General features: G+C 45.5%; 3 protein-coding genes and 3 long non-coding RNA genes across 21 annotated transcripts; 4 read left to right on the top strand and 2 right to left on the bottom strand.

Annotated features, from left to right (window-relative positions):
• Positions 1–1898: 1898 nt before the first annotated feature.
• On the top strand, positions 1899–14372 carry LOC148107162 (uncharacterized). 2 transcript variants are annotated; one of them, XR_015722865.1, is made up of 3 exons: positions 1899–2119; positions 9911–10103; positions 12348–14372. It is a non-coding gene; the product is annotated as an uncharacterized LOC148107162 (long non-coding RNA). The 2 variants fall into 2 exon arrangements; XR_015722864.1 differs by having other exon boundaries at positions 9911–14372.
• Positions 14373–75691: 61319 nt separating this feature from the next.
• Positions 75692–78255, bottom strand: LOC148107161 (uncharacterized). The gene is made up of 3 exons (XR_015722972.1): positions 77847–78255; positions 77321–77384; positions 75692–75909 (listed from the first exon to the last, which is right to left on the bottom strand). It is a non-coding gene; the product is annotated as an uncharacterized LOC148107161 (long non-coding RNA).
• A 65594-nt stretch (positions 78256–143849) lies between these two features.
• On the top strand, positions 143850–154366 carry LOC123776519 (uncharacterized). 2 transcript variants are annotated; one of them, XR_015722914.1, is made up of 3 exons: positions 143850–144068; positions 151100–151210; positions 154058–154366. It is a non-coding gene; the product is annotated as an uncharacterized LOC123776519 (long non-coding RNA). The 2 variants fall into 2 exon arrangements; XR_006775381.2 differs by lacking the exon at positions 154058–154366 and adding an exon at positions 151875–152674.
• A 6537-nt stretch (positions 154367–160903) lies between these two features.
• NFIL3 (nuclear factor, interleukin 3 regulated) lies at positions 160904–174979 on the top strand. Of its 2 annotated transcripts, none has more exons than XM_045772539.2 (2): positions 160904–161030; positions 173138–174979. In XM_045772539.2, the coding sequence occupies exon 2, from the start codon at positions 173290–173292 to the stop codon at positions 174676–174678; it is 1389 nt and encodes a 462-aa protein (XP_045628495.1). In that variant the 5' UTR covers positions 160904–161030; positions 173138–173289; the 3' UTR covers positions 174679–174979. The 2 variants fall into 2 exon arrangements, with proteins under 2 accessions (XP_045628495.1, XP_045628494.1); XM_045772538.2 differs by lacking the exon at positions 160904–161030 and adding an exon at positions 161518–161719.
• Positions 166919–211370, bottom strand: LOC148107160 (uncharacterized). Of its 4 annotated transcripts, none has more exons than XM_087858834.1 (4): positions 210474–210621; positions 207934–207973; positions 195798–195920; positions 166919–168807 (listed from the first exon to the last, which is right to left on the bottom strand). In XM_087858834.1, exons 1-4 carry the CDS (start codon positions 210535–210537, stop codon positions 168657–168659), a joined length of 378 nt encoding a protein of 125 aa, XP_087714960.1. In that variant the 5' UTR covers positions 210538–210621; the 3' UTR covers positions 166919–168656. The 4 variants fall into 4 exon arrangements, 3 of the variants coding, with proteins under 3 accessions (XP_087714960.1, XP_087714959.1, XP_087714961.1); XR_015722936.1 differs by lacking the exons at positions 166919–168807; positions 210474–210621 and adding exons at positions 175068–177834; positions 211261–211370; XM_087858833.1 differs by lacking the exon at positions 166919–168807 and adding an exon at positions 175068–177834.
• Positions 210787–554250, top strand: AUH (AU RNA binding methylglutaconyl-CoA hydratase). 10 transcript variants are annotated; one of them, XM_045772541.2, is made up of 11 exons: positions 210788–211084; positions 218431–218498; positions 218612–218699; positions 250243–250329; positions 272262–272354; positions 273968–274024; positions 362902–363089; positions 366432–366482; positions 367597–367644; positions 375112–375249; positions 549658–554248. In XM_045772541.2, exons 1-11 carry the CDS (start codon positions 210823–210825, stop codon positions 549829–549831), a joined length of 1254 nt encoding a protein of 417 aa, XP_045628497.1. In that variant the 5' UTR covers positions 210788–210822; the 3' UTR covers positions 549832–554248. The 10 variants fall into 10 exon arrangements, 8 of the variants coding, with proteins under 8 accessions (XP_087714957.1, XP_045628497.1, XP_087714956.1 ...); XM_087858830.1 differs by lacking the exon at positions 549658–554248 and adding an exon at positions 439316–439828; XR_015722935.1 differs by lacking the exon at positions 549658–554248 and adding an exon at positions 361347–361413 and having other exon boundaries at positions 210789–211084; positions 375112–375130.
• Positions 554251–576716: the final 22466 nt, after the last annotated feature.

Genomic DNA, 576716 nt, shown 5'->3' with positions numbered 1-576716 from the left:
TGGTTAGAAAACACAGAAACCGTTCTACAGAAACAATGATTGATCCAGCAATTAACAAACACAACTTTAGTTGAGGTTTTTCTGTTTTCCAAATAAATTGTTAACAGATGTAGTAACTTCTAAGGCTGGTCTGCATCAAGGACAATGGTTCAAATTGGGGGTGAGTGATTGATTCTCTGAGCCATTCAGAGAACACACACATTGGCACGAAATCAGTAGATTTGAATATCGTGGCCCAGATGGGGAAACAGCTTTGGGGTCTAGAGCATTCAAAAGCTAATTCTGGGGGATATGGTATAAAAATCTAAATGTGTTGAACAGATGTAGGGAGACTTTTTTCACTGAGCGCGTTTCTCGGACCCGTTCAGTGTTTGTGTGTTTTGCTCCGTGGCCGTCTTTACGGCAGCGGACCAGGGTAAGGTTGATACTGTGCAGGCTTTATCCCACAAGATGGCATAAGAGGTCAGGTCATTCGGTTTGTGGAGGGCCCTCGGTGCGTGCTGAGCCTTGGGCTCGGCCGTCCCATGGCAGCGACAGGTGTGTCCTCGCACGGCTGCTTGGCGCTGACCTGAGCCGCGGAGGCAGGGCCTCGGTGGATATGTGCTAATAGAGCCTACGTCAGCTTGGCACAAGTGCACACCTCTTGCTGTTTGTTGACAAAGAGATATTGCATAGTCTTACAAGAGCCAAACAACGCTCATCTGATACGTATGAATATTCATTGAACGCGCAGGAATTAAATTAGAGAAGCATCTGTCACACCGTGAGGGACTTCACTGCTACGGTGGGCCCTTCTTGCCTATTTGGAGCATTCAGGAAAAGCCTTTTATCTGAGTAAGACAATGAACTTCTTAGCGTGCCTCTGCTAGGCGGAGACAGACCGCTGGGTTCCGCTGGCGTGGGAGTAGGCCTGGCGGGCAGGGCGCAAATCCCCTCGGGACGCAGGATAGCAAGGTGCCGACGCTGGAGACGTTGGTGGTGTTTCCTTGTGGTCCCTGCTCACCGGCTGACCTCCCCCGCCTTCTCTCCTCCCCCTACAACCCTGCTTTTTTTAGGGCCTTCATTCACGGAGGGCTGGCGACGGGCAGCAGTGGCTTTGGCGGCCCGGGGCCTGCGCCCGTGACCGGAGGGGCAGTGCTAGAAAGCTTTCCCCGGAACGATGGCTCGGGCTCCTTCACTTTTCTTGACACAAGCACCTGCAGGAAGAGCTGTGTCCACTCGACCTCCTGTCCCTTAGACGGTGATGCCCGAGCTGCCTCTCCCAGGCTGTTGGCCGCTGGCCCGCTGCACTCGGGGTCGCCGCGAGGTGGGGCACACGGCAGCCCCCCCCCCGCCCCGTAGTACTCCCTGTGAGTCTGTGAACAGCTACTCCTGTATTTTTAATACCTGTGGCACTGATACCCCGGATACTCTCCGGGAAACGGGCACCGGGATCCTCACGAGTCTATGTGAGGGTGGGAAGGGGGCCACGGAAGGAAGTGCCACAGGGAGCCTGGCCATGGACGGAGTGGGCGCTGCGTCGTTTGCGGAGGGCCGTGCCACAGCAGCCAGGGAGGAGGATTCTCTAATTACCTGCAGACTTTTCTCTCGGGTGCTAATTAATTGTGCTCTCGAAGGGGCAGCAGCAGCTCTCGCTGAGAGAAGAGATGAGTATCTGCCCTCCCCACGCTGTGCGCTCTCGCACCGTTGGCCCCGGCATCAGAGAGCTGGCACCGGCCCGGCGCCCGCCTCGCACAGTGGGGCTGGCGCAGCCTGTCTACCTCGTGAAGCTTGTAAAGCCACCGACGTTTCGAAATCCTCTTGAGCTTTGTTGTTCTGCTGTTATCCCGTCATGCCTTGGGGGCAGTGTGTCATCTGCTAATTATTCCCGAACGCTCATTATGCTCATCCCGCTGTGATGTAAGGTGGAAGGGGGGCCCCCCTCTGCCCTGGGGGGGGGGACCCTCTGCCTGGAGGTGGCCCAGGACGGCAGTTCTGTGGAATCCTGAGTGATCCAACCTGTTGGCCACTTTGTTTTCATACCCAGTGGGTGCTGTTTGTTTATTGACTTGGAGGATTTGGAAACTACTCTTCTTTCTACAGGTGCTGACAGTCCCAGCTGCGCAGACGGGAGCAACTTGTGAGTAGAGAATTGAGCTCTGGTTGCCCAAAGCTGGAGCGCGAGGGACCGTTTTTTTTCCAAGACGAGAGGGAGGCTGGGGTTGACAGACAGCCTTTGTTCTGACGGTTCCTACAAGCTGGAGCTGACTCATTCTGGGTTCATCCAGACGGCCCTGGCTCATGCCTGTCAGCCTAGCTATTAACTGACAATACTTCCTTCGGCTCTCAAGGGCGTCCGGGTCTCCACGTCACATCCTAGGGTTATCCTAGCACAGTCTTCCAAGTGGTTTAAGAAGGTGAGTGTCTACATGGTGAGACACAAGGGGGACCAAACACTGTGCCCGTTCCTGACCGTCCCGCGCTAACTGCCCTCCTGGGTGGAGACGCTTTAGATCTTGAAGGTTGTGTGTTTAAAAGGCTGGGAGAAGGGGCTGGGCTGGTGAGCTACTGGCTTCCAGCTGTCTACACCCTACGTTAATTCATCTAGTCCTCCAAGGAACACAGCGGGTAGTGCTGCCCGCAATTTACCTTTGGGAAAAGAGGTTAAGAGGTTCTCCCAAAGGTGCAAAGTAAGTGGTAAGACAGGGGTTAGAACTTGGGTGAGTCTGCTTCAAAGCAGGCCAGTCCGTGACACCACACACACCGGGAAGACAGGGAGCACATGCGAGCCAAGATCAGCTGAAACTTCGAGGATCACAGGAATGGGAGACAACCACATTCAGAGGACAGTCAGGTGACAGAAGTTAAGAACTACACCAGATGCTGTCTGCTTGGGGCATTCGCAAGCCCGTGCCGCGAGGTGGGACATGGAAGTCATGGTGGCATCTGAGTGGGGACTTTGACAAAGGGCCACAGGGACAGGGCTGGAGTGACCCTACATGCAAAGAGTGTCTCAGGATTCCTGGCTTCAGGATCAAATGTGTGGGTTGAGGACGGGACCCTGCTCCCTGCAGAGCGTGAACATGGGAAAGAATTGTGCTCTTGCATAGAATCGAGACAGGGAAGGAAGAAGAGAAAAATTGATCTTGGAAAAGTGGGCGTTGATGTTAGGAAGGGGAAATGATGATGGGAAGGGGAAGCTGATATTGAGATGGGGGAATTAAAGCTAAGAAGGCCAACAGCATCTGCCTTGTGCCAGGGCACCTCAAGGGTTCTCAGCTCCAGGCTTTGGCCCCCTGACAGCCTGTCTGCGTGTGCCCTTCCATCCATGTCATTCATGCCATCTTGGGGTCCTAGATGGCTTGCACTAACAATCACGCCCATGGTCAGGCAAGGGTGGTGAGCCAAGGGCACTATCTCTACATACCTGAGCATTGCACTTAGTAGATGATAAAGTACCGGCGAAACTCCTTGCTTATCCTTCGCTTCACGGTGTCATGAAAGTCCCGTTTCCCTGCAAGTTGCAAGAGGCCTCATGCAGAGGGCAGACGCTGAGGGTCTTTTCTTTTAGATAAAAAAAAAATTAAAAAACAACGAAACCCAGAAAAATTGCACTGACATGATCCTATCAACTAAATTGCAGACCTTATTTGGATTTCCCAAATTTTAAACATGCATTGCTTCTTCTTATTAAAATGTGTCGGAGAACTCAGCAGTGAAACTCTTTGGGCCTGCTGATTTCTTTTCTTTTTTGTTTTTGTAGGTTTTAAACTACTAATTCAATTTATTTAATAGTTATGGGACTATTCTCATTATTTAATCTCAGGTGAGTCTCGGTCTGGGTGGTTTTTGAGGAATCGTCTATTTCATCTAAGTTATTAACGTGTGTAGAGTCCTTCATGGCACTCCTTACCCTTTCAACAGCTGTGAAATTTGTAGTGATTCTTTCTTTCAATCCTGATCTTGTTAATTTTTGTGTCTTCTCTTTTTTAATTTGTCAGCCTTGCCAGAGGTTGAACAATTTTACTAACTGTTTCAAAAATCAGCTTTTGAGTTAATTTTATCTATTATTTTTCTGTTTTCAATTTCATTAAATTCTGCTCTTTCTTTTTATTTACTTCCATCTGCTTGCTTTGGGTTTATTTGGCATTTTTTATGGTTTATTGAAGTGGAAGCCTAGATCGTTAATTTTCATTCTTTTTTTTTTGGTAATAGAAGTATTTATATAATAGAAGTATTTAGTGCTATCAATTTTCCCCATGTGTGCTGCTTAGGCTATACCCCCTGGGTTTTTCATGTTGCAATTTTATTTTCATTCAGTTCAATGCATTTTCCAAAGTCCCATGATACTTTCTCTTTGGGTTATTTAGAAAGACATTATTTAATCTTTAAAGTTTGGAGATTTTCCTTCTTGGAAGTTTGGAGATGATCTTTCTGCTGTTTGTTTCTAGTTTAATTCCATTATGGTCAGAGAACATACATTTGTTGAATTTTGTTTTATGGGTCAGAATACGGTCTATTTAAATGGAGGTTCCAAGTGTGCTTGAAAAGAAGGTGTATTCTGCTAATATTAGGGAAAACATTTTATAAATGTTAATTAGATCCCTTCAGTTAATGGCATTAGTCAGTTCTTCTACGGCCCTGTGGATCGTCTGTCTAGTTATTGTATTTATTATTGAGAGAGGGGTCTTGAAGTCCACAGTTATAACTGTGCATTTGTCTGTTTATGTTTCCAGGTCTGTTGGTTTTTACTTCATGCATATTGAAGCTCTGTTTGGTGCATACACATTTAAGATTGTTACAACTTCTGGGTGAATTAATTCTTTTATCATTATGTAATGTTTCTCTTTATCCTTGGTAATTTTCTTTCCTCTGAAGGCTATTTGGTCTGATACTAATATAGACACTCCTGTTTTCTTTCTATTAGGGTTTGCATGTTCTACATTTTCCATCCTTTTACTTCTAGCATACTATGTAACTATATTTGAAGCGAATTTCTTGAAGATAGCATATACTTAGTTCAAGTCTCTTTTAAAAAATCCATTCTGGGATGGAGCCAGCTTGACTGGCTCAGTAGGTAGTATGTGATGCTTGGTCTCAGGGCTGTGAGTTCAAGCCCCACACTGGGCTTGGAGCCTACTTTAAAAAAAAAAATCTATTCTGATCATTTCTGTCTTCTAATTGAGATGTTTAGAATATTTGCATCTTAAGTAATTATTGCTATGCTAATATTTAGATTGCTCATTTTGTTATTTTTTTTCTGTTTGTTTTGTTTTCCTCTACTCTGTTTATCTTTTTCTGACTTCCTGTGGATCACTTGAGCATTTTTTAGAATTCCATTATTACTCATCAATATTTTTGAGTATTTATTTTTGTATAGTGTGTATGTGTGTTTATGTGTGTGCAGTCTAGAAACTTAATATCCATCTTGATATAATTCCCTAGTACCACTATTTCACCACTTGAAGAGAATGTAGAAAGTTACCATTTATGTTCCTGTACCCACCTCCCTTTTCATAATTTCCTTAAATATTGCCTCCACGCACATTAAGAACAATATTAGATAATGTGACAACTTATTGCTTTCTACCACAAAACAGGATTTTGAAATCTTAAGAGACGAAGAGAGCACCATTTTTAACAAGATGTTTGTCTTTCCATTGGGCTCTATTTGTTCCTAATTTTCCAAGTTTTCTTTTTTTCATTATTTCATTTCTGTCTGAAGAACTTCCTTCGGCAATTCTTTTAAAGCAAGTCTGTTTGCTACTGATTCTCTTAGTTTTCTTTCATCTGGGAGTATGTTTATTTCACTTTCGTTCCTAAGGAACATTTTTGACGAATGTGGATTTTTGAGTTGACATTTCTTTCAGCACTTGAAGTATATTGTATCACTTTCTTTTCGTCTGCATGGTTTTCATGATTCATCCAGACACATTTGAATCATTGTTCTCCTGCAAGTAGTGTTTCATTTTTTTTCTGTTTTCACATTTTTTGTTTTGTGTTTTAAAAAATGATTGAAATATATTTCGGTTCTTTGGATTTTTCCTACTTAGGGTTCTCTGCACTTCTTGAATTTGCAGGTTGATGTTTTATGAATTTTCTGCTCTTATTTCTCCAAATATTTTTTCACCTTATAATCTTTCTCCCTTTCTTCTGGAACCACTATGACATGAATGTTAGCTCTTTTATTATTGTTTCACAACTCTGAGGCTCTATTCATTTGTTCAATCTTCTTTCTGTAGTTTATTTCGATGAGATGATTTACTGCTATAGTCTAGGTTTACTGATGGTTTCCTCTGTCGTCTTTATTCTGTTACTGAGCTCATCCAGCAAGTTTTAACATTTGGGTTATTGTATTTTTCTGTTTTAAAATATTCATTGGTTCTTCCTTAAATTTTGTATCTGTTGAGTTTTTTAACTCCTTTTTCCATGTGTAATGGCTTGTTGGGCATGTTCATGATCAGTGCTTTAAAATCCTTGCCTGATCGTTTCAACATCTGTGTAATCCTGACATTCGTATCTGTTGATTCTCTTATTCAGGTTGAGATATTTCTGGGTTTGGGAATGATAAGTGATTCTGGATAGATTCTGGATGTTTTGAGTATTACGTTATGAGGTTTTATTTCCTATTTAAGTATGTACTTAGTCAGTCAATCTGCTTATATTTAGAACGCACATCTTAACTCAGTTCTGTGGGCTTTGGTTCAAAGATCCGTTTAGTTTCAAGTGTTTGCAGTGGTGTTCTGGATCACCCCATTGCGTGTTACCGAGAGGCAGTCTGGAACATGACGATATTTTATGCTGTAGGTGCAGTTCTCAAAGTCATTTCACGCATTGGCTACTCAGGGGTATGCCCAGGACTTCACATCCAGATTAAACATTCCCTTCCTTACCTCCCTCTTCTCTTTTTCCCCTTCCCCACTGTAGCGCAATGAGGTGGTCTCTGAGGGCAACCACCTCTGCCTACGTGCCCTTAGTATCGAGGGGATCGTCAGCGTGGCTCCTCTCTACTGTCTCTGCAGCTGGTGTGTGACACGTACATGGGGAACACAGCATCTCCTTGCTGCTGTCCACTTACTGCAGGGTGGGAGCAATCAACAGGGCTCCCTTGCCCCATTTCTACTGCAGCTGTGGTAAGGGGGGAGGGATGCAATCATTGCTTGTGTTAGTGCAGGAGGAATGGGAAGTGATGGACGGCAATCTACCCCAGAGTCTTCACAGGCCCAGTGTGGGTGAGAGAGGTGTGACTTCCTTCGTGGTGTTTGCCCAAAACAGAGCGGGTATAGTCTGTGTGGTCCCATCCTGCAGAGCTGACCTATATCTAGCCTTTGGGTGGAGATAGGAGGTCTGTTTGTTTGTTTGTTTATTGGTCTGTACCCGTTAATGATGTGGGTTTCAGGCTGGTGTAGAACCCAGGATATATAAGAAGCCAAAATCCAAGAAACTCATCATCGGGTTGTCCTGGGAGTCCTGAGTTCCCTACGCAGTCTCCTTCTTCCACTTTCAGTCTCCTGGTAGTTCCTTTATGCATTTTATCAAGAGGTGGTTTTTGTTATTGTTGTTATCATTAGCAGGAGGAGTGGGGCGGAATGTGCCTACTCTGTTTTGTCTGGAACCAGAAATTCCTCCCTTTTATCTTTGTTGATAAAATCTTAGTGCCCTTTGACAGCCACCTTGAACCCAAGGATACATGAGCTGTCACTGATGTTCCTCTCTTGGGCTCTTAGGTCCTTTACTAATATCATGTAATTCAGCACATAATTATATACCACCTGCAGTCCTTGTGGGTTCATTCATGTTTCTCAGTCTTGTCTCCATGTGGGACTATGTGGGATGCCTTTCCTAGGAACCCCATGGTGCTCATTACAGTGCAGGGCTCAAGCTTGGGACTTTTTATTTCTTGGATATGTTAACGAGAACTCTAGAATCAATGTGCTTCTGAAGCCAAACTGACATTCAAACCCTGTCTCTAGCTAGTACTGCTTGTAGCATCTTGAATAAGTCACTTCATCTCCTTGAGGTATTGTTGCCTCAACTGCAAAATAGTTCTACTAATAACTTTATCACAGAAGGTAATATAAGCGTTAAAAGTCAAAATACACAAAGGCACCTGAGTGGTTCCTTCAGTTAAGTGTCCAACTCACGATCTCAGCTCAGGTCTTGATCTCAGGGTCTTGATTCAAGCTCCAGGCTGGGCATCAAACTAAAAAAAAAAAAGAAAAAACAAAAAGTGAAAGTATGCTTTAATTACCTACTGCAATGAAATAGACTGTGCAACATTTTTTCCTTTTTCTTCCATTCTCCTTTGTTTTGTGACAACCCATCCTTCACTTCATGAAAGGAAAGTAAGAAGAGTTGAAAGACAAAAGGAGAAGATGGGGGAGTCTGCAAACACATCCTTTTTCTCCTTCTGTTGGGCTACCTTGAATCCAAAAAATTGGTCTCTACTTGGTTTGTGCCCTGGCTGAAACTCTTTTTTCCTTTGTTCCTCATCGGCCTCCCATCCACGGAGAGTCTTCAGGGGACAGTGGCCTCCAGCGGCCACCAACACACCAGCACGATGTACCCGCCTTCCTTTCATCCATCCCTGCCTTTCCCACAAGGACCCCGCAGAAGTGGGCCCTGTTGCTTTGGTAAGCAAAAGGGGCACTTAAAAGCGGCTGTATCGTGTAGATGAGGCAAAGAGTGAGAAAAGGCCAGAACTGTGAGCTAGGAGAGCTGCTCATGTCAGCCGCCTGGAGCGCGGGAGGCCCCCCGCATCTCACCTGGGAGCATGCACTGGGTAAGTGTGGTGTGCTGCCGTCCACGCAGCCTGTGTCCCCAAAAGACAAAGCTTTTCTCACTGCTGGACCTGTACGGCTGAAGGGAAGGGGGTCAGTCCTCACAGGGCATCGACTTCAGGTCACTGATGAGACATTTGGGGCAAAAGCATGTAATTCTGGAAAATAAGGGAGGAAAATTAATATATCTGGTTGATGAATTCTGTTGCGAATAGCACGAAAGGGGTCCCTCGAAGTGATATTAATCTGGAAAGACTTCTAGGAGGCTGAGGGTTTGGGGTGGGCAGCACAGGGATTCTCTTTTAAGGAGAATGCTGTTGAGAAACAACGTTGCTGTTTCTCATCATTTCGTCTCATCAAGTTGTCAATGAGAAAATCAAAGCGTGTATTTGCAGAACGGTGGGGCAGGCAGAGTGGGGCTGCAGTTACTCATGGGTTAAACCTTAGGTGTAAAATGGGAGGAGGGCTGGCTTGGGGGAGTGGAGGCTCTGCCCTCTGCCGATGGAGCGGCCGATGCTGGCTGGGTGTGCAACTTTCTCCGCCGGCTCTCAATCACATGCTTCTACTGAGGCTTCGCCTTGAAATGTGTGGGAGGTGAGGCAAGAGCAAATGTGCTGCCCCTTCCCCTGGGGGTTCCACATGGCTTGGGAGAGACCGAGCAGGTCCTGAAAGTGGGTGTTTCAATTTCCAAAATGGTTCATCGCCAATTCTCACAATTCGTTTTTTTTTTTTTCCTGGAGACAAAGACAGTGCCTTCCCTGGGAATCCTCGCACCCCCACCTCCGATGCGTGCACACATGCACATGCATGCACGCACACACACGTATGCACACGCACACACAAACACACAAGCACACACCACAGAAAACGTAAAGCAATGGATCCCGGAGCTGTTGTAACTGTCACATTTTGTAATCTGCTCACATGTATGTTACAGTTGATGGAGAGCCAACACTCCACATTTTAATACCTAGGCAAGTGTGCCGAGTGTGTGTGGCTTATTGATGACCACTGGGGGGATTCCGGATTTGTTATTTGTAGGCATATATGATTCTCGTAGCCACACTGATGTGATGCAATTTTCTCTCTTAATTTCCCCAGCGTGCTTGTAATTATTGATTTACCAAATGAGTGAATTCTCATTTCGGCAGGCGGTCGTCACTGCAGCTAACGCTGTCTTGGCTCCGAACTCGATGTGCACCTTCAAAGACCCGTGGAGACGTTCAGGGCGGAGGTCCTTCCTCCCAGGCCCCGCCCCCGGGAGCAGCGCGGTTTGCTGATGCGCTGGCGGGCCTGTTACTGCGCGCGCACCACGGGATCTCCTCGCGTGCTTTCTGCAGTATTGTAAGTCATCTCCACTTGCTTGTAAAGCTGCGTGCCCCTTGCAGCGGCGGCGCGCTAGCGTTAAGTCAGACAGTGCTACCGATCCCCGGCCCGGGATGAGCAGCCTTGCCTCCCCCCACCCTGCACTGCGCAGCAGGCAGCATCGTTCACACGCAACTTCTCAAAGCGGGGTCCGCGGCCCAAGAGCTCTAGCCTCACCTGGGGAGATTCTGACGCGCAAATTCCTGAGCCCACCCCAGCCCTTATGAGTTAGAACCGCAGCGGGCCAGTCTTTACTTCTTTGGCGGTGAACTTGGTGGTGGAGCCCTGGGGTCATGTGCTTCTTCAAAGGACCCCTAAGCTCTCAGAGTGTCACCCCTCCCTCCCGGCAGGGTCCCCATGATGCTCAGGGCTGACAAGCACTGGCCTGGCCAACACCTCCCTCTTAACGAATATCACTTCTTCTCTAGTTCCTTCTTGCCAGAGAGAGTCTCTGGGCTCTTGTTTTCAGAAGGGAGTCTGGCCAGTCAGCTATTCAGAGCCCCCCGTGTCCCACCGGCTGCTGGCCACGTGACCCACACATGGAAGTCCATGAGACTATGGCCAGTCTATGTGACAAGCAGGGCTCAGCTCGACATTTGCTTTCTACTGCCTGTCTTCAGTTATTCCCTGGGGGTGACCTTGCCCGGCCCCCGGAAAGCGAGGGCAGGTCTGGTGACTTCTCCGCCCACCCGTGCATTGCATGGAAATCCTCTGAGCTGAGGACGAATGCCCTGGATGTGCCGTCAGACCTTCGGCCAACCCCAGCAGGGGGCCCAGATGGGAGGGTGGAGGCGGCAAGGGAGTGAGCCTTGGGACCTGCTGGGATCCTACCTTGGCTCCTGCTGCCCCGCCCTGGCAGGTGCTGCCACCCACTGCATGATGGGTGACTCACTGCGTGGGTCCTTCTCTTGTGGGGCCCTGTGGAGAACCCGGGGGGCTCAGAGGTCCCTGCCTGGCATCTCTGACTTTCTCTCCTTGCTGTGAGCACTCCCATGTGGCTGCTGCTCGCTCAGCCCTGCTTCTCCTGATCTTGGGGGTCCGTGGCCCCATCCATTAGGCCCTTTTAAGTAGGACGGAGAATGGCCAATATTCTAGCTTCTTCCCTGCCTGAGTATAGGGAATTTTTTCTCAGACATGGTGAGAACTTGCCTTTCCTCCAATCTCACAGCTGCTACACAGCTGTCTCTCCTGTCCCCCTGGGTGGTTTTCATTGTGAGAGCTGAGGAGTATGCGTGATCATGGACGTGTCGGTGTATGTCTGTCTGTCCACCTGTCATCTGTCTGTCATCTCTCTGTGTCTATCATCTACTCTCTGGCTGTCTATTCTCGATCTAATAATCAATCTGTTGTGTATCTCTGTCTCTCTCACTCGCTATCATGGGTCTACTTACCTATGTATGGAAGACCATGGATTTGTCCCGATAGCCCCAAGTCCAATGGAAAACCAGAGGGTTCATTCTAATTTTCTCCCTTTTAACTCCTTTTCTGACAGTGGGAAACTTGGCCACCATTATCCTTACTCACTGACCAGTCTCACTGTAAATAACCAACCTCCCACTGCCACTTCTGCCCCATGTGCTCAGTCTCCTCACCCCACAAAAGCCACCCACTGTATGAGCCAGCGAGGGCCGCTGCACAGAGTGCCACGGGCTGGAGGGCTTGAACAACACACGTTGACTGCCTCACAGTTCTGGAGGCTGGAAGTCTGCAGTCAAGACTTGGCAGGGTTGGTTTCTCCTGAAGCCTCTGTCCTTGGCTTCTGTATGGCCATCTCCCACCTGTGTGTTCACACGGCCTTCCCCCTGGGCATGTCTGTGTCCTAATCTCTTCTAAGGACACGAGTAAGACTGGATTAGGGCCCATCCTCATGACCTCATTTTAGCTTCATTACCTTTTTAAAAACCCTAACGCCAAATACAGTCCCAATCTGAGGTACTAGTGATTAGGGACTTGACCATTTGAATGGGGTGGGGATAGGGGTGGGGGGGACGCATCTCAGCCTGTAGGACCACCCTTCCTCCTAGACACTCTTCCTTGTCTGTGCTCCAACCTCCAGCTCCACACTCACCCCCGATACCAGCCTCTGTGGGCAACCTCCTCACCTTCCTCGGGTTCTGACACCCACTCTGGGTGGGTCCCCTGTTGGGGGCCATCCCACCCTGCTGGGTCTCTGGCTCCTGCACAAGGCTCCCCACCCATACGGATGCTCTTCTGACCCCCTAGAGCGCCAGTACTTGATCCAGCCATTGTGTACGTCCTCCGTCCCCCACCCAGTGTAGAGGGCACCTTCCTGACGGCACCCATTGACTCTAGGACTGGATTGTTCAGGAAGGAAAGTGAAGGAAAGGAACAGGAAGAGGAGGAGCAGTGTTTTGTGGCCCAGGCTGGAAGGTCCAGAAGCAGATGCTGAAACAAGTTTGGGGTGCGAGATGTTTTCGGGGAATCAATGTCTCTGGGACGATGGGCTGAGCACGATGGGACGGGGCAGGTGTTGAACCACAATGGAGCTCCTACAGCTCTGTGGTCAATCCGAGGGGAGCTCTGGAGCCGGTGCTGCCCACCTGCGTCCTCTGTCTGTCTGCATTTTCCTGCCCTGGATGGTCAGGGGATCTGCGCTCCCCGGGAAGGGTGGGGCCGCAGGGGAGCAGTGGAGGCTGACCCTGTAGGAGCTGCTGGCCGCCTCCCCAGTGGATTCTTCCTTGAGGGCGATTCGGGTGGTGCCTCTCCAAGTCTACATGTTGTGTGTATAAATGGTTTCTATTCATGTTCTGTAGCACCTTGCTGGAGACTGAAAAATACAGCACTTCTGTTCAGTGGGGGTGAAAATTAACCCAAAGAATTCCATTTCCAGTCATGGAATTGCATTTCCAGTCGTGCTGATTGCAGTTATAAACCCAGAAACAACACACAAAGTGACTGTTTGAAGGTAGGAGGAAGCTGGAATAGATTCAACCCTGAGACACAGGACCTGCCATGTGTGGGGCGCATCAGGGGCTTTTTCCGAGGGCACTCCGCAGTCCACCTGGCACGGGGTTGCTAGAACGCACGCGGAGACCTGGGGTCTTACTGCCTTGAGGTGTCAGAGAACTGAGTGAGGGCTTTTCAGAGCAGCTTCAATTGGGCAGTCACAGAGCGACAAACCTCCAAATCTGCATGCAAATCCCCCAAATCCTCTACGTACCCCAGAAATGCTGATGCACGGGGGGAACGCCATGAGACCAGCACACGGTAACATCAGGAAGCCTAAAGGAGCAATACGAGCTTTCTCTGCTGAAGCAGAGGCAGAGCTTGGGGTCTTGGTCCTCCTTAGCTTGAGGGGCTTAGTGAACGCCTTAGGTTTTTTTTTATTGAAACCTCCAAAAAAGCCTTAAACTGGGGGCAGAATTAAAACAGATCTGCCCTAACGAAGCATAAAACCAACTTACATAGAGGAACAGACTGGTGTGGCCATGCAGTGAACTACTACTAAACAATTAAATAAAAGAATAAACTACCGGAACACACAACAATATTTATAAATCTCAAAAAGACAAATGAACACAGACACCAAAGAGTACTCACTGTGTGTTTCCCTGGATATGAAGATGGAAGACAGGCCATCTTCATGGATGAGCACAGACGTCGGGACACTGTTGCCCACACAGGGTGAAGCTTGAACTGTGGGGGAGGATGGGAAGGTATATATTTCAATGGGGAGGTGGTTTGTGGGTCTATGCATTTGTCAAAACTCGTCAGATTATGTATAAATATCTGTATATGTCAGTGAAAGATCAAGTCAAACCCAACAAAACAATAAGGAAGCCTTCCTTTGCCTCCCCCTACATGGTTACCGAATAGCGTGGCTTCACATAGAGCATTGAGCAATCGTAATACAGCTGGTACTGCAGAGAATAAAAGAAAATCATCTCTCACTAACCACATTGTAAACGATTGTTTCTCTTTTTATCTCAATCCATTAAGTCAGACACCTAAAAAATGCCGCTTAGGGCATACTTATTTACTTGAAATAGGAAAACATCTCTTCGGTACTTTGTCAAATAAGTAGAACACTAGCAGAAGGAATCTTACAAACCTGCTTCTTAAAAATCACCAAATTTTGGAGCCGTGGTAAAGTGATGGTTAAGAATTAACTGCAAGAGAATTCCTCTCTTCCGTCTACAGATCTTTGTCAATCTACAATGGGCTTGTGTCCCAGCAAGTCCGCCGTCAGGTGGAAATGTCTTAAATAAAATGCACTGATACACCTGACCCGCTGTATGTCATCACTTAGCCTAGCCTACTTTATTATTTTTTTTAAAGATTTTATTTATTTATTCGACAGAGAGAGAGACAGCCAGCGAGAGAGGGAACACAAGCAGGGGGAGTGGGAGAGGAAGAAGCAGGCTCACAGCGGAGGAGCCTGATGTGGGGCTCGATCCCATAAAGCCGGGATCACGCCCTGAGCCGAAGGCAGACGCTTAACCGTTGTGCCACCCAGGCGCCCCTAGCCTACTTTAAATGTGCTCAGAACACTTACAGTAGCCTACAGTTAGGCAAAATCGTCTAACACAAAGCCTCTTTTATAGCAAAGTGTCCACTGTCTTATGTAATTTATTGAATACGGACCTGAAAGTGAAGACTGAATGGGTGTGAGTGTCTGGGTCGTGGACCCCAGGGATAGCGTGGCTGCCTGGGAGCTGTGGCTGGCTCCCAGTGCCCAGCATCATGGGAGGGGACCACACCACATAGCACTAGCCTGGGAAAAGACCAAAATCCAGAATCTGAAATCCAGTTTCTGTTGAATGTGTATCACTTTCGAACCATCGTAAGGTCAAAAAATCATCAAGTCAAAACTTGCGAGTCTCAGATCACCGGCACTTGCTTGCTCCGAGGGCTCCCTGGTCTATGGATTTGTGTCCTACCTTCCTGCTGATTACTCAGATCATATAATTAAGTCACTTTGTGCACAGACATCTATGTCTAACTTGTGAGTGGATAACTTCACTTCAATGTCCAGTAGGCATCCGAAACCCAAATTCAAACCATAACCTTCATCCCTACTCACCAGCTTACACCACCTGTGGGGCAAAACCAAACCACCTCCTCTCCCAGAGAAACTTCTTTCTCTCGTGTTTTGCAAGCCCCAATGGAGGATTTGTCCCTGTGCTGTCCCCTTCCCTCATCCTCCAGAGGAAAACCTCTGGTGGTTCTACCTCCAGCACGCACCTCCGACCCTCTCCATTTGTAGCCGGGTCATTGACATCCCCAGTTCCAACGCACCGTCGTCTGTCCCCTGGGATGTGCATAGCCTTCCCCCAGTCTCCCAGTCCATGTCTGCTCCACGGCAGAGTGATCGTTTAGAGCTAGAAGTTACATGGCGGCACTTTCCTGCTTCGATACCTCAATGGTGTTCCAACTGCACTTAGAATAAAATTAAGTTTCCCTACTATGGCCTGGAAGGCTCCAAATTATGGAGTCCCTCTCTGTCTCCAACTCCATCCCTACACCTCACATCCCGCCCGTCAGGTTTGGGCCACTCTGGCTTTCTCTCTCTCTGTTAGGACATGCCAAGCTTGTCTCTCCCCTGCCTGTCACAGAGCTGGTCCTCACCCTGCGGTCCAGCTTATGTCCATCTTCCGTGCTGCATCTGTTTATTAACTACAAAATGCTTGGCCAATATATACATAGTGAAGATCTAAACTGAATACACAGGGACCTTAAGAAGAGACACACTGTCCCATTCTCTTGTTCTTTTCTGTACCTTGACTACCTACTGTGGTGTCTGACGTGTAGACAGTGATTAATAATCATTTACTGAGAAAGTAAAATGACATGATCTCTGCCATCAAGAAGGCATTCTAGAACACTCCCAAACACATCAACTATGCTCACTTTTGTGTTTTTACTTTCAGATTTGACTTTCTGCGTATATAATGTTTTACCTACATTAAATAATTGAGAAGGTATAATTTTGAGCTTCCACAAGTACGTTATAATGAAATACCTTTCAATGGCTCTACAAAATCGGTCTTCGTAATTGTGCTTTTAAATGTTTGTGTAATGGTTTACTTAATGGATGTACCACAATTTACACTTGGATATTTATAGTGTTTCTAATACAGCAAATGACTTTTCTCTGACACACTATCTCCTCAGCCATAAGGTCAAGGTGATACTGATTCTTACTTTTAAGCATGGTTTTGAGGGTTAAATAAGGTACTGCATGTAAAAGTATTAGTAGTGCTAGATACCAATTTTAAAATGATAATTATTACTATTATCCATAGAGTAATGAGTTGTAATAAAGTGCTCAATACAAATTTAAAAAATGATTATCGTTACTGTTTGTCATGTTGACATTATACCAGATGGTACTAAACTTTGTGCCTGTATTTTTCATTTTAGTCCAGTCTGACCATTGCTGTCTTTTAATTGGAATGTTTAACATTTAATGTAACTCTCGATGTGGTTAGATTTAAGCCTACCATTTTACTATTTGTTTCTGTTCGTGTTTTATGTTTTCTGTTTCTGTATTCTTCCGTTTGTACTTTATTTTGGAGTAATTGACATTTATTTTAATTTTCACTTTCGCCTATGATATTCCTACATGTGGTTTTATTTGCTTTTTTTCCTGCTTGGGCTTCACTGGGTTTCTCAAATCTGAAAATTTATGCCTGTCAACAAATTTTGGAATTTTTCTAACATTTCTTCACATATATTTTATGCCTGGTTGTCTCTTTGCCTTCTGAGATTCCAATTACACATATATAAGAATTTTTTATGCCTTTTTACAGGTAAATAAAGGTCTGTTTACTTTTCCCATCCTTTTATCTTCCTGTCTTCACACTGAAGAATTCCTGTTGCTCAATCTTCAATCATCTTCACCCATTATCAAGCTATAATTTGTATTATCATAACATGTGTATTGTAATTTTTATCTCTGGAATTCCCATTTGGTTCATTCCGTTTCACTGCTGAGGAATATTTTCATTCATTGAACACATTCACGTTCTCAAGCATAGTTACAATAATTGCTTTATATTCCTAGTTTGTTACTTTTGAAAACTGGGTCAATATGAGTGCATCTGCTTAGATTGCCTTGTCCTTTTAAATGAAGGCTGTCAGGTTTTTCTTTTTCTTCTATGTCTAGTAATTTTCGATTTTATGGGCATTGACAGACACTATGAATAATGTATTGTTGAGGTTCTGGATTCTATGTTACCCCGAAGACTACTGATTTTTGTTCATTTTAGTAGGATGAACCTGGATGAACTCAAATTCCACATTAATAAGATAGGGAGAGGTTGAAAAGATCTCTCACAGTGAGGATCCCATAAGTCTGTTTTTTTTGCTATCTATGCTGTGTAATAAATGGTCACAAAGTTAACAGCTTAAAACAACATATATTTATGGGGCGCCTGGGTGGCACAGCGGTTAAGCGTCTGCCTTCGGCTCAGGGCGTGATCCTGGCGTTACGGGATCGAGCCCCACATCAGGCTCCTCTGCTATGAGCCTGCTTCTTCCTCTCCCACTCCCCCTGCTTGTGTTCCCTCTCTCGCTGGCTGTCTCTATCTCTGTTGAATAAATAAATAAAATCTTAAAAAAAAACCATATATTTATGATCTCAAAGTGTCTGTGGGTCAGGAATCTGGGCACAGCTTAGTTGGGTTCTCTGCTCAAGGTCTCCTGACGTTGCAGGCAAGGTGCCAGACCAGGCTGGGTTCTCATCAAAGGCTCAACTGCGGAGGGATCCATTTCTAACTGGGCCACTTCAAAGTCTGTCCACAATCTACCTACCCTAATTCTCACAGCACAATGTCTGATTTCCTTAAATCTGAAAAGTAGGCTCTTGCTCACATGGTGTTCTAACTGAGTGTAAGCAATGAGAACGGGTGTCTGGAAAGGCCCGCGTGGGCCCACGGTTATCAGGAAGGTGAGATCGAACAGCACAAGCCAAAGCTGGAAGGTTATTTCCAAGAAGGCTGAGCTCAGCTGTGAAGCAACAAGAACGTGACCTGTTGGCAGGAAAGCCCGTCAGATGTCAAAGAGCAACTGAGATGCTAGGGCAGCTGACCTGGTTTAGGATCACAAACCAGAAGAATAAACTTTAATGCAGCAATGGCCGGAAGCCGGGCTCTTCACCTTTTCCTTCTTAACACTGGGTAGCAGACGTTTTTTCTTTATTTCTGTGAGACTTTCTGAGGACGCTCCACTCCACTCCACTCCACTTGGAAGGTGTCTGATTTCTCAAAACGCTTAGGGTGAGAACCCTGGGGTCCTTGAAGTTCACTTGGCTACTATAAAGTGAGTGAAGCAGAAAGAAGAGATAAATAATCCATTGTTCTTGAATTATTCTTGGATGTTACAAACAAAGACGGAGAAGAGGCCTTAGAGAAATAACACTTTTCTCATCTAGTTTTTTGGTTTCCTTTCACAGAAAAGAAATTATTCAGAAAATATTGTGAAAATGTCACGTTCTTCTTTTTGGAGCATGTCTTCTAGGCAGAATCTTGTTTTGACAATGTGTTCTCCGTTTAAAGAGGTCCTAACTATTAAGTGTTGTCACGCAAATTCCTTCTTATGTCTTTATTAAAATAGTTTATAAAGTAAGAAATAGCCTATTGTTTACCTTTATGGCCTTTTCCCTACATGCTGTATAATTTCTTTTCCTTCCCTTTTTTCCTTTCCTTTCTTTTTGTGCGATCATTTCCCCACATTCTCCGCTCGTGCGGCTTTACAAAGCACCTTTTCTTGCTCAAACTCAGCCTTTTATCTCACTCAACAGAGTAGCCTGTAAACATTTTACCAAACGCTCTCTGGAATTAGTCACCGAATGATGAAGTGACATAAAAGAGAGTTGCTTCACTGCTGCCTCACGCTTTGTGATTCTGTTGTCCAGAGTTTCCATCTGGGTAAAAAAAAAAAAAAAAAATTTGCAGTGGAGCTGCCTGGCTTTAGAGATTTTCATTCATTTGTTTCTGGTTCGGGAGCCTATTGTAAATTTTATCTCGTATACATTGATGGGGTGAAGTACACATACAGACTTGCAGTTGTAAAATAAGGGGTCACATAGATGAAGGGTACGGCACAGGGAACATAGTCAGTAATATTGTAATAATGTTGTATGGTGACCGATAGTGACTACAGTTACCATTAGCACTGTGTAATGTGCAGAACTGCCAAATCTCTATGTCGTACACCTGAAATGAACACAACACTGTATGTCAACTATATTTCAATTAAAAGAGAAACGTACATGAATATTTCAGAAAGACAAATCCAGAAAGAGACCCCTGGAGGGCACACCTATAGTCACTAGGAAAGAAACAGGTACCTGTGCTTGATAGACCCTACCTATGACTTCTTTGTGAAAAAGACAAGGTAGTTTGGAAACAGATGATTTCATTCTAATGCTTATTAGCCAGTGCTAACCTTGCAAGTGCTGTAACCTACTTGGTACCTCATCACCACTTGAAATGACATTTGAAGGATAAACCTTTAAAACAGCATTGGGTAATACTGTTCAAGAGTCTGCCTAATAAATTCACATGGTGAGGTCACTGTCGCCACTCTTGTTGATGCGTGAGAGAGACTGGGGATCCGTCAGGGGCTCCAGGCCCCGCGTTAAACGAATGCAGCCCTCACATGGTCCAATTGAGTGTAAGCAATGAGAACGGGTGTCTGGAAAGGCCCGCGTGGGCCCACAGTTATCAGGAAGGTGCGATCGAACAGCACAAGGCACAGGTATCCTGGAATAGGAAGTGGACCAGGAAGGAACTAGAGAATCCCCACCCCCCACCTCTGCCTCTATTTTTATTTTAAGCTCTGTGGGGGAGTAAGTGAGCATGCACGGATTATTTGAATTTTAGTACTTGAGAACTCATGAGTACTCTGTGATAGGGTCTAATCCTTCCAGGGAGGTGAACGAATGAGTCAACCTTAATGAAAATCTCTATAGCAGTCTCTACTTGTTACAGGTAACCTGTTCTGTGTATGTAAAACAGATAATAATTAGCATGTATCAGGCTGGAAAAGGTAGCCAGTCCTGAAATGGGAAGGGTGTGCAGGTGTCATGATGAATGTGGGTGAGACATCAGTCCAGGTCTACAATAAGCTCTTTATTCCATCACTCATCCTCTGAAAAGGATGTGAGTTTCAAGCGAATCTCATCGGGAAACCCAGAGGCTCCTTGCCAAGAAGCCTTTTGACTGACCCTCGGATGGACATGTTAGCTCTCACGGCCCAGCACGGCACCCCTCCTCCACCCACTTTCTCCAGAGGCCGGGCTGGCTGCGGTTGACTGTGGGCTGTCAACGCGGAGCACAGAGCACCAAGAGAGGCCCACTGAATGCCCTGCATTGTAGAACTCCTCCCAACCCACTTCGTAGCAGCAACCCCATCTTCTCACGACGCCTAAAGTCAGCAGATCCTTTCATCACCTGCTGGCCCACCTGCTGGCAGAGCCGCCCAGAGTGCCCAGGTGTTTGCATTTGTACCAAGGATTTGTGGCTACCATTGCAACAGACATTTCCATGGTTCCTTGGCGGATGCACAGCCCAGCGGAAGCAGGGTTTCTTCTTAGGCAGAGACTAAGTTTATGGGAGTAAGGGAAGTCTCTCTTTACTTTTTTCTTTTCTTTTCTTTTCTTTTCTTTTCTTTTCTTTTCTTTTCTTTTCTTTTCTTTTCTTTCCCTTCTCCTCTCCTCTCCTCTCTTCTCCTCTCCTCTCCTCTCCTCTCTTCTCTCCCCTCCTCTCCTCTCCTCTTCCCTTCCATTCCCTTTCCTTTCCTTTTTCTTCCTTCTATAATTACATCATGGTAGAATATATCTGCAAGAAACTGCACATACCTTAAATGGACAATTTGATGACTTGACAAATATATATACCTGTGTATCCACCACCCCAGTCAAGATATAGAACATTTACCATAGTCCCTATAAAGTTCTCCTGGCTCTTTTTGTAGGTCCAGGAAATAAAAAAACATTTTTAGGCAGCTCTTTCCCTCAAGTTGTTTGCTACCCAAATGGAACAATGGGCCATATATACTTTTCTTTGTATGTGTTGGCCCAGCGACCCTAGGTTAGATTCTCTTTTTTGCAATCTGGTTTAGTGGAGTGAGCATTTTACTGCCATTCCAAATCAGGTGCACCCAGCTGAAGACTACAGCTTGGGGGCATTATGAACTGAGAGTAAATTATCTTTGGTTTAGTTAAAAAATGGACAAAGGAATCAGAACTCCGTGGCAGGGCGAGGCAAGGAAATTGGTTGGCACCCTCCGCTGCCACCCAGCAAAGACTGGAGTCTGGCCCTGATGAGTGCTGATGCCATTTCTGGAAGACAGAGAATCTTCTACTTGACCCTCAGCTTCTTCGTATTCCTTATTGGTCCTCAAACATGAGATTGGGCTGCATAATTTTGAAAGGGGGAGGGGAAAGCATTGGAGTTTTTTCCCCTAAGTTTGCTTCTTCATCTCCCTGCCTGCCACCTCTTGATTTTGCTAACAGCTTCACTTCTGCTCCCCATCTCTCTCTCTCTCTCTCTCTCTCTCTCTCTCTCTCTCTCTCTCTCTCTCTCTCCACACATCTCTATCTGCCCCTTCCTCTCCTTCCCCAGACAAGGGGCCAACAAGGTGGACCCAAGGAGCTGGGGGCCAGGACTGTCAGGGTGCATGCCCAAGGTAGGACTAGAGTTCAGAGAATCTCGAAGGAAGAGAAGGAAGGACGATCCAGACTGGGGATATGACAGGAACAAAAAGGCAAAGACAGAAATCTGAACAGGATGGCCTGACAGCACAGGTCTGGGGAGTCCAGCAGAAACTTATCACTTGTGGAGAGACTTGGGGCAAGTTACTTTTTTTTAAATTATAATAATATTGTTTTATTATATTATGTTAGTCACCATACTTGGGGCAAGTTACTTAATCTCTCTGACCATCGATTCTCACACCTGCAAAATGGGGAATAATTAATGGCTATGTTGAGGGTAGATGTGAGGATTATTGCTGACACATGTGGAGTGCGTGTGATGGGCACAGTGCTTATGAAATGATGGGAAATGATGGCTATTATCATAATGGGATGTGGGCAGGAGCAATGGGGAGGCCAGTCTGGTGGAGGAAAGTGCAAGCACGTAGAATTTGAAGAATCCAGTAGGACACAAGCCACAGAACACCATTAATGGATATAATTTCTTTTAAAATCAGTCTCTACTTCTCAAAGCTTCTCAGAAATAGAAGCACATGGAGGACGTATGGAACCTGCCACCCACCTTTTGAGATTTTGAGACACAAAATGAGTTAAGGAATTAAATGCTACACAACGTTTCCACGTAATGAATGGGTCAGCACTCTTCATCATTATGACTAAGGCAGTGGCAGGCACATGTGCTGAGTGATCCTGAGCCTGATGCATCCGGCTTCCTGTTGTGATAAGGGGTATTTGTTACCATTGTGTTGGGATAGCACTAATATGACCAAGAAACTGACCCTGGGGTGTGATAGGTATGAAAGTAACTTTCCAGGGACAATGGACTCAACAAATATTCACTCAACAAACATCACGAAGTATGCAGTGAATGTCAAACTCTCTTCCCAGCATTCTGTCCTTATTCTATACTTCTGCATCCCAAGTTCACGACCGAATTCATTTTCATTATGGCGCCTTGTTTCCTCTGTCACTTGATAGGTATGACCTCTTCCACACCAACTCTTTATTATAATGGAAATATTTCCCCTAGTAATTTTTCCCATTTTGAGTTTATTACAGTGTAATCAACCTATAAAAGGCCCGTAGGTTTGTTTCATTTTCATACATATATACAGCCATTAAGTCATTGTCATCAGCATCATGACCATCACGTCCAAAAGTGTTCCCTTGCCCCTTGTAATCTCTTTCTCTTACCCCTGACTGGGTCCTGGGCAAATGCCACTGGGAAGTAGAGCTGCATATAGAAATGTTACGTATGTGCCACGTATTTGCCAATAATAGTGCAGAAGAGGCATGGGGATAAAGGTATATTAGGATAAAGAAATGACTAGGGACGGTAATCATTATAACAATTCTTGTTGGGTTTATAACATTAAGAGAAATAATATGTGTAATAATAATATCACCACAAGAGGAAAAAGGGAACAAAGCTATAGTGTACTAACATTTCTATATATCGCTGGAAAGAAGCTATTTTAAATCTAACGGTGATTCTCATATGTTAAGATGTATATGGTAAACCCTAGAGCAACCACTAAAAAAAAAAAAAACCCTTTAAAATACTATGGGAGGAAATCATTGAAGATGTTAAAATGTAACATTGGAAAATATTCACTTAATTCAAAGAAAGCAGTAAAACAGAAACAGAACGTGATAAAAAAAAAAAAACCCTAACAAGTAACGTGTCAGACCTATATCCAACCATATCAATAATAAATTTAAATGTGACTAAACACATAGTTAAAACCAAAGGTAGAGATTGTCAAACTGGATTTTAAAAAAAAACATGATAGAAGTATATGTTGTCTACAGAAGACATATTTAAAATTCAGAGGTACAAATAGATTAAAAGTAAGGGTGCGAAAAGATGTACCGTGGAAAGGGGAATGACAGGAAAGCTAAAATGGTTATAGTGACGTCAGACAAAATACGACATTATAAGCACAGGTACACCCGGTAACAGAACACCAAACTACACGAAGCAAAACCTGACGGAAATGTGGAGAGCCATGCACAGACGAGGAAAACAGCTGGGGACTGCAGTACCCCGGTTCCAGTAGTGGAAAGAATAACGAGGCAGAATATGAAAAATTATGAGATGCACCTAAAGCAATACTTAGAGGGAGATTTACAGCCGTCAATGCCCACATTAAAAAAGAAGAGACAACACAGGAAACAATCCACAAGATGAAAAGGCAGCCTATGGAATGAGAGGAAAGATTTGCAAATCATATAAATAATAAGGGGTTAATATCCAAAATACGTGTGTGTGTGTGTGTGTGTGTGTATAAACTCGTACAACTTAATATAGCAAAACCCAACAAACAATCCAACTAAAAAATGAGCAAAAGATCTGAATAGACATTCTTCTGAACAAGACACCCAGGTGGCCAACAGACTCATGAAAAGATGTTCAATGTCACTCACCATCAGGGACATGCAGATGAAAACCACAGTGAGGTACCACCTCACACCTGTTCTAGAGGCTAGTATCAAAAGGACAAGAAATAACAAGTGTTGATGAGAATGCGGGGAAAAGGGAACTCCTGTGCACAGTCGGTGGGGATGTAAATTGGTGCGGCGAGTGTGGAAAACACATGGAGTTTCCTCAAAAAATTACCAATAGAAATACCATATGATCCAGCAATTCCACTTCTGTGTATTTATACAGAGAAAATGAAAACACTAATTCAAAGAGATATATGTACTCCTATGTTCATCAAAACATTGTTTATATAGCCAAGAAATTAAACAACCTAAATGTCCATTGATGGATGAATAGATTTTTTAAATGTGGTGTGTGTGTGTGTGTGTGTGTATTGCACTGTGTATATGTGTATATACACATGTATGTATATATATATATACACCCACACACACAATGGAATACTATTCAGCCATAAAAAAGAATGAAATCTTCCCATTTGTGACAACGTGAGTAGACTCTGAAGGCATTATTTGAAGTGAAATAAGACAGGAAAAGATAAATAGCATATGACCTCACTTATATGTGGAATGTAAAAACAACAGAGAGAAGAGCTAAGCTCATGGATATGGAGAACAGATTGGTGGTTGCCTGAGGCCGGGGTGGGTAGTGGGTAAAATGAGTGGAAGGGATCCAAAGGTACAAATCTTAATTTATAAAATGAATAATCCATAGAGATGTAATGTACAGCATAGTGACGATAGGTAATAAGAACTTGTTTCATATTTGAAAGTAGCTAAGAAAGCGGATCTTGAAAATTCTCACAAGAAGAAAAGCTGTAACTATGTATCATGATGTGTGCTCACTAGCTTCACTATGGTGGTCATTTTGCAATATATACAAATATCAAATCATGACATTGTACAGCTGAAACTAATATAATGTTATATCAATTACCCCTCAATGAAAAAAAAGAGAGGAAAATCTCAAATCGCGAACCCTACTTTCCGCCTTAAGACAGTTGAAAAAGAAGAGCAGCCTGATTGTAAAGCAAGAGAAGAAAGAAAATAATAAAGATCAGTGGAGGAGTTAATGAAACAGTGACCAGAAAAACTATAGAGCTCGTTATTTTTTAGAAAACCAACAAATCTTGAGCTGGATTGACAAGGACAAAAAGAGTAAAGACACAAATTATTGACATAAAAGAAAGGACATGACTACTGACCTATCATAAATAAGAAGGATTATAAAGGAATTCTACGGGCAGTTGTACACCAGTACATTAGATAAAGTGGACACATTTCTAGAAAGACATCAACCAGGTGCCTCAGTCAGTCCATCTCCCCAACCTAAGACGGCCTCCACCCCCCTCCTTCCCATCGTACATGCGGCAGCCTGCACACCCTCCCGGGCAGTAAGCTGGGGTGATCAGAAGGCCCCCCTCATTGGTTTCCTGTCTCTCAGACATCACTGGCTTTTGTCCCCTGATGTCCAGTATCTTAAAAACTGTTGTTTTGCATATGTTTGTCTGCTTTTTGTTTTGTTTTGTTTTGTTTTTTGGGTTTGGGTTTTTGGGTTGTTTTTGTTTTTGTTTGGTTTTTGTTTTTGTTTTTGCTTTTTGTTTTGGTTGTTTTGGACAGAGGGTAAGTTTGGTCCTTTTTCCTCCTTCTTGGCTGGTGACAAAAGTTGCAGGGATAGTAATCATGGGTATTTAACCCTTTAATACCACTATATATTTTGATATTCAGATTCTTTCTGATTTAACCGGGGAAGCCCTTCGGTGCTTGCTTCTGCGTCATTTGCCACGTCCTCATCTGCAACAAAACATTCCAGGCTCATCTTATATCTGTCAGGCCCCGGACCCAGATTCAATTCTTTCTCCAGGAAGCCCTAATCCTTTTCAGTGGAGAATGGTATTTGAACCCCAAGAATCTTCTCAGATTAAGTTCAATCAAGTCTCTGGCTTGTTTCTCTGGATGTCAGTGACTGTAGGGTCGTGAGCTCATATTTGATTGAACTTAATCTGAGAAAATTCCCAGGGTTAAGACAGGTTCCTTTGAAGCAAAGAGCATTTTTGTTTGCTTTTGCTGGGAAACCACCAAGCTGGATCTGCATGGCTCCGTCTGGAGCTTGAGTTCCTTCCGTTTTTTAAAATTTAAAGTCAATTAGCCAACGTATAGTACATCATTTGTTTCAGATGTAGTGTTCAGTAATTTATCAGTTGCATATAACACCCAGTGCTCATCACAACATGTTCCCTCCTTAATGCCCGTCACCCAGTTACCCCATCCCCCCACCTCCTCATCTCCAGCAGCCCTCAGTTCGTTTCCCAGAGTTCAGAGTTTCTCATGGTTTTTCTCCTTCTCTAATTTCTTCCCATTCAGTTTTTCCTCTCTTCCCCTACGATCCTGTTCTGTTTCTTAAATTCCACATATGAGTGAAACCATACGATAATTGTTTTCTCCGATTGACTTATTTCGCTCAGCATAATACCCTCTAGTTCCATCCACGTGTAGGTAAATGGTATTCATTCTTTCTGATGGCTGAGTAATAGTCCATTGTATATATGGACCACATCTTCTTTATCCATTCATCTGTTGATGGACATCTCGGCTCCTTCCACAGTTTGGCTATTCCATCCTTAGCCCGGCCTCTGAAAGGCTGGGCTCCTCTGCGGGGCTGTTCCCACAATTTGTCTTTAGATTTTCATGCTTCTTACCTGCTCTGTTCAGGCTTCAGCTCACTCTTCCCCCTCCCCTCCCGCTCTCTCTCTCTGGTGTGGAATTTTCCCTTGCTGCTCCAGGAGCCTAGCCTGGCTGTCCTTGAGAGAGCATCCGTCAGTGACCTAGAACCCTGAAGGCTCAGAAGCCCTTGATGCCCTCATGGAAGTGTTCACAGGTGATCTCCACACCACAGCCAGGCACGTCGTCACAATGTAAATCACGTTATACTCCTTCCTGGCTGCGAAGTCGCAAATGTGCCTCCCAGCACACAGAGAACAGAATGCAAACACCTACTTTCGTGGTCTGGTTTGTGCCTGTTTCTCGGATTATGTCTCTTAACCAACACGTGTTCCATCCCGAAGGGCGTTCTTTCTATTCTTTCCATAGACCACCCTGGCTCCCACTTCAATGTGGCACTGGGGACCCCCATTTGCCATTCTTGCCCTTTCCGCCAGCGCCGGTTCTCTCCTTGGCCGGTCTCGGACCACTGGATCCCTGCGTAGTCAGATTCCAGCGCCGACGTTGCTGGAGCCTAGCTTCGCAGAGCTGGCCCTCCAATACTGTCACTGCCCCCCGCTGGAGACTCCGTGTCACCTGTTAGTGCTCAGCACCGTTTGAAATTCTTGTAATTACATTTAACTCTTGTCTGTTAATGTTTTACTAGGATATAACGCCAGGAGAGCAGACTGATGAACCCCAGTGCTGAGACTTCCAAGCACATGGTAGTCACTAGTTCTAACTGTATTTGTTGAAGAAATAAAGGAAGGAAAAACTACGGCTCAGAAAGATTGTATCAGAATCCTTGCAAAGTACATTCTCTTCTCTTAGGAGAATCCCTGAGGTGGAGGGGAGATGGAGTCTGGGAAGCCAAGGGGAGTGGGGCCGGGCGCTCCCCACCAGTGTTTTCCGCACGGTCTTGTTCTTTAATTCACCAGCCCAGCTTTCAAAGAGTCCATGGAAGGTCGACTCTTGGCTTAATCTCCCAGCCCGAAGTCCATCCTTGTGCTCAGGGACTGAAGCAAGGTGTGCTCTCACTCTACACATTGTTTGCTTGTTTGGTATTCACGAAACTTGCAAGACTGTGAACAAACACACACATCCACACGAAAGCTACAAAGTACTTCACAAACTCTCTCCCTGAGTCAACACAGACGTTCTTCCCGGTGGCAGCAAAGTAAAAGTCCCTCTCTCGGGATCTCATTTGGAACACGCTTGCGCATCGCGGATGTTCAGGAAGTGAAAACTTCATGGTGCTTTTTGCGGTGAAGCAGGAATGAACTCAACTTGTGCTCTGGGTGCAACCACGCCCCTTGCGTGGCGGTGCGCACCCCCGAATCCTGCCGTACGCGGGAGGCAGAGACGACCGCCTGGCCTCCGCGTGCTTAATGAAAAAGTAACATACCTTGTCTCTGGCTTTTTCTTTTCCTCTCAGTCATGCATAAACTGAAAATGGGAAACATATAAACATGTTGCAAAAAATCAAGCGTTTGGAAATGTCATTGCCCTGGCCGATGTGGTTAGGTTTTCAAGTGTGGCCAAATGGTCCCTTCAAACTTCGTTATAACATCACCAGTGTTCATTCTTCCTGGAGGGGGACCTCTGCCAGCTCCTCACCTTCCTCAGGGCTGGAACTTGCTGCGGGTTTTCTAGGACTTCCCTGATTACATTCAGGGTTCCAGGCAACGTACGCCTCTCCTCCCCCTCCAAACTTGTCTCAACATATATGTATGTTTTTATTTTTCAAAGCTTACCGCATACTTTCAGCCAACCAGCTGCATTTTATATTGCAAACTGGTTTTGACTCTGGGGTTTGGAGTTTCGCTCAAGTCTGACACTTAAGGGTTTAGCAAACCTGGCTTTCCAGCTCTTCTTTTTTACCTATGTATCTGATTCATGCCGATGTCTCTGCAGAGACGTATAATGCTTGCTTCTGCTGGAGATCGACTCCAAGAGACGGGCTTTTAAAACGACTTTCCAAAGTCCGATTCTCTTATATGGATGCCTGTACCTTCCTTACTGCTTTTAGGCGGTGTTGAGTATGCACGCACAGAGCAAGAGCCGTGACTGATGTTAGATCGTGGCAGAAGACACCCAGGAACAGTATTATCGTTCTCGAGTCAAAATAGCGTATTCCATTGCCACTTAGCAATTTACATTTTTCTTTTGGGTAGAATTTGGGGAATTCATACAGAGATGGAGAAGGTATTTCGATGTATTCTTGGCGAGTAGGACAAGATCCTCTCATCTCTCTGTGAGTGAGTAAGAGTTTCCTGATGTAACTGTGAAGAAGCTGTCAAGGTGCTAGAATCCAAAATCCGTCGGGTCTTTGTCACGCGCTCCCGGCACAGAGCTTCTAAAAACCCTTGGAACTCCCCGAGAGTTAGAGGACTGCCTGGATCGCTCCTGAGTTTATGCTAACGAGATGAATCTTGGTGGGTCCCCTGACAGCTTCAGGATGCCCGGGGTTATTCTCCAGAAAGAGCCACCATGTGATCAGAAGGCCGGGACTTGGAGCCAACCCAACCTCCAGAGAAGGGAGGGAGAGCCGGAGATGAGTTCAATCGCCAGTCGCTAATGACTGAATTAATCATGTCTATGTAACGAGTCCCCAGTAAAAAGTCTGGACACTGAAACTCAGGGAGCTTCTTCGGCTGGTCAGCATTTTGATGTGACAGCAGAATGATGTATGTGGCTCCCGGAGGAGCGAGCGTGGAGGGTCTGCATTTCGGCCCCCCCCTCCCCAGACCTCACCCTGGGGTCTCCTCATTTGGCTGGTCCTGAGTTGTATCCTTTACAATAAAATGGTAATCGCGCCTATACCACTTTCCTGAGTTCTGGGCACCGTTCTTGTGAATTCTCAAACTGGAAGGGGTCGTGGGAACTCCTGAATTTGTAGCCGGTTGGTCAGAAGTGTGGGTGGCCTGGGACCCCCTGAACTTGTGGCTGGGGTCTGAAGAGGGGGCAGTCCCATGGAGGACAGAACCCTTAACCTGTGGGGTCTATGCTGACTCTGGATGGTCGGTGCCAGAGTGGATTCACAGCGCACCAGCTGACGTCACAATAGAGGCAACGTTAAAAAAAACACTGAAGCTAACTAAAAGGCAGACTTGTGCACATGTCTGGGTAAAGCACGTAATTCTGAGACAGAAAGGGTGATGGGACAGGCTGAATTCACCTACTGATCTTGCAGAAAGCACCCTTTCCCTCCTCACAAGACACTGGTGTCTATCTCCATCCATTAATGCGGGGGCTTGTGTCTATGGAAGGTTTAAGGGTTTTTAGTTAGGACGGTCACCATCAGGAAGACAAAGGGAGGTCAGATGATGGAGGGAATGAATGGTCTGCCTCCCACTCTGCTCCTGGGCCAGTGGGGGCTCAGTGCTAGGAAGGGGGGGCACAGCTGGAGGAGCCACTGAGCAGGAGACTGGGAGCAGGAATGGGTGCCTAGGGGACAGGGAGCAAAGAGGTGGAGAATGGGCCATTCTCCCCGTGTTGTGTGGAGTACATGTTCACTCTGCTTTCTTGGGACTTTGAACCCAAGCAGCTTCAGAGGCATAAAGAATAGAATCCTCATGATGAGTCCTGTAAGCAGTGATGGACGAGACACGTCTAGTGGCTTCAGGACGGTGGAAATATTGACAGATGGGACGTGGAGGTGCAGGGTCAGCTTTTGAGCACTTGAATTAGGGCTACTGCAATGGAGGGATTGCGTTTTTAATGTGACTTAATTTCTCTAATTTTAATTCACCTACAATTAAGCCTAAATAGCCACATAAGGCTAGTAGCTCCCTTACTGCAGGTCCCAGGTCTAGAGGTTTCTGAGGTCCTAGAGAGACAGGGTGGCAGGCTGGGAATCCCAGCTTGGCACAGAGTAAACTGTGAGACCTTAAGGGGCCTTGATTTCCTTTTCTGTGTTCAGTTTCTTCATCTACCAAAAAAAGGGAATAAAGAAAGCCTACCTCATGAAACTGTTTCATATATGAGTGCCTGCACATAATAGGCATTCAATAAATATTAGACGGAAAAGTCTACAGATAATGAGTTGGAAACAACCTCCATCAGTTATGAAAGGTGAGTTTTATTGTCTTCAAAAGCAAATGCCAACTTGCATGTTATTGAATTCGTTTATGCTTTTGTCTCAAAAACCCATCTGCATATTATACGTGGAAAATAAAAATATGTTTCACAATATAGATGCTCTAACTAAAATGACTTTCTTAGGAAGCTTCACAAGGTTAACTGTATTATTCAATAAATACATCTTGGCTCTGTCTTCAAATGAAATTATCTGGGACAAAAAGGTTTATTTTCCTAACACTTGGAGACTTTTTTCTCATTTTTAATAATAAAAAAAGTCAAAGAGCAGTCATCAGCACAAAGAAATAGTGTGGTGTGGTGCATACAAGCTTGGGAAGTCACTTTCATAGAAAGCGTTGGTGCCAAACCGGGTGCCATGTTTACTGTTCTGTGGGGGGGAAGAGACAGTGCTTCTCAGGGCCACCTCCCCCTGCACTGAAAGATCCTGCTTGTGATTGTGATTCAGACTGGTCACCAGGAGACACAGCAGAACGTAGTGTTCAACTGCTTTTTATTACAAGAGAAAAAGATTATCCTGTTATAATTATGGACTTTAGCGGGGCTGCAGCAAAGAAAAGAGCATTTGCTAACCTGCCAGGATCTTGCCAATAAATTTCCATGTGTTACGGTAATGTTCTCTGCACCAGACCATATCATCCCAAATTATAAACAGCATTTCTTACCTTTTAGGAAGGGAGGAGATGCCTGGGGAAGCCATGGGAAAGGACGAATGTGAGGATTTGTGCCACATGCCCGGCCACTTCACCATCATGACAGTAAGAGTTGCCATCTTGCGAGTGCTCTTGGTGGGCCTGGCCACGTGCTGTGAGCTTGACCACCAGCCTCCGGAGAGTACCCTTGTGCTGACTCTTGGGTGTCTGAGAACTGGGGGCTCAGGGCTGGTTGTTGCCAGAATTTCAAGTCACACGCACGTTCTCTATCTCCCAGAGAACTGACAACTGACCCCTTTTCTGATGGATGACATTGAAGAGCAGCGACCCTGCATTTTGAAGGGTGTCTGTCCTAAGAAAACAAAGAGTATACAAGATGAAAAATTCGTTTGTGTCAAAAATGAAAATATCATAAAATACGAGAAAAATCATAAAAAAATGAAATTTATAAATTCTGAAAAAGTTCTTCTAATAAAATAAAGTGCAGCTGTTGCTGTGCTCTGGGCACTGTGCAATGGAGTTTGATAGGAACTCAGTAATGTATATAAGACCATATGAGGGAAGCTCTAGGATCATCCCTGTTCATAGATGAGGGGACAGAGCCCACAGGCACGGTCAGCGACTTGTCCAGAGTCCCACAGCTAGTAATAATGGGGGAGCTGAGACTCAGAGCCAGCATCCCTACTAGCATAACAAGCACAGCTAATAGTCACGCGCAGGCTGCTGGATCTGGTAGGGTCTTCACAGGGCTCTTGCCTTGGACCTTAACGTTCTGTCAAAGTATTATTAAGTAACTTATTTGGAATATTCTTCAAAAGAGTATTTAATTTAAAAAAAAATTAAGAGAGAGAGAGAGATTGAGCATGCATGAATGAGGGTGAGGAGGCAGAGGGGCAGGGCAGGGGGAGAATCTTAAGCAGGTTCCAAGCCCAGTGTGGAGCCCGACACAGGACTTGATTTCACGACCCTGCGATTATGACCTAAACTGAAACCAGGAGTTGGATGCCCAACCTACTGATCCACCCAGACCCTTCAAAAGGGTATTTTATAGAAAGAGGACAGGTCTGTCCAGGTCAAAGCTAAAAAAGACCAAGAGTGCCTCTCTGTACCATGGACCATGTCCCCTTCCAGCAACAGCTGGCCTTGCCATCTTGGACCCTGAGGATACAGAAGCAGCCCATGAACTTCACAGACAGTCATGAACTTGGCCTCTCTAAGAGGCCCCCCAGGAGCTGTCCCTCCTAGGTCAGTCAGGAGGGCTGCCCTCTCCTTCCTCCCTTGGAACCCTGGTTTGTTCTTTTCCTCCAGGGTACTTATTTATGTCGCTGATTGCACCTAGCTCCTAGTGTCAGTTGCTGAGAGCTGAATCAAGCCGTGGCTGCCTTCTGGCATGCAGAAGAAGTCTGTGGGTACTTTCAGGAACTGATCTGGCCCCTGATACCCTGACTTTTTTCTCCCTCCCTATTTACCTTCCAGTCTTTTAAAAATCTTGATGGTGTTTGTCTTTCTGTAAGCAGACTCGAATCATTATTTGAATAAGGCTAGTTATAAATATTTAAAATGTTTTCTTTTTTTGTTTTACATAGGCATGGGTGTCTGATTTTCTTTCTCTTTTCCTGTTACTGGGTTATTTCCGCCTTGGACACAGAGTGTATGGAACACATGATAAGATGTCACCATGCAGTTCTGCTAAGCTTGGCATACTTCCTAGCCTCTGGCTCTAGAAGGAGGCTTGTTCACCTGGCCCTGACCTGTTTCGCACAGGCCAGGACACACCCTGAACACCTGTGAGTCCAGTGTGCTTTTCACACTCTTATATTTTTCAGAGTAATTTGAGGATGGGTATTATCTCTTCTTCACATGTTGGGTTGAACTCACCTGTGAAGCCGTCTGGTCTCACACTTCTGTTGTTGGGAGGTTTCTGATTACTGCTTCCGTTTTGTTCTGAGTAATCAGTCTGTTCAGAGCTCCTGTTTCTTCCTGATTCAGTCTTGAAGGTTGTATGTTGCTAGGATTTATCCGTTTCTTCTAGGTTGTCCATTTGTTGGCATGAAGTTGATGGCCTATATTTCTGTGGTACTGGTTGTAACTTCTTTTTTTTTTTTTATTTCTGATTTTATTTATTTGGGTCCTTTCTTCTTTTTTTCCTGATGAGTCTAACTAAAGGTTTGTTAATTTTGTTTACCTTTTCAAAAAAACCAGCTCTTAGTTTCATTGATCTTTTCCATTGTTTTTTTTAAAATTTTTTATTTAAATTCAATTTAGTTAACATATACTGTACTATTAGTTTCAGGGGTAGAATTTAGTGATTCATCAGTTGCATAGAACATTCAGTGCTCATTACATCATGTGTCCTCCTTAATGACCATCACCCAGTTACCCCATCCCCCACCCACCTCCCCTCCAGTAACCCTCAGGGTGTTTCCTAGAGTTCTATTGTTTTTTTAGTCTCTGTTTCTTTTCTGATCTTTATTATTTCCTTCCCTCTACCAACTTTAGGCTTTGTTTGTCCTTCTTTCACTAGTTCCTTTAAATGTAAAGTTAGATTGTTTATTTGAGATTTTTTTGTTTCTTGAGGTAGGCCTGTATCACTATGAACTTCCCTCTTAGAACAGCTTTTGCTGCAAGCCAAGATTTTGGAACATTGTATTTCCATTTCCATTTGTCTCCAGGTGTTTTTTTGATTTCCTTTTTGATTTCTTTATTGACCCATTGGTTGCTTGATAGCATGTTATTTAGTTTCTGTTTGTGTTTCTTTCCTTGTTTTTTTCTTGTGGTTGATTTCTAATTTCATACCATTGTGGCTGAAAAAGATACTTGATGTGATTTCAGTCTTCTTAAATTTATTGAGACTTGCTTTGTGGCCTAGCATGTGACCTATCCTGAAGAATGTTCCATGTGCACTTGAGAAGAATGTGTATTCTGCTGCTTTTGGATGGAATGTTCTATATGTAGCTGTTAAGTCCGTGTGGTCCAGGGTGTCCTTTGAGGCTGATGTTTCCTTATTGATTTTCTGTCTGAATGATCTGTCCATTGACGTAAGCGGGGTGTTAAAGTCCCCTACTATTATTGTAGCTGTCTACTTCTCCCTTCATTTCTGTTAATGTTTGCCCTATATACTCAGGTGCTGCTATGTTGATTGCACGAATGTTTACAAATGCTGTGTCCTCTTACAGGATTGTAAGAGGACTTTATCATTACGTAGTGCCCTTCTGTATCTTTTGTTACCATCTTTATTTTAAAGAATCTTTTGTCTGATATAAGTATAGCCACCCTAGCTCTACTCCCCACCTCTTACTTGGACCTGGATATCATTTTCCAGGCCTCTTGCCAAGCAACAGTTGAAGAGATCGGTCAAATCCATACCACCACAGAGGTGCCATTTATTGCCACAGGTGCACAAAACAAATAACCCAACGTCACACACAAAAGAAAACAACAACCACAACATCCTTTGTATCTTCTTAGACTGCTCCACAGAAGAGTCACTGAATGCCTGACAAGGCAAACAGGCCAATCTCATGAATATAAATGCAAACTCCTAAAAATATATGTATAATCTACATGCTTCAATGTATAATATGTGACAGGCACAGATTAGAAACAGAGCCTTGAAGTCCAGCGTGCTGCTCTAGTCGGCTTTGTCTTGACGGGCCTGGCCAGCATGAGGCAGGGGAAAGAGGTGTAACAGCCGGAAAGAAGAACAAAACCAAAACCGTTATTTGCAGACGATGCGTCATCGATAAGGAAAATGTAAGAGAAAATAGAGACAGACGTGTAATCACACAAGATTGGTGTTTTCATAATAGATGAGATTTATGCCAATCAGAAAGAGACAACAGCCGTAGTCTACTGTGTCTTCAATAACAGAATACCACAGACGGGGAGGGTCATAAGCAGCAGAAATCTATTTCCCACATTCTGGAGGCTGGAAGTCCAAAGTCAAGGCACCCGCAGATTTGGGGTCTGGTGAGGGCTTGCTTCCTAGCTGATGGACAACGATCTTCTCCTTGCGTCCTCACGTGGTAGAAAGAGCAAGGGAGGGATGCCTGGGGGCTTAGGCAGTTAAGCCTCCAACTCTTGGTTTCGGCTCAGGTCATGATTTCACGGGTTGTGAGATCGAGCCCCACTTCCGGCTCTGTGCTCAGTGGGGAATCTGCTGGAGAATCTCTCTCTCCCTCTGCCTCTGCCCCTCCCCCTACTCTCACTCTATCTCTAAAATAAATAAATAAAAACAATTTTAAAAAAACCCTCCCTCCACTTGTTCAGTTTCTCTCTCAAATAAATAAATAAAATCTTAAAAAAAAAAAACAAAGAAAGAAAGAGCAAGGGAGCCTTCCAGGTCTAATTTTATAAGGACACTGATCCCATCATGAGGGCCCCCTCCTTGTGACATAATCACCATCAAAGACCCCACCTCCTAATATGACCACGTTATGGACTAGGTTTCAACATATGAATAAGGAAGGGAATGGCATACAAACCTTCAGTCTATAGCAACAAATTTTATTTTATTTTACTTTTTTCTTTTCTTTTTTTAAAATAAGTTTTATTATGTCATGTCACCAATTTTATTTTATTTTGTATTTTTTAAAGATTTTATTTATTTGTCAGAGAGAGGGGGAGAGAGAGAGAGCACAATCAGGGGGAGTGGCAGGCAGAGGGAGAAGCAGACTCCTGGCTGAGCAGGGATCCCGATGTGGGACTCGATCCCAGGACCCAGGGATCATGACCTGAGCCAAAGGCAGATGCTTAACTGACTGAGCCACCCAGGTGTCCCACAACAGTGCAATTTGAAAAAATGGGCCAAGAAAGGGATAATTCATGGGAAAGAAACCCTGAAAGATCAATGAATATACAAAGAGGCTCAACTTCCCTAAAAATCCTGACATGTAAATAATAAATGAAATCATTCAGACCCATCAGATTGGAAAAATTACCAGGGGTGATCATTCCAAGTGTCGACAGGTGTGGAATTACAAGGACTGGTACCGTGGAGAGATTTAGCCAGTGACCCACAAATGCAGTACTAGGTGTATTTTAGAGAACTTGGGAAATGATCACACTGAGTCCTAACTAAGGTGCCTAACTAAGGCACTGTTTATAAACAGCAAAAATTGAAAGCCCCCTAGTTGTCCCCCTGTAAGGAATTGGATAAATAAATAGTTATATATTCATATAACGAATAATGTTAATCAGCAAGAATGGATATGCTAAGCAGTAGGTATGAGCACAAACCAATCTTGAAAACGCTTGTTGGATGAGAAAAGGAAATTATTGTGAAATATTGTTAGAATCGTGAGACACATATGCAGTATTATGAATTATGGACACAATTGACAGGTAGAGGTATAAGCACAAGGGTCTGATCAGTCCCCGTGCACTTCAGGAGAGGAAGGAGTGTGGGGTCTACACCCTCCTTCACCTCTTGGGGCAGGGAGGGGTCAGGAGGAGGACAGGGAGGGAGGCGGTGGGGGTGGGAAGAGGGCACACAGATGTGGGGCCGCGGGGCTTCCCGACGCGGTGCCCCCTTGCCAGGCAGGAGGAGGGGAAGCCGGATTGCAGGCTGACACCCTCTTCCGCAGCTTTACCGGCTGGTTCTCGGACGAGACCTCAGAAGCTCAAGTGTGTAAAGTGCACGGCTTTCCTTAAGCCTCACGGTGTTTGCTAGGCTAAGCTCGCCCGTGGCTTCTTTCCCTCTTGCTGCTGAATCTCGGCCAGATTCTGGCTTGGTGCTTTTGCTCAGGAAGGGAAGACATGGTCCCCAGGCTTGGAGGAAGACAGCACCCAAATAAGAAAGGAGGATTAAAAAAAGAAAGACGTAGCTTATCACCCAACCAACTAGCCCCTCATCAAAGTCGCTGGCTATGAGGAAATGTGGGGGTTTTGTTTGTTTTATTTGGTTTGGATTCCGATGGATGGCTGCCGCAGAGATACGCAGAGTTTACGTAGCCAGTTCGATGACACCTCCATCTCCTTTATCCTGACCGAGTTGCATTTCCACACGGCGCCACGGAAAGCACCGAGATCTGCCCTGCGATCCCTGGCTGGGGCACTGGTGCAGGAAATGTTCCCATCTCCCCCCTGACTCCCGTGAATGGCCGTGGGCCTTGCCATGCGTGGCTTGGTTGGGCACTTTGGGCTGCTTGCAAATACCTGACAATAAGTGGAGCTGGTGGCATGCCTTCTGGAAATTAGACCAGTCACTGACTCAGCTGAACCCAGCCCGGGCAATGGCTCACCAGGATGCCTGTCCAGCAGATGGGGGTGTCTGCAGTCCCAGACATGGGTGGACAGGAAAGCAGTGATCAGAGACAATTCATTGCAGCCACCACGTGTGTAGGGCAAAGTGTCCCTTCCATAGCTCTGCTTACCCGTTCCCAGGGCAGGAGATGTCACCGGGGGTCCTACTGGTTCTCCCTCCCTTCTCCACACTGCCGTGGCTGCAGCCCACACCTTCAGGCCACACACCCTTGGGATGATGTGTGGGGCAGGCATGCTGGCCTCCTCGGAGAGCTGCGGTCTCCCCAAGGCACTCATGCTCGAGCACACCTGTGCCCTCACTCACCCACACCAATGCCAGGCACGGCGTCTTGCAGACGGTGCTCCTGGTTCTGTGTGTGCTGAGCCCATGTGATTAGAAGCTGGCCAAGGGGGATATGTTGTCCCTGTGGTGCACTGCTCCAAATCAGGTTGCCAGGGGCCATGTCATGACTACACATGACTGGACATGAAGAAGCCATCCCACTCTCTGACAATGGGAACCCCCCACTTCAGCCAGGGGGCTGTGGGTCCCCACCAGTGCACCTGGAGGCCACACAACTGTGACGCCCAGTGGTGACCCTGTTGTGTTGTTTACAAATTCAAAACACAAACAAAACACAAAAACTCATACCAGCTCTTGAGCTGTTTGCATAAAGATGGCTTCAGTCACATACCAGGAAGCTCTGCCTAAGAGCACTTTCTCTTAGCAGGGCTCCTTGATCACATGGGAGAGACCAGGTAACTAGACAAAGGACATGGTGGCCAAAGGGCAGAAGCCAGGCCGGGGAAAGAAGGCACTGTCAAGGTAGCTTGATCTGCCAGCGACAGATTCTGGGTCACCTGTGATAGTTAATTTTACACGTCAACCTGGCTGGGCCACGGTGCCCAGAGGTGACCAAACATTATCCTGGATGTTTTCTGTGAGGGTGTTTTCAGATGAGATTAACATTTAAATCGGAATTTGTTTAAAGCAGATTTCCCACCATAGTGTGGGTGGGCCTTGCCCAAGCAGTTGATGGCCTAATGAGAACAAAAACTGACCCCCCGCCCCCCGCCAGCAAGAGAGAATTCTGCCAGCAGCCTGCAGTATCGCTCCTTTCCGGGTCCCTAGCCTGCTGGCCAACCTGCAGGTTTCGGATTTGCCAGCCTCCATATTCGTGTCAGCCCATTTCTTAAGTTAAATCTCTTTCCCTCAGTATACACATGTCCTATTGGCTCTGCTCCTCTTGGGAACCCTGACTCATACATCCCTCCCCCTCCCCCGTGGGGCCTGCAGCCCACTCTGCTCCTGGCCGCCTGGGAGCAGAGCCGAGGGGCAGCCAACTAGACAGTCGAGGCTGGAAAGGAGGGAAAACTGTAAGGTAAGGAGCTCTCTGATCCCCACATGTGTTTGTTCGTCTTGCTGAGGAGACACTGGATTTTCAGAAGATTCCTCTGTGACCTAAAGAAGGTTAGCAGCAAAGGTGGAGAACACAGGTGAGGGAAAGCTTATGAGCAGGACAAGCTGTTGGGCTGGTCAAGGAAAGTAAGGAGGCAGGGAGGCCAGGTCAGATATTGGAGAGACCATCCCACATTGAGACAAGTGTGATTCTGCCTCTATTTCTTTTTCTCAACAGATATATGAAGGTATTTTTGCTTGTTTAGAAGCTCAGATCCTTAATCAAGACCACAGCTGCATTTCTAAAAGGTCTTTGGGCATCTCTTCATCTCCCTCCACATCTGCAAGTTGCAGACCTCATGAAGCCAGAAACTACCGTTTCCTAAAACTGAACAGCTGGGTTTAGACTGAGGCATCCAGAAATGAAGAGAAGTCCCTTTTTCTTTCCCCTTTCCACCCGAACAGAACCAAACGTCCCTATTTTGTCAGTATGCCACCGTGGAGCGCATCGGTGATTTGAATTAATGTTTGGTTGATAAGGCAGTACCCACATGAGACAGATTTATCCACCCGCCCGCAACTGTGATCCACGGCTGTTGCACCGACGGTGGGATTCACTTGTTAAGCAATCAGCAGGACTGTGACTTAATTAAAGTCTCCAGTGAGAAAACAGAGTCTAAAGTTTCTTAAAAGTCAGATTTGTACTTTCGTAGAGTCTCGTCTAAAACACCAACGTGTAGGGCGCCTGGTGGCTCGGTCGGTTGAGCGTCCGACTCTCAGCTCAGGTCTCAGTCTCAGGGTGGTGAGTTCAGACCCCACGTTGGATCCATGCTGGGCATGGAGGCTACTTAACACACGCACACAACAGTGTAAAGTCCATGCTGTTCTTGGCTCTCAATAAACATTTTTTTGAACTAATGGCAGCAGTCAGTGTCCTGTTGGGACAGCCCAAGGAGCAGAATGGCAACAGTCATCTCAGAATGTTCACGATCCTCTCCCCAGGGCTGCACTGACCAGAAAGATGGAATGTTTTTCCAGAAGATTCACTGGCTATGTCTAACAACAGCGACAAGTGTTTGCCACGCACTGTGCTACCCATGTTATGTAAATACCGGTTTGCATTCACCTTTCCTATGGAATCTTCCCTGCAATGCCCCAAAGCTAGCACCATGATGGTTCAAAGGAGGGCCTGAGCTCACAGGCAGTGGGCAAATGCCCAGCCCCCAGCTGGGATGGAGCACAGGGAGGACTGGACGTGATCGGTGCATGCCGGATGGAGCACCCCTCGGCCCCGTGTCCACCACCGATCTGAGTGGGAGCACAGGGGAGAAAGGAACCAAGTGTGTGTGCAGGGGCTCCCCGTGGCACTGGGTGAACACGTCGAAATGGACAGCCCTGCCTCAGTTTTTGCCCGGCAATGGCAGACCCAGAGGACCGTCTAGAGGCTGCAGAGTGTGGGCTGAGGAAGTAAGGCATTGCCTGACTGTTGTCAGCTCCCGGGTTAATTCCGTAGGAGAACGGCTCCCGCTAAGACCCCCCTTCTGGTCGATGCCTTCTAGAGCAAAGTTTGGGTGGTGGTTTTTGTTTTTTTTTTTTTAGCTTCTTTCTTGTCTGAAATTGTTCTTTGTTAACAAGGGGGCCCCTTTGTTGAGTTCTAATAGTTAAATTAACATCTTTCGTCACTCTCTGGCAAGGTTTCCAGAATGTTCTGTCAGCTATGGTTTGTTCCCAAGGCGAGAATGACACGTTGGGCTCGGGTGTGTGCAGATGGTATTGTCGATATTCTGTAGGAGAGTCAGCTGGGCAGCTCTGGCTCAAGCAGACCACATCAAAGCCGCCTTTGTGAGCTGCCGCGGCTGGTCCTGCAGGGGCTTGCTCATGCGGCAGCCGCCTCGCCGCCCGTGCAGGCACCACCAGCACTCGGAGACGGAAAACAAGCTGCGAGCATTTCCATGCCGGCCCTGGGGAACGGCATGCACGTGTTTGTCCTGACATACATTGTTGTGAAGAGGCCCCCCCCTCGTGGAGAGCGGGTTTGGGCAGATACTTGGGGGCTTTGTGATCGAGGAGACTGAGTGGCTTCCTGACACAGTTGCTCCACAGCTCCAGAAGCCGTGACCCTGTCACAGTGACACGGCGTTTCTGCACTGTCCCCTGCACCCACAGCCACCGTCGGCATCTGCTCTGGCCCCACGCTCTGCCAGGACACACCCAGATCCCTGTGCAGATCAGGTGTCCGGGGCTGTTTCCTGGGGCTCCTGACCATCAGGGCACCTTCTCACCAATTAAACCATCACTCGCTGCTAACACAGTAACAGCTAACCATTACTCAGCTCTCGTCAAGTGTCAGGCACTGGGTTCCGTCATCGACACATACTGATTCTTCGAAACCACTGTCTAAGGTTTAGATATTGCTGTCATCCCCATTTCATGGATGAGAAACAGAGGCAGCAGAGATTAGTGGCCCTGTATTCATGAAACCAAGCAACGGTAGAACTGAACGTTGGTACTTGTTCTGATAAACCCAAACCCGGACCTGCCTTGCTGGTGCCCGTCCTCTGGCCCGTGTCCCCACGGTGGCGATGGACTTGACTTGAACCCAGGAAGCTCTCGAGAGCACCTTGTGAACTTCCCAGGTGCTGGAGAGCCTGCTGACTCCTTGGTTTGACCTCCAGAGATTGCTGCTGGCGCCATCTTGGACAAGATGGGATATTGGAGACTGCACAGTGGGCACTCTGGACTCAGATAGCCACAGCTTGACCCTGGCTCTGCTGCCCGTGAGCGGTGTGACCGCAGGCAGTGTCTTTACTGGTAAAACAGGGACGATCAACACTTCACCCACAGGGTTAGAAGGAATAATTGAGAAAAAGCCCCAAAGCACCTAGGTGCACAGAAACGGGCCTGCACCTTTAGTAAGTGGCTCTGTCCTAAAAAGTGAATTCATTTTGGGCTTAAAATGTTATTTTAACTAATAACAATTTAACATTCAAGAAAGAGTTTTAAATGGACTATAGAGCTCCTTGCGATGCCACCATACTTGTGTTAACGTTTGCAGCACGTGAACAGCAGGGTATGGGAGGAAACCCACCTCAGCCTCAGTCTGCATTTTGCTTCAATGAACCCACCTGCTCTGATCTGGTTTGGGTGGGTGCCACCAAGGGACACGCTCGGTGCTCCCACCCTCTGAGACAACCATCAGGAGAGAGCTGGGGTCCAAGCAGCTCGCTGTGCCGCTCCTCCTCTGGGAGTGTCCTGCATTCTTACGTCCCCCTTCCATGGCTAATCTAGACGGTTGTCCAAGTCAGCACTAAGAGCCCCTAACTTTGCCAAAGGAGAAAATCAGGTAGGTCAGCAAGCTCGAGGGACACACCCCACTCTGCAGCAATTTTCCTAGTTGATGCCCAGCCTCCTTCCCTCATCTGTGCGACGAAGCATGGAGGAGCCAAGCATAGGAGCCACGACCACCTTTTCCTGCCTCTATCCAAACCCATGGGGGCTGCTATTCTCATGTTTCTGTGATTGTATTCCCCCAAATAGTAACCATATGGTATTTTACAATATCCCAGATGACATAGTCCATGCCTGATGAGACTGTGTCTTACAGCACCTGTCAAGGAGGAATGTAAATAGGCCAGGCCAGGGGAGGGGGACCTTGACGACAGCAGAGCTATGGGTGGGGAGGAGGACCAGAAACTAGGTCATCAACAGAGGGCTTTCAGAAGACCACAGTTAGCATCCAGGCCCCAATGCCATCAATGAAGGACATTTCTAAGATCGCAATTTGTGGCAGCCAGACTCCAGGAGGTAGGTCATTCAGTAGATGGTGGGACCCAGGGCCCAGGGATAGGGAAGATACAGCAATTTGGGCAGGCCACTTGCAACCTTGAGGACAGAGATGGGAGCTGGCAAGGACAGAGCAGAGCTCACAAATTGGTGGATTGTGGTACAAAGGTGGGTGCTTTATTATAGAGACAAGGTTTAAGTCCAGGCCCTAGAGTCAGCCCAAGTTCATAAGAGAATAATAACAATTTCAAGCTCCATGTATTCACTCATCAACCATTCATCCATCGACTCAGCTATCCACTTCTCCATCTATCCATTTATCCACCTACTCACCCATCCATCCATCCGTCCATCCGTCCATCCATCCATCCGTCCATCCGTCCACCCATCCATTCACTCATCCATCCATCACTTTCTTTTTAATCATTTGGCATAGCACTGCGAATGGAAGAAAAAAAGAAAATTTAATTTCTCCTTCTTAGAGCTCATAGCCCAGTAGAAGGACCATGCTGAGTCATCTGAGTCAAGGAAATGTCCCCTCCCACAGTGGCTCCCATCTCTTGGCTCCCCATGTGGGCTCTAAGGGTCTGCTGGAGTCTAAGCCCTGTCCATTATCCTTCAACAATTGCAGAGAGGAAGGCGAGGAGGGTAGGAGTCACGTAAGTCACTGTAACCCTGTTATCTTCTCCCTGGTAGAGTGTGGAATCCATCTGATGAGTGCCTTCACCCTTGCTGTCCATGAAAAAGACAAGCAGCCACAGTGGGGAGTGCATGGGAATGGGAATTGAGACACCCAGTGTATTGGTTTTCTGTCGTGACCAAAAAGAAAATTACTACAAATTTAGCGGCTGAACACAACAGACATTAGCTCACAGTTTCTGTGAGTCAGGACGAAATTTCCTGCCCCATCAAATTCACAGGGCAGATGATAGCATTTCCTATTTATCCCCCTCTAATATATGAGGTATTTACAGGCATTGTCTCCAACTGACCTGAGACACCAAGGTGGGAGCAGGGTTTTTCAGATGAGGGCAGCACGATGCAGAGAAATTCTACCCACTTGCCGATACGCGGTCTTGAAAAGTGAGCCGAGTGGGTAATCCATGGCCCCATGTTGGCCGGGAACGGGCAGCTCGGGCTGTCTGGGGTAACACGGAGCAGAACATGTTGCCGGGACAGTCAGGATTCGGGAGCAGCCAACCTTCTTCCCAACCAGGATGGTTAATGCCAATATTGTCCTTTACCAGCAGTTACAACCAGCCCCCCCCCTTCCTTTTGGTGTATGGATAATTACAAGTGTTGTAAAAAAAAAAAAAGTTATAAGAAGCTGTAAAGAAGTTATAAGAAAAGAAGGTGAGAAAACATGATACAAAAGTGCCATCGGTGGTAAAAACACTGTCCCAAAATCTGTTCTTTCTTAAAGAAAGCAAGGATTTAGAGACCACAGACAATGTTCTGGGACCGTGTCCTTCTTGTCCTCTCCATGTATGTGACCACACGAAACAGGGGTTCGCTTTACCTACAAAACTTCTGGCTCTTCTCTCTGCCAGGCTTTTGAAACTCCTGAAGAACCAAATCCTTTTTTTAAATTACAGGATAACAGACTTTTGAAGAAATGTTAATGCTTGTATGCGCTTTACATGCTTCAGTGTGACCTTGTCCCTCCTCAGCCAGAGCCCTCGTCGCCCACAGACGTTTAGACATTTCTCCATGGACGGAAAGAGAAAGAGGCACCGTGTAGCTTTTGACTTACAAAATAGACTTGTGAAATGCTCCAGGAGAAAATGGTCTTGCAAGCCAAGCTGTGTAGGGAAAGGGGGGGTGGTTTCCAAACTTGAGAGCACAGGTGAGGTGTAATCTGAGTGCCCTCCCAGCCTGCGGAGAGGGACCTAAGACTCTGCACAGGGAGGCCCCCACTAGTGGGTGGCGGAGGGCTCTCCTGTCTAGGGGATGGGCAAGGGCGGTGGGCTGGAGAGCGAAAGAGGGGTTTGTAAGGAGGGACAAGGTCAAGGTGAGGATTTTTTTAAAAAGATTTTATTTATTTATTTGTCAGAGAGAGAGAGGGCCCGTGCAGGGGGAGCAGGAGAGGGAGAAGGAGAAGCAGGCTCCCCGCTGAGCAGAGAGCCTGACGCAAGACTCGATGCCAGGACCCTGGGATCATGACCTGAGCCGAAGGCAGATGCTTCACTGACTGAGCCACCCACGCACCCCAAGGTGAGGATTTTATCAGCCCCCCGTGAGCAGATGCAGAGCCAACACGGAGTGATAAGGAGCAGAAGGCCGAGCAGGCTTGTGCCTGCTTTTATTTGGGACTTTGCAAGAGACTTTCTCCCAAAGGTACTCCCTCTGCCTCCAAGGGGCAGCCACGGCCCACCAGAGTGGCAGAAAGCAAAATTTAAGCTTGGTGCCTGGCCAGGTGCCCCTTCTGTGGAAGCCGGGGGACAGGGGCTGTGGCCGAGGTTCCTGGGTGGACGGGGTTTAGGGGTGACGGGCCCAGCAGAACCCAGTGGCAGTTGCTCACAGACCTGAGGGACCCGCACCCCCACAGGGCTGAGATGGGGACCTCCAGGAGGGACCCTGTGCCTTGTTGGTGCAGCATCAGCAGCAGAGCCAAGAGATCAGGGAGAAACCCCCGGGTGAGCAGGGAGTCCCTGCACCAGCCGCCCTCCAGCGCCATGGGGCCTGGAAGCGCAGGCCTCTCTCCGAGCCAGGTGCCCTGGGTGCACTGAGCGCGCTCCAGGAAGAGCCTGGCCAAGCCCAAAGGAGAGGGTCCAACAGAGCCAACAGTAATTGGTAGGCTTAATGGAGAACTTGAGTTCCCCGTTACCACTGACTGGTCGTGAGATCAATCAGAAAACACAGTCAGTTACATTTGTTTTCTGCACACGTGCACCACACCACGTTATTCATTATTTTTTTTTACGAGGCTACATCCGGATGGAAAAGTCTATTACAACTGATGAGCAGACCAGGCTGAGGACGAGAGTCCTGAGCCTGCTGAAGAGGCCAGCTCCCGAAGCGCCAGTCCAGAGAAGACAGTGCATCTGCACGACACCCTCGAGTGTCTCTGGTGGGGGGGCCAGTGCGGCGTGGGGACGGGTGGGGAGGAGGTGACAGTCCTCGGCAGCGATCCTGGGGCCCCACTGAGGAACAGACCACAGATAGGGTGTCAGAGCCCGCAGGACGGGGACCTGTCCGGCCCAGCACTTGGATCTCAACAATGTCACCAGTAACACATTGCAAATTCAGGGCTGAAGGATTCAAAACCAGAGTCAGGACTTGAACTCAGGTCTCCTGATTTCCCAGCCTCTCCTAAGCAGACTGCCCAGGCTCTGGGCAGGATTAGGACCCCTTACGCTTCATTGTCTGTCTCCCCCACCAGCTTGCTTGCTGAGCGCAGCCCATCCAGCTTCACTTATCTGGATGGATGAAAGCCAGAAAGAAACCTAGCGTCAGACTCACGATTCCGGAGAATTCTCCAGCTCATGGGAGTCCCATCCCTCTGGTCCCTTTTACATGAGAAACCTTGTTTATATGAAAGGAAGCCTCCCAGGACGCAAGTCTGAATCAGCCTTACACCAACAGTGGAGTTCTGGGCCACGGGGAGCCATACCTGGCTCCTCGGACCAGCAGCTCCTGCCAAGCCAGCATGGCCACGAACAACGAGCTCATAAATGATCCTTGTGAGCACCATTAATTACCCAGTGGGCGATTTTGGGCAATGTAGGGATCCGACATGTCCTCAGTGGGAAGCAAGTGTTTGAACTTGCCCCCAAGACCTGGAGCAGCCAGGCAGGGGGAGGACGGTGGTGGATTTTTCCAGCCACACTGCCAAGCGCGGTGTCGGGTGCATCCCTCACGTGGTTGCTGCAGTGCCGGCTCGAGCCCCGTTCCTGCCTGCAGAGGCACAGTGTCCTCCTGCTTGGGGCAGTTTGCCAGGGGCAGCTCTTTAATCCGCTCCTCCCGGTTTGGACTTTCCCAAACCCCCCTTGAAAGGCACAATGCTCAGTTCTGTGTGGCAGTCAGGAGTAGAACTCACTCTGTCTTCTCTTTAAGAGAGTAAACGCAGGGAGAGGAGTCTGCGTGTTTCACGTCATTATTCCCCGCTGCTCGCGGGAACTCTGGCAGCTCTGGTGAGAGGGTCTTTCCTGGGGCCATGCTGTCCCCAGGGAGCTAGAGGCTCATGTCCTTTATCATCGAGACACAGAAGTGCCCTAGGAAGGGGTCCAGAGCCCTCAAACTTTAAAAGGCTATTTTCCCCAAGAATTATTTTCTGGGACTACAATATTTTTAAACACTGCTGAAACATGATTATTTAACCCTGGGCTCAACAGGCTCATACATGGGTGTCGGGCACTAGAAATCGAGTAAGAAGCACCTCCAGGAACGAAGGACGGTGTGTCCCCTGGAAACTTGCATCCAGAGGAAACAGCGCTGATGTTTGAAGAGCCGAACCCAGAATGAGGCCGTTTCGAGCGTTTAGTGAGAAGCACTTGATTTTGCTGACGGTCTCTTCCTCCCCCCACTCTCTTCTCGCGGAGGGAGAGAATGAGGTGGAAGGGCAGGCGGGGTGTCTTCACTATGCCAGCTCGCTGCTTGTCCAGGCAAATGTTCCCGACATCACAGGGTGCTTCATGGAAACATTCGCAGAGGTCCGACACGGAGATCCAGCTTACCCGTGCTTGGAGGACAGTTTTGATGAAACATGAAGAGTAAGGGGGAGCAATGCCCATTATTCCGTCCGCTAGCCCACTGTACACAGCGCGGTCTTGAAAAGTAAGATTCGGAAGTGTTGGTTGCTATGTTGATGCGCTAGTGCTGGCCTAGCAAAGTGCTGCGGGCCGGGGGCTTCAACAACAGCTCTGGAAGCCGGATGGATTTCTGAGGTCAGGCTCCTGGCAGGGGGGTCCTCCTGAGGGAGGGAGGAGGGACAGTGTGTTCCAGGCCTCTCTCCTTGGCTGGTAGATGGCAGTCTTCTCCCTGTGTCTTCATGCCATCTCCCTCTGTAGGTGTCCAAATTTCCTTTTCTAAGGGATGCCGTAGTCATATTGGGGGAGGGTCTCATGACCTCATCTGAGCTCAGTTACCTTTGTTAAGCCCTTATCTCCACAGTGTCACAAACGGCAGGATTTCCTTCACTTTAGGGCCGAGTAGCATGCCACTGCATATGTACATCACATCTGCTTTATCCATTCATCCGTCGACAGGCACTCGGGTTGTTTCCCTATCTTGGCTCCTGCAAATAATGTCGCAGTGCTCATGGGAATGGACGTTCGTGGGCACTGTGCGAAGTGAAATACATCAGACAGAGAAGGACAAATATTGTATGGCATTCCTCACATGTGTAGAATCTAAGAAAGCCCAACTCATGGAAATAGAGGGTAGAATGATGGCTACAAGGGGTCGGGGGTGGGGGAAATGGGAAGACGGGTCCAAGGGCACAAAGTCCGACTTAGCAGGTGAATACGTTCTGGGGATCGAACGCACAGCATTGTGGTTAGAGTTGACAATATGGCATTATAAGGTTCCAAGTTGCTAAGACAGTAGACCTTACGTGTTCTCAGCACAAAAAAGAAACGGTAATGATGTGATATGATGGAGCTGTTAGCGCTTTGGGGGGAATCATATTGCAATTGTAAATGTATCAAATTTGCACGTTGTCGATCTTAAATACTCGCGATATGATGTGTCAATTCTATCTCAATGAAGCTGGAAAAAAAAAAAAAGAAGAAGAACCTCTCTCCAAAGATAGTCACATTCTGCGGTCAGGACTCCTACATACAAATCTGGGGGACACATCTCAGCCCATGACAGTTTTCTTACTGGATGTGGCCAGTCCTCAGGACACATGCCCAGCCATCCACACCTGACAAAATCTGCCAGAGGAACAAGGGAGTCTGGAATTCTATCTTCCATGGGGAGACGGGGACTTAATGGGAAGGATCCAGGTGGAGTTTCTGGCTGTAAGGATACCATAGGCTAAGCAATCTCCTTCGTGTTTATTTCACACATTTCTGCTTAGTAACATTTTTCCGTTCTTTGAAAAAGACCATCACGCACTTCCTTTCAGAGTTAGACACATGTCACCCAACTCAGTGTCCCTTTCAACACCTTCCTCCTTCTTGGAGGTGACCAAGATGCCTCCAGCCTATGGGATTCTTCCTTTCCTTAAGCCTCTGCATTCAGCAGGAACCACACAATTAGGTTTTCCTCTGCTCTTGCGTAATTGCTGTCTTAGTCTGTTCAGGCAGCTCTAATAAAAAAAGCACAGACTGGTAGCTTATAAACAACAGAAATGTGTTTCTTTCAGTGCTGGGGGCTGGGAAGCCCCAGCTCAAGGTTCTAGCATATTCAGTGTGTGGTGAGGTTCAGCTCCCAGGCTCAGAGACAGCCCTCTGCTCCCTGTGTCCTTCCATAGAGGAAGGGGGGAGGGAGCTGTCTGGGGGTCTTTCACGAGGGCACTCATCCCTCACGACTGCCTCGCACAGGCCCCACCTCCTAAGACCTTCACCTTGGAGGTTAGGTTTCAATGTGTGAATTTTGGATGGACATAAATATTCAGTCTAGAACAGGTGTCAGTTTTCTTTCATGTACAAAGTAGGTGTGACTCCTACGTAAACAGTCTAATTTTCACGTGCAGCAGGGAAAGGAGTCCTATCACTTCAAGACTTGGCCTTCGCCCTTCGTGACAACATAAGCAGCTTATATTTATGTCCCCGAATCCAAGGAAACTATTTGTGGTAAACAAATTGCTGGTGTTCAGGAAATATTTGTGACTGTTCTCATTTTTTCAGAATTCACTGGGCACACTCTGTTTTTGCCACTGGAGGGGCAAACGTATCAGCAGACCAGATTAATCTATCCACCTCCCACCTCCCTTTTCTGGCATCTGCTGATGTCGTCCCTGGGCGTGGGTGGGAGATGCCTGCCAGAGACCCCATGTTCCAGAAGGCCCTCAAGGTCACACACACAGTTATCAAACAATACCTGGGCTCCTGTGTCTGCAAACAGTACTTCTGAGTTCTAGTTGTTTTCTGTAAGGTGTTACCAAATCATAATAAATCATACTTACTAAATGATCATTTTATCTCACCTGGCTAGGTGAGGGGTATGGCTCCGAATGCTAATGCCAATGCCCCCTGCCTCCGACACCGTGCCTGTGGGATCGCTCCCCTTCCTTCTACAATACCTTTCCACGATGGGGCCCCCAGCCATCAAACAGGATAACAAATCTAGAATTAAGTGGTGGTTCTACCCCACAAACTTTGACCTCCGCAGCCAAATCCTCTGGGCTTTCCCCCAGGATGTATTTCAGTCCTTTCTACATCTTTCCATCTTGCTGCTGCTCATCAAAGCCATCACCATCTCTGGTCTCCAAGCACTGCACCAGCCTTACCTTCCTGGAGCTCATTCTGTAGCCAGTAGCCGTGGGCAGTGTCTGCAGTGTAGACAGTGTCTGCAGTGTAGATGTTAATGCCCCGCCCTCCCCAGCACTGCCCTCACACCTAGCATGCAACCCAGATTCCTTCCCGTGGCCAGCAAGTGTATCCTCAAGGGGACCCCAGCACCGCCTCCCCGCCCCGGTCCCCAATGCTCCCGTCTCACACTGGGCCACAGCCTCCACTCCCTGAGGCCAGGACAGAGGCCCCCACCCCCTGCCACCTGCCATGCCGGGCTCTCCTTAGCCCCAGGACCCTCTGCGGTGCTCACCCTCTTGCCTAGAATTCACCCCGTCCCCTCTCTACCCCTTCACACTCTGCATGGCCAGCTTGTTCTCGGCCATCAGGTCTCTGATGGAAGGCCATTTTCCCAGAGATGCCCCGACTCCCCCTAGCAACCCCCCTAGTTACTCTCCCTCCTACCCCCCAACAAATGCACCAACTAAAAGGGCCTATTTCCCTTACTTGCTGACTGCCTTTCTTACCACCTCTAGACTGTGAGCTCCTAACACGATTCCTGTTTAAAAGACATTTTTGGAACGAATAAAGGGTCTTTATTTGATCTTTAAGGCCAGTGTAAAGAAAAGTTGCACAGGCCCATGCGAATTCTAACTTATGCTTCTGTGGGTTAAACAAAACACCTCCCCTGTCCAGTCTCTCTCCTCCTCTTAACCTTCATGTCTCCCCTCCCCTTCAAAGAGAAGGATTTAAGAACACTGAAGGTAACCTACTACATCCTCACATCTTTACGGTAGCTCAAGGACCATCCGTTCCTCTCAGGCGTATTTTGTGTGCGGTGGCAGAGGGAACGTTCCCGCCTCCTCCCAGTTTTACTCTGCTCTGCTCATGGAGAAGTTCGCTCTCAGGCTCACTGCTAAGTCTCTGCAATAAAAACAATTCTTTATCCCACAGCAGGCAGCTCTTTTAAACAGAGCTGCTTCGACCTCCGTGAAAAACGCCAGACATCGAACGGTGGTTTCTGGTTCGAGTTCAAGTAACAACGGCTGGCCAGCTCGTGCTTACATTTATCACCGTTTCTGCACTGGGGGAGGCTTTGTCGGTAAACGGGAGCCAAACGAAGACTTCTCACGGTTTCTCGGTCTGGTCTCTCCCGTCTTTCCACTTGGACTGATCAGTGGGCCTGGAGGCTTTCGACCAAATACAATGTGGCAGCAACACACGAGCCCTTATAGGATGTCAGAGGCAAGTTGGTATTTTCTATTTGTTGATGAACTCAGTGTAGGAAAATAATGGATGTTAATACTTGTCACGGATTATAGTAAACACAGGGACCCGGGCTTCTCTCAGGCTGATGGTTTATTCAGGTTCATTCAGTCTTTTCCACAGCTAATCACTAGGCGCCAAATACGTGCACCGTGTCGGTGCGGCTCGCCTGTGACGGCCCAGGGTGTGCACTCAATTGAAGAGCCATGCTTTTTAGGTGCTAAGTTAACTTTTAAAAATTTCTATCATCCTGAGTGTGACAGAGTGAGAGGAGTCCACCAATCTCTGTCCACTTTTTCTTTGGGTGTAGACTCCCAGCTTTTAGTCGGAAACATGAGCGTCTTCAGTGAAGACTGCACTTCCAGCCCCCCAGTGCGCTCGGTGCGCGGTGTCGCCAGGCCCCAGGCAGCAAGAGCAGAGCAGCCTGGTGAGCGGGGCCTCCGCGGAGTGTCTTTAAGGGAGATGCGGTCTATGTATACAATGGAATACCACTCAGCCATCAGAAAGAATGAAATCTGGCCTTTTGCAAGGACGTGGCTGGAACTAGAGGGTATTATGCTAAGCGACATGAGTCAGTCAGAGAAAGACAAATACCATGATTTCACTCTTATGTGGAATTTAGCAAACAAAACAGATGAACATAGGGAAGGAAAAATAAAATCAGATGAAAACAGAGAGGGAGACAGAGACAAACCATAAGAGACTCTTGATTCTGGGAAACAAACTGAGGGCTGCTGAAGGGGAGGTGGGTGGGGGAGATGGGATCACTGGGTGATGGGCATTAAGGAGGGCATGTGATGGAATAAGCACTGGGTGTTGTATGCAACTGATGACTCACTGAATTCTACCTCTGAAACTAATAATACACTACATGTTAATTAAATTAAATTTAAATAAAATTTTTTTTTAAAGTGTGGACCCCTCCCCGTGCTCTTCTCTTCCTCGCTGAATGCAATGCAGATGTGGTGTCCAGAGCCTCACCAGTCATTCTGATCCTGAGGCGGAAGCAATGCGCAGAAGGTGATGGTTAAGCAAGGGAGTTCCACAGAGTTTTGCAAGATGAAATTCAGAGAATATTCTGGGAACTGATTTAGGAGGGGCAACAAATTTTCCACCTATGCTACCTGGACAGGATGATATCAATAGGTAGAAAACCATTTTCTGGGCTGAGTCTGTGAAATGCTCAGGAACATGATGTACCACACGCAGGGGTGGGCTGGGTTCACAGGTGGGAGGGTGGACGTCGTATCTGCGGCATCTAGACTCCAAAGATACCGTCCTCAACCTCCACATCCTCCTACCACTCCCTCCAGGAGTAAGACAGGGCGTTACTCTGGGGAAAGAAGCACTTGGCTACGTGGGGCAGGAAAACATGGAGATTAGGGAAGTGTCTATGTGAGAAGCAACCGGGCCTGAGACCTGTTTCTCTCCCAGAGAGAACTGTAAGAGACGTGTTCTAGGTTCACTAGAAACAAATGAACACATAATAAAAAATGACACCATATGTGTGTGCAGACAGTGGAGGAGAGGACTGAGTTGACTCTCCCAGTAATAGACAACACAGATTTTGAAATAAGAAATACCGCCAGACCGAAAAAAAAAAGGTAATATATCAGAAAGCTATAATAATTATTAAGTGTGAAAGCATCTGACAATGGGGCCCCAAAGTACAAGAAGCAGGAGCTGATAGAATTGAGAGGAGAAATAACCAATTCAACAATTATAGTTGATGCTTCCAATAATATTGGGAAGGACACAGAAAGTTTGAACGCTATCAACCTGTTGACCTGTTGACCACCTTACACCAGCACAATGCATGCCCCTTGCAAGACCACGGGAACATTCTACAGGAAGGATCCCATGCTAGGCCAAAAAGCAAGCTGTGTTGGTGTCCGGTGGCTTTTGTAAAAGGTTACCACAAATGCAAGGGCCTGAAACACCAGAGGGTTATTCTCTCACTGTGCTGGGGCCTGAAAATTCTGAAGTCAGTATCTTGGGCTGAAGTAGAAACATTGGCAGGTCATGCTTCCTCCAGACGCTCGAGGGAAGAATCCATCCCTTACAACTTCCAGCTTCTAGAAGCAGGATGCCTTGGCTGGGTGCTGCGTCCATGGGATGTCGGCATCTACTCCCATCACCCCCTCTTCTTCTATGTGTGGAATCTCCCTCTGCAATCATTTCACAAGGACCCCGTGATTGCATTGTCCAGGAGAACTCAGATCCTGAACTGAACCAAACGTACCAAGACTCTGTCTCCATATAAGGTAACATGTATAGGTTCCAGGGATGAGGGCATGAGTAGCTTTGGGGGGGGGGACAATTTTTAGCATACCATGCAACTATCACTGAATTCAAAAGGATTAAAATTACATAAAGTATGTTATATGACCAAAATAGAATTACATTAGCAATTGGCAAGAAAAATGCAGAAAAGTGCTTACTATTTGAAAGTTACACTGTATCTTCTAAATGATTGATTGATCAAAGAAGAAATCACAGACAAAATTAAAAATATCTTGAACTGAATGAAAAAGAGAGCACAACATGTGGAAATTTATAGGACACAGTGAAGCAGTGCCTACAGAGAAACTTACAGGTTAAGCTCTTACATCTGAAAAGGAGAAAGTTTCTAAAAATAATAATTTAAGCTTCTTCATCAAGAAGCCAGAAAAAGAAGAGTAAATCAAGTGCTAGTAATCAGAAAAAAAGAAATAATATAGATCAGCTCAAATATTAATGGAAACAATAAAAGGTCAATACAGAAAACCAATAAACCAAATATATTCTTGAAAAGATCAGCAAAATGATAAACCATCAGGTAGACTGAATAAGAAGAAAAGAGAGAAGATTCCAATTCCAAAATCAAGAATACTAAAGGAAACGTCATTACAGACTCTAAAGAAATTTAAAAGAATATGGAACTATGCTATGAACACTTGCGTGCAAACAAACCCAACAACCAGAAAGAAATGGACAAATTCCTAAAAAGACATAGTCAAAATTGGTTCAAGAAGAAGGAGACAATTTAAGTTGACCTATATCAAGCAAGGAAATTCAATTGGCAAAGTGGTGTATAAGCCTGTAAGAATATAAGCTTGGTTTAGCATCTGAAAATCAATTAATGTAAACTACCACATTAAGAGATAAAGGGTAAATACCATATGATCATTTCAGTAGACACCAAACATTTAACAAAATCAAAAATTCATTCATGGTAAAATTTTTCAACTAGCTGGAAACCAAAGGGAATTCCCAGGAGCTCATAAAGGGGTCTATTAAAATCCTACAGTTAACACTAGACAGTTATGAAAGGTTAAATTGTGAATGAGTTCAACACCTAACCACTGTAATAAGGTGAGAAAAATATTAACAGTACACGTATTGGGTAGAAAGAAGTAAAACTATCTTTATGGACAGAAAACATTACAGTTTATGTAGGAAGTCCTAAGAAATGTTACTAGGTCTAGAACTAATAAGTAAGTTTACCAAGGTTTGAGGATATAAGATCAATATACAAAATCGGTTGCATTTCTGTGTATTAGCCATGAACAATCCAAAAATAAAGCTAAGGAATCAAGTCTAGCCACAACAGCAACAGAAAGAATAAAATATTTAGGAATAAATTTAACAAAATAAGTACAAGACAGGCACACTGGAAACAACAGAACTTTGCTGAGAGAAAATTAAAGTCCTAAATAAGCAGAGAGATATATCAGTTTCACGGATTGAAAGACTCATGTTAAAAACTCTGTTCTTCTCAAATTGAGCTATTGATTCAACATGATCTCTACCAAAATACAAGCAGGCTCATTTTTTTTTTTTTTACAGAGAAATTGGTATTCTGATTCTCAAATTTATATGAAAATGCCAAGAATCTTGAATGGCCAAAACGATATTTAAAAAGAACAAAGTTGGAGGACTTACATCACTTGATTTCAAAACTTACTTAAAGCTACAGTAATCGAGATAGTGTGGTATTGGCATAACAATAGACATATTATAGATCGATGGAACGAGACAGTGTCCAGAAACAGATCCACATAATATGTGGTCTATTGACTTTCAACACAAGTGATGTGGGAATTCAGTGAGGGAAAGGATGACCCTTTTTTTTTTTTAAGATGTTATTTATTTGAGAGAGATGGAGAGAGGAGAGAGAGCACAAGCATGGGGAGGGGCAGAGGGAGAAGCAGACTCCCCACTGAGCAGAGAGCCCGATGTGGGGCTGGATCCCAGGACCCTACCTCGAGATCATGACTTGAGCTGAAGACCAACTGAGCCACCCAGGTGCCCCAGGATGATTTTTTCTACAAATGTTGCTAAAATAATGAAATGTTCAAACCAAAAGATTTAAACTAGACCCTTACCTCACACCACACACAAAAATTAACTGAATGTAAAGAGCTAGAACTATAACATTTATACAGAAAAGCATAGCAGAACATCTTTGTGATCTCAGGTTAGGCAAACATTTATTAGATATGACATCAATAGCAGAATTCAAAAGAGGGAAAAAATGTCATCGGAATTCATCAAAATTTTAAAAGTTTGCTTTTATAGAGACCCTGTGAAGAAAATGAAAAGACAAGCCATGGATAGGAGGAAAATAGTAGTGATTCATGCATTGGTAAAGGGCTTGTATTCAGAATTCATAAAAGAACTCTTACAACTAGAAAGAAGAGGAAAAGCAACCCAATTAAAAGCATGGGCCCAAGATTTGAATAGATAACATGCTAGTAAGCACATGGAAAATGCCTCACTTCACTAAGCCTTACATATGCGCACATTAAAACCACAGCAAGATGCCCCTACCTATCTACCAGAATGGTTATGGTTGAAGAACTAGAGAGCTTAGAACCTCGCACAGCAATGGTGGGAATGTGACAAGGTGCAGCCACTTTGCAAACCATTTTGTCAGCTTCTTTAGAAGTTCAACAGACTCCCCAATGCACTTGGCCATCGCACTCCTGGACATTGACACGAGAGAAACAAAAGCATACGTCTACACAAACACTTGTACCAGAATTTCAGAGCAGCATTATTCAAATAGCCCCAAATTGGAAAAATCCAAATGCCCAGTAATTGGTCAGTGGATAATGTGGTATTCAGTGAAATTGCATCCAATGGGTAGAATGCACAAAATACTGAAACGTACAATATGGGTGAACCGCAAAAACATGAGGCTAAGATGAAGAAAGCCAGACACAAAAGACTCTGTATTATATGATCCCATTTATATGAAATTTCTAAGAAAGGCAAAATATTGAGGTATAAAAGAGGTCAGTGGTTGCCCAAGGCCGGGGTTTGGAGAAACAACTGCCTGCAAAAAAGCAATAAGGAAAATTTTTGGAGTAATGGAACTTTTCAAAAAATGGATTATGGTGATGGTTGTACACCTGAATAAATATACTAGAAACCATTCAATTTACAGAAGTGTTTTATGGAATGTAAATTACACTTCAACAAAGTTGTTAAAAAACATAAATTGAAAAAGGGGCACCTGGGTGGCTCAGGTGGTTAAGTGTCTACCTTTGGCTCAGGTCATGATCTCAGGGTCCTGGGATCAAGTCCTGCGTCGGGCTCCATGCTCAGCGGGGAGTCTGCTTCTCCCTCTGCCCTTCCGCCCACCTCGTGCTTGTGCGCTCTCTCCCTCTCTCAAATAAATAAATAAAATACTTCCGAAAACCATAAATTGAAAAATCCTACTGCTACTTGTGGCAGTGCTTTGACATGGCGCTCACCACGTTGGACTGACCATGTGTGTATTTGTCCATCTGGGTCAGAGGGACTGTAGACTCCTTGTCTTCCTTGTGCATCCCCACATTGCCTCAGGGCCTATGGGTCTCTGCTGATTCTGGATTTCTTTCTTCATTGGAACCTCCCACCATTCTTCACTACCTTGGTAGCTCTACTGCCTATATATATATTTTTTAAGATTTTATTTATTTATTTGTCAGAGAGCGCACAAGCAGGGGGAGCAGCAGGGAAAGGGAGAAGCAGATTCCCTGCTGAGCAGGGAGCCCGATGTGGGACTCGATCCCAGGACCCTGGGATCATGACCTGAGCCAAAGGCAGACAGTTCACCGACTGAGCCACCCAAGCATCCTGTTCTACTGCCTTTAATTAGAGATAATTAATTATATCAGGTTTACTGAGGGAAAGCATACATATAGTAATATTAATCAACTTAAAGTGTACTATTTAATGATTTTTGACAATCGTACACAATGGTGTGACATGGCCACAATTATGATGTAGCATATCCCTTTACTACCAATCTCCTCTCCCATCCTCTGGTCCCCTAGCACAACCTCTGATCTGCTTTCTATCGCTACAATTTTGCTCTAGAATTCCATATAAACAGACTAAGGCAGTATGTGTTCTCTTGTGTCTGACGTCTTTCACATCAAGTAATTATTCCGAGATTCATTCATGCTGTCGTGTGGAAGCGCACCCATTCTCTACCAGCGCATGGATATACCACCATGTGTTTACCATTCATTGGTTGATGGATACTTGAGTTGTGTCTAGTTTTTGGCTATTATAAATAAAGCTGATATGAACATTTGTGCTTAAGTCTTTGTCTAAACTTATGTTTTCATTTAAAATACCCAGGAATACAATTACTAGGTCATACACAGGTATGGTTAACTTTATAAGGAGCTGCCAAACTATTTTCCAAAGTGGTTGTACCATCCCGTGCTGCCATGAGCACTATATGAGAGTGAGTTGTCCTTGATCTGTACCTTCTCCAATACTCTGTATTGCCAGTCTTTTTACATTTTCAGCCATTTCAGTGGTTGTGTAGTGGTAGCTCATATTTTTAATGTACTTTTCCTAATAACTAATGATATTGAGTATCTTTCGTTTTTTTTTATTTGCCATTTGCCTATCTTTTTTGATGACGTGCCTCTTGGGAAAATGCCTAGCAATGCAATTTATAGGTCATATAAGTGTATGCTTAGCAATAACATTTGCTCACTTTTTGTTTGTCTTCCCATTTACAATTGAAATGCTCTTTATACACTTTGTGTCCAAGTCCTTTTTCAGAGTAACGTGTTGTAAATATTTTCTCCCAGGCTATGGCTTCTTTCATTTACTTAACACTGTCTTTTGAAAAGCAATGGTTTTTAATTTTGGAGTCCAGGTTTTCAATTTCTTAATTTTATGGGTCATTCTTTTGCTACCCTATTTTTTTTTTAAAAGATTTGATTTATTTTTTTGCCAGAGAGAGAGAGAGAGAGAGAGCACAAGCAGGGGGAGTGGCAGCCAGAGGGAGAAGCAGACTCCCCACTGAGCAAGGAACCTGATTCTGGGCTTGATCCCAGGACCTTGGGGTCATGACCTGAGCCAAAGGCAGACTGAGTCACCCGGGCTTCTCGCTACCTTATTTTTAAAGATCATTGTGAAGATCGTGAAGATTTTCTTCTAGTTTTGTAGTTTTAACTATTAAATTTAGGTCTGTGATCCATTTTGAGTTCATTTTTATGTATGGCGTAAGCGTTGAGGTTCATTTCTTTGTTGTGACTATCCACTTGTTTTAACAGCATTTTCTGAAAAAGTTATTATTTTCCAGTGAAATTGCCTTCATAATGTTGAAGAAAGAACCACACACACAGAGACCCCCATGGGTCTATTTCTGGAGTCTCTGCTCCATTCCACACATTTCCGTGTCTATCCTTTATGCCAATCCCCCACTGTCTTGATTACTACAGTAAGTCTTAAAATCAGGTAGTGGAAGTCATCCAACTCCTTCTTTTTCAAAATTGTTTTGGCTATTCTAGACCTTTCCATTTCTACACAAACTTCAGGATCAGTACAACCATTTCTACAAAAGAGCTTTCTGGGATTTCGATAAGGATTGCATTGAATCTGTACATCAATTTGGGAAAAACTGACACCCTAATAATATTGAATCTTCCGACCATCCATTCTGATTTTTAAAAAACCTTTCTCAGCAACGTTTTGTAGCTTTCAGTGTACAGATCTTGCACACTTTTGTTAGATCCATTTTACTTCATATTTTGATGTCATTGCAAATATAATTATTATCCAGTATAATTTCCAATCATTCATTGGTAATAAAATGAAAAACAGTTGTTTTTAAAATTAATTTCTTTGTTTCGAGATAATCGTAGATACACATGCAATTGTAAGAAATAAAACAGCTTCCTTCTACCCTTTGCCCGGTTTTCCCGTATGCTGACATCTTGCAAAACGATACCACACCCAGGATATCAACACTGGTACAACCCACCAATCTTATTGAAATTTCCCCAGTTTTACTTGTATTCACTTGTTCGTGTGTGTGTGCCTGTGTGTGTGTGCACATCTATGTGCATTTAGTCCGATGCCATTTTATCACTTGTGTAGGTTTGTGTAACCATCACGGCACTCACAGAACAATTTTATCACTCCAAGGATTCCTTTGTGTCGCTCTTCTATAACCATAACTACCTCCCTCATCCTTCACCCCAACCACCATGCATCTGTCCTCCATCTCCATAACCTTATTTCAAGAATACTATTTAAATGAAATCATATAGTATCTAACCTTTGGGGATTGGCTTTTTTTTTCCTGATTAATATTTGTGTGTGTGTGTGTGTGTGTGTCTTTGATTCATTTTTCCATCAAAGACACTTAGGTTGTGTCCATATCTTGGCTCCTATAAACAGTGCTGCTATGGACATGGGGGAGCAGATACGTCTTTGACATAATGATTTCATTTCCTTCAGATATATTCTCAGAAGTGGAATGTCTGCATCATATGGTAGTTCTATTTTTAATTTTTCGAGGAATCTCCACACTGTTTTCCATAGTGGCTGTGCCAATTTACATTCCCACCAACAGTGCACAAGATTTCCTTTTTAAAAAATTTTTTATTTAAATTTGATTTAGTTAACATATAGTGTATTATTAGTTTCAGGGTAGAGTTTAGTGATTCATCAGTTGCATACAACACCCAGTGCTCATTACGTCACGTGCCCTCCTTAATGCCCATAATCCAGTTACCCCCCCCACCTCCCCTCCAGCGACCCCCAATTTGTTTCCTGAGTTAAGAGTCTCTTATGGCTTGTCTCCCCTTCTGTTTTCATCTTTTTAAAAATTTTTCCTTCCCGTCCCCTATGTTCATCTGTTTTGTTTCTTAAATTCCACATATGAGTGAAATCATATGGTATTTGTCTTTCTCGGACTGATTTATTTCACTTAGCACAATACCCTCTAGTTCCAACCACGTCGTTGTAAATGGCAAGATTTCATTCTTTCTGACGGCTGAGTGGTATTCTATTTTATATATATATACCACATCTTCTTTATCCATTCATCTGTTGATGGACATCTCGGTTCTTTCCATAGTTTGACTATTGTGGTTATTGCTGCTGTAAACACTGGGGTGCAGGTGCCCCTTTGAATCACTATATTTGTATCCTTCGGCTAAATACCCAGCAGTGCAATTGCTGGGTTGTAGGGTAGCTCTGTCTTCAACTTTGTGAGGAAACTGTTTTCCAGAGTGGAAGCACAGTTTGGCTTTTTAAACTTAGCATAATTCCCTGGAGATTCATCCAAGCTGTGTATATCAATTGTTCATTCCTTTTTATTTCTGAATATTATTTAGTGGTTTGGATAGACCAAAGTTGTTTAACCATGCACCCATTGAAAGACGTATGGGTTTACAGTTTTTGGCTAAAGTGAATAAAGATGCTATAAATATTCACGTAAACATTTTGGTGCGTGATCCTAAGTTACCATTTCTCTAAGATAAATGTACAGGAATGCAGTTGATGGTTATATGGTAATTGCATGTTTAGCGTTCTAAGAAACTGCTAAACTTTTTTCCAGAATGTCTGTGCTATGCTTTACAATGATGTTGAACATTTTCTCATGTGCTAATTTAGCAATTATATTTCCTTTTTAAGGGAAATGTCTGTTTACATATTTTACTAAATTCTAATTGGATTTTTTTTTTTTCTGTTGAGTTTTGAGAGCTCTTTATACCTTCTAGATACCAGTACTTGGATGCGTGGTCTGTAAATATTTCCTCCCAGTCTATAGCTTGTCTTTTCATGCTCTCATTAAGGACTTTTACAGAGGAAAAGTTTTTAATTTTGATGAGGTTAAATGCTATTTTTTTCTTTTACAGATCATGCTTGTGGTTTCAAGTGTGAGATCTATTTGTCTAGCCCTAGATCCTAAAGATTTCCTCTTCTTTTTTTTTCTAGAAGTTTTGCAGTTTTACATTTAGGTCTGCGATCCATTTTGAGTTAATTTTTGTGTAACATGCGAGGTGTAGCCTGAGGCTCAGGCTTTGCCTACGGATGTCCAGTTATCCCAGCACCATTGGCTGAAAAGGCTGTCTTTCCTCCGTTAAGTCGCTTTTGTTTTTTTGTGAAAAATTAATTGAGCACATTTCTGTATATCTGTTTCTGGGTTCTCTATTCTGTTCCACTGATCTCTATGTTTACCCTTTTAGCAATACCACACTATCCTGATTACTGGAGCTATACACTAAGTCTTAACATCGGGAAGAGTGATTCCTGACACTTTGCTCTTCTTTTTCAAGATTGTTTGGGTTATTTTAGAACCTTTTCCTTTCCGTATGAATTTTAGAATAAGGTTCTCAATGCCCTAAAAACAAGTGCTGGGATTTTGATGAAAATCCTATCACACTTATAGATTAATTTGGGGATAAATGACATTTTTTGCTATGGGAGTCCTCTACTTCATAAAGACAGTGTGTCTTTCCATTTATCTATATTGTTTGATTTATTTCATCAGTTTCTTGTAATTGTCAGCGTCTATAACCTTTGTATATACTTTGTTAAATGTATACCCAAGTGTACATTTTCTTTGGATTGATTATAAATTCTATTGCATTTTTGGGTTGGGTTTCCACATGTTTGTTATTAGTATATAGAAGTACGGTTGATTTTTGTGTTCTTGTATCATGCAAACTTTGTCGAACCTACTCATTATCTCTCGTTGGTTTTTCTCTCTTTTTTGGGGGGGGGTTCCTGGGATTTTCTGTGTAGAGCATCATGACATCCACAACTAAGACCGTTTTCTTTCTTTCTGTGTAATCTGTATGCATTTTATTTCCTTTTCTTGCTTTATTGTTCTGCCTACGATGGGAATGGTGCCCTTAGGGAGACCCCAGACTGCCCCCTTGCCCCTTCTGTGAGGGCACAGGAAGAAGACAGCGCTCTGACACTGAATCTCCTGGCACCTTGGTCTGGACTTCTCAGCCTCCAGAATGGTGAGAAATCAGTGTTTGCTGTTTACAAGCCACCCAGGCGATGGTATTTTTGTTATCATATCCCAGACAGACCGAGATAAGGATCTATGGTGAATTTCTCCGTTCCACTTCTGTTATTTCTCATTTGTGTCTTCCCTCTTTCTTCCTTGTCAGTTTTGCTTGAGGTTTGTCAATTTCATTAATCTTTTCAAAGAACCTGGTGTGCTTCTTTGGTCTCATTGACTTTTTCTATTGTTTTCCTATTTTCAATTATTGATTTCTGCCCCTTCTATTATTTCCCCGTGGCTGCTTTGACTTTATTTTGCTTTTCTTTATCGAGTTTCCTGAATTAGGAAACTTGGCCATTGATTTAAAACCTCTCCTCTTTTCTAACATAAGCATTTACTGTAATAAATTTTCCTCTCACAACCACGGAGCTCCATCCCACCATTGTGAAATGTTTTATTTTCACTTTCATTTAGTTTTAATATCCTTTGAGCCTCTTTGACCAATGGATTATGTATAAGTGTGCTGCTTAATTTCCATGTGTTCCAAGATTCTCCTGTTTTCTCTCTGCTATTGATTTCTAGTTTAATTCGATTACATTCAGAGGACATATTCTGTATGATCATAATTATCCTACATTTGTTGAGGCTTGTTTTATGACCCAGACTGGGGTCTTTGTGAATGTTCCATGGGCAACTGAAAAAAAAAATGTGTGTTCTGCTGCCGTTGGATGCAGCATTCTATGTATGTCAACTCCATCCTGTCGGTCACATTATTCTCCTATATCCTTGCTGATTTTTTCTTTGGTAGGTCTATCAGTTGCTGAGGGGGGGGGGGGACACTGAAGTCCCCCAATGTAATTTAAGACTTTCAACTCTGTTGTTTCTGCATAATATATCTGGAGGCTGTATTGTTTGGTGAGTGCACATTTAGGATTGCTATGCCTTCTTAGTGGATTAATCCTTTAATTATTTTGTGATATTCCTCTTCATCTCTAGTCCTTTTCTGCGCCCTGAAGTCTACTTAATCTGATATTTACATAATCACCCATGCCTTTTAAAAAATGCTTCCACGGTATATCATGTTCCATCTTTTTGCTTGCAACCTACCGGTGTTGAATTTGAGATGAGTGTCTTGTGAACAGTTTGTAGTAGGGTTTTTTTTATTATTATTATTCATTCAGTTAATATTTTTTTATTTTATTTTATTATTATTCATTCAGTTAATTTTTTTTGTGGTATGTTTCGCCTATTTATATTAAAGGGGCATTTTTCTATACTCGGGATTATGTCTGCCATTTTATAGTTTCTTTCCTATTTATTTCTTCTCTTTTTTCTTTTTTCATGCCTTCCTATAGATTACTTAAGCATTTTTAGGATTTCACATGGATTTATTTATAGGGTTTTTGAGTGTATTTTTTGTCTCATTCTCTAATTCTCTGTATAGTTTCCTCTGGGTATTAAAATATATGTTTACAACGCATTGCGGTCTGCTGGCTTCACCATTTTGCCATCTCAGGGGAAGTATGGGTACCTTACTTCCGTTTAAGTCTTTTCGGCTCCCCTGTATGTAAGTTGACCGCCTACCATATCAGATGGTGTGATGATTTTTGTTTTGATCAATACCGTTTATTAAACTCATGAGAAGAGCCTATTTCTGTAGCTGTTTTTTCCTCCTGTTTCTGTTTCTTTCTTCCTTTCTGATCTCCCAATATTCCTTCTTTTATCATCTCCTTTCTGTTTCAAGAACATTCCTTAGCCACTTTTAAGGGTGGGCTCCTGATTGATCCCCCTTACTGGTGCTGTTGGACTCACCTGATGTTATAGGTGGGAATCCCATTCAAACCACAGGAAGAATGGGTCTACATGGGCTGCCCTGTGTTACAGGCTGAGAGTTGAGGAATGCCCAGTCTGGGTGAAGAAGGGGGTCATGAGACACTCTGCTGTTGTATTGTTCTTCCAGTCCAAGGGTCCCAAACCAACCTGTCTTCTTTTTACCATATTTCAGAGCTTTCTTGGTCTCACCTTCTGTTATTTGCGGCGTTCTGAGTTGTTCTCAATGGGTAGAAGCAGGGAGAAAGGAGCTTAGCCTATGTTTGGATTAGAGTCCAAACTGGTCAATTAATTTTTGTATGTACTGTCTTTGTGTCCTACCATCTTACTAAACTTACTTACTTATTCTAGATGCTTTTCTCCCCCTATACTTCTTAAGACTCTCTACAAAGACAGTCATGTTCTTTCTAAATAAAGACTGTTTTACTTCTTCTTTTCTAATTGGTATGTGTTTAATTTCTTTTTCTTGCCATATCTCACTGGCTACAATCTTCAGCATAGTGTGGATTTTAGTAGTGGGAACAGACACCCTTCTGTTTGTCAGGATGCATTATCCTGTCTTTTATATTTCTAGATTCATTTTGTTAGGTTTTTTTAAGAGCATTTTTCATCTGTGATCATGAGGGAATTTGGTCTTTAGTTTTCTTTCTTCATAATGTCTTTGCCTGGTTTTGTTATAGGGTAATGCTGACCTCCTAAAATGAGTTGGAAAATTTCCCCATGTCCTCTATTTTCTGAAAGCGTTTATGTAGAATTGATATTGTTATTTCCTCAAATAGTTGGTAGAATTCATGAATGAAGCCATCCAGGGCTGGCACTTTCTTTGTGTGAGATTTGAACTATGAATTCAATTTCCAATTCTTCCCTAGATATAGCATGATTCCAGTTATCTGCTTCTTCTAAAGTGAGTTTCACTAGTTAGTGTCTTTCAGGGATTTTTTTCCATTTAACTTAAATTGTCACATTTATTAGCATTAGTTTTCCATATACTTCTTTATTTTATATTTTGTGTCTGTAGGATCTGTTATGATCTCCTCTCTTTGGTTCCTGAAGTTATTAATTCATGACTTCAGGTTTTGTTTTGTTTTGTCTTTTGGTCAGTCTGGCTAGAGGTTTGTCGATTTTTTTCTATCGTCAAACGCTTTTTCAGCATTTATTGACATGATTGTATTGTTTTTCTTTTTTAATCTGTTAATATCGTGAATTATATGATTTTCAAATGTCAAATCCACTTAACATTTCTATTTTAATGGCTCACTGATGGCAGGCCCTCTGCCTCTGCCCCTCTCCTGGCCTTTGTAAACACCACCGAGGGATTTTGGACATTTCACATCAATAGCAGCTTTAATGTGGGGTCTCCAAATCCCTTCCACAGTTGTGCACACAGACAGAATCTTTCTAATAAGGTGAAAATTAAATGTGACACGATTTCCAAGATTAAGCCAAAAGTATGCCATTGTTCAGCTAAAATGACAGATTTAAATGAAAGGAAGAAATTTTCTCATGATTGCAACTTTCCTCCTGTGACCTGCTATGTATGCTGGTAGCTCAGCAAGCGTAGGAGGCAGGGACACCAACCTGGTGACTGATTCAAGCAGCTCTTATAAGCACAGGGCTTAGGGGCCACCTGGGCGGCTCAGTCGGCTAAGCGTCTGAATTCGGCTCGGGTCATGATCTCAGGGTCCTGGGATGGAGCCCTGCCCACTCAGCAGGGAGTCTGCTTGTCCCTTGGCCCTTCCCCCTCTCCCACATGCTCTTTGTCTCAAATAAATAAATAAAATCTTGGGGGGAAAAAAGCACAGGGCTTATTGAAAGACAATTGCTTTGGATCCCCAACAAGAAGATTCCAGATTAACCTATTTGATTTCTCTAACAGGCAATAAGGATGAGCTCCATCAAACATCAATTATCTACATTTCAAAAATCTGTTTATATCTTGGGAAGAGCTCACACAGGCACATTGAATGGCCTAAGTGCTTTGAATGGTAAACAGAAGAAATGATGTTACAATTCAACAATCTGGAGAAAAACAATCATCTTGGCTGCTGGGCCTTGTATGAAGTATTTCTTTATAGATGAATAGATTCATTGAAATAGAAGAATCTTTTGTGAATCACTTAATCCTGTTTCTAGAAAGAGGCATTGTTTGCATGAATAATTTTAAGCGTCCATGCTAAATGTCTACTCCAGTGCGGAACACACAGCAGTCATGTTCAATAAAGCCTTCCTGAATTGGATGGATCCTGTTCTTCATTCTTCCCGGGAAAAACCAATGAGAAAGAATTACACACTTTCCTTTAGCATTCCTATCTACGCAATTACATGAATTTCCCCCTGTGCTAACCTGCATCCCTCCCCATGTGCTAGTCTGGTAGGCTAGTAAATGCTTAACTAGCTCATCGAGAACAACTCATGCTGTCAACCGACTTCCGTGGTGTAGACACTCCCACCATGGTTTACTGGAGCTGCAAGCCCAATGTCACTGAGCACGGACCTGGGAAGTGATGTGGAGTTGTGCCCCCGTAGGCAGTACCGTCACTGCGCAGCTGAGACAGACATAAATAATCGTGAAAGGTAGTGAAATAATTAGAAATGATGAGCTTTGAGACTTACTGCTATTATTTATAAAGTACTGATTTAATGGTATTTTCACATTTATTTATTGAGAGAGAGAGAGAGTGCAAGCAGGAGGAGGGGCAGGGGGAGAGGGAGAATCCTAACCAGACTCCCCGCTCAGCCTGGAGCCCATGTGGGACTCGATCCCACCAGCCTGAGATCATGACCTGAGCTGAAGTCAAGATTTGGATGCTTAACCGACTGAGCCACCCAGGAGCCCCTGTGGAAGTTTATTTTTAATGGCAGCTATTTCACCACAGGCTCATGAAATTCCTGAAAATGTGACTTTGGCCCTCACGAGTCATGGCAGGTCAGCCCAGGACAGCTCTGTGAGTGGCTCTACGAGGGAGAGGACAACATCCCCCCCACCCCCAGCCACTTTCCTTGCTGTCAGTTTTAAATCTCCAGCTCTGGCAAGGATTCCTGGAGAAAGTGCAGGCACAATTCATAGAGGGGGTATCTCTTTTCCTGGGCCTCACTTTCTTGGCCAGGAACATAGGAGCAAGGTCAGCTGAGGTTCTCTTGAACTGGGGGGCCTGCGGTCCCACCCCAGCTCCGGGAGGGAAGTTGCCTGTCTCGCCTGCTGCCCCCACAGCCCCCCTCAGTGTGTGGGAGGAGCAGGGGCCTCTGAGCTGCGAGGTCTGCCTGGCCTGACATTCTGTGGTGTCCCTGAAGTGGCCGCTGGACGTCAGCAGGCCTTTCTGGCTTCTCGGGCATCTCTGAGCCGGGGAGGCTCCCCCAGTGGTTGTCTGATGTGCTCTCACAGGGCAGGGCGGCTCCCTACCCCTGGCAGCAGGGGTTTGCACAGCCCCCTGTGGGGACGGTTCTCTGGAGGGAAGGGAAGTGAACAGGAGGAGCCGTCTTGGGGGAACCCCCCCCCCCCCCTCGCAGTATCACAGAGAGCTTCCCACATGGCGATTTCCCACCCGAGGCCTAGGCTGCATTGAACAATCGGAATTGCAGAGACCCTGAATATCCCCTGAGAAAACACAATATCTTTAAAATGTGATTTTTTTTTTTTAAATATCTCGCCTTCTTGTAAGTAGCTAACTGCAAGAGTAGCATCCTTTCAGGCCTCATTTTTATTTCAGAAATCGCCAGTTTAGGAAGCAGCCTTAAACTGTTCTGTCTTCCCCCTTGCATGCCCCCACCGGCTCTCTTATACACATAGGATGCTAGGGCGACTTGCTGATCGGTCCTACAAACACACCTGCATGCCCCCTTGGCCCTTCTGTTCAGGACCTTGCTCCTCGTCTCCCAGCCAGCGAGTGGTGGAGCCAAGAATCAATTCAAGCAGGCCGGTTCTAGAACCCACCCTTCACTGTTTGCATGGACTATTATTGTTCTTTGTTATTTCCAAGTTATCTGTCTGTTCTCTCTTGAAAGGGCCTTCATTTCTTTTAAAAAAAATTTTTTTAAAAATTCATTTATATATATTTTTGAGATAGTATTTATTCATTTATTTTGAGAGAGAGAGCAGGGGAAGGAGCAGAGGGAGAAGGAGAGAGTGAATCCCAAGCAGGCTTCATGCCCAGTAAGGAGCCTGATGCAGGGCTCGATCTCATGACCCTGAGACCATGACCTGAGCCCGAATCAAGAGTTGGATGCTTAACCGACTGAGCCACCCAGGTGCCCCCAAAGGGCCTCCATTTCTTAAATACATGCTGACTTTCCTGAGACTCTTCTCTTTGCTTTCTTAAAAAACAGATTTCTTTTCCATTTACTTTTTATCTGCCCCCGATAATCATAGCAACCCTGTCTTACCCACTGCATTTCAACAACGTGTACTTCTGTATACCTGCTGTGGGAGGCTTACCTGCCCAGCGGTGATTTAGTAAGGCCAATAGGCAAGTAACTTCACACTTCCTGCAAGTATAATTTGGAAAAGGACCTTGATCCAGAGGACTTTTGGTGACGAGACGTAGTAAGTCCAGAATGGGAGGTTTTTGGTGCCGTTTGTAAAATCTTCTGGGGCACGTGCTCTTTAAGCCCCAGGGATCACTTTTGTGACTTCGCTAAATTCCCACATGCCTTTTTCATCCTCGTCAGACAGGAACTCTCCCTTTGCCCCTGGAGACCTACCCACATCACCACCCTCCACCTTGCTCTGTGCGCCGAGACTGACAGGTACGAACCGCGTCTCGTGGCTTCCCGGCGGGCTCTGCCACGGGCAGCAGGGCGAGCAGGCCGCGAGGGGGCCTGGATGCCTGCTCCAGGCTTCCCTTAGCTCCCCAGGCCCCCGGCTGCCACACGGAAACGTCATAATCATTTTATGCTCCTATGTTTGCAAATCCCGTGCGGTGATCTGCAGCGAACCCCTCCTAACAGTGTATTTTGGTGAAGAATCACAGGAGGTTAAAGAGGCTGAACTGTAGTTTAAAAGCACTTTCGGGGGGAGGAGAAAGCAGAAATACAAAGAACTAATGGTGGTTTCTGTAATGATGAGGGGAAACAATTCGAATTCCTAGAGAAGGGAAACAGACGACCATCAAATCAGGTACGTGGAGAGGCTTTACTAAAGGGGCCTTTTCAAAAGTGGGCTGGGAGTGGGCGGCTCGAGAAGACCCCAGGGCAGCCCCGAGGGCCATGTCATCCGTAGGCACGAAGGAGCACAACCTCCCTGCAGGGTGGGCTATGGCTCCTCTTGCCTCCTCCAAGGCCTTCGGGTCGCAAAGTCTGCGAAGCTCCAAGACTTCTTCACAGAGCAACAAACCCCCCAAACGAGTCAGCTACGATTCAGTAACATGCACCCAAGATCTCGGGGCACATCCATCAGGTCCCTTACACATTTTCTAGATGTAAAACTGTCATCTCTTTTGTGTATTATTTAGCCATTATTTAAGAACGTCTGTTCATTGTGAAATGTTTGTCATTCCAATATTTAATTAAATTTCGTTTCATGGTTCAAAGCATTCCTTGATTTGACTTGTCTTTATGCAAAAATGATCAACCCCATCTTTGCTTTCTAACTCAGTGGAACTATGCAAATGTTTTGATTAAATGATAAACCAAACAGTTTTGCCAGAAGCAGCTATTTCCACAGGAGGCGACGCTACTGAATTATCACAGCACAATGGAAGGGTGCCAATCGCTGGCAGATGCAGGGAAACTAATAGAAGCTTCCAAATGTGGCCATTATCTAGCAATCCAGAAAGAAGAAGAAAAAGAACACGCCCTCCCCAAAACAAACAAACAACCCAACAACTAAGAAAAAATTGGTAGAAGTGGTCCCAGGAAATCCTGGCCCATTTGTTACATCGCTCGTTTCCCACTGAAACTGTCTGGAACAGAGGCAGCCTCAGTTTACACATTCCAAAGCCTGGCTTCAAGCATGTTCCTTTCCCTGTGGAATTTATGTTCTTGTAAAAACAGTGTTAAATTTGGCTGTTGGTGTCTCGGGCCAGCCCATAAGAAATTTTGCAATCCGTACGTAATTAAAACACTTTGCATTTGGATCAAAAAGTATAGAAAACAGAAAAGCAGTGATATTGGCAACTCAGACAGAACATGATAAAAATGAGGAAAACAATAAAAATGGAAAACATCCACAACGCCACCAGTAAATTACACCTGTAATGCTTGAACAGGGAAGTTAATTCCATTTTTTGACGGTAAACAGTGCTTACAATTGATATGACCCTCTATCTACTTTTATACTCTTTTCAAACTATTTTCCTTTTGATTTCGTAATTAAACATTTTTGTGAACAACACAAGAAATACTGATGACACGTTTATGGCAAGAAAACATCACGGACAAAGTCAAAGGACAAATGACCAACAAGGAAATATACTTGACAAATAAGAGTGAATATCCACAGTACCCAAAAACTTTTAAAAATTAATAAGAAAAGTATTTTTCAATCTCAGTGTGAAACAGTCAAAGACCATGGACAGTTTTGAGAAGAGGAAATATTAATAATCCATAAGCATATGAGAATATGACTAATTTGACTAATACCCAGAGAAAGGAAACCTCAAGCAATAGTAAGATATTACCTTCACCCAATGTATTGGATTGAGAATCAGAGAAAGCAATGGCACCCCAGTGCTGGCGAGGGTTAGGGGAAGGGCACTCGCATACTGTGTCCTTGGGAGTAGGAATACGTGCGCCATTTTGCAAAACAATCTGGTAGTATCAGTAAAATACTAAAGTATATTTTATAAAGATTTTATTTACTTACTTATTTGAGAGAGAGGCACGCGTGAGAGAAAGAGAGAGCACAAGCAGGGGGAGGAACAGAGCGAGAGAGAGAAGCAGGCTTCCCACTGAGCAGGGAGACCGATGCAGGGCTCGATCCCAGGACCCTGAGATCATGACCTAAGCTGAAGGCAGACATTTAACCCACTGAGCCACCCAGGAGCCCCAATAAAATACTAAGGTATTAATATCCATTTTTAATATCAGTATCTATGAAAGTATCCCAATATACGCACTGTTTGACTCAGCAATCTCCCTTTTCAGAATCTATCCTATAAAAAGGAGAGCGGCTATGGCCATATTTTTTGGCAAATAACTATGAGAAGTGTGAAAGGCAATTTGCAGAGAAACGTATGCAGTATGAGTCCAGCTTTGTAACGCATAAAATTTTGTAAAAAACGTTACCTCTATTATACACGAACATTGTGAAAAGTGTGGCCCAGGGCATCCCTGGCCCTTGCCCTTGGGGGATGGGAGCTTAATTCAAAGAACCCGAGCCTCGAGGATGATGATGATGACTTTACTGTGCAGGAAGATTACTTTATGACTGAATTCTTTTAAGGAGCTGAGTGAGCTTGGATCTAGAGCTCAGTGAAGAACTCGTGCACCCTTCAGGGCCTGGAGGCTTCGTGGTCACCCCGAAGGGCCTCAGGTGGACTGATGTGCAGGTAAGACCACTGACTGCCTCTCTGCAGGAGGGCCGTGGGGCACGGGCCGGCACAGTCTCCCTGGCTGGAAGACTGAGTGTCCTACGTCCAGGTCCCTGTCCTCATCCCTCTGCCTCTTCTCCCAAAGAGTCCCCGGAGTCCCCACCCGCTGGGTCCTCTAGGGGGCTATGGCTCTGGCAGAGCCCTCCCCGGGTACTATGGGCAGACCCGGTGGGAAGCTGCAGCCTCCCTGTCTCTCCTCCTTGCCTCCTGTCCATCATCTGTTTTCCTGACCAGCCCATGACCACTCTATTGGGATGTGCTGTCATATCCAGTGCTGGATCCAGCATCCACAGGATGAAAATAGACTGTGGGCACCAAAAGCCTCACCCTCCTCCAAATCTAAAATCCTGGAGATGAGAGGGGAAGGCCCACATTCCTCCATCACGCAGCGAACTCCTATAGTCACAGGAAGCAGCCAGAATAGGGGTGCCAGCAGCACACAGTCCTTGCAGTGAAGACATGAAGAGTTTGCTGTCGCTTTCCTTCTGGTCTCCCCCCTTTGAGACGGAGCCCTGACCTCCCACTTTACTCGGCCATCTGCAGAAGCAATGCCTGGGTGGCCATCACTGGAACCACCACATTCTGGGGTGACATTGGCAACTGAAATTAATTCCCCAGGCTGAGCACTTAAAACTCATGATGCATATCTAAGGAAGAGACTCCTGCACGCTCTGACCTTGGAATGAGAGCCCCAGGAGCTAGAATGAAAGACCCTGACGGTGTCTTTCAATAAAAGTGCCTCCTTCTGTACGGGTGAGCTGTTTGGCCCATCAGGGATTTTTCCTGGAGCAGGTGGGGCAGCAGGCAGGGAGAAGCCGCCCCACATTGGGGTGTGGCGGTGCAGGGAGAACACAGTCAAGGTGATGACCACGGAAGAGGTGGCATACCCCCTCAGGAGATATCATAAAGATACGCTTTTGTCCTTTTGCAAACACTCCTAAAACCACAAATGGTCCATCTCCAGACGAAAATTGTATTCTGTTAGCCTGACTCCCCAGCCCTGCTGTCTCCTCCTCCTCCCCTCCCCGCTCCAGTATCACTTCCGCCCCCATCATCGGTGTCCCCACGCCTCTGCCACCAAGCCTCAGTCTATGACTCTGATTTCCTTCCTGCAATAGTGTGTGACACAATCGGGTGAATGTCGCTTGTAAGTACGAAATCAACAGGTTCTTGTAGGTTAAACAAAAACCATACAAAGGTCTGCACCTGCGTGGGCTCTATTTTCAGGCACTTCTCTCAATAAGTAATTAATGAGATGAATGAAAATCGAGAGAAAATACATAATTGATGGAATCAATATCGGTTTTACCATACCCAGGTTACTTGATTAAGAACAAGACAAAAACTGTAGAACAATGTTCAAAAGTGAAATATTCGTAAATGCGACGCATGACAGCTGGATGCCAGATTTTAAAAAAGCAAAACCAAACCAAAACGCACAAAAAACAACAACAGCAAAACCCAAACGCTGAAGGATATTATCAGGACAAACAGGAAAACTTGGATAGGGACCACGTGTTTAGATAACTGCATTATTTCAATGTTCACTTTCCTGAGTGTGACAATTATCTGATAATTTTTAGGGGACAAATGCTGAAAGTATTCAAAGGTGAAGTGTCTTGATGTCTGCAATGAACTCTCGGATGGTTCATCCAGAAAACTATCTATGTGACCATGCGTGTGATTGTGTCTGTGCCTAAAATAATTTTTGCCTGATGACATAGGCATGTGTGTGTCATATCCATATGGACATAGTCAACACAGCAAAACATTAACAACTGGTTAATCTCGGTAAAGGGTACGTAGACATTCATCTGGTTATTATTGCAACTTTTCTGTAGGTTGGATATTTCATAAGAAAAGGCTGCAGAGAGGCTAAAGAACTGTTGAAATGGAATAAGAAGACTGTATTTCCACTAAAAAATGACCACGTCTATAACCTCTTAAAATCAACCAGTGGATAAATATTATTTTGTATACTTGAATTCATTTGTTTCCAATGCAGTAGTTTCTCCTCCTTTTCAAAATTTTGGTCCCAATTTACTAAACTGGATATATTTTGTGCTTGAATTTAAAATGTCATTTCCCCAGGGCGCGTGGGTGGTGCAGTCAGTTGAGCGTAGGACTGTTGGTTTTGGCTCAGGTCATGACCTCGGGGCTATGAGATCGAGCCCCTGCATTGGGCTCTGTGCTCAGTGGGGAGTCTGCGTCTCTCCCTCTCCCTCAGCCCCTCCCCTCCATGCTCTCTCTCTCTCTCTCTAATAAATCTTTTAAAAATTAAATAAATGAAGTGTAATTCCCCACACGCTTTTGGATAAACTTACTTGTGAATGAGATTTTCACTTTGGGGCTAAAACTCCAGCATGTCAGAATCAGACCCTTGGGTGTCTCAAAGGCAAATTCCGGTAAGTTTTGTCACCCCCTTCTGAGGAGTAAGTGCCCAAGAGGGGGGCCCTTAACAGCTCAAGAGGATTTCAAACGTTCTATGCACAACTGGGGGATACCCAGCAGCCACATGCTTTGGCCAGAAGAATCTCTGATCCTGACCAAACCAAGCTAAGAAACCTTCTCCCTCCCACTTGCATCATTTAGGATTCTTTGCTGCAAGTGACAGAAAACTTGGTTAAAATCGGAGTAAGCAAGCAAAGGAATTAAATGTCTCACCTACTGCAAGGTCCCGAGGAGGGCAGGCAGATCCCATTGCTAACATCACAAGGACTCTGCCTCCCCTGGGGCCCCATCCCCAGATGCTTCTCCAAGGATACCAACATGGCGGCCCAGGCCATTGGGCATCCCCTGGGGATCCACTGAGGAATGGGGGAGACCTGTATCCCAGAGTCTCCCTGGGTCCCAGGTGTCACGTACCTCTGAGCCAGTCACCGTTAGGCAGAAAGTTGTTGAAATAAAAAACACACGGAGACCAGCCTTAAAAATTCCCTGAGCAGATGAAACAAGTTTAGTCATACAAATAAAGCTTAATTTAGCTTATTTTGCAAGACTGACTGGACCTGGGTCATTCCTCACGTGTGCCTCTGAAAATCACAAGCAAAACTTGAACTGCTTCCCAAGGTTGATATGAGGTAACCATTGACCAGTTCCATATAACTTGAGAACATTCTAGCATTATGACCAATCCCAGGGAAGAATACAGTCACCAACTTCTCCCCATAGGAGCTGCTTTATAACCATCTACCCCTGAGCCTCATTCCATGCTCTGGTTTGAGTGCTCCTGGTTTACAAACTGCCTTTTTCGTGTGTGCATGGTAAACTTTTACTAATTGCTACCGCAGTGATTCACTGGTTTTACTTCTGTTATTTCTGAACCTTTGACAAAGTGAACGCTCTCCCTCCCAGATGCCGTGCTGATTGGAGGAAACGGACACACGCACTCACCCACTCCTCCACGCTGGGTGCTGAGGTCAGAGCCTGGCGATTCCCGAGTGTCAGCTGGCCGAAGTGGGGTGCATGATGCTGGAGCCTCATGCCACCCCAGAAATCATGACTTAATGGAGACTGAGACCTGGGATAGGGAAGGAAGCAAGTTCAAGGAGGAAAAAGAAACATCTTACTCTTCTTTCTCTTCTGAAATATTGTCAATCTGCAAAAGACAAGGCCCTCCCCTCCCTGTGGATAGAGCTTCCTTTTTTGCTGATGAGCTTCATCCTGCTTCGAGTTGGAATAGGAGAGGCCCGTCTTTCAGTGTAGGCATGTCGGAACAAAAACTCTCTAACGTTGCTGGTGTCCCACCCTAAGCCCTAGCTCCCCTCTCCTCCAGGAACTCCTTCCTGATGGATGCCATCTGGCTGGAACCACAGGTTTCTAGCGTGGAAAAGCCTAAGTGTGGGGCCTGGGGACAACCGTCCTCACCTCTGTCAGCAACATTCCCTGGGAGGGCTCACAGTGTGCCGATCACACTAAGGAGGCAGAGAAGGAGGCCTGAGGGATGTCCAAGGCCAGTTCCTCTCAAGCCCACCTAAGACCAGGGTCTGAGTGCAAGGAATATCCTAGAAGCTGCTCCCAGGAAGCACTCATCAGGAGTAGAAGTGAGACAGAAGAGAAGCAAGCCAACATGGGGTGCCTTACTGAGGTTATTGTTGTGGACAGTGGTGGCTTGAGATGGGAGGAAAGTGGACAACACTGCAGACTTGTCCCACCCGAGGGTCAAAGGGTCCGGGACCTTGATTTACCAACTTCTGTGGGTTCGTGAGTTCAAGGTTATGCCTAGGGTCTTCAGCTCCCTGCCGTTTTGCACCAGTCCTGTGTGGGGGTCAGGCACACAGGGTCCTCAGACAGACAGGTGTGGATGCTTCTGTGAGAACCCAGCAGTGCATGTGGCTTTGGTGAGTGCCCTGGGAGTATGATGGGACACTGAGTCACCTACGAGACATGTCTTCCTGGGTGCTGGTTGGAAGCAGTCTAATGGGCCTACCATGAAGGGGTGGTGTACCCAGCACGGACTTTCAGGTCCCCAGGGGAGGAGGGATATCTGCTGTCATAATCTCAGATGTCACATAATTCACAAGAAGCCAAGTGGGGTTAGAAACTGTGGCAGAGGGCAGGACGCAGGGCTACCAGCTACCACAGCCCACCCGGCTGGCTCTGCGGGGAGATGGGGATCCCTCCCAGCTTTGGTCCTGAAGACGTCCAGCTCACACGTAGCGGAGAAATCTCAATGATCAAGCTGAGCGAAATCTTGAATATATTCTCTTTCCTGCTCACCAGGGTTACCGAGGTGGCACCCACAAGTGGACGAGATGCCAAAGGTAATGCATTCTTATGCAATCTAGGCACCAAACCCAATTTGCTGGAAGAATTTGGGGCCTTTGAGAAGCAGACGAAGAAGGAGATCTGAGCATCTTTCTACTCACTGTTGAAGTACACGGAGTGGAAAACTAGAGCCCTCTAGACAAACAACAGAGTTTAAACCTCACCTCTTGGACTTGCCACGGACCTTCGGGCATGATATTCATCTTCTCTGAGCATCTATTTTCTCATCTGAAAAAAGGAGGATGGAATAACTTTTCTTGCAGATTTGTCCAGAGGGTGACGCAGGGCGGCGCACAGCCTGGGCAAAGCACCCGCGTTACGGGGCTGCAGTGACTGAGGTGTCTGCTGGCTCAGTGCTGCTGTCCCTAGCTGGGCTCCTGGTCACTCGTTTTATAACCTGCAGTACCTGCAAATGACCTACCATTTCTGTAATAAGGCCAGGGCAAAGGAAGAACAAAGAAAGAAAAAAAATGGACATTCAGAAGGGGAGAAACTAAGATCCCCCAGGGAGATAGCTGACTTCTGACAAGCTATTAATACAGTGAAGCTATTAATGTCTGTGGAGTGTGTCCATTTTCTTGGCACGTATTCAATTGTGTGTTCTCTCTAGCGGAATGCTAAGTGGACAGGGTGGGAAAAGGATAGAAAGGCCAAGGAAAAGCTTTTATGGGTGAACCCCTTCCCACTCACCCAGAAGGACTCCAGGAATCGTCGCGGCCTGAATCAGCAAGCCAGCTCAGCAGCTCTCCACGTGAACGTCTTTGGCTGAGGCCACAGAAATCTTGACTTTGTGCTCAGAATAGAGCACTGATTCAGAAGGCTTCCTGATAAGAGACCAAAATGAAACAGTAAATTGTGCTGTCACACAAGACAAGGGAGTGTTTTAAAGATCTATTTTGGGGGCCACTTCTCTCTTCCCTCTGTAGGCTGAAGTCATTATCGGCAGCGTGGGCTGTGGGCTTGCGGCCTGCGTTCCGGCGGTGCTATGGGGACAGGAGCTTATTCACGTGGTGAGAAAGACTGATTACTCGGTGTGCTTGTCCTTCATCGGAGGGCTCCGAGGCTGAAGACCTTTATTGTTACCATGTAAGACCTTCAGTCAGAGGCAAGCTGCAGCCTCTGGAATCATCTATTTCTGGACTCTTGATACAGAATGGACTTATGTGACAGCAGCGATGTCATGCCCAGAAATTGGAATTCGGAGGCAAAAGCAATGGGCTATTAGTAAGTTTTCTTGAAAACTAGCCTTTGTTGATATGACTCAAATGTTTTGCCTTCCCAGACAGCACAATAGAGAAAGCTGCTTGTTGCCACATATCCCTGTGGGTCTGCATTTGGTGGGGTGGTATGGACTACATGGTCCTCCAGCCTTAGAATGTCCCCAGAGACAAGATCACCCAGCCACCTTCCCCATGGGGCTGTGATCCCATCCACTCCCCCTCAAATTCAGCCATGCCCGCCTACTCAGTTCATTTCCAATGCCCGGTACATTTTTAAAAACTTTCTCGTTTTGAAATCATTTCATGTGTGCAGAAAAGTTGCAAGAGTATTACAAATGGCTCCCATGCACCCTTTCCCCCATCCCCCAAATGTTAACATTTCACCACAGGTGCCTTATTATTTGCTGTAGACACATAGTATTTTTTTCTGAGCATTTGAGAGAAAGTTGTAGCCACAATTCCCTTCATTGTGAAATCCTCCAAGGAACGTGAGCTTCCCAGAAGCATTCTTTTACATAAGGCAATCACAATGAGAAAATCAGAAAATTAACATTGACGTAATAATATTACGGAATATCCAGGCCTTACTCAAATTTCACAAGTTGCCGCAACAATGTCCTTTAGAGAAAAGGACGACATGATCCTGGTCTGGGATCGCACACTGCATCTAATTGTTGGGTCTTTTCAGGCTCCTTTAATCTGGAACAGGTCCTCAGGTTGTCCTGAGGTTAGTATTTTTAAGAAATACAAGCCAGTTACTTTGTAAAATGTCTCTCGATTTGGATTTAAGGAATGAATTAACCAGAAAATCGCCTTTTGGCAATGATCATAGTAATGGGGGATTCAGCTTCTCTTCCGTGGATGCCGAAACGTGCTGGGGAGAGTCCGGCAGACACAGCGCTTCACACTGTCCGGGCACACATCCCCGCAGCGCGCTGCTCAGCTCGGAGGGGAACAAGAGCAGCCTCACCGCGGGGAAGCCCGGCAGACCCGCCTGAACTTGGCCACGGGAGCCGACACTGGGACACACTGACTGCAGACGCCTCCTGATCTGACCGACTGAGAAAAACACAGCATTTTACTTCTGTTGGGCTCCTGCCCAAAATGCGTAACCTGGCTCCATTCGTGACCACCCAACAGAACACATCAGAATGTGGACTCAAGGGAAGGCAGTGAAGGAGTGCGGGCTCTTTACAGACGAGGGGCGCTCCGAGCGGCCCCACTCCTGCACCCACTGGAGCTCTGGGCTCCGCAGGGACGTCTCCAGCTCTCCCTGCCTGCCGGAGGCCCTTCCTCTGCCGGCAGGGGGAACTTGCTAGCCCACCCCTTTCCCAATAATCATCGGCTGCAGCTCCTTGTTTCACATCCTCCTTTTCCCACGGAGGCTTGAAGACCACGAAACACTTAAAGCTTAATTAACGCTGCGTCAGGGGCAGTGTCATCATCCTTGACCTCGACTCGGCTTCCCCCGCAGATCTGCACGCCTGGGGCGGTGTCCACCCCCACCCCCACCCCCACCCCACCCCCACCCCGTGTCCTTCCTTCTGTTTCCTCCACAGTGGTAAGAAAGAGGGCTCTGGGCTGTGCTCACGGGGCTCCTTAGGCGGGACTTCGGGGTTTTTAGGCTTTTCCCTTAGACGTTCAGGATCGTGATTTCAGCTCTTAGTTTGAAGTGCTTCTCCCAAGCATGCTGTCATTCTGGTAATGACTGCTCTCCCCACTGCACCTCCAATCCCCTGCGCAGCCTTGTGGGGACGCTCACAGTTCCCAGGGGTGACCTGCAGCCCGGGGCACAGCCATGGGGTCAGGGGGGCTCATGTCACAGAGCAGTGGAGACTGCTTGACTCTGGAGAGAGTAGGCAACAGTCGCAGTCCTTCTGGAACATCTCGGGGAGGGCACTGAGCTGGAGGTTAGCAGGCAGGAGGACACAAAGAGAGTTATTTTGGAAATGGGCATGATGGGTGCTGAGGAGCACCCTGTGGAGATAGAAGAGCCCCCCAGGGAAAACACGGTCTTGCCAAAAATGGACATTTAAGGATGTACAACACCTCATTCCCTTTCTGTGCTGCTTTTCACGGGGCTTCCCCAACCATTACCCAAATCTGCTTTTTCAGAGAGCTATGCAAGTACAATTTGCTCGTCTGCTGAGGTTATGGGTCTTGAACTGAGCTGAGAGCTCATAACATGACCTCCTGACTGCAGTTCCTAAGGTCAAGAGCCCACACTTGGCTGTGAAAGTTCCACCCCCTGTTTCAGACTGCCTCTGGCTCCTCACTCAGTGTCAGAGCATCTGGGGTGGGCATTTTTGTCACGTGGAATTTTGGAGAATGAAACAGGGCTCTCTGGGTCCCCCTCCTGCTTCTCTCCATGTCCTGTCCTCTCTGGGCCCACATCTTGTCCAACCACCGGGCACAAGCAACAAAGAAATACACAGAGATGGGGGTTGGCGTGCTTCACGCCAGGGGCTTGGGGGTGGGCCTGGTACTTGGACAGTGAAGCCAGATGGCTCTACTTCCGCCCCAGCCTTATTCTCCAGAGGTTATGCCTTCTCTTCCCCTTCCTTTTCCACGTTAGCTAACTGGCCATTTTAGGATGGCTCTGCAGGAATATAAATAGTTAGAGAATTTTTTGCAACGACAAGAAGAGATAATGTGTTTGAAGCCAGTAAGCTAGTTGTGTTTAGGAAAATCACCATGGGATTTAAGATGAGGCATTGATGTAATGCAATTGGTGGTTTATGAAAATTCCTTTAGACGAACCTCGGCCTTATAAGCACAACCGCATTCCTTGCTCGTGAATAACAGGCAGGGCCCAGTGGGATCATTTTTAAGTGTTCCATTTCTAGCCTTTCACTTTCTACCTCTTGCTCGGGGAGGGGGTACGGGGAGGAGGGGGAGGACTTCCCAGCGCAAGTTTGCTGTTGAAGCTGTTTAAGGCTATAAGTAATAAAAAGGAAAATCCAGAAATAATTTAGGAAATTAGTCATCTGTCTTCAAACTGTTCAGTTATAGTGCTGTGTTCCACGTAACCTCTTTATGGATCTTAAAAAAAAGTGGGAGTCTGGAGAGATTAATGATCACTTGTGTAAAGGTCAAAAAGGTCCAGTTTCATGTCCAGAAATGAGGGGGGGAAAAGTTCCCATTTGCTGCAACTGTCAAAATAATTCCCATGATGGAAAATTATGTTCTGGGAACTGGGAAAACATCCTGACTTTCTCTACAGTTACTAGCTTTACGATGCTAAATGCCAATAATTATGTTGTACCAGGTGAAGTTTAGCATGGCCTATTTAGAAACAGAGGAATACACGATCTATTAAAAGCATTTTTCCAGTGCGCACCTATACAAACACGGCTAGCATCCACTCATAAATGCCCATCTGATTTTTTTAAAGGGTGCTAAGGGAGAGTTAAAGTGGGAAAAAAAGTACTATCCAAATATTTCGTTTCTTAGTACTTGGCCAACTCCTGTCATGATTATTTTAAGACAGTGATTTTTCTCTTTGATGTTCTATTAAAATGGACCTCTTAAAAGAATAGGGGCTCTGGGAGGATGGAATGAAAGACCTGATTCAGAAAAGACAAACAGTCTTTGGAGTCCTAACGCATCGGCCAGGTCAGCCCTGGAGAAACCTCGTGCTTAGTTAAGAGGCCGCATCCGACTCTCCTGTGAACCTCCCAGCCTCCTGACACTGTGGGCTTCAGACAATCAAATACGATTTGGTATGGATGGAAAGTTCTTTCCATCTGAGGGCAGGGCTTCAGAGAGCGCCGAGCGGTGAGACTGAAGAAGCTCCCAAGAACGTAAGGAGTAACCGCGCCTGCCTGCTGAAACACATCTGCGTCCGTTGGCTGCTCCTGGTCGCGAGGTAGGGAACGCTGCAAGGTAGTTCAAAGCAGTCGAAGACGCTCACACTTGCAGGTTGCTCGTAAGTCACCAGGGCATTTGGTTAAAAGGCAGGTGCTCACCCAGCGGGTCGGAGTGGGCCCCAGCAGACTGCCCTGTGGCCGCTAGCTTCTAGAGAAGCTGGAAAGGCAGCTCGCGGGCATTTCCGCCTTGGCGTGGAAGGCAGCCTCTCTCAGCAGAGCCGTGAGCACCAGAGAGGGATCGCGGGGACGGCACCAACAGTGCTCCCCCATCCCAGACACCAGCCACAAGAGGAGTGATGCCTCCATCAAGCCCAGACATGCAATCAGGAAAATTAAAGTCCAGCAAAGCATAGTTGAGATTTTTAAGAACAGGTCTGCTTTTACCGAGACGACTGTATTTTATTTAATGTTACCTAGCAATTGGAGATGCATTGCTAATACCTGCTCTCTGATGACCATCAGCACGTTGTTCAGTCTCCTGAGATCTACCACTCTCTCTACCCTCCTCTCTAGATGAGATTAGATGAAGGACATTTGATGTGAAATTATCTGGCTAAGGTTTTACAGTAGGCCTTCAACAAAAATAGAGTGTATAATAATATAAACAATCTCTTGATTTGTGCGTGTGTGTCGTCAGTGTAAAAGATGGATTATATATCGTACTTCTACTTTCAGTTTATCTATACAGATTGCAATGGATTCAGGATACTACCTGGAACAGCTCAATTAGTCCACGTGGCTACAGATGGGACATCTGCTGACAGACTCTCGGGGAATATGCCGCTGTTGAAGTGCTGGACTTGCAAATGAAGCCTGGCAAAGTGACAGCAAATATCCGAGCCACCTGCACGCCTAATAGATTTCTCCTAGTTGCCAGTGATAGAAATGTCATTACCCAGATATCTTCACATCTTTTAGTTAACTCAGCCACCTTCTAATGGATACTTTTATGCATGTTCAAAGTAACTTATGATTTGGGTTAGACTAAACCAAATGTTTAGGGTTCATTTCTTTAAATCATTAACTAAATTATCACCAATTTGAAATGTACTGAAACTATTTGCTAACCAGGGTATGGAAATATCTTACCAACTTTTATTTACTTCTCTGACTTCTTTCTTTTTAAAATTATTCAAGTATAATTAACGTACAGTATTATATTAGCTTCAGGTGGATAGTACCACGATTCAACAATTCTATACATTACGCAGTGCTCGTCACGGTAAGTGTGCTCTCGTGCCCATCACCTAGTTCCCCCAATCTCTCACCAACCTCCCTTCTGGGAACAACCAGTTTATTCTCTGTAGTTAAGAGTGTGCTGCTCTATTTGTCTCTCTTTCTCTCTGTCAATTCGTTTCGTTTCTTAAATTCCACGTATGAGTGAAATCATGGTATTTGTCTTTATCTGATTCATGTATTTTGCTTAGCATTATAATATTCCATTGGGTACATATACCACATCTTGTTTCTCCATTCATCTGTCCATGGACACTTGGGTCCTTCCATATCTTGGCTACTGTAAACAATGCTTCAGGGAACACTGGGGTACTTACCAACTTTTAATAGGTGAATAAGCATTGGACATTATTACCCAATAACTTAAACACTTACTCAGTGTGAAGGGTTTCTTTTTCTTGTTTTGCATATAACTCAGGATGAAATATTTTAGCCAGCGAATATATTTTAGTTAATATACAACTAAATTTGTTTTTTCAAAGTAAAATATTTTATCTTATTTTTTCTTATGGTAGACTTTGATAATTATTCCTGTCAGAAGCAAACAAAAGCTAGAGTGACTATAAAATATTATTTCCTAAAGAAAAACAATTACATGATGATGTTTTTATAGTTGAAAGCATGGTATCTTTTAAGATATTACTTTGGGGGACCATATATTATTCAAATGATACTAAAATTGCTGAAAATAGTTTGAGTTTCTCATTGGCAATGGACTTTAAAAATGTAAAATTGATATCACTTTGTGGCTAATCTTTAGAACTGCAGTAACAAAGCCAAAATGATTTCATTTGGTTTGTAAATGCTGTAAAAAATAAAATTACATTTGTTCTAACTTTTGAAAGTTTCCAAGAAATCAAATAACAGCATGTATTATTTTTCCAGTATTACTGAAGTACGACCAATAAACAAAATTGTATATATTGAAAATGTACAATGTGATGATTTGACATACACATACATTGTGAAATATTGACCAATTAAGTTAGTTAACACACCCATCACTTCACATAGTTACCTGTTGTGTGTGTGTGGTGAAACACTTAACACTCTCAGCAAATTTAGTCTTAAGAGGGATATTATCATACTGTCCATGATAGCCCCAGAACATATTCATCTTAAAACTGAAAATTTGTACCTTTTGAACAACATCTCCCCATTTCTTCTACCCTCAATGTTTGGCAGAACTCACCATTGAGGCCATCTGCTCCTGAGTTTTCCCTTTATTGTGAAATTTTTGATTACTGATTCAATCTCTGTATTCAGATTTTCTATTTCTTCCTGACTCAGTCTTGGAAGGTTGTATGTTTCTAGGAATTCAGCCATTTCTTCCGGGTTACCCAATTTAGTTGGTGTATGATCGCTCATAGTAATCTGTCATGATCCTTTTGTATTTTTGTGGTATCAGTTGTAAAGTCTCATCTTATTTTATTTTATTTATTTGAGTATTCCCTCTTTTTTTTCTTAATTAGTCTAGTAAAGATGTGTCAGTTTGGCTTATCTTCTGAAAAAACTAGCTCTTTATCTTGCTGGTTTTTCCTATTGCTTATCTGGTTGCTATTTATTTCCTTCCTTCTGTTAGTTTTGGACTTACTTTGCTCTTTCTCTAGTTCCTTGAGGTGTAAAATTAGGTCTTTTATCTGAGATCTTATTTTTTTAAATGTAGGTATTTAGGGGCTCCTGGCTGGCTTGGTTGGTGCAGCATGCAACTCTTGATCTCAGGGCTGTAGTTTCGAGCCCCATATTGGGTGTAGACATTATTTAAACATAAAATCTTTTAAAAAATAAAAATAAAAAACCAAAATGTAGACATTTATCATTACAAACATCACTCTTAGCACTGTTTTTGCTGATTTGCATAATTTTTGGCATGTTTTTTCTGAAAATATTTTTTTTCCTTTTGATTTCTTCTCTGAGCCATTGGTTATTCAGAAGTGTGTTGTTTGGTTTGTGAATTCTTCAATTTTCTCTTTTCATTGATATCTAGTTTCATGTGATTGTGCTCAGAAAAGATACTTGAAATAATTTTAATGTTCTTAAATATGGTGAGACTATTTTGTGACCTGACATGTGAGCTACCCTGGAGAACATTCCGTCTGTGCTTGAGAAGAATGTATACTCTGCTGATGTTGGATAGAATGTTCCGTATTCACATATGTTAGGTTCATTTGGTCTAAAGTGCAGTCAAGTGCATCATTTCCTCACTGATTTTCCTTCATTTCTGAAGAACAATTTTGCTCAGTAAAGTATTCTTGATTGACAATTTTTGTCTCTGTACATCGAATGGATCCTCCCACTCTCTACTGCCCTGCAAGGTTTCTGCTGAGAAATCTACGGATATCCTCATGGGGATTCCCTTGTATGAAATGAGTGTCTCTTCTCTTGCTGCTTTCAAAGTTTTCTCTTTGTCTTTGATTTTTGAGTTTTATTATAACGTGTCTTGATGAAGTCCTGTTTGGATTAAATCCATATGGGACTTAAACTTGATGTAGCTGGGTGTCCATATCTTTGCCCAGATTTGGGAAATTTTCAGCCACTTTTTTTTTTAAAGATTTTATTTATTTATTTGACAGAGATAGAGACAGCCAGCGAGAGAGGGAACACAAGCAGGGGGAGTGGGAGAGGAAGAAGCAGGCTCATAGTGCAAGAGCCTGATGTGGGGCTGGATCCCATAATGCCAGGATCACGCCCTGAGCCGAAGGCAGACGCTTAACCGCTGTGCCACCCAGGCGCCCCTCAGCCACTTTTTCTATACTTTTTTGAAAGATGAAAAAGCTAGTATGTTCATCGATTACTCTTTTTTAAAAATTTTTATTTAAATTCCAGTTAGCTAACATACAGTGTAATATTAGCCACTACTTCCTTAAATAAGCTTTCTGCCTCTTTCTGTCCCTCTCCTTCTGGGACTCCCATATTGCAAATATGATTTCTTTTAGTAAACCTCACAATTCATGTGGGCTTAATTCACTCCTTTTTTCATTCTTTTTTTCTCCCCTGACTGGATAATTTCAAATGACCAGTCTTCAAGTTCAAAGACTCCTTTTGTCTCCTATATGAAGTCTGTTTCTGATGCTCTCTATTGCATTTCCCCCACCATTTATTCATTGTATTCTTCAGCTCCAGAATTTCTGTTTGGTTTTTACTTATAATTTCCATCTCTCTGTTGAACTTCTCATTTTCTTCATGTATTGTTTTCTTGATTTCACTATGTTATCTATTTGTATTTTCTTGTAGCTTGCTGACCTTCCTTAAAATAATTATTTTAAATTCTTTGTCAGACCATTTGAAGATCTCCATTTCTTTGAGGTCAGTTCTTTGGTGGTGTTATGTTTCTTTTATTTTTTTGTGTTCCTTGAGGTGTTGCATTCCTGTCTTTGCAATTGAAGCAGGAGTCACCTCCTCTAGTCTAATTCACATCAAGTGAGAGATATTTTCACCTGTCAGTCTGGAAAGGGATTCTGAGGCTTTCTTAGATCTTTTCTATGAATGCATTCATTCACACTTCTTCTTCCCTCTTGAAGGGGATTCTTAATTGTATGCCTTCTCTCAATTCCAAAAAGCCAGGCTGCTTGCTGACAGCTTGCCATATGTTTCCTCTAGGGCAATGTCCTGAAATGCTTGTTTGTGAGTCTTTTCCCAATCCTGAAGAGTCAGGTGGGCTCTCTGCTCTTTGATCCCTAGCAAAGATTTGCTCTCCCCATCCATGAGACTGTGTGGCAGGAGCCAGCCTTGGGCACGGGGCATAGGAAAGAAAGAAGGAGTGTGCAGAGTGTTGGGGGTGGCTGTGGGCTGGTTGGGGTGTTCACAGGTGTGGCATCGTTAGCAATTTGTGAGCAGACTTCCTGATGGAGATGACAAATCCGTTAGTAGGATGCTCTGAAAAGTGGTTATTAGTGTCCGTCTGATGAATTCCAGGCCCTGGCTGCTGTGCTTTCAGGCTCTCCTCCACCCTCAGCCTGCAGATCATGTGGTATTCTGAGTGGAGCAAGAAAAAAGTGAGCCCCCTGGGTAGCATCCCACATGGCTGGAGAAGCTGCGTGCTCACTCATTCGCTCTCCTTCAGGGGAGGAATTGTTGGCCGCAGGCTCTCTGGGAATTGAGCCCTGCCACTTTGGGGTAGGGATGACCCAGGCAAGGTGAAATTGTTCCTCTTACCTTTTACAATGCATCTGTTTTTGGATTTTCTTTTTCTTATAGTGGTGTGCTGGAACTTCTCTGAGGGACTCCCACAAAGGCATTGTCATCCATGGGCAATTGCCAAAATCAGTGTTCCATGGAGGATGATGATAGAAAATTAGAGTGCCATCTCACTGATGTCACTCCAATTGTTTTTGTATTAAGTAAAATAAAATAAAAGTTAGGATGAAAAAATCCCCAATTATAATCACATATGACAAAGATTTGCTAAGAATGAAACAATTTAAGATTGTCATGAAGTACTGAAAATAATTATAAAAATGGAATGATAGAAATACTGACTTCTTTGAAGGAGAAACTCATGTCGAAGTGTAAGTATGAAAAATCAGGCTGACACTACTATGTTTTGCGAATAAGTGTGCAGAATGTTACAACTCCTGTGGGGGAGGATTTGGAAAGTTCTAGAAAAATTATATAGTCATTTCTTTTAATCCAGCCACCTTATTTCTCAGAATTTTCCCTTGGGATATTATGATGCTGTGATATAATAAGCAATATATATTTTGGTCTCCATCCACAGTTCCTGGCAAACAGCTCATGAAACCCTTGTAATTTCCTAGGTGGTTAGAGCAATAGGACTATCTTATATTTGTCTCTTGCCTCAGGCTTTTGAAACAGTTCTGGAGAAATAAAGGTGAAAGGAGTATCTCTCGTTCATAAGAAGCCCCTTTTAACCACACCTAAGTTTGCATTAATAAGGTGGCTTTTGGAAAGAACCTAAAGATGAGGGACTGGTTGCCAGGGGAACCAGCCATGTAATGAGATGGCTGGAACTTTCAGACCTCCCGGGAGGGAAGAGGGGTTGGAGCTTGACTTAATCACCAAGTGTCAATGATTCAATCAATCATGCTTATGTAATGATGTCTTCATAAAAAACCCCTAACTGAGGGGGTTTGGAGAGCTTCTAGGTTGGTGAACTTGGAGATGCTGAGAGGGTCATGTGTTTGAAGCGGGCAGTAGCTCCACACCCCTTCCCCCATACATTGCCCTATGCGTCACTTCCTGAGTTGTATCTTTTTATAATAAATTGATAATCTAGTAGAACCTGTTTTGAGCTTGTGAGCCATTTTAACGTTAAACTGAGGAGGGGGTTTGGGGAACCTCTATCAGATCCGTAAGTGGCAACCTGGGCTTGTGATTGGCATCTGAAGGAGGGATGGTCTTATGGGACTGAGCCCTTAGCTTTTAGGATCTGATGCTAATTCCAGGTAGAATTGAAGTGATTGAAGAATAGTTGTCTGCCAAGAATTGGAGAATACTTGGTGTGGGAAAACCCCACACATGTGGTGTTAGCAGTGTTCTGAGAATAGAGTAGAGGAAAAATGGTAATGTGTCTTCCTTCCGGATACGACAGCACGACTACAAATCAACTCATGCACAGCTATTCACTATGCCATGATTGGTAAGCGCTAATGATGGAAACAATGTAAATGCTTAATCAAGGAAACAAATGAAAGGTGAGCTGAGAACGACTTCCTGTACCAGAAAGCAAGAAAAGTGCTTAAAAAACCAGTGGGGGCATGTGAAAAGGACACAAGTACTCATTTATAGGGACTTCCAATGACCATATTTGAAATCATTGGAGCAATGAAAAAGGATGGAATTGGTTATAACACATTGACTAAAAGAATCTCCAAGGCCTTAGTAATATCTTTAAAATGGGAGAAGGAAGCTCTTTTTTTTTTTTTTAAAGATTTTATTTATTTATGTGACAGAGAGACAGCCAGCGAGAGAGAGAACACAGCAGGAGAGTGAGAGAGGAAGAAGCAGGCTCCCAGCAGAGGAGCCCGATGTGGGACTCGATCCCGGAACACCGGGATCACGCCCTGAGCTGAAGGCAGACGCTTTAACGACTGCGCTACCCAGGCGCCCCGGAAGCTCTTTTTTAATAAAATAATGCTTATTAATAAATGTAGAAGAAATGAAGGTTTGCAACACTGAAATTTTCCTACCACCAAGGTAATTACTTCTTTAGGAAAGAATTTAGCAACGAATCCTAAAATAATGAAGGGAAGAGTTGTCAGGCACAGAACCTCAAAGCATCACTGTGCAGGTCATTTCTTAATTACAAAGAGGGAGAGGATCCCCTTGAGGAAGAGATCAAAGCCAGCATCACCCAATCACTGGGTGTAAGGAAGTGCACCACACCAAGTAGCTTTCCTGTTAAAGATAATCAATATTAATTCTAATCAATAGGAACAATTTACAAATCCAAATAGTGGAGCCTTTTACGGGACACTGGGCCAGACTCCTCAAATGACTGAGGCCATACAAATCAACTTAAAGTAGAAGGACTGTTCCAGACTGCAGAAGACTAGAGAGGTATGGTAGCCAATGGAATGCATGACCTCTGATAGCATCCTGAATTAAAAAAAAAAAAAAAAGCAATGAAGATCATTTTTTGTGACAATTGGGAAAATTTTAATGCTAAATTAATTTTCATGTTAAATATTGATTTGGGGGGTTGATAAAAATACTGTGTCCAGTAAGAGACTATCCTTGTTCTTAGGAGATGCATGTTGAAGTAGGTGATAGCTGTAGCTTATTTTCAAATGGCTTAGCAAAAAGTATGTGTGAGGGAGAGACAGAAAGAGAGAGACAGAGAGAGAAGGAGAGACAGAGAATGAGAGAGAGAAAGAGAGAGAGAAAGCAAATGTAGCAAAATATTAACAATTCATGAATTAATCTGTAAAGGAGATTAATGGGTGTTCATTGTATCATTATTTCAACTTTTTTGTAAGTTTGAGATGTTTTAAAAGAAATTGGGGGAAATCCTGGGTGGCTCAGTCAGCTAGGCATCTGCCTTTGGCTCAAGTCATGATCCCAGGGTCCTGGGATCCAGCCCCACATTGGGCTCCCTGCTCAGGAGGCGAGTCTGTTTGTCACTTTCCCTCTGCCCCTGCTTATGCCCTCTCCCTTGCGCACTCCCTCTCTCAGATAAGTAAATAAAATCTTTTTTTAAAACAAACAAATAAATAAAAGAAATTGGGGGAAATCCAGCTGATGACTACACAGCTACACTCAGCATATTTATTCTTTAGAATGTGGTTGGTTATGTGTGAATTACATGATCTTTATCATTGAAGGTACACCATAATGTCACTGGCAGGAGGATGTTAGTAAGAATGAGATGTTACTAAAAGGGCTTGAGGCTCTCATGAAGGGCCTTGTACACAATAAGTACAATATTCTCCTTTTTAGTGAATTAATAAGGTCTACATTTTCACATCCACTTGGATTAAAAAAACCGAAAGACTCCTGACTACAGTTGTCTTTTCCATGTGTAGATGCCAAATGTGAAGCCTGCAATTAAAGAGTTGTTAACACCTTTCAGAAGACCTCATTCAGCCCACAGCCACCATGACCACATTGCCCAAACCTCATGGAGAACTGATCTGGCTCTGTGACCCAAGCTTTGATCTACAGTTGACCCTTAAATAACATGGGGCATTAAGGGTGCAGACCCCTCATGCAGTCAAAAATCCACATATAACTTTTGACTCCCCTAAAGCTTAATTACTAATAATCTATTGTTGACTGGAAACCTTATTGATAACATAAATAGTTGATTGACACATATTGTGCATGTTATGTGTATTATATATTGTATTCTTACAATAAAGTGAGCTGGAGAAAAGAAAATGTTACTGAGAAAATCATAAGGAAGACAAAATACATTCACAGTACTGTAAAGACACATGAAAAAATGTTCAAAATCATTAGCCATCAGGGAAATTCAAATCAAAACCACATTGAGATACCACCTTACACCAGTTAGAATGGCAAAAATTGACAAGGCAGGAAACAACAAATGTTGGAGAGGATGTGGAGAAAGGGGATCCCTCTTAACACTGTTGGTGGGAATGCAAGTTGGTACAGTCACTTTGGAAAACAGTGTGGAGGTCCCTTAAAAAGTTAAAAATTGAGCTACCCTATGAACCAGCAATTGCACTACTCGGTATTGACTCTAAAGATACAGACGCAGTGAAGAGAAGGGCCATATGCACCCCAATGTTCATAGCAGCATTGTCCACAATAGCTAAATTGTGGGATGTGGTCCATATATACAATGGAATATTATTACTCAGCCATCGAAAAGAACGATTTCACAACATTTGCAGCAACACGGACAGGACTGGAGGAGATAATGCTAAGTGAAATAAGTCAAGGAGAGAAAGACAATTATCATATGGTTTCACTCATTTATGGAACATAAGAAGTAGGAAGATCGGTAGGAGAAGAAGAAAGGAAAGAAGAAAGGGGGGTAAACAGAAGGGGGAATGAAGCATGAGAGACTATGGACTCTGGGAAACAAACTGAGGGCTTCAGAGGGGAGAGGGGTGGGGGAATGGGATAGGCCAGTGATGGGTATTAAGGAGGGCATGTACTGCATGGAGCACTGGGTGTTATACGCAAGTAATGAATCATGGAACTTTACATCAAAATCTAGGGATGTACTGTATGGTGACTAACATAATATAATAAAAAATTATTATAAAAAACATCTATATAAGCACTGTGCCCAGTGGTCCTGCAGATCTGTCTCTTGCTTCAACAGTGTTTGGATGGAAAAGACCCAGGGATGCCCTTCCTCCAGCCTCTGACCACCCTCCAACCTCTTTTCCAGTTGAAACCTTTGGAACCATCTTCTCAGCCATACCTCTGTTTCTAGGACCACCTGGTCACCATGCATCGGTGGGCCTCCTGCACCTCTTTCTAGGCTTCTATTTTGACTTCAGTGATGTGGCTCAAGAGCACATGGACCACTTCTTCCTCCAGTTGGCCAAGGAAAAGCTCAGGGCACCCAGCATTTCTCGAAGATGTAAAACCAGCATGGCAGCCATGCCTTCTTCCAGGATGTGCAGAAGTGGTCCTAAGACGAATGGAGTAAAACTCTGGATGTCATGAAATCCACCATGGTTCTGGAAGAGACCAAACCAGGCCCCTTTGGATCTGCACACCCTGGGATCTGCCATGCAGACCCCCATGTCTGTGACTTCCTGGAAAGCCACTGCTTAGATAAGGAGGTGAAACTCATCAAGAACATGGGCAACCACCTGACTCACTTCCACAGGCTGGCGGCCCCCAGACTGGACAGGGCGAGTAACTCTTAGAAAGGTTCACCCTTGAGCATGAGTAGGAGCCTCTAGAGCCCAGTGGCCCTTGAAGGGCCCTTCTGGTGTCCCCTTGATGTCAAGGCTTCTGCCTGAACGTCTTCTGTAGCCACTAGGCACCTTTTTAACCACCCTGGAGCCCTCTCCCAAGCTATGAACCAAATGGAAACAAGAAAGCTTTTTGCAATAAAAAGCAAACAAGCAAACAAACAAACAAACAAACAAAACCCATATATAAGTGAACCTGTACCATTCAAACCCATGTTATTTGAGGATCAGCTGTACTTATTTCTAATGGGCCAACTGCATATTGGTAGAGAAATAAAGGAAGGATCTCAAAATTTGTTTTATGAAACAATTAAGCTATTAAATCCTGATGATGACATATAGAGAATAACAGTTTTCATAGTGATGTTACCTTCAAAATTGAGGGCGGAAAATATCCAGAGGATTCCAAGTGAGGCTCAAAGGATGGCCCACGGAAGATGCCATTTCCATCAGTATGTTGCCATGTAGGACCTTCCATCAGAGCATAATTATGTAGACTAATAAACCAGTAAGTATGTTCTAATGAAAACTTTCCCAAAGATAGAAAGAGATCATGAAGGTAAAGAAAGCCCTCGAGCTTCTAACTGTACAAAATTATACCTAATCATTTACTGAGGACTTCATAGAATTCATGCCTAAGCATTTTGTTTACTATTCTTAACTGTACATTAGCTGAAATAAATTTCATTAGCTGGTCTTTTCTCGTCTAGCTTATCACGTTCAGTAGCCAGGGTGCAGGTGTTCAATAGCTTGTTCATAACATTTTGCTGTTTACTAGGAGCACTTAATGTCTAAATGAGTCTTTTTAAGGCTCTTCTTTATGCTCTTTCCCCACTTGCGTCAACACCCGTGATTAATGTCTCCACTGTGCCGCTTGTGCTCACCTGTTTCCCTCTGTCAAACCCAATTACCAGCTCCCCTGAAGGCTCAAAGGGCCCTTGTATAGTGACAGCACCTCTCCCTCAGTGAGAAATGGCAGCTGACCTCCTAATAAAGCCAGAAGAGAAAAGCCACAAGGAGCAAATCACAAGAACTTCCTCACACTATCCTCTGAACTTCCCAGCACTCTCTCCCGGGTCGGCACAATTCCAGCTCAACAGCCATGATCCTGATAGGCCATGTTTCTGTTATCCACTGTTGTATCCAGCGACTTGAAGATCAACAACCACTGATTTGTTCTTGATTCTGAAATCTGAGCAGGGCTAGTTGGGGACAGCTTTTCTCTCCTCCACATTACATGAGGGGCAGCTTGAATGGGGGCTGGAAGATCTGCTTCAGGATGGCCTGTTGGTGTTGGCTGTCAATCTCAGTTCTCCTCTGGTGGCTTCCCCCTGTGGCCAGGGTGGGCTTCTCATAGCACGGTGGTCTCAGGGTATATGGCTGAAGACTTCCCTCAGAGCCCAAAGTACAAGCTGCCAGGACTTCCTATGGCTCAGGCCTGACAGAGTGTCACCTCACTCTCTCGGTTAAGGTGAGTCACAGGGGCATCAGACTGCCAGGGAGGAAACGACATAATGGTCTGAATACCAGGAGGTGTGAAGGTTTCAGACCATTTGAATCAGGAAGAAAAGGTTAAGTTCAGGCCCACCAGTGATCTGAAAATGCAAGTAATTGTGTATGATAATTGCAGATTTTTTCATCCAAAATGCTTATATTTTTTAAATAAAATTTACTGTTGTGGGGGCCACATTTTTCAGGTCCTATGTGGATAAATGGGATAACTCATTTCTTACTGATTCTGGAAATGAGACATTGCTGTACATACTTCACCCTATATGTGCAGTCTTAGATTTGTAACTGTTGAGTTGGTTGGTGATTGAACACAAGTTTCGGTGGAGAGGACCTCCAGCTCAGCCCCACCCAGGCTCAGGGCCAGACAAAGCCTTGGTAGACAGTCAACTAGGAGACCAATTCTTGGAAGGAAGGAGGCTTTGGCACTTACTTCTTGTGCAAAGCTCAGTGATGCAGGCATTGTTGGGAAAAACCAAAAAGACCACATTCGGGGCTGCAAGGGAATAAACGAGGAAGGAGGTAGGGTGGGCAGCTGAGTAGAAACGGTTGGCTCTTGTTCTGCAGGCTTCCATGTTCTCTTCCAGGAAAAAGAGAAAGTTATGGATCTTCTTCTCAAATCAAAGGAACTACATTCATTTTCTTTGAAGGAAGGGTTTGAGGCTCATGCCAGAAGGTTAAGAATTTCTGTGTAAGGGTGCTGAAAGGAAAAATCTGGGTATATTATTGGCTTACGTACCCACAGGGAACGCTCCCACCCCTCACTGAATGACGGGCTGAGAAATAAGATGGCCATGCCTTTCAGCTGTGAGAATCTTGGGCTTCTGAGCACCACATGAGGGAATTTGTACCCCGATTTGCTTTCCAAACTTTAGGGTCTTTTTTCCCCTAGGATTCTCAGTGAACATTACATTACGGCACCAGATTTTTGCCTCTTCTTGCTCCACGAATTCAGTAGGCCTAACCGGGTAAATAGAGTCCGACAAAGATTTCGTATTGCTTCCAGGTTTGAAACCCTAAGTGACAAAGCCTTATTGTATATATGTTACAATGTTGGGTCACCAAGGACAGTTCCCTTGCTAACAGGGACAGTGAGCTAGAACGGTAGAATGTCTGAAATACAGACTCTCACTAGGAAGTCCATGCTGGGGGGGGAGCACCTCTGAGGAGTGTGCAACAACTCAATCAGTGATGCATATAAAGAAACAAATCATGGAAAAAACATGGGGGTGAATGAATTTGGGGGGATGTGCGGATGTGGAGAGACAGCATCTCTAGGTTAGGCATATCCTCCTCAGTAGGGGCAGGAGCAGTGCTCTCCCTCTCCTGATGTAGCCACCAGTTTCCTGGGGATGAGGACCAGTAAGGAGAGAAGCTTTCAAAAGAACTGGCTCCATTTCTCCAGCTAAATGCTAACTGATATGCCCTTCAAAAAGAAAAATGACATCTTATTTTTTTATTTATTTTTTATAATATTTTTTATTATATTATGTTAGTCACCATACAGTACATCCCTAGTTTTTGATGTAAAGTTCCATGATTCGTTACTTGCGTATAACACCCAGTGCCCCATGCAATACGAAAAATGACATTTTAGAGAGAGACAATTCATCTTCAGCAGAACTGCATTACGAAAAACACTAAAGAAGTTCTCCTCCAACCCAAAGAGAAATGGCACTGCTAGAATCCAAAAATTATTTCCTCCAGAAAATAGAGCAGAGGGAATACTTCTGGAAGAGAGAATGACTTCATTTTATGAGGTCAAATACCCTTGATACAAAACTAAACAAAGACATTGCAAGAAAATTACCAACATCAACATCCCTCATGAGCACAGACATAAAAATTCTTGACAAGAATATTAGCAAACCAAACCCAGACATTTATAAAAAGGATGTTCCATCTTGACTAAATACGGGTTATCTCAGAAACTTAAGGTTGGTTTAATATTTTAAACATCAGTCCGCATATTCCCACCAATAGTGCGAGAGGACTCCCCTTTCTCCACATCCTTACCAACATCGGTTTTCTCCTGTGTTGTTAATTTTAGCCATTCTGACAGGTGTGAGGTGGTATCTCATCGTGGTTTTGATCTGCATTTCCCTGATGATGAGTGATGCTGAGCATCTTTTCATGTGTCTGTTGGCCATCTGGGGGTCTTCTTGGGAAAAATCTCTCTCCATGTCTTCTGCCCATTTCTTAACTGGATTATTTATTTTTGGGGTGTTAAGTTTGATAAGTTCTTTATAGATTTTGGATATTAACCCTTTATCAGATATGTTATTTGCAAATATCTTCTCCCATTCTGTAGGCTGCCTTTTAGTTTTGCTGATTGTTTCCTTCACTGTGCAGAAGCTTTTTTTTTAATAAAGTCTACCTTCAACCCAGCAATTGCATTATTAGGTATTTATCCAAACAATACAAAAATACAGATTTGAAGGGGCACATGCACCCCAATGTTTATAGCAGCGTTATCACCAATAGCTGAATGATGGAAAGAGCCCAAATGTCCATCAACTGATGAAAGGATAAAGAAGATGTGGTGTATATTATATGTACATATAATGTAATAGCATATACATATACACATATAATGTAACAGCATGTATATATATATGTAACAGCATATATATAATAGCATATATATATATGAAATATTACTCAACCATCAAAAACAATGTACTCTTGACTTTTGCAACAACATGGATGAAACTAAAGGGTATTATGCTAAGCGACGTAAGTCAGAGAAAGACAAATGCCATATGATTTCACTCATACTTGGGATTTAAGAAAAAAAAACAGATGAGCATAGGGGAAGGGGAAGGGGAAAAAAAGAGAGAAGGAAACAAACCATAAGAGACTCTTAACTATAGACAACAAACTCAGGGTTAATGGACGGAGGTTGGTGGCAGATGGGATAATGGGTGATGGGTATTAAGGAGTGCACTCGTTATGACGCGCCCTAGGTATTGTATGGAAGTGACGAATCACTAAATTCTACTCCTGAAACCAACTTTAGCATAGATGTTAATGAACTAGAATTTAAATAAAAACTTGAAAAGAAAAAAAAAATCAATCTGTAATTTACCATATGAACAGGAAAAAAGTGCAAAACAATATAATCATCTCAGTAGCTGCAGAAAGAGCATTTGACAAAATTCAATAGTCATTCATGGTAAAAACTCTCAGCAAACAGAGATGCTATTGTATTTCAGTTGTAGAAGGAGGGAAACTAAACCTATATGACACCAGACAGAACGTTACTGTTACGTGCAATTTACCAAAGTGCTAAGGGGAATAATAGGAGGGAGGCTTGAAAGTCCCGTAGCCCGTGACCCGAGGACACCTGACTTCCCCAGCAATCTTGAGGCAAACCATTGCTTCCATGTTTAAGTTCACAGGCCCACGATCCCTAAAGAGGGATTTCCAATCCCTGGACTGTGTTCGGCGAATGTTCATAGAAGTCACGAATGCTCAGTGTGATAAGGATGATAGAGATTAGAAACTGGGACCTTCGAAGGTGATAAAGCAGTGTGATTGAACTCAGGGGCGACACTGAGAAGTGTTGTTATAAGGCTTTTCACCATGGGAGAGGAGAATAAAGTGGACATTATGAAGCCAAATGGGCTGAAACAGCACAAGGGGTTGGGACAGTGTTTCTGCAAATGGTAAGACGCGCCTGGAGCCCTGGTTTTAGGCCCACACGCCCAGGTCCCACTCCCAGGGGTGGGATGGTGGTTCCTGTTGAATTGTCCTTATCAGCTAAGTCTGAGAAACACCCAAGTTAAGACATACCAAAAACCCAAAAAACAAAAAACTATGGCTGCAAGGGTCCTGTAAAGTCCTTAAAATAGCACAGGCATGTTTAGTTGTTTTATCATGAAGTACACTGTTTGTCTTTGATTTTGATAAATACTCTTTATTAAGGACATTTCCATTCATTCTTAGTGTACTAAAATGTTCCCTAAAAAAAAAGTCAGGATGTTGAATTTTGCAAAATTCTTGGTTTCCATAGATATGATCATATTTTTTTCAAAAAAATTTTGCGATAACTTAATAAGATAGATTATATTTGTAGAAATTACCAAGATTGGGGTGCCTGGGTGGCTCAGTCAGTTAAGAGTCTGCCTTTGGCTCAGGTCATGATTCTGGGGTCCTGGGATTGAGCCCCACGTCCAGCTCCCCACTCAGCAGAGAGTCTGCTTCTCCTCTCCCTCTGCCCCTCCCCCGACCCATTCTCTCTCTCTCTCTTTCTCAAATAAATAAAGTCTTAAAAAAAAATTTACCAAGGTTGAACCATCCTAGAATAAACTTACTTGATTGTGGTTTGTTATATTTTTAATAAATGTGCTGGATTTAATAAGATATATTTAAGATCTTTGCACCACTGGCCCTAAAGTTGGATCATCTGATGATTAATTTTCTGTGTTATCTTTCTTAGGTTCTGTAATCAGAGTTATGAAGGCCACAGTGAAAAAAAAAATTCCCCAACTGTTTTTATGTACAAACATAAGAAAAACACGTGTAATAGTCTGTTTGTGCAATTTCACTAGAACACATGCTTCTCCTGTGTGGAAGCACGTGTGTGACTCGTGGCACCTTCTCCGCGTCCTGGTCTGATCGGGTTCTTCTCCGGGTTTAGGAACCATGACAGCCAATGGCCAGAGAAGGGCAGTGGCTTGGCCAGCAGCTCCATCTTCCCACCAAGGAGCCCTGTAATAATATTTCTACCTACGGACTTCAGGAGCTAAAAGACTGCCTCTACCAGCCAGATCGCTTTCATTAAGGAAAAACAAATAAATTCTTCTCTTTTATTAATCATAGCTGAGTATACAAAAATCAGTAGCAGCAAAAAATGATAACTCACAGCAGTAAACCAAGATAAAAATAGCATTAAGCTGGCGAGATCCCAGGCTCATGAAAAGAAACAGGCCATTTCAGTTAGCCTCTGTGGCCTTATTATTTGTAAATGTTTGGTTTCTATTAAGCTGTAGGAAGTATTGAAAATAACTCACAGAAGTGCTCAAATTACCATTGTAGCACTCTCAAAGGTTGAAAGACCCCATCTTGGGGAATTTTGCAACTCCATTCTTTTAAAAACATAAACTAAATGTGAAAGAGCAAGCCAGCTTCTCAGGAGAACCCCCTCCAGTCCCAGCAGGACGGGAGCTGCTTTGGACACAGCGTCTCCTCAAAGTGACGACTCTGCAGGCTAAGCTGAAGGTTCACGACGGGTCCCCTCATCCCACAGGGCCCCACGATCACACAGTCATTGCCTGGTCGCGCTGTGGTCTCCATCATTCCCACGGACTCTACGAGGCGGCCCTACCCCTGGTGACCCTGGTGACGGTGATGACCCATACGAGGGTCAACGTTTCTGTTTGGAGACTTACAGATGTTTGGATTTGAAACTGGGAGGAGCTTGAGGGGAAAATGTACATCTTTACTCCCTCCTCCTCCGAAGCCGAACCTTCCCAAGTGCCGGCGATCTACCCGATGACGTTGTTGGAAGAGCTTAACTGCATTGTTTATAAGGACATTTCCAAAGACGGGAAACACAAGTTTACGTGAATCTTTTTACAACTATGATTTTGGAGGAGAACTGTAGCCTCCGATCGTGAACGGTCCATCAACTACTGTACAGCCAGACACTGCCATGGAGGCTTACCTCAGAAAGAGAGCATTTTGGCAGAAGTGACCTTGAATGTGACCTCTTCTAGGTGGGCTGCGTGGGCGCGCTGAGCACGCCATGGTGGATGGCATCTCTGGTGTGTGGAGCCCCTAATGGAAACTGCAGGACTCCCTCAGGCCACCAGGAAGAAGATGCACCCATTCCTCCTCCATCCAGCACTTCACTGTCTGCCCGGATGGAGCTCGGCCACTTTCCTGATGGGCAGTGACCCTTACCCTAAGGTCGGGGAAGGAGGTGTTCTTATGAAATCAGGTTCTTCCAGAACCACACAGATCCACCCACGGAGGGGGCCAGGATGCCGGGACTGAACTTGCAAAGGAATGGATGGGTTTTAAAAGGGAGCCGTACTTTATCCCATGCTGAGGGGGACGCTCAGACAGGCGTTCTGGTGAGTTTGCCCAGGACGATGGGAACAGCAGCTGACAAGCAGAGCTGCTAGCTTGTCCCACTTGTGAGGTGCGATTGACAAACTTGCCTGGAAGGTGTGTGACCTGGTTTCTCTCTTCCCCTTTTGACTTCCTTTTAACGTTTTGGTTTGTTCACCCCAGAGCTGGATGTGGTCCCCCTGCCTTCTGGGAGGACGCAGTCGGTGTTCAGGGTTATCTCCGTGCAGTATGAGGGTATCTATGCTAGAGGCTCGAGTACCGCTAAGCGAAGATACAGGACAGCATGGCAGAAACCAGCAGGGGCTGGCCAGCCCGCGTGTAAAAAGAGAACAAGGAAATATGGAAACACCCCCATCTTCCAGCCCTGTAAGGAGATGCGCAGAGCCCAAGGGGAGGCAGAAGCAAGGCCCAGAAAATCTCAGGGAGAACAAGGTTGCTCTGCTGAGTTAAAAGTCATGTGAAAGAGACTACATGGGATTGACCTCTCCCCCTGGAGACAGAAATCTCAGCAACAAATTCTCCAGGAGGCCTTTCTCATCGATCCCTCCCATCCGGGCTTTACCCATCTCGAAGGACCAGAATCGAATCGTTCATCTTTTTGGGGTATTTGTTTTCTGTTTCGTTAATATGTGTTCTTACCTTTCTTCTACCTTTCTTCTACTGGGTTTATTTTTGTGTTAATTTCTTAATACCCTTTTCTCTTCTTTCCTAATATAGCATGAGGGGGGGGTTAGGGGTACCCACTCCCCTTCGTAGTTGAAAATCCACATATCACTTCTGACTCCCTGGAACCTGGCCACTAATAGTCTACTACGGACTGGAAGCCTTCCCGATCACAGAAACCCTCGATTAACACATATTTGATAGATTATGTGTATTATACGCTTTCTTCTTACAATTAAGTAAGCTAGAGGGAAAAATGTTATTAAGGAAATCATAAGGAAGAGAAAATACATTTACAGTACCATACTATATTTCTCGAAAAAAATCTGTGTGCAAGGGGACCCACACAATTCAAACCATGTTGTTTGAGGATTAATCGTATACCCATTTGAGACTAACATTTTTTTCTATTAAGTTGATTAAAAAATATTTTTAACTGCTGTTATAATTTCTTATTGGACCTATTGGTTATTTAGAAGTATAATTCTTATTTCAAACATACAGGAGGTTTTTAGGTTTTCCTTGTTATAGATTTCTACCCTGATGGGACTGTGAACGGAGAACCCACTCTGTAATTACACAAGTCTTTAAAATGTATTGAGACTTATTTTAAGGTTATTATGGGGGAAATTCTTATAAATGTTCCACACGTGTTTGAAAATATTGTATGTTCTGGTGCCATCGGATACAGTGTTTTACAGTATTTCAAGGATTTTAAGATGCACATTATCCACAATTTAATATCTTGAAAATTAAGATGCATTTTATAAGCAGTCTGTGATGGGGCTGTCATTGCATGAGTTCTAGCAGACAGACCGCTGCAGGGCCGTTTAGGGATGAAATGTGCATCCCCATTTTGCTTGGAAAGGCTCCATTGTCACCTTCACTCAGGTAGGATCAAGCAGCAGGGTCTCAGAGGCAGCATCACAGGGTGGACAGTGACGGGGCTCTCTCTCGGAGATGCTGTAACCCCAGCACCCGCAATGTCACCAAGGACTAGAATGTGTGAAGAAACACGCATATCGATGGCTCCTAGTCTTAAATAGATCCCAAAGAAAAGACTTCTCAAAGATGTTTTAGAAATACCTTCTGAAATTTATTTCTCTTATATTTCCCATTTTCCACGTGCCTAAGAACAACGTAAATAAATATGAAAGAGCTTTCTCAGTAAGTCTGGAATAGCGATTCTGAGTAATGAGAAATCATTGTTGCAGTTGACAAGATTTTCTTTTTTCTTAGTGGCCCATCAAATAACGGTGTGTGTGACAGCCAGCGACTGCTTAGATTCGAGGAAATATGGCCTATGGGCCTGTTTAGTCAAGGTCATGTTTGAATCTTTCCGGAACTGCTGGATTTTGGGGTTGTTATTATTTGGTTAATTGCTGAGAGGTATGTAATAAACCTCCCCATGTGACCATGGATTGTAGTTCTATCCGTTTTTGCTTTACATATTTGAGGCTAAGTTGTGCAGGTGAATTCAGTGTTGTTATCCCATAGTGTCTTTCACTGCCTGTAACAGAGCCTGTTTCCTCCAAGTACACCTTGCCTGGTGGTAGGATAGCTAGACCAACCGGATTCTGTTGAGCACTGGTTAGTACTTCTTTTTTTCATTCTTCATTGCAACACTTCTGTATCCGTATGTTTGTAATATGTTTTTCTACTGTTCCACCTGTTCTATGTTATTTTTCATTCTTTTCATATCTTATTTGTGCTGCCTGAGAACTTTTTTATTCTATTTTTCCCTCTATTAGTTGCAAAGTTATACACTCATTTTCTATTCTTTTAATGGCTTAATGGTTACTTTACAAAATGACGTGATGCCTTGCTGACTTACCTGCTCCCAATATGAACTGATACTGTGACTCTTCTCCCAGCCAGCCGCAAACCTGAGAACACTGACCCCACCTGTTCCTACCTGCTGTTTTTGTTTCACTCTTGAGTTTTTCATGAAGCGCCTTGTGAAGTCAGTGTTAGTTTAGATTTAACAATGTACTCGGCACTTGTGTTGTTCTTCACTCTTCCCTGCATTTTTGACCTTCCATCTGGCTTGTTTTCCTTCACCTAAAAAGCACCATATAGAGTGCAGACCTCTTGGCAACCAATTCTCTCGATGGGCCATGTCTTTATTCACATTCATTCCAGAAGGACCTCGTCACTGGGTGTAGGATTACCTGTTGGCACCTGTGTTTTCTCATCCCAGTAAAGCAGTCTTTCCAATGTATTCTGTCTCCATGTTTGCTGTCGACATGTCAGCTGTCAGAAAAACCGGATCCCCTGGCTGTGCGGAGTGCTATGGGAAGACAGCTCTCAGCTGCCGGCACTCTTTGGGGACTAACGTGGTTGAAGACACTTCCAGGCCCAAGGTCGGGCCTCTTTGGGAAGGCAGGCCACATTCGCTGACCAATCAGTGAGGAGGAATAAAGACCCAGCCTGCTCGCTCCTGCTCAGGCAGCTCCGAAGGGCCGTCCTGATCCAGAGATCACTATGCGTGTAGCTCCCGCCTTTGCTGGGACTGCACACCAGCTCAGTTCCACACACACACCCCCAACACACCCCTCCCAGTCCTGCCTCCCGAACTCCCTCCCACAGGGGCTGATCTCAAGAGCTCCCTGCATGCTACTCTCTCATTGCCTGCAGGGTAAGGGGCCGGGGTTCCCTGTGACAGAAACAGCGCCCAGGAGGACCCTGGTGTGTAGGATGGGGACACGGGGGGGTGGGGGGCATGCCTCCCACAGAGTGACTCTCCAGACGCTCCCGAAGCTCTGAGCCTGGGCAGGTGGCTCTTCCCTGCCTGTCGAGGGCTAGCATTTGCCTCTTGTTAAAGACAGTTCAGGGTCCCTTTCACCACGAAACCCACGTGCCTCCCCCAGGAGCTGCCCCCACGTCCCCCACAGGCTTCCAGGCCAGTAACCCAGGCTGAGTCTCAGCACCAACCAGTCTGGCATTGCTGGACCCGAGTGGGAGGAAGGCTGCTGTACCCACAGAGCTGCAGGACTTGGTCAGCGGTACCAGCAAGAGCTGAGAAGTCCACGTGGGCTTGGAGGGCGCTTTCAAGGGAGCCAGGGTGTAAAGCTGAATAAAGGGCTATTTGAGTTATTTGGAGTATTACAGCTATTTTCCCCAATACATCTCTTGCACATCCCATCCCTTCTTGGACATTACCTCTTGGAGGACCCAAACAGACAGAGTGCATCGCGGCTCAGCCTCACCCCTGCCAACCCTGCTCCCCCCCCTTTCCTTCTAAGGTGTGGATCCTGCAGTGCCTTGCGGATCCCCACCTCATTGTCTGTCCCCGGGGAGCCCGCTGCGACAGTTTCTGTACTGTCTCAATATTTCTTTCCCACGGTGTCCTGTCACTACCCTCTGTTGTGTTACTGTCTCTTCTGCGACATCTTGTATCTCTCCCTCGAGTCCTTATTTCAGGGAGATTAACCTTCTGTTTCAACTTCTCCAGCTTGTAGACAAAAGTTCATTCACATTTTTCTTCTACTCCTGATGGATATTCTTTACCTGGCCTATCACTTGTGGCCGTCCTCTTCTTGGAGCATTACTCAGTGAAGGAGAGCGGTTCTCTCTGGACGAGCTGTTTGCTGAGAACTGAGCAGGGGAATGGCAGATCGAGGGGGAGAGCACAGCTTAACTCAGGTGTCCTTCGGAAGGATTTTCCCACCCATCCACATCCTCCGAGCAAGGATGGGCTCTGCCTACCAGTCTTCGCGGGCCTGTGTGGTTGGCAGCCAAGGCGTGATGAACCGGGGCATTTGGGGCATTAGAGCAGCTAATACTGAGCCGACTGCCATGAAGGTTCCTCCTCCGACCCCTGCGCTTTGAGGAAAGACTGGGCATCTTGATGGTTTCCTTCCGACCCTGGCTCCCCTGCAGGACCAGGTGTGGATGCTTCAGGCCAGGACCCTTGCTTGAACACATAGGGTTGTAACCCTTTTATGGAAAACTGTAGGCTGGGAAAGAGCCGTGCGGGGTTGCATATGCTTTCTCGGTGTCACGTCTCCAGCTGACCCCATGCTTGTTATATTTGGCAGCTACCCTTTGTAACTTTAGTTTTTGCACGTATTTTCAGCAAAAATCGTATTTTCTTCTCTAATGCTCATTCTTTTTGTTGCTCTAAGTTGACCACGGGGGAGGGAAGTGAACTTGAACCAGAATCCTGAAACAGGTTTTTACAAGCTATTTACATTTTATTAAAAAAAAAACAACAACAAATTTTAGCACTTCACACAGTTGTCGATTTGTTCTATTTTAATTAGCATAAAATTAACGACCCACATTACAAGGGACAAAGAACAAAGGGAGAGGTACTTAAAACATGAATTAAAATGTACACGTAGACATCATTCTTTTACTCTTGCATTGGAATGTGGATTCAGAAAACAAAAACAGCATCGATTTGGGATTGCCTTAGAGCAACAAAACTGTTTAAAAACACCAGCGGTCCCGGCTGTGTTCACAGCGTTCCACACTGCTCATAAAAACTGCCCTCCAGAGGTGGTGATGATGTCGTGGCGGAGGGAGGAAGGCCCGTGGTGAGCAGACTCCCCCCACGTATGAAGTCATCCGCATTGCGTGGCAGGATGAACATCTGCCATATAAACTCTGTGCTGACTGCATGTGTCACAAAAACATTCTTTGTTTCTCTCTGACCCTTGCCCTCATTTTGTTACATGCAGATTGGTTCACAAGATGAGACTTTTCCAAAGCAACTTCACGGAGGACACTGAATGTGATTCCTTTGCAGGCGATGCTAATATAATTCAGCGTCTTTGTCTCGAATGTGTTGTTAATCCAGCGTGATTCATAGTGGATTGTGGGGGAGAGGTGCAGGCGGGGAGAGTAATCAAGCACACTGTCTCCGTGCTTTCTTCTGCTGGTCTTATCAAGCATCTAAATGCCAGCTTGGGATCAGCCCACGCGCCCGGAGGTTTTCTGGACGTTCGCTAGCAAAATGGCCAGTTACAATGAAAGAACAATGACAGTGACTCAAAGTAGACTCAGTGCCTCAGTTATTCTGTCGACAAAGAAGAGAGAAGTAGCTTATACTGCAGCCACGAAACCTATGCATTTTATAAAAACGACAGTTGTGTTTTATGAAAAGATAGTTAATTCCACCGAGTATTTCAGACCCATTAGCAAAACATATAAAAAGAAGAGAGGTTACAGTGGAGGAATCTTGCATCCCTGGATTCCGAAGTAGCCACAGATCAATACCGTACAAACTAGAAGACCAGCCCCAAGTTCTTTTCTCTTTCGGACTTAATTTACGGTTAAGCTAAAGCAAAAGCGTGTTCCCAGGACAAACCCCACAGAGCCATAGGTGACAAAACCTTTTCTCATTTGATTCCTGAATCTACCTTACGTGGCAGGCTGAATCGTGGCTCCCAAAGATACATGGTCCTAATCTCTGGAAGCTGTAAATGTGCCCTTATAGAGAAAAAGGGTCTTTGCCGCAGGGATTAAGTTCTGGATTTTACATGATGAGATTATCCCAGATTCCCTGAGTGGGCTCTGGTTGCCAACACATCCCTGTGTCCTTAGAAGAGAAAGGCAGAAGGAGAAGAAGAATTCACAGAAAAGGCCATGTGACGAGGGAGGCACAGGTGAGGGGCTGTGCCCACAACAAAGACGTGTGGGCAGCACCCGAAGTTAGAAGGGAACAGATTCTCTCTAGAAGCTCCCAAGGAAGCGCGGCCACGTAGACACCTTCATCCCAGCCCAGACAGACTGATGCTGAACGCACGGCCTCCAGAGCTCTGTGCGAATAACTCTCTGTTGTTTTAGGCTTCCCAGTTTGTGGTGACTTGTCATGACAGCAACAGGAAACAAATACTCTTATTTCTATATAAATATGCTATGGTTTTATTTTGTCCTCTCTTATCACTTAATTAGATCACAGACGTCACAGAAAGTAAAGCGTAAAACCTAAAGCCAATATTTTCTGGAAATCGACTATCTTATCATTTAGAGCTTTTCTTTAGATGAGTGCATGTCAAAGCTGGCCTGGTTTTTTCCAGTTGTATTGATATAAGCGACATGCCTTACTGTATGAGTTTCAGGTGTAGGGCGGGAAGGTTTGACTTCCATATACTGTGAACTGATCACCCCTGTAAGTTTAGTTAACATCCATCATCTCATAGAAACAATAAAAAGAGATGTAAAAAAAAAGCAAACAATCTCCCCTCCTGACGACAACACTTAGGATCTACTCTCCTGCGGCAGCTTTCCCAATACCACGCGGCCGTGTTAGCTGTCGTCATGGTGCCGTCCATCACATCCCCAGCTCTTATTTACCTTACAACTGCAGGTCTGTACCTTTGGCCACCGTCCTCCAGTGTCCCCTCCCCCCACCATTTGTGCTTCTGGGAACCACAAATCCGATCTCTTTACTATGAGTTTGGTTTTTTGGTTTTAGTTTGATTTTTTTTTTTTTTAGATTCCAAATGTAAGTAAAATCATACAGTATTTGTCTTTGTCTGACTTATTTCATTTCATGTAATGCCCTCAAGGTCCATCCACATTGTTGCAAATGACAGCATTTCTTTTTCTTTTTTTTTTTTTTTTTTTAAAGATTTTATTTATTTATTCGACAGAGAGAGACAGCCAGCGAGAGAGGGAACACAAGCAGGGGGAGTGGGAGAGGAAGAAGCAGGCTCATAGCAGAAGAGCCTGATGTGGGACTCGATCCCGTAACGCCGGGATCACGCCCTGAGCCGAAGGCAGACGCTTAACGACTGTGCCACCCAGGCGCCCCAGCATTTCTTTTTCTTATGGCTGAATTATGTTCTATTTTATATATATCACATTTTCTTTATCCATTCATCCACTGATGGACAGTTAGGTTGTTTCCTCCGTCTTGACTATTGTGAATAATGCTGCAATGAACACGGGGGTGTGTATGTCTTTTTGAGTTAGTGTTTTTGTTTCCTGTGGATATATTCCCAGGAGTGGAATTGCTGGATCATGTGGTAGCTCTATTTTTAATTTTTTGAGGATCTTCTATGCTGTTTTCCAGAGTGGCTGCACCAGTTTGCATTCCTACCAAGAGCGCACGAGAGTTCTCCTTTCTCCACATCCTTGCCGGCACCTGTTGTCTCTTGTCTTTTGTGATGATGGCTATTCTAACAGGTGTGATTTTGTGGTTTTGACTTGCATTTCCCTAATGACTAGTGATATCTAGCATCATTTCATGTACATGTTGGCCATGTGTATATCTTATTTGGAAAAATGTCTATTCAGATCCTTTGTCTCTTTTTAATTGGATTATTTGTTTTTTGTGGGTTTTTTTTATTTTTTTATTTCTGTTTTTTAGTGGTTTTTTGTTTTTGTTTTGTTTTTGTTTGTTTTTGTCTTTTTGCTATTGATTTGTATGAATTCTTTATATATTTTGGATATTATCCCCTTGCCAGATATATGGTTTGTAAATATTTTTTCCCGTCCTATAGGTTTTCTTTTCACTTTGTTGATGGTTTCTATTGTTACACAGAAGCTTTTTAGTGATGTAGTCCCACTTGTTTATTTTTTATTTTGTTGCTTGCGTTTTAAAATCATTGCCAAGACCCATGTACAAGGAGGTTTTTTCCTATATTTTCTTCTAGGAATTTTATGGTTTCAGGTCTTACATTTAAGTCTTTAATTCATTTTGAGTTAATTTTTGTGAATGGTATAAGATAGGGGTCTAAACTCATTCTTTTACTTGTGAATATCCAATTCCCCCAGCACCATTTATTTAAAAAACTGTCTTTTCTCCATTAAGTATTCTTGGCTACTTTGTAAAATACTAGTTGACCATATATATTTAGGTTTATTTCTGAGCTTTCAGTTCTGTGCCATTGGTCTAGTTGTCTGTTTTCATGCCAATACCATAATTTTGATTACTATAGCTTTATAGTATTGCTTAAAAACAGAAAGTGTGATGCCTCCTGTTTTGTTCTTCTTTCTCAGGATTTCTTTGGCTTTTGGGGTCTTTTGTGGGCACATGTAAATTTTAGGATTGTTTTTTCTACCTCTGTAAAAAATGCCATTGCAATATGGATCAAGATTGTACTGAATCCATAGATGGGTTTTGATGGCACTGACCGTTAAATAATATCAATTTTTCCAATCCATGAACATGGGATACCGTTTCATTTATTTGTCTTCTTCAATTTCTTTCATCAATGTCTTATAGTTTTCAGAATAGAGAAATTTCACCTCCTTAGTTAAATTTACTCGTAAGTATTTTATTATTATATTGTATCAGTGTCAATTTCCTGGGTCTGACCATGTAGTGTAGTTAAGTATTCTGTTACCATGAGGAGAAGGAAAGAGCAGTGACAACCCTGCTCTTGAGCATGTGAGAGGAGATAGGACAATCTGTTGCACAATTGGAAAACTGGTTTTAGGCAGCAACAGGGTAGCTAGCTCATCTCTGGAACTAGCTCATAAACCTTAGGGAACATCAGAAAAATATGAGGGGCTTGTTCAAACAGATTACTGGGGGCAATACTTGTATAATGGTGCAGTGAGAAGAGCTTGGCAAATCTCACCCCCTTTGCACCCCAAAAAGAAGAAAACTAGAAAAAATTGTCAAAAATCACCATTTCAAGACACTATACATCAACGAAAGGCATTCAACAAATTGTGGAAGATTATTCAGTACAACCACTCAACTCTGTAAAAACAGTCAGAGTTTGTGGCCCTTTCACCAGAGGCAGGTCCTGTCCCCAACTCTCAGGTCTGTCAGTGCAGGACTGGTATCGGGCATGAAAACTATGCTTTGCCACCAAAGGGTGATGACCTGAGTTGGAGTGGTGCGTGAGGCAAACCCCACCTTGCTGGTCAATGCTGGAAACAACAGTAAGCCCAAGGCAAAGGAATAAGGTGACCAGCACCCCAGTGAGCCTGAGGCTGTGATTCTGGTTGGGGCCAGCTGATTGGCAGACTTACCAGAAATGTAACTGGGAAATACAGAGAATGAGACCGCTATAGTGTACCTTGATAAGCTCCCACACGTTTCTCTCAGCCCAGAAGTCTACATGTGCACAGGCCTGTGTGAACACTCACAAGACAACAGAGTCATCCCTGGCGATCCTCCCATCACTGGCTGAACTTGACACGGTGTACACACACAGAGGAGATGAGAAGCCTGGATAGAAAGTAAGAGATGGGACAAATTTGTCAATGACTTGAACCCTAAATTGGGTTTCCCAGCCACAGACAGATCTACTGGCCAACGAGAAGAAGCCTTACTCATTCAGGGCGTTTAAACATAATCCCTGAGCAAACCCTGGATGAGTGCGAACGTCTATGGGTGCAGAGTGACTCATAAGAAGTCAAGCATATAAATGAAATAAATAATAATAGAAAGGCTTGGCGGTACCGGTGAGCATATAGATATGCAGATCAATGGAAGAGAAAGGAAAGTTGAGACATAACGTTTACATTTATGGGCAAGCGATTTACAACAAAAAATTCAAAGGCATTCCAATGGGGGAAAGAGTTTTCTAATCGGTGTGGGTGCAATTGAAAAGCTATATGACACATTTACACAAAGAGTCAACAAGCTTTGTCAGTAAACAGATGGACAGTAAGATTTTGGGCTTTGTGTTACCACATTAGCTGCCATTGCTCAAGTGAGGGGGCAGTTGAGGTCTCTTTCTCTGTTCCTGGGTGATGGCAGGAAGGACGACATTGGACTATGCATGCAGACTTGGGGCACTTGAATCACAGATCAGAACTGGACAAAGAAAACGAAGGCCTTCTAAAAGCGGGGGGATCGTTGTGATTTGAAGATATGACTTGAAATAATGTGCAGTGGTGCATGAAAGCTAGCAAGGAAAGGAACAGACAGGACTAATACACTTTTATAGGAAAGAAGGTAAAAAAAATCAAATTAGAAATATCAGCTTATACTTTTGACCATTTGCGAAGAAGTAATCTGTCTGCTCTGGCACTCTACAGTCTGGGAGTCCCTACATCGCCCACTCTACCTGGGAGTGCTCCCGTAAGCTGAACCGTGAGCCCCTAGTGCTCAGCCCTCTTCCCGACCCGGCATAAGCAGGCCTTGGCAGGCCGCTGTCTGAGGTAAGTGAGCCGGAGATGAGTCTGAACCCATTGTTGCTGTCAGAAAGAAGAAATGCCACCAGGTTGGACCTGGACAGTGTGAAAACGGTAAAAAACAGCAAGTGGTCTTGGCCAGAAGGTCCTAGAGGGGATGACTTGAACATCACACAGAAAGAAAGGCTCAGGTCGGCTGGGATGGATTGAGTGTGCCAGGGGACACGTGCTCCTGCTAACACGCAAAGGGGGCGAACCCCATTCAGTGTGCTGGAGAAACGGTGACCTCCAGCGCAAGTCTGTGTATTCATGCCTCAGGGCTGGAGGCTCCTCCAGCATCAGAAGGGGGTCCCAAAGGGACAAATTATGCCCACTCACTGTTTTATATGAAGTGAAACACTTGATTTAACTCAGTACTTCTCGAAGCCGGCCTCGCAGACCCCTGGTGCAGCCTGAGGTCGAACCTTCCCCTGATGATGCCAGCAGTGCCTGCTTTTTTGACCTCTGCCGCTCATGACCATGCACTCAAGGCTCCCAGAGGCCACAGCCCTTGTGCTATCCCCATAGCTTCAGCACAGAAGTGGTGACAAGACCCCGCCACCTGTCTGTCTGCTTGGCTGTCGTGGAAAAGAAGGAAAAATTGTACCACACAGGCACTCTGCTCATAATTTGGTTTGTTTGGGCAATTTTTACTTTTGCTGATAATATGCCATTTGTGTAAACATGTAATGAGTGTATTACTGTTATTTTAAAGGAACTAGCACCTATTTTACTAATATTTATTACTAATTAGTACTTATGAATAGATATTTTTAAACTCAGGTTTAATTTCTAGTACAGGGAACGCCAGGAAACGAACGCTCAGCAAAAGCTCTCTGGGGTCCTCAGTTTCTTTTCAAGCTCATAAAGGGATCCTGGGACCACAAAGTGCTCGACTACTGGTTTAATCGATACATTTTCTTCTTATGTTCCTTCAAGTCATTACTGTAGTAGGAGGGATGAGCATCTGTTTTGTCCTGTCTCAGATGCAAGAAACGTTTGAAAGAGAAAGAAAGAAAACCAGTTCTGCCCAGTTGACTCTGCCAGAATATTTAGGCTTCGTTAGAGATGACCGAAGGAGGGATTTGGGGGGGCGGGGGGGGGGGGCGCTGGAGATGGGCGGATGGTGCATCGGGAATCTCCTGTAGCCAGGGACCAGGCAAGCTCCTAGCCCGTCTCTGGAAAGGCAGGGAGGGTCCAGGGGATGCCACAGGGAGCTTCCTGAAACACCTGGTGGAATCCTTCTGAGCCGCTGGTGTCATCCAGCTCGGTGCCCCGAGGGGCACTTGCGGGCAGACTGTGGGCTCCGTGCACTAGGTAGCATCTGTGGGTCCTTGGCATCCATTCGAAGGAACTTGCCTTCCTTGCGGGTGGGTGTTAAGTCTTTCTGTCAATCATAACACCTTGTGATAACCACAGACGTTGATAAGCTTTATCGCAGAGCAATGACAAGCCACAACAGAACGTTTAGGGCAAAGTGGAGAACTGACCCGGCTGATGACCTCATCCTACAGACGACCTCTTCAAACCTCCGGGTTCCTCCGTCCGGAAAGTGAAAGAAGCCGGCTGGGATAAGGTAATTTTCAGGAATGCCTTATTTAAACAACAGCTCCACTGACAGGAAGCGTTACACAACAGCGAACAATAGATGGTATTTCAACAGAAAAAGGGCTCCAGAGAAGCTCTTGGCGGGCGGTAAACATGGGCAGGAAGTGAGGTCTCCTCCTTGCCGTGGACCCTCATCAGGCCGTCGGGGAAGACACAGATACGATGGGGCAGAGTCCAATAAGGGCGGATATCGGGGTCCAGAATTGTAAGCTCAAACGACTCCAGGTTCCGAGAGCAAGAGAGTACTCCACATAGTTAAAGTTTTGAAATGCTAAGGGACCAAAAGAGAGCCATCGATCCTTACTGAGCACACACCATCAACCCACAAAACTAAAATGTACCCCAGACGCACACACAAGCGAGAGCTCTCAGCCAACAGCCCTTCTGCTCCACGGCACAGGCGCTCTCACAGTGACAGCATATTAGGTCACTTGTAATGTGTCGCTGGTTTTCCACTACACTATGGCGATGTGTGTTACTGGGCATTTACTGGGAATCACCTCCCCTCCGAGGAAGCCCTCAAGGGGGAACGGGAAAATGGGCAGATAGACCATGGGAGCAAGATCTATGTTCTGAGGACAAAGGCTGGAAGGGGAGACCCGGGAACCATTCCTCCCTGCTCTGTGCCCTGTATCTAGCATGCTGCCTGGTACACAGTGGGTGTTCAATAAATGTTTCATGAATGACTGGGGATGGTGTAATTGAATTGGATTTGACCCTAAAAAGGGAGAAATGGAACAGTTGTGAGGAGATGGGAGAGGAAGGATATGTTTAGCAATATTTTGCGATTTTTTCCCCCAGGATTGAAGAGCCTACAGTTGCTTTCTCAGTGTCTGGAATATTCTACTCAGTGGGAATATAGTCCCTGTGGCCACTTCCTCAGTCTTCCCTTGTGCTCTTAGAAAGTTTTTTAAAGAAATTACTTTTATCTCTCTCCTGTAGATTGTTCTCTTTAAATGTGTTTAAAAGTTCCTAGACGTGATGTGAAAGGAGCTTCACGCCAGTGAATGGAGAACTCAGCGAAATTAGATGAATTCTGTGTTTCACAGTTGAGAAGTGGTCCGAGGAAGAAAACCATCTCCTCCTGATTGGGGAAAAAAAATTAGAGTACGCTCACAATGTGTCCATCTTCTGGTTTCTGCTTAATGACCATCCTACATACTTCATTATTGCTGGGGATTCAGTGAGATAAGCAAGAAAGAGCTGGGCCTGCCGTGCACACTGCGTGGGTGTGAATGTCTACCGTGTTTTCTCCGATTGGGAGATGGGTTGGAGTGCTCATATGTCTTTTCAAATTTTATCTCCATAAATTATTTTGGAGCAGTTTTAGGTTTATGGAAAAATTTTACAGCAAATCCAGAAGGCTCCCCGAGTACCCTCTGTCCCTCAGCCACACCTCCTGCTGCCAACATCTGGCGTTAGTGCGGTACATTTATGGGAATTGATGAGCTGATATTGACACATTAGTATGAACAAAAGTCAACAGTTTACATTAGGGTTGACACTTGGTGTTTTTTAGGTCTGTGGGTTTTGCCAAATGCATAATATCACATGTCCACCACGATAGTATCAGACAGAAGAGCTTCACTGCCCTAAAAATCCCCTGTGCCCTGCCTGTTCATCCTTCCCTCCTCCCTAGTCCTTGGCCATCACGGATCTCTGTACTGTCACCATAGTTTCGTCTTTTCCTGAATGTTGTAGAGATGCAGACTGACTTCTTTCACTTAGTGATATGTACTTAAGGTTTTTCCATGTATTTCATGGTTTGATGGCTCCTTCCCTTTTTTTTTTTTTTTTTTTTTTGGTGAATAACATTCCATATGCATTTTGAATATCAATCCTCTGCTGTCGTTTTAAGCCTTGGAGTTAGGGAAATGTTGTCATTTGAAGCATTATGGTTAGGGAAACTTTGACATTTCAGAGAAACAGTGTCAGTACAGTGGCTAAAAACATAGCTTTTGCTATGAAACCTACCTGAGGACAGTAACATTCAACCTTTAAAGCTATTTATTGAACACAGACTGTAGCAGGTGTCGTGTTTGACACTCTTGACGCGGGGGATAAAGTGGCATACGTAGACACTCGGTCCCTGTCGTGTTGCCTCGCTGCCCCTCCCTGAACATGCACATAGCCGATTTCACACCCAGCTGGTCGTACTCGGCACCACGACCCGGTTTCAGTGCCTTCCAAATGTCTGCTCATTGAATCCCCACCATGACTCTATGAGCCGGTACCACTGTTGGTCCCATTTTACGGATGAGGAACCGGAGGCACAGAGAAGGTAAGCAATGTGCTCTATGTCCCGTGATACCCAGCGGCAGAGCAGGGGCTCAGACCCGGGCGGTCTGGCTTTAGGTCTAAATTCTTTTCAGTCAGGCAGTGCTGCCTTTCGTCCAGTGGAAGAGCAGAGAATAAGTGAGCGGGGCAACACAGTGCGTGAAGCCTGGTGATGGGGCAGCCGTGTGGTTCCCAGGGAGCACTGGGCCCACCTCACTACTTCTAATGGCAGGGGGCAGGGGGGCAGGGGAGGTGGTCAGCAAGGGCTCGCTGGAGGAGGCGGCAATTGCCATGCTGCCTGATGTGCGAGAAAGCCGTGACTGCCACTTCCTGCAGCGGGAATGTGGCTGTTTGTAACTTCTCTGTGCCTCCATGTCCCACTTGATGACAAAAGTAGCCACCTTAGCCAGTTCGGAGGGGGTCTGAGTAGGGCATGCACGGTGCCAGGGAGGAGCCACTTCTCAGCTGCAAAGAGGGGAGGGTAGTGACAGCTTCCTCGCTTCCTGCGGGGTTCTCACCTGGCCCTGGCCTGGGGTCCCCACCAGCACCCTTCTGCCCTCACTTCCACCCCGCCGCTCCAATCTCTGAGTGCTGGGGGCAGACCCACGACCTTCTCCTGGGAATCGTGGGCTTTATCCCACCTGTTGAGGAAGAAGGACGAGATGGGGAGAAAGAGAAGTTGAGAGACCAGACACAGGTCTGGGGACTGTTCTCAGACTGCATTTAACAGCACCAATAAACTGGCTCTGAGGTCAGTGTCAGTGGAGTTCCAAAATGGCTTGGAGCAGCGGCGTTCACACGATAACAAGAACACAGACTTGCCGACACGGTTTGGTGCAGAGCTCTGTGGCGATGTATTAAAAAAAAAAACACCAAACCTCTTTTTGCTTTGTAGTAGATTGCATACTAGGTTTAAGACATCATGCATAAAGGGAAATATGCCTTCAGCAGTGGCTGTCATTCACCGTAAAAACATGAAGCGATCCACTTGTGGACTGACTTCGCGTGTCCAGGAGCAATCTCAGCTTGTGTGCCTCCGAGCGGGGCCACCTGCGAAGACAAGCTGATTGCCCTGCGCCCCATGCCCAGGAGTCTTCAGACACCGAGCTGCCCCGAACATCCCCTCAAACCTGCATGTGAAAATGCATCCCTAACGTAAAGGTGTCACTGGTTCCTGTGTGATCTTCTGTATTTTATTTGCATAAAATAAACCCAGAGTTGTCAAAAGGGATGTAAAATATCTGAATAGCACTTGATAATGCTGTTGATATTGTTCAGTCTTTGTGTCATTGTGTATTGTGTTGCATTCTGCAATCAATCCAAACTCTGGAAAGCTTGATACCTAAGGGCCACACCATTCCGAGTTAAATCAATGGGGTAGCTTGCGTCAGTTGTAGAAAGTCAAGCATTGGGTCCTCAACTAAAAACACACAGATGTTTCCATTGGAAACCCAAATTTGGTGTGTATTATTTTGACTTGAAGCAGCTTTTCTGACTGTGGAACCACGTGAGAGGTTGCTTATAATCCATGCTGTGTGTGGGGTTGGGTCCCGGGACAGCCTCACTCCGCAGCACGTAGGGTCAATGTGGGTTTTCTCACTAGCCAGGACGAAAGCCATCTGTCAGACAAGGGGTCTCCTTTCACAGGCTGGCCGTGTGTACAGACCAAGGAGTTCACTGTCTCTGGGGTGCGAGTTTAGTGGCTCCAAGAAAAAGCCTGCTTCTCTTATGGGGTCTGTGATCCAGAAAAAGTCTACAATTAGAGGCTCATTCCATGGCCCTGGGCTAAGGGAGAGCAAGGCCACCTCTTAAAGTGGAAAGACATTGAAAGCAAAGCTCCAGAGGGGCCACCACTGTGACAGGAAGGACGTGGCATCAACTTGGAAATCTTGGAGCCCACCCTGCTCAGCAGTGTCACCAGGATATGCTCTGCTGTCACCAAGAGGATCTGGGGCCTCTGGGGCTAGTCATCGAGTTCAACACAGAGGTGGAGGCTGTGGCTGTCACTAATGTGGGTGACATTCTCAGCACGTGGCTGCATCTCACGGGCCATGCCAACCCTATGTGAGGTGGTCATCCTTAAAAACCACCTTTGCAGACTCAAGTCCCCTTAGGAAGCCACAATCGTGCTGTTACTTCTTGTTATTTTCTGAGACAGGGCCCGATGGGGGAGTGCTGGGCGGCCCCTGGGCAGCACGGACTTGGCCATCACAGAAGGGTCTGCACTGACCTGGCTACACTCTCTCCATGGCAAGGGCAGTCCTCACGTGGACACACAGGGCCAGACGGCCACGTTGGGTGGCCAAGTCCATGCCCTCTCTTGTCCCAGCCCTGACACCACTCTCATTTCTCCTAAAGAAGGGCTCAGTATTTCGGAGGGTTGCACAGATGCATCTGGCCCGGGAAACATGGCCATTTCACTGCATGTGATAGACACAGCAACAGGAGTACAAGGATCGTTGCAACAAGGGCTGAGGCTGATTTGTCACAAGGAGTGAAGCAGCTACATTCCTCGCAATTGTGGAAGTGCACACTGAAGAGAGAGCGAAGACAGCCTTTCAGGTCACTGCTGTTGACTGTCAAGGCCCGTCAGTGGGAAGGACTCTGATGACACCCTTTGTGAATAACCCTGAGACAGCCCGTCATGGGTGGCCCTTGATGGGTGGTAAGAAACTTGAGGTGTTCGGCCTCCCCTAAGTGAAAATGCACAGGGGATAGGAAACGCTGGGGACCACCGGAGCCCCGAAGCCTGGGTATTAAAGGGTGGGCTTGTTCGGAGTGTCACGGTCTCAAATTGCTGTGATCCTACTGAGTCAAAGGGGGTCGCCCCGATGTTAGCAAGGCCACGTGGACGTGAGCACACTCACACACCCGAGGTCGGGGTGCAGGCTGGCGTGGCTCTCCTGGGGCCAGTTTGGCAGTTTGTCTCAGAAGTCACAAGCACTTACCCTGCGACAGCCATTCACACTCAAGAATGTATAGCACGCGTGTACAGAATTGCGTTCACTACTGCGTGATTTATAAGGCAGAAAAGTTTGAAACAATGCAAATGTCCAATAACACAGATACAGTGAAGATGGATTATGTACCTCTATCCAATGGAATACTCTACAGGCCTAAAACATCACATCTACAACATTTGATGAGAGAAAAAGCATTTCCATTAAGTGAAAAGCTTACAAAAGAGTACCAGTCTCATTCTATTTTTAAATTATATAAAATGCCAGATTAAAGTATAAAAGATTGGGGCGCCTGGATGGTTCATTCGGTTAAGCATCTGCCTTCAGCTCAGGTCATGATCCCAGGGTCCTGGGATCGAGTCCTGTGTTGGGCTCCCTGCTCAGCGGGGAGACTGCTTCTCCCTCTGCCTGCTGCTCCCCCTGCTTATGCTCTCTCTCTCTCTGTCAAATAAATAAATAAAATCTTTAAAAAAAATAGAGTGTAAAAGATAAGGTACTTAAAAATATCCAGACATGGGGTCAGCAAGATTCTAAGCATGTCCCCCCAGATTCCACCTGCTACTGCTTGGAACTTGTGAGCCAGTTGACGACTGTCATGCCATCAGCTCAGGTGCCCTGAATATGGAAAGAGTATCCTTGCAGGCCTAACCCATCACACCAGCCCCTTTAAAAGGGGCATCTTTCTGCTGCCCACAGAGTGGAAGTCAGAGAGATTCACAGAGATGGGCGTGACCAACCATGTGACACCACTGGTCTGAGGATGGAGGGGGCCGGTGAGGAGGAAAGCAGACAGTATAAAGGACCAAAGAGAGGCCGTTGCTGCCAGCAGCAAGGAAATGGGGCCCTCGGCCCCACGTATGCAAGCAACTGAATTTGGCCAAGAACCTGAATGTGTTTGCAAGTAGATTCTTGCGCAGGGCCTCCAGAGAAGACCCCTACCTGAGGACAGATGGGCGTGGGCCCGTGAGCTCCTGGGGCAGAGACCCCGTCCACCCTGGGGACTTCAGACCTACAGAACTGTGAGCTGGTAGAGCTGCTCACTTCAAGCCGCCACCTCTGTGATGTGCAACGTGCTACATGGAGGAATTCCCATACAAAAAATGCACAGAAGAAAGGACCAGAAGAAGAAAACCTCAAATATTACCAGCAGGTGATATCAGCATTAGAAGGCTCCTTCCACTGTGTACTCATACAACAAGAATGGGTTCCCTTTGAGTTCAGGACAAAAGATGTCTTTAAAGAACAAAACAAAATGAAAGTGTAATCACATATTTCCAAAAGAGGAAGATAAAATTATGTGTGTGGTGTTCATTCCAAAAAGATAGACTTAAAAGGAGAAAGCTTCCTTCTTTAATTTAGTAATTACACCCAGGGGATTCTAATACAAAGGTTATTGTAATTGAGGAAAAGCGATGCCCTTTATATGTGATGGCACATCATGTGTGATCTCTTTCATTGTCCTAAACAGGGGCACAGAGATTATTTCGGCAAACATAAGGAAAAATTATTTACCTGTTGACAAAATGATCTGATCAACAGTTTGGTGCAAAAAGCATTATTTTCAAACATGGCATGGGCCAATACTCTGGGGTTACCCACCAAAGGTCCCTTGTTCCTGTAAGTGCACAAGGGCTCATGGGGGAGACCTTTAAAGAGCTGCCTCTTGGGGTGCCTGGGTGGCTCAGTGGGTTAAGTATCTGTGTTTGGCTCAGGTCATGATCCCGGGGTCCTGGTATCGAGCCCAGTGTGGGGCTCCTTGCTTAGCAGGGAGTCTGTTTCTTCCTCTCCCTCTGCCCTCTGCCTGCTCATGCTCCCTCTCTCTCAAATAAATAAATAAATAAAATATATTTTTTAAGATTTTATTTATTTATTTCTTGGAGAGAGGGAGAAAGAGCACAAGGGGGGGGGAACAGCAGGCAGAGGGAGAAAGAGAAGCAGACTCCCCGCTGAGCAAGAAGCCCGACACTGGGTTCGATCCAGGGACCCTGGGGATCAAGACCTGAGCCGAAGGCAGATGCCTAACCGACTGAGCCACCCAGGCACCCTAATAAATAAAATCTTTAAAAAAAAAAAAAAAGAGTTTCCTCTTGCCACTCTTTTGGTGGCTGACCCAGCCCAGGCTGCACCAGGATTTGCTTCCATCCACATGTGAAGCCATCAGCAGTGACCACCTGGACATGCTTTGTCACTGACATGTGATGTCACGCTGTCGTGACTCCCCAGTGATCAGGACACTGAGCTTCACTGGATCCACAGGGGTCCGTTATCCCACACAAGGAGCACACGGGTTGCACACTCCCAGCCATCTCTCGGCCGGGGCCCACCTGGGCTTTACCAAGCATTCCTCTGCTCAGGGGTGGGCACCAGCCATTTGTTAGGGGGGGCCTGTGGACAGGAGGTAGTTTTTTGAGGATGTAGGATGTACTTGACCATTGTCTAGATGCTTCATAGACACAAAGGAAACACAGCATGATGTTTGTTGTCAGGGTCCTGACAGTTCTGCCTTGTAGACAGGATATTCACCCATAAAAAATGTCATGAAAGGATGTGAGCTGGGAATGAAAGGGCAGGGGTGGGGCAGGGAATGGGGGGGATGCAGCAGGTGGGAGGGGTGTGGGCAGCAAGAGGCCAGCAATGGTAGGAGTCCAAGGGTTCACAGGTGGTGGAAGCGGCGTTCATTTAAAGGTGGGACTAAGAATCACAAGGCATGCGGACTGTGGGATCGCGTGGAAGGGAAATATTATAAAGTACAGGGAAACGCAAATGAGAGCAGAACTGAGAAAATCATGGAGATGGAACAGATGGAGAAAGTGTAAAGTGAGCAAATTTCTCAACTTCCGTTGGGAACTGTTACATACCGCCTGGATCTGATAAGTTTAAAAAAAAGTCAATTAAATATATTCATTCATTCATTCAATAAATTTTTTTTTGAGTACACTCTGTGAACCAGGTCCAGCTTCTGGTCTGGGGCAGACAGTCGTGAAGCAGGCAGAGAGGGCTGGCATCCCTGCGGGGTCAGCGCAGGGCACATAAGGGAGGTCACTGAGAAAGACAACGATGAACACATGCATGAGGAACAATGGAGAGCAGAGGTTAACTTCCCTAAGGAGGTAACATTTGCCCTGGACCTGAGGGGGAGATGAGGCAGCCTTCTGTGGATGTGGGGGAAGAACGTTCCAGAACAGGTTGGGGGGGGGGGGAAGGACTGGCAAGCCTGACCAAAAGAACAGACACAAATATGGCAAGAGCAGAATGAGAGGGAGGGACAGAGGTGTGAGGCTGTGGTAAAGATAGGCAGGAGCGAAGACCACTATATGATATGTTGTTCGGAGAGGCTTTCAGAAGGAATGGGGCACTGTTCATAATTGTGCAGAGTACACAGATAAATGGGGGCTGCCCTGGAGTCTGGGTCTGGGTCTGGCCACGTGGCAGAAGGCTGTTTCCTAGGCAGTGGGGAGGAGACAGAGTTTCATTCTGAGAATAACAGGATCCACGAAGGGGCTACCTAACACAGGACAGCGATGCCCCCTTAGTGTGTTTGGAATGGATGGACCGTGGAGGGTAACCACGCCCTGTGGGAGGTGGGCAGAAGGGTTGGGAGGTGCAGGCATCATGAGCTGGGGTGTCTGGTGAAATGAGGGATAGAAACAAAAGGATTCAACTATGTTTTGGAGAAGGAATGTTGGATTCAATTTTCTGGATGAGGACAAAGGAGGAACCAGGGATGACCCCATGGTTTTTGACTTGGCCAAGAGGTCGAGAGTGATCTGTTTACTGAAATGTGGAAGAATGTGCAAGGAGAGTTTGGGAGGCAGGAATCCCAATTTGGGTCTGGCATATCAAGCTGAAGATGCTTATTCAGACACCCGATAGTGATATTAAGGAGACAGCTGGTTGGCCAAATCTGGAGCCTCGTGAAGAAAGCTTGAATGGAACACATACTTTCCAAGATAACACAGCAACCACTTGAAGAATATAATATTATAACATAAAAATGAGGAAGGGGAAGTGCTTGTTCCCTTACAGGGAATCAATAGATATTATTAAAGTTGGTTAGTGGGGGAAAAAAAGGTTTAAGTAAGTTATTAAAAGTTGTAAGGCTAATCCTAGAAGAAATGAAGTTGACTGTAAATCTTCCAAATTATCAAAAGGAAAATACTGACACATTCAAAAAGAGAAGCCATATGCCAAGCGATAAGGAGAGCAAAAGAAGCGCAGAAGGCACGAAGAATAATGAGGTGAAGAGTTAAAGGCAAATATATCTGTAATATCCAGTCATGGATAAGCCACTTTATTACAAGGAAAAATGATTTTCAGATTGAATCAAAACCCATCTGGAAGCTGCATATAAAAACAAATGACAAAGACAGAACAGCCCAGAGCACTTGAAATTACAAAAGATGGCGAAGATGTATTTGGCAAACACAACTAGAAGGAAAGCAAGGTAGCAATAACAGTAACAGAGGAGATTTAACTTGAGGCAAATAAGTGAGCAGCCCTACTTTGTAACGACAAAGCTGCCACACACGTGCAGAGCCCTCATCAACTTTTACACCCCAAGTAATTTAGGATCAAAAGTCATAAAGCAAAAAAGGAGGAAAGCACAGGGAGACATAGAAACACAACAGCAACAGGAGAAAACCCACCTGCCAGCTACTGAGAAAATGTTTTCCTTTTTTAAAAAAATCATCTCAGTTTTTATTTTCCACATCTAAACATCAAAATAAGTAACTTATTTCACATGTTTAAGGTTTTAAATTTAATTCACTTGGTAATAAATAATTTTAGTTGCCATGCTAAAAGGTCTTGTCCCTTATAGCTTCTATTTGTTGGGTGCTCATGGAGTCCCAGACCCTGTGCTGTTTACATTTACCCCATTTAGCAGATGAGAAACTTGAGGCCCAGAGATATTATTAAAGTTTTGTCATTCCTGCAGTCAGTAAATGGTAGAGCTGAGATTCAACCACAACACAGGTCTATAGGACTCCAAAGTCAGAGTTCTCCATCACACACGCTTCCTCCATCCCGGGTCACAGATCAGGAGCAGAAATCACTGGAACTATGACGCGTACTTAGAAGAAGATCTCAGAGGACTGCCAAAGCTAGAAATCACAGAGTTCACAAAAACAATGGTCTAGATGTAAGTTGAGCATCAAAAGTTAAAGATATGGGGGGCGCCTGGGTAGCGCAGTCGTTAAGCGTCTGCCTTCGGCTCAGGGCGTGATCCCGGCGTTTCGGGATCGAGTCCCACATCGGGCTCCTCCGCTGGGAGCCTGCTTCTTCCTTTCCCACTCCACTGCTGTGTTCCCTCTTTCACTGGCTGTCTCTCTGTCACATAAATAATAAATAAAATCTTTAAAAAAAAAAAGTTAAAGATATGAAGATACAGTGTGATTCACCTAAGTCTGTGTTGAGAGTTTCCTGTGCAAATGTAATGTGTGTGTGGATGAGAACATGTAAGTCTGTGTGGATGAGGGAAAGTGGATGAACGTGGGTGAGTGGGTAAGTGTGTGTAAGTGTATGTTTTCAAGTAGAGAAAAATGAAGACTATAGCAAATGATTTTTGAAGTGCCACGTGCACCAGAATAATCTTGATGTTTCTAAAAATGCCATTCAGAAGATTCTAGTCCTGTAGGTCTGGAGGAAGGCTCAGGAATCTGAACTTAATATGCTCTCCAGGCAATTTGAATGCACAGACAACACTTAAAAAGAAAAATGATGGAGAAAATCTAAATGACACATTGAATAAGGTAAATGTGATAGATTGATATTGAACACTATGCCGGGGGTGGGGTGTGGAAGAATATAGATTATCTTGAATTACTCATGAAATATTTACTCATCATATAGAGAGCCCTACATACTTCAAAAAAAAATTCTGTGAAGTAGAATCATTCAGATAACATTTTTAGATCAAAAGACACTGAGGAGAGGGGCGCCTGGGTGGCACAGCGGTTAAGCGTCTGCCTTCGGCTCAGGGCGTGATCCCGGCGTTCCGGGATCGAGCCCCACATCAGGCTCCTCCGCTATGAGCCTGCTTCTTCCTCTCCCACTCCCCCTGCTTGTGTTCCCTCTCTCGCTGGCTGTCTCTATCTCTGTCAAATAAATAAATAAAATCTTTAAAAAAAAAAAAAAAGACACTGAGGAGAAATAAAATTAACAACCAGAAAAACTCAAAACACCAAAAATGCTTAATTTTCTCTCACATAAGGAAAAAATTCTGTATCCAAGAGGTACTCAAGATCAAAATTGCATGACACCTAAAAAGTAATGAATTTTTTTAAACATACGTAACAAAACTCATGGCATTTGGCTAAGTTGCGCTCAGTGGAAAATTCTATGCCCCAAACACTTCCATTACCGAGGAATAAAAATAATTGAAAGGTGAGAAATCGCATCTCATGTCTTACTCTGATTTCATTCTGCCCCCCTCACTGCTAGTGAGATTGGTTCATGATTTACTCCCGTGTTAGCTCACCATTTGCTTTTCTTCTCTAGTTTTCTTCTTTTCCTCTGTTTGACCTATTTATACTCAGGCTGTTAGTCTCCTGGCTTGTACAAGTTATTTATAGCTTTCACTACCTCAAGGTCATGAACACATTTTCTTGTATTATAAGACATGTTGTCGTAAGATACTTTAAAATTTTTAAAAGTGTAGAGAATAATATAATAAATACTCATATGTAATAAGTACTCAATTCTAACGCACTTTAATGTTTTGCCTTTTTTCTTCCTTCGTTTTTCTTAGGTGTTAAAGGATTCCGTGTGGGAATCATGGTGGATAATGGTGGCAGTGGCTCAAGTCTGCATCTCCCCATATCGTCTCCATCAGGGGAGACGGAGCAGACAGAAGACTGTGGCCTCTGCTGAGCAGCTCTGAACTTCTGGCCGTGATATAGCTGTAAAGGGCAACTTCCTGCCCACTGCCAGGGGCTGAGTCTCTCTTTATAGAAATATGCCAGCCAGCAAATGAAGAGGGTTTGGGAATGAGAAAACTGCACTGTGCAGTCCCTATTGGAGTCATGGGTTAAGGCCACAGACATCACAGAGTTAGGAAGGAATCTTGCCAAAAAAAGAAAAAAAAATGGAATGTGAATCTGATCAAACCTTGTGCTCCAACTACTTATTTATAGGAATACAAGGAACAGAGGAATAATTAGTGAAAACCTGACCATGAGGAGCACTGGAAGGCAAATTACTCGCTTTTCTCCACAAAAAGGTATGGGGGGAGGGGACAATTGGAGGACTCTGATATGGAAATGTCCTTCTTTGGGCCCTGATGCAGACGAGCTGTTACAAAATGATTCTAAGATGATGGGACATGTGGATACTGCCTGGATGTGGGAGCAGGTGTGATGATGGAATCATCTACACGTGTGTGCTAAAATGTTCATGGATAAAAAAAATTTTTAAATAAAATGTTCATGGATGAAATTTTAATATGTCCAGCTTATTTCAAAATGATCTCGGGGGATTGGGTGGGCCATGAATATTGATAATGGTTGAAGCTGTGTTTTTTTCACAGCGATGTACATCTGACATGAGGTTGATATCTGGGATGTTGCCATCACAAGCTTCAGTGCACGCACATGTGCTGTGGGCTATGGGATGGGCTGCAGCAGAAGGGCCGGGAGGGGACTGTTGGAGGACACAGGACATGCCTTGAAGAGGGGCACCTGAAGGGTCATTATGCTTTTTTTCTTTAAAGATTTATTTATTTATTTCAGGGAGAGAGCATGAGCAAGAGCGGCAGAAGGAGAAGGAGAGAGGATCTCAAGACTCTCTACTGAGCATAGAGCCCCACGTGGGACTCAGTCCTACAACCCTGAGACCATGACCTGAGCTGAAACCAAGAGTCAGATGCTCAACTGAATGACCCACCCAGGCATTCCAAAGGGTCACTATGCTTGTCTCTCTACTTTAAGAAGTGTTTTCAAATTTCCATGATGAAATAATGGTAAGATAATAAAAATAATAATGCATGTACGTTTATTATGGGAGGCTTCCAGATTCAGCTCTGACGTTAAAGGGCTTAGAGGTCAATGCACTCATCCTCAGGACAAACAAAAGCTGGACACACTGAAAACAGTTGCCTTTCTTTGCCCACCAGAGATTTGAGATTGCAGGGTGACCTCGCCCCCAGTCTGGAAAGAGGCAGGTCTGAAGAATCACAGCCAAGATCTGCTTCCCAGCAGCAGGAGCTGCTTGCCCATATGCTGGTGAGAAAAGCCACATGGTAACTGTGATGAATTTCCGGGGGCTGAGTGTGGGCTGGCGTGAGTGAGAAATGCTGGGGGCGGCAGTCTCGGGGGCCCACTTCCAGACGCTTTCCCCACAGGAAACCCAGCAGATTCTCATCTTTCTCATCTGAGAAAGATCTCCTTGTGACTAAGGCCGGGGAAAGGAACAACAGTCACCATGAAATACACCCAGAGTCCGTTCTGGGGAGAAAGACCTTGCCAGAGCCTCTGCCAGGTGAAGGAAAGGCATTTCTTCCTTCCCTCTGGCCCCCTCCAGACTTCCTGTTACCTGACAGCAAGGATCAGGTGACACTGCAGTCAAAAGGAGTCAGGGTTTCAAGGAAACAGGCTAGGAATGTGGCAGCCAGGGGACAGGAAGGAGGGGACAGGAAGAGAAAAACAGCTGGTCTATGGGAGAAAGACTTGTGAGGGGCACAGCACAGAGACTGAGGTTCAAACACATTATTAGAGTACTCACATACATACCCTGCACACACATAGCACACATATACATACACACACACGCACACCCCCATACACGCCCATACACACATATACCCACACACCACACACATGCACACACACATACACCCACACACACACACATACATATACCCACACACCACACTCACTTATACACATACACACATACCACAGGCATATACACATACACACACATATACACACACATATACACACACCTATACACAAGCACACATACACACACATCTACACACATACAACGGATATATACACATACACACACATACATACACATACATATATACACTACACATACACACAAACATACCACCACACACACACACACATATACATATACACCACACACATATACATACACCATACACACATACACATATATATATACACATACACACATATTATAGACATATACACACATGCACATACCCCCCCACACATACACATACACCAGCACCACACCCACTGCACCAACAGGCCTCCAGTATGGTAACAGTGGGCTCCAACTAGAAGAGCTGTGAGATGTGGATTCTCTCTGAGGAGGAACATTTAGGGAACCCAAAGTGAGGAGGGAGATAAAAATGAGGACACTAGAGGAATCTCAAGCCTCTAGCACCCACAGCCACAGCAAACAGTACACACTGCTCAACTTCGGCCCAGATTAATGTAAATCCTCATGCTGGAGCTGACTTCCCTCCACCCTTATTGCACAATACAGCATACTATGCTTCCAACAGAAAGGCAAACCAAGAGGAATTAAAAACACACTATGAGGAGACAAAGCGATCACCAGGACCAGAATCAGATATGGCATAGAAGTTGAAATCATCACATAGGGATTTAAAGAAATATGATTAATATGTTAAGGGCTGTGATGGAAAAATAGGCACCATGGAAAAGCAAGTGGATAATGCAAGCAGAGAGATGGAACTGTAAGAAAGAATCAAAATGAAGTGATAGAAATTTAAAAAAAAATACAATGGCAGAAATGAAGCATACCTTTGAAGGGCTCAGTGTGGCAAGGACAGGGTCATACACACTGAAGATAGGTCGGTTGAAACTTCACAAACTGATAAGCAAAGGGAAGAAAGAATTTAAAAAAAATAAAAACAATATCCATTGGGAGCCTGGGTGGCTCAGTTGGTTAGGCATCTGACTTTTGATCTCAGCTCAGGTCTTGATCTCAGGGCTATGAGTTCGGGCTCTGCATTGGGCTCCACACAGCACATGGAGCCTACTTAAAAAAAGAAAAAAGAAAAAAAGAAAACAATATCCAAGAACTTCAGGATAATATCAAAAGTTGTAATGTATGTGTACTTGGAATACCAAAATAAAAAAGAAACCACAGAGCAGAAGAAATGTTTCAAGTAATAATTGCCCAGAACTTTCCAAAATTAATGACAGACACCAAACCACAGATGCAAAAGTTCAGAGAATGCCAAGCATCATAAATACCAATAAAACCACACCTGGACATATCCTATTCAAACCTAGAAAACCAAAGACGAAGAGGAAATTGTGGAAGAATCCCAAGGAAAATTATGTCTTACCACAGAGAAGCAAGGATAAGAATTGCCTTATGGAAGATAAAACCCTTCTCTTCAGAATCCATGCAAGCCAGAGTTGGAGTAGTTGCAAGAGGTCACAAGAAAACACCCACCAACCCAGAATTTTATACCCAGTGAAACTAGCCTTCAAACGGAAGCAGAGACAAAGACCTTGTAGAGAAAGATCATGAGAATTTTCATCACTACTCAACTGCCTCTGCCAGAAATATTATAGGAAGTTCTTGAGGCAGCAGGAAATGATAGAGGTCAGAAACCTGAATGTACATAAAGCATGGAAGTGCATCAGAAGAGCATGAATGGTAGTAAAATAAAGTTTATATTTATTATTCCTAATTGATCTAAAAGAGAACTGTGTAGAGTAGTAGCAGTAGCAATATAATGGGTTGTTCCCAGCACATGTATAAGTGAAGGGAATGGCAGCAGCGTCATGGCGAAGGGAGGAAATACTCTGTGAGGTCCCTGTGTTACCCATGAAGTGGTACAGCGTTATCTGAAGCTGGACTTAGGTTAGTTTTAAATGTATATCGTTAACTGTAGGGCCACCACTAAAAAAAATTTCTTTGAGAGGTACAATTGATATGCTAAGAGAGGAGAGAAAATGGGATTATAGAAGATACTCCATTAAAACCAGACAGGGAAGAAAACTGGATGCAGGGGGTAACAACAAATGCAGCACATGTAGCACAATGAAGTGGTGGATATTAATCCAACTATGAAACAACCGTCTTAAATGTGAATGGTGTAAGTACACCAGTTAGACCACAGAAAGTGTCAGGGATGACTTTAAAAACAAAAAACACCAGGGAAACTCTGTGCTATTTACATAGAGAGGTCAGAAGTAAAGAAGGCAAAGTTATACCACACAATGCTTATCAAAGGGAAGCCAGAGTACACGTGAATGTCAGACTGATCCGACAGAGTTATCAGGGTGAAAGAGGGACATTACAGAGTTAGAAAGGAGTCAACTCTCCAAAGTAACATAACAGTCCTAGATGTGCGTGCTCCTAACACCAGAGCATGAGAACACGTGGGGAAGAACCGACAGAACTGAGGGAAGGAATGTTCTACTGTCAGAGTGGTAGATGCCAACACTCTTTCCTCAGCGGTTGATAGATGGAGCAGAAAATCACTAAGTCCGTAGATTATCTGAGCAGCACTAGTCATCGGTCGGGTCTAATTTACCTTCATAAACACTCCACCCCACCACAGACTCACATGGACAGTCACCAGATAGAACACACCCCTTCTCAGACCACACTGGAATTACACAGGTAAATGATAGCAAAAGGATACCTGGACACTCCCCTGATACTTGGACATGAAACAACACACTTCTACAGAATGCACTTGGCAAAGGAGAAGCCTCGAGAGAAATTCTATTGTGGTGGTCTGGACCCAAACCTGCAAGATCTCTGGGGTATGCTTGTAATTCCCATCGTGTTTTCATTTTGCCTCGCCATATCTTTCAACTGTTTGAAGATATTACTTCGTTATTTTCTGACATTTAGCTTGTCAGTTGTGTTTCCCTTATAAGTGGCCTCTTTTTTTTCTGATAGTTTTAGACATTTGTCTTTAGGTCTTCGAAGCTTTAGATATCACTCTGTATCGAGGTGGCATTTACTTCATTTATCCTCCTCCACACTCAGTGCACTTCCAATCTCAGCAGCTGCGTCTTTCCTCAATTTCTGGGACATTCTTAGAGTTTAAGTTTTCAAATACTGACTCCTTTCCTTTCCCTTTGACTCACCCCCTCTGGAACTCTTTCTTAGTGGTGTAGGCTGGACCTTTTGATCTAGCATCAATGTTCCTTAACTTTCTTTCTGTACATTTAGAATACTTGTCTTTCTGTCAGGTATACAGAATTAATTCTTTATTGTTACCCCTCTAATGTACCTCTTCCTTGCTTTTAAAGTGTTCAGTATAGAATGTTTCCTATTTAAGTTCTTCTTGTATTTCAAAATTATAGATTTGATTTTTAGGGCAGTGAAACTAGTCTGAAATGTATTGTAATGGTAGATCTATGACATTATACATTTGTCAAAACCCACAAACTGTACAACACAGATATAAAGAACCTAATATAAAGCACAGACTTGAGCTCATATGTGTGAGTATTGGTTCAATTGTAGCTAATGTCCCACACTGATGCCAGATGTTAATAACAGGGGAACTGGGTGTGGGTAGACAGAAGGTGACAGGTATGTGAGATCTCTGTGTACTTTCTGCTCCATTTTCCTGTAAACTTAAATCCACTCTAAATTTTTAAGTTTTAATTTTTAAAAAGATTATATATTGTGTTTCTCAGATTTCTAATTGATAATTTATAGACTCAACACTTAACTGTTTGATTTTTGGTTTTTCATTTTACAATGTCTTGTTTCTTTTTAATAGATACCATTATCTCATTTGTATCTTTAAGGATCCTGACATACTTTTTAAAATTATTAAAAGGTTCTACTGAAAATATAGTTTCATGTGGATTAAATTACTTTCGAAATTTTTATCTGGTCAATTATTTGATTTCCTAATGTGCTTTAGAATTTTGGCTTGGAAGTTCATTTTGATTCTGTATTTTTCCAAAATCTCCTTTGTGCTCACTCAGGCTCCCAGGGCCCGACATCTAGAAGCAGATGTGAGATTAATGATTCTAACCTCTCTCCCTACAGAGGTAGTGGGGATATTCAGGCCCTTCTCCATGTCAGCAAGAGGCTTATTTTCGTAAGTAGTCACGAGCCATATTTGGGTTTATATGCTGGGTACCACAGGTTCCTACAAGCCCAGGAGCAGGCAGTGCTCAGTGGCAGCTTTGCCAATCTCCTTTCACAACTGATGGTGGCCACACAATTCACTTTTGAGCCTCAAAAAGAGTGCCGTTGATACTTACACCTCAACAACAGAAGTAAGATGGGACTGCCCTGGGCCAGCCAGGATGTCAGGTCATCCTACCACTCATAAACTTCTTTTCCCCTTGTATCTGGTAAATATCTCTATTTTTTCTCAAAAGGGTAGCCAATTACAATTTATTCATTAGCCTGTTCTTTTTCCATTAATTCCTTTATGCAAAATCCCATACTCCCATGGGTCTGATGTAGGATTTTGTACATTCTTCAGTAGCTGGATTTGTCTATAACTCCATCAGTATCAATAGCTCCCTGTTTTTGTATCAGTTAGGGCTGCATTTGGCTGCATGGTACAAAATTCTGATAATAGCAGCTTAATTGGAGTTAATTATTCCCGTGTAACGAAAATGCCAGAGCTGGATGGTCCAGATCAGGCATGGCAAATCCAAGATGGCATCTGTGACCCAGAATCATTCTTGCTCTCAGTGGGGCCACTTGTCACCTGAGGTTTTGGCCCTTGTGGTTGCCAGATGGCTGATGAACCTCTAGGCATCATCTCAGAGGCAGAATAAAGGAGGAAGGAGCAAAGCAAAGGAAAAAGTATACACTATCTAATCTGAATGTGTCCCTCTTTGTCAGGAAAACTATACTTCTCCCAAAAGTCTCACACGGCCAACTTTACTTAAATCTGATTGACCAAAACTATGTCACTGGGCCACTTCAGGAGCAAAGGAGACTGGGAGGTTGAAAATTTTACCATCCAAATAAATTTAGGAAATAGGAAGAGAGAATGGATATCAGATAGACCACCAACCATGTCTGGCACAACAAATTTGTAATATTTTTATATGAGTATGGAAGTCCTAGCTCTCTTTTTAACAGTATTTGGGTATTCATGCACATTTATGGCTCCATATGAATTTTAAAATCAGGGAGTTAATTTCCATGAAAAAAATAGTTGAGATTTTGATTGTTACTCATTGAATTTAGAAATGAACTACGGGAATTTTTTCTCACTTATTAAATTTTCTTCTAACTTATCCAGTAATGTTTTACAGATTCCTCTGTGTAGATCTTCCATTTATTGTGTTAGACTTATTCTTGCAGATATTAAAATTTGACTGCTATGGCTTATAATTTGTTTCAGTTATTCCTCTGTAATTGATTATTACCATCGAGGCAATAACACTATTGAATTGTTTATATTCATCTTGTGTCTGGCAATCTGATTGAAGTAACTTATTGAAACTAATCATTTATCAGTTGATGCCCCTTTTTTAGATAGAAATCATGTCATCTGAAAAATCATGTTCTGTCTTCCTTGCTGATGTTCATACCTCTTTTTGTGATTGCATTGGCTCAAATCTCCAGGGTAATGTTGAATAGGGGTAGGAACCGGCCAGTGTTGGTTCTGACTTTAGCCCGAGCACCGTTGATGTTTGCTGGCAGCTCTTAGCATTCAGTGCAAATTTAGGCTGTTTCCTGCTATGACTAATTTTTCCAAATCACGCTTATTCTTTTGTCATTAGTGTCAAATTGAAGATAATATGGATTTTGACTTTGAATAGTGTCTGTATTGAAAACATTGGCGTTTTTCTATTTTTGAAGCATTCCCCATTCCTTGCATAAACTTATTTTAACATTCTAAGGGCTTCCATCTATACTCACAGGCAAGCAACACTGACTTATAAGTTTCTATTTCTGATGCTCTTTTCCTCTTTTGATATCAGATTTAAACTGTTGTCATAAACTCAGTTATTTAATTTTTTACCTTTGTTAAAAACTGGCTTGTGTCCTATCCCCAGATTTGTATGTTGAAGGTCTGACCCCTCCCCCATGTGACTCTATCTGGAGATACTACCTTTAAGGAGGTACTTAGGCTTAAGTGAGGTGTAAAGGGGAGGTTCAGGTCAGGCATGGCAGGTGTGATAGGACTGGTGTCCTTGTAAGAAGAGGGAGAGACATCAGAGCTTTCTCCTCAGTTTCTGCAGCACCATAGAGAAAGAGCCAAGTGAGGACACCCCAAGAAAGGAGCTGTCTGCAAGCTAGGTCTCACCAGAAACTGAACTTTTTTGGAGCTTTGGTTTTGAACTTCTGGTCACTAGGATGACAAGAAAGTAATTTTCTATGTTTTCAGTAAGGAGTCTGTGATATTTTGTGATGGCTGCTCAAGAAAACGAACATAATCTTTTTTTTTTTTTTTGGAATATAGGATACAATTTTTCTGTTCTTTGAAGGTTTGGTAGAATTCATCTATAAAACCATTTGAATAATATCTATTTTAGAAGATATTTGACTACCATTTCCAACCCTCTTTCAATTCATGATCTATTTAGTTATTCTATGCCTTTTAGAGCCAAGTTTGGCAAACTTGAGCATTTTAGAAAATTGTCAGTTTTCTCTAAGTTTTTAAATGTATTGGTATAAAGCTGTACATTTTGTTATTTTTGTTATCCTGTAATTTTAAATCTCCTCTGTATCTATAATGTATAATTACATCCTTTTTCCTATCCTGTTGTTATTTCCTTATGTTCTTTCTTCTTCTTCTTTTTTTTTCCCCTGATCAGACTTGTCCAGGATTTGTTTATTGTATTACTTTTTTCAAACAATTACTGTACTGGGTTGAATGGTGACCCCAGAAAGATATGTTTATATCTTAATCCCCAGAATCTGGGAGTGTTACTTTATTTGGAAAAAGAGTCTTTGCAGATGCAATGAAGCATGTTGAGGTGAGAAGCTTATCCTGGATTATCTGGGTGGACCCAAAACCCAATCAGAAGTATCATAAGAGAAAGGATGATGTAGTTTAAGACAGAAGAGGGGAAGACTCAGACACAGAAGAGAAGGCAAAGTGAAGCGGGCAAAGATGAAGGTAGACTATTGCAGGGATGTGGCCACAAGCCCGGGATGCAGAGGACTGCCTACAGCCACCAGCAGCTGAAGGAGGCAGGAGGGATCCTCCCCGGAGCCTCCAGAGGGAGCACAGCCCTGCCCGCACCTTGATTTCAGACTTCTGGCCTCCAAAATTGCGGGAGGATAAATTCCTGTTGTCTGAACCACTATGTCTATGGTGATGTGTTATGGGAGCCCTAGGAAACCAACATAATTATCTTTTGATTTTTAATTATCAACTCAGTTTTATTACTTTCTGTGTCTTGTTTCATGATCTTTTGGATTTTTACCTGTATTTCATTTTTAGTTTAAAAAACCTAGAAGGTCAAACTTAACCTCATTTCCCCCAAGGGTCTGATTTCGTTTTTCTGTATATCAACTGGAAAATGTAACACTGTAGAGCTGAATGGTAATTGAATTCCTTCATCGCTCTAAATACGACGGACCTTAACACGTTCTCCATCAGCATCATTGGCTGAGCAAATCTTCCACAAGTCAATGACCAGGAGTAAGTTTTCACCCAGGATACACGAGAAACCACAAACATAGATTACAGGCTTGGAGGGCACAGAATGTAGATGTTCCCAGGCGGGAAAACGATGAAATCAGTTTACTCATTGCTCTTCAAGTTACACAGGAGGAACTGAATCGCAATGGAACATTTCGTTTCCATTCTAAATCTTTCTATATTGCCCATATGCTTAGGATGGATGAGGTATTTTTGCAGTTTTCAGGATATAAGTAAAATAGTACTTTTGGATTTATGATGCTTTTCAGAGGGTGCCCAATGTACTCACACCATATGCCATGCATAATGAGCCAGATGCTCATTTTTTTACTTATTTCATAACCACAGAGTTGAGCAGTGTTTGCTAGGCTCTGGCACATGCACAGCTCAGAAGAATGGAGTAATTCCTCCAGGGAAAACCCTTGAACAAGAAGGAGTAAGATCTGGTGGAGAGACTTTGCATCTCCTGTCCTGCAGGTTGATAATTCTGGTTTCTGGTTTCATGAGGTGTCTGTTAATGACCAAGCTTCCTTGTGCTCACTCTGGCAGCACATACACTAAAGAATCAAGCTTCCTTGCTTAAAATGGCAACCCCAATAAAACACGTTGTATTGACTTTACCTTCTTTCCCACACAACTCACCCAGGCCCCTCACTCTTGCTCTGGGGATTACTTCTCAAACTCTTGGCATGTAAGTGCATGCCTCAGTCTCCACTGAGGGTGCCCCTGGCTCAGCATTCTCTTTTTAAAATGTTTTGTGAACAAAGGAACATATAAAACCCCAATCTCTACCTTCCCCATCACCCTTACCAACATCTTCCCATCCACACAAAAGCCTGCATAAGAATGTTCATATCAGCCTGTCGGTAATAACCCAAACCAGGAAACACCCACATATCCATCAGCAGGTGAATGGTTTAACACACAGTGGTATATCCATGCCCTGGTATACTACTCAGCAGTGAAAAGGAATGAACTATTGATACACACAACAGCACGGATAGATCTCAGCGTCATTATGCTGATGAAAGAAGACAGAAAGAAAGTCGACTGAGCCAACCAGGAGCCCCTTCTTAAGGAAGATTTTTATTTTTTATTTTTTTCTTAAGGAAGTTTTTTAAAAGTAAAATTTGATGATCATTTTTGGGGTAATTCAATTATGGCCCAATCTATAAGAAAATTATGATCTTACACATAATCAAGACTGTGGTTCTACTGTAGTAGTTCTTCAGAGACAAAAACCGATTTTTTGGTAAGCAAACAAACAAAAAAGTAAATGCTTTTGAGATTAAAAGCCTTTCTGAAAGATTATTTCCATGGAATAGAAATATTTTCTCTATTCCAACTGTCTTGTTTGTTTGTACTGAGGGAACATAAATTATGAGTTATTTTAGCTGTTTCATTCTTTAATTGTATTCCTCAAGGCTCATTCACTTGAAATCTCTTTTCCACATCAAAAGCTAATGTTGAATTTCACATAATAAACAAGACAAGAAATGAGATATTATAAGCTAAAAGCATGAATCCCAAGTCAATATAGACTGTCCTCATGTTGAGACTACTTGTAATGTTTTAATTCTATCGTTTCTCTTAGTTAGATAATATCTATCAATAAAAAAATGTTCTTTATTCCTGTGTTTTAATTTCAGAGAACATTTTAAATTAATATGTGTAATATGATTGCTTTAGTGTAATGCCAGAAATATCTCTGCTCTGAAACACAGTTTCAGATGGTCAAAAAGATCTATTAGTGTAACCACTTGAGGAAAATACCAAGTTTCAAGGATTTAAGAACAATTTTTGAAATACCTAGGAAAAAATCAATTTTATATCTTTCCAAAATAACTTTGACATCTTGAGTTTCAGTTTTTTATTATTTTTTATTGATAATTCATTACATATAATAAAAAAGGGGGAGATTATGCTATAAAACCTGATGAATACTTGTATTTTGATTTTCTTTATGGTGCTGTTATAGGCAGAATTGTGGTCCTCCCAAATTCATATGTCAGTGTCCTAACCCCCAGTACCTCAGAATGTGACCATATTTGGAGATAGCGTCTTTATAGAGGTAATTAAGTTATAATGAGGACATTAAGGTGGGCCTTATTCCAATACAACTGTTTTCCTTATAAGAAGAAGAAATCTGGACACAGACATGTAACAGAGGGAGGATGATGTGAAGACATAGAGAGAAGATCGCCCCCTGCAAGCCAAGAAGAGAAGCCTGGAACATATCCTCCCTCAAAGCCTCAGAAGAAATCAAAGCTTCCAACACCTTGATCTCAGATGTCTAGCCTACAGAACTGCAGGAATATAAATTTCTGTTGTATAACCACCCAGTCTATAATGCTTTGTTAGGCAGCCCTAGCAAAATAAATCAGGTGCCAATTTCAGTTCTTGTTCCTAGAGATAATAACTATATCTTGATTTTGTCAAAGACAGTGAAGAGTCTAGGATTGTATTCTACTTGCAAGCTAACAAGTTAGCCTCTTGGCATTTTTTGCATGCTAACAGAAGATGTGAAATTCCTGGGTCAGAGACAAAGAACTTTGATTATTGATGGCAAAAAGCAGATGGTTTCCTATGCCACCCACCCCCAATCCCACAGGGCCAACACAAAGGGTCCATAGTGGATGCCTGTATGTGCAGTGAGTTGTGTTACAAAACAGGAACACACAGAGCTTAGGAGACTCACCACTATCACAGAAAGCGACCTGCTCTTCATCTGGGAGGAGATGCTACCTCATCCTTCAGGACTACTCATTGTAAGTGGCCCAGATAAAGAGCGGTCAAGGCCTTGTATTCTTGACATAACCAATAAGAACATGCGAAGATATTTATGGCCAGTTGTGGCTTGGCTCTTCCAACAAAGCTGTTATGTGCCAGGCACAATGCTAAAGGTTCCAGTGGTGTAGAACAATAAGCCAAAGAAAAAGTAATTCCCATATGAGGTATTAAGTGTTATGATAAATGTCAAAGCACATGGAAGGGTGGAATTTAAAACAAAACAAAACAAAACAAAAGAGCACCTTATGTTGTATAAGGAAGTCAGAGTGTGCTTCCTGGAGGATTTGATAGCTTAACTGACACTTAAATGGTCAACAGGAATTCTCTATGTGGATTGTGGACTCTGGGAAACAAACTGAGGGCTTCAGAGGGGAGGGAGATGGGGGATTGGGATAGGCTGGTGATGGGTATTAAGGAGGGCACATATTGCATGGTGCACTGGGTGTTATACGCAAATCATGAATCAAGGAACACTACATCAGAAACTAAGGATATACTGTGTGGTGACTAACATAACATAATAAAAAATTATTATAAAAAAAGGAATTCTCTACGTGAAGAGGTGGAGGTGCAGAATGAGAGGCAGTTCAAGGCAGCATAAAAAAAATTAAAGCAAAGTTCAGATGGTTAGAGAAGGATTTGTGCAAACAAAAACATGAAGCATTCAATATATCTGGAACTGGAATTAAGAAGGCAGGTGGTAAAAAGACAAAATTAGAGATAGGAGTCAAACCAAGTCATGTTGGGCTTTAAAATGACACTAAAGAATTTGAAATTTTTTCTTGAGTACTATGGAGATCTAGGGAAAGTGGTTTTAGTGTGGAAAGTGTTGGGATGAGTTTTTGATTTCAGAAAGACCACTTTGGGTGGCACCTGGGTGCTCATTGGTTTAGCATCCAACTCTTAATTTTGGCTCAGGTCATGATCTCAGGGTTGTGAGATGGAGCCCAGAGTTGGGCTCCACACTCAGTGGGGAGTCTGCTTGAGATTCTGTTCTTCTGCCCCTCCCTCACCCTCTCTCTCTCTCTCCCCCTCTTTCTCTCAAATAAACAAATAAATCTAGAAAGAAAGAAGAAAGAAAGAAAGAAAGAAAGAAAGAAAGAAAGAAAGAAAGAAAGGCCACTTTGGCTGCTGTGTGGAGAAGAGATTTAATCAGAGTAAGGCTGAGGTCAGTTAAATGCCATTACAGTGGAAAGGGGAAATGTTTGGTGGCAAGGATGGAGTCAAGAGATCTTTGGTATTGACAGAATTGAAAGGATAAATAGAGAGTTCTAAAATAATATTTGGAGACTTCCATATTCTACTTTCGATAATGGATAGAATATTAGACAAAAGATCAATAAGGATACAGAGACTTGAACAACACAATAAACCAGCTAGGCCCAACCTCTATAAACTAGCAAGTACACAGAACACTCCACCTAACAACAAAAGGATACACATTCTTCTCAAATGCACATGGGATCTTCTCTAAGATAGACTATATGACACTAACAAGTGTCAATAAATTTTAAAATGTTGAAATCATATATAAAGTATCTTTAACAGCAATGAAATGAAGCTAGAAATCAATGAGAAGAAAAATTGGAAAATTCACAAATATGTGGAAAGTAAATGACACATTCTGACCACAACCAATGGGTCAAAGAAAAAATTACAAAGGAAATTAGATAATTAGAGGCAAATGAAATGAAAATACAACATACCCAAACTTATGGAATGCATCAAATACAGAGCTCAGAGGGAAATTTATAGCTGTCAAAAAATTTAAGAATAAGAAATATTTGGGCAACTGGCTGGCTCAATCAGTAAAGCATGCAAACTTGAGCTCTGGGTTGTGAGTTCAAGCAACACACTGGGTATGGAGTTTACTTAAAAATAAAATCTTAAAAAAATAAGAAAGATCTCAAAACAATAGCCTAATTTTTACCTTGAAAAAATGGGAGGGTGTAGAAAAGAGTGAATTAAGCTCAAAGGTAACAGAAGGAAGGAAATAATAACATTATAGCAGAGATAAATAGAATAGAAAATACGAAAACAACAGAGAAAATCAATGAACCCAAAAGTTGGTTCTTTGAAAAGACCAACAAAATTGACAAACTTTAGCTAGACTTACAAAGGGAAAAAGAGAGACCATGCCAGTAATTAAAATCAGAAATGAAAGTGGGAACATTACTACTGACCATAGAAAAATAAAAAGGATCATAAAGAATTCTATGAGCAATTGTATAACAACAAATTAGATAATATAGATAAAATGGACAAATACCCAGAAACACAAATTACTTAAACTGATTTAAAAGGAAATAGAAAATCTAGGGTTGACTGGGTGGCTCAGTTGGCTAAGCACCTGACTCTTGATTTCAGCTCAGGTCATGATCTTAGGGTCTTGGAATCAAGCCTCCCATCAGGCTCCGTGCTCAGCATGGAGTCTGCCTGTCCCTATCTCTCTCTGCTCTTTCCCCTGCTCTCTCTCTCTCTCAAATAAATAAATAACTAAAATCTTTTTTTTAAAAAAGGAAATATAAATCTCAACTGACCTACAATAACTGGAGACTGAATCAAAGAAAAGTCTCAGACAAGATGGTGTCACTGGTGAAATCCATTAATACTTAAAGAAGAATTAATACCGATACTTCTCAACCTTTTCAAATAGATGAGAGAGCACTTCTTAACTCATTCTATGAGGTCAGCATTACTCTGATTCCAAAGTCAGATAAAAGATAGACTAATATCCTTTATGAACAGAAATGCAAAAATCCTTAACAAAACATTAGCAAACTGAGTCCAACAGCACATTGAAAGGATTGTATTCTGTGACCAGTGGAATTTATACCAGGAATGCAAGGACGGTACGACATAAGAAAATCAATAAATGTAATATATCACATTAATGCAATGAAAGAAAAACCCATATGATCATCTCAATTGATTCAGAAAAGGCATATGACAATATCCAACATACTTCCATGATTAAAAAAAAAAAACGACTCAGAAAACTAGGAATAAAGAGAATTTCCTCAATATGCTAAAGGGCATTAATGAAAAGCACACAGCTAACACCATACTTAATGATGAAAGACTTAAAACTGCCCCCTAAGATCAGGAATGAGGCAAGGATGCCCACTTTCACAACTGTTACTCAACATCATACTACCCAGAGCAATTAGACAAGAAAAACAAATAAAAGGCATCCAAATTGGAAAAGAGGAGGTGAAATATCTCTATTTGTAGATGGCATTATTCTACTTATAGAAAATCCCAAAGAATCCACAAAAAAAGCTACTGGAGTGATAAATGAATTCAACAAAGTTGCAGGAAGCAAGATCAACACATAAAAATCCATTGTATTTTTATACACCCACAATAAATAATCAGAAAAGGACATTGAAAAATTACGAAGCAATAGTGTCTGAAAAAATAAAATACCTAAAAATAAATATAACCTAAGATGTGAGATACTCGAACACTGAAAATTATAGAACGTTGGTGAAATAAATTAAGACAAATGTAAACAGAAAGTCATCCCATGCTCATGGATAGAAAGACTTAATAGTGTAAAGATGTTAATACTAACCAAAGAGATCTACAGATTCAGTGCAAGTGCTATCAAAATTCCAATGGCCCTTTTTTGCCAAAATAAAAAATCTAATCTTCAAATTCATATAGAATTAAAAGGGACCTTGGATAGCCAAAACAATTTTGAAAACAGAAGAACAAAGTTAGAGCACTCACATTTCCTGATTTTAAAACTTAATACAAAAGCCATAGTAATTAAAACAATGTGGTACTCATGAGAATAGACATAAGACCAGTAGGATAGAATTGACAGTTTAGAAATAAGCTCATGCATCTCTGACTGATTGGTTTTTGCAAGGGGAACAAGTGCATTTAATGGGGAAAAACAGTTTTTCAACAGATGGTAGAAAAGAATGAAGTTAGACCACTTAATTCACACAATATACAAAATTAAACAAAAATTAACTCAAAATGGATCAGTGCGCTAAATATAAGAGCTAAAATCACAAAACTCTTAGAGAAAGCTTAGGAGCAAATCTTCAAGACCTTGGATTTGGCAATGAATTCCTAGATATAACACTAGAAGCACAAGTAACAGCAATGAAAAAATTGACAACTTGCCCTTCATCATATTTAAAAATTTCTGTGCATCAAAGGATACTATCAATAGAGTGAAAAAGCAACCCACATAATGGAGAAGATTATTTGAAAACTGTATATCTGGTAAGGGTCCAGTATTCACAAAATATAAAGAACTCTTACAAACTCAACATCGAAAAGACAAACAACTCAATTTTTAAAATGGCCAAAGGACTTGAATAAAATATTTCTTCAAAGAAGATATACACATGCATCTGTACATGAAAAGATCCTGAACATCACTAATCATCACCGAATAGCTAATCAAAACCACAGTGAGATACCACTTCACACCTGGCTATAATAAAAAATGGAAAATAACAAGTGTTGGCAAGAATGTGGAGAGATTGGAACCTTTGCCCATTGCTGGTCGGAATATAAAATGATACAGTCTCTATGGAAAACAACTTTCTGGGTTTCTCATATTTTAGCTAGATTTAAAAGCTATACATTGAATTACCCTATGAACCAGCAATTCCACTCCTAGTTATATACCCAAAGGAATTGAGAGCAGGGATCCCAACAAATATATGTATGCCAATGTTCAGAATGACCAAAAGGTGGGACAACCCAAGTGTCCATCAACAGACAAATGAATAAACAAAATAGGGTCTATACATGTCATGGAATATTATTCAGCCATAAATGAATGAAGATCTGATATGTCCTACACCATGGGTGAGCCTATGCTAAGTGAGACACAAAAGGACAAATATTGTATGATTCTATTTTTATGAAATCTGGGATACGGAAATTCATAGAGACAGAAAGTAGATTAGAGGTTATCGGGCACTAAGGGGTGGGGAACAGAGCATTATTGGATATGATTATAGAGATTCTGTTTGGCATGATGAAAAGAGTTTTGGAAATAGTGGTGATGGCTGCACAACATTATGAATGTGATTAATGCTACTGAACCGTACACTTAAAATGGTTAAAACAGCAAATTTTATATGTTATGTATTTTACCCCAATTTACAAACATTTATAATGTTTGTAAAGACCATTGAATTATATACTTTAAATGGGTAAATTTTATGGCATGTGAATTGCATTTCAACAAAGCTGTTAGAGAAATTTAGGAGGTAGAGTTGGTAGGAAATGGATTTAGATACTCTACTATAGGTAGAAAGAGTAATTGAGTATATATGGGGAACATAGTGAATATTTGTCATTCTTTACAGCCACACAGCAGCTGAACCTCTTCCTGTGTCTGGGAACAGAGTCTGCCTCCTATCACAGTAGTTGAAAAACCATGCATTCATTTTCGAGCCTCCTAGGAGCCAGGACATAAAGAGCATAGGATCTAGACCCTGCCAATCACACCCACCCTCTTTATGGCTCTTCATCCCCAGTGTTTAATCAGAAGATGGTGACACGAAGCAGTGAAGTCACACAGATTCCTTCCCTGTGGGGCAGAGCCTGAGAAGGTGGCTGCACCCCTCTGCAGGGACATTAATTCTGGTGACAACACCGAAGGTGTCAGACACGCAAGCTGTGGTTTCTCTGTCCAACATTGTAGACGGCGGTGCTTTCATGAGACCATTCCTGCAGTCTGATTTGGGGGATGACCACTGGTTCTGTGGCCTCCAACCCTGGTTTGCCAACCCTCCCACGGATTGTGTGAATTGCCTGGTAATTTTGAAATAAGTAATTGTTCTGTTTACATTAGCCAGATTTGGTCTCTGTTGCTTGCAGCAAAGTACCCTACACAATATAAAAATTGGTCCCAGATCCTTGGGAACTTGAGTGGAATATGGAATGGATTTTTCCGGACAACATGTAATTGAAGGAAGGAAAACTCCAGCTAGTACTAAGGAGAGGAGTTCTGATGGCCCCTGGTATGTGTAAGTGAGACGTGACCTAGGTGGTCAGCTCTGGACATGTGGAATAAAGGACTCGCTGAAGACGTACTGAGGAGCCTAACGGACCACTGTCAGGGAACAGGATAACAAACATGAAGACATGGCGAAGTCCTAGTCCTCACCCCACCAAGGCAGACCTCGTTCCTGACACTGCAGAGTCTCCAGTTCACCAGTGACCAAACAGAGTGGTCCAAACAGAGTAGCCATCCAGCCCCCGGGCAACAGATGGATTAGGCTGTGTCTTGAAGGTGCCATGGAGAATGGCACTCAGGTGCCATTCCAACCCCCTTTGAGTGGCCCTTCATGTAACACAGAGGCTAAACGCCACATTTGCTAGTCTCCTGCAACTGGGGTTTTGGATGAAAATTGAGAGAAAAATGTGATGGTGCAAGAGGGGTGAGGCACATCTTCCTGCTGATTGAGCAATTGCTGCAGGAGAGAAGGTCACAGAGATGTTGGGTATCTCTTCAGCAGCATTTTCAGGGGCCAGACAGTTTTGTTCTCTCAATCAACTGTGTCAAAGTCTTCCATTCAATCCTCAGGACTCCGTGTTCCGATCACTTAGAGGACTTAATACCCAAGAGGAAGAGGCTTCCACCAGCTGATATAGTAATTCTGTCTTTAAACTGGAAGTCTAAGCCTGCCAGCTGGCCACATTAGGGTTCTTACGACCTCCAGTGAGCAGGTAATACAGGAGGGGCCGTGCAGTCGGATGGAGGGGCTGAACTGATTGTCAAGAGGAAATAAGGACCGTGTTACACATGGGAGTCAGGTGGAGAGTGTGCTCGGACCCGGGGGGGGGGGTTCCCCGGGGGATACCCTGATGCGCCTGACTTCTCTTTTCCAGTGATAAATATTACTGGAAGTCTGTAAAGGCAGGGCCACCAAAGGCTCCTATCTTTCAGGGATGACTGTTTGCATCAACCCCCAGCACCAAGGATTAACTGAGGGATGGTAGGAGACAAGGGGAATAAGAATTTAAGGAACTGCTTGCTCGATTTGCTTAGTAGAGCTACAGGGTGGTTACAAAACTATGCCACAAAAGTTCTCTGTGCTTTCTTCCTCACTGCTTCAAGTAGAAGGAAAATTGTTTGAAATCATCCCTCTCTTTTTTCTTCTACACCATTAAGAGGCATTTTTTTCTTTGAGTTTTATTGAGATATAATCGACATGTAGCCCTTACATGACAAAATATGGAGATGTGATCATTTTAGAAATAAGGCAGACATGGTCATTATATAAGATCCTGGATTTGAAGCTGCATGCAGAAGAAGAGAAAGTTCTGGACAGATAACAAAATGGGGCTTTGTTGTATGAGGGAGAGTTGCATTATGTCAGGTAGGAGCATTTTCTTTTTTTAAGAAGTGTAAGTGTGTGAGGAGCACCTGGGTGGCTCAGTCGGTTAAGCTTCTGACTTTGGCTCAGGTCATGATCTCAGGGTCCTGGGATTGAGCCCTGAGTTGGGCTCCTCACTCAGCGGGGAGTCTGCTTCTCCTTCTCCCTCTGCTCCTCCCCCTGCTCATGCTCTCTCTCTTAAATAAGTAAATAAAATCTTAAAAAAAAGGAAGAAGTGTAAGTGTGTAAAGAGCATATGTTGAGCAGTCAGTGGGGTGGACGGTAGATACTGTCCATTCTTTGTGGCCACCTGACATCAGAACCTCATTCCTATGCTTAAGGAATTGACCATCTTGTGATGCAGAACCGCTATGCCCATTCCTGAAGCAAAAAAGGCTGGATACTCACCTCCTAATATTCGTTGCATGAAGCCACTTACATGAAGCCATTATACTTTGTCAGCCAAATGCAGTGCTTTCCCTCCCCCCAATCCCCATCCTCTTTGTTGGTTGTAAGCCAGTCATAAAAGTAAGCCGATACTACATAGACTCCATCCTGGTGAAGTTGGTAATTGCGGCATCAGTTGTGATTTTTGCAGTAGCCTCCGAGGTCCGGGATGAGAATTTTTAGTGATGCAAACAGCAGTGTCTGTGCCCAGAGGCAGTGCCAGTTCTGTGATTGACCAGGCTTCGATTTTGGCCCTGCTAAGATGAACTGTGGCTCAGCAGTCTTGCTGTAGCATCTGTGAGCTACTGAATATCCTTCCAGTAAAATCCTTCCGACTTAGATTAATCAGGCTTGCAACTAAGAATCCTCACTGACATAGTAGGTGTGGTGAGGGAAGAATCAAGGATGACAGTTAGCTACCCAGTGGCTTGTACAACTGGGTAGCAACTGGCCCGACTATCTGAGATGGATAACGATGATGAGATTGATATTGGATGAGTTGAGCATGAGTTGCCTTGGAGACATGCAAATGGGTATGTCCATTGGATATGCCAGTCTTGTCCCCAGGAGAGATGTGAACTGGACATAGACTTGTATTTACCAGCACAGAAAGGACAAATGGAGCCTTCCAAGTGGATGAGCCCCCCAGGGTGAGTGTGTAAAACGAGAAGAGGGCCTAGGAATTTCATGATTAGAAGGATGAAGCCTGCAAGCAAGCTGCAAAGGTTGATGGGAGCTAAGAGCACAGAAGCCAAGGCTCACCTGTGTTGAGCGTCATTGACTGAATATCTAAGTGGGATGATGATGGGATGTGTGTCTGGACGTGAACCACTGACCCTGCCAAGAACACTCTCAGGGAAATGGTGGGGCTGGTGGCAGCATGCAGTGGAATGGAGGGAAAGGGGTCTTGCCCCCAGCCCTGCAGAACCGGGAGCGCCCTACAGCAGGGATGGCAGTCAGATGCCCAAAGCTGCTCCTGCAGTCACCAGACTCTGTTCCTTTTCTACTGAAGTGACTGGGGAGGGCGGTGAGCAACCCCCCAGAGTACAAACACCTGCTTTAAGAAGCTGGGGTGTGAAAGGTAGGAGAGATTTAGGGAAGGAGATGAAGAAACAGTGTGGGGTTGAAGGAGGATTAGTTCAGAACATAGGAGAAAAATTGGGTGACAAATTCATTCTGACTTTTGTGCTGAAAGTTCCCTGAGTCCAGGGAACCCCCTAATTCCCCAGTAAACTGGGGTGGTTGGTCACCATAAGTCCCGATGCTGACGACATCGAGTTAATATCAAATGCTGGACTGAGGGGTGCCCAGCTACAGAGCAAGGTCCCGGGGGGAGAGAACGGCACCAGAGCTTCATAAAAGGACAATTATCAGGCTCAGACAGGAGAGGGCACCTCTTCCATGGTGATGGAGAAACAGAAAAGAGGTGTGTGCACTGGGGGAACCCTGCAGTGATGACAGACAGTGGAGGGAGTTGGTCTTTTCTCTGTGAGACTGTAGCACAGGAGGTCATTTCCTGGGTCTGAGCAGCGAGGTGATGAGGTAGGTGGTGTGAGGAAAGCAGGACAAGGTTGCAGTCCTCTCCTGAGACGAGAGGGCTACGCTTTCTAGGGACCCGCTTGAAGCTGGATTTGGTGATAGATAGTCATTGTCCTTAAGGAGTCTCCTCTCCTCACTCAAACTCCACGGAAGCAGCAAGAGGGGGCTGGGCTTCTGAGGGTGTCAGTCCAGTGGGACACAGGAAGGGAGAAGACCCACCCACAAGGATGAGCGATGTCCGCACACTGCATGGGGAGAGGAGCTGGCCTTGTAGGGCAGAGGCGGCTGCCCCGCAGATGCCTGCAGGGGCCGAATCGGTGCAAAGGGGCTCAGTATCCATGTGCAGATGTCACGAGGCTCGGGATCAATAATAGGAAGGTGGGGGTGAAGTGAGAAGTCTGGGTACAAGGTCACTTAATTCTTCAGTGCTCTGTCCATGCGGCCACCATGTCACTATTGCCATGCCATCGCTGGGATGCCTGAAAGATTCTTCTCTGGGGAAACGAAGAGAAAGACTCCATAGCTCATATTTGCTGGGCCTGGTGTGGCTTCCCTGCGTCAACCCCACGCAGTGTGGGAGGGACACTTCCAGAGAGGAAATTTGGGGCACTACCCCACCCCAAGAAATAGACATAGGAATGGGTGATGGGTGGACACACACCCCGCTCTTACTGGGGATCCCATGGAAGCTGGACCTAAGGAAAGAAAAGGAGGCCAGCCAAAACATTGGGGAGAATGTTCCAGGCACAGGAATCAGCACAGGCAAAGGCCGGGAGGCGGGAAAGGGAGTAACATAGTAAAAACACCGAAGGAAGAGTCGTGTGTCTGGCGCCTCGGGAGCAAGAAGAGAGGTGTGAGATGAACTGAAGAGGTGGAAGGGAGTGGGCTTTGCAGACCCTCGCGGATCACGGGTGGAGTGATGGGAAGCAGAGAAGTTCTGCTGAGCAGCAGGCAGCCTGGCTATGTTCTGTCCCACGTGCCGAACCAGCAGTCTGTCACAGGGTCACGTGGAGGGGAAGATGCCTGGGGCCCAGGTGGTGACAGTGAAGGTGGAAAGACGTGGCTAGTGTGGGACGGGTGCTGGAGGCCTCCCTGCTCTACCTGGGTTCCTCTACCGTCCAGCCGCCACCCGACAGCCAGCAGGCTCTCTGCAGCCCGCTAATGAGGTCAGGGTTGTTGAATGAATGAAGCTCTGGTGCCTCAGCGATCAGACAATCGAGCACAAATTACCATAGTATTATTTAATTCAAGGTAACAAGCACTCATATAGCACTTATATATGCAGTGACGGACCCAGAGAGGTTAAGCGGTTTGCCCAAAGCCACACAGCAGGCAAATGGCACAGAGGGTATGGATGCATGCTCTCAGTCACATACTCTTGGCTCTTTCCACAAATTTAAAATAAATGATTTTTTTTTAACTGAAGCATATTGGGGGCTGGATCATTTGTAAGAAAGAACCAAAGAATAGATTTACAAAAGAGGCTGGGTTGAAAACAAAGGTTCAAGTACAACATTTCAAAGGAAATTTTTAAGCAATGTAACACATATGATTGTACTCAGGAAATTACAGCAATAGGCCAATTACGACAGCTTGCACAGGCAAGCAGCAAGCCAAGATAAGGTGACTCAGTTTAAGCAAAAAATAAATAAATAAATAATAATTCGCAGATTGGGCAGGCAAGCGGCAGATAATAAGTACTGGGGGCAGCAACTGCAGGTGCTAATCAGGAGAGAAATTCTGCGCACAGCCCACCTCAAGGGTGCCTGGAAGATGCTGGCAGGAAAGTTAACCACCACTAGCCAGAAGCGGCAGCTTCTCTAGAGGAAGATGTAATGCAACTTTAAAACGCCAAAGCATTCTTTGCTTCTGGTTTTAGAATTCGGAAATAATGGCCTCAGGAAATAATGCAATTCCTTCCATCTAGACTCTGGACCAATGAGGCGTGAGCCCTAATTTCCCTATCTATCAAATGAGCTCTAAGCAACTTTTGACTGTAAAGGGGGTTTATTCACCTCGGTGGCCATGCTTCTATGTTAAATGGCTGAATTGGGGGTTTAGTTCTTTCGCATCTTCATTTTTTTGAATACCAGTCCTTTAGAGATGTGGAAACTTGAAGAAGTACACTGTAAAAATGGGATTTCTGCCCACATTGAGCGCTACTCCTCCAGCCCCGGGGTAAACACCAGGAGCAATTGTGTGCACCCCTCCAGAGTTGCTGTGTACATAATACACATTTTTGTCTTTAGAAACAAGTGGAAACGCCTGGGTGGCTCAGTCCGTGAAGCGTCTGCCTTCGGTTCAGGTCATGATCCCGGGGTCCTGGGATCGAGCCCCCTGTGGAGCTCCCTGCTCAGCAGGCAGCCTGCCTCTCCTTCTCCCTCTGCCGCTCCCCCTGCTCGTGCTCTCTCTCTCTCAAATAAGTAAATAAAATCTTACAAAAAAAAAAAAAAAGAAACAAGTGGAATCACGTTACCTACGTACATCTACTCTCGACGTACCATGTTATTGCCATCTTTCAAAGTCAATAGAAATAGAGCTACTTCTTTGTCATTGCCATTCAGAATGCCACTGTATGGATGTATCATCATTTATTTAACTAATGGCCCCTTGGTGGGCACTAAGAGTTGTTCCAGTTTTTCCTCCTCCAGATAACTCTGTAGTCAAAATCCTGGTGGCGTGAGTCTTTGCTCACTTAGGTGCTTATTTCTGTGGGACACATTCTGAGAAGTGTATTGCGAGTTCTGAGACAGATTCTAGGAAGTGTATTGCAGGTTAAAAGGTGGGCACATTTTAACATGAGACGCATACCGCCACACTCACTTTTAAAGTGTGCATCCATTTGCACTTGATTTCCATACCGCTCCTGCCAACAGTGGATATTATCGCTCACTGGGGTTGCCAGTTGGATAAGTAAAAAATTCTCATTGTAATTTCATGTATTCATTATTAATGAAGTTACTCATGTTTCCATATGCTTCAAAGTCATCCGCAATTGAGTTTTTGCAAAAATTAGCTATTCTTGTCCTTCGCCTATCTTACTATTGGCTGTTGATCCTTTTCTGTGGATTTGTAAGAACTCTTACATATTAAAAATATTAACCTTTTATCTAGAATAAAAATTATAGTTATTTCCCCCAACTTTCTGACTTTGGTTTTTTGTTTGTTTGTTTGTTTAAAGATCTATTTATTTTATTTTAAGAGAGAGAGCACGAGCAGGACGGGTAGAGGGAGAGGGAGAGAGAGAATCTCAAGCAGACTCCACACTGAGCGCAGAGCCCAACTCGGGGCTCGATATCACAACGCCGAGGTCACGACCTGAGCTGAAACCAAGAGTAAGATGCTTAACCTAGTGCACCACCCAGGCACCCCTAACTTCTTGTCTTTGAACTTGGTTCAGTGTGTCTGTTATCAAACCAAAGCTGCTTGATTTTTACTCAATTAAATATGCTTATCTTTTCTTTTATAGCCTCTGGGTTTCATGTTACGCCTTAGCCCCAAGATTATAGATTTGTTCCCCCATATGTTTTTGGGTAATTTTATGTGTAATTTCAACACTTAAATCTTTAATTACATGGGAATATTTTTATGTTTGGCATGAGGTGAGGATCTGACCAGTGATCCCAATATGATGCTCTTTTCTGTTACGAGTAGGTAGTTTGGACCAATTCTCTCAAGCTCCATTTTATCTGGTTTCTACTTGGCAAAAGCGCAAAGTGAGAGAAAACATTTTCTAGACTCCCCAAAGCTGAGGTTCTGGAAGCAAATTACCTTCTGTCATTTAGATGCACTTGTGAGTGATTTTGGAAGGCAGGAGTGAGCCATCTTCCCATGTCTCTTGAGTGTTGCCACTGGCAAGGACCTCAGCAACGCGGAGCTTCCTTGCATGGTGTCCCCAGTGTCCATCCTCCAGTGTCCTGGAGATCCAGGAGCAGCGGTGAGAGGGGCAGCTGCTTAATGTGACTTCCGGTTCCCAGACCACTGCTTTGGGCACCACGGTCTGGTATCCTGAACGTGAGAAGCAGCTGTTCTTGTTTCTCAAGTGGTTGCTTGTTTCTGGCATGGCTTCAGCGACAATGCCCGAGTTAGCTCCAAAGGCCCCCGTTGAATAAGCTCTATGTGCACTGAGTCATCCGAGGAGATCCAGCCTGGAATATGCTCCTGTCGAACTTCCAATGCTGTTGTAAACATCTCAAGCGCCCAGCGCGACTTCTATTCCCTGCACTCACCTCGACTGATACAGTCTTCGGTTTAAATGCTCCCAGTGATCATACACAGTTTCACGTTTATAGGTGAATCTATTTCTAGAATTTCAATTCCATTCCATTGATCAATTCAGTGACGTCACATTGTTTTAATTAATAAATTCATCGTGTTTGTGTTTTTTTTTCAAAGCCAACTCAGTCATTTTGGAATATTTATTCTTCCAACTGAAAACGAGAATCAACTTTTCAAGTTCCTCAAACTACTCACTGGACTTTTGACTGAGTGGAATTATCCTTATTGGTGAGTTTAGGGGTAACTGTTATCGTTACGATATTGACTCTTTTTTTAAAAAGATTTTTATTTATTTACTTGAGAGAGAGTGAGTGAGAAGGGGGAGAAAGAGGGAGAGAGAATGTGAAGCAAACTCTGCACTGAGCACAGAGCCTAACGTGGGGCTCAATCCCACAGCCGTGAGATCGTGACCTGAGCCGAAACCAAGAGTCGGACGCTTGATCGACTGAGCCACCCAGGCCCCAATACTGACTCTTAAGCCAGAAATGTGTTCAATCTTGTCACTTACATGTCTCCTTTTATGCCATTATTCGGTGTTTAATAGTTTTCTTTACCCAGGTCAGCTTGTACTTTGTTGCTCGGTATAGTATGAATTATTTACCAGTTTTTTATTATGAATCTCACACTTTCCCCAATTGTACTTTAAATATATTTAAGTATAATATGTTAAAATATAATAACAAGAGCTGGCATTTATTAAGCATTCTTTAGGTGCACCAAATGTTTTTTATGTTATGCGTTACATATTATTCAGACACAAATGAAAATCTGTAGGTCGCCAAATACTCACCCAACAATAGCTTAAACAAATCCGGATTTGTTTCTCACACATTACAGAAGCTCGGAGATGTGATAACAGGTTGCTGACATTGGCCCTTTTCGTCCTTATCAGGCAGGTGTCACAGTTCCAGCATTAACTCCATTTTTAAGGTGGAAGCAAAGGAAAACAGGAGACATCTGTGACTTCATCCATCTCTCTGGCCAGAATTGTGTCAAACAGCCACCCCAGCTCCAAGGAAGTCTCTGAAAGTGTGTGACGGTTGCAAAAACCCCAAAGAACAGGGAGGCTAGAAGAGTGAGCCTGGGATTAGGTGTTGAGGGAGTCAAACTACAGTGACTTCCCAGAACCTCTGAGGGCAGCAAGGTTCAGCACCCCAAGTTCACACTTGAGGAGACAGGAGCCCCAGGAGTTTGGGCATGAGCCGTGGTCACGCAGCAGCAGGGGTGAGCGCAAGCTGGCCGCCACTCCGTGACACCTGTCTCCAGTAGGCAGGAAAGCCACTGTTTTTAAATGTTGACATTTTGTCCAGCTACACTGCTAAATTCTCGCATTTTCCTGCCTACTATTTAGGCAAATGAATGTATTGGGTCACATCTTCCCTGTCATAATGATAATTCTTTTTCCTTCCTCATTTCTCAGTTTTGATGTCAAAAATAATGGGTATTGTTTGTTTTCCTATTTAAATAGGAAGGCTTTATTGTGTTGCTGTTAAGTAAATGATTAAATTTGTCTTGGAAAAGAATGCTCTCCAGGGGCACCTGGGTGGCTCAGTCGTTAAGCATCTGCCTTCGGCTCAGGGCGTGATCCTGGCATTCTGGGATCGAGCCCCACATCAGGCTCCTCTGCTGGAAGCCTGCTTCTTCCTCTCCCACTCCCCCTGCTTGTGTTCCTTCTCTCGCTGGCTGTCTCTATCTCTGTCAAATAAATAAATAAAATCTTAAAAAAAAAAAAAAGAATGCTCTCCAAATAGTTAATGGTAAAAACATGTATTTTCCGTAACAACAAAGTCTCCTAGTTTACCCTTCAAAATGTTTCCCTTTATCACGACAAATTTCCACGCTCTGATGCATCTCCAGTAAAGTTAACGAACGCATATCATACCCAAAAAGAGTGCTCCAGAGGGCTTCCCAGATGCTTTCCCAGCAAACTTCAGTTTCACTTAGAAATTAAACAATTTTGCTGGAATGTATAAAAGGTTGGTCCCCCGGTCAGGAGTGGTTTGGGTGGCTCTGCTGGAGACAAAGGAAAACAGGCACCAATTTCTCTACAAGGCTCCACCATTTGCCAATCTTACTAAGGTATCTAGTGCCAGGAACGTATTTTGGGGGAATATAGCTGCATTTTACGTCTTCTACAGATTCTAGGAGAAAGAAAAAGCTGGCTGTCTGGGATTCTAGAAATCGAAGCCCGAGGCAAAGCTCGTGTGCTGAGGCTTTCTTGGGAGGGACAATTCCAGAGCTGCAAGATGAGGAGAAGGGATTGGCTAGGAGGTGGTGTGTTACCAGCCTGACTACAGCTCTCCCAGCAAACGAGCCCTGCTCAGTGACGGCGAGCACCGTGCAGCTAAGCACGGTTTGCCCAGCTCCCACCTCGACCTGCTCAGGGTCCACCTTGTGGGCTCTGCACCAACTCTCCTGCACTTGAGTTCCATGTTACCCACCCCACGGCAGTCTCAGGGAAGGACAGGCCCCCACCTTCTGTGCCAGTCTGAGTTTCTCAGTGATGGAGGCATCGGGGTGTCTGTCCAATCTGCTGGGTCTGACCTGGTACAGGGAGGAAGCGGGGATGAAGCCACCCACACAAGAAATCACTTGAGATGGCTGGTGGGGTGGGAGAGGGGAAGATGCCCTGGACAGGGCCTTCCCTCCCCACCTCCCCCGGAAAGCAGCGGGCAGGGACCCTGGGGTAGCTGAGGCCCAGGCAATTCCAGAGGAGCGGACACTGGGTCTCGGGGCAGCGGCTGCTTTCATTATGGAAGAGGTCACCTTCTTGTATATTAGGAGAAAGGTCCAGAGTGGCACGGGTCAGGGCGCATCACGAGTCCTGTGTTGGGAACCACCACACAGATGGCTACGAGCAAAGGGGTCAATGCCTGGAGGCTGGAGGCATGTGGGTCTCAGCTGGGGTCGCACCTGTCAAGCTCCGTTCCTGCCTCGCAGTCCGGCTGGGCTGTCTGCACGTGGGGTGAGCCACATAGGAGGACACGGCCGGGAGGCACTGAGTGCCCCGGCTCACTTGCAGCCTGGTCAGCTGGGGTCTGACTCCTGGTCCCAACACCTCTCATCTCTTGACAGGGTGGCATGAGGGTGCAACGCCGTGAAAGTACACAGGCAGGTCCAAGTGCCCTGGAGGTACCTGTGACTGTAGCCCCGAGTGGAACCGAAGCCTGCGTGCGGCACACGGAGAGCCCACTGCTGAATCCTCCGTGCATACAGCTTCCTTCCTCCCTTAGGTGTTTGGGCCTGTTTCAGGAATTTTCAGCCCTGGGCAAGTAAACCAACTTTGTACACCAAGATTTCCCCCTCACGTGTCTTGATGAGCTCAGGAAGCTCTGGGGAGGCGCTAATCCCAGGTGCCCCTCCCTGGGGAGCGAGTGGCACCAGTGCTCACCATTCAGGAGTCACAGGGCTTCCTCCCCTAGAGCAAAGCAGGAACATCTGGGGACCTGGGGGGGTGGGGGGTGGGCCGGAGCCACATGGCACAAAATCCCAGAACATGTGACATCTGTCACCACCTTGTCATTGGATGTGACCATGCTCACCTGGCCTCACTCTGTGTGTTTCTGCCACCTTCCTGTCTGCTGGCAATGACTTGGGGAGGCCTGCCTCCTCTGGGACCAGCGTGTGATCCTCCATGTCTCCACCTTTCCATGCTTTGCTACCTTAGCTCTTCACCCCTGTATGAATAACCAGTGTCCAGTTCCCCCCCCTTCTGGGCTCATCCGGCTCACCACTCCCAGCTTGCTCCTTCTGGCGCACGGCTCTGAGCAAAATGTCCATTGAATGGGGCACAACCCAGGCCATCAAGCAGCGGAGTCCCGGCCCTCAACCGCTTCCCCACACTGACGCTTCATGTGTGACATTTTGCACAGAAACCTGTTTGAAACAGGGTATCACTTCTGTAGACCACGTCCTCCAAGCCAGCTGTACCCCTGCCTGCCTGAATCACGCACAAGCCTTGCTGGTGTGGCCGGGCCGGCCTTCCCACCTGTTCCCCGGCTGCAGAATCTTGCATACTCCGGGCTTGGAAGCCCCTTGGGCCACCCTAGATCATTGACTTCCCACCTTCATGTCTTTGGTAGCGGGTCCTTCCATCAGGTATCGTCTCCACCAGTGGTCTTATCTGCAGAATGCCCACACATCTTTAAAATTCTGGTAAGTTCTACCTCTTTCAGGAAGGATTCCCATCTCCCTTCAGTGGAGATTTCATCTGGTGGCACATGGTCTGGCATTCGGCGTGACAGTTCCACATCGTGATTGCACGGGGCACGGCTTAGTCCGTGGCCCCTGGTCAGTAAACTCGCATCAGGGGAAGGAGTGAAGGAATGAGCTCATGGTCTAGGGCAAGAACGGGGCTTCGATCAACCTTTCCGTGAACGTTTCAGTACCTGAGGTTCAAAAACTGGAAGAATCAGTGAGCTCTTATCCCCAGCGTCGTCCGGCGTGCTCTCTGGTAGACGTGAGCTCTCACTGGTTCAGCTGCATTGAATGAGGGATGGACTCTGTAACGGAATCCATTGTCCACATCACTGAATAGGGACACACGCTGTGCACATACACCATGACGCACACGTACACCCGCTCTTCTGGTGAATGATAGGGTTTCCCTGATGCAGGCTGGTTTTGTGTTGGGTTAATAATAATACGTACGCGTGTCACCATTCCCGGTCAGGTACTTTCCGAAGCACTTAGTAGATCCTAGCTCATTTTCACCTTGGAACAACTTGTTGGCATTGACATTATTATTATCAATGGTTGCAGGAGGGGGAAACCAAGGGAGAGAGAAGTTAGGGAAGGTAACTTGCCCTGTCCACACAGCTCGTGGGCAACAGGCTGGGATGCGGACCCACCAACGGCCGCTCCTCCCTGCTGGGCTCTCTGTCCATTTGCTGGGTGACGACCACCTGAAGGCCTGCTGTGCTGTCATCCAGACAACATACCCACATGGCAACCCTCTACGGACGTGTGTTCCCTGCTTGGGGAGATCATCACAAGCAGGAGCTGCCCAAAAGGCTTAAGCACTTCTGCTCAGTTGCTCAGAGTGTATTATTAAACTGGAAGTTTCTCAGAAGACCAGAAATGTGGTCAAGCACCCAATTTCCGGGCTCCTAAGTGCCTTTACCAAACTGATAGCATTCATTTGAATCTCTTGCTGAAACAAACCACACCTACAGAAGACGCTTTTTGTCTCTAAGTCCGTCAGTGTGCATTTCACGGTGTAATTTCCTCTTGTGCATGTTGTAATTAGGCAAAGAGAAGGTTACGGGGTGAGCCAGCATTAACCAAGATCTTCTTCGTAGGTGCCCAATGTGCAGCTTTCCCCTTCTGCAGTGTGCGCTCGTGGCTCATTCTGGAGAATCACCCCCTGCAAGGCCAGAGGGAGGCTGCAGAGTCCGCTTCAACTCCATCAGCCCTCAGAGGAAGAAACGAGGGTCAGAGAGATGAAATGATTCCCTTTGTGCGCCTGGGGTCTAGAATGCATGAGAACCCCGGCCTCCTGAGTTGTAGCCCTGGATCTTTCCAGTGAATCCCCTGGGCATGACTTCACAGAAATGTTTAGACAAGGTTTGCCTCGGTGACTGGAGCTGCATTGCGGGTGGATGTGTCACCTCTTATTCTTAGTAAGATGTTTTTTGTTAGAGCACATTTCACAATTTTATATTTCGCACTCTTGTGACCCTGCTGTGTCCCCGTTGCCGGCTAACTGCTACCCCAGTGCTTGCCCCATCACTGGGGATTTTGCAATGAATGCAATTAGCCGCTTCCCAAGCCTTGACCATTTTTGGCGTATTCCCCTGCTCCTCACCTGCCGTCTCTGTGACTTTCCTTTATTTTGACACGTTTACTCACATATGCCATTTAATCTGAAGGAACACAAGAGCTAACTGAACAATGGGTTCCATCTGCGTGGCCGAGTTTAAAGACACGTTTCAGTGTTTGTAATGCTGTACTTGCAACATCTTCTCCTCTTTTGCAAAACTACCTCTTTCTGGTCTTTTCCTGGGTCTTTTGGAAATGCTTTGAAATGTATTCAGGCCATCGGCTGCTTTTGTCTGGGGAAATCATGTAGTCGGTGTAGAGATCTAATTTCTTTCTTAGCTTGAGCAAGAGCCATTTAATACGAAACATTTCAACTTCTCATACTTTAAAGCCTGTGCTTCTATGGGGAGTTTATTTGACCATCTTCTATTACCCAATTTCCCACAAAAACTAGTTTTTGAATAATAAGGCCGAGCATGATAATGGAACTGTGGATGGAACCAGGTGGCAGAGGCTAGGAAAGGCAGAGAGGAAATTCTAAACCCTCACAATGTCTGGGTTGTGGCTGGGATAGGCAGGGGGCAAGACAGTGAGGTAGAAGCTTGGTAGAGGAAGGAACCCAGAGGACCAGTGAGGATTTGGTGACTGGGGAAAGGCCAAAGGAAAAACTAAGAATTCATCGAATAAGGCGTGCCTGGGTGGCTCAGTTGGTTAAGGGTCTGACTCTTGATGGGCTCAGGTCATGATCTCAGGGTCGTGGGATTGAGCCCCGTGACAGGCTCTGTGCTTAGTGTGGAGCCTGCTTAAGATTCTCTCCCTCTCTTTCTCCTTCTCTGCCCCACTCCCTGAGACCCCCCCACATTTCCCCTACACCTCCTTGCATGCTGGGAAAAAACAAACAACAAACAAAACAGATCAAATAAATCAGGAGAAGAAAACACAAAAGAATAAAGGTCAACACAAGCAGAAGGTGGAAAGAGAAGGCCCAGGGAAGGACAGGAGCAAGCCTAATGACTGGAAATGGCATAAAGTGTACAAATAAAACAGAGAGCAAGCATGAAAGAAAGAAATACCCATTCCAGGAAGTTTCTGCCTAAACATTCAATGACTCATTAGGTCACAGCAAAATACCAGCATAAATCGCATACTGACGGGTGTGGGCAGGCCTTCTGTGGGTGACAAGCAGCTGCGATCGCTGCCACACTGGCTCCCTGTTGAAAGCCTAACCCAAACACAAAACAAAACGAGAACCCCTGAATTCCTAGAAACTGTGCAGCCCCTGTTCATGAAGTTTACAGGATGGACACCAGACCGTCCGTAAGCACAGTGCAGCGGGAAGACTGTGGTCCTGGCCTCAGGAGCCCCGAGCCTGGCTCTGGGGCCCCAGTGGTGGATAAAGGGTTTCTAATGATGGATAGTTTCTGGAAGAAATCCAGAAGCCACGATGTGGAACAGGTAAGGTGGAGCTGTCCAAGCTGGGTCACCAGGCTGGGAGCCTGACTTCCTTCTGCCCTGCAATGGCCCCTCCCCTGGGCATCTCTGTAGCATTCTCAGTCAGGGGGCACAGCCTGCCCAGCGTCCAGCTTGCCAAGCTGCGGGGTCTTTTCTTTTTTTGACCAATTGCTTGCCAACCCTGAAAAATCAGGATATTTTACCAAAAAAAATATTATTTTTTTGATGTCTACTGTCTTTTGAAAAACTGGAGCCTGGAGCCCCTGGAAATCTGTCCTGTGCAGCAACGACCCACGAGGGCTGAAGCATGGTGTGTGGCTCTCCTGCAGCCACAGGCACGTGCAGCTAACCTCAAGTCTCCATACGTATCCAAGATTGTTGCTACCTCTGCCTGATGAGGCCCCGAAGAAAGAGCTCTGGAGACACGGCCCCTCGGGGATCTTCTAACTTGAAATGTTCTGCAGTTGTAAGGCACTCTCCAGCTCAGGAAGGAGAAGCCACACTTGTAGTCATTCCGCTCTCCTTATATTTGCTTAACCAGAAAGTATAGTGGGAATGTAATCAGAAGTAGCTGATTGTGACGGACTGTCTTTTGCCCGTAGTCCCAATCAGAGCCCGTGCCTCCTCCTCCCGGGCATCCTCCACCCCACGCACTGACAGGGGCTGAGAGTAAGGAAGTTCTGACTTCATGCTTCAACCAGAACCCCCTTCCACCTCCTCCTATCAGGGACCTGGTCACAGCCCTGCTCTACCGTCAGGCTGACGTCTTCCTAGAAGCCTCCCCACCCTGAGTAATTTGTTTCCAGTGTCTCGGGTTTATGCTCCATTGACTTGTACTTACTCTGCAAGTGCTTGCCTATTCTGTGAATGTTCTGCATACACTATCAGACACACTACCTCTTGGGTAATGGGGACAGATCCGTCATTGTATTGCTCAGTGGTTTCCCAATCACCAGGAGGAGCTAAAGAGTTACTTTCTAAGTTGGTATCACAGACATCTCTTGTACTTCATCTGATTTCCAAGTAGGATGGCAACAAGATATGCACAGATACGATACAGGCACACTTTAGAGCCCGCCCTCCAGTAATCAGGTTTCAAAATTCAGCATAAAGTAACAGTTTCCGAGTTCAGAGAACCCCCCCCCCCCACTACCACCATCATTGTCTGGGGTGACTCCAATCACGTTACCTACTTTTCTTCCATTTCAAGTTGTCCTTCTATGAAATCATTCACTACTTATTCTGCAACAACCTCGGAATTCCATGCAATTAATTAAAAAATCAGAACAATGTGGAGAACATGTTGTAGGTGTGGGGTAGGGGAGCTCTGCGGCTCTGGATTTCTAGGAATTAGCTGCATTTCTAACCCTGAAAAGGTAACTGACTTATGGATATCATTTTCATTTCATCTAAGTGAGGTTTTCAAACTCTAATGGGCATTGTGAGAGTTTGGAAAAAGGAAACATGATAGTAAAAAATGAGAGAAGTGGAAATTATAAGCCAAAATCAAGACTTATTTTCAACAGAGTCAACTCTGTTGGAATAAATGCCTAATAGAAGGGGCAGACTCAAAAGCCATAGACAGATGTGCTGCTTGAATAGGTGAGCGCCGGGACAGTGGATTTGGCAAAGATATTAAAACCCATATTACATGCCCAAATTGTCAGGGCCTTGTTGGGAAACCTACACTTTACCAGATGAATTGTGAATAGTGTGTGTTCTGAACCACAGTATTGTCCCTGAAGAACGGTTTGAAGTGTGAGGCTTTCCAAAAACCAGGTGATAAGTCATAAACATTTTTAAACATCACTCTTTGTGTTCTTATTACTACTGTGTCATGTGAGAACGGGGAAGACGGAAAGACACACGTAGCAGATTTTCTACTGATGACTGGCATAGGCGATAGTAGCTGGGGGTTCAGTCTACTCTTCCCTTTACTTCGGGGTTTGGTTCAAATTTGTCTTAAAAAAATGTGTCATGGGGAAAAGAATGGAAAGTCACAGACGGCATTCAGTCCAGCTCCTGCATAGTCTAAGCAGAGCAAGAGGTCCATCCCCACCTGCCACATCCCCTATTTGGGCAAGTCTGTGCGTCACTGTAAGGAATATGGCTCCCTTCGCAAAGGCAGACTCGCTGGCTCTCTCTTTCATTCTGTAAACGCGCTATGTGTGTGCCACGTGCCTTTACAGCCTGCAGCGCGCGATGCCTGAAGAACACGCCGCGAGGTGCCATTTCTCCCGTTTCTTTACGTCTCTTACGTAGCCCGGGAATTTAGGGGAGAAGACAACCGCATCCAATTAGGGGCAGAAATGACACTAAGGAGCCGCTAGCGCCGAGATCACCGGAAGAGACCCCGCGCGGCCGCGTCCAGCCCCAGCAGCGCGCGCCAGCGGGCGTACTGGCCGGGCGCACCCGCGGCGGCCACCTCTGCGCGTGGCCGGGGGCAGATGGACCTCAGCGAGCCTCATTTCCCAGTCCTATTACGCAACAACTTTGCATCCGTCATCTTCGCCCTAATTGTGCAGGGGGCGGTGTTTGTGTGTTGCGCTTTCTCTCCCCGCTCCGGGCCGTCGCGCTCCCCGGAGAGACGCGCGGGGGCATTGTAATAGCTGCCTACGCAGCACCGCGGGGCTCCAACCGGCAGCCAGTCCTCCTCCCCACGGCCGCCCGCCCCGAGCGCTGGCAGCTCGCCAGCGCCCCCCTCACATTTCCCCCCTTCGCCCACCAAGGAGGAGGGGTCCTCCCGCGAGGGTGCGGGGAGGGGCAGGCGGAGGTCCGTGCCACGCCCGGGTCGCCGCAGCCCGGGGCCCTCGGCCGGGTACTCGGTTGGCAACAGGTAGTCCCGCCGCTGCTTGCTCGGGGAGACAAAAAGCGCCTGTGAGTGAGCGCGGATTGCCGGGCTCCCGGAGGCACCGCGGCGACGGGAGGGCGAAGGCATTGGTGGGAGAGCTGGACGGCAAGGGGGTGGGGGCTAGGGCCCCTCCCCAGCTCACCGCGGTAGCGGCGGCGGCGCCGGCCGTTGCGCAACCCTAGAGCTGGGCGCAGGGCGCGGGGCGCGGATCCTCGCCGCGCTCGGGCGGCGGCGCTGGCCGCAGCCGGGGAGGGACGCCGGCGGCCGGCGGCGCAGCGGGGAGGGGGGAAGCAGAGCGGGCGGGGGGGAGGGGGGGCGGGCCGGGGGGCGGGGCCGCGGAGAGCCCGCCCCCGCCGGCCGCGGCCATTGGCGGCGGGCCGGAGGCGGGTGCGGGCGCGGCGATTGGGGCCGCGGCCGCCCGTCACCGCGAGGCTGGCGGGCGGCGACGTAGCGCGGCGCTCGGAACTGACCTACTAACACACATCTCCCGGCGCGGCCACGGCGCCCGCGGACCCGGCGCGCCGCCCGCCTCCCGCGCCGCGCCCTCGCCGCCACCCGCCGCCGCCGCCGCCCCGGAGGCCCGGCCCGAGCCCCGCGCGCAGCGGGGCCCCGCTCCCGGCCGCCCGCGCTCTCTCCCCGCCGCCCGGGCTCGCCGTCCCGAGAGCAGGAACACGGTAAGCGCTCCGCCCACCGCCAGCCCGGCCCGGCGCCCCGCTCCCCGCCCGCTCCCGGGGCGCGCGGCCGGCGGGCGCGGGGCGCGGGGCGCGGGCCGGACTGTGCGCGGGGCTGGCCGGCGGCGGCGAGTGTGCGCGGGGCATTCATTACATAAACTTTTGCTGCCTTGTCAGGAGGGGACTCGCCACCTTAAGGTGGCTGCTTTGATTGCAGCGCCCTCGCGCCGGCACGTAGTCCGGGCTGGCTTGCGCTCCCCCCCCGCTGCTGTTGCATAATGTCTCCTGATTTCAGGAAAATTGATGTTTTGGTGGAGGAGAGCGCCGGGGAGGCTGAGCCATCTCGAGCGGGAAGGGCAGCGCTCCCTCCTTTCTCGTCCCTTCTGCGGGGCTGGCGGCGGGGGAGGAGAAGGGAGCGGAGGGGGCTGAGTAAATGGGACTAGTCTTGATTTTCTTGTTGAGAAAGAGCGTTGGTAGCGTGAACCGTGACGGCATTCCGAGAATGCGTGCGCGGCGTTTGTTTGTGTCAGGGGCTGTGTCTGCACAGACGTCTTCCACCCTGTTTGTCGTCAGCGTGTGTTACCAGCGCCCGGGAAGGTTGTGGGATTTGTCCTTGCGCAGATTGCATAATCTGTCCACCGTGAAATATTGGCTAGGGTTACGGGCAGATGTGGGAATGTGCGCGGACGGGTGCAATGATTTGGAAATTTTAGCGCAGCGTTAGATATTAGAGCGTTATTTACATCTGTACTACGTCCCAAATAAAAAGATCTATTTCTCAAGAGTCCTACAAAACATGAATTCCTCGGGTTGTATTCGGATCTTGGATACTCCCGGGGTTTGCCCCTTAGGTGTCCTGAGCTATTATTTTTAAATCTGGGACGAACCATTGTGGCGTTTACCTCCCTACCTTCTTGATTTTCACGCATTCCATTCCATCAGCCCTTTTTCTCACCTTATTGTCATTGCTTTTTCAGACACAAGACAGATCACATAATAGTTTCCTGGAAATGTTGCATTATGTAACTGCCGAATTTGCTGGCAGTCAGCATAGGAAGCGGGAGCTAATTACGTGATTTTATAATCTTGCTACAAAGAAAGTAGGACAATCTCAGCCTTTAAAATGTCACCGTAACAGTTTTTTTTTTTTTAAAGAATATTTTAAACAGGAAAGTAGACAACCGGGTAAAGCATTGAGTTAGCTCACGCTGCCGAATGTGTGTCTTTTGCCCTAAATGAAATGTGCGTTCTTCTAAATTTAGCCCTATCACATTTTAACAATTGTGGCCTCGCAGCGCTATTTCTGGTGTTTTCTCCAGGGCTGTGTGCAAATACAAGTTCAAGGCCATTTGCTGTAGTTTTAACTCCACGCCTTCGGAGACCTTTGATAAGATTGTATTTTTAGGAAGGCATTTCGCAGAGCCCGGTGATTTGCTGGATGCTGACTCCCATTTATCTTTATAAAAGACACTTTAGGAAAGTGCTGTGTTCCCTGAGAACAGCAGGGGATGGCCAAGTGTCATCTTCTGGTCTTGGCTTTTGTAAATAACAACAGGGAATGAGGTCACAAGTATTTATTTCACATCGTGGGTATTTATTTTTTTCTCCAGACCAGATATGATTTATGGGAAACAGATATAGGTTAGTGGATTGCATTTTTGTGTAGATACCCTAGTTTTATTCCTGTGAGTATATATGAATATATAATGTACCCAGATTTTAAATTTCTTCCGGCACTCTTAGGTAGTGTAATTATGTGTGAATATATGTATATGACGGTTTGTATATGCCAGATTTTTTTTTCCTGACGTAACATTTAAATTACTAAAGAGCAGGGTTTGGGTTTTTTGGGGGGGGAGGTATTATAGACATTCAGCCCTGGAAAAAATTGTATTACCCCAAGTAATTGCAGTTGCTTTCCAACAAGCTAATATTGCTCCAGCCCCCCACCCCCCCACCCCGGTGTCAGACCCCGATCTACTTTGGAGCTTGGTCAGGGAGCTCCAGGCCTGCTGGGGAACACGTAGCGTCCCCTTCCGATCGCGACCTCCAGGGGCCCGCCCCTCCCGCCGGCGGGGCCTTGGGGGACGGAGGCAGGGGGCTGGGAGGTGGGGGCGGCGCGTGGGGGCCTAGGGTCAGGACCCGGGAGCGCCCTGGGCGGTGCTTGGGCAGGAGCCGCACGGCGGCCTGCGCGCCTCCTCGCCCCCTCCCCACATTCCTTTGTTCTGGCGAGGGGGTCCTGGCAGCGCCGAGGCCCCGCTGCGCCGCCCACCCGGCGGGGGCGGGTCCCGGTGAGGCGCCGCGCCAGGGGCGCGGAGGGACCTGGGCCGGGGAGTGCGGGTGCGCTCTGGGTTCGCCCGGCCGAGGGAGGGGAGAGGAGCGGAGCCGGGGAGGATGGGAGGGGAGATGGGGAGGAGCGAGAGGCGCCCAGGGCGAGGCGCAAGGAGAGGGCAGCCGGGCGGCTCGGCAGCTCTAGCGGCCTGCCTCCTGCCTTTTGCCCGGTGAGCTTCTGAGCACCGCGGACACCTTTGTTCCTGGAGTCCTCATTGTATTTCGGAGCCAAGCGCTTCTTGATTCGTGAAGTGAGAAAGACTAAGAAAACCTCCAAATGTCAACAGACCACAGACATTGGGGGTGGGGGCGCTCCAGCATTGGTGGTGATGGAAAGGAGCTCCCCGGCTTGACTGTGGCTAGTCGAGTTGATGTATTTTTTTTTTTTGTTTGAACCTTTACTTCATGCGGTCAAAGGCTAGAGTAGAAAGAACTTGAATCCCCCGAGTTCAAAATAAAACAAAAATCAAAACGCCCACGTAGACGCCGCTGTCTTACTGTAAGACTACAGTACTTTTATCCTGGCATAAAGACTTCTGAGAGTGTGCTCAGCAACTGGTCTGCAGTGAATTCAGGGCGACATCACAGGTGTTCTCCGGCAGTCTGCTTTGTTGAAAAGTTGATTTCTGTGGGATCACATCCTACATCCGTGCCCCTAAATCAGTTTCTCTCTTGAGCTCCAGGCCACTGTCAGTAGTTAGGGACCAGCTCTGGCGGAGTCCTAAGAGTTCAGGCTAAGAGCTGGGTCCTAAGCCCCAGCCTGTGATTTTTGGGAGCAGCTGTGATCTCCGCTGGTGTCCAGGGTAAACTGAGGGAATATGACCCTTCGAGGTGGGTAGTTGTGAGGAGCTCAGTAAACCGTTTCCATACAATTCATCAGGAACCAATTTTTTTTAAATAAAAGTATTCACCTTCATTTTTCTCTGCCTAAATCTCTGTCCAATAATAATAAGGACTGAAGTTTGAGTTAAGACTATAATTAAAAATCATTCTTCGGATACATTTTTCTAATAATGATTATTTTTCTTTTCTTCTCAAAACTGTGTGCCATTGCGTCCAGTGGTAATGTAAGTTTGAAGTGAATTCGTGACAGTGTTCTAGAGCCTCCCTAATCACTGGGTTAATGTTTTGGGGAAGTGTTGGTAGGAACACAGTTGGTGGTGGCCGGAATGATGTAACAAGTGCCACACAGCCCTGGCTTTTTCCAGTTCCTTTGACCTCTCTGTGACGGTTTTCCTTGGCCCGATCATCCCCATCTACACTTCTATGGCCTGAGACCAGCCAAGGCTGGTTAGACCGCACCGATGAGCCCTCTGCAAGGAGCGTGTGCAGCCTGTGTGGTTGACAGCGAAGGCCGTGCCCCGTGAAACTGCTGATGTGTTTTGGCCCGTTGATTAATACACAACATTTCATCTGGTTGAGCTTTCTACCTGCCGCACCTCCCTAAGAATCGGAGAGGCTCGAAAGCCCTGGCACTCACCATCCTCGTTGCCTTGATGCGGCTCAGTCTTCAGAAATGAAATGAAGAGCTCGTACTTCCTAGCCTCTTAGCCTGCGTGTGCCTGGCACTGTGTTGCGTTCTAGCCCCATCCCCAATTTACAGGTGAGGGAGTGGAGGCACAGAGAGACGGATTAGCAGCCCAGACCACCAGCCTGAAAACGGGAAGGGGGGGGATGGGCTGTGCTAGTAACACCCCCCCAGTCTCTCTCCCTCCCCAGAGTGTGAATGCTAGCTTACTGTCGTCTTTGAAACAATTTCCTTTTCTGTGTTAAAGGCTTATCTTTGCGAAGTGCAATTATAACATCAGTGTGATGCAACAACCTGAAAATTAAAAACCCTTTGTTAGAGCGCTTTCCCGTGTTGAGCAACTGCCTGACTCACCCACGGAGTGGATATTTCTAGTTGACCTTGCCTTGGTCCGTAGTCAGCTCCCAGCTCCACGAAATGAATGTGATTGCCGCATGGAATGGAAAAGGTGCGGTCATATTGCCTCGGCTTTATTTTCACCCGAGCTAAACTCACACATACTTCATTATTTCCATTGTAATCCAGGTGGCACTGATGCTGTGAGGAGTTGTTTATTTTTAATTTGTATTGAGGGAATGAGAGCACACTTGGGATTCGATTCAAAATATGACAGAAACAATGCAATTGAAGCTCCTTTAATATGCATTTCTGGGTTTTGTGAGGTGTGCCAGTATTTCACAGCATTAACACATTGTTTGATATCCTGTTATTTTCCTAAATTGTATTTGAGTTGATTTTTATCCAGATCAGACTCATTGAGAATGTCGAAAGATGTTGACCTTTGATCACAGACATTACATAAGAGTTTTTCGGTTTCAAAATGAATTTGTATTACCACTACCCCCAATTACCTCTCAAATTTCTTCGCAAATAACTTTCCTGTAGTTAAAAAAAAATACTCTTTAAAAAAAAATACCATTTCTCATAGGGTTTTAATTAGAGAGCTTAAGCTTGTTTTTATGATAAGAAAGTTTAGTGGGGATTTTCTAGATGCCATTCATAATAATCTGTGCTTTGAGGACTCAATTTCATTGGAATCAGAACAATCTTTGTATTATAAGCCTTTAGTTATCAGAACATGGTGTCTTTTATCAATTTAAATCTCCAATGGTCTTAATGGGCAATTCAGTAGCCTTCAAGTAAACATGAAAACATTTTTTAAAAAACCCATCTTATTCATAAGGCATGTAGTAAAGCAAATGACATTTGTAATCATCTGCTCACTGGGCAAGAAAGTGAAATTAAAAAGAAGAAATCAAAAAGTCAAGCTGAGGAGAACTGGAGTGTTTCTTCAGTGTACCTAAAAACATTCGAGAACTTTCCGTGCCCCCCCCAGCCCTACACCCACACCATTTCTGCCACCATTCTGCGTGCTGCACATGCTCTGCTGGTGTGAACCCATGGCAGAATTTCCTGCGACAGTTACTTCGCGATTGTTGGCGTCCCTTAGGATCTCAGATTAGTTGTCAGACTCATACGTTATCTTTGGAAGTAGCAAGGAAACGAGTGGTCCCCATTTGGAAGTGACTGCAGCTTTTAAAAAATGCTTTACCCCCCATTCCTCTCCCTGTTCAGTGAGGGTGTGTTTGGTCTTTGGTTCTCCAGCCGTGCAGCTGTATGTGTGAACATCTCTGCGCTTCCCGCACACAGTCTTCCGAATATTTCCATCCTGCGCTGTAGGTTACAAACACTGGCCTCTTTTATACAAGAGTGTCAAGTTATACCGTTCATACTTCAGTTCCTGAAGTTATAGCAGTGCTGTCACCAAATGCAATGTCGTATTTGTTAAGATTGAATCTAATTTTTAAGTGGTCCTTTGTTGAGGATGAGAGAACAAGAAACTTGAAATATTTTCACATAGCATAAACTTGATCAGATTCTGACACATTTATTTACAAATGCGCCCAATTAGAAAAAGTAGGTTAATTTGTTGCTATGATAGGACAGATTTGGCAAAGCATGAGAATCACTGTGTGTGTGTGTGTGTGTGTGTGTGTGTGTGTGTGTTCGTATAGGGCTCATGTACACATTTCTCTCTAACATTAGGGTTAACGTCTTTGTTTCTAGAGATAGACTTATATTCTTTTTTTTTTTTTAAAGATTATTTATTTATTTATTTGACAGAGAGAGAGACAGCCAGCGAGAGAGGGAACACAAGCAGGGGGAGTGGGAGAGGAAGAAGCAGGCTCATAGCGGAGGAGCCTGATGTGGGGCTTGATCGCACAACGCCGGGATCACGCACTGAGCCGAAGGCAGACGCTTAACCGCTGTGCCACCCAGGCGCCCCGATAGGCTTATATTCTTGAACGGGAGGCACTTCATTGGCAATTAGAGAAGTTTAACATAGTTTTGGGGCCCCTGGCTGGCTCAGTCGGTAGAGTTTGTCTGTGATCAAGTCATGTGTCTTGATCTTGGGTTTGTGAGTTCCAGCCCCACGCTGGGCATAGAGATTACTTAAAAAAAAAATAGAAGTCTTTAATTTTTCAGCCTGATTAGAAAATCCCCTTGCGGCTTCAGTGCCCTCTGAGGTTTCTCACCCCCCACGGCCCCCTTGCCTGCGCGTGTGTACTCCTTTTCTGTTCTAGCTCTGCTTTTAAGTACTGGGTTTTATTCGTATCCGTGAAAAGAAGTAAAGCTTTTCACTGAAACGATCATGTCATTGATTGTTAACCCTACCGCGAGAAATGTAGGTTGACATTTTGCTAGTTTTAATAGTTTAAAGAGTTGTGGATTGATTAACTTTATTTATTTTTCACCGAAATGACAAGTGTCTCAAAAACAAGCATCCGTCTGCTTAGTGGAGAGAGAGTTTACAATTTAACATAAAATGATTTTTTTTTCTTTAATGGTATCTCTGCTGTGCCTCTGAGAGGAAATGAACGACACATCCAGAGAGTGGAGGACAGTGAGAGAGTTCTACTTAAAAAATGCTTCCAAAACATGGCGCCCATCAAATAGTATCTCATCTTGTGTAGACAGAATTTTTAAATCAAGATATGTGATAGAAGCTATTTGCAAGAAGACTTCCCCTTTAAAGAGAGCATTAATAACAAAATTTTCTTATGGTAGACTATTTAACGTCTAAACTGTTGGTAGGATTTTAGATGCTTGAGACAAAGTGTTCCTTCTTGTTTGGGAAAGTTCAGTTTGCCAGCCGTGGTTCTTCTGAGAGGTGTGCTGAGGCCGGGCAGGCACAGGTCTGTGTCCGTGAGCACAAGTAACCACGTCACTCCTTGAGGAAGAATTTGGTGGAGAATTCATGTTGTGAACTTTTATTCGTTTTTAGACTTTTTTAAACCAAATTTTAATCTTAATTAAAGATCATGTTTAGGTCATCTGACTTGAATACACATTACAGCCCAGCGTTTACAAAACCTAACTCCCGCCTGTGGAAGTAGCATAATGTACTATGAAAAAGCATGTATTAGAGACAGCGCACCCACGTTAGGGACGGGAAGACACATCGGCTGGAATGCGGTGTCTCCTGCTCTTCGATTTCTCTTTTATTCATGTTCTTATGAAGCAGCCCTATTGTCTAATGGGGGTGATGAGGCTGAGCACACTGAACATGCCAGCGTCACAGAACTGGCAGTAAGGCTCAGTTACTCGAGAACGGAAATCGAAGGGGTGGCTGCAGCCCAGCGCTGGTGGCGGCCCGAGAGCGTGACGCTGAGGTGCTGTGGGTGTTAAATCAATCCAGAGGGAGATCACTGGCGTTTGTATTAAAGTCATTAGTTGAGCATAAACTCCGATGTGTTAGAAGGCCGTGTAAGCCACCTTAGCACTTCCGGTAAGTTCACTGTCAGGGGACACGACTAGCTTCTAAGGCCCATCTCTGCCCTCAGCGCTGTGTAATCTGGGGAAAGTCACTCAGTCTCTCTGTGTTTCAACTGCCCACCTCCCCTCCATGTTGGAAATGGATACATTTTGGTTTTGTACCAAAAAAATCATAGGCGATAGTGTCTCCAGCTCTAGTTTTTCTTTTCCCCTATTTTAGCATGTAGGATTGCCAGGAGATTAAAATTTTAGCAGAGACGAGAGTTTTGAATGTTTTTGCAGTTCATTAAATACTTTCGGGATATAAAACAGCTGCCGAAGAGGCTGGAGAAAGTTCCCGGTGGTACCTTTGTTGCTTTAGGGAAGTTCTGGCCGCATCTAATGGTGCCTTCCTGCCCCCAAGGTAGCTTAGCAAGTGGGTGCGTATTACTCAGAAATGGGAGTGATCCAGAAGAGGAACTGGGTGCGCACCAGAACAACCCCTGCAAGCGTTGGGGAGGGTGCTGGTAGGGGAACTGCCCTGGGGTCTGGGCGGGAGTCTGAGCTCTGCTGCGTAGCCGGCTGGGGGCACTGGGCAAGTCACTGAACTCCGAGCCTTTTCTGTTTTGAAAACCGTTATCGTGAGGGTAACGAACACAGGAGATGCCAGGATCGTGGTTTCTACTGTGTAGTAAGTGTCCAGTAAGTGGCACCTGTTGGGATTGCTTGTGGTGTTGTCACCAGACCAAGAAACAAGCTGTGTGACCCGGTCCCCACGTCACGGCGCCGTCACGCATGCCTCCCCTAGCGCTGGGTTCTGCAGTCTGGCTCCTGCAGGAGACTACGAGTTCCTTGACTCTTGAGTGGGGTTTTCCCTCCCTCTGTATGTGCCCCCAGTCTGGCTCAGTGCCTGGTCCACAGTAGGCGCTCCGTATTGTGTTGAATAAATCAATTAACGAATAAGAGAAGCTCTCTGTTAACAAGTAAAATGTCTTTTTTTTAGAATTTACATAATAACAGTGTGTTAAAAAAAAAAACTATCAGAAAGTGTTTCATTTACAAAACTCTCTTAGATAAGGCAAATGAGTGACTACCAATCAACTGCTGGGCACCTCTATGTTCAGTGTGTTGCCAGGACACAAAGACAATACTTTGCACCCTGAAGAAAATTGCAGACTAGCTGGATATACAAAACAAACCTGCAGAAAGATAGCATACGAATCAACACCTCTCTCTGCATCATCTCACACACCATAAACTTTTTTCCAACACTGCAAGATTATTTGATAAAAAATATTACAGAAGATGCTCTTAAGATAGTAGGTGGTGATTTGCCAGTGAGTCAGAGAGACAATATTTACAGATGAGGGAAGATTCCCAGATTCTAATACATGTAGTAAAATTCACACCGGAAGAAGATGAAAAAGGAAAGAGACTTCCTGTAGGTTTTGAAAGTACCGAGGAAGTTCTAGAGATGACAGAGTGGACACGTAGTACGTCGACGGTGAGAAGAGAGGATTCAAAGAGATGCTAAGACAAGAAGGGTATTTTCATCAGATGGAGTGGGACAGTGTCCTTGACGCAGCGTGGGTGAGGGCTGCCCGCCTCACTCGGCCAGACTCCTGGCATATGCAGCCTTCAGACCAGGAGGCTGAAAAGTCCCAACCCCCTGGTAGATTTGAAATGATGAAAATGGGTAAGAAATGATGAAATAAGGAAAAGTTTAGTAAGAGTCACTAAGGCAGAATGGTGGGGCATTTGAAAAGCGTAACTGTGAAAACTCAGTGGGGAGGCAAAGGTAAAAGGAATGTGACTTTTTTTTAAAAGGAGGGGACACATTTTAAAATGCAGGGGAGAGAGTGAGTCTCTGGTGGAAAATGTATCCGAAAGAATAGTGTTCAAGAAACTATATGATGTTTACAAGAGCAGTAGTACTTGAGGAGCTGGTGGAGGTTTGAAGGGCACCCCCCAAAAAGATCAGTGCCATTGTTCTCCTGCTGCTGAAGTTTGACTCTTTGCTTCAACACTCAGTTGATTTTAGTGGTGGGGACGTGACCGAGCTGGGGAACAGAAATATTTACTAGCAGCGAAGAGTCCATTGATATGTAGAGGAAAAGTGGGTTTTCGTGTCAGAAGACGAAACCTGAGTGGGAATATAGAAAGCGTTGTTGTTGTACTATAGAAAGATGCCCTTTTTATACGGTCACTGCCTGCCGCTGCAGACTCCTCGCCTTCACGTCGCGTTATCAAAAACAAACAGAAACCTGGTATTATTAATCACGGGTTTCGCTAAGTCGCAACTGACTGTTTCCATGTTGGCTCAGCTTTATGGACAAAAATGTGGCATTAAACCTTATTCTTTATGATCCTGAAATTACTACATCATTTCTTCTGTTCCTTCTGGAAAAGGCACAAGAAGCCAGCAGGCTTTTCCAGCTGATAAAATTAAACTTCCCTTCATTAGTCATTACAAAACTATGCACAAGAAAGGGAGAGTGACGTAAAACAAAAACATTCAATCTTTTTAATGTGGCAGGAGAGAGTGCCGTATGCAGAAAGCACTGAAAGAACGGTGGTCTCCCTTACGAAAGTAGTACCTACTGGGAAATCAGGCGGAGAAGCCCAGCGAGAAACACAGTTGGATCCAAAAACCACCACAAAAAGGTTGTTATTGGAATCTAATATGGGTTTATTACCTCATGTCAAGCCAAATTCAGATTATAAATATCTCATCAGTGGAAAAGGAAGCTAGCTGATGGTTCTATTTTTGAGGGTTTTTTTTTAATATTCTGTTTGAAACTAATTAGTAAAATGGAAAGAAATGCTTTCCATAATTACATTCTCTGGGTTTAAAATAATTTTAAGTTTCAAGAATGTACTGTACTTAAAAAGAAAGAGTCCCTTTGAATAGTAACTGTTTATTTTAGTCCCAAACCACTGCATAAATGAAATCTATTGGGGCAGACTTTTCAGGACCAAAAAAGAAAGCCAGCACCTGGGGTGCTTCAATCTTAAGTGGATATTTGGTAAATCAATTTGAAGGAACCAGAGAAAAGAAGGAACATATCTAATGTCATAGCACAGACGCATCAGAAGAGATGGCTCATTGAGAGGACTGCTGTGCGCACAGGTGTGCTGAGCCACCTGGCAGAATGCGGCCAGGGCTGTGACGGACAGGTGTGTGTCCACATTAGAGTCCGATCCAAACAATGACGACTCAGTCATTTGTGTGGCTTTTATTTTCATTTCTGTGAAACTACAGATTTAGCTTTAGAGTGTATTTTATTCCACGTAATTGCAGAATTTGTATACGGGTATGAGAGTTTACCTGGCAAAGTGCCTTTGAAGGTGTGAGCTTGTTTGCTCCGTAGTGATACAAACGTCATCTAAAATTATTCAGAGGCACCACGATATGCAAGGACTGTTTAAAACTTAACCAACCAGAGGCGATCTTTCATTTCCTTCCTGGGACGTCTTGTCTCCATGTGCCCCCCACCCCCACCCCCACATTCACGGCGTATATTCCTGCTCCTGAAACCACCTTCTCCCCGGGCACACGTGTGGTTTTGCTCCCAGTGTCCAGGACCACGTGGCACTCCGCTGAGAGGTCTCGCCAGGGATTTGTCCTCTACAACTTACAGCATAGGCATTTGGGCCCCTATCTCCTTTTCCAGATGGCAGCCTCTTTGAAGGGAAGGGCTACGTCTCGTTCAGACCTGTATACTGTACGTGCTTAGCGCGGCTCCTCGTGCATAACTGGCAAAAAATATTTACCAAATGGATAACGTTCTTTTCCTGTATTGCAGGGAACCTAGGAGGAAGACCCCTACTCCATTCAGTAAGAGGACCGGAGAGATTCGTTCCGGACAGCAGAACGGAAGAGAGAATATTGATGGCTCTTACACTGCAGTTTTTAAAGCATTTGTGAATACTGGGGAAGGCATCTGTCCTGATTCTGATGCAGCTGAGAAAAATGCAGACCATCAAGAAGGAGCAGGCGTCCCTGGATGCTGGCAGCGGTGTGGACAGGATGATGGTGCTGAACTCCGCGCTGACCGAGGTCTCGGAAGACATGACGGCGGGTGAGGAGCTGCTTCTGAATGAAGGCAGCGTGGGGAAGAGCAAGTCTTCCGCATGTCGGAGGAAACGGGAATTCATTCCCGATGAAAAGAAGGATGCCATGTATTGGGAAAAGAGGCGGAAAAATAACGAAGCCGCGAAGAGGTCTCGGGAGAAGCGTCGACTGAATGACCTGGTTTTGGAGAACAAACTGATTGCCCTGGGAGAAGAAAATGCCACTTTAAAAGCTGAGCTGCTCTCCCTAAAATTAAAGTTTGGTTTAATTAGCTCCACAGCCTATGCCCAGGAGATTCAGAAACTCAGTCACTCTACCGCTGTGTACTTCCAAGACTACCAGGCGTCCAAGTCCAGCGCCAGCGGCTTTGTGGATGAGCACGAGCCCTCGATGGTGACGAGCGGCTGCATTTCTGTCATCAAGCATTCCCCGCAGGCCTCCCTGTCCGACGTTTCCGAAGTGTCCTCGCTGGAACATTCGCAGGACGGGGCTGCGCGGGGTGGCTGCGGGAGCCCCGAGAGCAAGTTCCAGGCCATCAAGCAAGAGCCGGTGGAACTGGAGAGCTACGCGAGGGAGCCCGGCGACGAGCGGGGCGCCTACCGGGCCTCCGTGTATCAGAAGCTCATGGGGACCGCGTTCCCCGGCTGCTCCCACTCTCCCCCGCTGCTGCAGGCCGCCCGGTCCTCCAGCAACTCCCCCAGGACGTCGGAGACGGACGAGGGCGCGGTGGGGAAGTCATCCGACGGGGAGGATGAGCAACAGGTTCCCAAGGGCCCCATGCACTCTCCCGTGGGGCTCCCACGCGTCCACGCCGCTGTGGTGAAGGTTCCAGAAGTCAGCTCCTCCGCCTTGCCGCACAAGCTCCGCATTAAAGCCAAAGCCATGCAGATCAAAGTGGAAGCGTTCGATCACGAGTTTGACGCCACGCCCAAACCGTCCTCGCCTGTCGAGGGGACGCCCAAGAGACATTTCGAACTCGAGAGGCATACTGCCCCAAGTATGGTCCATTCTGCCCTCACCCCTTTTTCAGTGCAGGTGACTAACATTCAAGATTGGTCTCTCAAATCGGAACACTGGCATCAAAAAGAACTTAATGGCAAAACTCAGAATAGCTTCAAAACTGGAGTTGTGGAAATGCAAGACAGTGGCTACAAAGTGTCTGACCCAGAGAATTTGTTTCTGAAGCAGGGGATAGCAAACTTATCTGCAGAGGTGGTTTCACTGAAGAGACTCATAGCCACGCACCAAATCTCTGCTTCGGACTCTGGGTGAATTACTACTGAAAAGCTCTGGGTGTTTAGAAAGCCGTCATTTGCAATAGATGAGTACGTTTTGTATTAGGCTGAATTTTCACTGGACCCGTGATGTCATTCCACTGTAATGTTCACACATTGTCTGCTGGGTGTCTTTTCGTGCACAAATTATTATGGAAATTAGATCGTGTTATCACTCTGCCTTGTGTATAGTCAGATAGTCCATGCAAAGACTGTATATATTGAACATTATTTTTGTTGTTCTATTATAAAGCGTGTCAGTTACCAGTTTCAATAAAGGATTGGTGACAAACACAGAACTTCTGCTCCATTGCACTTGATTTTATGGAGAAGAAAAAGCAATTTAAGTTCCAAAAGTGGATATTAAAATATTCCGTGTTTTACTCTTTTGGGGGTTTTCTCCCCTGCATTAGGGAAAGCCGAAATGTAAGTTCAGCACATAATTTGTTTTTCTTCTAGTTTGGCCCGGGCTATATAGTAAGTTTGGAAACTGTCCAAAGAGAGGGCAAAAAAATAACAATGACTTTTCTTGCATTTGAGACTAATTTACTGAATTACTCCCCATTATCTATTTTTCTTTAAGCTTAAGTTTTCTGTGTTTGTTTGGTTTTGGTTTTTGGGGTTTTTTTAAGTAGAAAAATCCAAGTTGTCTGGCATCAGCCTCTCTTGGGTCATCTCTTTTTTGAGTATGACACATTCATGTGGACAGTTGAGTCACTGACCCACTTTATTAATTAGAGGTTCTTTAAAAGAGTGTCTAAAGACTAAGGATGAAGTCACTCTTACGTTATTCTAAATCTTAACAGTTCTTGACTAGAACAGTCTAGGGAATTAAGCTAGTGAAATTCCATTTTTATTTAGTTTCCAAAATTTCAAAGAACACATCAGCTATCCCATTCCAGTATGTATAGTCTGAGTATACATAATGACTTGTTATTTTCCACTTTGCCAGTGAGGAATATAAATAGTAGCTCTGTAGTAGAAATTGTAATGCAGAAACCCAGAAGAAAGCGTCATTCTAAGTCAGTTGATGCTAAGATGTTACTGATGATTTGTCCAGCGTCCACAGTGGCTTGTAGAAGTAGGTGTGGTGGGACCAAATGTCTTCTGTTGCAGGATGGGACTGGCCTCCAGGTGGGGCGGGAGGGACAGACGGATGCTGGTCAAGCCCGGCCTTCTCCAAAGCTGCTGTCCTCACGAAGGCCCTCTCCAGATCCAGCTCTTTCCACACTGATGTCCTTCCTGTTCTGCAGAGAGTGGAGGGGCTCGAGGCTCACAGGACGTGTGCAGAGTGACTTAATCCTCACTCTGCTGGCTGCCCGTATGTCATGGTGTCCCCCGAGAAGGGGCCCGATTGTAACATCCCATTTACAGGGCTGTGGTTTTTTTGGCTGACCAGTTGGAGCAAAAGCTTACTCCTTTTTATTTTTAAAAGTGGCCCTTTGAATTAAAGGCAATGCTGATAATGCACGTACATGCTCTCCACTCTGTCCTTTTGGTCACAGTGACTAGTTTTCTCTCTAAAATCTCCCGGCTCGTAGAGAAATGTGTTTTCTTTTCAGCCCTTGGCCTTCTCTCTTCATATTTTATCAGTGACGGGGTGAGACCCAGAGGCAAACCCATCTCATTTCAAATGTTACAAAGCACAGGAGGACTAAAATATTGCATGGGGGTCAGGATCCCAAAGCATTTGACAGCCTAGAGTGGGTGAAATGAACCCAACCTGGATACAGTAGGGATACACTGTAAAGTCAGATTCCTATGTTAAACGGAAAAAAAAAATGCTGTCTAAGTTCACAGTGGGGAGAAAAACAATACCATAAGTACATGGTTTGTGTGTGGGGGTTAGCCTCCTCCAGCCTGCCATGAGTCAACTCCCAGTACATGACGGTTGCGTCCATACAAACAGTGTCCGAACACGAAGACAACGGCCCTGTTGCACAGGGTGGACACGTTGACGTACAAAAGGAAACGCTCCAAAGGAACCTAGCCGACGTGTCAGGTGTCACAGCATGAACTAGAAGGTACTAAGAAAACCTGACAAATCGCCTCGGAAAGAGGTGGACCATCTATACTGTGTGGCACTGGAAGGGAGAGTAAGAACAGGTAGGTGAGAGCAGGAAAGGTAAACCTGGGGCGCCTGGCTGGCTCAGTCAGAAGAGCGTGCAGTTCTTGGTCTCCGGGTCGTGAGTTCGAGCCCCATGATGAGCACAGAGAGCACTTACATGAATAAACTTACAAAATTTATCTTTAAAAAAGAAAGGTAAATCTGAGTTATTTTCAGGAGGAACCGGCATCTGTCAGCAGTGTAGACGCAGAGTGGCCTGACGGGCCACAGCACCTTCCACGTTAACTGCTAATGGGAGGTGGCAGGGTGAATACTTGGATTTAAACACAATTGGATGCCTTTTTCCTCTATCGTTTTGCCTTATAATTTCAGGGACCTGAGATATAGTTGGAATGATGTACAGAATGTTACTCCTTAAAAATAAAAGAACAGCATAAACAAGCAATTCCACACTCACGAGGAACGAAAGAAACACCGTGTAAGTACACTGACACTGTTGGTGTAAGTACACCGTCATCGTGTGCGGGGAAATGCGGCCACCCTTCCCTCCCACTCACAGAGTCCCATAAAATCATATAAAATGCCCGAACACCGAATAAATCTGTACTCTAAGAATGAGAAGGCTCAGAACACCCCAGTTTGAAGCATTCCCAGGAACATGGCTGTCAGGTAGGGCTTGATGGGGAGGAAGCTGTGAAAGCACAGAGGCCGCACCCCAGCCATGGGGCACCGCAGAGGGAGGGGAGCCCGCTGACCGGCAGTGGGGTCCATGGGGACATGGCAGCAGGAGCCACTGCATTTCCCCTCCACCTGCCCAGGAGGAGGGTCCTAGGACGGGCATCGCCTGGCAGAGGAGGCAGGCATATGTGTCCCTGACGGGGCCCACCTAGCAGCAATCCCCTTCCCCTGCCCTGTGCAACAGTATCTCATTGGTCCTATGCCCATTTTAGGAAGCAGAATACCGAGACTCTCAGCGGCCCCCGCCAGGCCGCCCGCCCCCAGGCAGAGGCGGGCCAGCAAGCCCCGTGTGGCACTTCAGTCCGTGTCCAGGTGGAGCCCCGAGAGCGGAGCGGGAGCATCTCCGACCTACAGGAGCAAAACGGGGGAATCTGAGAATGGTGCAGCTTGTAAGTGGCTTTTGTCGGGATTAGGAAGGCTGCTGTGGAAACAACTACCTTTCTGCTATGTAATGGTCGAGTGAGAACTATTCTGCTTATCTTCAAAGGCCAACTATTCCCACAGAAAAGCAGCTAACATCTGTGTAGCTCTTCCTCACACATGTCCACACACCTGTCCACACACACATCCACACGCATGACCTCTTCCAAAGTCCAGTCACTTTCTTGTCACGGTTATTATTCATTAAAAACTGCTTTTAAAAATCATGTTAGGTTAAAAAAAACAACAACACTGGTAGCTATTAAATTTTTTTTGAAAACCCTAGAAATTATCCCTCAGGAGTGAGAATCATTGGCAGCACCCTCTTGGTCTTTATTTTCGGATGATTTGGGGCAGGGATTGGGGGTTGTTTAGGAAGTAGTGCAATTGTTAGAGTGATTTGAACACGGTCCCCCAAGCTACGTGCACCAGGAACACTTAAGTAGGAAAAACTTGCCGAGGATGTGAGATGTGGGGACTCGGTATGCGTAGGAGGCCAGAGAAATAAGAGAAAAGTCACGATTATGCACTGTAGTGAATGGGCATGTCTTACAGGCAGGTGAGGTAAGCTACAACTGGTTGAAAGATGTTGGCCGTATTTTCCATGGAGCTAACTTGTACTGATCTGAACGGACACGAGGAAAAGGTAAATGGAGAACTAACGGAGCTAAGTGGTAGAAGTCCAGGCAAGGGAGAGCAGGTGACGTCAGGTGACGAAGAGCACTGCGCAGGGAGTCAGGACAGCAAGCAGTTCCCGCCGCTGTGTCGTCCTGCTAGGGGCCCCCAAGGAACGACTGTGGTGTTGAGCTGATTCCCTAAGTAAGCAAAGTAGCCCACTGCCTTGTCTGCTATCTCCCATTGGCAGTCTTCCTGCCTTGAGAAGGAAAAGGTTACTGTGCAAAAGTGCTTGACTAAAGTCCAAGGTTCTGGGGGTTCCAGAGCAAGGCCCCTTTGGAAATGCACATGGACGAAACCCTGAGGATGGGAAGAGAGGGGACAGCAGGTCCTATGGCCAGGGGGCACAGCAAGGGAGACAAGGAAGGAGGAGGCCCAGAATGGACCCCCCCCCAAAGTAAGAGATAGTTCATAGTAACAAGATTAAAACTCTAACAGCAGTGCCCGATTTCCCATGAGACTGGGAACTTTCTCTTTGAGAAAATAACTTCTGGTTTGCTGCTGGGGTCACAGGAGGGCTGTAAAAACAGTGGCACAGGTCCAGGTCACCAAGAGAAAGAGGTAGGTGCTTTGCAGAGAAAGTGTGAGGACATGGGGGTGGGAGCTTGGGGCTCTGCTTTTGATGGGGAGGGGCTAGGGAATAAAGAGAAGGGAAGGAGGGGACGGAGGCCCAGGAAGGCCACTGAGGAATATGTGGTGGAAACACTTCTCCATGGCCTCCTCAGATCGTCAGTGAGTCCTACAGGCTCTCCAGTGCTTTGTGCGAGTGGATTTTTGTTTGTTTGCTGGCTTTGCCTCTGGGTCAGCGTTGTGCACGGCAAGGCCGCTCACCTGGGGGCAGGCACCGAAGGGGATGGTGAAGGTGGACGCCCTCAGGAACCTGCAGAATCTGGAAGGGGCTGTGGACCTTGACCACCCCGGCAGCGGAGGCTCGGAGGCCACCTTCCCCGGGCCTGGGGGTTAGGGAGGCCCGGGTAATCCTCAGTAAATATGAATTGCCTGTGGTGATCCAGTTTTGTGCTGCATGCTGTGGGGGAACATAACATGAAGATACAATATCTCCTTTTGAGTTTTGAATTTGCTTGGGAAGGAAAGACGAAAACTCTGAGGGTGGTAAGAGCCCATAGGCACCACGGAGAGGTGGAATGCGTGGGAAAGAGCAGGCTAAGAAAGAAGCTCAGAACACACGTGGCAGTGCGGCAGTGACGCTGTCACCCGAGGGGCATCTTCTACCACTTAGCTCATCTTCAGCAAGAGGAGGAGTGGGCTGGAGGCGGGGTAGAGGGGGCCGACAACAAGAGCAGAGAGCAGCGATCTTCCTTCCCACCATGCTGTATCCCTGGAGAAGTGAATCCCTTTAGAGGACTGCTAAGACAAAATTCAAAAGTAAATGTAGACCCAGCTGCCAAAGAACCTCAAATCCCAGGCTGCAGAAATTGTCCGGAATCACTTGGGGAGTGGTTGTAGGAAATGCTGTCTCATGACCTGCTGCCGAGATGGGGAAGGGCAGGAGAGGGGAGGGCGGGGTGAATCTGGGAAGCGGGTGTGGCCGGTGTGTGACGGTGGGAAGGGTACTGTGCATAGGCACAAGCAGAAGGTGCCTGTAGGGACCCCTGATCCGGAAGCTGCATTCAGAGTTTTCTGCCTGAACGGATGGGAGTTGTTTTGCCTTGGGAGTGCAGCTGCACACAGTTGGACTCTCGAGTGAGCACACATGCATGAGGCTATGTGGTGCTCTGGGATTGTGCACAATGCCACTAATTGTATATATACTTTGGGGAGCTCTTCCTATGTCCATCACAGAAATGTGAAGTTACTGTGCTGTATTATTAGTCAGGGTTCTGCAGAGGAACAGAAACAATAGGATATGAGGATATCTGTAGATATAGATATAGAGAGAGACTGAGATTGATTATGAGTAATTGTCTCATGCAATTATGGGGGCTGAGAAGTCCCATGATGTCTGTCTGTAAGCTGGAGGCCCAGGTCTAGCTTTTAAAAAATGGGTCCATCCATCCATCTATCTACCTATCCATCCATCAACCCAGAGAAAGAGAGAAAGAACACATGCACTAAAGTCATTTAAAACATTAGATATTTGTAAAGGTTAATGTATCACATTTTTGGACACATAAATGTCAAAAGAATTACCAGTATTTTCTTCACATCTTGTAAACATCCTGGGCATCAAGACCCCACTTAGCGACCACAGCTCTGTGTCGGGGGCCAGAGGCAGAGGGCTAATAGCTCTTCGTCCACCTGATGAACTAATTGGGAATCTTTTTTTAAATCTTTTTCAAAGGTGTATTTGAGGATCTCCACTCAAAGGTCTTAGATGTTTCTGAATTTTAAAGATATATACACATTCCTAGTTATTCTCCCCCCCTATTTCTTTTCACCAGCCTGGATTTTAGTAGGTAATAGAGCATTATTGATATTTTCCAGTTTTGAACTATTTTGACACCTATACACTCTTGGCATGGAGGCTGGGTTTTATAAGGTGTCTAAAGACTCGCCTGTTACAAGAGGGGGCAGAGAAGTCATGGGTCTGCCTGCGTGTCTTCCTGTGGCCAGGGAAAGGCTGCCCCGCACATCAGCAAGCAAAGTCTAATGACGCAGAAAACTACAGGAAGCTGGGCTTGGAATTCATCACTAGTTGTGTTTACTCCAGGTTCTAGACACGGGCCTATGGAATAGAAGGCCAAAGAATATAAGAGCCCCTTCTAACAGTGGTAAGTCCAGGGTGCCTGGGTGGCTCAGTTTGCTAAGCGTCTGCCTTCACCTTAGGTCATGATCCCAGAGTCCTGAGATCAAGTCCCGCATCGGGCTCCCTGCTCAGCAGAGAGCCTGCTTCTCCCTCTCCCTCCCCCTGACTCGTGCTCTCACTCTCTCACACAAATAAGTAAAATCTTAAAAAAAACAAAGTGGTAAGTCCTCTGAGGATTGGTGTTCAAATAGGCTTCATGGAAACAATCACCTATTAAAGTTTTTGTGGGGAACATCTCTGGATTAATCGTTTAAGGAATACCATCTGGCCTCCGAACTTAGAGCTTCTTTAAAATTACTACTGACCCCACAGTCATTCTATTTTGTTATTTTCTGCCTTGGGTTCCAGCAGCCTGTCCAATATTTGTAAGACATTTGGAAGATTCACCATCTGCTATTGCTCACTATGTCCCGGGCTTCTGATGTAATAAAAATATTATTTTAAAAAGTACATTTTTAAACTTCTTATCCCCTTTTTATGAATGTTTCCTAATGAATCCTTGTGAAACCATTAAGGTAAGTACAATAATTTATTATTACGTATTTGTTTTTCTATAAAATGAACACAGCTTGTCTGTAATGGTAACAGAAGCTTCCAGAACATCTGCTTTGAAGTTAACTTCCAAAGGCCTCGCATGGAACAATCTGTTCTCTGCGTACAGGACTCAATCATCGCTCAAGTCCCTGAGAAGCGATGGCACCAAACCAACCACTGCTGGTTTGATTTGCACTATTTTTAAGTCATTTTATTTTTGGCAGTCGATATTCTGTTCCTGACACACACTACTTACTTACATGACACCAATATTCCATCTCTATAATAAGACTAAAGATTAAGTCAGGAAGAGATACATATAGTCAATTCAGGGAATGCATTTATTGTGAATCCTTGAGGTGTTCTTGCCATTTGAGGAACTCCTACAGTGAGTCAGAGGATGGGAGAGCTGGGCTGAAGTAATCTTGCACAACCCATGGGATAGGTATCTGCAGAGCTTTTGTTGTGTGACCAACTAACTGCAGGAACATTTCACTCACAACCAATTTTACACGTGGCTTCCTGGTTAACTTTCAAATATAAATACGATCAAAACCAGTCTTCTGGTTTCTTGCCACAGAGACTCAGTTTTGCTAGTCAAGGTGTGGTCTGAGCTCCAGCAGTGAGAACCTGACACAGAAGCTTCTAGAAACACAGAATCTCGGGCCCCACCCGGAATTAGAATAGCATTCCAATAAGATCCTTAGGTGATTCACATATCCTTGTTGAAGTTCGAGAAGTGTGATCCACAGGAGTGGTTCCCAAAACTCTGTCTTGGTGAAATTAGCGGGAAATGGCGAGTATAGTGAGTTTTTCATAAAGCTAAATAAATGTATTCAACTTATTGTTTTTTTCGTAGAAAGTTAGGACTGTCCTACATTCTTGGTGGTGGTCCTCATATGAAGTGATGTTGAATTACAGATGATAGTAGTTTGGTTTTCTACTTAGTAAAATAAAAATCCAGCAATTGTATATCAGCTTTCTACTAATTTTTATTTACCCGATAAGAGACATGAAAATGCCTGGGAACGTCTGGAATATGGAGCAAAGGCCCAGGTCCCTCACGCTCATGGAAGGCTCTCTGGAACCATCACCCACTCCGCCTGCCATCACCCTCCAGTCTGTTCTTCTGCCACCACACTGGTCTCCAGCTTGCATAGCTCTGGACTTCACATGGGAAGCTTCTTCTGCCACAAATCCCAGTCTCTGCTGACAAGCTCCGTCAACTTGCTGACAAGCCCTGCTCAACTTCCACCACACCTCTGAGGTTCTGAATGGTGTTGCCACGTGTTTTTTCACACTGCATGAAATACTGTGTGTTTAGGTGTCCATCAATCCATCTGGACTGCATGCTCCTTCGAAGCAGATGCCATGTCTCCATTGCTGTCTCCTCAACTGCTTAAAGACTAACACACACACACACACCCTCAGCAAGTAGTTGCAGGATGTATTGGACATATTTGGAAAGAAGCATCATCCGAGGCTGCTATCCTTAAATGTTCCATTTGCTAGGATAAAGATGGCAACACAAAGTCTCCTGATCCAGGAGAGCAAATATGCTCTTGGTTAGAGAGGAAAAAATTATGGAAGAGCTTCTAAAAGTTAAAATTGAAACACTGAACAAATGCTTAGGGGTAAAGATGAGTGCCATGAGCGTGAAGACATACCCATGCTGAACGCACAGAAATGAAGAGCAGAATGGCCGCTGTCAGGGGCCAGGGGCCCGGGAAGTGGGGAAAGTCTGGTAAAGAGACACACACACTTCCAGCTGTAAGATGGATGAGGTCTGAGGGTCTGATATAAAACACGATGACTACAGTCGATGGCACTGTATCGCAGAATTGAAATTTGCTGAGACAGGAGAACTTAAATGTTCTCACCCCCAAAAAAGTATGGAAGGTGAAGGATGTGATAAGTAATTCGAGGGGGGATTCCTCTCACAATGTGTATGTATTTCACATCATCACATCGCACACTTTATTTACTGTTTTGCCAGTTATACCTCAATAAAACTGGAGGGGGAAAAGAATGAAGGTATACCACATACAAATGTTAGGCGACTGTTAGCGTGCTAAGGCTGTCACAGCAAAGCACCACAGCCGGGGTGGCTTAGACTGTAGATATTCATTTCTCTCGGTTCTAGATGCTGGAGGTTTGAGGTCAAGGTTGGTTTCTCCTGAAGCCTCTCTTCCGGGCTTGTAGATGGCCGCCTTCTCTCTGAGCCCCACATGGTCCTCTCTCTGTGTATGTCTGCATCCGAATCTCCTTTTCACATTGAGGCCCCAGTTCTATTGGATTAGTGCCCACCCTAATGACCTCATTTTAACTCTGTTACCTCTGTAGAGAACTTGCCTCCATTCTGTAGTCCGGGGCTGAGGGGAGATAGGGCTTCAACATATGCATTTGGAGAGGACACAGTTCAGCCCATAATTGACTTCCTTAATTTAGTGTAGTAAGTATTCAGTGGAGTTTTTATAAAGATAGGGTTTATAAAACCTCCTATTTGGTTTATCCACTCCACAGATGCAGCCAATTGTTACGGGTTCCAACGCTTTCCAACAGTAAGTCACGTCAGAAATGCAGGCACCGTTAAATCAGCAATGGTGATCCAAAGCAGTTGACCCCTGTAAGTCGGATTTTACTCCAATGTGACTCAAATAGATAAAGACGTGTCTACAGTGTTTTTCAAGTTATGAAGATATAAAAGAAATATAATACAGAAGTATAGAGAGAAAATGTTAAGGCTTCCACTTCTCCGATCTGATCCTTGTCAGATGACCAGTGTTAAGCAGGTCAGTAGTGTGTATTTTTCCATATTAAAAATGCCTGCATGTGGAAATGGACACAGACATATGCACATATGGGACTCCATATGGAGGTATTTTCATACCCATTTCACTTTTATCAGTAATCCATCATAATATCTCAGTTTCATGATGTAATTTCAGTGGAAGTATATTTTTAACAGCTCAAGTTACATCTCATCAACACGTCTCAGTGGGAGGAGGGGCGTGTAATGCACCTTCCACTTGCTGGCCACAGGAAGTCCTGGTACATTTCTTTCTAGTGCAGGCTTCACTGGTTGGCCACCTGACCGCCATGTCCAGTGCCCTGTTCATGAGAGACAGGCAGGAACAAAAGAGATGTCCACTTCCCTAGACTCCCTTGCACTGAGGGATGGAGATGTGACCCGATTTGTCAGTGAAACGTAAGGGAAGTCGGCTGTGGCTTCTGAGAAAGATCTGTCTCTTCTGATAGAAGGGAAGGTGTCCACAACGCTCTTCTCTGCCTTGAGATAAAGCTGCTTGAGGCCACCAGGCCCATGGGGGAGGGCCAAGAAAACAGCAGGGATGCTCCGACTTCCAGAAGAAGAAGAGCTCCCCAGGAACTGGACCATGTTGAAATTAGGGACTTTTATTCGTCAGCATACACCATTACATGAATGAATTGTCAGTCCATAGACTGGAAGATCTCTACCAGTGTCTATAACCAACAAGACAGTCACAATGAGATTCTACTAAAAACTCCCACCAATCTATAAGAAAAGGGGAACACTTCACCTTAGAGGATATCCAACTGGCTAATAAAAATATGAACAAGTGCCCAGCATTCTTAGTTATCAGAGAAATGCAAATTAAAGCCACACTGAGATCCACCACTCACCCACCACAATGCCTAAAATTAAAGGGCTGAAAATATCAAGTGTTGACAAAGATATGGAGCAAGTGGAACTTTCATACCTTGTTGGTAGGAATGTAAGTTGGTATAAAAAATTCAAAAACTATTTGTCAGCATCTACTAAGGATGGGCATATATGCAAATCTCATAACCCAGCAATTTTGCAGACACATGCCCACACAAAAACCTGTATGAGTGTTGACAGCAACATTATTCACAGCTAAAAACTGGAAATGACCCAAGTATCCAACAACAGTGAAAGAGATCAATTAATCCTGGTATTCTCACACAGGGAAGTATTGTACGACACATGAGCGGTCTGAAGAGGCATGAGCAATCTCAGTAAGTCTTATAAACATAACATTGCAAAAAAAAAGCCAGACTTAAGAGAATATATGCTATGTAATTCCATTTATATAATTTTTTTTTTAAAGGGTAAAACTCCTGTATGGTGTTAGAAGTCAGAAAAGTGGTGGTTTTTTCAGGAAAAGGGAGATATAGCAATGAGGAGAAGGGATGCTGGCAATGATTTGTTTCCTGAATGGGGTGGATTCACTTTGTGAGGACCAATCCAGCTGTACAATTATTATTCTGTATTTTCTGTGCCTGTGTTATACTTCAACCAACACAGTTTTTGCATAAAGAAACTGCACTTAAAAATGGAGGAGGGGAAGTCTGTGTCCCAGGCCAAGTGTTTGAACTTTCTCCATAAGAAATGGGAAGCAAGGGGCGTCTGGGTGGCTCAGTCGGTGAAGTGTCTGCCTTGAGCTCAGGTCGTGATCTCAGGATCCTGGGATCAAGTCCCGTGTCGAGCTCCCTGCTCAGCATGGAGTCTGATTCTCCCTCCACCTCTCTCCCCCAGCTCTTTCTTGCTCTCTCTCTTAAATGAATGAATAAAATATTAAAAAAACAAAAAAGAGATGGGGAGCTGGTCAAGATTTTTAAGCAGGAGAGTGGATTCCCTGGGCAGCGGGGAGGGGAAGAGGTCGGTCGGAAGAGCAGTCAGGGGGAGGAAAGAGAAAAAGAGGACTCTGTCCAGGGCCGCTGCAGCGCGGGTAGGAGCATCAACAGGAGGACGAGTGAGAGCCTGCAGGGTCTCAGTGAGCAGCTGGGATGGGGAATGAAGGGCAGACAAGAGCTGAGAATGGAACCGGGGTTTCTGGTCGAATATGGCAAGACCGACAGGATGCAGTCAGGAAGAAGATGTGTCCCCACTGCTCCAATCACTGCCGCCCCAAAGAGGCATCACAGAGGTGACCCTCGCATGCTCATGTCCCCTGTCATCATTTTCTTCGTGTTCCCCAGGCCTGGTGGGAGGCAGCAAACACAGCCTCTGGTTAGATGACCCTGGCCCAGAACCTAAGTCTCATGGCCAAGCCAGACTTGCTGTGTCTCTGTCCCTGCAGGACATCCACTGTTTTGTTGTCTTTACACCCTTGTGTTTGTAACAACCATCAAAGGAATGCCAATCTAGCAGCAAGGAGATGCGAGCAAATATAAAGCCCACACAATCCAGTGATCCAACAGCAGCACCCACAGTGGGGCAGACTGAGATGACCCTTCATGAAGTGAAAGCAGCCCCCAGATGGCCATCCCTTTGGAGTAAGTGTTCATGCCTCAATATGCAGCCTCAGCCTAACTATAAGGAAATAACCCGAGAAACCTGGAATCCAAATATTCTACACGACAAATGGACTTTTCAAAAAGAGAATGTTTTTAGAAGGAAAAAAAAAAAAAGAGTAGGGGCTGCTCTAGATTAAAACCAGCCTAACCAAGTGCCTAACCAAGTTCAGTGTGTGAATTTTAAGTGGAAAAAAGGCTGTAGAAGACCTACCAGGAAATTCGCAGTATAGGTGATTTTATGGAACACTTATCAGGTGTTTAGTGTGATAATGGTATCACACAGGGCAATTTCCTCATTCTTAAGAAAGACATATGTAAACACGTGGGGGGGAAATGTCATGATGTCTGCAACTTCCTTACAAAAACAAATGTTACAACTGGTCAGTATACCTTTTACCAGTTACAAATATATACCTTTTACCAGTTAACAAGTTGATAAAAGGTATGCAGTGTTGGTTGTACTCTTCTTTCAAATTTCCTATAGATTTAACATTTTTCAAAAGAATTTTAGGAGCAAGAATCTCAAAGTACTGCATAATAAAAAATAAAACGTATTTTTAAAAATAAATTTCAGGGGCGCCTGGGTGGCTCAGTCGGTTAAGTGTCTGCCTTCAGCTCAGGTCGTGATCGTGGGGTCCTGGGATCAAGTCCCATGTTGGGTTCCCTGCTCACTGGGGAGTCTGCTTCTCCCTCCGCCTCTGCTGTTTTCCCTGCTCATGTTCACTCTCATTCGCTCTCTCTCTCTCTCAAATAAATAAAATATTTAAAAAAATAAATAAATAAAAATAAATTTCATTTTGAAACAATAGGGACCATAACGCCCTGCTCCACAAATATGTCACATGATGAAATCTATGGCTTCGTACTACACTCTCAACAGTGAGTGCAGTGAAATGCAGAGAAATGGGATAGAAAGCTGCAAAATCCAAAGAAATAAAGACATGGCAAGCAGCTTTGATAAAGGGCCAGGGAGAGAGTGAGAACAAATCCCAGATGCACAGAGACACAGAGACTCTCCCACGAAGTGAGAACACAGGGGTCAACAGAACACCCCTTGAACAGAACAGCACCCTCTTGGAAAACGGCCACGAAGGACGTTTACAAATTGGGAGCAGGATAGGTCAGAGCTCAAGCTCTAGCCCCGGCCCCCACTAGCTATAGGATGCTGGACATGTTTTTCCTTGTAACTGTCCACATTTCCATTTCTTTATCACACATGACGGTTAAGATACACATTCACGCTGGCTGCAGAGAGAGTTGTGTTCAATACTTAGCGAAGCTACAATGATCACAGGTGTACTTTACAAGTTTTCTTGGGTGCCAAGAAGTCAAAAGAATGATTGCGTTGAATGACCAGTAGCCGTTCTTGTTAAAATCTGAGTGGATACTCGTAAAGCGTTCTACATGGGGTCATATTATTTAAGAAGAGGTGTGCTGAACTGAATGAGAATTTTTACCTTCGTATGTGAATCGCAAAGATGTCTTCTTTGTGGGGGGAACAGGGCACGGATCAATAGAGAACCTCTGCCTCAACTGTGTTTTCTTTAAAACAAAAACTGGTCAACTCTCTACTAGATCTTAGGTGGGAAAGATACTGAGAAGACCTGACAGTACATCAGGCGTGTTACCGCATCCCTTTGCATCCCTATTACCTTGCTCTTCAGGTTTTGGATTTGGGTTTTGTTTTTGGTTTTTTTTTCAGTCGTTTTCTCTTCAATTTCATTATATTTTAGAGGAGGTGGTGTAGCCCAAAACCTTGTAGAATCGTCCGGCTGTGGCTGCTCCCTGGCATGATTACATTCTGTTTTGTGTCCAATGCCATCTTTTCCCCCAAAAAGGAACTTAGGAGGTCGGCGAGGGCACCCGGACAGAGCGTGGCAGTAGCCACAGGTGCGCGGAGAGCCTGCTCCCAGTGCTGGAAGAGACTGGGACAGCCACGGCCACCCTCCTGCTTTCTTCTGCCATGACTTCTGGATATTTGTTCCCGGGCTGGGACGCCAGGGGTGGAGGAAGGAGGACAAGGTCATCTAAGAGGCTGGGAAGGGCTGTTCAGGTGATCAGATCAGGCCAAGTTTAACAGGCAGTAGATGGTTTTTGTTCATGTTTTTCCTAACAGCAGAAAGAAGCTTGGGAGAAACACCTGAGTAGTTATATACAATTTAAAGCAGCTATTCTTGGAAAGAGCTGAGTTGCAGAATGAGCTCGGTGTTGCAATGCGACGTTGTCTTCAACATGCCGTGGGTGGAGGAGCTGCCACTGTCGCCGAGGGGTCAGTTACGTAGAGTGTCGTGCTTAACTTTCTGGGTCAGCTGGACTGGATCACAGGGCGCCCCAGCATCTGGCTAAATATGATTTCTGAGCATGTATGTGAGGGTGTTTCCACATAGGTTAACATTTGAATAAGTGGACTGAATGAAGCAGATTGCCCTCCCCATGGTGGGTGGGCCTCAGCCAATTCACCGAAGGCCTGGGATATGGTCTCCTGTCCTTGGGCTGGGAATTATACCATCAGCTCCCCCGACTCTCAGCGCTGTGGACTTGGACTGGAATGTACACCACAGACTCTGGGTCTCCAGCTTGCATACAGCAGCTGTTAGGACTTCGCAGGCTCCATAATTGCACAAACCAATCCTTATAATAAATCTCTCTCTTTCTCTCAATCTCTCTCTCGTACGTGAGATACGTATATGTCATGCATATATATGCATCTGTATGTGTCTCTAAATACATATATATATCCTACAGGTTCTGTTTCTGTTTGTCTGGAAAACCCTAATACACCGAGATTTAGACTCACAGCGTAGAGTGCAGTTGAAGCCATGTTTGTGGGTGATACCATCCCAAGAAGGAACATCAGGCGCAGAGAAGACAGCAGCTGGGATGGCACCCCAACATCCACACTGGGGAGCAGGAAGGGTCCGTAAATAATACTCAGAAGGAAAAGACAGAGGGGCAGGAGCAGAACCCCAAGCACTACCACAGGAGAAAACTGGGAGGAGACGCATTTTAACCAGGATTTGGACCTTCCCCTTGCTAACTTCAGACATTCAAACTGCCAATTTTCTACACTGACTTGCTTAATTTTCGTAGCTTCTCCATATTTATCTGAAATGTCACTGCCTGGGAGAGTTGCAAATGGAAATGGAATATTGCTTCTTAAAATGTTTCCCTTTGAGGCTTCGTGAGGAGCTGGCACAGTGCCAAAATATCACTGGTCAGTGCACTTGTTGCTGGCCGGGCAAACGCAGCCCGCGATGGGAGGGCCGGTGTGATCGGTGTTAGCAGTGCTGAGAGCAGAGGCCATCAGACCACGGCTCCTCCTTCCTGGAACAATGTGAACTTCATGCTAGCACTTAGGAAGTGTCCTTGTTCAAGGGGGTGAGCCCACCTTGAACGAGGCCTTTCCAGCTGCCTTCTGGGTTACAGATAAATCCAGGAAAAAGGGGCAAGGGAAGCAGTTCCACAAACAGAAAAAATCGGGAGGTGGGACATCCACACTACCACGCACTCACTAGACAGTGTAAGGCCACTGAGGTTATTTGTTACTGAGGTAGAAACATAGCCTTTCCTGACTGCTACAGTTAACAAGTATTAAAGCTAGGTGTCAGGTTGATTTTATTTTTCTACTTTCCTGAAATTTTTTACAATACAAGTTCAAGTAATGATTTTCCTTGAAAATGAGTTTCTACTATTAATGTCTTTTTTGTGATGCTGGAGCCTAACTCCATACGGTCAGAGCAAATATTCTGGTACAGTGGAAAGAGTCAGGACCTGGTACTATTTTTTTTTTTTTAAGATTTTATCCATTCATTTGAGTGGAGGGGGAGAGGCAGAGTCAGAGGGAGAAGGAGACTCCCCGTTGAGCAGGGAGCCCGATGTGGGGCTTGATCCCAGGACCCTGAGATCATGACCTGAGCCCAAGGCAGCCACTTAACCAACTGAGCCACCCATGTGGCCCTGGACCTGGTACTATTTCTGAGTGACAAGAATCACGTTCTTTGGATTTCAGTTTCTTTTCCTGTGAAATGAAGAGTTTAGATAACACAGCCTCTGAGCTGCTTTCCATTTCTAAACGGTAATGATTAAGCAATTTAGGCACCTATCCAATTACGTTTAAATGGATATTAACATATATATGTATTATGTGCAGTTGATTTTAAATCTATTTGCTTTTTCTTGGAACTTAAATGTCTTTCTTGATCATATTAACTTTGTTTCTTGTGTAGATACACTGCCGAGGAACAAATCTTGAAGAAGATGATGATTTTGAGGGTGAAAGCAAATAAATTTTATCTTCCCATCTCAAAGCATTAGCCACATAATAGCACGTATAAGAACTAAGTACATATGAAGCACTTCGGAGAGGCATGGGGCCAAAAGTATATGGTATACGTGTGTTTACAGGGATAAGGCTGTTTACAGCTCTTACTCTTAACAAGAAAGCTGGAGCTATTTTAAGTGTTAAAAATAAGGATTTTAGTGCTATTTTAAACAGAAATAGCAATCAACAAGATCCGACATGGGACTAATACACTTTGATAAGACTCCGTGGTGACCAGAGGTTGGAAGCTGACACCTTGTAATGTCACTCCTCTGGTTTCCACGTGGAGGGAGCTGGCTGGAGTGACACTCTGGGCTGCCTCCACTCTTTCCTTGTCCCAGGGAGGAGAAATGCTCATCTGACTGATCAACATCAAAGTCAGGATAGTGTTTCTGTTATTGCTAAGGTTACTTGCAGTGGGAGGGGATGCATGGAAGCCACTTCTAGGCTGGATGGCACAGCTGTGTTTCTTGACTTGGGTAGTGATTTCAAGTAGATACCTTACAATAAATCATTAGGCCATATATTTGTGTTTTTTTTAGTTTTCTGAATCTTCACTTTATTTTTTTTTTAAGATTTATTTATTTATCTGAGACAGAGTGAGCACAAGCAGGAGGAGCCGCAGACAGAGGGAGAGGGAGAAGCAGACTCCCCGCTGAGCAAGGACCCTGATGCGGAACTCGATCCTGGGATTCTGGGATCATGACCTGAGCCGCGGGTAGATGCCTGACTGACTGAGCCACCCAGGTGCCCCTGAATCTTCACTTTATAGTAAAAAGATTTTGATTGGTCATATGGGGAGAGGGAACTAAGGTCGGTGGTTTAGCCCCTTCCTCTTCTGTTTTTTCTCTCTTTGGGTTGTACCAATCTAGAGAAATGGGCTTTCTCTGCTCCTCCATGCCTGGGGTCTTAGGGGACCAGGTCCCCCAAAGATGGGAAGGGAAACAGTTATGACAGTTCCAGGGCTGTTCAGTTTTGTTAGTGACTGAGGAAGAGGGTCTGGTTCTAGAGCCTGGTACTAGTGAGCTCATTTGGCTGCAGAAGGAAAACCGCATTTGCCAAAAGCCCTAATAGTGATCAGAGTAAGAGAGGAGACCCCTTGATAACACAAACATGGGTGCTTCCCAAAGATGAGAAAATAAAAAAAGGGGAAGATGTAAGTTGGGTGAGTATCAGTATATAGAATGAAAGCCGTCGGCAGCATCCCTAGATAACGTCCAGTAGAGAGAGGCTCATAAGCGTAGCAAGTGTGTGTGTTAAACACAGACAGAGAGGGAATGGAAAGACGAAGCGGTAACTCTAAATATTCATGAGATTTTCCCTTCAACCACCCTTGGTGGCCCTCTGTGCTCTCAGCCTGAGAAATGCAAATATAACCCTGGGCCACTCCGCAGGCTCACTGGCAGTAGTGATGGGACAGGGATGCCTGGCTGCGGGCGCCTCGTCCGATGGGGTCTCCTTCCTCAAAGGTCAACCTGGTCCTCTTAACAACAGGGCTGGGATACTTCGTGTTGCAGAGACAGACAGACAGACAGCTGACATTAACACGGTGTAACCAGGATTCAGGGAGTGAATCCCACCGCCCTGCTTGCACCCTTCCCTGAGTCCATTAATGAACCCTATTTTAACTGACTTCACAATCGAAGGGCTTGGAGCAGCTTAATTTGGCCAATGAGACCTTCTGTGCTGGGACATGTGGGATCACTTGACTGCTGGCATGCCGTTGGTGATGAAGACGGGATAAATCTCAACTAGGTGCACAGGAAGAACTGGGTCCCACTGTAGAAATGCTCTGTGAAGTTAAAGCAGTATTTAGGAGGAAAACTGTCAACCTAGGACACTGTGAAAAACTGACTAGTCTATTATAAAAAAGGCATTAAAGCAGGTTAGGAAATAAATCCAGGTCAAAACTCAAAGGAGGCCTGATCAAATCTATAGAGAAAAATCCCCCAGAAAACCTGAAGCCAAAGGCGATGTCCTCGGGGTCGGTGAGCTATGAGGAGCGTGGGCACAGGTGTGCGGCAGGTGTCCAACCGGAGCAGAGCCTGCCCCTCCGGGAGCTGACCCCAGAGGGTGCTCCGCCACCCCTGCTCCGCACTCCGCCTGGGGGCAGAGAGAGGACCCTATGGCCCATGGTGGAGAAGGTGGTCTGCAAACCCGAAAATACTGCCCGTGGCACCATCACCTGTCACAAAAACGAGGAACTTACACCAGGTGGACTTAAAAGACTTTGACCAAGTCTTGGGAAACACGTGAGTTAACAGTGAGGGAAAGAAGACTCTGCCATCAGTCTTTCTGGCACTGTACGTTTGTCTTTCCAAGACTGTCCTACAAACAGAATCACGCTGTACTTGGCGCCCCGGGCCAGGCTTCTTTCTGTCCACACCATGCCCCCAAGACGGACCCCACGTGCTGTGTGTGTCAGTTGTATGTCCCTTCTCGTTGCTGAGCAGAATCCAGTGGTGTGGCTGTCCCACCGTCTGTCCATCCTCTCACTCACGGGACGACATCTGGGTCGTGTCCAGTTTTTGATGATTACGGGTAGAGCTTGTACAAGTTTCTGTGTGAAAAGGACGTTTTGTTTCTCGAGGGTAAGCTCCCAGGAGCAGGACTGCCGCACCATCTAGTAAGTGTCTGTTGAACTCTAGGAGACATTGCTGAGCCCTCCCTGGGCGTGTGCCCAGCCTGCCCTCCCCCAGCCACGTGCGGGGTTCCACGTGCTCCGGATCCTTGCCGGCATTTGGTGTCATTGGGGCTTTTCACTTTAATCATCCTAACAGGTGTGCTGTGGTTCCTTCTTCTTTCTTCTTTCTTACTTGGGAAACTTTGGGGATTCACTGATATCAAAACAAACAAAAACCCAAAACTCTATCACTTATTACACACCTGGAAGAAAAAGTTATGGAAAGTGGCTGAGGGGAAAAACTCTGATCCGCTGAACGGCAACAGAACTTTCAGACGCCATCAGAAGAAGGGGTTTAGGACCAGATGTTATGGGGAAATATAAAAATAATGGCTCTCTGTCTTTGGCAAGAAGACCGCACAGAGCCAACGGCGCACGCAGCTGTTGGAGATACATACGGTCACCTCCAGCAACCCCTCTGTGAGGTTGGGAGAAGACCCAGGAGCCTAGACAAGGACCTCACGATAGCAGATCATCCCGTGAGCGAGCTACGCAAGCCCTCACTCTCTCCTACCGTCCATCCCTTCAGCTAGAAGCCGCTGTTTTAGATAACCACGCTTTCGTATCTCTGTTTCATGCTGGCAAGTAGGTTTTGGGGCTAAAAATCTGTCCCAGTCTGAATCTACATAGACACCAATTTCACATACTCTCTCTCTCACACACACACACCCGTTTGTGCTCGGACAGTATGTTGGCTGTTACAACAAATTGAGATACTCACTGGAAAACAGTGAGAAACACTGACAACCCCCAGTGCAGTGAGCCACACGTTCCCCTGGCCAGACTTGGGGGGACCCGGACTCTCGAATGCTCTGCAATGAAGAGGGACAGCGCAGCGTGGCCTGAACCTGGACGTGCGGCAGGCCATTCCTACGTGAGGCTACCACCTCCCTGCGAGGGGACTTGCTGGCATTGACAAACCTGAGGGGAAGCCCCCAGGCCTCGGTCCCTCCCTGGCCTGGTGCCATGCTGCTACCCGGGTTGCCTGGAAGGCCTCCATCTATCACCCACTGCTGCAAGACCGCAGCCGACCAGAGGTTGGGGAAATGACCAAGTCAGCTCGATTACAAGCTACAGCTGAAGGCATCATCGCAACAATGCATAATCGTATTTGGCACTGAGTCCTAAACAATACCAAGCGGTCTAATGTTTGGTCTGCAAATTGACAGCCTATACACTGAGATGTTGTTGGCAATAGGGTAGAGCAATACAACTAAAAGTCACAAGTCGAAGGGATGGGTGGAATGTGGCCCAACACACCGTAAAGGAAATATCCAGAGCCATAACACGGGAGGCAATGGAGAAGTAGCTCAGAAAGGAAATAAATACACTGCTTGGACAAGACACATTATCTCACAGAAGACAGCAAATTGTTGCTCCTGAAACCTTAGAACACCAAGGAAAACATTCTTTGATAATAAGGGCTGAACAAAGACACAGTCCCTGACCAAAAAAGCCATTTTAACAGACATCGGAGCGAGTAAGCCTTCCATCCATCAAGGGAGAAAAGGAATCATGAGATAAAGCGAGCCGGAGATGCGGGACGGGTTACAGGCAGATTCCACACGGAGCGAAGGAACCCCATCTCACTATCAAGGGTACAAACTCACGGTTTGCAGTGGCCGTCCCTCCTGCCGCTGTCCAGACGCCTCTCCCCAGTGACAGCACTGACGAGCTCGTGTGCGTGCGGAGGCTTCCACTTCTCCTCTCCAGGTGGGAAGCATGCCTTTGGCCTACAGAGAGTTAAGAAGCTCCAATAAAAATAGGTGGGAATGTAAACCAGTGCAAACACTGCAAAACAGTATGGAGGTTCCTTAAAAAAATTAAAAATAGAATTACCATATGATCCAGTAATTCTACTACTGGGCATTTACTCAAAGTAAATGAAAACATTAATTCAAGATACATGCATCCTTATTCTTGTTGCAACCTCATTTATGATAGTCAGGATACGGAAGTGACCAAATGTCCACCGGTAGATGGATGGACAAAGAAGAGGTGGGATGTGTGTCCACACACACACACACACACACACACACACACACACACACCAGAGTATTACTCGGCCATAGAAAACAATGAGATCTTCACATTTGTGACAACACGGATGGACCTAGAGGGTGTTATACTAAGTGAAATAAGTCAGACAGAGAAAGACAAATACCACATGCTTTCACTTGAATGTGGAATCTAAAAATGAAAATAAACAAAGCAGAAAGAGACCCATAAATACAGAGAACAAACTGGTGTTTGCTAGAGGGGGAGGAGGTAGGGGTAAAGGGCAAAATAAAGGGGATTAAGAACAAACTTCCAGTTATAAAATAAATAAGTCGAGGAGATGAAAAGTACAGTATAGGGAATACACTCAATAATATTGTAATAACCTTGTATGGCGACAGATGGGGACTGAACTTACCTCGGTGAGCACTGAGTAATGAATGGAATTGTCCAACCTCTACGTTGTACACTTGAAGCTAACATAACATGTATGTCAACTATACGTCAATTGTAAATAAAAATTTTTAAAAAGCTTAGAAAGTAAATTTAAAAATAGGTCAGTGCTCAAAAACGAAAAACAGGGTACACAACAAAATAAACGTCTGAGTTTTTTTTTTTTAAGATTTTATTTATTTATTTGAGAGAGAGAGGAGATTATGAGCAGGGGGGAAGGGTAGAGGGAGAAGCAGGCTCTCTGCTGAGCAGGGAGCCCGATGTGGGGCTCGATCCCAGGACCGCGGGATCATGACCTGAGCCGAAGGCAGACGCTTCACCGACTGAGCCACCCAGGCGCCCAGCTTCTGAGGTTCTAAGGGTGCTGGTGTTTCAACCCCTCTCTCACCGAAGTGGCCAAGAGGAGTGACGATAACTAAACCTCTGCATACCTGGACTGACCAAAATGCAGAAAAAATACTCTAGACAGCCAATACTATTAGACATAAGTTAAACAAGCTCTAAAATTTAGTTGGTAAGTACAAAGGTGTATATAAATTGTATTAAAAACGGCAGGAGGAATATTGCTGTCTTACACGAATCCTTGGCCAATTTTATCAGTTTGGCGATTCTGAGTTAAAAAGTAGCTGTATATCTTCTCTCTAACCCCATTATTTTAAATCTTCTGAATTTCCTCTATTGGTTTTATGGGTTAGATAAATTATTCTTTACACAAAATATTTTAGGGCATGAAAATATAAACATGTTTATTTAAAGAATAACAGCCATTTTATAAAAGAACTGCTTTTTGTAAACTCCAAAAACTAGTGCAAATCACTTTAACTTGATTATTTCACTTCTGCCATCTGCATGTGATTTTTAAATGTCATCCCTTTGTTTTTAAAATTGATGACTTTATTATACTTCAGATGTAATTTTTGAGATCTTTTGATTTTAACACCTGGGACTAACATTAACTTAAGTTAGTGAATAATATTGTCACCTAAAATCTTTGGGGATTAAAGTGCATAAATACAGATTATAGAAATGACCCGTCACTCTATTAATACACACTTGCTTTTTGTGACGTTCCAATTAAGACAGTAAACGTATGTGGGATATATATTACCTGTTACGCTACCTTCAGATGGTTAACTTGTTTTAAAAGGCTGAAATTAAGGTTTAAGTTTTTATCCAACTACCACAGGCACGTGTGTGTATTTAAACAAATAAACATGCTTGTGAAAATGTGTTTAACTGAAAAGGCTTATGAATGATAAAGAAGAGAACGAATAGTTCAGATAAATGTTATTTTGATCTTTGAATATACAGTGTTCTCTAAAAAAACCCAGGAAATAACAAAAAAGTTCTTTGCCTCCTGTGGAGGCCAGAACAGCACAGTTAAGCAGTTAACTCTTATCTCCTGAAGACTAGAACTTCCGGAGCCTAGTCCCTGTTTGTAGCTTCGCACTGATTTCTGGAATCCTTTTATTTAATTAATTAATTAATTTATTTATTTATTTATTTTTAAATATTTTATTTATTTGTCAGAGAGAGAGAGAGAGAATGAGCAGGGGTGGGGGAGGAGCAGAGAGAGAAACAGATTCCTCACTGAGCAGGGAGCCCGATGCAGGACTCGATCCCAGGACCCTGAGATCATGACCTGAACTAAAGGCAGATGTTTAACCAACTGAGCTACCCAGGCGCCCCTTATTTATTTATTTATTTATTTATTTATTTATTTATTTATTTGAGAGAGAAAGAATGCGCATGAACCTAGCAGAGGGGCAGAGGCAGAGGGAGAAGCAGACTCCCTCAACCAGAGGCTTGATCCCAGGACCCTGGGATCATGACCTGAGCCGAAGGCAGATGCTTAATCGATGGAGCCACGCAGGCACCCTTTTTGAATAATTTTAAACAAAGGTTCCTCATTTCTAAAAAGCTAAATCTACTTACCAGTATGCTTAATTTAAACCTTACTTTTCTGGCTTTAATAATTTCTTTTCTTTAGAAAACTAGGACATATGCTCATATCTTGTGCTTAAATGTTTGATGACACTCTTTTGATATTTCCCTTCCCTGATCTAGGTCCACAATGAAAACAAAACTGACAGATCAAAAAAGAGAAAATGATTAATTACATCGTGTTAAAATGTCATCAATATGAGTGTTTCAGTAACTGTTTGCTTTTCAGGTTGAGCAGAACATACATGGGCTCGTGCATAATAATTAAGGCAAAACTGTTCAAGAACTGATGTTTATTCTCAGACGTAAAACCCTTATAATTTTCTGGCAACTATATTACATACTTAACAAAAGAAACCAAAGGTTCTGGGCACTTGTCAATATCCTTACTGAGCATAAGCTCCTCCCCTCTGGATCATCATTGACTAAATATACCCAGATAGGGGATTCCACTCTCCTCCCTTCTGATTAAATACCATGGACGATTCAGAGCTATTCAGTCTTATCACTTACAGGTGGTTTCATAAACTACACATCAGAAACAGGGTTTTCTAGAAGTGGGAAGAAAAGAACCTCAATACAAAATGGTACCAGATACCAAACAGACTTCCCAAGAGACAAAATTAGGATTTCCAGTACTCTATTTATGAAGAGATGACTCTGTAGACATGTGTATTATTATTATTATTATTATTATTATTATTTGTTAAGCTTCCTGGGTAATTCTATTGTTCAGCTAGGGACTGAGAACCACTGGCATAAGGTGTGAATTGCCCATCAGTCTTGCAACCTCACCCAATATTTGAGAGTGGAAAACCATTCTTAATATTGATGATATATAAGTGGTGTTCTAAACTGCTGGAGCTCCCAAATGTGGGGTCCATCTGCACCTGGGCACAAGAGCCCTGTGTTCTGTTTGCACACATACTGTCAAAATGATTAGTTGTTGCATTTTCTAGCAACAGAGCTCTAGCAGAACTTTCTGGGCAACTCAGTCTTATGAAAGTTCACATTATTAAATCAACACTACATTGCTTGCAGAAAAATATACTGATCATAGAATCTAACTTTGTGAGATACAACAATCTGTGATATTTAAAGCAAAAAGTTAAAATAATCTTTTAACTAAAAAACAGCTTAAAATGTGTAGATATCTTACCATCTAAAAATATCTTTAAATATCGTCATTCAATTCATGGACCCCATTGAAGAATGAAGTGTTTAAAATGTTACAATTAAAGAAATGACGATTTAATTATTTACTGTGAGAATTAGTACCATAGAACCAGACTGATACTGCCTACTTTACAATTCTAGTTTAAAAGCCACATGTTGGGTCTTGAGATACATCTAAAATTAAGAAGTAATTTTGGGGGTTTTTAGTCCTAATTTTGACTTCATGGAAAGCCACAGGTCTTATTTTCATTTGTTCAACAAGAAGAACAAATATTTTCTTTTTTTTTTCAAGATTTATTTATTTGAGAGAGAGAGAGAGACAGAGAGAGCACCAGTTGAGGGGGGGAAAGGTAGAGGGATAAGCCAACTCCCTGCTGAGTGGGGAGCCCAATGCGACGCGGGGCTTGATCTTGGGGACTCGGTCCCGGACCCTGAGATCATGACTTGAGCTGAAGTCAGACGCTTAACCAACTGAGCCACCCGGGCACCCTAAGAAAAAACATTTTCAAGCATCTAATTTATCTCAGGCATTGGAGAGGTCCCTGGGATGCTACGGCTAGTATGATGTACAAGGGGCTGTTCTCCAGGATCTTATAATCTAGTAGGAATTAGGCGTTGATCCTGAGAATATACATAAGAGCCACAGACATTCTTCAACATAATTTAGAAATCAGTCCTGGCCTTGAGAAAGAAGAGTGTTCAACCCCAAACAGCAAAACTTGACATGTGGCTCTGGATCACATTTTCCTTAATTAACCTATGCACCAGCAGCATTACAGGGATGTGCCTGTGAAAAATACACGTTCTCACTCTCGTATTTAATGGGAAATAGAGTTGGCTTTCTCTTTGGGGCTGAAAATGACTTTTGACTCGAAAGGCCAGAAGATTCCAGGGCATTTGTGGGGTTATGACAGACTGTCCCGAAGTGGACATCAATCACAAAAGCTTCCAGACTGCATTGTCTCTCCCTTGGGCTCTGCATCTCAACACCTCGCATATTGAAGGAGACATCTCAGTTGTTCAAAAAATGATGTTTCATAAGTATGGCATTCTTGGGCTTCCTCCTCTTTCTCTTTGATAATGTGACTATTATCTCCAGCAAAACTTTCACATTGTCTCTCTTTCTTCCTGAATTACTACCACTACCTGTTTTGAGAAAAAAGGCAGAGACCACACTGTGACATGTACTCTGTGCCAACCTCCTGACTGGTAGCCGCTCGCGAATGTAACACATGGCAAACGTGTGGGGAAACACAGAGGGTCTGCGCCATTGCTGATTAACGAGGATTAAAAGTCAAGAGTTCTTCCTTCCACGGCTCCCAAGCCCCAATTTTCTAATTTGGCGATGTGTAACTATCAAGTGACTTTAGATGAGATGACATACATAGTTTTGCTATTGGATACATCTATAGGAATGCTGCTGATTAAAACAAGGTCTGTCTCATTTCCTGAATTATTTATAAATTCAGTTGCTTAATATAAACTAAGTATCCAAGGCAACACACTGCTCTTGATCTGGGGGTTTGACAAAGGAACTTTCATTGACTGCTTGGGGTTGCAGATAAATGTAACACACTGGCTTTTTGGACCAGAGTCCAAAGTGGGAATATTCCCATCCCCTAGTACGGGTTGGCAAACTTTAAATAATTAATTAATGATTTGAAAATATTTTGTGGTCTGCATAAAAGAAGCTTCATTTTGAGAATGAAAATGCTTCTGGGAGAATATAAATACGTTTCTGAATCTCTGAGCCAATAGTCTCCGATTTTTTAAAAAAAATCATAGAATAGGGTAAAAAATGGTAAGCATATAATTTCATGTGTGTGCATATAAGCATGCACGAGTAACAGCTATACGAAGGGGTAAAATGTAAGCAGAAGTCCTAGATTTTTTGTCCTACCCTAGTGTATATTGTCTTGGAGATCATTGCTCAATGCTAAAATAGCTGTCTCTTAAAAATAATAGTAATAACAGCGAACATTTATAGGATGTTTATAATATGTGGTACAGTATAAGTGCTTTACATATATTATCTCACTTAATTCTCAAACAACTCTAGAGAGCAAATAATGCTATTTTTTTCCATCTTATAGATGAAAGTCCATTGCTCAAGCTCATGCTGCTAATAAGAGGCATCACTTTCACTAAAATTTATGTAGTTTGAATCCCAAGGCCATGCTCTTGCCATGCTGTTATCTGAAAAAGTGACCTTAGGTTCTGCAATGTATTTTTAACTTCTCTTCCTTTATATTTTTAAATTTTTCAAATAATACATGAATATGGTATAAAAAATGTAAATGGTTAAAAAATGCACAGCAGGAATGGGAAAAGTCTTCCTTCCCTTCTGACTCTATTTTCTAAGTAACTTGCTAAAAGATCCTGGGTATTGTGACATCAAACCCAGTAAACATTTTATTCCTCAAAAAGTACAACTGAGTTATTTTTGCTTTTGTTTGGAGTTCTGTTCTGGTAATGGCAGAGTAACTCTTAGGGACAAAATTTTAAAAACAACTAGCTGAAGGCACTGCAGAGGGAAAAGCAGGAAGAAACTGGAGGGGAGTTGACACTTGGAAGAAAAGTACAGTACTGGTGAGTCTCCCGCTTTTACAGCTTTTTGCCTGGGGACAAGCCTCAGTTTGTGCCATTCCTGTGGCAAAAACTCCAAAACCTGCAGATATAATGGTAGAGATATCAGAGGAGAAACTTTGGGGCAACCACAAAAGCTGGAAAATAAAGCGAGAAATCTCAGAAAGGATGGAGCTACAGAGCAGATGCCCCAAATTATGTGTGTAAATGCAGCCCAAATCTCTGACTGGTTCCTGAACAATGCATGACCACAGCAGATTCCAAGCAACACAGCTAACTAAGGCTAAAAGAACTAGCAAGAGATCTCTGCTACCGCCCACTGTAAGAGAGGCAGAGTTTGTGTTCAGATAAGTTAGCCACCTGCTAAAACAAAATAATCAGTACTATTAGATGAACAATAGAATCCAGAGTCTATAATCTATCACACAATGTCCAAAATAAAACTCAAAATTATTAGACAACATGAATAAACAGAAAAATACAACGCATATTAAAAGCAGTATCTCTCAAACTTTTTGAACTGAGGACCCCTTTACACTCAAAAATTACTAAGGATCCTACCAGGATTTTGTTATGCATCTTATATCTATCGATATTTACCTTATTAGAAATTAAAACTGACCAAATCTAAAAATATTTGCTAATTAAAAAAATAAACCTCATACATCAATAACCCGTTTATGAAAAATAACTATATTTTCCAAAACAGAAACAATTAATGAGAAGAGTGGCATTGTTTACATTTTTTCAAATCTCTTTGATGTCTGCTTTAATGGAAGGTGAGCAAGATTCTCATATTTGCTTCTGCATTCAATCTATTGCAATATTTTGGTTTTGTTTACGTTGTGAAGATAATGTGTTCTCCCATAGATCAAAAGATAGGAATATTTTAATAGCCATTCCAGATAATTGTGGATATTCTTCTTTCATTCTATACTAAAATTTGACAAGTGCTAGTTCCTTAAAGGTCTGTTGCAATGTGGAATTTGAAACTATATGATAGTTTGTTGTGTTTCACATCCTATTATATTAGAATCCATTATTTTATATTGTGCTTTGAGTGGATCTTTTATTCATGCACAATGTGCAACATGAGCTTTGGTCATTTATAAAATACTGACTCACTGAGTTATGTAGATCTTTTAAATGTTGGCGCACTTCACTGTTCAATATTTTAAAAAAACCAGTCACTAATATCATAACTGAACTCATCAGGTAAATCTTTAAATATCAAGAAACTCTTATGCTCATGATAGTGGATAGAAGTTTTTCAAAATTTCAATTTTCACTAGAAACTTCAAATTTCATTGTGGGCCCAAAATAGTCCTTTCTTTGAAGTTACACATTCACATGATTCTTTTTTTTCTTTTTTTAGAAAATATCTATCAAATATTAAATTCTGAGAAACCAGTGTGACTACCTATTGTTCTTTCAATTAGAAATGGTGTTTCATGAAAGAATCAGCTAGTTCTGCTGAATCAACCTCATAAGTGCTTTTTCTATCTGCTTCATTATGCAGCAAAAGTGACTTATGCATGAATCACATCTTGTTGCATGGAATATTAAAAAGATGTGCACTCAGAGGTTGAGATTTAAAGAAACTAATAGCTTATCTGGCTTTATCAAAGAAATTCTTAACTAATTAGCCAGTAGTACAGAGTACAGTACAGCTACTGCCTTGATTCATGCCCACATGCCAGCAGTTTAATTGACAACTGCTTTTATACCATCACTGCAAATGTCAACATACTGAAACAGGCAAATAACATCTTAGTATTATCACGAAAATAGTTTTGACCTTGCAGTTCCCCAGAAAGCATATTGGAGAACCTCAGGAGTCTGCAAACCATACTTTCAGAGCTTCTGCACAAGAGAAAATGTAAACAATGGAGACAGACCTCAAGATGACCCAGATGTTCGAATTAGCAGACAAACAGCTATTATAAATATGCTTAAAATTTTAAATGGAAATGTGCTCCAAATAAATGAACAAATAAGAAATCTCAGCAATCTCCAGCTCTGAAGTTTAAAAAAAATTCACCAGACGGGCTTAACAGCAGAATGGAGAGAAGGTGTGCAGCCCACACTTAAATAGCGGTTATGCTTTTCCTCCTTGAGGGCAATGTCTACATAAGTTATTTGGAATTCTGCTCCTTGGGATATTTGTCTCTTCTCTCCTATTTATTTATTCAATCATTTATTTTATATCAGTGGGATTTGTGGATACTTATTTTCTGCTTTGGGTTATAATCTTAGACTACTTTATTTATTTTTGTTCAACTCGTTCCAGATCTGGCCATTAGGGAGGTCTTTCACTTGGTTTCTGAGCCTCTTTGACACACTCCCATGATTGTGGGTTTCTATATTTTGTTTTGTTTTTTAGCACTTTCTTACTTTCTGACTCTACAACATCCTTCTGGCTCATCCTGTATATTTTCTATAATGCCCCAGTCCTAAAATCAGCTATTTCTCCAAGGAGCACTTTTACTGAAGAATGGTATTAGAAACCAAGATCTGGGCAATCAGTGTGCTCGTTGCTACTGGGCTACCATTGCTTCTGGGTCATTGCAGCTGAGAGCAAGGACATATATGTCTCCATACTAGCCAATGTATATGCACATATCTAAATATTTCTATATGTAATCATCTGTATCCATACTAAACTAAACGTGAGTTTATATGGATGTCTCCAGTGCTATTCCCTTATCACACAGGTAATCCTAGCACCTTCCCTGGCTGGTGTATCTGTATTCTCCCACTCCAACAGGGAGAAACTGGCCTCCACATCTGCCAGACATTCACTTAATTGTTCACTGACTTAAAAAAAATTCTAAATGTTTGGATCCATTACTGGTGTTATTCCTATTGATGCTCCCCTTGTCCCAGATTTGGCCAGAGAGATCTCTTTCAGTCCATGTCTTTCTCACCTCTGCCAGTGTTTGAGCACCTCACTGTGTTCTGGCACAAGATATTCTGGACTTGCCTTGTGTTTTCTCTGTCTCAGATATAGAATTGACCCTACCCTCTAGAAGCCCTAATCCACCTCCTCTTTTTACTGAAATATAATTCCACACACCATACAATTCATCCATTTAAAATACAATTCAATGGCTTTTATCCATTTAAAATGTACAATTCAATGGCTTTTAGTATATTCTCAGAGGTGTGCAAACATCAGTAGTCAATTTTAGGACGTCTCCATCACCCCAAATGAAGCTACATATTCTCTACCTATCATCCCCAATGGTGCCCGTCCCTCCCACCCCTCCCATCCCCCTAGACAATGGGGGCATGTATCTTCAGAGCCTAGTGTACGTGTGCATGTATGTGTGTGTGCATGAGTGCATAAACAATTGGCAACTATGGGGTTGGCAGGAGGAAGAGGCAGTATCTGGGAAATCATGACCACAGAGGATCTAATGCAGAAGGCGAAATTTCCAAATGAGAGGATAACAAAGGAGACTGGTCAAGCTCCCCACAGCTGGGAGTGGGGGTGTCAATGGTAGAGCAGAGCCCTGATGATCACCTGAGAAAAGTAGACAATACAAGGCAATAATTAGTAACTCAGATTCTAGAGTCGAGTGTTTGAGTCTTTGCTCTGCAACATATAGCTATGTAACTCTCAGCAATTTAAAGCCTCGGTTTCCCTATTTGTGCAACACCTATCTTTTGCCTTGTAGGGAGGGAGCTCATAGGCACATGTGGTCATGGTTGGTACTTATAAATGGAACCTACAGAATCTCGGCAGGGGGTGGAGTACTGTGTCCAGTCAAGAGGCCTCTTCAGAGGGGATCCTCTGCCATACATTCTCTGTGGGGACAATGTCCTTGGGTGAGGCTTACTGGAACCCTCCAAGACTCTGGACATGGGGTTTTCTGGGTTTGCCATTCAATCCCTCCCATGCTGAAGTGAGTATTCAGGTTAGGTGGGAAGGGAGAGCTTTTGGAGAGAAAATCCACTCTGGAGACTTAGAGAACACTTGAAAAAGAAGACTATTTAAAAGCATTAAAAAGGGACCCAAAGAAATTCAGAGGGGTTGTTGTTTTGATTTTTATTTTGGGACTAAGGTATGAGTTAAACTTTGCACCCCTCTTGGAATGTACTGTGACCATTTTTGTCCCTTAAAGCAATAGATACTCAAAATGCCGATGTAATACTTAAAGGGCTTTGTATTAAAATTACACAAATATCTCACATTGAAGACAATTATATATATATTTTTTCTATCACTTTCTTATCATTATCTATGAGACACATCATTTCGAAACAGTTTCTCGGGGCGCCTGGGTGGCTCAGCTGTTAAGCGTCTGCTTTCGGCTCAGGTCATGATCCCAGAGTCCTGGGATCGAGCCCCGCATCGGGCTCCTTGCTCGACGGGAAGCCTGCTTCTCCCTCTGACACTCCCCCTGCTCATGTTCCCTCTCTCGCTGTCTCTCTCTGTCAAATAAATAAATAAAATCTTAAAAAAAAAAGGAGTTTCTCATAGTTCTGTATTGTAGAACACGTAGATGACAAGCATCTGTGTGTCACTGTCCGCGTGGAGCCTCACAGATTTCACACGGTGTGACTGTATGTACACCATGTCTTCTGCTTACCTTTTATATTGTCTCCTCAATTCCAAAGATGTAACAGCCATTGTTACCAGGTAGCTGGTACTGACAAACGTCTCTAGTGTGCAGTTCCAGCTCTTTCTTGTGAAACCTATCACATTTTAGGGCTGTGAATCTTTCTCTCAGGATTCACGAAAATTTTGGTTTAAAGGTAAAAAAATCAAAAGAGTCTGTGGCAGAGTGTGTTCCTGACTGACTGTAATTACTACCTTTGCACGTAGTAATAGAATTGTAGCTGGGTATATGGTTGCCCGGCACAAGGATACATTTTGAGGCCCACTTTGCTGCCTGGTGTAGCCTGAGGGAAGCAGAAGGGACGCATGCCATTTCTAGAGCTGGGTATCCCCCTCCTCTGTCCTGCTGCTGGCAGGGAGCAGCCACTTTAGACCCAGAGATGGACGCTGCAGGTTGAAGATGGCCGAGCCATCTCATAGGCCTGGACTGTTAACATTCTCTCTCGTCCCACCCATCATGTTCATGGGTGTCTCAGATACAGGGGCCCAGCCTTTATGCTAATATACTACTTTCTTGTTGATTGTTTCAGGCAAGATAGTTTTAAGAATATACTCCCATTTTCAGAAAAGTCCAGACAGAGTTCTGCTTGATTCTTCACACAGCATTTGCAGTTTTGTCTTTCCACTTGTGGTTGGTAACGTGTGGCAAGTGTCTTAATTTGCCCGGGACACCTACGTTCTCCTGCATGTTTTGTGCAGCAGAGCTGTGGTCTCGGAGGGATGGCTTCTGCCATTCAGGGCTGCCTGTATTCCGGCAGCTCAGGGTTGGCCATCCTGTATCGCACACACGTAATATTATATAGAAGTAAGCATTAGACAAATGTCAGGGGTGTGGCAAATCAAAAAGAGTGTTAGCTGAGAGCTGGCTGGAGGCAAAGGTCCCTATCCTATAGTCAGATGGTAGTAACAGTAATAGAATACCCCCAAACATCAGCCCTACCTTCCTCTCCCAAGCTGATACTCACTGTTCCCGGCTCTCACTCTGCTCCTGGCGTACATCTTCTACTGAAAAGTAGAAAGGAACAAAAGGGAATTAAATTTATGGGACAACTTAACATTATGGAGAGGCTGTGCTCAACAGTGATGAAGAACACGGGCACTGGAGTCATATATACCAAGGTTCAAATTCCAGCTTCGTGACGTCCTAGCTGCAGGGTTTGAAAGTAACTTAATCTCAGTGCCCTCATCTGCACAATGGGGATAATAATACCAACTTCAAAGTTGTCTGGACATTAAGTAAAATAATGTATCTAAATTTCTGAAATGGGCTAAGAAGGAAGTTGATAAGTCATAGCTAATATGATCTATTCTGTTCTCATTTCCTGGTGCATGCTTATTTCATTGACCTTATACAATGGGCATAATCCCTCCCATTTATTAGATGAAGAAACTAAGGCCAGAGAACTTGTGAGGTGAAATAGATATCATACTAGCTCTCTTGCAAATGGAGAAATGGAAGCATGGAGTATTTATATAACTCATGGCTGGCCCAAAGTGAAGCAATTACCGAGCTGGGATCCAAAGCCACATCTGTCTCACCTTACATGTAATGGTCATGGTGATATTTGTTACCTGCATTAGCTTTTAAAAATCAATTTCACAGACTGGGATATCCTTATGACTGTCTTTCAATAAGAACCAGAGTTAAAATTATTAAGGAAGGAGCTAGCGTCTCCGTGTTGCGTTTTCCCATCAGGCTCTGTCCCATCAAAACCATGGGCTGTCCTTCTTAATCTGATTTCTAATGTAACCAAACAATCTGTGATTGTGTTTTTTGCAGTTTTCCTAATCAATCACAAGTATTTCCTGAAGTTGTATTCTTTTTTTGCTTACCTTTTTCATTTTGTTAAAGTATGAAACTTTGGCACTTTACAAATAATTTGTATTTTTCTGACATTCTTTGTTTTTTTTGACAGCTCCTGAACAAATTTCTGAACATCTCTTTTCTGACCCTATGAAAAACTTAGTATAGAATGTGTACTATCAGTAATTTAGAAATTTTCATGAACAGTTGAATGTATTTTCAAACTTACATTGTGTCCATTTTATTTTTTATTTAAAAAAATTTTTGAGTATAGTTGACACAGAATGTTACATTAGTTTCAGGTGTGCAACATAATGATTCACCTTCTCTATACCTTAAGCCCTGCCCACAAGTGTAGCTACTCTCTGTCACCATACAACTATACAGTACCATTGACTATATTCCCTCTGCTATGTGGTTGTGGCCACTTAGTTGTATAACATTTCTGGCTCTACAATAAAATCTAGATTATTACTATAATTGGATTCAATTATTGTGGCAAAAGATGGGTTAGATAGCTCTTTAAAGCAACCAAACAGTATTTCTTATCTACTTGCTTCCTTCTTTAATAATATTTTACTAAGGGTCACAACACTCAATTAAAAATATTTATTTTTTTAAAAATGTTATACTGTTTCAGGTACAAAACATAGTTATTTGGCAATTATGACTCAGGAAAGCTCACCACAATAAGTGTAGTTACCATCTGTAGCTATACAATGTTGCTACATTATTGACTATCTTCCCTATGCTGTACTTTTTGTGACTTATCTATTTTACAACTGAAAGTTTGTATAAGGTTATATTATTTTAAATAGCACTGTGTTAGGTGTGCTGGAACTCCAGTATTTGAATTTATAATCTGTTGATGAGCCAACATAAAGATAGCAAAATAATTAGCAACTAATAAAAGTGAACAATAATTAGTGGTAATAATTGCAACAGTTGAGCTATGAGCAAAATTCTTGAGTTTCCTAGCATCAAAGTGAACATGAAGGTCAGAATAGGGGAAAAGATACAAGAGGAAGCAAAGTTTTTCCTTGTCCTAAACTTCAAGAGAAATCTCACAAGTGGTTCTTTACAGAAGATAGAATAAAAGTGTCCTCAACAACATTTCCACAGCAGATGCATTCACGGGACCCAACTGGCTTTTTCTTTCCACTTTGGACAGAGCTGAGGGTATAATATTGAAGAAAGTTTTGCTGAGGATCCAAAAATGTGGTGGATGTACAGCTGAAATTTGCGTGGCAGTGGGAGTATGCTCAAAGCAGCATACTTTTCAAACAGGATTCCTAAGCACACCTTTTGTCGGCTAAGATTTGATAAAAACTAGATAGAAAATTTCAAGTTGCTTTGATGAACACCTACCCTCCAAATTGATACTCTGCGTTTGTGGCTGAGGGAAGAGCCATATGCTCTCAATGCCACCTCAGCATATGGTTGCGCCCACTTTGTCAAGACGAGGGTGCCTTACCGGGACTCTGGACTCGGGGAAGGCCATTGCACCTGCTTGAGGTGGTGGGCTGAGGTCCGCTGCTGCAATGGCTGTTCTCACCCCCTTCCTGAACTCTGCACAGCAAGCACTGCGCATGTTCACAGGCACGTTTAAGAGCTGTGGCTCTTAGATGCATGGATAAATGGGAGTCCCGCTCAGAGCTGCTACCCAGCCACACAAACCTGAGACCAAACATTTCAGCTCACCTTTGCAGCTAACATAGGACCCCAGGGCGTATCCTAAGGAGAGCGGGGAGTTCTTATAGAACATAGTCTCCTAATTCCACAGCCTCGGAAAGCTACTTCCTCCTGCTTCTGCTGGAGGAGCCTTTATCCCGCGCGCCAGCCAGGGGAGGCTGAGGCAAGTGGCCGCGGGAACACTCCGTCACCGAGACTGGGCGGGGCGAGGCGGCGAGGGGCGGGGTTTGGGGCGGGGCCTGGTGCCAGAGGGAGGCTCCGGGGGCGGGGAGTAGGCGTGCCCGGCGGCGTGCGCGCGGCTGCGTGCGCGCGACGGGGGCGGGGCAGTAGCCGCAGGCCCACGCCGTAAACAGACAAGATGGCGGCGGCGGCGGTGGCGGCGCCTGGGGCCTTGGGCACCTTGCAGGCCGGCCGCGCTCGCTTGGTGGCAGCTTGCTGTGCGAGGCTTGGCCCCGGGTGGAGGCTGCCCGGCTCCTTAATGGGCCCGCGGGTCGCCTCGGCGATATGGGCCCGGGGCTGGGCGGCCGCGGCCGGGGGCTCGGCCCCGCGGAGGGGCTACAGCTCTGAGGTGAAGACGGAGGACGAGCTGCGGGTGCGGTACCTGGAGGAGGAAAATCGAGGTGAGGGGCGCGGCGCTGGCAGCCGCCGGTCCTGGGAAGGGGTCGCAAGGTCAAGTGTCCGGGCTGAAGTCAGTGACCGCTGAGCTGCCCGGGTCGAGACCCCTCCCCTCCCCCACCCCAGCCTTGCACCTTTGTAGTGCTTTCGGTGCCTAAAGGTGTCTTCCGGAGCAGCTTACCTGTAAAAGTGGCCCCACTCAGCGCCGAAGACAGAAATGCATCTTACGCCCTCATCTCTAGACGAGCCAAGGTCAATAAACCGGGTGTGTGATATTTGCTTCCAGGTTTTGTGCTTGCTCTGAATTGTTTTCTGTCAACTCAGATATCTGGGTTTGGGGGGGTGGGTGGAGTTTCAGAAGCTGCAGTGAGAGTGCACTTCATTCTGAAGAATCTCACATTTAAAGCTGTGCAGCCGCAACAATTTCTCCCCTTGTTTATTTTAGAAAGTTAAAGTTAGTTTGAGGGACTGAATTCCAATTCACTGAAATCATTTTTGAGCATGTTTTTGTCTTCCGGGTACCGCGCTAAGCTCTGGGGACCCTTGTGGGTGATAGGGATCTTGCCCTTGAGCTACCTGCGGTGGAGGAGACAGAATCCTTGACAATACAATACCGCGGGGAGGGAGAGCTGTGGAGGAGGGAACTGCCTACCGGAGGGGTTAGTGTTGGAGCCCAGTTCCTTTCACTTGCCCCCTTGGGTCAGGAAGGGTAGAATAGCAGTTTGCCAGAGGACCGATTATTTAATTTGGACACTTAGTTATTGAGCACTTGTCATCCGTTAAGCAGAAGTGCAAAAGGAGTTAAGTCATGATTGCTATCTTTAAGCATCTTCTAACAGAGTGAGGAAGATACTGCTGGCAAAAAGGCTCTGCTAACTTTGAAGGCTTGGTGAGATCGAAGGGCTGTAATACTCCCAAGAGACCTACCATCAATTATATTTGGGGAGATTGGAGGACTTGATAGGGATGTTCTGAGGGTCGAGTTAGGGTTTGGCCAGATAAAATATGTTCCCAGGCATTCCTTACTAAGGCAGTAGAAATCTGGAGTAGTGACGGTTCTTAGGCTAACTGCCTCTGTGCCTCAACTTTAGTGTGTGTGTAATAGGAAAAATAATACCAACATTGTAGGGCTCCTGTGAAGATTAGATGAGAATGTCAATACAAATTGCTGACTGTGTAGCTCATAGTGGATGCACATAGTGGAGTATGAGGAGTTATTTCATTTGTTATTTATTACCCCAGACAGAGCAGAGCATGGTGAAAGGCGTGGAATCTGAAGGTGTTGTGTTTTTGGGAAATACTGTAGGGCGTGTGTGCTGTAGTGTGACATGGCAGGCAGAATACCGAGAAATTCACCTGGAAAGTAGATTTGGGCCTGGAGTGATTAGAGCCTTTTTGGGTAAGCTTAGTCTTACTGGGATTTCAGATACGTTAGGTGTCCCTGCAGTACATTAGATACAGAAATTTCAGGTGCAGTGAGTGATATGCTCCATATTCTGTATTTTTTGTCTTTATGACTTAGATGAACGCAAGTTGCAAGTAGAATTTTCACAGAACGTCTGGATAGTCCTCAGGTTAAGATCCACATGGATCAAAGAGGAGAAATTAAAGCATACAAGACAATTCAATAAATTCAGATGTTTACAATTACCTTGAAATAAAATAGTGGGTAAAAACCCACTATTAGGAAGTCATGGTTTCTTAAGAAAGTTGATTCAGCTTCCTTTGAATGACAGCTTAGGCTTGGCTAACGTTACATATGCTTTGTTTTACTAGCGAACCAGCAATAGGCAGTGCAAAGAAAAACATGAGGTTAAGGAATCTGCAGGTAAAGGAGTCTCCCTGATGCCTTTGCTTCTCATAGAGGCCAGTCCAAAATTTGAGGGTCTCAGCAGCCTGCAAGGGATAAGAGAGTGAGAGTTCTCTCAGAGGTGGGGTCAGAGGAGCCCCAAACTGCTGTTTACCCTGTGGGCCTCTTCAGGCTGGTGGAGGTGAGTGAGTGCAGAATACATTAGCAGTCATCTGTTTTTTGGGTTCCGTATTTGTAATTTGTTGAGGAGGCGCAGTTATGTGACCAGCTTTCTTTAGCAGTTATTTCTTGCTTTGTTGTCTGACCTACTCGGGGTTTTAGAGCCGTAGTCCTCGCCGTGGTTCACCAAGGTCTCTCCTTCATAGGTTGGCTGCTCACCAGTCATTCTCCTTTCCAGTTTATTGTTCACACTTGTCCTGGGGTTACCTTTTTTCAAGGCCAAGAAAGACTGCTCTGCTCAGTTAGAAACTTCTAGTGGCTCCCAGTTGCCTGCAGGCATAGTGTCCAATCTCCCCTCCTCTGGGTCTAAGCTTTGCTTTTGCTGCTCTTTGTTTGTGCTTTTAAAAGCATGCACCTCCCAGAATGGAATGACTTCTCTCTTCCCCTTACCAAACCTCTCCCAGTCTGGCAAGCTTCTACTTATAATTGTGACCCATTTCAAAGATCATCTTTGTGAACCATGCTGGAAAAACTGCTGGCAGAAATGGAGAGCAAATAAACAAGTGCATCATGCAAGTCATTCTTGATACCTGCTCCTTGCTTACAGTTTACATCCAGATTATCAGGACTTCCTGAGTGTCTCTGAAATCTTTCCACTTTCCACTGTGTTCTTTACCAACACAGCTCTTGTCCAAGCCAGCACCGTCTCCCAAGGGGACTGTTGCTGGGGTCTGCCAGCTGGTCTTCCGACATCTGCTTGCTTTTCATTTTCAGTAGATTGATTTCTTTCATATATTTTTCTCATGTTTTTATTTTTATTTATTTATTCTTTATTTACCTTTCTCATGTTTTTAACAACATATTTGCATACATTTTATGACATGGAATTATATTTATAAAAATATAAAAGGGTGTGTGTGTGTGTATATATATATATTTAAGATTTTATTTGTTTATATGGGAGAAAGAGAGAGGGAGAGAGTGCACTAGAGAGAGCACTAGCAGGGGAGAGGGAGTAGGAGGGGGACAAGCAGACTCCCAGCTGAGGACCCTGGGATCAGGATGGAGCTAAAGTCAGATGCTTAACTGGCTGAGCCACCCAGGTGCCCAAGATGTATATATTTTTAAACCTTTATTGATGTATAATTCACATTCCTTAAAATTCAAAATGTACAACTGATTTTACTATATATAGGGTTGTGCCCCCATGACCAGAATCCAACTTCGGAACGTTTTTATCAATCCAAAAAGAAACCCTGTTTTCTTTATTCATGAGACTCCCCATTCTCACAGTCCCCTCCCCGCAAAATAGGGCCCAGGTATCTATTTTCTGTCTCAGTAGCTTTGTCTGTGTTGGACATTGCGTATGAAGAAATCGTAGATGTGGTCTTCTGTGGCTTTTTTCACTGAGCATTATGTTTGCAAGGTCCGTCCATGCTGTGGTGTGTGTCAGTACTTCATTCCTTTTTATCGTTGGATAACAGTCCCATGTTTGGATAGATCAAGCCACATTTTGTTTGTTCATCATTTATACACATTTAGATTGTTTCCACTTTTTGGATATTGTGAACAGTGTTGCTTAGAGCATTCATATAAATTTTTGTGCACGTTTCTTTTCACTTCCATTTAGTGGAATTGTTGGGTCACATGATAATTCTATGCTTAACATTTTGAGGAACTACCGAACTTTTCCAAAGTGTCTGCAGCTTTTTACATTCCCTCCAGCGAGGTATGAGGGCTCCAGTTTCTGTACATCCTGACCAATACTTGTTATTGTTTGTTTGTGATTATAGCCATCCTGGTGCCTGTGAGGTGATACCTCCTTGTGGCTTTGTTTTGGAGTTTCCTAATGGTTATTGGTGTAGCTCTTTTCATGTGTTTATTGGCCATGTGTGTATCTTCTTTAGAGAAATGTCTTCTCAAAGCCTTTGCCCATTTTTAAACTGGGTTTGTCTTTTTATTGTTGAATTGTAAGAGTTTTTTAAATATATTCTGTATACAAGTCCCTTATCAGATACATGATTTGCAAAAAAATTTCCCATTGTTTTGTGGGTTATGTTTTCAGTTTTTTAATGGTGTATTTTGAAGAACCTAGGTCTGAATGTGGTTTATTGGAGATACTCTGTTACTGGTTTTCAGTACTTTGTGTATTACATGTTATTTTTTAGTAATAATAATTAAATTATTCAAGTTTACAGAATTTCTAAAGTAAAAATATTATATATGCATATAGTAAGATTAAACAAAAAAAGCACTGTGGAAGGGTGTCACCTTTTCATTTTCAGGCCCTGCCATCGAAGGTCAACACTTTAAACATCTCTTGAATTCTGGCTGTGAATGATAATTTTATTCACTGTTCTTATTTTTTATTCCACTGTATGGATACACCACATTTTGTTTCTACTTTTTGAATATTATGAATAATGCTGCTGAACACTGTGTACAATTATTTGTTTGAACATATGTGTTCATTTCTCTTGGGTAGATACTTAGGAGTAGAATCAGTGGGTCATGTGGTGATTTTATGTTTAGTTTTTGGAAAAACCACCAAACTGGTTTCCACAGCAGCTGCCCCATTTTAACATCTTCACCAGCGGTGTGCAAGGGTTCCTGTTTCCCCCACTGCTCGCCAGTGCTTGTTTCCATTTGTTGTTCATTATAGCTGTCCTATAATGCTGTGAGGTGATGCCTCATGGTGGTGTTGATTTGGGTTTTCCGAACAAATGATGTTGAGCATCGTTTCATGTGCTTATTGTCCATTTGTATATCTCCTTTGGAGCAATATCTGTTTAAACCTTTTGCCCACTTTTCAGTGTGGTATTTGTCTTTTTGTTGTAGGTAGTAAAAATTCTTTTTTATCTGGATATTAACCCTGTGTCAGATGTATGGTTTGCAAATATTTTCTATTCTGTAAATTTTTTTGTTTTTTTTTTACATTTTCTTGATCATGTTGATGAATTATGGTTTGTTTTTTCTTTTGTTGCTTGTGCTTTTGTTATATTTAAGACACTGTTGCCTAATCCAAGGTCGTGAAGGTTTATACCTGTTTTCCTTCTGAGAGAGTTATAGTTTTAGGTCTCATAATGTGTCTAAGATCCATTTTGAGATAATTTTTATACATGGTGTGAGGAGAGCGTCCAATTTCATTCTTTGATGGTTAATCTCTAGTTGTCCCACCACTATTTGTTGAAAAGACTGTTCTTTTAGCACTGAATGGTCTCAGTATCTTTTTTGAAAACCAGTTGGCCATAAGTGTAGGTGTTTATTTCTGGACTCTCATTTCAGTTCTGTTGATCTGTATGTCTGTCTTTATGCCAGTACCACACTGTTTGTTTTTACTGTAGCTTTGTAGTAAGTTTTGAAATCAGGAAGTGTCTTGGTTAAGTCCTTCAACTAAGACTTCCAATTTTCTTTTTCAAGATTGTTTTGACTACTTGGGATTCCTTACAATTCCATTTGATTGGTTTTGTATATTTTTTCAGAATTATAGGTAAATATAAAAATTCAAAGATGTAGGAAAGGAAGTGTAGGTCATATACATAATTGGAAAGAAAATGTAGTAGTTCTCAAGGTTTTAACATTCTGAAGGTTTTAATATTTATATCTGTCCCCAATTCAGTGTGTGTAATTTTGTATTCTTTTACTTACAAGGGCTCCCTAGATTTATAAACTTTAGGCCTGCAAACCCTGGATTCCACCTGGTGACAGTTCCAAGATGTTTCTTTACATTTTCCAGATGTCTTCTAAGACGTTTTTCATCCCATTGATGTCTACTATTGTGAACAAATAGGTATTAGTGTTTTGGCTGGGTGGTTAATAGAGACAGTATTTTTTAGGTTAAAATTAAGAATGCACATTCTAGGGGCACCTGTTCAATAGGATAAAAATACCCTTTCTCTTGGGTTGCTGTGAGGGTCTCTTGGCTTAATGAACGCAAAGCCCTGGAAATGGTGCCCAGCACATACTATAGCGCTCAGTTAGTGACAGCACTGTCCTTAGTCGGGGGTTTAATGCAGAGCCTGTCCTAGATACCAGTTCTTTTTTATTTTTTTTGTAATATTTATTTATTTGTTTATTTTAAAGATTTTATTTATTTGAGATAGAGCGAAAGCGAGTGAGAGAGCACAAGCAGGGGGAGCTGCAGAGGAAGAGGGAGAAGTAGGCTCTCTACTGAGCAGGGAGCCCTACGCGGGCCGATCCCAGGAAACTGGGATCACCACCTGAGCCAAAGGCAGACGCTTAACTGACTGAGCCACCCAGGTGTCCCTAGAAACCAGTTCTTCATGATTTTCTTCATGCTGAGATCATTTGGAATTCTTGAAAATTTATTTTGTGAGCTGAAGTTTATCTTTGTACTTTCTTTGAAAAACAGGTTTGCAGTTTCTTGCATAGAGAAGGCATGTGTGTATTTTGTTGTCTTCAGTTTAACTCAATTACAGTAAGGATTGTACCCACCCCCTCACCCCCACCCCCAAGGAAGTGGACAGCATTTCCCTACACTGGGAAAAGTTGTGCTTACTCAAGGGACAAGCAAGGTCAAATACAGGTCGTATAGGGCTTTGAATATCACACTAAGGTCTTTGAATGCAAATGTTTTGGAGACAGATGAAGGATTTTAAGGAGGGGTGGATTCTGTGCATAATTGTTTTCGGAAAATTGATCATTGGACTGAAGTACTTGGAATGGGGTGGTGGGTTCCTGATAGAATTAGGGAAATTAGGAGGGAGAGCTGGGCTTCATGGGAGAAAGAATGAACTTTGCTTTTATTTACTCGTTGGATTCTGTCTAAATGGAAGTGCCTTCAGGTTAAGTATGTGGAACAGAGTCAGCAGAGAAACTTGGGATGGAAGTACTGAGAAGTATGTAGTATGACAAAAAGAGTAAATGGGATGCTAACTCTTGGTACATTAGCAAAAAAGCTGGTCCCACGAGGCTTGCCTGTGACAAGGATTTGCTAGCTATTACTTCTGTATGTACTTGAAGGTGATGAAACCACATTTTAAATAGTATTCTATAATTGAGAATTTTCACTAGTAAGTACATTTAGTAAAATGTGCCAGATTACTTTCGTGTTGCTTAAGAAGAGATAAAGTGAAAGGGACAGGATGTTAATAAAATTCTTTTATAACAGGCAGAAGAAAAGAGGGGCATATTTAGTACTAGAGTGATCTTATAGATATATTACGTATACCACATTGTTTAAAAATACGCTTATCTTGAAAAGGAGGGTAAACACGAAAATAAGAACAAAGCTCTTGAAGTGAACCTCAAGGAAGGGGCAGATTTCCTAAGTCCCAAGTTAACTAGTTGTGCACGTGGGAGTCATACCTTCAATACTCACTAACTCAGATGCTTGTGCTGTTTTGTTTTTTTTTCCACTAGGAATTGTGGTGCTTGGAATAAACAGAGCTTATGCCAAAAATTCATTCAGTAAAAATCTGATAAAAATGGTGAGTGTAAAGATTAAGCTGTTTGTTTCTAATATTAAGATACAGTATTGACATCAATCTAAAAGTGAGTTTTACTTGTTTTTTTCCTCCTTACCCTTCTTGTATCTGTTTAGCTCTCAAAAGCTGTGGATGCTTTAAAATCTGATAAGAAAGTGAGGACCATAATAGTCAGGAGTGAAGTCCCAGGGATATTCTGTGCTGGTATGTAAATAAATTTTATTATGACATTGAACTGTAGTCCAAGTTTTCCTAAGCGATAGCCTATTTTCCATTATAAAGTGTTCTGTGATTTGAATTCCATTACCAACATTTTCTTTGTCTGTTTTTTACTGTTTTACAAGAGAAAAAATGCTTTGTCTGTATTAGTTAAGGAACTTTCTGTTGATTGTTTCGGAAGTTGAAAAAATAATTTGAGCCATGAAAATATTTGTAATGCATGTATAGTATTTATGAAAGATCAGCTGGAAAGGAAAAGCTGAGTCTCCTACCTACAGTATTGTGCTCTGTATTTATTTGTGCTCAAAAAATACTTTCATCGACTAGCAGTAGCTACCCCAGTGAAAAGTGTGAAGTGCAGACATTTGCTTTGGAGATTGTCGTAGCACCTGCTGAGGTGGTGTCCACAGATTGTATTTTTAAATTGGCATCTACAGCAGAGAAAATTAGGATCCCCCCCGCCCCGATTGTACCGTATTACCAAAAGCTGAAGATTAAGTTGTCTTGCATTTTCCGTATTTGTAATTGTTTTGATGCCATGAGATTGAATAAATCTGTTTCAACTAGTAAAATAGTAAAACAGGTAAAAAATGTAGATGAGGACGGTAAAAATGCTGATAATGTGCAGTATCATTGTCATTTATAAATGGAAGTAGAAGTTGGCTGAAGCATAAACAATTTTTTTTCAGTAAAAATATAAATGAGATAATCCCCTTCAGGTAATTAAATATTTGCGGGGATGACTTACAGTATTTTATTCATTAAACTAGTATCTGTTAAACCTTTAGAGTAACACTGAGCAATGCCGAGAATGACGGACAGTTTGTAGAGTGCCTTTGTTGTGGTGCATAGACTTCAGTTTCGTTCTCAACAGTCCTCGGTCAGTCGGGGCTCAGCTTCTGTGGCTTCCACCTTAAAATACTGCAGAATTTTGTGGTATTTAGGAAACGTTCAGTGTAAGTTCCATTTTGGCGTTCGGTGTACTGTAGCACGCCTAAAAAGATTAGTGTTCACTCCAGTTGGGTCATCGGAGAGAGGAGGACTATTATCCTCAGCTGTGGGGGGGAAGGCCTTTTGCAGTAGGGCCTCTGCTTCTCCCCGAGTCCCAGGCAGGGAACGCTGTCCGCCTGGTAGGGCTGTTGGAGGCTTGGAGTGCCGGCGGAGTCGTCTAGGACGGCACGCTGAGTCAGTCCGTGATGGCCATTAACAATTTTAATATGGGCTTTAATATTTTCATTTTTTCTTAAACAGTATGGAGAACTTACACTGAGAGAATTAGGATTCTTGTATCTGTGACTTTAGGACCAGGTGAATATGTCTCCAGGTGACTGAGTCTAGCATATGACGGATGGCTGTCACTGCACTTAGGGCCTTGGAGGGCTGCTCAAGGGCTTGTTGAGAAGAAAGACTGTAGAGCAGTTCGGGGGCCTTTAAGGAAGGCCCAGGGACATGAATCTTTGAGGGTGACAGTGATACCATGATGGCAGAACACGCTTCAGAATTCAGTGTTTATGAGGCTACAAGTATTACTGTCTTCTTTGGTCCCAGGCTTGCTGACTGTAACACTGTAATTACTGGTAGGGTTGTATTTTACCTGTTCCTTTGCTGCCCATTTGTTTTGCGTCTCCACCTTATTAGTACTCTGAAAAAGCCTTTAATGCGTTAGAGCAGTTTACAACTCTTTTTTTATAGGTTGCCTTTTTAGGGACATATTAAGTAATATACCAGATGCTTTTTACCAGATGAACGTGTTGGCCTCGAGTACTGTTTTTCCGACGGTACATCAAATTTATTTCCTTTGCTGTGTGTGCTTTGTGACTTCTGCACGATCAGGATAATCTTCTGCTATATGTTTTAACTCATGAGATTTGTTATTGTATTTTGTTAAAAAAAATCAGTGTTTGAATTGTAGAAAAATTGGGGCAAATCATTTATGGTAGTAACTCAGTGTATATAATAGAACCATTCTTTAGAATTTCTCTGAAAGGTTTTTTTTTTTTTTCTTACGTATATTTGAAAGAGGCAGTTTGGTAGGTCTGTCATTATTAGTATGTACACATTAATTATAAGTCCAGTTAATAAAATCTCTGCAGAAATAAATTAACACTTAAATTTTTCATAGTTTTACCATTATAGAAATCTGAATTAATCAGGCCTCATTTGTTATTGTTGAAGGATAAAGACTTTCACATAATTAGAGCTTTAATTTCTTTCTTTCTCGTTTTTTTTTTTTAAAGATTTTTTTTTTTTTTTTTTAAGATTTTATTTATTTATTTGACAGAGATAGAGACAGCCAGTGAGAGAGGGAACACAGGCAGGGGGAGTGGGAGAGGAAGAAGCAGGCTCATAGCGGAAGAGCCTGATGTGGGGCTCGATCTTGTAACGCCGGGATCATGCCCTGAGCCGAAGGCAGACGCTTAACCGCTGTGCCACCCAGGCGCCCCTTTTTTAAAGATTTTATTTATTTATTTGACAGAGAGAGAGACAGCCAGCGAGAGAGGGAACACAGGCAGGGGGAGTGGGAGAGGAAGAAGCAGGCTCCCAGCAGAGCAGGGAGCCCAATGCGGGGCTCAATCCCAGGACCCTGGGATCACGCGCTGAGCCGAAGGCAGACGTTTAACGACTGAGCCACCCAGGCGCCCCTAGAGCTTTAATTTCTATTCTGAAGTAGTAATATTCAAAAACAGTGTCCTCATTTAGTGGTTATTCTCTTAGTTCCCCCAACCCCTCAAGTTACTCCTTTTCCCTCTTCCCTTTCTGCCCCACAAAGGTTCTTCTTCTCTATCCATCTGTATTCCAGTGGCACCTTGTTTCCGGAAACTTAAAGCTCATCAAGTGGGCTTGCCTCAGATTTCTTGAGGATGGGAACTTCTTTTTTTTCTTCTTTAAAAGTCATCTTTTGTATTCTGGGAACACAGCCCAGATAGGGACTCAGCATGTAGTTGCTGAAATTAATCAGCCTTGAAGCCGCTGTGACTCAGGAACTAGGATGTGTTCCGCAGCTTCTCTCAGTTGTTGCAGATCGCAGTCCTGTTCCCTGATAGCGTCTCTGGCTCCTGACTTTGGTTCATTTTTCTTACGTCCGTTTTCTACTATGGCAGAAAGCAGATGGTGAAGCACTGTTAAAGTGATCCTAGCGCGTTGACCGTTGGACTGAGTGATTTCCGACTTCCCCTTTTAAGTATACTATTTAAAATCGATAACCATATTTCACTTACATTTAAATTTTTTTTTTTTTAAGATTTTATTTGTTTATTTGACAGAGATAGAGCCAGCCAGCGAGAGAGGAAACGCAAGCAGGGGAAGTGGGAGAGGAAGAAGCAGGCTCATAGCAGAAGAGCCTGATGTGGGGCTCGATCCCATAACTCCGGGATCACGCCCTGAGCCTAAGGCAGACGCTTAACCGCTGTGCCACCCAGGCGCCCCAACATTTAAATTTTTTAAATCAAAATTTATTTTTTAAGAAATCGGTGATAGATCAAAATGTATACAAAATGTGTACAGAGAAGTCCCACTCTTACCCTTCTGCTCATTCTTCTCCTAATAAAAGTAGAAATTTTTATTAGATTCTTTTTCATCCTTCTAGTATTTCATTATACAGGTACATACAAATATGCATACTGATACGCAGAGGCACCTGGTCAGACGTTGAGGGACTATGCAGAGTGGTAAGATGGAGAGGGCAGCGTGTGCTGGTGCGGTTGTGTGGGAAGCAGGTGCTGTGAGAGGGCTGTGTGTACAGTGTTAGGCCCCTAGACCAGGGCTGTGCGCTCCCCAGTAAGATCAGGGATTCCGAGTGTTACTCTCTTGTCTCCTCCACACTTTCTGTGAGATAATTATCTTATAGTAATAAATTATAGTAACCAATTATATACAAAGTAAATAATCTTGAAAAAAAAATCACCAGGTACCTAAAATTGTGATATTGACCGAGTTTCTGAATTATTGTTACATCTGAGAGGAAAAACTTTAAAATAAAAAGACCTCAGAACCATTCAGATGCTTTCATTTTACAGAATCCTTGTGAGGTGACTAAAGGAGGTGACTTAGCTGGAACTACTTCTCTTGGCTCCTACAGCAGGGTGGTTTTGTTTTGTTTCTTAAGCGTACCGTGATTTCTAATCTTTTGGAGGATGGGCTCTCCTTTTTGAATTCTGAAAATTTCATGTACTTGGACATCATAGTTGATTGAGAAGATATGTAATGTCACAATGCCGCTCTGGGTATAGCATTGTATTGAAGTGAATTTTCTGTTAATTAACAATGATATCTAGATACAGAAAAAAATCATAATTATCATGTGTGTACATAGTGTTTCTTGTACATAGATGTTTTCTGATACCAGGCCATACCCTAGACATGACTCCGAGTTGGGAATCACTAAAGTGTACTCTTTCTTGTAGGTTAGACACTGCGTCTAGGTTCATGGCCTGCCTGTATTTCTCTTAGAAAACTAAGACATGTCATTTTCATAGTCACAGCTCATCGTGAGGCACTGGCCAAAATGTGTCTTCTCTGCATAGATGTTATTTATTCATTTAAAATTTTTATCCTGTTTCTTACGCACAGACATAACTCACATCCACACACAAAGGAAAGCTGAAGTAATTCTACTTCACAATTTTAATATATTGCCTGTAATGAAATTATGAAAAAGTTCTTTTGGCTGGGTTATGTAAATGTGTAATCCTAGTCTTTTTTTATTTGTTCTTCTAGTGTTCCAACAGTAAGTAGCAAAGGACATATGTATTGTTTTTACCATCAAATTTTTGAAATTAAGGTTTTTGAGAAATTACTGAGAATAAGGATTTTTTTCCTTTGAAATTACTAAAATAGATTATAAACAATTCTTGGTAATTGATTCTTGTATGTAGAACTCTAAATTGAGTGTTTCACCGAATTATACATAATAGTGTGGGGTTTTTTTTGAAAGTAAATGTAGTTTTGCTTCTGCTTTTGAATTCTAGTAAATTATGATTTCACTAAAAACTTCTCACTAAAATTGTCAGCATGTTTTATTGAATGTTGTGTGTAGTGTTCAAATGGAGACATCTGTCATGACATAGATACATGGGGGCTGCTGACCGATGAAGTTTTCTGTTCAGTCTTATTTCAGAATCTCAGGTTAAGTTGTATTTATGTATTTAAATGTTAGTCCCTTAGGAAGTTTGATAAGTAAAGTGAAAGGATAGATACCCAGAGATTTGTGATAGTTTAGCATAGGGCTCTTCTGTTGTATATCATTTTTTTAAAAATTAAAATAATCTATTTTATTGACGTATGCATTACTTGTAATAAAATGTGCGAATTCTAGGGGTGTCCGACTGGCTCAGAATGAGGAGCTTACGACTCATGAGCTCAGCGTTGTGAATTTGAGCCCCATGTTAGATGTAGAGATTACTTAGTAAAATAACACCTTAAAAAAATGTACCAATTCTAAGTATGTAATTGCTGAGTGTTGACATTTAGACCAGGATCACAGTAGTGATCTCTAGAATGTGTTCATCACTTCAAAAGCTTTCTTGTGCTCATTTGTAGTCAATCCCTCCCCCTACTCTGACCCCTTAGACAGCTCATTCCCCTGCTCTTACTATAGTTTTTCCTCTTCTAAAATGTCTTCTGGGATGCCTGGCTGGCTCAGTCAGAAGAGCATGTGACTCTTGCGCTCACAGTCGTGAGTTCGAGCCCCATGTTGGGTGTAGAGATTACTTAAATAAAACTTAAAAAAGAAAGTGTCTTCTAAATGGAATCCTACTGTAGGTGGTCTGTTGTATTCAGCTTCCTTCACTTAGCATAATGCTTCGAGGTTCACCGTGTTACATGGTTCAGTAGTGTTGTTTGATTGCTGAGTATTCATTTTACATGCTCAGTGGCTTTGCATTTGTCTAATGCCTAGTGGTTTTCAGCATCTTTCCTGGTGCTTTTTTGTCACTTTTTTTTTTTTTTTTTTGTGGTGAAGTGTTTGTTTAGGTCTTTCCCCCATATTTTTATCAGATGTCTTCTTACTGAGTTATAGACTTCTTTACATATTCCTGGTACAAGGCCTTTCATCTGATAAGTGTTGTATAAGTATTTTCTCCCATTCTATGACTAGCCTTTTTCTTAACAGTTCATTTTGAAGAACGAAAGTTTTTATTTTGAAGTTTTATTTATCCATTTGCATTCTTTTGTGGGTTTGTACTTTGTGAATTAAGAACTATTGTCTTACTCCAGAGCACAAAGACTTTCTCAAACAATGTTGTCTTATAGAAATTTTTTAGTTGTAATGTTTTACATTTAGACCTTTGATGCATTCTGACTTAATTTTTGTATATGTTGCAAGATGTGGATTTAGGTATTGTGGTGTAATAAAATATGTATTTGGTCTTTGCCCCAGATTCCTGGCGCAGAACTCCTAAAACCCAGGGAATTTCCTGAGTGACATGAGTGCCTTTTGTATACTAAAGAGTTGACTCAACTCAACTCAAGGCTGGGGTTCCAGGGGTCCCTAGATAGCTTTAGGGTGGGGACTGGTTGCCAGAAGAATCAGTTATGGGATTAAAGGTTTAGAACTTTTCAGTCCCACTCCCCCAGTCTCTGAGGAGGGGAGAAGCTGGAGATTGAGTTCAGTCACCAAAGGTTTTGGTGCCTTTGAAATGAAAACTCTATAAAAACCCAGAAACAATGGGGAGTTTCTAGATTTTGGGAAGGTGCTGTGTCCAGAGAGGGCATGGAAGCTCCGTGTACCCCTCCCTCTTACCTTGCTCTGTATCGCTCTTCAATTTGGCTGTTCCTGCCTGAGTCTTATCCTTTTAATAAACTGGTAAATGTTAGTAAAGTGCTTTCCTAAGTGTTTTGAGTCATTCTAATGAATTATTGAAGCCTTGAATTTATAGCTGGTCAGTTAAAACTTTGGGTGCCCCCTGGAACTAGTGACTGGCATCTGAAGTGAAAGCAGGCTCATGGGCCTGAGCCTTTAACTTGTAGGTTCTGTGCTAACTTTGGGAGTTAGCATCAGGATTGAATTAAATTGTTGGACACCCTTTTGGCGTGGATAATTGGAGAATTGGTGTGAAACACTGTGTCCCCCACCCCTCCATTTGGTATCAGGAGTAGGATTTGCTAGATTGACTCACAGACTCAGTAAAGTGCTTTACTTACTATTACTGGTTTACTATAAAGGATAGAATCCAGAAATAGCCAAATGGTTAGAATGCATAGGGCAAGAGTAGGGTGGAGGGTGAACACATGTGTTCAACAACCTGAAAGCTCCCTTGAACCCCATTGTTTATGGGTTTTTATGGAGGTTCTGTTACATAGCTGTGATGGATGAAAACATTGAGTTCAATCTCTGGCCCCATCCTGCCCCCAGAGGTTGAGCGGTGGGGCTGAAAATTCCAGCCCTCTATCTGTGGCTTGGTGTTTCTGGTGAGGAGCCTATGTCCTGAACCTATCCGGAGGCCCTCCAACAGTCATGTCATTAGCATAAACTTAGGGATGGTTGAGAGGGACTCCTTATGAATAAAAATAGAAAACACTTCTATCACTCAGGATAGTTCAAGGATTTTTAAAGCTCTGTGCCAGGATCCTGTGAAAAGGACCACATATATTTTGTTTTATACCACAGGTTTTTAAAAAATTGTTTTGCGTATGCATATTCAATTTTTCTAGCTCCCTTTACTGAAAAGATTAACTTTTCCTCCATTGAATTATCTTAGGACTTTCTAAAAAATCAGTTGACCATATATGTGTGAATCATACCCAGGCTGTCTATGCTGTTCAGTCTTAATTACTGTGTGTACATCTTGGACATATTTAGTTAAATTTATTCCTAAGTATTTCATAGTGTTTTGATGCTACTTTAAGTGGCACTTTCTAATTTAGACTTCCGATTTTTTATTGCTAGCATGTGGAAATACGATTGATTTTCATATATTGACCTGGAACCTTATTAAATTCACTTTTTAGTTCTGGGATTTTTTTTTTTTTTTTTTTTTTTTTTGTAGATTCCTTGGGATTTTTCTCTGTAGGTAGTCATCTGTAGCCAGTTTTACTTCTTCCTTTTTAGTATGTTGGCCTTTTATTGTTTCTTATTATATCAGTTGGGATCTTCATTACAGTGCTTAATAAAGCTGATGAGAATGTCCGTCCTAGCCTTCTCTCAGCCGAAGAGGGAAGGCATTCAGTCTTTCACCAATTAAGTGTACTGTTTGCTGTGGTTTTCTCAGAAGTGTGCCTTTATTAGGTTGAAAAGGTTCTAGTCCTAGTTTGTTGAGGATTTTTTTTTTTTATCACGAATAGGTGTTGAATTTTGTCAGATCTTTCTTTTGTGTCTCTTAAGATGATCATATCTTTTTTCTCCCAGTCTCTTAAAAATGGTAATTGTCAATTGATTTTCAGCTATTAAACAGCCTTGTATTCCTGTAATGAACCCTTCCTGGTCATGATGTGTTACTTTTTTTACATATTGCTAGATTTGATGTGTTAACATTTGGTGGAGGAGTTTTACAGCTGTGTTCATGAGGGAAATTGAGGTGTAGTTGTCTTGTAACGTCTGTGTCTGGTTTTGGTGTCAGGGCGTTGCTGGTATGAAATGAATCCGAAGCTGTTCCAATTTTGTTTCTTCTGTTTTACTGAAGAGAGTGTATAGAATTGGTATTATTTCTTGTGTATTTGGTAAAATTTACTAACAAAGCCGTCTGGTCCAGTTTTCTCTGTGGAAAGATTTTTTTTTTTCTGTTTTAATAATGATTTTTTATTATATTATGTTAGTCACCATACAGTACATCCCCGGTTTTCGATGTAAGGCTCGATGATTCATTAGTTGTGTATATCACCCAGTGCACCATGCAATATGTGCCCTCCTTACTACCCATCACCGGTCTATCCCATTCCCCCACCCCCCTCCCCTCTGTAGCCCTCAGTTTGTTTCTCATAGTCCGTAGTCTCTCATGTTTCATTCCCCCTTCTGATTACCCCCCCTTTCTTTATCCCTTTCTTCCCCTACTGATCATTCTAGTTCTTATGTTCCATAGATGAGAGAAATCATATGATAGTTGTCTTTCTCTGCTTGACTTATTTCACTAAGGATTATCTCCTTCAGTGCCGTCCATGTTGTAGCAAATGTTGAGAACTCATTCTTTCTGATTGCTGAGTAATATTCCATTGTATATATGGACCACAACTTCTTAATCCAGTCATCTGTTGCAGGGCATCTCCGCTCCTTCCACGATTTAGCTATTGTGGACATTGCTGCTATGAACATTGGGGTGCATATGGCCCTTCTCTTCACTACGTCTGTATCTTTGGGGTAAACACCCAGTAGTGCAATGGCTGGATCATAGGGTAGCTCAATTTTTAACTTTTTAAGGGACCTCCACACGGTTTTCCAGAGTGGCTGTACCAACTTGCATTCCCACCAACAATGTAGGAGGGATCCCCTTTCTCCACATCCTCTCCAACAATTGTTGTTTCTTGCCTTGTCTATTTTTGCCATTCTAACTGGCGTAAGGTGGTATCTCAGTGTGGTTTTGATTTGGATTTCCTTGATGGCTAATGATTTTGAACATTTTTTCATGTGTCTGTTAGCCATTTGTATGTCTTCATTGGAAAAGTGTCTGTTCATATCTTCTGCCCATTTTTTGATTTGTTTATTTGTTTCTCGTGTATTGAGTTTGAGAAGTTCTTTGTAGATCTTGGATACCAGTCCTTTATCTGTAGTGTCATTTGCAAATATATTCTCCCATTCCGTGGGCTGCCTCTTAGTTTTTCTGACTGTTTCCTTGGATGTGCAGAAACTTTTAATCTTGATGAAGTCCCATAAATTCATTTTATCTTTTGTTTCTTTTGCCTTTGGGGATGTGTCATGAAAAAGGTTGCTTTGGCCGATGTCGTAGAGGTTGCTGCCTATGTTCTCCTCTAGAATTTTGATGGATTCCTGTCTCACATCGAGGTCTTTCATCCATTTGGAGTTTATTTTTGTGTATGGTGTGAGATAGTGGTCAAGTTTCATTCTTTTGCATGTAGCTGTCCAATTTTCCCAGCACCATTTATTGAAGAGACTGTCTTTTTCCCACTGGATGTTTTTTCCTGCTTTATCAAATATTAGTTGCCTCTGTGGAAAGATTTTTAACTGTGAATTTAATCTCTTTAGTAGATAATAGGACTATTCAAGTTACCCATTTCTTCTTAAGTTTGGGTAATTTGTGTCTCTTAAAGAAATTATCTCTTTGATCTAAGTTTTCAAATTTATTGGCATAAAGTTCATCCTATTCCCTTATCTTTTTAATATCGACTGAATTTTTAGAGATATCTTTCATTTTTGATATTGATAATTTGTGTCTTTTTCTTAAATTCTGGTAAAACATTTATTTCTTTTCTTTATCTTCTCAAAGAACTGGCTTTTGTTTCACTGGTTCATTTTTTCTTTCCTCTGTTTGCTTTGGTATTAATTTATTCCTTTTTTTCTAGCTTCTTAAGCTTAGATCATTGATTTTAAGCCTTTTTTCTTTCCTAATAGAGGCTTTTAATATTATAATTAATTTTAATTTTTTAAATTTAATTTTTTCATTTGAACATGTCAGAGATACCATTAAAAAGAACTCAGAGTACTCATGGCCTTTCTGAGGAAGTAATAATTATTGGCTGTTGCTAATTCATTTCTAACCCTATTTCCATTAAAAATTTTTCTTAAGAGGTGCCTGGGTGGCTCAGTTGGTTGAATGTCTGACTGTTGATTTTGGCTAGGGTAGTGTTCTCAGCGCCCAGGGATCAAGCCCTGTGTTGGGCTCTGCCCTCAGTGGGGAGTCTGCTGGAGATTCTGTCTCTCTCTCTCCCCCTCCCCTTGTTCTCTGTCTCGCTCTCTTTAAAATAAATCTTTAAAAAAATATTTCCTAAGTAATATTTTATGCTCTATAGATACTATTTTCTTTTTAAGAAGTAGGAAGTACATATTAGTAGTAATTTGCTGATTTATCCCTGTGTCACCCTGGCCCCACTATAGAATGTTCCCCTGCAAAGCAGCCCAGTTGATCAACATGAAGGATCACCTCATTCCCCTGTTTCAGCTAATCCTCAGAAATAAAGTGTGTGGTGGATGAATAATGGCCCCCGAAACTTGTCCATATCCTAATCCAGGAATCTATTAACTATGTGACCTTATATGGCACAAGGGATGTCATATGTATGAATAAGGTAAAGTTCTAGAGCTGGGGAGATTATCCTGGATTATTTGGTGGGCCCAGCATAAAGACAAGGGTGTGTATGAAAGGAAGGCAGGAGCACTGGAATCTAGGAGGCGAGAGGAAGATGGGAAGGTCCTACTGGTGCAGAGAAGCGGCGAGCCAGGGTGTCTGGACAGCCTCCAGGAGTTGGGAAAGGCATGGCATCTCAGCCTCTCAGGAGCCTCCAGAGGATAATCGCACTAAGCTGGCAGTCCTTGTAGGAGACTGATACCAAGTAAGGTCTTGCCGCTCTGGCCACCTCCCCTCTCCTGCCCTGTCTCCCATGTTGTCCTCTTGTCCTCTCCACCTTGGTCTCTGCTAGACAGAGCTCATTCTCCTCTCAGACTCACTGTTCCCTTAGCTTGGAAAGACCTCTGCACAAATGTCATCTCCTTAGAGAGCTGTTCCCTTGTCATTTTAGGCCTGCTCCCCCCACCCTCTGTCACAGTTTCCTATTTTAGCTTCTTCTTGGCACTTTTCAGTTCCGGAATTTATGTTGTACTTGTGATTTTGTGATCAGTCTGCTTCTCCTGCAGATCTGCCGATCCCCTGGAATTAGGGCAGGGGCCCATTATCAGAACAGTGCCTGGACAGTCGAAGGTACTGAACAAATAGTTCAGGGGAGGAAGAATTGAAAGGTTTGGTTGTTGAGGAAGTAACTTTGGCAGAGTGTTGTGGTTACGTGAAGTAAGCTTATACTTTGATACATTGCACGTGTAGGTGGCTTGTGGGTGAAGAAGAGTGACTTGTTCAAGTTCTGTCTCCTCAGTCTCCCTTATTAAATGGACCCTTCTAAACTGCAGGCATGTCTCAGGAGCAGAGCTGCTTCTTTTGGGGAGAGGAGAGAATGGCCCCCTCCAGAGGTGGGCAGCTCAGCCAGAGGTGACTGGCCTCGGCTCTTGTGTCTCAAGGCCCATCACCTGGCCTTCCCAGTGAAGTCATGCTGCCTTCAGCGGGGAGGAGGGCACTGGAGGCCAGAAGAGCTCCTGCGTGTGGAAAGCCCCTGTTACATTATTACAGGAGGCCAGGGGGTGTCATTCAGCCTGTGAGCCTGGGTGAGGTTCCGCGGAGCTCCAAGGGCTAGAGAGGCAGAGCCTAAAAACTTCGGAACAGAGTTGAGTGTTATCAGCCTGCTCCTGCCAGTTGAGATTTGCAGCACCGCTTGCTTTCCCAGGGGTTCCCTGGGAACCAGAGTTAGTCTAGACTAGGGTTCAGCAAACTTTTTCAGTAAAGGGCCAGATATTTTAGGCTTTCTGGGCCTCTTACAGTCTTTGTCATTATCTCTCTATCTGTGTCTCTCTCTCTCTCTCTCTATCTCATTTATTTTTATAAAACTCTAGAAAACAAGAATGACCAATTTTAGCTGAGTGCGACCAGCCTGCAGGCTGTAATACGCTGACTCCGGTCCAGACTGGGTTTCTTTTTCCCTTTGCTGGTCCACATCTGTTCCCTGGGACCTGGCCCCTCAGCCTGCAGCCAGAGAAGCCAGGCTGAGTTCCGTTGAGCTCCACAGGAAGACGCTAGATGCCTGGCCCATGGAGACTATGTCTCTACACATACAGTGAAAGTGCCCTTTGTTCTTGCATGACTGCCATGCAGCTCGGAGTCGTACAAGTGTCCTGTGTAGTGGTGGCAGCGTTTGGAGCCGCTGTCAGTTAGGATCGTCTTGAGGGTTATGTTCCTGGAAACCCCCTCATTAGAATTTCCATTTGAATAACTTAGGACTTTCAGGGCAAAATAAAGTTTGAGAGATGGAGATAGTATTTTCACGTTCTCTAAAATAAAAGTGAAGGCCACATGATTAATAAATACCAGTATGATGTATTCATTAAAACATTTGTAAAAATATCATATACTTTGACTTGTTATCTCTTTCTCACTATAAACTTTTGGTGATTTTCTTCTCTTGAATTGTGTGAAATACCTGTGATTGGTTATTGATGTAGGAAAGATGTTAAGGTTTGAAGCCAACGGCCAGTAAAGAATTCTTGAGATGTCTTTGGTGCAAAAAGGTGATTTCTTTTAAGGCACGGGGACAGGACCCTGGGGGCAGAAGGAGCTGCGCCAGGCTCATGAGGAGTGGCCCATTATATACTTTCAAGTTGGGAGGGGGTTAGGGATCCTATAAATCTCTATGGAATTTGGAAGCAAGGTTTCCAGGACCTTGAGGTGGCTAGCTAGTGTGGGGAAAAGGTCATTTATTACCGTCTCATAAAACCTTAGTTATGAGTCCTTTCAGATAGATGTGTATCGGTGGGCCATATGCCGGGGGATGATTGCCATCATGTATCTTGGCAGGGGGTAGAGATAAAGGAAGTTTCTAAAAGAACTTTTGTATGTTAAAGTAGACTTAACAGGATCCTGGGGAGAGGGTTGGGCTAGGATTGCCTGTTGCCCTTTAGCAAAGTGTCAACATGGAGGCAGTTGAGTCCCTGGAGGAATGTCACTCTGCCTGTTTCAAGGACTTGTCAGTGGGCTATAGGGAGTAAGGAAACTTAATAATTTCTCTTCTGCCTTTATTTCCCGCATCAGTTATGTTTGTGACAGATAGACCACCCCTACTTGGTGTTTTTCTTAAAGTGTTGCTTTGTGCCAGCAGGTGATCACGCTCCTGGAGGATCTGCCTGACCCTTTTGAGGCTTATTTTTAAAGCTTCTGGTATGTTAACTGAGTGCCCAGGGTGTACTGTACATTTTCTCAGTTCCTGCTGGTCATAAGGTGAACACCAGAATTGTTCACACCGTAGCTTCCTGTCGATGTTCTTTCTTTGGTAACTGCCTATGAATGGGCATTTCAGGTTAAAGCTTAAGGGAACCTGGTGCAGATTATGGGAGCGCTTTCTCTGAGTGACTCTTCTCTGGTTTCCTGTTCTGCAAATTCCAGCCTCCCAGCCTCCCTGCTTGCTCTGTTTAGGCCCCCCTCCCTGCCTTGCACCCCATCCTGGGAAGCGCCCTTAGAAAGAAAGCTGGAACAGTCAGTGGGCTCCCATTCAGTCTGTCACTACCTGTTGATCAGCATCTGAAAGAAGTTTCTGTATTTGAAGGAAAAAGGCTAGTCCAGTATCACTCCATCATAGAGCTGGAAGTTTTCAGTTCCCTTTGGTGGGGAATGGTGTTTAAGAACCAAGATCTGGATGCTCATTGTCCCTTGGTGTCTTTGTCTCTAGGCCCTTTTACTGGGTAGAGCTAAGAGCTGCTTGGATAATGAATTACATTGCATTACATATATATACAGTCGTATCAGTGTCTGTATTTATATGTCAGAAGCCATGAGTTCATGTTGACAGCTCCATTTCCAGTTCCTCACCATAGGATTCACTCTCCTAGCCCATTCTTTTTTTTTTTTTTTAAAGATTGTATTTTTTTGTGAGAGCGAGCGAGAGAGCACAGGCAGGGGGAGTGGCAGGCAGAGGAGAAGCAGACTCCGTGCACAGCAAGGAACACAATGTGGGGCTCAGTCCCAGGACCCTGGGATCATGACCTGAGCCAAAGGCAGATGCTTAACCAACTGAGCCACCCAGGTGCCCCTCCTCTCCCATTCTTACACTTGTATTATCTGAAATACCTTTCATTTGCTCAGTTCTATAATATGCAGAAAATAGTTGCAGAATTGCTGAATTGATACCGCTGTGATAAACACACTTTCTAACTAGGGTCCGAGATTTACTTGGAGTATATGTCCTTAGACTGAGGGTATAGAGTAAAAGCACAGTATTGAAAGTTATTTATGTTATTTCTTGTTCAGTGTAATTATGTTTAGTCAGATGAAACAAAGTTAGGTTTCCTCACTTTTGTTTCTTTTACTTTGAATATATGAAATACCAATATGTTTTCAAAAGTCAAAACTATACACAGAAGTGTCACTACCCACCTCCTCCCTCTAGTCCCTTCCATCTGATTCCCACTCTTGAGGGTGTTAATGAATCTCATTAGTTCCTAGTTTATCCATCATGTTTCTTTCTTGCAAAATTAAGGATATGCTTGTCTACCTATTTCCATTCTTTCTTATGCAAGTAGCATTCTGTATATATTCTTTGTACTTTTTTCAGTTAATAGTATATCCTAGAAATTAGTTCATAGAAATGCGATGGTAGCTGGAAGTAGATGAGGGGTTAATGAGCCTTTCTGAAGAAGGAGATCTTACCGCAGTGGGCATGCTGTGAGGGGACTGAAGGTGACTCTGCAGGGGAGAGGAAAATGGCACAACCTTAGGAGAGAAGGCTTAGGAGAGAAGGCTTCCAGTAAGCCGGAGAGCCTGGGATGCTGCAGAGAAGGGAAGTTTTGGGTTTGGGATGGTAAAAGGACACTTCACGCTGAGGAAAAATGAAGCTCCTTTTATTAGAGCCTTGAATTCTGATAAAATCCTATGGCAGAGCAGTCCTTTTTATTAAATGGAGAGTTACTATAAATGACCTTGAGGAAAATTTACTGTATAATAAAAAAAATTAAATACTTAGTGTATTTAGAGCTGTTTTAGGTTCACAGCTAAATTGAGGGTGGGGTACAGAGATTTCCCGTACACCCCCTGCCTTCATACACACATAGCCTCCCTCATTAGAAACATCTTCCACCAGAGTTCTACCTGTGTTACGTCTGATGAACCTACACTGACATGTCCTACTCACCCAAAGTCTGTAATTTGCATTATTGTTCTCTCTTGATGTTATGAGTTCTCTGGGTTTGGACAAATGTATAATGACATGTATCTACCATTACAGTATCACGCAGAGTTGTTTTGTTACCCTAAAAATCCTCTGTACCTCACCTGTCTTCCCTTCCTCACAAACCCCTGGCAACCACTGATCTGTCTCTGTGTCCATAGTTTTACCTTTTCCAGAATGTTACACCAGAATCATACACTGTGTAGCCTTTTCAGATTGGCTTCTTTTATTTGATAATATGATTTCTCCATGTCTTTCCATGGCATGATAGCTCATTTTTTTTAATTGCTGAATAATATTCTACTTTATAGATATACCACAGTTCATTCATTCACCTACTGAAAGACCTCTGGGTAGCTTCCTAGTGTTGGCAGTTATGAATAAAGCTGCTATAAACGTCTGTAACCAGATTTTTTTTTTTTAAAGATTTTATTTATTTGACAGAGATAGAGACAGGCAGCGAGAGAGGGAACACAAGCAGGGGGAGTGGGAGAGGAAGAAGCAGGCTCATAGCAGAAGAGCCTGATGTGGGGCTCGATCCCAGAACGCGGGGATCACGCCCTGAGCCGAAGGCAGACGCTTAACCGCTGTGCCACCCAGGCGCCCCTGTAACCAGATTTTTAAGCAGACCTAAGTTTTCATCTCCTTTGGGTAAATACCAACGATTGCTGGATTGTGTGTTAAGAGTATGTTTAGTTTTATATGCCACACTGTCTTCTAGAGAGGGTATATCATTTTGCATTCCTACCAGCAACGTATGAGAGATTCTGTTGCTCTGTGTATTTTTGCCAGCATTTGGTAGTGTCAGTGTTTCAGATTTTGGGCATTCTAATAGGTGTATAGTGGTATTTCCTTGTTTTAATTTTGCATCATATGTTTATCTCCAATCTATATATCTTTGTCTATTAAGTGTCTACTAAGGTCTTTGGCCCAGTTTTTTTTTTTTTTTTCTTTAAAGTAGGCTCCACACCCACACGGAGCCCAACGTGGGGCTTGAACTCATGACCCTGATGAGATCAAGACCTGAGCTGGGATCAGAATTTGGATGCTTAACTGACTGAACCACTCAGGCGCCCCGTTTGGTCCAGTTTTTATTTTTATTTTTTTATTTTTTTTTAAAAAGATTTTATTTATTTATTTGACAGGGATAGAGATAGCCAGCGAGAGAGGGAACACAAGCAGGGGGAGTGGGAGAGGAAGAAGCAGGCTCAAAGCAGAGGAGCCTGATGTGGGGCTCGATCCCATAACGCCAGGATCACGCCCTGAGCCGAAGGCAGATGCTTAACCGCTGTGCCACCCAGGCGCCCCTGGCCCAGTTTTTAATTGAGTTGCTTGTTTACCTGTTGAGTTTTAAGAGTTTTTTGTGTAACAGTTCTTTATCAGATATGTCTTTTGCAAATATTTTTTCCCATTCTGTGGCTTGCCTTTTCATTGTCTTGACATTATCTTTTGCAGAACAGAGGTTCTTCATTTTAATGAAGTCCAGCTTATCCATTGTGTCTTTCATGGATCATGACTTTGATGTTAGAGGTGTACCTTGGATTTATAGACTAAGTTGGGAAGAACTGACATCTTGACAATACTGAGTCTTCCTATCCATGAACATGGACTGTCTCTCCACCTATGTAGTTCTTTGATTTTGTTCATCAGTTTTGTAGTGTTCCTCTTACAGATCTTATACATATTTTGTTAGATTTATACCTAAGTATTTCATTTTTGGGAGTGCTATTGTAAGTGACATTGTGTTTTTATTTTCAAATCCCACTTGTTCCTTGTTGGTATATTGAAAAGTGATTGACCTCTATATTAACTAATATCCTGCAATCTTGGTATAATTGCTAATTCCAGGAATTTTTTTTATTGACTCTTTTTTTTATTGACTCTTTTTATAGGTTGTCGACAATCTACTATGTATTGTCTACTATGTAGACAGCCAATCATGTCTTCTGTAAAAAAAAAAAAAAAGACAGTTTTATATCTTCCTTCCCAATCTGTATTACTTTTTACTTCCTTTTCTTGCCTTATTGCATTCATAAGGACTTCTAGTATGAGATCAGAAAGGTGTGGTGAGAGGGACTTGATCATAGTGGGAAAACTTTGAATTTCTCACCATGATTTATATTAGCTGTAGACATTTTATAGATACTCTTTATCAAGTTGAGAAAGTATCCCTCTATTCCTAGTTTATCAAGAATGTATGTCATGAATTGAATTTTGTTATATGCTTTATCCGCATCTATTAATATGGTCATGTGATATTTTTTCTTTTTTAGCTGCTGATGTGGTGGATTACTTTGATTCATGTTTGAATGCTGAACAGCCTCACATACCTAGGATAAATCCCACTTAGTTGTAGCATATAATTTACTTTAAAAAGATGAAATCTCGTGTTCTCTTGCAGTTACTCTGTGGGTTCATTGAACCCTTTTTCTGAATCTAAGATGCATTGTGGGTTCTTGTTTCATATCACTATTTATATTAGTAATTTCATCATCTAGAAATGGATTTATTATTATTTACCACTTGTTCCTGGCTATACTAAAGACTACAGTACGAAAATGAAGAATGATGGAACTGCCCAGAAAGATGATGCAGTGCTCAGATCATTGCTTTTTTATTGCATTGCCTCAAGAATTGCATCGTCTTTTAAAAATTTTAATGAAATCTGGAGGCACCATCTTTGTAGTCTTTCTTTTAGTTTTTATTGAACACATTTAAGAATTTAGAATTTTTAATTTTCTACGTCTGATGACCAGGAGTAGAAAGTTGACAGAGGAATATATTTCATAATTATCAGGTGAATAAAATAATCATCAAAAGAGACAGCAGGACTCCAGGCTGTAATCATGAAGGTGAAATTTATCATGGAGGTGAAATCATAGACTATGAGTTGGCAGACGACAGTATCCTGGATGAATTTTCTCGAAATCAAGAATTGATGAGTGAATAGTTTATTTCTGTGATTTATGTGAAGGAAATGTGGACTTTGCATTCAGTTAGTCACTTGGTGGGAAGGGCTTCTTGTGCAGCGGTTTGTGACAAGCACTTGGACATCCCATTTTGCTGAAAGGATGTGTGTCAGTATTCTTGTATCTCATGTAACGTCTGTGCATGATCATTTACTTGATACAGCTTGTAAGGGTAAAGTGTTGAAAGTTAGTATATATACAGAGGTGATAGGAAGGGAATAGATGGTGCGGAAATGAAAACAAATTGGGTTTATTATTCTAAGGTTTGTACATCTGAAAATGAACGTATTTTACAATCAGGGTACAAAGAATATGACTGTCCTAACAAAATTGTGAGCTGTCAAAATTTTCAAAAGCTCTGCATTTCTACAATGCAAGTTCAAGAAGAACTACAAGTAATGATCATCTATTAGAGATATATTTGAAATCTGGTATCAGTTTTTATAGAACTGTGTGTTCCAGGTTAATATGTGTCAGCTGATGGACGGTTTTGTTCAAATGATGTATGCCTTTTCATGTGTGTTTGTGTCTGTGTACGTGAGTATATACCTGTATATACGTATGTCTTTGTAGTGTGTGTGTGTCCACATATGTGCAGGTACTAGGAAAATTTAAAAATATGGGTTTGATATATTTACATTTTGACTAAAATGTGAAATTTGCTTTTTCATTTTTCTTTTTTCTGTAAGTTATTCATGAAATGACCTAAATATTAAATAAAATGCAAAGGGTTTATTGGCCTCAGCTGATAAAGGGTGTTGATTATTTCTCTTGGTCTACTGAGGGTTAAGGTCATATACCTGAGTGAGTCATTGCCCTCAGCAGTTGACAGTTATGCATTCCTTTCAAGAACACGTGGAATATTCATGAAAATTAACCATCTGCTCGGCTGTAAAACCTCTACAGATTCTAAAGGCTGTGTTCTGTGACTGCAGGCTGTTAAGATAGAAGTCATTTACAAAAAATTAGAAGAAGTCTCCATACATTGGGAAATTTAAAATAACTTCTAAATAACTTATAGCTCAACAAAGAAATCTTAATGTAAGTTAGAGCATGTTCAGCATTACATTCTGACAAAATACTTTAAATATTGTGTAATATAGTTAAGAGTGTACTTGAAAGAATAAAGGCTTGAAATGAATAAACTGAGAATCTGGCTTAGGGAATGACACAGAGAGCTACAGGCTAGACATAAATAGGCCAGAAGGAAGGGGATGAAGGTGAGCATACACTTAGGACACAGAAAGCACACAGTAAGTAGGGAGGAGAGTAAAGCCCAGAGCTGGTTCTCTGAAAATTCAAATGGTTGAACTGGCAAGATTAAATCAAGGGTGAAAAAACAAACAATATTCAGATTGAAAAAAAGAGTCCATAGGTATCAATTTCATAGACATTAAACTAGTAAGATAATGTTTGCCAATAATTGATGCCAATAAATTGAAATTTTAGGTGAAGTAGGTAAATTATTGCAAAACAAAACTTAACCAAAACTGACTTAAGAAATAGAAAATTGACTAATCCCAGAACAGTGAATATACCTGGCCAGATGATTGCAGAAAGGCATTCTACACAGAAATGTATGGAGCAGATCATTCCAATCTCATATATGTTCTTTGAGAAAATAACAAAAGAAAGAGCCTTGCCCAGCTTCTTTTGTGAAGCTAGGCTAACCTGGATACACACACACCACGCTAGGGCTGTGCAGGAAAGGAAAAGAAGACTAGTTTCTGGTTCTAGACAGACACCTCCCCAGGACACTGGGAACATCTGCTCCCTCTGGTGCTACAGACGGAGCTGCCTGGAAATCCTTGGTTATCTTGAGCTGGTTTGGGTTGAATGGGAGGAATAAAAGCCCGTTTTGGGTGGGAGCGAGAAAGACCAAGGTGTTTGGATTGACAGCACATGTACAGACACTGGAATGATTCAGAAATGTCGACTTTAATAGCTACACAGTCATGGTCTACAAATCATGGGCATTTCATCTTTTACTGTGGAGCAAAAGGCAGGTAAGGCTCCCATTTCTTATGCATCAGATGGGCAACACTTAGCAAGTGTGGCAGTGCCAGGCACAGGTGCAGTGCACTGCTGCTGGCCACGTGTGGAGGTGGAAATACTTTGGAAAACAATTTGGTATTAACTTTTAAAGACTGCTGTCTTCATCTGTATGATCCGGCCACTACGCTGCAAGGAAAATGACTTAACACAACGATCTGCCAGACTGAGGTGGGGGTAGTTGTAGGCATTCGGGAGGAATAGCTAGTTTCCAAAGCTTGATACACAGCTTACATAAGTAGGTGCTCTTTCATGAGACTTCTCCCACTGGTCTGTGCGTTCCAGTTACTCCCACTGTCTTCCCTGTCACAGCTGTCCTTGCATTTCATAAGCCAGTCCTGATCTTACTTGCTTCCTTGCCCCAGGGAGGGAAAAAAGCTTCTGAACTGCCAAAAAGGGGTTTTTAAAAATATGAATGTTGAGAATTTCAACTGGAATCCTCTTCTTATTCTGGCAGTTTCCAATTCTTTGCTCAATAAAGTTCATACGGAATTGTTAAATGCTTCTTGATTACTCTATGATTTTTCAAGAGTTGGCTCCAAAAGAGCTGAAAAAATTGGGTGACGTTGCTGAAGTAGAACTCCTTTGTTTATGTGAGCAAGTTTTCTCCACATGACTAAAATTGATAATGAACCCTGCCTCATTCTAGCAACAAATGATTTGCATACATAGATACATGAGATCATTAATGGAAGGAGGGGAGATGGTCCCAGGGATCTCATTGAGATACATTTCCAATATAGGTTTGCTTTTAATATCTAATAGTTATCAGATGAGCATTCCATTTATGCTTCAATCAGTTGTACGCCAGTTAATACTTGTAATGAAGTCAGTCCAGAGGAAACCTTCCAGAGTTAGTGCTTTATCGTAGTTACAGGAAATTTAATAAAAATTAATTCAATCCATATACACGTTTCGTTGCAAAGAAATGTGACAGGAATCAATACAAGTTTTCTATGCACAAATACTGAGTACATCAGAAAAAAATAGAGGAAAGTGAAGTAGAAATACCGGTTCATACAGAACAGAAATGATGTAATATTTCTTATTGTTAAGCAAGGATTTGTTTGTATGTTTTAGAGGTGGATGATTTTGTGAATCAGATCACTGTGGTACGTAGGTTGCACTGGATACATTGACAATGATCTAAGTCAGTTGTTTTGTAAGATGCCAGGGTGTATGAGCGCGCTGCAATCTTGGCAACTATTTAAACTTCAGTGACGAAAATTTTTCAATGTCATATAAAAATTTTAAAGACAGCCTATTTTTCAAAATTCTTTTTAGCAGTGTTGGGAACAAAAAAGGTTGAAGACCATTGGCTTAAAGCAATAGATCTCAAGAGGGATGGTAACACTCATTGAGTAGCGTATTGGAATTTTGGGGGAGTTCTTTGGTTGGCACAGTGATTGAAGGCCTTATGGTCCTTTGGTTATTGGGGGCCAAGGAAGCTAGATAACCTGCAGTGTATAACAAAGAATATTACTGTTTCTCATAACTTTTCTAAAGTCCTGCTGGACTAGTCCACTGCAAATATGAATGAGCAGAAATTTAACACATAGTAATCTTAAGGCATATTTAAAAGAAGGAATTTATATAAAACAGTAAGTCCAGGAATTTTAGGAGAAGGCCATTTTTGTGGGCAATATTTAAGTGAAATAGATATTTTCTCAAAATTGTTAAATAATATATTAACTCCATGAATCATCTATTTGGTGTATTAAATATTGAACTATATATTTAGATGGAAAGAGTTTGCAGTAGGGCAGGAACTGCAAAAACAATATAAGTGATGAAAAATATGTAACTTAGAACCAAATACTAAATTTCCAGTAACATGAAATGCAGATCTTACTGAATTTCATTCTACTTTCTCAGTAACACCAGTATGATTGCACTGTTTAATACTGTAACGTGGTCCACACCCTTACCACCTCCCTACCGCCCTAGCACTTTCCTGTTCTTTTTTTTACCTCAAACATTTACCGCTCCCTTCGTTGGTTATTAATTTTTTTTATTGTCTTTTTGTCTCCCTTGCTTAAAAGACACAGTGTGAGAGGAGAGGGTAGGAGACAGAAAGAGCAGCCCTTTGGAGGAGTTTGGCTTTAACAAAGGGGAGAGAAATAGGTCGTAGCTGGACGGGGTGGAGCATATGGAGTCAAGAATTTTTTTTTAATCAAACTTTTTCATTGAATTATAATATATAGAAAATTGTACAAATCTGAAGTGTATAATACATTTCTATGACATGAACTAACCTGTGCAGTCAGCACCCAATTGAAGAACTGAATGTTACCACTACCAGCACAGCACAGTCCATCCCTCATGCCTCTTTCTGTCATTAACCATCTCTCACCCAAAGCTATTGGGGGTTATTCTGATTTTGATCACCAAATACTAATTTTGCTTGTTTTCAAACTTTACGTAACTGGAATTATCCAGCATGTACTTTTTTAAGGTTGACTCTGCTCAGCCGTGTCTGTGGGATTTGGTTCATCCTGTTCACCTAGGAGTAGTATAACCATATTCCTTGTGACAGTTTATCCATTCTGTTGTTGATGGATGTTGGGGGTGTTGCCAGGTTTTAGCTGTTCTGAATCATGCTTCTGTGAATATGTTTTTATTCTACATATCATGTGTTTCAGATATGGGTGTTTGAGCTTGAGGTGGAATTACTTTCCTAAGTGATTTTTTTTTAAAGATTTTATTTGATCCCAGAATGCTGGGATCATGACCTGAGCCAAAGGCAGATGCTTAATGACTGAGCCACCCAGGTGCCCCCCAAAGTGATTTTTACCAATATTTACTCCCAACAGCATTAAATCAGAGTTCCTATTGCCCTCTACCTTCACCAACACTTTGGCTGTGTAATGCTTTTAAAGCTGTGTTTTTAATTTGTGTTTGCTTGAGGATTAATTATGTTGTGTTCCTTTTCATGTCTATTAGCCAATTGGATGTCCTCTTTCTAGAAGTATCTGAATCTTTTGCCTGCTTTTTGTACTTGGGTCACTTACCTTTTTCTTCTGCCATTTTGTGCTTTATACATGCAGGACTTCTATTTCAGGCATTTTTCTCCCACTCTTTCACGTGCATATTCATTCTCTTAATGATGTCTTTTGATGAATGGAAGTTTTTAATTTTAATGAAGTCTGGTGTTTTCCTAAGTCTTTGGAGAAATCTTTTAAAAATTTTGTGTATACCAAAGTCCTGAAGATATTTTTGGTTTTCATTTAGAAGTTTGATTGTCTTTTCACATTTAGGTTATAATTTATCATGAAGTGTGTGTGTGTGTGTGTGTGTGTCTGTCTGTCTGTCTGGTATGAAGGGTCAAGAGTTGTTTTTTCTCACATGAACATTCAGTGATCTCAGCCCCATTTATCAGAATGTCCATCTGGTCTCACTCCTGCAGTGCCATCATTGTCATAAATCAAGTGGGTCTTTTTTGGACTTTCTATTTTGTTCCATTGGTCTTTTTCTCTATCTTTGAGGTTGTATTACATTTTCTTAATTATAGTAGCTTTATAATAACATCTTCCTATTTTAGTATAAATTCTCCAGCTCTTCCTTCTGCAAGAGGCATTGAAAATGCCCTTTGCATTCTCAGCTTGTCATTTTCCAAAAGCACTGGGATTTTGATTGGAACCATATTGACTATTAATTTGGAGAGAGTTTACATCTTTCCATATGAAGTCTTCTAACACACGAGCATGGTGCATCCCTCCATTTATTTAGTTCTTTAATTTATCTCAGAAGATTTTGTAGGTGGGGCACCTGGGTGGCTCAGTCGTTAAGCATCTGCCTTCGGCTCAGGGCGTGATCCCAGCGTTATGGGATCGAGCACCACACCAGGCTTCTCCTCTAGGAGCCTGCTTCTTCCTCTCCCACTCCCCCTGCTTGTGTTCCCTCTCTCGCTGGCTGTCTCTCTGTCAAATGAATAAATAAAATCTTTAAAAAAAAAAAAAAGAAGATTTTGTAGGTTTTTGTGTCAAGACCTTATTTATCTTTTGTTAGAATTATTTCTTGGCTCCTTGATTTTTGAATGTTATTGGAAGTGGTATCTTTTTAAAATTTCACAAGTTTCTTTTGCTAGTATATATGAAGACAGTTGATTTTTGTTTATTGAACTTGTATTCATCAGTGTTATTAAATCCACTTGTTTTCATGATTTCTAAATTCTTTTGGCTATTCCTCTTGTATATAATTAAGTCATCTGCTAAATATGACAGTTTTATTTTTTCCCTTCTGATCCGTGTAATTTAAATTTCTTTTCTTATTATACCGACTAGTATATGTTACTGTCTTTAGTAATTGACCTGTAAAGGTGATGTTAGTTACAGTTATTTTATAATTACTCTTTATCAGATTCAAAAATACTGTCTTTCTTCCTAGTTTGCTATGAACTTTTAATTAAGAAAGACTGTTGATTAGATAGGACACCAAAAGCACATGTGATTAAAAGATTGATAAATTGAACTTCACTGAAGTTAAAACTCAAAAAAAAAAAAATCAAGAAAGTGAAAAGATAAGCCACAGATACAGATGGGGAGAAAATATTTGTAAATCATATTTCTGAGAAAAGACTTGTATCTAAGATATTACTCTTACGACTCAATAAGATGACAAATTGTCCAGTAAAAAAAAATGAGCAAAAAGATTTGAAATGACATTTCACCTAGGACCTGTACGAATGGCTAATGAGCACATGAAGATCCTTAACCTCATTAGTCATTATGGAAACGCACATTTAAAACTCTAATAGATACCATTTCACTCCCATAAGATGCTATTAAAAAATGGCAGACTGGTGTTGGTGGCCATGCAAGGGCGACAGGGACCCTTAGGTGTTGCTGATAGGAACATAAAGTGGTGCAGCCAATATGGAAAAACAGTGACAGTAGGTTTTTTGTTGTGGTTGTTGTTAAATAGAAATTTACAGTATGACCCAGCTGTTGCGCTCCTGTGTGTCTACTCAAGACAAATAAAAACACTTGTCCATACAAAAACTTGCGTGTGAATGTTCGTAGTAGTATTTTTCATAATAGTCAAAAAATGGAAACAGGCCAGATGTCTATCAGTGGATGAATGGATGAGCAAAATGTGTCTCTGTCCCTACAGTGGAATACTATTTGATAATAAAAAGAAGAAAGTACTGATTCATTCTTATGACATGGGTAAACCTGAAAAACACTGTGTTTGCTATGTGGAAGGACACAGAAGACTCTGTTGTATGAGCTTATTTATACAAAATGTCCAGAGAAGGCACAGTTTTACGAAAAAAAGGGGTTACCTGGGGATGAAGGTGGGAGCAGGGAGTGACTGCAGGTGAGTGTGAGGGATCTTTTTATGATAATGGAAATGTTCTAAAATTGTGTGGTGTGGTGGTGGTTGTACAACTCTGTAAGTTTACTTAAAGTTACTGAGTTGTATACTTAAAATGACTGAATTTTACTTTAGTTAAATTCTACCTCACGATGTTAAAGGATGAGTTGAATTTTAACTACTTTTTCTATGCCTACTGAAAATTTATATGATTTTCACTTCTGTGCCGTTAATTTTATAAATTTAAATACTTAATATTATTATTTTTTTTAAGATTATTTATTTATTTATTTATTTATTTATTTATTTATTTATTTATTTGTTTGACAGAGATAGCCAGCGAGAGAGGGGACACAAGCAGGGGGAGTGGGAGAGGAAGAAGCAGGCTCCTAGCGGAGGAGCCTGATGTGGGGCTTGATCCCAGAATGCTAGGATAACGCCCTGAGCTGAAGGCAGACGCTTAACGACTGCGCCACCCAGGCGCCCCCAAATACTTAATATTAAACCAGTCTTGAATCTTAGACTAATGTAACTTGGTCTTGATATATTGTATTTTATTTATGTTACCGCTCTGTATGATTTACGAATATTTTGTTTAGGATTTTTTGAGACTGTGTTTATGAGAAAGATTAGCCTGTCATGTGTTTTTTCCTTAAAATGTTCTTAATCAAGTTTTTGTTTTGCAATTCTCCATGTAAGTGTAAGATTGATGTTAAATTTTATTTTTAAGATTTTATTTTTTAAAGTAATCTCTGTACTCAATATGGGACTCGAACTGACAACCCTGAGAGCAAGAGTTGCATGCTCTATCCACTGAGCCAACCAGGCGCCCCCAATTTTTTTTTTTTTTTTTGGTTAAGATTTTGTTTATTTACTTGTCAGAGAGAGAGAGCGAGCACAGGCAGGGGGAGGGGCAGAGGGAGAAGCAGCGTCCCTGGAGCCCTATGCGGGACTCCATCCCAGGACCCTGGGATCATAAACTGAGCTAAAGGTAGACCTCAACCAACTGAGCCACCCAGGTGTCCCTCCCCCCCCCCCAGGTTTTTTTCATTATATGTTTGGAAGAATTACTGTTGGAGCCACATGGGCATATAGTTTCCTTTGTAGGAAAGTTTTAAATTAACATATTCAGTTTCTTTCATATGTATTTGTGTTTTCAGATTTTCTCTTTGTCAGTTTTAATAAGTTGCATTTTTCTTGAAATGTGTCCATTTCATGTCCTTTTCAAATGTATAGGGCCACGGTTGTTAATAATATTCTTTTCTTGTTTTAATCTATAGTATTATCCTCCTTTTCATTCTTGCTATTGGGATTTGTGCTGCCTTTGGTTTTTCTGTGATTAGTCTTGCTAAAGCCTATCATTTGTTTGAATATTTTTTCAAATAAGCAATTTTTGTGATGTTTTCTATTTTTTTAAAAAAATTTGCTCCGGGTTTTACTCTTTCTTCTACTTTGGGAGTTAATTTTTTTCTATCTCTTCTTTCTTGGTAGGAATACTTAATAAGGATATTTGCTTGCTTGCTTTGTTGGTTACTGTCAGAGTTTTGTTAGACTCCACTGTGATTGTAGATCTGTCAGTTTTTCTTTTTGGTTCATCAGTTTTATATATTTTGGGGCTGTCTTATTTTATATATGCCAGTTTAGAATACCTTGACTTTTAGTGGAACATCATATTTATTATTATAAAATGACCCTCTAGCTTGGGTGATTATTGTTTGCCTGAGATCTCCTTTGTCAGATATGGGATAACTTCACAAGTTTCTTTTTGTTTAGTGTTTGTGTGGTTTTTACCCTTTTACTGTAGCTGTTCTGTGCCCTTATCTTTACAGCAGCTCTCATAAGCAGTATTTTAAACTCTGCTCTCATAGTCTGCTGCCTAAGGAATTCCCTGTGATGTCTCTTTTGGTGTGGGCCTGTTGGTGACAAGCCATGTGTGTACGTGTGTAGAAAGTCTTCATTTCACCATCATTTTAGAAGGATGGGTTTGCTTAATTTTAAATTCTAGATGGGTAGTTGCTTTCTTTCCCCAGTTTAGCTGTCATCCACTTTCTGTTGAGAAGTCGGCTGTCAGTCTTACTCTTTTTGGCAGCTTCTGATTTTTCTTTTTTTTTTTTTTTTTTGTCCTTTCTTTTTAGCACTTGGTCTTCATATGGTTTTCTTTGTGTTTACCCTGTTTTATATTTAACCTTTAGAGGTCCCAAACAAAAGCCTGTCGTGTTCCTCTTTGGCAAGCCCTGAGCTCCAATTTTTTTCCCACTTCTGTGAGACTGTTTAGAAACTTCCATTTGCCTTGATGTTCTCATATATTTGACTATCATAGTTGTCCTCCGTTATCCCCAAACTAGCTGTCTTATGTTTTGTTATCTAGGGTTTCGTGAAAGAATTGGTCTGATAATAAGCACTTCCATTAGAGTGGGCAGTGAAAGTCCACATAATTTTCTTTTCTTTTTTAAGGTAAGCGGTATCACAGTGTTACTGTAGCTGATGGGAATGGTTCTCTAAAGAGGAATACTACTGATGATACCAGCCAGGAAAGGGATAATTGCTAGAGTGGTGGCCCTGAAGAGAGAAGAAGGAGTGGAACTTAGTGCACGAATTGGCTTTGGTTGTGAGTTAGTTTATCCGTAGTAGTAGGAGGGGGGCAGAGTGTAAGAGTTTAATCCTCGTAGGTAGGTAGATTTGGTGGTTGGTGTCGGTGAAATTTTTCTTATGAATGCATCTGTTTTCTTAGTAAGTCGGTGTCAGGTTTGGGTAGGAGGTTTGAGGTTTAAGGAGAGAGAGGAGTTAGGAAATGGTCTGTAGATGAATTTGAGGGTGAACGGAGTAGGATTGCCTGGCATCACAAAGGCTCGCTCACCTGAAGTGAGTGGTTATGGACGTGGGGGATTTAAAAAGTAAAAGAAGCATGCCAGACCTCCAATTGAACTGTAATATTATCAAATAAATTTATAATCTGGAGGGATAGAGGTGAAACTCTACTTTTAGATTCTGAATGTTCAAGATAGCAGGGTATGTTTCTAAAAAAACAAAAAGGGTATTAAATTTTTTGAAGTGTAGTCTCAAGGTCACAAATGTTTAACATCCCATGAAAAAAGGTAATTATTTCTAAAATAAACCATGAATCCCATGAAAGTCTCACATAGTTGTGTGGGTTAGGACCACACTTAGGGCCAGACCCCATCTTCCACCTCTGCTGGGCCTGGTGTGCATGAATGGGCTGCACACGTCCAGAGCAAACCTGGATTCCCCTGAGCTCCAGCATGGCTTCTAGCACCTAGTCTCTTGAACCTGGGTGTGGACTGTGGCTGTCAGTGGATGTCAGTGAAAGCCCGCTTTGGAGCACTAGTTGATGTGGCAGAGGGCACCCTCATGCTGTGGCCCACGCTGAGGTTGGAGGCGGTGAGGGATCCCATGATGCAGTTACCCGGGGCTCCTTCAGGACCACCTCATGCAGAGGCTCTGTGTGTCCCATCTGCTTTCTTATCTGTGTTGCTGTGGCTCCTCTTTCATCTGTTCGCCTCCCCAACATGGCACCGCATTTAGCTGCTTTTATAAATCAGCATGTATTAGCCATCATGCACTAAGCAATATTTTATATTTTCAGTTTAAATTGCATTCTCAGGGTTGAACAGTTTTTCTTTTAACAAGTATATCCAAGTGACTTAGAATTTTTTTGGCCCTAAAAATATTTTTTATGGAAAAAATTAATTATGAAGACATATATCAGGCATTCAGAAATGTTCAAAGATTAATATATTGAGTACCCATCACTTAACTTAAGCAATGCTGTGTCACAAATAAGATTGAAGTTCTCTGTGACCATTGCCAGTCACATCTCTTTCCCTTCCCGCACAGGTCACCGCCAGTTGAATTTGGTATTTATCATTTCCGTGCATTTTTTATATCCCTAAATAGCTTTCTTTTACTATTTATTTATTTATTTATTTATTTATTTATTTATTTATTTATTTATTTAGTAAGCTGTATGCTCAGTGTGGGGCTTGAACTCACAACCCTGAGATCAAAAGTCACATTCTCTACTGACTGAGCCAGCCAGCTGCCCCCTAAATATCATTCTTTTAAAAAAAAGTTATGTAAATGGTTATTATCCTGTGTATGTTTCTGTAAATAGAATAATATACTGTTATTAAATATATAATACATATTAATATGTTATATTGGGGTATAATAAATGTACATAGTTATATGTTCTTCAACATTTAGATTTTTCCATATTTATACTTTGATTCCTTTATTTTCATGAACATGTAATAGTCTGTTGTATAAATATATCTTTATTATATTAAAAATTCTTCTGTTGGATATTTAGGTTATTTCTGATTTTTTTGCATTTTATATATGTTGCATTGAATGCTACTGCACCTAGTCCTTGGGCATGTGTTGGAGGTTTTCTAGGGTATATAGAGCTCAGAACTGATGGATTGCAGGGTATGTGCTCTGTCAGTTGGAGTTCTCAGTGCCCACAGGAAGCGTGTGGGCTCAGATGCCCCAGCCTTGGCTGGCACTTGCTACCGTGTCTAGTCCCGATTACTTTATCATGGACTCGTAAGAGAGTAAGTAGCTGAGTGTGTACCTTCTACGCTGTAAATTTACTTTGTTTTGTATGTGTTCGTTTAAACGGGAGCCTTTTCTCATACAGTTTAATTTTATTAAGAAGAATGCCTTTGTTGAGCCTCAGAGTAGGTGATCCCTTAAGAATTTTTTTCTGCTCCAAATTGATGATTCTGTGATAAGCTCATAATGACGAAATTGTCAGTTTGCTCGTATGTTAAATCTGCAGCCCCCAAGGCGGGTGTCCGTGGAGTCCGACTGATTTTCAGTGATTTGCCCTTTTCACTGGGTTGACATTTGCACTGATGGGCGAAAGCAGTGTTGGTCCAACTGCCAGCATCTCTGCAGGAGCCAAGGAAGTGGCGTCAGTCTGTGGTCATTTATGTTAATATGAATGGGTTCATTTGTATTATTACATTGATGAATAAATATTTTAAAAATTTAATAGTTTTAGTTTTTAATAGAGTAACTATTGGTAGATATAGTTTAGAGTAAATCTCTTCCTCGAAGAGTGTAAAGGGGTCCAGAGACAGCAGAGTTAGAGAACCACTGCTTTAGGCACATGGTAGCTGTATGAGCAGACGTTTTATTCTTCCTCCTGCTGGTCTTTGAGAAGGAAAACTTAAGTAATATAATTCCTTTAATGGATAAATTCAGTTGATATTCAAGGTACATATGAATCTTAAGTAAAATTTTAATTCATTGCCTTAAAATCTTGTTTATAACTAGATTATATTTGTAAATAAAATACTTTGCAGGTGCTGACCTTAAGGAGAGAGTGAAAATGAATCCCAGTGAAGTTGGTCCTTTTGTCTCCAAAATAAGAGCAGTGATTAATGAGATCGGTAAGCTCGTTTAAACTCCTTTTGGCATGCTGAAGCTGACCTTAAATGTCAGATTTAGAAAGTTGCACACTGTCCTTATATATAAGCTTTGGCTAAAGGACTTATGTAATTAGGTAATCAGGATCTGTAACTGGTTGCTGTGGAGTGAAATGTAATACATTTAATTTGAAAAACTGTGAAAAATATTTTATAATTAAAGATGGCCTTTATGTGGCCACTCCTTTATGTAATGACATGGCATATGAAGGTAGTTATTAGCAAACAAGGAGAATATCTCCCAGATAATTGCATACACACATACTTATAGATTTGGCATTGTTTTGTTGTCTGTATAAATAGGATCATACTATTTCCTTAGAGTTACAGACTTCTGGGTAATATTTATGTCTCAGGACATATCAGCTTACTTTATTATTAATACTTTTTAACATGTTGCGGTGTAGTCATCCACAGCATTGTCTTATCCAAAATTTTAAATTACTTCATTAATGTGCAGGGATTTTTTTTTCCATTTTTGTTATTTATAATAAAACAATGAGTATCTTTGTATCAAGTCTTTCAGAGCATTAGTACGTGTACTTACAGGATAGATTCCTGAGCATGGAATTGCAGTTCTAGGTATCGTGTGTTCATTTTACATTTTAATCATTTTTACCAGGTTATATTCCAAGAAGATTGTAATAATTACAGTTCCCATCAATTACGTGACAGTACTTGTTTCCTCATATTTTTGCCAGCATTGAATGTTCCTGCTTTTTAAGTTTGCCAAAGTTAAAAAAAAAAGACAACTTAGCATTTTATTTTATTTTAATTAATTTATTTATTTTTTGACATCTTAGCATTTACATTTGCTTTTCCCCAGATGCTGTGTGATGTTTTCACATTAGACTTGAATCTCCCCTTCTGCAGATTGCATTTTTCACATCCTTCCTCCTCTTCTCTGTAGCATTATTTAATTAACAACTGCTTATTTATTAAAAAGCCACTTTGTAGTAGTCTTTCGTTGTTAAATGTAGGGCAGATACTGTCTCCTAATGTGCCACCCTAATTCAGTTCCAGTATTTAGATTGAAAACTTGTAGTATCTTGAGGGTATGAGGTTCCCTTCATTATTCTTTTTTTCTCCTTGAAGATTTTCTTTGGTAATTCCGACACATCAGTTCTTCCAAATGAATTTGCAATTACTAGTTTTTAAAGCAAGGAGGAAAAATACTGTCACGGGACTGTGACTGGAATTTCTCTAAATCTTATTTAGAAAGAATTCACATTTTTGTGATATTGGATCTTTCCATCCGTGATGTGTATGGGTTTCATTCCGTCTGCGCGCGCGCACAGGGGTGGGGGGCGTCATCCCTTTTTTAATGTCCTTCAAGAAAGTTTTCTTCCCATTTGCCTTGCTTGGTCTTCCATCTTTTTTCCCAGCTCAGTTTATGCTTGTTATTTATTCCTTTGAATGGGATCTTTTTCTCCTATTTCTGTTGAAGTCTGGTTATTGTATTTCTGTAGGAAAGTTACTAAGTTTTAAGTGCTTATTTTGTATAACACCAACTTGATAATTACTTTTATTAGCTGTTGTTATATCTCAGTTAATTTTCTTGTGTTTTCCAGGTGAAAATTCATTATCTATAAATGATGCTATTTTTATTTTTGCTTTTCCCAGCATTTTAGTCTTACACATTTTTCATCTTTTATATTGGCTAAGCCCTTCGATACAATATTCTGTTGTTGGAGTGTGTTCATCCCTATCTTCCTTATCTTTATTTGACTTTGATGAATGCTTTTAATATTTTGCCAGTAATTATCAAGTTCAGGGAGTTTTCTTCTGTTTCAGCTTATTAGGAATTTGTTACTGTTTTTTATTCAGGAATACGTGTTAAAGTTTGTCAAATGCTTTTTTGATGTATGTCAGTATTTATACAGTTGACCCTTGAACAACGTGGGGGTTAGGGCTGCTGACCCCCACACGGTTGAAAATCTGTGTATTACTTTTAACTCCCCCAAGACTTAACTACAGAAACCTGTTGACCAGAAGCCTTACTGATAATAGAAGCAGTTGATTAACACGTATCTTATATGTCATATGTATTATATAGTATATTCTTTCAATAAAGTAGTAATATTTTAATAATATTTCTAATATTAACATAATAATCTTAGAATAAAGTAAGCTAGAGAAAATAAAATGTTATCGAGGAAATCATAAGGAAAATACATTACAGTACTGTCCTATATGTATTGAAAAAAATCTATATATAAAATGGACCTGCACAGTTCAAACCTATGTTGTTCAAGGGCCAACTGTAATTGGTATATATTAGAATTTATCTCATTTATCTTTTAGTATACTAAATTGTATTAATGGAATTATTAATGCTGTGCTGGTTTTGTGTTACTGCAATAAACCATACCTGGTCATTGTGGTTAGTGGTTATAGTGGTTTTTAATATAAACTGCTGAATTCAATTTTTATGTTTTGCTATAATCATAAATGAATTAATCTTCTTGTTCTTTTTTTGTGTGTTACCCTTTTCTGGTTTTGTATCAAGGTTGTACAACTTCATAGAATGAGGTGAAAAGCTTTCTGTTTTGTTTCCTGTGCTATACAGGGAAGTCATCTGTTATTTCAAAGTTTAGTAGAATTTGACCATGTAACATTTTTGGGGGTCTTGTGTGGTTTTGTTATTGTTTACTTGTTTTTTGTTTGTTTTTTAGAGTTAAGTTTTAGAATATATTTGTTTTGATTTCTGGAATGGTCATTGTCACCTTTCTACCTTTTTTAAATCCCGTGCTGCTATTTCTAGTGGCTCTCCTTTGCTTCTCTCTTCAGCTTCCGCCTCATGGTCAGCTCGGATGTCCCCTGAGGCAGAGCATGGACTTGGTTTCCATATTGGTTAGAGAGCATGATCTTGGAAGTAGAAGTTGATGTTGTCTTTAACTTTATATGTATGGTGGGAGGAGTGGCTGAGACTGGTCCAGTTGTAAACATCACCTTGACGTTTCTTCCAAGCCTCTTTTCATTTTATTGATTTTGAAATTAGAATTTTTCTGGGACTTCTAAAATGAAGAACTGTTTCTATTTTTGCAGTGGCATTTTGTTTTCAGTGTTTGTAGCTGTAACAGTTCTGTCTGGATCCTAATCCAGTCTACTTTTTTCTGTCCCACAGGTTCCCCAATTTTAGTTAATGATACTTTTTATTACAACATTACAGTGGACATAGAATTTTTAAGTTGTGTTTTGTGGTGACTTACTGAGATTATGAGGGGTGAATAGAATCTAAGTGTCTTGATCTAATCTATTCATTTACTATATTAAACCAGGGCAGGCAAACTTTTTCTTGAAGAGACAGATAATATCTTAGGCTACTCAACTTTTTTTTTTTTTTTTAAAGACTATTTTCCTAGAGCACTTTTAGGGTCACATCAAAATTGAGGGGACGGTATAAAGGTTTCTCTTACACTCCCTGTCACCACATACGCACAGCCTCCCCTGTTAGCAACATCCTCCACTAGAGTGGGGGATTTATTACAGCTGATGAATCTCCATTGATAAATCACAATCATCCAGGGCTCATGGTGTACATTAGGGTTCACTCTTGGTGGCGTACATTCTGTGGATTTGGATAAATATATAATGACATTTACCCATCATTATAGTGTCATACAGAGTGTTTTCGGTGCCCTAAAAATGATCTGTGCTCAGCCTGTTCTCCCCTCTCTCCTCTCTGGCAGCCTGTTTTTACTGTCTCTCTAGTTTTCCATTTCCTGAGTGTCGTATAGTTAGAATCAGATAGTCCGTAGCCTTTTCAGATTGGCTTCTTTCACTTAGTAAGACACATGAAAGTTTTCTCCCTTTTTATGCCTCGATATCTTATGTGTTTCTAGAGTTGTTATGTGTTTCTGGTGCTGAATAATGCTGCATTGTTTGGGTGGACCACAGTTTATTTATCTATTTACCCACTGAAGGATATCCGGGTTGCTTCCAAGTTTTGACAATTATGAATAAAGCTGCTAGAAAATCTATGTGTAGGTTTTTGTGTGGACGCAGGTTTTCAACGCTTTTGGGAAAATACCAAGGAGCATAATTGCTGGATCATATGGCAAGAGTGTTTAGTTATGTAAAAAACCCTGCCTAACTCTCTTCCAGAGTAACTGTGCTATTTTGCATTCTCACCAGCAGTTAATGAGAGTTTCTGTAGCCGCACATCTTTGTCAGCATTCGATATCAGTGTTCCAGATTTTAGCTGTTCTAATAGGTGTGTAGTGGTATCTTGTTTTAATTTGTTCATTTTTGTGATGACATATGATGTGGAGCATCTTCTCATATGCTTATTTCCTATCTGTATACCCATGCTAAGGTGTCTGTTGAGACTTGGCCCAGTTTTTAATTGAGTTGTTTGTATTTCTTGTTGAGTTTAAGAATTCTTTGTATATGTTAGATAACAGTTCTTTATCAAATATCAGAAAATTCTGTGAATATTTTCTCTCAGTTTGTAGCTTTCTTCGTAATCTTCTCATTCTCTTGATGTTATCTTTTGTAATACGTTTTTCATTTTAGTAAAGTCCAGTCTGTTGTTTCTTTCATGGGTACGTTCTTGGTGTTGTACGTACAAACTTGTTGGTCGTCTAGGTCATCGCCTAGGTCATCGAGGTTTCCTCTGTTGTCTTCTAGGAGTTTTATGGTTTTGTGCTTCCAGTTAGATCTGTGATCCATTTTGAGTTAATTTTTGTGAAGGGAGTAATGTTGTGTGTAGGTTCCTGGTTTTGCTTGAGAATGTTACTGTTTCAGTACCATTTGTTGAAAAGACTATCTGTGCTCCATTGTATTGCCTTTTTCTCTTCGTCAGAGATCAGTTGATTTATGGGAGTCTGTTTCTAGGCTCTCTGTTTTATTCCTTGGTCCATTTGTCTGTTCTTTTGCCAGTAACCATGCTGTCTTGATTACTGCAGCTTTATAGTGAGTCTAGACATTGGGTAGTGTCAGTGCCACAACTTTGTTCTTCTCCTTTAGTATTGTATTGGCTATTCTGGGTCTTTTGTCTCTAGTTTGGTGATAGCCACAAAATAACTTGCAGGGATTTTGATTAGGATTGCATTGAATCTATACATCAAATTAGGAAGAACTCACATCTTGACAATACTGAGTCTTCCTATCCACGAACATGGACTGTCTCTCCATTTATTCAGTTCTTTGATTTCATGCATTAGTTTTATAGCTTTTCTCATATAGATCTTGTACATATTTTGTTGGGTTTATACCTAAGTATTTTATTTTGAGGGATGTTAATGTAAGTGGTATTGTGTTTCTAATTTATGGAACATAAGAAATAGGGAGATCGGTAGGAGAAGGAAGGGAAGAATGAAGGGGGGCTAAACAGAAGGGGGAATGATCCATGAGAGACTGTGGACTCTGGGCAACAAACTGAGGGCTTCAGAGGGGAGGGGGGTGGGGGATTGGGATAGGTTGGTGATGGGTATTAAGGAGGGCACATATTGCATGGTGCTCTGGGTGTTATATGCAAAAAATGAATCATGGAACACTACGTCAGAAACTAAGGATATACCATATGGTGACTAACATAACATAATAAAAATGAGTATTCAAAAAAACAAAATTCCATTTGTTCATTGTTGGTATGTGGAAAAATGATTGACTTTTGTATATTTATCCTGTGTCTTGCAACCTTGGTATAATTGTGTATTTGTTCCAGAAGGCTTTTTGTTAATTCTTTCATGAATCTTCTGCATTGTAGACACTCATGTCATTTGCAAGCAAAGACAATTTGATGTCTTCTTTCTCAATCTGTATTACCTTTTATTTCCTTTTTTCTTTAATTACATTTGCAAAGATTTTTTCGTATGATGTTGAAAAGAACTAGTGAGAGGAGACATCCTTGCCTCGTACTAGGTGCTCAACTTTGACAGATAGTGCTGAAGCAGCTACAGACAAAATGTCAACAAATATGTGTTTCTCTGTTCCAGTAGAACTGTATGCACTGTGAAATTTAAATTTTAAATAGTTTCCATGTGTTATGAAACAGTATATTTAATTTGTTTCCTTATTTTCAGCTGTTTAAAAATATAGAAAACATATTAGCTGACAGGTTTTGCTAAAAACAAGCACTGTGTCTGACAGACACCTTGTGTTTCAGAGTCCATAAGGGGGTACTGATGTCTCCTCCCTCCCTCCCTTCTTTCCGTCCATCCATTCATCCACCTCAGATGTCGCCTATCTTCTTTATTTTTCCTGTTTTTTGGAATTCTAGTCTTCCACTCTTTTTCTTTTCTTTCTTTTTTTTTTTATCTTAAGGAATCTACTGACTTCCAGTTCTGATTTGGACAGCTTGCTTCATGTTTGGCTCAGGCCTTTTTGCATTTTGGAGATTTAAAGGTTTTAAGGTCTTTGTATCCTTTGCTAGGGAGTTTAAAATATTCACGGAGCAGGAATGGAGCATAAGTCTTACAAATGAGTTGGAGGGTGGAGAGTGGAGACCAGAGTAAGAAAAACAAACAAAACAAAAAAGTAAAGTTCATCAAACCCTAACAAAATGTTAAGAAGATAAAAGGGGTACCCCCTTATGGACTCTGAGAAACAAACTGAGGGCCTCAGAGGGGAGGGGGGTGGGGGAATGGGATAGGCTGGTGATGGATAGTAAGGAGGGCACGTATTGCAGGTGCACTGGGTGTTATACGCAACTAATGAATCATCGAACTTTACATCAGAAACCGGGGATGTACTGTATGGTGACTAACATAATATAATAAAAAACATAAAAAAAAAGGGGGTACCCCTTAGGACAAATTAAATAATAAGATGATGAAATAAGTCTAGTAATTACCATTAATGTCAGATGACTAAACTTGTTAAAGACATGGATGTTCAGATTTGATTAAGAAATGTAAATCAACTGTGTATTGTTAATAGTAGCACCTCTGTTAAAGCCTTTTTCATACCAGGAGATTACTAATCATACTCTTTAAGGCAAAAACCGTTATTAGTAAGAGAAGGACACTGTATGGATTAAAAGTTTAAATTTTACATAAGACTAAACTTGTGTGTTTCTGAAAACAGAGATCTTAAAGTATACAAATAAAGTTATATTAAATATATACAGAATAAATCGGCAAATCCTTCATCACTGTGAATGATTTCAATTCATCTCTCCCAATTTATCATGATATTGAAAGGCAAAAGTTAAAAGTAAGGATTTGAACAGTGTGCATATCGAAGTTGACTTAATAGACTCTTAACCCCACTGGAGAGTATGTGTACTTCTTATGAACATACAAAACATTTACAAAAACGAATCATGTGCTGGACCCCAAAATCTCTGTTAAGTTTCAGAAGATTAATGCATACAGACCATGTTCTCTGTTCACAATGCAACTAAATTAGAAATAAAAATACACATAATACAGAGATTTAAAAACCATATATTTGTCAATTAAAAAAGAACTGTTAAGTTACTAATGGGTGAAAGAAGGAACGGTTACGGGAAAAAGTACTAAGATTCAATGAATATAAAATTACTGTATACCCAGATTTTTGAGATTTGACTAAAGTGATCGTTTGAGGGGAAGTCATAACCTTAAATACCTATGTTAGCAAGGGAAAACCACTGGCAATAAGTAGCTAAGCATTGCCTTAAAAAGTTATGAATCCAAAGAAAGTTGAGGAAGGCAGTAACACAAGGCTCAGAAATTAATGAGATGGAAGTTGGAGTTGCAGTGGGGAGTATCGGCATGAGGCCAAGCCTCCGAACAAAGGAGTAAAGGGTGTTGAACAGTAGATGTTATAGAGGAAGAGAGGGATGTGATTGTAGATAGAGCAGAGATTATAAAGCTTATACGAAATACTGGGAAGATCTTTGTGCCAATAAATAAGAAACTTCTGTCTCAAGAAGAAACCATGTTCTGGATAATCCTGTTACCACTGGAGGGATTGAGTAGTAGTTGAAAGTTTTTTCACAGAGAATGTGCCAGGCCTAGTTTTTAAATATTAAATGATTGCCTTTGGTTGCTTTATCGCCTGTAAGGAACAGATCGTTGCAAGCTTCCTTCTACAAACTCTTCCTTCTACAAACTCCTCCACAGAACTGTGCAGTGAGAGTTTATTCCTAAACTCAGTATTTCTGATTAGTAGGACTGTCCCATGTACCTTTGACAAAAACAATAGAACAGTGAGTGAGAGGAACCAGTCTTGCTTAGGAACATGGATGAAATAAAATAGGTTTTATTATTTTATTTTATTTTATTTTATTTTATTTTATTTTATTTTATTTTATTTTATTTATTTATTTATTTTTTAAGATTTTATTTATTTATTTGCCAGAGAGAGAGACAGCCAGCGAGAGAGGGAACACAGGCAGGGGGAGTGGGAGAGGAAGAAGCAGGCTCCCAGCAGAGGAGCCTGATGTGGGGCTCGATCCCAGTACTCTGGGATCGCGCCCTGAGCCGAAGGCAGACACTTAACGACTGAGCCACCCAGGCGCCCCTAAAATAGGTTTAAAAAAAAAAAAAAGACCAAGTTGGATTTTCTCAGGCATACAAGGGGGAGTTGGAGGATCCCGTTTGAAAATCTTGAATTTAATTTGTGACAGTCATTTAAAATAAAATCATGTTTTTCCTTAATAGATTGATGAAAAGAATTTGAGAGATGTCAAATCTATTCATAGAAAAAGGTCAAGGCAGACTAGAAATAGAAGGGAACTTCCTTAGCCCAATGAGAGGTATGTGTTTCTTAGCAGTAAAACGTGAGAGTAGTCTCCTAAAATGAGGAAAAAACAAAAGGCCCACTGTGACCACCTCTGTTCAACAGTGTCCTGAAAATCCTGGCCTGTGTGGAAAGGCAGGAAATAGAAATAAAATAGTGACACAAAGAAGAAATATAACACTGCCTGTCTCAAGTGGTATGATTGTCTCCATTGAAATCTAAAAGGATCAACAAATTATTCAGAATAATGAGTGTCTCAAGAGAGCCAAATAGAAGATCCATATTTAAAAGTAATTAATTGTTCTTCTTTATACTAGCAACAGCCAAGAAATGTCAGTCAAGAAAAGATACTACTGACAGCAGGAACAAAAATGAATCTAGAAATATACGTAAGCTATTTTGAAATTATGAAACTTTTTAAAAAAATTAAGTGGAGACACATTATCTTCTTGAATAGAAGGATTCAGTATCAAGAAGATGATTCTCACAGATGATTCAACTTACAGATTCAATGTAATTACACTTACGTTCTCAGCATGAATTTTGTGAGGAATTTGATGAGCATAATGAAGCCCCAAAACAGCCAGACATTCGTAAAGAAGAAAATAAGGGGCCTTGCCTTATCAGCACTCAAGACTTATTTTAAAGATTTGTAAATTAAGATAGTATGTTGTGGGCTTTGGGATAGACAAATGGACCATGGAGTAGAATACAGAAGCCTGGCAGACACATGTAAACGGGGGCACTGCCACAGGAGGGAGGACATTTGCTGGGGACGGCAAGACTTGGCTGCAAATTTTATGATCTTGACGGAGTAAAATTGTTAAACACAAAATGCAGCCCATAAAAGGAGAGGTTTATAAATTCTACCAAATTAAACTTAAGAACATTTGTTCATTAAAAGGTGCTATAAAGAAAGTAGAAAGAAAAGCCACAAACTGGGAAGAAATACAGTAGCTGCCAAAGCATACAGATATATCTACATATCTATATATCTATATATCTATGCATGCAGACACGAATCAGGACACACATGCGTGCATGCTGCCTAGGAGTGTGTAAGACAGAACAAGAGAGTCATGTTTCACACCTCTGTCAGATAAGCCACATATTCTTATGCCTGAAACTACACAGAGTTAGTGAAGAAGCGGGTCACCAGGCAGACGGACTCCCTTCTGATGAGAGTACAGACTGATGAACTGTTGAGGAAAACAGTTTGGTGTTGTCTTACAAAGTTGAACGTTCACATTCCATAAGACTCGAAAGTTCACTTCTTCAGGAGACATTTACTAGAGGGTAAACCCTGTAACACTGTTTTCATTGGACCCATAGTAAAGTTTATCCCAGTAGGCACATAGGGTGGGCATCAAAGGTCCATGAAATAATAACCTTTCTTTGTGCACTGTGTATGGATACTATGCTCTTTATTTTTAAAAATATCTGATTTTGACCCAATGAATGTATTGCTACTTGGAATTTGAAACTACACTATTCTATAGGCATTTTGTGCATGTGTCCTAGGGAAGCTTATACCAGCATATAAGAAAAAGATTTTATAGTAGCAGTATTGTTAATAATAAAAAACTGAAGACAACCAAATTTCAGTGACAGGAGAGTAGATGAATGTTTTTGTATATATGTACAGTTGTACCGTAGATAGCATTGCACATAAATGAGTACACGTGTAAGAACATGGATAAATCTTGGAAACACTGAATTAAAACGATGTATTTTTTATAAAACTAAAAGCATATACAAAACAGTATATAGTGTAGAAATGTGTGTATACTGAAATCACAGACACACACACACACAGGAAATATAGAGTGATAGGCAGAGAAGTCACAGTAGTCATTACTGTTGGGTTTGGGAAGGCAGATGGAAGAGGAGGTGAGGAGCACGTGGGTGGACGGGGTGTTCTGATACAGCTCTTACGCTGGTAATCTTAAGGAAGTCTGTGACTGTTATATGCTTCCTTACCTGTGTATGCTACATACATTTTTTATATTTGCCAAAATACATCAGTTTTTAAAATGTTCATCTATCTTGAATTCTGCAAGCATTTCTAACGTTATTTCTTGAATAATTTTCTTCATTTTCCACCTTGATTCTTATTTTCAAGAGAAGCCAGAATTCTAGATTTTCTAGAAAAAAATCTCCTAATTTTAAGGTTTTCAAGGGAGGGGAAAAAAACCCTTTGAATGTCAAACAAAATTGGTTTATGGACCAGATTCTGCACATAGGCCTCCAGCCCCTCCAGTTCTTCTGACACGGTCAGTTCGTTTTCTGTCGAACAGGGCTTCCGGAGGTCATTGTGTCCACAGGAGAGGTGTTGTCTGGAGGATGTGAGTGGATGCGGCGGGTGTGGGCCCTGCATTGCACTCAGGGGGCTCTTTCATACCCAGATGTGCCGATGCCTGTTCAGAGAGGCTCAGGATGATTGTTAGGTTTCTCAAGGATTTTGTGAGCCTGGTTGTCAACCATTGTGGCACTGTCAGTAATGGCATGAGTCAGAGTATATCCTGCCTGTCTGATACCACTTTTTCCTCTTGCCCCATGTTATCTTCGCATTTTCCACACCTGGAAGATCTTTCTCTGGGGTCTCAAGGGCCATGGACTTTCTTCTTGTTTTTCATGAAAGAGTCTGTAAGGAACTTAGAGGTATGGGACTCATTTGAAAGCTGTTCTGTGTTATTAAAATAGAGATCAGAAAGAAGTTCTATATTTTATTCAGAGTCACTAAATTCCTTACTTCACTGTTTCTAGCTTCTTAGAAAGGCTTTTCTTAAAAAGGAACTCCAACATCCTAGAACAAAATTTAGTTCTGTTGCTCTTTTCAAAGAAAAAAGTCTCTTTTTGAGATGTTTCATTCTAAAGAAATGGTGAATTCTCAGATATCTAAAAGGGTAATCATTGTTTCAAGTCCCTCCCCCTTTCAGGAGTGGGATGCCTAGGTCAGAAGCAGCAACGGGTTATTTTGGAATCTGAGGCCTGCTCAGGGCATCGCAGATGCAGAGACATGGAATGATCTGGGTCTACTAAAAGCTGCCGATCCTTAACTTATCACCTTGCTCCAGCTGCAAGTGGTGCACCTTCCTTCCTGTTTTCACTTGTGCCATGGGCATGCCACTGTTGGGATCCCCACTGTGCCAGTGAATGATCCAGAATGTGGGGAGCACAAGTGTTGCTTCCCTCCGGATGGTCAGTCTTGTCTCATTAGATGGTATTTCATGAGGAGCTAGAAAACATTTCAAAATTCTCTCTCAAATAGAAACTCTGAGGGGGCAAGTCTATTTCCTTCTCAAGTTGAGGCCTCAAAGAATTGTCATCTAATGATAAAGAGATATTTTAAATGGGTTTTCACCAGAATTTTCAGTTGTAGAATCTAGTGTGAGGTGGATGATTTTTTTGTAAAGGATATTCCATAGCAATCCTTTTAAAATGCCAGGCATTTTCAGCTGAGGCGTTTTGATGTTTCAAGACGGGGATGAAAAGAACCAGAAAGGAGACTCAGAAAGATCCTCCAGGGTAGAGGCATAGGAAGAAAACAACAGTTCTCTGAGAGCCAAGTGAAGAAAGTCTTCCATTCGGGAGGCCTCAGTCACACGCTGCTGACATGTCCAGGAGGGTGCATGGGGAGAGCGGACGGCCGAATCTGGCAGCACGGTCATCAGTGGTGCCTCTGACAAGCGTCCTCCTGGAGATGAGCACTGGGGGTGTGGGCAGCTGCCTTCTGGGCTGGCCATGATGGAAGAGCTCCATTCCTTGGACGATTTTGCATGGCCCCTTAGTCTGACTGTTGGGCTTTCTGGTGTAGGTCCATGTAGAAAAAACTAGTTATCTGAAACTTATCCTGGTTATGGATGAAAACTTCCCATAATTTGATTTCTTATAAATAAACTGTAGGTGAAAGTATTCAGAAGGTTTTTTTTCTCAAAGATTTGTATATCCCTTTCTTTGAAGCATAAAGTCTGATTTACCATGGCTTAATAATAGTCTCTGAGGTAAGATGCAGAGCTTTTAAATATGACTAAGGTATGATAACATTTTACCAAAGGTTTTGTATTTGTCACTTCATGCATTTAGTCATTGCATTCTTTTTAATTACATAACACATTACATTGAGGTCTGTGCTTTGTAAAGGTATAAATCCACTTCAAACTCCCTAGCATCCCGTTTTGATATTGAGAGATTCTTGAGTAATGAATGCAAAAGGGCTTGCATAAATTCCAGATATATCCCTTTTAAGCTTTCCACTTGACTTAGAGACATCTGATACTCACAAAAAAACCAGACATCGGCTCAACTTACCGTTTTCCTAAAGAAGTTGCCATAAGGTGTTTATTTTGCTGCAGAAAAGTTAAGTTTATGCATTAGCAGAATGTGGTGAGCGTCTATGAATTGTGATTGATTTTTTTAGAGTTTGATAGTTTATCGTCGTTACACCATTCAGAGCTATTTCAGATACTTCCTTTGTGTTTTACTTGATCTGAAGCAAAGCTTATTGTGAAAATACTTAATTAGTGCCACAGTGACTACTATCACATACAGTTTGAAGGGTTGTGTGCTTGTTACATTTTCTTGGCTATCCTGTGGTTATTTGACTTTGATTTTAGATGTATTAAGAATTGTTTAGTAAATAACATTTTTAAGGTTTGCAGAATTGTCAGTCCGCCAGGTTGACCCGAAATGGTTATGTTCACTGTGCCTTTTTTGTTTGTTTGAAGGTCAAGGAGATTTTTTAAATAAGTAGTTTTGTTAAATTGGATGCATTCCAGCATGTATTTTACATTTTCCCCCCTAATTTGAGGTAATAAGTAGAAATTGAAGAACTCAATTACGGTATGTGAGGATTGACTGATGAAACACTCAAGTTAACTATACTTACTAGTTTTCCAAGTGGTAACTTCCAGATCCTGCTTTCTGTTTTCTTTATCCTTTGGTCATCCTGACAGAAAATTGACACAAGTATTTAGGAGTCCGTTGTTTTCCCTTAGAAGTGTTAACATCCCCAGCCTACTGTACTGAATCATAGTTTCGAATAGAGCTACACTTCGCTTTGCAACATAGGATCTCTCTCCTCTTTTTGGAATTCTCTTGCTTTTGCTGACTTCCTCTGGGTATTAATCACATTATGATTTTGGATGGTGCTGTGGAAATTATACTGTTTTGCTAAATATAGCCAAAGAAGCGGGCTTATCAGCCAAGCTCTGTCTCTTACTCTAAAATATTACCCTGGAATATTCTAGAATTTGACAGGACCAAAAAGGAAAATCACTTTCATTCTTTTTTGGCTTTTTTATGTTTGTTAGCTTTTAATTCCGTAAGGAATATCTGAATGTATGTTTAATGTAAAAAATTAGAACTTCTTTTAGCAGCTTTCTCCCATTCCCTTTCTGTCCACATAACTTAATTACTGCTAGTGCCATGATTTAATACTTTAATATTTAATGATTTTAGTATATTTAGGCCTTTTCTTGGTTTTTACATGAATATATGTTTGTATACATACATCGATTTAGATGATATGCAAACACATATATGAAAATGACCACATCAATAAGTTGTCTGTTTTTAAGTTTTATTTCTGGAAATTAAGACTTTTCTAGGAATTTATCCATTTCATCTAGATTTTCAAATGCATTGGTATGAAGTATTGATAATGTTCTCTTAGTTTCTCTGAGGAGTCAACAGTGGGTTGTCTCTTCTCACTCCGGAGACTGCTTGCTCGGGTCCTCATTCTGTTTTCTTCTTGGATCTGTCTCTCCGTAGATTTATCACTTTTAGTACACATTTCAGAGATCTGTTTTGGGCTTTGTTAATCCCCTCTCCTGTTTCTGTGTTATTAATTTCCATCCTGATTTTCATTAATTTTTTTTTTCTTCAGGTTACATTTGCTGCTTTCTTTTAAACCCATGACAAGGGATGTTTGTTTCACTATTTTCTGCCAATTTGGCTTATGTCAGACCTTTTTACTATATGTCTGTGTCTCCTCTTCCATCGTTTCCATGTTTGTTCCTCCTTACCTCTCTCTGAATGGTTTACAGCTCCACTGATTTTCTCATAAGCTGCACCCGATTCGTTACAAACATTGAGTTTTTTAATTTCATTTTAAAATACTTTTTGGTTCTTTTAAAAAACTATTGTGTCACTTTTATTGTTTACAGTTTCATGCTTGGCTTCATGTCTTTATTTGAGAGTCAGCATTTGAAGATTATGGATCTCAGTTTTTGTATGGATATTTTCTTAATTTTTTTTTTCTACTGGTTCTTACTAGATCTTGTTTTCTTGGTTATCCTTTGGCTGTGTGATAGACATTGTATTTGAAAAATTATTTCTGGGAATAGTTTGGAGTCTAGTTTTTTACAGTGTGGAATGTTTTACCACTGCATTAAAAAAAATTGTTTCCTGGTGTTATTTGCTATAGACATACCATAATGTATGTAATTATTCCTTCATTGATGGATGTTTAGATAATTTTTGGTTTTTTACTACGACAGCAGTGCAGAAAACATCATACATATTGTATGGTATCTAAGGGAGCCTTAATAAATAGAAATCCTCTTTCTATCTAAGGTTTGGAATAAATTGAGAAATAAAGTGTAGAAACGGGCAAAATATTCTCAATCACTGATACTAGCTAAGTGGAAGGTTGTGGCTTTAGATTGTTGATGAGGAGATTGGCTCATTTGACTGTCCCACCTTAGGCCAGTCTCCCCAGTCACAGCTACCCCAGGTTGGCACTGGCTGCCTCCTGCAGCAGTTGGCGCGGCACCAGCATTGCGTGACTCACAGGGCACTTCTCACGTAGGCGTGGAGGAGAACCTGTGTTCTGGGAAAGGTGGAGCAAAGGATAAGCCCATTTATTATTTGTTATATTATCCACTTAAATAAGTAACTTGTTGGGGTGGAAGAAATTTAGGGGCCGTAGTTGTAGGAGCGTGGGACCCATTTCTGTAGTGCTCTATATATTTAGCATCGGGGAGGAAGGGAACCTCTGTACAGCCATGGGCACAGGACACTGTCCCTGTTTATTGCAACATTATTTACAATAGTCAAGATATGGGAACAACCTAATTGTCCATTGATAGATGGATGGATAAAGAAGATGTAGTATTTGTGTGTGTACACACACACACACACACACACACACACACACACACGCACACGGAGTGGAATATTACTCAGCCATAGAAAACAATGAGATCTTCCCGTTTGCAACAACATGGGTGGAGGTGGAGGGTATTATGCAGTGAAATAAGTCAGACAGAGAAAGACAAATTTCATATGATTCCCCTTATATGTGCAATCTAAAAAAACAAATGAACAAACAAGCAAACAAAAAACAAGATGCTTAAATACAGAGAGCAAACTAGGATTATCAGAGGGTGGGGAGGATGGGTAAAATAGATACAGGGGATTAAGAGGTCAAACTTGTAGTTATAAAATCAGTAAGTCATGGAGATGAAAAGTACAGCATAGGGAAGAGACAATAATGTAATAACATTGTATGGTGACTGATAGTAACCAGACTTACCTTGGTGAGCGAGCACTGAGTTATGTGTAGAATTGTCGAATCACTATGTTACACACCTGATGCTAATAAAATATCGTCAGTTATATTTCAATTAAAAAGACCAAATTGTTCCCTTTTACTTTTCTCATTTTTTCTCATTTTTTCTTAATGCTATTTCTTTATAATTTTAAATTGATTAATACCTGTGTTACTTGATTTTAAATTGTATCTATAAAAATAAATATAAATTATATATTTAATTGACCCCTGTTTATAAAAGATCAGGAAACTAGTATACTTTATTCTCTTGGATTGATCATTTTCATATTATTCCGGTCATAGAAGTTTTAGGAAGAGATCTATTGAGGTATAGCTGACATGTAATAAGTTGCATGTATTAGTGTGTGCTGTGTGTTGACTTTGACTTTTGGAAACATCACCATAACCAAGATGGTGAATATGTCCATCACTCCCAGAAATTTCTTCATGGCCCTCAGTGATCCCTTTCCCTGCACCTTCCCATTGCCTTCCTGTCCTCAGATAACTACTGAACTGCTTGCCATCAGCGGAGACTAGTTTCCATTTTTAGAATTTTTAATAAATGGAGTACAGTGTGTATTAATTTGCATGTTATCTCTCACATATTTTTTTGAGGTTCACTGATGCGTAGCATGGATCGGGCAGTAGTTGGTTCCTTTTTAATGCTGAGCATGTTCCATCATGTGGATGTAGCACATAAAGCTGCTGTAAACATCTGTGTGAAGTCTTTACTACCTTTACAGTTGAGTCTTACCGAAAGAGTTGGGGCTCTTACCACTTCCTCTGTCTGTGTAGTGGGTCAGCGTATTATCCTGCAGGATGGTGAGGTGGTCAGGTTCCCTGTGGATTAGCTGGGTATCCAGAGCTTCACCTGCGGTCTTGTTCAAATGCAGCTCCCGGTGGGATAGTTCTGGCGTGGGACCTGGGGTTGTATGTTTCAACAAGCTTCCAAGTGATGCCAGTGCTGCTGGTCCACAAACTGTGCTTTGCAAAGCAAGGATATAGAGCCTGAGAGTTCGTGAAGCAAGGCAGGAATGGTGTATTTTTTTCTACCAGGTAAAAGTAAACTACTTCTTGTTATGTTTTCATCAGAAATGAAAATAACTACATGTGTCATGTCAGGCAACATTTGATGTGCCAAGAGCTCGCTCTGTTTCATTCATTCATTCATTCATTCATTCATTCATTCATTCATTCATTGTAGTGAACACCTGGAGCAGCAGTTGACAGTGGAAGCTACCTCAGTTCTGTTTATTAAAATCTTCCAGACAAGGCTGTGGAGTGAGAGTGTGTGGGGGCTTAACCTTGCCTAACCTTTCTCTGTGTTTCCCCAGGGAGGCTTATTTGTTTTGGAATTTTGGTAGGAAAGAGATGCTCTGGTGTTGGCCCTTGTCTAATAACCTGTAGTCATGCACTGGGGACAGTCTGGGTTGGAGGTTTGCAGGGAAGTCTCAAGTCAGAATTCTGTTACAGTCAACTGACAGCAGAGCTCAGAGCCAGTGTGCTTGTCAGACTTCTCAAAGGGTCTCAGCATTTCCCTTTCTTCACACTCGTGGTCACAGGTCCTTGAGGAAGGATGGAACGTTGTCTTGCAGAGCTGCGTCCTGGCTCACGGTCTCTGAGTCCAGGCTGTGAGAGCTGGTGATGGGCAGTCATGGTTATGAGCAAGTCCCTGGAGTCGGGCCACCTGAACTCGAATTGTGGGTGCACCAGGCAGTGACAGGAACTCCCCTGCCCTGTGTCCCCATCAGTTGTGAAGGTCATAGTAGTTCTGATGTCATGAGGCGGGTCAGAGGTTTAAGTAATATTCGTAAGGTGCTTAGGGCAGTGAACCCATATAGTAAGCACTTTCTTGTATGTGCTCGATCCATAGGCAGCTATATGGAGAATTAAGAAGACAGGTACATAAGACGTAGGTTTAGAAAAGGCAAGCATCTTTTCTCAGATTGCAGAGCGGTCACCCCCTGACTCCTGGGAACAGTGGCTCCCATTTACAGGCTTCGAACCCCGCCATGTGATGTCGTGCGCGTGTGTGTTGGCGTCCAGGCCGGCTTCTTGTTCAGAGGCCCCGGCTGGGCTTCCAGAGGCGCACGCAGCTGCACGCGTTGGGCAGGATGGTTGTGTCTTGTTGCTGTGGTTCCTTTGAGACTTGATGATGAGAATGGGAAAGGATACATGAAGGTGAAAGTTTGAGTTGGAATTCGTGATAGTTAGGAGTTTATTATAATTTTCAATTAACCTTGATTTTATTTCTGTTCTTTTTGAATGATTTCAATAAAGTCAGACTTCCAGTATGCTATATGAGCATTTCTTTCGAAATATTTCTGTTTTGTATAAGAACACGGTTCTTCAGTCAAAGCCATGTTTAAACATCACAACTGACACTAGCATTTTCCCTTAATAACTGAATTTATGTTTTTCTGGAAACATCTGAAAACCTCTGTTACATGTGGTATCTCTCTCAGAGCTGACAGTAGGCCTGCTCCCCCTTCTGCCTCATTCCTGGTCTCCCGACTCTGGTGCGCCTCTGCCATTGGGGGTCCTCCTGCAGACTCCGAGGTGGACGGGAGCCTTCCCAGGCAGCTCCTTTATTTTTCTCTTGAAATAGCAAAACTTTAATTGTTTGCTTTTAATTATATTTTTAGGAGCATTTCAAAGGATTATTATCTTCTTTGTCATACCTGGCCCATTTCCTGGTACTAAACTCAAAATAGTATCTGATCCTGTTCGTTGCGTAACACGCCGAGTCATAATTTCTTCCTCTTGCTGTTGGTAATAGCCTCTGCTCCTGGCAGCTCCGACGTCATCCAGCCGTGCTCTTACACAACCGCCATTGTGATATTTCTCAGTTCTCTGAGATGGTTACTCTGCCCTTCCGAAGCGTGTTGTATTAGGTCCACTAAGATTATTAAGTGCTACCAAGCAGAAAAAGTGCTGGATGTAAAAACAAGCGTGTGAGGTAACCGTGAAACTAGCATGTGCTTTGGGATGACTCATCTTTTCCTGAAGAAAATTTGCTAAGAGAGACGTCTTTCAGAAGGGGAGGATTACGATTACATAAAATTTAGGATTAAAAAACAAATTTAATTAAAAAAATTTTAATTGAAGTATACAGTTGACACCCTAAAATTTCAGAATTTACAATACTGTAAAATAGTTGAAATTTAATTATTCATCGAATGCTAATTGAGCTGTTCTGCTTAAATAATTTTTTAGTAGGAAAAATTTTATAGACTGCTTTATATAATGCTAATTTATGTTAATTAGTATTTGAAAGGAGCACGTAATTTACCTTTTTAATGATTTGAGAGTGTTAATATCCTATTTTCCTTGTTTTGTATAAGGACCCTACATTTCTTGTCATTTTATTTTATATATTTCACATAAAATGTAATGTTAAAAAACTTTTAGCCCCTTGAGAAAATTTCTTAAGTTTTTAACTATCACATTAAAAATAATTGTCATTATTTCCAAAGAATATAAGCATATAGGGGAAAAATGTTGATTCTTTAACTTCAGGATTAAGAAAACTTGAGGATGAGACAATTCATCCCTCCCCTCCCCCGCCCTGCCCCAATCTCCCAGATCAGTATGTTTGGATTTGTTTATTTCTCCTTAGTTCCTACCTTGTTACTCCAGGTCAGGCAGAACCTGAAACTTGCCTGGCGTGCATGCCCTCTCCCCCATCATTTTATTTTATCGGCATAATGTTTGTTTATAGCACCTCTTAAAATGAAAGGGAGGGTATATTTACTAATGAATTTTATTTGTGTTTTTAATGTGCATTCCCTCTTTTTTTCCTTTTAATGACATTTTATACTTCTAAAAAATAATAGCTTTTAAACTTTCTATTGGGTAGTGTGATTTTTAAGTATGATATTTATTTGAAAATATTAACTAATAAAATCGTCAAGCAAAGCCTTGCCAGGTCTTTTTGAGTCATCCGTCCCCTGATGTAGTATTACGAACATTATAGATGACCACAGATCGTGATCTTGCTTTATGCTTACTGGAATGCTTAAGGACTTATGAACTTGTGGAATATTACTTTTGTAATTTATACTCAACTTATTCCTTCGACCCCTCTACTTAGTCTACATTTTCAGTTCACAATTTGATGCAAAGAAAAATTCCTCTTTGCATACGAATTTGTTCCTATTTTGGGGGGATTCTAAAGAATATGAGACAACCCTATTAGCTAGGAGTTGGAATTTTCAGAAACTGGAACTCAGTAGTACATATATTTCAGGCCTGGGTTTGATTATAGAAGTTCTTTAAACTCACCTTTGTGGTTCCTCTCTCTGAGGAGCCAGCTTCCCCCAGGTGGCTGGTGAGTGCCTTTGGCATTTTCACACGGCAAGGAGAGAACACTCACTCCCATCCTCTTCCTGGTCTCTCTCCCCCGTTCAGGAACCCTTTACACTTCATCTTTTCTGTACCTCCATTGGGCTACATATATTCATGTTATTCCTCTTAAAGTATTAAGTGAAAGAAGTTCATAATAAAAAGAAAAGCAGGAAGAATACAAGGTTTAATGTCCTAGGAACAGGAGAAGCAGTCCCAGAGTAGGAAGAACAGTGTTACTGATCAGCACTCATGTGATGTGATTCTGTTTCAGAATGGGTGGCATGATGGTAAATGCTCCGCTGGAAAAGCGTGTACAGAGTGCCACGGAGGTGCAAAGGAAGGGGCTTTTGAGCAGGGCCTTGAAAGATCATTAGGTGCTAGCTAGGCATGCCAGGCAGAGGGCAGCTTGTCCACAGGCATGGATGGGAGGAACTTCTGGAACATAGAGTATGTGCCTGAGGTTGGAGAAGAGGTTGGGCAGCTGGACAGAACCTAGTTCTGTTTATACTGTAGTAAGTTTGGCCAGCCTCACTTTACATTCCCATTGTCAAAAATAAAATTCATAAGGAGGAATCTGCTTCACAGAATAATTAACCAGTCTGTTTTTGAACCAGTTATAAAAATGAAATCTGTATGTTCTAATTTACAAAATCTCATTAAAATAATATTCTGGGACCAAGAAAGTCTGGTTTGAGGTCTGTGGTTGGCTGACCCCTTCCTGGACCCTCGGGGCCTTCTCAGAGCCTCTTCCATGTGAAGTGTGCTATTTGATAGAGCCTGGTCATTTTCTAGCTAGGCCTACAGTGCTCCTTCCTCAGTGATAGAACTAGTGGGTGGGGCCCCAGGAGCCCAGGAGTGGGCTTTTGTCTGATATGAGAAGATGTATTACTTCCTGGGATGAGACTGTCATTCTGAGTACCATGGTGAATCGTAAAGGATCTTGAATTTCGCAGTTATACCTGAGTCATTTCAAATAGAAATTTGTATGAACCAAACATCTCATAAAAGATGCTAGGCTCTAAGATTACGAAGTCGGAACTGTGATTGTGCTAATTCAAAAAACATATTTATGGAGGTATTTCATGATATGGGAAGATTTAAAGACATTATTGCATGTTTATTTGATGGCACTGTACACAATCATCACATGTTTTTGAAGAATAATAAAGGAAATGACTATTTTGTTGAAGGGAAAAGGGGCACAAAATTCTGTATAAGGTATCCCATTTAAAAATAAATTCACAAAAAAGAGTCTAAAATAAATTACATAGTAAGGTAACTATATTCCTGAGGAAACATAAACTCTTCCTTTCTGTTTCAGCTAATCTTCCAGTGCCAACAATTGCAGCAATAGATGGACTTGCTTTGGGTGGTGGCCTTGAGCTGGCTCTAGCATGTGATATACGCGTAGCAGGTGAGAATTAATGCTGTTAGAAATGAGGTTTGTGCTTACTCTTGAGATCATTCCAAATATTTTATTCTTTTCTTGTTGTTGAGTAGAATGTTTAGAAGAAGTCACCCATTGGGTTTGATGAAGTATTGAAGATTCCCAGTTAAGCAGACAGTCTGATAGAGTCTCTTATTAGCCTTAGCAGTAGGGGAGGAGAACAGGAATTGGATCAGACAGAACTGAATTTGAATCGTAGGCCCTGTCCTTTTCAGATCAGTTTCCTCCTCTAAAATGGGGGAAATGACAGGAGCTGTTGTGAAGATCCAGTGAGCTAATCTGTGGCATGTGCCCAGTCCAAGTACTTCATTCGTGTCAGCTACAGGAATGATAACTTAATCTCTTTGAGGTTCACTTTCTTGCTTGGTTTCCTGTGGGTTGGATGAGGCAATTATGAAAATAATAATGAGAACAATTAGTGCTGGCCGTGTGCTGACCGCTGACTGGGTACTCAGCCTTGCTCTAAGCCCCCAACGTGTATGACATCCCACAGTCGGCCTAGTAGCCCTCTGTGAGAGGCTGTCTGTGGTGCTTGAGGAAGCTGGGGTATGGAGAGGAGACGTAACAGGCCCAGAATCACTGGCTGAGCTGGGATTTGAACCCAGGCAGACTGGCACCATGGCCATCACTCTCCTTATTCTGTCAGAGCCCCACAGACTGCCACTGTATGGTCACACTGGGGTGACATAAAGGGGCCCTGGGATCAAGGACTGGGAGAAGCAGGAACAGCTATTTGTCACCGTTCTTCCACTGGCTCCCATTGTCACTCCTGAAGCAGCTGCCTGTTAAAAATAGAGTCAGTACAATTACGTTTTCAATAATTTTTGACTGTTTCTTGGGATTTGTAGCTGCTAGTCCGTGTGGACTCTTTCCCCCTTTCCACTTTATTTTAGATCTCTCCTTACTTGTCTGAAATCATGAGTTTTAAATGGAAGAGCTAAGGTACATGTAGGCCATTTCTGAAAGAGTGCAGATTCTGGGGATTAGGATATGGGAGGTGGTCCAAGTACGTTTGGATATGCAAATAAAGAAATAATTAAGATGTTTTAAAGTAGCCATGAAAACAAAACGTGGAAAGAGGAGCCTTGTCCAGCTGTCAGAACAGTAAAACCATTTGTCAAAAGTAACTAGAGATTCGGCCCTGAAAAGCTGCCATATCTGATATGCTATATTAAGCCGTTTGATTTGGAGGGTTCTTCAGGCAGCTCAAGATTCCTGCTTGTCAGACATAGCCGCGCTCCTCATCCTGAGTAATTAATGGGGTCTAAGCCTTCAAACATGACTTGGCAGTACCAGGTCAAATTATGTAGTTATAACTCTGGTCTTTCTGCGTCGAAAATCAGTTCACTGCCGAGCAGTTTTTAACAGGAAATGTTATGTGAATCTCTTAATGTGTATCATTTACAGTGTTTACTTATTTCCATAAATAAATGCCTTTTGAAGTGACTTTTAAAAAAGATTTGTTACACAGGTTTAATTAGTAAACAGAATATTTGTAGCTGATTTTACTAACTTTTTCAAGTCATAATATTTGAATCTGATGATATGGATTTTACTTAATTTTCTTCCTTCCTTTTTAGCTTCCTCTGCAAAAATGGGCTTGGTTGAAACAAAGTTGGCAATTATTCCTGGTGGAGGTATGAATTGTTCACACCCATTGATTTATTCCCAACAACAGGGCATAAGGCAAAAGGGTGTTATTGAAAAGGAAGCATTTTGGGTAAGGAGGCTAATACTGTATTGTTTGCTTCTGTAGCAAAGTCCTTGTTCAAAATGTGCTGTTTTAGCGTAGGTAGTTGAGAAGATGCTGGGTATGTTGGATGTTCTCTTTTTGTGGTGTCTCCTGTGCTTTTCTGTATAATTTTTAATTATTAAATTATTTTATCAGTCACATTTTTTTCTTGAAGGATTGCACTGATAATTTGAAACTTTTGTGTGGGTATAGAAATGTGCATACCCTCAGAGAGCAGCCCGCACTGGTCAGACCCCACTGGAGGAGCGGGCAGGGCTTCCCAGGCTTCGTGCCAGCTTTTTTGTGTTTCTGGGCAGCAGGACAAAGGTTGGGGTTAGTGGGTAGCCTGTATTTGGAACTGAGGTGTTTCTTCTGTCACTACAAAAAAAGATAGGTGAGCAGCTTTTTGAGAAGACTCATTTAAGAAAGCACTTTTCCAACATTGATATTGAAATCTTGTATCACCCAATAAATCTGAAATTTTGGTTCTTTGATGAGAGAATTTAGAGCTATTCCTATTTCGTGAAGTCGTTCTTTCAGAAAGTAGGGTTCATTTGAGATGTGCACGTTGATAATTTATTAGTATATGAACTAAATAACAGTAACAGTGTAAAAATTAAAAGTAGTGTTTGAACACTTTAGGCATGTTTGTACCTGCACAGGTTAAAATGGTATGTTTAACTTATCATTATAAGAGTGTTTATTCTGATTAGGGTGGATAAGGAGAAATTAAAACACAGTTCAGTGAAACTGGTGACCACCCTAGTCAATGTGTAAGACTCACTGAAAGGTTTCTACTTTGGTCATCCGCAAAAATGCTATTCTTGTGGGTAGAGCACTTGGTATCTGCCCGTTTGACCATGCCAGTCTTGTTAATAGTGACTAATGAAAACATTCAGAGAAGGATTTCTGTGGAAATGGATCCAACTGAAAAGAATTATCAGATAACTGATACTGGAAATAAAACAAGATTTAGAAAAGGGATGGTATGATATGTTTGTGAAATTCTTTTAAGAAGCAAGCATTTATTGGTAATTAGGATATAGCTAACCCTAGAAAGACAGTGACTGCAGTGGAATGGTGACACCCCTACCCCCCCCCCCCAAGATAGGTCAGCCTGGAACCTGTGAGTGTAACCTATATTTGGAAAAAGGGTCTTTGCAGATGAAGTGTTAAGGATCTTGAGATGACCTCATTCTGGATTATCTGAATGAGTCTTAAATCTGATAACAAGTGTCCTTAAGAGAAGAGGAGATGCAGGAGAAGGTCCTGTGAAGACAGAGATTGGAGAGAGGCGTTTGCAAGTCCAGGAGGGCCAAGGATTACTGGCGGCCACCAGAAGCTAGGAGCCTCCAGAAGGAACCACCCCTGCCAGCATCTCAAGTTTGGACTTCCGTCCTCCAGAACTGTGTGAGAAGACTTCTGTGGTCTCGAGTTTGGACTTCCGTCCTCCAGAACTGTGTGAGAAGACTTCTGTGGTCTTAGGCCAGCAAGTTCGTGATAAGGTGTTATAGCGGCCCTCGGAGACTAATACAGTGGGGTCTAACCTTTCAGTAATTTTTTCTGGACAGGGAATTAGTGAGTGGCAGAGATAAGGGGTAGGAGGAAGATGAACTTGGGAATTTGGATATTTATCATATCTTGCAGATGAAATGTTTTGTATTAAAACCACGAGAAGGTAGAACGGTTGCATGAGCATACTGTTGGGATTGGTTAGAGGAAAGAAGCCTAATTGCCTGCACTACAGAAACACGAGTGGTAGAGTTAGCTCCTTCCCTCTTTGCTCATGAGCCGGCCGTACCTTTTGAGGTCTAGAAATTAGCATTTTCTTTCCAGAGAACTGAAGTTCTTAGGGTCCTCCTCAATCAAGGACCTATTAATTAGAATCCACTTGTAAATTTGATTCATTTTGGATTGTGTATTCTCATGATTACAGTTATTTCTAAAATTTTTATTAAATGAATTTTTCATGAAATTCAGAATGCTTTAACATTTTCCCATCTACTTGTAAAGGATCATCTTCTGTCTTCGCCTTTTTTCCTGAGTGAGTCTGAGGGAATGTATTTCAGTTGCTTCTTTAATTAATGAAGCTTTCAAGTTCATCGCTCATACACGGGTAGCTCTGATGCGTCGCACTTTCTATCGGGAGTGAGTCGAATTCTCTCTGAGGCCACATTCACATTTCGATGAAGAAAGTTGCACGCAGACATTTTGGTTCACTTGCACGTTCATGTGATGGTTACTCACGAACCCTAAGTCAGGCCTAATTTTGTTTTGTTTTGTTTTTAAACGACAAGGCAGTTTCTTAAAAGAAAGATTTGTTTAATGTATTATCTAAAGGAGCGGTTCCTGAAATTTTGGTGGAGAAAAATCCTCTTCTGGATGTTTTGATCCACAGATATTTTGACCATATCCCTTTCTCCTCTTCACTTTCTCATAGATGTTCCTTGTGAAAATACCTTGTTTTTTTTTTTTTTTTTCCTTAAAGTTGGTTTTAAATTGACGGATTTGTCATGGCTCATGTGATCCCTGAGATGTCTCTTTTGGGCTGTGAACTGCTCTATAAGAGCTTCTTATAATAGACAAAGTAGACTGTACTTAGTTTCTTTCTCCCTTGTTGGTGGACCTCTTAGCTAAAAGAAGATGCTGAACTTGCTTCCTGTTGTAGATGCTGCTTGAGCAGCGTGGCCCTTGTCCCTGAGCCCTTGTCACTCATCTGCTTCACACAGGACCAGCTGTGGATGGCCACACAGGAGTAGAAAATGGGGGGCTGGGTGGGGAGAATACTGTGGAAACAGTAAATGGTTTGCTTTCTAGTAATATGAACACTGCAGTCAGTTCCTCAGGGTGGAGGGTGTGAGTTGCATGCAGACTAGAAACTGTCGTGCTGTACGTGTGGTAAGGTTGTGCCCCTCCCAGCTCGTGCAGGCCGCGGCTCCACGCCAGGTGGTCCTGGGGGGCTCGTCCAGAGGGAGCTGTACCCCTGGCTGTCCTGATTAGCGTCACTTCTGCCGTTTTGTGATGACACTTCACGGGGAAACAGTTGATCAAAACCTAGCATTTAGCTTTCTTTAGGTTTTTTTTGTTTGTTTGTTTCTTTTTTACTTGAACTTGAGCCTGAGTGACAATTATGATTCTTTTTAAGATGTATACATTTTTTAAAAGCAAGTTAAATCAAAAAGGATTGTTTTGGGGAGAGTAATATTCCTAGTGAACATGAGTATTAGTGGACAATTAGTATAGTGTGATTCTTAGATGAATATTTTAAATTTTAGTGTTTATGAGAAAAGAGATTGTTCAGTGATGACTACTGGAAGTATATAGTTAATGCAAAAGAATGTGGAAACATATTGGATCTGAATTGAACTTCTTTAAATAGTATTGTGTCAGTTGTAATTAGAAAAATTAAATGTAACTGTCATATGCTCAAACTAGTACTTTTACTTGTAATATGTATGTTTGATTATAGACAAATACTATAATATACAAAATACAGTGTTAATGATCGAAAGCGCTAGCCAATTTAAAAATAATGAAGATTGTTCCCAAGGACCTCCCTGCAATATCCTCAATTATATTGGGGGTCTTTGTACGCTCTGCAGCTCTGCTTTATCCTCCAGTATCTTCACCGTAAAGAAAGCAGCTACGCTTCCTGTGTTCTTCCCAACAGGGAGAATGCTCCAGTAGCACCAAACAAAGTTCCCTTTTGGAAAAAGCTCCTCAGATGATACCACCCTTCAACACGTTTATAAGAACCAAGTAAAACAAGTTCAGAGGATTAGGATTCTTTTGACAGTTTAGGAAATTTCTTTCAAGTGTGTGCAGAAAATGGTCGCAGACTGCCTCATTCCTGGTCTTTGTTTCTTGCCTCTTCTCCTGGAGGGTTTGGGGTTTGTGTCAAGAAACCTTACTCTAACTAAGATAGCTGTTAGGGCTTCTTATTTGGGCACACATCACTATGGCAGGATGTGTAGTACTTTCACTGCTCCGTGGTTCTCTTTTAGTTCCTCCAGCTTTTTATTTTGGAAATATTCAAACTTCAGGAAATTTGAAAGGCAGAAAAATGAACCTCTTTATACGCCTCACCGAGATCTGCCCGTCGCCATGTGCCTCTCCTCTCGCCACCCTCCTCCCCGTCTCGTTCGCACTCCACGTGCTCTTGCTGAGCCGTTTCAGAATGACCAGGTGAATCATCGGCTGTACCAGCGTGCCTTTCCTAGGAGGAAGGACAGAGCCTTACATAGCCACAAAACCAGTACCACACCTAACAATATTAGCATTAATTTCATATTCCCCACGTGTCTCAGGATGTTGTTTGTGGTGGTTTTTGGCTTTGCTTTTTCAATTCAGGATCCATTTGAATGTCATGTTGCATTTGCTTAGATCTATGGGATTTTGTTTTGTTTTGTTTTTTAAATCTAGATAAATCTTCCATCTCTCTGTCTTTTATACCCCCCCCTTTTTTTTTTTAAGAATTCAGGCAAATTATCTTACTGAGGTTTACACATTCTGAATATGACTGAGTCATTTCCTCAAATTTAGATGTAGGTTAAAATATTTAGCCAAGAATACTCAATGGGCCATGCTGTTTTTCATTTTCATTTTATGCAGTGGCACTTGATACCAGGTTGTCCCACTTTGGGTGACAGTAATTTTGATCCCTTAGTTCATGTGGCGACTAACACGAGTACCCTTTTAACATTTCTTTTTTTAGAAACTTTTCAGGAAAAGAATCTTTAATAACTCTTATTGGCATTGGCCATTCCCCAAATTAAAGACGAGAGGAAGGAAATGAGAGCACTCAGGTGTCATGGGAACGGGGCGAGGGATGGGAGGCATCCCTTTTTATCTGACTGCAGGCTGTGCTTTGCAGTAAGGCAGTTTTTTGGCACGATGACCAGGAACTTTATTTAAGGTGTGTCCATGAAGTAATGTGGATTTTTAGATCCTGCGTGCATGTTGTCCTGAACACCGTAGTCATTTTGGAAAGTTTTGTTTATAACCTTTGTTGAAATCTTCTTAGAATTTACATCAGAATTTGAGCTTAGCTTATTCTTTTGAATATCCTTAGTAGTGACTCATCTTTATCCTGTGAGGGTGAATTTCATTTTCATAAATAGCAAAAGACCTTTCTGTGCCAAATCTGATTAATAAGGTCAGACTATTTCAGGAGGAAGAAAAGTGTAACAACAAAAATAAGACTGCTTTTCTTAAGAGGCTCATGTAATGTCAGACATTTACCTGTGTTGTGAGCAGTGGGCGGCACTGCTGGGCTTAGTGGCCTGCTTCCCAGCTGACCTCTGCAAAGACCCGCACTCTTTTGTTCTCTGAAGTTAGGTGCATTTACTTATTTATTTATTTTAAAGATTTTATTTCTTTTATTTTGAGAGAGAGAGAGAAAAGGCACACAGAGGAGAGGGAGAGGCGCACAGCTGAGCAGGGAGCCCTACATGGGGCTCGATCCCAGGACCCCCAAGATCATGACCTGAGCTGAAGGCAGACGCTTCACCGACTGAGCCACCCAGGTGCCCCAGTTAGGTGCATTTAAAAACACACTTCTTATACTGCAGACTCTCATTTCTTTGTACCTTAAAATGTAATTCAGTGACCACTTCTAATTACAGTGTTTGGAAAGGTATTTGTTGACTTTACACTGTTGACAGACCATTTTGTTATTTGCTGTGGAGGAAACATACATATATGTATGACTCAGCAGTGTTCCCTTTGAATTGCACGTGTCAAATCTGGTAGGAGAGGTAAAATATACAAGTATCATAACTGCCCTATTATAAAATTGTTGGAATGGAACAGGAATAAGACAATTTACAGCTGGGAGTTGTGAGTTTGAGAAACAGTGTGGATTCTGTCAGCTCTCAGTCTCAGTTTACAAGGCCTACAAGGTGGGTTCGCAGCACTTGTCCCAACCTCCTGTCCTACTGCTGTGTGCTTTGCTCACACACTGTGTTCTAAGGATATTTATTCTCTTAACACAGTAAATATTTGTTGAGCCGTGCACTGGTTAGACACTGGGCATACAGCTGTGAACGAATAAGGAGAGATCTCTGCTGCCATGCAGCTGATACTCCAGCAGTGGGGCAGGAGGCATGGCAAGTAATATGTTGTGAATTATGGCAGAAGTGCAGAGTGCTGTAGAAAAAGAAATCGGGGAAGGGGCCTGAGGAGGGGGACGGGTTTGCACTTTAAAACAGGGGGTCAGAAGAAGCCTCATTGAGAAGGTAACATTGAAGTTAAGACTGATAGGAATTGAGGAAATTAATTGTACAGATAAGAGGAGGAGCATTTGTGCCTGCAACGTTCCCCTGACACTGCCACCCTACTGGACAGGAGGAGACTGATAGGAGGTCCTGTCAGAGAAGCAGTAGGGGGGTCCACATCGGGCTGTTAACTGCTTTCCCCCTGAATGAGAGGGGCCCACAATGGGTTCTCAGCAGAGGGCAATGCAGTCTTAGGCTTTTAAAGATTTGTCTGGTCTCTATGTCGAGAGCCCACATCAGTGGGGCCAGGTGAGAGGCAGGAGCCCATTCCTGAGGGGAGCCTGTGGCTGTGGTTCAGGTGGGGGGTGACGGGGCCTGGACTGGGATATGGTGGTGGAAGTTGGGGGTGTGCTTTGATTTGGAGAATCTCTTGACAGATTGGAGGAGTATAAAGGAGGACTCCAAGGGTTCTGGCTGGAGTAACTGAGAAGAAAAGGTTCCCTTCAATAGAGATGTGGAAAGAGCAGGTTTGAAGAGAGAGTGAAGAATGTTGTTTGGTTAAAAATAATTGTTAAACGTCCAAGTGCTGTATTAATTAAGCCATTGGTTGTGCAAATATGGAGTTTAGGAGGGTGATCTGTGCTGAAGATAAAAGTATGAATTCAGTTTTTTCCTGGCATCCACTGGCCTGGTCTAAAAAACAAAAAATCCCAGAAATGGACATTGGCACAGCCTGAGAGAACGTCAGGAGAATCTTTCTCGTTAAGGTTTGGGAAATGGGAGACAAATCTCTTGGTGGTGAGCACTGTGGCAGCCAGAACCCAGAACGTCAAGAATTCTGAGGGAGCCTTCCTCAGTCACACGAGCTCTTTTCTCAAGGGGGTGGGGGCAAGTTCCTGCTGCTTTTCTTTTCTCTGTCTGTCTGCATTTCGCCTTGGACATACATGTAGTTGTTGGAAGTGCAAGATAGAGTAAGGTGCATACAACCCCAGTGTTCTGGATGGAGGTCTGAAAAGGGGGAGCCCCAGGGTATCGGAAAGTACCAAGAGATGGTAAAGAGGGGAGAACACAGGAAGGAGATCCCATCAAGTCGTTTATGAACTCCTGACTCACTCTTGGGTTGTGCATATGTGTCTCAGATGCTAAACAGCAGATCAGACACTGAGAATTTGAACTAAGAGATGGACCACTGCCCAGATCTGAAACTGGCCAAAGTCCTCATAAACATAGCAATGCTGAAACCACAATCCACAGAAGGCTGGTTGGAATGTGTAGCCTGAATACATTTAGCATTGACTGAATGCTGAGACAAAAATGTCCAGGCCAAAATTACTCAGCATATGAAGAACCCAAAAATCTCAGCTTGCATGGGAGAAGACAAGACATTCAACAGATGCTATCTAAGATGATAGATGTTAGAATTATCTGAGAAAGATTTTAAAGCAGTTACTGTAAAAATGCTCCAAGAAGTAAGGGTGAACTGTTTCAATTTCCTGCTCTTCACTTGGTTAATGCAGGAAGTATTCCTGTTCTAGGTTTCTGGGAATGACTAGACACTTAACACCTGACCCCAGAGAGATGTGATTGATAGCAGTTTCTTAGTCACGTATACTCCCATTCCAGAGTAGGAGGACACTGCAAACACCCCACCGGGCCACAAAGAGCGTGTGATCTGGAGCAGAGTGATCTGTCATGGTTGTGAGAGGCAGGCTTTGTAGTGACTGGAGGGTGGGCTGCCCCCTGGATTTCATGGGAGGTTATGGTAGGCTTGTTTTGTTTTGTTTATTCTCTTTAATTTTTTTGAACTCAGGAACCTGAGATCAATAGTTGCATGCTCCACTGACTGAGCCAGCCAGGTGCCCTAATGGGCTTGTTTGAATGATTCCATGGTCTGATGCTGGAAACCACTCCCCAGAGATAAGTAGGAACCCTGTCTGGTCTCTTAGTGAGGAGGGTTGTTTGTCTAGACTTTTCCATGGGAGCGGAGTGGGGAAGGGAGCTTATGGTCAGGCCATTTGTGGTTCATGTGGTTTCCCTAGATATTAGGAAGCACATGATATTGGGCCTTAATTTTAGGCCTTACACAACATGAACAAATGGAAATATAGCAAGTTTCAGAAAAGAAATAAAAGATGTAGAGTACCCTACTTTAGGGCTGAAAAATACATTAGCCGAACTAAGGAGGAGGGTAGATGGACTGAATACAGAATAGAGATGACAGAAGAAAGAGAGAGTGAACTTGAAGAATGTCCGCATGATGCTACCTGGCAGGTTGATGATACTGACACTCATTCTATTATGATTTGTGTTGTTCCTGAGTGGTGGTTTGCTTTAATTTTTCTTATTTTTAAGATATCTTTAACAGCTCTACTGATACAATTGATATGCAATAAACTGCATGTATTTTTAGCAGAAAAATTTGGTGAGTTTTGACATGTGTACACCCATGAAACCATAAACAGCCAAGATAATGAATATATCACCCCCAAAAGCTTTTTCACACAACCACTGAACCATTCTCTGTCACTGTAGATTAGTTTTCATTTTCTAGAATTCTACGTAAATGTTATATTCTCTGTAATCTTTCCTTTGCCTGGCTTTTTTATTCAGCGTAATTATTTTGATACTCATCTATTTTGTAGTGAATTTCAATACTTAATTCCTTTTTATGGCTGAATGATATTGCTTTGTATGGTATACCACAGTTTGATAATCTCTTCACATTTGGATAGATACTTGGCTTATTTCCAGTTTTGGGGGTCTTATGAGTGAAGCTGCTGTACATATTTGTGTAGAAGCCTTGGTGTAGACATACATTTTCAGTTATCTTGGGTAAATGCTTCAGACTGGAATGGCTTCATATGATAAGTACATATTTATGTTTTTAATAAATGGCCAAACTGGTGTCCCACTTGGCTGGACCAGCATTTGTGAGAGTTCCCACCAGAAGTAATGAGAATTCCCTTTTCTTTTTTGCAAGCTCACCAAGGCTTGGCGTGATCTTGTTGTGGTTGCAATTTGCAGTTCCTTAATGTCTAATGATGTTGAGCATCTTTTCATGTGCTTACTTGACATCTCTATTTCTTCTTTTATGATGTATCTCTTCAGATCTTTTACCCATTTTTTAAAAAATATGTTTATTTATTTGAAAGAGAGACAAAGTGCAAGCGTGGGGAGGGAGAGAGACAAGTAGACTCTGCACTGAGTGTGGAGCCTGACATAGGGCTTGATCTCAGGACCCTGAGATCATGATCTGAGCTGAAATCAAGAGTCAGACACTTAACCGACTGAGCCACCCAGGCACCCCTCTTTTACCCATTTTTAACTGGTTTGTTTGATTACTGAGTTTTGAATTCTTATTACTGTGTTTTCTTCTTATTATTATAGATATAAGTCCTTTTTCCGGTATATGCTTTGCAAATATTTTTTTTCCATCTGTGAGTTGACTTTTTATTCTTAGCAGTTCTTTGAAAGAACAAAATTTTAATTTTGAGTTAATCAACTTGTTCTTTCATGGATTGTGATTTGGTCTTGTGTGTACAGAATCTTCCCCTAAACCACAGTCATAAATGGTTTTCTTCTATGTTTTGTTCTAGAACTTCTGTAGCTTTGGTTTACACTTAGATCTATGATCCATTTTGAGTCCATTTTTGTTTATAGTGTGCTGTATGGACTGATAAACATTTACATATAGACATCTGATTGTTCCAGCACCATTTGTTGAAAAGAATGTCCTATTCCTCTTATTTGCCTTCGCACCTTTGTCAAAAATGAGATGTCCATATATATGTAGGTTATATCTGGACTCTTTTCTGTTCCATTAATCTGTTTGTCTGTCTTGATACCAGTACTGTACTGTCTTGATTACTGTAGCATTAAAATGAATCTTGAGAATAGGTATTGTTAGTCCTCTTATTTGTTTTGTCCAAGTTGTTTTGTCTAATCTATATTCTTTGCATTGCCATATGAATCAACATGTTAATTTCTACAAAAAAAATCCTCCTGGGAGTTTGATTGAGATTGTATTCAGTTTGTAGATCAATTTGTAGAGATGTGATCTTGGCGTTATTGATTCTTTAGACCCATGAACACCATATAACTCTTTGTTAGATTGTTAATCTTTCTTTTCTTTCTTTCTTTCTTTCTTTCTTTCTTTCTTTCTTTCTTTCTTTCTTTCTTCTTCTCTTTCTTCTTCTTTCTTTCTTTCTTTCTTTCTTTCTTTCTTTCTTTCTTTCTTTCTTTCTTTCTTTCTTTCAAAGATTTTATTTATTTGAGAGAGAAAGAGAACATAGAAGGACAGTGAGAGGGAGAAGCAGACTTCCTGCTGAGCAGAGAGCCTGATGCAGGACTTGATCCCAGGACCCTGAGATCATGACCTGAGCCAAAGGCAGATGCTCAACCGACTGAGCCACCCAGATGTCCCATAATCATTAATTTTTCTTATCAAATTTTATGTTCTGTTGTTTGGCAGAACATTCTGTAAATGTGAATTAACTATAGTTGTGAATTTTTCCATTTTTCTTTTCAGTTCTATTAGTATTTGCTTTAAGTATTTTGAAGCCCTGTTGTTAAGTGTAGAAATATTTAGTTTTGTCATGTCTTATGATGGATTGCTCTCATTATCTTAAAATAATCTTTTTATCCCTAGTAAGTATTCTTTGCTATGAATTCTGCTATGCCTGGTATTTATGTAACTACTCCAGTTTACTTTGGGTGGTATTAGCCTAATCTATTCTTTCCTGTCTTTTTATTCTTAAGCTATTTGTGTCTTTTTATTTAAAACGTGTTGCTGGTAGGCAGCATATTGGTGGGTCTTGCTTTGTCATCCTGTCTCACAATGGCTGCCTTCATTTGGAATATTCAGACTGTTTAACTTTAATATGATTATTGATATTTAAAAATCTCTCATTTTCTTATTTATTTGCTATTTCTTGTTTTTGTCCCCCCCCCCTTTTTTGCCATTGTTTGGCATAATTGAATATTTTTTATGATTCTATTTTATTTCCATGGTTGACTTATTCACTATTATTCTTTATTTTATTTTATTGATTGCTTTAGGGCAGGAACTGTACATCTTTCTTTGTGACAGACTGCCATCACATGAATAAAACATTTCATGTACAAGAATGTTATAGTAACTACTTTTGTTTTTCTCTGATCTTTGTGCTATCATTGTTATGCACTTTAAACTGTTATGTATGCTTTAAGCCCATACTTCATGATTAATTTTGTTAAAAAAAAATCCGTTATTCTTTTTTAAAAAATTTTAAGTAGGTTCCATGCCCAGTGTGTGGAGCCCAACTCCAGGCTTGAACTCATGACCTTGAGATCAAGACCTGAGCTGAGATCAAGAGTCAGATGCTTAACCGACTGAGCCACCCAGGCACCCCCTAAAATCTTAATTATTCTTAATAGAGATTTAAGTAATTAGGAAAATGTCATATATTTACTTCTGTAGTTTTTTCCACTTCATTTATTCCTTTGTGTAGACACATACTTCTATTTGTTACCAATATCCATCTGCCTTTAACATTTCTATAGTGCACGTTCCCTGCTGATGAGCTCCTTTAGCTTTGGGATATCTAGAAGAGTCTTTAACTCTGTATTGGAAAATATTTTTGCTGGCTATAGAATTCTAGGTTTGCATTCTTTATCTTTCAGTACATTAAAGATGTTTCAACACCATCGTCTTAGCTGAATATTTTTTTCTTGTGAGGAATCTGCTGTCATCCTTATCTTTGCTCTTTGGGTACAGCATGTTTTTTTCTAGAGCTGCCTTATGACTTTCTCCTTATCACTGATTGTGAGCAGCTTGAATTATGTTGTGCCTTGGCGTAGTCTTCATTGTCCTTTTGCTCGGCGTTTATTGGACTCCTTGACTCTCTGCTCCTCTTAGGTGGTTCTTCACGTGTGCAGTGCTCAGTACTCTGATGAATACTCAGGAGGGTCTCTCTTCAGATTTCTGGAGTCTTACTGCTGTCTCGCACACTAGTTACCTGCATCTCTCAGGGCTCCCAGCTCCTCTTTTACTGAAGGTGCACTGGGCTTGGCCTCCTTCCACCTCTCTCTACTGTGTCCTGGCAGCTCTTTCTGTATGATAAGCTTGTGCAGAAGTAGGGCTCAGCTTGCTTGTTTTTCCTGTCATCACTGTCCCATGTTGCCTTGTGTCCAGTGTCATGAAAACTGAGTTTTGGCTGTGTCAGGCAGACGGTAAATCCAGTCTTTGCTACCTTATTGTGGCTGGAAGAGGAAGAGCTCTGATTTCTTAAATGAATATGTGTTCATGCATCCATTAATTGCATAGTTTATTATTTATTTAATTTTCTATTGAGATAGAGTTGACATGTAACATTGTGTTAGTTTCAGGTGTATGATATAATGATTCTCTACATGTGTATGTTGCAGGATGGTCACCACAATAAATTCGGTTAGCATCCATTATCACACACAGTTATAAAACGTTGTTTCTTTTGATGGGAACTTTTATGATTTACTTTTAGCAACTTTTGAATATGCAGTACAGTATTATTAAGTGTAGTCACTGTGATGTTCATTACATCCTCAGAGTTTATTTTATAATTGGAAGTTTGGGCCTTTTGACTATCTTTACCATTGCACCCGGCCCCCACCTCTCACAACTGCCAGTCTGTTTTCTTATTTATGATTTTGTAGGGTTTTTTTCTTTTTTTAAGTTTCTGCATATAAATGAGAACATCTATTTGTCTTTGTCTGACATATTTTACTTATTTAGCATAATGCCCTCAAGGTTCATTCATGTTGTGGCAAGTGGCAGGATTTCCTTCTTTTTATAGTTAAATAATATTCCGTTGTAGTGTATACGCCACAGTTGCATTATCAGTTCATCTGTTAGTGGACACTTAGGTTGCTGCCATGTCTTGGCTATTGTAACTAACGCTGCAGTGGACATGGGAGTGCATTTTTCTTTTTGAGTTGGTGTTTTCATTTCCTTCAGATAAGTACCCAGAGTGAAGTTGCTAGGTCATATGGTAGTTCTATTTTTGTTCCATAGAGTCTGCACCAGTTTACATTCTCACCAGCAGTACACAAGGGTTCTCTTTTCTCTCTTTCCTCACAAAGACTTGTTATCTATTGTCTTTTTGGTAATAGCCATTCTAACAGGGGTGAGGTGATACCTCATTTTGGTTTTCATTTGCACTCCCCTCATGTTTAGTGATGTTGAGCACCTTTTTGTGACCTATTGGCTATCTGTATGTCTCCCTTGGAAAAATGTCTATTCAGATTCTGTGCCTGTTTTGTAATCCGTTTGTTTTTTCAATGTGGAGTTGTAGGAATTCCATATATATTTTTGGATATCAGTTCCTTATCAGATACACGATTTTCAAAATTTTTCTTCTATTCTGTAGGTAGCCTTTTCATTTTGTTGATGGTTTCCTTTGTCATGCAGAAGAGTTAGTTTGATATAGTTCCACTGTTTAGTTTTGCTTTTGTTGCCTTTGCTTTTAGTGTTAAATCCAAAAAGTCATCACCGAGATCAGTGTGAAAGAGCTTACTGCCTGAGTTTTTCCTTGCGAAAATTTATGTTTATAGGTATTAAAAGTCTTTAATCCATTTTGACTTGATTTGTGTGTGGTATAAGAAGCTGGTATGGTTCATTCTTTTGCATACGACTGTTCAGCTTTCCCAGCACCATTTATTGAAAAGACTTCCCTTTCCCATTGTATATTCGTGGCTCCTTTGTCACATTGATTGACCATATATGCATGGGTTTATTTCTGGGCTTTCTGTTCTGTTCCACTGGTATATATGTCTGTTTTTATGCTCAAACCATACTGTCTTGATTACTGAAGCTTTGTAAAAAATGTGAAAACAGGAAGCATGATGCCTCCAGCTTTGTTCTTCTTTCTCAGCATTTGTTGGACTATTTGGTGGTCTTCAGTGGTGTCATCAAATTTTAGGAGTCTGTACTACTTCTGTGAAAAATGCCTTTGGAATTTTGATAGGGATTGTATTAAATCTTTAGATTGCTTTGGGTAGTATGGATATCTTAATAATATTACTTCTTTCAGTCCATGAGCAGGGAATATCTTTCTCTTTGTTCAGTCTTCAGTCTCTTTTACCAATGTCATATACTTTTTAAATGTACAGGTCTTTCATTTCTTTGGTTAAATTTATTCCTAGGTATTTTATTCTTTTTGATGCAATTATAAATGGGATTGTTTTATTTCTCTTTCTGATAGTTTATTATTATTGTATGGAAAAACAACTGATTTTTTATATTGATTTTATATCCTGCACTTCTGCTGAATTCATTTATTCTAACATTTCTGTGGTGGATGATTTGGGGTATTTTATATGCAGTATATCATGTGCAAAATTCACTCCTTTTTTTTTTTTTCTTTTAGAATTGGATGCATTTTATTTTTCTTGCTTAATTGCTCTGGTTAGGACTTCCAGTACTTTATAGCAAGAGTTGATGTTCCTGTCTTATTGATGAACATGGAGGAAAAATTTTCAGTGGTTCACTGAAAGGGGGATTATCTCTTTACAGGTTTGGTATAGTTCATCTGTAAAGCCATCTGGTCATGGATTTTTTTTTTTTTTTTTTATTGATTCAATTTCATTCACTTTCATTAGTACTTGGTCTCTTCAGATTTTCTATTTCTTTCTAATTCAGCCTTGGAAGATTGTATTTCTAAGTATTTACCCATTTTTTTCTAAGTTCCTTGATTTGTTGACATAGTTTTCCATAGTAGTCTCTTATAATTTTTTGTATTTTGTGGTATTGGGTTTAACTTTTATTTCATTTCTGATTTTCTTTATTTGAATCCTTTCTTTTTTTCTTGGTTAGTCCAACTAGTGGTTTACCAATTTTGTTTGCGTTTTCAAAGAATCAGCTATTGGTTTCATTCACATTTTCTATTTTTTATTTTTTAGTTCTTAATTAATTTTTTTCCACTCAGATTTCTATTATTTCCTTCTTTCTGTTAACCTTAGACTTTGTTCTTCTTTTTTCATTTCCTTTAGGTGTAATGTTAGATTGTTGATTTGAAATTTTCTTTTTTGTTTTATGAGTAGGCCCATATTGCTATAAATACTCCCTCTTAGAACTGCTTTTTCTGTGCCCCAAAGATTTTGAACTGTCATCCTTTCATTTTCATTTTTCCTCAGATATTTCTTGATTTCCCCTTTGATTTCTGTGGTTACCCTGAGGTTCATACATGACATCTTACATGCATAATAGCAGTTTATATTAAATTGATGTTCACTTATGTTTGAACGCATTCCAAAAGCACATTTTTATTCCTACCTAACATTTATGTATATGAAGTAATACTGTAATTCTTTTTTATCCCTTAGTTTTTGTAGCTGTAATTAATTTTACTCTTTTTGTCATTTAACATTCATACTATCCATATAAGGGATTGATTTACTACCTTTACTATGTGTTTGCTTTGCTTTTATCAATGACATTTTTTCCTGTCATAATTTTCTGACTTCTAGTTATGGCCTCCCTCCCCCCCACCTTCTTAAAGAAGTCCCTTTAATATTACTGGTAAGACCAGTTTAGTGGTGATGAACTCCTTTAACTGATGTTTGTGTGGGAAGCTCTTTAACTCTTCTTGAATTCTGAAGAACCTTGCCAGATAGAGCATATTTTGGTTGTCGGGTTTTTTTCTTTCTGCAATTTGAATATATGTCATGTCACTCCCTTATGACTTGCAATGGTTCTGCTAAAAAATCAGCTTATAGCCTTCTGGGTTTTTCCATGTACATAACTCTTTGCTTTTCTCTTGCTGCTTTTAAGATTCTTTGTCTTTAATTTTTGTGATTTTAATTATCATATGTCTCGGTGTGGATCTACCAGGGTTCATCTTGTTTGGGCTCTTTGTGTTTCCTGGACATGGATCTTTCTTTCCTCAGATTTGGGAAGTTTTCAGCTACTATTTCTTCAAATAAATGTTCTGCTTCTTTCTCTCTTTTCTTTCTGGGACCCTTATAATGTGAATTTAGTATGTTTGATTTCTGTCTCATAGGTCCCTTAACCAATCCTCATTTTTAAAATTCTTTTTTCTTTTTATCATTCGGCTCAGCTGCTTCCCACTCCCCCGTCTTCCGCATAGCTGCTCTGTTCTACATCATCTACTCTGCTGTATCCCCTCTGGTGTGTTTTTCATTTTAGTTACTGTATTCTTTAGCTTTGGTTGTTTTTTTCTTTACATTTTCTATATCTTTTTTGAAGTACTTAGTTCATCAGCTTTTCTCTCAAATCCCATGAACATCTTTAAGTCCATTACTTTGAATTCTTTATCAGGTAGATTTATTATTTCCATTTTGCTTCGTTCTTTTTCTGAAGTTTCGTCTTGTTCTTTCATCTGGATCATATTCCTCTGTCTTACTGTATTTGGGTCTCTGTGTTTTCTTCTGTGCATCAGGTAGGTCAGCTAGGTCTTTTGTTCTTCAATGTAATGGCCTCGCGTAGCAAAGCTTTCTTTGGGTCTGAGTAGCACAATCCCTCTTGGTCACAGATCCAGGTTCTCTGTGGATCTGCCCTCATGGAGCTGCATGTGCCCCCTTGTGACTGGGCAGTGACTGCCGTGGCATGCTGGTGAGTAGGGCTGACCCCTGGAGGTGCTGGTTGAGAAGTCAGGTTGTGTGTGCTGTCAGTGTGCTGCCGGGCAGGGCTGGCTCTCTGCCCAGCTTGTTGCAGTGATTGGCCTCGACCACTGTGGGCACACTGGTGAGAAGGGTAGGTCCCCCCAGTTGGTTTGCCTGACTGTAGCTATGGTGGGCTTGCTGGTAGGTGGGGCTAGCTCTTGGCACAGTTGGCTGACAGGGCCTAGTAACAACTGGTGTGGGCATGCTGGGGGGGGGGGGGCGCTGACCTCACTTCCCAGTGCAGGAGTGGCTTTGGGGTACTGTTCCTAGCCAGGCTGCTATGCCACCCCTTCCCACCCTTGTGGCAGGTTACTAATTACTCTGGGTGGATGGTGGTCCTGTCCAAGGTTGCCCACCATGTGTGGTGGTGAGGTGCAGCTGCTTTGGGGTGCCTGTCTGTCGCAGGTGTGTTCTCAGGGGAATGCCCAGGTAGGGCAAGGGGTGCTAGGAAAGTAGACTGAAAGTGTCAGAAGTGGCTCCCTCAAGCATCTGGTGAGGTAAACCGAAGGAGGGAATAAAAGCATGGCACCACCAACTCTTCTGTTCCTGACAGAGCGTTTATACCTTACTGCCCCTGTGGCACATGCCCTAAAATTAGTCAGTGAATCTCCTTCATATAGAGCCCAGGCCGTTTTCAAACTGCTGCTTCTCTGTTGGGTCTGAGCCCAAACGGTGAAGCGCCATGGCCCTTTGAGAGCAGTCTTGGTTCCTGTAGTCATCAGGCTCATCAGGCTTTCCTGGAGTTAAGCTCTGCTAATTATTAGAGCCAGACACTGTTGGGACTCTTCTTGACGCAAGTTCACAGGGCCGGGGGTGCCCAGGATGGGGCTTGATCCCCTCGCTCCCTAGCGATGATCTCCATGCCTGTGACATCCCTCCTGCTTGTGGGTCATCATGCTGGAGGTTTGGTTCCCAGCTCTATCTATGTCCTTCCTACCCTTCTGGATGTGGCTTCTTTTTCTTTTTTTTAATGTATTTAGTTGTGAATGATCTGCTCTGCTAATATGCAGAAGAACAAGTTGCTTTATATGTAGTTGTTATCTTGGTGTGTCCCTGGCAGGAGGTAAGCTCAGGATCCTCCTGCTTCACCATCTTACCCCACTCTATGTCTCAAGATACCTTTTTATTTCTGTTTGCGTTCTTCTTTGATCCATTAGTTGTTCAAGAGTGTGTTGTTTAAGCTCTGCATACTTAACGAATTTTCGAGTTTTCTTCTTTGATTGCTGACTTCATAGCATTGTGGTTGGAAGATGCTTGATCTGATTTCAGTGTTCTTCAGCTTAATGACCTTTTTTTGTGACCTAACATATGATTTATCTTTGAGAATATTTCATATGCACTTGAGAAGAAAGTTCTTGCTTTAGGATGGAATGTTCTGTAAACGACTAGTAAGTCCATCTAATCTAATGTGTCATTTAAGACAGTGTTTCGTTATTGATTTTTTTATCTTCATTGTCTATCCATTGATGTAATTGGGTGTTAGAGTCCCCACTACTGTTGTACTGGTGTCTGTTTTTCCCTTTAAGTTTGTTAATGTTTGCTTTATATATTTAGGTGCTCCTCTACAGGAATATTTATAAATGTGCTGTTCTCTTGTTGGATTGAATACTCTCATTATATAGCAACCTTCTTTGTCTTTTTTTTTTTTTTTTTTTAAGATTTTGTTTGAGAGAGAGGCAGAGAGAGTGAGCAGGGGAGGAGCAGAGGGAGAGGGACAAGCAGACTCCTCACTGAGCAGGGAACCTAATGTGGGGCTCGATCCCATAACCCTGGGATCATGACCAGAGCCAAAGGCAGACGCTTAACTGACTGAGCCAACCAGGTGCCCCTCCCTTTGCTTTTCATTACAATCTTTGTCCTAAAGTTTATTTCATCTGATACAAGTGTAGCTAGCCCATCTTTTGGTTTCCATTTGTGTGAAAGACCTTTCCCCACCTCTTCACGTTCAGTCTGCGTGGTCCTTTGATCTGAAGTGCATTTTTCTTAGGCCGCATTTATTTTGTCTTGTTTTAATCCATTCAGCTGTTCTGTGTCATTTGACTGGACATCAGGTTGTTTTACATTCGAGTAATTATTGACGAGTATGTATTTACTGCCATTTTGCTAATTGTTTTCTTGCTATTTTGTAATTCCTTTTTTTCCCTTTCCTTTGTGGTTTGATGGCTTTCTGTGTGGTGAGCTTAGCTCCCTTGCTCTTTCTCTTTGGTGTATCTACTGTAGGTTTGTACATGTGGTTACATGAAGCTTACATCACAGAACTTAATTTATAAATGTAGAGTGAAGTTCACATGCATTCTACATTTTTATTCCCCCCTCCACGTTTAGTGTTTTTGATGCCACATTTTAGTTCCATCCTTTTGTGCTGCATTAACAAATTATAGTAACAGTCACTTGGACTACTTTTTTCCTTGTTGCCTTCGTGTTAGCTGTGTGAGTGATTAACCCACCACCTTCACGGCATTAAGTTACTCTGGACTTTATTTACTTTTGCCAGGAGATTTATACTTTCATATGTTTTCCTGTTACTAATTAGCAGTCTTTCATTTCAGCTTAAAGCCATTTCTTTAGTATTTTTCTGGAAGTCGAGTCTAGTGGTGATTTTAGGAAACTCTCTCCAGTTCTGAAGGACAGTTTGCCTGGCATGCTCGGCTGGACGAATCATTCTTTGAGCACTTTGACCATCCTGTGCTCCTCCGTCCTAGCCTGGAGTTTCTGCTGAAAAATCTCTTCATAGTCTTGGGCAAGTCTCCTTGTTTATAACAAGTTGTATTTGTCTTACTGCTTTTCAGAGTCTCTCCTTACCTTTAACTTTTGGCATTTTAATTATATGTCTTGATGTGGGTTTCTTAGGGTTTTTCTTGCGTGGAACTCTGGACTTCCTGGAACCTCATGTCCTTAATCCCCCAGTTTAGGGACATTTTCAGCCATTATTTCCTCAAAAAGTGTTCTACCCTTTCTCGTTTCTCCTCCTGGGGCCTCTATAATGTGGGTGCTGGCTTTCTTCATGGTGTCTGATTAAACTGTCTTCATTCTTTTTTATCCTCCCCCTCCTTTTTTTTTTTTTTAATTTTCGCTTCGCTTGTAAGAGTCCCACTGGTCTTCGAGCTGTTTCTTCCTTCTGCTTCATCTAGTCTGTCTTGAACCCCATGTTGTGTTTTACAGGTCAGCTGTCCTATTTTTCGAGGCCGTGACTTCTGTTTGCTACCTTCTTGTATCTTCTCTGTTGAAATTGCCACTTTGTTCATAGATTCTTCTCCTTTCTTTAGTGAGCCTTTTTATGGTCCTCATTTTGATATCTGTTTCATTAAGGCCTTTTTGTGAGGTGTCGTCTTGGTTTTTGTTTGGAATGTATCCTGTGTTCCTCATTTTCCCTGAGTCTGTGTTGGCGCTTTATGCGTTAGGTGGAACAGCGCCTCTCCCAGTCTTGGAAATGAACCTTGTCATTCACCTCTGCCCCAGCTCTTAGTTGTCTCTCAACACTTTGTTTTTGTCCTAGCAGCTTGCTTCATTCTTAGTGACTCCCAGTCATGGAGGGGGTGGGCAGACCTGTCAGTGCCCCAGAGGGCAGGATCTCGGTCAGCATCCGGGTTCAGGCTGACCGCGAGCCACACCGTGAGGCAGTGGCTTTTAACGTCTGCCAACAGACCCCGGGGGACGACCGGGGGGGCATGGGTGTTTCTGTCTGCTGCCTGTATGTTCTGACCCTTGACACAATAGCAGGTTAAGAGCCGTGGCTTCGTCTGCTGCTGTCCTCCTGTACCTGTTCACACGGCCCAGCTGGCCACCAGATCCAGGCTCTGGATGGCAGCCACAAAAGCTAGGGTGCCAGATGTGCAAAAGGTTCTTCGTCAGCTCCCTGAGGCAGGGCAGATGGAGCGCTCGCATGTGGCGCCTGCTGGTTTCTCTGCCTCTAGTGGGGATTGTAGTGGGCTCCCTGATGTGTGGTCCCTTGGGCCACAGCCGTGAAGATAAGCGGATGGGCGCTGTCACCAGTGTCCTGGGCCTTTTCAGCAGCTGCCTCTCCGCTGTCAGAGTTGTGTGGAACCCACGACGTAACTTGCCATTGTGTGTCACGGGTTCCACGTCATGGACAAGACTTGGCAGACTTGCCACCAGAGCTGGGTGATTGAGGGATGGCAGTCACAACAGTCAGGATGCCATACCCGTACATAGGCTCATTTCTGGAAGGCACTGGTGACCTGCAGCGAGGCAGGGGGAGAGCACATGGATGGTGCCCACCAGCCTTTGAAGTCTTGGAGGAGTATTTCAGTAGGCCCCTAGATGTGTATTGTTTCAGACGCCTGCCCCTCAGGATGAAGCTTCAAAATAGACAAAATAGGCCTCTTTCGCAGGAAGACTGGGCGCTTTCAGTGGTCTGCTTCTGTGCTGGGTCCTGGGGGCAGCCAGGTGAAGTCTGTGTCTCAGTTCACTAGCCCTGTGGGTCTTCTGTCATGAATCCTGATGACTTTCAAAACTAGACAGTTTGCATTTTCGTCTGTCAGGTGCAGGGCTTAAAATGTGGGTGCCCAGTGTGAGGGTCAAACCCTTTGTTTCTCAGGGAGAATCTTGGAGTTGTGAGTTCACTCCCGCTTGTGTGCTGCCCTGCTGGGATGGGGGTTATGGCAGGTTTGTCTCTCAGCCTCTCCTACTGTTTCTCATTCACCCAATGTGTAGGAATTGCTCAGCTAGCTTCTGCGTGTTTTTCACAGGAAATTGTTCTATGTTTAGGTGTAGATTTGATGTGTCCATGGGAGGAGCTCAGTTCAGGGTCCTTGTATTTCACTATCTTGACCTGGAATCCTGTTGCACTATTTTTATTAAATGACTGATTGTTTAATCAGAAGAGTTCTCATAATATGTGCATCCAGACTGACCGTATTTTTTCCATTCACTGAGATCTCACCAGACTACTTCCAAGGTCTGTTTTCTACAATGTTGAAATCTTAAGAGCACCAATCTTTTTTAAAAGGTATTTGGCAGGAGTGTTTAAAGAGTCTGCGTTTCCTTTGAAACAGATTCAGTAATGGCAAAACCGTTGTTAAGGTGGTTACTCAGGTGAGTGCCATGTGTCCTGATGGTGGTGGAACTGAAGAGCATCTGGTTAATATTCACATTTCTTTTCTTTGTAAAATTGGCTTTTTACTAGATTTTTGGTGCATACGGATGACACTGCTAAGCCAGAATGTGATTTTATAGTCAAGTGTCCCACCTTTCCATTTTGTTTGTTTTTTCATTTTAAGGTGGCACTTTGTGAATGTATATTTGGACCCCTGTGAACCACCAGTCGTGGCAACCTTTTGTGTGACCCTGTTGTGTAGCCAGTTAGCAGCAGCCAGTTCTGTTCTCTTCCTACACTTCCTTCCCCTTATCTTCTACCTTCTGTTGTGTTTTTTCCTGATAATCTCACCATTAGGAGATCACCTGCTTTCTCCACCATGACTCTTCCAGTGGGGAAAGCAGGAGCACTCTACCCTTGGAGCCCTATCACCTTGGGGAAGTCTTCTGTAATCTCAGCTAATAACAACGTGGTGGTATTACTTGAAAATTTACCTTCTAGAACATTTGGATACAAATGTTAATATTGCTGGTACTTTTTTAAAGGAAAACATAAACACTAAAAATGTCTAATTATAAGTACAAAATAAAAATGGGGGACGGTTTTGGGGAATTTCAGATTTAATCTTTTATTGATTGAATTTCTTAAAAGCAGTTTTTTATGCTTGATTTTGTTTCAGTCAATAATCATCCCCATAATGGTTTGAAGCCTATCATCTCAGATTCTAAACTGCGTCTACCAGTGTATTAATACAAGCGTACATAAGTTTGTTTTCTCTAAAAATGTGATCACACTATACATTTTCTTCTGAGACTTGCTGTTTTTGATTTAATGGTAAATTTTAGATATTCCTGCTTGTCTTCTTTATAACTCTAGGAGAAAAACTTCGGTGTTTCAACATAAAGCATTCTCCTAGTGTTTACTTTGAGATTATATGTCCATAATCTTACGGAAGAAATATTATGACATATGAATAATGTTGAATTTTTTTGGTACTTGAAATATTTAGGTAGATTTTCTATTGGTGAAAGATTCTAGCTTTCTTGGAATGAATTGGTCTGACAATGGTATGTTATGCTTTCATTCTTAATGAAACCTCTGGATTCTAGATGCCTATATGGGAATGGTATTTTTTTGTATCTGTTTTTATAGGTGAGATTAGTTTGGAGTTTCGTTTCATATGTTGTCTTGTGAGATTTTGGTAGCAGTTCAATATTAGCATCTTAAAAATTATTTAGAAGCTTTATTATTTGTCTTGTTTCTGGAATGCTTGAAATAATGGCATTAACATGTCTTTGAAATTTTGTACTAATTTTACTTGTGTATCCTGATATATTTTGACATTTTAAAATTCCCTTTTAATAAATGACATTACTGGAGAAATATAGTTACCCAGATTTTCACATGTATGAACATAGACTTTTACATTATGTTTTCTTATAATTGTTTTAATTTTCTGTCATTTGGGTATTTCTCGTTATTCTTTAATTTGTGTTTTTATTTCCTTTCCTTTTCTCCTGATTTGGTGTTTCACAGAATCAGCTTTTAGATTTATTGTTTCTGTTTTCTTTTACTGTTTTTCTCTTTTCTAATTTATGATTTCTTGCCTTTATGATCATTAATTCTACCTTTTCTTTGCCCCAGTGCTTTCATTGATCCTTTTTTTTTTTTTTAAAGATGTTTATTTATTTATTTGAGAGAGCGCGCGTGCTCACGCGGGTTGGGGGGGGAAGGGCACAGGGAGAGGGAGAGGGAGAGAGATAATCCCAGGCAGACTCCCCACTGAACGTGGAGCCAGATGCAAGGACTTGACCTCAGGACCCTGAGATCATGACCTGAGCCAAAACCAAGAGTTGGAGGCTTAACCCAGTGAGCCACTCAGGTGCCTCTCATAGCTCTTTTGAAATTTAACAATTCAGAAATTTAATTAGTTCATCTACATTCTGAGCCATGAAAGAATTAGGCTATATTTTTAAGCTAATTTGAGCTGTTTACCATTGTCTTTCATATAGCAGTTTTATTATTTTCTAGATTTGCATTTATATTCTTATTTAATTTGAACTGAAGAATTGCTTAGAAGAATGGTTTTTGTTTTTTTGTTTGTTTTTTTAGTTTCCAAGTTATTTTTAGTGTTTTCTGTGAATAATTTCTAATTTTATTTTAACATGTTTAGATAATGTTTTCTGTAGCATTAGTTTTAGGAAGTGATTGCAGTTTGATTTTGCGTAATAATTGCATTGGCCACTTTTTGTAAATATATTTCTGGGCCTTTGAAAAGAAAGTATTTCTTTTTGTTTGTAAAGTATAGACATAGTTTTATAGGCTTTTATTAATTACATATATATTTTAGTTTTTGTATATTTGATCTGTGAAATTGGAAAGATGTATGTTAAAATATCCACTACTATTATATTTCTGTCAGTGTCTTGTTTTTCTAGCAGATTTTTAAAAAATTATTTATTTGACAGAGGCAGAGAGAGCCTGCAGAACTGGGGGAGAAGAGGGGGAGTGGCAGAGAGAGGGGGACAGGGCAAGGGAGAAGCAGACTCCTTGCTGAGCAGGGAGCCCCATGCAGGGTTCAGTCCCAGCACCCTGGGATCATGACCTGAGCCAAAGGCAGATTCTTAACTGACTGAGCCGCCCAGGCGCCCCTCTAGCAGATTTTCTTGAGTATATTTCAGTTCTGTGCGTTTTGGGGGCCTAGAGAGATCGTACATGTCTTCGTTATGGTTTATACCACTCCGTCGGTGTGATGTGCCCCTGGTTTCCCAGGAAGTGTCTTCACCTTGAATTCTTTCTTACCCATCTGTGATGGTTCTGGACCCTTAATTCATTTGAGCATCACTCTCCTGGTACGTCTTACCCAGCCTTTTATTTTCTACGTTTAAGCCGCTTTGTTATAAGTGTGGTCATGTAGACATTATACAGCTTGTAGATGTTACAAAATGAGTTCTTAGAGGTGATTTTATCCCATGTTTCACATTCTTTATTTCAGAGAGAAGACCTCGTAGTAAATGTTTGTAGTCCTGGGGTCTTCAGCTGGCTTCTTGCCGTTCTTGGCTCCTGCCAGTGTGTGTGGTGCCAGGCTTTGTTTCTGCGGTGCTGTCTGCAGGTTCAGTAGCTCGTGATATTTTTATGTACATGTCATATACTTTAAAAAAAAAAAAAGTTTTGTTTCGTACTGGCATTTTTCTTTGAAATTGTCAAAGTTAGCTAATTATCTTTGTGGAGTTTCTCAAAAATAATCTTGTGTCTGCTGGTGTGGCAATTGTTAGATGTTGAAAATACTTTCTTATTTAATTCTACTCATCCTTCACTTTTCTCAAAATTTGAAAATAGAGATAACATTATGAGGTTACATGGAGGAAATTCAGACTTGATACTGACTCTGGATATTATTTTTGCTCTTGCATGGAAAAATTATTTAAAACTTTTTAGAAGCATGAAGCTATGCTTTAGGAAGCTATTTTGGTACTAGTCTCAAAGGACAGATTGCTCTTCCTTTCCCACCCTAATGAAACTAGGTCACTAGCTTTTGGCACATCTCCATGATGCGAGATTTATTTGATGTTCAAGTGCGCTGTCTAGAAATAGTGATGCAATGTCAGCAAGGCCACTTTTCATATCGTGAACATAATTTCCAATGCCCTGGAATTAATTTATTCTTTGACCTGTTAATAATTACACTTGGTCATGAGCATTTCAGAGGCAGAAGCGTCTGGAAGTGGTCATCGTCAGTTACCCTGTTGGATGTTACACCATGGGGTTTCTGTTCAGCTTGGAGGTTTGCCTGTTGGAATAGTTGATATCTTATGAACACCAAGGAGCTATTTATTAAGCAAACTTTTGCCTGATGCCACGATAGGATCCACTGGCTCAAGTGGTTGAGAGTATCATCTAATGTAGATATATATTTGAATTCCATCTTACTGTGGCCGACTTTAAACACGATTGGGGAAGTTCCCTGTTCATTCACAGCCAGAATCAAGTACTTGAAAAAATAGGAAATAACCATAGCACTCCTCTAAAGCTAATGATCTGTAGATACTAAAATACCTAATAGTTAAAAGGAGCTCCTTTGAAATCAGCCGCATCGTAATTCAGGGTTTCAGAAAGAAATGGAGAAAATACGATCTATTGCAAAACCCCTAACCTCGCCAAGTGTGGCCCTGGAGTGGGCTGAATCCTTGCTCTGTGGCCTTGGGAGAGTGACTTGCTGCCCCGTACTTCTGTCTCCTAATTTATCAAGTGTGATGACAGTCATGAGTGTTTGATGCTGGCATTGTGACAATGGAAGGAATAAGTGGTACCACTTTGGGAGCATTCTGGGGGTACCTGGTTGGCTCAGTCGGTGGAGCATGAGACTCTTGATCTTGGGGTCATGGGTTCAAGCCCCACATTGAGGGTAGAGTTTACTTTAAAAAAAAAAAATCAATGAAATTGAAAACAGAAAAATAGAGAAAACCAACAAAACCAAAAGCAGGATTTTTTTTTTTTTTTTAATGGTTCTGATAGATCATAGGCACCGTTACGTGTAGCGGCATATTCGTCCTCGGCAGGGATTGCGTAGTGTGTTTGTCTTCATAAATGTTCTTTTTTCTCAGTGACCCCTGGCCTTTCCTTACCTACTCCGTTGTCGCTGTCTTCTGGGTGCTGAGAGGTTCCCGTTTGTGCTCAGTTCCCCGAGGGGGGCACGTCTGGGGAATAGCTCAGGAAGCACCTTCTGCTAGGATGGGCGAACGGCCTGGCTTCATGGGACTGTTCTTCCAAGCTGGAGAATCACAGCTCGGCAGGGGTATCTTCTGTGCTTCAGTTGTGGGTGTTTGTTTGTTGACCGGTTTTTCTCTGCATCATCGAAGTCCACTTCCATCTTACGTAGAGATTTATTTAATATAAATTATGTTCCTTATTTTTCAGAAACATGAATTATATTGAGTTGCCAGTCTAATATTTACTCCTTCTCCCTTAGTTTTCATACATTCAGTGTTGCAATTATAAAATTTTTGTTAATTTTTTATTCATAAGTTTCACAACTATTGAGAATTCAGTGGAAAATAAGTATTGTAAAATCTGAAAGGATTTGGATTTTTTAAAAATTTAAACATATTAAGATCACGTCATTAGATATTGATATAAGAACTTTATAATGTTCTGCCATCTTCCAAGTTGTAATTTGTTAAGAGATAAACTGAGGCATATTAAAGACTTTAAGAGTTTATTTGAACAAAAATCATTTTGCATCAGGCAGCGCCAAGCAGCAAGTGGGTAGGAGCACTCCACCAACAGGAGCCTGGGGGAGACTTTTGTAGAGAAAAAGCCAGGAACAAAGTTAGGAAATTGTTGATTGGCTATAGCTGAAACCTAGGGGGCTGTTTTGCCCTTAGTGTTTTGATTCTGTAATCTTGAGGCTTTGACCGGCTCAGAGTTTGGTTTGCTTCCGTAGGCCACCAGGGCACGAGAGCCACGTCAGTCTGGCTTATTTAGTTCATTTACTGCATGGCGTCTCTGCTGGTGTGATTTTGTCCTCCACGTGCCCTCCGCACTCTGTGTGCAGCCAGCAAAGGAACTGGTCTGTGTGGTTGGCTCATGGCAGCATCCAGTCCAGGGTTTGTTAAATGATAGGTGTTGAGTAAGTGTTCCTTGAATGAAGCCAGTCGTTTTTTTTTGTTTTTTTTTTTTCTTTTTTTGTTTTTTTTTTAATGTTCCGTTTCCTAGGAGTTTTGGGAAGCATACCTAGAAATTATGTTTATGTGTTCTTTGGATTAGCTTTAGCACATTTGTATTCTGTTTCTGTTGCTTTCCTTGGTATAGTTCGTTTTTAACTAGGCATATTTCAGTACCCTTGGGGACACAGTCTTGAGATTCCAGGGAACTTGTAAAAACTGTTTCCCTGCTCTGCCGATGGCGGACCTGGAGAGGGCTTTGTGTGCACATCATTTGAGCCTAAGAAGGCTGAAGAAGAAAGGAACAGATCGTCTCTTTAAACCCAAGCGTAGCTGGCCAGCCCGTTCATACTTCTGAGAAGAGAGAAAAGAAAGTGATTTAGATTCAGGAGTTATTTGTATTTTGTGGCTGCACAAGATTAAAGCAGCAAAAAGAGCATTCGTCAAAGAGCCCAGGCTCTGTTAAATGCAGACAACTGAATTTTCATGAGTCAGTGATTGCTCTGTAACTGGAGCAGCCACCCCTCCCAACCCGTGTTATTTGGGTCACTGCGTAATTATTTTTTGCTGATTTGCTTCATGAATGTACACATATTCATGTTATTTCTGATGCCTTGAAAAACATTTCTGTTGAGTTAAAAGACGATTTAAAATATTTCAGTGGTACCTTTATTTTGTACAACCTTTAATGAGTGTTCCCTCCCTGCCTCCCTTCCTTACTTTTAGAGAGGGAGAAGGTGGAGAGGGAGAGGGAGAAAGAGAGAGAATCTCAAGCAGGCTCCACACCCAGCCAGAGCCCGAAGACAGAGCTCAATCTCAGAACCCTGAGATCATGACCTGAGCTGAAATCAAGAGTCCGACGGACACGCAACCCACTGAGCCACCCAGGGGCCCCTGTGTAACATTCCTAATGCCAGTTGAGATTGCAGAAATCTAAATTGCCGTTCAAATATGTGAAGTTCAGCATATTATTTTTAAACTGTTCTCACAGTGCTAATGAACAGCCATTTCACTAATACATTACTAGTCAAGTATAGTAGAGTCCTTTGTAATGCAGATATTAGGGGATATATGCATTCCAGGGAAGAGCTTTCTCTTTGCTATTTATACCAAGGGAAGTGTGTTTTACACCTCTGTCCTGATGAACCCTTTTTGTAGTTTTTTGACTTTCCCAGCATCTGAGCCCCTTCTTCCAAGGCTGTGGGTCCCTGTTGTATAGGTCTAATTGGATGGCTGCTAACTGAGATTTCTGCTGAGGATTTTGTGTTGAAACTTGACCCCAGAAGTAGGGACAGTGGATGGAAGGTTCCTTCTGGTGCTGGGGGCTTTGTCCACGTCCTAGGCGGCAGGGTTCTTAACGAGATGTGGCCTCTCTGGTGTGGGGGCCTGTGACCTTCATTTAGGGTGAGTCTTGGTTCCTACCTGTTTTTTCAACATAGTTCTTCAGCATTCCTGGTAACTCTTGGAGTCAGCCAGAAAGAAACCTTTTAGTAAATTTCTTTTTTTGTGTGTAAATCAGCCAGAGTTGATTTCCATTGCCACAGCCACAGAGCCTAATACAACTGACCATTTGTTCTGTCCATCAACCTCCACATCAATGAAGCATAGTCAGTGTTCAGGCACAGTTGTTATATACGTACAATTTTGTTCCGCTTTTCCTTTAGAGCATTTTCTATTGCCTAGGATGACTGACCTGATTTTCCCATAAAGCATTCTTTTGGTTTATAAGTCTGTGAGATGTATTCATCTGTTTTTCAAGTATTTTACTGAGTCCTTATTGTGTATCAGGCCCTTGTGGTGACCGGAAAAATACAGCAGTAAACAAGAGACCAAACCCCTGCCTTCGTGGAGTCTACATCTGAGGAGGCAGATTGACAAATCGGTAAAATACGGAGTCACATTTGATGGTGGTAAATGTGATGACAGGATGAATGCAGTGCTGAGCGGAAGGCCCTCGGAGCTGGCAGTGAGGGATGACCCGGGAGGATGGCTGGGATGTCCTGATGGCCTCACGACAGAGTGGGGACAGTCTGGAGGCCCAGGAAGGAGCATGGTTCCCCAGAGCGCTCACAGCTTCCAGATCCTGTGGTTCTGGAGATATGCTGGGAGCTGCGGGACAGTGACGGGGATGTGTAGAGGCAGCAGATTAAAGAGCAGCCTAAATTCACTTGAGCAAGTATAAGTGCGAGGAGATGCAAAACAGGTGCGCCTGTACCTTTTACATGAGGGTGTGAGTTACCATTCGAATACTTCAAGAATGGAAGCACGTGGTTTGTTCAGTGTGGACCATATGCTCGCTGCCCTCCAGTCCGCTTCGGTTGTCCCGCCACACACAAAGCATGTGTATAGCAGCACCAGATTTTGGAAGAGCAGAGCCTCCGGGGAGCTGCTGCTCTGAGCTCTCCTCACTGAGCGCACAAAAGCATCTCACACTGAACCACATACTCTGGTACGATCTGTGTCAGAAAGTCTAGGGACTGTAGAGAATGAGAAGCCTAGTGAAGATTTTGTGTTTTGCTGTGAACGGACGAATAGATGTCATTTTCAGAAAGCGGCAAAGACCTCAATTGTTGGAATGGTGGTCGGGGAAGATCCTCCCAGCCATCAGGCCTTCTCTCCTCACCTGCACTGTTCACTCAGTGCCTGGTGATTGAATATTTATTTTTGTCGGTGTGAAGATTAAAGGAAAGCTAAGCAGACGCAATCTTAATATCTTGTTGATTACATTCCAGAAAGAAAAGGAATAGCAGAACATTAAGCCTAACTGCCATTTGCTATAATTACCCTGTGTGAAATAGAGCCGGGAGCTGTCAGGCTTTGATTGAAACGTCGGGAAGGTTAGCGCCAGCTGCGCGCTCTCACGGCTCTGAGCAAACGCACATACCGCAGCCACCACGTGGGAGCACGTTCTTTTCTGTGTAATTTGTTGTAAAGTATTTTATGATAGGGTTTGGATGGGTGCTGCTGTTGGGTCACATGCACTTTTTGCATCATTTCCAGCAATTGAAAGTCCTTTCAGTTAAATCCTAAGTATCTTCTGTGTAAGTGGTGTTTCCAGATTTTTTAATACTGAGTATTTGGAGGTAGGGAACTTAGAAATGTTACTGTTTTAAAGATATTTGAAACATCTTTCTAATAAAGATTTATATATCTCTTCTTTTTGAACTATTACTATTCAACTTTTTCTAAATATATGAATTCTAATTTATACATTAGTATTTTTTCATAAGGTAGTTTGATCATATTAGAATGTTTACTTTTACTTTCTTTTTCATCCTTTTTAGTTGGAAGGATTGAGTTTTGTATGATAATATTTAATCATCATAAAATGTAGATCTTTTGAAAAGCGTGGAGATAAACCTGTATATCAGAGCGACGACTGTCAGTTTGCAGGTATATCTGGATCGTGTAGAAGTTTATTTTCGGGGTGACAGTGACTACATCTGGCACCAGGTAGGCCACACCAGAGTGTGTCACAGACTGCTGCTCCGTTCAGATGGATCACAGTCTGAATTGAGCAAAAATTCTCGGTAGAGCCCAAACAGAAGGTGTTTATTCCTTTACTGCCCTGCAGGGAGCATCTGGCTTGAGTCCTTTGAGAGCCATGGCCATGTGAATCCGCTTGAATGTGTCGGTTTACTCAGACTGAGCAGTATTTCAGTATTGCTAGACTGTTGATCATCTGTAGTAGACACTTGTTGCTTTTTGGTTGCCTAGTGTCCATTCCCCTTCCTGAAAATACCCAGTTTCCATGAGGAGAACCCTGAGCATGTTTGCACTGGGGAGGGAGCCAAGCCCCCCCCCCCCCCCCGAGGAACCTTGAGCACCCAGGCGGGGCTCTTCCTCAGGACTCTGCAGGGGCCCCCAGAGCTCCCGCAGCGTCACCCTGACTGTGTCATCGCTGGATGCGGGTGCCTGGTGTCTGCCTGTTCTCTGTCAGAGTCCCCTTTGATTCTCTGAGAGTCTTCCAGAAATCCCCCTTGTCCTTGTGCTTAAGCAAAGTCAATTTTAGTTGCTTATCACGTTCACAAGGACTTTAATTGGCTAAAGTGAAATTGTGATTTTAATAGAAGTGTCCTGGTGGCTCATATACAGTGTGGCTCAGACTCCTTCCACCTGCCCTGGGGACCCTGCCAGGCAGTCACGTTGTGTCTCTTTGTAGTTGGTGTTACAGACATGGCTTGTACTGCTGTGGATAGCAGACCATAAGGGGTCTTGGCAGTGTTTTTCTGTTTGCTGAATTGTATGTAAAATTTTAGGAACATTTCCCAGTGCCCTGGAATTTAAAGCCAGTTAGTTATTGGACGGTGTGTGCTGTAAAGGGGCAGCTGGAATAAAATATTGCTTCCACTGAATTTCTGTATAATGTAATTTTTAAAAAATTGGCAAGGAAGTACTTCACGTTCCCTCTTGTAAGTGAAAGATTTATATCAGAGTGACGGGTTAGACATGAAGTGACTGAACCTGAAGTGTGCTGTTTTAAAGTTCACTCACAGAATAAAATACACTTTTGTCATTAAAGGCATTTGTGCTTTACTAAAATTAATGGAATAGTTTTTCAATCATTACAAACTAGTGGAACGGAAACTTGGAGTATTTCCATTTCGCTGTGTCGCTGCGTGCTTTAGTGTTAGCTCGCTGTGGGGCTCCGTCACATCTTTCTGCACGTGGCCTTCTGGGCAGAGAAGCGTTCCTGTGCGAATCCGTCTCTCACGAGGGAGTTCAGAAGCACGGTTTCTCAGACATTTAGGAAGAGTTTATTGTCTGAATCCTGTTACCTCTAAGATAAACCTGCTGGAAGCGTAGCCAGAAAAGCATCTTGTTTCACATTCTTGTTTGTTAAATCCATGCTTCTGTTTCCTTCTCTGCGCTTAGATGTTGTATTATGCACAGTAACTCTCTGGGTATAGTTAGACTCCTCTCCATGAAGTGTGTGTGGATTTTTTCAGGAGAGCGAGATTGAGCAGAGCACGTCCCGGAGAGGCATCCCGCCTTTCCACAGAGGACCGGGGCACAGTGGCACCTGGTATGTTAGCACAAACATAGAAGCTTGCAGTTTTCCCAGTGTATGTGTGTGTGTGTGTGCTCTCTGCACACCCTTCGAGTTTGCAGAGACTACACTCTACACCCGTTCCAGCACAGGAGTGAGTGATGCTGGAAGGAGTTTACTCTAGCCCAGAGGACGTTCTCATTACAGAAATGTTCCATAGGATGAAGAGGCCTGTGGGATAGTGCTAAGGTCTAACTGTTTCAAACTTGGGGTGAAGTACTTTCTGCTTTCTGGTATAACAGAAAAGAAAACCGTGTTCTGCGTGAGTCAACTTTCAGTGGTAATGTGGAGAGGAGGTTGACTCCAGTCTTCATTTTACCTTCCTGGAGGGCATCCTCAGAGTCATCTGCAGTTGCTGTTTGAAGACCAGGACTGTGTAGCTGAAGCCGGGGGATAGTGGGACCCATCTGTGAGTCCGGGGATAAGGCTTCCGGGGATAAGTGTGATATTTGGGTGGAGGGGCCCGAACCAGCCAAACCACACTATTGTGCTTCTTATTTTCTACTGTATGGAAAAGGTGGTGATAGCCTTAGGAGAAGGAAGACAGCATTCACAGAGTAGGGAAAGGAAAGGAGGAAAAGGGGGATGGTTTCCAGTGAGGAGGTGACTGAATGTCACCGATGTGGGACATGGGCTTGTTTGAACCACTGACAGCAAGGACGGGACTTAGCAGTTGAATGTGCTGATCTCTGTAGTTATAGTCACCACCAAGGAGGGAAGGCAGACATTCCCAGTAGTAACTTCTCGTCTACTTGCCACATGAGGAGGACTGATGACCATAGGGGGCAAGTACGTGAGGTCCAAAGGAATTGGAGAATGCAGGCAGCTGAAAACACACATCTGAAAACCGTGGATTATTCTAGTTGGCTATTAGAGCCATCAAACAAGAACTAGGCACCATGTGAAGGGAGCAGGTGAAATGGTCAAGGGGAAAGACAGGCTGAGTCCTACGTTGTGAAGGTTTGGGGTTAAGTCATTTACTAATTGTGTGGCAGGTTACTAATTATGGCTGCTTTCTTAGGTCTCTGAGCTTTTCTTTCTTTGTAAAATGAGAGTGATGATAATATCTACATTGCAAAGCTGTGGTAAAGCCTGTTATCTTTGCCACCTTTTAAAAACTGTAAACTGTACAATACCACATAAATGCCAGTTTTTCCAGGGAGTTTACATTTGCAAGCTGACATATACCTTTCTAGTGCATGCATTGCTAAATCTGGGTCTTAGTGATGGATCGGTGGGCTCGGCTGACACTTCCTTTTCTGCTATCTGGACTGACAGTGAAGAGACCCACGTTATCATGCTGGAAAATTTAGCTTTGCTCCTAACTAGCGTTGTGCTTCTCATACTTCCCACCAAAGCACACCTAAAACAGAACACATGCACATAGGCTGTGTAAGCAGTCTGCCACATGCTCGTGGGTTTTCTAAAATCACATTTTGTTTCACAAATGTGTACAGTTGGCAGTCTAGCCTAAACAATATTTATATTAAATTACATACACCTTTTAAGTTACCATGAACAAGATGTTAAAAAGAGGGGAGGCGTCCTGGCTATTCTGTTATCTGGTGGACAGGATGGGGGTTGCCCCAGCCTGTGACATCATGTGCCCCTAGTCATAGGAGCATATGCCCCCAGTTCCTGGGCTGCTCTTACTTGTTAAAGAAGAGGATTGACTGTGTCCTATGTCCCCTTCTGGGCAGCTATTCTGTGAAAGCCCATGTAATAGACACTGCGAGGAACTCTTGACCTGATTACATAATCAAATTATCCAACACACTCATTCTTACAAAGTGGTTTCTAGATATCGTGTAATTCTTACCCATATAGGCTGGTCACAGAGGACTTTGCTCAGTAAAGTTTATTATTGTCAAGGCCACAAATTACCAAATTTTATTTGCTTAAAATATTCGTGAAAGTTAGTCATCAGTACATGACATTTCATTAGGCTGTTCTCTCTATTTTTGTGTGTCATTGTAACTTTCCACTATAAGCTTAAAAATCATTAAGTCTTCTGGTCAAGAGGATAAACTAGGTACTGAGCACTGTTATTTGGTATCTGCCTATTTTAAAGCTTCATCAAAATGAAACCACGGAATGTTGGGGAGGGGGAGAAAAAGGTACAACCATTCACCAATAAATGGCAAACCAAAGGGAGAGATTCATCAACAAATGAGATGTCAGCAAATTTGTTTGGAATATAGGAGATGAGACAGCTCTAGCCTATGAGTATTGCCACGGGGCCTCTGAAGATGGGGAAGGCATTATTGTCTCCAGGGGGCTCATGGAGGGGCTCAGAGCCAGCAGCTGTTTCAGAGGTTATAACTTAGAGATGAGGATTCCCAAAACAGGATACGGTTGAAGAGCTGGGTGTAAAATTGTCTTAGGTACCAGTCCCCCACACCTCACCCTCTCAGCGCATGTGTGCACACAAGCTTGAAGCAGAGGCAGCTCTGGTGTGTGTTATCAGGCAAAACGGGCAAAAACTGATTCTTCTGTAGACATGAAACTAACTTTGGAAAACTGGGACTTCTGATGTGGATTTTGGTTCCACAATAAAGCCCTCCTCATTCTTTGGGGTCTACTGCTCAACAATTAGGTTCTTTTCTGTTTACGTCAAGTAAAGCCTGCCTGACTTGATCATACAGAGAGCTCAGAATTTCCACTCAGAGAAGAGGCCTTCCTAAAATACCAGCTGACACAAGAGCACAGGAGAGCAACTCCCATTCTCCTGTATGTCCGTCTTTAATAACAGACAGGTCAGCGGGTCAGCGGGTGTATGACAGTTGACAGCATGAACGAAAAAAAAAATGGACCTTAAGGAAGACAGCTAATGCAGAAGCAATGATGTTACATAGAATGGCTGTTAGATTTATTTTTAAAGAGGATTGATGAAATGAAAATATAAATAAAAATATGAGAAATTAAAGTAATCTTCCAAAATGGAAAACCAAGACCAGGGAATGCAAGAATAGGTGCATGAGAAATCGATCTGTGAGGTTTGATATTTGGCTTAATAGAAGTTAGGAGAGGAAAGAGGAGAAGAAATTATCAAAAAAGCAAAGGAAGATAATTTCCAGAGGCAGGAAAGAGATGTGTCTTTTATATTAAAAGGACCCACTGAGACCCAGCATGATTAATGAAAACAAGTCATGCATGGGTATGTATTTGTGAACTTTCAGTGCATTAAGGATGGAGATAAGATTGCAAAAATTTTCAGAGAGGAAGAAAACCAAGTTTTCCATGTGTGAAGAAATGTCAAATTGGCATCAAAGTTTTCATCATTAATACTGGATGCTATATGTATTGCCAACAAACTCCAAAGGTAAACATACTTTCTTTTTTACTCAGAATTCCATATTTGGTGAACTATTATTCAGTTGTAACAGCAGAAAAAAGACATTGAGATGTATGAGGACTAGAAAATTTAGCTTCCCAAGTATCCTTATTAAGAATATAGTTGAATAAGAACTAGGATGATCAGAAGGGGAAGAAAGGGGGGTAATCAGAAGGGGGAATGAAACATGAGAGACTATGGACTATGAGAAACAAACTGAGGGCCTCAGAGGGGAGGGGGGTGGGGGAATGGGATAGACCGGTGATGGGTAGTAAGGAGGGCACGTATTGCATGGTGCACTGGGTGTTATACGCAACTAATGAATCTTCAAGCCTTACGTCGGAAACCGGGGATTTACTGTATGGTGACTAACATAATATAATAAAAAATAATTAAAAAAAAAAAAAGAATATAGTTGAGTGTGTACACCAGCAAAACAGGAGAATACCCAAGAAGAAAGACTTGGCCCAGGAAACAGAGTCGCCAGCCTGATTGGGCAGCCAAAGCATATGCAGGGAGAATATTGGCTATAAAACAGGTCCAGACAACAGCCATTCCAAACTGGAGCAGGAGCACAGGGTTTGACAGTTTGGGAATAACCTCTGTCCCCCTTCAACCCTACCTTTCCTGAAAGAAACAATTAGAAACCTTAGGAAAAATTCCTGTTGTGGCCTAAATGTAGGAGGAAAGGTAGACCACTAGAGTGGTCAGGAGATTATGACATTGGATTTGTAAAGAGTTAAATGTAACTTTAGCATGCCTCATGACTTGGCATTAAATCATCTTTATATGTCATACTGTAGATGCTAGTTGTTGTTTTTAGAACAAGACTGTGATAAAGAAGGTTTGGCTGCTGTTTACTTCAAAGTGTGAATGGTAACAGTCCTGACATTGTTAAAGGAAAAGTATGGCTGACCCAAGGTGTGTTGTGGAAGTTGAAAAAGTCTGTTATGACTCCAGTATCAGTGAGGAATTGAGATGTGTGCCACTTTAGTGGAACAGGGAATTGATTATACTCTATATACTTAAAATCACAATTAGTAGAAGGGCTGAAAATTGAGAGAGAGTTGAAGATTGATAAGCTAAATTCTGATTTTTAAATCTAGGAAAACCTATAGGCATTATGTAAGCTTATTAAATCTGGAGGCCTGAATGTGTTTATTATTTTGGAGTGTGGAGGTAATTATCAGAGGAACAAAAAACAACAGTCAGAAATATTTTTCTGGAGAATGGGACTCAGGGTAGGCAGGAAGGGTGGAAACACATAAATTCTTCTGTATTAGATTTGTTCTACATACACATATTTTGAGAAAATAAAACATTTAAAAATATTTCCTAATCTAGTGTTTCACTAATCCAGACCTATAGTGAAGTTTTACCAGAGTTAACAGTTTTAATAATTGCTTGAATTAGTGTGATAATGACCTTAGGAAATAAAGTAACATGAAAACTTTCTCTTTGCTCTTGGCTTTTTATACTGAATCATCACTTTGGTCAACAATAGCAATAACAAATTGAATGAGTAACTCTTTTTCCCATTATTAAACCTAACAGTTTTCCCCCGAAAATATTTGTGCTTCTATACTATCAGTTGTGTGGATAGAGTATAAATCAATGAAGCTCACTTTTATTTTAATAGATTTGAATTTCAGCCCTGAATCTGGTAGAGTAAGTGCATTGATGAAACAGATAATGTCCTGTGTAGTAAACCATGTTACTGGTGTAAGGATGGACCACAAGGTCCTTTCCAACAGTGTATTCCATTTGGTCTTTTCAAGTTGACTCAACAGGGAAGATCTGTTTGCAGTCCTGGTGCTATTCGTTTTTCTATTCTGAAGATAAACCTACATAGAATTAACTAGAAAGAACATGTGGATTACTTCGAAACACAGACATATTGTGCAGCAATATCAGCACAACCAAATGGCCTCCAGCATTCAAGGAAGACACCTTTTGCCATGGCTGTTTATGTCTTATGTTCCTTTTTTTTTTTTTTTTAAGATTTTATTTATTTATTTGACAGAGAGAGACAGCCAGCGAGAGAGGGAACACAAGCAGGGGAAGTGGGAGAGGAAGAAGCAGGCTCCTAGTGGAGGAGCCTGATGTGGGGCTCGATCCCAGAATGCCGGGATCACGCTCTGAGCCGAAGGCAGACGCTTAACAACTGTGCCACCCAGGCGCCCCCTCTTATGTTCCTTTTAAGTGGGTTTGATGATTCCCATTTATCCTTCCCCAGGCAAACTTCTCACTGGGGCCTTTTTACTTTGTCACTGTTTCCAAAAGTTGTATTCCCTCATCCTGGCAAAAACAGCTTCTTTACAAAATAGGCAGCTGGCCCACAGGCCATAGTTTGGACTCTGGACTCTGGAATTAGACTGACTACCTAGATTTGAATCTTAGCTTGCCCACTAATTGTGTACTCAGTTTTCTCGTCTTTAGCTGAAGGTAATGGAAGTACCAATGCCACATTGTTTTGTGAGAATTAAATGAGGTAACATACGTTAGGTAGTTGAGAACAGTGCCTGGGCCTTGCAGCTGCTCCTCAAGTTTAGCTAGTATTTGAGATAGGGCACAAGTGGCCATTAACTTTACTCTCATGTGCTGACTTACCATGGTGAGAGTATGAGAGGCCATGTTTATGTTCACTGGAAATAATACTGTCTAATTAACTGTGTTTGAGGGAAGAAGGGAGACCATGGCAGCTGACCCACGTCTTTGCTACCTCTTATAAATGATCCTCCTATCCTCAAGTAGTATCTCTGGGATTAGGAATATAATGCTACATTAAAATGTTGCTGTTGGAAAATAGATTCAACCCAGATTGTCTCAGGTTACACTAAATTTTACAGGAATATAACTAATGTAAATTTGAGATTAGCAGGCAATAAATACACAAACCACCCTTTAAAGATGTTTCTGATAACTCTAATGTATTTTGATAACATTTTGCAAAAGATATGTTTAGAGAACTAAGTAGTTTGTTGAAAAGTATGAACTAAATGGAATATAAACTTGGTATGCTTTTATTTTTCTTTATTTAACTGCCTTCAGTTGAACTCTTTAAAATCTTCTTTTCCATCTGTTAATGAGTTCTTGATTGATTCAATAACTTTTTAGTCACTTTTTGTTACTTATAAAAGAAACGCTCCCCTCTGTTTAGCCCAGTTCAAAGCTTCAGTCTTATGGCCAATTCAGAAGTGTATCTTTGTTCTGTTTCCAGCCATGTTGGAGTAACAGAGACCTGATTTACCCTCTACCTTAAATAACTAGAAAATTGGGCAAATATATGAAACAACTGGGTACTGATAGTACAGATCCATGGTCCTGAGACAAAACAGTCAATCAAGAAGGCCCTAAAATCACCACAGCTTTCTTCCTAGAGGAATTTTCTAGACTACAGGACAAGAAAGTAGAACCCAAGCTGTCTGGGATTGTCTCATGGGAAGTTGAAATGGATTAAATATGTGGGAAATAGTATAAGAGAGGAAATAGTTATACCAAAGAATAGTTCCAGAAACTTGCACAGGGGTGACCTTGAGTTTGTTGCTGAATACTGTGATATGCTTCCATTGTCCAGTCAGAGAGTGACCTGGTTACTGTAAGAAGAATAACTCCCAGACTTCCACAAAGAGAGACTGGAAGAGTTCCACATTCTGAGTAGAGAGGCTTTGTAGGACACACTGTGAATTAAGTATATACCCAGAAGGATTATTCTGTAGGAGGGCTACATTAGTCTTCAAGTAACACATTTTCGAAACCTGCCCTAACAAAGCTTAGAAACAAGCCTCACAAAGACCACCTGCTCTGCAAAGAACTTAATCACCTCTGGTGCAAAGCCCAGTATGCTTAAAGGAAAGCAACAAAATGTAGCACAGGACAGAGTCACATAATGTCTAGCATACAATCAAAAATTAGTAGACGCAGTGAAACAAAAATGTAACATAGAAGAATAAGCAATGAACAGGAAGAAACAGATACAACAAAGATGATGCAATTTGCAGAAAAGGACTCAAGATACCTGTTTATATTTGTGCTTACAGATATAAAAGGAAAATGAGCATAATGAGAGAATTGCAAAGTTTCTTATAAAACAGAACCATGGAGATCTTCAAGGGCTAAGAATTAGTTTCTGAAATGAAAAAAAAAATGGTGAAATTAACAATAGACTAGATATTGCAGAAGGTAAGTTTAGTGAATTTGAAGACACAGAGGTAGAAAATCAAAACCAAAGCACACAAAGTTGGGGAAAAAAGTTTAGGGATGCCCAGCTGGCTCAGTAGGTAGAACCTGTGATTTCTGATCTCGGGGTTGTGAGTTTGAGCCCCACATTGGGTGTAGAAATTACTAAAATAAATAAAACTTCTAAAAAGTTTTAAAAAGTGAATAGAGCCTCAGTGACCTGTGAGGCAGTATCAGGTGGGTACTTGGGGTGTCAATGGTAGCAGTAGAGGTGGTGAAAGAAAAATGGCCAAAGTGTTTTCAAATTTGGTGCAAACTAAAGCACGTAGGAGCTACATACTGTCATTGGGAGATTTATTAATACTATTCATATCATTTCCTGTTAGCTTCATTCTCACAAAACTATTTGAGAAGGGCTACTTTACTTTAGATCAACCACTAAAAAATTTTTAAGTAAGACTAATGAGCCAATAGTGAAGATAAAATGGAACACTTAGAAATGATCAGTCCTGAAGACGAGAAAAGAAGAAGTAATAAAAGTCAGATGAGAAAAATGGAAAACAAAAATCAGGATGGTAAATTTAAAACTAACCATATTGGTAAGTATATTTAATGTAAATTTTTCTGTAAGGTGCATTAATTAAAAAGCAGAGACTGTCAGACTGGTTGGCAAAGTAAGACTAAGTTATGTGCTGTTTATAAGAGACACACTTTAACTGTAAAGATACAGATAGTTTAATAAAACTATCTAGGTGGAAGAAGATATGCCATGCTAACAATAGATAAGAGAGCTTAATAGCTATATTAATGCCAGAAAAGTAGATTTCAGGACACAGAATCTGACTAGTCAGAGAGAGACATTTCATAATACCACGAGAATGCATTCACCAACAAGGTGTTAGAATCCCAAGCATGCATGCAAGTATAATAACAGAACTTCAAAATATGTGAAGCAAAATTTTCTCAGAAATAAAAGGAAAAATAAAGAAATCCACTCTTTTGCCAGAGATTACATAGTTGACGGAGCAAATGGAAAGAAAGTCAGTGGGGATATAGAAAACTTGAACTTCACTGTGAAATAACTTTGACCTAATTGATCTTTTCAGAGAACCGTACCCAACAACAATAGAACACACATTCTGTTGAAGTTGTACATGGAATATTCATCAGAATAGAAAGATGGGAGTTAAATACATAAAATAAATCTCAATAAATGTTAATAAATTTAAAAGATTGAAATAAGACAGACTATGTTCTCTGACCCCAACAGAATCGAATTAATTAAAAATGAGTAACTGAAAAATATATGAAAGTTTCCAGATTCTTGGAAGTAAAAGAATACACTTCAAAGTACACCCATGGGTCAGTGAAGAAATCACAAGAGAAATAGGAAATCTTTGAACTTAGTGAAAATGAAAACAACATTAAATTTTGTGGGATGTAGTTAAAGCAGTGCTTAGAGAGAACTTACAGTTTTAAAAGCTTACATCAGAAAAAAAGAAAGATCTGGGATCCGTGAACTAAACCTCTACTTTTAAGAGCAGGGAATTAGAAAAAAAAAAAAAAAAAAAAGGACTCTGCATGAGCAATAAGGATAGGCCATCACTACAAATCCTTTAGATATTACAGGATAATAAGAGGAAATTCACCAGCTGGAAAGACCTGTGAGAACCAAAACTGATACTAGAAGAAATAGAAAGTCTGAATACTAATGTATTTTGTTTAAGAGTTGAATTTATAATTATTATTTTTTTTTTCAAACAAAACCACGGGCCCAGATGGCTTCACTGGTGGAATCTATCAGACTTTCAAGGAAGAAATATTAGCAATCTTACCTAAGTCCTTTCAGAGAGCACAGGAGGAGAGAATAGGTCCTGACTTCTTTTATGACGTCCTCATTACTTTCCTGCCAAATCAAACAAAGTTATTAAAAGGAAATAAACCTACAGACTAGTCTCCTTCATGAAAATAGATGTAATGATTCTTAACAATTTAGGACATCAAACCCAATAATACATAAAAAGGTAAGTTGGGTGTGGGAGATAAACGGTTGACCTGTTACGGAAGCCCCCGATAGATGCTCCATTCGTGAACATTACTGTGAATGCTGGAAAGAGGAACTCTGGTGTTGAGCTCTTTGCTTCTCTGAGTCGGAACTCTATGGCTGTATTTCTCCTTCTGTCTTTTGCCAAGAGGCTGGGGGTGGAGGTGGCAAGCGGGGGATTAGGACTCTGACTCTGGGGCTGTGCTGATGCAGTGCTACATGCTAGGAGCTTGAAGAACTCCTGTCTGTCCTGCTCTGCCACTTTCTTGTTCAATGAACTCTGGCTCCATCACTTACCCACCCTGATTAAATTGCGTAACAGTATATTGAATTAAGTGACAGGGGCTGTTCTGAATGCCATGGATCCTGTCCTCGGTCAGTCAGCAATCAATAAACATCTGTAGAAAATAAAAAGAAATTTAAAGAAAGATAATATGTCACAACTAAGTGGGATTCATCTCATTTATAAATCAATCAATCATATTAACCGAATAAAAGAAAAATTATATGATCGTCCCAGTGTTGGCAGATGAAGCATTTGACAGAATTAATATTGATTCATGATTTTTTAAAAAAAAAAAAACTCTCAGTAAATTAGATTAGCAGGGTACTTCCTCAGTCCGACCAAATGCCTTTATAAAATACCTATGGCTAACGTAGTCAGTGATGAAAAGCTAAATCCTTTCCCGCTAATAATGGAAACAAGGCAAGAATGTCTACTCTGATCACTTCTGCTTAACACTGGACTGTAAACTGTAGCCAGTGCAGTAAGACAAGAGCATGCAGATTGGAAAGAAGAATTACAATTCTGTATTCACAGGTGCCATGATCATGTTCAGAGGCATCTCACCAAAAACTGTTAGAATTAGTCAGTGAATCCAGCAGAGTCTCTGGATACAAGATCATACATAAAAATCAACTGTATTTCTGTATATTAGCAAGGTCCAATTGCAAAATGAAATTTTAAATACTACTCTTATATAATAGCATTAAAAATATGAAATATTTTGTTAGTATATGCCAGATCTGTGCACTGAAAACTATCAAACATGGCAGAGAGAAATGAAAGACCAAAATAAATGGAGTCACGTAACTTGCTCATGTATCAGAAGATGAAATACTATGTCGTCTATTCTCCCCAAATTGATCAATAGATTCAGTGCAATCTTAGTTAAAATCCTAGCAGCCTTTTTTTTGGATGAAGTGGCAAAGTGATTCTAAAATTTATATGGAGATTCAGAGAACAAAGTTGGCTGAATTACACAGCCTGATTTCAAGACTTAGTCTAAAGGTAAAGATACCAAGACATCCTGATGCTGGTGTGAGAACAGAGCCAGGAAATAGACTCAGGCACGAAGGGTCAGGGACCGGGCAGCAAAGGAAGTCCCTCTTGTCTTCTTGCAAGAAGTGTCAGAATTTCATGTAATCTAGGCCATAGTTTTATTAGCAAATGTTATTTTAGGGTAAGTTATATGAAGTGTTAGTTTATGCCACTAAAAAAAGCATAAGCTTACTTGGTGTAGTCTGGGTAGATGTGTATTTGTTTTACAGTTTAGCCTCACTAAATAGTTTTAATAGACTAGCCAAAAGCAATTTCAAATACTTCCATACATTACATACAATCAGTCTGTTGTTTCTAAAATAAGATGAAACTGAAATAAAATGTCTTTATGACATTATTTAAATTTAATTGTGTTTAACTCCTGTAAATAGAGGATAACATGCCAGAACTTAGAACTTGTTCTTTATCTGTGTTTAAAATAGAGCCACATAACTTACAGTGCCTCACTTCATGAGCAATTAGCTTGTTTTTGAAAATTAAAATAAGACATTTTCTAAGTTAATTCACATTATACTTTTGACTTTAAGCAGTAAAGGTCATTTGTAAACAATTACTGTGTACCAAGTTAGCATTTGAGAGTTTAAAGTAAAATATGCAGTTTTAAGATTCTGTGAAGCTGTAAGGGGGCATTATAAATAGTTTTTCTATGAAACCATGCATATACATGCATAGGCACATTTAATTATTAAAAATTGCTTGTCAGGACAGTCATGGAAATGTCCTCTGTGACAGTTTTTCTCAGATCTATTTCAGACTTATGCATGCGTTACTATATTTATCTTTATCTAATCAGCCTTTGCTGTGAGGTTTGGTTATTTTATTACAAGCAGCTGTGCAAAGCTTTTTCTTTTAAAAACTACATTCTTTTGTAGTGCTGCCATCACTCACATCTTACACATTTGGGCAGCAAATTAAAAGCAAGTAAACAGTAGAACCAGATAAAATAGATGATGTCACTCTATTTCATGATACCTTCCTGGAAAAGCTACTCTTTGAGACCATTTAAAATGGAAATATTAAAATTTTTTCAACCGTAACAAAAGTAATCAGTAGTATGGATTATCATTCTTAGGTTTTTGAATATGAAACTTTGTATGCTGAGTTTAGCTATGACTATACTTAACTATCCTGAGAGTTAATACACCATGCCAGCATTTAATCCATTTGCTCTAATGCTGAGAAATGTATACACGTTGGCGTATACATTTAGTGAATTTATAAGACTGTCAGAGGTCTAAAATTCCAAACCCGTGACCCAAATGGGAACTTATAGAATATATAAACTGTTACATAAACCTAAACTTAAATCTCACTGCCACTTTTTTGTGACAGGTTGAAACATTTTCAGTTCCAGGCTATAAATTGATTCCGTTGACCTTTGAGTTTGTTCTGTATGCGACTTACTATGATGGGCATTACCTCATTGTCTCGTATTTCTCCGTAAGCTAAAGAAGTAGATTACTCCCGTATCGCAGAAGCGGGAGCTGAGTCTTTGGACCTTCTCCAGGGTTCCATCGCTAACTGAGGATATTTGATCCTACTAGATGTTTGGGTTGCCCCACTCTACCATTCAGGATTGTTGTTGGTTCATAGAAGTGCTCTAATCTTCACTTGTAAACGCAGTGCACTGACAGCCCATACCTGGTTGCTAACATAGCTAGTTGTTTACTTTTCCTGTTAACGGAGGAGGTGCTTGGACGATTGCTGTTTTAGATTAGCCGTCTCTTACGTTAGGATTCATTCTTGTTTCTTCTTCCACTCTGTTAATCCAGACTTCTGTTACTTGCCACCTGAGCTCATCTAGCTCTGGGCTCTGGGATTCTCTCCTCTTCCTGGTACATTTATGTCCCTATGATGATTGCCAAATTAATTTTACTCCAGAACCTTCCATAGCTTACATTGCTCACCAAAGAAAGCATAAACTCGTCCTGGCATTGAAGACTTTAGTTTTGCTTCCCAGTGTTGCCCTTCGCATCTCAATATCCATGCCCCATCTCAGCCTTTGGAGACCTTTCCTGTTACTGCAGGGCCTTGAGCTGAGTTGCAGATGGAAGACTGCTGCCTTCCCTCCCCACCTCCATGCTGCCCCTTGCCCTTCCTCCCGGAAGACTCTCCCGGGTCCCAGCCATGGCACTTGGTTACACCACTTAGAGTACCTTGCAGTTGTAGCCCCAAATCACAAAATCTAGGAAATTGAGGTGCACAAAGTAAGTTTGTGCACACCATCCAGAAATTACTGTCTTGACACTTTTCTCAGGTTTTCTTCTGCCTGGTCTCTGAAATTAGCCTCTACGTTCAAGACAGTCCACGGAACTTTAAGATGCGGATCTTTAAGTTTGCCAAAACGGGCAGTAGGGCAGTAGTTTTCTTTCCATTTTAATTAGTTTGAAATGTAATTCTTTTCACTCTTATCTTATTCAACTTTGTTATGCTAATTTCTTACCTAATTTTAGTTTGTTTCCTTGAATCGTCCTCTATTTAGTGCCATTAAAATATGGTTTATATGCAGGAGAATTACTTGTCTTAACACTTTAAGGAATACAGAGATTATCTACTGCAAAGAGACATGGTTCCATAACCTTGACGGACTGGCCTGGAAAAAGGTTCTGGAGCGTTAGTTCGCAAGGAGCCACGTGGGGTTAAGGAAACGACTTCAGGGAGCAGCCTGCAGAGCTGTGGCTGCTGTCAGTGCTTGCAGCTGCACAGACCCTGAGGTCTGGAATCACAGAAGAGCCACAAAGCCACGCGTGCTGGCGACTCCCTCACTGCCCTTGACAAGCCTCTTGTTCAGTGGAAGCGGAGAGATGGCTCTTCTGGGTGACGCAGGCCCCCCTCTGTTCCCATTAGCAGTCTTTCCTGGGTCTCTCGAGTCTTAGATCACTCAAGTCTTAGATCATAGGCCGTAATCTAGTTTCTGTTCTCACAGAGGGTCTGGGGAATGTGTTTATGAACTTAGCATAATATGAAGGAGGATACTATGTACAGACTCAGTGTTCAGGATATGTCAGAATCTATCGAGAAGTATGGAAATCTGAAATCAGAATATCTGCTAAACCCTGAGAGCTGTAGTTCCTTCACTTCTGATTATACCATGTAGAGAGCCCTAGCCTGTGCATTTTATTAAACGTGAGAACAGTAACCGCAAAACTAATTTTTCCCAATTTCTCTTGGGTAAGAAAGAAGTCATTTATGTATAGTCTGAGGTTGGAAAGTCCAACAATAACTTTGTTCCAGTTTAGTCCAAACGTGTTTTGTCCACATCCAGTAGTGTTGACTTCAGGTATTCTTCTGCTTTTTATTTCTAACCTGTGACGCCCTTGCTAGCCCAAGTGTCCCCTACCCTCTGTGCTTCTGCAGCCCATGGGGAGTTCGGGTTTCTGTGAGGTCAACCACACAGTCTTGCAAAGTAGTGCCGCCTGTGTATGGACACCCAGCGCTGCTCACGGTCACCTCTGGCGCCTAAGGTGGGGCCGAGGGCACCACCCCACACAGCTGGTGTGAGGATGCAGTGAGTTTGTAGAGCACCTAGAACAGTGCCTGGCACCTAATAAGCACTACATAAATGTCCCAGCTGTTGTTTTCTCTATGATTTTTTAGAAGGACCTCTGTTGTCATGTAGCTGTCCCTTGATCCTGTGTGAAAGTTTTCAGAAATGGCCCCTGCTTCTTTCCCCCATCCCTACCCCTCAAGAACATAGAAAGAAAAACAAGACAGTGGGCTGGTAGATTGGTCGATTTCCTCAAGAGCTTTGGTGTTCAGCCTGACACAGAGAACCACAGAAGGGCCAGGGGGACTTTAAGGTGCTGGGGTGGTGCCTGTGTGGATGTGAGCCCGTGCCGCAGTCCGGTCAGACGTCTGGTCAGAGCCCTGTGGGGCACTGTGCGGTAGTGTGTGCCCGCTGAACCGAGTGCTTGCCGGCTGCCCAGGGAAGGAGCTGTGTGCAGCAGGAACAGGAGTGCAGGGGACGCCCCCTCTGTCCTGGCCTGTGGCCACACTCGGCTCCCTTCTCCTTTTTCTCTTACAGGCTCACTGGGAGCTTATATCAGTGGAAACCACAGCTTCTGGCTTTTGTAGTGAATACACGCTCAGCCAGTGACTGACTTGCATTTCCCTCTGTCCAGTGACTCCTCCCAGAAACCCAGCTACTTTGTAAGTAGTAAAGACCCGACAGGAGTGCGCGTCTGAGTGCTCACACTCCACACTACGCGCACCTGCACTGTGGAAGGCCCTGTGAGTGGAGAAAGCTCTGTCCTGGGGGTGGAGCTGAAGAGAAGAGCTCGCTGTCATGTTTTGGCTGAGAGCCCAGCGCTTGGACGGACGTGCATTGATGCACCCTGAACTTTGGGGGCCCTTTGCTGCTTCACTCAGAGGGACTGGCCGGGAGCTGGCGTGCTTGATCTCGCCCAAGAGTAACAGTGGCAAGGTCATCCGTCTTCCTCCCACTAAAAGATGACGAGATTGATTCACAAAGGTGAAGTGTCATCCCTTGGGTGACCCTGCAGCCCCAGGCCCCCAGACTCCTGGGGCAGCACCCTTTCTCTGAGGCCACAGCAGAGATGTGGATGGGCTCACGGCTTCTCTGTGCACTGAGGGAAGTTGCTAGTTTGTCACAAGTAATTCTTGTTGTTATCAGGCCCTTGTGTGCCTTCACAGCTCCCGGAAGGGTGTATTGATTAATGTAGGAGTCCTTCAGAGAGGAAATGGGGATTCCTTTCTGAGTTGCAGGACACATAGCTCCTGGGTAGCAAGGCAGCACATCTCAGCAGCCCACAGTCTGATAGGAGGCTGAATGGGGATGACACCGTGAGTCATTAGATACTGGAGATTTGATGTTCTCTTGTATTTAATGAGATTCAAATTATGGGTACTGTTTTCTGGAGAGAAGAAAACATAATATGCCCTCAACATTTTGTTTAAGGTTTTTAATTACTGATTTAGAATTAAATACTCGCTAAACTTGTGATCTCAGCTCGTCGGTCACGTGTCTTGGAGCTCCCTGGGGTGCGGGAGACTATGCTGCGTCCATGTGTGGAAACACCAAGGGGGAGGTTTTCTTGTTTCTTCTGAACCTTACACTAGACCCGGCAGAGAATGAGAATTTTGAAAACATAGTAAATGTTTGCTGAGTGATACAGTGACCTTTATGGCCCTTTGCAGAATGGTGTGATACGACTGTGGTATGACAGTAACTTTAGGGGCCAGCAGGGTGGTTGACCTTCACATGACGCCCTGGGGCCCCTGTGGCTGCCTGTCTTCTCAGGGGCAGACCAGCCCCGTTAAAGCTTCTCCGCCCTTCAGCCTGGACCTGGACACGGTTCTTTCATTTCTCCGTTTTTTTCTGTTTCCCAAAACAAAGGGTTAGTGGAGACTACAGTTTCCAAGGAACCTCTGAGTTTTTTAATTTAAAAATTTTAAATTTAAAGTTAAGAAAAAGCATGGTTGATAATCATATTTTGAACAGGGTCTTTATACTTTTATCTGTCACATTCATAATTATGAGCAAAGGTATAAAACATTTGATCAAGGAGTATATATTAGTGTATCCGTTATGTTGTTGACTTTATGTTACTGCTACAAAAAAAATCTGAACAAATAGCTTTTGTGTAATCAGCTAAAAGAACAGCTGCAGGGGTGAGGTAACAGGAAAAGGGGGTTGACACGGTGGTTTGTGAGATATTGTTTCCTTAGTGTGTCACAGAGCAATGTGGCCTTCGTATTCCCGGAGCCACCAGAGCTTTTACAGAACTCTAGGCCAGTGTTCAGAAATACTGTTTTCTTTCCTTATTTCTGTTTTTCTCTCTTTTGTCGTTTACCTGGAGCTCTCCCCTGAAGACATAGATGCTCTGTTATACTATCGACCATGAGCAGAAAATGCCGTTAGGCTAGCCTGCTAATTACAGCAGTGCTATAATGTGTGTGTGTGTGTGTGTGTGTAACTGCATTTTAGTGGGAAACAGTAAGGACAGACATTAGTATTCTCTAAGTGAGAGGTGGTCAGACTGTAAGGTTCACCTGCCAACTCTTGAAATTGCCGTGTCCCAACCCGTAGCCCTGACCGTGTCCTAGACCACGTGTCCACTAATGCTTCAGCCACTCTCCCCTCCCTGGGGCTTTCTTACAGCCTTTAGGCTACGGTGTCCTTTGTCAAAAATCCAACATTGTTAAGAATTTATGCCTTTAGTATTTCTTTGCTGTATTTCTAATACTTTTAGACATTTTTTGAAAGATTTTATGTATTTATTTGAGAGAGAGAGCAGGGGAAGAGCAGAGGTAGAAGGACAAGTAGACTCTGCACTGAGTGCAGGGCCCAATACAGGACTCGATCCCACAACCCTGAAATCATGACCTGAGCCAAAATCAAGAGTCAGAAGCTTAACCGACTGAGCCACGCAGGTGCCCCTACTTTTAGATATTTTTAGGAAGAAGGAATATATTTTGAGACATGCTCAGTAGGCCCCTTAGAGACAAAAATAATGGTAATACAAACGTAAGCATTTAAAAATAAAGCTTGACATAAAGGCAGAAAATTGGGGGAAAGAATAGTCTTTTCAACAATTGGTTGTCCGATGAAATTAACATTGATCTGTATCTCTCACCGTATATAGAAATGAGCTCAAAATGGATCTTAGACATAAACATGACACCTAAAAATATAAAACTTACCATCTTTTTGCTCTTCAGGTAGAAAGTTGCGATTTCTTATGTATCAAAAGTACAATCCATATGAGAAGGAAATGTAAATATTGGACTTGATCAAAATAAAGACTGTTTCTTGTCAAAAGACACTGTTGAGAGAATACAGAGAGAGTCCCAGATGGGGGGAAATATGTGCAGATCATTGATCTGATGAAGGACCTGCATCCTTTGTATGTAAAGAACTGTCAGCACTCAATAGTAAGAGGAAAAATGTGCCTTAATTAAAAACTAATCAAAAGATGGAGAAGACATTTTACCAAAGATGAATGACTAGAAAGTAAGTTCGTGAAAAGATGTCCAGCATCACAAGGGAAATTCATAACTCAACCCACAGTGAGTATGAAAATTCATACTCATTCCACACTGCTTAAACACCTAGTAGAGTGGCTAAAATTAAGAAGATGGACTGTCCCAAATGCTGACAGGGATGTGCCTTCCGGAACCCACCCACAGCGTACGCAGGAATGTAAAACGGTACACCGATTTTAGAACACATTTTGGCATTGTTGAAAAAGTTAAGCATACACCCAGCATATGACCCATATGGCAGGCACATGGGAAGACGTGACAGTGGGGTGCAGAGATGAACACACCTACCTGCGCAGCTCCAGAGATGTCTTCCTGACTCCTTCTTTTCTGTCGTGTAGATGTGCTCTAGTCCACTCAGCCTGTCTGCTTCCGGCACGCACTCGAATCGCTTTGTTCTTCTGTAATGACAAAGTCACGAGGAGAAACTGTGTGTGTGCGTTGTGTCACTTCACATTCTTACTAGTCTGTCTTTGAGTAGAGTCCCGAGGAGTGAGATGGCTGAGGCTTGTGGTGCTCTTCCCAGGTACTGCTTGCCTTCCCGCACAGGGGTTACAACCCCGTGCACCCTGTGCACCCCGTGCGCCCATTAACACAGTCGCTGGTCTTTGGGACGTTTGCCAGTGTGACAGGTGAGGAAGGGCATTTTTGAGTTCATAGAACTTTCATTTTTCTTTATAAGCGATGTTCATAGTTTCTGTATTTTCAAGGGCCTATAGGGGAGCCTCTGCCCTCTGAGGGCCTCCGCCTGGGGCCCTGGAAGGCACACTGACAAAGGACAGATCAGCGAGAAAAACAGTGTATTAATACATGTAGCATGCATTTACCTGGGAGAGTAACTCCAGGAGGTGGTTGGAATTCAGGAGCTTACATGCCATCTTAGGTTAAACACAAGGAAAGGGGTTTGGGTTTCTATTGGGAGGTAGGTGATGGAAAGGTGTGGTAAACAGATTGTTTAGTAATGTTCACAATACAGATTTAAGTTACCACCTTCTCCACTGACAGGAATGTTAGAGTTGTACTCCTCTTCTTGGTGCTGGAGAGGGAGACACCTTTACAAATGGAAATTTCCTCTATAAATGTACCTTTTACAAAAGGAAAACTTACGCTCTATTTTTAGAGCTTTTCCTATGTCTGCTGTTTCTCAGTTGCCTTCAGCTCAAAATAGTCGTCATGCCAAAGTGGCATTTTTTGGAGTAGCATATTCTGGTCTCCTGAAACACCATTTGAATTTTCCATTGTCTGTTCATAGCTTTTGCTTTCTCCATTATTATTAAATTGCTCTATCAGTCTCAAGTTTCAGTAGTTTGTTACATATTAATAATTAGTTCTTTGTGCCTTTTTTTTTCAGTTGCCCATTTTTCCCCTCTTTACCAGTTTCCCTCTTTACTAATTTGTCTTTAAAGTTTGCTTAACACTCTCTCTCACTTTCTCTCTCTCTGTTTATGAGCTTTTTAAAAAATGCATTAATCTTTTTTATTACTATTGATTTTAAGCTATAGGCCCAGGCGATTAAGAATTCATCTCTTTTTTGTATGTTTGTGTGTTTGTTTTTGAATGGCTTTGGTTTTTTCTCATTTTTTTTTTAAGATTTTATTTATTTATTTGACAGAGAGAGCCAGTGAGAGAGGGAACACAAGCAGGGGGAGTGGGAGAGGAAGAAGCAGGGTTCCCAGTGGAGCAGGGAGCCCGATGCAGGGGCTTGATCCCAGGACCCTGGGATCATGCCCTGAGCTGAAGGCAGACGCTTAATGACTGAGCCACTCAGGCACCCCTGAATGGCTTTGGTTTTTTTTACTTTTAGACCCCAGTCTCTTTGGAACTTTAACCTGATATGTGCTATGAGAAATGGAGTTTTATCTTTCTTATTTTTTTGCCTTCATTCTTGAAGAATATGTTCATTGGGTGTAGACTCTGTTGAAAAAAAGAAAATTCAGCTGAGTAAATTTGAAGATTTAATTGGCTTTACTTAATGATTCATGAATCGGGCAGCATCCCATTTTAGCAAATAGAACAGAGATCCAAGGAGCTGTACAAAATGGAAGGCTTTACAGGCAGAAGGGGACAGAGAAAGGAAGTTTCTGGCAAAGAGTGGGTTGTTTTAGACAAAGTCACATTCCTTTGGGGGGAAGAAGGGGTCTGTCAGGCAGATGGCTTCACTAGTGCCAACCAGGCAATTCCAAATTGATTGGTTAACAAGGTGACATATTTGCGAGAAGCCAAAGCTTCAGTTAGGTTAGGTATTAAGTCTTGGTTGGTTGATATGGGGCTTGGCACAAGTGACTCCCATTTTGGGCCAGTTGTTTCTTTTTTAAACAATTCTTCCCTTTTGATTAAATTCTCAGCGTAACTGAAAAATGGTTTTTTTTTTGTTTTGTTTTGTTTTGTTTTTTTAAAGGCACTAGGGAGGACTGCTCTTGACTACTACTGCTCTGTACTTGGAGCTTTTAGTGGTCCTCCATGTGACGTTCACAAGTCATGATGGTTTTGTTTTTTTTGCTGAATCTCTCTGGTATTCATAGGTCACAACTTCAGGTTCACAATTTCTTAGGTGGTTATTGTTTTCATTCCTCTCCTGGTATTCTAGCCTTAAGGAGATCATTTGCTTGGTGGTTAGTGGCTGCAAACGTGCATTTAAAGTTTTTGAGGAAATACAGGGTCCCAAGGAGAGTGCTACAGTTATTTTAAGCAGGACAATTCCCAGTATCTGGAGTATACTTAAGAACCATGGTGCCCAAGGTTCTAGGCACATTTGCTGTACGCATGTTTGCTGTAGACATCTTTGCTGCAAGCATTTGTGCCACAAACATCTTTGCCACATTAACTAATTGCTTGTAAGGCATTGTTGCCATAAAACATAAAAAAATTACTGGTTGACAGTTAAGTTTCATTTCTCCATCAACTCGGTACTCCCATTTTTATGTTATAAATCTTAAACCTCATAGTGGTCTATACAACGACAAGTCGATGTGGTGGTCCCAGAATAGTGGGTGACAACCAGCCACATCTGTCCGCTTGAACACAGAGTGGTGAACCTTCCTGGGAGCTCAGCCAGACTGCACGCTGCACTAGGGAGTGATAGCACGTTAGTGTGCTGAGCGTTGGTGAGCGGTCGTTTCCTCCCACTCGTCAAAACCAAAAGCTTACTAAGGTATGGCAAATAGAAAAAGTGACTGGTAGGTCATAGCAGTTTTAGAGAGCATTAATTATGGAGTTAAAATGGCTTGTTCTCTAATGCTGTTTTTACCAGTTTACCCGTCTTTACTGTCTTTACCAGTTTATATTTATAGTTGGAGCAAAAGAAGAATCAAGTCCCTCTCTTCCCCTAGAAAGAAACTGTTGCATGATTCCTGATGACTCTGTTTCTTAAAAATGTTGAAAACTTTTTGCTGTTTGAAAGTGGAGAAGATGATACGGACAGAACTAAGGGATTCACACAAAATCTGGCGGAGGTGATTTGGTGAAATACAAGGACTGGTTCTGGGTGGAGTGCACATACCAGTCTAGTCCAGAAGTGTATTGCCAGTCACATGGGTTATATATCGTGGTAACTAGTAGCAGCACTCTAATCTGTTCATTTTACCTCCAGGGAAATTGGAAGAGACTTACAGCAGATTTTTTTTTTTTTTAATATCATAAAGCACTTACACCCAACATTAGATCCTGAATCCCTAATGATTGACTTTGAGGAAAGAAGTATTGTCTCTTTCCTGAACATACATCTGGATAAAACTATAACCTGCTGTTCGTTTCACATGGCAAAAAACACTGGCTAAAGAATAACTGGTACTGGATAGAACTTGTGCTATCAGACAGATGCTAAATTCAACAGAAAAATTAACTGCGTTACACTGTTAACATTTCCTCCACTTAGCAACACTGGATGACTTCATTGAGCTAACAGATGACAGTGAGCTTGCCACAAATTTGGTTTCTTATTCTGAAACACTGCATTGGAGGAGAAAGGCTGAGGGACTCGACGGTGCTGAGTTGAACCCACGTTTCCCACAGAACTCTGGAACGTTTGTCAGTGGACATGTGACAGGATGCCAAGAACAAACAACGGTATAGAATGCTTTCATAATGCAATACAAAGCTCGGTTACAAATATGCATGCTGGCATTTGGAAACGGATACCTCTCTTAAGACAGGAGAAATTTTATCAAGAAAAGAAGTACAATGCAGAACAAGGTGACAAATCAACAAGAAAAAAAAATATATATATATACACACATGCACTACTGTGAACAAAGGAGTTTAAAGACAAGCGCTTAGGTACAGTCTACAAAACAAAATCAGTCATTTGTGCAGTCTTGCCATAAATCTAGACACATTTTAAATGTAATAAATAAATATTTTGTATTTCATGATAAAATCTTTTTAATTTTGTTATTTTTCATGCTTCATTATGTCCTTTTTAATGAATGCCCCCCCCCCTTTTTTTTTAAAGATTTTATTTATTTATTTGACAGAAAGAGACACAGCCAGTGAGGGAGGGAACACAAGCAAGGGGAGTGGGAGAGGAAGAAGCAGCCTCCCAGCAGAGCAGGGAGCCCGATGTGGGGCTCGATCCCAGGACCCTGGGATCACGCCCTGGGCCGAAGGCAGATGCTTAACGACTGAGCCACCCAGGTGCCCCCGAATGCCCCTCTTTTATGTCATTTTATCTTTTATGGCAGATTTCTTTACAGTCATTAGTTATGTGGCAAAAATGTTTGTGGCGCAAATGTGGCAAAGATGTCTACGGCAAAGGAACTTCTGGTAAAAATACCAGACACAGGTCCCTAAGACCAAAATCACTCAAGATCAAGTAAGTCAAAGAAAGACCCCTTTAAAGGAGTCACTTTCTTAAGCCAGATGGCTCTCTCAGTGACCTTATGTAGCTGAGTTTCAACTTCCCCAAAAGTGTTAATAGGGGTATAGTAGGTAGTGTTGGCCACAGCACAGACACCTCCTTGCTGGGCTGAAAGAAAACCCAGGGCCCTCCTGGTCTCAAGAACAACCTTGGCCAGAGAGTCTCAGGGTTTTTGTTGGGCAGCAGTCTTAGCAGTGGATTCTGCGGTATTTCCAAGGGTTAAGGAGAGGTTCCCAATCACAGCCTTGTTTACACGTACTCCTCACCAGGGAAGTAGGGGCCTGCCAAAGGGTTATGAAAGGGACTGGGAGATCCTTTTTAACTCTATGATAGAAATCCTGGAGAGTTGACCCGTCAGGTGTCTCAGTTTGTTTGTGGTCAGGGGTGCAGTTAGGTAAGAGGCATTGCCCAGTTAGGTGCCAGCCTTCTAGGCACTCACAGGTCCGAGGAGAATGATGAGTGCCACAGACAAAGGTGAATCATGTCAGGGCGCACACCATGCCCACCATGGTGGCACGGTTAAGGGGTAGAGCATCATGGTCAGATCAGAGGTTTTCATTCCAAATCCAGCACTCTGAAAGGTATCTCAGTTAGCAGTGGCTTGGGAGATATGGCTGATGGTGTGATCTTTACAGGCCAAATGTCAGAGTAAGGAGAGAAAGAGAAGAAAGTGTCGGATGTTTTATGTGATGTCTTAGGAGAAAGCAGTCTCCCTCAACGTCAGTTACTTCTCTTCCTAGTCAATTTCTTGGGGGGGGGGGGGCGGTCTCCAGCATGTATATAGGACCAGATGTCAGATGGATCCTTCTTCAGCTATGAGATGTGTAGCTAAGGTTCAAGCAGCTGAAGGTGAACTGTCGTCTGAGTGGTGAAGAGGACCTGGAATAGTGCACCTCACAAGGAGATTCAAGGGTGGTCTTTGAAAACCAAAGTCATTCCAATGAACATAGGAAACACTAGTGTGTTTGGAAAGTCATTTGAGGGAATCAGAAGAATTCAGGATCCAATCCAGTTTAAAGGTATATAATAAAACCTCAAAGACAGTTAACGGGACGAGAATCCGATCTTTACAAAGGTACAAACATAATTTTTCTTTCTACAATCACCCCCACTTTTTACTAAAGATAGTCACAGTGAAACTTAATTTATTTGCATTCAACTTGGCCAGCCTATTTACTTAAGTATAAGAATAGGTTTTGACCATGTAGTCTTTTTAGAGACTGCATCGCTGAAAACTTTTATAAGGAGTCTCAGATTGGACCTTTCAGAGGCCCTGAGGCCAGGAAGCCATGCCAAGGACTCGCCATCAGATTTTACCTGCAAATATCATTCCAGTCAAAGCCTTGGTAATATAGCCAGTGTTTCCAAATGTGTCTTGTTACAGGGAGAACAGATTACTGTTGAACTGAGGCAAGTAACTGAATATATTGTCATGAAAAGAATACTCAAGATTTTTGAAATCTGGGTGGATCAGAGAGGGAGGAAAAAAATAAATGTTTTATCTTTGTTTATAAAGATACACTTTATTAAATTGCTGCATTAAAAAAGAATTATATTCCTCCTCCTAATAAGTTCATGCAGTCCCATGTAGCTAATCTTTCTTTTCTTGAATGTGGTTTTTCCATTAGTTCTAGAAATTCTTACCCAGTAGTTTTGTCATCTTAAAGTTACCGGAAACCTGTTATTGTCAAAGTCCTTTCTGTGAATCTCCTTGAAAAGATGAAGCACGTTTGCAGGAACACTTTTATAAAAGCATCTAAGTACTCTTTGTAAATGACAAAAACTTAAAATGCCCATTGTTACAGATCTGATGAGAGTTCATTTGATAAGGAAATATAGTTCTCTCTGTAATATACAATATTTTAAGATAATAGAACATAAAGAGGCTCTGTATTACTTCTTATTCGACCGTGCTTCCCATGTCATTCAACATGGTAAATAAACCTAATTAGTTTAACATCTCCGTTCTTATAAGGAGAGAGAACAAATCTCTTGAGGTGTTTGGCCCTTTGGAAAATCCCAAAGCTAGTTCAAGGTCAAAAAGACTTGATAGTTTGATTTGGGGAAGTTTGTCAAACATATCTAAAGGCTTTATCATACATGGTCAGATAGGATCACAGGTGGCTATGAAACAATTGTTATGTATTTAATCATAGTGACAAAGAGTTTGTCGGCAAAGACAAAGTTGTGGTAAAAAATAAACCTTGGCTCTTTTAATTGAGAAGACTCAGTTTTTTAGAAGTAATCAAAGAAATGATTGTAACAACATGAAGTACAGGAAATTATTTTGATGAAACACAGGCTTTTGTTTTCTAGGAGGACTACTTTAAAAGATAAAACCCTGCACAATCTCTTATCAGGAGCAGACCAATAATCTAAGAAAACTTTGTCCTTTTGACAGAAAGGAAACTGATTATTATTTTGTACTGGTGTAGGTTTGATAATAAAATTTTTTTTAACTTAATTAGATCCATTTCGAACCTAGCCAGCTTGATCATAGATAAAATTTCTTTCTCAAGATTACTTTTCTACAAATCTGCCACTTTTTCTTTGAATTCAGATTTCGTGCTGTGTGTGTTTGCTTTTTCCCATTCTGAAATAACTAGCTTCCTTTTACAACAAAATGACTTTCTTTTCCCTCAATAAAAAATGTATCTCCTTTCTTCATACCTTCTCTTATGGAAACATACATCTTACTCTCCTTATATACAGAGATATTTCCCTTATTATTTCTAATAGCTTTAAGTAATTATGAACAGCTTGTTAACTGACAAATTTATGAATACATTTCGTAATTCCTAAATGTATATTTTCCTTATACCAAGTTTTCCAGTGTGACACGAAACATGTTTACTGTTAGACCAGAATGTCTTTAGTTCGTCTGTAAGGAAAGCCAAAAGTGGATAAACCTAGTTTTAGTATGTTTAAGTATTTTATTCTATTTGGAGATGACCTAGATACTCAGTGAATTTCACTTAATTCGTCATTTAACTTACCAAAACTTGAAGGTTTCAAGTAACCAAAAGATTTTGGAAACTGCTTGCTGAAAAGTCACCCTAGAAACTGTTATCCCGTTTCTATTTAAATCATTTGTTCCCTTTTTTAAAGTTTTTATTCAAATTCCAGACTTCAGAGGCACAGGGAAAGAATGCAAGTTTTGTTCCCTAAAGCCAGAATTTTCACAGTACTTAAAAAGCTTTTTGGTTTGATAAAAAGAATAGGTGGACCTTGAACTGTTTTCCGGTCTCATGAAGATGTAGTGTGTAAGGGTAGCTGCTTCTGATTGGGCTGTGGTCTGGGCAGTGTCACAGGATTCATGCCCATTCACCTGGGCTACAGTGTTTCTTTCCCTCTGGTACATTTAGCTTAGCGGAGAAGGCCAATGAAAACCTCGTTCGAGGCTCTGAATATTATCAGCTTCCGGTTTGGCCAAATTTCTGATCATAGTGTTATTAAATGCTTTTCCATGTCTTAACCAGTTTTCAGCTGGACGAACTAAATATTTCTGTCAGTAGTAAAGTTCCCAAGGATCGATAGTCAGAGGCCTGGATTTGGAAAGGAACGGACAGTACGGCGTTTTGTTTTCCTCTGTCTTTTGGGTACTGCAGAGATCTGGGGATGCTGACTCTGGGAGGAATTCTCAACTTCAGCCAGCCTCTTCGTTTTTCCAGGATCGCATCTGCAGGCTGCAAGTGAGGTTTGAGGTACAGAGTGTCGCTCCAGTATCTACCAGAGTTTGGCCAGTTTTTTCCACTAATTTTAATTTTAGTTTCCCCTTTGCTGTTTTCAGGGAATTACTGATAGCAGTTTATTGGAGAATCCCATAGAGTCTGTCAACTCCAGGAGGCACCCACATGGCGGTCCTTCTTTGGGGGTAGCTACGAGGGCATTTCAGTTGGTGTTGACAGGTTTGCACAGGCCCTTTGAGGACAGTGTTTCGCCACGGCTCAGTTGATTGCAGTGGGAATGCTGACCCCTGGGCCAGTGTATCAGTGGTGCACCCTAGGAAGGGACGAGGCAGGAGGTCCAGTTAGAATCCAGGTCTCTGGCCTTGTAGCTATAAGGTTAACAGTCTGGTAGACTTTTGTTTATGATCTTGCTTTTCAAAATTCTCAGTAGCCTCTTGCAAGGAGTTTTTTAATGTAGCTATGTTGGAATTTTGAAGCTTTTTAAAAGTTCCAGTATACCAATAAAAAATAGGTATCCCATTCAGTTTGTCTGTTTTGGGAGCTCTTGCTTTCAAGGGCATGTTTTAAATGAGTGACTTCGTCTAACTGCAATGGTCCCCATAATGGCTGTTGTAATTTTAGGTGGTTTTTAGTGCTGCAGAGTGACTCGCTCAACTCTTTAGAACTTACGGATCCATTCTTCTTATTATTAATTAGTTTAGTTTAGTTATTTTTAGCTAAACCAGACTAGTACCTAAAAGGGATGTGCCGCTGGGTGGGGAATTACGTGATATTTTACAGTTTACCTTGTTACAAAAGTTTTCTTGAGGTTGACAGGTAACTATTGTCAATCTAACCTCTTCCATGTACAGCTTATCCTAACACATGAGTCTTTAGGTTGGGTGGTGAGTACTATAACAGCTTTTCAATGTTCATCCTGGGCCTACCAGTGTTTGTGGCTTTTTAGCCTCTGAGATTCTCACTAGCAATAGCCCTTACGTGCACAACGTACGACAAATACACATGTGTCCTGTAGCACACCAGCAGTTACTAAGAGAGGCTGTGGCGGCCTGGCCAAGGGAAGGCCCTGTGTGCACTACCACCAGTTCCTGCAGAACCTTGGTTGGGGAAAGGTCAGAACCAGCAGACCTCCAAGGCAGGGATTGCAGACCGATTCCAGACAATTGGAGAATGGCAGCTGTTAGCTGTTCCCAAAGTGGAATCTGGGGAAGGATTTCAAACAAATAGGTGCTGCAGACCAAACCGCCAGTAGTTCCCATTGTGGGATCAGGGACAGAACCAGGGCCTGGGGTTTTCCAGTCATGTGGGGCATTGTGGTCTGAACCAGTCGTTAGTGGCTTGGGTTCTGGGTGGAGCTGCCCGGTATCTCAAGCTGACCTGGCCAGACCGTAAAGCTGGTTAGATTGAGAGCTTGATGCAGAAAGAAAGCAGAGGTCAGATGGAGAGGAATGTTCCCTGGCCCTCAGAAAAGACAAGAAACATAGAGAATTGGAAAAGGTTCTTGGGAGCCATGCTTGTGTTTCTCATTGTCTTCAAAGCTGATGGAAGTCTCCTTGGATCCCGCCACTACCTCCAACTCTGTTAAACGAAATTCAGCAGAGTTAAGTTGAAGATATAATTGGCTTAGTTAAACAGTTCGTGACAGCATCCCATCCTGGCAGACAAAGAAGTTCTGAGGAGGCGCTGTCCAAAACGGAAGCCTTTTGCTGGTAGAAGGAGTGGGAAAGGATCCATTCAAGCAAGGTCTCCTTCCTTTGAGAGATGGTGGGGGTCTGTCAGACAGCTCACTAGTGCCAGCTGGGTAATTGCAGATGAACTGGGGGAAGGTCACATTCCTGGGAGAGGTCGAAAGTGAAGTTATGTTAGGGATTAAGTCTTGGTCTGCTCAGCTTGGGTTTAGCACAACTGACTCTATTTGCTGCCTGTCTTTTCCTTAATTCACAGCTTCTAGGTTGGCTTGTATGTCCTTTCATCCCTGTGACGAGATCTCCTTCTCTCTCCTGGCTTCTGTTACACCAGGGAAGTTGGCTCTAGTGTAGCTTTTGTTTCTTTGAAGATAATCTGTTGAGTCTTTGCTTTTCTTCTCTTTTTTGTTTCTTTTTGTTTGCCTACTTCCTTTAAATATTCTTTTCTTCCTCTCTGGCTTCTTGGATTACCATTTTATTTATTAAAGTATGGATTTCACTTTTTTATCTTGCTAATTCACTGGCACTCTTCATAGGTGAATCGGTGCCCTTCAGTGTTTTGGAAATATTCAGCCAGTACCTCTTCAGATATTGTCTCTGTCTGTTCCTCTTTCCTTTCTTTTCAGATTCTGATCAGTTTTATGCAAGACCTCATCACTGGTTTTCCCTTCTCTCTATGCTGGATTTGGGATAACTCTAGTTTACCTATGCTGTGTCAGCCTGCTGCTGAATATATTTGCGAAGTGTTTCATTTTAGTTACCATGTTCTCCATTTATAGAAATTCTGCTTAGTTCATTTTAAAATCTCTGTATCACTTCTTCTAGTTCTATGTTTCCTGCAAGTAAATATTTAAATCTGTCTTTCATTTACATATGGTAAACGTGTTTGTTTTAAAACCTGCATCTGATCATTTCACCTTTGGTGTGTGTCAGTCTTTTTCCCCCTTCATTGTTTCTGTTGGTTCTTGTTCTTGTCTTTTCTCTTAGTGTCTGAGTATCTTCTCCTGCTTGCTGGCATTCCCGTGAAGATTTACTCGTGCGCTCTCGGATTAGGGTTGAAGGTGCCCTGCCCCAGAAAGGTTTATATCTGTTCTGCTGGTGGCCCCAGGGGCAGTGCCCATTGGATTTCTCATCACATTCAGTTCTTCAGGGTCCACGGGTGCCCAGGTTCTGGGATGCTGGTGGGGGGAACTGCATGGGTCCAGGTCTGTGGCCATAACTCCCCTGGCAGCTTCCCTCTTTTTTAAAAGCCCCCCCACCCTTGCTCTCTTCAGCGTGAGCGTGATGGCAGCTTTTTATGCAATCCTTTGTGGTGATGAGGTTGGAGATCTAGTTTACTTTCCTAGAACAGAGTCTCTGTAGTCCCACCTGGACAGTGGGCAGGTCTCCTCTGGCCTCCCCATCCTGGATCTGGCTGTAGCTCTTGACTTTTGTCCTGCAGCCCTGGGCCCTGGGACCTGGGTTCATAGCCAGAGTTAGAGTACCTTTAAGTCACGTTGGAACATTCATGACTGAGGGACCTCCTATATTCTGTTTACTTACGTGATTTCTGGTTTCATCCCTAAAATGGCTCAGGTGTTCCTTGCTGTTCTTTCAGATCGCCAGTTCTTTTAAGTTGATATATATTTAAATCTTGAAACCCAGCATTCTTTTTGTTTGCTTTCAAAGGGAAAATTGATTCAAATATCTTAGTCCCAAGACTGTATTCGACCTGTTAGACTTCTCTGTTTTTCCTTAAACATGTAGATAAATTTTAGGATTGAGACATTTACCATATTAGGTACTTTCTCATAAATCACTTATTTAGAAATTTCATCTTGTTTTTAACTATCTTATTTATCATATTTACCTGTCATTTAAATTATTTGTATGTTTTTAATGTGGAAGCTAGGTAGCCGTGGGGACTGTTTTGGTTTGACATTTGATCTTCATGACCTTGTAGACGACAGACTGTCTGGTGTAAGTCACTTTGTCATTGCTAAGAGTTTCTCTCTGACCTAGGGTACAGTTAGTTTTCATACACATTACCTACGTATTTGAAAGTAAGATGGGGTGCAGGTTCTTTAGTTCGAACTTGGTATTTATATCTGTATCGGGTGGGGAGACTTTCTGTAAAGGACCAGATCATAAATTTGTCAGGCCATGGGGGCCAAGCAGCTCCCGTTGCATGGGTCAGCTGTAGACCGACACCAAGATGGGTGTGGCCGCATCCCAGTCAGACATCACGTTCAGCCCAGGCAGCAGATGGATCGGCCTCCGTGTGTGTCCTTGCAGTGTCCATGTCATATACTGGATTCTCATCGGGCAGATCAGAATTTCCCTTGCTTATTGTGTATGTGCCGTCCGTGTTCTCGGGACATGTTTCAGTACATTTGTGTCTGTTTCTAGTCATTGTTCCCTGTGAGGGATTTTTGTCTATGTTCCAGCTGTTTTTTGCCTCAATATCCCTGTTTAACAGTCCACTCCTGGAGTTAGTGGCTTGAAACAATAACCATCTATTTAGCTCTGGTGTTTATTCAGAAGTGATTTAGGCTGGGCCCATCAAGCAGGCCTAGTCCTGCTCGGCGGCCCGCTCACATGCCTGGTAGCTGGCCCATGTGGCTGGTCTGAGACGGACCCCCTAGGACAACTAGCATGACTCAGTCTTTCCCCATCCTTCTTCCTCCTGCGTGCTGGCTGGTTATGGCATGTTCTGAGTGTAGGTGGAGGAGACTGTGGGTGTTGCTGAAGCCCCTGCCATTTGCACCACTGGCTGATGTACATTTCAGGACCGTCGCTGCCTGGGGGTCAGGGCAGGGAGCGGTGCAGCCCTTGCACTCAGCGCCAGCAAGGACAGCAGCTGCAGTCTGTTCTTTTTCTTGGATACCCCATATCAAAAAATGTTTATATCATTCTTGGTTTTAATCCAAAATTGATGTATTACTTTGTTTTGAGGGAAACTTCAGAATTATTTGAGAAATGTAAGTTAAGAAGAAAAAAAATCTATTTTATAGCAAATTTTTTTCCTTCCTTTTTTTAGCCTTTACTGACCGCTTACTAAAATAAGAATGATAAAATGCATAAACGTAGTTTCTCTGAAATCAGCTTACATACATTAAAGTGTGTGAGATTTCCAGTCGAAATGGCATGGGAGGATCCTGAGTTTACCTCCTCCCGTGGACACACCAGGACTGCAACAACATGTAGAATGTCTCTCTTTGAGAAGGATCTGAAGCCTAGCAGAAGAGCTCTTCCATGGCTAAAGCTATAAAGAAAAAGCCACACTGAGAAGGATAGGAGAGGCAGAGATGCTGTCTGATCGGGACCCATGTCCAGGCGTGGCACCCCACAAGAAGGAAGACTGTCACAGACCTGGCATGAAACTGTAGTGCATTTGAAGTGTATGCGAGCTGAAGCCACATCAACTTAAAATAGACTCTACACAGGGTGTTATATGAACCTCATGTTAATCACAAACCAGAAACCAATCGTAGATACACGGAGAGAGAGGAGTCTAAGCATAACACTAAAGAGTGTCGTTAAATCATAAGGGAAGAGAGCAAGAGAAGAAGAAAGGAATGGAGTACTATAAGACAACCAGAAAGCAACCAGTAAGTATACCTGATCAGTAATTACTTTAAGGAGATTAAAGGTTACAATAGAAAGATATAGGGAGGAAAAAAAACAAGATGTAGGGTGACTGAATGGTTAAAAAAATAAGATCCATCATTTGTTGCCTGCAAGGTACTCACTTCAGATATAAAGACAGACTGGAAGTGAGGGGTAGAAAAGATATTCCATGCAAATGGAAATGAAAAGCTTGGGTAGTAACACGTATATCAGACGAAATAGACTTTACAACAAAAACTGTAACAAGAGTCAAAAAAGAGCATTACATAAAGCTAAAGGGATCAATCTAACAAGTGGATATTATAGTTGTAAATATCTGTGGATCCAACACAGGACCACCTAAATATATAAAGCAAATGTTATAGACATAAAGGGAGAAAATGACAGGAATATAGTAATAGTAAGAGTCTTTCATAGCCCACTTACATCAGTGGATCAATCATCCAGATAGAAAATAGGGGAAGAGTGGCTTTGAACAACACATTTTACTAGATGGACTTCTTAGGTATATACAGAACACCCCGTCTAGAATCATCAGAGTACATAATATTTCAGGGCACGCGGAACAGTCTCCAGGAAAGATCACGTGTTAGGCCACAAAACAAGTCTCAATAAATTCAAGATTGAAATCCTGTCGAGCACAGATCCTTTTCAGAGTACAGCAGTATGAAATGAGAAATCAATTACAGGAAAAATGAGGAAAGAACACAAACACATGACGGCTAAACAACATCAAATCAGCAAATCAAAGAGGAGTTTAAAAAGTACCTTGAGGGACGCCTGGGTGGCACAGCAGTTAAGCGTCTGCCTTCGGCTCAGGGCGTGATCCCGGCGTTATGGGATCGAGCCCCACATCAGGCTCCTCCGCTATGAGCCTGCTTCTCCCTCTCCCACTCCCCCTGCTTGTGTTCCCTCTCTCGCTGGCTGTCTCTATCTCTGTCAAATAAATAAATAAAATCTTTTTTAAAAAAAAAAAGTACCTTGAGACAAATGAAAATGAAAACACAATGTTCCAGAATGTCTGGGATGCAGCAAAAGCAGTTCTAAGAGAGCAGTTTATAGCAAGACAGGCCTACCTCAAGGAATAAGAAAAACCTCACATAATCTAACCTTACACCAAAAGGAAATGGAAAAAGAACAAACAAAGCCCAATGTTAGCAGAAGGGGGAAAGGAAATAATAAAGATCAGAGTGCAAAAAAATGAAACAGAGACAAAAAAATAGAGAAGATCGATGGTACTAAGAGCTGGTTCTTTGAAAAGATAAGCAACATTGATAAACTTTCAGCCAGACTCATCCAGAAAAAAATGAGAGACAACTCAGATCAGAAGTGAAAGAGGAAAAGTTATATAACTGACGCCACAGAAACACAAAGGATCATAAGAGACTACAACAAACAATTGTATGCCAACACACTGGACAACCTAGAAGAAAGAGATACATTCCTGGAAACATAGTCTTTCCAAGACTGAATCAGGAAGAAATAGAAAATCGGTAGAGGTGAATTACTGTTAGTGAAATTGAGTCACTAATTAAAAAAAAAAACTCTCAACAAACAGAAGTTCAGGATCAGTCAGCTTCACAATTGAATTCTTCATAAACATTTAAAGAAGAGCTAAAACCTATTTTTCTCAAACTATTCCAACAAATTGAAGAGGAAGGAATACTTCCAGATTCATTCTATGAGTCTAGCATTACCCTGACACCAGAACCAAACACACACTACTAAAACCAAACATCACAGGCCAATATCTTTGATGATGGCAAAACAAATGCAGCAACCCATTAAAAGGACCATGTGCCACCGTCAAGTGGGATGTACCCCAGAGACGTAAGGATGGTTGAATATATGCAGAGTAATCAGCGTGATACACTCCATTAACAAGATGAAGGCTACAAGCCGTATGGTCACCTCAATAGATGCAGAAAAGCATTTGAGCAAGTCAGCATCCATTTATGGTAAACACACAGCAAACCGAATATAAATATACTTCAGCATAATAAAGGCCATGCGTGGCAGGCCCACAGCTAACATACTCAGTGTTAAAAAGCTGAAAGGTTTTTCTCTAAGATTAGAAACCACACAAGAATGCCTACTCTTGCCACTTTTATTCAACACAGTACTAGAAGTCCAAGCCACAGCAGTCAGACAAGAAAAATAAAAAGCATCCAAATTGGTAAGAAGAGGTCAAACTGTGACTATTTACAGGTGACGTGATAGTATATATAGAAAACCCTAAAGACTCCACCAAGATGCTAAAGATGCTATTGCACCTAGTAGATGAATTCAGTAATGTTGTAGCGTACAGAACTAATACATAGACATCCGCTGCAAATATATAAACCAGTATAAAGAAAAATCAAGAAAACAATTCCAGTTACAATTGCATCAAAAAGAATAAAATACCTGGGAATAAATTTATACAAGTGAAAGACCTGTACTCTGAAAACTCTAATAAGACATTGATGAAAGAAATTGAAAATGATACAAATAAATGGAAAAATATACCATGTTTGTGGATTGGAAGAATTGATACTGTTAAGATCTCCGTACTGCCCAGTGCAGTCTACAGATTTAATGCAATCCCTATTAAAATACCAACAGCATTTTTCACAGAACTAGAATAAATAGTCCTAACATTTGTATGAAACCAGAAAAGACCCTGAATTGCCAAAGCAATTTTGAGAAAGAAGAACAGAGCTGGGGACATCACACCCCCTGATTTCAAGATACATGACAAAGCTACAGTAATCAAAACAGAATGGTACAGGCACAAAACCAGATGCATAGTCAGTGGAACTTAATAAAGACCTCAGAACAAACCCACACTTATATAGTCAATTAGTCTATGACAAAGAGGACAGTTAATCTATGACAATATACAATGGGGAGAAGACAGTCTTTTCAACAAACGATGTTGGGAAAACTAGACAGCTACACGCAAAAGAATGAAACTGGACCTCTTTTTTACACCATACACAAAAATAAGCTCAAAGCGGAGTAACTTAAATGTACAACCTGAAACTCTAAAACTCATGAAAGGAAACGCAGGCTCTAAGCTCTTGGATATCAGTCTTGGCAATATGTTTTTGGATCTTTCTCCTCAGACACGGGGGACAAAAGCAAAAATAAACTATTGGCACTACATCAAAATAAAAAGCTTTTGCATAGTGAAGGAAACCATCAACAAAAGGAAAAGGCAACCAACCTACCGAATGGAAGAAGATATTTACAAATGATACATCCTCTAAGGGGTGAATAGCCGAAATACGTAAAGAACTCATACAACTCAACAGGAAAACAACAAGCAATCCAGTTAAAAAATGGGCAGCAGGGGCGCCTGGGTGGCGCAGTCGTTAAAGCGTCTGCCTTCGGCTCAGGGCGTGATCCTGGCGATCTGGGATCGAGTCCCACATCAGGCTCTTCCGCTGTGAGCCTGCTTCTTCCTCTCCCACTCCCCCTGCTGTGTTCCCTCTCTCGCTGGCTGTCTCTCTGTCACATAAATAAATAAAATCTTTAAAAAAAAAAAAAATGGGCAGCAGACTTGAGTAGACATTTTTCCCCCAAAGATTTTATGTATGTATGTATGTATGTATGTATTTGGAGGGGGGAGTGCCTGAGCGGAGGGAGGCAGAGGGTGAAGGATAGAAACTCAGGCTGACTCCGAGCTGAGCGTGGAGCCATTAGCCGTTATGGGGCTCGATCTCATGACCCTGAGATCATGACCTGAGCCGAAATCAAGAGTTGGGTGTGCCACCCAGGCACCCCAAGTAGATATTTTTTTTAAGTAGACATACATACAGATAGGCAGTCTACACATGAAAAGGTGCTCAACATCACTCACCATCAGGGAAATGCACAATGAGATATCACCTCACACCTGTCACAATGGTTAAGTATCAAAAAGACAGGATATAACAAGTGTTGGCAAGGATGTGGAGAAAAGCAAACCCTCCTGCAGTGCTGGTGGGAATGTAAGTTAGTACGGCCAGGATAGAAAACGGTATGGAGATTCCTCAAAAAATTAAAAACAAAAATACCATATGATCTAGCAATCCCACTCCCGGGTATTCAGAGAAAATGAAAACACTAATTTGAAAAGACATCTGCACCCCCATGTTTATTGTAGCAGTATTTACAGTAGCTGGGATAGGGAAGCAACTCAAGTGTCTCATCAGGAGATCAGTGGATAAAGATGTCACACACACACACACACACACATATGTGCGTGCACACACACAGGAATATTACTTAGCCATAAAAAGGAATGAGATCTTGTCATCTGTGGCAACACAAGAGGACCTGGAGAGTATTGTTCTACTAAGTGATAAAAGAGAGGGACACATGCCTTTTATTTAGATGTCAAATCTAAGACACAAAACAAATGAACAAACAAAACAGAAACAGACTCCTAATGACAGAGAACAAACCAGTGTTCCCGGAGTGGGGAGGTGGGAGGAGGGGTGAAATAGGTGAAGGGGATTTAGATGTATAAACTTCCAGTTATAAAATAAGTAAGTCGTGGGATGTTACGTGCAGCACAGAGAAAACAGTCGATAATATTATAATAATTACGTATGGTAATGAATGGTTGCTAGACCTGTCGTGACTATTTCATAATGTGTATAAATGTTGAGTCATGATGTTGTATACCTGAAAGTTACATAATATTGCCTGTCAGCGACTTCAGTAAAGAAAAAATAATAAAGGGGGAAAAAGGAAAAAAGCAGCTGTGTGATACTGCGGCTGCAGACAAGCAAGCTTATTTCTGAAATGCTGCTCTGGGCCATTGTAGCATAGGTGTCCGCCAGGGGCCCTGCAACTGAAGGCCAGTGTGTTAGTGAAGACCTACCCGTGGGAATGGAGGGAGCAGGCTTACAGTCAGAAGTAGTAGACCCAGGAAGCAGGAGGTCTCGGTGATACAGAGAGGATAAAAACAGTATGGTGACCCAAGGTCTCGGATCCTGGTAGAAATAGAGGGATTCCTTTTAAACTGGAGAGGGGGTGCTCCCTGTTTCTGAGACCAGCAGTGTGGGCGGATGAGGAAGGGCGCAGGAAGTAGACAGCACCTGTGCAGATGGAGAAGCTGGGAAGGGAGGTGCTGCCTGAGTGCAGATGTCTGCGAGGGAGGGAGGGGACGAGACAGACTCTGCAGAGCCTTTGTGAGTGGAGAGGAGAGAGATGCCTTTTAGAGACAGTGCAGGCGTGGTGCCACATGGGTCCACCCGTGGGCATTGCAGGAGAGTTCTCTTGACCAGGGTTGTGCCCTGGCACCTGGGCTGAACTCTGGGTGGCATCATTCCATAGACCTCGAGATTGCCTGCAGCCATGTGGTGCTGTCCCGCTGCAGAATCCGAGAGGGGACAAGGGCGGTTTTGTGCATGGTTGAGGGTTGCCAGTTGCATGCCATGAACAGTGAAGGGAATGGCAAGATTAAGGAGGGGATTTAAGATTACTCCGAGCCTGAACGCAGCTGACTTCCAGTAACAGGAAGACTAGGGTGCAGAGGAGGGAAGCAGAGAATGAGGGGCTGAGGGTTGGGGAGGGGCGGGCAGGAGGAGCCAGGGGGTGGAGATTTGGGCCAACCCAGCCAGAGCAGGGCCTGGGCGTCTCCTCTGAGGATTCGGGGAGGCAGTTGCTGGTGTGGACAGTGAGGGACCCAGACTCCTCCCAGCCTTCAGTTTGGCCGTCCTCATGGTGAGGCTTTCCATCCACAGCCTGTGGGCTTACGTTCCATAAGGAGCAGCCGTTCTCATTGCTAAGTGGTAGTCCTCTGTTTGCTTAGCTTCTCACCTACTCATGTGCACGGAGTACCTTCTTTTGCAAGTATTTTGCCTTTAGCATGATGTCTTCGCCTTATTTCTTTTATGAGATGCTGTTTCTACTTCATTTATTACTTCTGTGGTAGTGTTATTTTGGTCCTTAGTGGTTTCTTAGCTTTGCAGTCTTCTTCATGTTTCAGTTTTGATTTATCATCGCCTCTTTGCATCTCATGTATTGATTTCATGTCCTCTCTGAATTATGGGAACTTTCCATTAGTTCTTGCGCTGGGCTTTCCTTCAGTGAAGAACGGTGTGTCTGGCACGCGTGTGCCTTTGCTCTCCTCTGCGGGTGGCTGCTGTGGTCACCTGGAGGAGCGGGGAGGCTGGTGGGGTTTTCTAGAGCTCCCATGCCGGGTCTCTTTCATTGCCCACGTGCTTTTTTAACACGAGCCTCATTCGGGATTGTTGTTCTGCTATACAGTTGGATAAGTGTCTGCCTTCGGCTCAGGTCATGATGAACTTTGGGTTGAGGGCTGAGTGCTGCTGTGTTCCTGTCACCTGAGAGACTGGGAGGAGGGGAGCAGGGCAGCAGTATTCACCCCCCAGGCGCTGGAGGCAGACCTTTGTGCAGCTGTGTGGAAGCCCTGCCCCCGGCTGCCTCTGCCTAATCTGGGCCATACCTGTTACACAGGATACACCTGTTCATCACTGTGTTTATCACTGTGTTCCCCAGCTAGGGACAGGGGCCAGGACTCTGAGGACAGCAGGGCTCTGCACCCATCCCCATCTCCAGCCCCTGTATCACTGTTGGCAGCATGAGAAGGAAAGGCTCAGTGAAATCCAGGTGTGCAGGCGCGCACGTGTGTGTGTGTGTGTGTGTGTGTGTGTTTATGTGTGTGTATGTGTTTGAGGGGGCAGGGCTGGGGATCCCTGGAGGAATGAGAGGATGGCAGGAGGAGCAGCCAGCCGGGTTTGCGTGCTGTCCCTGTGCCTGGTTGGCCCTGACTTGGGACCTCTGTTGGCCTGTCTGCATGAAGAGCACTGATGGTCCTGCCTTATAAGGGGGTTGGGAGGAGTAGATGGGCTCATACCTGTAAGTCTTGTGGGGCCCATTTGGTGCTCTCAGCAGGTGTTTGCTCCCCGCAGTTGCTCATTTGGGTGCTTCTCCCACTCACCTTATCCTTGACCTCTCTGATCTTGCTTTCTTTATGTTCACTTTTGCCTTCCCTTTTACTAAATCTTGCGATCGTTGACGGTCATTAGTGGTTAGGTAATCATGATCATTTCTGCCTTCTTCGTCCAGATTTGCTCTCATCAGATAAAAGCCAGAATGGCATCTGATCACTCTGTGGGACAGCTGTGAGAAGACAGGTCTTTCTCTCAGAAAGTGTTTTGATTCTTAGATTTGTCATGGGGCTGCCTTTACACCCTTTGTCCTCACCTAGGAGACGGGTCGCAGTGGCACCGACAGAGGTCTTGCCCGCGTACTGGCTTTGCCGCCTGTGACCCATCCTTGAAATCTGTCGTGTGTGTTCCTGGCCTGCTTTTCAGTGATTATGCCATAAGATTGTGGCACTTCTTGCCTTTTATTTCCTCCCCCCACATCGAGTTTTCAACTAATTTTTGTTGCTTTTTTTAAAGAAAGAGTCTAGGAATTAGCGGTGAGCTGAGTATCTGTTCTAGGAAAATCTGCAGTATATATTTTAAATTTGTAATCAATGCATATTATGTTTCCAGTGTTTAAAGAGTTTTCCATTTCAAATACTGACAGTATGGCTAAATTTTAATATTTTCATCTCAAACTTAATTTTTCAAAGGAACATCTTTGTCAATCCATTATTGTCATAAGCCATATTTTTTTTTAAAGATTTTATTTATTTATTTGACAGAGAGACAGCCAGCAAGAGAGGGAACACAGGCAGGGGGAGTGGGAGAGGAAGAAGCAGGCTCCCAGCGGAGGAGCCTGATGTGGGGCTCGATCCTAGAACGCCGGGATCACGCCCTGAGCCGAAGGCAGACGCTTAACCACTGAGCCACCCAGGTGCCCCTTGACATAAGCCGTATCTTTGCACAACAATGGTAAAAGAACTGTCACTGTTTTCACTAGGATGGCAGTAATTAATAGCTGTCGTGTCTAAAAGTTCCTTTCAGATGTTCTCCTAGAACAGGGAGAAGACAGGGATTGTCTCTCTGGAGCCTCCCGTGTGTGGTGTGTAGTCAGCAGGACTCTGGGAGAGGGTAAACGGGAGCAGCTAGCCTGTCTTCTCCGGGGCCTTTGCCCACATCCTCAGCACCATACACCAGAAGCTAGCTGTGAGATTTGGGGAAAAAGGGAAAGAGTGTCAGCATTTAGCCAAGTTAATGTCACATATATTTTATGTCCATCTGTGCCTTAATGTAGTTTGAAATAGAAACTCTAATAAATAAAAACATCTTTTGGGGCACCTGGGTGGCTCAGTTGGTTAAGCGCCTGCCTTCAGCTCAGGTCATGATCCCAGGGCCCTGGGATTAAGTCTTAGATCAGACTCCGTGCTCAGTGGTACGTCTGCTTCTCCCTCTGCTGCCCCCGCCCTCGCGCATGCTCTCTTTCTCTCTCAAATAAAATCTTGCAAAAAATTAAAACCATCTTTATTAAACTTGCATCTGAAGTTTCCTTGCATTTATGAGCAAGCTGAGTAACTAGAGCAAAATGAGTAACTAGGAAGTCTGCAGGTACAGTGTTTGGGGTTTTCTGCAAACATTTTATTGTGACAGCTTTGTCATTTTAAGTGATACCCTGTTAATACTATACAATGAACATTTGAAGAATACATATCAGATAATTATTCTAAATTAGGCAGGTGAACATGAAAAGGTAAAAGCTGTGGGAGAACCCGTGTGTTGTTATGATGAGTTGTGGGAGTTGCTGGTTCAGGAAGGGATTTTAGTTGATGCATAGTTATGGGTTTGTTTTATTTTGTTTTGGGTGTAGGGAGAAGGTCACTTGTTTTCCACAGGTTTTCTGTCTTGCAGCAGGAGTTAGAGTTGTGAAAAACTGGGTGTTGGATGTCTCTTACAGAAGTAATTTGTTTCCAGTAAGTTAGAGTTGCTTCATCTTGCTCGGATATGCTCTGAAGTATGGCTCATTCCCCTCTGTTAATGTGAAACAGTTGTTGACTGTTCCCCTAAATAACAAAATCTTATACTGTTATTTCACAGGCTGGTTGGCCCTTCTCCCAATAAGGAGTGATGCTGATTAATTCATCTTTATAGTTTCAGCCACTGTGAAATACCAGGCTTGGTGTATTTTGCTCATTTTGCTGTTTGTTTTCTGTTCACAATTTTTAAAAAAGTAAATAAAAACATGGGCTGTTCCACACAGGAGACCTCAGAAAGTGCCAGAGTGAAGAGCCGGCCGCACTGGCCCTGCACCCTGCTCGCAGGATTTGTGCCTGGTGCTCAGCCTCAGCACTTCTGTGCCTCTGGCCTTTCCCTGCAGTACGGGCCCTAAGAACCATAGGATGCAGGACGAGTTAGAGGTGGGCCTGCATCTGGATCACAGACTTGGAGGGGGAAGATGCGCGGTCAGAATGGGAGGCGCGCACGAGCGCCCCCAGTCTGGTGGGCCTTGCGCTGAAGTACATTTCTCCGCAGCAGCACGTTGCTGGGGGGGATTGACCACTGTGTGCTCTTGTTTTGAAGCCCTACTACTGATAATTCACTTTTCCTTTGTTCCAATTACCCAGTTACATTCCTGCGTCAGCTCCTACGAAGACTTTGCTCTATCAAAGGGTAACCGTTTGGGGAGCCGTGCCTCTTTTGTCTTCTATTGGGAGGTGGTTTGCCATTAGGAGAGGGGGTGGGCCGCAGAGTTAGACTCCCCTCGTTCACCCACTGCTTTACCTGCTGGGCATGGGGGATGTCTCTGAGCCTTCGATCCTCTGATTTGTTTAATGATGATGGTAGTAGCAGCCCCATAGGATTCTTAGAAAAATTAGAAGAAATAAGGTGTTAAATGACATAGTACGTAATAAGTTCTCAGTAAATGGTGGTTATTTATTAATAATGGTTCTGCCGTGCCAGAATCTTCAGATTTTTATTATGTGACCTGCTTTTGATAAAGAAAACCAAAGTATTCAGATTTTCATGTCCACTCCATCATTTAGTCATTTTGTCAAATATTTGTGTATATTGTTCCATTTATCAGTAATATCCTCTAGTGTCTGTGCTTACCCAGATGTTTTATGATATCCAGGGAGAAAACATGTGCATATTAAGGATTTTATGCCTATGTCTTTAGCCCCTTCTTGGACCCCTCATTTAATGAAGGGGTCAGGTCCAGTTTTTATGAAACACCAGTAGGAGGTCCACTCTTTGTCGATAACAGTTAAATTAGTACATTTTAGAAAGGCTGGAAGCATCGCTGAAGTGTGGGTGTCACTTACTCTACTTCTGATTATAATTGACAAAGACTGTGTTTGTTACGGGATGAGCTTTGTAGAAGGAACGTCTTCCGTATTATACTCTCCCCATCTTCCCTCCTCTGTTACTTTTTAAAGATAATGGTTAACATGTTCTATTTGTCACCTCCTTCATTTTGCAAGACTGGTGGATGATTTTGAAGTTTTGGAAAATACTGTGTGAATGTGCCCTGGAAAAACTGCTTTTGGCAAAGGACAGATGGGCAGAAGAGATGGCTTTTACAGCGGGGCTGTCCACTCAGACCTCGCCCTGTGCTTGGCAACCTCTAAATGTCCACACCACGTGGGGCTCCTTCCCTCGTGAGGCCTGGGCCTATAGAGACTGCCAAAAGAATGTGGCAGGTGACATGGGAAAGCACCTCCCAGGTCCATCTTGCGCATCTCCTCTCTTGACTCGCTCACCCTGGGGGAGCCATGTGCCTGGTCAAGATGCAGCCCTGTGGAGTGGCTGCTGGAGGGGATGCAGAGGCAAGCAGGCGAGAGGCAGCCTGGGCGCACAGGGCCGTGGCTTCCACGTGGTGCCTGGATTCCTGACCCGCAGAAACTGTGAAAGAGTAACTGTTTTAAGCCACTGAGTTTTGAGGTAACTTGCAGCACACACTAAATGACTGCTGTGGTCCTTACTGAAATCCTCGGAGCTGATGAAACCGTTTCTTCCTGACGCACAGACTGTGCTTTATGCTCTGCCATGCTTGCCGTTCATTTGGCTTAGGGAGTAGTGTTCTCTAAGTGTTTGTTTCCAGTGTTTCTGAGATTTTTTTAAGTATAAAATCTCAAAAAGAGGTGGAATTTACTGGTATCTATAGATATCAAACTATTAAATTATTTCAGGAATTATATGACTTACGGGGGGTAAACATGAAATATTTTTAGTAAATATCACTATATTAAAGAAAATTAATCAAGAACTTTCTTTAAGGCTGTCATGTATATACATACGTGCATTCATACCCACTTGACAACCATAATTGTGTATGTATAAGTCATCTCAAAAAGGAGGGGAAATGCAGCCTAGTCATAGACTTTAAACCAGTTACATTTATCACATATATAAAATATATTATCCATATAATTAATTAGGGGTCAAAATGGAAAAGAGGTAACATATATACAGCAGTTATAGTGTCATATTATGGCATAAAATTGTCACTGTAGGTAGGAAATTTCTCCTACTGCAGCAGTAGTAATTTGTTTGATAAATGTGTACCACTAGACGGACGTCAGGTTACAGAAGGGCCCATTGGATCACTTCTTTCCAGGAGCTTTATTTTCTCTGAACAATTACTGTGTTTGACTCCAAGCAGACTTGGGACAGGGTTATGCTGTCGGCTGTTAGCAGGGTCTTCATTTCAGTCCGGTTTGCTGACACCCACTTCTCTTGCACATGGCTCAGCTCTTGTGTAAGAGCAGGTGAATCATGTAGCTTCTGGTGTCTCCCTTCTCCGCGTGCGGGCGTGCCAGAGGTTAGCGGGACCGGAGAACACACGTCTGTCGCTGGGCGTGTGCTGCCTCCTCTCTCTCCCTTTGTGTGAGGCCCTGTCCTCCCGGCAGATGGGTGAGCCGTGGGGAGGTCGTGCAGACCTTGCACCTCAGCCGCATTACTAAGATGCCGTACATGGTAAAATGAACTGTAGATCTTATCAGAGTTTCTTTGGTTTTGCAACAGAAACACACATTGCGACTGAAAAGGAGCTCACGGGAGGCGGAAGGGACAGGAGACTCAGACCTGCACGGTCCAGTGCTGTGGCTGCAGACCACATGTCTATTTAGATTGATTAAGATGAACTGAAGTTAAAACTTGAGCTCACTCATCACGTCTCAAGTGCAGAGGAGTGTCGTGTGGCTAGTGACTCCCAAACTGGATGGTCCAGACACACAGTTTCCACCATCACAGAAAATTCTGTCTGGCAGCACAGCGTTAGCCGGGCTTGCCTAAAATCCGGTGCTTGAGTTGGTGAACCCAACCGCTTCCTTCCTTCTTCCCTTGCTCCATGCACGATTCAGGTTGTGAGAGAGATCACTTGCCTGCTGCTCGTCTGTGCTGGGGTGGGAGAGAGGATCCGGGGGAAGTCTCCAGCAACCCCTTGGAGCTACCTACCCCTTGCCTCAGGGCAACACCTGAGTTCAGAGCCCCCACAGCTGCAGAGAGTAGCAGGGGACAGTGCAGTGCAGAATGGTGGTGGACACGGGGCGATCAGAAATGGGCAGATGTCCACCATGGCAGTCTTCACAATGGTTTTAAAAAGTAAGATTTTATCTTTCATCTGGTATATAACAGTATCTTTTTTCAAAATTAAAATAAATGTAACAATGCTTCAAATATTTGTTGTAAAAAGAAACACATAAACATTTAAAAGAAATTTTTTTTCTTAATGAATAAAACCTTGGCATGTCTTTTTCTCTAACAGTGAATGGGAGAATAGTCAAGAAAGCTTTCTAGAATGCATATTAATGAAAACTATATCACAGAGGTTTTGATTTGTTGCCAGTCAGCTTAATTTGCTCTGGAAAAATATTTTTGATATCCAACCTTATTTCCTCTGCCCCAATTTTGAAAAGTTTTTAGCTTTTGCTAACAACGCTTCTTTAGAATAAAACATAGCGAGCACAAACTGTTGTATTTCTGTTAGGTTCTGCTGGGGGTTAGCTAGTTAGGTTTTTCTTCCCACTTACCCCTGTGTTATTTCTTTCTCTGTGTGTGTGTGTGTGTGTGTGTGTTTTCTCTCACTACTTTACAACATGCTAAAAATCCTCAGGGAACAGAAAGTATTACAACACTTCAAACATTGGTCACAAATTGAAGGATAAATATTTTTATGGTTTTTGTATGATTGTGACATGATCTATCACGAGACCAGTAAACATGCCATGTTTGTTCACATAGTGCATTCCTCTTTGACCTTGCTGTTTCATTATAAAAGCAAAGAGGAAGTCGGTTTTATAAACATCTAGGCCAGATCAATCAAGAAAGCTTTTGCCTAAAGCCCTCTGACAGAGTTACATAGCGATCAGTTGCAACAGGCATTATAATCCAAAACTAACATTTTCCTGCAATATTTCTTCCACTGTTCAAGGAAAAAGTAATCTTAATTGGCTTTCTATTTATGAGAGGGGATTTAGACATATTCAAAGGTGATACTTCTAGAAGTCAGAGATCCTTTCTCTTATAGCAGCAAATACCCTTAATGTGGTAGCTACATAACTTCCAACTTGGCGGGTGTTAGAAGCATCCCCCTCTATTACTTTAGCTTCTTTTTTCATGAAGTTGTAAGAGAAGGGGACAGATAAAGGCTAAGAAAGAAACTTAAAAAACAAAAACAGAAAAGCTTGGCATTTTCTACTTTGTAAATATTACTAAAACATAATTTGTAATCCATGAGCTATGGTAGTTATTTACATATTACGTTATAATTGATTGTGAAATGTCAAATAAAGCTTGCTTTAAACTGTTTAAATAATGTAAATGTAACAAAAGGAAGGTAGCATCTGTGTTTGGTTTATTTTATTTTATTTTTTTTAAGATTTTATTTATTTATTCGACAGAGATAGAGACAGTCAGCGAGAGAGGGAACACAAGCAGGGGGAGTGGGAGAGGAAGAAGCAGGCTCATAGCGGAGGAGCCTGATGTGGGGCTCGATCCCGTAATGCCAGGATCACGCCCTGAGCCGAAGGCAGACGCTTAACCGCTGTGCCACTCAGGCGCCCCTGTGTTTGGTTTATTTTAGACTTTCAGTTTAGGACTTTGGTTTGGGGTAACAAGGGTGGCAGTCCCAGGTTGGGGCCAGCATCTCCCCACGGCATTGGAAGCCAGCATGCCCACGAGGCCTCAGTGAATACAGAGCAGTGGGGGAGATCATTAGATAACGTGAAAATGTTCACCTCTTGCCTTTGCTGGCAAAAACAGGCTTGCTGTGTTTAAGCCATTGCTTAGCTAGAAGTTGCTACTTTAAGTGGTATAGTCCCAGAAGAGATTATACAGGGGGAGAAAATTCTTGACGCCTTCTTAAAATAATAGATGTTAAATGGTGGAAAATTTTGAATAGGAATATAACATTTCAAATATATTTTCATTCTATCCAAATAATAGGTAAACATGAAAACATTTTGTTATGTGGTTAATACAGTTTTGCCACTTGGGGTGGCAACTGCTAATTGCTTACCTGTTTTCATTTTCCCCTTAGTAATAAGAGCCCCGGTTTTATTCCCTATGCTGGTGGCAAAACACTTGAGCAAGGAGGTGACCTTTCGCGCCTCCCGCCACTGCATGGGACCCAGTTCCGGCCAGTGAGATGAAAGTAGAGTTGTCAGCAAGGGCTGAGCCAGTGCCTCTGCAAACACAGTGGTCCCCTGCCCTGCCTTCCGCCTGGTTTGCAAACATGATGACGAGGCTTCAGCAGCCTTTTTGGACCAGGAAATAACTTGGAGGACAGAGTGTGCAGGTCGAGAACAGCAAAGGAGGAACACAAGGAACTTGGGCTCCGACTTTTGAGGGCAGCCATTTGTGATCTTTAGACAACCTTGAGAAAACTGCCCCAAGTTTTGTGGTTGACTTCTAAGGTTTCAAGGAAGTGGTTAAATCAGAGTAATAAAATTATAGGTCCTGCGAAAGAGGCTGTATTTACTAGGATGGACAGCGGAAAGGTTCAAGATGTGGTAGCATCACATAGCGAAGTCCTGACTGCCGAAGGACTCGCTCCCCACGCACACTTGTTGGCGGTTGTCCTCCGTGCTCATCATCTGTTGGGAGAAAGGAGCCCTGAAACTCAGCACAAAATCATGGAGAGAATATACGGAATATGCATTTGAAGTCATGGCTGTTGTAAGTATGCTGGGTCACAATACCAGCAGAAGTGTCAGATTTTTATTTTTTTTTAATTTTTTTTTAAGATTTTATTCGTTTATTTGACAGAGAGACAGCCAGTGAGAGAGGGAACACAAGCAGGGGGAGTGGGAGAGGAGGAAGCAGGCTCCCAGCGGAGGAGCCCGATGTGGGACTCGATCCCGGAACGCCGGGATCACGCCCTGAGCCGAAGGCAGACACTTAACGACTGTGCTACCCAGGCGCCCCAAGAAGTGTCAGATTTTTAAATGCAGCCCACGGAAAGGAACCAGGGCTCTGGGAAAATGGCTGATTCAGGGTCTGGGGAGGAGATATACAAGATGAGCTTGGAACATTTTGTGACCCTAGGCCACAAGAAGTCATCAAAGAGTACTGAGGTCATATCAGAAGGACTCTAGAGCCAATCCAAGTTCCTTCCCACTGGCCAAGGATGGGCTAGTTCCATCATCAGCACAGATGAAACCTGCTGTGGATTCGAATGCATCAGATACGTTAAAGTCTCAGAGACTAGAAACTTACTTATCACCTTTGGAGGATGCTAGGAACCGCCTTGTTATTTTGAAAATCAGTAAATGAAGGAAAAGAATCAACCATGTAAAAACTGCAGTGTGGAACTCATTTTTGTGTTATTGATAGATCACAAGCAAAAGCAATAAGACGGACATCCATTGTGAGTGTTTGCCTCCTGTTACTTTTGTCTGTGGCTTTTGACAGTGGTTCAGAGCTACCTGCTTCCAGGACGTGAGTGCTAAGAGCATGCTAGATTCAGATGTCCGCAAGCCCTGGGAACTTGCAGTTCCCTCGCCTTTCCCAGCGCCTGGTCGCTGACCTCCACCCTTCATCGGGTGGCAGCAGGCGCTCACTGCTCTCGCTCCGCTCACCACTGGACTTTGCATTGACTGTTTTACTAGCAGTTTTAAAATTCTTTATTTGTTTATTTTCATTATATGTTTAATGTCTTGAAGAGGAAATATAATTCATACCTGATAGATCTGCTTTCTGCAACCAAACATACTCCCCCAGTGAATTCATTATGTGTTAAATAATTAGGTGATTGGTATTTAGAAATGTTAAATATTATGCAGAAATCAGGTAAACTGTTACCTGGCAGCTTAAGAGGTTTTTTTAAGCCATTTTATTGATATTTGGGGAAATTAGTTGGAGCTTTTGGATGGACCAAGAAAATATTACTGTTTTTCCCATTTAGAATGGTGGATTTCCAATATCCCAATATTTGCTATTCCACAGGTTTTAAAACACAGCCTGTTTGAGGAGCTGTGATAATTGGCGTCTTAGGTACATAATCCCCTCCCATCCCCAGCACGCATGTGAGTTCTGTGTCTGTGATTGCGCCACGTGCGTCTTGTCCTCTTTCCCATCCCGCACCGCCAGGGTTGTGCCCGCGACTTGCACGCCGTCACCGACCACTGCATTCTGAATTGAGATTTCCTGTGTGTCAGTCTGTCCAGTCCTTCTTGGACCTCACTGAATCATCAGGTCCGTGGACACTTTCCCGCTCAGCACGTCCCTGCTCTGTCACCCAGCTTCAGTCTCATGGTCCTTCATCACAATGACTTCCTTATAAGTAACCTTACCTCCCTTCACACCAGCCTCCCAAGGGAGTCAGGAGTTAGTTGTCAACTAGGTTGACAGTTGACAACTGTGAGTTAGTTGTCAGACAGGAAGTGCTCAGGACCACTTACCTGGTATCATTACACGGTCTACTCAGTCACTGTCACCTCTTGCTGGTCCTAATCTGCATCTCTCTTCGTGTACTTGTCTAGCTTACCTGTCTTCCTGAGTCTGCGCCCAGACGGCCACCAGTTGCTGGGAAGGAGCAGAAGACCATGCTAACTGGTCTCGTGACCACAGATCTCGAATGTGTAATCCACTTTGCATGGCAGTCCCACCACACTTCCTTCACATGTTTGCTTCCCACTCCCCAGACCATGTTCGGGTCACCCTCCTTGGTCTGTCTATACTCACAGGCATTCTTGGTACTAATAACAGGAAACCCTACTTCAGGGAGCTGAAACACTAAGAAAGTGCCAAGTAATCATCACAGGAAGTTGCAAAGTAAGGCATGTGGGCATTGCTAAGTTCGGCAGCCCAGTGATGTCTTTGTGGTGTGCCATCTTTAGTTGGGAGACTGCCCTTGCCGGCTTCCATCATGGTCAGGTGTGGCTATCGTTGCTCTGGGTGTCACACATGGACATGACTGTATCTTGGGAGAATACCTGTTTATTCCTGGATGCCTTGATTCCCAAGAGGACAGACTTTCCCAGAAGACCCCTGCCGGTGCATTGGAAAAGGCTGGGGTCAGCCTTGGGGGGTAGACGTCCAAAAGTGGTTGGCTGCAGCTGAGCCCCACCTTCCTCCTGCATTTCTGCTACTTCACTCATGGCACTGGGCATCTCCCAGGTCTTGCCGACGCTCTCTATTCCTTTCTATTCTAACCAGTCTCCCGAGGTGATCTCATGCAGGCCCTGGCTCTAAATGCCATCGGTGTGATAGCGATTGTTAATAAGCATTAGACAGCATATCCGGTCACATTCTTGACTGCTCCACTTGTGTACGTAAAAGACTTACACTTAACAGGGCCTGAGCATACCCCACCGCTTCCTGTCTCCCTGGTGTCACTGAGTGCTTCTCTTGTGCTCCAGTCAGACAACCAGGTTATAGATTGATTTCCCTTTCTCCCCATGTCTTTTTCATTAGTGTTGGACGCTTGCACCAAATTCCCCTGCCCCACCCCTCTATGCTGTCCTTGTTCCATCCAAGCTGCCATCATATGGCACTTGGAGGACACCAATAGCCTCCTCCCGGGCACCCTGCTTTGGTCATGCCCCTGTAATCTGTTCTCTGCCAAGCTTAAAAAACATCTCTTAAAATGCAAATCAGATTATGTCACCTTCTGCTCAGAGCCCTCCAGCATGTTTGCATCATCCATAGAGTAAGATGTAAACCTGTACTGCGTGTGTATGATCCGAACGCTGCCTATCCAACCCCGTTCCTTGCACTCCCGTCACATTCCTCCTCTTGTGTTCCTACAGTGGCCTCGTACCTCTTCCTCGAATGTGCTGAGCCTGGCTCTACCGTAGGGCCTTCACATGGCTGGTGTCGTCACTGGGTGTCCTCCCTGATCTTCGTGTGGCTGCCTTGTTAGCATTCAGACACGGGTTTCACTTTTATCCAACAGGCGCTCCCTAGCCACTCAATCTAAATTAGACATCTTGTGCTTATCTCACAAGCTGCTCCCCTGCCCTCATTAAATTCTCTCCATGACACTTGTTCTGTCTTGTCCCTGCGCTTGTTTATTGCCCCTTTTCTTTCCTCTCTGCTTCTAAGATGTAAGTTTTTTAAGGTTGGCAATCTGTCTGGTTCACCACTGTTTGTTCAGCACCTGGGACAGCAGCTGGCACGTAGTAGGTCACTAAAGCAATACATTTGAGATTGAACAATGGATCTTATTTGCAAAAACTACAACAGATAAACTCCCATTTGGCTTCCCCTATTATTGAGAAAGAGGAAAACAAAACTACTAGTTACGTTATTGTGTCCTTCATGACTTGGGAAACATATGATAGAAATTGACTCTGGCTATCCTAAAAGAAAAGGACATTTATTTTAAGGTTCCCAGAATCAGTAGATGGCTAGAGAACAAGGCTTAGAACACAAGCCAGAACGTAAAAGCCCTGGAATCATGTAGCCCACACTGATTGGCAGAGTGTGGCAGGGATCAGAGTATAAGCACAAGGATTATCAGGTCTGCACCTCACTGCCCCTGCGTTGCCTATAAGTCCACGAAGTCTTCATATCACAAGGCCACTCATTCAGAACGCCTGGTGCTGAGAAATCACATCCTCTGGACCAGACCTCACTTGGATGCCTGCCCAGCTGTGCTAGGACAGAGAGAAGGAGGATCTGGCCCCCTACCCTCCATTGGAGGGATTTTCTACTGTCCCAGGCTGCATACCAGTAGGGGGTCTCCAAAAGCAAGGATTTGAATGGGGCAGCCAAAACATGACAGATATTGAAAGCATTTGGGAACTTGTTTTGAAATTCCTTTCCAAGCCTGTTGGAGCCCTACTACAAATAGTGTGAAACATACCTACCTTCTTCGTCTTAGCTCATCATGACTATACCTTGTCCTCAAACCCATATCTTCACTATAGAAGGATGATCCCACACCACTCTTTTCAGAGGATGCTCTCAGATGCTCAGTGGTTTCCTGTCACCCTCAGAGTAAACCCTGGGGCCCTCCAGGGGACTGGGTCTGGCTCTTCTCCTCTTGGGCTGTCTTTGCTGCCACTTGCATATCCTGACTCTGTGCTCTAGCTGTCTGGTCTCCTTGTGCTCCTCTGTGGATCAGACATGGTCTCCAGAAGACCCGTGTGCTGGTGCACTCCCCACTTCCTCCTGGTCTTGGCTCCAGGGTCCCCTCCTCAGGGCCCCTCCCTGGCCATGCTGTCTAAGCTGTGCATCCCACACCCCAACACTCTGCCGTTCTACCGTTTGACAGGATGGATTTGTTTGCTTGCTGTGGGCTTCCCAACAATAGTGTAAGATCCAGGAGGCAGGGGCTTTGTTTATTTCACAGCTGTTATCTATGTGCCTAGGGCAGGAAGCTACAATAAGTACTTATTGAATGAGTGAACACATGTGTTGTCATCTTGGAAATTACACTATTACGGTGTCATATTACCTATGCATTGCAGAATATTTTAGAAATACAGCAAGGCTGTATGAATGAAAAAAAAGAAAAAGAGCTATCATCTGACTCACAGAGACAGCTTTCTGGGCACGTTTGGTATGTGTATATGCCTACGTACGGTATTACGTACTGATAATAGTACACAACACCTTTTATTTTCTAAAATAAGCCATCAGTTCATTTCATAAGTTGCTCTTTGTACTTTGTTACCACATAGTAGATAAGAATCAGGCAGAAGTAAGTTTGAATCCTATTTCTACAACCTAGCTTTAAGTGATTAAAGCTCTCCGAGCCTTAGAGCAGGATGTGAGCAGGAGTCAGGGGTCCATGTTGGGACGGACGGTGCTGGAGGTTGTGAGTAGAGGCTCGTAGAGCTCCGTGAGCTTGAATGTGTCACGGCTGCTGTCAGGGTGGGGCAGTTGTAGTTCCACTGGGGACAACCTTCTGTTTAGTCCCATGTTTAATCATGTCAGTTCCCGAGACTGGATCTAGAGGTGCATTTTATGATCCTAAACTCAAATCCTATGGGAAGTAAGCCGGTTGTGGGATCTAGTCGATGAACCTGGTGTAAGAAAAGCAGCTGACCACTGCGACATGGCGTCTTTGTTTTGACCTAACGCTAAACTGGTATTGGAATTTAATATTCAGAAATTAATGAAAGGTGAATTGAAATAAATTCTCTCTAGTACTTCTCTTTGCACTTGGAACTGAAAATCTGATGCCTTTGCCCTCATGGCAGGTCTCTGCCGCACATCTTGTCTCTCTGGTTGTGGGGTGCGGTGCTGTGCTGAGCCTTGACTCCCCTAAGGGGCACTCATGTTTTGCTTAATTTTGTAATTAGAAAGTAGTTCACAAACAGAAGCACTTCTAAACTGGAGTAGAATGTTGACATAAAAATATTTTCTATTTAGGGTGACCATGTGCTACTGGTAGAAATCTGAGATGGCTCATTGATCGTGTGTGGTTTTTGTATCATAATGCCCCATGGTTCAGTAACTTCCATTCTGATGGCTCTTGCTCACACTATCAGTGTTAACTGAGCCAGGCAAACCAAACAGGGCACATCCTTTTCATAAAGTTGGAAATGACAAAGTTTATTAGCCGAGGGAGTAGTGGGCAATTACCTCTAATTCTGCCATCGGTCTTTGATTTCTGCAGACTGATTGCAGCAGAGGAAAATGGGCCAGATAATTTCTCAACAAACAGGTTTCCTAAAGATAAGATTTCAGTAGGAAAGAGCGAATTAAATAATATATTTGTGTGACTATTTAAGAGTGCCCCTTTCAACAAACGGTGTTGGGAAAACTGACTTCCACATGCAGGAGAATGAAATTGGATCCTTACCTTACACCATATATAAAAATTAGCTCAAAATGGATCAAAGACCTTAATGTAAGAGTTGAAACTACAAAAACTTAGAAGAAAACAGTAGAAAAACTTTATGACATTGGATTTGGCAATGATTTCTTGGATATGACACCAAAAGCACAGGCAACGTAAGAAAAAAAATGGAATTCATCAAAATGAAAAACTTTCATGCTTCAAAGGACAGTCAGCAGAGTGAAAAGGCAGTCCACAGAATGGGAGGAAATATTTGCAAATCGTGTATCTGATAAGCGATTATTATCTGGAATATATGCAGAATCCCTGCAACTCAGTGCCAAAAAGCAACCCAATTAAAAAATGGGCAAAGGACTTAAATAGATGTTTCTCTGGAGAAGATACACAAATGGCCAATAAGCAAATGAAAAGAAGTTCAGCATGACTAGTTGTCAGGGAAATCAAAAACCACAGTGAGATACCACTTCACACCCATTAGGATGGTTGCCATCAAATCTTCCTCCCCCACCCCACCAAAATAAAACACCCCTGAGAAGAGCACATGTTCGTGAGAATGTGGAGAAACTGGAATCCTTGTGCCCTGTTGATAAGAATGTAAAATGGTGCAGCTAGTGGAAAAAGTATGGCTATTCCTAAAAAAAAAAAACAGATTTTCTTTATGAGCTAATAACTGCACCTCTGGGTATCTACCCAAAAGAACAGAAAGCAGGGTCTCAAAGAGATACTTGTACACACATGTGCATGGCAGCATTCCTAATAGCCGAAAGGTGGGAGCCACCCAAGGGACCATCCCCGGGTCAGTGACTAGATGAAACTCTGTCTTCCTACGGTGGAAGGAAGGAGATGCTGACGCCCTACAGTAGGACGAACCTGGAGGATAAGATGCCTCGTGCAGTAAGCCACACACAAAAGCACGAGTACCATATGGCCCACTTATGTGACGTTCCTAGGGTGGATGGCTTGTGATGTCAGTCTTCAGTGTTAGCTGGTGAGCCAAGGTGAGAATTTTCCTAGATCCTCTGATGCATTGTTTTCCAGCAAAAACAGAAAGCTCTCTTCAGCAGCCCTCACTTCGGTCCTGTCCTCCAGTGGACCACTCTGGTACGCATCCATTTCACCAAGCAGGGCTTGACTTAGATGCTCATGAGCTCAGGGAGTGGATGTGTTTCATGGTCTTTGTTTCATCGCTGTTGCTTTCTGTAATTTCTACAAAATCCTCATTCCTGGAGGATGATGCTGTGGATGAAATGATGGGATGAATGGGCGTGAGCTGTACGGACCTGCAATACTCCATGGTTCCAGTTGAGTAGAAAGTCTGACGCTAACAAGGATCGTTGAGGGTCACATTTGCTAATTTGGCCAATCTACATCAAACTTTTCACGGAACACAAAAGAAAATCATTTCCTAATGTTGTGCTAATCATGAATACTATCTCCATGAGTTCTTCCGTCTCATGAAAATTCTCATCAGCTCCAGGAGGAAATAGAGCTCTCTGGGTTGTATTTATATCTCTGTCCTAATCAGCTGCCATTGGGAACACCATAAATAACTTGTCTTTTCCCCTGTATCTCGTTCCATAGGTTCTCAGACCTGTCTTTACTACGCTGAGCAATATCACTGTTTATAGTTCGATTTAAATTTGTCAGTGCTTCATTTTTTCAGACACACGTTTTCTGCCGTATCAAGTAAAACACTTGCAAATTCACCATCTCTCACTGCTTGGGCACTTAATAAACTGTATTTTGCAGAAGCAGTGCTCATTGATGTTCAAACCCAGGCCCTATTGAAAATAGCAGTCCTTTCCAGTTCATTGAGGTTTGCGTGTGTCTGTTTGTTTTTCCAAATCACCCCCATTTCCTAAATAACTGCTCGTGGTTCTTAATGTAGTTGCTTAATAATAGCATCTTAAGCTGTGTTCCTCCAATGCAGGCGTGCTTCGTGTGTTGAAAATGTAGGGATATACTTCATTACTGAAGGGAAATATGCTTTCTGGAACTTGTGATCTTTATTTTTCACTTTGCCACTTTGGATTGAGACGTGGATAAGAGAAGATTTTGCTTTCCTTTTTGAGTTGTTGAACAGAAAGCAGAGCTTGTCCATCTCAAGCCCTGCAGGAAGCGGGGGGCTGCAGGTGCGGCCAGCTAGAGCCCTTGCATCTGCAGGGGCCTTCCAGGTGGAAATGAGGTTTGGGCAGAAATCGTCCACCCGCTTTTTAAATGTTGGTAACTCATACAGAAAAAAAAAAAAAATCTAAACTTTGTGGGCCAAACAAAACATGGTGAGTGTTTGGATGGCAGGCTGTCCGTGTGCTCTCTCTGCAGCCTACCAGTCGCTGCTCCCCTGCTTCCTGGCCCAGCAGCCATCCCTGAGGATGAGATTTAGATGAACCCTAACGTTGCAGCCACTTGCATGTTCTTGTTGGTAGAAATGGAGGCTTCCAAATAAGAATATTACCTGCTTTTGTCTAGCTTTCTTTTTAAGGAGATCCTGGCCTTGTTGCTAGAACGTAATGAGGGGAGGGGAGGTGGGTGATTCGTGCTGGTGTTGAAAGCATACGCGCCACCAGGACAGAGCCTGTTTTCACCAGTAATTACCTGATTTCCTTTTTATTAAATTAAAATTAGTGTGCAGTTCATTTACCATCAGTGATTTCTTTAAAAAGCACATGGTGAGTTGAATGTCTCAGTCTCTGACAAGTTTTATCTAAACTGAAAGTGAGGTGCCCAGCCATAAGGACCGGTCATCCCTCTAGTGAACGGGCTGAGGGACGGTGCTACTTGCCCACCGCTGTGCATTGTGTGGCCCTTGATGTGGTCATGATTGTGGATTCGATTCAAGAACACGCCAGCTGTGTTGCAAGGAGTAAGCAGTGCCAGAATCTCTTTTAACAGTTACAGAAGATACGCACGTTCTTTTTTGGGTAGTATTAATTTTTTTAAAAAGATTTTATGTATTTATTTGATAGCATGAGAGAGAGAGAGAAAGCAGGAGCAAGGGTGCAGGCACAGGGAGAGGGAGGAGCAGACTCTGACTCAGACTCCCTGAGCAGGGAGTCCGACATGGGGGCTCCATCCCAAGACCCTGGGATCATAACCCGACCTGAAGGCAGACATTTAACTGACTGGGCCACCCAGACGCCCTGGGTAGTGTTAATTTGATAAACTAATTAGATTCTGCTTTGAAGTAGTTTTCCAGTTACTAATCTTGACATAAAAACTTCTGGCCCCCAAGAAGTGAAACATTGAAATGTTAAGACTGAAAGGTATGAAATCATTGCCTGCTTTCCCCCCATTCTCTCTGCAGGGGGAACACAGCGCCTGCCACGTGCAATCGGCATGTCCCTGGCCAAAGAGCTCATCTTCTCTGCACGTGTGCTCGATGGCCAAGAAGCCAAAGCCGTGGGCTTGATCAGCCATGTTCTAGAGCAGAACCAGGAGGGGGATGCTGCCTACTGCAAGGCCTTGGACCTCGCAAGAGAGTTTTTACCTCAGGTATTGCTAATTACATTTTCTTTTTTTCTCTGTTTAAATAGTTTTGTAGCAAATTGACAGAACAGTCTCACATACCTATGATGTGCTTGTCTTGTTTTCCAAGCAGAAAAGTCCATGGTAGCCCTACAGCCGCAAACAGTAAATTAGATTAACATGAAGGGCCTTCAGAATTAGAATTGAAGATTGAAAGATGGTCAGGGGCCCATGCTGTAGCCAGGCTCTGATAATACATGACGCCCACATTGGCACGTGAGGCAGTTGCCTGGGGACGAACATCGTTAGCCGTCTGAGCCTCCTGATCTGAGCTGTGCACGTGGAGAGAAACAGCCATGGATGGGCTGTCACGTTGAGTCAGCCCCAAGCTGAAGCCCACGGAGACATGGTGCTGGGGAGGCCAGAGGCGGTTACCCCAGCATGGGCTCTCGTGCCACAGCTGGGTTTCAGGTGACCTGCCTGCGCAGCAGCCATGGTGTGTCTCCTTGTGCTCGTCTCTTGCTTTTTGTTTTTTTTATTTGAGAGAGAGAGCACAAGCAGGGAGAGGGGAGAGAAGGAGGGAGTGAGAGAGGAAGAAGCAGACGCTCTGCAGAGCAGGAAGCTTGGTGCAGGACTCGATCCCAGGACCCTGTGATCATGACCTGAGCCAAAGGCAGACTGAGCCCCCCAGGCTCCCCTCCTTGTGTTCGTTTTTATGGTGGTGTCAGCACTTTTTAACTCCTTTGTGCACAGTATTCTTCCCCACATTGAAACTTTCAAGTCTGGAATACGCTGTGCACTTACTCACAAATGACAGTTATGAGCAACGTTAGCAGTGGTGCGTCATGGGGCCTGTTCCAGGGGCTTCTTTGTTCTCTCTTTTTGGTGTATTTTCCAGATATTCCTTTCTTCTGAATTCACAGGTTAGAAGACTTTTGCTATGCAAGTAACGAGTGATTTGTCTTTATCCCTAGTGGAGTTTTAGGTTTTGTTACTCCCTCACCAGTACTGGAATCAGAGTTACTTCCTCTCGAAATCCACCGTTTGATGCTAACAGGACTCGTAACCTGTTCGGGGGCTACGGATCCTTCTGGGAATCTCATGAAACCTCTTTCTAGAAAAATGCATATGCTCTCCACATTTGTTTGGAGCTTTGCATGCAGTTTCAGAAGGTGGTGTTGGAGTTCCCAGTGTCCAGACAAGAGCCCGGGTCGCTGGGACTCACCTGTCCCCTGATTGCTGACAGGCGGGGCCTCACGGTGGAGTCAGTTTCTAGGACTACCCTGCCTGCTGTTGATACTTCAGTCCTTCTCACTTAGCTAGCTATATGCTCTTAGGACACAGCTCTTACATGCTCCCCATGTAAATAACACAGAGCCCTATGCTCTGAATTGATGGAGAGAGCAAATAGAAAAGATTTTTAGCGTTTTAAGGAAAAACAAAGAGGCTCTCACTGAAACTTTGGTGTTTATATTTCCCCAAAATGTTACAGTAACATCTCCCTAAAGAGAGGTGAAAGGTAAAAGTATCAGGAGAAGCAGTAGTTTAACTAAATATTGGCTTAATGACTTCCTTTGACTTAGAACTCTAAGACCAGTGCAGGTCTGCATTGAAACAAGGGGTGTGTTTAAGAAAAGTCGTGGCACCCTTCCAGTTCTGACAACCACAGCCTCTTCTGGTTTTTGAACAGGAGTGCTCAGCTCCCTGCTACAGAGCTGCACCCCTGGGCGCCTCTGTGCTTCAGCGCTCTTTCTCCTGTGGCCCTCAGTGCCCACACCTCCCCACCTGCCACCTGACAGCCAGCGGCACTCCACCAATGGGCGAGCCAGGTGTCCCTACTGCCCGTCCCTTTTGTCTGGAAGACATGCCTCTGAGAACATTAACCCCTAAACCTTTCCCCCAGGGCAAGGGAGATGCTGAATGGTTCAGAAGATGTGTGACTGTACAATATGCAACTTACAGAACAGAATTCGAGGGGCGGTAGTCTTTATTTCTAGTTTCTGTCACGGAATGATTACTCTTCCAGGTATTAGAAAACGTCCAGAAAATTCGTATCTCCATCTGATTTCTGTGTTGGATGTTACTTCCATTTTCCTGTTCGACAAGAAAATGTTGGTCCAGAAGAAGAGGTGTTGGTTTTATATTTTGAAAGAGGCCAGTTAAATAAGCATTGCTTGTACTAGCATTTCCATTTTCCTGTTTTTCCAGTTTTGTAAGCCTTGCTGCCCAGTGCAGCCCAGGCATCCCTCAGGAGCAGGTCTCAGACTGCTACATTTTCACGAGGGGCTGGGGATTTGTGCGCACACGGAAGTTGGACAAGCACCATGTCTGGGTCCGCTGGTGGATACAAGGGAATAGAGGAGACTCTCACTGAGAGGAGCACTCTGTTTAAAAAAAACAAAACAAAAAAAGCCTGATGATCTTGAAAACACGGTTCTAGTGTGTGTTCCACACCTGTGGATCCTATTTCAAGAATTCTAACAAAGATATTTGTCTGAGCCTCGAAAACCTGTGGCCTTGAAAAAGATTTCTAATAAGCTCTGACTTAGGAAGACAATGTAGATGGATTAAAGCTGATAATTGAAGCCCCTGCATGGGAAAAATGGCATTTTTCATGCCATCAGGCATTTATTCATTCATTCATTGGAGTCCTCTGTTGTTTTTGTTATTGAGAGCCTGTTTTCATTTTAATCCAAAAGACACTTAGAAAGATACCATTGAATTCTAACTCATGACCCATAAAGAGTTTTTAGGAATTTAAAATGGGACTAAACAATTAAATTCTATCTGGAGCATTGTGGTTTTCAAAGACGACAGAAGTCATGTTCTCCTTCTCCCAGAGGACACCCAGTTCCTTCCTCTGTGACCCTCGCACATCCTGAAGGACTTCCCTGGGCTGTGAGCTTTTGTGTGGTGTGGGAGCACTGGCTGGAGGGCACATCTTTACCCATACATCATCATTGTGCTTCGTTCTGGAAGCCCACGGAGGACAGGTACAGAGCCAGTGTCTGTAACAGATGCTGACAGGAGCGTTCGCCTTATGGTCAGCCCGGGCTCCTGTTGGGCCACTCACCGGTGTGGTATCACGCCAAGCACGTCATCTCCTTTTCTCTACTTCACTTCTAGGGAGATTTGCTGGAGAATGGTCAGCCCTCTCCTGGGCACATGCTGACCTGCAAGCATGCAGAGTTGCCAGTGCAGTAGAGTTTTAGACCTTGCAAGGCCTGAAGAAGTTCCCGTTAACTGTCTTACAGCTTTTGTTGCTACTTTGCCATAGTTCCAGCAATGGGAATTTCTGAATTTTACTGAGATGTACAACTTAATTTGCATAAATGGTAATTAAAATCTATTTCTTTAATTGAATTTTAGGGACCTGTTGCAATGAGAGTGGCAAAATTAGCAATTAATCAAGGGATGGAGGTGAGTGCCTTAATACTTGAGTTTGTTGTTGGAGGAGGTAGTGGGGATTTAATTTAATTTTAATATATTTTTTAATGTTCTAAAATCCAGCTGTTTCAATACTACTATTACTGCAAGCTACTGAGGGTTATTTTTCGGTTTGTTTTTTGTTTTTAGCTACATTACTGATTTCATTCTGCTTAAGCTGTTGTTGATTCAGTATCTTAATCACAGAACTCGGGAATTTCACTGATGTCCTGCAGCTTATGACGTGCTCACTGTTTTTGCCATTCAACTAATAGTTTTTTTGGCTAGTAGTTTATAGAAAAGCAAAAGAAAAGGTCATTCTGTGTATTCCCAACACCAGTTTTGCATTATAAAAAAACATTCTCAGGAGAACTTCCAGGCTCAAAGCTGAGCCAGGCTCTCTCCACCTTTACTTCTCAGTGTGCTTTGTGCAGGGAGCCCACATTAACGAGGCAAGTTTTTAGGGTGTCCTGGGGTTACCCTGGGGAGTTGACTTCGAAGCAGTGGGGGCCCCAGGCCAGGAGGGAAGTAGGCAGGGCAAGGGAGCAATGCAGGCGCCTGTGTACATTGGGCTTTCATTACCCCAGTTATGTTTTGGTTAAATTATGGAATTTTGAAGAAAGATACTTCTTCCTTTCAGACTCAGAGGCCACCATATCTTCATGGGCTTTGTAGCAATAAAAAGAGATTGAATTTGTTAGCAATAAACATAGTTTTAAAAATTTACAAAGTAGTTGAATAGTTTTTAAAAATTCTTGCATAATTATAACAATACTAACAGCAAACGCCTTATATGATCCCTACTACATGCCAGGCCATATATAGGGGCTTTATAAAGGCTTCGTCTAGATTACCCCCATTTGGTAGATAATACAGCTAGTCTCTCGTTCGGATGAGCCTCTCTGAGGCACAAAGAGTGTAACTACCTTAGCCAAGGTTACACAGCTCCCACATGGTAGAGGCAGAATTTGAACCCAGGCAGCCTGGTTCCAGACTTCTCTTGCTTCCGATTTGCTTTTGGAGAAGCGTTACTAGTTTAAATTTTATTGAGTGTTCCATATTTTAAAAAGTAATTCCTGCTGAAATTTAATTATGTTTTTATCCCCAGGTTGATTTAGTAACAGGATTAGCCATAGAAGAAGCTTGTTATGCTCAGGTATGTAATGCAACTACAAATTCAGCGAGGATACTTCTTAGAAATTACATGAACTTTCTATATAAGTCAAATGAATTACATATCTCTGAGCAAGATTACACTCATACCTCTTCTAAAATCATTCAAATGGGTTGGAATTAGTTGTTTTTGCTATTTGACTATTACCAGCTCTTATCACTGATTCTCTTCCATATATTAATGTCTCTTGTCTAAATAATTTTAAAAAGTCCTTATTAAGTTAGTACCATTCATGCTGTAGCTGTCTCTCTGGCTCATGTTGTATGTTATGGGTGTCGATTTGAACCCTCTCTCCAGTGTAGACGGGTGGGAGGAAAACAGTGGGGTGAATGTGGGCCTGCTGGGGAATATCAGTATTTGAGACTCATTGGTTCTGAGCCTTCCCTCCTGCCCAGTGAAAGTTCCCTAATTCAGTGTATACAGCTTTCTGTTTTGTACACAAATTAGTAGGACTTTGTATAGAGGAATAAGTCTCCCTTTTTTCTTTCCTTCCTTGTTCTCTGAAAGATGTAACTTCATTTAGGGCATCCAAAGTAGCAAAAGAATTTTGTTCTACCTTTTGTGAGAATTGGAAAATACTTGAGCTCCCATTTAAGCATGGCCGTGTCATGAATTAGGAGGGACAGCTAGAGTGTTCCTCTGTGCCTGGTCTGTGTGTTTAAATTGCCACCTGTTGTTGATGAGCACATGCCATGAATGAAGTAAATTACACACTTCTTACAAATGGACAGCCTTAGAGTCCAAAGAAAAATTTTAAAAGTATGTTTGGCCATAAATCACACCTTATGAAATGTGAAGGAACAGTAATCATAAGAAGCATTTTGTCAGACCCCAGGGGACTTAAACTAGAAATCATAACAGAAAGATAGCTGGGAAATCCCACCTATTAATGGTGGGATTAATCTTTTTAATGAAGATTAAACAACGTACTTTTAAATAACACGTGTCAAAGAACAAGTCTTAATAGGAATCAAATATTTTGAATTAAATCAAAATGAAAATACAACTATCAAAATTTGTAGGAATTTATTGAAGGCACTGCTTAGAGAGAGCAGCATTTTAGCATTGAATGCATATATGAGAGAAGAAAGATCTAAAATCAGTAATGAGTTTCCACTTCAGGAAAGTAGAAAAAGGAGAGCAAATAGAATTCAAAGTCAGCAGAAGAAAAGGAAAAATAAGCTTTAGAACAGAAACCAATGAAACTGGAAATAGAAAAACAAAAGAAAAAAACCCAACAAAACAAAACAAAAAAATTGGCTCTTTGTAAAGATCAATGAAGTTGACAGACTTTGAGGCATGCTAACCATGGAAAAGAAAAGATAAAAATCACCAATATCCAAAATGCAAGAAAGGCCATCCCTAATGATCCCATGGACATTGAGAGAATGATAAAGGGATACTGTGAACAACTCTACCTATAGATTTGATAACCTAGATGACATGGACCAATTCCTAGAAGACACAGCATACCAAAACTCATATAAGGACAAATAGATAATCTGAATAACCCCACATTTATTAAAGAAGTTAAATAAATAATTAATAAACTTCCAAAATAGGAAGCTCCAGGCTCAAATGGTTTCTCTGGTGAATTCTACCAAACATTTAAGGAAGAAAACATATCAACTTTTAGTGATCTTTTCCAGAAAGCAGAAGCAGAAGGAACCCTTCCTAACTCATTCTGGGTCGGTATTATCCTGCTACCAAAACCCAACATTATAAGAAAGGAAAACCACAGACCATTATCTATCATAAATGTGGATGTAAAAATTCTCATTAAAATATTATCAAATCAGATCCAACAATGTATAAAAAGAATGTGTAGAAACAATTTCAGATTGTCTGATGTGTATAAAATGTATGTATACAATGTATAAAAAGAACCAAATGGATTTTTTTTGGTAGATAGGCAAGCCAGGTTTGACACTCAGAAAGCACTGTAATCCATCACACCAACAGATTAAACAGGGAAATCAGATGATCCTATCAGTAGATCCCAGAAAAAGCATTTGATAAAATCCAACACCCATTCGTAATAAAAACTCAGCAAACTGTGATGGGAGATTCCTTACCTGATAAGAACTTCTATAAAAGAACCTACAGCTAGCATCATACTTAATGGCCAAGAACAGAGCAAGGACATCCTCTCTCACTTCTCCTTTTCAACATCTACTAGAAATCTTAGCTAATGTAATAAGACAAGAAAAAGAGATAAAAGGTATACAGATTGGGAAGGAAGAAATAAAACTTCATAGAAGATGTGATTGTCCATGTAGAAAATCTCAAAGAATAAACAACAAAAAAACACTGAGAAGCAGTTAGAACAAGGTTGCATGATACAAGGTTAATAAAGAAAAGTCAGTTGCTTCCCTGTATGCAGCAATGAAGAATTGGAATTTGAAATTAAAGGCATAACATGATTTTCATTAGTACAAAAAATACAGAACGCTTAAGTATAAATCTACCAAAAAAATGTACAAGATTTATAGGAGGAAAACTACAGTTTTGGTGAAAGAAATGGAGATCTAAGTAAATGGACAGATAAACCATGTTCATGGATAACTCAGTATTACTAAGAAGTCATTTCTTCTCAGTTTTATTTAGAGAGTCAATACAATCCCAGTAAAAATCTCAGCATGTTACTTGATCTGTATCGACAAACCAATTCTGAAGTTCATATGGAAAGTCTAAAGACTTAGATTAGCCAATCCGGTAATGCAGAAGAACAAAGTTGGAGGATTGACACTACCCAACTCCAAGACTTACTATGAAGCTACAGTAATCAAGACAGTGTGGGGTTGACAAAGGAACAGACAACTGGATCAGTGGAATAGAATAGGGAGCCCAGAAGTAGATTCATATAAAATAGTCATATAAGTAGACTCACAGAAAATAAACTGGCCTTTGACAAAGGAGCAGAGGCAATTCAGTGGGGAAAAGATAGTCCTCAAAACAAGTAGTACTGAAACCTCTGGGCATTCAGCAACAAATAAGTGAACTTAAACACTGATGTTATACCCCACACAAAAATGAACTCAAACTGTGCCACAGACCTAATGTAAAACTTCTTGAAGATCACCTGGAAAACGTAGACGTCCTTGGGTTTGGCAATGACTTCTTTAAGATATAACACCAAAAGTATAATCTATGAAAGAAAAAAACTGATGTTTTACTTCATTAAAATTAACAACTTCCACTCTGCGAAAGACATTGTGAACAGGATGAAAAGAGAAGGCACAGGCAGGGAAGGGATCTTTGCGGTATACATCTGATAAAGGACCTGTATCTAAAACAGACAGGGGACTTGCAAACTCAACAATAAGAAAACACCCATTAGGGGCGCCTGGGTAGCGCAGTCATTAAGCATCTGCCTTTGGCTCAGGGCGTGATCCTGGCGTTCCAGGATCAGGTCCCACATCGGGCTCCTCCACTGGGAGCCTGCTTCTTCCTCTCCCACTCCCCCTGCTGTGTTCCCTCTCTCGCTGGCTGTCTCTCTGTCACATAAATAAATAAAATCTTAAAAAAAAAAAAAAAGAAAACACCCATTAAAAAGTGGGTGTAAGATCTGAACAGACACCTCACCAAAGTAGACACACAGATGGCAAGTAAGCAAAGGAAATGTGCTCCACATCATACGTCGTTAAGAAATGCAAATACAAACAAGATACGAATTTGCCCATTTCCTGCAAAGCTAAGCATAATCTTAGCACGTGATCCAGCAATTGTACCTCTGTGTATTTACCCAAGTGTGTTAAAAACTTATGTCTACACAAAAGTCTGCATGTGGTGTTTTAGGAGCTTTATTCATAACTGCCAAACTTTGAAGCAACCAAGATGTATAGTGAATGGAGAAACTAAGGCACATCCATACCGTGGAGTTTTGTTCAGCGATAAAAGGAAATAAGCTATCCTGCCACAAAAAGACACGAAAGAACCTCAGATGCATACGGCTAAGTGAAGGATTTCTATCTGAAAAGGTTGTGTACTATAGGATTCCAAGTATCTGACATTCTGGAAAAGGCAGCAAGGGGCAGGGATGAGTAGATGGAACATAAAGGATGCTTAGGGCAGGGAAGCTATTCTGTAGGACACTCTGGTGGTGGATACATGACATTATGCATTTGTCAAAATCCATGATACATACAACACAGTGAACCCTGTGTGGACTATGGGCTTTACTTAATAACAATGTATCGATATTGGTTCATCAGTTGTAACAAATGTACTGCACTGATGCAGATGTTAATAATGGGGAGAGCCTTGGGAGCTTGAGGGAATCAATGGGAACTCTGAACTTGCTGCTCAGTTTTTTGTAAACCTAAAATTGTCTAAAAAATAAAGTCTGTTTGTTTTTTAAGTACATTTGAAATGGAGGGAAAATTGTATTTGGAATTAGAATGTAAATTTGGTAACATAATTAGAATTGTTCAAATGATGAGTAGATTTCAAAATTTAGATTGCCTTCTAGTTGTTTTTTTTTAATAAAGCTTGTTAAACTTCTATAGTTGTTTTTACTTTTTGGTATAGGTAACATAATGTTTTGTTTCTCTAGACTATTCCAACAAAAGACAGGCTTGAAGGTCTTCTTGCTTTTAAAGAGAAAAGGTCCCCTCGCTATAAAGGAGAATAGAAGACACAGAAATCTTTCAAATGCCAGTGTAATAAATGTACTTCTGGAAGTATCTTTCAGATCCACATATGCCTCAGCGCCTGGAATCCCAATGACCAAAGTGAAGAGCAAGTTCTCTGTATAGTGAATTAAGCATCTGGAGTGGACCCATCTCTGTACTTTGTTCATATGTGCATCTTGTCATATTCATTCAGATTTATAAAGCTCGTAGTGTATACTGTCAAAAACAGATTCAAAATTAGGTACACATTTTTAAATATTTCCTGCATATGAGCTTTCTGTTCTTAATTTTTTTAATGTGAATAATTTATATATTGCACATTCTAGGAAATAATATTGACTGTATGTCTACTGTGCTGCAATACAAAATAAAATTATTTCTATATACCAAAAATGTGAAGTCATACCAAATAAAGTTTCTAAGGGATTATACATTACATCCACACATACGTACATCTCAGATTGAACAAGGAATTGATAGATTCTCTGAAAATTACCAAATATAAATAAAATTGGTGAAAAGAAAACTTGGAAATTTTTCTCTTACCCCGTTCTCTTTGAACTGAATAAATCATTGCATGTTGATTTTAGAAGCCAACTTTCCATGCCAATTCTGTCAGCTGACCGCTGTAGTCTTAGAATACAGTGTAGACGTTGGGAAATGAGCCCACTCAGTGACTGGGGCCGAAGGCCTCCTGAGGCCAGCAGGAGGCCTGGAGCGGGTGTGCTTGTAAGATGTCCAGCACGTGGCCTGGCCTGTTGACCTAACTCCCGAAGAAGGTGGTGCTGCCGGGGTTGGGCCGTCAAAACGGCTTGGGCCCCGTGGATTCGGAGCGAAGTGCAGCCTGCTGTTTCCTGCCCCCAGCGTTTGCGCCTGGTTTTGGTAAAGAAGGGAGGTGAACACAGCCCCCCGTCTTGCTCTTCTAACCCCTGGCCAGGAAAAGTGACTAGAAGGGGCTCGGGGGCACGTCTGAGTTGATAGCCTCGCCTGGGGAGGGGACAGATAGGAAGTGTGCGGGACATAGCTGTGGGATTCAGTGTGGTGTGCGGAGACCTTTACAGCTCTCTGAACAGATTTGAACTGACTTTATTTTGTATATTATCAAATCAGACTGCTCTCTGAGGCTGTGTCCAGGGCTGAGTCTGGCAGCGCTGGAGAAGCCCTGCTTTTCTGGGACCTGTACCTCCTTCCTTGTGGGCTGTGGGGGTGCCCGCTAACCTCCGAACAGTACAGCAGCTGTGCTTTGTTGCAGGAAAGCAACATTTGGCATGTTGGGTGACTGCCTGTTCTGTGCATTCCCACACTCAGCACTGTGGCCTCCTTGCTCTTGGAAAGCACACAGACTTTAAATTTTTAAAATCACTGAAATTTTCATTTTTTTGCTTTGGGAAATTGAGCTCTCAGTCTCCCTTTGAAACACCTTGAAAGAGGCAAGCGTGGACTCGCCGTCTGTGGATGCCCACCGTGCCGGGGGGTGGCCGTCGTCATCACCTTTGTGGCAGACGCTGCAGATTTATGGCCAGGGCTCAGCAGAGTGGCCTCCTGTGGAAGGGTCTTATTAAAGTCCACGTTCGGCTCTGCTGATTTGATCTTGGTGAGGCTCACGCTCTGTTTTCTGACAAACTTGTGCCGTTCATTTCATGCAGGACGATTTGCAAGTAAAGTGCTGGCCCCTGTTTTCATAGTCCTGTAAAGATTTCAGGGCCGTTTTGTTCTGTCTGGACACATTCAAATGTCACTTCATTTTCACCGCGTGGGAAATAATTATGTTAATGAGGAAAATATTAACCGTGTGCTGAATGACTTGTCTTTCCTCACGGACGCATAATCTGTTGCTGATTGAGCGCCATTGAATTTCCTGCAAGTTCTGATTAAGTCACTGGAGTGTATCCAAAAGCAAAGACATCTTCCCGTTGTGACTTCTGAGATTACGGACTTCTGCATGAGAGCGAGGGGAAAGTGCCCAGCGATCTGGGACCAGAAGGGCTGTGATAGTGGTCCAAGGAAGGCTCAGATTTTCTTGACTCATTTCTGTGATTTAGAACATCATTTCAAGTTCATGTTGTGTTCAATAAAAAGTAGATGGTTTTCCTTAGTCCTTTTTTTTTTTCTCCTCTCGTCTGGCTGTCAAAAACCTGGCTTGTCACTGAGTGTCACTTTCCTGGCCACACCTTGCAGAGAGCTCTGTCGGTGGACCGGAACAGTGGGGTGTCACTCGCGGGTGATGTGCTCAGCAGCAGATGGTTATGTGTGATGTGGGCTTGTCCCTAGCTGGCCTGGCCATTGACCCTTTCCCTGCCTTGACCACAACTCTCTCTCTGGTGATAGGTCCTGTAATCGCTCTGATCTGGGGTCCAGAAATCCTGGCAGGCAGACGCTCTTTAATATTTAATCATGCCGCTATTTCTCCGTCTACCCACTGAGTTAAATATTAACGTCTGTCCGTCAGCATTATTGGGCTTTATCAAAACAGCAACGGCATTGTTTACTTATATTAAAGAATAATTGTACATTTGTCACAAAAGGAAAAACTACAGCATTTTATAGTTACTGGGTAATATTTTGGCAAAACGAGAGCCGCTTTTCTGCGTAGGTGACCCGGGCTCCAGATTGTATTTGGGGGTGTTTGGGGTGTTAGGGATTGAACCCTCTGCTCAAAATACCTATGGGTCTCAAGCCCTAAAACCCACCGTCTCCAATACCGTCCTTTGGGCTTCCAGAGTCCTACTCTTCGGGAGCCTTCCAGAATCCAGCTGCCCCTTAGAGGGATGGCTCCCAGTCCTCAAGCCCTTGGTGTGCGGCCTTTGTTTTTCAGATGAATCCTCAAGGCAGTGTGAGAGCAGGGCGCCTGACGGGGAGAATCGAGGACGCCGAGGACAGCCCAACACACATCAGGTGGTCGGGGCCGGGCCTTGTGGCCCCCGTGCACGCAGCGCGAGCCTCGGGAGGCAAGGTAGGAGGACGGCCGTCCTCAGTGAGAGCGGACTGTTCCCTGGGGGCAGCAGAGTGAGCTCAGGGCCACCAGCGTGTCAGTCCCTTTGGAAACACTGTGCCCTGCAGTCTGTTTCAGTTCAAGGGGACATGTACAAGATCACAGAAGGTAGGAATATGGGTAAGAGGAGAGAACTCGGGCTGGTTGTCGGGAGAATGGCGCCTTTTGGGAGGCCCCGATCATCTCCAGCTGTTCCCGTGCTGTTGCATGCGGTCTTGGGAGCACCCCAAGGGGAGAGGCCCTGGCGACTCAGGGCGGAATCTGGAGTGCAGAGTGGTTGCAGGAGGGCAGTGGGGCCGGAAGCCACGCCTGGGGCCGTTGACCTGGCCATACCGGTCAGCCCACAGACAGCTGGTAGGTGCATGTGCGTGCGTGTGCGTGCGTGTGTGTGTGTGAGCCTCTTCCTTGATTGGTTTGGTTTTTCTTCATGACTTGGGAGATACTAAAACTGTGCACATCAAACAGTCTGAGGACAGCAGGCTGTCTGCCCGCTCCGTGCTGCGTCCACATCCAGTACTCAGAGACCTTAGCGAGTGGGTTTGTCAGCTGATCAGCTAAGAAACTGGAAGGCTGCACTGGGGCAGGCGTTCTGTTCAGAGCCCCGAGGTTTCATCTCTGCACCCTGGGTACACAGGGCCAGCCTTGGCAGCTGTGAGCAAGGCGTCACCTCCCTCTAACCAGCTCCCGGAGTGTGAGTTTGAGGTTGGTGGTGATACTCATCAGAAAAGGAAGCCTGTGTGGGTCAAGAGCACCCTGTACTTTGGGGGCAGTGTCGTGAGTGTCTTGGTCTCTTCTGTGCTGGTCAGACTCACCCAGAGTCTTGCATTCAGTTCCAATTTGGTCAGGGAGTCACTCTGCTTTTCTGGAAAGCACATGGGAGTTCTTTGACCAGATTTCTTCTGAAATCAGTGATGAGACCAACCTCAGGCAAAGCATCTCATGCCTCTGAGCCTGTTCGTTCATCTGTAGAGGAATCCAGTCGCTGCTCCTATCAGTTGCAAGGACAGATTGAACATGTCTGTGCAGAAAGGCTTTGCGGGCAGGAGAACCGTCTTCCACAGATGTGGTGGTGTTTTGTTTGCTTCACTTTTCAGAAGAGAAGGGCTGGGACAGGGGAGGAGGTTCAGGGGTGCGTTCAGAAACCTGGCTTTTACCCAGGGCAAGAAGAGTGGGGGAGAGCAGGTAGCTAGCTGCCTTAAGTTAGAACCGCAGCGTGATACTGGGGCCTCACAGGCTGCCACGGGCCAGAGCAGCCACGCCTGCCCCCGGCCCCAGTAACATTCCGCTGGCTGCCCTGTGCTGTCCACACACTGACCTGAGGACTGTCCTCAGTAGGGGAAGCTGCTAGGCCCTCCCAGCTCCAGCCGCTGAAGCCAAAGCAGAAGCAGGGCCGTGGGCACACAAGGTGGGGCAGAGGACAGCTCTCCTAACTCGGCCGTGCTCTGTCCCCGGAGTCCCCCAGATGGTGCCCCTTCCGCTCTGGCGTGGGCTGGGGGGATGTGAGATACCCAGCTACCAGGGCTGCTCGCTGGCGGGCCGGGTCAGAGGAGGCACAGAGAGCTTATCTGCTCAGGTGGGTGTGTAGCTGAGAACCGCTCAGACCCTCAAGCACTAGTTCCTCTAGTAGTTCAAGAAAAGGGACCATCATGCCCAAATGCTCTGTTCGCAGTGCCAGCTTTCAGGGCTGGGGAGGGACAGAGCCCTGAGAAAGGCAGCCCCCTTCTCATGTCCTGTTGGCTCTGCCCTGGCTGCCACAGAGGAGATGCTGGAGGCTCTGGCCGCCGCTACGGGCATGCGTGGCCAGCCCAGGAGCAGGGCAGGCTTCCTGCACGGCCACGCAGTGCACCCGTTTCACAGAGTGGGGTTGGACGCTACCAGTGAGAGAAGCAGTGGAATCACCGTGGCATCTGGCAACGGCTTGGGGCTGGACTCCCGTCGCGGTGATGTCTACAGGCAGAGGGTTCAGAGGAATTTGAAGATGGGCAAGTGCCCTCTCCTGACCTTTTCAAAAATAGTCAGATCACTTTCACTTCCAGCCTCCAAGCCCAGCTGAATGAAACCTTTGTGCCGTTTACAGAAAGTGAAGCATGGATTGGCCAGAGAAGTTCAGACTCCTCACAGCCTCTCTTGGATTGAGTCACATTTCTTTTGAGCTGTCTTTTAACACTTCCGGAAACACACACTTTTTATGAAGCTTAGAACTTGCTCACAAGTGGCCCAAACTTGAGCGCTTTAAAAATACAAGGAATGTGCGATGTGCCACACAAGACAGGAAGTGACAGCCCTCAGCTGACTTGGTGGACAGGTATTCGGATGACTGGAGAGCTGTGGTTGGTGTAGTTCTCGGGGGTTCTCTTGGACGCTGGCACACAGCATGAAAAGGCACTTTCGCTCTGGTCCTCGTGGGAGTGTGTGCGTGGTGTGCGACAGTCAAACCACTCTTCTCAAAAGACGACAGTTTTATCCCGCCTGTCCACGGTGCTGTATTCCTGAGTTCAGGTAGAGCATGTGACCCCTCACACACTCTGCGCGTATTCGAACGTGTTTGCACATGTAGATGGGAACATTGGGGTTGAATTGCCCGTAAAACTCAACAGAGCTGACAGTTTTAATTGCATCCAGTGTCCCCCAGGGATAAGCTAGTCTTGGAAAGTGAACATGAGGAGGAGTGTCATGGTGAAAGGAGCCAGGGAAAGGAGCTCAGTCCTGGCCTGGGACAGGTCCTCCCTCTCTTGCCCCATGACCTCCAGCAGATGCAGAAGAAAGCCCACATCTATAAGAAAAAGACCTCATCTTGAATGTTTGTCACACATGAGAACAGAGTTCCCCAAAGCTGCTGGCACCTGGAGAAGTTATGTTTAGAATGCATTTTGGGGCTCTATTTCATAACGTTTGAATTGATTCTGGGTTTGGAGCCAAATCAGAATTGAAGAAAAGGACACCCTTGTGACTTTGGTGGGTTTTTTGTCTTACTTTTTTTTTTTTTAATACATAATTTATGTACCATAGAAGTCACCCTTTAAACTGTACAATTCAGTGGTCTTGGTATATTCACAGCGTTGTATAGCCCTGGCCACTATTTAATTCTAGAATATTTTCACCAGCCCCAAAAGAAGCCCCAAACTCAATAGCAGTCTCTCCGATTGCCCTTCCCGCCAACCTCTGGTGACCACTGATCTACCTTCTGTCTCTGGATTTGCCTATTTTAGACATTTCGTATAAATAGGTTTATACAGTAGGTGACCTTTTGTGTCTGGCTTTTTTCATTCACTGTAATGTTTTCAGGGTTCATCCCTGTGTAGTATGCATCAATACTTCATCCTTTTTTATGGCTGAAAATACTCCACTGTGTGTACACACCACATTGCGTTTATCCATTCATCAGTTGGCGAACTTTTAGCTTGTTCCCAGTGTTGGGCTGTTAGAAATGACGCCGCTATGAACGTGCATGCACAGTATTTCTGGGGGTTTATATTACCGTTTCTCTCAGGCTTTCACCCAGGAGTGGAATTACTGGGCTATACGACCACTTTATGTTTAACTTTTGAAGGAACTGCGAAACTGGTTTCCAAAGTGGCTGCACCATATTAAAGTCCCATCAGCACCATACGAAGGTTCTACTTTCCCAGCACCCTCACCAGCGCTTGTCATGGACTCTTATTTTGATCATAGCCATCCGGTAGGTGTGAAGTGGCACCTCACTGTGCTCTCAGTTTGCATTTCCGTAATGGCTAATGATGTTGAAGATCTTCGTGTGTGCTTTTTGGTCATTTGTATATCTTTTTTGGAGAAAATATCCATTCAAACCCTTTGCCCATTTTTAATTGGGTTGCCATTTTATTATTAAGTTGTCACTGCTCCTTATTTATCCTGGCTACAAGTCGATCTGGATACAAGTGTCTTACTGGATATGTGATTTATAAATCTTTACTCTTGTGGGTTGTCTTTTCGGTCCTTTGATGGTGTCCTTTGAAATGCTGAAGTTTTAGATTTTGATGAAGTTAAGTTTATTTTTTCCTTTATTTACTGTGCTTTTGGTGTCATATCTAAGAAACCATTGCCTAACCCAAAGTGATAAAGGTGTATTTTTGTCTAAGTGTTCTATAGTTTAGCTCTTACATTTAGATTTTTTATCTGTTTTGGTTAATTTTTGTATATGGTGTGAGGTAGGATCCAACTTTTTTCTTTTGCATGTTGATATCCAGTTGTCCCAGCACTCTTTATTGAAAAGACTGTTCTTTCTTCTATTGTATTTTCCTGGTAACCTTGTCAAAAAGGTTACTTTTTAAATTCTTCTTTCTACTCCATTGTCCATCTTTATGCCAGCATCTGTTGATTTGAAGATGCAGTAGTTATTTTTTATTATACCAATATGTTATTACACTAATTGATTTTCAGATATTAGACCAACCTTGCATTCCTGGGATAAATTGCTTGGTCATGGTGTATCCTCCTTTTTGCTGGATGTGGCTTGCTAATGTTATGTTCAGGATTTATGCGTTTATGTTTAGAATAAATATTAATGTGTAGTTTTTCTTTCTTGTGATGTCTTTCTTTGGTTTGGGTATCAGGATAATACTGGTTTCATGGAATGATTTAGGAAGTGTTCGCTTCTTTTTTTGAGAAAAAAGTTTGTGTATGGGGCACCTGGGTGGTGCAGTCGTTAAGTGTCTGCCTTCAGCTCAGGACGTGATCCCAGCATTCTGGGATCAAGCCCCACATCGGGCTCCTCTGCTGGGAACCTGTTTCTTCCTCTCCCACTCCCTCTGCTTGTGTTCCCTCTCGCTGGCTGTCTCTCTCTCTCTGTCAAATAAATAAAATCTTAAAAAAAAAAAAAAAGAAAAAAGTTTGTGTAGGATTGTTGCTAATTCTACATAATCATTTGGTAAAGTTTATTAGTGAAACCATCTGGACCTGGGCTTTTCTATGTTGGAAATGCTTTGATTGTTAATTCACCCTCTTGTTTTACCTCTATACAGATCTTCTATTTCTTTTTCCGTCAGCTTTAATACTTTGTTTCTTTTTAGAAATTGTAAATTTCATCCAGGGTCTGTAATTTCACATACAGGTGTTCATAGTCCTTATTTCTATAAGGTCAGTAGTAGTTTTCCCCTCTTTCATTCCTGATTTTAGTATTTCAGGCTTCTCTTTTTTCCATTGCCCATCCAGCTTAGTTTCGCCTGTTTTGCTGCTTTTCAAAGCGTCAACTTTTCATTTTGTTATTTTTTTCTCTATTATTTTTCTGTCCTCTTTTTCATTTATTTCTATTCTAATATTTATTATCTTCTTTCCTCTACTTACTTTGGCTGTAGTTTGCTCTTATTTTTCTAATTTTTCAAGGTAGAATGTTAGGTTATTTGATTTGAGATCTTTTTAAGATGGACATTTACAACTATACATGTCTCTCTAAGCATGCTTTATTTGCATCCCATAAGTTTTGATATGTTTGTGGAAAAGAGTTAACGGGTCTGAACTACTATCCTTGGGAAGGGCTGGCTGCAAAATTGGCCCCTGGCCTTCATTTGGAAACTTAGATTTGGGGAAGTTCCCACCATTTCCAGAACTGATAAGAGTTATGCCTGCACTGTACAAACAATATGGTTTATGCTTTCCTTTTATGGAATTTGGATATCCGCCAAGCAGAGCATGCCTGCATGTCTAGCCCCAGCAGAAACCCTGGGCTCTGAGTCTCTAGTGAGGTGTTGGCAACACTTCACACGTCTGGTTATACTTTATTGCTGGCGGAATTAAACTCGTCCTGTGTGACTCCACTGGGAGAGGACCTTTGGAAGCTTGCAACTGGTGTCCCCTGATATTCACCCCTACACCTTTTCCTTTGCTGCTTTTGCTTGGTATCCTTTTGATTATAAAATATGTCACTAGACTGTATGCTAAGTGCAGTGAGTCTTCCTAGTAAATGACCAAACCTGAAGGTGGTTTGGAGACCCTGACATGTGTGGTTTTGTTTTCATTCATCTCAAAGTATTTTTTAATTTCTCTTGTTTTTTTCTTTGTCCTTTTGGTGTTTTAGGATTGTGTTCCTTAATTTACATATACTTGTGACTATTCCAAATTTCCTTATATTATTGATTTCAAATTTAATCCCATTGTGGTTGGCAAATGTACTTCAATCTCATCATCGTAAAATTTCAGTCCTTGGGCAAATTTTAATAAGACTTTATGGCCTAAAATATGATCTGTCCTGGAGAAATCCTATGTGCATATGAGAGGAATGTTATTCCTCTGTTGCTGGGTGGAGTTTTCTATTAGGTCCAATTCATTTGTAGTCTTGTTTCATTCTTTTATTTTTTAATGTTTTTTTAAATTTTTAAAACACTTTTATTTATCCATTAGAGAGAGAGAGAGCAACAGAGAGAGAGAGAACATGAGTAGGGGAGGGGGGAGGCGCAGAGAGAGAAGCAGACTCCCTGCTGAGCAGGGAGCCCAACATGGGGCTTGATCCTGGGACTCTCCTGGGACTCCAGGATCATGACCTGAGCTGAAGGCAGACGTTTAACAGACTGAGGCACCCAGGCACCCCATGTTTCTTTCTTTTATTTCCTTGTTGGTCTTCTACTTGTTCTCTCCATTATTTAAAGTGAGATAGTGAAGTCTGCGACCACTGTTGTTGAATTGTCTATTTCTCCCTTCAGTTCTGTCAGGTTTTGTTTCATTTATTTTGGGACTTTGTTGTTATGCATATGTATTCATTATTATTATGTCTTCTTGATGAATTAATCCTTTTATCTTAAAAAATTTTGCTTCTTTGTCCATAGTAACTATTATTATCTTAAAGTCTGTTTTGTCTGATATTAGTATAGCCACTCTAGTTCTCTTGGTTGCTTTTTCATGACACATTTTGTCTATCCTTTTGCTTCCAACGTATTTACGTCTTTGAATCTAAAGTGTATTTCTTGTAGACAGCATAAAGTTGGATCATATTTTTAAACTCTGCCCATTCTGCCTTTTGATTAGAGTGTTTGACCATTTATATTTAATGTAATTATTGATAATGTAAGATTTACATCTGCCACTTTGCTATTTGTTTTCTGTATGGCATGTCTTTTTCTCCCTCTCTTCCTGCATTACTGGTTTTCTATGTTTAATAGGTATTTTCTAGTGTACTCCTTATCATTTCATTTGCTTTATATTTTTTGACTTGCTTTCTTGGGAATTACAGTTACCATCTTACAAAATCTATTTTGGATCAATACCAACTAATTTCACAGACTTTGCTCCTATGTAGGTTTGTGCCCTTCTGCTTGTGTGCTTCTGGGCTATTATTGTCATAGAAGTTAAATCTCTATGCACTGTAAGTCTGAGAGAACAACTCTGTAACCATTGTTTTACATACTTGTCTTTTAGTTCTGATTGGAGGCAAAAAAGGTCAAGATGAAAAATACATTTATACTGTTTTTTTTTCTTTAATGTGTTGTTACCTTTACCAGTACACTTAATTTTTTTCAGTGGATTTGAATTACTTTCTAGTTAGCATCCCTTCATTTCAACCCAAAGGACTCCCTTTATAGGATTTATTGTAGGGAAGTTCTGCTAGTGACAAATTCTCTGTTTTTGTTTATCTTGAAATGTCTTAATTTTTTCTTAATTTTTGAAGGAAAATTTTGTTATATATCTGCTTCTTGGTTGACAGTCGCTTTATTTCAGTACTGTGAATATGTCATCTCACTGCCTTCTGGTCTTTGTGGTTTCTGATGAGAAATAGGCTGTTAATCTTTTGGGAGGCCCTTTGTGAATGACAAGTCTTTTCTCTCTTGCTGGTTTCAAGATGCTTTGGCTTTTGTCAGTTTATTATGTGTCTTGGTGTGGATCTCTTTGAGTTCATCCTGCTTGGATTTCACAGAGGTTTTTGGATGTGTAGGTCATGTCTTTTTCCAAATTTGGGGAGTCTTCAGCCATTATCTCTTTAGATACTCTTCCTACCTCTTTCCTCTCTCTCCGGAACTCCCATAATGCATAGGTTAATACACTTGGTAGTATCCCACAGGCCTCTGAGGTGCTGTTCATTTTCCTTTGAACTTTTTTCTCTCTGCTCTTCAGATTTGCTGATTTCTATTGATATGTGTTCAAGTTTATTGGTTCCTGACATGTCAAATCTGCTCTTGAGACTACTAGTGAATTTTTTTGTTCTAGTTATATTTTTTGACTTTAGAATTGGTCTTTGGTTCTTTTTTGCAATTTTCTTTTTTAACTAATAGTCCTTGTTTGGTGAGCTATTGTTCTTATTCTTTTCTTTGGTTCTTTGAAGGTATTTAAAATAAGTGATTTTAAAACCAATTTCCAGTACATTCAATGTCTTGGTTTTTTCAAGAACAGTTTCTGTTCATTGCTTCTTTTCTTTGTATAGGGTCACACTTTCTTGTTTCTTTGCATGTCTTATAATATGTTGTTGAATAATGGGTATTTAAAATAATAATAATGAAAAATGACCAAAAAAAGATAATATAATATGGCATCTCTGGAAATCAGGTCCTTGCCTCTCCTCCCCCAGGTTTGTGGTTGCTGTTTGTTAATGTAGCAATTTGTTTATATATTGTTATGTACTGACATAATTCTGTGTTCTTTGTTGTTTGTGGTCCCTGAAGTCTCTACTTGGTTAGTTTAGTGATCAGCTAATGATCGGAGTGAGATTCCTATGAATGCCTTGAAGCTGTAAGTCTCCAGGTCTTGCAGAGGGACACTGTGTGCATGTTGGGGCATACCTTCAGTGCTTTGCTGGGCAATTGGCAACCTTGCCTGAGCCTTCACTTCCTTTCTGTGCAGACCCTCAGGGTCGGCCAGAGATGAGAGTTAGGGGCTTCTCAGGTCTTTCCTGAGTGTGCATACAGCCCTGTACATGTACACTGCCTTCTAGATTCCTAGAAACGTGTCAGAGCCTTTTGTAGCCCTGTATGGGCATCTTATTCCCCAGTTTCTCCTTTGAAGTTTTTTGGCCTGTTTCTTACTTGCAGCTGCTGCTGTCACTGTCTTCGGTGGCTGCATTGCAAAACAGTTGCCTCTGATTGTTTTCTACAAATACCCTGTGGAAAAAGCTGTTTACAGGGAGGGGGCTCCGAGTCATGTCTAATAAAGACAAGGCCCTTGATCAATCACTGATCCTCCAAGTTGCTGCCAGACAGGTCAGATAATGACAGATTTCTAAGAAAAGAGCTTTGGGTAGGTAACGGACACAATAGTGGTCAGGTCATGGCTACCCTGACTTTGAGGGTGTTGGGAGACGTGGACTGGATATACGGCAATTTAAAATATGCCCCAGAGCTTGATGTTCTTTTTGAGATGCAGCTATTTTCCCAGAATAAACGTTCATCAGATTATTGCAAGCTTTTGGTTAATTTCCAAGTTTTGTAAAAGTTGATCTTGAAAATTACTGCTTATATGGAGAAGCAGATTTTTGGAGATTCTCACTGCACCGTTCGCACTGACATTATACCCATACAGATGGTCCTAATGCAACCATGTGTATAGTAGATGTTATTGATAAATAAGGTGTGTAGCCATCTGACTTCCAGTACATCAAAACTGATGTTTATGAATAATAATAATATAATGATAATAGTATACCAATCATTAATACCAATACTAAAAATATTATTTATATTATAGTATTGATTGTTGTTGTTATTATAGCCCTAAATATTAAATATACCTTACTTCCCAAATGTTAAGTTTATTTGCAGTCAAAGAAGTATAGGGTTTACTGCTGTGTTGTCTTTTAAATGTGTGCTCTGTGGATAGGCCTAGGAAACAGAAATTTGCTCTTCAAGCTGCGGCTGCCCCTCCTAGTCATGAGGTTGGCTTGGTTTGTGGAGGATTTGTGTTCACTCCACCACCAGTGGCGAAGCTAATAGCCATAAATCAAAGGAAATCAATGCAAAAATGCAGAATTCAAGTAGTAAAAATCAAGAGTTAATTATTGAAATCCTGGCATTTGTGTGTTTTGTGTTTTAGGGGGAGTATAAACTTTCCTTCCGTGCTATTAAATTCATGTTCCACTGTTGGACTTGAAAGCTATGATGACAAAACAGTTTATTAATTTGAACTTGTCAGATCTTGGACAGGATTTCAAGTACAGTAAGAGTTCGCTAGTGATGGAATCCAAGAAAGAGTCCTTTTCTTTTTTAATTTTTATTTTTAAAAGAAAGAGACCTTTTCTAAAACAAAACAAAACAAAACAAAAATGAAAATGAAAATGACCAGGATGTGACTTAATGATTTATCATTTCTAATATATGCCAAAGAACCAGATATATTCTAACCAACTACTAGAATGTATAATGGGCCCTTGGCTAAGTTTCTGAAGAATTTTCTGGTCAAGCTGTCCTTGAAGCAGCAGGTTGGCATTGTGCACTCCCAGAGCTGCTCAGACACAGTGGGCATTGTTGTTGCTGTTGCTCATTACTGGTCTGCTCCGCTCGGGTCAGTGTCTGCCACACAGGCTCTTTATTCATGTCATAATTACAGCATATTTGTCTTGAGTATTTCGCAAGTGTTCTCTTTGGATAATACTGGCAAGATTAAGTAATAGTTTCTCGCTAACATTATTGCTCAAGAACATCAAACACGATGGGCTTAGATTTGATGTATGACGCGTACGTCTTTGGCTCCTAGTGTCTTTGATTTTTTGCTTTTCTTTTCTTACGTATAAAATAATCTTATTGTGGGGCTATGGCTATTGTTTCTAACACAAATGCCAGGAAGCACTTAGCAGAATATTTTATTTCAATTTTAATGGGCGGTCCTCATAATGATCAAGAGTAACACACTCAAGTCGGCCACAGCACTGGGCCAGAAACCAGGGACTTCAAAGAGGGTTCTTTTTAGAACTCTGAAGGAACTGAAATTTCTATTTCTATTTCTCCACGTTATCCAACTTAATTATTGGCAATAAGTGACTGTTGGCAGGAAGCACCCATCACGTGTTTCCAGTTCAGCTTTGGAAAAGGTCGACAAGAGGCGGGAGCGCTGGGCTCTGTTCCCCTGACACGTGCTCCAGAGCACGTTATGCAATGTTGCACTCACTGATTCATGGCCGCTTGCACAAGAGGTTTTTCATGACCCCAAATGCAGGCATCCTGGGAATGATTAACTTTGTGACATAACTCTCAACACACAGATATGAAGGATTCAAACAAAGCTTCAAAATAATGTGCTTCAGAAATAACCAAATGTGTTTTGGCGTCTTAATGTGCACGTGATGAACAACTGTTTTAAAGCCACTCAGTGAAATGGAGAAACCTACGTGAGAGGGTTTTTTTGTTTTATTTTCATTTTTTATTTATTTATTATCTTTTTAGGAGTAGGAGTTTCGTAAGATTGGTTCGTGCGTGAACACTCTTCTACTATATTTTAGTTTTACCTTTATGTACTCTAATCTGTTATGAAAAAATGTAGATCTATTTTACAGTGCTCCGTCTTGTGACCTAAACACTGACGATACTGTTGCTTCTATTAAACATTTTTTGGGGCCACAGAGATGGAACTCTCCTATGCCCATGCATGATGGACAGGTAGTATGACAGTTGTTACTGATTTCATGACTAAAAAGGTAAATTAAAATTCTGCCTCCTGTTAAATGTTTTCAAGATCTTACCAGTCGAGTGCAGTCTGAAATGCTTGGTGTAACAGGACTTTGGTTGTGAGTGGCAAGAAATCAACCAGCGTACCTTCGGCAAGAGGTATTGTGACTCTCAGCGTGGCACACTGGTGGGACTGGGGAGTGGCATCCTCGGATGCCCCTGGAGTCAGGGTCTCAGGGCTGCAGGGACACACTCCATTTCTTGTCACATGTTCTCTGGCATGCAGCTTCATCCTCTGGGACTGGTCCTGTTGACTGGCTTCCCCCCAAAGGCAGCTCCCAGCTGTCCGGGTCACCACTGGGGTAGAAGGGGGATTCTTTTCACTCAGTTCCAACTCAGAACTTCCCCCGGAGAGGCTTCTGCTGGGTTGAAGTAGATCACACGTCTTCCCTGTGGCTGTGGGAGTAGGCTCTATGATTGGAGTGTGACTTTCCCAACAGAAGGGGGGGCTGCTGTTCTGGCGCTAAAAATCATGGCAGCCATGATGGCCAACCTTGACCCAACCAGTTCTCCTTGCCCCCAGATGGCCCTCAACTGTGGCATCCACAGATGCAAATGTCTGCTTGGAGCCACTGCAGGGTTCTGCCGAGCCATCGTGCCCCGCTCTAACCCAGCGTTCTAGGGCTCATGCACTGATCTCGAGTCTGGGTGTTGCCCTGCAGAGTCAGGTAGGCTGTGGCCTCCATGCTGTTCATCCAGCTCAGCATACCGTGCCAACAAGGGAAGGGACCTGTTTATAAACGGGGATGAGGCGCAGTGAGCTCTCTGGCTCCCAAATACTCCATGTCAGAGGAAGGGACATGACAGGACCAGTGGGTGTCAGACATCCATGCTTGACCCACCTTGCTTAGCCAGTCTCGCTGCCCAGGCTCCAGCTGATGGGTTTTTCCTCTGAAGGGTCGCTGGACAGAATTTCTTTGTGGAGGTCTTCATACCCCTCATTGGTTCACTTTTGTTTGTGCCATTGTAGAGGGTCCTGGAGCTTGTCTTGGGCTAAGGATCCCCTTAAAACCGTATTTGGCTCTTCAGGGGTTTAGTGCAGGGGTGGCACTAACAACCACCAACAACGGGATTCTTATCAAATCCTTATCAAATCGGTATCTGGATTGTGAGGAGTCTTAAAGGCTTCCCCTCTTAGCGGCGCTTTGTGATTCGGCTCTCTTTAGATCTCGGCTTAGTGGCGTCTGCCTTCAAGCAACAGGACGTAGAGGGCTTGGAGAAGTTCCTAATGCACCCCAGCATGTGGCCCTGTAGCAAGGATGACATCAGCCAGAGAAGTATGGAATGCAACCCACTGGCGGGGACGGGGGTCAGCCGATGGAGGGGTGTGGCCAGGGCAAGACTCCAAGGCCTGTGTCGGGTCCTTTTATGTGGCAAGTAACACACACCCAACTTGAAGTAAACGAGACCAGAAAAGGGAATCCACTGAGCAGCCGGCTTCTGGGACAACTAGACCTGTGATCCCATCCTTTCCCAGGTTCCCTCTCCCCCACCAGCTTGCCATCTTCCAGCCTTGCCACCAAGCAGCAGGTGATCTTACCTCCACTCCACCTGGAGGTTATTCAGGGGCAGACTCGGGCCCTGTGGCTGGGGGAGAGGATGTCACACTTGGAGTGGAGACACAAAGCAGGTCACATCCGCCACACTTGGCTTGTAAGGACAACAGACAGCCACGTGGAGTGCCACGGGCAGGTCTCTGCCTGTGTCTCTTGGTTATTTGTGCATTTTCTCGTTCATCTCTGCTTGCTCTATGGCTAGAACACCCAGGAAACTGCATGGTGATTGCAGGGTTCTTCAAATCCACGTTGCCACCAACTGAGTACCTGTGCGTGGCACAGATTTTCCCGGTTTTGTGGGAGTTGTGTTTCATAGTGCTGGTTGCCTCAAGTCATCACCTAAGCCATGTTTGTTATTTATCGTTGTATTTGTTTTCACAGACGATAAGAAATGTCCGTTTACTTTCAGTCAGGGCCACTCAGAATAGCTGGGTGTTCACTGAGAACCACAAGAGTCACTGTGTCTCTTGCACGTGCGGCAGTTCTAGAATCTTCTATTGCTAGATGGCCACGTAACACCAGTGGACTTCTCCTGAGTAATACATCCCGTTCCCTCAGCAACACCCCTGAAGAAGGGGGGGCACTTGTTTGTCGTTTTTCTGAACGACATGCATGAGGGTGATCAGTTAGCCTACGGCACTGCCGCTTGTGGCCGTGAACAGCAGAAGGAGCAAGAAGAGGAGGGGGAGTGGGGCTGCTCCCCCCTCAGACACACACACACCCTCTTCCAAAGACCCTTCTGAGGTCTGGCTCTCTCTGAAGAATAGACCTTCTAGTGACCTGGCCCCTTGGTACTTTAGCTTGCTTTCTGTGACAGCGCTTTCGGGAAGGTGTGAGATTCGGCGACCCCCGTGCTCTGATGGGACCTTCTCTGGCAACGGCCAGAAAGCCTGGCCCATTCTGTCCTGGCTTCACTGTTCAGTGTTCGGAATCCTGTCAGCACTCACCTCCCACACTCTGGCTTCCCCGAAGGCCAGTGTGGTGGGTAAACATTGACTTTGGAGTTGTCCCGAAGTCCGCGCAGAGGCCCAGGAAGCAGGTCCCCAGGCCGGCTGAGGCTGCCTACGTGCCACGGCTCTGGAAAGGGCAGGGACCAAGTGCAGAGCTCCTTCCTGGGATGGGGCGCTGATAAGGGGTGGCTGTTGGCTCCAGATTTCAAATGAACTCTGCCACGAGCTGCAAAGCCGTGTGTCCTAGCTTCACTTAGGATTCTCTTAGTACTCGTTTCCCCGAGAAGGACTGTGTATTCAGGGAGGAGAGACAGAAGCTGTGTGTGTATGTATGAGTGAGCCTGATTTCCTTTTGGGAATTCTTTAAGAAAACATTCAGAGAGACCAGAAATAGTGACCATCAGGGGACTCCCTTGCCATGCCCTGCGTGGATCACATGGTCTCCATAGACGACACCACCCCCGAGATGGGCACATGGGCAGTTTGGCCAGTGCCTGGTGGCCACCATCCCTGAATCCTGCCTGGCCCTTCCCCGAGGCCGAGGGGCTCCCTGGGACAGGCTTATTATCTTGGACGTAGCATCTTAAATGCGTGTCACTGACCACTTACCTCTACGGTTCCCCTTGCAAAGGTTCTTTGGACCCAGAGGAGAAAAGTGGTATTTAGATCTAGGTTATTCAAGAGGGTGGAGGGAGCTAAGTTTAGTGGAGGCTAAAAATAGCGGAGCACCGGGGCGGGTCAGGCCTGCCTGTGGGCTCGGGGCCTCCTGCCCGGCACCCCGGCCCTCCCAGGACACCACATGCTAGTGCTGGTTCCAGAAGGTGCTGGGCAGCCTGTTACTCATATGTCAGATCCCCTCTGCATTTCCATAGAAGAGTGTGAGTCACCAGCCAGTGGGGCCTCTCTCTGAGCTTCGAGAAGGAACGGGCTGCAGAGGGAGGGAGCAGCTGTCAGACACCGGAAGGCAGGGGAAGAGGCCTCTTAGAGCTCTCTGCGGTGGCTTTCTGTTTCCATGGGTTAATTTTTATCTCAACAACCGAGATAAGGTTGGATGGCCTTTTTATAAGAAATCTATTTAAATACAAGGGATTATTTGAGCTCCCTTTTTAAAAGCCAAGGGCATTTTTTGGTGGTGCTCAGTTTATAAATAAAATGTATGAGAATTGCTGTTTGATGGACACTCACGGAGCTCACTGCCTGTGCCGCTGTTGGAGCTCCCCCTCCACACGCTGCGGAGGTGCAAACTGCCCCTTTGTTCTTGTCCGTGGGGACAGGCGTGAGCGGTCAGGCGTGCCCGCCCCGGACCCCGCGAGCTGGGGCTCGCTGCTCGGAACAGATGGTGATTCTCAAACCGAGTGCTATTCTGGTGCACTTACTTAGGAAAAGGATCTAAAAATAGACTTGAATGAGCATAACCTGCAAAAATAAGTTGTCAGCTTCTTTTTACTCCTGCTGGGCTGAAAACAAAGCTGTCAGCAATTTCTGGGAGTTGAGGAATCTGTGTGCTTTCTTATTTTAGAGAAAGCTTTTTCAGTACGACTGTAACTGAGTCCCCTTAAATCTCTCAGTGTCAACACATTCCCATCTGTTGTTCTAGAGACTTTTAAGTGCAGAGACCGCTCCTTGCCTTGGGGCGGTCAGGCCAGAGGGTGGGGCCTGCTGCCCAGGGACCAGGTGCACGGCAGTGGGCAGTGGTCCATCCTGTGAAGACAAGGCTCTGCAAGGGCGAGAGGGTGGGGGATCCGGCTGGCGGGCCTCCCCCACTCTGACACCTGTTGTGACTTGGGTTGGGCTTTGGGGAGCACACAGCCTCCGTCTCAAGGCACCTGGTGCCGTCAGGACATCTGTAAAATGACCCGCATGCCAACAGCGGGTGGACTCTGGACCGGTCAGGGTGGCTAGACTTCTTGCTTGGGGGAACGGTATCTCCCTGGGCATTCCCCAGGCTCAGCCCCTCTGAAGGCTCCCTGTTGGACCAGGACCATCTAAGTTCCATGCAAGTGCAGGGTCCCTGCCAGGTGCTGGCACTGAGCAGGACAGGCTCCAGCCAGCACAACAGAAAGGGGCCCTCCCAGAGCCACCGCCTGTTTATTAAGCATGCCCCCAACACAAGCACCCCAAACTTCGGCTGCTCACCGACGGGGTTTGGCTCTGCTCAGAAACAGTCCACTCGGGTTCCACTGTGCCTAACCTGCACATGCCTTCTTGGAATAATGGAAGCCTCCAGGGCCCACCTCGGACAAGCACACGCCACAAATACACACATATACCACACACACCCCACATACATACACACACAGTGTGCTGGGAAGCGTGATTTCTCCTGGGACGGGGCTGGTCATTTACCTGAGGACACGAAGGAACTAAGGTGATGCCCAGGGCAGGGGCACAGCGAGGCTGGGCGAAGTCCATGAGACCATCAAAGCAGACCCAGGCACTGGGCCCCAGCTCATGGCCAGGCCCAAATGGAGAGTGTTGGAGGCTCTGGGAAACTGCCCAGCATCACAGGGTCTCATTAGCTGGTGAATTAACTTAATTTAACCTGTTTGTGCCAAGGGGGTGTGAAGTTCACCACTCAGACTTTTCCCAAAGGCTGAGCTGGGACAGAAACCTGCATGCCTGCCCGATGCCACCCCTGGGCACACACTCACCAGATGCTGTCAGCCAGGAGCTCCAGGCTCCTGAGGGCACAAGGTTGTGCCCCCAGCTTCCAGCGGGCAACACGAAGACAGACCACAATGAGCTTCTGCTTCTGTTTCTGACCCCATATAGCAATGCTCCCGGCCAAAGGCACATCAAAGAATCAAAGCTTTATATTTCAAAATAATTTAAAAGAATGCCAGCCACAAATCTAGGTCTCAAATGCATCATCCTTAAAGGAAATGAAGTTTTGGAAGGAATAGAAAGGACACAGTACTTCAAAAATGAAATGGAATAGATCGGTGAAGCCCTGATGGTCTCTGAGGCCTCGGAAGGGTGACAGAGCTGGTGAGGGCCGGCTCTCCCCGGGTCGGTGGGCCAGACAGTCCCACAGCCCAGCTCACCCAGCTGTGCCCCAGCGATGCAACCCCCAAGACAGTGTCCAGCTTGGAGGAAGAGGACTTCTCAGAAGAAACCGCCCTCCCTAATCGGTCATGATTATAGTGTCACCCCCCAGGCCGGTGAGGGTCCAGGGCCACAGGCAGGGCTGTGTGGTGGTGCTGTTAGAGATCAGAAACCACCCATGAGGAGAGGAAGCTTCTGTCCTTTGGCAAAGCACCCTCAGTTGTAGGAATTCGTTCTGAGACGCTAACGCAGTTCGTGCAGCAGAATGTCGGTCTCTGAAACAGACGAACGGCCTCCGTCAGTAGGCAGACGGGAGGAGCATGTAGTGGTGGTCCTTGCGCTCCGGCTGGACCCCCAGCCCCCAGCAGCTGGAAGTGCTGTCATAGCAGCAGGCACATGACTGGCAGGGAAGTGTTTGCCGTGTGCTTGGGAAAGCAGGGTACAACTCAGCAGGTACAAGCTCACCCTGTTGTCATGTGATATGCCTATGATACGTATGCCGTTCCGGGTTTTCCTCCAGCTGTGACTGTTCTCTCCTGAGGCTCTAACGACCCATTGCAGCGCCGGGGCCTCCCACAGCAAACACCTGTAATCGCACAGTTCTGGAGGGCAGGAGGCTAAGCCAGGGCTCCGGGGCTCAGTCTGGGTGTAGCAGGGGTGTTTCTTTCGGAGGCTCTAGGAGAGGATCCCTTCGATGGCTTTCCAGCTGCTGGAGGCCTCCCGTGTCCCCTCATCCCTGTGTCCCCATGTTCCCGCGTCCCCGTGTACCCTGCGTCCCTGGGCCTGGGTCCCCATCTCCACCCACAGAGCAGCAACCACAGTCCCTTCCCCCCAGCTGGGACCTGTGGCCACAGTGCATGCGCTCTGCTAAGCCGATTAGCAACCTTCACTTCCTCCTAATTACCTTCCTCTGCTACCCTAATCCCCCCGGGTCAGAAACCCAGCGTATTTACAGGTTCCAAGGATAAGGATGGGGACCTCTTTGAAGGGCCAATATCCTGCTCAGAACAGGATGCATATGCTTGACTGTAATCAGCCAAGAAGAAGCGGAAAACCAGAGCTCTGGGTGCTCTGTGTTAATTTTCCTTGCAGCTTTACCGACTCCCTTTCATTTCTGTAACCAGTTGTCTGGTTCTCGGCTTTAGTGCTAAATGTGCAGTAATTCACTCATTCTCCTTCATTTCATTCCATGGTTTCCATTTCTGTGTTCTTGATCAACCAGGCAGTACAGAAGAGCCCGTGTGGTTCAGTTACTGCCGTGTAACAAGCCATCCCAAAATTTGGTGATTAAAACAACACAACCTTCTTTTTCTTGCCATCCTGTGGATCAGAACTTGGGCAGTGCTCAGCGGGGCAGCTGGGCTTTCTCCTGTCCCCAAGGCCTCTCCATGGGGCCTCTGATCCATCACACATCCACCCGGCTCTCTGGGCAGTGTGGGATAAACTAGATGCCCGGACTTTCATGAGGACTGGGCAGGAGAGTCTCAGAAGAGCACTGTACAGCCCATGCTCAAAGCAAGAGCCAGACCGTCCAGTTTAAGCACAGAGGAAGAAGGCGGTAGGCCTGTGAGCCAGACCAGGGATTCAACGAGACCACATCCGGATGATGCGTGCCGACGGTCAGTATTCCTTGCACAGTGGCTGTGTCCATTGTTGGGACCCCCTTTGGTCATCCACCAGTATTCCTGGTGGCCCCCCCTTGTGTGTGCCTGCCCAGAAAGCTTGCACGTGGGACGCTGACAAATGCACAGGCAGGGCGCACAGTTTGTGCAATGGGGGCAAGGCCAGACTCCTGGAGCACCCCTTGCTCACTCGTAACCTAGAAACAATGACCTACAGCCCACACCCCACACTCTGAAGAAGGCAGATCCTGCCTCTAAGCTCTGCAAATCCCCAGAGTTGTTCAGGGCCCCTGATGCCCCCAGAGAGGTTCAGTCTGTATGGACTGCCATACTGGTTCAGTCTATATGGACCACCCTCTGCCCCACCCCCTGCAGATGTGCCCAGGTGACCTTGCACCTCGAGGCTGATGCAGGGCTGCCTTGTCATTGCATAGTTGCAAAAGGTACAACTCATGCCACGTCCCTGGTCTGCCAGGACTTAGGGGTGCCACCCACGAAACCCAAGTGCCTCAGAGTGCCTGGAGTGGTGGGTGATGTCATAGAACCGTGGGCCCGTCAACCTGCTCATTCTTAAAGGTTCTGAGGCCACATGGCCGCCAGGGCTCCCCATAGGGGATCCAACCTCTGTTCTCTTTTCTCCGGCCCCCACAGGCCCCTCATTTTCTGAGCAGGGCAGTTTGTCCTTCTGTTTATTGCCTAAAGATGTGCCACCCACCACCCCGTTCCCCAGCACTGCCCTCTGTTTCTTGGGGCTGCATCCAGCGGCTCCCCTGGATAGAGGCAGCCCATCTCCCGGGGTCTCCAGTGGCTGGTGGTAACGCTAGAGCTGTCCACTCTGGAACCAGCACTACCGGAGGGCGTCCCCAGGTCTGCTCCCCCAGGACAGACAGTTGATGTGTGTTCAGACATGAGATGAACCGGCGTGCACTTCTCGAATGGGTTATGTAAGGCAGAGTCCGAGCCTGGGTCAGTGGGCCGGCAGATGTGCGAGGCTGGACTTCAGACCCCGTTGGCTGGCTGGGCAGTGAGGCCGAGCAGCTGTCCACACACCTGTGCTTCCGTTCGCGGCTGTGACACAGTAGTAGCACTTGCACACTCAGTGTAGCTTATGAATTATGCAGAACCCACTTGCATGCCCATTTTGGTAGCAGCACCGAAAATAGGAGTCAAAAAATCCTGAAAGTTAGAGCATGAAGAGGGGAGCGGAAGAGGCTGCTGGAGAGAAGCCAAGTAGTATTCTTGGAACTTCATGCTCCAGGTGGACAGTTGAAGTTGTGAAACCAGACAGATCTCTCTTTTTCCTGATTAATTATAGGTCGCACAGTCAGGGTATGGGCCGGGTGTATTCCTTCTGTTTTTGAAACCCTCGTTTGACAGCTCCCAGCCCGAGGATTTCATCAGTGTCTCCACGGCCGCTGTCATTGGTGTGACACAAAGCCTGGTTGCATAACTCCGCGCTCTTCCCGCGGTGTCTCCGTCGGGCACGCTGATGTCATCCCGCCGGGGGAGGCCGAGGGCCAGGGGACATCCCACAGCACCCGGCTACCCTTAAGGAAGAGGTGTCACTTCTTTCAGTTGTTGAAGTAGTAACTTGAAATACCAAAATACTTCTGAAAAGACAAAAAAAAAGTAAAATCATCCATACTCCCGCCACTTGAAATGTTAGGACAGTCTGCCTCCTCTTTGACGACCACATTGATGGCGGTCTGGGTTTTGGAAGCAGGTCTCCTGGATTCGGATTTGCTGCCTACTGACTGTGGGACATTGGCGGTGGGGGGATCACTTGGCTACTCGCTGCCTCAGTTTCTTGATCTGTGAAGTGGAGATAATAGTCGGAAGCCCCTTGCAGGATTGTTAGAGGATTGAGTGCGTGCGTGTATGTGAAGTGCTTAGAACGGTGCCCAGCACAGGGCACAGCTCAGCACTTTCAGCAGCGCTGTTATCATACCTGTGTCATCGTCGTCATTATTCCTGACTGCTTCCCATGCTTCCCAAAGCAGACACGTGCACACCCACGTGCAACAGATTCATGCACGTGCACACTCGCACACACACACAGTCTCATGCGGCAATGCACGGACACTCGTACGCATACCTGTGAACACACACATACCTCCTTCCCCAGAAACAATAGCGTCATCCTCCCTGGACGGGCCTGTGGCCGGCTCTCTTGCACCTCAGAATCATCATGAACGTTTTCTCCAGTCAGCAACGTAGCCTTCCTCACGGGGCTGCCCTTCCTCAAAGCTGCTGCTCTCCTGCGGGACGTTGTGGCTGTTCTGAGGTTTCGCCGTCACAGACTGGCTGCTGCAGGGCTGACGCTGGGTTGAGGACGCACCGTTTTAATTTTCCCAGATACTGACGAATTGCTCGCCCTGATTCCTGCCAGTCTGCCTTCCTCCTGGCTGTGGGAGGTCGATTTCTCCACCTCTCAGCAGGAGGGGACGCGGCCCCAATAGCCGCCAGCCCAGTCGTTGAGAAACGTGCGGTCGTGGTTTTATTTTGCGTTTCTGCAATTATTATTCGTGTGACGGCTCCTCCTTTATCTTGTGCAATGTGTGGGCACCGTTGTGAGCGCTGTCAGTATATCCTCCGGCCTTCGCCGTTTGGTTTACAGCTGATCCCCTTTTCTACAAACAACAACAACAACAACAAACCATGTACAGCTGATCTACAGCCTGCTCAAACCTGTAATTTGCCACATTAGCACATTTAGGTAGAGAAGCTGTCTAAAGTGGGAAGCTTAATATTGTTGCCAGTGGGAGTATTTGTGAAGCGCTCACTCTGCAGATGATCAAGTGTTAAGTCATTCATCCACAAGTGGCCCCCGAACACCTATCACAGGAGGGCCAAGGTTTCTCAGCTTTGCAGTTACATCAGAAAACAAATGTTTAAAAACCCGCAGTGTGGTATTTAAGATCTGTCCTGAATCACATGGGAGCTGAGATCAGGGCCATGGGGCAGAAGGTGGCCACTCTGGGCTGGAGCTGGGGATGGCCCTTGGGGTGGGGCCACCGACTGGCCTCATGTGCCCCTCGCCTGGGGCCGGAATGGAGGCCACGAGGGGCTGGGGCGCAGACCTGGCCCAGGACCCGGCCCCCCGATGCCCCTGGGGCTAGGGGGCAGGATGGGCCGATGTTGTCTCAAGGCACCTGAGCTGTTCTCCACGCAGGTGGGAAAATAAAGCCCAAAGGGGCTTCCCAGCCCTGGTGCACACCCACCCTCCCTGCCTTGCTCTGAGGGACGCTCCAAGGAATGAGGTCTGCCTACCCAGGTGCCCGCTCGTCACACGCTTGTTTGAATCCATACACACGCAGCCAGTGTCCTTTGCCTTGCCGCGTCCGACCAAGCTGGAAGAGGAATCAGGCCGCAGTGGGGGGCCCTGGGCCTCCTGCGCCTGCCTCCCTCACAAGGTAGCAAGATAGCGAGTTACCCAGGGCTGGCCCTGTGCTCTCGGCTCTCAGTGGAAAGGACTGTGCCGGCTCATTCTTGACCAAGTGCATACCTCTGTCCCAGCAGCTGTGGTCAGGAGGGTGGCCCTTGTCACTGGGCCATCTGGTCACTGGTGAGGCCATCTCAACCTGTGGAGCTGTTGCTGCACAGTGTGGCTAGGGAAGGGACGCAGTGCTCCGCATCCTCAGGGCGTCCCCCTGAACATGGAAGCAAGGCATAGGTGGCCGCAGTGCCCAGGACAGCCGTGGCCACTGTGGCTTGAGGCGAGCTGTGGGGCCACCAACTCCTGGGCATGGCGAGGCCCAGTCCTTCTGTGTCAGAGCCTGTGCTGTTGGGGCTCCACATGTGCTCCACACAGGTGCTGGGGGTCCCGGGGAGATGCCTAGCTGGCAGAGCCAGGCAGGCCTCTGAGGGAGCTGATGGGCGCTGTGTTAGTAGTCCCGCCGACTCCTGGACCGACCTGCCATCTGTCCCCACCCCCACTGCCACTCCTGAAATGCCAGCACAGCATGGCCCTGTGCCTCCCACAGATCCCCTGCAGTCCGAGAGGCCCATTGGGGGAGGAAGGGTTAAAGGGCAAGTGTCAGGCGGGGCACGTTGTAGGTGCCGGTCCCCACAGACACAGGCCAGTGTCACTGCCCTCCTGTCTGGTCCTGCCCACTTTGCACCCTGAAGAGCCTGGTTCTCCCTTGTTTTGGGGGTGTTCAACCAGGGCTGATGGAGTAGGGGATGCCTGAGGGCACAGCCATGCAGCCAGGGCCTTGGCCAAGGAGCCGTGTGGGTGGGGGCCACAGTCTTTTCTGGCCAGGACTCAGGGGCTGCCGATCCCGCTGCTGGCCTGTCTGAGCCCAGAACTGCCCTCAGCATCCTTTCTTATTCAGCCAGAACTTCTCACGGCCTGACTTTGGTTCGCTGCTTCCCAAATCCCCCCAGAAATGATACACGGCTCGCTTCCTGGCAAACACACCTGCAGCCAGCCTTGATGAGCCCCAAGGTGCGCTTATCAGGAAATCAAATACCACACCGACGTTCACTGGGTATTTGATTGTCCTTGGAAATGAGAGGGGAAGAGGGGTTGGCGTGTTTCAGAGCAGAGTAAGCAGGTTGCAGTCTGCTTACTTTGTGAAAGAAAACCTTGGGGACGTGGAAAATTGAAGCGCTGGCCAGCGGGTCTGTGAGCCTGCCCCCCCCAGGGGCTCGCACATGCTCACTGTGGAGATGGCGCCAGAAGAGCGAGCCGTGGCATTTCCAGTCTGTGTGTGTGATAACCACATTTAAGTGAAGCTTGGGGTTGACTCGGAAAAGCAAACTCGTTTCAGGCACTCTTGTAAGATTTGAGGTGAGCTGGGCCTCTGTGCTCCTGCCTCCCACCAAGGACCCCACTGCCAGTGCAGCAACTGCCCAGGAGTGGCCCATGAGGGGCCCCCGACCCCGCACACGACCCCCAGCCTGGGGGCCGTGCCAGCTCCCCTGCCCCTTGTCACCGGCAGAACCCTTGTGCTGCTTTGCCATTGCTGCAGGGACGGCGTGACGGCGGGTCACCTGCCCAGGTGCACCTGGACTGAGACTGCAGCCCGTCTGTATCCTAAGAGAACACGGGGGAAGGCGGGGGCGTGAACAGGCAGGAATGTGGGGGGGCGACTCTGCATTCATGCAGGTCTGTTTTTTTTTTTTTTTTAAAGATTTTATTTATTTATTTGACAGAGATAGACAGCCAGCGAGAAAGGGAACACAAGCAGGGTGAGTGGGAGAGGAAGAAGCAGGCTCATAGCAGAGGAGCCTGATGTGGGGCTCGATCCCATAACACCGGGATCACGCCCTGAGCCGAAGGCAGACGCTTAACCGCTGTGCCACCCAGGCGCCCCCATGCAGGTCTGTTTTAAACCCCCGTCGTGTCCCCAGGAACTACCTTCATCAGTAGCCCACTACCTGTTGCTCCCCCCAGAACCCACAGCCAGAAAACCACACTTCGGAGCTGCTATCCCACAACACAGCATCACACTCGGTCTGTGTTGAAGGACCCATTTCTTTGTTGGACTAGTACTTGTGTAAAATATAATAAACCTGAATTCCTAAACACTGTGCCCACACCTGGTGGCTGCAGTGACGTGGGAGTGCCGTGACGTTTTAAACCCTAAACACTGCTTTCGGGGGTCTCGTCCCAGAGTGGGATGTGTGGCTGGCGCCCGGGCCTCGGACCCTGGACCCCACGGTGATGGCGCTCACAGCCCCACAACCAGCTTCTGCGTGGGGTTCCTCTTCCAACCGTGAACCAACCTGGTAAGGTGCTTATAAACCACCGGTATACTGCCAGCCACAAACTCCTTTGTCAGAGCCAGTGTCCCGAATTTTCAAACAGAAACATGGCTGCTATTGGTTTTTTGCAGCTGTCGTGTGTCCCTGTCTCTGGGGACTGACTCCTAAAGGAGTGATTCTGGGGAGGCTCGGCACTGCTGACTCCCACACGTCCTGTGGCCCCCAAGGATGTTCACGTGGTGGGAGTCAACTGGGGAACTGGGCGTCGGGTTCCAGGTAATAGGCTGGCTCTGAATAAGAAAGTTCTCGTGTGTTACCGTCGCAGATCCTCTGAGCCGGAAGGTCACTCAGCTCACAGCAGAAACCACACTGAGAACATCTGTCAAAGTAGAAGTTAAAATGCTTTCTTCAAAGAATTCACCTCTACACATTTAGAAAATTCTGCGCTACACGCCAGTGAAAAGGAGCACGGACCCATTTCCCTCTTGGACTTTTCTGTGTCATTTTCCTACAGTTCCCTTCCTGACACACAGTTTTTCTGGGGTCCTACTTACTATATTTGGATTTCTGCTAAGCCAATAATGCGGTTTTCTGTGTTTCTTTTCTCAGAGTTAGTTTTTTTTTTCTCTTAAAAAGATGATTTATTACCAAACATGGCAAACTCCGAAGAGACATCATGGAATGAAGTTTAATATTATGATGTCGAGAGTTGAAGTTTATGCTCATTGACTTAAATTAGTCATTTCTATTGCCACGGAGCCGGCAGACTCTGAGACTCTTGAGAGCGCTACCTTGTTGATTTTAGTGCTTTAAAAATAATCCTTTTCTTTGTAATGTTTTGGTGTTGATGTTATTATGCTTGTCTCAGAAACACATTGCGATGCGCTTCCTCGTCTCAATTTCTTGAAAGGGTTTGCGTATGCGATTGGTGTTATTTACTTCTGTGAATATTTGACGGGGTTCACCGGTGAAACTGACTGGGCCTGGAGTTTCCCCGGTGGGAGGCTTTATGATGACAAAGCCAGGGTCTTTAATGAGTACAGGACTCCTTCCATTTTCTCTTTAAGCTTGTCCAAATTTTGTAAGTTTTATTTTTCATGGAATTTGTGTAGTTCATGAAGTTACCAAGCTGATTGGCATAAAGTTATTCACAAAAGTGGCTTGTGATCCTTTTACTATCTCTTATATCCAGAGTGATAACCAGTCTTTCATGTTCAATATCAATGGTTTATGTTCTGTTAATGATTTTTTTCTTGACTAGTCCAGGTATGTGTTTACCTGCTTTGTTGCTTTGAAAATGCTGGGATTTCACTTTGTAATTTCTTGGTAATGATTGTTTTCCATGTTTTTGCTCTCTGCTCTTTATTATTTCTTTCCTTCTACTTCCTCTGGGCCTACTTTGTTTACTTTCTTTTTTAGGCTCTTGAGATTGACTCTTAGATCATTGACCTCAGACCGCTCCTCTTTTCTAACATAGGCATTGAAAGCTATGGCTATCCCTCCAGCCACTGCCTTGGCTGCACCCCACACATTTGGATATGATGTATTTTCACTCCCACTTAGGTTTGAAATACTTTCTAAATTATTTGCAACTTCCTTTTTTGAAACATATGCTATTAAGAAGTGCATCATTTAGTTTCCAAATATTGGAGTCTTTCCTGGATATCATTTGGCTATTGATTCCTAATTTCATTCTGTTGCAGTCAGTGAATCTGCTTCATATGTTTTCAGATCTCTTACCTTTTTTTGAGACTTGTGGTATGTGTAATTTTTTCTGTGTACTTGAAAAGAACATGTAATGATGTATTGATAACAGTTAGGTTAAAGTAAATGGTGACGTTTGGCTCCTCTATGTGTCTACTAACACTTTTTTCTAACTGATAAATTGCCAAGAGAGGAAGGTTAACATCTCTTACTATGATTGTGCAATTGTTTTTTTCTCTAGAAAACTAAGCAAAAAAAGGGACTTCTTTCATCTGATAAAGGGCATCTGTGAAAAACCTAGAGGTAACACAATACTGTAGTTACTATTGAAATATTGAACCCTTTCTCTCTAAGATCAGGAATATGATAAGGAAGCATGCTCAGTCTTATCACTTTTTTGTCATCTCACTGAGAACCTATGGCTGTAAAACAAGAAAAAGATTTAAAAGACATAAATTAGTAGGGGAAAGGTAAACTGTCTGTATTTAAATGTGGCATTATGACATGGAAAATCTCCAGTAATCTACTAGCATAAAACCACTAGTATAAGTTGCAGGATGAAGGTTAATATACAAAAATTAATTGTTCATGTATATACCGGCAGCAAACAATTGAAAGATGACATTTTAAAAAATTCCATTTATAACACCAAATGAAATAGTTAAAAACACATTTAACAAGAGATGTGCAAGTCCTGTTCACAGAAGACTGCAGAACGTTGTTGAAAGAGACATATAAAAGGCTGTGAGTACGTGGAGAGATGTGCCCCGTTACTGGACTGAGAGACTCAATGTCACTGAGACACCAGCTCTCCGCAAATTCTTCTCTAGATTCAGTGCAATCCCAATCAAGATTCCAGCAGGGTTTTGTGTAGAAATCGAGAAGCTAATTCCAAAATGTACTTTGAAAATACAGTCAAGCCTTGAACAAGACAGGTTTGAACTGCACGGGTCCACCTGGATGCAGGTGATTTTCCAAGAAATACAGGACAGTCCTGTAAATGTATTTTATCTTCCTTACGATTTCCTTAACAACATTTTCCTTTCTTTCGCTTGCTTGATTGTGAGAATATAGTATGTAACGCATATAACATATAAAGTATTGTGTTAGTCAACTGTTTATGTTATTGGTAAGGCTTCTGGTCAGTAGTTGGTTATTAGTAGTTAAGTTTTGGGGGAGTCAAAAGTTCTATGTGGATTTCCGAACAGGGGGTTGGCACCCCTAACCCTTACATTGTTTGGAGGTAAACCGTACAAAGACCTAGAATAGTCAAAGCAATTTTTAAAAAGTTGGAGGACAGACACCCCTTGAGTTCCAGAATCCCTGCAAAGCTCCGGTGATCAAATAGTGTGGATACCGATCAAATGGACGTAACTGAGAAGCACACGGGGGTCGTCAGCTGATTTTTAACAAAGATGCCCAGTCGATTCAATAGGGAAATGAAAGTTTTTCAAACAATTGAATGTCTGTGTGAATTGAATGTTTGTGTGCTCTATACACAAAATTAACTTGAAATAATCATAGGCATAAAACTCCTAGAAGAAAGTCTTTGTGATTTGTCTGTTTTTGCCTAAGGCCACATTTCCAGCTTCTAGTGCAGAAATCTAAGGTGGGGGCCAACGCCCAGTAGCTTAGTCGGTTAAGCATGTCTGCCTTTGGCTTGGGTCATGATCCCAAGGTGCTGGGATCGAGCCCCACGTTGGGCTCCCTGCTTAGCTGGGAGCCTGCTTCTGCCACTCCCTCTGGCTGCCGCTCCCCCTGCTTGTGTTTTCTCTCTCTCTCTCATAAATGAATAAAATCTTAAAAAAAAAAAAAAAAAAGGAATTTCTAAGAGAGTCCCATGACCCGGTCCCCCACGCTCCCAGCCTGGCGTTATTTCCAGGACTATGGCACTTTGCACAGCAAAGGGATTTCCATCAGTTGACCTGAAAATAGGAGATTATCTGGGTGGGCCTAAACTCATCACAGTCTTTTAAGAGCAGAGGGTTTTCCCTGGCTGATCACAGAAGGGGGCATTAGAAATGTGTGATGTGAGGGAGGTATCTGTTGTTGGCTTTGGGACAAGGACCTGAGAGTGGCTTCTAGTCCCTGAGAGCAGTTCCCCTCCCTATCTCCCACAGCTGGCAAGAAAGCGGGGAGTCCAGTCTAGACCTGCAAGGTAGGGCTGAGCCTGGAAACGGTTCTTCCCAGTGCCTCCCGACAAGAGCCTTAACTTCGCCTCATGAGGCACTAAGCAGAACAGCTGGCCCACCTGCCTGGACTGTGGCCTGCAGAGCCGGGAGTTAGTGAACAGGTGTCTGAAACCCCTGCGTCTCTGACTGTCATGAGTAGAAGAACACTAACGCACAGTGGTGATCCTGTGATCATGGCAGTAAACCATTTAATTTGTTCCTGTTTCATAGCTGTTTCCTGGAACAATAAGTATCATTCTATTTGTTTTTTCTCCTTTTTTAGTGTGAAAAGCCTCCAGCTTCCAAGCTGTTGCTGGCGTTCGGGTAAACGACGGCCCATCTTCTTGGAGACGTCCTCTAAATCCCGGCTGCTCCAGGTGTAGCCCCTGGGCCAGCAGCAGCATTGATGTACCTGGGAGCTTGTTAGGGACTCGAAATCCCGGGCCCCATGTCAGGTCCCCCAAAGCGGAAGCATGTTTCAGGTAGACCCCCAGGCACTGAAGTTTCTGAAGCGGTACCTCACCTTGCCCCGAACTGTGGCTCTTACGGGTTCTAAGCCTAACACATCACAGGGTGGCCGGGTCGGCCATCTAGACCTTCCGCCACTGTGGTGGCACTGCTCCTGCTGCAGGGTCTGGGTCTCTGGTCTCAGACGTGGGAACTTCCATTCCAGTTAGCTTTCTTCTTGGCCTGGGAACTGCCTCCAGAACTTGTGCCTCTGACATGACACTGAACGGCACCTGTGCCTTGACATGCCCAGTCTTCTCTGCTGCAGTGGGACCTGCATGCTCCAGCTACCCGCACCACTCCTTCTCAGGGGAGTCCAGGGTCACCCGCTCGCAGACATGAGCCTCTCAGGAGCACCTCAGAGAGAGTGGTGTGTGCACTAGTCACCAGCTGCTGGTGTAGACCTCCACTGTCTCTGTGAGTCACAGACAGCAGAGCTGCTGTGACTTCTCCGAGGCCATGGAGGGTGCTTCTGCTTCCCCCCTAGAGGCCCCAGATGATGGTTGGGTGCTCCTTCACCTCTGCACTGTGGTCAGCCCAGTGGGGATTCCGGAGTGTCTCTGGTAGAAGCTCATCTCTGCCAACATCTTCACCATCTTCCCTCTCTCCTCCCACAGACTGCAAGTCCCCAGGAAAATGGAAATCCCTCTCACCACTGGCCCTGCCCTTGGGCTGTTTTCTCTCTCTGAGAAATCACAGCCCCCTGTCTCACCCCGAGGTACTACTTCTTCCAGGAAGCCTTCCTAGAATTTCCCATCAGTACTCCTAGTGAAGTGTCCCTGAGATTCACATCCTCAGTACTTTGATCATCCATTGCAGCACAAAAGCACTCTGAATGCAATGGCTTGAAGCAACCATTTAGTTTTGCTCCCAATTCCACAGGTCAGGAATTTGGAAAGGCTTGTAGGGTGCTTTCCCTTGGGGTATGTCCTGCATGTGCAGTCATCTGAAGGCTCGGCTGAGCCGGCCATCCAAGATGGCACCCACATGCTGCTGGCTAGTGCTGCTGGCAGATGGCTTGAAGCTCCGGTGGGGCTCTGGCTGGAGTACCTACACCTGGCCTCTGTCCATGGCTGGGGCTTCCTCATGGCATGGCGCCTAGAGTCTTGAGGGCAAGAGTTCTAGGAGATAAAGGCAGGAGCCTCAAAGCTGTTGTCACCCAGTGCAGTGCTCCCATAAGCCACCGATCTTGTGTTTCCACTGGTCACACAGGCCAACTCAGATTCAAGGAAGCGATTTGGACCCGCCTCTTAGTGGCAGGAGCCACAAAGAACGTGAAGGGTGTTTCCTCCCTCACACGTGGCCCCGCGTCCTCCCCACCATGGTTCTCTACCGGGCACAGATGGAATGAGTCAAAATACAATTCAGCAAAAGTGGGAGAGAAGCGGGATTGGAGACGGAGTAACCCTGTCCATGTGATATATGTGTGTGTTGTGTGTGCAAGACGGCTTAAAGTTCAGGCAGAGTCATTCATTGGTCAGTCCCAGTGTAGGGTCAGCAGGCCACTGAAGCTCTCAGTTTAAAGAATTGTGAGCCCCATTCATGGAACCGTGTGGAGAGGCAACCTGTTACAGAAAGACTTCAGCCTGGGTGCCAGGGTCCAGGGGGGCCAGTGGGGCCACAGCACACAGGCGTGAGGAGGAGGAAGGTCAGTTTGCTGGTCTACCCAGGGAGAAGCTTCTCCAAGCTTCTTAGGCTCTGGCCCTAGCCCCTGACAACACCCCTTACCACAAAGGCACCCGAGCCCTCAGCAAGAAGGGCATCTTTGAAACAAGGGTCATACGGAGCTCGTTTTAGGAAAATAGCCCTCTTGTCAACATGTAGGCAAAAGAAGTTTCTGCAATCCTCAGCTCAAAATTTTATTTACAGCAAAATGTTGATTTACCCACAAACATCCTGCTTTGCTAAATATACCCCCCAGCTCCTAGAACAGGGCTGTGGTTTTCGAGCGTGGGTTCTGCCCTCCCTTCTCAAGGCTGGCATGTTCTGTTACGTACCCTCTTCTGTGGTCACCATGCACTGTGGGAGGCACGTGGTCACCAGAGCTGCAGGACAGGCCTCGGTCTGATGTGTCTCTGATGGAGGACTGGGCTAGGGGCAGAGGACTAGGCAGCAAGTCTGGTGCCCACTGCTGGGCATGGCCTGCTTGCCGGGCATCTCCCTCCTCCTACAGGCTGGCGTGGTTGATGGTCACCCAGCGTGTACTCGCACTGCCAGGTCTCTGTGGCCAAAGAAAGGGCTTGGAGCTGATCCAGGCAGAGGGGAAAAGCCTGCCCTCCCATGACTGAGTTCCAGAAGCAGAGGCCCAGAGCCCTGGGGGGTGGGGAGGCTGTGCAGGTGAGCCTGAGCTCCAGGAAGTGGCCATCGAGGCCCCTGTCCTTGTCACCCTTGTAGAGAGAGACGCTGGGCTGGCTGCAGAGCAAGATGGGCAAATGAGAAGGAGGACAGGGATCAAATCACAAGGTTGTTTCTGCTCACACAGCAGGAAGGCGGGAGGGGAGGAAGGTCTGAAAAAACAATAGCTCGCTCCCAGGGCTGCGGGTGAGCTTGGGCAGCCCGGGGGCTGAACTCCAGGGATCTTGCAGGAGAGAGGATTCGGGGGTGGGCGGACACCGAGCGCAGAGGAGTCATGGCACCCCAGCACGTGTCCCCATGTGGCTGTGCAGCAGCCGCAGCAGAAGCAGTGGGCCTACTCCGCGCCTCCTCCCTGGAGCTGCAGGTGACATCCGCTGAACTTGGAATGTCTCCTTTGCGTTGATAAATGCCGAATGGTTGCAGGCATCGGAGGTGGGAGGGAGGCCTGTGCCTGTCCCCTACCGCTCCCCAGTCCCCCATCCCAGGCTGCACTCTGGTAAGCTGAGGCCCACAGCCCAGCAGCACGTAGGGAAGGAGGAGACCCAAGGGCAGGAAAACAGTGAGCATACTTAACGGTGAGGGCCGTGACAGGCTGCCTGGCAGAGCTGGGGTGCGGGATATTGGGCCCAGGTGCAGCACTGGCCACCTGTGGGGACAGCTGGGCCCTCCAAGCCCTGGGAAGACGGCGGCTTTTCCTCCTGATTCAGCCCCGTGTGGAAGGAGAGCCGTGCAGAGGCAGCCCAGCCACGTCGTCTGGGTGACGTCACAAAACCCCTCTGCTGTTTTCTGTGGAGCTGTCTGCCAGAAAGAGAGTTTTATTCTTCTCCGCTGAGGTCAAGAGATGTCTGATGATGAGAAGCCGAGTTCCCTTGAAGGGGCACAGCGCTGGTGTGTGCATTGGTGCCCCAGGAAGTGACATTCACAGAGGTGAATGAGCCACAGCTCTTGGGATCTGAGCGAAGGTCAGAGGAGTGCAGGGACCTTATGCGTAATGAAACCCAGAGAAGCTTCAACCGGTGCCCGTCCTCCCCACCCCCCCCCCGGCCCGTGCAACCAACTGGTCCCCAAATGGTGGAGTCCTGCTGTGCCGAGGGTCTCGGGAGAGTCTTGACTGTGGCTGCTCTGGCCAGGCCAAGGACAGGCAAACTACAGCCTGTGGGCCAAATCTGGCCCACCAATATTTTTTGTGAATAAAGCTTTATTGGGTCACAGCCACACCCATGTGTTACACATAGTCTGTGCTTCAGCGGTGGAGTTGACTCTTGTGATGGAGAGCGTAAGGCCCACGAGGCCTGAATACTTATCGTCTGGCCCTTTGCAGCAGAGTTCTTGACTCCTGGTCTGGGCCACTGATCTTTCTGGAATTCTGTGGCATGGTCTCTGATGCTGACCTGCCCATCCCCGCCCTTGTCAGACAAGTGCCCTGGCTTGGGTGCCCAAGGTGCAAAGTACCTCCAGAGGCCTGCCCCTTCCGTGCAAGTCACAGAGGCAGCCAGAGACCCTCTGCTGATGTGATAAAGAAAGCTCAAAGCTGAGTTAAGATACAAAGTCCCAGTCACATAGCAAAGGCCCTTCGAAGTCACCTGGCTGCTCTCTGATTTGGTGGCAGGGGGATGGAGGCCGCATGAGGGGCATGGGCTGCTGGGTGCCAGAGGGAGCAGGGACCTGTTTTCCCAGACCCTGGGCGTGGGTGTGGACGCCCGCCGCTGGCAGGCCACAGAACACGGTGTGAAAGCAGGGCAGGGCCTTGTCCTCGTGGCCCAACACTTGATTTCAGAGTCATTTTTAATTTCCTGGTACGGTTTTCAGGCATCATTGAAGGAAGACGTGTGATTTTTATGTGAAGCAGTGAGGGGGCTAGAGTCAAACATAAATAAATACAGCCTGGAAAACACAGCTCTGTGTCCCGGCTACTCCGAGTGTGGAGCGTGGGCCGGGAGTGAGTCAGAACCGCGGACGCCTGGCAGCCCCCCACCCCGGACGCCCTGGCTCTGAATGTGCAGTTAACCCCAGGGTCTGAAAGCCCTCCCTCCCTCCCACTGAAAGCAGACACAGTGTCTGAAAGCTGCCCCTCGGCAGGTGCTCTTCAGCTCTGTGTGTCTTGAAACCCCCTGGGCAGTTTTTAAAATTCTGGGAAGTGCCTCAGAGCTTCTGAGGTCACAGTCCGGGTGAGGCCGGGGCGTGGAGGGTTTGGAGGGTCCCCGTGTAGCGCAAGTGTACCGTGGGGGATGAGGACCTCAGGCTACACTGGCCTACTTTTGCTCTGAATTTCACAGCCAGGAACCCATGCCGAACGCCCCTGCGGAGCCAGCAAGGACTCTGCCCGCAGCCCCACACTCGCGCTGCCTGCAGCCCACTGTGTGTCCCCCTGCCCTGGAGGGTGGGAGGCCCCGTCCTCTTTGGGTCCCTGCACTGCTGGCAGAGCTTCCGGGAGATGTGGTGAGGAAGCTGGCTGACCTACCCAGTGACGGGAGGGGAAGTCATGGGCCTCCCACAGGCTCCCACTGTCAGGGCCGGTCTGACGTCTCCCCTCTTCCCTCCAGCGCAGATGGTGGGAGCCCTTGGCCCCCACAGTTCCTGGGTGGTGGTGATAGGCCAGTCCCTGAGCCTGGGGACCACTTGCCTTCTTGCAGACCTGGCCTGGCCTGATGATGGGCCTTGATGGGCATGGGGGCCCGGGGGCATCCACACATAACTAGTGTCATTCAAGGCCTGTCTGACTGTGGCCCTTCAAGTCAGGACAGACCCTGCTCCGTTCTCTCCGAGCTCCCATTCAGACAACACTCTAACACCCACCCTTGGGGGGGGGGCAGAAACCCTTCTGGTGTCCAGGCTTCCGTCCTACAACGGTCCTGCTGAGCACCTCTCCCTGCCGTGCCTCAGGCTGCTACAGCTTCCGCCGGCCCTTCCCATGCTCCTGCAGCAAGAAGGGCAGGGCCAGGTGCCCTGACCTGGGGGTGGGGGTCAGGCAGAGAGCTGAGGTTCGTTGGTAGGAACACAGCCCTACAGGGCATCTGCCAGACACCTTCTGTGACAGCCACCGTGCGGCCGAACAGTCCTTCAGGACCCAAGATGCATCCCAGAGGAAACCCCGGGCATCCACAGCACCCGCGGTGGCCGCCTGAGGCTCAGGAGAGCAGCCCTGGGCCAGGGCCGCTGGGATTGGGACACTCCTGCCCCTCTGCCCCCCGGCTGTCCTTGGCTGGAGCCCCTGCAGCTCTGCAGCCAGGAAGCAGGGGTCAGCAGTGCTAAGAGAGTTTGAGACAAACTGCATTCGAGCCATCTGAACCCTTGGTTTCACACAAGGACTGCGTGCGTTTTCCGGTACTCTGATTTTAGGTGGTTAATGGTTCTTTCGTGCAGGTACTTTATTGCATGGATTGATTCTTTTCTTTGAGCGTGTAGTATTAAGTAAAACAGTAAAATCCAGTGTTACCCGTCCTGTGGCCCCACTTCCCTCCTGCCTCGGCTTCCCCTTGCTGGGCCTTTGCAAGGATGAGAAGTAGCACACACAGTGGAGCTCTTGGTTGCCCAGGCAACAACACGCCCGGACCACGGAAAGGGGCCCGTGCCTTCCAGTGGTGGGGCGGCCTCCACCCCGATGAGTAAACACTGAAATTTTACACTAGGTGTAGGATGGAAACTTCTAGCATAGAGCACACCTTGGTGAGCAGGTGAACGCAGACAGGCAAGAGTTCAGTGAGTGGTTGCATAGTGAAAGGGGGGCCTGGCGCTGTCTTTTTCCCTAAAAGAGCTAATTCCTCCTTAGAGCCAGCTTCGTCATTACGAGGAGTCAGGGTGACGTGCTGGGTTTCCTCGGGAGGAGATGAAAACATGACAAGCAGCCGAGCTTCTCTTCAGCCTGACCCAGGGGTGGGGAGACTGCACTTCCCAGCCAAGGAGCTGACCAGGCTGTGCTCGGGGGACAGTGCTCCCGGAGGCCCCAGCCGGCCCAGGCACTGCTGGTCCACGGGGCCTGCCTGGCAGATGAGGGCCTTCTCCCGCTTCACACTGCCCTGGGCTCTCCAAACCCAGTCCCTCTCACGCTTGCGATTTGCAAAGCCACCTCCTGTCACTCTTAGTGCCTCCAGCCAGAAAGAGTTTTCTGGTCCTATGGGTGCGTGTGATGCGTGTGATCAGGGTGGACCCACCCGAAGGCCAGGACGACCGCTATGTAAAAGTCTATCACTTTGGGCCCACCTGCAGAGTCCCGTTGGCCACGCAGCACGGTGCCTGTGGCTCCAGCCTGAGGGGGCACGCGTCTGGGGGGCCTCCTGCCTGACCCGCCCACGCACCCCCCCACCCGGTCTCTCCTACACCATCCCACCACCCTGCCATTCGTCTTCCGTGAGCAGCAGCCTCCACCACGAGAGGGAAAGGGCGCCGAGCCTTCTGTCAGGTTGCGGTGGACCAAATGTGACAAGTAGAATATGTTCTGATTTTCACTTAAGTACAGAACAGATGTAGCTGATGGATTTACGAGCTAACCACGGAAACGTGGCTGGACTCACAGCGCTCCTCGTCTCTGTAAAGCTCGAGATATCGTAAATGACAGGCTCATCTCTTTAAAAGCCATTCTAGAGTTCAGTGCCTCTACAGGAACCCACAAGTGGATGTTCTGTGGCAGAGGGAGGAGTTCCCGTCCTGGGGGACCCTTTGGGTACTCAGTGCCTTCGTAACAATAAGATTCATTTAAAAGGCAAAAACCCACAAACTACAATGTGGTCAAACTGTTGCTGAGAGTAGGGGTGACGTACGAGGTGAGGGAAACAGAAGCGTGTGGTTGTGTGGCTGGTTTCACGATGACTTGTGCCACTTCTCCAGAAAAGCTCTGCCCTCAGTTACGTCTTGCTATTGGGCAGTGTCAGGAGCAGATTCAGCCACGGTCGCATGTCTCATCTTTGGTGGCGCCCGGGCTTCTCATTCCATCTTCACAGCCGCAGCCCCATCACTTTGCGGGGACAGGAGGAGGACACTCCAGGTATCTGTGGTAGTGTGATAACTGACCCAACACAGTGACTTAAAGCTGCTGTTCGTCACCCCTGCTCAGTGGGTTGCCGGGGGTCCACGGGTCACTTCTGCCCGTCTTCCTTGGGACCACCGACCTGGCGGTTAAATGGTCAGTCCCCTGGCGCCGTGACTGCGACGTGGAACATTGGGGCTTCTCTTTCTCTCTGTGGCCGGACATGTGATAGATGGACTCCTCCGTGTGGTAGCTGCACTCCTTAAATCAGGGTTTGGAAAACTTGTCTGTAAAGGGCCAGAGAGCAAATATCCTCCACTTTGTGAACATGACCTCTGTCACTCAGCTCTTCTGTTGTAGTGCAGAAGCAGCCACGGAGCCTATGTAGATGAATCGGCCTGAGCATGTTACAATAAAACTTTATTTACACAAACAGGCATCGGGGGCCACATTTGTCTGAAGGCCATAATGCCCTGTCTTACACGGTCGCTCAGGACTCCCAAAAGCACAAAAGCAGACCTTGCTTCTAAGTCTTAGTCCCGGAGCAGGCAGAACGCTGCTTCTCAAGTGGGTCATGGGGCGAGCCCCGACGTGATGTTGGAGTGGCCGCAGAGGGCAGCTGGGGGCACGGACCCTGGGCCTCTCTGGAGGTACAGTCCTCCCCCGGGGCTGGTGGGGAGGGAGAGGCTGGTTTTAAGGAGACATTAGGGTATACAACCCGCGTATTTAAAGCAAGGCCTGGAATTCTGCCCTAGGCCTACCGTGTATGTACCTTGCTGTGAGTTAGCAGGTGAAATCTCCAGGCCTTGATTCATGCCTGGTAAGTGCGATGTACCCAAGATGAGCGAAAGGACCTGCGCTCACAGGAGTTCTCGGTGAGGACGCGGTCTCCTCCACCTGCCTCCTCTCGTGGGCTGTTTTTGTACTTGGATACAGGAAACAGAGACACAATGTGACAGTGACTCTCTGAGGTAGTGGCCATTGGGGCTGCTGTGACATCCCATCTTGTTGGGGTCCAGGTGGACCCTGCCTGGTATTCTGCCTTCTCCCCGTTCACCTGTTCCTCAGGTGCCCCGGGGTGTCATATTGACAAAGGGGTGTCCATGGGTAGCTTCTAGAGGGCTGAGGCTCTCTGGACACGTGGGGGCACTCAAGCCCCCTAACTCTTGCCCACAGAAATCCGTGAGCCTGCCCCGTCCCGCCTCCATCTGTCCCTGCTCCATAGCACCGTCAACGTGCATGTTCTGTGGTGTATTGGGTCGTGCTGCTCCCTTTGGATCATCTCCTGACTGTCCCCACTGCCTCAGACTGTGGCTTCATCTGGGCTTGGAGCTCCAGCCTTCCTGTGTCCTGGCTTCGCCCGCCTTCCCGCCCTCCCGTGCACACTGCCGTGACCCGCGACCCTGCTGTATTCCTAAAGGAACTGCCCTAAATCCTCCGGCCTTCCCATGTTTCCTCTGAGCCTGAGACACTCCGTCTTTGAAGGTGATTCTTCCAATCCCAACCTAAATGCCACTTCCTCCAAGACGTTCTTCCTCCTTCCCCTGAGTTGTAGCAAATGCTCCTCCCTGGGGGCGCCCCGGCGGCTCAGTGGGTTAAGGGTCTGCCTTCCCTCAGGTCATAACCCCAAGGTCCTGGGATCCAGCCCCACATCGGGCTCCCTGCTCAGTGGGGAGCCTGCTTCTCCCTCTCCCTCTGCTCCCTACTCGTGCTCTCTCTCTCTCAATAAATAAAGTCTTAAAAAACAAAAACAAATGCTCCTTCCTGAAAGAACCCAAGCACAAAAGAGAGGGAGGAAGGGAGGGAGAGAGAGAAAAAGAGAGAGAGGCAGATCCTAAGCATTTTACTGAAACATGTCCCAGATGTCCCCTGAGTGCATTCCCATATAAACCCATTAGAACACTTACCTCCACAGGATGCAAGATAGGTTAACTGAAAATCCTAAGTGATCATTTCTGATCCTTAATGATTCATCTCTTGCCCAGTGAGCAATCCTGTGCCCTACAGAAGAGTTTCTGAAGTGGTTCCCAAGCTGCTTGCTGGTGTTTCCAGGTAGGGCGTGGGGGGGCCGCATTAACCACCAGGCCAGCATCTGAGTCCTGCCCCTCCGTTTCCCCAAAACTATCTTGTGGTTCAATGCGGAGCTTAAAAGAAAAACAAAAACACGAAGATAGCAGGGCAGCTGGATCTCCTTTGTCTCGCAGAAGGGTAGGTCTGCCTTGGTGGCAGCCGTGAAAGGTGTGGTAAGAAGGCCCCTCTGCCTGGGGTTAGGGAGGACACAGGCTCCTGTTCCAGGTTGGTTTGTTTCTTCTGTATAGGGAGGTTTGGGCAAACTGCTGCCCCTCCTGCTCTGAGCCAGGCTGAGGCAGGAGAAGGGAGTCGGGCTCTGGCAGGTGGGCAGGTCCCTGGTCCCTGTGGTGCTGGATTTGGAGTGAGGACAGGCTCTCACAGTGATGAGGGCAAGGGCCTGGCGCCACTTGGGTCGCACTGATGAATGTGAAATAGTACAACCTGGTGATCGCAGCTGGAATAACAGCACCAAGGGGTCCCTGGACCTGGGGTTAGTCCAGACACACAGACCCTTTCCGGGTCTCCCTCCCCCCATCCTGCCCTGTGCACACCAGACCCAGCCAAGTGACCCGCCCATTTCTGCGGATTTGTCTGCGGGAGGGCAGTGCTCACAGGAGACCTTCAGGTCGGGGGCAGCCTTCACCGGTGGTCTGGGGACATTTCACAGTGGTGGTATTCAAAATGTAGATTGGGATCCATTAACAGGCCATGAAAGTGATCTATGGGCTGTGACTTACATTTTTTTAAAAAGGAGGCAAAAGGTCTGAGTAGACATTCTTCCAAAGAAGATATGTATGAGTGGCCCTGAAAAGATGCTCAGCATTACTAGTCATTTGGGAAGTGCAGATCAAAACCACAGTGGGCTCTCACCTTGTGCCTGTTAACGGCATCGCCAGAAGGACAACAGTTCCTGGCGAGGGTGTGGTGGGGGACAGAGCCCTCGTGCACTGTTGGTGGGAATGCAAACTGGTGCAGCCGCTGTGGAAAACAGTGTGGAGGTTCCTCGGAAAGTTAAAAATAGAGCTACCCTATGACCCAGCAGTCCCAGTTCTGGGAATCTCTCTAAGAGAAACGAAAACAGGATTTTGAAGAGATCCCTACACCCCCATGTTCATAGCAGCATTATCTCCAATAGCCAAGACGTGGAAACAGTCTTGTCCACTAATGGATGACTGGATAAAGAAGTTGTATTGTATGTACATCATGGAAGATTATCCAGCCATGGACAAATGAGGAATTTCTGGCATATGCGACACCAGGGATGGACCTTGAGGAAATTATGCTAAGTGCAGTAAGTCAGACAGAGAAAGACAAATACTGTGTGATCTCTTGTACGTGGAACCAAAAAAAAAAAACAAAACAAACACCCTAAAACAAAAAACAACCAAAATCATAGAAAAGAGATCAGATTTGTGGATCCCAGGAGATCAGATTTGTGGCAGGAGGGGACATTGGAGGACAGTGGCCAATGGTACAGGCCTGCAGTTGTAAAGTAAACAAGAGCTGGGGATGTGATGGACGGCACCACGACGACAGCTAACACGGCCGCGTGGTACCCAGGAAAGCTGCCGCACGGGAGTAGATCCTAAGTGTTTTCATCACGAGGGGAGATTTTCTGCTTTTTTCTTTTCTCTGTGTCTATGAGGTGATGAACGTTCTCCACATTTACCGTGATGACCACTCCACAGTCTATGTGAGTGAAGCCATTGCACACTGCGCCCGGAACCCATGTAGTGACGCACGTCAATTACATCTCAATTTGGAAGAAAAAAAATGAAGCAGAATAAAAAAATAAATAGTACTTTTTTTTGGTCTGAAAATGTTTCCACTTTCTCTGTCTTCAGACCCATCATACGCATCAAAAAGCCTGCTTCAGAAGGGCTAGTCTCCACGTTTTGTGTACCTGACCTGCTCTTCCCTCTCGCTTTCTCTGACGTCTCACCCTCTCTCGGGTGTCCTTCTCCTAGTTGCTAAAATGAGCATGTTTGGAGTTCTTAGCCCTTCCATGCGGGCTCCCTGGGTGCCTTCTGGAGCCATCTTCCCCTTCCTGGCTTTGCTGATTCTGGCCAGCAGCTGCGTCCCAGAGCCCCCAGTACCATCCCCTCTGTGCACAGCCTCCACATGCCCCATGGATGCGCCCTGGGACCGCACCTGAGTGCCACCTGCTTCCCTCCTGCTTCCCTCCTGCACTCTCCAGCTCGGCGGGGAGAGGCCTGCGCCATCCGTCAGGTTGCCCACACCCAAACCTAGACTCCTCATTTCCACAAAACCCTCGCCAGATACTGTCATTTCTGCCTCTGTGCCATCCCTCTTCTCTTTTCCACCCTGGCTTGGACTAATGTCCCACCTCAGGTGGAAGACCCCGAAGCTGCCACACCGGCCCCCTTGCCACCTGTCTCACCACCCGGCCACACTGCAGAACACTCGTCCTCCTCGATGCAGATCCAGCCATTCATGAAAGGGACGTGGATCCCTGGGCATGCAGAGCCCAGAATCACAACCACCATTGTTGTAATGTGCAAGGGTGTGCCCTGCTCTGGCGCAAGGGACTTGGGGCCCCACCTTGTCCATGGGATCAACTTAGCACCCCTGAGAGCTGCCCCAGCACCAAGTGCCCCTGGGAAGAAGATACACAAAGCCGGTGTGTGACGTGGTCTCAACAAAAATGTTTCACCTGAATTCCAGGGAGGCTCCAGATTACCTTTCAGTTTATAGGAAATACGGGGAATAAAGAAACAAACCGAATGGTGCCAAAGAAAACAGACAGTCCAGCCTGTGGACAGACCACGGGCATTCTTCAGCCTCCCAAAGGCCTGGACTCTTCAGGAAGTCAATGTCCCAGGAAGAAAGCATGGTTCTGGATTCTGAGGGACACAGGGACCTGGCCCCAGATGCTGTGGGGAGCTGAGGTGGCATCCTGGAAACACTCTCCGCCGACTCTAAAGGACGTTCTGGGGACAGCTGGGGGCATTTGGATGTGGACTGGGCCCAGCATGTTAGTAGGGGGTTAGTGTCCGGGTTTTTTGTTTTTTTTTTTTTGGTGTGAAATGCTGGGAGAAGGTCCTCACTCTTCGGTGCTGCGTGTTTGGGGGGTCAGCGGCCCTGATGTCTGCTACTTGCTTCCAAATGACTCAGTGAACAAGCAAACGCGAAGCACCCACAAAAGCAGATGCAGGAAAACGTAAGCAGTCAGTGAATCTCCTGCACGTGGTCTTCCGGTATTTACTATTTTTCCAAATTTTCTGTATGTTTGAAATTTTATAGCAATAAAATGTTGGGGGGAAATAAAATGTAAAACTAGCCTGCTGCTCCTAGGCCTCAGAGTAAGTCCGTGGGCCTTCCCTTGGACTGATGGGCCCCGATAACCGCCCTGCTGACTGCCTGCATCCCTCCACCCCTCACCCTGGGCCCGCAAGCTGGCTGCCGCTGTTTCTCCCAGACCTTTGCTGTGTTGCACTTTGCTGTGGGCGAGGGAGATATGTCACTCAAGATTCGGCCTTCCCTGGCTACTCTGAAAAGCAGGGCCAGCTGTGACAGCAGTTAGGCGTTGCCAAAGCTGCTGGAACAGCTGTGCAGTCAGTGTCTTCTGGAAGTGATTTTGGGCCCCGGTCTTCCTTTGAGTTGGTCAGAACAAGTCTGTACTGGGGAGAATGACAGAAGGCTTTGTGATACCTTTAGTCATTCTAAATTAGAGGGTGGCTTGATGTAGCTGCAGGCTTTTATTTGCATGCTGAGTAGAAGACAATTCCAATTTACCTGGTATGTAAGCAAAGTAGAAAATCAAGAACTTATTCTTATTGGCAAGCAAGGAAGACAACACTGTAGCAGAAGGACATGTTTGTGCATAGATAGGTGGATGGACAGATGATGGATAGATGGAGGGATAGGGAGTGGAGGAGTGCTTGGTTGGATGGATGGATAGATGGATGGATGGATGAATGGATTGAAAGATGGGTTAGTATATGAGTGGTTGATGATAGATGGATAGAAGGATGGATGGATGAGTGCATGGATGGATGGATGGATGGTTATGTAGATGGATAGAAGGATGGATGATAATGGATGGGTGGGTAGATGATAGTTGGATAGAAGGATGGATGGATGAGTGCATGGATGGATGGATGGATGGTTATGTAGATGGATAGAAGGATGGATGATAATGGATGGGTGGGTAGATGATAGTTGGATAGAAGGATGGATGGATGAGTGCATGGATGGATGGATGGATGGATGGTTATGTAGATGGATAGATGGATGGATGAACAGAATGATGGGTGAGTACATGGATAGATAATGATAGATGGATAGAAGGATGAATAATAATGGATGGATGGATGGATGGATGGATGGATGGATGGATGGATGAATGGATTGAAAGATGGGTTTGTATATGAGTGGTTGATGATAGATGGATAGGAGGATGAATAATAATGGATGGATGGATGGATGGATGGATGGATGGATGGATGGATGGATGAATAGGTGACTGCCTGGATGGATACATAGAGGGAGGAGGGGGTATAGATGCAGATATAGATCCAGATCTGTGTATATTAATCCTGGATATGTTAGTTTCTATATAATGAAAGGATTTCTTAACTTCAGACTTAGGTCTCAGCCCTCTAAATGTCGGTCTGAAAATCACCTAGTTTTCTAAAGTTAATTATTTTGCTCAGGTTCCACTTCATAATGGCTTAAGCTCAAGCATACCCCTGAGTTCCCCTTTTGGGGTTTTTGTTGCTCAAGAATGAAGTAATTGCATTTGGGATTATTGTTGCTTTAGCTTCAGAATCTTTGCTTCTGAAGTGTGAGAAATTTGGCTTGTGGGAGTCATCAAGTTAGCAATCCTGGGATGTCCTAGCTCACCACCTGAGGGTCATACATGTGCACCAATGAATATCTGATGGTAAGTGTCCACTTGTAGGTCCGGGAGCAGGAAGGTGAGGCTGATTCCACAGTCTCCCTCATGGTGGGGACAGAGCCAGGTCACAGGGGACTAAGGATTGGACAGCTGACTCAGTCGGCACCACTGTGGCCCATCCAAGGATACTGGCAGGAGCAGGGATGGAGAGGAGGGTGGGAGGGCTGGGAGCAGTCTTTCCAGAAATGGGGGAGAGGCGTTGGTCAAGGGTGGGAAGAGGGGGCTTCACCAGGGAAGGCCTGAACCTCCAAGGAGTTGGGGTTTAAGGGAGGACGTGAGAGAAGTGGTTTGGAGGCTGTGATGGGGAGTTTCCTGTGTCACCTTGGCTCTAGTATCAGCTCTTCAGTCAAATACCAATCTAGGTGCTGCTGTGGGGGTATTTAGCAGATGTGGTTAGCCTCTGCAATCAGCTGACTCTAAGTAAAGGACATTACTCTCGATAGTGAGGGTGGGACGCATTCAGTCCATTGAAGGATTAAGAGCAAAAAAAAAATTAAGAGGTTTTCTGAAGAAGAAATTCTGTCCCAAGATGATAGCGTCATCGGCTGCCCGAGTTCCTAGCCCTCACTCAGACTTCAGGCTTGCCAGCCTCACAAGCACGTGAGCCCATTCCTTGAAGTACAGCTCTTCATCTCTTTGTCTCTATCTTTATGTCTTATCTGCATCCATGTTTATATCATATATCTCCTGTTGGTTCTGTTTCTCCGGAGAGCCCTGACCAAATCAAAAAGGGGCCTTGTGCCTGACGGCAGGGTGGCCCACAGAACACCGCAGAGAACAGACTGAACTTGGGAGGTGTGCCGCCCTGAGCAGCCCCAGGCTTTCTAGGCCTCAACCCTTTCTTACGCGGCTTGCTTCTTTCTGGAATTTGCCCATCACTCCATCCGTGCATTCAGCCAGCAGGCCTGTAGCAGGCACTTCCTATGGGATGGGAGCTTTGCTAGACAGTGGAGATAGTTCAGTGAAACGATGCAGTGCACTGTCCTTCCTCCTTTGTCTCGCTTCTTGGCTTGCTGGTTGAGACCCTGTTCAAATGCTGGTCCCCAGGAGACTTCCCAGCCACCCGGCCTGTCTCTGGCACAACAACGCCCAGCCCATCTGGTGTCCATGGCCCTGTGTTCTAGGTGTTCTAGGTGCTGGTTTGTGTGTTTGCCTCATTGGCTCCACTTAGTGGGACTTCGCTCTAGAAGTTTCCTGATAGATCCTGCAATGCTATCTCGTTCTTGCCCCCAGACTTCCACGCTAGTAACTGCATGTTTATGAACTCCCTTTGTTTACATGTACCTTTCCTTTATGTAACCATAAGCAGCCGAGAAGCAGATACTGGGTCTCTCTTATTGGGCCACTCAAGATGCGCTGGTTATGCTACAGTAACAAGAGCCCCTTCAGTTGGTAGATTTCTTCTCTTGCTTATGCTGTGTGTCCACAATGGGCTGACGGGGGTGGCGGAGGAAGGCTCTATTCCTTGTGACAGTCACTCAGTCACCTAGGCTGATGAGATAGTTACTGCCTCCATGTGGCCATCACCAAGGAGAGGGAAGGAGGCTATGGAGGAGGAAAACCTCACTCTGGCAATGATTCTCTATGGCCTCAAGGGAGACACACCACTGTGCTCGCAGCCCAGGGGCCAGAGGCAGTCACGGGCCCACCCGTCTGGATGTGTCATCCTACATGTGCTCTGGGTAGACAGTTGGGGATATTTGGTGAACAGCATTAATCCCTACCCACTTGGATTGATCCTAGGGACTAGCATAGTAGCTACCTTAATCCACGAGCATCTCAGAAGCAGAAACTGAGACAATGCATCTGTGTGGCCCAAACATCTAGCAAAACGTCACCTAATAAATGCTTCGTCGGTTGTTGACTCACTGAATGATAGGAAGCGCATGCTAGCCTCTTAGCTACACCCAGGGTTTCTGGGGCATCAGTGACCACTGTGTACCGTGCAGGGGAGCCCCTTTTTCTCTGGGGGTGCTTAGCAAGTGCTTAGCTATTTATATGTCAGTTTTGAGCTCTAAGGAGGGGTGTCCCCATGATCCAGATGCCACGACTGCCCTGGTGGCCGGGGTGCTGGAGGCCGCTGCTGCTCAGGGCCCCGGAGCAGTCACTCCTCGGGGTTCCTTGGTGCTCTCCCACTGGCTGGCTCTGTTGCAGCCACATGGCGTTGCCCCATGTGTTTCTACGTCCAAATTTCCCTCTTCCTGTAGGGACAGCAGTCCCATAGGATTTAGGGCCCACGAGCAGAACAAAGGGCCTTTTTCCTTCCCCTTTCGTCCAGTCTCCCAGCAGTGGCTCACCAGGAAGCTGGCAGGGTGTCCAGGGCATGCTGTCTGTGGACTTTTACCCCCTTGGTTGCAGAGGAGAGCACGGAAGGGTAGAAGTGGACAGAGGGTCAGTGGAGGAACTCCCAGCCATGGAACAGTAGGAATGGAAACCGTGTCGTCAGCCCAGGACTGAGGGCAGGAGGAGAAACCCCACTTCCAGTCTGAGAGCATCTTTCAAGACAGCTACACTATGCATCTGGTCAGAGGCTCAGTGTCACCGTTATAAGGGCATCGAATTGTTCCAGACACACTTTGTATATGTTTTCTCATTTGCCTTTCCAGCACGTCAGTGCGTGCAGATCCAACCAACATCTCAAAACGGTTGGTCCGCGTTAGCTCCGTGCATGTGCTTGTGTCTGAGTGAGCATGCAACACACTGTGGAGCCTGCCCCCCCCTTACCTGCTGGCTTCTGGTCTCCCGGGAGGCCTGCAGGGTCACATGTCCTACTGTCTGCTCAGCTCTGCTTCATTACTCCAGCAGCGAGTAAATTCAGATCTAAAAATTGTAGAGGCATCATGCAGAAGCCAAGTCTGAATAGTTACATGGTACAGGGACCAAAATTAAAGTAGACCCCGGGAGCCATGACTATAATGTTGTTTTCGTTACTTTTCCATTATGGAAACAGTCAATGTTCATGAAAAGTTTTAAATCTCAAAAATTTCAGAAATGAAAATTTAAAATCATAGTTAACATACTGATATTTTACTCCTACCTCTCAGTGATTTTTCCAGGGCTTGGTAATTTTAAAATTTAAAAAAGTAAGTAAATGCATGAAAAAGGTATACTACCCTTTGGGGGGGGGGGAGCTGAAATCTGCTGACAGTTAATTGAGAGCAACAAGAGATCCAGCTGGAAAAGTGCTAGAAGGCCCAGAGGTGGTATACTTAAAAAAAGGAGTAAACAGAAACTGAAACTGCAAAGTTACGGCCACTAACCACAACTGTTTAAGCAAAAGGTAAACGACTTACTCACCCAGGATTTACTTAGGAATAGAATTAATCCCAAAATGAGTAGGAATCTCAAAAGGCCTTTGAGACACCAAGTCAATGTCACTAAGATCCATGTTCTGAAGTCTGTGCATTTTTTTTTCAATCAGGGAAGATGCCCTGCTGATCCTCGTTCTGAGAGCTGGTTTTAGCTCATTTCCCACACATTTCTGACAAGACACATGTTAGGGTCCTACAGTCAGAAGTCACAAACTGGAGCACAGAAACCCCACTCCGCCATAGGCTCGTTGACCATACTCAGAACACAACCGTAAGAGAGCCCAGGGAAAGACGACAAAAGAAAAGAAAACTCATAAATAACACAAACAGCAAAGAATAAATAGCACGGGGGCGAGAAGACGTGCCCCCGTTTCTGAGCACATGTTCCCGGAAAGGGAAAGCAAAAGAGGCATCCGGGAGAGGTCCTTCCTTCCCCAGGGGGGAGCAGGACACTCAAAACATTCTGAAGAATTTGCTTCTCAAAGTTTGGTCTTGTGTGATTTGTTTTCTTTTATTATTTGTTCAATCATTTTTAACATTTGTACTGAACTTTGTTATTAGACCATACAATTTACCTGTTGAAAGTGTATAGTTCATTGTTTCTGGCATATTCACGGGCTTGAGGAGCCATCTGATCTTACGACGTTTTTGTCCCCTCACAAAAGAAACCCTGTATCCTTCCCCCCAGCAGACACTTCCCATCCCTCCCACCAAGCCCCAGGTGACCAGTAATCTAGTTTCTGTCTCTATAGTTTTGCCTGTTCCAGATGTTTCATATAAATGGAATCATACAATAGTCATTTGTGATTGGTTGCTTCCATTTAACATCCTGCCCTCAAAGTTCATCCATGTTTTTTGTCTTTTGTCTTGTGCTTCATTTCTTTTTATTGCCAAATAAATACAGATTATACATAGAATATATCCTACTGAATGGGTATATCACATCTTATTTATCCATTCATCAGTTGATGGAGATCCGAATTGTGCCTGCTCTGGCTATTATCAATCATGCTGCTATGAACAGTTTTCATGTCTGTTTCATTTCTCTTGAGTAGATTTGGAGGAGTGGATTGCTGGGTCATATGGCAACCCTGTATTTAACATTTTGAGGAACTGCCAAGTCACTTTAAAAAGTGGCTACACTACTTCACATTCTTTTGAGCAATAAATATGTGCATATTCCAACTTCTCCAGGTCCTTACAACTTTTGCTGTTGTATTGATTCTAGCCACCCTAGCCGTGTGGGTTTGATGTGTATTTTCCTAATGACTGATGACATCGAGCACCTTTTCATGTGCTTACTGGCTGTTTGTATGTTTTTTTTTTTTTTTTAGAGAGTGTATAATTAAATCCTTTTCTTTTTTTTTTCAATTAGATTGCTTTTTTTTTTATTCTTGAAAGAGTTCAAGTTTTATTCTTGAAAGAACTCTTGTAAGAGTTCTTTATATATTCTGGATAGAAGTCATGTATCATGCCCCATTCTGTGGGTCATCTTTTCACTTTCTCGATAGTCTTCTTTGCAGAACAGAAATGTTTAATTGGATGAAGTCCAATTTTTTTGTGTGTTTTCTTTTGTCACTTGTGCTTTTGTTATCATATTTAACAAACTATGCATAACCCAAGGTCACAAAGATTTTACTCCTGTATTTCTCTGGAGAGTTTTATGGTTTTAGCTGTTACATTTGTATCCATGATCCATTTTGAGTTAACTTTGTATATGATGTGAGGTAGGGATCCAACTTCATTCTTTTGCATGTGGATATCCAGTGGGGAAAAGGGTATTCTTTCCACCACTGAGTTGTCTTGGCACCCTTGTCAAAAACTAATTGATCCATAAATGTACAGGTTTATTTCTAGACTCAATTCAGTTTCATTAAACTGTATGTCTATACTATGCCAATACCTTGCTCTCTTGGTTGCAGTAGCTTTGTAGGACGTTATGAAACAGAGAAATGTGAATCCTCCAAGATTGTTTTGGACATTGCATCCAAAAATCTAAAGAAGATTAGTCATTGAACAATCAAATGGGTGAGTTTTTCCCATCTAGAGAATTAAGTGGCAGTAATCCCCCAAAGACTTGAGGTTCCAGTGGTTATCATATATGTCTTCGTAGCTGCAACCGTGGGCATTTATTACCAGATGGTTACGTGATAGGCATAGTGCTAGGAACTCCACATGAAGCTTGGTTTATAAATTCCACACAACCATCCTAAGATTCAGAGGGTGAAGTAACTTTCCTAAGATCCGTGACATACTTTGAAATATATGTTTGGTTTCTGCCCCCAGTTCCTGATACAGAGTTCCTACATCCCTTGAAATTTCATGGGTGATAAGAGTATCTTTTATTCTAATGAGGTGACTCTTGGTGGATAATTTCAGGATGGGGTCTGGTCACCAGAATGACCAAGTCATGATTAGAAACTTGGAATTGTCAGCCCCACCCCAACCTCTGGGGAGAAGAGAGAGGCTGGAGATTGAGTTAATGATCTATCATGACTACATGATAAAGCCTCCATAAAAATGTCTGAACTGTGGGGTTCTGGGAGCTTCTGGGTTGGTAAACACATCCCCATGCCAGGAGGGTGATGCATCCAGCTCCAAGGGGAGCAGAAGTTCCTGTGCTTAGGACCCTTCAGATCTTGCCTATGTACCTCTTTATCTGGCCATTCTTTTGTGTTCTTTACAATATTATTTAAAATAAATTGGTAAACATAAGTGTTTCCCTGAGTTCTGTCAGCTATTATGGCAAATTATTAACCTGAGGAGGGAGTCATGGTAACCCCCAATTTGTAGCCAAGTTGGACAGAAGTGTGGGTGAACCAGGGACCCACTATTTACAAGTGGCATCTGAGGTGGGGTCAGTTCTGTGGCTCTGAGCTCTTCACCTGTGGGGTCAACATTCACTCTGGGTAGTTAGTGTCAGAACCAAATTAAATTGGAGGATGCCCAGTTGGTGTCCATGGAAAACTAGAGGGTTTCTTGGTGGGGAAAACCTACCCATTTGGTGGTCAGAGTGCTGAGTAAAAGACAGTTTCTTTTTGGTCACACAGCTGAGCAAAAACAGGGCCAGAATTGGAAGCCTGTCTGTCCGTCTGCCTCTAGAAACTGTACTTTTATGGTACTGCTTTCCCATGGATGGGTGCTGACCTTCAGCTGCCATTGGGAGAGGCAAGACAACACACTGCTGTGAAAAAAGTTAAAATGTCATAAAATTTACATAACATAATTTACTACTTTAATCATTTTTAAGTGTACAGTTCAGTGACATAAGGACCTTCACACCGTCGTGTACCTGCTGCCACCATCCATCTGTGAAACTTTCCATCTTCCCAAACTGAAACCATTAAACACTAACTCCCCATTGCCCCTCCCACCATTCCAGGCAACTCTCCTCTGCTTTCTGTCTCTAGGAATTTGATGACTCTGGGTGGCTCATAGAAGTGGAATAATATAGTATTTGTTCGTTTGTTTCTGGCTTACTTCATTTAGGAGAGTGTCCTCGTGGCCATCCTTGTAGCAGAAGCCAGCGGTTCCTTCCTTTTGAGGGCTGAGTAATATTCCATTGTATGGATAGACCTCATTTTGTTTATCCATTCGTCCAAGGGTGGACACTTAGGGTGTTTCCCCCTTTTGGCTGTTGTGAATAATGCTGCTATGAACATGGGTGTGCAAATATCTATTCAAGTCCCAGCTTTAAATTCTTTAGGGTGTTCACCCAGAAGTGGAATTGCTGGACCGATGGTAATTCCATGTTTAATTTTTGAGGAGAACGTTCAAACAGTTTTAAAATGCTACTTTTGAAAATACTTTCAGCGCTGACAATATTTTGTTTCGACTGTGCTCAAGAAGAGAAATTTTTGTCATCTTGAGATGGATTTTTTTTTCTTTTTAAAATAATAAAGTCATCATTTGAAAGCAAATCTGGAGAATAAAATGAAGGGTAACTTTGAGGGTATGATTTGTGGAACAAAATTTAGGTGTGAGATTTCTTTTCTGTGTGTGCTTCGCAGGGAAGTGAGCGATATTTACTTGTTAGGGATCGTTACTTCCAGTAAATATGGTCACCAGAGGCAAGTAAGAAAGAAATACCTACAAACCTGGACATCTACCTCACGGGTTTGTGGGAGACTTGAATGGACAATTCAGGAAATTCACCTAGCTCAGTGCCAGGCACAGAGCGGGGGCTCCGTTGATGCTGGCTGCCCTCCTGTCTTATCCCAGTGGAGGGGAGATGGAGGCTGGGAGTCTGGGGGCAGAAGCCAGTTCTGTTAGAGGAAACAGCCCCAGGTGACAGAGGTGTCATGTGTGCAGCTGTCTCATCCAGGTTAGAAGCCACAGGTCACACACTGGAGATAGCTCAGTGATAAACTGTCTATATCCTGTTAAGACAACTTGTGAAAACTGAACAGCAGGCGTCACATCTGGCAATGAAATGCTAAACCCCCTTTTCCCCTCCCTTCCTCGCTACTGCCTTCCATCCTTGTGAATAATACTTACTGAGAGTTTACTGTGTGCCAAGCTTGGGATGTACTATAAACATAAAAACACAAATTCCTGCCCTTATGGAGCTTATATCTACTTAAATAAATGTAAAAAAAATCACAGGAAATTTGAACCTTTAATTACAGATGATGAGATTGTATATTCAGAAAACCTAAGGGCTTTTGCTAAATGGTAGAATATTTAAAGAGGTGGCTGGAAGCAAAGTTAACTTACAAAGATCAACAAAATCTTCTCTTTTTAAGTAGCGACTGGTTTTCTCCTGGGAGTGAGGTAAAACATTGCCCAGAACATAAAATCCCTTGGAAAAAAGGAATTTTATAAAAAAAAGATTCAAGGTACACCTGTAGAAAATTATAAAATCTTTTTGTAAAATGTAAATTCATTCTCAGATAAAGGGAGACATTCAGCACATGTTTCTGGAGAGGAATGTCTAAATCTTAAAAGTACAAATCTTAACAAATATATGTATATATCTCTCTCTATTTTAATACAAAGCTAGAGTCTGTATACATTATTTATAGGCTTAATCTACTGCAAACATTAACGCATTTTATGTATTTATTTTATAGATGTGATGCAGTTCCAAATATAATCCTAATGAGTTATATTTGAATTAGCAGAGGTTATTTTAAATCTCCTAAAGAAAAATGAATGTGCAGGACTTGCCAGGAGAAATTTAGGGAGAAGTACGGCATTAACGGCTTGCTCTCCCTACACGCAGAGCTTTGTAGAAAGCTACTGGACCCAAACAGAATAGAAGTGATGGGGGGAAAAGTGAAACAAATCTGTAGACCAGAAATAGACCCAAATATATATATTACACCTAATATAAAATAAAAGAAACATTTTAATGGAGTAGGTCATATTGGCCTTGCAGTAAACACCTGCTGAATGAGGATTTGAGGGTTTGAGACACAGGGTCTCCATCTGTGGCTGGTGGGGACGGGACTGCTAAACACACTATGAAAAGCCATCAAAGGGTATTTATTAAACTAAAAATGCTTATGTCCTTTGTCTTAGCCATTACTCTTAGGGGCTTTTCTTCAGAAACGAGAGTGCCAACAGATAAGGAGGTAGTTATGTTTATGTGGCCAAACCCTGGAAGTGACATGAATTCATCCATAGAAAGAATGATTAACCCCAGTACAATCAGAAGATAGGATGTTGGAATAGTACGCAGCTCTTTGTACACTGGGAAGAGTGACACATCTATATATCTAAGAAATACCCACAAGGAATTGTGAAGCGAGGAAAGCCAGTCTCAGGATAGCACTTTTGAGATGACCCTGTTTCTTTGTAAAGGTAGGAAAGAAAACCACATGAATCTGTGCACCTGTGTTTGTGGAGCTCGGAGAAGTGCGGGGGAGCTCGGGGGAGTGCAGGGAAGCTGCCGCCCCATGGGTACGTGGTCGCCTCTGGGGTGGGATGGAATTGTGTGGAGGTGAACTGTTTACTGCTATTTCTCTCATTCATGTGCTTTCTTTGACTTTTTACAATGAGCACTCATACTTTTGTCATTTAGTAAAGGCCAGTAACGACCCCTCTACATGCCCCTCAAAAAACAAGCAGTCTCAGTTCTCCAGACAGTGGGACAGAGGTGGCTGGGTACTCCTGACTCTGGCTGGCATCAGGCAGGAGGCTAGGGGCGAGCAGGGGGGATGCACCGAGTAGATGAGGACAGGCTCTGTGCAGGTGACCAGAGAGCTGGCCTGAATGCGTCTGGCCTGGGTCTCTGTATTTGTATCAACTTCGATTTTTTAAATTTACTTAAATTAATTAAAATATAGCATATTACTAGGTTCAGAGGTAGAGTTCAGTGATTCATCAGTCTTATGTAGTACCCAGCACTCATTCCATCACCTGCCGTCCTTAATGCCCATCACCCAGTTACTCTTCACCCCCCCTCCCCTCCAGTAACCCCGTTTGTTTCCTATAATTAAGAGTCTCTTATGGTTTGTCTCCCTTTCTGATTTCATCTTGTTTTACTTTTCCCTCTTTTACCCTATGGTCCTCTGTTTTGTTCCTTAAATTCCAAAATGAGTGAGATCATATGATAATTGTCTTTCTCTGGTTGACTTATTTTACTGAGCATAATACCCTCTACTTCCATCCACATTGGTGCAAATGACAAGATTTCGTTCTTTTTGATGGCTAAGTAGTATTCCATTATATATATATATATATATATATATATATATATATATACACACCACATCTTCTTTATCCATTCATCAGTTGATGGACAACTGGGCTCTTTCCATAGTTTGGCTATTGCGGACATTGCTGCTATAAACATTGGGGTGCAGGTGCCCCTTCAGATCACTACATCTGTATCTTTGGGGTAAATACCTAGTAGTGCAATTGCTGGGTCATAGGGTAGCTCTATTCTTAACTTTTCAAGGAACCTACATACTGTTTTCCAGAGTGGCTTTACCAGCTTGCGTTCCCACCAGCAGTGTAAGAGGGTTCCCCTTTCTCATGCAGGAATTCAGCAAAGTAGCGGGGTATAAATCAATGCACAGAAATCAGTTGTATTTCTATACACTAAGAGTGAGACAGAAGAAAGAGAAATTAAGGAACTGATCCCATTTATAATTGCACCCAAACCCATAAGATACCTAGGAAAAAACTCAATTTTAAATGTTGATATAATTTGAGACTTGCAGAAATGTTGCAAAAATAGATGAGGGTGACTATGTATAGCCTTCACACAGTTCCCTCCAGTGGCAGCATCTCACATAACATGGCACATTTGTCAGGAGTAAGAAATAACACTGGCCCCGAGCTATTCACTGAACTTCCCCTCAGATCTCCCCACTTCCCCACATGGCATTTTGCTTTTTCTCCTTAATTCCCTCGAAGCTGTGATAATTCCTCAGTCTTTCCTTGTCCTTCAGAGCTTAACGCTTTGAATAGCCCTGGTCCAGTATTTTGTAGAATGTCCCGGGATCTGGGTCTGCCTGCTGTGATGATTAGATTGGGAGGTGATCATACATGCAGCATGGTAGGGGCACGTGATGTTAGTACGTGTGATTATTGGTGGTGTTAACCCTGGCATTTGGCTAAGGTAATGTCCGCTGGATTTCCTAGTTAAAAAAAAAAAAAAGAAGGAGAAGAATAAGAAGAAGTATTATAAATTAACTGTTATAAGGTAAATAAATATTCTTAAGAAATATTAGAAATTGTAAGGGAAAAATATATAAGAAACAGTACAATTACTCTTTTTGCCTTTGTAATTAATAAAGACCTTAGGGGAGATCCTTTAGGACCGTGCAAATATCCTTGTTCCCTGCAAAGATTTGGCTGATCTTGCCTGCAAAGCTGATTACTTTGGTGTTTGATAAAACTTTTGTATTTTTTCCTCATTCTTTCTGTATTTATTACTAGATATCTTCTGTCGGGCTACCTATCTCTTCTCCTCTATTTACTTATCTATTCTATTATTTATTTTAGTTAGTATGGACTTGTGTATATGGATTTCATCCTGTGCAACCTAAACCTCTTATGACAGGTTGAAACAAGGGGTTCCTGAGCTGTCTCACGTGTGTATGAGAGAGAGAGAGAGAATACAGAAGTGATACGTCATGTGAGGTTGATAGTAACACGTCTCATTGTGATGAAAATACGGAACTTGCTTTAAAAGTAATAATTATAATTACGAGAAACTCCTTATCCTAAAAGAGGGTACATCACGTATACCATCCTATCCTGTCTGAGGGTATCTGTTCGAGGTCATAGGCCAAGAAACATCTGACGGGGCTCCCTGCTGGAGGCCTTGAGAAAGCCTTGGAAGTGAGATGTATTCTTGTCCTTCTGAGCAGAAGAGCACCAGGAAAACAGAAAGGAAACGAAGGACATGCTCGCCTCCTGGGAGCTGCCCTGCTGGGTCGGTTGGGCATGAGTTCTGGGTGACCATCCTCGCAGGGCCCCAAGCCCTGCCTGTGAGGCGGGGAGCATAGTGGTGTCTGGCTTGTGGCATTGGGACACTGGGTGAGTCTTACGGCCGAGGAGGCACCTGCAGGGATGCCCAATACACAGGGAGTGCCTGACCAGGGGCCCGATGAATTCAGCTACAGTCATTATTCCTGCCTAGGCTGGTGGCATCTGCTACCTGCCCCCCCCCCCCCGGTTAACGGGGCCCCTGCACCTGTGCCGCTCCTGTGCCCACTCCACACGCAGGTGCTGAGCACCGTGCTGGGCTAGCGGGGCCTCAGGGCAGGAGGCGGGTCTCGTCTCTCAAACGACAGGCGGCTTTGCCATTGGATACTCTGTTTCGTGAACTCGGATCTGTCCGTGTACATTCGATACACACCGTTGCCCGAGCACACGCACACGCGGGTCCCCCTGTCTGACCGTAAGTCCTTGGAGCTATGCTACGGTGTACCTTATGTTTACTTTTCAACATGCTGGAAGCTGTCCCCGTGACTGGTCACTACATGTTTATCGATTTAAATGACCTGTTCCCTCTGGCCCGGTGCTGTCCAAAGACCTGAGCTGCCACATCAGTCACTGTAACTGTCTCGTGGAAAATCGATAAACTCCTAAATAAACTTAAACGTGTAAATATTCTAGTAGAAAAAAATATTCAAGTAAAAAAAACAGGTGAAATTGATTTTAAAAATTTTCTTGCGGTAAAATATTCATAACATAAAATGTACTGTTTGAGCCATTTTAAGTATGTAGTTTAGTGGCATTAAGTGGTTTCCCACTGCTGTGCAGCCATCACCACCGTCCACCCCCAGAACTTTCCATCTTCCCAAAGCGGAACTCTGTCCCTACTGAATGATAAGTCCCCCATCTCCCCACTGTCACTACTAACCTCTGTCCTGCCTCTTGCCTCTGAGGCTGAGGACTCTCGGTCCCTCTCGTAAGAGGACTCACACGATCCTCATCCTTTTGTGACCGGCTTATCTCACTGGACGTATTGTCAAGGCTCATCCCTGTTGCACCACGTGGCAGGGTCTCCTTCCTTCGTGTGAATACACCCTATTTTCCCCAACCTCTCATTTGTCAATTTAAAATTGATTTTAATAATATATATCTTATTTAGCCCCATGTTGGCCACATACGATCATTCCAGCGTGTAACCAGGGTCAGCAGTATTCACGAGATGTTACGTGTCCTTTGTTTCGTGCTGTCTTTGGGGTCTGGTGCCTTTGCACCTAGAGCACAGCCCATTCAGGTGCTCATAGCGGTGCGTGGCTCTCAGCTACTTCCTGGGGCTGTGAGCCCAGGTTCCCTCGACGGAGCACTACCCCCTGGAAGTTTCACTAGCATCCATGTGGGAATGTGCGGCCTGCTGCTGGGCAGCCCCTCTGCGTGGCTTCCAGAGTGCCGCCCGAGGGGGCAAGATGGATCTGCGTGAACCTGCACTTTGTCTTCCCCGGGAGGGCAGAGGTGGGAGGCCAACCCCCACATGGCCGAGGTGCCCATACACCTGGGCTTCCGGAGGCTCCCTCGCAGCGTTGGAGGCAGACGTGAAATCGGCCGTTGTTTTTGCTGGCCAGCAGAGAAGCGTTTGGTCTTCACAGCAGTTTCAGTGCAGGTCGGCTTCTCAGGGTCATGGGCAGAGTGTCTGCCTGGCGGCTGCACACAGTGACATATGCGGTGTGTCCTGGAGCCATCGGGGCTTCCAGAGAAGACAGCGTTCTCCGGCTCCTCCTGTAGAGGGGGCAGCAGCTCTCCTGCAGGCGGCGGGAGGTAGCTTGCTTCTGGAAAGCTATTTAGTACCCTGCCTTACAGTCATGCCTACTTGAGGGGACTCGAGTGAAGTCTGTTCTTTGTAACACGGACAGACATCACGACAGGCTTGGAAACTATTACGGGCTGAATGTTGGTGTCCCCAAAAATTCATGTATTGAAATCCTACCCCCACGTGTGATGGTAGCGGGAGGGGGGCCTTGGGAGGTAATTAGGTTAGATGAGGTCATGGGGGTGGGACCCTATGATGGGATTGTGCCCTCTAGGAGGGTGCCTACTTCCCCTGTCTGAGCGTGGACCTACAGCTTCCAGCACGGGGAGGAAGAAGCCACCCAGTCTGAAGCACCTCATTGTAACAGCTCCAAATGACTAAGCCAGAACCTTCTATCAGCATGAAGGCCTAGGTCTGATACCAGGTACACAGTTTCATTAAAATATGGACGAGACAGCAACATCTCCGATAAGCCTGCCTGCCTTGTGTGGCGCTCTGGGCTGCACTGGGAATGAATGTGTGTCCGCTCGGCTGAGCAAGTCTGTGCCACGAAGTACATGGTAAACACAATACTCAGATTTTTGTCCGACTTCCTGTGGGCAGCTTCTCTAGTGACAGAAAGTAGTGAATATTAGATCATAATTCAATTTTACAATAATTTCAGGAGAGAGGAGACCTGAGGGGACAGTCCATAAGTCATGCCAACTTGAAAAATTGATGGAAGATTAATGGAAAGAAGGTTGATCGTGGCTTCAGAAGGACACTAATATTATGGGAGATGGCTAAAGGACGATTTCCTCTGTAGGCAATAAAGCGATTCAGAAAACTGATCCATAAATATTTTAGGAATATATTTTTTATTTAAGAAGAAATGTTAGTCTGTGCCTCCCATCCCCCTGCTGTCAGTCACATGACTGGGTTGTCTCGGGTTTTATTTAAATGTGGTACACGTATGTCGGACTTAAGTGTTTCAAGATTGTGTTGTAGCGTCTCTTGAGAGACAAGCATGCTGTAACCAGTCCCACTAATGTAATATTTATGCTAATGCAGACCCTGTAAAGACAGCTGGGGCATCCATTTGGACACTGGGTGAGGGAGCGCCAGCAAAGCTGCCCTTGACGAAGGGTGTTAGTCGTTTCCGTAAGCCGAGAAACTCCGTGAGGCTGAGCTCGGGCTGGAGGAACGAGATGCTCCATGCTGTCTGTGCACCATCCCCCAAACGTGCGCACGCACACACACACACACACACACACACACACACACACGTGCAATCACGTGCCCAGGCATACACCCTTCCACACACCCGCGGACGCGCACACCCCTGTACACACACAGATACGCGAGCACATAAATTCAGAAGATGAACTGCACACACACATTTACACACACATTCATGTACACGCAAGAACACACATATGTAAGCACAGATCCTTGAAGACACGAACACACACACGCACACCATTGTGTAGTTTGCAAGTGTTTGCCTGTATTTTGTGTATCTGCCGACGGCTGCTTTTAAACTGATGTTCACACAGGTGCTCAGGTGGTTGGTTTGTGAATGCTGACCATAGAAGCTTCTAGGCTTTCGTTTGGACTGTGAGGCTGGTCACGAGGACAGGCAGTGAGCGTGGCCACAGCTCTGAGCACTGTGCATACAGGCGTCACAGTGGCTCCATGAAGTGGACACCACTACTTGGTCACCTCACTGCTGAAGGACACGAGGCTTGGAGAGGCCCCGTGTCATGCTCAGGCCACCACAGGAAGGGTGGACTCAAGCTCCTGACCTTTCCAGTGAGGCTTCTTCAGAGTCCTGACCCTCGGAGTCTGGGGCTGTCTGCCTTAGAGCCACGGCAGGGCCAGAGCCATGGGTACGGGCCTCTGTGGCTCTGTCATTTGCTTTCCTCACATTCTGAACTTGAAACAAGAGCTGCCTGGGGTGTAGCTGTGAGACCAGAGCTTTGCTTCAGGAAAATACTGCCTGAGAATCGAGACAGGTGTGCAATGGGCTGCAGTCGAATCTGCACCCGAGAGCTGCCGATGCCAGGCTGCCCTGCTGTCCAGCGTGAACTGTATTCGAGCTTCACTCCTTTGTTTAGGCTGGACATCTGCTTGGAAGTAAGCATGTATTTTAAATGGTACAGGAGAGAGTTGGCAGCATAAGGGATGTAAAACATAGCCCAGGGGAGGAAAAACACAGAACTGCAATCAGTATATCCCTGAGCCCAAATGGAATCATTTGAAGACCAGTATTTCCCTATAAACTTGTAAAGAAAGATTATTGATGTCTGTGTTCAAAGTTTTTGATATTGAATTATGACGATTGATTGAGCTCACACATCTACCTTTATTTCAGCCTTAATTCCCACAAAATGACAAAACAAGAAATTTTTAGAAGAATAGGTCCTTGGTAATACAGGAATGCAAGAGTGCCACAAGCATAGGAGAACTTTTGAACAGTTTGTGGAAGACAGAATGTGGGCAGGCAGATCAGATCCTATGGAAAAACAAAATTGGAGCAAAATAAATGCAGAAGTTGCTGTAAAGGCAGGAGAGCGTGGGGAGCTCAGGTCCAAGGTCAGCATGAAGCAGTGGGCAAACAATAGACATTGCATGGGCCCCAGGGACTCAGAAAATGTCCCATCTGTGGACCAACTATGAGGGATTCTTTAAAAAATAACCACACACCAGCAAAATAGAAATAAATACAAGAGAACCACAAAGATGACACAAAGTTTGTGAGCAAACAAACTATAAAATGAATAAAGTTGCCTAATGGTCATAAGGTGGCTGCCATGGCTCCAGACCTTATGTCCTTACACCAACATCCCAAGCAGAAGCAAAGATGTCAGCAATGCCTCTGTTGACCAATGCTGGTCTAAACTTAATCATGACTCATCTGCTAGCCTGGCCATATTGCTGCCCCTAAAAAACTCAGGGTGTGTGGGCAAGTATCAGCGGAAGGCAGTGGCTGGGTGATCCTGTTTGTGCCAGGGTAGACAAAAATAAGAAAGGGCAGAGAAGATTGGAGTAGTGTAATTAACAGGCTTGATTATATATGTACAGAAGTTTGTGCACTCAAGACACATTTCTTTTATGCCAACAGAGACCACACCCTCTTTTCAAACACAAATGGAGCATTCACAAGAATTGTTGTTACAGAACACAAATAATATCTTAATAAATTCCAAGATGCAGAAGTTACATTGGCCACATCCTCTGAATGGGTTAAAAATGAAAATTAGCTTTGAAAGTTTTGGTGAAATGGTTCTTTCAGGATTGAAGAATACCCTTTAAAATAAAAAGAAAATAAAAACTAAATGTATGTTTGATGGATTTAAGAATGAGTGTCGGTGAGAGTACCGTATCAAACAGTTGTCAGGGAAAGTATGTAGCTCTCAGTGCCAGTGCTAGAAAACAGGAGAGACAGAGCAAGAGTAAAAAGCCCAAAGACAGTGGAAGAAAGAAAATAATGCAAATAGAACCAAATATTAGTGAAAGAAGAAAAGATTAAAAAAAAAAAAAACGAAAGATAGTGCTTGAAAATGAAAAATAATTTAAATAGATCTCTGACTATTCTGAATAAACAAACAGAACAAAAACAAAACAGTAAAAGCAATGCACAAATGAAAATGAAAGCATTCGAAGTCTAAAACGTCCATCACTGTAGTTTTGAAAGCAGTCATAACTGAATAACACTCTGTGTCTTAAGACTCTGGATGAAATATGATGGTAATCTGGGAAAACATAAATTATAGCAGAATCCCTCGTACCCGATACCGTCCAAAGTGTAGGCAGTCGGTTTGGTGAAGTGCGTCAAAGCTGGAATCATCAAAAAATGTCATTACACACCTCAAACGTTTTACTTTAATCGAAAACATATATTCACTCCCTAGTCTTTTAATGTAGGTCAAAGCCTTTTCTTTGAAAGTAGGTCTGCTGAGTGGATTCCTGCATGTTTCTTACATAAACCACACCTATAATTCCGTTGACAACTTCCAGTTTCGATTTTTAAAGTACAGAGTGAGAATGTTCACAGCTCATGTAATCTGATTGTGGAACCTTCTCCGTCTGAGCTCCTCAGACTTCAGTGTGTCTGAGCATCCGTGGAGGATCTTGTTCAAATGCAGAGTGTGACTCAGTGGGTCTGAGTGGGCCTGATACTCAGCATTTCTAATGGGTGTGCGGGTGACGCTGGTGTTACTGGTCCGTGGACCACACTCTGAGTAGTGAGGATCTGACTATGTGTGAATTCTGCCCCCACCCGTCATCTCCCATTGTATAAGCACATTTAAATCTAAACCATTTCTTATATTCCACATATGAGTGAAACCATATGATAATTGTCTTTCTCTGACTTACTTCACTTAGCATAATACCCTCCAGTAGCAGAGGGTCATAGGGGAAGAGAGGGAAAACTGAATGGGAAGAAATCAGAGAGGGAGACAAACCATGAGAAACTCTTGACTCCGGGGAAAAAAACAGGGTTGAGGAAGGGAAGCTGGGGGTGGGGGAATGGGGTAATTGGGTGACGGGCATTAAGGAGGGTATGTGATGTGATGAGCACTGGGTGTTATACACAACTGGTAAATTACTGAACACTACATCTGAAACTAATGATGTATATATGTTGGCTAATTGAATTTAAATTTTAAAAAAAACGAAAGAAAAGAAATCTAAACCATAATCTTAGTGACTCCACCATGTCTGGTCCTTCTAAAGCTGCAACTTTACTTTAAATCAAAGGAGAGGAGAAAGTATAAGAGTCAGTAGCCTCTTAGAGCCCCCAGCTTATTGTGAGAAGCCTCCTTTCAAAAGCACCCCCTGCTATGGTCTGAATGTTTGTGTCCCCACACAGTTCCCATGTTGGAATCCTACCCTCCGAAGTGATGGTATCAGGAGGTGGGGCTTTGGGAGGTGATCAGGTCACAAGGATGGAGCCCTCCTGAGGGATTAGTATCCGTGTGAAAGAGAACCCAAAGAATTCTATCACCCCTTCCTCCATGTGAGGATACGATGAGTCTGTAACCCAGAAGAAAATTCTCATCCGACCACGATGGTAAGCTGATCTCCCACCTCTAGCCCTCTGAACTGCGAGCGATAAATTGTTATTGTTTCTAAGCTATACATTGGTGCTATTCTGTTACAGCTGCCCAAATGGACCAAGACACAAAAGCCTAGATGGTACATATGGGTTTTACCCAACTTGTGAGGAATCAGTAATTCCTTCCTTATGTATCTCCAGTAAACAGAGAATGAGACATACATCCCAACTCCATGTAGCTAGTATAATCTTTATCCAAAACTAGATAGAGACAGGACAAGAAAAAAAAATCACAGATTCATTTGACTTATGAACCTAAATGTGAAAATTCTAAATAAATTGCTTCTAATTGTGTATTAAAGAAGTAAAATATCATGAACAATTAGGGTTTATACCTGGAAAGTAAGGGTGTTTCAGTATGAGAAAATCTAATACAATTTCCTCCCTTAGTGGAGAAAAGCCATATATTCTCTCAATGGATATGAAAAATATTTTAAAATATTCAGCACTCTCAGGACGCCTGGGTGGTGCAGTGGTTGAGCGTCTGACTCTTGGTTTCAGCACAGGTTGTGATTTCAGGGTCCTGAGATCAAGCCTGGAATCAGGCTCCATGCTCAGTGCAGCGTCTGCTTGGGACTCTGTCTCTCCCTCTGCCCCTCCCCATCGAGCACGCGTGGGCTCTCTCTCTCAAATACATAAATTAAAAAAAAAAAAAAATTCAACACTCTCTTCTAAATAAGTGAGCAATTGAATTAACAGAAAATATTTCCTTAACTTGGTGGAGGCCATCTATCAGATATCTACACGTAAGCCTTAAAGAAAAATATAAACAATTTGAATAAATAGTGAGACATACCATTCTTCTGAAGGGACATCTCAGTATCATAAATATTTCAGTTCTTCCCAAACAACAAAATTTGTTTCAGTCAGAATCCAAATAAGATTTTTTTTTTTTGAGTTGGCAAGCTGAATATCAAGTCTACATGCAAAAGAAAAGTGCAGAAGAAGCATTCTGAAAAATTTGGAGAAGACAAGTAACAGATAGGAAGAAAATATTTAGCAACCAAAGGAATAGTATCCAGAATATCTAAAGAGTGATTACAAAATGATCAGAACAATGCAAGGAGTGAAATTTAAAAAAAAAAAAATGGGCGAGATAAGTAGGTGATTCACAGACAATGAAATGCAGGTAGATAATAAACACATATGAAAATGCCCAGGTCTCCGGGAATTGCAAATTCAAATGAGAGTTTGGGTTTGGGGGCCATTGGATTAGAAAGAACCTAAATATTTGTCAAAAGGAGAAAATTGTTAAATCGATTATATTTCATTCCCATGAGGAAAAACATACATGCACATACATGGAGTGAGCTCCAAGATGCATGGCGAAGAAAGCATGAGGAGCATTACGTATAAACTCTGTGCGTCTATACAGGCCAGCCCAGGCCAGCCCAGACGTGCCCAGCTGTTGACTGTGGCCCAGAGGCCAGCAGGGTGGGCCAGGAACTGCACCTTTTAAATTTGCTCAGGACACTAGTATATTACCTGAATCTTGGGCATGAGGGTCTATTAATAGTTTTTTTTTTTTTTAAGTGCCCTTCAATGCCTTCTAGAAAATGAAAAATATTCTGCTTTTGCTGTTCCCTTAGAGAGCTGTTCAGCGTCCGATGTTTCTTCCCAAAGCATATCCTAGAGCTGTTCAGCTATCAACTTTAGCATTCTGGCTCCATAGAAAAATAACAATGCTATGTTAAGTTCCCAGTGCCAAGTAGGTGGCCAAACCGTATATGTGACATTCTTAGTTTTTCAACAAACTAAATACGCCTGCAGCACATTTCCTGAATGCTTCTTCCAACAGCAAAAGCATGAAATTATCAGCCACGCAGCAACTGACATTCCCAGAATGGCAATTTGCATTCCGATGGGGGAAGAGGCTTGGAGGCCCAGGCCCCTTCCCTCTGTGGTGAGCAGTATTCTGGGAAAGTTGTCCCACCTCTGGGACCTGCTTTATGACCTGTGCTCCAGTGGGAGGCGAGGGCTTATCAAGAATCAATAAAACGAATTTGAAAGGAACACACGCCAAGACTTGATGCAACGTTAATCCTCATTGTAACAACTTGTTTTGATTCTCTTGACTTTCTCCACCTCTAATTTTAGAATGGAATGAAATTATTTTTGAATGTGAGCTTATGAGTTTCCTGGCCACTTTAAGCCTTTAAATATTTAGCACTTTCTCAAGAAAGAAGAAACTCTAGTAACATGGGAATTCATAGCTCTGAATAGACACAAGTTGGTGACTTTTTATATACACAGGGTGCCAGACTCCAATTTGAAAATCTCCGGCAGCTTATCTTCAAGCAAGTTGAATCCAATCGCTTCCTGACTCATTGTCTCATCAACATGCGAAGTTTTTGAAGAGAAACCCTCTTAACTACTTGCCCAAGGGAGTCCTGGCAGCAGCGTGGCCAGTCTGTCGTCCCGGACACGGGGGAGGCCGAGGTGAGGGGGACACTGGAGGCCAGGCTGGCCGTGCATGGCAGCGGAGCGTGGATAGGACTCCGATTTACGCCTCTCTTTGGTTGCTGTCTGACCCAGGGAAACTGGAACGTTGTCAGCATTATCAAGTCAGACTTGATTGTTTGTCTTTAAACCAAGAAAGCACAAAATGCCCTTCTCCTTGTTGCTCCATCCAGTTTTAATTTGATAATCCGCCCCCACCCCAATAAATCTAATGCCAGAGGAATGCCAGGCAGGGTCCCTAGAGGTTGAAATGCCCTTTCTACAAGCTAAGAGGTTAAAGAAGAACCAGAAACATACTATAAAGCCTCATGGCGGGGGGGGGGGGGTAGAAAAATAGGCAAAACGTCTTTAAATGTGTGAAAAATCTGTAGAGGTGGGGTACATGGAGTTCAGACCATTTTCCTATTGAGACCTGCCACGCTCCGCCGCTCGAGGTCAGGCTGGGTCAGTCCTGGGGCTGGCACCGGACACCATGAAATCTCAGGGCGGCTCCCCTGGCCACCCTAATGCATCACCCTCCTCTCCTTTCCGAGTCCAGGGGCCTCTTCAGCTGGGCTTGAGCCGGCCTTCCCACATGGAATCTGCTTCTCCGAGCTAGGCTGTGTTTTGTAGCTCATGGCGACACCAAACACTTGATTTCCATTTGCAGGGTTGCTTGTCCTATTTACTGTCACTCCTGGGAGCTTAATTTCATTTCCAGGCCGGCTTTCCTCTGCGTGATGGAGTCACCCAAAGCCTCCTGGCTAGCCCCGCATCCAGCCGTCTGGTGAACCAGCGCGTCGTCCTCTCTCCCGGGCCTTGCAGCATCAAGCCCAAGACCCAGAGGCCAAGCCTGACGAGTGGTTAGTTTCCCCCCTCGAGCGCCTGCCTCCAGCCAGTGTGACCGGTCTGTACTCAGCATTTTACAACCAGCACGTCTCTGCATTCCTGAAATCCCAGGGAGAATCTCAAAATAGAATAAGAAATGAGAATTTAAATTAGAAACAACAGCCCCTGCACAGGCTGCCAGCTTTGGGGGCAGAGGGAGTCTTGCCTCCTCCTCCCCAGGATGGTCCTGGTTTTCTACAGAGTGTTGCAATGTGGGAGCCACCCTCGGGCATGCGGGACTCGGACGGGCCTATTGGAAAGGGAAGCGGGTGTCTATTGGCTGAGGTTGGAGTCAGGATCGCCATGCCTTGTGAAGCAGGAGAAAGCCACCCAGGTCCCTCAGCGTCGTTCAGCGCAATGGCTAAACCACGTTCCTTCCAGCCGCCGAATGAGAGGAAAGGGAGCCATGGGGGTAGGAAATTCAGATTGGCTGGTTTGCCTCGTCCTGGGTCTGTGGTGTTTTACTGTGAACTGAGCCCTTAGAGGAATTCGAGATGGGTTACACTGCAGAAGATAGTCTCCTTTGCTGCTGGGAAGGGAATACAGAGCTCTATCTCTGACCGTGGTCGGTGTTACCCACTGGCTAGTGGCAGGGTAAGGCCCCAATCAGGGCTGCCTGTGGGAAGGCATCCACTGGAAGGTGGCTCCTCCCTAGCCCTGCCCTCCCGGCCCCGGAGGATTCTGGAGTTGGCTCTGCCTGGACCTGTGTCTGGCCCAGGCACGTGAGGCTCCAGGTAAAAACTCTCCTGGAGAGAGGGCACCCCACTCCTGTGCACTCAAGTTCTCACTGCAGAGCTCTGGCTTCTTTCCTTGACACACTTTGGAAAGGGCTGGCCAACTCAGTGTGCACCCATGAGCTCACTGGGCCTCCCTGCTCTTCCTCACCTCCTCTGTTTTCTGAGAGGAGACACCAAACTGGGGTAAAGCACAGAAAGAGAACTCAGGATGCATGGATCAAACTAACTGGAAAAATCAGACTCTCATTCTCTACTGTGGTTTTAGCTGCATTTGCAAAATCTGCTGCTGGCAGGGAAGGCAGTCCTGGGCCCTGTGCGGTCCTTCCACCCCTAGGTTCCCTCCGGAGCACCTCCCACAAAGCCCTAAAGGATCTCTGAAGGCAAGAGTTTACACTGGGCTGCCCGGCTCGGAGCAGAGATGTCCTGGGTCCCTTCCCAGCTGGCAGTCCAGCCTCGGGGTGAGTGCTGGAGCAAAGTCCCCACAGGATCGGGGCGTCCATGATGTGCGCCCGCGGACCCCCACGCCCCTTGCACCTGCTCCCAGGGCCCAGTCTCGGAGTGCTTCCCTCTGCTCAGCCTCTGTCCTCAAAGCCTGTGGACACCGCCTTCTTTCCTGGGCAGGAGTTCCTCTTGACTCACACACGTTGTTAAGAAGAAACAAGCGCAAATGGAGTCATTTGCTCCCCGTGACAGCAAACCAAGACTTAATTACAGTTTCGACCTCTCCCAGGAATGTGACCTTTTAACAATCTGACATTTCCCGAGCGGTGCTGGTGAGGTCATCTGAATGGTAAAAGCCGTGCATCATGGCCCCCATCCACCCCCCAAAGCTGTCCTGCCCTCAAACAATGCTTTCTCTTCTCTTGCTCACAACTTCTTGCCCCACCCTCCTGCCTATAAAAACCTTCGTTTCCTGCAACTCCTTACACCATCGCTCCGCTTGCTGGATGGGATGCTGCCCGGTTCATGAATCGTTTGATCAAGCCAATTAGATTTTCAAACTTACTGGGTTGAATTTTGTCTTTTAATGGTGTTCATGCTGCACAAGCAGTAAGGTGCGTCCGCCAGCACCCGTCTCCCCCCAGATCGGGGGCGTCTCCCGCAGCCGATGTTCTGAAATTCAGTCTGTCCTGGCAGGACCTCAGGCTCTACCGCCACCTGAGTCCCCGCCCCCGCCTCCAACAGCCTGGAAGTGACTTTCAGTTTTCTGGAGTGGGGCAAGGGCTGAAGTGTCCACTCCCTGCCCTTCCTCGGCCGCACCCTTTGCTAGGGCGCCCTGGAGAGCCGCAGGGGCCGGAAATGCACGGTCCTCACTGCCCCCACAACGTGCCTGGGTTTGGGGGTGCTACTCTGGGGCTGGCAATGTGAAGATAACTGGATAGGTACTTTTCTTTGTGCTAATAATGCAGGCATTGAATTGCATCGAAATAAGTGGGTCATTGGCTGTGTGTTTGCGCTGACGGTGCCGCCGCGAGATCCGCGTTGCATGGGGACACCGCTGTCCCTTCGCCTCCGTGTGGCATGCGTGCAGTCTTGAGAAAGATGTGCAGCTCAGATGCGAGTGCGCTCCGGTCTGAAAGACTTAGTTGGTAAAGTCCATAAACCCTCATTTCCTTAGCAGAACACAGGGGCAAAGGTAGGCCCCATGGTGTCGAGTTCTGTGACAGTGCACAGCCCGGAGTCTGACGAAGAGTGAACCTTTCACAAATGTCATTTTTGTCTCAGGTCCTTACTACTGATGCTTAACGTCCTTGCTGAATGATTCGGGGCTTTGGTCTCTGTAGGAACAGTTGGCCACGCGCTCTATCAAAACCCGGCCCTGTGGCCTCGATGCCCTTTAGCTGTCCACAGAGTGAGCAGTTTTCCTCTGGAGCAGACAGCCCATCAGTTCTAGAACGAGGAGAAGGAGGCGAGAGGGTTCTATGCATCTGCAGGAGGCGGGGCCGCTGCTCGTCTGCCGGGAGCCTTCCTCCACTAACCTTGTCTTCCGAGGAGGCCGCCAAGGCTCCACGGCTAATGGTTTTTCTATCAGGAGCCAATGGGGAGTCTCCTCCAGCGTGTGTCAGTGCATATTTACAAAGAGCACCAAGGAGTGAGTGATTTCCTTCTGTTTCACTGGTCAGAGCTGGGTGCTGCCTGGTCTAGATGCCGGGCCTGCTGCCGACCTTGGGTTAATCACGTGGCCCGTCTGTGTCTTCCCAACCCCACTTACCTGACTGTTATAACTCCCACCTCCCAGGAGCGGCAGGTGCAGAGAGAGAATCCAAGTCACTTAGCACAGGTGTGAGTGTCCTTCCTAATGCCACCCGCAGCCTCCCAGCGTCCGGCAAGGTCCCCCCCGGCTCACGTCCCGGGGCCCCAGTGGCCTAGTGGGTGTGAACGGTGGGTGACGCAGGGCCAGCCGAGTCCCATTTTGAGTTTCTAACAGCGGTGGCACGAATTCTGCATAAATTTGTTGGCTAGCTGTGTTCGAGCAGAGTACTCTTTGGGCTTACGTGTGTACTCAAGGATCTGCATGTGTGTCCCGTCCGGCCTCTCGGCCCCTCTGTGGACGTGTGCCTACCACGTTCCTCACCAGTGAGCATCTTCCGTGCCTGGCCGACGTGGCTTAAATTCCTGAAGTTTTTGAGTGAGCCAAGGGCATCCAGTTGTCTTTCTCTTGCGTCGTGTTCCTGATGTGTGTGGGGCGGGGGAAGGCTGAATGAGATCTTTTTGAGTGTCGTGAAGATAAGTCATTTCTAAGCTGAGAGCTAGCGGGAGAAATGGTGGCATGAACGTTAATTAGGGGGCTAAGTCACATTGGGGACCAAGAAAAGGATCCGAAAACTAGCCTTCTCTCCCAGCACTAGAAGTACGTCCCCATCCCTTCACTCCCTCTCCCCCCGCACCCCACTAAAACCAGTCCAAGAAAAGAATTGTGGCTCGAAATGCCGGGTACGTTTGCAGAGTCCCGGGCAGAATGTCTCACGGGGGTTGGAACTGCAGGCTGTAGGTGCGACAGAAACGGTCTGTGTTTCTGCTGCGGGCTGCAGTGCAGCTCTTCCTCAACACCTCTTGTGTCGTCTGGGGCTCGGAGATGGGAGCTGCATGGTGTGAGAGGCTGTGACACCGCCCGGGACCTGAGTGACCAACGTAGAGCCCCCGTGCTTACCTGCTGCAAGGGGCACTCGTCCTCGTGGATTCCAGGTTCTTCTGAGAAAAAGGCCCGTGGAACCCATTCTTAATTCATTTTAGCCAATCATACAGTGTTCTTAGTATAAACCTGAGGCAGGGATCACATGGACCCTCTCTAACCCAAACCCTCACCGCTGACCCCTCAACGCCAACCCCTCACTGCTGACCCCTCACTGCTGACCCCCTCTTTCTTTGGGGCTTCCAGGCATCATCCCCTTGGCTTTCCCTTTGGTGTCGCTGGCTGCTCCTTGGCCTCCTTCCCATTTCCTTTCCACAGAGTGCTGTTCTTACAACATCTGATTCTGGCTTTCCTCACAAGGGGACCTTGACATGAGGATGGGAGAGCAAGGTGTTCATGGGAGAGATGGTTCCAGTGGCGCCCCCTGGTTTGAGGGGTGTGAGGCAGCGAGGGAACGAGATGGGGGCTGGAGTCCCCTACACTCACTGTGGGCATCTGGAGCCCAGTGCCGTCGGAGCCTTGAACTCAGTGGAGAACAGGCACCGCAGGGCTGTCCTTCCCGAGGGCTGAGGGAGCTGGGACGTGTAGCCAGGCAGACTCAGGGCCTGGGGCACGTGCTGAGATACAGGGGCAGGGCTCGCAGGGGGACCACACTGGCTCAAACATCCAGGTCATCCTACAGCCAGGGGATGCCTGCAGGGGTTAACCTCTTCAAAATCAAATGAAAGCAGTGACAACAGCAACACTGAGAGAGCACAGGAATCATGAAATTGCTGGAAGGTCCTGGTGCCGGCTCCTCGTGCCCGGCACGCTCCAGCCACCTGGGCCCCCGTTGTCCCTGCACTGAGCATGGTGACTTGTGGTTATCAGACTGGTGTCTTTCCTTGTCTGTCAGCTTCCATGGGAGACTCTGCTTCTTCTCACTGTCGCCGCAGAACCTAGAAGCATCCTTGGTGCTCAGTAGATACGTGTTGGGGACACAAATCAACCATTCATCAGACTTCATATGAAAAATAAGCTTTCTGTGGAGCCGGTGACTTAATTAGGAAAAATAGACGTGTTCCTGGAGACTTTAGTGGGGATATGTGATTATTTTGGACCAGACAATTGATTTCAAAAACAACAACGTTGATGTGCCCTGTGTGACTGGCTCAGTGGCTGGTAGGTCCCATAACACACACCATCGGGGCTGGCTTGGCAGCCAGGGCTGGTTTTCATGCTCTGCTCTTACCATTCAGAAATTCTTAATAATTTTTGAAGAGTAGGCCACATATTTCCATTTTGCTCCTGGCCCTGCAAATGAGACCGCTGACCCTTAGGGTCACGCAGGGTAGCATTCCTGAATACAGACCCAAACCAGCATTTTCCCTCTTTGTTCATCCTTTCTGGTGGGTCAGCCACAGGGTCTGGGTGAGGGGCCTGAGCATTGCCTGGATGTTTCCTGGGGCCACCCCGTCGGGCTCATAGGCTAGCCCCCCACCCCCCACCATGTTGCATCCTAGTGAGGGGTGACTTGTTTACCTGCCTCTCTGGGCTGTTGTCATCAATCTCTGATACAGGTTTCTTTTTGGTAGGCAAATATTCATTTGCCACAAGTAACTCCAATTTATATGGAAGTAAATATAAAGAGAAGTAAACCCCGAAACCACAGACATACTGGAAAACAGCCTCAGTGCTCTTGAGAGCCCTTTGCCTCATTCTCTGCACTGCCAGTCTTCTCAGTGCAGCGTCTCGGAGGTGCAATGGCGTCGATCTGGTCCAGGCTTGGGCAGCGTGGACACGCCCCTCGACCAGCCGTGGGTGATTTTGGAGCTGTCACATCTGCAGAGGGCTGCACCAGCCACCCAGTCTGCCTGGAGGTGCTGAGCTCTTTGCCCAATGACACTTCAGAAATGCAGGAAGAATGTAGGTCACCTGAGAATTTGAGGGCAACGTGAGGCTTGACAATCCAGTGCTCGGAGCCCTCCAAAAGCTCTCGTGGGAATGTGGCGTAATTTAATTGAGCTAAGAAAGCTCATTACCAGAAAGGTTTGTGGAAGGACTGCCCAAGGGCAGGTAAGATGCAGCCCCACTGGAAAGAGAAGCAGGGAAATCTTAACAGAACTCTAAACACAAGATGAGTACGAGTTTCTGCATTTTTCTTGGCGATCTCGTGGTCCCGTCAGCAGAGAAGGGGGGCACGGCTGGTTCCTGACCTGCCGCCCTGCCCGGAGCCCGGATCTGTGCTCTCCTGGTGTCAGCCTGTGAGCTGGGATCACGCGTGTGCCGCCTCTGGTTCCAACTGCAGCACCCCTGTACAAACATGGAAATCGATCTGCCTGCTAGCCCAGGAGCTCGAAGTCTGGCTCTGTCCTCACGGTCAAAGGAAGACAGAACTCACAGCAGAATTTAATATTTGATAAATAACATCCTTAAAAAGCAACTCTCAAACCCTGCATTCAAGCTATGGAAAGCTAGACACAGACACATGTACACACCTGTGTCTATTCAGGTCAGTGGAGATGGAATTGTTGCACGTATATTAAAGTTCCAGGTAGCATTAAATGCCTTTAAATATTGAGCATTTTAGGAACAAATATTTATAAGCCATATTATACCTTTCCTTCCCTTCTTTTTTTTGAAGATTTGTTTATTTGAGAGAGAGAGAGAGTGGGGTGGGGGCAGAGGCAGAGGGAGAGAGAGAATCCTGAAGCAGACTCCCCACTGAACGTGGATCCTGATGCGGGGCTCGATCCCATGACCCTGAGACCATGACCTGAACCGAAATCAAGAGTCACCTGAGCCTGCCTGAGTCACCCAGGTGCCCCCTTTTCCTTTCCTTCTTAAAAAGAGTTTTCAGGGGCCCTTGGGTGGCTCAGATGGTTACACAATGACTCTTGATTTCAGCTCAGGTCATGATCTCAGGGCCCTGGGATCAAGCCCCTTGTCCAGCTCCAGACATGGGGTCTGCTTGTTCCCCTCCCTCTACTTCTCCCCCTCCTTGCATGCGCACTCTTTCTCTCTAAAATAAATAAATATATAAAATCTTAAGAAAAAAAGAGTTTTTGAAAACAACTTGACCTTTTCCCAGTGACTTAAATCACTTCCTAGGAGAGGTGCCAGGTGAACTCCAAACCCCGTCGCTCAGGGGCCTCAACAGAGAATTCATAAAGGCTGGCTCTGCTCTCCCCCAACCTTCACCCCAGCCCCCCCCCCACTCAAAAACAAAGCGATCAGAGAGGAAACCCAGAGTCCCGTGGACACCATGGGCAGCAAAACCAGGTGACGGTGTGTCCCCATAAACCACCCCTCACACAAGTGGGAAGTGATAAGCCACCACCAACCAGAGTCCATGGCATTGACACGCGTGTGGGTAGATAAGGACAGAGCGGGGAAGATCTAAGGATCTGAGGCAGGAAAACGCCAACTAGTCTGACAAGCTTATGCTGGCGAGGGTGGCTGGCTGATGGGAGTAGCAGCTATAAGCACAGTGGGGACGTGTGCGGCCCCCCGAGGCCACCCGGGTGAGGGCGAGAGCCAGACCGCAGGTCAGAAGGGCTGCTCACAGGGCACAGGGCTTCCTTTTGGCATGATGAAAATGTTCTGAAATTAGATAGTGCTTATTGTCGCCCAACGTGGTAAATATGCGAAAGGCCGCTGAATTGTACACTTTAAAATAGTTACAGCTGGGGCGCCTGGGTGGCTCAGGTGGTTAAGGGTGTGATTCTTGATTTTGGCTCAGGTCATGATCTCAGGGTCATGAGATCGAGCCCCAAGCTGGGCTCTGCACTCAGTGGGGAGTCTGCTTGAGATTCTGTCTCGCCCTCGGCCTCTGCAGATGCTTCCTCTGATTTGTTACTCTTTGTTAGCACCTGCGGCCAGAGGGGACAAGTGTGTTTGACTTGACCTGAATTCACTTTCACAGTGACTTCAGGAAGAAAGCAGGTTCTGACCACCAACCAAAGGCCACATACTCCAGTCTAGACCAGGGCTCTAGACCTGAGCCACTCACTGAAGTCTCCTGGGAGCTGTGAAAAACTTCTAATAGGATCTTGCTGTGGTCTGTATGGGGTTGCAGGTGCCCAGGGCGTGGTAATGTGCATCCAAGCCAGAGAAGTGCCCTGGACCCTGGGCATCAGTAGCCTCGTCCCAGTGGAACAGCCCTGGGGACCCTGGGCATCAGTAGCCTCATCCGGGTGGAACAGCCCTGGAGATTGCCTTGAGGGTGCAGCTGTTCACAGGACATAAATCCCTTAGGCTGTCTGTCCCACTGTGCAAGTCACTGTTTCATATAATTTGCACACATTCAGGCTGTGTTTCTATCCAAGGTTAATCTTTTTTAATTAGCAAAGCTGCTATATTGTAGGAAATAAACAGTGACCCTTAAGCGGGTAGCTGGCAGAACTGAAACACGGACGTGATTTTCCCCTGGAGAGCTTTCAACAAAGCCATCCTAGCAGCAGGAGAAGAAACAGCACAAGACGCAGGAGACTGTGGCGGGTGAGTGCTTGCTGTCTACTCCAGGTCCCCTCTGAAAGAAGGGGTTCCCTCGACTCTGAGTCGACTGGTCAACCACAGCCGTCCTTTGTTGTCCGGACTTTGGGATGACTGAGGGACGGAGAGGCGAGGACAGCCTGCACAGTGGACAGCTCAGGCTTTACGGTGCACTGGCGACCCTGGCCGTCCAGGTAAAGGAGCCCCGGGGCACGGCGCTCGGTGACAGGGCTGAAGCTAAGCGACAGACGTTCCTGCTCCCCTGCCCAGCACCGTTTCTCAGCTGCATCTGGTCCACCACGAGCAGAACCCACAAAGCCACTATTGATAATCAAAAGAGACCCCACGAAGGACCTGGGCTCATAAACCCAGGACAGGTGAACAACACGCACTCGAAATTGCTAAAAGCCAAAGAAAATATTCAGCCTGTGCATCTCCATGAAAGTCAAAGGTAAGAAAAAGATATGTCCTTTGTAGGAAACACCCAAAGATGAGGTGTGGTGATACCAAGGCTGCCAACTAGTCAGGAGCAAGAACACGGCCAACAAACAAGGACCTAGCGCATGTTGCCCCAGGAGCCCTGCCGAGAGGCAGCTGGAGGTGGACCCTGCCGTGGCCCCCCAGCTCGGAAGCTGGGCTCGGAGACCTGGCGGCACCGAGTCCGCTTAAATATAGGAGCGCAGGCGGCGTGTGTGTGGGAACTCCAGATCGGGAGCGGGGTGCAGATGCTCCAGCACGACAATTTAGAGATAATTATGTAATTAGCAAGAATTCGGAGATGCAGAGAGAGCAAGGAAAAGGAAACCGGTGTAATTATGCTGCTTTCCTCGCCTCTCCCAGCATGAGGACAACAGATAAAGCTTCAAAGTTATAATTCAGCATATACTGATTTAAGTATGTTATATCAGGTTTTAAAGATAATTGTGAAAGGACTAAAAACGTTGCCAATTATCAGAAACCCCATCACGTTGCCAAGACTGGGCTGGCACAGGTGTCCGACACTGTCACCAGAGTATCAATTCCAGCCGTCTCTTTGGGGAGAAATGTTTTCAATAAATATGCCACTGCTTGGAATTCATCCAACAGATTTGCTTACACAGTGTTTTGGGGGGGGGGGAGTCCTCGTGGTGGGCGGACACCCTGCGTGCACATGCAAGGGGGCCTCCCACAGGCTGTGTCTGTGCCGCTGATGGCTGGGCATGTTTCCATCCCTGTAATATGCACTTGATAACTGTTCATCACAGGAAGTCACTTGCTCACGTCTGCCATGTTCCAGCTACGTGACCTTGAAAAGTCATTGACCATATCTTCATTGGTTTGCTCATTGGTAAACTGAGGATCAACACTAGCTTCTGTTCAAGACTGCTCCAGTCACCCAGAAATACAGTGGCACGGTGCCGCTCGTTATTACGCTCATGGGTTGGGTACACTGGGAATTCAGACAAGGTGCAGTGGGGTGGTTTGTCTCTGCTCCCCCATGCCTGGGACCTCAACCGAAGAACCCTGAGTCTGGGGCCTGGGTCCCCCAAAGCCTCACTCCCCCATGTGTCTGGTGAGTGCTGCCACCCGTCGGCTGGGGTCTCGGAGCTGTCCCCCGCTGCGTCCCCATGTTGGCCAGCCGGGGCCCCGCACAGCGTGGCAGCCGGGTGCAGAGGACGAGCATCTGGGAGAGACAGGAGGCCGACCTAGAGCCTGCTGTCACACAGTGTCGCTTGCACTGCCTTCTGTTGGTTACACAGGGACAGTCTGCCCAGGGTCAAGAGCTCGCTGGTGCTGCCGAGTCAACGTGCCGCAGACTGCCGCTTGGACAGCAGACGTTCGCCGCCTCACAGCCTGGAGTCTGGAAGTCCAGGAGCAAGGTGTGAGCAGGGCTAGGTGCTTCCGAGCCTTCTGTCTGCATGTAGACGCTGTCTGCACCCTGTGTTCTCACACGGTCTCTCCTCCGTGTGTACCTGGGTCCCAATTTCCTTTCCTCCTAAGGGCACCAGTCACCTCGGATTAGGGCCCACCCTCACAACCTCATTTAAATTTAATTACTTGTTTGAAGACCCTGTCTCCAAACACAGTCACATTCTGAGGTCCTGGGAGTTAGGGCTTCAACGTACGAATTTTGGAGGGACACACTTCAGCCCATCCCAGAAGAGAGTCTAGATCACCTCTCTCGAGGGGAAGCTGGCATCCCACTCCAGGGAGAGCCGGTGGGATGGGTTCTCCCCACAGGTGTGGCCACCTTTGGAAGATAGAAGCTGCCACCACGACTTACAGTGCCGTCGTGCTACAATCTAAGTGGTAGATAATGACACCTGGTGTAATATGTAGGGTGGCAGCTTAGGCCTCAAGGCCCTCTGGTGGAAGGGCCCACACGTGGGCACGTCATCCCCTGGGGGATGACCTTAGCACCTGCTGTGTGGAAAGGTGCACACGACCGAGACTGTGAACATGAATAGAAGGGTCCCACCTCCCCTGACCTGGGGCTCAGATTGAAGCTTTGGAAGAGCACTTCTGAAGATGAACTCTTGGATGGAGGAGATAGGGCTGCCAGCCAGCGCCTCTACATCCCCACTCCCAGGCAATGCATATCTGCTACCTCCCAGCCTCCAGCCCCTGCATCTCCGGCTGGGGCAGGACACTTGGCGCCCAGGACACCTGCAGGTCATGCCCCGCCACCACCAGCAGCTTACAGACACCCGGGCGATTCTGTTCGACGCCCCACCCTGGCACCCAGGGTCCTGTCTGGGATTACGCTGACCACGGGCTTTCTTTCTGCCTTCCCTGACCCATCGCATTTCCCTGTCTCCCCCTTGCCCCCACCCCAGCTCTGGGAATAATGCTCCTAATATGCTTCAAGCACGGGAATGTTATCCAGGGTGTCTTCTCCGGGAACCCAAACTAAATCAGATACAGAAACATAGCCAAGAACAAGCACTGTGAGGTACACATGCAGGAGTTCATGTTGTGAATGGCCGGCTCCCCGCTGCCAGCTGGGCTCCCCTACGTGAGCTCCCGCCGCACCCCTTCCAGGCCGCATCACAAGAAACCATGAAGGGGCCTCTGCACATCCCTCCTGCTAGCTCTAGGGGCTCTCTAGTGAACAGCTGTAGGATTTCAGAAGCCACCCCATGTAAAGCACCAGGTAAATAAAATGGCAACAGGCCTCCCCCAGAGAGTTTATCTTCCCAAAGCCAGTACAAGTGTTTGGCTAGAGTGGGAAGCAAGTGGCATGAAATTTGCATATGAAAAGCCATTGCCAGGCATAGTGGTATTTCTGGGATGACAGGGTAATCATGGCCTCGGGTGATTAGTCAGCAGGGAAGAGGTGGGAACGGGTGACTGGGCAGGTCCAGAAGGGTCCCTCCTTGACCTCTGCTGTCCCACGACTGGCCCCCAGCCCTGCTGGCTCCCTGGGACCAATCTTCCAGCCCATCCTGGCACCTCACAGGGCTGTCCCCTCCCTGGCATGCTGGGGAATCCTGGCTTCACAAGCCCTGGACAAAACTAAAAGGCAACCTACAGAATGGGAGAAGATATTTGCAAGTGACATATCAGATAAAGGTTTAGTATCCAAAATCTATGAAGAACTTATCAAACTCAACACCCAAAGGACAAATAATCCAGTCAAGAAATGGACAGAAGACATGAACAGACATTTCTCTGAAGAAGACATACAAATGGCCAACAAACACATGAAAAAATGCTCAATATCCCTCGGTATCAGGGAAATACAAATCAAAACCACAATGCAATACCACCCACATTGGTCAGAATGGCTTAAATTAACAACTCAGGAAACAATAGGTGTTGGTGAGGATGTGGAGAAAGGGGAGCCCTCTTTCACTGTTGGTGGGAATATAAGCTGGTACAGCCACTCTGGAAAACAGTGTGGAGGTTCCTCAAAAAGTTAAAAATAGAGCTACCCTATGACCCAGCAATTGTACTACTAGGTATTTATCCAAACGGTACAAACATGGTGATTCGAAGGGCACCTGCACCCCAATGTTTATAGCAGCAATGTCCACAATAGCCAAACTATGGAAAGAGCCCAGTTGTCCATCGACAGATGAATGGGTAAAGAAGATGTGGTCTATATACAATGGAATATTACTCAGCCATCAGAAAGAATGAACTCTTGTCATCTGCGTCGCCATGGATGGAGCCAGAGGGTATTATGCTAAGCAAAATAAGTCAGAGAAAGACAAATGCCATATGATTTCTTTCATGGAAATTTGGAATTTAAGAAACAAAACCGATGAGCATAGGGGAAGGGAAGGAAAATACAATAAGACAAAAACAGAGAGAGAGACAAACCATAAGAGACTCTTAACTCTAGGGAACAAATGGAGGGTTGCTGGAGGGGGGTAGGGTGGGGGAGGGCACGTGATGGATTGAGCACTGGGTGTTGATGTAGATGAATCACCAAATTCTACCCCTGAAACAAATAATAATAATAAAAGTTTTAAAAAGTCTCCATTTTGGCAAAAAATAAATAAAAATAAAGTGTCAGGGAGAAGAAACGAGGCCACCAAGGCAGGCTGAGGAAGGCCAGGCAATCGAGCATTGTGCTTGCTTTAAGTAGATGAAGAATTTTGAAACACGGAGCCAGGTCAGGCTTTGCAGGCTGAAGTGTTTGACAGAATGCTTTTAAAAGTGATTAAAATAACATTGCAGAATTCCCCCAGAGGAGGGGGAAATAGCCTCTGTTAGGTTCTGGACCCGGGAATTAAATTTGTTTACGATGCTCAGCCTGAGAGCTGAGCCTTCCCTTAAGGAACCTGTAAGTCTCGGCCACAGTCCGCCGGCAAACAGGGATGAGTAAACATTCATCAGAGGCCTGATACTTTGTTGTGAGTTCATTGTGGCTGCAGGAAGAGATCTTTAACAGATCTTTAAATAGCAAACCTGCGGCTAAATTTCACTTCATCCATCAAAAGCTGCTGTTATGCGATGACCTAATTTTAGCTGCTTATCAATTCCCCAGTGCTTGTTGGTTGATGTAACTTTGATCCTCTGATGTTAGATGACTTTTGTGCTGAATATAGCTAGAATTTAATGTGAATCATTTGGACGGCTGCCCAGCTGAGCTCAAGTGTTTGGGGGGGGGGGGTGCTGAGACACAGGCACACATACAGACGGAGAGAGGGGGAGGGAGAGGGAAAGGATGCAGGCCAACGAGCTGGATGACAGTCCCGCTCCGAGCTTCTTCAGTCCTGGACAATCCACTTCACATCACGTCCCTTTCAAGCCCAGTGTCCTTGGACTCTCATTTTATTTCCCCTCCTCATCGACGAGACTCTTCCCGCGGCAGGCACACATGAGTGGCAACGGGACCCTGCTCCTGCCAAGATCTAATGAGAGTGTCAGTAATTGCAAGACATTTTAAATGAATGTTTTCTAAGCAAATCATTGCCTTTTCAAAGAGCTTTTATTTCTGCTTAGGAGAGCAGCTGAGCGGCTCCATGGAGCAGAGGGCATTTTTGATAGCCCTCCTCCTTTCCCATTTTCTGGATTAGTAGATAATGCCTTTTCACCTTTTCGGCTGTCTGGGATCTCTTGCCATCACCCTAGCTCTTAGGATCCTCCGCGTCCCATGTGCCGTTCCTGGGTGGGTGTGGGAGCCTTGGCACACGTATTTACTTGCCGTAGTTGGTGTAATTTCTTGCCACAAGACAGAGTTACGAGGCTTGTGATCTCCATTTTTCTGAATGTTGTGGCTGAAGCTGAGAGGTGGGGGGGCTGTGGCCACTGGCGGGGATGCACCCCCCGCCCCTGGCATGGGCCTGGCCCCAGGGCTGCCTGCCCAGTCCACCCTCTTACCCGTGCTGGGAGGGTCTGTCTCATTTCCATTCACTTCTTCGCCCAGGGTTGAATCACTGCTTGCTCATAGCCTCCTCCAGCCTCTGGATTCTGGGCAGTTCCCAGCTACCCTAGCACACCAGTCCTATGGGCCAGCCCTGCTGCTGTCTAAAACCCACACGTCCCACCATCCTGTGCTCGTTCACCGGAACCAGAGAGGAATTGGTGGAAGAAGACCTGGTGTGCTGACCGCACGCTGCCACAGACCCCCTTAGCAGAGTGCCCAGGCCGATAATGAACAGATCGATCCAGAATCCAGCAGTAGAAACGATGTCGGGCTTTGAGGACGGCATTTCCTTCAGTTTTGAGGGTGAAATTAAAAACCCTTCTTATACTTAAAAACCACATTTGTGAATAGTAAGTCGCAATTATTTACTGAATCTCTGGCTTCCATAATCATTTAAATTTTTTTTTCACCTGTTACTTAATGTGTATTAAGAGTCAGTAAAATACTTGCATTTATATATGAATGTGATGTTGAAATTCTTTCAAATGTGTTCATTTCTCTGTGTGTTTTGTTCCATTTTTAAAGGTTAAGTGTTTTTATCTTGAGGTAATTGTAGATTCACATGCAGTTGTAACAAAAAACACAGAGACATCCAGTGAACCCTTGATCTGTTTTCCTCCGGTGGGAACATCTTGCAAAACTACGACACAGTGTCACAGCCAGGATGCTGACATCCATGCAGGCAAGATACAAGTCGTTTTCATCACCACCTGGATCCCTCAAGATGCCTTTAATAGCCACACCCACTTCCCTCCACTGCCCCCCAACAGCTGGCATCCACTCATCTATTTTCCATTTGCATGATTTTGTCATATCCATGGAATCGCATGTATGTATGTATGTAACCTTTTGAGATTGGCTTTTTTTCCCCCGCTCAGCGTAACTTCCTGGAGATGTGTCCACATTCTTGCATGGGTCAATACTCTGCTCCTTGTTATTGCTGAGTGGGGTGGAGAGGTGGGGATGGACTGGGGTTTGCTTAACCACTCACCCTTGATGGACCTTTTGGTTGTTTCCAGTTTCTGATGATTACAAATAAAGCCACTGTGAATATTCGTGTACAAGGTTTTGTGCGGACATAAGCTTTCATTCCTCTGGGATAAATGCGCCCTAGTGTATCTCCTGGGCTGTATGTTAATTGCATGTTCAGTTTTAGAAGGAACTGCCAAACTGTTTTCTAGGGTGGCTGTACCATTGTGCGTTCATCGTCCCCAGCCGTGCATGAGGGATCCAGTCCCTCCGTCCCCCCTGAGCATTCGGTGTTGTCACTGTTCTCTATTTTAGCCGATCTGACAGGTGTGTGGTGATCATGGCTTGGAGCCATTTCCCTGACGGATAACAATGTGGAACATCTTTCCGTGGGCGTGTTTGCCATATGTACATCCTTGCTGGTGAGATGTATTATGTATTTTGCCCATTTTCCTTTTTTTTTTTTTTGCCAATTTTCTAATTGGAGTTGTTTTTTTTATTGTTGGGTTTTGAGAGTTCTTCACATGTTCTAGATACAAGTTCCTCGTCAGATGCATGTATGGTTTGCAATTAGTTTTTCTTAGTCGCTAGCTTGTGACTTTATCCTCCTCACATTAGAAAATTAATAAACAGTCTTTAATTTTGATGAAGCTCCCTTTATCAGCTTTCTCCTTCTGTGGATGATGCCTCTGGTGTCATGTCTGGGAGCTCTTTGACTAGCATGAGACCCTGAAGGTGTTCTTGTTGTCCTAACTTTTGTAGTTTTCTTTTTTTTATAGTTGAGTCCCTGATCCATCTTGAGTTAATATTTGTGGGTGAGGTGTAAGGTAGTGTGTCATGTTCAGTGTGAGAATATGAACTGTCTCTGTAACATTTTTATGCATAAAATCTAATTCCTCCTAGCGAGAGCCATGCGTGGTCCCTATGGCCGTGAGCACAGGCCGTCACCTGCCGTATGTTATCTACCCTGCTCCTGAGTGTAGTTCTCTTTCCTTCTTTGATTTCAGAGGCCATCTCCTTTTTCTTTTCTTTTTTCAAAGATTTTATTTATCTATTAGAGAGAGAGCATGCAAGAGTCGGGGGGAGGGGCAGAGAGAGGGAGGGAGGGAGAATCTCAGGCAGACTCCATACTGAGTGCAGAGCCTAATGTGGGGCTCGATCTCACGACCCTGACATCATGACCTGAGCCGAAACCAAGAGTCAGACGTTCAACCGACTGACTCACCAGGGCGCCCGAGGTCATCTCCTTCTTCTGAACTGTGCCAGACCTGTCCCTTCCACAGACTAAAATTGGAATGTTAGCTTCATGGTCAATAGGGTCAGTGCCAGTGGCCAGTTGCCAGCTCTGGATGTGCATTTTTATTATTGTATGATTTTCTGCTAGTCTGTGTTTCAAATAATTTACAGCTGATCAGTTCATGTGGATTTATCCCATTCTGACGTGATAACTTCTGTTTGCTCGCCTACCCTTAATTCATAAAAACCGAACCAAACAATTAATTAGGAGCAGAGGATGAAGAATCTTTCCTAACAAGAAGCTTGAATCTGAGTTTGGTTTACTGTTAGCACAGCCTGAGATAACATGGTCTAAGTCTTTCTTTGGGCAGTGACCCCTGGAAGCACAGGTGAGAGAGAAGGGAAAGAGGAAGGAAAAGCCAGTGAGGGGGTGGTGACCCGGCCTCATCACCACTGGGGCTCCTCATGTGAACTCAGGATCTCCCCACCAGGGACAAGGAAGCTGGGGTGTTTGGCTGAGAGCTGTCCCTAGAGCGTTCCAAACTGAGGGAGCCCCTGCGTGCGGGAGGCAGGCCCGCAGAGAGCCAGAGAGACGCGGGTGCCTGGGGGCGGCTGTAGCAGGTGCCCGCACTGGCTCTGGTGAATGGGGTGTGCCGCAGGGCATCATCTCCCCAGGTTCACTCATCAGGGAGGGCGCAGGGCATGCTCCCTGGTACAATCCTTTTCCTGTGTTTAATCTCAGTAGTAACTGCGATGGCAAAGGATCCCATAAGGTCCCCTATCCTGACTTTTTGAAACTTCCCTTGTCAGGCTGCAGTAGAGGTCCAGGTAGATTCCAGAGCCGTTGGGGGAACAGAAATATAGGAACCCTTGACCTGTTCTCCAGCGATTACCCCAGACGACCCACCAGTCCTTTGATACAGGCTACAGGGACGGATCATTGCCGTCCTCAACCATGCTTATGTCTCCCCAACTGTAGTTGTTGCTGGATCTCCCTGTAATCATGGCACATTCCTGGTTCCCACCCCCAACACTGGGCTCAGTAGATCTAGCAGGGCGCCTGCAGCTTACCAAATGCCCCAGGAAATCCTCACGCACACAGAGCGTTAGCATGCTGCCTTGTGGGGACATTTACTCCTCCTTGGGCTTGTCTCAATACCCTGCACCCTGAATTGGGTAGGACCTTCAAAGTATCCCTGCACATAGTGCCCGTTAGCATCTCTGGCTGTGGTTACAATGAATTCAGTTCCACTAATAAAATCAGAAGCTAACTGACTATACACCCGCTAGGCAGAGAGAAACAGAAAGAGCTAGCCCAAGAAAGAGCTTTGCAGTGACATTCCGAGACAGAGCCATGCCCCTGGAGCGCCCGCCGGGCCCCTTCCGTCTCCCGGGAGTGAATGACATCCTCAAAACTTAGAACGTTTTTTTGTGCCACTTCCAGAAAGCCATGAGAGCACTTGACATTTCAAGGAGGCTCTAAGCAGAGGACATTAGTGGTTCTTGGTCCTGTAGCTTCTCGCCAGAAATGTCGAATGATATTCAAGTCTGTACAGCAGTTCAATCCGATGAAGAGAAGAAACAGCTAGTGAACCCACAAAGCGACATATTCAACAACATCTTAAAGACTGCCGAGGAGAGAGAGCTAGAAGCTTTGGCCCCTTGTCACGCTGTTGCTGTAAAATAACGTGCCCCATTCATAGGAATTCAGGACTCCCCTTATTAGTCGGGAACACCAACACCAGCACAGTAACAGTCGCTCCACTCTTCCCACCCTCACGCTTGCAGCCCTGGTCCATTAGTTAACCGTCAGGTTCTTGTAAACAACCTTGTTGGATTTGTTTCCCAGCTTTTTGTCTTCTAGATCTGTTTAGAGATCTGTGGGTTGGGGCAATCCATGGGGGCAGTATGGCATCGTTGCCTCCGTTGGGTATCTCTCATGCGGAGTCCCATCCTCCCACGGCTGGAGGTTTCCAACCAGAGCGAGCATGTTCCCACCAAAAGGAAAGAGTGGGCTGAGTGAAAAAGCCAGCAGCATGCACAGGTTGGAAACATCTGTGAGCCAGAGGAGAGACTGGGTACGAGGAAATGTGGAGACCACTGCTGTGTCCTTGGCTCCAGCCAGGTGTCCTGGGTGAGCCAGGGATTACCATGTGACCACTGTGTTGCTGCTCAGAAGTTGGACATCTGGACTGTCACCTGGAATTCACCAATACTTGAAGTGTTACACCGGCTGAGGTAAAAACAGAAACCACCCATGCGCATCTGCGCATCGAAGGTTTGGGCGTGTGTCTCGCCTGTTTCTTCGGTTAGTTGTGTCTGCTTCTGCTTTTCTTTCTGCCCAGAACTTTGCTTCTACTTCAGTTTTGGAATCGTTTCATTTTAGCTCCTTTATTCTTGCGTTACTGAACTTTACATTGTGTTTATTGTTGAGTAGGTAACGTATGCACGTGGTACACAATTCAGAGGGAATGGAAAGGTAGACAATTAAGTGCCTTTACCAGCGCTGCCCTCAGCCACCCAGAAACCTTCCCAGAAATACTCTGTGCCTACGAGCTGTTCATACATGTGTGTCACACTCCCCCAGCCGTCTTGCCAACAGCGGATTCTGGCAGTCTTTTCAGTAGAGTTTCAGATTTATAGAATAATTGAGCACGTGGCTCATAGAGTTCCACAGACCCCGTTTCTCCGATTACTAGCGCCTTGCATTCATTCATGTGGATTCCATTTGTTGTACTTAATAAGCCGATGTTGTTACACTGGTGTTAATTCAAGTCCATCGCTTACATTGGGCTCACTCTGCATTGAACAGACCCACGCATAAGGCCATAGACCCACGACCGCAGCACCGTAGAGGAAGGCTTCACTTGCAGGACCTTGCCTCAGAGCCCCGTCATCCAGCTCGGCGTGTCCTATGGGGGGAATTTAATGAGTGACTTCTGAAGTGACCCCAGGACGATCAGGCTCTGACATGGTGCCAGGCCTCGTGGGGCAGGGTCTTCCCAGACATCACCTGTGGTCACACTTGTGGTCAGTAGCGAGTGGAGGCCGGCGATACAACGACCTCTCTCCAGCCCAGTGGGTCCATGTGTGAGTCATGCATGACCTCAAGGGCTCTGCAGCATATTTGAAAATCTGCATTTGCCCAACTGAAAGGGCATGTCTATCAGGGGAACATAAATCTTCTGTGAGATCTGCCCCCTTGTCCAAAAATGCTGGAGAATGCTGGTGCCCTATGAATTTTCCACCTGCTATGCAATATTTCTCCTTTACTCCTCCTAAATGTCTGTATTTCAAACTGAAAAGGGCAACCTCTGGTTTGGGGTGGAATTTACTGGAAATAGAGGAAAGTCAAGAGCTCCTTTGGGTGGAGTCTCCATTTGCTTCCAGGTCTAGAAATCAAGGTCCAGGACACTCTATGAGCACCTGTGCAGGCCAGGGATGCTGCGCCCTGTGTTTACCTGGGCTTTTGTTTCTTCCTCCACATGAGTTTGGAGGTGCGTCTCTGCATGGAAATCATGTCAGGAGCATTCTCTTGCTTCCATCCTGCACTCACCCCTGCTTCAGCAGGTGGCAGCTGATGGGCCTCTGTGGTGTGACCCACACGGCCAGGTCGCCCTTGCATTTCCTTCTGATCCCCAGGGTCACCAGGGATCTGAGACAGGATGGTGGCTATTTTTTGGTTCACTGTTCCTGACTTTGGAAATGGACTAGCTTTTCCAGGAAAGCCCTTCATGCATGTCAGGTGCCCCACGGTCAGAGCCAGAGCCACTTCTTATGCTTCTTTTGTGAAGGACACATGACAGAATCACACTTTTAGAGCCACGCCTTTATTGCAATGCACACTGGAGAACTTCCTGTTCAAAACAAGCAGCAGACTGAACTTACATACGTGCATGTCGTATCTCCCATGCAGAGTGCAAACCAGTGCGTTTTCATCGGCCCTTCTTGCAGGCCAGTGTTTGACTCCCTCCCACCTTTCTGAAGTCTTTTGTGGGACACCACAGAGGAAACAGAGGAAAGGAGGTTGTGATGTGTGTTAATTTTATGTGTCAAACTGGGTGGGCCACTGTGCCAAGACATGCGGTCAAAATGTTATTATGAATGTCTCTGTGAGAATGTTTCGGGAGGAGGTTAACATGGAAGTTGGTGGACTTTGAGGAAAGCAGATTACCCTCTTTGATGTGGTGGGCCTCATCTAAACAGTTGAAGGACTGGATTGAACAAGAGACCGAGCTCCTCAAAGGAAGAGAGAAGTCTGCCAGCAGATGGCCTCAGGACTTGGATTGCAATATCAGATTTCCCCTGGGGATCTGCCCACTGGCCACCCTGCAGATTTGGGGCTGGCAGCCTCTGGAATTGCATGAGCCTTTCTTTATTGAAAACCTCCCTCACCACTCGCACACAGCCTGTTGGTTCTGCTTCTCTGGAGAACCCAGACTAGTTGTGGGGCAGACAAGGGGCAAGCGAGAGATGTAGTGTATGCTTCTCTGCAGCCGAGGGGCAGGCAACACATGGTTACTTCCCACCACCGCAGGGTCTAGAAGAGGAAGGTGCAGAAGGAACCACATGGGTAACATTTATTTTCCGATATATAAAGAATCTTGACTTTACCTCTTGTCTTGTTTTTGCCACTCGACTGGTTTACTAGGTCTTGCTGAAAGTGAAGATAGAGCCAAGCACTTGATGCTTTGTGACTAAAGCTAAAAAAATGAAAAGCAGGGACGGCAAATGTAGTGTGGGATCTTGGAATAGAAAAGAATGTTAGTAGAAAATCTGGCGAACTCAGAGTGAAGTTCGGAGTTTAGTTAGTAGTTATGCTGTCCTGTCAGTGTGGACAGGTGCATTGTGGTTATGTGAGATGATACCGATGGGGGAGGCCAGGGAGAGGGGTGCACCTCCCTCGCGACTCTTCTGTAAATATGAAGCCACTCCAATACTAAACATTTATTTTAGAAAACTAAGAGATGAATAAGGGTCCGTGGCAGATGATGGTCAAAGCTTAACAGTGATATTATTGCAGATGATACTGTCTTTCAGTTTATGTGAAAGTATTAGCATCAAATTGCTAACTTGTATGTTCACAGATCTTGAAGAGTCCTTAATAGAAATGACATGTTATTGTTTACTAACATGGTGTAGAATCATCACCTTTCTGTGGTGATGCCACCTTTCTTCGGCAGCCACAGCATTCTTGGCTTGGAGCAGATTTTCAGGGCTGGATGGGCATCTAAAATTGGCGAATATAACCCGTCGTTTCCTACAGTGACCACCAAGCTGGCTCAGAGCCCTATCGCCTGCCTGGCTGCTCAGAATGCCTTTGGCGAGCCCTGGAACCTCCTGAGTGTCTCCCCTCTCTTGTCTGAGAACCGCCGTTCCAAACCGATGAGATGAAATGCTTTCAGAATAGAACGAATATGTAACAGGTGCATGTGGTCCCCATGCAACTTCCCTGCACCCTACCGTCCGCCAGCGCCTTTTGCTCACCTGCTTCCCCCGCAGGTCCATGCACTGGGCTCTTCTCTCTATTGCCCTGACTCATGTCTTCAGTAAGTTAATTGGGCTTAGGAGAGTCACCAGGTTCAAAAGCAGTTTCCTGCCCTGTGTCCTTCCCTGAGTCTCCCTCCCCAGAGTCAACCCTTTCAGTTCTTTTACTGTCTCTACTGTCTACTTACCTCTGTTGAAAATTCAGAAATAACAGAAGTAAAACCAGTGAATCACCACAGTAGCAATTACTAAAAGTTTATTGTCCACACACTAAAAAGCTAGTTTGCAAACCAGGAGCACTCAAACCAGAACATGGCGTGAGGCCCAGAGGCAGATTGTCATAAAGCAGCTCCTAGGGGGAGAAGTCAGTGACTGTATTCTTCCCAGGGATTGGTCATGATGCTAGAATGTTCTCAAGTTATATGGAACTGGTTAGTGGTTACCTCCTACCAACCTTGGGAAGTGGTTCAAGTTTTGCTTGTGATGTTCAGAGGTACAAGTGAGGGATGACCCAGGTCCAGTCAGCCTTGCAAAGTAAGTTAAATCAGGCTTTGCCTGCATGACTAAACTGGTTCTCTCTGCTCAGGAAACCTTCAAGACTGGTCTTCGTTAGCATTTGATTTTAACAACCTCCATATTCCTGTGTATTTTGGATACTACTCTTTCTTGACTTTGGGATTTTAGATACCATCTACTGACCAATTGCTTTGGAAAGTGAGAATTAACTTGTAACCGATTGACCAAATAATTCTGACTATGTCAACGCTCCGCATCGTTACATAATAATAATTATGCAGGGTGTGCCCCGCTCAGTCCCACGGTCCACAGTCGCTGCCTTTCCGTAGACTGACATACCACAGCATGTCTTCTTGCTGTTGGAATGAGTAGCAGAGAGGGTAGGATAGTGGTGTGGGCAAAGGGCAGTCTCCAAGAAGGTGGAGGGGCGCGGTCCATCACCCGGGCAGGGGGGTATGCTCTGGTGCAGCCAGCTACCTTCATCCATGAGTGGGGTGCCAGCACCATTGGGGCCTAGGACGAGGGCTGTACTCCGTCATTCCCCCCAGAGGAGAGCCTCTGGGTGAGGGTGGAAGGTGCATGGGTCCCAGGAGGGAGCAGGCCGTGTGAAAGGGTGGCTTTGGTGAGCAGGAGAGTAAGCCCTGTGGGAAAAGGGCTAAGTGTGTGCGGCATGGTTGAATGGCCATATGGGTCTGTGGTCTCACTGAGGCCGTCCCCCAAAACTCGCTGTCTCCCTCAGCTTCCATTCTCAATAGCACTGTTCTGTCTCTGAGAGAAGACTCTGGCTCAGGTGCATGGACGAAACCACCCAAATACAGTTCCTTCTAACTGGACGTGAAAGGTGCTGCTTCCTCATGCAAATTGGTGTTTGGGGTGAGAAGTGCGTGTTTGCCTCGGGAGAAGTACTTTGACCTGCCAAGGATTCGGGCAGCTGCTGGAGGAGAGTTCTACCCACTTCCTTGCCCTCCTCCTGGAGGCTGGGGCTGGGCAGCCTGCTGGGCACAGAGCCCTGAGGCCTTAGGCCAGCTTCTCAGACAGGACAAGCACCCCCCCGCCAGAGTCCGCTGGTTCATACCACAGTGCCTTGGCCTGCCTGCTTCGGGGCTCCACGTAGAGTGGCCCTGACTGCATTTTCTCTAGCAATGAGGCCCTGGGAGGGAAGGGAGGCCCGGACTCTGGAGAGGAGACCAGTCCTGTGCTGGTGGCTGCAGTGGGACTGCACATGCTGGTGGCTGCAGACAGGGTGGAACAGAGGAAAAGGTGTTTGTAGAGCGGGGTCTGGTCCCCTCCTGGGGGTCGGGATTCTGTCTGTTATCTGGGAGCCCCGGCCTGGGCTGCGTGAAACACGAGCTATGGGGAAGGTGGGTGGGCTTCATCTGTGCCTCGGTGATCCTGGGACAGCAAGGACAATGGGGCTCTGCGACGCAGAGGGACAGGCAGAGAAGCCCAGGGCAAGAGGTGACAGGAGACAGCCAGGCCAGAGTAGCCCCGCGGCCCTCCACAGACAGGCTCAGCAGTCAAGGCTGGCCCTGAACTCAGGCCGTGGATTTCCTGCAGGGAGGCCCACACCCTTGGGGGGGTCAGGTTGCATACATGTGCTTTTCCTGAGCCGCCACCATGCTCTCGTGCGCCAGGAGTCAGGGTTGGAGCCAGATGCAGAAAACACCCAAACCCCAAGCTCCGTGAACGGCAGCCTTCATTGGCAATTGGGGTAAAGAGTACGCTGTGTTTGGGATGGGGGCAGGGGAGAGGCGCGGGGCTGTCACTGCAATCACAGCACAAGCACTGGAGAGAAAAATAAATACTTTAGAAGGCACTTGACCTTTTAAATGCTGAGCTCTAAAAATAGGGATGGAACGTAGTGATGGCTTTACAGGGACAGAGATTAAGCCAGGCCCTGCTGAGTGTCTCTACCTAAGGACCTGGCTCCTGTCCCGGATGTCAGCCACTCAGCTCCGCCGCCTGTACCTGGTGTGCCCCTGAGCCTCCTGTCCCTTGTACCTGATGAGCCTGTGAGCCTCCCGTCCCCCGTACCTGGTGTGCCCGTGAGCCGCCCCTCACCTGCCTGAGTTGCCATTGCCTCCTGGCTGGAGCTGAGGCTCCAGACCTCGTCGCTTGGCTTCATCACCGTGTTAACCTTCCCTCTGCACGTTGTAGCAGGGAGGTAATTCTCCAGGTTAGGAAACAGTACTTGCTTACCCCATTGGGCTTTATCTAAACATTTTCTTTAAACTTCTTTCAAGTATTCGGTTGGAGCCTCCGGTGCTGGGGTCCAGGTCAGAGGTCGCAGATCCACCATGCTCACTTGGTCCAGGGAGAAGAGGCAGGGCGGGAGGTGGTGTCCTTCCACAGCCGCGCATCCCCTGTGGTCACCTCTCCTCCCTCTGCAAGTGCTGGCCGCCCGCGTCCAGCCGGCCGGACCTCCATGACAAAGCGGGATCGGTACAGCCGAGCTGGGAGTCCCATTGGCGTCATGGTGCCAGGGCCACAGGGAAGGTTTCTGAGCCCAGTGTGCTGGCCTGTCCGTCCCCACGCTAGCGCATTTTAGCAGAAAGTTCTGTCTGAGCACTTGCCAGCTGGAAATCAGATTACATGGAAAGGCTGTAAATACCCTACTCGTGGCAGCCCCTCCTTGCCCTCACCTCTCCCGGGAGATCGAAGCTGCTGGGACCTTGTGCCCTCTTGGCTTCTCCCTGGAGCAGGCACTTTAAAAGCAAATCAGATGGAAGAGTTTCTCTTACTCCTTGAGGGCTGGGTGAGGTGTGGAAGGGGGACCGGTTGGGCTTTGCTGGCTGGGGGTCTCTGGGGAGGGGAGGACCCCGGACATGCATGTGGTCCTGCCGGGTGATTTAATGCACCACTTCCCTCCGTCTCCTCCCCGACCATGTGGGGCACGGAAGTGAGCCACCGCTCGGCTCTGTGGGCTCATGCGACACAAGGTCGCCGTCTGTGTTCACTGTGGCCCTTTTTGCCGACTTCATGGCACCCTCAGTGGCAGGATGGAGCCAATCATCCTTATTTTCTGTGACTACTTTCTGCACCAGGGAGGCCAGCCCCACCAGCCAGTGACTCACTCCTCATCCACAGGTCCTGATCCAACGCCACCTCCCCGGCCCCTCTGCTCACAGAGCCAACGCGGGAGGTGAGAACCTGAGTCATTTCCTTCCTGAGTCAGTCACCTAACACACGAAGGTGGGAGAGCAGGAAAAACGCTTTCTCAGAGTTCCCCTCCGTTCTGTGAGCTGAGCAGGGCCCTCCTGGCCCATTGGCGTCCGTGGTCCGGGTCCCCAGGGAGGTCTGGGGGGCTGGCAGTGGGATGTCACTTGGATGACGAACTTCTGACCCCAGGTACTCCATCTGTGTCTGCGGACAGCGCCCCCAGGGATGGGCCACTCCCCTACATGCAGCCCAGCGTCTCACCAAGGGCGCCGGCCAGGGTGGGTGACAGCTCCCCAGTGTTGGCAGTAACTTACAACCTGTAACGTTCTCTGAGCAGGCCCGGGTGGTGCCCTCCTAGGGAGGTCTCTGGCCTGGCCGCAAAACGGGTGTGTCCCAGGAAGCAACCTGGCGGCTCTGAAATAGGGGGAGGATTGGGATGCAGTGTGTTCCCAGAGGTAACGAATCAACCCATTTGCATTTTACCCTTGCCTGAGACCGTTAGAGCAGGCCGTTAAATCATGGTGAGTCTAGGAGAGCAAGTGCCGGATCCACCAGGCTGCCGGCTCAGACCGTGTCTGGTTCCGCCGATACACAGGTTAATGGAGTCCCTTTCCCCTTTTCCCCCAGTGGAGTAAACGGGTGGCTTGACGCAGGGTTCTCAGCTTAGCTGTGCCATCGGCCTCATTGGCAGCTGGGTGAAGCCCACATGGGCCTGGTCAGAATGATTTTCTTTTTTTTTAAAGGGAGATTTTACTCTTTTTTTTTCCCCTAAGATTTTATTATTTGAGATAGAGTGAGAGAGAGAGAGACAGAGCACAAGCAGGACAGAGAGGGAGAGGGAGAAGCAGACTCCCCACTGAGCAGGGAGCCCAAAGCGGGACTTGATCCCAGGGCCCTGGGATCATGCCCTGAGCCGAAGGCAGATGCTTAACCGACTGAGCCACCCAGGCAACCAGAATGATGCTTTTAATAGACGAAGGACATAAGACAGGTGGGCAGATCAGACTTTCCAAAGATGGCAGGACAGTGTCTCCTGCGCCACAGGCCTTCCTTCAGAATCACCTTGTTACCCCCCACCAAGCTCGGCACCTCTATCTTCCTCTGCCTGGGAAGGGAGCTTATGGTGGACGTGTGACCAGAGACTGCCGTGTGTGAGAAGGCCAAGGCATGCAGCTGGGCTGCCGTGTTCAGAGAAGGCCATGGAACCCTGAGGAGGCAGCTGGCTGACCTGCAGATCCCCCCAGCCCAGCCCACGCCACATGGGGCAGATCAGAGCCGCCCAGCCAGACCTCCCCCGATCTCCTGACCTGCAGAATCATCAGCAAAAGAACATGGCAGTTTAGGCCATAAGGTTTTTTTTTTTTTTTTAATTTATTTTGTGTAGGAGCTGTTGTTACTTAGCAATAGAAAACCAGAACATGGGATTACTGAGGAAATTGATTGTATTAATATACAGGTTATGATGGTTAAGTTTATGCATCAGCTTGGTGGAGCGCTCGGGGTGTCCAGATATTTGGTCAAGCATGATTCTGGGTGTGTCTGTGAGAGTGTTTCTGGATGAGTTTTGCATTTGGTTTGGTAGAATGAGTAAGGCAGAGTCCCTCCCACCCGTGTGGGTGGGCCTCGTCTAATCAGTTGAAGGTGGACCTTCCCAAGAATAAGAGAGAATTCTTTCTGCCCAACAATCTTTGAACTGGGACATCAGCTCCTTTCCTGCCTTCAGACTGGAACTACTCCATGGGTTCTCCTGGGTCTCCAGCGTGCTGACATAGCCCACAGATCTTGGGCTCCATAGTCACATGAGCCAGTTCCTTGTAATGAATCTCTCTCTCCCTCTCCATCCTGTGTCTCTGGAGACCCCTCCCTCACACACAGCTCACACTAGCATCAGGACTCTTGGAGATGAAGTGACAGTGACAGTGACAGTGTGCTTGGTTCTTACTTGTCGGCGGGCAAGGACCATGAGGAAACACTCAGCACCTGGGGGCAGGGGGGAGGGGAACGACCCGAGTCCTGGGCAATACAAGGAAGTCTAGAAGGCAGGATACCTGCCCCCCGGGGGCTTCTACTCTGCTCGGAAGACCCCCAGAACATGAGCTGATGGCATGCAAGGGGCCGTGCCGTGGAAACAGTGCGGTAGACGGGCCAGCCCCCCGGGTGGGCTCTCTGGCAACCTGGATTGGGGGGAACGTTCGCTCAGATCCCGCAGGAGAGTGAGCGGTGGTCTGTTTGCTTTGGTGATGGCCTGTGCCCCGGGGACCGTCAAGCAGAGTGACGGGAGCCAGTGGATACAGGCCGCCTCCTTCGGACATTTCTGGGAGACCTTCTGGGGGCTTCTGGGATGCCCCACAGAGCCATCCTGGCTGTCCTGACCCGGCACTTTCCCGCACCAGCCACCCGCCCCTCTTCCAGCACACCAGCGGAAGGCTCAAGATGCTTCCGTGTCCTTCCCTCTGTCAGGACTTCGCAGCCTCCCTGTGTCCCCACGGGGGAGGGGACAGCTGTTTCCACATGAGCCTTGTTGCTTCGGCCAGGACAGTACGGTGATCGGTGGACTCCATCACCCTGTGCTGGCCCTGCAGAGACTCCCGATGGCCTGAGTTGTGAGCCCAGCATGAACAGGTGCCAGTCTTCACCACTGCTCCTCCAGGCAGGGCCAGAGATGCCATTCGGGTTACAGGAGCCCCGTCGGCCCCTCGCTGGGGCCCTTGCCACCCTCCCTCCCTGGCTCCTGCGAAGGTTCCTGTGGGGCTGCACCCCGCCATGGCTTCCTGCTGTTAGAGCGTCTAGTGCCACACATGACTGACCCCTTGCTGTGCCAGAGGCGCTTTGGGTCATGGCCAGGACACAGAAAGCAAACACCCTCCCTTGTTCCAATGCCACGCAAAGCAGCAGTGAGATCCAGTCTCTCGCAGCTGCCAGAGCCTGGGTGAGAGCGAGCAGAGGAGGCCCACGTGGGAGGTGAGGGCACGGGCCTTCCTGAGCACTCCGCACACGAGAGAGCGCTCAGCCTGCGTCCAAGACACGTGGCAGTTGTCACATAACCTCCTTAACTATCGTACTAACTGTCGCGCCCACCCCAGTTCTCAGTGCACACAAGTACTTTGCTCCTAGGACTGTCCTTCTTCGGATGGAGGCCATGTTGACCCTTCCCTGTTTCTCCGGGGGCGGGGGATCAGCCCAGAAGCAAAGGGCCAGACTTTCTAGAAGGTCTGGAGGTGTGTTTGCCGTGGCACGTGGAGCTGGAGCGTGAAGTACCCCCTGTCAGCACGTCTCGGCTCGGAACTGGCCGCCTTCTCTCCCCCAGACAAGACTCTGAGGGCGCCGCTCCCCGGCCCGCGTTCACATTACTTTACATGTGGGGCTCTTCCGAAATACACTGCTGTGAGCACTGTTTCATATTTGTCTCTTAAGGGCCGTTGACGTCACAGCACACTAACAAGAAGGTTTGTGTGACACGCTGAGGGCCTGCGAGCCTCATTTGCAGTACCCTGAAAATACTCAACCTGGAGTCTGGGCCAGATTTTGCCGTGTGTGTCTTGGTGGGGGTTCTGGCTATAAAGGACATGTCCCCTGAGTCAGAGATTCCCACGGGTTGTCTTGATCTGAGCTCATGGCCGTGGAAGCTGCTATGGAGACGTCTGCTGTGTGGATGGACGTTGTTCCCGCCCATGGGATTTGTGTCCACTAGCTGGACTCCCTCCTCCTTTCTCCTCTGAGCACGTTCCCCACCCCTGGAATGCCTGCCATGGTGATTCCTAGAACTCCTGGCTGCTCTCCTTGCAAGCCTCCCCATCCTGGTCCTGCTGTGGCCACTGCCTGTCCCGATGGTCTGTGGCTGTCACGGCGGGTCAGCACAGCAGGGCCACGGGGAGTGACATGGAGTGAAGGAGTAGAAGGGTGTTGGTAGAGCTGGGAAAATCCCCGACCAGCCCTCCTGAGGCCGAGGCAGGGATGGACGGGTCACAAGGGCAGGGGACTGCCGTATGGCACCACGTCTAATGTAAAGTGCAGGAGAGAGCTGGGCGTGGACCGGGGGGAGCGTGCGGGTCACCCCAGTAAACCACGACCCTCAGGGAGCGGAGCTGCTTTTCCTCTGCCTTGGGAAAGCCCTCTTTGGGCCAACTCTGTGCCACAGGAGGGGGTTCCACAGGAGAGGGTTCTGGGAAACATACTTCAGGCACGATCCGGGTTAATCGTACTACAGAGTGCCATGGTTGGATCTCACGTTTCACTTATGCCGTTCCGTGTCTTGCCGAGGCTAGGTACTGACCACGTACTTTTTGAGTGATAGGAAGGAAACAGGTGAAAGGGGCCAACCCCCTGCTGCCGTGGACCCCAGCCTCCATGTCGGGGCCAGCCGTTGGTCACTGTAAGTGCAAATGCACAACCCGGTCCCAGGGCTATGCTGAGAGAGGGTCAGAAGCAGGTGTGTCGACTTCTGATAGCCTGTCGCTGCAAGTGTGCTGTAAACATGGAGCCATACGGTACGTGCCCGTGTGAGATGGTACTCTTTCACTCAGAGTAATTCCCTGGAGGTTCATGCCAGTTGTTTTATGTGCTGATGAATTGTTCCTTTCGATTGCTGTGGGGGATTGCACGGTGTGGCCGGGCCCCAGCTTGTTGAGCTGTTCATCCCCTGACGGACACCTGGGCTGTTCCCCGTATTTGTCTCTGACAAAGCCGCTGTGCACATCCACGGACAAGCTGATGTGCGAACGTGAGTCTTCCCGTGTCTGGGATCCACGCTCACGGACACGATTTCTGGGCCGTATGGGAGTTGCATATTCAGTTTTATAAGAAACAGCTTCGCCATTTTCCAGAGCGGCTGTGCTATTTTACATTTGTACCAATACAATTTATTTTTAAAATGAAATGTTATTAAATTTGTTGGAGAGAGGGGAGTAGTGGGCGTGGTCATAAAAGGTCCACAGGAGGGGTCCCAGGGGATGTGGAAATGTTGAGGATCCTGACCCATCCATGTACACGTCTGATAAAATTGTGCAGAACTAAACACACACATTGAGTGCATAGAAAACAAGGGGACCCCGAAGACGACCGATGGGCTGCATCAATGTCAATCTCATGATGTGATCGTGTGCTGATTTTGCAAGATGGTACCGGTGGAGAGACTGGCTAAGAGTAACCACATGTGAATCTACAATTATCTAAAAAAAATAACAATTAAAAAATAAATACAACATACGGCATTAAGAATAAGACCATGGAAAACGTGATAAACTATTAAGATTTAGACAAATGTTGTTGTTACTTTTCTGTTTTTGCTAGCCAAGCGTCGGTCGCTTTTTAAACCCAGACCCCACCCAACTCCACCCCCTCTCCAGCCCATTTTAGGGCACAGAAGAGCGAGCTGGGGAGAATGCAGGGAAATGCGTCTTGGGCGGCTGGGTGCTGCTGAGGGTTGTCCCCGGCAGCCGAGGGAGGGGCGCGAGGAGCTGCGTGCATCTGGGAGCAGAGAGACCTGCGTCTCCCGAGCTGGAACTCCGTGGTGGACTCCATGCACTTGGCATGAAGGCCAAGTGTGAAGTGCACTCCAGACCCAGCAGAGGCGGTGCTTCGCAGTGTGTGTGGGGCTGAACTGTCAGCCTGCCCACGCCTGGCACTGGCGGTGATCACGGGTACCTGCGGATGCTGAAACTCTACAAGAGAGCCCAGGGCCGGGCCTGGACCTTGAGCCTGACCCAGAAGTGCTTGCTGAGTACCACCTGTGCTCTGGGGCTCCTGGGGTGGCAGCTTCCCTCCAGGGAAATGGTGACCTTTATGATCAACTGTCTTATGACCAAAAGCTTTGCAGCATTAAAATGTGATCCAGCTCATTAGGTTGTCATATGCAGCCTATAAATAACTCCAGAAACGAGATCCTGTGACAGCCTTTTACTGTTATTATTTAAAACAAATATTGGTTATTTAAAGCCAGGTCATCAACATGGTTATTGCTTTCTGGAGACTCTTATTTCCCTCAGTCTATCCTGAGAAACAACCTGGGTGATGGAGAGAGGTCACGCAGTCTGCCTCCCCTCCTTGGAACCTGGCCTCCTGGGGAAATCCTCCTCCTGCCGTCCTTGCCCTGGCTGCCTTCCTGGAAAGCCTACCGAGCCCTCTCTGCCTTCACATTCTTCCCTGTACGTGACAGTTTCTCTCCCAGTACGTCTGCCGTTGCCAGAACCGCGAAGGGTCAAAGTTTTGCCCTCCTTGCAAAATAACAAGTCAACCTGCACCGTTTCCTCTCGTTGGCAGAAGACAGGAGACTCCCAGGTCAGAGACAAAGGACAGTTTGCTACTTCAGCAATCACAGCAGCCAGAGGATGGGCGTTTTCATGCTGGTTCCTGAGCACCAGCTGGAATTCCCAGTTCCCCTGATTCCGAGGGTCAGGTGGCATCTGGACGTGGCGGGGGGGGCACTACAGAAGCTGCAGCCCAAGCTTAGGAAACTTGACTTTTCTGTAAGCATGCCTGCCTTTCGTTCTGCAGGGAGGCATTATGTTTATTATCTCAAACAGTAAGCATGCCTGATGTTTGTTCCAGAGGGAGACACTTTTCCTCTCTTCCACTGATCTTTGCAAAGATCATTTGCAACAAAGAGTGGTCAGCTTCTCCTTCTTGATTCATGCAGAGTTGCCGGAGACCCCAGAGAATTGTCTCCCAAAGGACCATAGAATAAGTTATTTAGTTAAATTTTTTTTTTTCCTAAATTAACTCCTCCCCCCAATTTTGCATGTGATGGCCTAGTCTCATCTCTGCTAACAAGCCACGTGGACCTGCGTGCGGCCATGGAGAGGTTGCAGCGTGGCTGTCCCTTCAGGGAAGACAGGAAGCGCAGTCAGCTGACAGCCTCCAGCAGCAGTATTCAGGCTGAGTCTGTATTCTCCTCGGCCCCAAAGCAATGCCAGGAGATGGCTGGGCAACAGGGTCCGGTCGGTCCTGCGCAATGTGGGACTTCTCCGTATGTGCCTTTGTGTGAAGCTTCCTGTTGGGCTGGCGAGGGGGCCTTCTCCAGGCTTCCCTGCCACCTGGGGCTCGCCTGCCCCATCTCCCTTTAAGAGACATCAGGCCCGCACTGGGAAATGAAGCCTTCTTTCCCTGCACGCTCTGCTCCCTCTCCCCTTCATCTCACAGGCGTGACGCCAGAGGGATCTTCTGCACACACGACTGTGTCTTGAAGGACCCCATGGACACACTTGATTGCACCAGCCTCTAAATTGCTCTTGGAAGAATTTTCTGACAAATGTGAGGCTGAGCCAGGCTGATTCGGGCTTCCTCCAAGACCCTCCGTGGTTCAGGAAATCTGAGATTCTGTTGTAAGGCTCTGGAGAGCTCCCCGTCCCAGGGACATTTCAGTGCTTACCCTTCTTTTTCCAGGAACCTGTCCACAACCCATCAACTCCTCCTGGAAGCCAGAGACAGACTCTGCTCAAGGCCACAGCCTTGGATGGACTCACCGAGTGTCCGTAGCTCTTGCTCGTGTTAGAGGCTCAGCTAAAGATTGCTCCCCACCAGCCCTCCATAGCCCTCCTTTCTACTGCTCTTTTAATGTTCATTTGTTCGTGAATATCTATATCTTCCATTCAGTGGCATATGACTGTAGGATTCTTACATGTCCCCAGTAGCCAGAGCAAAGCCTGGGACATAGGAAGCATTAAATAAAAATTTACCCAATGAATAGCAAATGGCAGATACTCCGAATTATTAATTTGCTACATCCTGAGCCTAATAACAATTCCAACCCAAATTCCTGGCTCCTAATATTTTTCAATTTCTTGCGCTCACGCCTCTGTCAGATATGTGTGGCGAGTTATCCTTTAAAGCATTGTTACTGTTGTGTCAAGAATTATCAAAGTTACTTTGCTCAGTGAATGTATCAGTTGTCACTCCTGCCACGGAAGAGAACAGCAGTAACATGCCTGCTGCTGCTGTCACTCGGGAGCCGTGGGCGTCACACAACAGCCTTTACGGCCTCCAGGAAACATTTATCAGCATCTCCGTGGGAGTCATTCCAGCTCCAACCCTGCTAAGAAATGGACTTCCTCTGTGGTCACCTCTGGGAAAACCCACAGAGATGAGAGGGACATCCGTAGCGTGAGGGATGTCCCCAGAAAGGGAAACAGTTGGGACCGTGAAACCCTTAACTTACTGTTGAGACAGAAGAGCGTTCTCTGATCGGCCTGATGGCCGTTTCTGGAAACACGATGCTCCGGCCAGCTCCACCACCTCACCACCTCTGCAGTGGGCCCTAGTGATTTCAGGGCCCTAGTTCTGCTGTTTGTGCAAGCCAACACCCTTCCCAAGCACGCCATGTTCCTGGACAGTCCAAGTTTGAGGTAGTCTTCAAACCTCTGGGGATGACAAGTCCAAGCTGTCCGTGCTCTTGCACGGCAGGCCCACAAGTCTGTACGACCCAATTTTCAGTGTGGCAGCTGGGAGGATAGTTTCTGATATCCACCTGCGTATGTGAGGAGTCATCTGGCCCCTATTTCTCGCCCTGACCATGACCAACCGCACGGGGCCTGAGATCTGGGTGACTGTCAGCAAAAAGTAAGGGATAAGGCATGAGCTGGCCGTGTGCCCCACAAAATGACTTTGCAAGTACCGGGTAGGCTTGCTCAACGCAACCCTCCCCTTACCCACCGTGACTAATCCCACTCTCTGCTCTTGCGGGCTGGGACTACAGTCCTTACTTACCTTTGCAGTAGTATGTGAAATAACGTCTTCCAGCTGTCCTCGGCACTCTCTCTTACAAACTCCCTGATGGCCATTTGTGGATCCTTAACTTTGTGTTTTTCCTGCTGTGACTGCTGCTAACATTGTGGGGCTGGTGCTTTATTTTTGTACTCTGAGTTATATCGACAGTCTTAAATAAAAATGTGATTATACTGTGTGATTTCTTTGCTAGTCTGCCTTTCTCCCTCAATATTTTATCGTGAGAACACTCCCATTTCTTCTAGAGATCTTCAACATTTAAGTTTTATTTGTTGTAAGGTATTTATTCTGGGATTATACCATTAACCATAATTTATTTGGCCAGCTCCCATTTTCTGACATTTAATGCTGTTGTTAAAATTATACTATTATCAGTAATGCTACTGTGAATCTCATTTGGTGTAAATCTTTGTGTATTTGTCAGGATCATCTAGGCTTGAGCCGATAATAAACAACCCGCCAATCTCAGTGGCTTAACACAGCAAAGGGCTGTCTCCGGTCACTTACAAGTCCAGCCATGGGAGCTCGGCTCCAGCAGTCATGCTGTGGCAGGCGCTGTGGGCTCCAGCACTGCCAGCACCTCCAAGTTTGCTTTGGGAGAGTCCCGAGCGTGTGGGGATCTTGCATGCTCTTCTGGGCTTGGCCGGGATGTGAAGAGCATCATTTCTGATCACAGACCCTCAGCCCAAGCCAGTCCCAGGGCCCAGCCAGCATGCCAGTGAGGTAGGAGCCCAGCAGAGAGGAGAGCCAGCTGTGGGTGGGCAGTGGTAATGTCCCCCTGCAGAGGGAGAAGAAAAACAGCCAGAAGACATAAATCTGCAACGTTAGGAATGTAAGAAGGCAGGTCATTGCGGATAAAGATTAAAATAAGAGTATACTAGAAACAACAACAACAACAAAAAAAACCCAACAAAACAAAACAGAAAACCCAGAGAGGATAATTATCTCTAAAAATGTAATTCAGCAAAATTCCAAAGCAAAAAGAATCTGCAGAGACCTTTAACCATTAAAGAAAGGTTGCTAGCAGTTTAGCACAAGATGCCAGGACCGGACAGTTTCATAGGAGAATCCTGCCAAACGGTCAGGGAATAGGTATCCCAGTGTTGCACAGAATGATCCAGAGAACAGAAAGGAGGCACTGATTTCTGACTCATGTTCTGAGGTGAGTTTATTTTTTTCTACCAAAGCAGACAAGGACAACATGAGAAAGAAGATTTGTCGTCCTCATAAATGTGGACAAGAAAACCCTGATAGAGATTAGCCAACAGAGTTAAGCAATTTGTAAAAACAAATCGATCCTGACGAATCTGGGTTTTTTAAGGAACGTGAGATTATATTTGACAATCTATTTACGTAATTCACCACAGTAACAGTTTAAAATTCTACATACATTCACAGCACAAACTCATAGGAAATTGGGAGTAGAAAGAAGTCTCTTAACTTCATAGAAGAAAAGAATCACTACAAAATACCTATAGCAAGGAGGCTCCACCCGCGAAACCTTAGAACGTGTGTGTCTGAAGTCCGAGACAAGCTGAGAATGTCTGCCATCACTCTTGATCCAATATTTTACCTGAGCTACTTATTATCACAAGATATTGGGAAAAAATGACAAATGCCAGAATTCCCATGAGGGAAGAAAAGCCGAAATTTTCTATAGATGAGAAGATTGTGTACATAGAAAAATCCCAGGAGATCTACAGATGAAAAAAAAAATCACTGAGGGCATTCAGCTGTTTCTCTGGACACAAGATGAGTGTGCAAAATCAATGTGTCATTCGGAACAACAGACAACATAAAATGCAATTTAAGAAATATGCCATTTGTAGTGGCCCCCAAAATACATGGCAACTATGCAGAAATCTAACAAGAGCTGTGAAAGGTCTTTATGAAGGACATTTCAAGGTGTCATTGAAGTATGCAAAAGAAGACTTGACTAGATAGACTAATGTAAGAATTCGATGGATGGGAAAACCCAACAGCATAGAGATGTCCATTTTCCCAAATTAACCGAACAATTGTTGCTGCCCAACAAATATTTTGGAGAAATTTTAAGAAGCTGATCAAAAACTCACATGGAAGAAGAAATGGCATAAAATAAGCAAAATTAATCAAGGCGGGAGAATTTGCTTATTAGATATTGGGACTTCTTATAAAACTATAATAATAGACAAATAAATCAGAGGAAACAGCTTGGAAGCAGACCCCTGCGTCTGAGGGGGATTTATATATGAGGGAGGTGGCTGTGTAGATCAGCGATATGATAAACAGTTCAATCGATGCAGCAGGCAGAGTGTCAGAAAACATAAAATTAAATCTCCATCTCACACCACAAACATAACTCCAGGTTGATTAAAGACCTAAATGTGAAAAGCCAAGTTACAAAAATTTTTTTGATGGTATACACAGGAGATATTTATGATCTTAAAATTGTCACGGATCTCTCAAAAGACAAAAGGCAAAAACATAAAACAAAACTTCGATCCATTGCGCTACATTAAAGTTAGAAACAAGCATAGAAGACAATGTTGAGAAGTGAACACAAGTTTGCAGTCTAGGAGATATTCTATTTGCAAACATATAGCAGACCAAGGATTAGTATGCAGAATACATAAAGAACTCTTCCAGTTTCTAAGAATAAGCAAACAATCAATGGAATAATGGAATAATGGACAAAAGATATAGACAGGCAATCCACATGTGACATATCCTCAAAGACCAACAAACATGAAAATATGCACAATCTCACTAGTAATCAGAAGGTGAAAATTACAACAACAAGCAGATTGGGGAAGTAACAGCTGGCAGTACTCTTTGAAGGTGGATGTTGGGGCTGGGAACTCTGACTTTGATGGTAGGAGTACAAGGAGCTGACTGTGACGAAGGGCAGGTTGGCGGCATCTAGGAGAAGATATGCATCCCTTATGACCTGGCAGCTCTGCTGCTGGTGACTCCCTAGAGAGGCCCATGGAGATACCCAAGGAATCATGCATGGCAGTGTAGCTCATAATAGTAAACACATAAATGGTTTTAATGTACATATCCAGAGGAATGGATCAATAAACTTTGGTAAAAACCATATAATGTGGATTGTATATTTTTTCTATTCACTAAAAAGAACAAATTAACATTGATAAATCTCAAAAACACAACGTTGACCAAAGCAAGTAATTCACAGAAGGGTATTTACAACATGATAATATTTATAAATAATTTTATAAAGCCAGAACATACTGCACATTGTTCATGGATACATAATAAAGAGGACAAATATAAAAGTATGTGTGGGACTTATAAGCTCCATAATTAGGACGGCAATTACTCTGGGGGAAAGTGTAGTAGGGATGTGATTGGGGACAGGGTATTCAGGGGTCTTTAGCTATTATGTAAAATTTTATTTCTTATGTAACAAAAGACCCACGTGAGATATGATAGACTATTGAGATCCTACAAAGTTAGGTAGGTGATCCATGGATTTTGTTATTTTATTTTCATTATCATTATTATTATGATGATGATATGTTAGTTACCATACAGTACATCATCATTAGCTTTTGATGTAGTGTTCCATGATTCATTGTTTGCGTATAACATCCAGTGCTCCATGCAATATGTGCCCTCCTTAATACCCATCACCCGGCTAACCCATCCCCCCACCCCTTCCCTCCAAAACCCGCAGTTTGTTTCCCAGAGTCCATAGTCTCTCATGGTTCATCTCCCCCTCTGTTCCCCCCCTTCATTTTTCCCTTCCTTCTCCTAATGTCCTCCCTGCTATCCCTTACGTTCCACATATACGTGAAACCATATGATAATTGTCTTTCTCTGCCTGACTTATTTCACTTAGCATAATCTCCTCCAGTTCCATCCATGTTGATGCAAATGTTGTGTAATCATCCTTTCTAATGGCTGAGTAATACTCCATTGTATATATGGACCACATCTTCTTTATCCATTCATCTGTTGAAGGGCATCTTGGCTCCTTCCATAGTTTGGCTATTGTGGACATTGCTGCTATGAACATTAGAGTTCTATCATTTTCTGTATGCTTGAAATATTTCAAAGTAATAATTTGCAAAAAGAACATCTCTTTTGATCATTTTTCAAATATAGTGTGAGATAAAATCATTGATAAAAAGAGAAATCTTTGTCATCCTTATTAACATTTTAAAGCAAAATCTAAGACCACAAACACTATCTTTAAAACTTCATCTCCCTCTAAATATTCCCTTTGACTTTTTAAAAACCTTTAAGAGTTTTATTGAGATTTGATTAACATACCACCAAATTTACCCTTCCAACATGTATAAATCAGTTTTTAGTGTATTCACAGAGTTGTGCACCATTATGTACCTAACATTTTCATCACCCCAAAAGGAAACCCTGTGCCCAGAAGTCACTCCCCATTCTGTGTCCCCCTGAAACCTACTTTCTCATTTCTATGGATTTGCCTATTCTGGACATTTAATATCCAGAATAATGCAACACATGGCCTTTTATTTCTGACTTGTTTCACTTTGCGTATTTTCAAGGTTTGTCCGTGTTGTAGCGTTGTCAATGCTTCATTCCTTTTTATTGCCAACTAAGAATCTGTTTTGTGGATATACCGCATTCTGTTTATGAATGTATTCGTTGATAGACATTGGGTCGTTTCCACTTTTTGGCTATTTTGAAAACGCTGATCTAAACAGTATCCTACAAGTTTTGGGGTGCGTATTTTCACTTCTCTTGACTGTGTCCCTAGGAGTAGAATGGCTGGATCACACATAACTCTACGTTTACCATTTTGAGGAACTGCCAAACTGGTTTCCAAAGTGGCTGCACCATTTTACATTCCCGCCAGCAATATCCGTGAATTTCCCCACATCCTCCTCCACACTTGTTATTGTCGGTCTTTTTAATTTTAGTCGTCCCACTGTGTGCAGAGCAGTATTTCCTTGTGTCTTTGAGTGGCATTTCCCAAGGACTAGTCATGCTGAGCGTCTTCTCACGTGCTTATCAGCTGTTGGTGTATCTTCTTTGGAGAAAAGTCTATTCAAATTCTTTGCCATCTTTTAAGCTGGGAAGTATGAGCTTTCTGACTATTTTTCTTTTTCAAGATAATTTTGGCTATTCAAAGTGCCTCACATTTCCTTAGGAATTTTAAGATTAGCCTGTCACTTGAGGGGAGAAAAGCCAGCTGGGACTGCGATAGACAGTAAGCTTTTCCTATCTATGAACACAGGATGTCTTTCCACTTACTTTATTTCTTCTTTAGTTTCTCTTAAAAGTGTTTTGTAGTTCAAAGTGTAAAAATACTTTCACTTCTTTTGTTAAATTTACTCCTAGGTATTTTATTCGATTGGATAATGTTTTAAAATGGCCTTGTTGGGGCGCCTGGGGGGCTCAGTCGGTTGAGCATCCGACTCTTGATTTCAGCTCGGGTCATGATCTCTGGGTCGTGGGATCGAGCCCCACGTCAGCCTGCCTGCTTACTGGGGAGTTTGCTGCCCCTCGCCCTCTGCCCCTCTCCCACCACTTTCTCTCAAATAAGTAAATAAATAAAATCTTTTTAAAAATGGCATTGTTTTCTTAATTTCACTTTCCAGTCGCTCGTTGCTAGTGTACTGACGAGCAGTTGATTTTATATATTGATGCCGTGCTCTGCAGTTTCTCTGGACTTGTGTATGAACACCAGAAGATTGTCGTGTGGGTTACTTAGGATTCTCTATGTACAAGATCATGTCGTCTGTGTGTCAAGATAGGTTTACTTCTTCCATTCTTCTCCTTTTATTTACTTTTTTATTTATTTTCCCCAGTTGTCCCAGAGAACATCTTTATTTTTTTAAAAAATATCTTATTTATTTGAAGGAGAGGGAAAGCAGGCCCTGCACTCAGCCCGACCTGGGGCCCAATCCCACCACCCTGAGATCATGACCTGAGCTGAAACCAAGAGTCGGACGCCCCACTGACTGAGCCCCCCAGGTGCCCCCATCTTTGTCTTTTTTTAAAGCAGCACACTCAAGGGTAAACTGAGGGTAGCCTGACACCTCATTGACTCCGAATTGAAAGGAGCCTTAGAAATCATCCATTCACTCATTGCTCTATTTGGTAAGTGTTTACTCACTGCATCTAGCATGCTACGGGCTGCGTGCTGGAGTTAGAGCAGGGAGGAGGACCCTGCCTTCATGGAGCTGACGGGCAGGTGGCAGAGGCAGTGAAAGAGGTCGACAGGTCACGAAGCAGGCTGGTTAGGCTTGGGTAAGATAATATGAAGGAGATAATCATGAGCACGGGAGAGAGGGCAGCTTGGGGTGAGGGCACTGTGGCGCCTCAGGTACCGTTCTAAGGAGGTCATTCAGGTTAACCCTTTACCTGTTCTAGGGGTTCTCCCTACAAATCCCCCAGCAGGTGCTCATCAGGACTTGACCTTAATACCTCCCAGGAGAGGTAACCCATCACCTCCTGTGAAAATCCGTTCGGCCGTGGGTCTACTGCACTTGTACAAAGTTCCTTCCTAGCACTGGATCCGAGTCCCCCCTCCCTGGTCTCAATTACTTCCCCTGGAGTTTGTTTTTCTGCATAATTGTGCATGGCCAGTCTGTCCCCAGGCAGGGACGGTGCTGAGGAACAGCCAGTGCGAGGACTGCCCTCGGAGTTCTGGAACCAGTGGGCCCATCGCTGCTCCAGTGTACAGACGGGAGCCTATGGCTTGGAGAGGTACAACTCTAGCCAGGAAGAGGTGTCAGGGCACCAACCTAGAATTGCGCGGTCCTGAGGCCGCTTCTTTGTCACACCAGGCACCCCCCTATGCTGGAGAGGGTGAGAGGGAAAGAGCGGAGGGCTGGCATCCCCACCAGAGGCAGCGTGGAGAGCCTTTGACACAGTGACACTGGGAATGCCGGCAGGGCAGCACATGGACTTGCTTTTACTTTTGGAGTGGGGACAGAACACAGCCGAGCCCGTGCCGCGGGCAGACCCCAGGCACTGAGAGAAGCCCGGCGTCACCCCATCTCCCGGCGTCTCGACCGACGGCAGAGACGTGCTCGGGCTGTGAGTATGTGGGTCTGATTTGTGACAGTTCGCTGATGTTCTGGCAACACGACGACTCATTCCGCTCAATTAGACAGTTACAAATTACTGATAAAGCACAAGGGATTTTTGTGAAGTTTTTAAAGCATCTTGAAACCGAAATTGATGTCTGGTTAAAGACAAGAAGAGAGAACTAGCATAGCATTTCCTTCCTGTGATGGGTTAGATTTGAACTTTTAAACAAAAGGAAACCAATTTGGTTTGTTTCTTCTGCAGCCTCCCTCCCGCCCGTGTGGCGGTAGAGACAGTGAAAGCCGTCTCGGGGTGGCGGCCGAGCCGGCTCTGGGCCGCGCGGGAGCCCCCGCAGCTGGCGGCGGGCACGGAGCTGTGCTCCCGCTCCCTCGCTTGCCGTGGGGTGATGACATTCCGCGGGGGTAGCGGAGGAGGCGATGACTGCCAGTATGTCAGGTGTTCGGGCAGGGCCGTCACAGGAACCCCCGAGAACAGACGTCACTCTAGTTTCACCCCCAGCGATGCGACACCAGCACATTGAGACTCCAACTTTATTATTGTTCACACTCGGGTGAGTGAGACCTTTTATAATATTGCCCTTTGAAAGAGGCATCTGGATGCAGTGGAACAGACACTCAGACACTTCCTACCCCTAACTGGGGGGTGTGCCTGTGCCCGGGTGGGCCCCACATCTCTCGCACTGAAGCTTGCCTTTGCTTTGTGACTGTACCGAATGCTTACAGGTATCAGAGAAAAAAATTCCTCTGGGATGGAGAAGTTTCCACCCGGTCATGTGGCAATTTGAAATAACCATCCTGGATTTCCTCCAGTTTTTCAGAGCTATTCATTTAAAAAATATATATATATACTGAGCATCAGTTTCTAGTACATTCTAAGACACCGTGCTAAGTGGCAGGGATAACTACAGCCTTCTAACGCTTAAAATCTGTTTGTGATTCCATTTATAACTCCGTCTCTCCGGAGGTCAGAAACCCGGTGTAAATATACTTGCCAGGAGGGTAGTGAACTTTGGGGGCAAATCTGCACAGGAAGTGGCTACATCCGTCCTCTTCGCTATCTCCATGCACCTCCTCTCACCTGTGCCCTGACCCCCTGGCCATCACTCGGGTGGGCAGGGACCACGGATTTGCGATAGGAACCGGGACAGGGAGCATCAGTCAGATGACGGTGGGTGTTTGCATGGAGGGGGCACCCAGAATCTTGGCTGGGTCTGTGGGGGTCCAGGCAGTTCATGGGAAGCAGAGAGGCCATGAACCAGCAGAGGAAGCTGTTTGCCCAGAGAAGCAAAGTGGGGAGCCCAGGAGCCCCACATAGCAGGGAGAATGGCAGGAGTCTCCTCAGGGCCACTTTGGGAAAATCCTGATCCCCCAGGGCCCTTGGATGCCCCTGAGACTGAGGCTCAGGCTTCAGCCCAAGAGACCGCTGTCCTGCGCGACATGGGCTACCTGGGGTGGCCGATGCATTGTGCCACACGTCCCTTTCTCCTGGGAAAGCTGGTGGAAGAAGAGACTGTTCTATCAGGAGCACGGCACTGAGAGTCACCCCCAGGGCTATGTGGTGGCAGGCGCAAGGACATGGTGTTCAGGGAGACAGAGTCCAAAACCCAGCCCCAGTCGCTGTTAGCGTGGGAATGTCATTGACCTTGAGTTTGTTTTGCATCTACAGAGTAAGGAAAGAGATACCAGCACCATGGGGTGTTATGGGGACTAGAGGTGATGGCACGTGGGACAGCAGCTGGCATCCTGTCCGTCCACTCATGTGTTTATTTACAAGTGCATTTGGGTGACTTGCGCTTGGGTGCAGAGCTGTGTGGGGGAGAGGAGAGAGGAGGAGGAGGAGAGGGGAGAGAGAAGGGAGGAGGGAGGAGAAGGAAGGGAGGAGGGAGGAAAGGGAAGGGAGGAAGGAGGAGAGGGAAGGGAGGAGGGCGAGTAGAGATGGGAAGGGAGGAGGGCAGGAGGGGACTCACACACACACACACACATCCTCACAGCTCATGGGTACGTGATGCTCACACACATCTTACACACATGCTTATACAGTTGCACACTTGCACACTTACACATACCCACATGCACTCACACCAGCATGAACACACACCCACCTGGCCCTGGGTGAGAGCACCCCAGCCGCATACCACCCCATGCCACAAACCTGGGTGTCCGAGGTGCGCACATGCCGGTGACCCCGAGTCTCCCACCTGCTGGATTATAAGGTGCCTCCGACACCTGTTTTCAGGGACTCAGGCCTGCCCGGCAGCAAGATGCCCTCTCCCCCTCTCCCACACTGCAGAGCCCCTTGGAAGGTTCCAGGCTGCCCAGGGCCACACAACCAGCCTCTTCTAAGTGGGAGTGGCACACCACAGCTTCCTGTCCCACGTCAAGGTGTACGGGTCGTTTCTTGGGAGTGTGTTTGTCCTCAGGAGCAAAAGAGCTCCGCAACATGCCGTGGGAAGTTCATGGGATCCTGCCTGCCGACCACCGGTCACTCCTTTGTTGGAACCAATGGAGGCAGGGCTTTCTCCCCGGGGATATTGGGGTCCCTGCACCTCCCACCTCACCCACGACGAGCCTCACGCAAAGTTCCCACCAGCCCAGCAGCCCCGGGGACGTGGAGCCAGCAACGTTGAGTCTCAGCACAATCATTTTGCTCAGACCCCTCAACCCCAGGCCGCCAGGTGTGTGCTGCTATGAATACATAATCACTCAAAGTTCAACTCTTGGTCTTTCTGATCAGACACCGTCCTTGGAAGGCTGGCTGGCAAAGCAACGAGTCATTTCCCCAGTCTCCTCTTCCACCAGGAAGCCAGCCCACGTCTACAAACATGTCCTGCGTTGGGTGCCCTATGGTCCATTGTGTAGACCGAGCCAACGCTGGGTGGCCATCATCACACCTTAGCTCTGTGTCCTCGTCCAGAGTGAGCTGTCTGACCCCACCCCTGCAGCTGGAGCGCCCATGGCCCTTGCAGGCGACTGCCAGCCTCCGGCTCCAGAAGGGCCCTCGGGTGCCTTCGGGACTGCCCCTGACCCCTGAGCTGAGTCCACAACACCCCCCAGGTGCCCTCACCCAGCCTCGCAGGCCAGACCCCTCATCTCCACCCTCATCTCATCTGGGGCTGGGTCAGCGGCCAGAAATGGTCTCTACCTAACGCAGGCTCAAGGAAGAGAGAGGCTTGTCCTGCCCCTCTGTCTATATATTTTTTGATAGGTCAGCTAATTTATTCACATTTTTTTAACTTTCTTAGTTCGGAAGCTGTCTGAAACTTATAGGAAACTTGTGGAGGTCATAAGGGGATGCACCGTAGAGATTCCCCTGCTGTCAGCATCTCTGCCACCGGCACGGGAGGTTGCGGGTGGGACGGCCATCCAAACTGAGAACTGACTTTGGTAAAACAACGTCAACCGACCCAAATTTCAGTCCTGCCCCCTGCCATGCCCTTGCCTCTCCAGGACCCCACGTTGTGTATTGCTGTCCCCTCTTCAGACTCCTCTACGCGGGATGGATCCCAAGTGTGTCCTGTCCCTTTTGGAGGGTGTGGGTCCGGTGTTTGCTCCTCGGTGTGTGTACCTGGGGCTCTCCCTGATTAGGCTGGACTGTGGGGCAGGGAGAGCATGCTTTACTAGTTGCTGCTTTGACTTCGGGCTCCAGTGTAGCTCAGCACAGCACTGCTACGGTCTTGAACCATCACTCATTGTTTTGCATTAATTTCAATTTTTTAAGTATTGCACTAAAATATTATTTGTCTCATGACTGAAGTTTTGCCCTCCCCCTGTTGTATTTTGCTCCCAAGGCAATCACCTCCCTTGCCTCCCCTTCACCTGCCCCTGGGCCAGCCCAGTACCTGAAAACAGGAGTCAGAGGCACCGTATAGTCTAGCGGGTGGGGGACTTGGGGTCCCCAGTATGCTCCCACCTCAGACAGCCAGCTTTGTGGCATGGGGTGGAATACAGCTGGGTGTTCTCACCCAAGGCCCAGTGTGTGTGTGTGTGTGTGTGTGTGTGTGTGTGCATGCGCGCACGCGTGAACGTGTGAGCACGTATGCACACGCATGCTGGTGCCAACACATGGGTATGTGTAAGTGTGCGAGTGTGCAACGCTGTGCGCATGTGTGTGTGAGCACGCATGCATGTGTGCATGAATGTGCAAGCACGTGTATCTAGGTATGCATGTGTACAATGACAGGGTGTGTGTATGTGTGGGCATGTGTGTGAGGGTGTGCATGTATGTGTGCGAGCGTGTATGCATGTGTGCATGAACGTGCGAGCGTGTGTGTGCAGGTATACATATGTGTACAATGGTGTGAGGGTGTGTCTGTGTGAGTGTGTGTGTCAGCAACAACCGCCCCACAGGTACAGGCGCAGTACCTCTTTGTGCCGAGAAGGACCCTTCTGTCTTTGTCCAGCTGGGTGCTGGTCCTCGGGCTCTCCGTGTCCCTGCAGGGTTACCATGGAGAAGTGGGGGGAGCCAGAGGTGCTGGTGCACTCCGGGGCACATACACACTCACCTTCTTTCCTTCTGGGCTCTCGTCTGGGTGTGGATCTGAGAATGTTCTCACAAGGAATCCCTGTCCTGCTTTGGTAGGGCCGTGTCCCTGTCAGCAAGCTGGCTCTGCCCCCTGGAGGGGTGCAGCTGGGTCGCGTGGCGTTGCATCCCCTCGTGACCGGATGGCCCGGGTGCAGCGCAGCTGCCAGGCAGGCATGGAGGGCAGCATCACGGGGGAAGGAGCTGGCACGGGGTCTTGTTTGCAGAGGTGTCCAAGACCTCCCACAGGGTGGGCTGCTGGCAGGGCCACCGTGTTTGGGAAAGTCCACTCTGAAGTCCCTGCCCGTGAGTCACTGTCACATCCCGTCTCCCATCACTCAGCTTCCTTTGCACTTTTGCCCATTTGTCAGCTGCCCCCCACTCGCCTGGAGCATGCCATATTTTTTCAGAAAATTGTTTCCTTGTTAGCATTTTGGTCCTAAGGTCCTCATAATACTGCCGCGTGTGTATTTCTCCAGCTCTCCTTTAAACAACACCTCTCTGAACTTGTCCTCTCCAGCCACGGATTGGGCTCTGGGGACGGACGTGATTTCTGAGTCCTGCGGTGGGGATGTCCCGTGTCTCCCTCTGAGAGCAACCTGCAGGCTGGCTGGCCACAGGGGCGTGTGCAAGCCGTAGCTGGGGTCTCCTTTGCGGATGAGGCTCAGGTTTTCACAGAGCATCCTGGAGCCCCCCGGGACAGGCTCCATTCTGGCAGGAGCCACACAGAGGAGAGAGTGTGCAATGTTGAATGACTGCCCCCAAGTGTCCTTCAGTGGAAGAGGACAGCACCACTGGCAGGGGGCTCTGTTTCCAGGCAGGTGCTGGGAGAAGGGAGCTCAGGGGGAGCTGTGCCTTCTGGGAGCAGAGAGCCCAGCCACCACTTCTGGGATACAGTCAGTGCCAAATGTCGGCACCCCCTCCGTGGGACCAGCACTGGTGCAGGGGTCCCCGCTGGGCGCCATACACGGTCCAAGCTGCATCTCAGCGGAGGTGTGGCCATACGGGCAACTGTGCCTCTGCGGACACATGGCTGCCTTTTGCTGCTGCCCAGGCCACCTGTCTGTCCACAGTGCAGCTCTGAACGATAAAGAAGCCCCCTTCCCTGGGGACTTGCTCCCTGGCGGTGGACCCAGCCGTATCACCAGGCTCGGTCAGGACCCCTTTGCCCCCAGGCTGGGCTGAAACAGAGCTTCCACGGTGACCCTGCAGACACCTTGCACACCCACGTTCTCCACCCATGTTGGGGAAGGATGAAATCCTCAGCAAGTTCTGGAGTGTGGCGGTTTGTCCGTTTCAATACTTGGGGCGCTGGGCTGGCCCGCTGGCATCCTCCTGCGTCCTGGCCAGCTCAGACACCAATGTGGCACATTCTACATGCTCTTCCTCCAGACCCTCTTCCCGAGTCCCCAGGTGTACTTCACCCATCACAAGCTTAATTCCCAGGCCCCTTCTTAATCTTTCATTGTTCCTTTCTATGGCAACATTTCTTGATTTATGAATGTAGTGTCTTCTGTTATTTCTCTAAAGATATTAATGACGATTTTTCCAAGGCTGTTTTTTTTTTCCTGACTTATTTCTATTTCCCATGGTTTGATTTTCTCTGTCCCTCCCTCCTTCCATCCTACCTTTCCTCCCCCTCCCTATCCCCCGCCCTCCCTCCCTCCCTTCCCCCCTTCTCCCCACCTCTCTCTTTCTTTTGACTCTCTCTTCCATACTGGAAGATCTCCTTAAATGCTTGGGAACCCCTTGTCTATTCATGTTAAAGAGAGAGTGAACAAAACGCAGTCCATTTCAGGGGTGTGCTGTGCAGAGCCATGGCACGGATACTGGTGTGTGTGTTCACAGGTAGGAACCCTCACCCCTTGAGAGGGCCCTTCTTCCGCCCAGAGAGGAATGCACCAGAGCTAGCAGGGACAAGCCTGACTGCCCTGCCTCCTTGAGCAGCGGGGGGAAGTGGGAGCTGCAGCGACCGTGGGTGGGTGGGGTGGGGAGGGTCTGCCTCTGTCTGGGGAATGGGGACGTGGTGACAGGTGGTTTGTAAAACACTCCAATCCAGTGCCCTGGTGCAGCAAATTCCTGACCTTTCTGTCTTGTGGAACATTTGGGCAGGATTTTCTGCAGGTTTATGGCTGGTGGCTTCATCTGCCCTGCTAGTCACCTACTCCTTCTCCACTTGCCACGCTTTTGTTTTAAACAGTCTATTGCAGTGTGGCTGATACACAAGAACACGCATATTGGAAGAGTGCAGTTTGATGAATTTGGCTAAGCACTCACTCGTAAATCCATCAGCACCATCAAGATCAGGAACATATGAATCACCCTGGAAGCTTCGTCCTGCCCGCCAGGAACCCCTCCCTCCTCTCCCCACTGCCCCCCCCCCCCCCGGCAATCACTGAGCTTCTTTCTGTTGCTCTGCATCAGCTTACATTTCCTAAAATAGACAGAGTCGTACCTACAACATGCACTCTCTCTCGTCTGGCCCCTTGCGCTCAATGTAATTATGCCGAAGCCGGATTTTGCTGTGGCCTATAATGCATGGCTTCCCATTGCCAATCATTCTATTATATGGATATGTCCGAATTTGTCCGCTGACCTATCCATGGGCATTTGGGTTCTTGCAGTTTTCAGCTCTTCCGGAGAAAGCTGCTGTGGGCATTTGTGTACGTCTTTCTATGGACATACGCCTTCTTTTGTCCTGTGAAATGCTTCAGAATGGAACGGCAGTGTTCTGTGATTTCTGTGTTTATATAGGTTATCTGTTTAATTAGTAAGAAACTGCCAAAGTGATGTCCAGAAAGATCGTATCATTGCACATTTGCACCAGCAAAGTAAGAAACTTCCTGTGGCTCCGTATCCGTGATGGTATTTGATGTGGTCTTTTCAATTTTATCCTCTCTACTGGTGGGTGTGCTGCGGTATCTCACTGTACTTTTACTCTTTGTTTTCTTAAATACTGCTGATGGGGAGTGTTTCTTGTACTTATTTAGCCTTCACGTATCTTCTTTAGTGAAGTATCAGTTCAGATCTTTTACCTGGTTCTTTTTGGTGGTGGTTTATTTTCTTCTTACTAATATCTTTGTGTGCTCTTTATATATTATGCATACTAGTCTACTTTGTTCTAACATTAAGGAATACTTCAAATAGGAAGAAAATCACACATATAAATAATAATACAAAAATCTTATAAGCCTGCCACCCATATTTAATACATGATAATATGTTCTATGTTTGCTTATGATTTTATTTTATTGATTGATTGATTGTGATGTGAAAGTTTTTTAAGGGAAGGTGAAAAAGGCAAGGAAAGCTGTCTAGAGGGAAAGGGATCCCAAATGGGTTACCCTGATTCTATTTTTTAAAATAAAATGTTACAGATAAGATACAGTGGAAGCCCTCTTCTTATACCTCCCTGATTCTCTCCTCTTCCTCCTAAAAAGTAAACGTTAATCTGAATGTGACGCTGTATCACTTCTCGGCCTTTTGGCTAAGATCAAGTGCAATCCGAATGATGTATATCCACGTTTTTGTACTTTTACTACACATACACACAGACAGTTGACAACTAGTTGTTATTCCCTAAGCCTTTGCATGTTTTTTGGACTATGTATCGATACAGTCGTACTGTATATGTTCTGTATGACTTCTCTTGCTCACGTTGTGTTGTTAAGGTCCATTCATGTTGATGCATGCAGCTGTGGATCTTTTCATCCTTGTAGAGTTTTATCGCATGATGACACCAAATTTTATTTTCCATAGTATTATTGATGGATATTTTGGTTATTTTCATGGTTTTTTTTATTCTCAGCAGTTCTGCTGTATACATTCTCATATATGCCTTCTGGAGCAGGTTTGCAAATGTTGCCCCGGGAATAGCCAGGCTGGGGCATGGGGCAAGCTTCACTCGGTGACACCAAACTTCGCCTCGCTGGCTGAGCAATCTTGCAACTGCACTGACAGGGTTACCAAGACTTACCGTTGAGTCACGTTCTATCCAGCACTTGGTATTGCCAGACTTTATATGTTTTGCCAATCTGGCAGGTGTGGAATGATATCTTAACACCTTCTTTGACAATATGCCCAACTTAGATCTTTCCTTTCCTCTGTCATCTGGATCCCGTTGTTGCCATCTTTTGTAGATGGCTGTTCTTTTGTAAATGATCTGTTCTGTTCTTCATGATGCTTTTAAATGCTATTTTCCGCCCCTGACCCGGGTTCTGTGGTGTCGGGATGATGCACCTACATATGTGGGAGCATTTTTCCTTTCAAATTTATACTGGAAGTTCATTAAGCTTTCTGGATCTGAGCATTGGTGTTTTAGCAATTCTGGAAAATTCTCAGCAACCACCTCTTAAAAACATTTACTGTTCCTCATCCTTCTTTATTTTTTTTTCTAACTCCAATGAGACATATTTTAGACCTTCTTACCTATGCTTCCATGTCTCTTACTACCTTCTATTGCTCCTGTTTCTCTATTTTTCTGGATTGTATTCTGGATGATTTCCTGATTTCTATCTCCTGTTCCTCTCCCAGTTCTCTCTCCAACTGGGTGTAACCTGATGGTCATCTCTCCACTGTGCTTTCATTTCTAGAAATTCTTTTGCATTTTTTTCAAAGCTGTGAGATGTTACTTGTAGTGTCCTATCTCCTGATCATATTTTCATACTTCTTTTTAAAAATTACTTAATAACATAGTTATTTTAGATTCAACTTCCATACATTTCAAAGCCTGTGGGATCCAGGAATCTGGGTGTTTTGTTTTGTTTTGTTTTGTTTTTAAATTATATTCCATGTGATTCTGATGTAATCGTTTCTTAGAACACCTCAGGAAACATGTCTAGGACTTAAGAAATGCAAAATGCCCACTTTACCGCACAATCACCAGCAATGGATATACCCATCTTTTTTTTTTCTCACAATTTTTAAAAAAGATTTTGTTTATTCATTTGTCAGAGAGAAAGCACAAGCAGGGAGTGACAGGCAGAGGGAGAAGCAGGGTCCTCACTGAGCAAGTAAGCAGATGCGATGATCTCAGGACTCTAGGATCATGTCCTGAGCAAAAGGCAGACGCTTAACTGACTGAGCCACACAGGTGTCCCTTTTTTTCACAATTTAATAGAAAAAAACATGCATTGAGACAAGTTAAGAGTGAAAGTAGGCTTTTGACATTAAGAAAAATTTTAGAATTTTCTAAATTTCTTTTATTCTTCTTTTGTTGGCAAAATTTGCATTCCATAGTTCTTTTATCTCCAAGAATATTGCATGTGAATTCCTATGTTGTATCTTACTAAACTTTGGTCAGAAAGTTAGATTTTGTGGCTAACAGGCTCAAAATACCAAGGCTTTCTTCGGAAGCAGGGAAAGAGACTCTCAGAGGGGTGCCTGGGTGGTGCAGTCAGTTAAGCATCCACTCTTACTCTTGGTCTTGGCTCAGGTTGTGAGATACAGCCCCACATTGAGCCCCGCATCCAGCACGGTGTCAAGCCCCAGTCTGGTTCCACGCTCAGTGCGAGTCTGCTTCTCCTCCCTCCCCCTCTGCTCCTCCCCCTGCTTTCTCTCTCCAATAAATAAATAAATCTTCAAAAAAAGAGAGAGGAAGAAAGAGATTCTCGGACTTCCAATTTTATGGGGCTATCGGATTATTTCTTTTGGAGTTTCAGGGTGAAATGATTATAGAACCTCTATAAAATTAATTGCCTTTTATTCCCTGCAAATCTAGATAGACCTAAAGATGCAGAAATCTACAGAACACTTAAAAGTTGCCTTACATTTCTAAAACATTTTTTTGTGAAATTAAATCCAAAATTACCTTGGGCAAAATGTGAAGTCGGTAACATTAACATGGAAAGATTACTCTACCAAGTGTCAAACGTTTGTCTATTTGCTCTACACTCACTGACTCGTCCTCTTTACAGGAACTGTATGAGGCAGGTGTTATTATTAATCTTATTTTACAGATGAGGGAACTGAGACACGGAGAGTTTAAGCACCTTGTCCAAGGTCACACAGGGAGTAATAGAAAATCCAGGATTAGAAAGGGGGCAACGGAGTCCCAGCATCTGTGCTCTTAACCACTGTCTGATAACACGCTCTTTAACCTTTTACCCTCTGTATCCTGCTGAGCTTCATGAGCTATGTGGATTAGTGTGTTTAAGGTGTCAATAACAGGATAGGGTACATGCTACCCGCAAAATTATAAAACTAAATTATCAGAAAGTTTATCATGTTTTACTTTTTCTAATGCAAGAGGTGTGGCTACATAATAGGCCAAAAATTAGCTTGAATCACATGAAAGTGACCTAGAAGACAGCAAATGTAGATGACAAATGGCGGCTGTTAGTAAAAAATGGCCGAGTCTTGGCAATTGTATGTGGTTCAACTAAATAGAAAATTTACATCCACATGATGCTCCCTGGTTTACAGGTTTTACAACATTCTTCTCTTTGCTCCCTGCCATCTTGCCAGGTGGGCAAGCATGTTGTGACGACTCTGGTTTACAGAAGAAGGGGTGAAGGCCGTATTGAGGGACCTGCCCCAGTGGTAATAGCTGGGAGGTGACAGCGCTGATCTTTGGCCCAGTTCTCTGGGGAATGAGTCTGCTGCTCTATTCCTCTTGTTTCCATGTTCCTGGTGCCCGGCCAGTGGCTGCTAATCAGGGGGCAGTGTGCAGGGGTTTAGGTGTCCCCTTTCCACAGATATGATTAGTTCATCCAATATCAGTTTTTTGAAAAATGAGCAGCAGATATAAAAGGGAGGGTGCTTCCTACAACAAGAGCAACAGCAGCTCATCACATGATTATGTGCTTTTTAAAAGTAATTTATTGAGCTGAATGTCACGTAACAGTAAATTAACCACTTTAACGCAAACAGTAGCTTCTCAGTGGCATTTAGTACATTCACCATCTTGTGCAGTCCCCACCTCTGTCTGGTTCCAAAACATCTTCATCACCCCAAAAGAAACTCTGTACCCATTAAACAGTTACTCTCTGTTCCTCCTTTTCCCCAGCTCCCAGCAACCAACAACCTGTGTTCTGTCTTTGTGGATTTATCTATTCTGAACATTTCCTGTAGATGGAATCGTACCATCTGTGTGACCTTCTGTGACTGGCTTCTTCTACTTAGCATAATGTTTGTAGCATGTATCAGACTTCATTCCTTTTTATGGCTGAAAAATATGCCATTGTATGTATTTACCACAGTCTGTTTATTCATTCATCCGTTGGTGGACCTATGAGCTGTTTCCACCTTTTGTGGAATAGTTCTGGAATGAAAATGCATGTACATGTACTCGTTTGATGCCTGTTTTCAATGCTTTTCAAACATGTATGTAGGAGTAGAATGGAGGGGTCCTACGGTAACCTGTGTTCAACTTTTTTGAGGAAACCCAAACTGTTTTACAAAGTAGCTGCTCCATTTTATGATTCCACCTGCTGTGTTTGAGGGTTTCAGTTTCTGCACATCCTTGCCAATATCTGTCATTGTCCGTTTCTTACATGATGGCCATCCTGCGGGCTGAGCAGTGGTTTTTGCATTGTGGTTTTGCCTTGCATTTCCCTGGTGACCAGTGATGTTGAACATCTTCTCATGTGCTTGTTGGCCATTGGTACATCTTCTTTGGAGAATTGTCTGTTCAGATCCTTTACCCATTTTTAAATTCAGTTGTCTTTCTATTGTGATGTATAAGAGATCTTCATATGTTCTAGATACACGTCCTTTAACAGATACATGATTTGCAAATACATTCTCCCGTTTCGTGGGTTGTGCTTTTCACGTTCTTGATGGTGTCCTTTGAGGGACAAAAATCTTTAAATTTTCACAAAATCTCACTTATGTATTTTTTCTTTTGTCATTTGCACTTTTGGTGTTATATATAAGAAATCATTTCCTAACCCAAGGTTAGAAGATTTACATTTTCTTCCACAGGTCTTATCTTTTGACAGTCTCAGCTCTTACATCTAGGTCTATGATCCATTTTGAGTTAATTTTCTTACAGGGCATGAGGGTCCAACTTCATTCTATTTTGGTCAGAAAAATTGTGCATATTTAAGGTGTATAAGAGGCTGGTTTGATATATGGGCGTAGAGGGAGATGATTACTACAGTCAAGCTGATCAACACACTGTCTCGCCACCTAGTTACCATTCACGATTATGTGTTTTGATTTTTATGTTCTTCCCATAGCGGTAAATATTTTGAGAGCAAGGACCATTTCTGTTTGCTCACCACTGTTTCCTCAACCTCTTGTGCTATTTCTTGTTTGCCTGCAGAATAAGTGAGACCTTGTCCAAATCATTTCACCTCGAGAATCAGCTTACGTTCTACAAAGCACATGATTCTATGTGAGCCTTCGAACCTTATTCATAACATTATAGATTTTTTTTCTCAACTGGGATAGCTTAGTAATCTAATTATGTCCTTTAATAATTGATCTAAGATTGCATAACTATCATCCAGTATTAGCTTGAGAGCCCTCTTGAAAAAGCCTACTGTTTTCCTGGCACATGGTACCTATTGAATAATTCCATTTCATAGCAGAGCCAAGAATAATAATCATTTCTCATAGCTGAAGCCCTTGCAAACACCATAAATGGCCATACCTTTTGGTCACCCCAGAGATAGGTCATTTTTAAATTGGCAGTCTTGACAATAATGGTGATTATACAGAGAATGCAGCTTCCTTTGAAACGCCCTGAAGCTTTCATATGGAAATCTTTTTTATCTTCACCATGCCCTTGTAAAGTAGGAAAGGGATGAGTAATTGTTTGTGTCAAATGACTATTTCCTTGGGCTTAGTGGATTGAGCTATTCTTGTACATGTCAGCTATACAATTTTAGTTTTATAGTTTTATTGTGGCCCTGGTCATTGTGATGGGCTGCGTGAACCCTTTTAGAGGACAATTTCCATTGCTTTCAAAGTGTGTTTTTATTTGTCTCCATGATACCATTTAATAATACATTTTTCATGGAGAATAATATTGATTGAGAAATATAATTTGAGCATGAAATATTATTAGATTCTTTAGAACAGTTGGAGTGCTTTTCTTAAATTTATGTTTTCCCTAAGTGTTAAGATTTATACACCTGGGTTATCTCTCTGCCTTCAAAGAAGCTGTTTATTTCAGGCTAGAAAGCACTTGTGGTAGCCTGTACACCAGGAAGCATGTTCCTTCAGTTAATACAGAAGCAGTGCCCCTAGAGGACGTATCTCAATTAATAAAGTGTCCTTTCCTTATTATTCAAACAAATACAGCAGATCATAAGAAAAAGAAGAAAATTTCTCATCTATTTTATATCTTACCCACTATAAATTTAATACCAAAATCTGACTTCAGAGAGAGCAAGATAAGAGGAAAAGCACTGGATCCATTCCATTTGTGAATATAGACGCAAAAACCAAAAATCCTATAAAAATACTAGCAAATCACATTCGGCGGTAAATTAGAAAACACATTTTGCTTGACCAAGTAGGACTTACTCCAGGAATGTAAGAATGATTCAGCATGTTTAACAAACTCATTACGTAAACGCGTTTTAAAGAACCGTGTAATTAGATCAACAGATTTAAAAATAACTTCTGAGTAAATTTTAGCTATTTGTAACATGAGCCATAAATAAAATAGGACTAGGAATAAGCCACTGAAACATAATGAAGGTAATTTATTGGAAATCTACATGTTAACTTGTGAAATAGGAAGCTGCTAAAATGTGGACCATGACTGCACTGCCCTCTGCCATCACTATTAAATGACATTATTTTGGGGGTCTACCTAATGTAATAAAATAAAAAGGAAATAAGTCACACTGATGTTATAATACAAGGATCAGCATTATCTTCATTTGTAAATAATAGGATTGTAGGCTCGGAAAATACAACAGATCAGTTTTAAAAAACACGATTGAATTAAAAAGATAATTTGGTACACAAAATAAATACATAAAAATAAATAGCTTTAAAAATAACATCGATAAATAGAAATTAAATAGAAAGCTACCCATTTATAATAAAAATGAAAGCTACAAAATAAATGGGAATAATTTTAACAAAGAGATGTCTGGAACAGAAAGGAAGAGGATGACACAGTCTTATAGCAGAAGGTGGACCTTCCAGCTGCAGAGAGGCACAGCCCTCAGGACTCCCCCGCCGCCCCCCCCAACCCCAACTCTCTTGGCTTCGCCCTCCTGCGTCAGCTTCCTCCCTACAGATGGTCTGATGCTCTAGCACCCTGGCCTCTTCCCCACTCAAGGACACTTCCAGAGGAAGAAGACACAGCACCTTCTGGATGCTGACCCAGAGGAGCCAGGCTGACCTTTCCCACAGCCTCAGCTCAGCTCTCCCTACATCGTATTGGCCAGAATTAGGTCACATTCCCACTTTTGAACCACTTTCTGGGAAGAGCTAAGGGATTAGGCAGATGAAGGTGACCCTGGAGTAGAGCCGGCTCAACTTCCTATGAAGGACATGGCAGAAAGCTTTGTTTCCCAGATAGGTCTGGGATTACATCACTGAGGAGGAGGTGGAAAAGAATTACGGCCGAGTAAATATCAGTCATTCATTTGGAAGGAAACTAACACGGATCCCTACTTTGTTCCATGTAAGTAAATCCCAGAAGGTTTAAAGAGCTAACTGCAAAACCATCCCATACAAATATTAGAAGAAAATGAGGAATATTTGTCTAACCTTGGAGTGAGGAAGGTGTTCTCAAAGAACAGATAAACCTCAAGGGCGTAAAGGCAAATAGTGACAGATCCACTGCAGAAGTTAAACATTCTCTATGGTAAAATATATTTAAAAGAGTCAAATCTCAAATGATAGACAGGTAAAACACTTGCGATGTATGTGGACCAAGGTTTAATATTGCTCACATACAAAAGAATGTTTTTTTAAGATTTTATTTATTTATTTGAGAGAGAGAGGAGAGAAAGAGCACAAGCAAAGATGGGGGCAGAGGGAGAGAGAGAGAATCTCAAGCCGACTCCATGCTGAACACAGAGCCTGGCGCAGAGCTCAGTCCTAGGACCCTGAGATCATGAGCTGGATGCTTCACCAACTGAGCCACCCAGGTGCCCCGACAAAGAATTTCTATAGGAAAGGGTAAAGCAAAGATCCATTTGAAAAAGTATCAAAGGATTTGAATAGGCAAGTGAATATGCAAAAAGTGAGTAGACATTAAAAGTCTCAACTTCGCTAGTAGCAGGAAAATTAAATTAACAAAATACCAAGTTTCCTCTCAAATTCTAGCAATTTAGAAAAGCGTCAGAGACACCCATGCTCTGTAATGTTACTGGTGGAGTGTGAGTTGCTATGACTCTCAGGGAAGCAATCTGGCAATCTCCGTTAACTATGATGTAGAAACCCCACTTTCAGCATTGCTTTACAAAAATAAAGAACCCATACATAGAAACATATGTCCAAAGATATTCTCGTGCATTTTTTTGTAATAGCAAAACACAGGAAACCATCTGAATATCCATCTACAGGGCATGAAAATTTATGCCACACGTGAGCTACAGACCAGCATGTTGCTCTAAAGGCGCACCTCAGACACCAGGAGGGAACTGGTGGTGGCCTAATTGTGGGACGTCCCTAAATGCCTCAAGGAATCCAGAGAGAGCACAAAAACTAGAATAAAAACCCTACTGTGTGTGGACAGCATCCACAACAACACTTAGTGACAAGGCATCCCCAAAACATGCAGGAGGGGTCAGACCATGGATTGCAGCCAGGTCTATGGGATACAGGCAACTGTGGTGGACCTTGGAGAGATGACAGGATATGTGGGGGCCGGATAATACACAGTGGGTCCCAGTGAATATGCACTGGCAGGCTCCCAGGCCATCCGAGAGCTTTGCAGGTGCCAGTTCACAGGTGAGGGTGAGGAAACTGGGGAACAACTGAATGGCTTCAGGGTAATGTGGGTTTGAGGGTTCTATGAGCTCTCCAAACTAACCAGCCAGAGCTACCCTCCCAAACAACTCTGCAATAGGAGAAGACTGTTGCCTCATTGATCCAGAAATTCTTCCATGGATCTGCATGATGGAAATTGACCTGTACCTTTGTTTTCTACTAATGACCTTATCTGGTTTTGGAATCAAGGTCATTGAGTCTTCATAAAACCACATGGGGAGGAGTTTGTGTGAGTCAACATTGGCCTTTCGCTGGTACGGCCCATTTGGGCCTGGAGTGTTCTTGAAGGGAAGGTTTTAAATTCTAGTTTGAATTCCCTTAATATTTATAGGATCACTCATGTTTACTATTTCTTCCGGGGTCAGCTTTGATGTGATGGAGTTTTGTAGAAATTTGCCTGCTTTTCTCTTAAAATTTTAAATTAAATTAAAAAATAATATTTAAAAAGGTTGAGATTATTAAAATATTAAGATTAAATTTATCTTATTCACAGTATCTGCCATCATATCCCATTAAGTTTCCATATGTGTGTATGGATATATATACTTTATATATAATAAAAATATAAAGAAATAAAAAATTTTAAATTCCTTCAAATTGTATTTATTCGGTGGTATAATTACCACCTCACAGTCTTGCAAATGTGTCTGGGGTCTGTGGCGAGGCCCCTGCCACTCCTGACCCCTACGATTTGTGTTTCCTCCTTGTTTACAGTCTCCTCAGGAGTTTGAAGTTCTTCCAAAGAACGAGCTTCCAGCTTTCCAGAGCCTTTATGTCGGATGTTTGTTTCTATAATTTACTCTTCTATTCTTTCCCTTTTATTTCCTCCCTCCAACTTTGTCCCTTTGTTCTGAGTTCCTTAGATGTGTGCTGGGGTCGCTGATCTGTAGTCCTCAATCTTCTCTAACACATGTGTTCACGTTTTTAATTGTCCCCCTAAACATCTCTTTAACCACACCCCTGTAACTGTCCATATTTTTATGATCATTCAGTTCAAAATGATCTTGAATCCTGATGTCTTCGCTGATCGCTGAGTGATTGAGGAATTTATGAGTCGAGCAGTGATCAGACAACATACCTGCTATGCTTCACATCCTCTGGAATTTCCTGGGGCGTGCTTCATGGCCCAGCGTTTGACTGACTTGTGTCAGTGTTCCACATATTCTAGAAAAGAGGCGTATTCTTCGTATATATATAGATTAGATCAAGTGTTTCATTTGTTTTTTCAAATCTGGTTGAGTCGTACTGATTTTTTCTTCAAGTTTGTTCTAACAATAACAGATATACAAAAATTTCTAACCGTCTGTCTTTTGTATCTCTTCTTTTGCTTAACACTGCAGAGGCAGTGTTCTTATGTGCATAAAAATTAAAGTGTTCTATTTTCCTGATGAGTTGACTCTTACCCTGTTTTCTAGAAACTGAGTCTGACCTTGTGGTCTGTGTTGTCTGAGGCTAACGCAACGTCAGCACCTGCCTCCCCGTTACTCTCTGCATTCAAACTCCCCCCAGGGGCACCTGGGTGACTCGGTCACTTGAGCAGCTGGCTCTTGATTTCAGCTCAGGTCGTGACCTCAGGGTCCTGCGATCGAGCCTCGTGTTGGGCTCCATGTTCAGTGGAGAGTCTACTTGAGGATTCTCTGCCTCTCCCGCTGCCCCTCCCCCTGCTCCTTTATATAATTCTGTTTTAGCAGTGTTTACTTATGATTTGGGGGCTTTTTTCCCCTCATGTCCGATGATCTTTGCCCTTTAATTGGAACATTTAAGTCACTTACATCTGATTTAATTATTGAGATATTGCGCTTACATCTATCTTCCCGTCTGGGACTCATTGCCCCATCTGCTCTTTTTCTCACCCACTTGTGTTACCTATTATTATTCTGTTTCCTGCCTCGATTAGCTTAGTCACATAATCTCTTAATATTCTTACTGTCATCATCTTAGAGATACAACAGGTATGCTTGCTCATATCACATATAATTTTACTGGCTATATTTTACCCTCTACCATAATTCAGGGACCTTAGGGCACTTGAACTGTATTTATGGGCTCCTGCCTTAAATTTTGTAGGATGTCATATGCTCTTAGAGTTAGCCAAATTTCTAACTTTTCCTTTGTTTTCCTTCCTGCATTTGCAAGCTTGTATCTGTTATCATGTCCCTGCACCTTGTAGCCCCGTTCTTAATCATTCTCTTAGTAAGTTTTCTCTGGTGAGAAATTCTCTAGCTTATGTTTATCTGAAAATGTCTCTGTTTCACCTCCATGCTTGAAGAATATTCTCACTAGATGCAGAATTCTATTTTGGTATGTAAAAGAAAATATTTTCAGTATCATGATACCATCTTCTGACTCCTAATATTTCTATTGGAGAATCAGATATCTGTGTAATTATGGCTCCTCTGAAGATAATTTATATTCTTTTCCTTTGGATACTATTATGACTTCCCTTTTGTTACTGGTTTTCAGCAGCTTTTTCCTGCAGTCAGCTGTGTGTGTGTAGTACTGCTTGGGGTTTATAGGCTAATTAAATCTGGGCTCAATGTCCGTGCCAGTCTAAGTTTTCAGGAAAGATTCGAAGGTGAAGAGAGGGATGGTAGCAGAACAGGGAGTGTGAAGGACGGACAGGTGAAGGTCAAGGAAAAGAAGTGAATGCTGGAAAGTGCTAACTACAGCTCAGTGGAGAGATGCAGCTGGGTGCCCATTTGTTCAAGGTGTATGCAGGCAGTCTGGACAGAAAGACATTCTCTAGAACAGTCCATCGGAGGAAGGGCGAGAGGGGTGCTTACTTGCTGGCGCTCTTGCTTCTTGTCCACTATCAGAGACCCCTCGTGGGAGGGACAGACCCACACCCGTGTCTGTGCCGCCCAAACGATCGAAGTCCATTCCCAAGCCCTCGCTGAGCTGGTAAGTGCTGGAGGGGCCAGAGCCTTGGAGTCTGGTTGGGCCGAGCCTGGGCCGGGGGGCTGCTTGCAGTTCCCGCCACTGCAGCTGCCAAGACGGATCATGGGGCAGCCGGGCCTTCCCCAGAGGAGACATGGTAGCAAGTGGGGCTGTGGCTGGGACAGCCGCACACACAGGGCCGAGGTCCTCTGTGGCAGGAGCAAGGGAATGGTCTGAGGAGGGGCATAAACCGTGCTCAGTGAGATGCCTCCCCTCAGCTCGGGGAAATATCATCCGGCGGCTCTTTATAACGTCAGGCCCGGCATGAACTTTCGATTCTGGTCATCAGTGTGCTCAAACATAGTAAGGGCAGTTATTTTAAAGTCGCAACTCAAACTGCGTTTTAGATTCGAATGAGAAATTATCGCTAATTGTGTTGGTGTGATAATGGTATCATGGTCAGGTTGTTGGAATATATATATACAGTATATATATATATATATATGAAGTGATATTATGTTCAGGATTTGCTTTAAAATGCCCCCCAAAGTGTATGTGTGTGTGTGTGTGTGTGTGCATGTGTAATTGTTGAGGATGAATTGTTTGTACATGGGGCTTCATGAAACTATACTTTCTTTGACATACACCCAGAACTCTCCAAAATAAAAAAATAAGTTGTAGAAAATCTGGTTCGGATAACTGCAGTTTTGGGGGGTGTTCCTAAGACCTTGCTTCTGTTTTCTCTTGTTTTTCTTGGTTTACATTCCTATGCTTTTGTCTCGTGGATTTGGCTATTTCTGAACGAGGGTCACACATTGCATAAGACAAGTAGTGGGAATAATGTGGGGGCTAGTCTGATGTTCTTCCTTGGGTGGGAGCATGGGGGGGGTTGTGTGCTCTCTAGACTGGCGGCTGGGACCCAATCAGCTCAGATTCACCATAATCCAGTTTCACACCTGACTTGAAGCTGGGTCCCTCTGGGGGACAATTAATCTGATCACCCGATTCCAAGGATGGAGGTCCTCAGGGTCCCCACTGGAGTGTAGATGGCCAATGGGGACTCTCCTACCTTTTGGCAGGTGCCCCCACTGAGAGGCTGCCAGGAGCTCTTGCCACCTCTTGACTGCTTTTTTTGGAAGTGGCAAACATCTCTGGGAAGAGTGGCCTCAGAAGCTGGGCTCACCCCTCTGTCCTTCCTTTTGTTTCCAGTTCTTGCCCCGTAATTCATTGCTGGCTGTTTTCTCTCTGGTGCCTGCAGGCAGATGGTTTTTATAAACGATATTTGCCCACTATCCCAGCTGTTCTGGAGGAGGATGGGGCTAAATTGGCCAGCCCCCCTGTACCATCTGCCTTATGTCTTCTCTCTTCCTTCTCTTAGATGGGTCTCTCCCTCGCCTTCACCATCTCTCCCGCTCGGGCTACTGTCAAGCCTGTCTGGGGGGACGGGAGGCTGCTCTCATGGTCCTCAGGGTGCTTGATGCCCACAAAGCCCTTGGCGGTCCAGCCGTGTGACTCCAGATGGCTCATGTCTCTTCGCATGCAGCCCGTGTGCCCTCGGACAGGCATGGAAGACTGTGTAGATTGCACTTGGGGACAGAGGACACAGTGCCTGTGCTGGAGGCCCCTGAGCTCAGAGGAAACGTCTGGCAGATAACATCAGACCAGGCCTCCAATTATTCCTAATACTTGCCACATACACTGTGTGACCCTCAGTCGGTGGACCCGACTGAGAGCCCTGAACTGTTCCCGAAAGACTAATGAAGGGGTGGGCTCACCATGGGGTGACTTTGCCTGGCACAAATCACATCTCCTTTGGTGGCTGCTGTTTGGATGCTTTTAGGGCACGCGGCTTGAGTTAAAAGTGATTCCGAGTTTCTAGAAGGCGGTGTAGAACTTCGGCTGGGATTCAGTTTAGTTCTGCAAACATCGAGAGTGGGAGGCAGAGAGAGAGGAGGGGAGGGAAGGAGGAAGGGGTGAGATGCACAGGTCAATGGGATGGGCTGTCCTCCCACCGGCCGTCCTTGGAAACACCAGCAGATCCAGGGCTGAGCCGTTCCCTGTCCACCTGGAGAGCAGCCACGGCTCAGATACCTGGGCCTGAAGCTGTTTCTCAGGTGGAACACCTGGGCAGGAGGGAGAGATGAAAGTTTCCCTGCTGTGCTCTTTGCCTGGGAGGCAGGTCTGGTCTTGAGCTGTCTGTGCCTTCCCCACCTCCCTCCTCCGCTAGGGGTTCTTTTTGAGAGACAGGCTCATTCACAGAAGGAAGACAGGGTTGACAGATTAGCATAACCCTACCCAAACTCCCCACAAGGGTAGGTGAAGCCCAGGTAAGTAAGGTAAGCCCTGTTTCCTTCTGTCTTCACCTTCTGGATCCCAGTCCATGCCAGCGTCCCCACCACACTGATGATGTGTCCGTGGTGTGTAGCCTCAGTGTGCACTTGGGTTCGTGATGCTTTATGTGAATTCAATGATTTAATCTCTGAAACAATCCTATCAGTGAGGAACTCTCCTGTCCCCATTTTACAGATGAGGAAGCTAAGACAGAGGTTAAACAGCTTGCCCAGGGGTCCCTGGGAAGCACAGTCGTTAAGCGTCTGCCTTTGGCTCAGGGCGTGATCCCGGGGTTCCAGGATCGAGTCCCACATCGGGCTCCTCCGCTGGGAGCCTGCTTCTTCCTCTCCCACTCCCCTGCTGTGTTCCCTCTCTCGCTGGCTGTCTCTCTGTCACATAAATAAATAAAATCTTTAAAAAACAAAACAAAAAAACCCAAAAAACAAAAAAAACCCAGCTTGCCCAGAAGGTGGTGGCCACGGGATTCAGACTTGGGCACTTTGGCTTCAGAGTCTGTGCTTTTCTGCTAAGCTTACCTGGGTCTGGGCATGAAGCCGTCCTATTGGGTGCACGCCTTGCTGGGGGCGGTGAGTGAGCTCCACGCTCATCGCCGCAGAAGAATCAGACCCCCTTGCCCCCACCCCCGCCTCCCTCCTTTAGCTTCCAAGTCAAGCCTCTTGTAATCTGGAATCACAGATAGATGGCCCCAAATCGTGAGACTTACAAAGTACACCAGAGTTTGCGATTCCAATGATGATGTGTAGGACACCTTAAACTTCAGCTAAGTGTTTATTAGTTTTCTGATTCACAAAAGCTATTTAACCTGTGCACTCTGCCAGTTCAGGCTGTCTGCAGGAAATGCCTCTGTAGGGCCCGCTGACACCTGCTTTATCATCAGCCCCAGCAAAGATGAAAAACTCCAAACGGAGCCAACTCAAATAATTCCAGATTTTGAGTTTGCCATGAGCACTTAAGCACAACAAAAAACACAGGTTTTCATAGATATCAGTCAAATAGAAATGAGAAAAGAAATCAAGCATGAAGTTTGCACCAAATTCATCACAGTTGTTTTACTGAAGAAATTAAAAAGTCAAAAGCTGGCTTACGTTCCCCTCACAATCCATTGAGTGGCAAGCTCTCCTGTGGGTGGTCTGAAGAGATATGCCACTGGGCCCTCCCTCCAGCGGGGGGTGGGGGAGGAACTGAGGGACCCCTGCTGAGAGACAAGATGAGGGCCCCCGCTGAGACCGGCAGCAGGGCCAAGCTGTGGTCAAGATGTCTGGGCCACAGTGTCGCTGAAGTAGATGGACACCCTGCTTGATCTCTAGAACGGAAAAGCACTCAAGCCAATATCCTGGAGCCTGGCATGAGGGAATATGTGGAAGAGCCTCGAGGGAGGGGCTGGCTGGTCCCCTTGAGCTTGTACCCCGGATTGCTGCCACGCAAGCATACCCTGAGTGTTCCCCTACCTTCCTGAACGTGACTTGTTGCTGTTAACTAGGAAGGTGTGCATGGGGGAAAGGGACATCCAGATCTGTGGGCTCTGAGGTGAAAGAATCCTCCCCAGAATCAGGACTTAGCTGGGGGGATGAGGGGTGGGAGGATCAGGAATAAATGGAAGTTTGGCGCAAGTTTCCAGTGGCTCCGGAAACCCACCTTGTGGTTATTTTCCTAGCTCCCGAATGTGTAGTTAGGACAGAAATACTTGACAATGCACTACGTGTTTGCACTGAATCCCTTGCTCATGGGGGGGGGGGGGGGGGCGTCTGCCAGAACTGATGAATGGAACCCCCTGGAACCTCCCCTCCATGTAAAACCGAAGTCAATACAAGTCCATACAGCATCTCTGGGAGAATTGCAAAGACAAGAGCCATCGTCACAAACCTGCAAGTTGTAAGTGGAGGCTGCCGTCTCCTCTCCGTTACTGACTCGTGCACAGGACAGATGGCCCTGGGAGAGTAATAGTAAATTCTCATAAATGTCGTCATGTCTGATTATTCTTCAAGAGGTGGTCCCTTCACCAGGGAAAACCAACACAGCCCTCAAGGCCAGGGGCACACCTTTCATTCTGGCTAGTGCTTGTCCCTCTTTTAAATCAATAGGAAGTCGCAGAAGCACATGCTTTCATTAGGCAGGAAAACAGACCTCCTTCACTATCTTGGGCCATTTAATTCAGAAACAAAAACTACCTTTTCCAGGCTCCCTTGCAGCTAGGGTTCTGGAGATAAATTCGGTTCCACTTAGATCCCCTAGAGCAAGGCTCAGCCTCATCTGGTGGGCCCTCTGGTCTCGTCAACCGGAGCACGGCATACTCCTCCTCTTACTGTTATCTATGCTGTGTTGTCACTATCGTGGTCTAGCTGAGTAGTTGTGACAGAGACGCTATGACCCACAGAGCCAAAAATAGTTACTCTCCGGCTCCTTCCAGGAAAATTTTGCTGAGCCTTGGTCTAAAAGTTTGGGAAGGCAGGGTTGAGTCTATGTACTCTTCCTAAGACTTCTGCCTTTGCTCCTTTCTTCTCCAAGTGTTCCCTCCCCCGTGTTCCTACTCTGAGTTTTGAGCATAAAAAATGTCACTCCTTGGATGTGTTGGGGCATTAGCCCAAACAGCCCTGAACTTGGCCTGGTATGGCTCCAGCAATGATCTCAGAAGCAGTAATTCCCCCACTGGGCTGGTTCTTACTGTTCCAAACGTCATTCCGAGAATCCTAGCTTAAAACGTGTTCCTTCCGTGAATTTTTAAACACTTAATTCCAAGTATTAGACCTTTTCCCAATCAAGGGCCGACAACTTCTTTGGTCTCCTCAGCTGGATTCTGACCCCTGCATACCTCACGTCTGTGCACCAGGTATTGGCAAACAAACATGTCCAGTTCTTCATCTGTATATCAATCATTTATAATTTGTAACATGAATGCATGCTCTCTCTGTATAAATCAGAGACAAAGACATCACAGTATTTTTTATTTAATAAACTAAAAGGCAAAGACCAACAGTCTCTTACAAGGCTAGGAGGTTGGGTGGACAACCCCCTGGGGGTGGTTTGATTGGAAACAGCAAAAATCCATGCTCTGTTTCCAACTTCCCAGGTACAGTGTGATCACTGAGGAGAGATTTCTCCTCTTTTTGGTGTCAGCTCCATCTGATCTCTGAGACTTGTTGCACAAGAGTGGAGGTGGATGAATAGGGAAGATGTTTGTTATGCAACCCAGCTTCCTCATTAGATCACCTCTGATGGTAAGGCTTGGTGTGCTTAATTAGGAGATAGCAGGGCTAAAGGGAACCCTTGTTCCATCCAGAAAAGAGCTGAGGGTGACAAACGGGAAGTCAATTAAGACAAGATAACATCATAGCTTCGAGTATAGGTAGAGGCCCTCAGTCGTCCTCTTTGTAAGATGATCTCATTCTGTTTTCAGAGTTACCCTGGGGCTGGGCTAGGGTTGGGCTGCACACCAGAACCAAGGTGTCCTGGTGCTCTGCCATAATGGCAGAATCCCCAATGCAGCCAAGCTCTACTCCTGTCCTTGAGTCAGAGGACAGGTCCTTCTTGCCCCTGCCCCCCAGTCCCACGTGGCTCAGTCACTGAGTCATGCACAGAGAGCCTTTGGAAGCGGCGGGATCACTCATTCCATCGTCGTGCAAAAATCTATGGGTTAAAGTTCAGGAGTCCAGGTTTCTTTGTTTTTCTCCCCCTTCTTTCTCTTTCCTGCGATCTTGCCATCTGATGTCCAACCTCCCCTCCAGGTTTAGGGGGGAAAAGAGTAAATTTCTCCAAGGTCATCACTAGAGGAAGAAAATAAAGGCAAGTTCTGGAAGGAGAAAGGGCGGGTTGACCCCAAGTCTGTCAGCACAGAATCTCTATTTAATCCAATATCCGGTGGCAACACGTTGGGACACATCATAATAGAAATACACCATGCACTAACTTGGAAATGAAATCTCTACTAAGCATCTTCCAGCAGAGAGATTCCAGAAGAGACTCTTGCCAACTGGGACACATTTGGGTCACTGACCAGACGTGGTTTTTAAGACAGAGGAAAAAATGAGAGTAAGATTCCTGGCTTTCGTGACTGGCAGCTGATTTATACACGATGGCAGCAGAATGGCAGCTGTGTCCCCTGTGAATTCCTGGGACATCACCTATAATTAGAGCTTCAAGGTGAAAACCCTTCCTGAAGAAACAGAAAGGGGATCCTGGAAACAGTAAGTGCAAAAATGGAAGGAGCTGAAGAGGAAGGACTTTGACCCACGAAACCCACTCTGCCCACGAGGCTGTTCGTGAACGACCCGTCCTCTTGGCTCTGGTTGTTTCTGCGAGGTCTCTCCGCTGTTTTCATGCTGAATTTTTGGGAGGCGCTTCCAAACAGAAGGCCAATGGGGGCAGAATAGACATTGAACACGTTGACTGTGTTTGGGGAGCTGCAGGTAGAACGGCACACCTTGTACTTGGCTCCGGAAGATTCCATGGCCGGGCTTGCTCTCCACAGCTGCTGTCTCAGCGCACACCTGCTTCCAGGTAACGTTACGCAAACTCACGGCTGCAAACAAGAACCCGTTTGGAAGATGAAGGTTTTGTTTAGTTTGAAGAGTCTGAAAATACATCAGTTTCATTTGTCATCTTCTGGCCCTGCTGGTGACTGCCCCGCATGGAGAGCGTGGGTCATCCCGAGTCACGCGCCAGCCCTGCTCCGGGCTGCTCGACAAAGGCGGGGACCCTGGAGGTGTAGACCATTCTGGATTCGCTCCTTCACAAACTTTAGTTCAGTGCCCAAAGGCTAACACTTCCTGCCGGTTTTTGCTGAAGGAAAAGTGCCACTGTCTCTCTCCCCGCAGGGACGGTCCTGTCCACACGGTTCCCGCGGCAGGGTGGGCAGAGCCCGGCGCTCCTGCAGGTCTCGGTGAGGCCTGAGCGGGGCTCCCAGTGGAGGGAGGGGCCGCCCGGCGCCAGCCCAGCTGCCACAGGCCAGGGCCGCTGTGTGGACAGCGAGGGGCAGACGTGATCCTGGCCGGTCCGTGTGACCGGGGAGGTGCCGGTCACAGCACGGGAGCTGGACAGCTACGAACGTTCCTTCCTGTTTCCTTCGTTTTTATTTTGTACGCACACTCACACACTCACACTCACATTCACACTCACACATCACACACACACCCACAGCACACACACAACACCACACATATCACACCATACACATCACATCATACACACACAGACACACACCACATATCACACCACACCCACAGTACACTCACACACACGCACACACACACACACATACATGCACACCACAGATACACAACATACACCCCACACAGGCACACACACACACACAGACACACACCACATATCACACCACACCCACAGTACACTCACACACACTCACGCACACCACACTCACACACACACACACACACACACACACTCTGCCCCAGGCCTCTGAGCCCAGAGTAACAGTTACTGACTAAACAGTCTGGCTTTTCCTCACGTACTATCCAAAAAACATAAAGGTGAATGTGACTTTTTTCTAAAACACACCAGACCCAAACTGGCAAAGGGAAGCTGAGCTCTGCGCAGGCCCGCCTGGAAGCCAGTACACATGATCTCACTTTTTAAGGAATTCCTGCAACTCTTTCCTTTCAAGATGTGATCCGAGTAAGCACTGAGTATCACAGATGCTGAGACGTTTCAACTCCTGCCGCCCGGGGCACGTCGAGCCTCCTGTGGCTCCACGGCTGCCCCAGAGACCCTCCCCGGCCCCGCTCTGAGTCCGCACGCACATTTATGGCCATGACCTTGCCCAAAGCCCTTGCTTGGGCACCGGGCAGATTGTATCTGGTAAAGAGGGTCCCCCCACGCTTTTCCTATCAGGGGGTTCTGACCTCCTCCATGGAGAGGTGAGGTGTTCCCGCCCCGTAAGGCCCGGGGAATCCCCGTATCCGTCTCAGCAACAGCTGCCAGAACAGTGATGTTGTAGGATTTTCCAGCTGGGCCCTAAGGGCAGGATGGCTTCTGCCTGCCTTCCTTGGGTGCCTGTCCTTAGATCACAGCCACCGTGCTGGGAGCAAGCACAGGCCACATGGAGAGGCCACGTGTGGGAGCTCCAGCCCTTCAGGGGGCCCTGCCCCCTTTCGCGTCCCCGGGCTGCTCCCTGTCCCAACTCCTGACCCACAGACCGGGAGAGGTAATAAAGGGTTACTGCTTGCAGGCGCGGAATCAGGAGGACTGTGTATCAGATACCTAATGTAGGGGCCTCCTGGGTCTCAGCACCGAATCAGCTGCCCTTGGCGGTAGGCCTCCGAGGTCACTGAGCTTGGGGTCGTCAAGCTTATCCCGCTCTTTACAGTCGTCCCTCATTATGCCCTTCTCTGTCCTGTGATGGGATTCACACAGAATATCATTTCTGTGCATATGTGATATGCATGGGTATGTATACTATTCGTGTATATATTTATATACCTAACCAGGACATGGAGGACGAAAAGGAAAACAATTCTTCATAAATTAACAGGAGTTGCAATATATGGTTCTTTCGCCTACAAAGCAGAATGTGTGGTTCTAAAAATCACTATGTTATGGAATTTGGGGTAAAATAATAGTAGTTAAGTCTTAATGGGGAAAATAAGGTTAGCAACTAAATGCTCAGTACCCGTATCATCTTATAAATAATATATTACTAAATAAACAAGAAACCTTATTGAAATTCTGCCCCCGGACGAAACATCTCATAGTCAGTAAAGAAATACCCATAAATATGTCGTTTACCTTGACAAGCACATGAAGTTTGCGGGGCAGGTGTGGGTTTCGGAGAAGGGGTGGATGGAAGGGCCGTGTCATTCACAGGCTGAGGTGCCACCGTGCCCGGAGGGGTGGCTGCAGCTCCTGATACCTTGTCTTCCCGCTGGCTTGACGTGGAGCTCGTGCTGCCCTCGGGGGTAGACTTGTTATCTCGGACCCACTGCAAGTGATTTTCAGTTGGGCTTAAGGCAACGGATGCTGTCGTATTTTATTTTCTCTTAAATTATTTTATTGCTGGGGTGCCTGGGTGGCTCAGTCGTTAAGCATCTGCCTTCGGCTCAGGGCGTGATCGCAGAGTCCCGGGATCGAGCCCCACATCGGGCTCCTCCGCTATGAGCCTGCTTCTTCCTCTCCTGCTCCCCCTGCTTGTGTTCCCTCTCTCACTGTCTGTCTCTCTCTCTGTCAAATAAATAAATTAAATCTTTTAAGAAAATTATTGCTGCTTTTGATGCATTTCTCTGTGACTGTACAATGTGGATACACGATCTCCATGTCTCACCCAATGTTTTCCTCTTTCACGCTTCTCCTCAGTACTCAGGGCTGTCCCTTGTCATTCACACTTGCATTCTTGCAGCCAGGACGCTTGCTCACGTTTGGGACCCTGTCGTGGGTGCGGCCGTGAAGACATGCTGACACTCAGGAGACCAGCACCGCACATGTGCGTGTGTCCTGAGGCGAGGCTGTCCATGGGCTCGGGCTCTGAGCCAGGTGGTCCTTCTCACCCACACTGCTGGGTGTGACAGCAGCCCACAGCCAGCCCGCATCCTGGAAAATGGCTTGTTTTGTTTGTTTTGTTTATATCAGGTGACTTTATTCTCCAGTTCACCTGTTGGGATTGTCGCAGTTCAAGATGGCTGTCATTCTTTGCCAGCCCACCTTTGAGTGGTGGGGCCACGTCCTCCCCCCGGAATGTGGGCTGGGCCTGGGATTTCTTTGAGCTGCAGAGCACAGGGGATGGGATTCTCTGTGCCTTCTAAGGCTGGACTGTTCCACACGGGGGACATTGTGTCTTTGAGCCCAGCCCTAGTGCCCGGAGATGCCCAGGGACCGTGGGGAGGCAATGTGGAGGGCAGCAAGACACTGCAGCCCACGGCACAGCTAAGCTACCAGCTGACACAGTTGGTGCCTGCTGTATACACCACCCTAGATGCCCCAGACCAGTCAGGCCTTCGAGTGTCGGCAGCCAACACCATAAAGCAGAAAACCTACCCCGTCCGCTCTGGTCAGCTTGCAGAATTTCAAGGGCAGATAAACAATTTTTTTGCTTTAAGCTACTGTATCTTAGAGTGGTTTGTTGTAGTAGAAACAAGTCATCGAGGTGGGGTGTGTGCAGATCCATTCCTTCACACGACGTGTATCACAGAAGGGACGGCGGAGCCACAGTGCAGGACTGGGGTAGCAGGGAGGTGCTGGGTAGTCACATCTCCTCAAAATAACCGAGGTTGGCTCTGAGAGAAGGAAGTCGATATTCATCGGAACATTTTTGTCTCTATTTGACATTTTGAAATAACACACACTTACACACACAGTCACACATACACATTCGCACTCTCACACACTCTCATTCACAGTCTCACACGCTCACACATGCACTCACTCCCACGTACACACACTTACACGTACAGATACACGCACTCACACATTCATGCTCTCACACACGTACACACACTCACTCCCACACACACACACTTACACCTACACTCAGGCATACAGACTCACACACAGTCACACATATGCATTTACACTCTCACACACTCATATTCACAGTCTCACACACACATACACTCACTTACACGTACAGTCAGGCATACACACTCACAGTCACACATACACATTCACACCCTCACACATTCATACTGTCACACACATACACGCACATGCTCACTTCCATATACACACACTTACAGTAACGTACACTCATACACACAGTCACACACGTTCACACACACACGTACATGCACACACTCCCACATACACACACTTACACTCAGACACACACTCACACACTCATTCTCACTCACACACAGGAAATCACTTGGAAAGCCCAACCACACAAGCAGACTCAGGATATAGGTGTTTTTGTGACTCAAGTACTGTAAGTGGCTTGTCACTAGGAATCTGATTTTCTAAGACAACAAGCCACGGTTGGTAAAGTTCCAGACAAAATAGAGGAAAATCTCTTAATTTACACGATAAATGCTTTCTTGGAAATTTCAAGGCATTATCATCCTGTGTTAAACTGTCCCTTGTATTTACATGTACAGTAGATTATAGGCTCTGATAATTATGAAGAGGTTTGTCCACCTCTGTGACAGTCCAAATGGGCATTGAAAATTCCTGTGAAATGCGGGGAAGTTGTTATTTTGTGGGATGGCTGGCATCCCTGTTTTTTCCCCACCCGATGCCGGAAGCACCCCCATCACAGTGACAAACCAGCAAACCCCGAGCCTGATCCTGTAATAGCTGGGTCACAATGCAAATCGTTCTCAGCCTCACAGAGTCTCTTCTGTTAAAGCCAGAGCACTGATCTGGAAGGAGTGGGGTCCTGAATACTGGAATGGGGACCCCAAGCCGCTAGATCCCACCATGTCGTCTCAGACAGTTGTGTGGGGAAGAGTTACCGTAGATAGGCCTGCTTGCAAGACTGCGCCTTGGTTGGCTTCTGGGAACTTGGACTTTGGGAGGGCTCCCCCGTTCCGTAAAGGATAAAAGTGTCGATGTGGCCAGCCTGTTCGTGCAAACAACATTATTTATATGGAGACCTGTTTTCCTTCTGGGACAGAAATTTTGCTATCCACTAGGTCGAAGGTGGTCGTGCAACCCGCCCCAATAAAACCCTGGGTGCTGAGCCACTGCTTCCCCGGCAGACACCAATGCACACGTCAGCACAGCTGGTCGCAGGACGAATTAAGTGCATCCTGTGTGACCTCACTGGGAGAGGAGTCTTGGCTTCGTCCAAACTTTGCCCCACCCACCTTTTCCCTTGTTGATTTTGCTTCATATCCCTTTGAGGTAATAAGTCAGAGCGGTGAGTACAACCATATGCTGATTCCCGTGAGTCAAATGGGAGGTGGCTTTGGGGACCCCAGCAGCCCTTCTCCCTGCCTGGGGATAGTTGCCCTTTGCCTAGAGACTGGTGATGGCCTCCCGAAAATAGTGGCTCTCCGGCACTGCTGAGTCTCCCCCAGCAACCCTCTTTCCTTTTCGACCTGCAGCTGGAGGGTGAGGTGCACTGGAGGGTGAGGTGCACAGTGTGACCCACAAGGAAGGGTGCCTTCTCCAGTTCATACTGACAGGAAGCCGGGGAGCGTATGAGGGAACCTCTGTGGCAGCAAGGTGGAGGGAGCATGAGGCTGGAGCAGCCTGCATTTCTTGCTCCAGGCTCTCCAAGAACAGGTCCTGGGTGCAGAGTTTCAGCCTGCTGGGCTCGGAGGGCTCTCACAGATGGGCTGGTTGGCTGATGTATGATGTCAAAGACTCCGCGGGCAAAGGCGGCAGATCATTATAAAGCTAGTCACTCTGGTCAGGTTATTAGCAGACACTGGAGGGGCGCAGATGCTTGTCATGTGGCTGCAGAAAGCTCAGAGACATGGCGTCCTGCGCCATGTCTTTGCCTCACTGGGTTTGAAAACTACTTTGGACAGACAGCTCCTGTTCCCCTTCCATTGCCCCCTTTCTGGACTGGGACGTGTTGGCTCTATGTTGGGAGTATGGGGGCGGGTACGTCGTCTCTGGTTCGATAGGTTCCCCGGGCAGCAGGGGTTGGGCCCCGGGGTCTGTACTCAGGAACTGCATCCACGCACCTGACCTGGATGATGTAGCTGATGAGTTTTGGACTTTTGAGCTGACGTGATGTCTATGAGATATTGACTTTAGCTGGTGGGCTCGTGGGCTGAAACTGCGGGGGACCCTGGGAGGGGTACAAATGTGTTTTTCAGGCAAGAGAAATGTGACTATGGGGCCAGAGGTTGGACTGTGGTGGACAGACCTTCAAGGTGGCCCTCATGACCTCTGTCCCCAGTGTTGTCCCTGTGGTTACGTCTAGTTTCACAGCAAAGGAATTTTGCTGAGTTACTAATCAGTGGATGTTAAGATAGGAATGCTACCAGATGGGCTTTACCCAAGCACACAGGCTCTTTATTTTATTTATTCATTTGTTTATTTATTAAGTTGTCTCCATGCCCAGCAAGGAGCCCAACATGGGGCTCGAACTCATGACTCTGAGATAAAAAGACCTGACCCACACAGGCTCTTTAAAGTAGGGTTTTATCCTTCCGGCAGCAGAAGAGGACATCAGAGAGATTCCTACCGTGAGAAGTGTTTGATGCACTGTGGCTGGCTTTGAAGACAGAGGTTGTCACAAGGCAGGGAGCATGGATGGCCTCAGAGGGTGGCCCCTGGCTAACGTCCAGCAAGGAAGCTGGGGGCTGAATTCGGCCATTAGCCTGAATAAGCTCAGAAGAAGACTCTTCCTTGGAACCTCCACATAAGAACCAGGACCATCACCTTGATTTCAATCTCTTGAGACCCTAAGTAGAGATCCCACTGAGCCCACCTGGACTTCCGACCTCCAGGACTGTGAGACAGCACGTGGATGTTATCTGAAGCTGTTAGGCTGATGGTTATGTGCCACTGAGCAGTAGAAAACCCCTCTGCCCCACAGTCCCCGTAAGCAGAGCTAGCTGCCATACACAAACATCCGTAGAGCATTTGCTATGTTCACGGCACCGCAAAAGGGACATAAAGAGATGGCAATTACGTGAATAATAACTGGCTAATATTTACGGGACACTTTTACAATGTGCCAAGTATTATGCTGACTTTATGTGAAGTCTCCCACTCCAGATCCCCAACTACCCATGAAACAGGTAGCATGTTTATTAGTCATGTAAAGATGATGAGAATGAGGCTTGGAGGAGGTGTGTAAGTTGTCCAAGGTTTAGTTATAAGACAAGACAGGTACTAGGCTCAGCTTCCATCATTCCCATATTTTCTAGGGAGGGCTGATTTTAAATATTCAGCTCTATGCCTCCTAGTTATATTTATCATTGTCAAACTGTGTGGCTGGGTCTTTGGTTCAGAAAGCAAGGCCATCGCAGTTTGCATAGGAAGTGTTGTTGTCATGTATATTAATTATTAATATATCAACACATATTTACATATTTTATATCTTTTTAAATTCCAACTTAAAGTTGTTTTAAAATGGGCATGAAATCAATAGTTATTTATGCTTTTTACATTAGCAGGAGCTTGGGGGCAGATTCTTGAGCCTCTGGGGTATATGAAGTTGATCATCTTTTGCTATGTTCTGTGATCATATAAAGTCTGATGGCTCGTGGAATGAAAAGGATGAAACAGAAGAATTAGCCTACTGTAATAGGAAGACAGGAAGCTTAAAGGGATGTCCTGGACCTCATATGGGACCCATGCTGGTGAGCTGCTGCTGCATAACAAACATTCCAAACTTAGTGGCTTAAAACACCAGCAATCATTTATTTTTATCGCAAATCAGTTTCCTGGGGAACTCAGCCTGTAACTGTCATCACCCAGAATAATGTGACATCTTCAGGCTTTTTCATAACCCATTCAAGGTATCCTGGAGTGTTTAGTAAACTCATAGCAGTAGGCTAAGGAGCATTAATAGAGACCATGCCGGGAGAAGGACCCCAAGCCAGCATTTATCATGTACTCTGGATTTCTGCACCCAACCTCAACTTAAAATAACTCTTTCTGTTTTCTTTGTTAAGTGTTTTTAAGGTGTGGATCTGAGAAAATGATCACCATATTTTTATTTAGGTTCATGAATGGGCCTAATGGAGATCTGCATTCCTATTACAAATAACTCCGTGATGTAGCATGTATGAAACTAAGAGTCTGCTGGAAATATTTGGAGGTGTGTGTGTGTGTGTGTGTGTGTGTGTGTGTGTGTCCAGAGTCCTCTAACTTGGAAAAGAGTCTGATTTACTTGGAAATGAGTCTAATTTGGTGAGAGTCCATAAACTCATGCAATAATAAATCAGAGAATAATTGGGTATGTTGGAGAAGAAATTTGATTCTGTATCAAAAAGAATGTTAAGAAATAGGAAATCCTCAAAGAAAAGTGAACTTGGAGAAAAATATTTTTTTCAAGCACAAAAAAATGAATGAGACAGGAAATGTAAGAGGTTGATAGTGGGTTAAGAAGGTACATGAAATAAGGAAGCGTGTGTCCAGGGTCAAACCCAAATTATAGACAATAACACTGCTTCTCTTCTTAGCTTCTACTTCTATATTTCCAATATGGTTTTATAAAAATGAATCCCTCTTAACAAAGTTAAACGATAATTAAATGGTTGGCTCTCATCGTCTGCTACCCTCAGGCAAATTAAAATAGATTGTCCTCTAAATCATGTTGTAACTGAAGAAGAAACATAGCTGGACTTTGGACTTGTAAGGGCAAGTCAGGGCAGCCAGGGCCATGAGCGGATGAGATAATTGTTTTCTACACATTCAGACAGAAATCACGTGTCTGTGGATCCGCCATGAAAAAGCAGAGCGAGGGAGTCATTTGTTCAGCCCAAGTGTTTGAATAACTGCCCAGGGAAAGGTGTCTCCAGTCCCAGAATCCGTAGGGACATGTAACGCATTTGGGATGGACTGTCAGATGGCCAGTCAGGTCCAGGGTGTCAGTGTAGATGTTCACAGAAAGCCACACTTAGGGAAGAGTCAGTGGTCTTGCTCATTAAGGAGGGACAGCACAGCTGTATGGGTTGCACGTCCCTCCGAGAAGTTCTGGCGATAGTGTTTTCCCTACGTCTTCACCTTGGGCAATGCTTTGGCACTCACTCCATAGTGGTAGGGGCCCAAGGAAGTTCTCCGAGAGCCTGGGCAAATAGACAACAATATAAGTAAACTGAGGAAGGAACTTGTGGGTCCAGTTGAGATGTACTCACTGCCGATAGAGGCCAGCTACGAATAAAATAGATTCTAGAGTCCCCACAAAACTGAGGTGTCTGAGAAAGCTCGCTAACAATGGGTGTCGGGGATGGGTGAGTACATGCTTCTGCATTTATGGCATGAGACCCTGGGGGCTGCTGCCTCGGAAGAGTTTGATGACATTGTGTTTGGGGCACTTTTATTTTAACCCTACAACACTGGAGCAGTAATTACAGATATAACAAGAGAGAATGGATGGTATTCCAGGACCAGAAGGCTTGCTTGCCCCCCAAATTCTTCTGGATTTTGTTGGCACCCATCGGTACCAGAGTTGCCTGGGTTTGTCTGTTGAAGGTAGAGATAGGAACAACATAGGAACAAGATAGGAACCATGTGAAACTGTTATGTTTCAAGTCTTTCCTGAGGGTAGTAGGGGGTGGCTCGGGGACAGGCAGGAAAAGCAAGAGGTAGGGGGAGGGACGGCAGTGTGGGCCACCTTATAACTTGAAGGAAGACTAAGTGTCGTGGGGTGGGGCATGGGCACTCAGCTGGCTCTGTGGACTACCAAGGCAAAGTGGGGTGGCACAGGGATAGGAAAGTGGCTGGCAGAGGGAGCGGTGGGCAGAGATGAGAGAATCTGGCTCAGAGCACACTGTATTTTTACAAAACATCTGAAGTAGCGCACTGGGGAGACCCCTGCACACACGGGTGGGGGTGGGTGTTCTGGAAGAACACCTGGTCCAGGTCGACCAGGGAATCATCACATACCTGCATTTCCTGCCTGCATGTTGGACGTCAAGTAGCATCATTCACTTTACGAACGTAAGAAACCATAAGGTTGCATTATTATTCTTCAGCATTTTGCCCAGAGCCAATGTCAGCCAATATAATTGCTTTTGGTGCCCAGAGAGGTGGAGATTCTCATAACACATGTACGCGCGTATGTGTGTGTGTGCACATGTATGCGTGTGTATACGCATGAGTATGTGACGGTGGTGGTGTACCAGGGTCACCTTGGCATGGGAATACCAAGGGGAAAATCCTGCCCAGCTGAACGCTCCTGTGGGTTGAGCTCCAGGTGGACATGCACAGTCCCAGCTGCGGGTGTGAGAGCATCTCTAGTGTGCCCTACTGGGCCTCGAGTGCCCTTGCAGGACCCCCACCCGTGCTGTGTTTCCCAAAGGCAGGGACGGGGGGCAGAGGAAACCAAACGAGACTTCGGATCCTGACAGTCCTGGCTGCAGTCCCTGAGGCATGGAGCGGTGGTGCCACACCCTGGGACCGCAGACTTCTCATCTGTCCGGGGCGGGGGGTGGGGGGGAAACAGTCTCCCCTTTCCCGGGCCGGGGTGGGGTCTGATATGACATACCGACTCTGCCCACCATGGGGGCGGGGCGGGGGGCGCTCCACACCGCAAGCCACGTAAGGATGATGATGGTGAAGACGATCCCACTCCTTTCTCCTCCTGCGTGTCCAGTTTTCAAGCAATTAAAGGAGCCAAGAATTTAGTGGCAGATGTTACAAATAATTTGTCATTAGTAAGAATCAAGAGTCATTGATCAGATAGCAGCCTTCCTCAACCTATTTTCCCCTTTAAACACACACACACACACACACACACACACGCACACATGTTGTCAGACAAGTAATACAGTCTCATTGAAAAGAGCCAAGCAATACAATAAAGATCTAGTTCTTGAAGGTGACCCCTGTTCTGCAGCCTTAGCCTTCTAGATACTTCCCTCCATGTGATAGATCTGCACATGGGCAAATACACAGATCTGTGCACGTCCTATATCACACAATACATAGTACCTCATGCCTCTCTTTTTAAAAATATAGCTTGCAGTCTGTTTTCTATGCTAGTCTGCAGCCGCTCCTTTATTGTTTTAAGGAGCTGGATAATATTCTGTAGTATGGATGTATCATATTTCATTTAACCTTTGTCCTCTCCGCGAACACGTCCGTTCTCCCCAGCTCGCGGTCCTCCAGTGCTGGTGCTCCCATGGTTTTGTGGACCTACAAGACTAGAAGCCAGAAATAGAACTGTAGGTCAAAGGGTCTGCCTGTTATTAATGCTGGGTTTACTGATTTATTTCCCTGCAAACAAAATGTATGAGTGCCTCGAGCTCTTGCCAAGACTGTTTATTTTCAATTTTTTAAAGGCTCTGTCAACTGATGGTCTTTTATTTGTAGTTCTTTATTTATGAGCGAGAGTAAACACTTAAGGAAAGGCTGTATTTCTTCCATGTTTGTGTTCCTCCTTTCCATTGGTAGTATCCCTTTGATTTGCTGAGCTTTCTAGAAGTTTTCTTACTCTTATTAATATGCAAGCATTTTAAAAATTATCTAAAGACACTATCCTTGTTATCCCCAATCTATATCTTATCTTTTTAATTTTTATGTTTTTCATAGTGCAGCTGGTTTTAAACTTTCTGAGGTTAAATTATTTCATTTTTCCATTTATGGCTTTGGGGTTTTACACTTTCCTTTGGAAAGTCTCTTCTGTGTTCTCTTTATATTTTCCTTTTTTTTTCTTTCAAGTTTGTATATAATCCATGGGTGATAGAATGCCTGCTTTCATTTAAACACACTTCTCAGATATACATCAGTCTGTTTCTTGACTTCTGAATTCTATTCTGCTGATTTATTTGTCCTTTTGGTGCCCAAATCCACTCTTAATATTATAGCTATGGAATAGGCTTTCATATCTAGTAAGGTAGTCCCCCACCACAGAGATTTCTGGTTGGCCACTGTCATTCTTTTTCCTTCTTGTGTGTATTTTAGAGTTAGCTTGCCAAATCCCACTTAAGACCTGGTCGAGATTTTGTCCAGGTTTTCTTCGGTCATTAAATGGATAGCCATACTGTAATTCATTTACACCGTGTAACGTTAGGCAGAAATAAAGAAGACTTGAACTATGGATATATACAACTACTTGGCTGAATCCCAAAGCAATTACACTGAGTGAAAGAAATTAGACACAAAAGAGCACATACTGTAGGATTCCATTTATAGAAACTTCTAGAAGGGGCAAAACTGACCCATAGTGGAAAACGTCAGGAGCCTCGAAGTGTGTGTGCGGGGGATTGGTTGGCAGGTGCATGGGAGAAGCTTTGGGGAGATGTTAATGTTTCATACTTGATACCAGTTTGTGTTATACACAGGTGTAGTATCCCAAACCTTGGGAAATGTTCACTTAAGATTTGTGCATTTAATTGTAATATAAATTTTCCCTACAGAAAAACCTGTAAAAATGTATCAGCTGTAGTTAATGCTAAGTATGGGAAGTACTTGAGGTGAGATGTAATGATGCCTGCAATTAGATATGCATTAAAAAGATGGGTTGATGTGTGCACAGAGGAATGATAGACGGGTAACTTGTGATAAAGCAAATACGGTAAAATGTTAGCACTGGCATCTAGGTGGTGGGTAAATGGGTGTACACTTGAAGTTTTTTTCAACTTTTCTTTGCCTGAATTTTTTCATACTAAAATATTGGGAGGAAATCCTGTTGGATTTTGATTAGTTGTCTCCACTGAATTTACAGATTCAGTTCAGGAGAATTGGTAACTTTTTGATATTGATTCTTCATTAAGATACATGTTTTGTGTCTCCAAATATTCAGGAATTCTTTTTGCCTTTAAGTTTTATGGTGTGTGTTTTTTATTTGTTTGCTTTGTATGTTTTGCACAGTTGTTGGTATTATATGTTTTTATTCCTACCGTTCGCATTACGGTTGTTGATTGGCTATTGCTGTGTAGAGAAAGGCTCGATTTTATTTGTAGATCATTCATCTGGTGAACTTCTTGAACTTGTAGGGTTTGATAATTTGTCAGGGATCATCTTGGGTTTTCTAGGTATACAGTCATTTTGTCTTCATGTTATCTTCAAACAATGACTGTATTTGACTCTATTAATTTCCCCTGTGTTTTTCTATTCTTTTCCAATATTGACTTTTAATTCTTTTTCTTATCTCCTTGACAAAAATGGGTGGCAGCAGCAGTGTGGAGGGCATTCCGTGTGGGGAGGCGGGATGTGAGGTGGAGTGCTGGCAGGACCGCTGGCGCCATGTTAGGTCTCCAGGCCGTGGTGAGGACCTCGGGATCCGAGGCCGTGGGGAAGCCCTGCAGAGTATGCACCAGGAGGTGACTCAACCCAGTTTGCTTGTTGAGAGCCTCTCTTGGGGTCTCTTTGGGCTGGGTGTGTGAAGAATGACCCACTCTCTGCTGTGATAGTCCAGGCAAGAGGTGGTGGTGGTCTGAACTCTGGTGTTGGCATGTGAAGGAGGGAAGGGGGTCCAATGTTTTCAGCCTGAGCAAATGAGTACCATGCAGAGTGGGGAAGACTGAGGAGCGAGTATAATGGGGTTCAGGTTCAGTCATGTTTGTGTTGCCCACTTGACATCCAACTAGAGACTTGAGTTTGGGGTTTGGAGACCAGGCTGGAGGTCAGCTTCAGAGGCCATGAATGTGAAGATGACAGCAGGAGGGTAGACAGGTGCAGGCCAAGCCTGCTGGGGCAGGGCAGCACTTTGGAGTTGGCACAAAGATGAGCTCTGGTCCCACAGCCCTGGAGGACACTCAGTGTTGTAGGGGGGTGCCGGGGTTAGGGTCTGGCAGCCAGGCCTGAGGGGCAGGGACGGGGCCAGTCAGCATGGAGGGGTGAGTCCCCGTGTCCAACGCTGGGCTGACTTCGAGGTTGACGTCATCTTGATGAGGGCGTGGGTGGGAGGGGTTGAAGAAAATGGGAAAATGGGAAAAGGGTAGCAGGACTATAGCAGAACTCATGTTGAGAGTGTTACTCTGTTAGCGGGATTTGGGGGAATGGGGCAAAGCTGGAGGGGGGTTAATAACAGGGGAGTGCTGTGATGTCCTGCAGGCTGAGCAAGGTGCCACGGCAGGGGCCTCACCTGGCAGCTGGGGCGGCAGCAGACACCCACCGAGGATGGGCCTGTGCCGGAGGGGGTGGCCCCCTGACTGTCTACATCTATGAGTTGTCCCTTTGTACCTCCGAGGGTATCAGTGAGGTGACTGTTAACCTGGTTTCCTTTTTGCTCTGGGGATTCTGTTCTGGGGCGTTTTCTTGTTTGTGTGTGTTGTGTTGTGTTGGTGCGTTTCCCTACAGTTCACGTCTCTCAGTGGTGCGCTACTGGTCATCCCTTTCCCGCTCCTTGACGGGGCCAGTCCTGCTGTGCTCCCAGGGAGAGTTCCGGCGCCAGGAGCTGTGGCCGTGGGGATGACATCTGGTCAGGGATGGGGCACCCGCGGCCTGCTTCTGTGCCCTCCTGCCCCAACCCCATGACCTCCGGGAAGGGCTGGGAATCCGCCCTGGGAGGAGCCAGTGCTCAGGCCCAACCAGCTTCCGGGCATTCCTTCTACTGGGCAGGACTCACAAGTGCATCTGTCTTCCTGGCGGCAATTTCTTACTTTCTGCTGCCCCGTACGGACTGATTTTTGTGATTAGCCCTTCCTTGTTTTCTCAAATACGCATGTGAGCAAGGTCTGCCCTCTTGGTCAGATACTTCTCCGTAGTCGCTTCCTTGGACAGCCTGTGTCCTGGGTTGGCTTGCAGTGTCCCCCCCATCGTCTCAAACTCAGCATCCCCCAAGCACGTTCACCCTTGTCTTCACCAATCACAGCTCCTTAGAACGTTCCTGTTGGGGGAATGGTCCCTCATGGTCTCTGGGCTTCCTCTGTGCCAGCCTCGTGTGTTCCGTGCTTCATCCTGGAGCTCGTCCCCGGCCGGTCTGGTGCCGCTCGTGGTGCCTCTTGCCCTGCATCAGCCGCCAGCCCCTCTCCGTCTCTGCCCCGGGACCCCAGCCCACACCGAGAGCCCCTTCCTCCCTCTGGCGCTCCTGGCCCGTGGGCCCCGAGTGTGCTTGGCTCTGTGGCTCTCCTTCCAAAGCCCCCCTGGCTCTGCACTGCTCTGTGACTCCTTCTGCCATGCTCCCTGCCCACGGCCACACCCCAGCACCTTCTGTGTGGGACATGAAGGGGAGAGTCCTAGGAAGAGGAGAATCCTGGAAGGAAATGTTACTTGCCCAAGACATTGCCAGTGAATATCTTGTCCCCAGAGACATTAGTGACAGTGTGGTGTACGCACACGGGGAACTTAGAACAGGAACCATTCTTTCAAGGCATGTGGGCCTCGTCTCACCGGAAATCTAAAATTGCTCCTCCAGGGAAAGGTGAAAAGCGGTCCCACAGGTGTGGGGAAGCTCGTTGGGGCACAGGGAAGTCTGTATTTCTGTCCCGCTGCTGTGAGGAAGCTGGTGGCCAGGATGACAGTTGGAAGGCCAGGCCGGCAGGCCCATCTCAGCTGGCACGGGGCACGGTCGCCCGAGACCCTATAATTAGGAACCCCAGATGCTGCCGTCTTGGCCTCGGCCACCGCACACGGGGCTCCTCGTTCCCTCCCTCCGAGGATATTTTGGAACCGGGGGATTTTGATTTTATTTTTGCATGAGATTCACCTCGGATGGAAATGCCAGGGTTGATTGATGGCCCACGCCATGCTGCCTCTGTGAGCGCTTCCCCGAGGTGCGGGCCGCTGTGGCTTCAGTCAACGGCAGCAGGACGCCAGCTGAGGTAGCTGTGGAATCCCACAGACTGTGCCTGATTTCCGGCAGATGTCCCAGATACCGGGCAGGAGAGCCCACCACAAAGCGGGTTGCGTAAAACGGGTCTGCTCAGCGTGACCTGCCAGCCACAGGACGGTCGCACTGGGCCGGGTGAGGGTGTAGATCCAGGCCGTTCTGTGCCCACAGCCCAGAGTGTCCCTTCTTGCAGGACAGCCGGCCCCAGGCTGCCAGGAGAAGCCTCTCCTCTGACTCGTGTTGTGTGGGACCCTCTACAGCGCCTGGCCCCCGGAGGAGGGGGGCACGCTGCGGCAGACGGCCCCCTTCTCCCTTCTGGTGCCAAGTTTGGTGCCGAGGGCAGGGCCTTGGAGACGTGGGGGTCGATAACCAGCAAGTGTGCCCACGACTGCCCACTGTGCCCCGGCGCCCGAGTCTGTCATCCAGCCAGTGGTGCAGCAGGAGCCCCCTGCCACCTCCCTGGCCACGGGGTGCAGGGTGGGGGCATGGCGGTAGCCCAGGAGCTGAAGGCTCTGCTCTCTTGGAGCCAAGGACCAGGCATGGGCCTCTCTGCAGTAGGCCGATAAGCAAGGTGACTCCATCCTATGCCGGATGATGCTGGGTGCCCAGAAAAAGCAGAGGGGAGTAGAGGTGAGGGCCAGTGGGGTGGGCATTGTGGCTCTGGTGAGCCTGGGGAGCTGCCAGGGGCAGGCGCCAGGGCATCTGTGCAGGGAAGGCCTGGGGCAGCCGGCTGGGCCCGCGTTCTCACCCCCGACAGCCCTGCCATCGGGGCCTGTGGTCCTGCGGATGCGGGAGCTGAGGCCGAGCAGCCCGCGGTTTGGAGACCGTAGGCTGGGATTTGAGCCAGGTCCCCCTGGACCCTATCCAGGAACTCAGAGGAAGAGAATTGCTCTGAGGATGGAGAAAGCCAGAGGACTTCTGCACGTACAGATGAACGGCTTCAGTGTTGTGGAGCACAAAGATGAGCCCGGGGAAATAGCAAAGTGTGTGGGACGGACTCTGGTGGCCTCGGACCCCGCTTCCCCCTCCCCCAGGCCTGGCCTGGGCCTTTCCTGCATCCTGTGTGCCCTCACTTCTCCCTAGTCTTGCTGCCTCTTCTCCCTCTTCTCCAGTTGGGGGCCTGTTATGTGAGCGGCTGGTGCCTTCTTCCCTTGGGCAGACGCTCACTGGCACACTGGGGTTCCAGCTGGGCCCGCTCCGCAGCTGTGTCTGTGAAATGGGCCGCTGAGGTCCTCCCCGGGGAAGCTGCATTCTCCCAGAATGGTGCAGGACGGACAGAGCGGGGAGCAGCTGGGAGGACTGCGTGTGTGATGGGGCCACCAGTCCTGGGCTCGGAGTGGGTCAGGTTCCTCGGGGAGGTCAGACAGCAGGCGGACACAGAAGGGCCCCCCGCCCCTCGCCTCCACCTGTAAGGGGCCGAATGTCTGGTGAGCAGATGTGGGCAAAAGAGAACAAGATTCACTGTGCTGCTTACCAGCGTGTGACTGTGGGTGTCACCTGGCTGCTGTGTGTCTGGGGGGCTCTCATGGTGACAAAACCTGCCCCTCTTCCCTTTGGCTCCCTGGGCCCTGTGCGTTCCACCGTAAGTGGTGTGTTCTTGCGTTTCTAAGGGCATGAGTGCTTCTGATGCGTCACCGAGCTGTGGTCTGGTCTTCTTGTCCCTTGAATAATTTTCACCTTTTTGGGCTGACTCCTTCGGCAGCGTGAAGCCTTTGGACTCCTTCTCGGCATATTTCAAATACGTACAAAATCCATGGGATGCATGTGTGTCTGCAGCAACTTTGTCATGAACGCTTCCGAGATTTCTAAGGTGACCAGACAGTGAGACCTGCAAATCCTGCTGTGGTTTGTCACCCACGATCCCAGCCGAGGCCGATTCTAGATTTCCATGAGAGGTGAATGAAGATAAGGATTCATGTTTCCTCATCTGTGCCCATGGACCTGTCCCCCAGATGCTATGCACAGACTCTCGGGGGACCCACGGCCGCCAGGGTGAGAACCCTGGGATCAGAAGTGTCACAGCTTTAGGTGTCGGTAAGAGAAAGACTAGGTGGACCATTGCATTCAGACACTGAGATATACTAATTCAAATAGTAAAGGGTAAATGGATGAAAATTCCATATTTTAACTGAGATAATTTTGCTTCTCAGTTATCCACAGACGAAACCCCTCTAGCTAAGGGGGCCAAAGAGAGCCTTGTCACTGGAGATGGAGGAGGCTGTCCTCCCCGAGGACATCAGGGTGTCTGTCGCAGGCACGGTCAGCAGCCCGGTGCTGAGCTGCCACTTGTGTGGAGCGGGGTGTGGGGGCAGGAAGGCCTTCCAGGAGCGCTGCAGACCAAGTCAGGCTGGGTCCTTGGGTATACACGACGTGGCTGTGAACACAGCTCCAGGACAGACACGGTCCCCACAACCTTTTTATGACAAAGAAGGGCTCTGGCTTGAGAAGCCTGGGCATCAGTCCATGTCTAACCCGGCACACACCCAGCACGCCACTGGCCGAGTTCACCTTCCTCCCCGGAGCCGGCCCTGGAAGCTGAGAAGGGCTTCGACAGGTGCAGACGCATCCGAAACGAGTTTTGTGCTTCTCTGTGTGTCCTCATTTTTATTATTTTCCCTAAAAAAAAAAAAAAAGAGAGAGAGAGAGAAAGAGAAAATCCCTAATCTGTGAAACACTTATAAAACTGCTGCCAAGACTCAGCGGTGTCTTCCTGAGAGGGTGCTGTGTCAGTCCATGTGTTACCCGTTGGCTAATGGCCGTCCGTGCGGCTAAGAAGCCAGCTTCCCTGACACCTCTGTACTCGTCCTGTGGGCTGTTATTCTTGCGCCGTTCCTCGCCCCTGTGAGCCCTTTGGCTTCTGGGACTTTCTGAGCCCTAGCCGGCCCTGCGCACACACAGGTGGGGATGCCCGGGGCCGCCCGGAGACGAGAGCTCTGGGGAGGGGAGATGCCACCCGGATGGCTGGAGCAGCGTACCGCCCTGCGCCCCCTTGGCTCCCCTCGGAAGCCGCGCTATACCCCTGTTCCTCCCAGACTGCACCCTGCTTCCCTCCCGGGGCAAAGCCCGCAGCCATACTCTTCTGTGGGGTCATGGAAACAGAAGAAGGAAAAAGCTCTCAGGCAAGTGTTTGTCGCTCTTTCTGGTGAGACAGTTTCACAGTTGCCATCAGAGGAAAGCAAGCATTCTTGGTGATGGAACTTCTGCTTTTTTTTTTTTCTTTCCAAGCTACAAAATAACTTAGTTTCTAATTTCTGGTGGACGGGTCTTTCCCCCTCATGAAGGGCTCGGCCAGGATGTTGTCTGGTCTGCTGCTCTACGCAGGGGTCCCTAGGCTTGGCTGGACAGTGCCCCCCCCGGGGGAAAATGAAAACCACGCAGATGCCCGCTGACGGCCGCCCCGTGGCTTCTGACCGGCTGGGTGTGGGTGGGGCCTGGGCATCGAGCTTCCCGGCTCCCGGTGGCTCTGCGGGCCGCCCGTCTGAGGGCCAGCGCCTGGCCTGCCATTCCTCCAGGTGCCTGCGGGATGGGGCTTGCATTCCCACTCTGTCCTCCTTGCTCAAATGCATCAACCTTGCATGCCTTTTGTTCTCTGAGTGCTTCAAGGTCTGAGTCCGCCCATGAAAGCTGGACATGGGGAAAAACCACAAATAGGAATTGCTTTGAAAACCAATAGTAACCAGTTAACTAGATTGAACCCCTCTCAGAAGGTTAGCTGCATTTTCACGCATAGTTGGACCGACTACGTTCAGGCACGTGTACTTCACAACGACGGGGACGCGGGCTTGGGGGTGCTTTTTGGCCTATCTTCTTGGCCAGCTGTTCGCCCTCAGATGAGGAACCTGATAGAAGCCGCCCAGCGGGTGGAGCTGGGCCGCAGGCAGGGCACGCTGGCCGGTCAGCCACCAGGGGCCTCCGAGGCAGGCCCAGGCCCAGGCTGCTTATCTTCTTCCTCCTGGGTGTGTGCCAACGAGAAAGAAGTAGAAGGAGCACCCGGTCCCCAGCTCTTTCTGCCCCCTCTTGTTTTCTCCCCCAAGAAACCACATTCTCCAAGATGAACTGCTTATCCCTGGCTCTGCTGAATCTGACAATTGACTATGCTTTTTAAGACTTAATTTTTTTAGAGCAGTGTCAGGTCCACTGCAAAATTGAGCAGGAGAAACAGAGATTTCCCATTTACCCCTTGCCTCCCCCTACCACGCACAGCCTCCCCCACCATCCACACCCCCACCAGAGTGAGGCATTAGTGACATGTGACGAGCCTACGTGGACCCATCGTCGTCACCCAGAGCCCACAGTTTATATGCTGGGTACTCTGTGGGTTTGGACAATCGTATAATGTCACCCATCCACCATCATGGTGCCATAGAGAGTAGTTTTGCTGCCCTGTGAGTCCCCGATACTCCCTCCTTCCTCTCCAATGCCCGGCAACCACTGATCTTTTTAATGCCTCCCGAGTTTGCCTTTTCCAGAATATCGTATAGTTGGAATCATACAGTATATAGCCTTTCCAGATTGGCTGCTTTCAACTAGGAATGCACGTTCAAATTCCTCTGGGTGTGGCCATGGTCTGAGAGCGCACTCCTTAGCACTAAGTATTAGTGCTGGTCTGGGTGGACCACACGTTGGTTAACATTCACCTGCCACCGTGCGCGTTGGCTGCTTCCAAGTTTTGGCAGTTACAGCTCAGCTGCTGTAAATATCTGTGTGCAGGTATTTGTGTGAAGTTTTCAAGTCCTTCGGGTAAAGGCAAGTACCCCGGCCTCCATGGGGCCCTACGTGTGCCCATGAGCAGCACCCCCGATGGCGAAGGCATCGGATGAATTCATGCCTGCGTCCTGAGGCCTGGCCGCACCCAGCTGGCAGGAAGGATGTGACCAGTGCCGCCCCCTACCCACCCTGTGCCCATCCCCCGGGGCATAGGAATTGAGAGGCTCCTTGCAGTTGTTCTATGCTGTGTCACTTCTTCCCGCACAGAAACAGCCGGCCTCGTGAAAGTCTTTGTTCCTGTGCCCCCGGCATATCTTTCTGGAAGAATATACCCCGCCTTCTGTCTCCCCTTTCCATGGCGCAGCGATGAAAAAATACAGTGGTGGGGACACTCAGACCATGCTTTCTGGTGGCCACTCTGTGGTGGCATTTACCTGCTGGGGGGCACCGGGTTTCTGTGAAACTAGATCTATAGAAAAGTGAGTCTTTTTTTTTTTTTAATTTTATTTATTTATTTTGACAGAGAGAGACAGCCAGCGAGAGAGGGAACACAAGCAGGGGAAGTGGGAGAGGAAGAAACAGGCTCCTAGCGGAGGAGCCTGATGTGGGGCTCAATCCCAGAACGCTGGGATCACGCCCTGAGCCGGAAGGCAGACGCTTAACGACTGCGCCACCCAGGCGCCCCTATAGGAAAGTGAGTCTTGGCGCCTGGGAACAGGACGTATGGTGACGTGACAAGTATGCCGAACCACTCACGAGAAACAGTGCAGATGCATTCACGCACATTCAGGTGAAGTGCTGAAGACAGCTCAGCCTTTGTAATTCGTATAAGAAGCTTCCAGAAACACACCTCCTGATTTAGACGGGTCTTTTAAGTAACGTGAATGAGCAGCGTGGCTGTTTGCAGAAAATAGTCTTAAACATGCATGTGATCATTTTTCCAAATTCCCCTTCCGATACCATTTTCTGCACTTGCAGAAGAAACGTTTTGACTGTTGTTGGTATGCTAAGTTCTTACCTCTCTTGGTTTTGTTCTGGCTTTGACCAATGAAGTGGGTCATTTTGCAGAAATGCTGTAAGGCCGATCCTTCTTTCAGGAGCCAAGAACCTAAGCAGGGGCTGCCTGGCAGCGAGGGCCTGGGGTGGAGGCAGCAGCAGGGGGAGGGCTGAGGTCCAGAAAGCCTCCGTCTGAATCCCGTCCACTAACTGTGAGATGTGGCTAATTACTCAACTTCCCCGGGCTTCGGGGTCCTTATCTGTAAAACACAGACTGGAAGATTCTACTCCATTCTTCACTGATTAAAGTAACCACAGAGTTGAGCCAGAAATGTATAGAAGCCGCCTGCCAGATAGCAAATAGTAAATAGGAACGATTGTTATTTTGTGTGTGTCTGAGGGAACATAGAGCCAGCTCTTTGGGAGATACATGGACACCGTAAAACAAGGAGCAGAACCCCCAAGAAAACACCTAAGTGTGATCCAGTTTGCTAGCGTCTACCATTTGCATTATTTTTTTTTAGTTACACATCATATGTATTTTTATTTTAACTTTTAAAGTTTTTAAAGTTTTTACCATTTTCCTCTTTTAATCCCTATAATGCAGCAGTGGGACTTAGTTATTAGAGAAAAATGACTTCGTGTTTGTCGGGGAGGTGACGCCACTTTTATTTTTTTATTTTTTTTATTTTTCATTATGTTATGTCAGTCACCGTACAGTACATCCTTAGTTTTTGATGTAGTGTTCCATGATTCATTGTTTGTGTATAACACCCAGTGCACCATGCAATATGTGCCCTCCTTAATACCCATCACTGGCCTATCCCAGTCCCCCACCCCCTCCCCTCTGAAGCCCTCAGTTTGTTTGCCGGAGTCCATAGTCTCTCATGGTTCGTTCCCCCTTCTGTTTGCCCCCCCTTCATTCTTCCCTTCCTTCTCCTACCAATCTCCCTGCTATTTCTTATGTTCCATAAATGAGTGAAACTATATGATAATTGTCTTTCTCTGCTTGACTTATTTTGCTTAGCATTATCTCCTCCAGTCCCGTCCATGTTGCAGCAAATGTTGAGAGTTCGTTCTTTTTGATGGCTGAGTAATATTCCATTGTATATATGGACCACAACTTCTTAATCCAGTCATCTGTTGAAGGGCATCTCGGCTCCTTCCATGATTTAGCTATTGTGGACTATGCTGCTATGGACATTGGGGTGCATATGGCCCTTCTCTTTACTACGTCTGTATCTTTGGGGTAAAAACCCAGTAGTGCAATTGCTGGATCATAGGGTAGCTCAATTTTTAACTGTTTAAGGGATTTCCACACTGTTTTCCAGAGTGGCTGTACCAACTTGCATTCCCACCAAGAATGTAGGAGGGATCCCCTTTCTCCACATCCTCTCCAACATTTGTTGTTTCTTGCCTTGTCAATTTTTGCCATTCTAACTGGCGTAAGGTGATGTCTCAATGTGGTTACTTTTAAACTCTGGTGGAGACTTGCCGGCCTTTGGTGCATACAGAGCAATGACTTGGAGAAACTGGGGGTGGCAGGCGCAGGCTGCAGCCAGCTCTGTGGCCATCACGGGGGAGCCGGGCCTTGAAGGGTCACGTCATGATGAGGGAGGAGCGAGACACTGCCCTCCTTGGAGGTTGTCGGGCTGCATCTCCAGGCAAAGCCCCGTCTCACACGCCTGCCTTCTAGTCTCACAGGCATGGACAGAGCTGCTGTGAACCCAACGACCAGCTTAGCGTCATCTCCACAATATTAACACCCTTTGCCTTTCCAGGATCTCTGAGTTGGCCGTAAAATTTTGCTAAAGATAGTTTTGCCCCCAAACGATTTATTTCCTTGGTGCCCATAAACTATCAGGAGCCACTTTCTATCAGTCTATTTTTAGAATGAGCCGAACAAAAACATTGAACTTTGATTCGTGCAAACTCCTTGCCTTCACTTTAGGACACGCTGTCTTCTCCACACCATGCACATATATTGTGATGGTTTGTTACTTGTTAATACTTCACCCTTACGTGGTAGCTCCGAAGGCCCGAAGAACGGCCGGTTTGGTTTCAAGAGACTTGGCTGCCATCCGTGGGGATCAGAAGCGTGTTGTGGGAGAGGTGGGACAGGACGCTGGTGGGGGGCCTGGCGTGGCCACGTGGACTTACCCTCCCACTGTTTTAACATGGTCGAGTTGCCACTCTTCTAACTGGGAACTAGAAACATGGCGCCCCTGGGGGGATGGCCATCAGTGGCCAACTGTGCTTAGAATAGTGAGAATATATCTTCTTGTCTCAGATTCTGCACATGGGGTGGGACTGGGTCATTATGCGTAACATCTGTGAATAACACACTTTGACAACCTGCGTCAGTTCCACACCGTGAACCACCATTCCCTCCCTCCCACCCTCCCGCTCTCCTTCCTTTTTCTTTTCTTTTTTTCTTTTCTTTTCTTTTCTTTTCTTTTCTTTTCTTTTCTTTTCTCTTTCTTTTTTCTTTTTCTTTTTTTTTCTTTCATTTTGTTATTATGCTGCGAGCGGTAAGTGAACAGTAAGCATTTTGTTGCAGTTGCAACAGCCCAAGAAATAAGAACTCTTGAGTTCCGGTCAAGTCTGTCTCTTACTCGTGTACAAGATGGGAATGACCGAGCTCCTCCGGAGGATCTTATGGGCCTCAGACAGACGTTGGGGTGATCACGCGGTACAAGCAGGACCGCTCCTGTGCCAGGAATAACTCGCTTGTAGCTACGTAAAAAGGCTGGCAAGACCCACGTGCGGAATTCGCCCTTCGATTTGGATGCCAGGTGGGGTCTTTCACAGACACCATCCAGTTAGCGCGATGGGCCTCCCTGCTGGCTGGGCCCGTTTGTCACTCCCTCCAGGCTTCCCGTGGTTGTCATGGAGACTGTCGGAGCAGATGCCCTTCAACTGGCTGAGGCATCTCTCAAATACAGGGAGGCTGCCTGGGGCCCCCAGACTCTACAGCAGGGCTACGTGGAGCTGAAGGGTTGACCCCCAGGGCCCAAGGCCAGGTGGCCGGCCTCCACATGACTCACCTGGAGAGGCAAGCCCTGGACACTCCTGGCTGGTCCCGTGTCTCACTGCATCCTGAAGCCACACACTGGCTACCCACTGTGTTCTCGGGATGCTCGGCTTAAAGCCAAGCAGGGCAGGGATCTGCAGGGGTCCGTACTATCTTTGGAGCTTATACTATACAAACGGGGAGGTGAGAATCAGGCAGAAATGAATCAGACCTTCCCAGAAGCCATTTCAGTGAGTAAGACACAGACCCAATAAATACTTGAAGAATCAGCCTGGGAGAGGGTTCCGGAGGACTCCTTCACCACCTCTTACACAAACCACTTGTCTGACCAGCACACTAAGCTCTTATTACATGATATCCCGTCCAGCAAAAATAGTAGAGTCTCTCTGTTGAGTTTTATTGTTATATGCCAGGCACCGCGCTTTACATACGTTCTCCCATCAACCCTCACACTCACCCTCGGGGTATGTAATAGGATACCCAGGTTTTAAGTAAAGAAATTGAGGCCCATGCAGAGCCAGCGGCAGAGCTGGGATTGGGCTCTGGAGCTCATGGATGCCCTGGCAGCAGGGCTAAGTGGGCATTTTCTAAAAGGTGCTCACAACCTGTGCTTTCAGCTCAAATAAATTTGACAAACATGTGGTGTAAACATCTATAAAGTGATTATTTTTTCATGGAGAGGCTCTAATTTTCCCTAGTACTTTGTGCGTGTACAGGACAGAGGGTGAGATTTGCATAAATTATATGACCATGTAGACATTGACGCTGGAGTTCCTATTAGCATCTCCCAAAACAGTAGCCTGCAGAACACGGAGTGCCAGGCAAAGGTACTCGTATGTCATAAGTGAGAAGAGGTGTGGGTAAATACTGACAGGGCAAGGATTTGAAAAGGGAAAAGAAAACAGGGACCCCCCCAAAGCAAGAGATGGGGTCCAGAGGACAAGCTTCACTCGCTTGATCCCCTACCCTCCAACATACACACGGCTAGCCATGATCGGCTGTACACGTGTGTGTCAGCTGTCATCCAGAAACAGGGAAAGAAAGGTATTAGGAAATCATATTTCTGTTTCTTATGTGTACATCACGTTCCATCCACAAAGAAGAAAGATGCAGACTGACAATGTCAGGAAGAACCAATGACCAAGACACAGTGGGCGTTCGGTGCACAGGATTTCTTTCTTACAAAGTTGCTGGTGTAGAGAAGTCATGGACGCCAAAGGCACAGGAGAAGAAGATGACATTGTGGGCCCCACCTGCCCAGTGGTGTGGTTGCCATGGAACCAGAACTCGTGGCTGATAGCAAACGCTTCCCCGTGTCCAGTGCCATGGCGTCCGGTCAACTCTGCTTTTTCAGGGGAAACCGCAAAGGGACGTATGAGAGCAGTGCAGAGACAGCCGGCTCTCTTCACGGCCACCCGGTCTTTCTTCCTTTTGGAAACCCTCAGTTTTAACTGGGCACTTGGACGGGGGCCTGCGTGGCCCCACCTCCTTGCTGCTGGACGGCCTATGTGAGCCAGTCCGGTTGGTGAGATGGGAGAGAAAGTGGGTGTCGTCTGCTGCCCCCGCCCCTGCTTGCCAGCTGGGAAAGAGGACGGTTGGGGTGGCTGCCTGGACCCAGACACGGAAGCCGTGCGTAAAGGGGGCAGAGCTGTCACGTCGGCCCATGCGGTCTCTGTGATAACCATGCAGCCTCTAGTCTGATTGTGTCCAATGCTGGAGGTCGGCTTCCGATGGATCCTTCGTCAAATTTCCTGCTGCTTCCTGTCCCGGCTCCGTCTGTCTGTCTGTCTGTCTGTCTGTCTGTCTTCCGCATGCTGAGGCTGCACATGGGCTTCCTCTCTGCACTGGTCTTAGTTCAGTCAATGCAGTCTGAAAGAAGAGATTAAGGAGGTTCTGGAAGGCATCCAGGGCATGACGGTGACCACTGTGTGGACAACCAAGGGTACTGTTTGAGTCTCACTGAAGAGAAGAAAACCTGTCGAATACTCCTCCCTCCGATCTGATCATTGAGCAGAGATCGTATGCGTCTAGGATACAACAGGAGTGCACAAGACATGGGCTTTCCTCCTTTGACCTGGGAAAAACAAGAAGGCAGAACAAAACAGGCAAAGGGCAAACACAGTGTGGCCTCTGAGGTATAAATGGTGAGCCTGTGGCCTGGCTGAGCAGCCCTGCACCGGAGGGGCCTGCAGCCCGGGGCCAGCTCCTGCTCAGCGTTGGGGTTTGGGGAGCAACAGAGGAGGTCCTCATGCCCTTCCACACCTCACCGTCATCCGACTGGTAACCGACAGATGGTTTGCAAGTGATGACGGGCCTTCTGCAACTTCCACCTGGGTGTTCTGGGGGGTCATACGGCAAGCAGCCCCAGCCACAGGAGCGCACACGGCTTCTAGAGGATTCCAGCCCTTGCAGTGTGCCCAGCGGTGGCCCGGGGTCACTGAGGAGAGGTGCCTCCCTCCCTAATGCCCCCAGTTCTGACCCCTGACCCCCAGACTCTGTGAGCGTGAGGTGTTACTTCACACCCCCAAGTTTGGGGTGGCTTGTTGGGCCCCAGTAAAAACTGGAACAGAACTTAATACCCCTCCCGCAGGGTACGGTGGTGGAGTGAAATGAAAAGCACATCTTGAAAAACACACCTTGAGCTATTAGTCATCTGGAAATTTCCTAGTTAAAATATCGTGCGGAAAAATCATCCCACACATAGATACCGGGTGTCTGGAGGAAAGGTCATGGAGGTGAAATACCGACAGGGCTCCCTGTGGATGAACACAGAGACACTGCTCCCGAGCCCACGGAAGGTGGCAGCCCTGTGACCGGCTGAGGGCAGGGGTCCCGCGGGCTGTGCGAGGAGGACAGGGTGTGACAAGCTTGGGAACCGAGCATTCCCACGTCTTCCCCTAAAACACACTCGTTCTCCCCCAGGGTGACCCCACACGTCTTCCCCCTGCCTACCTCCCAGAGCAGCAGATGGGTGGGTGAAGTGGGCTATGGGGTGCAGGCCACCAGCTGGTCTTAGTCCCGCACAGGCCAGAGGGCCAGGGCCGTGCATGCAGACCCCCTACACAGCTGCTGGTCAGACACCCCCCTGTCCCGGCCTGGCTAGGCCTCAGGACCCGCTGGAACCCACAGGGTGAGTCCAGCTGGCTCGAGGTTCCCGGGTCCTGTTCTCACATGCTAAGGATTGGGGAAAACCTCATACCAACATTTTATATGTACTTAGTTCTAATTTCAGGTTTTTCTCCTTAGGATAGATTCAAATATTTGGGGGGCAAGTCCTCCATTGGAGAAATTAGAATCAGTCTCCCTGGACCACTTTCAAAACATGTACCCCAAGTAAAAATTAGAACAAGCAAAATAAAATTCTCTCTATACGTACGCCAATATTTTGATGAGATTTGCAGAAACAGATCTCTTCTTTGGAGGCAAACAGAATTTCCCAAAGTGATTGAGAAGTGACATGAACGACCACTGTCACCTAAAAGCTGTGTCTTTATGTTAGAGCATCTTATAAAAAACATGACTAGCACATGAAACCCATGAGTTCAGGAGTGACGTAAAGCTTTTGTAATGTTACATGGAAAGAAGCACGTTAAGCTGGTAACCTGCCCCACGCTAGCCGGAGTAGGATGGAGCAATGATTTGCAATACGGAGTTTTGCAATACAGCCTAAGGATTAGCCTCTGTTTGATATCTTCCATTTACTAAACAAGCAGCACAGTCATGTGGCTCCTAGGTCAATAAGCCTTGAGTGACACTTTGTTCCCACATCTTTCTCTGCCCCACCCCCTGCTCCAGGGCTGGTCTCTACCTGCTCTCGCTTTGTGTGAACCCTTCCACGTTTTCCGTATGCAAGCACATGCAGTAGTATCCCCTTGATTTTCCTGCCGTTGCACAAAGAGTAGCTTCTCTGCCTTTGCTTTCAAGGGAGTAAATACTGAACCATAAATTTCAGATATTATGCAAGTAATACCACTTTTAATGGTCTGATGATTGGAATAGTTAATTTTGTCACCTTGGTTCAGCTACTGTGCCCAGCTGAATGGTCAAACACCAGTCTAGATCACTGGGAAGGTAGTTTTTTAGATGTGATGAACACATCAGCAGGCTTTGAGTAAAGCAGATATATGTGGGTGGGCCTCATCCAATCAGTTGAAGGCTTTCAAAGCCAAACCCAAGGTCCCCCGAGGAAGGAAGGAATTCTGCCTCCAGGCGGCCCCATAGAAACCCTGCCTGCATTTCCATTTGGCTGGTCTTCCCTGCAGATTTCAGAATCAGTCCTGCAGAATCACCTCTCACCTGAATTTCTGGCCTGCCAGCCTACCCTGCAGATTCGAACTCGCCAGCCCCCACAACTGGGTGAGCGGAAGTCTTAGAGGAAATTCCTCTCTACACTCATCCTGCGGGTTCTGTTTCTCTGGAGGACCCCAGCAAATGCAATGGCCCTGTCTTATTATAGTTAGGGGATGCTTGCTGAGGAATTTCGCGGGAGCCGTTGTGCCCTTAAGTGCTTTTCACCCTGTTCAGGGAGAGGGAGGGAGCAGACAGATGGAAAGCCAGGAGGCTTGCCCACAGAGCTCACGGTGCTCACGGCCAGGCTTCCAGCTCCCTGGTTGTGCACACACCTTCCTAACCCCCCGCCTGCCTTTCCACATGGGGCTCTGCGTGGGCAGGCAGGGCGGGTGCCGGGTCACAAATGTGTCTGGTGTCCCCGGCAGCAGCGAGGACCGCCCGGGGGTGGGAGGGGGATGCTGTTCTAGAAAAGCCCCAGGCCTGCCCACAGGGCTTTCAGTGACAGCCCCTTACTAATGGCCACAAACGTGGTCTTTTCTGCCCTCCCTGCAGCACTGGCGCTCTGAGGAGGGGTCTTTGCTGCGAGAAGCACAAGCCCCCGGCCGTCCCGCTGCACCACAGAGAGCAGGCAAGGCCTCCTTCCCGGCCCCACTGTCCTCCTGGCTCTGTTCAGCCCCAGCCAGTCGTCATCGGCTTGAGGCAGGGGTTGTGAAGAAAATCTGAGAAATGAGACTGTCAAATGAGAAGCAGATCCCGCCATCGTGGATGGGGACGAGAATTTATGAAGCCCTGGAGTAACAGTGGCTGAAAGGTGGGACTAGCCCAGGGACGCGCAGGCGCCTGCAGACCCCGAGTGGGGGCAGGTCGTGAGAAAGCAGACAGAGCAGCCCCTTCAGGCAGGCATGCACCTGCTCCGTGCTGTGCAGGGACGGCCATGGGATGTCAGTCACGACCCCACCAGCCTGGCATCCAGCCAGCTGTGTACGTGTGGCAGCTACCCGGCCGGCCGGGCACTGACGTCCCCCACCTCCCCAGCACAACCCTCAAAGCTGTGCCTGAGCCTCGGGGTGCCGGGAGGCAGCAGAGACTCTCCAGGGCAGAATGTGCTCTTGTCTCCAAGTGTATTCTTACAAAGTCCGGCTTGCTTAAAAATGACCCCCTTAGCAGGATCTGGACCTGGAGAAGGTCATCATTGCCCTGCTGCAGTGGGCAGAGGGCAGAGCTGTTTCACCAGTCAGTTTGGTTGTTATTTGGGGAAATAATCAGTGGTCATATTATCTTATATGATTGTGGACAGGCTGTCAAAGCAAAGCCCGGAGTGCCTGTCACTCAAGCTCTGTGTGGGCTCAGGAATTCTGGGAAGGGCCTGGCACAGATGCCCCATTTCAAGGGCACCGTGCTCACTGCATGTGTCTGCCATGGCTGTGTAACAAATATCACCAGCTTCGTGGCACAAAGCCTACAGATGCACCGGTCACATTTCTGTCAGCTACCGGGCCCCTGCTCGGTGTGTCCGAGGCTCAGATCCAGGGGCAGCAGGACAGTGGGACTGAGGTCTCTGCTTCCTTAGCAGCGGCTCCACAGCCGCCCCGGGGGGCCCACTGCTTCCTTTCCCAGGCCTCCGGCTTCTTCCTCTGCAACCAGCCAGGAGAGTTCTGTGCTTTTAAAAGCCTCACACGATTAGGTCAGACCCAGCTGTGGAAGGCACCACAATGACGGCGTGATTTCCATCACGTCCCAGGCTGGCCACCGAGTGGCCCAGAATCCTGCCCGCCAGGCTGCCGATGGATGCAGGCTTTCCACCAGCATCCCCCATGTGTACCTCGTTTTTGTCCAGTGTAGCTGGATTCAGGTGTTTGCACCACCCCCCAAACATCAAAACACGCTTTTCGTATTTTTGAGCTTGAGGAATATGGAAAACTGAGATTTCCTGTGCTCAGGAGAAATAAAGTTGAAATTTCTGCACGCAGCCCACTCGTCTGTGGGGTTTTGCTGCGTTTTATTTCAGGGCCCTCGAAGACCTGGGGCAGGTTACCAGCTTGACATGCTTCTTTCTATGTAACATTCCAAAGAAAGCTTTACGTCACTCCTAAACTCATAGGTTTCATGTGCTAGTCATGTTTTTTATAAGATGCTCTAACATAAAGACACAGCTTTTAGGTGACAGTGGTTGTTCATGTCACATTCTGAATCACTTTGGGAAATTCTGTTTGCCTCTAAAGAAGAGATCTGTTTCTGCAAATCTCATCAAAATATTGGCGTACGTATAGAGAGAATTTTATTTTGCTTGTTCGGTCTGATTTTTACCTGGGGTACATGTTTCGAAAGAGGTCCAGGGAAACTGACTCCTCTGGGAGAACAGGGTCTTATAGGCTTGAGGGTCCATCCCAGCTGCCAGTTCTGCCCTTTCCCCAACAGAACCAGAAGTTTGTGTTTTTCGGAAGCCTGTATTATGTCCTTGCTAGGAGAGCATTGTATTTCGGACTCAGCCGTGTTCGCAGTAGGAGTGCCGCCTGGCTTCCACGGGGACGGAGCTGCCACGCGCCGAGCTCCCACGCAGGTCAAGTGTGAGTGGCCATGTGTACGTGCACGCAGGTCAGCGGGATGCTTTGTGCTGCCTAACATTTTCCTAGACACGGACTCTCCCCAGCTGCTCTCCTGCGCAGTGCCTACCCGCCCACCGGCTGCTGGGTGCACCGCCTGCCCCCTCATCCTGCAGGCCACTCGGGGGCCACTGCCACTTTCAGGCTACCCTGGAGCCGCTAACAGGGGTTTGGCATGTCCTATGCCTGGTGCCATCCTTGCAGAGGTGGGCGCTGCAGTTTGCCCCTGCGGATGAGCTCAGCGCCGGGAGGGGAGACTGCTCCAGCATTGACTGCGTGCGGGCACCACTTGGAGATGCTGTGGGCTCATTCCCAACCAATGCAATAAGGCAAATCATGCCAGCAAGCAAGTCAAATGAGTTTTTGGTTCCCAGTGCATATAAAAGTTCTGTCTATATTGTCATCTGTGAAGTGTGCAATAGGATTATGTCTAAAAAACATTGTCCCCACCTTAGTTAAAAATATTCATTGCTAAAAACTGCTAACCATCATCTGAGCTTTCAGCAAGTCGTCACCACGGATCACAGGTGACTGCAAAAGTATCATCATAACGGAAAAGCTTGAACTCTTGTGCGAAGGACCAAAGTGTGACCGTGAGACAGGAAGGAGCAAATGTTGGGAAAATGGTACCGGGAGACGTGCTCGACGCAGGGCTAACATGGACCATCAATTTGTAAACAGCGAGGTATCTGCAAACCGCAGTAAGACAGAGGTTGCTACCCGCGCCGACGCGGACCTGGTCCAGGAGCCTCGCACCCCATGCCCACTCTTCAAGTTGGAGGGACAGAAACCCCATCCAGGTCACGTATCTGGGATGCCACACAGTCTCATTCTGAGCTGAGTGCTTGGCTGCATCTGTGGCCCGGTCGAGCCCCACCTGCCTCCCACACGCGCGTCAGGGTGTGACTGGATCTATGATTTACACCCTCCGGGCTGTGTGTGCCCTGGAAGGAACGGCTGGGCTGCTGGTGCAGGCACTCTGTGATATTTTGGGCTGGAAGGAGCAGGCCACAGCCCCAGCCCGGTCTGCAGGCTCCTTCCCGAGTCATGAACACCATGCTGGCTGGACGTGGGAGGGTGGGGGGCTCTGTACGGAGTGTAGAGGCAGGCTTCTGGGATCACACCAGACCCCCAGCTCCCTCCACTGGTCTGTAAGTCGAGGCAAAGTACTCAGTTTGCCCATCTGTGGAACAGGGCGGTGGAATCACTACTTCATCATAGGGTAGGCTGCGAACTTTAAATACGGTAACGTGCTTGCTCGGCCCACGTTCTGAATGAGTGAGTGACTCGTGCCGGCACCTGCACGACGTCCTTGATTTAATCGCCATCTCTGACACATCGAGGAAGACAGGACATTTCACTGTTCGCACTTTCCCAGCATCTGCCTTTGATAAGAAAAGGGGCCCATGATCAAAAGTGGACACCGCTCGGTCCCCCACACACATCCAGTGGACGTGACCTTGAGGGAATCTCAGTGCTCTGGGAGAAGTGCTGCTCCTAGAGGTCATTCCGCAGACTTTCACCCCAGGGGGCCCTGCCTTCCCGATGGGGCACCTGGACGTGCCATCGCTGCCATCCCTTTGGAATGAGGCCAGATGGGGATGGAGACAGTTCCCTGTTAACATCCCATTCCCCACGAGGACGTCCCATATAGGCTGGGCATAACAAAAGCTGCCATACCCCTGCTACAGTTCCAGAGCGATTCTGGGTGGACCTCGTTAAATCAGGGAGAGAATCCGAGTCTGTGTGCACTTCCAGGACATTCTCCCATCGACTTGCTCACTGCCCCTCCCCCGCAGGTCCAGGCTCCTGACCGCAGATCTAACCACGTGTGGCCTCTTCTCCCTGCCGACCCCACCCGATCTCTCTATCGTTCCTCTCTGATCTTACCAGTCTGCTCCAGCCCCTCCCTTTATCCTGTTCCCTGACTTCAGTGGTCACAAAGAGGGTCCTCCCTTCCCCCCAGTACTCTTGTCTGCACCCACATTGGCCACCCTCCGCCAGGGTCTCACTCTTGCCTTTAGGAGGACAGGTCCTTCCAATCCTCACAATCCCCTGTACCGGGGTCCTGCTCTCCAGGTCCCCTCCTCCTGCCTTCCCAGCTCACTTCCTTCCATCTGGTCTGCTATCATAACTAATTCCTCAGCTGCACTGGGGTCCCCACTCACTCTCTCTCCCGACCCCCTCTGCATCATCCATCATCGTGACCACGCCCTGATAAACACCCTTCATGCACATGGTCCTCTCTTGCTTTGTCATATGCTTTTGGGAAAAGTCCCCAACTAGATACATCCAATCTTCCCAGGGCTGGCATTCTGGCTGGTTGTCATCCATGTGGCCCCGTGCATCTTGGCTGCTCAGTGCCTGGGCCATGCTGACTGTGGGGTGTTTAGAATGTTCTACCGTCCAGGCACCTGCACCCACACAGCTGCTGGCGGCTGGATAAATACCCCCCCAGTACGCTGACAGCCCTCACTTTAATTTCAGAACGTCAGACGAGCCCTTCATGTTCCCAGCTGTCAGCTTACATTTCCCAGTCCATTCATCCCCTGTCCTAGAGGATCCTTTCAGTCCTACGCTCCTCCAACCTCCACAACTTCCTCCCCATCTTCTCTCTTAGCTGATCACCTTGCTTCCTATTTCACTGAGGGGGTGGGGAAGAAAGGAGCAATCACAACACATTGCCACCACCACATAAACCAACACATGGACACATTGGACAATGTATTCTATGCCCTCCTGTTGCCATGAACTGTCCACTCTCTCATCTAGAAAAACTTCTCTGGTGAAGTAGATCCTGTGACGTTAGCACATGGCTCCAGCAACTGTCCCCTCTCTCCTGGACAGCAACAGCGTTCCGGTGGAAATGCTATCATCAGCGTAACAATACACTGTAATCTTATCATTGAGAAGGAAAACACTAACAGCAATAACAAAATTGTGACTTCACATCCATCCCTCTGCTCTGTGCTTTGTCTCCCCTGTATTGACGGGGATGCCTAGGAACTGAATCTCCCCAAATCCTGGCCACCAGCATTCTGGTTAGATTCCTCATGATCTGTGGAGGGCAGAGGGATATAGAGTTCTCATTTAGGAGCAAGTAGTTCCTAGGCATCCTGACCTCTGCATTCATGCCTCAGGGCCTTTGCACGTCCTGTTCCCGCTGCACAGAACTTTTTCTCCTCCTTCTTTATTCAAATGCCATTTTCTTGATTAGACTGTCCTGACTACCCTCTATAAAATTTCAACCTGGTCCTCCTCCACCCCCAGGACTATCTAATTCCCTTTTCCTATCTATTTCCTTTTCAAATGTTTATCATCTCATGACCATCAGTGTGAATACATGTTTCCCTCTTGGTTGTCTTCACTGGAATGGACACTCCTTTGGCAAAGGGGTTTTCATCTGTTTTTCCCACTGTTAGGATAATGCCTGACATAGAGTTGATTCTCAGGTTGTTTTTTTCCCTAAGATTTTATTTATTTATTTGAGAGAGCGAGCACTCAGGAGCAGCAGGGAGGGGCACAGGGAGAAGCAGACTTCCCACTGATCAGGGAGCCTGACAGGGGACTCAATCCCAGGACCCTGAGATCATGACCTGAGCCAAAGGCAGATGCTCAACCAACTGAGCCACCCAGGCGCCCCTGATTCTCATTCTTTTGTCGAGTGATCCAAATGAATGACTATGGTGTTACTCGAAGCTATAACATTTCTTCTGAGCACTTCCTTAGGTGTAACTCATAGGTTATGGGACGTCGATATTTTATTACCATCATGGTTTAGATATTCCGCTGTTTGGTTTTCATTTCCTTTTTAAGAATTGGTTAAGAGATGGGTTAAAAATGTCCCTATCGTAGTGATTGTTTGTTGATGGCTATTTCGATTGTCTCTTGTTTTTGTTATTTCTGTTTTCCTACAATTTGACCAGAGAATGATGTTTGTGTTAGTTTAATTTCTGGAGTATGCTGTGGTCCTCTGTATATCCTATGAAATGGTCACTTTTTCCGCATTATTGGCACTTGAAAAAAGGGACTCATTCTGTTATTCTGGTCTTCTAGAACTTATTTTTGTCTGCTTCCTCTGTTACAAAGCAAGTGGTTCAGATCGCTACCGGCGTAGCGTCTGTGTAGCTTTCCTTGTATGGCTGGTTTTATCCTCTAGGAGTGCGGTGCTATTTCATTTGGTGGGTGGATATTCATAGCTGTTACAAATATGCACTGTCGTGTCTTCACTATGGATCACCCATTGTGAACCGTCCTCCTTTGTCTCTCTCTCGATGTCACTTTCCAGAATCCTCGCCTCGTTAGTCTGTGACCTGCTTGCTTTCTTCTCTGTATCTGCTGCTATCCTCTGCTCGTCCTTCTACCTTCAAACATTTCAGTTCACTTCAGGTGTATTTCTAGTATACAGCATATTGTTTGACTTTGCTTTGTGACCCAATATTTGAGTGTTTTCATTTCTTTCTATATTAATTTAATGCATCTACCTGCCCTTATTTGGTATAGTCTTATTTCTGTTTCATTTTATGCACTCTATTTGCAATAGCATTTAAATCTTGGTGTGTAGTTGGCTGTAAGTGTTTCCTTTGATAATTTGTTAAAGTGGTCAACTTTTAATTATAATTAAATTCAATGCATTTAATCCTCTATTTCTTTGGATGAAACCCATTGACTCTTGGGACACCTGAGCGGCTCAGTTGGTTGAGTGTCCGAATCTTGATTTAGTCTCAGGTCGTGATCTCAGGGTCATGGGACCTAGCCTCGTGTTGGGTTCCGCACTCAGTGTGGAGTCTGCTTCTCTCTCTGCCTCTGCCCCTTGCCCCCTACTTGTGTGCTCTCTCCCTCTCAAATAAGTAAATAAAAGCTTCAAAAACATGGTCATTTTGCAGGATGTGTCTCAGTGTTGATGGCTCTATGCCAGTTTTTCCTAAGGAACACTAAGGAAGTGTGTAGGTCTTCTTTGAGTTCAGGCAAGTGTTCTAGGATTATATCTTAACATATCCGTTCCGTCTTATATTTAAGTTCTCTGCCCTAGTGACAGTTGTGCGTATGTTGGATTTCCATTGTCCAGCTTACAGATCTTGCACTTTCTCTCAGTCCCTTAACTCTGAGCTCATTTCCCTCCATCCTGTACTTCATGTTCCCTTGACACACTGATGTTCCTTGTACTGCGTCCAAGACAGCCTTCATTCCTGGAAGAATAGTTCTTTCCTGAGCTCTGTGGGTGGGTGGGTAACTGCTGTCAGCTTCCCTGCCGTACCTGTAAACCTCATATCTTTACTTTCACTCTTGCTTTCCGAGGGCAATTTCTTCATTACTTTGTTGATTTCGTGGCAGTATGTTTGCTCACAATATTTTGGCAGGCGGAGGTGGGGGGAACGTTCTTTGTCTAAACTTGATTTTTCTGTTGCGTTCTTCCTTTTATTTCATGTAGTTCAATTGATTAGATCCTATATCCTCATTTCATCACATATCTTTTTTTAAAGATTTATTTATTTATTCATTCGGTGAGAGGGAGGGAGAGACGGTGGGGGGAGCAGAGGGAGAGGCCGAGCAGGCTCTACACTGAGCGCAGAGTCTGACGCGGGGCTCGATCTCCCGACCCTGAGACCATGACCTGAGCTGAAACCAGGAGTCAGATGCTCAACCAACTGAGCCACCCAGGCGCCCCTACATATCTTTACAAGTGATGAGTTCTTCCCGGAGAAGTCACTGGAGAGTGCTTCCTAGGAGAAAGGGTGTGGGCTGTCCCAGGTTAGCAGGACTTTCTTTTCTGATGCCGGTTGCATGTGCCGTGTAGTTATTTTAGTCTTTGTTTCCACACACACCCCCTCTGCCCAGGAGGGACTGCAGCTCAGAGGCTTTGTTCTCCAGCCTTCCTCATCTAAGAGGAAGCCATCTAAGCATTTGCTTAGATGGAGCACGGAATAAGATGCTGGTGGTGGTGTCCTGGGTGGAGACCACTCCATCTCAAGGAGGCAGGCAGGTGCGCACCGGGTGGCCGCCCCACGAACCTCCCTCCCAAGAGGAGGAACCCAGCAGCCCAGAGCCGTTAAGAAGCAGCAGCATAAGCAGCCTCGAGCTCCCGACAGCTACTCGGGGCTGGGCTCTCCCGCATTCTTATTTGTTCAGGTGAATGTCCTAGCAGTCCTCCACTTTCAGTGATTTCTAACAGTGGGATTGCAAATACCAAGGCAGTGATTTCCAGCAGTGGGACAGGTTGATGGGGGAAGGCACTCTGAGACGTTCAGGAAAGATATTGAGTCTGCGCCAGGCTTCAGGGAAGATGGCCAGAGACCCCAAACCTCAGGCAAGTCAGGAACCCCTTGACTGCTCAGCTCACTATGAATGTTTTGGAGAGGCTGTGTCCTTTCCTGGTGCATCCATGGGACCTGAGATCTCTCCCACTTAAAACTTCCACTTCTCAGGTTGATGAGAGTTACAGTATTCATGGAAACACCTACTCTTGGAAAACTTTCTAACCAGTGATGCTGTGAATGTGTCCTTAACCTGCAGAGCTTTTGTCTTCCGTGAATTGTTGGTCAAATTGTCAAAGAAGGAAAAAGAACACAGATGTGTCCAACCCTGTTAAGTCTTTTGTTGCTCTAATCATTCCTGAGGACACGTGTTTGATTGGTCCCCTGTATCTGTATTTTTAAATGTACTATTATACTTTTATTATGATGGTGTGCGTGTATCTGTTGTGATGGCCCCTACTGAGCCCTGGTATTCACAGCCTTGTGTTGTCCCTTCTGAATCAACTTGACCAGGTGCCCGGCTTTGGTCAGTGGGACATTAGCCAGCAAGACAAAGAGGCTGTAAGAGCTTGCAGATCAGCTTGGTCTTTTTGGAACAGCATCTCTTGGAGCCCTGAGTCTCACGGGAAGAGGTCCAGCTGCAGTGCTGGGGAGAACATGTGCAGAGAAGAATGCCCAGGCAGCCCCAGCTGGGTGAAGACACCATCGCGGATGCTCCAAGCCTGGCGCGCCGCAGTGCCCAGCCCAGATATCTGAGTCAGGAGGGGCACTCATCACCGTCTGCACCCATTAAATGGTAGTGTTGCTGGCTGCACAGCGATGGATAATTGAGACAGTACTATTCATAAACACTGCTATAAGATGAGAAAAGATAAAATTACTCATCAAAACACAGGTCATAAGAAAGGGTTGAGTGAATCACCGACTCATTCCAAGATTAGGAGTAGAATAAATAACAAAGTAAGACCAGCGCACAGAAGGGCTTGTGACTGTATCCTGAGCAGTGGCAGGTGCGCGAAGCTTCGGGGACTGGAACCAAGTGAGGAGACCTGAACAGGGAGGAGATTCACGGTGTCCAGAAGGAGGAGGGCGCTGTGCTGTGCCGTGTGTCTGTGTGTGACTCCCAAGCATGGGGAGTCAGAAGCCAGCCGGGCCTTTTCCCACCGCACGCTTCACTGAGTGGGGCTGAGTGCAAATCTTCCTTTTATCGTGCTTTTATTGTGAAATATGAAACACAATCAGATAACGTATCAGCACGTAAATACCTCCATAGCCGGTCCCCGGGACCAGAAGGACCACACGGCCACTCCCCGGGGACCTCCCCCACTCTATCCCTGCCCCTAAAGCTAACAATTATCCTGCCTTTGATGGAAATCACTTTCTTGCTTTCCTTCAACGACAAACGCTGTGGTTGCGTTTTGCTGGCTTTGATTTTTATCCTAACACGAGCACGCAGTCGGTGCTCTTTGGTAGCGGGCTTGCTATATTTAGCTGCAGCCCATTCCCTTTCCTTCCTGCCTAGTTATGCACCTTACAAATAGCTCTCTCTCTTTGAAGTACTTTTATTTTCAGTTCGGGGCTGTAGGAGACACTGCAGGAATGCGTATGACTGTGTTGACCCCCTGGTGCATGTGTCCTTGCAGTTCTGTTGGGAACACACTTAACGGGTGAACGTGGCGATTCCCACACCATCTGAGTCCGTGGCTTTAGTAAACGATGCCAGGCTGTCTTCCAAAGCGGCCTACAGGTGGAGGCCTTCCCGCAGCTCCGAGAGCCCTGTCACTTCACATCCAACCGGACGGTGCTCTCAGGCTTTCCATTTTGGCCACTGCTTGCATGGCGATTCTTTAAACACCTGTTCATAGATTCCCTGTCTGCGTATAGGCTCTTGCTCCATTTCTGTTTGTCATTTTCTTCATTCATTTGTAGGAAACCCTTCTGTACACCGGGAAAGTGCCCTTGGTGAGGTCGGTGCTCTGCGGGTGCCTCCTCTCTCCTTCTGGCTTATTATCTCTTCCCTTCTTGCCAGCGCCTCTTGGGGACTCGAGGGCCTGACAAGTATTGTAGAACAATTCATCACGTCTTTCTTCGCAGGTCATGCTTTTTTTGTCTTGTTGCACGCGTCTTTCTCTGTCCCGTGTTCCAAGAAAAGATCCTCTTCTATTTTTGTCTTAGAGCTTTCTTGTCTTGCCTTTGACATTCGGGTCAGCAGGGTAAGTGCACGGCGTGAGATAGCTCCGGGCTTTCCCGGAGCTCCATGCGGCTCTCCAGCAGACCCAGCCACACCTGCTGGAAAGTCTTTCACTCTGGCCAGTGTTGCAGGTTCAGGGAGCGCGCTCGCGTCGGGGGTGGTGTAGTACCCCGCGGGTTGTAAGGCTAAGAGGGAGAGGCCACGGCTGGCGGTGGAGGGCAGGCCGGGGGTCCGTGGCGGGGCGCTCGCAAGGTGGCAGGATCTCCAAAGCCTACTGGAGCAGAGGTGACAGGAGCTGCAAGTAACGTGCAGATGAATTCAGAATGGCTTCAGTGACAAGGGGAGTGTATTTCCTCACGTAGCGCGAATTCCGGAGTCAGGGTGACTCCAGTGTTGATTAGTTCATCTCCTGGCGCCACCAGGAATGCGGGTTCTGTCCATCTTCCTGGGCCTGTTCGCCTCCCCGCAAGCTGCCGAGCAGGCCCAGGCACCACAGCCAGTGAGGCCGCAGGCAGGGAGAGGGGAGGCGCTGCCCTTCCTCAGTGTCTCTCTGCACCAAGACACCCTTCCCCAGAGGCCACCAGCAGACACCCCTCATGTGTCTCTGACAGAGTGGTCTGGAACATCCATGCCTGATCCAACCCTGGGAAGGCTGGATGGAGACTCATTCTCTGGATCTGGGGTGTGCCCGCCAGCATCCCCCAAATAGCTGCTGGGCGTCTGGGAAGGGGGGGGGGTCGGAGGGGCACAGGCAGAGTAGGTTTGAGTGCTGCCTGGGTAGGACAGGGAGGAAGGAGAGAGGCCACAAGGCCAGTAACAGGGGCCCCTGGTGCAGGGAAGGACAGGAAGATTGGGGAGAGATGGAGGAATGACACCAGCAGAAGAGTAAGGGGGCTGATGACATCACCGAGCAAGAGGTGGGCCATCACAGATGCTCAGCCCCTGGGCCAGGTGTTCCTAGCATGGCCTCCCCTTCCCTGCCTGCTTTCATCACCTGGAATGTTCCATCAGATACCCAGACTGACGGGAGCCCTGGCATAAACCAAGCTTGAGGGGCTCCTCGTCACTCAGCCTTTTCAGATGCACCCATTCATCAGAGATGACAGCAACCCCAACAGCGTGGCTATGTGTGGACCCAAGAAACCATGGGCACCCGAGCTGGGGAGTGGGCATGCCTGGGTGCAGCATCAGGGGCAAGCTGAAGCATCGGGTAGCTTGTCCTTTGGTCCTCCAGCAAGTGAGGGCCCTTCTCCCCTGCTGGGGTCTTCATCCCGGCAGCCTGAGGTCCAGGCAGGACTTGGGAATCAGACGCGCCCCGGCACCCACGGGAGCTTTATAGGAGCTGGGGGCAGATCTTCGGGACCTGGGTTGAACTTCTTCTCTGCACTCTAGCTGCCTGGACCAACAGGAGTCACAGTCCACACGCTCTTGACTCGGGGCATGAGCGTGGGCTCCTGGAGGCCAGCTAGTCGTGCCTCAGGAGCTGCACAGGCTTCCCAATCTTCATGTCCCAGGACCTGCTGCAGAACTTCATGGTCGAGGGTGCAGATCAGGGCCCTACAAACTTATGCTGTGAAGGACCAGGTAGAAAATAATTTCGGCAGTGAAGGCCAGATGCTCTGCATTTCAACTCTTCGACCCTGTGGTTACAACATGGAAACTCTGGTCAGGACAAAGCTGTATGAACGAGTTCTCCTAAAACTTTACTGACCACGGCAGGCAGAGCGCCAGAGTTGGCCCCCCAGCTGTCACTCACCAACTCCCAGTCTGAGCCGATCGGTAATGCTATTTTCCATGGGAGAAAGAAGTTGGGGAAATTGTGCTGAATTCTTCTTTTGTCTTAATTCACTATTTGACTTAAACACGTGTTCACGGCATTTTTAATTGCCATTTTTAGTAAACTTGATGCTTTACATTTAAATCTCTTTCTAGTTGGCCAACAAAGGGGACAGGCAGCCTCGAGTCTTCCTCCGCACCATACAAAACATCTGCTCTTTGGGTCCCATTCGCGGCCTACCTCACTGCACCGGAACTTTCCAATGGAAGGACACTGTGGGTGGGTCAGACTCCAGTGGTTTTTTCTGTTCCTATTTGTACGAGCTCTGAAGGGAGTGTGGACCTTCCTGCGTGTCACCCGCTGTCTTCATGTCTGCCTGGCCTCGCGGTTCACTGTCCCCAGAGCCAGAGCTCCTACACAGTTCTGAGGTGCGCGAAGGGTGCCAGCCGAGCGTCACCGCCATAGAACAAAAGGCCTGCCTGCACCATCTGTGGTGGAGAATTCCATCCCGTTCGCGCCAGAAGCACCATACTGCTCGCGTGGCATCAGCACTGAAACCAAAGATGGATGTTTTCGCTCAACAGAAACACCTTCTGCCTCTCTGGGCCTGTGGGCCTGTGGTCGGTCCCCAGTGGAATGGGTCCAAGTCGCCGCTAGAAGCAGAGGTGAAGAGGCCCGGGGCAAACACTCAGCCCTCGGCTGCTTGCTCGAGAAGGGGAAGGGGACAAGCCCCGCGCTGGGAGCTGACTAGTGAGAATAGGGGGCAGAAAATGCACATTCGAGTCTCTAAGCGACCTAAGGCCCTCCACCTTCTCTGAGCCTCCCTTTTCTGTAAAACGTGAATGTGAGGGATCGAGTGTGAAATTGGCCCCAATTGCCCCTCCTTCCGCTGCACCTACGCCCTTTCCAGGGTCCCTTTTCAGCCCTGCCCCTGAGCGGTAGAGGGGGTCTTCCCACACCGTGCACTGTGGGGCCTTGTGACGGGCTCTGGCCTCCGTAGTGTAGCAGCGGTGACAGGGAGCCAGTTCGGAGGCTGGGCCCTGGAGGCTGGCACCCCTGTTCGTTCCTCCTCGTTCGTTGTGGCCTGAGAGTAAGCCTGGCCAGCCTGCAAGGAGGAGAATGGAGGCGTCCAGCTGGCAGCTCTTGGGGGCCACCAGCACACTGCCTAGTGACCCACAGCTGTCCAGAGGCACAGAGGAGAGCACAGTCCAAACTGCCCTAACCGCCTGGCCACTCCCAGCCATAGAGGCTGCCCAGCTGGACTGGGAGCTCAGTACATGCTGTTTGAAGCCACTAGAGTTTGGAGTGGTTTGCAACACAACAATAGCTAGCTTATTCTTGCTCTAGCTCACAGATGTGGTGAAGGTCAAGCGAAGCCACGTTTATTAGAATGCTTCGTGCGTCGTAAATAGCGCACAGATAGGCGCTGTTTCACCCATCCCAAACGTCTCGATCTGTGTTGAGATGGAGTAAGACACTAACCGATGTAAGCAGCCCCTTCTCTCCCCTCCATGCTCTGCTCCAGCACACAGAAGAGCTTGTGTTTTCTCTTCTAAATACTTTGGGCAACCTGTAGTCTCCCTCATGTGCTCAACCAGTACTTACTGGCCAGCTACGATGTGCACGGCACCGTTTCAGGCGCCGAGGATACTGGGCTTAGGTGGGTTAGCGGAGGAAATAAATGAGTGTATAAAACAAAAGTATCAGAAAGGCTACGGAGAAGACAAGTATGGGCGGGGGAGCAATTGCGTAATTGAGTATCTAGACAGGGTGCTGTGGGAAGGAGGTCATGATGAGAGAGAGCCAATGGCTGGAAGATGCCAGATGGTTGGTGTTTCTCCTCACAAGCTGGGAGCTGCTACGCTCCTCAGGGTCCTGCCTTGCGGTCACGAGTTGGTGGAATTGGCAGTGCTATTTGCTCACCATAATTTTAGTGGCAGGGAGCTCACCAACGCCTGACATCACTGGATTACATATTTGGAAAGAAAGAGGTTTAGATGTGTATTAATGATGTATTGCTGAGCAAAATGTCACCCCAGAACTTAGTGGTATAAAATGCAAATAGTTGGGGCGCCTGGGTGGCTCTGTGGGTTAAGCGTCTGCCTTCAGCTCAGGTCATGATGATAGGGTCCTGGGATGGAGCCCTGGGTTGGGGGGGTGTCCCTGCTCAGTGGGGAGCCTGCTTCTTCTTCAGCCCCTCCCCCTGCTTGTGCTCTCTCTCTCTCAAATAAATGAATAAAATCTTTAAAAAAGAAATAAAATGCAAATAGTCATTGATGATCTCTTGCGGTGTCCATGGGTCAGGAAGTTGGGAGCAGCTGGCTCGAATCTCTCTCTTATCATTGCAGTCAGGAGTTGGCTGGGACTGCAGTCATCTGAAGGCTCAAGCGGGGCCAGAGGCTCCGCTCCGGAGGTGGTGGGCTCCTCCCCCATGGGCCTCTCCACATGGCTGCTCGAGTGTCCTCATGACACGGCGGCCAGCCTCCCCCAGAGCAGGAGATCTGAGAGACGGAGGAGGAAGCCACTGTGTCTTTCCTGAGTGGCCTTGGGCATCGCGCACTGTATACACTCCAGCCTTGATTTAGTGCAGGAGGAGCGGATGACAGGACAGGGTTTTGGAGACTCCAAATGAGCGGAGTCTCATTTCCCTAAAAAGCCGATGGCATTGGTGACTGTTGGTGGATTTAAGTCGGATCACTCAGGTCTCATGCAGGCTCCTCTCGCTGGAGGAGGTGGGCTTAAGTGTCCCGCTCCTCGTCTGTAAGTGGGTTCTCCCTCGCTGGGGTGTGACGTCAGGATCAGGTCCAGGGCTTGATAAGGGCCCCTCTGTCTCCCTCCTCTTAGCTGTCTTGTCCCTGCTTGGTGGCACGCTCCGGAGCAGTCATTTAGAAGGGTACTTTGGTTACTACAGACCTTGCCTGACGTCCTTCGAGTGGGTAGACACCGGAGACGACTTTGCTCAGGTGACACCACCTCCAGTGCAGACCGGCCGACCTGGCCTCCGCCTGCGCTCCCCTCCTGGTGTTTGATGTTTAAAATGAATGCCCGCCTCAGAGTGAGCGTCTCTTTGGGCTCGTCTTTGGTGACCCCCATCCCCACCATCGGTTCATTGTGTTCTCTGCGCGGGGCCCAAATGGGGTACCGAGGAGCCATGCAGACAGGCGTGTAGATGATGTGTTTGCCCGTGGGCAGCCATCTGAAAATGCGCTCGGGCCTCTAGTCCACACAGAGGTGCAGGTTCACGAGCAGCTAGCTCTGATTTTTGCCAAGTTTCAAGGATGTTTACAAGCTAGATGTCAGGTATGCAATTTGGTTTAAATCATTTTCATTTTTCTGAAAGTCAGCGTTCTGTTTCCGAAGTGGGGGCGCTGGTGCTCCTGGCCTTCTGTGTGCTACACGGGTAGGCAGTCAGGGGACGTAGAGTTGATGCATCCTTGGATGACGTGGTCACTGGCTTCGTTTCTCTGTCGAAGTTCGTCGGTAGGGGTCCCCATATGGGAGGCTGCTTTTCAGTCACCTGGGCTTGGCCTGCATAAGCAGGGGTGGGGGATGCATCCCTTACTCCCAGTCAACAATACCAGAATGGGCCGATTTCGGTGAAATGGAACTCTGAGGTGGACAGCTCAGCTTCAGGGGGGTCAGCTGCCCTCTGCCAAGCCCCCCAGCCCCCGGACCCAGCAGCTTTCCTCCCCAAGGCCTCACTAGCACTTTGGGTTTCCTAATGAATTGGTTGTGGTAGACATGGCTTCCAGCAAAAGTTCAGATTAAGCACTGTGGGACCATCTTTATCATGCCTTACTGTTCTCAGCAAATACAGTCGTGAATCTAAGGATAAACTATCTGATCCAGGGGCCGTGCCTTCTTAATTTATATAATTACACACTTGAAGTCCTGGTCCACAGTGGGCACAATTATGCAAAAGTTGTCATGGAATGACTCCCTTTGCTCAGGGGTGGGGTAACAGGTGCTTCCGTGCCGTGGGTGTGGGGTCTTCGGCTCATAACATCGGGCAGGTGTGACCATCCTACGAGGTGGTCAGGGACATGCCACTCCCTCTTTTCTTCAAATATTATTTAACTTGGAAGCTACCTCTCATGGAGTATTTTGTGTGACCCCTGGGGGGGGGGGTCTTACACAGGGGAAAGCAAATGGACTTTCTTCCCCTTGGGGTACTGACTTCATGGTTAAAAATCTTGTAAGCATTTTTAGTCAGGAAAGGCGAGATGAGACGGGTCCAGGAGATGGGTGTCCCTGGGCAGGTTTTAGCCATAGCCCTTTGGGACCTACGGTTGGTGGCACTTGTGGCTCGGCCTGGACTATGAATTACTTACGAGGTGGAATGTGCCTCAGTCCTGCTGGACAGTAAGTTTCACTGTCACTGCTCAGGGTCCTTGGCCTGAGCGGGGAGATGTGTGGGTTCCATGCCACCGAGGGAAGGAGTACAGGGCGAACCCCACTCGGTGCTTCCCCTCAGACGTCCGCCCAGCTCCACATCTGCAGGACGGTAAGATTTGGGGAAAATTTTATCCCCACTGAACTCAGGGTTTCTCTCCAAAGGCAGCTAATCCCACCAACAGAATTATTCAGAATTTCCTACTGTCTTGCAGCCCTTGAGCGGGTTAGTCAGGAGAAGTGGTTAATGACCTTTCTGCCTGGTTTGACCAGAATGTTGTCCAACCGTGAAACAAGGCGCATCGTCCCTGCCAGAGACAGACCTGGCAGTGTCCACATAAAGCATCACTGCTCTTCAGCATCACTGGGGGGGGGGGGGGGCATGGCGGGTGCTCATTCTTTGCAGGGTCTGTGCTGATGCACCCTGCCAGGTGGGGGACCCTCCAGACGTTGGGGCCAGGTGAGTGGAGCCCTTGTTCATTTACACGTCCTCCCTGGCGGGCTGGCTCCTGGCCCGTGATGGGATGTGAGACATGCAGGGAACCCTCGAGGGGACCCAGAACCACATGCACTCGTGCAGAGCCCAGGAAACAGAGAGCTGGCACCCAGACCCCAAGCGTCACACGTGAGCCAGTCCTCCTGCCTCTCTGTATGATGGGAGGGCCCCTGCTGTGTGTGCCGCCACGGGGACTTGGGGGTGTGGGTGGGAGGGAAGTTTGCTGGCTCACGACGCTCATGACTGAATCCTTTCACATTTCCTTCCTGAGACACGCTGCTGTATTTTGGAAATGTTAGCGTTAGGCTGGAGTTTGGCAGGACTTCGGGGTGAGAAACTGTAGGGTTGCTGAAGGGAGCACACGGCAGCCGCGTCCCTTTGACAGGGCTGTGGGGGCAGACGCCCCAGTGCAGGAGACACAGGTGCGTAGACGGCAGAGAATTCAAACACGATAGCGTGATGATGTAGAGTGGGCCTGCTCTCCACTGTCACCACACAGTAGGAGCTCTACACCACGCCACTGGTGACATGCTCCCTTCCCCTAAAACCTTTGTTGGTACAAATCCAAAATAACTGCTTCAGTCCTCGGAGCTGAGATGATGTGAACGTAAGCTGCGGATTGGCACGTGCTCGGTCCCCAGCCTTTCACAGGCCCCGCGCAGATTCGGAGAGTCTTCAAGTGCACATTCATCTGGGTTCTGCGGGCACACCCGAGGTCCCCAGCGCTGAGGTGCCACATGTTTCTGGGTCTCATCAGCAGGTCGGAAATGCACCAGGACACGAAGTGACAGAATCAATGAGCAGGGCCCCGTCGCTCAGGGTGACCAGCTCCCGGCTTGCACCTGTGTTTGAAACTCCAAACAGGGCCCTGAGTCGGAAGGGTGGGGTGCAATGTGTTTGGCATGTGCAGACTTCAGTTCGTGTGGGAGCTCTATTTCGTTTCGTGGTTACTGCAGACAGTAGTTTTGTCTTAGGGAGGACACGAGCGTTACATGCTGGGTACTGCGCATGGGCATTTCTGTAATTCCCAGCCTTGGTGTATGACAGTGACTGGCCTACCAGGGACCTGGCTCTTGCCTTCTGCACACACTGTGGGCTCCACATGGACCCCCCCATCATGCCGCTGCAGGCCTGCAGCTGAGCGCGCCTCAGGAACCGCCATGACCAAGAGGGGACGCCCACAGGGATTGACAGTGGGGGCCTCTGCACGAATCAGGGTCTATTTGGGGGGATTCTTCCAATACCACCCACCTCCTGACCTTCATCTTGCATAGACCCAGCCCTCTGGCCTGTGTCTTCTTCCCCAAATGCATACATGGGCCGCCACCTAGGCCCCAGCGGCAAACAGTGTTGTTTGCCAACTGGTCCCCCCACTTGGTCTTCCAGGCTCGGGGCTCGGGGAGGGCTTACCTTCCTGGCCCTCGTGGCCGGGTCGGGCTGTGTGAATAGCCAACTGATCAGCCCCCAGCAGAGGTGACGATGTAGATTGGTTCCAGGCGATGGCTTAATTGCCGCCCTGAGACTCTGCAGAGCTGCCTCTCCTCTGGCGGTGACACAGGTCTGGGACTGAGAGCAGGAGGCAGGGCCCCTGCTGATCCTCGGGGGGGGGGGGGATGTGTGCAACTGGATCACCCTCTGATGATGATGTGTGCCCACCGAGACTGGGGACTGCTGGTCACGGCAGCCTCGCCCGAACGCCCCGACAGGCGCAGCCACCCTGGGTTAGGACCCCCTTCACTGCATCTTCTGGCTGATTTTACCGTCCAGGTTCCGGACAAAATGCTACCGTCTCTGTGAAGACGACTCCGAATTCAGCAGGGATCCCGTGCTCACGTTTGTCCTTTGGAAGTCTGTCCTCCCTGCTAGACTGGCAGAGTCTCGAGGACAGGAGGCACATCTCCGTCGTCTGATGCGTGTAGAATGAGCCAGGCCCAAGGGGCTGAGTGGCCTCACCTGGAGGTGAGGACCGTGTGTGCAGAACATGGGGAGGTGTTAGCAGGGAGGGAGCCACACACCCATTGCAGCCTGCCTTCCACGCCTGGTACACATGTCCTGAGCTGCCCCCTGCCCCACGCACACCCACACTCCCTGCAGACAGACAGGATTGAAGTGTGTCTGCAGGACCCGTGACGCATTCCTGTCTGCACCATCAGAAGTCTAACAGACAGCAGGAGTGCACTCACAGTCGCTGCCACAGCTCCGTTTACTGAGCAGACCTCGAGCAGCCTGGGCTCTGCTCTAGCTGATTGCAGTGGGAAATACGCCAGGGAGAGCCACGGACACTGACCGCAGTGGGCCTCCCACGGAAACGCTTCTGCGGCTGGTGATTCCCTAGGCCCGCCAGCCCCGTTCACAGAGCCCACTGAGCGTGTTGGCCACGTGGGGAGACACAGGAGACCCTGCGCCCTGGGGAGGAGATGGGAGCAGGTGTGCCCCACGTGGCCTGGTTTGGAAGTTGCTGCATCTGTGCCCTGAACCCTGCTGGGTCCTGATGGACGGAGCTCAGCATGCCCTCCACTGTCCCAGCGTGCACAGGCCAGGAAGTGACACCACTTGCCTCAAACTTCCTTGCCGTGGGATTCTGGGCATAATTTTATCTCAGTTTGATGAGGGGCACGCCTGTGCTTTCAGGGCAGATGGGGACCTGCTGTGCTGTCTGCTGCTTCCCTCGGCAGTGCTGTGGGGCAGCCCCTGGTTCTCTGCAGCAGCCTCAGCGGACGTCCCGATATTCACAGGACCCGGCAGCCGCTGCACGAGTGTCGGAGCAGGGCTTGGCGCAGCCGTGCTGCTGGTAGCATCTTCTGGTCCCTCGTTCTCCACCCAGAGGAGCCTTCCCTGAAGCACACAGTTGAGGCTGACAGTTTCCTGGCCTGGAATCGCAACAGAGGTGGGCGCCCTCGGAGGCCGAGGTGGGGGCTCTCAGTGGAGGTGGGTGCCCTCGGAGGCCAAGGTAGGGGCTCTCAGTGGAGGTGGGTGCCCTCGGAGGCCGAGGTGAGGGCTCTCAGTGGAGGTGGGTGCATCTGCTCTGGGTCACTGAACTTCCCGACCATGGCAGAGGCGGGTCCGCTCTGTGGCCAGGACCCCCCAGAGGCCCAGCAGGGTCGGCCCCTTGCTCCTCTCCACCAGTTTGCCAGCATGTAACTGCTCGTGTCAGATCCCGCCTGGCTTTCCAGCGCCTGGTCTGTGTGAACCCAGCTGCGTGTCCTTCTGCGGCCCTACCTCCAAACTAGCCAGCACACCTCTGAACACAGGGAGTTTAAACTTGCACAAAACCTAAAACCTGTCCCTCGAGAGCTTGGGCTGGAAGGTGGGCCTCGTTCTCAGACAACACCTTCTCCTCCCTTCCTCAGCCCCAGCTTCTCTGATTAGATGTGGCCCACCCACACGGGGAAGGACAATCTGCTTCAGGGAGCCCACTAATTCAAATGCTAATCTCTTCCCGAAACACCCTCACCAACACACTTGGAATCGTATTTAATCTTGTCACCCTGTGGTTGGTCAAGTGGGTATGAAATGAACCAGGACTCTTCTTTCCTTCCGTGGCTCAATCTTGGGGTGCCTGGGGCCTCACCCATTGTTCTGGGGACTCAGGAGCATTGTGGACGACATGGGGTTATCGAGAAAAGCTGAACATGGTCTTTGGGCACGCCTGTGAGCCTCTCCCATGTGACAAGCCACACGAGGGCAGTTGAGGGGTGCCTGCTGGTCAGCGTCCAGAAAGGGGCAAATGTCACTCCTCTTCATGGAGTGTGGGCTCCAGGTTCCCGGGAGTGAGATGGACGCTGGCAGGCAGGAACCCAGCCCTGGCAAGCCACAGCCAGTTCCTTCCTGTCCCACGGGGCCACCAGCCGCCTCTGGGTGCTGAGCCCACAACCCCATGGTCCTCCTTGCTCTCCTGACAGGGTCTGTTCTCCACCTGTTGTCCTTCCAGTCTCTTACTCACAGACAATGTGATGTCCCGCTCATGGTCTTTGAGCATCGAGCCCTTCTAGTGATTATTGTTTTAGATCGCCATGCTCTTCTCTTATGGATGAAAGCTTTGACTTTGGATACTGCTGTCTCAAATGGGCTTCCTGGTTGGAAGTCAGAGTCTGCCCAGGGCTCGCTCTTCTTTGGCAAATTTCCTCTACAATAACCATCAGCTTTGAGAACCTGACAGGGGGAGGAAGGGACAGGAGGATGCGGGGAGGGAAAGCACCTCCATTCATACCGAGAGGGGCTCTTCCTGGAAGGCTGGGGTCAGGGATGCCTCTGCCACACAGGAAGGGGACGGCTTTCATCCACCATGCCACCAGCCCTCTGCCCCCTCCTCTTTCCCTTATGTATTTTGTGTTTTTATGACGGTCAGATCCCATGCACAGTCAGAAATAGTTAAATCTGCGTGATGAGCCCGCCTCGCCAGAGCTGTCGGGAGCAGCCGTCTCGCGCATCTCGGGCGGGTGTTCTCATCTCCGACGGGTCTACACGTCAGAGCCCACAACACTTCGGAAGGGATTCCCGCACTGCCCCCTTTACCCCGTGTTTTGACTTACACCTCGTTACTCTCTCCCCTGATGATGCTCTTAACGACAGGAGCTTGAGTGGTCCCCCTGGATTCTTCTGTTCCCGTCTGGTGGGTGGTCTGACCCCTCCTCAGTGCTTGCGAAGCTGGCATCATCCTGCTGCTTTTACGTGGGGCCTTCCGTCCACTAGCTTTACAAGGAAAGAGGCTTTTCGGTCCTTCTGCGGCACCCGCACCTTTCCTCATCTGTCATGACTGGCTTGGAGAGCATAAAAATCATCAAAATACGTTATTTTTTCAGTCTGAAAACACAACTACCTACTAATCGAACATGTCCTATTCTGGCTTGGGGTCAGTGGAGAAGAATGGGCCGTGCTGCGGAGCCGGGGACATGGGGGTTATGGGGTCACGTGAGGAGGCTCAGACAAGACGGGCACGGAGCGGAGGGTGGCCAAGCAGCCAGCCAGCCCCGCACCACCTGCCCTGCACCAGGCACCCACCCAGGGGGCGTCCTGGGGTGCTGCTGTTGGCCGGGGGTGAGCCCGTGCCACCTCAGGCCCCCAGCAGGACAGCGGGACCCCCGCATGAGAATGGGGCCCTTTCCTGGAACAGGGAGGGCCTGGCAGTGCCCCTGAGACAGCAGGGCCTTCGGGGCCCAGAGTGAATCACGTCCTGAAATTCACCAGATTTCCAGCCAGAGGTCAGGTGAACCTGCGAACATACACTCCCTCCCTCATTGAACAGATCCATTTAGTTTTGTGTTCACTGGATGAATGTACAGAACGGTGCTCTCTTGGGGGGAAAAAATGCCCCAGAGCCTGCAAAGGCCAGATGATAGCATGTAGTTGATATGCATTCAACAGAAGTAGTAATACGAGGTTATGTTAGCACCAACCAGAGAATGCAAACCCTCAGATGCCTGAATTCTCCCGTGTGAACGCCTTCTGGATTTCCTGCAGCTCTGTTCCCTCCCGCACTGATTCAAATGCTCACCTGTGGGGCTGGGTTTGGGTTGTTCCTTAAATTCTGCAGACAATATTAGCTGTTTCCATGTGAGGGTACCCTTGCCACGGCCAGCCCGTCGCCCCAGGGAGGAGGCGTCAGCCCCCGGGGCCGTGGGCAGAGAAATGCACAGGTGTGTCCCCGCTCGGTTCCACCGCAGAGGGTGCGCCAGGCACAGCGAGGACACGGTGACCTCCAAGTACCTGACACGCACAGATAGGAATCTGGCAAACATAATCTGAGTCCCGGAAGCTGGAGGTGAAAGTACAAGCTGCATGATCCCACTTCTGCGACGTCCAGGGAAACAGAGACGCGCTGTTGGGAGCTGGGGTAGAGGTGACCCAGGTTGAGTCGTGTGGTCTGTGGTGTGGCTGGGGTCTGATCTCGTCCTGGGGCTGATCATGTGGGATGAGACCCAACCACTCGAACACTTAGGAAACGTGTGCGTCTTAGATGGGAAAATAGGAAAAGTGAGGGCCAGCTCTGTCGTGGGGCGAGCAGATCACAAGACCCCCATGAGCCTCTGGCGGGGAGAGGCCTTCTCCACACATCACCTTCCGGCTCGTGCTCTGGGCTGTGTTTCCTTTGTGCAGGCTGTCAGTGACATGCTTGGGGACAGGCGGGGATGGCCAGCATGGACCGAGGTGCTGTCTCTGAGCACCTCCCATGCAGGGTCATGGCTTTGAGGTCCCCAACACAAGGGGAGACCAAAAGGTTATCTTTGTTGTGGTGGTTTTCAATAGTACGACTCCAGACTTACCAGAACAGGGACCACCCCCAAAAGCGTCCTGGCGCTCGAAGCAGAAAATCCAGGGTTCTTCTAGAATGTTTGTAACAGGACAAAGAGAAAAGCGTGTCGGGGCGGCCCTGGTCCCAGGGCTCGAGGGAGATAAAGCTGGAGACTCCCCGAGCCCAGGAAACAGGTTTCCCGCTGCAAACTCTGGGGGTTTAGTCCAGTATTTACTATTATTAGTAGTAGCGGTGGGAGGAGTAGCTGTAGTAGAGGGAGTTCGCTTCATGCAAAACTGATCCTCTTAAGAGGAAGAAATTCGATTTCCCTCTCAGAAACCCTTAAAAAAAGAACCACCCTCCCCCAATAAAAGAGGACAAACCAATTCAGAACTCTCACTTCCTCATCCCTGGGCTGAAGCTCGGGTGCCTTTAAGGAAAGAAGAAAACCACCGAGACGCGCGGAACGATTTTAGCAGCAGCAGGTATTTGCACATCTCTGCGCTTTGACTTATTTCTAGATCAGAAACGGGATCGCGGGTCCGCGAAGCTGGCCCCACCTGGCGCCTGCTCTGCTCGCCGGCTGAGAAACGGCAGCTGTGGGCCCAGCAGAAAAGGCCGTGCCGCCCTCCTTGTGATAAAATGCCAAGAACTGACTAATTTACAGTATCTACGCCGATCCGATCCGCAGAGGCCGAGACTGGAGCTCAGCCCAGGCTTTTCTGGAAATGGCTCCTTTGAAATCAGGAGGTCCACTTAAGGAAAATAAATGAATGACGCGTCCCCTGGAGACATGCATCGCCACAGCTGTGTGCGGCCTTCTGTGTCGAGACTTTCTCTGGAAGCCGCGGACGGGAGTTCCATTCCCATCCAGAGCACGAGGGTGTGTGAGTCCCTTTCTAGAACCCTGCCAGAATGAGTGTGTAGGAAGGGATTTCTCGGACATTCAAGTCTGGGGATTCCCCACAAGGAATCAAGCAGTGTTGCAGCCTGAAACGGCCATCTGGGTCATCTGGTCCGTTAGCTGCATGGGGACGGAGTCGTGGGCCCAGGAGCCACGGGGCCCGGCCCGTCTAGAGATGAGGCCGCCGGAGGGATTCCGGGGAGTGCTGCCGCCACGGTTGGCATCTGCCCCGTCCCCCCACGCTGACTCACTGTGTGTCCATAAATATGTTTCCACCCAACAACATTTACCAAAACTAAGAAGAGTTGAGAAGCACTGACCTCCCTGAGGTCTGTATTTTACAAACGAGAAACCTGGGGAGACGTGCCAGTCACAGCTTCCCAAACAGACAGGTGAGCTGAGCCCGAGAGCGGCCAGACATTGGAGAACCGTCACCGTGAAAAAGTAGCGACCAAATTCCACCCGGAGAAAAGCCTGCACGGCAGATGGAAGTCTTAGAGTTAGTTGTAAGTGTCCACTCCAAGGGGCTGCAGAAGATAGACGACCCACACACCAGGACAAGCTTGCTCTGGAAAAGCACGAAAGAGCTCTGAGCTTTATAAAACTACCGCCGATGGAACCTCTCAGTTCCTAGGCTCACTGGCCACACAGACCTGACAGGAGAGCGCGTTCCAGAACTGGCCAGGGACTTCCTGCCGCACGCTCATGGGAACAAAGACATGAAAGTCAGAGGGGAAAGAACCAGAAGTCTCCTCGTGTATTTGCCAGCATTCCAGAAGAGAAAGCATCGGGGGGCGGGAGGGATAATCAATTGAGGAAGAGAGGACCGCTCGTGAGAATGCCCCCCGTTCTCGGCAGGGCTGGCCTCACGGCTGTGTGGCCTGCTGTCACACGGGCCTGATGCGCGGAAGGGACCCCTGCGTTTAATACGCCAAGGCCACCATCTCGAAATCCTTAGTAATTTGTTCTAAGTGAAGTTCCTGGGACATGGGAGTGTGTGCGAGCAGAGACCCCGTGCAGAACTGGCGTCCCCGGTGTCGCAACCCCTGCACATACAGCGTCCCAGGGACCCCGCCTGCAGGGCATTCGGAGAGACTCAAGGCAGGTACAGGCAATCATGTCACCGGACGGCTGAGCAGGGGGGCCACCGGCAGCTCTGAGAAGCCACACTCTCTCCTTGACCCAGACTTGCTCCAGGTGCAGAAGGAAGGCAATGGCCTTCTCGGAGACACCCCATCCTGCCCCTTCTCACCCGGATGTCCCTGTGTCAGTGACCACGTACTCTGAAACCGATGGTGCAGGAGGAGTGGGAAGGGCGGGGAGACCCATCTTGCCTTCTCCTCGGTCCTTCTTAATTCCCAGCAGGCCGAAAGTAGAGTGCCTGCAGAACGTGCCCGTCTGGGGGTGAACATAAACGGGGGGCAGGTTTCGCGCAGCATCTCTGCTGTCCTGGTAGGAGTGCACGAACCAGCTACGAACCACGAGTTCACTTTCAACGACTTGTCTTTGTATTTGAAGCTGGCCCCGTGCACTGGAAAGGTGAATGCTAACATTCACGCAAGTGCTTTAAAATTCCAGTCTTTCTCTGCTTGGAATGGCATTGCACCGTGACAGGTCAGGGAAGGCTGTGCAGGAAGGGAGAGTTCCCTAGTCTGGAGGCCATAAGTACACTGTTGTCCTGTTTTGAACTGAGGGTCCCGCAGTTACTTTTGCATGGAATCCTGCAAGTGAGATGTGTGGCCCCGTTGAAAAAAACAAATTCATAGCAGAATGCATTTTAAAAATACTTGTTTTGGAACTTCAGAGGTAAAGAGGAATTTCTGAGGTTTCCAGAGAGAGAAAGAAGAGTCCATTTTCAAGAAATGTAAGTGACCACAGCAAGTGTTGGCCGAGTGGGTAAGTATCTTGCCGCTGACAGCACTGAGCCACTTTGGGGGTGGGCACTGGGGGGCCCTCCGGGGCTCGCCACTGGAAGCAAAGGAAGTGGAGAGGCCAGCGGAGGGGGAGGGGAGAGTGGGCGGGCTGGCTGTGAAACCCCCCGGGGCATCTCCTCGCAGAACCGGCAGGGCAGGCTCCTGGGACGTGCGGAGACGGAGCTCCCTTGGCTGGGCCATCCGGCAGGGCTGCTGTGCTGGTGGGCCCAGCCTGAGGACGTATTGGAACGCAGCACCCCACTGTTCCCGCACCTGGACACCCCAGCTCAGCCCAGGAGGATGGAGGGGGCACGGGGAGGATGCGACAGACGTGGCCAGCACTGAGGGACACTCAAGCTGCCTGGGGGACCAGGTTTCTCGTGTCAGAGGAAAGCCATGACCAACTCTGTGTGCCCCAGATTCACGAGCGGGTGGGCAGCAGACGTGTGCACACACAGATACACGCGGACACAGACATGCATGAATTCACACATACATCTGTAGATACACAGACAGACACACAAACACACATGTGCGGGCAGATGCACTCGGCAATGGAGATTTCTCCTCTGACTCTACAAATAGGGAAACACACAGCTCGCTTTAGCCAACATTAGGAGTTGGCAAAGGACCCAGGGAGTCTAGACCCTGCTGTCCGTCTGTCCCTCCCCTGGATCCCCTGGCACAGGTGTGATGAGCAAAGTCAGCCTCGATGGGATGTCGCAGCCCAGGACCTTCAAAGCCGGGGGAATGTCAGGGAGTGGACGGCAGCAGTGGAGGGAGGGGAGAGTGCGAGAAGGGGTGCAGGCCGGCTGCTCAAGCTGGAGGAGCATGGCCTGGGAGGGAGCCAGGGCGGGCAGAGGGGGCACCCTCACTGGGCAGGCATGCAGGATGGCTCTGGGCCAAAGACCCCGAGGACACCTGGGGTGACGGGACCTCGAACAGGTTTCCACGCTGCAGGAATTCTGTGCATTTTGAATATGTTTTCTGGATCCGCAGTGGGGGACCACAATCTACAGAGGTTTCCATAAGTATTCAGCCACGGGACATTTGCTTGTCTACTGAGCAGAACAGTGGAACAGTTCTGGAAATACTGATGCGAGCAAGTGGCAGAGGCTGTGAAGTCATGAGGCAGGTGCAGGTGACAGCTGGGAGACAGGACGGGAGGGTCCTACGGCTCCCGCACACACAGCTGACCCACCCTGCCGGGTCCAGGGCGGTGGAGTCGGAAAGCCACTGCTGGCATAAAGGGCCAGACCCCAGGGCAGGGGTGGGTCCCTTGCCCACCCGCTCACAGCTCTGGGTTGGTCTCTTGGAGAAACTCACAGTGTAGGGCACGTCTGCTAGGCCTCTCGTCAGGAGGAAAGGAAAAGTGACCTCAGTAAGGGGAAGTCACGCCTTTCTAACACAGCCCAGCTTCCGAAATGTCCATGTCCACGTGCAAAGTGGAAAGCCACGTGGTGGTCTGAGATCCCGACTTTTAAGATGCCTTCGAACCACCACGTGGTGAAGATTGTTGCGAAGAGTGACTGGCTCTGGCGAAGCTCTTGTTGGTCTGTCATGGGCGGGGACGTGTCTGACACAGAGGCTGGACCTGGAGGCAGCAGAATGAGTGAGGGATGAGTGGATGGTGCTCGAATGTTCTCTACGTGGTTGGAAAGAACCCACCCCGTGAGATCTCCAAGTCCAGTCATTCGGAAACAGAAAGCAGTGCGATTGACCACTCCCTCCGTGAGGCTGTTCTGCTCTCGTGGGAGCGGTTGGAACAGGCCTGGCCTGGGTCTGAGGCTGCCCTTCCTTCCCCACCACGGGCCTCCGTCGGGTCCATGAGCTCTAACCGCAGGCGCTCATGCTGTGGGAACCAGGCCCCCGTGGGAGGTGGCACTGTGCGGAACACGAGCTTGCGTTCTGACCCAAACCTCCCCGCGCGTGGCCGGGAAGTGAAAGGGCTGGCACTCAGCTCTCGAGCATGTCGCTTGGAATACTCCACAGCCATGGGGTCTACGTCCCTGACCTCTGACTAGTGCATCCCTGACTGCTCTTGCTTAGCTGGAAGGAGGCGCGCAAATGTGCAGAAACACATAGCTTTCCAACAGCCACCCTTCCTGACCTTTCTCAGATATCCTCCCGGGGGTGTCGGGGTGGGTCTGCCTTGGCTTTGCTTCCTGTCTGGGAATCCAGAGAAGGCAGGCGCCGGCCTTGCACTGTGATTCCTGGGCGGGGCAGAGGGCCCGGGTGGCAGCGGAATCGTGCTGTGGCAGCTGTGGTCCACCATGTCTATCCACACCGGTCTTGGGCCACCTCGGGTTTGGGGGACTCCCCTGGAAAACAGGGTGTATTGGACCCATGTTCAGAAAGGCCTGATCCTCCCAGTGGTGTTGACTACATAGTCACAGAAGTGCTTCCAGACTGTCCCTTCCTCAAAGGCCCGGACTATTCAAGCCCCATGAAGGGGCCCAGGATTGCTGCAGTCCTGGTGTCCTCCAGTTCCCGGGGCTCCCAGGGGCACCGGGCCTGGACAAGGAGGCCCTCCAGCTCAAACGCGCAGCATCCCCACTCACAGTGAGCGTGCTTCAAGGTCAGGCTGGCAGGAGTGAACACGTGCCAGGCAGATCTTTAACAAGAGGACATAAAGAAAGCTTTCAAATCCCCTTTACGGGCCAGTATCTAATGGCAAAGATTAGAAATTGCTTCCCTGAATAGAATAGCCAGCTGCCAGCCACTTACTTTGAAAATAAATCACCGACAACGTCTTTTTACACCTGTCGAAATGTGATTTCCAGTAGTGCTGGCAGTTGGCGGCTTTCACGGGTCTGTACAAATAGGCCTGATCTCAGATGCGTGGCCAGGACTGGTGAGCTCCTGCCTGGGTGTTGGCTGCCCCCTAGTGGGCGCTCAGGGAGGGACACAGCGCGCCCATGGTCAGCCCAGCCCACTCCCACAGAGGCCCATGCATGCCTTCCCCTTTTTTCCCTCCCCTCCCACCTCCTGAAAGAGGCTCAACCCAAGAAATGCAGGCCCGCAGGAGGCAGCTCCCATAGCAGGGGGCAAGGTTTCTCATCGCAGTGGGTCGCAGCCCATGCTCAGGCACGGCCCCGGGGACGGCCTGGCACAGAAGGATTCAGATCCCGGACTCGGGTAACTCTGCTCCATTCCAGAAGGCAGGACCCCCCTCCCTGCCAGGGTTTCAGGAATAAGGCTCACCTGGGGGCTGTGATTCTGCCCTGGCCCCTCTAGCGCATTAGGTCCTTATAACAGGGTGCCTAGGGGCCCAGCACTTGGCCAAACCAAGTTATCACTTGGTGGCTCCCGAGGGACTCACGGCATGGGCCAGGCAGGTGCCATCTCGGAGCATGGCACTGCCCAGAGCCGCCATCCATGCCTGGATGGACACGCTGGTGGGCCCAAGGGACGGGCAGGCTCTGGGTGGCAGGGACCCTCCTGCCTCGTGCCCCCATCAGCCTTTACAGACAGCATCCCATCAGCTCCTCCCCGGGTGCACGCAGGCACAGGTGTGGGGATTCTGGCTGGTTTGCTGGCCAAGGCAGAGTCAGGGAGAGCGTGGTGTTCTCCAGCGCAGTGGAACCCAGTTCCACAAGCCACGGGTAGGCTGTGGGCGCCTGCTTCCACATCGGGCCCTCCCTCGGGGCTGGGATTCGCCCGCCTGAGAGCCGAGTACCATGTGGGATGCTCCTTCAGATATGACTTCTCTGGGTTCTAGAAACTTCCTGCTGGGTTCTTCTTTTGTAGTTCTTTGTCTCTCTCTGTCTCTCTGTCTCTCTCTCTCTCTCACACACACACACACACACACACACACACACACACACACAAACACACGCATGCATAGGGCCGAGTGCCAGGACTGAAAATCCCCACATACAAACCTGCCAGGCAGCCTTCCCAAGGTTATTCTGACCCTGAGAATAAGGATGACAATGGGCGGATTGGGTGACACTTGTGTTTGACCTCCATTGTCTTTGGGCCATATCGCTTGGGAGGGGAGGGCTGCCAAGCAAGGGGGCTGCACCCCCAGGGCCTGCCGGGTGGGGTTAGAACTAAGGACCGTGCGGGGTCAGAGGGCAAAGCAGGACCATGCTGACTGGCCAGGCACTGTTCCCCCACAGAGCTGGCTGGACACAGCCATGCAGAGACTGTGATGACAGCAGGGAACTCTGGCTTGTGGGAACATGACGTGGGAGGGGCTGACTGTCCATCCCGTCATTGTTCTTTCGTGGTGGGTGGGGTGGGGACTTCCGGAAACACCTTCTAGTGCCTTTGCCTGTGTGCTCCCACCTTGACGGCCCGTGCTGGCCACCACCAGCTCAATGCAGGGAGGCTGGACAGTAGCGCCTGGGTCCCATCGCGCACTGGGCCTGGCTCCCACGAGGGCCTCCCCAACGACCGGTGACCCCAGGTCTCCACATGGACGATTGGTCCTATCTCTAAAAGCCGGTGGGTTCTGTGTGGTGTGAGCCAGACCTGAGGAAGCGGGGGAAGCACCCTGGTTTCCAGCGAGCCCCCTCCTCATCACGTCACTCCAGCACCGGCCCCCACTCCATCCGCTGACCTGCCGTCCCAGCTGGCTGAAGGTGGACGTGCCAGCCGGGTCACGGAGGGGCACATGCCTACCTGTGAAAGGGGGCATCTGGGTTGTTAAATGCAGGCGTCAAAAGATCGAAGCCTTCGGGGGTCCCGTAAGCACCCGGGGCCCACACCGTGCTGGAGGGCAGGGCCCACGTGTCCTCCCAGAACTGGTGAGCTGACAGTCATCAGCAACAAGCCCTGGTAAAAAGCCTTTATTCACACTCATGGAATCACGTCTGCGGTTGGCTGAATCCCAGACTTTCTGAGTTCGAGTATTCCTCGGAGATCAGCCGTTGTGGGGGACAAAGGCACAGAAGAGCAGACCCCACAGGCACGTGGTGACCGCAGGCGACTTCTCCCGAGAACGCCGCCGTGACTGGCCAGCGCCCTGCACTCTCGTGGGGACACGCACAGTGGCAGCAGCCCTGGTCTGTGCAGGTGGGGAATCTTCCACCGGCTCTGAGGGTGAGCCAGGAGAAGAGGTGGGAGGGAGTGGCAGAGGGTGGGGGACAGATGTCCTGGCCCCTGAAAATGCCCCATCATGTAGGACTGTGTCCTGAGCCCATCCTGTGCCGGGCACTGGGGCACAGAGGTGGGCAGGATCCTGGCAGCGTGGTGCTCCCCTCCCACCCTGACCCTGACCCTGACCCTTCCAGGCTCGGGGGGGGGGGTCTATAGGCACAGAGTCGTTTCTTCTGTTTGCTCCAGCTGCTGGAAGCCCCCAAGTGTGGGAGGCAGTGGGAGGGGACAGACCAGACCCCCTCAGAGACCAGCAGTGGTGTCCTGGGGACAGTTGGGCAGCACCTCCCAGTATCTGACCCCAAACCTGTGCATACTCACCCCAGCGCGGGGCACACGTGGGTGAAGTCCCGTGTGCACGGGGGACTTTGGAAGGAACATCCAGGCAGGTGGTTCTCTGGGGCACTGACCCTGAGAGGGAGGGTAGCGGCAGGTGTTTGTCGGCAAGGGCCGTGGGGCCCACATCTGTCAGAGGGGGAGACCCCTGCAGGGGCTCTGGGGCCAACAGAGCTGTCCCAGGGGGCCGAAATGGCCAGACCCACCCAGACCTCCACCAGGACGCACCGCAGCCTCCCTCGCGAAGCCCCAAGGTGAGCTACCTCCAGCAGGACGAGTCCAGGTCCCTGCGACTCTGAGATCCAGCCTTTAGGCCTTTGCTCCCAGGGGCCCTAACTTAAGACGAGAGGTGGGTCATCATACAGCCAGAGATGCTTGGGGGTGAGCCCCTCATCTGCGGCTGCTCGGGACACGGGAAGCCCTTGGTAACATGCTCACACGACCGGAGGCTTTCGTAAATGTGAGGTCTTTCGCCCAGTCCGAGGAGATATGCTGTCTCTTCTGCTGCTTCCCAGAGTGTCTGCATGGTCTGTTCTTACAAAGGGCCCCAGGCTGGACAAGGTTCGGGCCCCACAGAACTGGGGCTGCCTCTGCACCCCCGCCCCCGCCGATGCCCAGGGAGCGCCCCCTCGTGAGGCCCATGGGTCTCAATCTGGGTGCACGTGAGGCTCACCCAGGAGGCTGGCATCACTAGCCCCGCAAGCAAGACAAGAGCAACCAGAATGGGAGCCTTGTTGGCCAGGTGGGGCTGCATCGGCCTGCCCAGGAGCTGCGAACAATGCTGGCTACGTCCCAGTCCCACTGAGGCACAATCAGCTTTGCAACAAGATGCTGTCCTCAGGATGCAGGAAGGTGTGAGGAAGGTCCCCGGGGGCCACTGGGCCTCGTCTCCCGCATCTCCCTGACCCCTCACCGCCACTGCCACAGAGAGGGGAGCATGCGGCCGAGGTGCAGGGCTGCCCGAGTCCCCGGCTTCCCCTCTGACATTTGTGTTGCTTTCCTGGCGCACAGACTGGGCGGGGAGGCAATGAAATGCACCATGTCCTGGTCCTGGGGCCGGAGGTCGGAGAGTCCGGGGCGAGCAGCGCTGGGGCCCTTCTGGCTGTGCGGGAGGCTCTGGGCCTGTGAATGTCCGTCTGCCTGTGTGCCTGCCTCTATGTCCAAATTTCCCCTTTTATAGGGGCAAAGGCATGCTGGATGAGGGCCCCCTCCGACCTCTGCAGAGACCCTCTGTGCGCGTGAGGTCACGCTCTGGGTGCCGGGCCAGGCCTCCGACACCGTGCGGGGGTGCAGGTCAACAGCGCATTGCTCAGAGTGTTTCGGGGGGAGGCGGGTGCTGTAGCCACCCACCGCCAGGGACCATGCGGCGAGTCCCCCAGCGGGCTGTGGCCCGGCTCCCGCTGTGCCCCCCGGCCTCTGGAAGGCGTCCTTCCAACTCGGGGCCGGGCCTCAACCATCCGGCCCTGGGGGAGCCAGCGGCTAGAACCTGTCTGAGCTGGGTGCGAGGCTCCGGTTAGACCCTAGTGGGTGCCCAGCCGTTTCTGGGCACTGGAGATGAGCCAGTGAACGGAGTGATCAAGAGTCCATCTGTCCTTCTGCACCGTGTTATGGGCTGGGTTGTGTCCCCAAATCTGTATGTCGAAGTCCTAACCCCCAGCCCCGAAGGAGGAGGCCTTAGTTAGAAAGAAGGTCACTACGGGTGTAATTTGTCATAGGGGAGGAGTGTGGCCCCTTATAAAAAAGGGACATTTGGGCTCAGAGACAGACACAGAAGGTTGAGCACGTGAGGGCACAGCGAGAGGATGGCGGTCTGCACGCCAGGGAGAGAGGCCTCAGGGGAAGCCAGCCCTGCCCATGCCTGGATCCCAGAATTCTGCCTCCAGGACCGAGAGACCACGGATGTGTGCTGTTTAAGCCGCCAGTGATGTTGACTCCAGCAGGCCTGGGGCAATACCACACACGGGGCCACTGACCGGGAGGGGCCTGGGTGCTCCTGAGCTCAGGGCACGGCTCAGGCCTCAGGGCCGCACCGGACTACCACAGCCGGTGCCAGACACACACACAGGTTTGTGTGGCAGACGCACTCTGAGGGACCTGACGTGGGCAGGCCTGTGTGTCGCGGCTGGTGGCCATGGCCTCCGTGTGGACTCCGGGGCAGGCTGCACCCCACAGCCTGTCAGCATCTCTGGCCTTGGGGAACAGGAAGCCTGTTGGAGCCACACGTGAGACCAGGGGACACTCAGAAGCAGGCCAGGGCATCTCTAGATGACGGGGAGCCAGGGACATTTCCATCCTCTGTGTGAATCTGTCCCTGGTTCCATGCACAGGCGAGGGGCCTGGAGGGAAGGAGGGTGGAGAATGTGTGCGGCTGGAGAGACTTCTCAGACCCTGACCACGATGTACTGACCAGGGCCCAGCCCCAGGGAGTGGACGGAGTGGGCAGGACACAGGCAGAACTCACACCAGAGTGTGGCCCCAGCAGGTGACTTCTTTTTTTTTTTTTAAGATTTTATTTATTTATTTGACAGAGAGACAGCCAGAGAGAGAGGAACACAAGCAGGGGGAGTGGGAGAGGAAGAAGCAGGCTCATAGCGGAGGAGCCCGATGTGGGGCTCGATCCCAGAACTCCGGGATGACGCCCTGAGCCGAAGGCAGACGCTTAACGACTGCGCCACCCAGGTGCCCCCAGCAGGTGACTTCTGTTCCTCTTTGGGCACCACCCATCTGCCTCTGCCCACACCACCTGCACCTAATTCCACCCTTCTCCTCCTCCCCTCCTCACCCCTCCTGCTCCCCTCCTCACCCCTCCTTCTCCCTTGCCTGCCTGCCTCTCTCTCTGTCAATACTCAGGTCCTCACTATCCGTTGGCCGTTGGCAGAGACGATTCACCAGGAAGCTAATACAGTACGGTCCTCAGTGCCCAGGGTTTGAGTGACCTCCTCCAAGGTCTGGGGAGAGGACCTAACAATGTAGTCACGCCGCTAAAGAAAATTTCCCAGAGGAAGAAATTGTATTTACAATCTCTCAAGACAGCTGCCTCCTTCCCCTCCATGTTCGCCGGGCAGCCCTGCTAAAATTTGGGGAAGGAAAGACGCTCTGGGGGTGAGGACCCCCTCGGTCCTGGGGACGCGTGTACCCGGCCTCCTGTGTCTCCCAAGCTGGGCCACCGCCTACTTTCCTGAGCACCTGGCTTGAGATGGGAAGGTGGCAGGAGGTGATAGACAGAAGGTGGCGTGTCCCCCTGTGGACGTGCAGGAGGAACGTGGTTGCTATGTGCAGAGCTGGAAGTGTGATTATGGCTGCTCCTCCCTCACGGTGGGAGCAGGGACAGTTCTTGCATGGAAGCGAGACCCCCGGCGGCCACACACTTGGCCCAGCAAAAGTTATACACTCGTAGGTGCACGGTGCTCTCTTTTTCCATGGAAGTCACCTAGAGTGGAATTTACCAGCATTTGCATTCTCGTGAGCCAAACCCGTAGCCGTCGCACACTCAGGACGGTGTGTCGGTGCAGGCGCACGGTCTGAACCTCCCAGAGGGCAGACCCAGTGCTGGGCCCAGCCCCAGCACCGTGCACACCCGGAGCCTGCTCTGGGGTGTCCAGAAGTGCGCTTTCTCCGAGCTACCCTACGTGTGAGTGAGTTCAGACCCCGCAGCTGACTCTGCCCTGGGAAAGCCTTCAAAGCTACTTAGCGCCCTGCTCAGGGCTCACTCATTCGAGGCTTCTCCATCAGCCAGATGATGTTCGTAACGCATGGCTTCAGGTACAAATTACCTTGGGCTTTGTTCCCTGCCGGGCATCCCCTCACCGTCCGGGGCCACAGGTGCTGGTGTGGCACTCGAGGCTGGGGTCTCCCGGATTCCTCTCCCGAGCAAAGCCTGGGTCGCACAGGTTCCTCTGTGTCATTCTGGGCTGAGCACGGCTCCTGACGCCTACTCCGCACCCCCGAGAACTCAGCCCCTCTTTGTCAGACTCTGCAGACAGAATGGGATTGAAGGATGCGGTCCGTTTCCAGTCTGTTCCCTCCCCTGCTGAGCCAGCATGGACAGGCTGGTCATGACATGGCGCTTTCCATGCTGTAGGTTTCCTTGTTCTTCCATGAAGTGTTGGAACCCTAATCAGACTGTGATGAGGTTTAGCCATGAAAGCTGGCACGTCAGATTCCCATCCGCCAGGAGAGCACACGACCCTGCCTCATCACTGAGCCGTCGTGGAACGGCTGGGGCCCTCACTCGACCACCCAGCATTAAAACCTTGCGTCAATGCTACTCGGCCTCCAGCAGAGAAACCCAACCTGCTGGAACTCAGGTCTGGCCGGGGCCCTCACCTTCCTGTCCCAGATCCCCAGCGGCTCCGCGCGCCCCAGGTCAGAGCCCCGAGGAGCAGGGTGGCGAGTCGTAAACCTGCCTCCTGGCGCCCCTGGGGAGACTGAATGCTCCCCCCAACCGCCCCCGGGACCAGTGAGGCTGTGCTCCAGGAACAGAGCCCGGGCCCCTGCAGTTTGGAGGCTTCTTTTAAGATTCTACTCTTCAGGCCTAAGAGCCAGGGGTGTGAGATAAGAAATGGGGCTCAGCCTCTTGTTTGGTGCTCTTTTCTGAATCACAGCCTTTCATTTATAAAATGAGGAATTAATAATGACAGCTGTCTCAGAAGTTGGTTGTTCTTAGACTTAAAACAGTGTCTTACACCTGAAAACACTTTGCGAGCTCTGAAACGTATAAATGCAAGATCTGTGACCGTGCCCTCAACGCCACGTCCCATGGGTCTGGTGTCCAAGCCAGCTCACCGTTTGCGTGTGTGGGCAACGCTCTGGCGTCCACACCTTGTCCGCTGGTTGAAGCATGAAGCCCTCTGCACGCAGGTCTGCCTGGGGAAATGGTGACCATGTGGGTTAATGACAGAATGTGATTTTCACGTTGAAAGGAGTATATTAGGACCACACAAGGCTCAGGAACAAAAATCAGATACCTGTTTAACATGGTCACACGCACGTGTGCACACACACACACACACACACGGGCCTCTGGGGGCTCACTGCAGGACAGGGGCCCCACTGGCCAACTTTGCAGGCAGTGATATGCAGCCGTAGGACTCGGAACAGAGCGAGCAGGCGGGCGCTCAGAGGCCACGCAGGGAAGCAGCCGGGGGAGACCAGCACTCGTGCCCAAGACAACCTGCAGGAAAGAGCTCACGGCCGCACACGAAGGAACGCGTACCATCTTCACTTTTAGCCGAGGAGCATCCCAGAGTGAACAAATGTGTACGTGTTTGGGGGACAGAAATAAGTTGGCTAAAACGGCTACGTGTTCACTGCCTGCCTTTAGCTGGGCCGTGCTTCCCTCTGGAGGAGTCTCCCCGGCGTAATCCTGCCCACCCCGGAGGCCGGCCTGGATGCTGGTGGGCTGCTAGCCCGAGTGTGTGCGTGTGTGTGTGTGTGCGTGCGTGTGTGCAAGCTCAGTGTTGTTTGGACCCTCCTGCCGTGTGCATTGTTGCATACGTACAGAGTTGAAGAGCGAGCATCTCGTTTCTTCCTTCGACGGGGTGGAGGTGGTCGACTTTGTTTACGGGGTGGCGCGTGTTCCGCGGCTGTGACAGCGAGCGGGGACGGTGTGCTGCTGTGCGAGCCTGCACACCCAGCAGCTCCGGGAACACTCCTGCTGTGCAGCAGTGGGCCCCCCCCCGGGCCGCTGTCTGTGGAGCCCCAGGTGCACATATGCCGGGAAGCTCACGCCCTGCGGTCTGGGTGCCCGCGGCTCGCCGCCTCTGAAAATCTGGCACAGCCATGTGGTGAGGGCCTGAACGTAGCAAAACGGTTCTCCTCCCGTCCCCACGTGCGTGGCCTCCGCTGCACCCCGGGTCAGGAGGGAAGGCTCGGGCAGGGACGGGTCACAGCCCCAGAGCCCAGCACACTCGGGCATCCCCAGCGGCTCATGGGAATTCACGACGGCACCTGCTAGCAGCCGTGGACGGTACCCAGTACCAGATGCTGGCACGTTATTTTTATGAACGAGCAAGAGCTGTTGATGAACAGTACGCATTTCTCACTCATCGTTCCACACTTTCATGACACGCATGGAAAACTGAGTCATCCCGATACCACAAGGACGGTGGGGCACAGCGTCCTGTGACTCACAGCTTTGGTCAAATAACGCCTCGCTAAACAAATAGCTCCTGGAACGTCCCCGGCCGAGCGGCGTGTGGGCAGAGCATGTCACTCGGTCAGCTGACACCCTGCAAGGGGGCTGTGACCGGCAGCCCCCGGCCAGAGAGACGGACGGACGGACGGCCAACAAGCACGGACGGACGGCCAACAAGCACGGACGCGTGCGATCACTCAGGCTGTGCTGGGTGTCCAGGCGGATGTCACCGGATTGCACGGCGGCTGCTCCAGAGAAGTGCACTTTTTTCCTTCTAGGCTAATTCTGCAAAACTCCAAAATCATCAGTGGCTTTCAAAAGAGCTCTAGGTGGCGAATCACTGAGTTATGTGCCCTGGGCAGCCCAGGGGTAGCAAGATGCTACCATTTCTTTTTTTCTTTGAAGGAGTGATTGCTTGTATGTGTCCTGTGTGTGTGCGTGTGTGCATGTGTGTCTGAGGGAGAGAGAGACAGAGAACATGGTGTGTAAGCACCTGACATTTGAGATCAGGACAGAGCTGGTTCTTCCATAACAGCACAGCCAACGGCCTCCCGGCTGATGTCAGGGACAGAGCTCCCCACACACGCCCCGTGTCCCCAGTAGAGCCGCCACCCCCGTGTGCCGTTTCCCTGCCCATGTGAGGACCACCAGGTCCATCTTGCTAACAGGCACTGAGCACAATCGTGGGTCTTTGGCCAGAGAAGTCGGAGAAACGTTGAGTTGGCAAGAAGACGTGAGAAGGTCCTTGTTGCCAAACTGTGAAAACTCCAAGTGGGCTGCCAGGCACCGGGGCCCGTCCCGGGCAGGGCTGAGCTGAGCTGCCCCGGCCGATTCGTTGGGGAACGTGCCAGCTGTGCCGCTCAGACTCACAGGTGTGGGAAGCCCCCAGAGGTGCCATCTCGGCTTCTCGGGGTGCATGCAGGTGGAAGGAACAGAAGCAGCACTGGGGCTCCGCCTCTGCCTGGCTCCCATCACCCGAGAAAATGCAGGGACTCAGAAGGACCCGCTGTCCCTGGCCACCATTCCCGAGGCCACGAGCAGTGTCCAGGACGTGTCCAGACACCAGCACTGTCTATCCCTACCCTAACATAGCATGCAGAAAAGCAAACTCATTCTGGCTCTTGGAAAAAAGGCTTCCTCCTTCCCTGAACCGAGGTGTTTATCCACTAGTTCTGAAGTCCGTCCACACCCTGGAATGACAAACACGGATCTCAAACCCCTCTGCCTGAGCTCACTTCGTGACAGAGCTGTCTCACGTCCCTGCCTCTGTGGCACTGTGGTTCCTGTGCCTTCCCGGGGTTGAAGGCTCGGAGTCAAGGTCCCTGCCTTCCTGGGTCACCACCCAGCTGGCCCGCGGGTCCCCATGAGGTGGGGCTCCCCTGACATTTTCAGAGCCAGGGCCCACAGGCATCAGCACAGGTCGGTTGGCGAGCCTCCCCCAGGTGTAGGGGACCCACCACGGTTGGCGCTGGGGACCAGCTCACCGTATTATTACCACTGCCACTTGACGCGCCCGTACCTTGTCTGGAGCCACAGGCCTGCTCTGTGTCGTCCCCATCTCGTGCTGTCCGGATCTCAGGGCCACCGGGGGAGCGGCCCACGCAGGCCTCCGAACGTCTGCCTGCCAGCAGCCGGTGACCCTCCAGTGGGACCCCCAGGGAGGCTGGTGGCCAGGAGAGGCACTGACGCTCAGCCCTGGGCC

The sequence above is a fragment of the Ursus americanus genome, chromosome 34, assembly GCF_024610735.1.
Source record: "Ursus americanus isolate L20-20 chromosome 34, mUrsAme1.1.p, whole genome shotgun sequence".
NCBI lineage: Eukaryota > Metazoa > Chordata > Mammalia > Carnivora > Ursidae > Ursus > Ursus americanus.
The sequence above is the reverse complement of the archived record's forward strand: the minus strand, read 5'-3'. Positions and strand labels throughout refer to the sequence as shown.

Excerpts from the sequence above, each read along its gene's own strand:
- LOC148107160 (XM_087858834.1), bottom strand. The coding sequence starts at position 210,537 with ATGTTCTATAAGAACTCCCCGCTCTCCTTAGGATACGCCCTGGGGTCC. Across the intron at positions 207,974-210,473 it reads GTCCTATGTTAGCTGCAAAG|TAGAAGATGTACGCCAGGAG; the intron begins GTGAGCTGAAAT and ends TCTACTTTTCAG. Across the intron at positions 195,921-207,933 it reads CAGAGTGAGAGCCGGGAACA|GCCAAAGGCATGCTTCCCAC; the intron begins GTGAGTATCAGC and ends AACTCTCTGTAG.
- NFIL3 (XM_045772539.2), top strand. The coding sequence starts at position 173,290 with ATGCAGCTGAGAAAAATGCAGACCATCAAGAAGGAGCAGGCGTCCCTG.
- AUH (XM_045772541.2), top strand. The coding sequence starts at position 210,823 with ATGGCGGCGGCGGCGGTGGCGGCGCCTGGGGCCTTGGGCACCTTGCAG. Across the intron at positions 272,355-273,967 it reads ATGTGATATACGCGTAGCAG|CTTCCTCTGCAAAAATGGGC; the intron begins GTGAGAATTAAT and ends CTTCCTTTTTAG. Across the intron at positions 363,090-366,431 it reads CAAGAGAGTTTTTACCTCAG|GGACCTGTTGCAATGAGAGT; the intron begins GTATTGCTAATT and ends ATTGAATTTTAG.